This window comes from Nyctibius grandis, chromosome 5 (assembly GCF_013368605.1).
Source record: "Nyctibius grandis isolate bNycGra1 chromosome 5, bNycGra1.pri, whole genome shotgun sequence".
Lineage (NCBI taxonomy): Eukaryota > Metazoa > Chordata > Aves > Nyctibiiformes > Nyctibiidae > Nyctibius > Nyctibius grandis.
The window spans coordinates 86,607,705-87,184,420 of record NC_090662.1 but is presented as its reverse complement, the minus strand read 5'-3'; the positions used below and the strand labels follow the sequence as shown (position 1 = coordinate 87,184,420).

The window sequence follows — 576,716 nt, the reverse complement described above, 5'->3', positions numbered from 1 at the left end:
TCTGGGAAAAATCCACAACTGGGAGATATGAGCAAAAAACAAGTTGGAGAATTATTAGTGTGCAGATGGATCAGAAATCCTCCTCCAATGGGAAAGGAACACAGCAACCACAAATTTCACATTTTCAAATAAAATACAAAGATTGCTTCTTTAACCAAAGCTTCTCAATAATAACATAAGGCAAGCATATTCATTAAAATAACATAACCACCCTTCTCAGTGCCTGGGAAGAGAGAGAAATAGTTTTGTGCACAACTTACATTTTGTAATAAATACTGTATAAGAACATAAGCTAGATAACATATGTCATGATAAATAGAGTCTAGTCTACCAGGAGGCATTTAGTAATAAAAACTACAGCGACAGCCAAAACAAACAGGCCTCCACAGAGCTCAAGTTTCTGCTTCATGTTCTTTATTCGCCAGTGATGTCTAGAGCTCTGTACACAGCAATGAGACATATAGTAGCTGAGCGATAAGTCAGAAGATGGATACAAGCTACTCAGTTACACCAGTAGATATGGAGACACAGGAAAGAGCATGGCACTAGATGAGAGAGCAGAGAAGAGAATAGGAAAGTAAGGCTAATGAAGCACAGTGAACATGGAAGCATGACAATTGTGAAAAGGAGTCCTGGGAGAAGGAAGAATGAGTTGCTTGAGTGCTGGAGATGATTTATTAACTTTTTGTGGGAATGAAAACTATCTGTAGATCCAAGTCCACTGTCAGTGCTGAACATCTGGACAGGTTCTGGACTTGCATCCGAACACTATATTCCCCTTTCCTTCTCACCATTTCTTGCCCTTCTCTTTCTTATGTGTCTCTGCTTGCTCTGGTGGCAGATGTGTGCTCCTTGAGGATGTACTGTTTGAGGATTTCCCCATGCAAAATGTTTCTGGACTTTCTCAGGTCACTGGGGAGCTGATTCTTGGATCAGTACCTGTGATCAAAGTGGCACAGTGCCCGGCCCTATTAGCTGGCAGTAAAATGTAAATGCACCTTTCTTCATCTTATCTTTGTCAAAGCAGCAGTGTTCAGAACATCAGGAGGATGTCACAGGATTTTGGGTGCTATAAACATGTTTATATCATATCTTATTTTATTTGGTTTTATTTTGTTTCATTTTTTTAACCTTTGGAACCAGGTTTTATTTTCTTCCATTTATAAGCAAATAATAGATTCCAAGGCCAGTAAAAATGTAATCACTTCGTAAGGCCTAAAGCTGAGCCTTTCCTAGTAATGTTATGGCAGGTCATTGTTTTGTCATATGATTATAAACTTTTTTCATGTTAAAATATAAATAAATAAGTAGGAAAGTTGTACGTGCCCTTGGGGCGCTCACTCAGCTTTGAAAATACAAAGTACCAGTACATTTCTCATCACAGAAAGGAGAATAGGGATATGTTCAGAACAATAGTAGTAAGTTTCAGAAATGCTGTGATTTATTAAGCGTGGCAGCCTCAGATTTTTGAGGCATGTATAATATAATCTTTCTCCCCCTGCCTTTTCCCCAAACAGATAAAACCTTGGGTTGAATTAAGACACAATTCACATGATGCTGTATGTTAGAGGAGCAGGGAAACATTAATTCATAACAATTTGCTCTGCTCTTCTCTGAAACAGGTGAATAATTAATTATCTTACCAAAAATTTGGCGTCCACTTTAATAACATTTTTTTTAGATATGGTTCATCACTTCCCCAGACGTTAAAAGCCACGCACCTACCATGAAGAGCAAGATGAGAACTCTTCTTTCTCAGGCCATCTAATATTCAGGCATATGACAAAAATGTGAAATGTTTTATGCTTTTGTCTCTGTATTTCCTGTTTAAGACACAGTGTATCACAACTCAATTTATTTTCCATTAGGATGGTGTTAAGTAGCTGTTATCGATAACATAAATTAAGAGTACTGTAATATAATTCTTCCATAGAAGTGACATTTGAAGAAGTTTCTTCTTAGGTGTGAAGGCTTCCTGATCCATAGTTTCCGGGGGTTCATTTTTCACACAGGAAACTCCCCATCTCTATACACAGAGCTGAGCTTGTTATTGGAGCCCTGACTTACTGGTGTGTTAACATTTTTTGGCACTTGGAAGTAGAACATATATAACTGATTGGTGTTGAAGCTTCGTTTGGGGAAAAAAACAATTCGTATCTGATCTCTTGCTCAGCTTTTGCACTTGGGAGGTCTCTGACTTACTATAACAATCAGATAAAATTGGCTGCCAAAATCAAAATTCATAACAATCTACTTAGCAAACTTGCCAGATTTGCTGGAAGATCTAAGAGTTGATCTTCGGACATCTGCCTTTACTCTCTCTGTCAGTAGAAGAATATTGTTTTTCTAGTTAGGCTTGCTTCTTCCTGTACTCAGCAGGGCCATTTCCACTGGACTACTAGAGACTTTATGGCCTTATTTTGGTTGCTGTGGCTAAGAAAGATCATTCTGACTCTTGTTCACTGTGAAGCTGCCTTCACCAAAAATGATAGCCTGGACTTTTGCCTTACTTTTTCACATGAACACCTTAGTTGTCTCTAGCTCATGTCAAATCCTGCTTTGCCCCACTACAGCTGTTCCCTGGAAGCTTGCTGGCAAAGAAAAGGTTCTTGTACTTGTCACCTATTAAGAGATTAATCATCTTCATGTTGAAAACATTACCTTTTCACCAAAGGTTGTGATCTGCCACATCCACTCTGTTCTTTCTTGCTTGCATCAGCATTGGGCAGGGCTGGCGTGATACCAGCAGCCAGAAGGGTTGTTCTGGGACAATGGAAGTGGCAGATGTAGCCAGAAGCAGGCTATGACTCACGGCACAGAAGAGTCCTCATGCCGTGCTGGATGGGGTCCTGGCATGCTCCGCTCTGTGACTGGGAATGTCACGGCTGGCTTTGGCTAGATGTGCACAATAATTACCGTGTGGCTTAAGGAGGAAACATAAAATAGCTGGAGCTTCGGCCTTAATGAAAACAGGGCTATTCTGTTTCAGTGTAACTGCTTTCCCTCAAGCTAACTCGTGTATGGCTTTTTGTGGTTGTAACGCTCACCCTGTTTCACCCCAGAAAGCAAAATCTCCTTTTTACGATGCCACTTCATCATCTAATTGTTGTTTCTATGCATTATGTGAGACAGTGCTTCGACACAGCAGGTAGAATTGATCCCTATTGCAAGTCCATTAACTCAGATGGAGCTACCTCCAGAGATGAATGTGTATAGAACTTCAGCGTTACTTTAATCAGAGTATCTCATATTCATGAACCTGTGTGTAAACAGAGCTGTGTAATTAAGATCATTCATAATGCTGCAAGGTATTCAAGCTAAGATAAGGAAAGTAACTTGTGTTTTAGGGGCACAAATCGATCTCCTGTTGTGGTTAGGAAAGCTTGATCCATTGCATGCATTCAGAGGAAGATTTAATGGTTGTTCTGCAGCTCTCTGAGTGCATGTAACAAGAAGAATAACATTTTCTGATAAATGACATGTTCATTTTTCTCAGTGTTGATGGCTGTAACCAAGGCTAATGCTCAATAAAATGCATTAGAACTGCATTGAATCAAGACAGTGCTTGTCTACAGACCCCTCCTGAATACCAGGAAAAGACAAGATTTTGGGAGGTAAACTGCTGTGCCTTTCCTTTCTCTCAAACTCTTTAGATTTCCTCAGCATGTGAAAATACATGCACCTTTTTCTGAAGGGGAAAAAACCACAACAGGTATAAGGTGTATAAGTCTCATAGTTCCTTGCTGTTTGTCTGGCTCATTCAGAGCCTGACAAACTCTCCTCCACCTAAAAAATGACCTGCTGTGGGAAAGCAGAGTTTTGACTGTGTAAGTCTGCTAATGGTACTTAACGGAAGTGGTTTAAAAATGTTTCTGCAGTGTTTTCAACACATCATGCAATTAACAATCAGCTCTGTATTCCCTTCTGACTTAAGTTAAGAAGGAAGGAGACATTCAGCAAGGCTGTCCTTGCTTTCCATAAATCTCACAGCGATTTGCAATGAAATTGTTCAGGAGAGAGGCCTGGGAGCTGATCTGGGGAGGCCTGAGAAGCAGTTTGTTGATGCAGACTGTGCCCTCTACTTTTTGGGAGAATTTGGAACTTTCCTTAAGAAAATTCATCTGAGGGACAGGCTGTTAGATAGGAAAACACTACCTCCTCCATCTCTCCATGAAGTGCAGATCCAATCTGCAGAGGGAGCAACAAATTTTTCTCCCATTTCCTTGCACACTGATTCTGAGATCCAAGAGACAAACTCTACTTCTCCCATGGCAGCACCTCTTAATGCATTGCTATCAGTTCCTTCTCCCTTTAATGTGGAAATCTCTGGGGGACTTTTGTGTCTCTCAGCCTACACCAGGTCCCCTAATTCCTGACTCAGTCCCAAGCATTTTGTGAAAGTGGAACTGGTATTGCCTGATTAATCACCTGGGAAGCTCTGTAGGTGGATCTGAGTGGTTTGCTTGGGTTTTAGATATACACAAATGTCCCTGCACTCATTTTTGTATCTCTTTTAAAAATAATGGCTTCTTGAATTTGATTTTGGTGTACCATTCTTATTTCCGGTCTACTAGTTTTTTGACCTCGCAAGTATTCATTTGCAGTTTCAGTGAAGGCTCACTAGCAGTTTCTTTGATACTATACTTTAGGAAATGTAACCTGATTTTAGCCATATTAATTCCTATGCCTTGCATAAACACTGTTCCAAATGACATTGGGAGACATGAGAAGCAGATACAATTTGATATAGTAATGTTTCTATCTCTGCACAGTAAGACAGGCAGAAAATGGCTGCTCTAAAACTTTTGCATGGATGAGAGGATGGGTTTCAGTTTAAGTCTAAGACAAATTTGGATGTCTTAATATAAAGGTACCTGCATGTAAGCTAGAAGCTTGTGTTTCCTTTTTAGTCAATACAGGTCTAGAAAGTGCCATCAGGAGAGTCTTGAGAGCTAATCAGATGGCAAGTCACTAAAGCCTTGTTTTATACACAGACACCAGTGCCAATGTGTATTCCCAGCAGTACCATACATGGCCTCCAGCTACTTCTCCAGGAGACCCTGTGTCTCACATTGCCCCTGTGACGCATCTGCCAACCCCACCTGGAAATCTCGGATGGCAGTAGGCATCCATGCTCAGACAACTTAACTGAGCCCTAGATGTCTACTTTGGGATGAACTGAGATTAGGGAGCTACTTTGATGAGAGCTCTCAAAGCTCAGTTGAATGATTTTCCTGCCTCTGCACCAGGCTGTAGGTAGAGTTGAGTCTTATTCTGCAACAAAACCCCCCCCTTAAATGTCAGGAAAACTCCAAGGTGTTTCACAAGAGTAATCTTATTTTCTCTGATGCTTTTGTCAGGTTCTAAACAAGATAATACTTGATTTGCGAAATTTACCAGATGCTGTTAAACGGCTGTCACCCCTCACTGGTTATGAATTCACTGGTGGGTGAACTAAACCAATGTTTAGCTCACAGAGCAGTAAGTCAGGTTTGTAAAGGAGTTTGAGATTCTCTAGAGAAAGAGACTGTGGAATATCAGATTATAATGTTGAACACATTCAATCCTGAATGCACTGCCTGTTTCATTTAGACAATTTGCAGCAGCTGAGGAAGGGCAAATGAAGGTTGCAGAAATTTGTATTTTAATAAGAATAAACTTCTGAACTTTTTTCTTGACATGTAAATCCAATAGTGGTTTAACTTTCAAATCTGTTCTCATGCCTAGAGAAATACCTTTGCAATTTATTAGGGCTAGATGCTTCTCAAAGTATAAACTGACAAATGAGAATGGTTATATCTATGGCATTATGTGGTAATGAAGGTTTTGAGTGAAAGCTAAAAGATTTTGTCATAGAATTTTCCATGAATTGTAATGGAAAATGTATGGTTAAGCCACCCACACTGCAACCTTTATTCTCATTAGAAGTTCTACCACTACCTTCTTTCCCTGCATTGAGGTCTCTGTTGTTTTTTTCTTTCTCTTTTTTTTCCTTTTTGTGCTCCAGACAAATACCACAGTGATGAATATGGCAGAATAACTTATAACATAGTGGAATTTCTAGAGTTTTTTCACTGTTTTTTTTCCCCTCTGTACTTTACTCTCTCTTATCTGATGATATTTACAGATAGATAACCAATAGCTGAAACAATTCTTTTTTTTTCAGAGGAGTTCAAGCAAACCATTCTGGAGATTCTAGAAAGCTCGAATAATTTATTTCACAGGAACTCATATTTATATCCCTGGGCATCTCCCAGTTCTGGAAAGAGGGAGAAGCACCAAAGTACTGTGGCACAGTCACTTTTTTTATTACATTCCTGCTTTAACCTCAAATGGGAGAACTTGCCATCTAGACAAATGTCCTAACCACCTGGATCTATTCCAGTATGAGGTGCTCTAAGTTTCTGTGAGAAGCTTTGAAGTCTTGGGGCTTGTTCTGAAGAAATATTTTAAAGTTTTTAACTTCCTAAGCCATTTCAGGACAAAGAAATGTCTTTTCAAACTCTGAGCCTTTCCTAATATTAGATTTTATAAGTAGGTGGATCAGTACCTTCTTGTTTCTGAAAGCAGTAACTGTTAAAATGCATTTCTAAGTAGTTTTCCAAACAGTAAACTTATTACTGGCAAACTAGTTCAGCTGTAAGCAAATAATATTTAGCTAGTGTTTTATATAATTTTGGTGAATATCGGATAGCGAACTAAAATTTTATCTAAAGAGCTGTGCTTTGGAAGGAGATCAAATAGAGTTTCTCTTCTGATTACAATTTTGTTTTGCTTCAGTGTTTTTCTCAGGAGGATTGGGATTATTATTGCTGAATAGAAAAACATCTTTTCCCACTGATTTAAAAGCAAAATGTAAAAACAAATTGGTGTTCTAATAAAACTTAGTCCATAAATACAGACAAGGAAGAAGAAAGGAATACCCTCAAACCAACTAACCCATCTTTTTTTTTTTTTTTTTTTTTTTGGTGATGACATTCAGTGGTTGATTAATGTTGCATCAGGCCATATTTTGTTTAGCTACATAATATCTTCCTGCAAATTCTTTTCACGCCTTTCTCTATGGTGACAAGAGCTTGGATTTTCCTAGTGATGATTAGTGTCTTGGGTGTGGTGAATGACGCTCTATTGTCCATTCTCATCAGGCAACATTAGAAGCAAGTGCTTTCTATGGAATATTTCTTGTACTAGAGGATGTGTGTCACTACTCTAACTCTTTGGTTTCCCTACTTCATTGAGATTAATTTGAATCTGCAGAGTTGTCCCTTGAACATGAACACTCTTTGTGCAACTGGATATACCTCATTCCCTTCCAGTCTCTCTCCCCCTTTATACCCAGAATCTCACAGATTCAACCAGGTTGGAAGACCCATTTGTACAAGACATGCTTATCATTCACAAAAAAGCATTCTCCTTTATCCTATAGTCCAAGCACTGAATCAGGCTAGGTAGATTCTGCTAATGCTCCTGTCACTTCTTTTTTTTTTATATGACCTAAATAAGTGACCTGGCCTTTCAGTATCTCAGCTGCCTCATGTCTCAAATAAGGAGAAAATGTATTCCTGCCTTCACTCATTACTTCTATTTCTCAATCAGGCCAGCCAAGTCTATGAGTGAGGGAACTGCATATTTCTCAGATTGGAGTCTCAGTGACAGTGAACGGGAATAAGGCAGCAGCCTGAGTGAATATGAAAAGGAAAAACAAAGAAGTCACATTTCTGTGTTCAGCCTGCATGGTGAACTGCTGCTCCTTGACAACCTCTCTGGGCAACCTGTTCCAGTGTTTGATTGCCCTTACAGTAAAAATCTTTTTTCTTATGTTTAATTGTATTTTCCTGTGTGAGAAGAGTCTGACTCTTGTCTTCCTTACTATCATTTATTGGGCAAGATCCTCCCATATTGGTAAGATCCTCTTGAGCTGTCTTTTCTCTGGGCTGAACAGTTCCAGCTCTCTCAGCCTCTTCATATGACAGGTGCTCCAATTGGTTCATCAACTTCATGGCCCTTTGATGGACTCAATCCAGTAAGACCATGTCTCTCTTGAACTGAGGAGCCCAGAGCTGGACACAGGACTGCAGATGTGGCTTCACCAATGCTCAGTAGAGGGGAAAGATCACCTCTCTCCACCTTGCTGGCAACACTTTTCTCAATGTAACCTAGATGTTGTTGGCTTTCTTTGCTGCAAGGGCACATTGCTGGCTTATGTTGAACTTGATGCCCACCAGGACAACAAGGTTCTTCTCTGCCAGGTTGCTTTGTAGCTGGTTGGTCTCCAGCATGTCCTGGTGCATGGTGTTATTCCTCCCTGGGGCAGGACTTGGCATTTTCTTCTGTTGAACTTCATGAGGTTCCTCTGTTCAGTTCTCTGGTATGTTCGGGTCCCTCTGAATGGCAGCACAAGCAACTTATGCAACACCCCCTCCTCCCAGTTTTTTATCTCTGCAGATTTGCTGAGGGTGCACTCTGTCTATCATCCAGGTCATTAATGACAATGATCAACAGTGTCAGCCCCCAAGAAAACCCCTGGTGTACAACCCTAGTGACCAGCTTCCAGCTATATTTTGTGCCACTGATTACAACCTTTTCAGCCAAGTAAGTCAGCCATGTTTAAATCCACCTCACTGTCCACTTATTTAGCCGGTACTACTTCAGTTTGTATATGAGAGTGTGTTATGGGAGACTGTGTTAGAAGTGTTGCTAAGGTCAAGATAAACAACATCTACTACTCTCTACTCATCCACAAAACCATTCATCTCATTGTAGGCGGCTATCAGGTTAGTTAAGCATGATTTCCCCTTCATAAATCCATACTGACTACTCCAGATCACCCTTTTGTCCTCCACAGGTTTGGAAAGGGTTTTCATAATTATTTGCTCCATCACCTTCCCATGGACCTAAGTAAGGCTGACTGATCTGTAGTTCTCTAGATCCCCCTTCTTGAAGATAGGGTTTGTTTTGTTTTGTTTTTTTTTTCCTTTTTTTCTTATAGTCTTCAGGAACCTCCCCTGATTGCCATGACCTTGGAAGATAATTGAGAGTGGCCTTGTGATGATGTCAGCTATCTCCCTCAACACTCATATGTGCACCCTATCAGATCCCACGTATTTGTGTATGTCCAGTTTGTTTCAATGTTCTCTAACCTAATCTTCATCCACTGAGGGTAAGTCTTCCTTGCTTCAGATTTTCCTGTGCATCTCAGGGGCTCAGGATTTCTGAAGCTAGGTCTTTCCATCAAAGACTGAGGCAGAGAAGGCATTGAGGTCCTCAGCCTTTTCCATATTTCCTATCACCAGACCCCTGAACTGGCCTACAGCAGGCTTATATTTTCCCTAGTCTTCCTTTTGCTGCTGATATACCTGTAGAAACCCTTCTTTTTTCCCTTCTTGTCCCTCACCACAGTGAAATCCAGGTGGGGTTTGACTTTCTTTACCTTGTCCCTGTGCACATTGTCTTTTTATTCCTCCCGAGTCACCTATCTCTGCTTCTACCTCTTGTACATTTCCTTTTCATGTTTGAGACTAGTCAGGAACTCCTCATTCATCCATCCAGGCCTCCTGCCACCCCTGCTTGATTTCACAGAACCACAGAACCTCTTTGGTTGGAAAGGACCTTTAAGATCATTGAGTCCAACCATTAACCTAACACTACCAAGTCAACCATTAAACAATATCCCTAAGCACCACATCTACTTATCTTTTAAACCTTCAGGGATGGTGACTCCACCACTTCCCTGGGCAGCCTGTTTCACTGCTTGATAACCCTTTCTGTGAAGAAATTTTTCCTGATATCCAATCTAAACCTCCCCTGGCGCAACTTGAGGCCGTTTCCTCCCATCCTATTGCTTGTTACCTGGGAGAAGAGACTAGCATCCTCCTCACCACAACCTCCTTTCAGGTAGTTGTAGAGAGTGATAAGGTCTCCCCTGAGCCTCCTTTTCTCCAGGCTAAACAACCTTCCTTCAAGCTTGGTCTATCCGGGCAAGAGTTTGGACTCATTGTCCCTGAATGTCAACCAGCTTTCCCAGAGCTCTCTTCTCTCCAAGACTGTCTCCCATGGGATTCTTCCAAACAGATCCCTGAAAAAATAATGTGCTCTTCTGAAGTCTGAGTGTTGCACTCCTGTTTTTTGCCTGGTTTCCTTCTTACAGGATCCTGAACTCCACCATCCTGTGGTCATTGCATCAAGGCTGCCCCTGACCTTCACATCCCTGACCCGTTCTTTCTTGTTTGTAAGTATGAGGATCAGTAGATCATCTTCTCTTGTTGATTCCTTGATCATGCATGCCAGGAAGTTATCATCAATGCACTCTAGAAACATTCTGTCTTACTTGTGCCCTGCTGTGTTGTCCCTCCAGCAGATGTTGAGGTGGTTCAAGTCCCCCATAAGGACCAGGGCCTGTGAATGTGAGGCTTTTTCCAGTTGTCTGGAAAAGGTCTCTTCTTCTTCCTTATCAGGCAGTCTGTAGCAGACATCCATTGCAACTTTGTCCATGTTGGTCTGCCTTCTAATACTCACGTACACACTCTTAGTTGGTTCATCATTCATCCCAACGCACAGCTGCCTGCATTCCCACTGGTCTCTCACAGAAACGGAACTCCTCTCATCGTCATCCTAGTTTGTCCTTCTTAAAAAGTCTGTCTTCCTCAATTGCAGCACTATGGTCATGTGTGCTGTCCCACCACTGCTCTGTGGTCTCAATAAGTTTGCAGTTCTGCAACTGCACACAGAACTTCAATACTGTTTGTTCCCCACACTGTGTGTGTTATTGTACAGGCATTTCAGAGAGGCATCCACTCATGTTGATGTCACAGAAAAAAATGAGAACTTCCCCCATAATGTTGTCCTCTCGGCTTTTCTTTATTGGTGTGCATACACTTGGCATGAGCCTCCTTCTTGCCCTGTTGTGGTGCTTCAACTTAGGAACACTGAAAAAGAAATGTTAAATACTGATTGGCTTAAATGTGTATCGTAAATCAATTTCCAATTATAATACCACCACTGGATATTCAGGAATGGTGCCTGACTTTCAATTGCCTATTGTGGCAATCATCTTTAATTCTTCTAACATCTGCGCATTTACACTCCCAAACCTATAGGTAAGTTGATTAGAACTAGCTGTAGTAAGAACTGTTCTGCTGGCTCGCTGCCCATAAATAATATTCCATCATTTCCTGAGGGGAAAAAAGTCTTGTAGCCTCATTGCCATTTGTCCTCACTTCTATTTGCAGCTCCTTATTTCCCTTGAGAAGCATCCAAGAGTATTTGGAAGTTGTACTTTTCGATGTCCTCACTGATCTCCACCCCCTTCCCTCTCCATTTCTTGGAAGGATTATCTTATGAAGACAAATGTCCCACATTGTTTAATTCCAGTATTCACCACTATGTGTCCATTTTATTTCTACTCATCACACAGGATTCTTTAGCTTCTCCTTTTTCTGAACTTATTTGGAAATCAGCCCCCTGTAACAGTTAAAGATGTGTAAGCATATAAAAAATGGACACTTTATCATGTTATAGATCTTTTCTTATTTAACAGCAGATTCAGCTATCAGATCATCATTAAGTAATGTGCTGACATACACATCCCCGAGGGAGATGATTGTGAACTGCTGGAGGAAAAATGATCAAGATTAGTCTGCCAAATATATGGTAGGTATTAATCACCATCAAATAGAAGCTGAACCAGCATTTTTGCTCGGAAAAGCAGCAAACTACTATTCAAAGCTTGTCCCTTTGTCTGTAGAATTACTGTAGCATGCAGTGAACTGGTTTTTTTTGACTGAATCAACTTTGACAGCATATTGATCTAATAATTTCACAGTTGCTTTCTAGCATTTTGATGTTTTCTCTTCTCCTCAGAATTCCCCCTTAACACATAAACACACAGATTTTGATAAAATTGGACTGAATTCACATGTAACTTGTATTATTCAGGAGGATTGGACTAGGTGATCTTTCGAGGTCCCTTCCAATTCCCTAACATTCTGTGATTCTGTGATTATCTCTATCAAGACATTTCAAATAAAGTCTTTTCTCTCATTCATTGATATTTCCCATTACAGAAAATACCAAAACCTACTAGACATTTTCAATATGTGTATACATTCTTATGCTTGGAACAGAGCTTACTTAACATTGCATCTTTGCATTCTATATCCACTACTGTATATATAGAATAAATATTAAGATGCTTGTATGAAGTGCTTGAACTTAAATCAGGACTTGATATCTTGAGCCTAGTGAGATTTAGATCCCAAAACAATCAATGTTAGTAAACTGAGGCTCTACAAGCACGGCACTAAGACTCCTTGTAAGATAGTCTCTCCCCATCCGCTAAGAGACATAAATGAAGTATTCTGAAATTCAAGCAGATATGTAGAGAAAAAAAAATGCAATATAGAACTAAGACAGTTTTTATGTGATCATATTATCATATTCAAATTTTTCCCTGAGTAGAATGAACTAAACCTTGAATGCAGTAGATAACTTAATTTTCCACTTCTCATTATAACCATTTTGCCCTCACTAAAGATATTGGTGCACCTTTCTTTCAAACAAATGCATCAAGTGTTGCATATGGTGTCAAGGAGGGAGCTTTAGTCATGCTGATCATGGTCTAAGTAGCACAATGCAGATCACAGTGTAAATGGTGACATCAATAGAATACAAAAGCAAAAAAAATATTTTGTTGTTATCTAGTGTCCTTAAATTTGCAACATCTTCAAATAAATATTTCTGTAACTAATAGATTGTTTAAAACTGTGTTGTGGGCACTTCTCAAGACTGGGAACTCAGTATTGTTAACAACTTGGCTCTAAGACTTTGCCAGAAGTCACTAAATGGCACAATTAAATTTGTCGTGTTCCTTCAAGGTCCATTTCCTTTCAGGGAAAGATCAGCTGTCAAATAGAACAAGAGCTGGTCTAGAGAAACAGGCTAATGAATTAGCGACTAGTGGAGTTCTGTTAGCCAAGGAATCTTATCCATTAATATAATATTTTTCCTAGCACAGTTGAAGAACGCTGTTTCATTTGAACAGTTATCATTGTTAAACTTCAGAGCCCAGATGAATTTTTAGCTTCAGACTGGGGACTGAACAGTGTAGGGAGCAGAAAGCTAACAATTTTGGGAGTTTTGGCCAAGAAAGAGAGTCAGTTTCTCCAGTAAATGACTCTTTGAAGATAATATCTTCTTCTATGTAAAAACTGCTGAATTATTACCATCATGCTATTGAAATTCTTTTAGTTCCTGCATATCAGTTGGCATAAAGATCTGTTATTCTGCTGATAGAATTGCCATAAACAATACAACACAGAAGTATGTTAAATACATTCCTGTTTCCATTTAGATTTGCAAGTACTTACATCTGAAAAGAGGAGGTGAGAGGCTGGCTATTTAGAATGCTTTTTTCTTCCTCACATCAAATACAGTAGGTGAATCCAATGTTGAAACAGTTGAAAGTATTACTGTATTCTGGTCATGAACGCAAGGTAACTCTAAATACTGATTTTTTTTTTAAAAAAAAGTCTTGTGTAGGAGACCTCCTGAGAATGAATTAGGGACCACATTAAAATAAAAGGATTTGCATAGCAGTAGCTGGAAGCAGAAGTTGGTTTGTTCTCCTGCCAATGGATATATGCTGACTTGCACTGGGCTTATTTAGTACATGGGGACCAAATCATGTTTTTATTGAAACCAATGACAGAAATCCCATTGACGTGAACAGGATCTGGAATTAATGCTCTGTTTCTCTGTGACTTAAGTTGACTTATGTTTTCACATCATTTACAAGAGGGAACTTTTTCTTCTTGGTCAACATGGTAGGAACTTGTCAAAACATCATGGAGATCTATGAAGTAACTGCAGATTAATGTGACTAGAAATGAGAGGAGAGTTTCATCTGCTGTCTGTTGGAGAGGAAACTTGAAGTAATGAAACCAGAGTGCAAGGAGACCACTAGAACTGGAAGATGCGCTGCTATTTGGAAACAGCACAGTAAGGTTGTAACAGCCACTGCAGCTCCAGGATTGCTATAGCTAATACGTGGTTTGGAAAGGGGGGAATCTCTTATCCTTCATACTTTCTCTTAACTGCTTAACACAGCCCCCGCAAGAGAAAGAGCTGGGCACATAAAATAGCCTGGAGGCAATTGAAGTTAGAAAGTGTTTGGCTGTAATATTTCTTTCTAAAGTTCAAGCAGGAATTGTAACAAATAGGTACAACTAGTGTCTTTCTTCAGCAAATGAAGTGATACCTCAGCTGAGCTTTTCCTGTTCTCTGTTCACTGGAAAGTTATGTACGTTGTAACATGTTCCAAGATGACATTGATGCCAGGTCACATAGCTACCGGCTGAGAAGCGCTGATGTGCAGTCTGAGAATGGTTAATGTTTCTTTTTCATTGCATAGCCAAAATAAGACAGAGCTATACTGCAGACTCTTTCCCACTTATACTCTGGGGATTCTGAAATATTTCACTTTTTCTGGTGTCTATATGCAGCAAAACAAAACATCAGGCAGTAGTTTACATTCTTGCTGCCTGCTTTATTTAGCACCAACCCTGAAGTGACTCTGGGCATTTATAAAAAGAAAACTCTCACAACATTAAGCCCATGTGAAAGATGATGTTGGCTTTCCTCTGTGGAGATTAAAAACAGAGGGTGTGCTCTAGTGCTCTGCAGTGCCAAGCCTAACTTCATGGCTATGGTAAGCTAGGGAGCCTGTTTTCTGCCCCATCATTGACTGTGTGATGCTCTCTGCAAAAGTTTATAGTGGGTTAATAGCATAACTTTTCCTGACAATCTTTCTTTCTATGTGAAGTCACTGGTCCGAGGATGTGACTGATACTTAAAAATGAGCCCTGAATCTAGATCAAAGCAGGAGAAGGATATATATATTGTAAAATGGATCTGAATTGCCATTGCCCAGAACCTTCTATTGCATTAGTAAAACTGGTACTAGGTTAGAATAGAAACATTTTATATCCCGAAAAGTTAGGAACTTCTCAGTGTTATCATAGTAAGACATCATTTGATAGCAAGTATAGGATATAGCCTGTTTCCTTTCTATATTCCAGTGTCTTCATGTCAATAAAAGACAGTGAATTGCACATTAATGTTAGGAAAACACTCGGGTTCTTTTTAGATGTCTTGAGTGCAGTTTAACAGCTAAAAGCAAAGAGGAGAGACATTCTAGTGGAAGTTTTCTTTAGGTCACTATTCAGCAAAGGCCACAGTTCAGAACTTCCCCAAGGAGCATCAATACCCCTATGAACAATGTAAAAGAGCCTGGTGGCATGGAGGAAAATTACATGACGGTAAGGGCTCTGAAGAAAGCATGCTCTGACAGTCTGTTTTGCTTATAGATGTGGATGCTCAAAACAGGAATCTCTCTTTGAGAAGGGGACAGGGCAGAATACAAATAAATCAATATACCAGAAATCCTTGTGGGACAAAATATTTCAGTCTTTCAGGCAGCTGAAGTCCAGACATTCAGGGGAAGTAAGTTAAATAACTGGTGGTGCATTTGAATGAGAACATTCATCTTGTTTGTCAAAGTCCCACAGATATTCTTCAAAATGACAGAAGTGTCTGACCACATTTCCCCCTTCCCTACCCTGAATGAACTTGTGAACTAGTTAGGCGCTGTCTGGGTTCCGGACATTTCAATAGTTTTGGCTCTATTCTAACATTCAGCCTAGAGGAATTCCTGTTAATTTTGTTTATGCTCTTTATTAAGCTTTTGTTTTGTAACTTCAGGCCTTTGCTGTGTGTTGAATGCACTAATGGGAAAACCATTTTATCCGATGAAATCTACATTTCCATAATTTTGAGCAATGGCTGCTTTCTCTGAGAACATTCTATACAAAGATCCAGAGTCCAAATATTCCTGAACTTTGTGGTTTTTGGGTTGTTTGCAAGATACACGTGATCTAGACGTCAGTTCTGCAAGTGACTTTTCTCTCTGTATGATGGGGAGAAACAAAAGCTTAATGCTCTGCATCTGCATTTGTTATGGGGAGCTCTAAACCCCAGACAGTTTTAGGGATTGTGCCATTAAATGTATGTGTATGTTGCAGAACAAGTGACTGGAAGGAGCTCTTGCTACTTCCTTAGCAGTGGACAATCAAGTAGGCAAACATCTGGGGTGTGCTGGGTATTATTAAGTGGGAGCCTACAGTTAGCAGATCCAGAAACTTGTGTTTCAAGCATGTTTTCTTGGCAAGTGTTATAACATCAGGACAACCACATTGAGGAGTCTGCAGGAGATCAAGGTTTCTTTTGCATTGCATGGTGTGGAAATAGCCAGCTATCCTCATACCACAAGTGTTATGCAACCTGCACCGTCGAAAGGAACATTCTTTCAGCTGCTTTTCTGGATAAGCATCATAATGCAAATAACAAGACAAAATTACGCCAAATACATCAATCTCATAGCTCTTGGATTAGTCTGGTAGGTGCATATACTACCTAAAGTCATCCTATTTGATGTTTGTTTAATGTGGTGAGGCAATCCTGCTAAGCCTTGCCTTACTAAGTTTGTGGTTGTACTGACCAGTCCACTGAGACTACACATCAAATGCTTTTAATATAACTCAAGACATAACTACCATTTTGCCTGATGAAGCTTTTCAATATGCCCTGCATTTTTTTTATTTTTATTTTGGGCATGTCAGAAAGTTTTGCAAAAAATTTGCGTTTGAACAGTTAACTTGTCTCAGAGCCTATGACCAGGTTTTTTTTCTGTACTTTCAAGGTCTATAGATATAGAGAGAGTTAGAAGGTAGCTTTTTGCTTGACCATTGCTTCTTTTCTGCCTTAGTTTTTATCTCCCAGAATGTAAGGCATAAACCAACATAATCATCCTTGGACTATAAGGAAGAAGATCTTGAAGGCAGTCAAAAAAATCTATTTTGATGCTCTTTAAATTAAAAATATATATAATTTTACATGATCCCACTATTCTTCCTGGTAGATAATGCTGAAGTGTAAGTGTTAATGAGGACTGTGCTATGTTCAGGGGAAGCTTTTTACTCTGGGTCTCCTTGATTTAACTGGCTAAAATGGATATTACTGAAGAAGAGGAACACAGGAGAGTCTGCAAATCTTGAGCCCTTGTGAATGGTACACGTCTTTTGAATGGCATTTCAAAGGAGTTGAGCAGCAATTGTGTGAGGAAGTGAAAAGAGTCAGTCTGGTATTAGTCTGTTGCTTATGAGACTTGTGTATGCAGAAACAAATTAATTATTTTGCTTGATAGATGTTAGCCTCCTGGCTGTGTTGACTTATCTTAATTTCAGTGAGTGATGCCATGTGCAGCACCACTCAATGAGTATTCACCCGATCAATTTGTGCAACATCTGAGGGAGTAGAGTCACTCCCTTCACTGTCCCCCCATACCCTGTCCAAGACCACAGAAAAAGCAAATTGACATCTGTGTTGATTTTCCAGGTACAGTAACTGGTACTTGTCTGAAGCTTTGAGAACAAACTGTGAGAAACAAATCTACTGCAAACAACAGAATGAAACAGAAATATATTTCAGGTGATTAGAAACTGTGTTTTCTCCCCACTTCATCTCAGGTCATCAGGCAGATTATATGTCTGTTCTTCTCATAAAAGAACTTGACAGTTCACTTTGGAAACTGTCTTCTAGGAAAGGTGAGACTGCGTCACTGGCTTATGTGATGACGTAGCACTCTGATCAGATGAGAACTGACAGACTAGCTCAATATATTACAAACCAAATTTATAAAGTTGGCTTTGACTTTGCTAGGACAACAGGAGCCTTGTCCAAGCAGGTGTCACCAGGACTGGCACTAGCTGTGAGACTGGGCTTGTTCTTAGAATTTCACTGGGGAAAGATTTAGCACCAGGAAGTTTCCATTTGCTTGCCTGCTTGTGTAATGGATGTTATGCCTCTTTCTTTACTGTTTCAGGTTTTTCCTGGCTCACACAGCAGCATCTTGTAATGTCATAACATCCTTTATTTAGATTCATGCAAGGAAGAACTCAGGTTGGCTGTTTATGCTCAGAACCGGGTTACTTTCGTTCTGCATGGCTTTCCTTCACCATAGGGGTGAGAAGGGACTGACTCATTTCAAAATAAGGCAAATTAAACACTGGCAAAACTAAGAGTAATTCTGATTTTGCCATCAGACTACCCTAAATGATAACTTGATCTACTGATTATTGGAAAAATTATTTCAAGAAGAAAAAGACTTGGTTTTGCATTTAAAACTTGAACAGAACTATGTATCAGACTTCTATCATAAGAAACTTCTCTTAAAAATTCCCTTCCTTTATTGTTTTTCATGTGTCTCTGCATTTCCTGATTCTGACCTCAATTGAAATTAGCATGAATATGTCCACTCAGGAAGCTTGGATGTTACAGTAGGTACTGGATAAGCATCCTCACCTGGAGATGATATAGGTAAACTATCGTGAATCAAACCTCTTTCTAGCTTTAAGCCCATATAATATCTTGTATGAGCAGTGTTCACAGATGTGTGTTAATGCTAGAGAATCATGGTGAGACTGAGAAAAACTTCTGTAAGTGCTTCCTTTATTATATGAGCATCTCTGGTTGGATTGCTCAGAAAGAATATTTCTGTGATAAAATGATAGTGACCCAAGTACTGCAGAGGTAAATGACAGCATTGGTGAAAATACAGAATAGCCCTGCTAAATAATTTGAGTTCAACAGCTTTAACTGTAAACACCATTAGTGTGTAACGTGGTTGATGCTTCTGCTTGTAACTTAAGATGTTCACCTTCACTGACCCACAAGCATCTCACCAGTTCGGTGCTTGTTCTTTGAACTTTCTAGAAGGCCATCTGGCAATATGAAGCTGCCATTCTGGAACTTGATGGTAGGGACAAGCTCAGTTGTCTTCCTCAGCTCTAGCTTTCTCTGCAATTTGGTTTCTTTCTGGGTACAGTTGGGACAGCACTGGAATGGATCTGTCGTGAGCAAGCTGATCCCTTTAAGGCCTCCTCTCTGGCAGTAGAACAGTGCTCATGACATGGTGGTGGGAAGGGTCTGCCTTACTGCTGAAAGTTGTTGGGTTGTCAGGCAGACACAGAAGTCTGTAACCTATTCATTCTTTGCCATTTTTTGTAATTGCCAGAAAGAGTCCTAAACCATGTCAGTTAGGTCTCATCCTGCTCCCATTTAATCACAGACGAGTCTCCAGCTGACTTAACTGGGGCAGAATCCAGCCCATTGTGCTTGTGGCTTTGTTTTCAAGAACCTGACTGAGACCACTCATTCACTGCACCCAAGCCAGATGGTGGATCAAATTAACAGCTTTTTCAAAGAGAAAACTGGTCTGCACAGGCTTTTTGCTGACATTGTCTTGTACATGGTTTGTATTGTTGTTTCTTTTTAAATCTCTGTTAGTTTTTAAGATAAATCTACTTCCTTTTTTTCACTTTCTAAAAAGTATCTGTATTTTTAAAATTGTAAACCTCCCTCCCTGAAAGTTAAAACTCCCCGCAAAGAGTATGCTGTAACTCTTTGAGGAGGATTAACCAATTGCTTTGTTCCCAGAATTGCTTTGAAAGATCCAGGACCTTCCTTCTGGTACAACCCTGCAGAGGTACTGCTCCATACAGTGCTAATCATCAGATTGTGCCTTGCGGGCCTGAGCCAGCTCCCTTTGACAACAGTGGGAGCCTTTGCAGTGGCAGTGAGAGATCTAGCTCTAAAGGCATGTTTTACCCCCAGCCATTGAGCAAACCCTTTGGACTGAATTATGACCTCTCGACCCCTCTTGCTTACTCACTCAGCTTTGCAAAGTCAATATGAGTAGTACCATGGAAGTTTACTAACGCAAGTATTGTCAAGGTAAAGTGTTGGACAAGAAGCTACAGTGTGGTCTTCAATGTCTTTGAATACAGCTATGCTGCATAATGATATGGAGTGTGATTAAATCTAAGATACTGCTAAACACTTTGTCAAACCCATGTTATGGTTTGACAAAATATACTTTGTGACCTATTAAGAACATTTTTAGCTGATTGCAACTGTTCCTTTGAGTCTTAAAATCAACATAGTACTATTTGTTTGAAATATTTAAATACAGATTTCAAACAACTGCGGTTATTTTCATCCCGCCTAGTTAGAAAAGAATCACATACCACCAAATGAATTTCCAGTTTTGCTACTACTAACAGACCTGAATATGGTTATGTGTATGTCATTAAGTTTTGCACCCTATGGTGAACGCAGGGAGAACTAGGGATCATTGCATAGTTTGTATTCCACAGCAAGACACATTCCACTGAAAAGTCCAGCCATCAAGAAAAAGGTGAAGATAGGAACCAACAAAAAAAGGAGCTCTTCAGTTATTTAAATATTCATTATGTATTTAAGAGCTGTATTTTGCCTTGTATGTCAGCTGGGATGTCCCAGGGCCAAAATTTGTACCTGAAAATGTAGACTGGAATGCTACTGACAGGGGAAAACAAAAAAGCAGCAAGATCTTCAGCTTGTATAAACTTTCATAGTGCTGCTGACCACCAGAGCTGTAGTGCTTAAGGAATGTGTTTATTAAGATTAAAATACAATGATAAACCCAAGGGCCTTGATCCTTAAAACTAACATTTTTAAACTATCAGTTTAACTCTCTGATAAGTTGGATGTAATATCTACATATACAAATTACATCTATAATTTTATGCAATAGAGAGATCCCATATTATTTCTTTAATGAGATAGGAAACCACTGAGAATTAAAAACATAAATTACTATAAAATAGATTTAGAATCAGGACTATGCTCAAAAATTACCACTGCCACAGTAAATAGCCCCAGTTGAAGAGTATAGCAGATTTTCTTCTTTTTCATATGACTTAAAGCATAACTATGGCCAAAACCAACCAGCAGGAAAGATTCTGTTGTGCAGTCTTCTTTGCTTTGTATAGTTTCATGCTATGTTAATACCACAGCACCTTCCAGCATGCATAAACCAAATTATTAACATCTGTCTCAGGTGGCTGTTCTATATCAGCATGTCCCCAAGAAGAAACATGCATGATGCTAAAGTGGTGAGGTTTTTCTTTTTAAAATTCGTTCAAACAAATTCACATGGAGGAGAAACTTCAGAGGAATAATGTTTTGATCTCTGTTAATAAGTACTGCTATTATGTCTAATAATTATAGTCTATTTTTATCTTAGGATGTGTATAAAATGCTGACAGACAGAAATCATCTTGGTAACAAAGGAAATTTCATATTGAATTCCTTGACAGGTTATAAATATGGAACTATGTGATATTATTTTTAGAGTCATATTAAGAGTGTAGACACACTTTAAATCCAGACCAAATATGCATCCTAATATACAAATATTAGGTCAAATACCAGTAGGTAGTCAGACGTCCCCTGGTAAAATTTCATACAGTTCCAAAAGAAATGGCCTTTCATGCCAATAAATCAAGAAATGCCTGAGACATGATTTATTTCAAAGACTGACTTTCTATGAGAAATTTCAAGCTATGCAAGCTGAATCCAAGAAGAGGACCAAAGACCTTGGGCTGTGTAGAAGTAGAACATGAATTTATAATTTATGGTTCTAAATGCAGCTTATTTGAGATATTACCTGTGAAAGCATGGTGACATTTAAAGTGAATTTGTGTTTCATCTTGACATTTCTTGGATAGCTTATTTAGTACAAAAGTCACACAATTAATAACCAAATCCAAGATATCACGTATTTTTCTCTGGATTTGCAAACATCTATCCCTGTTCTAAATTGGGAACCTTGAGTACGGTAAATTAGTCCTAGAATATTAGGTGCATTATATATGGAAACCATGTTTTGTGTTTTATAACACCACCATTTTGGAAACTAGTACAGGAGTCTACAATTATCATAATATGTGTCCATAGAACTCAATGACTGTCTCTAATCAAGGCAATTAACCCCCTTCTGTTAGAGACTTGATCCTGGGTTGTAAAGTCTCCAGCATGTTGGTGCTTTGTTGTATAAAAGTTTTTATTTGTAAGAAATAAAAACATTTTAAAATTTTCCCCAGAAAGCAGCTCAGCTTTCTGAGTGGGTAAGTCAGTTGGTGATGGTCTTTCCTCTGCCAAATCAGTCAGTGGATGATGCACCTCTTTTTGTGCAAAACCATTGGAATGAACAAACAAGAGCTGATGGGCTAGAAAAGAGGTCTTTAGGTGGTCTCAAAAAACTAGAGAACACAGGAAAATATACAAATGCTCTTTCAGAAGCTGCACTGAGCAAATGCTGTTTCCTAAGTAATACAAAACTAATTGCTTGAAGGGAAGGCATGTAACTGAACTAAGGTCTTATATGGTGAAAATAACCAGGAATTACACCAAGAACAAAGACCACCTTCATAATAAATCTTTAAAATGCAGAACTGGAATTTCTACTTAATATTGGGTGCAGAAGTAGTTAGAAGCTGGGAACATAATTATCTTCCTCTCTATGAATGAGACTCAGAACACACCTCTCAGTACATATTATTTTTAGCTCTTGTGGTAGTTGTATCAGAGTCCTAGTATCCTGGAAAGCCGTTAGGTGCGAGAGAAGCAGAGAGCAAACTGAAGCAGATGGTGCTGACACTGCACTATCAGCACTAGGTGTGCTTTGAGGGAGGGATTGCTTTGGACTGAATTTCGTCCGGTCTCCTGTAATGAAAGTCCCCAGGATCCATGTGGTTTGAAGCTGTCCTCAGTGCCGATCTCCTCCAGGCCCAGTGTCCATGGTAGGAGTTGGAGCACGTTTGACGCACATCTGGAAAAAGGTATCCAGCTCAGTTTCCTCCTGAAGGAATTTAGTTCATGTGTAGTGAAATCACTCTGTGAATTGAATTAATACCCAGCAAGTGGGGATGACTGGGGAATTTAATTCAGAACTGCACCACTGCTCCGAACCAAAACATAAATGTAGATGTCATATCTTCTATCCTTTGTTGAACTTTGCATTGGTAACTTGGTAAAGAAGAAGGTTTGTCTTCATTATCCAGACAAAATTAGTAATAAAAACAAGGAGTTTTTTTGCAGACAATGTTGCAAGGATGATTTGAAAACCAGCATTTGATTTTGTTGAGTCAAATGCTAGATAGCTGAATTCTATCTAACTTTGAACAGAGGGAAGTCAGGTTTTCCCAGCTAAATCCTATGACTAAGAAGTGTTACAGTTTCGCCATTAACCTCAAAAGTGCATTCACACGTAAACACAGTCACAAGACCTGTCTGTGAAACCTTTATATGTCTTCAAATGTGTTTGCTTTTTCTTGAATGTAAATCATCATACATGCAAAGAATTATTTTAATTGGTATAACTGCTATAATTTCTTTTGTTTAACTTCATATATCTTACTTCATTTCACATTGCAATAAGTAGGGTTTTTTTCTCGTGACATGAGTTCAACTCAACCTTTTGGAAATAATGTACTACTACTACAATGAGTGTCAAAATTTACAGAAAGTTTTGCTGCTGCCCAGTAGTCTTGGAGGGGAAGAAAAATCTTTAGTGACTCACAGTCTGATTCTCACATATTTTTACACATAAAAATGGACAGGCATGTGTAAGTACTGAGACCTAACCTGAAAAAAAAATACATCAAACCAGATGTATCTTTTTCATTTATTATCTTTTCAAAGTTACTTTCCCAAACCTTAGCTATTCCTGTAAAATTCCCCTCCCCACCCCCCACCCAATATCTGGTTCAAAGAGATTGAAAGATTTTTTTACAAATTCATATCAATCATGGTGAACTGCTTTACTCAGAAAAATCTTCTGAATTATTTCGGTTTAAATTTTACAAAAATACCCTTTTAGTGTTCAAATGGTTTGAACACAGTTACAAAAACAAAATACACTACAGAGCACTTCAATACTTTCGAAAGTTAAACTGAAATAGTACATCAGTTTACACACTCTTTTGAAGGTCAAGCAAAGTAAAATGTACTGTTTGTGTATCTCTTAATATAAGCTCTCTTGCGTGCTTCCAAAAGATAATTTTTACAGAGTTCTTCATGTTGCCATGTGTGGCAACATGTATGTCGTATGCAGACAGTATGTATGTAGTATGCAGGTGGCTAACCAGAGCTTGCTATTGATTCTTATCAGAGTATGGAAAGGAAGTGAGATAGCTTCAAAAAGTGTTAAGGGCAAGGTCCATGAAGAACCAAACGGGGAAATTGTAGTGGGAAGTGGGATGGAAAAACATCTAAGCTCCTATCTGCCCCAAGGAGTCCAACAGTGGAGATTCAAGTGTTCTTGCAGCGAGTGTTTGGGTTTGGAAGGGAGATGGCAGGGAATGCTGACTTGCTCAATGGAAATCTTGACAAAATGTCTGGTCGACTCATTTCCCTGATAGTCAGGGAGATTGCTCCTGTCTAGTTTTCTCTATGCAGAGGCATTCTTTCCCTTGCCTTACTAGGGCCCTGAGAAATAGAAAAGAAGAAGATGTCATCTCAAGCTAATTCTATAAACACAGCTATCAGAAAAGACATTTTAAACTATTATAAAAAGACCCATTATGCAACTGGAGTCTTGGAACAAGAATGGATTATAGCTCAACCATTGTTAAAGGTTAATGTTCCTATCATTGCATTCCTTTTTCAAGTTCCCATAACCAGGCTGTAATGATAGATAAATATATGAGCTATTTCTTTGTGTTGGCAAAATCACAATTCAGAAAGACATAGTTTCCTAAGTTATTTTTAAACTAATATGCTGGTTTATAGCTAGATGAACAAAACCATCTTTTTTTTTTTTAAGAAAAAAAAGGAGAAAGACTTTTTTTATGTTATGCTGCTCTTGCAGAAAGCAAGCTTTTTTCCTACCAAAACCGAGTAACAGCTTTCTGGAGACAACTCATGAACTGAAAAGGAAATTAATTAAAACAATAACATAAATTTAATGCTGCCAAATGTTAACCAATCTGGTACTTTCCGTAATTATTTTTACTGTTGTAAAATAATTCAAATGTCTTTGTCATTGTTTTGTATTGTTATGTTCCTGTAAGTGTTGAATGCTGATTCCAGGGCAGAAATTCTATTTATTGTTAGCTGACTGAGTAACAGAGCCTGCACATCTCTCTTCCCAGCTCTTTCTATTTTCATACAAGGAGCAAAGTAATGCCTCCTATATTTTAGTGAGGTGGTGTGCTGCTCGCTTAGTGCATGGAGAGTGCTTTCTATCAGTGAGGTGCTCTGATTAAAAATTATAGCTTCTAGGTAACTCTGCAGATCAAGGTCTAAAAGTTTTCTTATGACATGGCAGTGGGCAAGTATCTTCTTATCCGAGGCTTTCTTTAAAAATCAGGAGAGAGAAGACTCAGTCTTCACAGTCTCACCAGATTTAGAGAAGCTTCTGAGTTTCTGTAAAATTCATCTTGCACCACACTGCTGGTCTGCTCAAACACCTGCAAGATCACAGGTGCTTCTGAGCTGGTAGGTCCTAGCAATGGAGCTTGTGCATTGTTCACTCCGTGTTTTCAAGGCAATTTTCTGGTGAGTCCTTAACACAGCATAGTCGTGCTGTGCTCAGTGCCTGTTCACAAAAGTTGCATGCCATATTAATGTTACTCATTATAGGTTTTTCTGGTTCAGGGACAAACCAAGAGGAAGAAGCAGGCCAGCTGCAGCTACCTCCTATTTCTGGAGTCCAGTCCACTGGAGCTATATGTTTCTGAACTCAAAGTAACCCCAAATCATTTTTTTTTTTTCCCCAGGGAAGGAAAGCATTGCATTAACCCTTTCCTGGCTTGTGATGGATTTAAAAGGAAGCAAATAATTGTTCCTTGAGATTGTTAAAGGAGGAGACCCATGAAAGGTAAGTCAAATGAGACTTTCTGATAGCACAGCTCCATGGCAGTGGTATATCCTAGTGAACAGAGCCACTCAAACATGGGCTTTAGATAGTGACTGAGTAGATGGCCCTTGTTCCCTGCAGAGATTCAATGTATTAGATTGCTCTTCAGAGTGTGTGTTAAACCGTCCCTAAGCAAGAGATGGATGGTAATCCCTGTTAAGGAAATTCTTACTGAAAGATTCTTGCAAAAACTTGAACTTGCTGTTTTTTCACACAAGAAGAAATAATGAAGGTCTTTCTGTAATTGCTTTACATATATGAGTGGTATAGATGCCAATCCTGTTTAGGTAACTTTTTATGGAAAATTTAGACTCTGTTTCAAAAAAAAACCACCCATGAAACAAACAAACAAACAAAACCTCAAAAAAAACCAACCAAAGGGAAAGGAGAACATATATTAACTTTTCAGCAAAGAACAAATACTGCCAGTGCATCTCCATGAACTGTGAACTGCCCTTTAATAATTTTCTGAAGATAACTCTGAAGTCCAAAAACCACTGAAAAATTATAGGCATTAGCTGTTTGGTTCCTGTTATAATGATACTGAACACAATGAACGAATAATGCACAATTTTCAACTTTTGTTATCATTAAACAAGCTTCCGGCATCTGTTCCTTGCACAGATCTCCCATTAACAGTGCTGTGTTTTGGTTGTGTATGCAGAGGAGCAGATAGTGCTGTTTACAAGCTCCATGTAGGTGCAAATGAAACTTGTCCCTTGCTAGCACTGAAGTAGCAACTCTAATATGTTTTTCAGGTTATACTTTTTCTCTATAGACTGCTTTTAAACTTCTGTGCAACCCTTCTGTTGTGTCTATCAGAAACATCGGAGAAAAGAATCTGTGGTATTTGAGGAGGATGTTATGAGAGAGTGAGGGGCAGCAGTAGTTTGGGCTAAATATGTTTTAACAGATATAGTGATGAACAACTTATTTCCATATCTTTTGCCCCTCTTTCAATGAAGTGTTAAAGATTTGAATTTCTCATTTTATTCCCAGCTGCAAGATGTACTCTATTAAAATCGGACAGATATTATCTGGTAGTATATCACTAAGGATGAGACAAACACGTGTCATATCTGTACAGCAGCAAAAACACAGGGAGGGGATACCTGGACTTTTGAAGTGCTTCAGTTACTAGTGCTTATGTGGAAAAACCATGTTAGTTCTGCTTTTCTCGTCAGACACCATGTACTCAGCTTTTTCCAAAACCTAGAAATACAACATCACACATTAATGTCTGATCTGCCTTCAATGTGGTGTTAAAATTAATATGGTTTCAGATACTAGTTTGGATACAATCTCTTTAAAACCTAAGCAACTATGCAAATTGCAAATTTTGAGCAATGAAGTAGACCTATAGAATTTGGCCTATGGTAAAATACAGATTATAATAATGCAGCTAATTGCATGAATGTTTACCCACAACATGCCAAGTACTTGTAAGAAAAGAAAAGATCAATAAAATTAAAAAATTCTAAGAGGAGTTTTGCTCAAGAGGTCTCTTCAGAGTGAAAAACTGTAAAGTAGCATGCCCTTTGTTTACAAAAAATACCTTTTTATTTAAATAGGATCATATATAGTATACACACTTGGGCTGACGACATATAACATGAAGATTTGGGAGGTTATATAGTACGTTACATATAATTACCCTGCACTCTCAAGGCTGTTCCCTGCAGTTTTACTAAAGATGTTTTGAAAGTCTGCACAACTACCAGATTTCAGAAGACTTCATATAAAATGACACCCATGCTTATGAGACACAGTGTATTCCTCCAATTTTTACAGAATATAATCCCAAATACTGAGGTTTTACAAAAATCAGCATGATTCTAATTTTTGCTCATTTCTATTTAGAATAAAAATTAACCTAACTCAGAAACATACTTTTTATTAGGAACAGAAGAATTATGATGCATTTTTGCTAAATTGAAAGTTAGTATATGATTTCCTGGTTTCACAGTTACAGACATTATTTTCTTAAATCCAGTTTTGGTTTAATTGGTTTTTAAGCTCATTTGTGACATTTTCATACAGAAAGTGGAACATTTTTTGATGTGATAGGTTTTTACCTGGACTGGTAAAGAAATTTAAAACTTCAACATGGGGATACAAATTTCAGCTTTTAAAAGATTCACAAAAATAGAAATAACAGTGTCATGAATTGTAAGAAAGGACAGTATTATTTTTTTTCACTGTGGGTATTCTAATTAGATTTTTGTAAACCCAAAAATTGTTTCTAAAAACATGTTTTGCAAACCATCCCAGTCCTTCTGAAAGTACAGTGCATTAAATCAAAACAGTTCAATTTATCTTAAAAAAGTAAGCACTCAAAATCTTGCAACAAAAGAAATGTTGACAGATATTTTTGAATTACTACATCAGATTAGTCTATCATGTTGAAAACATGCAATATGGTTTGTAAGTGGATATGAACAACTTCAGGTGGATTTTTTTAGTGCACTTGTAACATTTCCATGCAAAAAGGGAAACATGTTTTACGGGAAGTAATTTTGATTTCATATTATAAAAAAATAAAGCCTTGATCCTCCATTAGCACTTAGATATTATTAACTATTAAATATTTTAGATATACATATAGTACCTCTTGAGTTCAAAGGAGCTACCTCTGCCTTGGAATTAGTAGGAATATTAATTTTGAATTATCTCAATTATCTTAACTGTTTGGGGATTTAAGGAAAAAGGTAAGTCTAATATTTTCAGAAGAGGACAGTGTTTGTTGTCATGTTCTTTCATAGAAGAAATAATTTTCCATTAAATATGAAATAATGTGTTTACCTGTAAAGATTGAGTTCAGAGACATGAAAAAGTTAAACACAAAGAAAAACTGATAACCCACAGTTTCAATACACCTGAATCTCTAGGCACGACTTTATGGCAGCTCCTGAAACTCTTCTATCTTGTTCTTCTTTTTAAAACATGCTTTGCATACCACCCAATACAGATTAAACTCCACAATTTGCATTGTCAGAAACTACAGCATTTTGAATGAGTTTTTTTCTTGGCACAGATAGTAATGATGTCTTTTACACAGAAATTTCAATTCAGAGGCACTGGATAATTTCAGGTAAACATGCAGGATGAGCACCATGCTTTTATGGCAGAGCTTTCACTGCTTCAAGCTTCCCAACTAGCCCTAGGCATCACTGAAGCAAATGCCCCACATCACCCATCCCCTGCCCCTCTCCACAGCATGCTCTGTCCTCCTCTCTGGCTTCTGTGCACTGGAAAATTTTGACAGTTCAATTGTATTTGAGTTATTCTGACTTTTGATTGTCACCTATGGCTAGTGTGAAAACAAGGTTGCTGTGCACATGCAGCTCTATCTCATGGTGGAGTTTTGCAGATCTGCAAACTGCTCTGAATGTGTACTCACTCAGAGCCCTATCTTTGTACATTCAGCAGGCTCTCACAGATTTAATTGTCTTGCCAACAACTTTAGTTCAGCAGTAAATGTGTCTGGCTCTTCCTGGCCTAGGAAAGAGAAGACAAGATTAGAGTTGGTCCTCACTGGAAACGGCGACTGCAGCCCTACTGAAATGGTTAAGACTTTTCCGTGGCTCTTAACTGGGACTTTGAGCTGGATGCTGCACTGAAGTTGTAAAGAATGTTGCTCTGCAAGCTGAAATAGGAAGCTTGATTAGGCAACGTACACAAACCTAAACCAATCCTTCCCTTTCTCTCCACTCTCTCTTCTTTGAGCCCTTCTCTTCAAATAATCTCCTATGAAAAGATAAAAAGTATTACTTAAAAATGTGTGACAAGTTCTGAGGAAGATTGCTGGACTTAATTTCCATTCTGTTTTTCTTTACCTCCCTATGTAACCTTTAATGTCATAGCTCAGAAGCTTTTTTTGGCAAGAGGCGAGGGTTGTGTCAAGAACAGAGATAGCTAGCGGTATGGTTTAGTGTATCACAATACGTGTGCAAACACATACCTTGTGTAGCAGGCGAAGAATGGTGAGGGCTGCTGGGGAGAAAAAGCAGGATGAACTCGGCCGGTGCAACGTGCCTCTGTAGAATGCCATCATGCTCTTGGTGGTGCAGATCATGGCTACATCGTGAATATTTTTTCTTATGAATAACTTTGTTACACAGATAAAGTTACTTTTTTAGTAATAGAACACACAAAGATAACTGGTGATGAACAAGTCTGTTTCTTCTGTGTAAAACTGATTCAAGTAACAGGAAATGACTGCCTTGAAAGTGTAGTCAGTGCCACATTAGCAGTCTTTGGGTGTTCACATTTACAGTGCAATTCACTCAGCATCACCTTCATCCCAGTATGATGTCAATGGACATTAGCTCCCATCAAACATAGTAAATGACAATGATTCATGCTGAGGCATATGTAATTAATTACGGTTGCATTTTTGATGCTGATACTGCTGTTGGCTCTTTATGTAAGAGAAATGGGAAAGAAGGAAACGGAACAGCATTCTCCTTTCTGGTAGCTGCGTTATAGAGTATTTGTAGCTTTCAAAATAAATGACTGCTTTTTTTCGAATTTTTTTGAAGGGGGAAAAAATCCTCCTGAGATGCAATCTTAAGCAAAGTACAAGAAGTTCCCAAAGGATGCTGAACACGAACAAAAACATTTCTAGCATTCTTATAATAATGCTGTGTTTACTTTGTCAATTAATGATTCATTACCCAAAACAGCTTGTGCATTACAAATGGCTCTGCACTGTATTTATGGAGCTGAAAACTATAAAAGGCAAAGATGGCTTCACTTTTCTTGCAACCATTTGTTTGTCTGAATACGGGAAAAGAGAGTTGTAGCATATCATATGTTTATTTACTTAGTCTTATAGTGCCTTTGCTCTTCGAGGAGCTCTTATCCTATAGTTTACCACCACAAGAACTACGAGATCTGGGTTGTCTTTATTTACCTCTACAAAGTGCTAGTAGGAATGTAGGCAGAGCTTGCAGCATGGTGTACAGTCTGGAGTTAGTCACTTAAGTCTAGGAGTATCAGGCAGATGGTGAGATGTGGTTTCTAGTCCTGTTTCTTTAGATCTAGAGAGCCTTAGCACAGCCTCCACCACTGCTGTGGGTGAACAGGGCCTTCTGTTGGCCCCGAGCAGAGGCCTGGGCCACAAATAATGTCTATTGCCCTTTCAAGAAGACTTGTTGCCCCATTACCTGCATGGGCAGAGTGACCATGTGACCCTGTTATTGCAGTGTGCCTAGAAGCTAAAAGCACAAAGGCAATTGGTTTCCAAGAGCCATTAGAAGTCAGCCATGCAATTACTGCAAGACAGGAAAGAGATCAGACCAAATATTCAGTTGGTGTAAATCAGTCCAGCTTGTCACTGACTTTAATGGAATTGCTTGATTTGTATCAGTTGAGAATCTGACCTATCACACACAGAGATGGAAAATGTAGCGCAGTTGGCTTCAGTGGGAGTTATGCTCCCCTGTCCAAGACACAGTGTAATCACGTGTATAATATAACTGAGTTCCTACAGCTGTGGGAGATACATCTCAGATTTCCCCACTTTGGTGTTCTTAAAATTATAGCAGAGCTTTTCAATCACAGAACATTTTTATTTTATTTTATTACCGTTAGGCCATCTGAGCTTGGCTAAACATGTGGTAGTAACTTTATTAGACTTTTTCTAAAATTAATTACACCCCTTTCACCCTTGATGGCTTCCACCTCAATAAATTACGTCATAAATGGGCATAGGTGAAAGCTGGAATCTTCTAGCATTAGTTTAAAATAACAGGTTTAATGATTTTACTTTGCACATAATGGTTACAGAATTTGATCAAAAGCTCAATGCGGAGAAACTTTCTAGTCTTCAAAAGGCCACACTAAACAGACATTGCCATTGCTGGTGCCAAAAGGTTCAAGTTGTTTATTTGCAGCCTTATCTTCAGTGCTGTTTGTTTGGCATTCAGACACAAGTCCACAGTGGGATTTACTCAAAAAGCCTCAGACATCTAACTGTTCCAAGAGAGTCCAAGGTGCACAGACTCCATCTCTAACATCCAAAGGAAGAGTAGGTACTTCTGGATTAACTGAAAAGCATCCAGTACATTTCATACCAGCAGGTAGATAAGATCTAGGGCAGCAAGTATCTTATATCTGAAAAGGAGGGGAAGGACACTGCTCAGCATCACCAGACTATACTTCTCTCGACTTGGGAATCATATAATGGAGCTCACTTGTGAGATGTGAGAGAGAATAGCTTTGGATCCCCTTACAGAAGCTATCATTGCTAATAAAAATAAACCTGCCATTTCCTGACTGTGCAATAGTTGCACATTTGTTGAGTACTAATGTATCAATACAACGACATTAATCAACAGTATCAGATAGTGTCTGCAAATCATCAACTTTTTTCCCCCAGAATTCTTTTTTGTTCTTATTGTTATCAGTTTTTATGAGCATTATGTATCTTGTGAATGCTAGCTAACTAGGGTGATATAAATCTTGGAGCTGTGAGAACTCAAAAGATACTTGCAAGCAATTATGCAATAACTATATTAAAATAAAACAAATTGGGGACAAAGTCTAGACATTTGCCTTTCAGTTATGTGATTCTTATCTCTGTTATTCATTTTCTTCATGGAGGTTGTCAGTGAAGTCTTCCCACAGAAGAAATGATAAAAGGTCAGCAGCAGAGTTGGCCAAACAGCACAGTTTAAACTGGTATTGTATCATTTTTCCTTATTGAGTTCATTAAAAAAGTAAAGCCAAATTACGCATTACTTTCTTTGATAAGCCCTCTGTATATTTCACTAGTAGCTCTTCTGAAGTCCAAAGAGTCCAGCTCTGGATCCAATACCTTTTAGAAAACAGTAAAATGGTGCTAGTTTCCAGATGAACAAAGGTTAGACTCAGTTATGGAAACTGAATGAGGACTCTATTCTGCAGGCTGGGATTCAAGTGAAATTTCATGATATCACAGGCAAGTCCATGCTCTCCAGCTGGTGCCACACCATCCTTTGGTAGGGACTGCTCTCTTCAGGATTTCCAGAGACTTCCAGATGTTTCACCAAGGTGCAGTTTCAGGATGTAGAATTACTGTTATCTTCCCGGAAAGGACATATGAGGAGTTGGATGGAGGAAAGGCCATACAAAATTTAGATCTTCTTTTGAAGAGCTTCTCCTGTGAGTATGCCCTGTGTCTTTGCAGACTCTTGCTGGTAGCCTTTAATTTCTTCTGCAGAATTTGGCTCAGTGACTTGAATCTAGGGCTTGGCATGAATTAACATGCTATCTGAGTAAGCAAAGAGTATCTACAGGTACAGAAAAGACTGCTCAAGAAGTAATCTCATGTAAAGTTAAAAGTATGCTGTGGCCCGAGAGCATGTTCAATTTGGTTACATTAGTAGTCCTACAGAAGCCACTGGGTGTTGTCACATAAGTAAGGTTAGGAGAATTTGGAGTCCTAATCGGATTTTACAGCTCTAAAGTGATATATTGTGAAGTGCTTTGGATGCTGTAGAGGAGCTTCTATCCTCAGAGCGTATAGTGGAGGAAAGAGAAAAAATACTCAATCTTTGGAGAAATCAAAATCAATAGAAAGAAAGCAGTTTGATGGGGTTGGTACTGATCATAAGTCTGATGGGATCCAGTTGTCAATTTTATCCTGAATACTTCACGGTGTTTCCATGGTGTTTTGGTTTATGAAGAACACTTGTGGAAGCTTCATTTTGTGGCAGTGGAAACTAGACAACCTCAGAATACAGCTCATCTGTTGTTTCTTTAATGTCAGACAAATAGATAGAATGGTGGAGAAGTCCTGTGCTCATATCTTTCTTTCCAAAATCCTGTTGCCTTAGGCTACCAGATGTACTAAGAAAAAAGATGAAAGCCTAGTGACTACACAGAAGGGCTTATGGCAGGTTAGACAGCTAACTCAGCCGCTTCTGTGAACCTGGACTAGTGCCTTCATCTGTAGGTTATCTAGGTAAGTTTGTACCTCATTCATTGATTTCACGGTACTCCAGCCACATATTGTGATAACTGTTTTTTTCTTTTAATTTGAAAGCATATTTATAAAGTATATTATGTTTATATAATGGTTCATCCTTTTGAAAACTCTGGATAACCATTAATGTGCAGGCACTACTGATGATTTTTTTCTACCAAGTATTTATGTTTTCAGTACTTGAGCTAGTTTGTTTAAAGCTACAGCAGTTTTATCTACCTGAGTTGCAGACAATTCTCTTGATCTTTCCTTTTTTTGAGGGGGGAATTGGAAAACAATTCTTAAGAACAAATATTTTTATATATAATAAGAAAGAGGAAAATATAAGAGAATGGCAGGAGAATTTCTCACAACACTTAACAAAGTTAGCTCAGAGGGTATTAATCATTAGACTGTAGGTAAATTTACATGATGTTTTGAGGCAAAAGCTTAAGATATGGTAGAAATATTGCCTGTTAATAAGTAAAATGAGAAGCTGTGGTTCTTATGGGTTCTTATGAATTGGCAAGTTCAATAAAAACATATTTTCACTGTTTCCACAAACTTTGCTGTCTTGAGAACAGAAGATATTTCAATGTGCTCAAGCAAAACCACTACATGCTTTTACAATCAAGTTCACGATCCCCAGCTCAGTTTGCCCACTATTTTATCAATTCCCTCTCACCATGATTTCTTGTTGCAAACAAGTAGTCAAGACCCATGGATAAATCACCTGCTGTCACCTCAGACAAAGTTTTGAGGTTGTTTTCTAGCTTATTTCCACATTGAAGTCTCATAGTCATGTTTCTCTCTCCAGCCTCTAATATATTGCTTTTCTGAGCATTGTTTCTTGAACTGCTTGATACTGTTGACAGAAAACCACTTACTGAAGAGCTCTACCAACACCACTTGTAAGAATACCAGAGTAAAAAAGACAGAGGATACCATCTTTATTGGTTGAAATATTTAAATCAGTAAAAATACACTTTGTCTTCTAGAACCACTCGATTTCATCCTAAATTCCTTGTTTAGCATTGAGTGAAATAGCGATAGAAGTTATTTCTTCTTGGGTGATTCTTTTTGGAACTTAATTTAGGTGGGGTTCAGGGCTATTATCTTCTCTTGGAATGTTTCTCTCAAGGTTACATCTCCTCCCTCCAAATTGCTCAGCTAGTGTGTTTATAATCACAATTAGTTTCCCACAGGGCTTCCTTTTGACTGTCTTTTTGAAGAAAGTCGTTTATGGGATTACTCTGATAAAGTAATGGAAATGTACTTTATTGCAAGACAGACATGGTTCAGCCTCTCTCATAACCTAACTCAAAGTGTTGGAGCCAGTGACAATCTCTTCAGGGATTTTTATTCAGTGAAGTTTGCATGGGAGCTGTGTTCTGTCTAGTATTCACATAAGTGTGTGAATACAAGCAGAATAAGTGAGTGCCAGCCCAAACACTCTGAGCACCTTCTGACACAACCTCAGGAGAGGCAAATAATATTTTAAGTTTTGAACTATAGTAATTTAATAACCCACCACTGCTAAGATTGGCACTTGACAGCTTGCATTCACTCTGATACTGGCAGAAGAGGGACTTGGCATGTGAAACATTAAAAATCCTTCTCTTTGAAGTCTACAGTGTCAGTGCTATGCTTGGATACAAAATTTGTTTTATATTTCATACCTACCCTCCAGAATTTGGCCTGTTAGCATATGAGGTTTTGGGTTCAGGCTTATTGCTAGTGGATGCATTCTCTCCCTTTATGAACCCCATGGAGTACTGCAATTAAACAACGTGAGCTCTTCCAACGCTCTACCACCTTCCTCATCTCAGACCTGGACTAAGAAAATAGAGAAGTAGCATATTTCAAACCCACTAGAAAATAACTTTTGACATATGATAGTTAAAGCTTGAGACAGTCCCTATCTCATCCCACTGTGTATTTATAATCCCTCTTGAATTCCAGCACATTTTGTTTTGACATTTTTCTCAAGAGTTACCAAGACAAATATGAGTAGTTTCAATCTACTCCAAAAGTCGGATACAAAATAAAAGACACCAAAGATTTAAATGATATAAAAAGCTATGTAGTGAATACTTAACTGAGTCATGACAGGAGGGATCAGGGACTCAGTTTCAAAATGAAGTTTTCTTCTTCTTCAATATCTGTTATAATGCGTGAAGTCAAACCATGAAGCACAAAGTCCTGAATGCACAAGACAACCTTAATTTATTTAACAGTTAAGAGACATATAACAAATGATCTGGGTCTTTTTTGATAGGTCACCCTCCTGCAGGAACTCTGTTAGCAGAGCAAGTATGTTTGTGGCACAGTCCCTTTCCTCTCTCTCTCCATGGCAGCCTCTGCAGGAGATCCCATCACACCCATCTCTGTTCAGGCTTAAAACTGAAATCAGTCTCACCACGTTTAGAATCATAGAGTCGTTTTGGTTGGAAAGGACCTTTAAGATCATCGAGTCCAACTAATAACCTAACACTACCAAGTCCACCACTAAACCATGTCCCTAAGCACCACGTCTACTTGTCTTTTAAATACCTCCAGGGATAGTGACTCCACCACTTCCCTGGGCAGCCTGTTCCAATGCTTGACAACCCTTTTGGTGAAAAATTTTTCCTGATATGCAATCTAAACCTCCCCTGGAACAATTTGAGGCCATTTCCTCTCGTCCTATCACTTGTTACCTGGGAGAAGAGACTAACACCTGCCTCGCTACAACCTCCTTTCAGGTACTTGTATACAGCAATAAGGTCTCCCCTGAGCCTCCTTTCCTCCAGGCTAAACAACCCCAGTTCCCTCAGCCGCTCCTCATAAGACTTGTGCTCTAGACCCTTCACCAGCTTCATTGCCCTTCTTTGGACTCTCTCCACCTCAATGTCTTTCTTGTAGTGAGGGGCCCAAAACTGCACACAGTATTTCAGGTGCAGCCTCACCAGTGCAGAGAACAGAGGGACAATCACTTCCCTAGTCCTGCTGGCCACACTACTTCTGATACAAGCCAGGATGCTGTTGTTTAGACTGGGGAAGACCAGCAGCTACCCTGTTAGTGAAAAGTTGTCTGAAACAACTTGGTAATTTTGCAAGATGAACCAGTACTTTTTTCCCTCCTGCTCCCTCTACCCTGCCTCCGCCTTCTTTTGTTGCTCTATCTTTCAAAACCATTCCAGCAAAACATAGACTCACTTGCTACGTAGCCAACACAAGCAGCGCTATTTCCTGTTCATTACTTACTGTATTCCCTGCCTTTGGGAAGGGCTGGCACTTCAAATATGGCAGAGGGAAGCAGCTGCTGCCCTGAAGCAGCTGTTGGAAAACTCCTGCTTTTTGATGCTTTATCTCCTCTGATCAGTGAGCTCCTGGTATACCTTCTACATGGTCTGAGACCTGCGCATACTTTGCGGTATTGCACTTCGGTGAAGTCTGCACCATGTAGACTAAAAACGTTCAATTGTACAAACAATTCTGGGATTAAATCCCTGAGTTGTCTCATCCGCTTGGAGATCTTTTCTTGTGGGAAGATGGGGAGCTGAGCAATATAGTATTGCTTCTGTCAATACTATTTTTTTTTTCTGTTTCTACAGAAATGTGGGATAAAATGTCATTCTAAATTGCACAATCCTTTCCCTTTAGGACAGATTACAAAATGAAGGGCTCTTCCAAAGGACTTATTATTGTTGTTTCTTATTTCTGTTATAGTCATCTGAGGCCCCAGTCAAAATCATGGCCATGTTATTCCAGGCATTAGTTTAATACATAGAAGCAGTTCTTGCTCAGTTAAGTTATATTTAAGAGACAATAAAAATGGGCTAAAGGAAAGAAAATGTATTATCCACAACTTTATAAGCAACTTCAACTTTATCTTCACTGCAAGAAGTCAACACAAATAGTGTTCCTGAATCGACATTGCTAACTGAAATTAAAATTCTAGTGAATTGAAGGAACAAAAGTCATAGTTATCTCAAAGGATATAGCTGCAATGGTAGAGATGAGGTTGGTAAGTATAAAATGTGCTGCCTAGAATTCTACTTTGACCAAAAGTACTTGATGTAAAAACATCATCCTTCTAATCCTCCTTGTCATCCATTGTTGCTAACACATTTGCTAAGGGTTTCAGCATCGTTTATGAGGTCTTTTGTAGTGAGTAATAATGAATGCCTGTCTCTGGAATCTTAATTCAATTATTTACTAGCTAGATCACCCCTCTCTCTTAAAAAAAAAAGTCATTAGGGTGAGTTCTGAGCTCTTGCAACTTAATTTTCATTTCATAATGTTGTAGTTGGTACAGATACTGAACAGAAGTGAGACGCAAACTAAATGTAAATCATCATATAAAAAAGTTAGTTGTATCTTTGTTAAGGTCTTCCTTGTCCTGTGAAAAGGTACTGCATGGTTTTGGTCTATGTATTTATGAAAATGACCATACGGAGGGCATTTGTATGAAAAATGCCATTAAAAATATCAGTTAAGCTCTTATTCACTTTCTCTGTCTGATTGATCTTAACCACATCTCTGTGTACAGCATGTCTAGGCAATTGCTGCCTCCAAAGCTAAATATTGATTCTGACATTAGCTGGCTAGATAAGAGATGCTACCTTTCACAGAACATCCATGTTCAAAACTAACTTTCTCATATAACACAAAAAATTTAATTCATTATTCATATTTAAATTCTATTATAGGTCTTTATAATTTATTCTAATTCCATTCCATCCTGTTATGGTTCCAATGGGGTGCTCTTCTTTGCTATCGCTGACCCACTTCTAATAGTGCATTAAGCTATGTGATTAACATCTGTCACATGTTATTTGTTCTCTCATCTTCTCCCCAGGGATGTAAGTGTGTGCAGTGAAGTGTCCTGTTAATTTGTTATTTTAAATATGCATGTTGCTATGTATTTATTAACGAAGGCAAGATCATGGAAATGGGCCTTACATTTGGACCAGAAAATGAGCAGGTTTGTGATGCATGTTTTCCTCAACACTGATGTAAAATAATAATATTGTGAGTAAAATTAATGTAGAGATTTCATTTTATAGGAGTGATGTGATGTCACCTGTTCTTTTTAAAGGTTGTGTCAGTGTTTTGTTTTGCTACATTTATTCTTACAGAAATGCATGTGTACTTACCAGTGAATTATCCAGAGTTGAAAATGCTTTTTGGATTATGTATTTTCTTTTATCTGCGGTAGTAACACTGAAGATATCATAAGCACATATATGTATGGTATGATCTGACAGTATTTTAACCTTAGAAGGATTGGGACTGCCAGTAAAAAAAAACGGCCTTCATCAAGAAGTGACGGGTACAGTTCTACAGCAGTTTAAAATTTTATTTTTTCTCATCTGTGGTTTTTGAAGTGGTTCCTTGTGCAACTTGTCTTTGCTTTCCTTACTCATTTTTTTTGTCTAGTTTATTTCTGGTCAGCTTCACCTGCATAAAAGCTAGAAGCTGTGAGCCATTAGCTTTTAAAAATGTGAAAAGTTGATTTTGGAGTTATCAGGCTGTTTCAGACTGAAGTGTTGGAAACAGCTGAGAGGCTAATCAGTAACTTTCTGAGAAATACTAATTAATGAAAAATTTAGTAGTCTGGATTACTATAGAAAAAGAGCCTCATTCCTTGCTAGGTTTCTATATTCACTGGATGTTTGCTTTGTTATCCTAAGAGCGTTTTCTAAATGGAAAAAAGAAAGTTTGAAAAAGAATGCGTGATAACAGAAAATGAGAAGATTATAAATAGGAACTCTGCTGTCTTAAACTGAATGGCTAAACTTTAATTAACATCATTGGGGCCAAGATTTCATTCTGAAGGTTTCTGATAATGTTTTTTAAGCCACAGAGTGCAAGTGTGAAGAAATACTATCATGAATGATATACAAAAGTGGAGCATGCCAAGAACTACAATATGTTTCATGAAATTCAGAAAGCGTTCTCTGTGTCTTTGCACTGTCACCAGACTTCCCACAAGGAACTGATTTTCTCTGTCACACTCAACTCTTTGAAGCAATCACAATTGCGAAATTTGGCATATCAGATTTCAGTACTTCTGCTTATATCCTTTCTCCTTCACTCTTCGTTTCCTGGTCTAATGTAATTGTTCATATTGTTCTGTTTTTGCCCAAGATATCATGAAAACTACAAAAATATCCATTAGCTTTGATTAGGGTTATCTAGGTTTACAAAGCTTAGCAAGCTGATTTAACAGTTCCTCTTTCGTGTTACATTTTTCAACTAAAATGAGACGTCTGACCCACTGTTGATATAGCAAGGACAGCTAAGATTACAACAAGGAGAAGACCTGGATACAGGAGAGACTATTTGCCCCACAAAATCAATTTCATCATTTACCAGGCTAGGCTGAGAAGTTGTCATTCATTAAGCTGCTATAAGAAGCTACCTTTGAATGACCATATACTCAGGCAGAGAGATGTGAGATTAAACCATTCTGTCAGAAGTAAAGAAAGATAGAAGACGGCCTTAAAATTGGAGAAGAATTTGCAAAATTAAAAAGAAAAATCAGTTCCTGATGTTAAGCTGAAAGGCCGTCAACACTTCAAGAGCATACTTGAATTAATCTTTGTCTCCCATACCAGGCACTCAGGAGACCAGAATGAAAGGTCTGTTTTGTGCCACAGACTCTACTCAGTCTGCCTCTAGGATTCGGCTCCCTCTTCTGAATCCTCTCATGCTCTGCAGCAGTAGGAGATGATAGAAGAGTCTTTACTTGCAAGAATTTAATACCACAGACACCTGGGCTACCCAAAAAATCATAGGCCTCTGTGGTCTGGGTGCTGGACTTTCAACCTTGGTGTCAGGTACCTAATCATTGAGCCAACAGGAACTTTGTGACTGCACATAATACTGAGCATGACTTATTGAAGATGCTATTGCTTCCTGTTGAATATTATGATAGGGGTAATTTCTTATGTAGTTAATTATGTCTAATGTCAAATTAGAATTTGCTAGTGTTGATTATAATTGGTTGTGTTTTGCTGCACATGGAAATTCTTAATGCTGCGTTGTTTAAACCATATTTCTGGAGTAGCAATTAAGAAGGATTCTTCATAGTGAAGAACTGACATCTGTAATTGTGCAAAGCATTAATTGAAGCAGGTTAAGCAGTTAAGGAATTCTATTTACAGCCAGAACACATTTCTCACTCTTCTTCCCATCCTCCTTATTTGTTACCTTATGTACAAGAGAAAGAAATAGCACAGTTTATGTTCCCACAGTCTAAATCAGAAATGACGAATGTTTTGTGTAAATGTAGATTCAGGGGGCAGTGTTGAGATCTGGATTAGACATAGGTCAGAATTTGGGTTTCATGGCCAAATCAGAGCCAGAGCTCAGTTTCTGATTGATATGAGTCAAAGAACTTGGCAAACTTCTTGATGAGATTTCTCATCATAACGGAGTGCTATTCCTTATGTTCATCTTATTGGACTTTCCTCATCTTGAGCAATGTGGGTCAGATGCTCTTTTGTGAAAGTTTCATCACAGAATCACAGAATCACAGAATGTTAGGGATTGGAAGGGACCTCGAAAGATCATCTAGTCCAATCCCCCTGCCGGAGCAGGATTGCCTAGACCATATCACACAGGAACGCGTCCAGGCGGGTTTTGAATGTCTCCAGAGAAGGAGACTCCACAACCTCTCTGGGCAGCCTGTTCCAGTGTTCAGTCACCCTTACAGTAAAGAAGTTTTTCCTCAAATTTAAGTGGAACCTCCTGTGCTCCAGCTTGCACCCATTGCCCCTTGTCCTGTCAAGGGATGTCACTGAGAAGAGCCTGGCTCCATCCTCTTGACACTTGCCCTTTACATATTTATAAACATTAATGAGGTCACCCCTCAGTCTCCTCTTCTCTAAGCTAAAGAGACCCAGCTCCCTCAGCCTCTCCTCATAAGGGAGATGTTCCACTCCCTTCATCATCTTCGTGGCTCTGCGCTGGACTCTCTCTAGCAGTTCCCTGTCCTTCTTGAACTGAGGGGCCCAGAACTGGACACAATACTCCAGATGCGGCCTCACCAGGGCAGAGTAGAGGGGGAGGAGAACCTCTCTCGACCTGCTGACCACACCCCTTCTAATACAGCCCAGGATGCCATTGGCCTTCTTGGCCACAAGGGCACACTGCTGGCTCATGGTCATCCTGTTGTCCACTAGGACCCCCAGGTCCCTTTCCCCTACGCTGCTCTCCAACAGGTCTGCCCCCAACTTGTACTGGTACATGGGGTTGTTCTTGCCCAGATGCAGGACTCTACACTTGCCCTTGTTATATTTCATTAAATTTCTCCCCGCCCAACTCTCCAGCCTGTCCAGGTCTCTCTGAATGGCTGCGCAGCCTTCCGTTGTGTCAGCCACTCCTCCCAGTTTTGTGTCATCAGAGAACTTGCTGACAGCGCACTCTATTCCCTCATCCAAGTCATTAATGAATATATTGAATAGTACTGGTCCCAGTACCGACCCTTGAGGGACTCCGCTAGACACAGGCCTCCAACTGGACTCTGTCCCATTGACCACCACTCTCTGGCTTCTTTCCTTCAGCCAGTTCACAATCCACCTCACTACCCGATCATCCAGACCACACTTCCTCAGTTTAGCTGCGAGGATGCTGTGGGAGACCGTGTCAAACGCTTTACTGAAATCGAGATAGACCACATCCACAGCTTTACCATCATCTATCCACCGGGTAACATCCTCATAAAAGGCTATCAAGTTGGTTGAGCATGACTTCCCCTTGGTGAAGCCATGCTGAGTGCCCCTAATGATCCCCCTATCCTTGATGTGCCTAGAGACAGCACCAAGAACAAGTTGTTCCATCACCTTTCCGGGGATGGAGGTGAGGCTGACCGGTCTATAGTTACCCGGGTCCTCCTTCTTGCCCTTTTTGAAGACTGGAGTGACATTCGCTTTCCTCCAGTCCTCAGGCACCTCTCCCGTTGCCCACGACTTAGCAAAGATGCTGGAGAGTGGCCTAGCAATGACTTCCGCCAGCTCCCTCAGCACCCGCGGGTGCATCCCATCAGGGCCCATGGATTTATGGACGTCCAGATTGCTTAATTGGTCCCTGACCCAGCCCTCATCTACCAAGACAGATTTTTCCTCTATCCTGACTTCTTCTGGGGCCTCAGGGGTCCGGGGCTCCTCAGGACAGCCTCCAGCAGTATAGACAGAGGCAAAGAAGGCATTCAGTAACTCCGCCTTCTTTTTATCCTCTGTCTCCAGGGCCCCCACCTCATTCATCAGTGGGCCTACATTGCCTCTAGTGTTGGCTTTACCTGCAATGTATTTGAAGAAGCCCTTTCTGTTGTCCTTGACCTCTCTTGCAAGGTTTAATTCCAAGGAGGCCTTAGCTTTCCTAGTTGCCTCCATACAACCTCTGACAACAGACTTATATTCCTCCCAAGTGGCCAGCCCCTCCTTCCATGATCTGTACACCCTCTTTTTCCACTTCAGTTTGCCCAGCAGTTCCCTGTTTAACCATGCAGGTCTCCTGGTACCTGCATGGTACCTCATCACTCATCTTAGTCCCAGGAAAGTGACAGACTGTTCCGTAAAGATTTTGGCAAAAGCTGAACCTCACTGGAAGAGGGGCCTCTGCATTGTTTGCATAGGGGCCGGGGCCAAAACCATGAATGTGGTTTATGATTCAGGGACTGGAGTCTGAATAATCTGGAATTTGTATTTGGAGTTCTGGTTTTGGCCTATTGTACTACTTTCTTCTTTTGTTTTCTTATATATTGATGAAGTGTTTGAGCAGTGTAATTCACAGTGATTTAAGAAATATATGGCTCAGCCTGGGGCAAAGAACATGGGGTTTTGTTTTGTCCTTCAACTGCTACCTATCCCTCGGCCCCTGTTCGACGATTCTAGGAAGACAGGGTCCATGTTTCATGGGAGGGGAGATGATTATCACTAATGCAGAGAAGGATAAGAGATTGTAATGAAAGAGCTAATGTCATAGTCCATGGCAAACATGTGAAATAAAATTTTATCTGCTGTAAAGCTGGTAACTCTTTAGCAGTCAGGAATTAGTTCTTGTGAGTTGTACTTTAGTCTGCTGTTGTAATTTTGTGTCAGAGCAGGGTGCGTATCAATGAAAATCACTGTAATGTCTCTCATATCCCATTTATTTTGCTTATTTTAATTATGGTTCTGAATGATACCAAGGGTCTTCTCTTGGATTGCTCTTCATATCAGAGATAACATAATTTTCTAGATCTCAATGATTTCATTTAAAGGTAAAAATGACTCTTCTTACTGTGACAGCAAATTCCTGTGCATTTTGTTTCATAGTGCAATTAAAATTCTTTTTACTTGAAAGACTTTTTAAGGACTGAGATGCTAGTAAGACTTGAAGATTGTTCATTGTTAACTCGATTTTACTTCAGTAATAGATTAGCATTAGTTTTCAAACACTTATGTACCTTTTTAAGTTCTTAAGATTTTAAGTTAAACATTAAGCCCAGTAAGCATTATGGTCAATTGCCAGCAGTCCAGATAAGATGCGGCTTTACGTTCTTGCTGTTTCCAAAATGATGTGAAAACAGTCCTTCTTGCTCCTCTAAAATTCTAAAAAAAAAAGAAACAAAAACTTTTAGGTATTTCTATTTGTCTAGACACAAACCCAAGTATTTCTTTTTCTACACTAAAAACTTCTGCTGCTACTATTATGCTAACATTTAGAGACTAATCAAGGACAGAACCCCAGAGATTATTTCTGTCTCAACAATCTTACTGTTAGAGATGGCGGAAAGCAATCTGACAAGTCATTTCCTCACTGTAATCTCCCATTTTGACAAACCTTCATGAGGAAGGCTGATTTCTGGTTTTAGACCTTTGTCTACCAAGTGGCTTTGGCTTCTAGGCTGTGTGGCCCTAAGTGTGCCACCAACTCCTACGTCAGCTGGGTTTCTGGGCTTCATTGGTGAGTTGCCACAAACCCAGGATCATTGAGGTTTGACCCAAAGTAGCACTTTGCTCTTCTGGAAATATTTTTTTTTTCTACTTTGCAGAACAATTACTTATTTTTGTTGGTTTTCACTCCAGTGAGATAAGCATGAAACAGAAGTACTGCTGTTCGTGTGAGAAGCCCAGCTAACTGATAAGACAGGCTCATTTGCTGCTAGCTGCACACACTCAATACCAGGTTTCCAGGTCATGTGAAATGTGTGGATGAGCTCTAGAAACAGGAGGCCATTGCTTTGACTACAGCTGGTAAGGTTCCTGGGAAAAACCTTTTATAGAGGATCTGAATGACAGTTCATCTAGAACTCTATATGGCATTGGTGCAGACATGCCGAGGAATGTGACTTAAGTCAGGCAGTATTGTGGGAATCTTAATTATGACAACACTGACGTTATCTTGGAGCAAACAAGACAGGCAATCCCAGACAAAAAGAGCTGTATCGCCAAGATATTTGCCATTATACTGTCATTGTGGGCCTGCTGTGCTTAAGACCAAAATCATAATTTTGCTGAAGGCTCCTTTATTGCCTACACCATTTTTCATTTTCCAGACATTTCAATTTCACAAATGAAAATTAGGAAGCATCATTGCTTTTATTGCTGAGCTATGCTTTGTTGCTAAGCATTTTAATTTATGTATTTTGAGGCTAAGATCAAGACAAAGCATTTCAGTGTCATTTCTTTGCTAAATCAATCACTGATGTTTAAGATTGCAGACAAAAGGGCCTAATCACTGAGTTGGCCTGAATACGTGCTAAGATGACTTATGCTGAAGAAATATCAATGCTGCCTTTCAAAACAGGAAGCATGATCTTCAGCTGCCAACATACAGGAATATTGCAAGCTTATTAGCATCATGGTGTAGGACACACAAGCAAGATGACCATCATCATTCGTTATATAGATTTAAAGATGCTGACTTCTATATGTGAAAAAAAACAAAAAAACCCCACCACCCAATAACACAAGCCTGTCAGTCAGATTGCCAACCAAATGCCAACAGATAGGAGCAAAAGGACCATGACAAAAATTCTTGTCTGCAGGTATCAAATAAACAGCTACTTCCCTTGACAATGGTGAATCTTTAGAGTATTCAGAATATGCAGAGCAAGGGCTTGGAGGCTCTGAAGTGTTTGAACTGGTGGGTGTTTTTACATGGGTGCAAACAGAAGATGATGCTCTGGGATGACTGTTGTCAGTGGTGATGCATTCTGTCACCACCTTTCTATGGCATGAAGTTTATTACACAGTCTTGGACACTACAGTGGTTAGGCTATTGACATTGTAACCAGTTATGAAAGGAAAGTTTTGACAGTACGTTCTATGAAAAGTTGCCTTTCATTGTTTCAGTCATTGAGTGCAAAAGCCTGTGGATAGGAATTTGTTCATGCTCTTGGGAACCAAAGTCCAAGGTGTTCATTAGCAATCTTTCCGAGGTTTTCCATGTTACCAAATCCTTGAAACATTTTCTGGACAGCTGTGAGACTGTCTGGGACTGACAGCATTATTCTACCTGTATATGATCAGTGCAAAGGCCAGCAGTATCCCATCTTTATACCTGAAGAATGAAGACCTTGAGACTCTTGCTAAACAGGGATTTCTTTCACTGGTCACACACAGAGGACTCTCTACATTGACAGCAATATTTAATAAGGTTAATGGCAGTATGGGGATTTGTGGGGATCACAAGTGCTGTATGAGCAAAGCATTTGAACCATTCCTGTGTCCACTATTTACTGAAGGAAGAATCTTTCCAGTACTGCTGCACCTTGCCTAGTGTACTAGGGGGGGATAATTGACATCAGGGATGCCAGATGATTACCAATTTTTTAAGAGCTTCCCAAATCAGGTATCCCTAAATTAGAATTTGTACTGTACCAAGAGCTTCAGGAAGTGCTTGCCAGAATTATAAGCATCATAGCATTTTTCAAGTGTGCTGACTGCAGATGCAGCTGAGCCTAAACTTGCTAAGTGACTCAAAAAGCTCTAGGTGAATTTGAGAAATCAGGTGTTCTGAGTTAAGAAGGCAGAATATGCAACTAGATGAATCAATATTCTTTTCTTGTGCTGTGGCAACAAAATAAATGGCAATGGTGCATCTGAAGATAAATTCAACAAAGGCAAACATAAGTCCTTCATCTAGATGGAAAAACTCCATGAAACTGTACAGGTTGAAGGCCAAGTGGCTGGAATGCAACTTTGCAAAAAAAGGACCTATGGGTCCTCCTAGTGGACAGCAAACTGGACATGAATCAGCAGTGTGCTCTTACAAGAAAGAAGGTCAAACACATACTGAGTTGTATTGGCGAGGGTGGAAGCAGGCTGAGGGAAGTGAACCTTCCCCTCTGTTGCTCTAATCACTACTACAATAACTTTGTTTCATAAAAGTCAGCAATCATTAAAATGCCTTACTGCCTGTTAGCAAGGGAGATCCTTAGAGAGGGATTTGCCAACATATAGAGGCATTCAAAAATATCAAGCAGCTGCTGTCCAACTCCACACTCATACATTACAATGAACAGGGGATGTAGCTGATTACCGGCTATGCATCTTTTTGTGATTTTTGGAGCCATTCTCAGCCATTCATTAAGAGATGGAAATGAAGCACCTTTTTCTTTCTATTTAAGAACGCTGACACCAAGTGAACAAAATAGAAATTGATTAAAGGCTTGCCACTTCTATGGATTTACTTCAAAGACATGCCAACAGCTTCAGTCATATTGCTGTGCATGCAGTGACAGAGCTTCTTGTATGCAGTAATTGAGTGTTACACTAAGTGCTTATGATCACACAACTTTTTGTGAGCCAGAAAAATAGATTATAAATGACAATGTGTGGAGACAACTGCCATTGCATATGCCAGATTGTGCTCTTCCACCTGCAGCTGAATTCTCAGTGCTGGAATTCCTCCCACGCCTTTTCAATCCAACCATGTCATGAAAATGGCTGCCAATGATCTATCCAGAGCTTGGCATGAGTCCTTGGCTGGGTGGGGAGGAAGAGGTTGGCCAACAGAGTAACTGAATGGAGTTGAAATAATTTTTAACCCAGCAATCTGATCTGTCTGCTTATGAAGAAAACCTTTTATTTTGCTGTTCCTCCAGGAAAACAACAGATTATTTTGTTTTTAGCTACGTTATCTATAGCAAATTCAGATATAGTGCACCTAAAAACATTGACTCGAAGATGCATATGATGCTCTGGAACCAGTGCTATGATGGTCAGAGTTGAATGTGTCAGCCACCAATAACCACAGTGTTTCTTTGGGATATGGTCAAGAATCAAATTCACTGGCCTCTTCTTTTGAAAGAACTTCCTGAGTGTTACAGGTTTCTATACGAAATAGCTTGAACTGATTTTTATTGTCACCTTGAACATTCATTTCAATAGCCTCTGCTGTTTCTCAGCTATTTGCACATGACAATTACTGAATATGCTGTTTGACATCAGAACTGCCTTCAATTCTGGTAAATTCAAAAGCTTTCTCAAAAGCAACCTGATTTGAACTGTTCCTACTGCATCATTCTTTTTCCACAGGAAGAGTCTGATTAGCTGACTCAGTCAGTCAGAGATGTTTAAAAAGGATTATAATAGACTCACTCCTCATTAGTCAGCATAGTTATTCTTGTCCAACTACTGGAGTCAGCCCAGATGAGCTAAACTTGGGACAGGTCAAGCCAAACAAGTTCTCTCAACGCTGCTCTGTCTGAAAATTGTGATACAGGTAAAAATAATCTGTGAAGTCGTCTTTATCATTTTACTTCATTTGTATTTGCAGAGTAAACCAGCTCAGAATTGCAAGAATCTGTGAAGGTGGACCAAATTAAGTTCCTTTAACAGTTATTGATACAACCTTGTTCAAGCTCAATGGAGTCTTTACTTAGACGGAACGAACACTTCGCAAGTGTCAAGCAATACATAGAAAGATCACAGCAGAAGTGAGTGCGCGCTGACAGGCGACTATGTTTCTATGGGGGAAAGCTATTTGGTATATGTGCAAAGGATGATCATAGGACAAGAGGCCATTTGTGATGCTCTGTTGATATGCACAGGAGTGTTTTCTCTTGATGGAGAATAGTTAATGAACTAATGAATGTTGTTCTTTCTTCTGCTGCTGCAACAGCAATCTGAGATATAGGAGGGCCTCATTCAGGTTTTTTTTTAATATTATGTTGGTGATACTCCAAAGGTCATATTCACTTGCTGTTGACTGCCTCAGTTTTTGTCACGCTTCTCTAGCACAATAGGGAAAGAGAGAGAACATATAACAAGCAGAATAATGATGTGAAAACATTGCATTAATTCCATTATTGTTTAATTTGTTGTTTAATGCCTTCAGTAGGTTTTACAGAGGATGGGATCAACAGAAAGGTATTGAGAAAGATGACTGAAAGAAGAAATAGGAGGTTATGAGGGCAGTCAGAACCTGGGTGACAAGGAAGTTTGAAAAGCATGTAACATGAGACTAAGAAGACAGACTTATCTTTTGCTGTTGAGCTAACAATTGACAAAAAAAGAGCAGGAATTACACAGGCCTTCTAGGATCCAATTAGCTGTACAGACACATTGCTGCTTTGGTGGGACAGATACCAGCTCCTTTGCTGGTATATGTTTGTTTGCCGGACCTACTTGAGCCCATAAGTTCAGGCTCCAACTAGAAGTTGGGGAAGTGAAAAAGAGTGAACTGCAATACTTCTGGGGTCTGGGCTGGTAAGAAGATGATTTTGGTGGTTCTGAGAATCCCCTGTCAAATTTCACCATCCCTGTACTGACTTCTGAGGCTTTCTAAGTGTTAACCTCTGTTCCTAGCATGAACTAAACTCCTTCTTCCTCTGAACTTAGCTTGCTAAATTAGTTTTGACATAGAATATTTAAAGTACAAACAGTCTATAAAATGTTAATGAGAAATGATCTCTTTTCCCTGACATAAGATTAGCAAACCCAGGCAAAACTACCAAATGCTGTGCAGTTGTATCTAAGCTGAATAACACGAGCTTTTACAACAAACTTCAGTGCATAAATGAAATGAAATTTCTCTAAGCGTTTATTGATGTTCCCTGTTATGACACAGTGTATATGGTTCAATTCATTCAACAAAGTTTTATCTAAAAAGAAAATTAATCTATTATTTTTGACAGTTAATGGCAGAATTAATATTACCTCTGTAGAAGGAAAGTCCCCTCAATTTCGTTCTGGACAATTCAGCCCCAGAAATCGGTAATTTATTTTTACTGCATCAGTGCACCTTAATGAAAAACAGAGAATGTAACTACTTAAAATGATTTCTAATTTTATTATGCGCTTTTAAAAAAGGATATTTCATATTAGTGATTTCTTCTGATGGGAGAAAAAAAAAATCACTCTGTAGCCTTTCAGGAAACACATTATACAGATAACAAATCTCTTAATCATATTTTTCTTTTAACAAAACTTCATCTATGAAGTGTTTTGAGAATTAATACGTAATCTCTTCACCTGAGTAATGCCATAGTGGAAGTCTGTTTTATGTAGCCTCACCATAACATGCCTACGAGTCCTCAGAAAACATTAGAAGATCCCTATTGCCTTTGCAAACATGGGGTCAAGTTATTAAAGTTTTTGCTTCTAATTATAAATTAGTGGTTTTCTTCTTTAGAGACTATAGTATTTGGACCATATGAAAGCAAGAAAGGAATTATTAAGTCAGAAAGTTCATCTAGAGAGAACATCCTGAAACCTTTTTGTCTTTATAGGAGAACATGAAATTAGATTTACAAGCAGCTTTTTATCCTTTTTCATTTTATGCGTGTGATATGTTTCCTACAATGAAGGATATTTCTAGGTAAACTTTTTTTGCCCACAGTAAAACATGTATGCTACAACTGTCTTGCTAATAGTGTGTAATACAGTATTTTTTCTCTTTGTTTAATTTCCAGTAAATATTTGTATTAACTTGTAAACAAAATTATTAAAAAAATAGTAAAAAAAGAAAACACAAAAATAATCCTCCAAAATAGGTAAGTCCATGTGTACCTCAGGTGAGTTTTGCATAAGAAAGATTCAAAGAATGCATGCACATTTTTACCACTGACTCACAGGAGGTGATAAGAAGAGCAGGAGTTCCGAAACATCACTCTAAATGCCAAAGCTGCCATCCATCTGATGTATTACAACAGGCTGGCCATATGTCCTCACTGAAGCTCAGGAGTGCTTCACAGCATGCCCTGGGGTCTTGATGCAGTGATCATTCAGAGCTGGCTGGAGCATGCTGTATATCCATTCTGGTCCTCTCTTCTTCTCCCAAGAGTAAAGGTGTTGAGAAGGAGCTGGTATGCATCTGGCTTTTATCATAATATGGGGCAATATGTTCAATGGTTTTTTTGAAGCACTTTCAGAACCAACTATTTATATATAGCTGATGAAGAGATAAAGATGAGTTACAGATTGCCTTTGATAAGATAAAATGAATTATTCTCATGGTATATGATATTTTCCAGTACCATAATGCTGGAAAATAGCCCTAACCAATGAGCCCTGGGAGCTGCAGTTTCATTCAGTCAGCCCAATGCTGCCAGCTCAAAACCAATGCCTAAAGGAGGCTATGTAAGAAAACTATTTTGTCACACTGCCCAGTTTAGTGAATAGCACCAAAGGGAATGGGGAAGAATCTTGTGCTGACCTTACCCCACCACCGCTGCTACTCATAGTTCAGATACTCCTACTAGATATTATAAAATCATAAAAGCAGAGGGATCTCAATGACCTGATGAACTGAAAGAGATTGTCTCACCCATCTATCTTTCTCATCTCTCGTCAAGATTGCCTAATTTGTTCTTTAAGAACCTCCAAAGATGGGAACTCCTCAAATACTGTTATATGCTATTTCATGATTTGTCCCATTTTTTCTGGGGGGGGGGGGGGGGGGGGGGGGGGGGGGGTGGGGGGGTTTGCTGTCATTCAAACCTATCAACCAGAGCCATGAAAAAAGTAATCCTCTTCCTTTTTACAGCTTTTTTTTTTATAACTGAAGATTTTTGTTGTCTTCTTTCAGTTGTTTAGCTTTTTTTTTTCTGTTTTAAGTAGAGCAACCCCATTTTCTTCAGCCTTCTCTCACGTATTATGTTTTCTTCACTTGTGTTTATATTTGGTGTTCTCTCCAGAGCCTCTTTCACTTGGCTCACTTCTTTCTTGAAGTGTGATGCCCAGCACTGGACAAGTATTGCTGGACCTAAATAGCCTTGAAAGATAGATTGTCATCGTGCTTTTCCTCTGACTGCGCATCTTCTTACATTGCATGCCTTTTTCAAAGCAGTACGGCCCTGTTGACATGCAGCTTGAATGGCAAGGGCAGCCTTTATGCCTTCTCTGCAGAACTCAGAGCCAGTGTTTCCTCCCTCCTGTTCACTCTTTCAACACAAGATGAGAGTCATGTAGTTACCCTTGTGAAATATTGTTCTGTTTTCTCAGACCTTCAGTTCTTCAGTTTGTCATTCTGAATTCCCCCTCCTCCAGCATATTGGCAGAAATTCTCAAGATAACCTGTTCTGGAAATATTTTTTACTCCATCATTCTACATCTGCTTATGGTGGTAATGATGATGATGATGCCCCTTTTTTGTAGCTCGGTTCAAAATTTTGAAATTGGGAATGGATCCCTTTTTTGAAAGTCACTCCTTATTTTCTTTTTAATACTGCAACTGCAAATATGCCTGTACATCCTAGAAGTCAGATAGGTATTCAGCTGAGCCTTTTGGGAGCTGATATTGCAAAGCACTACATCTTGGCAAGAAGCCTCCTCTGGAAGCTGTTAGTGTATGACTTGTTCTGGGTTTTGGTGATGGAGAGAGAACTCATAATTAAGAGACACCATATTGTCATAGTTGTGTAAGATACTGTCTGAATTTGGTGACATCTACATAGACAGTGAAGCCTCCAGTGCTAATTCTGAGAGCTAAGCTCATGGGAGGCTCCGCTGACAACATGACTACCTCAGGCTCGGTGCCTAAAATTAGATGTTGTAGCAGGTTCAGCATACAAACTAAGTTGTGCCAGTTATGTGGTGTTGATACTGAATTGATAGAAAAGTTTTTTATTGAAAACCTGTGAACAAAAGGAGAGGTTTGGCTGTTGCTTTACACAGAAAAATGCTGTGACATGTAAAAAGATCTATGTAAGTTCCTAAATACATGTTTGTCTTAGAACTGTCATTACTCCATCTGATAGGAGTTTAATTTCTTATATTTATTACTTTTCTGGATAGTGGAAGATGATAAATGAGATTCTGAAATTGGGTAATAAGCTATGCTTTTCGTCAGGTACTATTTATGAAAATACGCTTTTCTGAACATAGTAAAAGTGTGAACATAAAATATCTGCTTATCTCATATTGAAATGTGCTGAATAAGGTCATCTGAGCAATCCCATCCCTATACATTATCTATGTTTTTAGAATTCTTTTTTTTCTTTTATGGAATTCATCCTAGTCGGTAGTGGATCCCAGCAGAGAAATCAGAATCTTAAATGGACAGACAAATAAAAGAACACTGATTGTATGGACATTTATGAAAATTATTATTAGAGAGAGCTTTTAGGTACAGAAATTACATCTTGATTCAAATATACTAAAATTTTATAGATGCTTCTCAAGGTATCCCTGAATTAACACTTGAATAGGCCAGTTCACTGCTGTAAAGTTGGAAGTCTTGTAGACACTTTTCCACTTTCTTTTTTAGTAGGCTTTGAATTCAAGGGATATCAAGTCCATCCCGATCCATATGAACAGTCTATGTCCATATGAACAATGAGTGGTTAAATATCTAAATCATTCTCTCTAAGTTGGAAAAATGACCTCTGAGTAATGCATAAGCCTTACAAGGCTTAGTTTGGGGTATTCCAAAGATCAGATTTTTCTTTTTTTTTTTCTTTTTTTTTTTTTTCTTTCTCCCCTTCCTCCCCAGAAATTTTGAAATTAATGTATACCCTTTATTTCCAGTCTGTTACATCCCATGAGACAGTCTTTGGCTTCTGTGCAACGAATCTAGGGTATTTCATGTGAACGAACTGAAAGTAGGAATGCAACATCAATGCACTAGGTTACAATAAATAGTTGAAACCTGGGATACTGTTTTTTTGATGTTTCTTAGGTCAGCAAAGGCACCATTCATTTTCTGTATTTATATTCCTGCTCTGATGTTTCCTGTGTTCAGAATTCCTAATCCCTTCCGTTCCTTTCCTTCTTTTCCTTGAGAAAAGAGGTCTGGCAGTTAGGTTAGCAAAAGCTTCAGACCGACTGTGTGAACATCTGGGAAACTTGACAGTAAAGTGTTGAGTCCAGCAGCCAAATAGTTGGCTAAGTCCTTTGCACTGCAGTTGCTGGGTTATCTCTGTCCTTGGAGACCAATATCAAGTGAGACTTTTTTTAAGAGAATTTGTAGAAGTGTCATCATGGAAGCATTTGCTCATCCTTTTTGACACTTTATCAAGTTTGGCGAAGGGTTGGAGGAGGTTCAGAACAGATGCTGTAACAGGAGACTTTCTGGTCCGTATTATGCCTGACTGTGATTCTGTCCCCAGGCCTGATGTAGCGGTGGCACCAAGCGCACAATATGTTTGTCGATCCTCAGCTGTTCTTGTTTCCCCAAGCAGCTGTGGGAGCAGTTCTTATGTTGGCATAATCTTTCACCAGAACTAAAACCAATTCAAATCTTCACCCTGAAGTCTGATATCTTTAGTTTGTGTTTGCTTCCTTCTATATCTTTACCAGATTTTTTAAATTATTTTCATCAGAATCATTGCTTACCATAAAAATTGCCATTGCTTTAGTTTATCTCAGAAATCAATCTAAGTTTACTGCCTTACAAAAAATTACAGATTCTGGGGGCTTAAGGCTTTCCTACTTTCCTGACTTGCTTGTCTTAGCACATCATATGACTAAAACCAGGCAAAAGAGAGAAAAAGCAGAAGGCAAGGAAGACACTTTGCTGCTTGTCTTCTACCACACAACACTGCCCCCAGCATGGCTAAGCGTTCAAATGAGATGAGTTTATAGATGAAGAACAGCTGGTAATAACTAAACCAGAGGGAGACAGGAAGACACTTGCAGAAGTTTGATCCCACAAAAGTTGTGCCCTGGGGTTTCTTTATTTATTTTCTGATTTTTGCAGGTCTTTTTATATTACCTTTCCATCAGGTAATGTAGTTGTTATCATGCAGCAAATCAGAGGTGATCACAACACTTGATTAAAAGTAACAAATCTAACCGTTATTATTTTGGACAATAAAGAAGTAAAAGTGAAAAGTCTACAGGGGAAACATGCAAGAGTGCTATAGAGACACCAGCAGGGAATAATGCGGTCAAACCGCAGAAATGGCAGTTCAGCAGTCTGTTTAAGTTTCACAAAGTTTACCACGCTGTACTGCAGTCTGGCTCGGGTTAGATATTTGTTAATGCTTGCACAGTGCTGTGGGGATGCATGCTTTATTTAGCACGGGTTGTATCCTTTGGTAGAATAATTTCTCTGCAATGTAATTGGTATCAAATCTGGTTTCCATAAAATCAAAGCTATGAAAGAGAATTTAAGTATTTGTGTCAGGGCCCTGGGGGGCCCGACTACCCCTGCACACCTCCTGGGGCTCCCCCCACCCTGTCCACATCTCAGGACCTCATTTCAGCACTCTCTGCCCTGGTGCCCCTGCTAGCCCAGGGATCCCCTGCAGCCCCCAGCACCTGGGGAGCTGCCAGCCCACACTGCACCCTGCCAATCTGTGCTGTTATGATTTCCCCAAAAGACAGATTATTTTTCCCCCATTAAATTAATCTCAGGGAAGTACTCACAGTTTCCCATCTCTCTGAAACTTCTGTCTTACTGCATGATACACTGAAATACAGTACCTGGAGACACCTGACACTTTCAAATATGGTAATGACTCCGTTCTTCATTCCTCAGAGCTAACGACCCAGAACCTTTAAATGTCCCCAGAATGCTCCTTTCAAGACTAACAACCCACAGTAAGTAAAAATACTTTTAAAAGCATGTTTTTATGATACAGTTAGATATAGTTACCAGCAAGGATTGAAAACATTACCAAACTTAACTCTTAAATGATATTTTTCACTGTTGGTCTTTTTAATGGTTTCCAGAAAATAAGAAAAAAGTAAAGGTACAGGGAACAAGACTTTAGCCTTTTAATTTTGATAATTATAGATAAGTTTAATAATGCTAAACTGTACACCTGTTCTGAGAGATATATCTGGAGTACTGCAAGTACTGCTAAGCAGAGTCAAAATATAAAGGAAAAGTTAAATAAAGGCATAAAGAAACTCAGAATGTTCACATTATGCTATTAGCATGAATGGCTAAATCACAGGATTTTTTAGAAGTAAAGAAAACAGATTTACGAACATATTTCATTCAAATAGTAGTGGTTTCATTTACATGAATATGAGTATTTACTGAGTGTAAATGGCAACATTCCACAAATTACATTTCATGCAATGAACGGAGCACTCGCTTGCACTAGGAACTCCTCTACACCTTATTTCATAAGTACTGGTAAAGCTCCAGTATGTCAGGTTTTTTTTACCCATCAGCATACAGATATGCTTATTGTCAGAAGTCTGTCAACCACTTATTAGTTTAGACTTTAAAAATACAAAATTGTCCATTAAAGCCTCCTAAAAACTGTCCTGATTTAAATTAACTCCTGTAAAACCTGCAGCGGGACTCATACTCTGCTGTTTCTCTGCCCTCTGCTAAGAAACAGGCCTTCTCTTTTTATAAACACCTAAGGTGAGCTTCCCAGCTTCTCCAGAGGGCTGACGGATCCAGGTGCATCAGAGAAGAGATGCAGCTTTTAGGCTTCTAGGGGATGCTAGGGAAAAAGCTGATTACCATGTCCCTCATTTCTGTGTGAGCAAAGCTCCAGCTCAGATGTGGTCACCCGTAGATGTGGCTGCACATAGGTTATCACAAGGGCTGAAACAAACCGACTGCTTGTGCATCTCTGCCAGAAGTCTATGAGTGCTCTTTGAATATTTTGTTAGATTATTTTATTTTGAGATTTTTTTAGTTTGCTTTTGCAAAAACTCCTTGAGTGTGTCTTATACGCTGTTATTAACAGTTTACTTGACTCATCTCTGCCAGCGGATAACTGAAACATCTTGCTAAAGTCTCTTCTCGTTACAGCTTCTTGTTTAAGTTCTATCTTAACAATTCCAATAGCTTTTTCTTTACTTTTTTCCAGACTTCACACTACAAAGTCCTCCAGCTGAGTTATGCCCCTTCGTCATGGAATTTACACCCCACGCCCTCCACTGACGCAAGCTTTGGAGAGCAGCTCTACGGAGGATAACCTAAGTGCTGCCTCCAGAGCTAAGTGTGCTGTCCTTGCTTGTTATTGTAACATTGATATACATATCTTCCTTTCCTCATTTGTTATATCCTAATGTCATTAGGACAAGCCTGCAGCAATTTTAAAAGCTGGCTGCACAACCTCTTTGACGTCATTACAGAAAGGTCTCGACTGCAGACCCTGCATATACTGTCTGTGATATAGTGTATAAAAATCTATGTCAGTGCTGGCTCTCAGGGAGCACTGGAAGTGATTCAACTGTCTGGAATGGGCAGATGGCTGCTATCGAAGTTTTATTATCACCATCATTATTATTACAGTGGTTTGTGACACATATTGAACTTTCAGACTGGTGTTAAAGCTTAAGTATTTGAGCAACACTTTCTGAAATTCAAATCCTTCAAATCCTTTCCAATCTGACTCCAAAAAGCAGGAGTAAGTTTAAAGCTAATTAGACAGATTACTTGGTTCCACTTCCAACTTTCAGAATAATTATCTCAAAATTCTTGTTCTCATGTAAACACAACTGTTAACTATTTTTAATTGCCTTGATTTATTGCAGAATTTAATTTCAGTACATGTTGAATGTTCAACAGGGTGGAAAGAAAATTTGCGTTAGTTAAGGGTGCATATGGATTGGATTGTCTACCGTGGCCTCTGTTTGGAAAAGCTTGTAGTTAACCTAGGCTACTAGATACGCCTGCTGGAGGCATCATCTATAACTAAGCATACTGAGGCATATAGGATTAATTGCTACAGGTTTCTTTTAAACAAATGACCTTGCAATGTGAGTAGATTTGCTGAAAATACTGTGAGTGACATCTTGTTTTTATCTTGTAGCTGCTACGTCCATTTTGTTGGGTATTTGGGCATTTCATCTCTCATTATTTTCTTGTGATACATCAGCAGATGGCTGAGGCTTTTTCTCGTTCATCCTGGTAGTGGCTCAGATTGGGTTATGTTGGCTGTCTGTCACTGCTTTGTACTTGACTTTGGTTTTGTCTCCCCTGCTGTCCTGTAGCTCACCTGTGTGAGGTACACATAAACCACCACTGATTTTGCATTTGCCTTTTGTGATTCCGTTTGTGGTTGTAGTTAGCCAGTGACCCAAATGCAATGGTGTTGGCTTCTGGATTCTTTGTTCTGGTCAAGTTTCCTGTTTAACTTGGTGTGCTTTTCACTCTGCCTGCAACTGGCCTGTCAGCAGAGGTCCCCTCGGCAGAGGTATGATTCACTGGCATATTAATTTCTATTTCCATGAGGGCCATAATTGCTAGGCAGACATCTTCTCCTGTTTGTTTTGCCTTCACCATCAACCTCTTTACCCCCACTTAGTGACGTCTCAGGCAAGGTATCCCTGTTATGCACCTGAAATTGCTCTTCTAGCCTAGGTTGGGTCTGATAGGCGCTTTCACAGAGACAAAGGGAAGTAAACCCACTTTTCATTCCTCCTCTTCCTAAGTCTGGGTGTATTCTGTCTTCTGTAACAGAGTTTTGTATCCAGGTAAGTAGAACAGTAATCACATGCATCATTTCACTACCCTTCCTCTATGCTACAGTTGTGCAAAAGTTCATTGCAAATAAAAGTCTGATTTTGAAGGGCGGGAGAAGGGGGAAGGAAGATAGTTGTATTACCTGACTGACTAGAGCTGCTGTACTCTGCATTCAGCACATTCACTTCTAAATGATACCAAACAAAATTTTCCCCTAAACTAGCTTTTCCTGAGCGTTGATTGCCGCTGGTGACAGAAGCTGCAGTCTGTAATGGATCTAGAGGTCAGCTTCTAGTGATGCAGTTTCGAGGAACAAGAACAGAGCTGAGCTCCAGAAAATCAATCACAGGGAAATAACTTTCAGTTTGTAACCATCAGAAGCAGTGGAGCATTACGGGGCATTACCCCACAGCTTGTGAGCTGGGTCAGTCCGTCTGCAGCTGTTTGGACTCTGTCATCTGTAACCAGAGACAGCTGAGCTGCTAGAAAGTTCATATGAGGAAGGACTAGTGATTGCCATGAGGTTTTCTTTTTCCTCTGTCAGAACCACCTGCAAAGTTACTTCTCTTCGTACCTGACTTTCAGCAAAATCGGCTGTGTAACTCTCAGCAGCGCCAGAGCTCACCTATGTCTGTTGTTCAGGGACATGAACAACTGTGTCTCAGCCTTGTTCCTCACCTTTGCTGCCTACAGAGCATGGCTCTGTAGTGAAGGTCACAGGCACCACAGATCTCAAACCGGGAAGGAGAGAGAAGCGTGTGTTGCTCGCTATTCTAGACGCGACCACTCTCAGAGTGTCATTGAACTTGTCTTATCTCGCTACATTTAAGTGGAATGGAATCTCCTGAGAGATTTAAAATAACCTAATCACCAAATGAAGGCAAGTTTAGTGAGCCTATGTCTGTGTTGTTTTCAGTTAATTTCCCTAGCAACCTTGAGCAGACTGTCCAGAGAGCTGTGTCTGCATTGCCTGAAGTTTTTATCAGACTCTACTCCCACTTGATAGCAGTCAAAAAATATGTTTTGCTGACATCTTTCTTATACATTCTCTTGTCTTCCCCCAATAATTAACATGACAGATAGCAGCACAGAGATATAGAATGGTCCATGTAGACTAATTTACACAGTGTTTAGGGTTCAATGGATAACTTACTAAGATATGTATCCTCTCTCCTATGTCCTCACCTAAAATATTCAGCCTGACTTACTCGGATCCCTACCATGAGAGCTTACTTCTGTGGTTGTGCAAGCATAAGCTGCTTGTCAGATGTGTATCTGACCTTGCTTTCAGACAAAAATGAGACTGTAAGGATATTTGCAATCAAAACCAGTTAATAATGAGATGAAACCACATAAGAAGAATTGACTTAAAAGGATAAATGAACTCACATTGAGTTGTGTAATGCTGCAATTGGCCTACTAACCACACCCAAGCTACTTCAGTGGCAGCCAGTTCAGGAAACTCCTTGTCTATTCATGGGACAACTGGCTTTTGACACACCTTCATCGGATGTGCACAGGAGTGGCCAATTTTCCACACCCTCTGAGCTGCATGCCCAAATTTTCTTATGATCAACACCACAGACATGTTTCTTGAGCTATGAGGAGGGTGATCTGGAGGAGACTTTCACAAGCAAGAGATGATGTTAACTCCTGAGAGGTCCCATCACTGTACCCTAGGACAGTGTCTGGTGTGCAGCTGAGTCCCACAGCAGGCTGGTAATGTCTGCCTTGGCAGCTCCTTCTGGACCACTTCCCCTCATAGCTGGGGATGTGGATTGTCAAAACTGTTCTTCTCTTGGTCATGGAAAAGCCAGGCTTAGACTGCTCATACAAAGTATCTGATTTGGCAGCAGTAGCTGGCCCTCCTAGAGAGGAGAGATATCCCAGTGAATGGAGAAGTGAATGAAGAGGAAATTCTTTTCCGCAGAGGTCATATCTGTCCCAGGCAGGTTAGCTCATAGCCTAGCCATATCCAGCAAGTGGTACCACTGTGTGGGGCTCCTGAATTCCAGCCCTCAGTCAGCAGCCTGTTTCTTGATCACTCATTCATCTCCACAGACCACTGTGGTGGGCTGGAACCAGGACAGACCATTCAGATTAATCTGGCTGTGAGCCTGGAGTCTACATAGTCTGAGTTAAGTGTGTTCTTGAAATAGGTTTGGCCCAGATCAAAGGGAAATAAAGCAGAGTTTGCATATTTTGCTATAGGATTAGAATCAGAGAAATCTGAACAAAAACAGACCAAGACTTTTTTTATATGTTTGGATTTTCATTTTTTCATGGAAATCCTAACAGAGTGCTTCTTTCCTATTCCTTTAAAAAACATTGGCACTTGACCTATTTTCTTCTCGGGTTTACCTACATACAGCATTTTCTGTACCTCAGGAGAGCATGTCAGCTGCAGACAAGAAGAAAAAAAAGCATTAGCTTCATAAAATAACAACATGATCTCTGAGTTTGGTTGGTAATCATGCTCTAAAAGCCACAAGAATCAGGACACAGGGTCAATTTCGAGAGACACTTAATATTCTCAGGCCTGTTCATATAAAGAAAATAATTCCTTTATGAACAATGAAAACATGTGTGCATGCACAAGGGTGTAGTAGTACAGAATCAGATGTGTGATGGGTGAGGTAGCATTTTAGGGAAGGGGGAGGGAGAGCAGGGGAAGGAAGGAAACAATGAGGTGCTCAGAAAGGCAGAAAACACTGTTTTTCCATAACAAAATAGTAGATGTTTAAGTTGGGGATCAGTATTTCATAGGTATCTGATTTCATGGATATATAACAAACAGTATTTTTGTAGTTGCTAGAAATATGTCCTAGTGTATGTTAAAAAACCCTGCAAAAGAAACAATAATGGAATTTTAACTTATTTGATTTGCTGCAGCTTTACTGTTGAAAGAACCCCAAAGATCAAGAGATGACCTGGCATTTGAAAAAGATAGATGAATGGGACATCCAGTGTGTGGACATTAGTTTTTATTTGAGATCATTTGGCTGCAGCACCCAAAAATAACATTTTCACCAGTTATTGCTCAGCTAGAATTTAAGAGTATGGAAAAAAAAAAGGCAAAAATGACTGTGAAATACAGTCTCTAGATATAGTTAGATTTTTGGCCATCTTGGTTTCCTGGTCCTCTGTATTCTACACACCACACTGCAGCCAGAACAAGCTACTGTAGATGTGAGAAGAAAATGCACATCATCCTGATCTAAAACACGTCTCAACCACTCCATCTTTCCTCAGAATTTAGCCAGTGGTAACATTAAAACTCTTATGAGTCCATTCAGCACAGGGCTGTGTTACATATATATGCTGGCCTATTCATTAAAATTCATGAGTAGTAGTGCCTTAAACTTGCCTACTAAAAAGATTTTTTTGTTTGGATAGTCCAGGCAGACTCATAAAAGCCACCAGTGCTTTATATTCTAGATCCAACTCTGCAACAATAAAGCTCCTTAAAATTACATATATATGGAACTAAACTAAATGCCACAATTTAAAGAAACCTGTCAAAACCCCACACTGTATTCTTAAACTGCCACTTTAATCATCCTCTGTAAGGTTAGTGTCTGTGCACTCGCTGAATTAAAGAAGGTCTTACATTTCACGGCTAGAATTCCAGTAAAAGTGGAGCATGATACACAAATATTTTCCTCTCCATTGAAGACCTTATGCATAACCTCAAAATTAATAATTTCTGGAAAGAGGTATTTTTTGAATAAAGATAGCACAAATAAGTGCTTAAACTAGGCTAGTAGGATATATAATAGACAGCCACTAATCCTTTTAGCTAATCCATCTGTTTTATTGTTCTCACCTGAAAAGAGGTCTTTTTTCTTCACTTCTCATGGAAGGTTTAATGTTGGATTTGCACATTCTACGGAAGATTAACCATGTGTTTGACATAACAAATATGTGTAATCCTGCTGATGTGATAACCACTGTGTATGAGGTTTCAGACCTTGTGGCAGAGAATCACCTGCAACAGCTTCAGAGTGAGTCTGCAGGCAGGTTTAGGTCTAGAAATACTCTGTTTTTAAAATGGTTTGTTTTTAGAAACAACGTACAGAGTACTTACTGGAACAAAATGAAGTAAATAATGAACCTAATCAATTAAGATGAGAATGGATTATAAGAGTTTCCCAGCTAAAATGACAATCGTAAAAAGTAGAAGAATCATTGAGTCCTGGATTATGAAAGAACGTATATATTTTTTGTCTCAATTTTGACTTAAATTCTCAATCAAGATTACCTTATAAATATATATATATATAAGCACACATGTACGTACTTTAGCTTATAAGAGCAGGCTATAAATTATACCTTTTGAAGGTGAATTCTGCAACTACCTAAAGACTTTGTAGAAAACCCTGTAAACTAGAAAATGCAGCAATGATGAGTAATCACTGTTATTTCCGTATGGTTTTAATTCTTATGTTTCAATTGAATTTATTTTTTAAAGTTCCCTACATTTTCACTCCTACATTTCCTACTTTTCTTTTTTTTTTTTCTTTTTTCTTGATAATCCATAGTTTGAACATCTCTTGAAAAGGTACACAAAGGTTAGTGAGAGATTTTGATCTCCGGGCATCGCTGCAAGGGGAGATTTGCAATGTTTTGCACAGCGCTAGCAGTCGATGCTTGGACAACTAGTGGAAACTTGCCAAGGAGCACCTTTACTCTTTCCACCCCCTATGAATCATGATGACAAGCGACTGGGTGTGTTTATGGGTCATCTGAATTTCTGGTGCTTCCTGTGTGACATAGGTAGTCTCTACCCTCCCTTTTTTATGAGGCCTACACTTTGTACATCCTCTGTTTTTTTAAGTTTTCTGCCTGGCATGCTGTAATGTTCCTGTATTCAGTGCTGCTTTAAACTAGCCAAATCCTGTAGCAGTGCAAGCAATACAGTGGTGATGGTGAAGAGCTTGGTGATGGCAGCTGCTTGGGTACTTACTCAGCATCCCAGGCAGGCCTGGGAGTTGCATTTGCGCTCTTCATCTCCTCAGCCACATGAAGAGCACTCTACCTGAGCTGCCCGTTTTCAAGGTGATAGCTTTGTAGAGGTGGTTGCAGTGCTTTCCAGCAGTAGGTGCCTATGGAATTTCTTACAGATACTCCTTCAGACAGGAAATCTGAATGTGACATGTAACAGCTCCTGAGTGTCCTCAATTTGCTTTTTGACTTATCAACATAATTTGTGATTTTCAGTTAATAAGACCTTGACTCCAGCAGTTCAACGCATGTCCCATTCAGCCTTATCCTGGTTGGGAGGATTATGGTAACCTCTGGCAGAGGAGCAAGTGGAGGCTGGGAGTGATGACTTCTGTAGCTGTCCCAATGCCAAGTGCAATGCAATGGATTGAAGCTAACTTGAGAACATCTGTGAGCTGCACTTGACAAAATGACAGCTCTGCAGGTATCTGCTTGGAAGCATAGCTAAAACTATGTTGTTCCACTGAGGGAGTCCTAAATGAGACGTATTAGATATATTGTCATATGATATTATTTAATTTAATAAGATAGGCTAAAGAAGAAAAGACCACTCATTTTTACAGCTACATGAAACAAAAGGTAAGACAGATTTAACAAGATTTCCCCTAGCTGTATGCTTTTTCTTCTGAATTGTTTAAAAAAATAAAAAGGAATGGACTTTGCGCAGAGATGTAACACAGAATCTCTTTTTCTCTTTCCCTTTCATTTCCCACTTCCTGATAAAGCTGATGGACTTTGCAGATAGCAGGGCATTCTACAGGCAAGGAGACTGCAGCACAAATGACTTCATGTAAACGTAAAATATTAGAAAAGCCTGGTCTTTCTGTAACTTCCTTTCATGCTGTAGCCAGAGAAGGTGGCAGAGAACAAGTGTCTCTCCAAGTTTTGTCACCTTGAGAAAATCTGGAGACTTTCCCTTCTTGCAGATCTGATGTTCATTTTTCCCCATTCCTACTCTCCATGTTCCCCTGTTTACTATGTCCTGCCTTATCGCTGCTCACTTAGGCTTTCAATGTGAATGAGTCTTTGACCGACCTTCCTCGTACCTTTTGCTGTGGCATATAGCTCTGTCAGGTCTGAAGTGGTTTTATGGATTTTATTTGTTTACATAGCTCCAATATGAAGATTACTCTGTGAAAGTTGTCAGAGTCCTGAGTAAATGCAGGATTCCAGCTCCTCCTTCAGGACTCTTTATATTTGATATATTTCGGAAGAAAAAGTGGCTTTTTTTTCTGGTAGGCTATCTGGGAGAATCTTACTTTTTCATAGTTAATATTAGAGTACCTGTCATTTTTGACCAGTCAGGTGGCTTACTGACACGACTATGGTTTCTGGTGTATGTAGTAAACTCAGTCTGAAACTCCTACCCTGTCTATCACATTGTTATTACAGGCATAAATTTAAACAATATATATCTGTTTCAAATAAGTTGCATAGTTATGCTCTTGTCTTGCTGTTCTGCAGCATCTGGGATCGATCAAATTATTATACAGCTGGTTAGATGTAAAATACATTTGTGTACTCAGTGCGTGTATTTTCCATTTCTGTGAATTGCTGTTTTATTGTCTCTTGGTTTCAAATAAGCAAAATTTTAATACTCTATATTTGAATTGCATGGACAGCTTAGTTTGGTAACTTATATCATCCTAATGAAATTTCTATTACGGTGAGAATTAGGTGACATTTTATAATGTGAATGTATCATTAATTTGAGTCATTATGAGAAGCAATAGATAGTGTAACTCCTCATAAGTATAAATAGATATGCAAAAAAAATTAACATTATTTTGTTTATCTGTTATTGGAAAGAAATTCTATTTATGCTTAGAAGTATAGCATCGCTAGTTATAATGTTATGGTTCAACTATGACTTGTTTTGATTTTTTTTTCAAATTGGAGGGAGGAATTAAACTCAGAAGCTGAACCGGATGGTGATCAGGCCAACAGGGTCATGTACTCCTTCACTGTGCCTGCCCTCCCTCAGACTGAAAGCAATACATCAATACTAGTAATGCCAGCTTCCATGACCTCAGTATTCAATGATGTTTTCCTTACAGTCTTAGCATTTTTTCAATTCCATGATTTTTTGAAGACCTTCTCATAATTTTGGAATAGCCGAGGTTAGCAACGTGGATTTTCACTGGGGTAGTGACTATAGAAAGTATGTGAAGTCCAAGTTGTTTTGAGAACATAGGAAAGGCTTTCTTGCTTTCTGCTCTTTAAAATGTTTTACGCACTGATAGTCTTTCTTGGAACAATTCAGATGTTTCAGTCAAGGGACAAAAAAAAGTCCTCTCTCACTGACAGCTGTACCAAAAATTCTACTTGTCCTTGTATTCATGAAAAAATTCTAGTTGTCTCACTGCTGGTGGAAGAGTTAAGGAGTCTTTCACTGATTTTGAACTTCATGAAACAAGGCCCTGCCTTGTTTGTGTCATGAACCATCAGGTTAATAACATTGTTTCATAGCGCTGAGGTAATGAAGCTTGTGTAGCTTCACGGTAAGAGATGCATTGGTCATCAAGAAGAGTACGTAGTTTAGGAAAATCAGAGATGAGCTTGGGAGGCAGAATCTCAACTCCTAAAGGCAGTTTTCTGTGGGATCACATGGCATTTGTGCAGTGATGTGTTTGTTGACAAATGTGACATAAAGAAATTTAGGAGGAAAAAGAAACTGCATTTTCTTAAAGCGTTTTAGATCACTTTGTGGTCTAACCACATGCTCAAAAACTTCCTGAGCTGGAAACAGTCTCCAGATGACCTACAGGCTTTAAAACTTACCAAACCAAAAAGTCTTCTACCACAAAAGCATTCCAATGTTTGTGCTCGGGTAGAAAATAGTTTCTCATCATATGTTTTAATACTGAAAAATGTTCTGTTTCCTTGTCACCTTTTCTTCTGCTGCATAAAATATAAACTTGTTATAGTTTAACGTAGCTTTTGGCTTAAGGGATAACTTTGTATACACAGCAATAAATTGGGGTATACAGTAAAACTTTTTGTTAACTTGCCAAATTATCTCCAATGTCAGCCAGGCACAACTGTTTTTCTTGGCATCAATTTCAATAGCATTCAAACTGCATAATGCACATTTCTAACATCTCTTCTGTAGAAACAGCAATTTCACTGGAAAACTTTAATCCACTGGGAATCCAGGGAATAATTGACCACCATGTCCAACAGTAATTTCAATTTAACAATCTAATTTATCCATGATTTCAGTGGGGCTTTGAGCTAGAGGATTTATCATTGAGGCTAACGTGGGTAGAGATTTTTTCCTGATCTTTGATCTGCACGCCTTCTTTTACAAGCTCTTACACTGTAAGGGCATCAACACTTCCATCATGAAAGACTCCATTGTTCAGTTCCTTGGGATTTTGGGTTTCTTTGAAAATGCTGAATTGTACATGTTATGTTTCTCCTCTATACTGTTAAGTGTGTCTGCACTGTAGTCAGATGTAAAAGCACCTCATTTAGACTTACCTGGCTTTAAACCAAATACCTTGGGACTGATAATCTAGAGCTCTGCAGAGCCTACATTACCTGCTGAAGAAACTTGGATCTACGCTCCCAGGGCTACATTGTTATCGATACCGGAAGCAGCTGGTTTAAACCCAGTTTGTGAGTGTTCCCATGAACTATTCATGCCTTTCATTACAGGGTAATATACTCTTAACAAGTTAAATGTTTATTGAAATCCAAGCTAACATTTGGAGACTGATTCTTCCTCTAGTCCTCTCCGTCCTATCTTGATGGTTCAAAGGGACCTTAAATGGGGTGCGTGTTACATTTGTACGGACCTATGCAATACCGAAGCAGGAGTAAATGATCAAAGTTTAAGGCTTCTTAGCTTAATATTGTAAAAGTATTCCCTGATTATAAGTATACTTGCGCTGTTTGTGCAACCATCTGTAAACTTAAATAGGCACAAGTCTTCAAGAATTGTGGTCACAGCCACTAATGAACTGTAACCCTTCCCTCCCTTCTTTCCCAGTAAGCAGTTGATCTTGTCTCTGCTCATCTGAGAAAATAAACATAGGGCATCCCTCAGTCCAGGTCCCTCCAATCACAAGTTACGTTGTATAATGAGTGTGCTTTTCACCAACTGACCAGGATTCAGTTTGAAAGTGTGTTCATCTCTCTTCCAGTCAATAACCTTAGTCATTCTAAAGGACATATCTTCATATGCATTAAAGGTCTTTAGCTAAGTCAGTTTTATCTGTGGCTTCACGTCTGCTCCTAAAAGAAAACTTTTTTTGCAAAACCTGGAAGTTAAACTCAAAAAGTTCAACAGTATGGCTTCAGCTTTTCTGTGAAGATGAATATCAAAGGTCTAAAATAAAAAACATGGTAAGTTTCAAGGTCAAAAAGGAGCTAACTGTTTTTCAATTTCCTTCAACCTGTGAACTGTTAAAATTTAGGTTGATGGTGGAGGTAGATACCTGCAGAATTTAGACCAACTGACAGCATATTTTTTAATTACTTGTGACTATTTTGTATTCCTTAGAAACAGTCTTCAGACTGCCAGAGTTGAATATCATTGTGTTAGGCCTCAGACTGAGAGGTCTGGTTCTTGGGGTCCATTTTGATCTCCGCAGGAGTTGGCCCCTGCTTCTTGTTAGTTATATGGCCCTGTCTTTACTTTGTTTAAGCTTACAGTTCTGTAGAACTGGGAAACTTAGCTACCCGCTTCTAAGAGATGCTGTTAAGCATCATTATTAGAGAAATACTGGCATCTTTCAGAGTAAAAGGCTAAATACATTAAAAATTAAGTAAAAGTTATTTACCTAATAAAGGAAGTAAAACTGAACTCAAGGTTTGAAAAAATTTAGTGGTGGGACAAACTGTATCTGACGCATGTAGTTCTAACACTTGCAATTCTGCAAGATGAAGTGGTGCTGTAAGTAAAGGATTCTTAGAGTGCCTTTTTACATACTTACCAGCAAAACATCGTAAGATGCTTCCTGAAGTACCATTTGTTTAATTTTTGAAGCAACACATGTATTCAAAATATTGCCCTGACTGTGGGAAATCTATTAATCACATTTCTATAATATATTTCCAATTTCCTTGAGCTTTATATCAGTTTTGACCAGCTGTACTGCTATGCCACTAAAAGTAGGACTATAATAAGGTCTCAGGAAAGAGCATGCCTTTGGTACATGCTTATGCCTGTGGTATGAGGTCCTGCTTTCTGCTTCCAGCCTCCCTGAGTTTCAGATCTATTGCACATAACACCTCTGCGGTTCTGCTGACATCATTGCCTGAACTTTGATGTGTTTTTTTATACACTTTGTTATAGCTGAACACAATAGAGGTTTGTGTTGGTTTAGAATTAAGTGTACAATTAACTGTACTCTCCAACAAGATAAATGGTACTGATTAACTATTTCTTTCTGTGTAAAGATAAACCACTATAACCAATTCCTGATTCTTTGTGCTGTGTAATACATCAGCCTGAATACTGTGTTACACAAAATAGAACAAGAAATCATGTCCGATTTCCCACTTTCCTGTTTTTTTTTAATGAAAAATGCGGTAAGTGAATTAGAGGCTACATTTTAAAACTTGATCTTTTTGGGGTATTTTTCACTATGCAGATTCTATACTATTTGTGAATGAGTGGGACAAGTGTATTGACAACAACCCAGTTTGCCAGACTGGTCTTAGTAAGAATTTCTGTGCTAATTATTCTAACTCAGTGCTACAAGTTCACGCTTTCTACCCAGAAATCTATAGAATATTATGATCTGGTGCTTTCATCTCATCATAGAAAATCTTCTGTGAAGACGTATATCTTTCTACATAGTCATTGCTTGGAATGGCAGTATTGCTTCAAAATCCCTCATGTAGTCCAACACTTTGGGACTGCTGATATTACCTAATGAATTACCTAATGCAAACAAATAAGATCTTTGAAAAACTACTAATTCCATTCCAAACATTTTATCCTGGGAAACTACTGAGCCCTTGTGTCATTTTTTTCTATCTTTGACAAAGCAGTGGTTCAAGTTTAGTGCTTACTTCCTTTGTGAACTGATGAGCAGTACATTTGGGTTTATATTGCCTTGTGTAAATCAAATCAACATAAAACTAATGTGAAATCCCTGAACACTGTTCCATTCTCTCATTGTGATGCATTTACTGCACCTTGAATTTTTATAGTATGTGAAAAGTGAAGCAGATATGCAACATACAGTGAGTTTCAATATCACTTGAAGCACAGGCTATGGAGTGACTGATACAGAGCTTGCACTCCTTGATCTAAAAGCCTCAATAATGTGCCATGCACTGCTTTTTTTCATATGCCTGTCTCTTCGTCATACCATTCATGTTCATACCAAGGAATTTCCAATGAAAAAAAAGCATCATTTATCTTCTCTCCAATTTTTCTGCAATGTGACTGAATGAGATTTTTCTCTAAGTAATACATGTTGCTTAAAAAAATGCATATTTCTCTCTTCATGTTGCCATTGATTTCAAAAGAGATAAGGCCTTTTATTGAATCCACCACAGACTTGGGATTTCTGATATATAACACACACCCTTGAGTTAACTAAGGGTCAAATACACTCCTGTGCAGTGTGTTAGCACAAATCTTATCACTATAAAGGTAAGTGCCTCATAAATTTTGAAAACAGGAATTTTCTCTTTATGGGGATAAATTTTGCCTAACTCAAATTATACCTTGTAGTGAATGTAGATGTTTGGAAAGATATTTGAACTTTGATTATACTTAAGAAGTTGAGAACAATGCAGATATAGATATTGTAATCTAGTCTTCATTAATCGGTGATCACAATGCAAATTTATTAATGAAGATCAAAAGATATAGGTGTGCCTTACTAGACCAGACACTAGGTGTTCCTGAGTGCCTAGTGCAGATTTGCCATTGTTTTCTGCATAGCCAGGGTGAGTCACTTAAGCTTCGTAGGTACAAAAAATGTACAATAGTATGCATAAGAATATTTTCTTTGTGCCTAGCATGGCAGCAGATGTTAATTAGTTAATGCATCTGCAGCTTTATAAGGTATAAGTAATACACAAAAGCAGCTCCTATGGAGCTTTTTCCTAAAGGCATAGAAAGCCATGTCTACTTTGGATAAATTTCATTTTCTCCATGTCAGCGTTTTTAATCTTAAAGGGCTGGAATTCAAGCTGTATTTATGGATTATGACTGGTCACAATCTGGAAGACTTGCATATCCCTGACTATGCAAACCTAATTCTGATCCTATGTTTCTAGAGAAACTGCATGTGGAAGCAAGACTTAAAATTTGTTTTCCGTTAGTATTTAAGCTTGAGATTAAAATTTGCACTAATGAAATTCAGATGCACAATTTTACTTAGAAGCCAACATGCGAGGATCACCAAGCTGGCTGGAAAAAATATATAAAAATATCAGGCAAGTATTTACAGGAAATAATTAGACATTACTCACCTGGGTCTAACAGATAATTTAGAAGCAAAAAGTCACCTGGGTTTTTATTGTCATTGATTGATTGTTTTTTTGAGGCTGGATTTATTTACATTCAAGCTAATCTGGGATTATAGAGCCAGAGAATCATTAAGGTTGGAAAGGACCTCTTCAGATCATCTTGCCAAACCCCCTACTCAAGCAGGGTCACCTAGAGCAGGTTGCCCAGGATCATGCTCAGTCAGGTTTTCAGTATCTCCAAGGATGAAGACTCCACAGCCACTCTAGACAACATATTCCAGTATCTGATCACTACAGTAAAAAAGCGTTTTCTTGTATTAAGATGGAATTTCATGTGTTTGAGTTTGTGCCCATTGCTTCTTGTCCTGTCACTGGGCACTACTGAGAAGCAGTCTGGCTTAATCTTCTTCATTCCATGTACTGATGCCTGGGATTATTCCTCCCCAGGTGCAGGACTTGGCACTTCCCTGTGTTGAACTCCATGAGATTCCTGTTGGCCTATTTCTCCAGCCTGTACAGGTGCCTCTGAACAGCAACACAACCATCTTGTGTATCACTCATTCCTCTACTTTTCATATCATCTGAAAACTCACTGTGGGTGTCGTTTGTCCCATTGTCCAGGTCATTAAAGAAGAGGTTAAATGGCAAGGACACAGTATCGACTGCTGAGGTACACCACTAGTGATTGGTTTCCATCTGGACTTTCTGTGGCTGATGACACTCTTCTGGGCATAGCTGTTCAGTCAGTTTTCAATCCACCTTGCTGCCACTTACCTAACCTGTACTTCATCAGTTTGTCTATGGGTATGTTATGGGAGAGAGTGTCAAAGGCCTTACTAAAGTCAAAGTAAACACCATCCATTGCTCTCCTGTCATCCACCAAGCTAGTCACCTCATTGTGCTAGTCTGACAGGTTGGTCATGCATGATTTCAGCTTTGTAAATCCATGCTGACTGCTCCTGATGACATTTATGTCCTTCATGTATCTGAAAATGGTTTCCAGGATTTTTTGCTCCATCACCTTCACAGGGATGGAAATGAAACTGACCAGCTTGTAGTTCCTTGGATCCTCCTTCTTGCCCTTGTTGAAGATAGAGATGATATTTGATTTCTTCCATTCATCAGGAACCTCTTCCAATCACCATAAACTTTCAAAGATAATCAAGCAACAACATCAGCCAGCTCCCTCAGCTCTCATGGTTGCATCCCATCAGGTCCCACAGACCTGCATATGCCCAGTTTGTTTAAGTGTTTCCTAACCTCATCCTCCTCAACTGAGGGTAAGTCTTTCTTGCTCCAGAAATAAGTCCATTAAAATCAAGATAAAGCAGCATACAGCCATTAGTATTAAGCCCTGTGATTTAATCTAATGGGGCATTCTGAATTGTTTTTTCCATCAGAGCAATCCTAGAAGGTGCTGAGAATCCAAAATTCCCCTGGCAATTTAGATGATCTGAATTCTCAATACCATTTTGTAGGGTCAGCCCCTCCAGAATTGCTCATGAATTTCATATATAAACTTGAGAAATTAATCTTGTAGATATGACATACATTGTGTTTGTTATTTTAGGCCACTTTATACTTGATCTGATCTTCAAGGTCAGTGTTCTTGTCTCTTTTTTTATGATAAACTAATCTGTATCCTCCTTTGACCAGGACATCACATCTTGAAAGTACGTGTGACAGAGCTGCAGTTTACATTACATCTGTTTCAACAGCTGGTTCTGATAGCCAATGGGAAAGGAGCATAGTGTTGTTCCCTGCCTGGATTTATGACTGTGCCTTCATCATTTCTGTAATTCTTTATTGCGGCAACGTCCTGGGAAAGTTTTTATCTGACTAGGGTAGGTGATAACACAGTGGTCACATGAATGTGAAAAAATGGTAATGTTAACGTACAATTAGCAGGGTTTGCAAGCTGTTGTTTTCCCTCCGCACTGTGTTTGTGCTCTTTACCAAGAACCTTCACACGGAAGGATATTCTCACACTGTTCTAAAATTTCCATGCTAGGCGTTTAACAGAAAGAATTAGTGACAGTTATCCAGGCAATTTGCATATGTTTCTATATATTTATATTGCAGTTTTTGTTTGTGATCTTTTTGTGTCTTGCTTTGTTAATCTTCTCTCACTTTTCAGTAGGTCCATTATGACTGTCTGGAATTTTCCCATTGTGTGGTCCCCATGGACCAAAAAATATAGGCTAAAGTCTTGTTCAGTAAACAGAATTTCTGATGGGAAATGCAAAATTTTAGAAATGACAAAAATGACAAAAAGTCTGAAAATTTTCACATTTCATTGGGATTCATTGTTTAAATATAGTATTGTATGTAATATAATAATATTTAAAACAGTGGTGACGCAAAAGGAATCAAAATGACAAAGTTCAAACTACGTGCTTTCTTTAGAAAAGCAAAAGAGGGATACCAAACCATAAGAAACTGTAAGGTTTCATTTGAATATTTTTTCCTCTTGAAAATATATTAGAATTGGCAACTATTTTTATTTTAGTACTTTTTCCCTGGGAAACTGATCCTTTTTTATTATCACTATTATTTTATCAGTAACAGCATTTGCACAGGTTTTTGCATGTTTTTTTTGTGCTCTGACTTGTGAGCAAGAACAAATAGGGAAAATTCTCTATATTTACAGGGAGTTTCATCCTAACTCTGCAGTCTGTTCTTCCCCACTTCTCTACAAATTCTAGATATGTTAACAGAAGGTCACTTCTATGGGAGACTCTGCTGGGAAGAGCTGGCAATCTAAACAAAAAAAGAGAAAGAGGAGACGAAATGCTAATGTCACCATTATACTAATGGAGTTACGATAAACACACTGAAGTCACCGATTAACCCTGTGACCCAGTCCCTGGCTTTAGCAAAATAATACCATCTTTTAAGAAGGAGCTTTGCCACAGGTGGCAGTGAGTGAGAGGCAGTAAAAACTGAACAACTTGCTGTTTATTTCTTTATGATGGGTTACATCTTATACCTGTATAATACTGAAATACACTTATGACCATTATATTGAATAAAGCTGTTGTCCTAGCCATAATCTCTTTACCATTTAGGATAATTTTATTTCATTATTAAGACACCTATATGATCTAGTACTGCCCCCCTCCCAAATATTCCTGGTCCTGGTCTGACAAAAGTGATTAACGGAATGCTGGCCCCTACTTCACATTGTAAATAAGTTTACTCCTCTACTTTGGAAAGCTACCATTGTAGTGAAGCAATGAGAACTTCCATCTATTATTCGTAAACTGCAGGAGGCTAAATAATCTACTGCATTATAAACAGCACTTACACACACAGATATTCACACACACTGCAAAAGAATTCATGTTTTGTTTGGAGTAAAATGAAGTCCCAGGGGTAATTTCTGTACTGTGTGGGAAATAATGTCTCCTGCAGGAAATTTATAGCCATGATTGTTTAAAAGAAATGAAAAATATAGTGTTAAATGTTTTTAACAAAAGCATTCAATTGTTTCATATTTTTCAGCTGACTGCTACCACTGCCAATTTATAGAAGTTATAAATCCTGGACAAAGTTTTAGGTCACTTCATAGGAACTAGTTTGACTAAGTCCAATATATTGTTTTGGTCACATTATAAAATGATTTATTGAATTTAATTCAATAAATTTAATTCGGATTGATTGCTGGCCTACACTCAATATAACAGAGTTTATACTAAAGTTCAGAAAAAGGCATTTGGGAACAGCATTAGAAGATACTAGAAATTTCAGTTTATAAATGACAATAAGAGTTGTCAAAAAAATAATAGATTATTTGTCTCGAGAAGGGTCTTTTCCACCCTTATTTAGATGCAGCTGAGTGCTGTAGGTGTGACAATGAAACAGGCAAAGGCCTGTCACTATAAATCCTGAGGCACCCATTCAGTTCTTGTCCTGGGCTGATACTGCCAGTCTCCTCATATGACCCTGCTGTGGCTGGGCGGAAGGCTTGAAGGTGATCAGACATGATAATAGTTATATGGTCCCTTGTCTGCTGTTTCCTATAGAAACTACTATCAGCATGCTTAGCCTAATGAGTTTTCTCATATGTTATGATGAATTTACAATGCAGCTAAGCATCACCTTCATCTGTAAAGAAGAAGGGAAACTCAGATGAAATTCAAGTTTCTACTCATTTTCTTTAAACAAAACTGAGCATGATGATTTTTTTTTTCTGAAAAGAACAGAGTGTAGTTTCCCAACCTGACTGCTCTCTGAAAAAATTAGAAATAATCCATTTTGACATGTCTTTTCCTCTGCTTATCCCAGAGTCCTTAGCACACTTTCTGGGCAGTGAATCAAAAACCACTCTCTTACCTTCGATGTCCTTCCCCTTTCCAGTTGTCCTTCCTTTCTGAGATCTCTGACAATGTTTCTTTGGAGTTTTGGGTGATTATCAGCAGGTGCACAATTTCCCTTTTGCTTTAGCTTCTCTGCCAGTAAAAGGAGCATAAAACCAGCTTGCTTGTTCCACAACAGCTATGAGCCAAATCTCATGCTTATAAAGCACATTACCTCAGTACATACTAATGTCAGATAAGGGCAGGTTAGTTATTGCTATTTCTTTGGATTAATTGATAATAGGAATAATTGAAAGTGAAGATAAAATTTAACCCTTTGGACTTATGTAGATTTGAGAGGCTGTAATATTTTCGTCCACTGACTGTGCTGAGGTGAATTTTATCCCTGAGGGAAAAATAAAAGTTCCAACAGTAACACTGAAGAGGAATACTGTAATATGCATAAAGAAAAACAAAAGTCCTACATGCCCTTTAGATCCTCTGTCCCTTTCTCTTCAAGTCCCTGGAAACATTCAAGGTCAGGTTGAACGGGACTCTGAGCAACCTGATCTAGTTGAAGATGTGCCTGGCTCACTGCAGGTGGATTTGGACTAGATGAACTTTAAAGGTCCCTTCCAACCCAAACGATTCTATGATTCTATGAATCCACAGTTCCTTTATATGAGAGTGCCATTACAGTATGAAAAGCTCAAGACACTTGTGGTCTTGCAGTCACCATTTAAGGGGTGCTGGGAGTCAGAGAAGCACTAAATTGCTTGTCTAGTGATGGGCCCCAAACCTATCATTCACTGCATGGGTTTTGGACCAGGCAAGGGGTTTATTTTAACTCTGTACTTGCAGAGATTCCTCACAGTATCTTTTTTACTGCATTTAGATCCCTTGCCAAGTAGCTCACTGAGGCCCAGAGCAGCTTATTTTTTGTTGAACTTACTTTGAGAAGAGCTGGGAAGTGTAGATGGATGATGCAGATACAACTAGGTATTTCCCTGCAAAATGTCTATCCAACAGCTATTCAACCTCTCTTGTTTAGTTAAACTAATAATTTAAAGATAACCATCAGGCATTTTTCAGCAAACCCTTCACTGAAACAATTGCATGTTTCATAGTTTCCAAAAACTTCCACAAAAGTCAGCAGATTTATGATTTAAAGAAAAACACCCTATCACATTCAACAGCTTGCAAAAATAAACTTCCTCCCAAATTTGACGTTCCCTGATCATGGTGTAAGCTTGTTTAAAGGGCAATTACTGCATAAGACTTTTGTAACTGTTTAGTTGAAAGTTGCTTGTTGTCTCAGTGAAGTGTTCACACTGAGTATCTACTTCTGTTTGCTCTTGTAATGTACTTGAATTATGTATGCTTGCTCACAGCACTAAATGCAGCTCATTGTGAATAGGTTGTGTAAAAGCTGACCTTTAGCAAAGAGGAAATAATCTTCAGCCCTTGAAGATTTAGAAACTTCTGTAGAAATTAATCATCACTTCTCTAAGCTCACCAAGCCTTTTGGGGTTGGACTATGCTTTTGGGACCTAGCCCTAACCTCACAGGGTCACAGTTCTTCCCACGCACCACTCTTGCTCTTGAGAAAAGTAACTGTGAGCAGTTCTGGAAAGCGGGCAGATTTTTTTCTGTCTAGGTGCCCAATCCAGTGTCCCAGTTGGGATTATCTCCATGATATTCTATTTTTTTTGCTTCATGACTGGAAGGGATGTGAGGAAAATTCAATACTAGACCCAACCAAGTATCTGGTTAAAGCTAGTGTGTAAAAGTAATAGGGTCTCTACCATCTTCTAGCTCTTCCTTATTAAAAAGAGACGTGCTCTCTTCTTTGCACAAAATAACCTTCATTTGCCTAAGGCATGTGTTTGTCAGTCATAGTCCCAATGTTTCCCTGCCCCTTAGAGAGCTAAGTCTACTTCGTCAAAAGATGGCAGCAATGTTTGAACTTGCTTATATGGATTTGGTTAAAAATAACAGTGTAAACAAAAATGCTTTCAGTTGCTCAGCAAATCGTATCCCATGGAATGCTGTATACTACTTGGTAATATAACCACAGTAAAATCAGGAAGCTAGGAGATCTCTCAGAAAATATAACTGGACTCTATTTCACTTATTCTCTGAGGTACCTTTAAAAGTTTAGTTATGTAATAAATGTGGTCAGGAATTATTCGTTGAAATGGTTTATATGTGTGTTGGAAAGTGGCACTTCATCAGAACCACAACTTTTTTTTTCTGAAATATTCCAGCTTGAATAAAACTTTCAACAACGCAGATTCTTTGAGTGCAAGGCAGAATTTGGTGGAACTAGAACTGGGGCTGGTAGCTGGGGATGCCTGCCCTAGAAGAGTTGCTAGCCAGAGGCTACAGTGTTTGCATAAAATGTGATAACTTGTGCTCATACTCCTGGCCTGATCAAGCATGAGTATCCTAACTACCAGTGTGTTAGCTAGTGTCTTACAGGCATTCATTTCTCTCTTGCTTTTCTCTCTTGCTTTCACTGATGTAAACAGAAACAAATGAATCATGGCCCATAATTACAATTTAACTGGAAATTAAAAGACAATGTGTATCAATGAGAAGATTAATGTAATGGAACAACTTTCCAATAGGAATAGCAAAAATACTAACCTGATAAGGCACAAATCTTAATTTAGTTAACATAGGACTTCATAAACTTCTGTTTGTGAAAGAAGGGGATTACATATGCATTTGCCTATAATTTCAGAAAGAGAATGAGATACACCAGCAGGCTCATTCCAATCTTGTATTTTTAAAAAGCCTCCTAAATTCTTGTCTTCATCTTGCTGCCATATGGGGACAGTTTTTAGGTTTAAGGTGAGGTGGAAAAATAAAACTGTTCCCTTCTTAAGTCTATTGTATAAAGAGTTGTAAACTCAGGCTTTATACAAGCATTGAATTAGTTGCTCAAATGGCAGCTGTCATAACATCAAATGTTTGTGCATTTTCATGCAGCTGCATTCATAGTTATACTTGCATTTCTCAAACTGCCAAAGCCCAAGTACAGGGAAGATGTGACAAAGAGCTGATGTGAGAGACAGAAATTATCAGTACAAGAATCCTAAAATGCTTAGAATGCTCTTCATTCACATAAAAATTCTTCAGCTTCTGTTTTCTGTCTGTTTATTTCTGATCTGAAAACCTACAAAATTTTAAAAAGGAATGCATCATATCTGTGAAAACCTTGAAAAGCACAATTACAAGGGCAGTAAGGCACATGATATTCTCTTTCCATTCCTTTGAAATGACAGACAAAACTAAGAACTTGTTATTTATGTATTGTGCAATTTTAGAACTTAATAAACTCGGTGTCATTAAAAACATAAAAATCATCTTTGAAAAAGTTATGGCACAGTGGGTCCCAGTGAACTTAATTGTTATCACCAGGCCAAAGCTGACTCTAAAATTAAATTTCAGGTCTATCAATTGTAGGCTTCTAAGAGAACATCAATTCCTTTGAATTTTAAGAGTAACAGAAAATGGCAGACAGTTTGTTCTGTATTCTCAAAAAGCAAAAATCTCCTGAGAAAAGAGGAGTGTGAGAACTAGATAGCCTATTCTGAGAATGATGTATTATATGGAGTATTTGTTTTCAAACTAATGCAGAAAAACATAAAGATTTATAATTAATTAATCTAAAATTGTTACAGGTACATCTTATCTGCTAAGTGGTTTGTCATTCATATTCTATAAAACTAAACAGTTTTAGCACCTAAAATGCTAGCAGAATGAAATGTTATCTGATAAGATGTACCAACAAACATTTATAGAAATGGGTACTGGATAAGGTGAAATGTGGTCTTTAACAAAATAAAGTAACTATTAATGAACTCTCATTTTTCCTTTCACCTTTGAACACAAGGTGATATTATTCTGACAGGATACAAAAGAGACCATTCCCTCTTACATGATTTATGGGAGGTCAGTTCCCTAGTGATGATGTCCTAGTTATATCATTTTTATATGATTTTTAGCTGACAGAAGAAAAATGTAAAATTTTACCAAGTCTTAATTTAACTTAGTTATGTCCATAAACATGGCTGTGTTATTCATTCCTCCCTCCTTCACACTGCTCTCAACCAGCCCAAATCCTGCACTAAAGCCCTGACCCAGTTGTTACTAAGCCTTGGAAGTTTGAATTTCATGGTAATATTTCTGAGTTTTTGAATTTCTCTTCTGCAGTTCCAAAATACAGAGGCTATGAACTGCTTTCACCGTTCTTAACTTAGGCGATCCAAAAGTTAGATCCTAGTCTAAGCTGGCTGTCCATGCTTCCAATTTTGTCAAGAGACCAGAGAGAAAAAAAAACAACTATCGGAGGGCAATTTGCCCATATTATTTTAGGGACATATTTTAGGGATGGGCTTAATTTCTCCGTCTCTCTCTATTAGTCACATAAGTAGCCTAGATTAGTTGTAGGTTTTCATGTGGGAGAAGTGTGCTCCTCCTAAAGCTGTGCTGCTTCTAGCTGAAATCCAAGAGCGACCTTCTGGTAGTGCAGAGCTAGCACAGCAACTGCAGTATTTATGTTTACCTGAAAAGTCCAGCTCTGGAAAACATGTGATAAGATTGAGTCGCTCTGAATATTATTCTTTTCTCATTATCACTGTTTTTTCTAACCACAGCCTAGGTTTTGGTTGTTCAGTCTGTCTTCTTGTGTCTTTTAGGAGAAACATAATCACCCTGTGCAGAATTACAACTCTTTCAGAGGGCTGTTTCTCTACTGTTCCTAACATCGAAATGGACATTGGCTTTGATGAAAGCAGAGTCTGATCATCATGGCTGTTGCTTCATGTGTCCCGTTACATGACCAGTTTGAATTCCTCACTGTGCAGTCCAAGATTTAAAGTAGCAATTCTGAGAATGCTCAAGGACAGGTGAAGGTACGGGTTCACTAATAATCTTGTTTACTTAGGACTCTTTAACCTTCCTCAGTTACTTCTTGGTTTTAATTGAATTAATGCCTACTTCAATAGCACTTGAAACAGATAGTTCATTTTGGATTTTTTGTACTTTTGCAGGGGTGGATGAGGGTAGGGGAAGAGGGAGGCATCCCTAAATAGAAAAGGTGGTTTATGCTGTGGTGTATTAGTCATGCAACCAAGAGTGGTAGCACTCAACACTGAGAAGAAAAAAGATACTACAACCATGCATTAGTATGTGGTAGCTTAATCCTGCTGCAGAACTTATGGTTAGGGACAAGGCAGAAAGATTTCTCCGGTTTGTTTTGGGTAGCTGTTTATTTTTACTTTTTGTTGAATGCTGCAGAATCCTTCATGTTGAGATGAGGAAAGGGGTGTGTTTGAGAGAAAGGGCCATCAAGAGAGGATCATCAAGGCACCACATATGGGGCTGGGAGACCTGTGCTCAATTTTCACCTCTGACAAGTTTTCTTGACTCAAAGTGAGCAGTTTACATTTCCTTGGATTGATCTGCACTTAGAAAATGAGCCTACGCCTGAACAGAGGTGTTGAAAGACTACATTAATTTTTGTGGGGTTGCTCAGACATGGCATGCTAAGCACCTGGATAAATGGCTGACAGACAAGGCTAGGCAACTTGTTAATTGCTTTCTTTCAGCTCAGGTTTTTGGGTTGCTTTGTGACCTGTTCTGTGGGAAGACACCAAGATACATGTTTTAACCATTAAGCATGTGACTGTAGAATATAGATTTTTCTATGACAGAGCCATGATATAACTGAATGACAAAGAGAAGCTTCATTTTTCTGCTCTATTACCTTTCTTTACGCAGCAGAATGAGTGTTTGTTACACGAAGATTTGAACAATATAGCGCAGAGGCAAAATAAGAAGGAAACTGAAGAATTCTGTCATTTTCTGGGGTGTGATCCCTCTCCCAAACAAAATTCATAGTTTGCTATAGTAACACATTAATTTCCTCATAAAATAGCTGAGCCAGCTTTTGATTACAAAGATTTGCATTGGGCTAGAACTGATCCTAGTATCATTTTCCTTTGAAGGAAATCTATTGTGAACATTTTCTTGACAGAACATCTACTGTATTTTTATATTTTTATCATATGCTAGCATCTAATTTGTTTAATTAAATACTTTGTAGGTGTTACTGTTCTCCAGAAAAAAAAGTCCCTGGACTTCAGAGCAATACATAATCACTCTTCTGACACAGTCATTGCACTTCTTAAAAAGTAAGCAGCAACAAAACTAAAGAAACCAAAAATACATGGAATGCCAGTTCTGGAGGTGAGTTCTCACAGATCTATGGTTACAACATGGGAAAACTGAAACTCCGTTTTCATGCTAAACATTAACAGCAGCAACATAGTTACTGTTACTCTAAAATGTTGATAATGTGAATCCAGAGGTAAGTGATATACATATTCCAACTGTTTGGGCTTTTGACCTTTTCAGTATTTGTTTGCAATTTCATTCTCCCACCTATAATCCGGAGATTTATGGCAGAGCAAACTTACTCATTCTAACAACCATGTTTTCATCTGGAAGCTGGACTGACTGTCAATAAACATCAAAAGGACTACTTGACACCTGTTAAAAGAGAGGGCTCATGCGTCACACAGAATTGCCAGAGTAAAACATTTTTATTGTGCTGCTTGATGGCAGTTATCACTTGGGAACCTTGCAGGTGTCCCCAGACATGCTGAAGTGTTCAAAACTCCTGGGTTTTTTTTGTGCCTGTGTCTTTTGTTGGCATGCATTTCAGTAAGGTCTTCATCTTTTATATTAATCAGAAGTAGTTTTTAGATTTAGGTCTACAACTCCTCCAAAGACAAAGAGTCTTTACAAAGCTGACTGAAGTTGGCTGATGTTGGTGAATATGCCTCACGTGCTATGGACCCAGTCCAAAGCCCATTAAAGCCAACTGCAATCTTTCCACTGATTTCTGTGTATTTTGTCTCACATCCTTGGGGCAAAATACTGACACTGTGAGTCACATGAATATATTTCGCCCCACATTTAATTAAAATGCATTGAATTCCTGAGACTACTCATGAGATCAAAATGGTAATCAATATGAATGTGAGGAATCTGCAATGAACGTTGTCACTACCACTGCATAGTCCACATTTTACATTTATCCGTTGACTTTTGTGTTATTTTATGATCAGGAAGTAACAGTTTTATTTTGGGATTATCCTGCCTACTTGTGTAGTGTGCATTTTTATCATATTTATTCACCAATGGAATTTGTAATATCTGGTTGAAGATGAAAAGGTATATCTCTTTAAATTTTAAGCAGTTTTAGTGTAGAAATCCTATGATATTGCAAAAATGTATAAAATTTAAAGCACTAGAATTACAAATGTAGCATTGAAGTAAGTTGTCTGAGCTTCAAAAATATTCAGTCCTTTGGACACTAGGATAATCATTCAAATATTTGTGTTTGAATGCACTGTTTAAAAATGATCTTTTTTTCATGAAGTTTAAGTATCTTGGCAAGAAGTAGTTTTGGACTTGACAGGCCATGGATTTTATGTTTCATTTATATGCAGAATTTCTAGGTGCCAGATCCTACTCTTATAGAAATGAAAGTTGATTCTCTTTGGTGCTAGCAATACAAGTACTCATCTACGTCTAAACCCCTTTTCCAAATTTTCATTGTCTAATTGTCATGTTTATAAACGAACAGTTTAATGAAACACCAGCTGTGAAAGAATTCAGTGGAGAATGCCACCAACACTCCTAACCTTATCCCAAGTGAGGTGTGCCTTATGTTTTCACAGACCACTTCAGAATGACCTCCTAGACAGACCCAATTATTCTGCTTCTCAAGTGCTACAAGTCATTGTCATCAAGCTGGCTCCTGTGGCCCTCTTATGCTGTATGCCTACTCTGCAGTCAAGGTGACTCCAGCATGCAACAGCGTTCTCAAGTTTGCTTGAGTCTAGGTGCTTCACACAAGACCAGTATGATTTGCACTCCAGTGTGAGTGACACGTGTCTCCGGGAGTACTTGAACAACTCTGCACTCTACTCATGCTCATGTTTGCTAGCACCCATGCTGCACTGACACTTTCTGACCGCTGTGTAGACCTGCCTGCCAGAGCACACCATCCAATGAGTGTGAGCACAGCATTCAGCATCCAATAATAATATTCTATGATGTTCAACAGCAATTCCATTTCTGATTATAAACAATTTACTGAAAAACTGAAAAGTACCTACTGTTCTCAGAATTTTTTTTCCACAAACTCATGCTTCTTTAATCTTCCTAGGATATTTCTCAGTTTGTTTTTCAGTAGTTTATTTGATTTATTGTTTTATTAATTTTCCAAGAACTTTTGTTAGTAGCATGATTTGCCTGTGTTTTTCCAACAGGAAATGAGATCAAGAATGGTTCATGATGCCAATTTTCAAAATTTTATTAACAGCAGAGAAATGCTTCTTGGAGAAAAGTTGAGTTTTACCACCTGTGTTCTTAGTTCTGAAGATAGTTTTCTGTAAGACTTGGGCAAATCTTTTCACGGCACTCCACCTCAGTTTTCTTCTGCGTAAAATGTGAATAATGATGCCTTATCCAGCCTAGAAAAACACAGTTGAAAGTACAAATAGAAAGCCTGATGATAGGAAAGAAAGCTCTTTTATCTGAGCCAAATCTTGGAGCCTTGTTGAGGTTTTTACAAAGTAGCTTTTGATGCCCTGTTCTCAAGAGTTTAAAAAAAGTTAAAAGAATGAAACCAAAATGAATTTGACAGAATCCTTCACTCACTTTTCACTTGGACAACATCCAAATTTTCAGCCAGAGTTTGCTTATGTGCATGCTGAGCAAAAACTATTAGGCCATTATTGCTGGAGTCCCTAGAGGAGTAAACCATTTTTTATTGTAGTCTCTGAGACTCTCTGACATCCACTGGATTGGATGGATTGGATTGAGTTGTATAGCAAGAGAAGAAAAAAAGGCAACCAAAACCCAAACTCAAATACCACATTACTCAATGGAAATTTGCTTACAAATGTTTTCAGTGTTTTCAGGGTTACCCATGTTACAGAACAGCAGTTGCTTCTTCCAGCTGGATAGTATAAAATGTCTCCTTGTACCAAGATAATGCTAGCAAAAATCATATTTCTTTACTAAAATATGTTGGTTCTACTGTGGTCCTTTTTTTTTGTTTTTGTTTTTACTCTTAGCTTACAGTTATCCTTTTTAGAATTAATACCAGTCTCCTGATACAGGTAAAAGAACAGAGTTACGTCCTATATCCTCAAGTTTGTGCCTTGAGTCGTTCACAAATTCAAGGAAAATGCAAGGGTGGTTATCATCCAATACAGCTATGGCATAATCTGAAGCTTCAAGAGGGGTAAGAGATGGACTTGGGCCTGCAAACTCCTCAACAGCAGTATACTGTCTTTATTAAGACAAACTAAAGCAGATATTAATTGGAACCATCTGTATCCTTGACAAAATAAAAAAAAAAAAAGGAAAAACTGTTTTAGGAGAGAGAATCAAATGAGAAGACTGGGACTAAAATATACATAATATGATGCTGACAAGCCTGAGCAAATGCACTGGAACCTGAAGTATAATCCAAAACAGCTTTAACTGAGGTTCTGAAATTGAAGACTATAAAGCACCTCTTGTAGTCTGACAAACTGATAGCTGTTTGAGGGTTTGGCACTAAGCCATCCAAGTACTGCGTTTAGAGCAGATGGTGAGCGTATTATGACTCTCAATCTGCTAGAAGTAATATTTAAGAAAATTGCAATAGACTAATCTTAAAAACAATCTTAAAGTGATACTTTTTCTCCCTGACACCACTAGCAACAAGAAAAATATGAATACAAGTGCTGGTCTTTCCTTCCACCACTGATCAGAGAGCTTTTCTTGTCTCTACTGGATTGACTCACAAAGTGTCTTTTTAGAACAGCTTATTTTGATTGCATTTTCTGCATATAAAACTTTCTTCTGTAAAATGTGTGTGTATTTGCATTCCTAGTTTATTATACTCCAGTTGCTGTTCTTAGTGGGCATGTAATGTTTACAGGGTGAAAAGAAGAGGGAACTTGTTTTAGTTCTATAGTCTTTGTGTCATTTGACACAGAACAAGGGAAGACTGATTTGGGTGTGAATGTTGTGCATGCCAGGCCTGAGATAACATGCTGCTACTATATCCACAGGGAGGAAGCAGTGAGAAAATCCTTGGAGCTCTGTATAAACAAAATCAGGATTTTGAAGGCAGTATATGGAAATTCACATTTGCTCTCCAGAAGTAATTTCTTTCTCCTGTAAGTTTTGGAAAAAAGCCATGCAGGTAGTAATATTTTTTTCCATGCCAATGGATCCCAAAACACCTTATAAAAGCATACATATGTAGAAAAACAAATATGCCTCTGTATGGATTGCATCATAAGCCACACAGATAACCAGTGCAGAGCAAACTTGCAGATGTAAGAATTTTTTTGTGTCTCCACCCTTTTTTATCCTTTTTAAAATAACCTACATTATCAATGTACCACAGACATAACCAGAATTGTTAAGGTTTGCCAATTATTTATGTTAAAACAACCTAAGTTACGCAGGTAACATCAGATTTGCCAGTCTGGGTTGTACATACTGGTGTAACTGGTGGAGTTAAAGCAGTGTAACAGAGAAATAGATTGAGCCCTTTTTTTACAGGGCTGTTTGTTTAGTGAGTTTCACTGTATATAAAATTGAATAAGACATCTGTGAATTATGAATTACAGAATTAAAAACTGTGGATCTACATAGCTAGTACTTTAAGGGCTACCTCTACCATTAAGTTAAAAAGAATCTCCTTGAAAAAACACATTTAAGTCTGACTAATGTTTCATAGGAAGCAGAGACTGTGCCATAGGTTTTTTTATATGGAACAGAACCTATTAAGCACCTCATGATGTGGAGGCAATTCCAAATTACGTGAATAGAATTTTCTTGACTTACTGGCAATGTTATTTTTCAATGCTACAACTAGTGGCCACCGGCATGCTTTAGAGCCAAAACAACCTTCAAGTAGTCCCACCCTAGTAATTTTCTAGCCTGGTTTTGGATGCAGTCACTTAGAATTCCACGTCTAGTAAAAAAAAAACAATAATGACTTGTCTGTTCCTTCTTCATAGTTCAACAGTATTGTCTTTCTGGAAAACGTACTCTTGTAACTCAATGCTCTATTAAAGGAAAATAGCCAACATAATCATCTTTTTAATCTGAATCATATCTCCTTTTAAGAATCCACTAAAAACCAGTACATGTTAATTCATTTTGGTCTCCATGACGCATGCAAGATAGGGCAGCGTTGACCAGCTGCAGTTAACCTACTGCTAAACTCAGCCAATAGATTGCTCCATATTCCAAGCAGATGTTTCTCTTTTAGGCTAATGGAACTCTTGTAGACCATATCCCTTCCCAAGAGAAAACACCAGCACAGTTAGAAGCTGGAAAGACTCATCTCAATAACAGAAGCAAGGTGCCAGCAGCATCAGCAGCCGTTTATTAATAAAAATACATGAAAGGAAGAGCAATTGGATTTTGTTTAAAAAAAAACCCACCACCAAACCAACAGCAAAAAACACCCTTTTTCTTCTCTGCATGGTCCTCTTAGATGTAGCATTTTTTTTTTCCTGTAGCGATTGCTTTCCGGGTGAGAGAAGAGGAAGTTAATCTCTTGCTGTTAGTTGTACTGTTGCTGTGTGCCAGTCACAAAATGGGAAAACTGCATTTATGTATATATTGATTGTTAAAGTTCACATGTCACAGATGATAATTGATGTGCTGTAGCCATATCCTCGTCTGAAATAAAGAGAACTTTATTATACTTCAAGAGCATAGACTGGATTTGATTTGAATCTTATACCAGAAGTAGCTCTACTAATGTCAGTCAATTCACACTTGTTTGTGTCACTGTAAGAAAAGAGTAATGCTCATTATATTTGCTTTAGAGGATGAATGACAATGAACAGACCTAGGCTTCTATATTAGACTTTTAATAAGAATTGTTTCCAGTTCCTGGAAACCTTCTCTTTTCTCTTGGGACTTGTACATCCATTAATGCCAGGGTTTTATGTCTTATGTAAATGTGACCTGAACCCTGGAGAGCCCAGTTTCATAGAAAGGACATAAAAGGGAAAATTGGGGAACAGTTTGTGTTGCTTCATTGTTGTTTTCCAGAAGCAGTGACAAAGGATTGAATCTCTTCTCTTGCTATGGCTCTTGGAGAAAATGTTATAAAATTCTGCAAAGTCTTTGGAACAAAAATCTCTCTCTCTCTCTTTTTCTTTTACAGCATCTAACACAGTGGGGTCCAAACCCTATCTGGCTCCTACAATGCATACACCTGTCCCTGGAGAGAAATGACTTGGGGGTGGGGGGAGATGCTAAGAATTTTCTCTAATGGCAAGAAGACAGAAGTGAGGAGAAATATGATGTTAGTTTCAGAATACTGCTTTTCAAAGTGTGTAGAGAAAGAAGAGAACCCAAGAAAACCTCACCACAAAATGTGAACTGCAGCTCCTTCCAGCAGCCTGGAGTGGAAGAGTTGGGCAACTTGCTGCTCATTTTCTCTTGCCATACATGTTGGGTGGTGGGGCAGGTAGTGCTTGTTAGCACTCAGATGTGTGGGTTCAGCTAAGCAATGAGGACTACTCTGTGACTACCACCATCATTTGTAAGCTACTTTGCCCTGGTGAAACCTCTGCTATTGATGTCAAGGGAAGAAGTGGGGAAATAATTAGTTTCCATTATAGTCCAACTGAAAGGAATGGCAAACACCACCATATCTCACTTTTCGTTGGCTGTGTAGAAGTGTCGGCTTTTAATAACATCTTCTTAAGATTATTTATATAGTCTATTTGCCATCATCCATATCGGTTCATGCCCTTTGTGTGTTTTAGATAACATTGTTGTGTTTCCTTTGACTTAACATTTAGTGTGCTGTGAACATGACAATAGTCAGAGCAGTTCTGGGCTGCCCCTGTCTGATCCCTTCCATAAGCTGTTTATTAAGCAACTATTCATTATTACAGATTGTAAATTCAGCTTTCACACTGGAGGTCTCTGTAGCTACACTTGCAAGTTCTCTTTGCCTGTGCTGCTTCTGGTTAAATCTATATATTCTATATATATATCTATATAGATATATAAAATCTATATTTAATTAAATCTATATTTAAATTCTGCGAAATCTTTCTAGAGCAAAAGGGAAGAACTCGGGCAAAGCTCAGCATCTTTTCCAGCTGGTTCTGGGAGACTGTGCAATGGCCAAATCTGAAATTCCCTAAAGCCCAGTCTTGTTCAGTTCTGGGATTTAGACGTGGCTTTCCCTAGAAAATTGGCCACCCACATGACTTATAATCAGATCCAAACTTCTTCTGCCTGCTATATGGCTCTCCAGCCAATTTTCATGCAGGATCCATGAAGATCCATTGAATATACTGTTCAGACCGGCCCTCGTGCATAAGTAATATTGCTGAAGAGCTAGGATGGTTATGGGACACAATCATCTGAATCAAAAAAAATGTGTATTCAAAAAATCTCAAGATACCATCTAATCCCAACAAAACACTTGGCAAAAATGAATATGAATATTGACTGGATTGCTAATGACTTACTAATGCTGATTGCTAATGATTAAAGATGTAAGGATAAGAAAGAAAGGAGGCTTTCAGGCCCTACACAGTCTAAGTACTTGCTGTACCTGGAGAAAGAGGCTCCTGATTAGATAGCATGTAAACCATCCCAGTTCTCCCTGCCTGCCTGAAAGTGAATATAAAAAGTGTATGCAGCAAAGACAGAAAACAGCTCTTCTCAGAGTACAGGCACCTATGAACTGTCGTGATGGCCTTTCTCCTCATTTCTGACTCCCCAATCATTTGGGAGTCCAGCCCCTGGTGCAGGATTAGTACAGTCCTTTAGGATTTGTGAGGATTAAGAAAGGTATTGTTTGGTTTCTTTTTTTTCCTTCTGAATCTCATCTGCATATGAATCTGACAGCCAAATCATAACTGTGAAATTGCAGGACTTTTCTTGTGCTGACAGCGAGGCACATGCATTTTGTTTGTTTTTAACTTCTAGTGTTTTAAAAAAATGTTCTGCAGCCTAGACTTTAATTTGTGTTACAAAACAACTTGCCTCTACCAGAAGAAAAACAATCTTTGATACAGAAATTCCTCCTGAGAAAGGCTTCCAAAAACAAAACAAAGGAGGAATAAATGATTCTTTCCAGAACCTGTGCTGAGAAAGACCCAGAGCCCATTCCCTCAGAGAGAATACCCGAGAAGCTACTACTTGTCCCTCTTTTAGGACCAGACAAGCCAGCTAGGGTGATACTGTGTAGTAAAAACCAAGAACAGAAGAAGCAGCATCATTTGAGGAATTCTAAGTCATTGCCTCCAGATAGTCACCTGGACTCAAAAAGCAGCCACTGCCACACACCACAGGCAGGATGTGTTGCACTGATTGCACTTTAATCATGCAATAAACCTGTCTATTGCCTCCTGGTGTGCTGGAAAAAGCAACTATGTGCAACACACCTTTGCACTGGCAATACTCATCCAGCTGAGAAAACAGCTGGGGCAGGTGGCATTGCACTAGGACTGAACCAGGGGAGCACAGGGGTAGCAGACTGGTGACACAGTGTTTGAGGAATGACATTGAGAATGAGTGCCATTTAGCAGCTCAAATCTGGAACGGAGAGCAATGTTGTTAGGAGTTGCAGATGGGCATTCATGTCCAAACGAGGGACTCTGCTAGCACCTGCCATCAAACCATGAAGGAAGTGCAGCAGAAAAGGAAGGCAGTATCAAGGGCTGTGGAAAGAATGATTAAATTTGGGCAAGCCCACCAGGCTCCCTAGCAAGAGTGTTTGGGCAACAGATGACAGATGAAAAGAGGGAAAGTTTTTATTTAATGTTTGTACAAACATACAGTTGATCCATAGATGTATTTTCCCAAATCAATGCTTTGATCCTTTCCCCTTAATAAAATTGTAGCTATAGATACAGACCTTCTGAGCTCTGTTTGTACATTCAAGGAAAGGTGTTTAGTATTTCCTGTAAGCTGGGTGGTGTTTTGAACCAACAGTGCTGGTAATTTAAAAAAGAAACATAAATATGTAAATCTGCCTCTTTTTCCTGCCAAGTGCCCTTGGCAGAAGGATTACATTTCACCAGTCTATTCCCATTGACACCTTTCCACAGCTCTCTTGCAGCCCTTTGCTGGTTGCATCTATGTTCTTCACTCAATAGGAACTACTTGATCCCATCCTGAAGGCTGTTTGCAGTTATTTCTTTGCCTGCATCTCTGCTCTCCCTGCCTTTTACCTCCTGTCCTCCATTCCTTAGGCTCCTGTATTGCTTCAGCTCATTCCTCATTGTCTGCTTTTCCTACACTGTTTTGCAGTTTCATGTTTTCTCCCACTTCTGGTGCAACAACCCTGACTACCTCTTCAAAGTCTGCATCAGAAGTCTGTCCTGTTCTGCATTGCCAGTGTCTTGATTGCTGGGATTCTCCTGTAAGTAAAATGATGATCCTGTTTGCCCAGAATAGATTTTAAGTGCTTGATAAAGGAGACAACTCTGTGGTTTTATGTATTGTAAAATACCAACTCCATTTTCAGCTCTTTCTTTGGTATTAATAAATGACACATAGCATAAAGGATTGCGGTAAAACATGGTGTGGTGCTGCATGCTCTTGATTTCATTGAACTGGTCTGAATGTGAATACTCTGAAAGAGAAAAGGAGTTAAGCTGAGATATGCTCTAGGGCTTTGAGATAATGGAAAGCTGGAAGGGTATTCATTTGTGGATTTCAGGACAGAGTTCACATTTACTCACTTATTAACCACTCCTGTTTCCTCCATCCATTCAGCAGATAAAGCTGCTATCTAAATCAATAGCTGCTAGGCTTAAGATATTTCCTTTCATAGTTCTGGAACAAAAACATTTTCATTTGTTCCAAATTGGAGTCATTCCCAGTTCTTAGTGGTAAAACAAACATATATACATACATATCTATATATATGCACACATACACAAAGATACACACTAAGAGCCGCTCGTGTAGTGGAGTAAGGCTAAATGTATAATGTGAAAAATGGAACTGGAATGATTAAACTATATTTATTAATTTTAACATCAACAAAAAGTATTAACCTCTCTAGAGGATGCTGTTTGTTCTTTGAACAATTTAAAAATGAACCTTTATCTCAACAAAGGAATGCTTGACTTTTGAGACATTTGGAAGACATACTTTAATGTATACTTATATCACTTCACATTTTTATTTTCACTCTACTTTAATTCAGTGTTAGAGTGGGATTTTAAGAGCAGTGGTCAGATCCAGTTTCAGTTGAGGGTTTCAGCAACTAGTGTTGCTGTTTTATCTTTAGCATAGTTGTCTTGGGGCTGAGTTAGATACCGCTTTCTTGCCTTTCGCCTAGAAATCTCCCAGGAAAATTTTCAAGGTGTTGCATGCCTCTCTAGCATCACACACAATTACTGTCTTATTTTTCCTTCTACTTTGCCTTCATGTCTTAATTCTGGAGGGGGATGCCCAACTCTACAGCCAGCATAATCCAGCACAGAAATCCAGACTTTGTCTTGTCAGAATATCTGCTTAAAAAAACCTTCCATCTCCGCATGCCAGAGTCCTTTCTCCAGAGGCTATGAGCGCCCACCTTGCTCTTCACTGATACCTGTCACCATTCTCTGGCTTCATAAAGTAAATACACTTTTCCAAGCTGCAATTAGTAGCATATACCTGACTCTCTGCCATGCCAATTAGACAAGTCACTAACCACTCCACGTCTACCTGTCCCATCTTCTGCTGCTTTTAAGTATTATTCCTGTGCATTTAGATATGCCTCACATTTATTTTTTCTCCTAGAAAATGGTATGCCTTTCAGAGTCACTTATGCCAATCTCCAGTTATCAAAACCTCATGTTAAATATGCAGTGCTTTTTACCCTATCTACTCCACTTGAAAGGCTATTCCAGGATTTCTTCTTTCCAACAGTTAGTACTGAATAATTTATAGCCTATATTTATTTGTAGCTGGTATACACACTCACATTTCAATTTGTCCTATAGCTTTCATAGCTCTTAATAGCAAAGTATTTACAGACATATCACTTAAAATAACATTTTGCTAGCCTAAACAATTCAGGATTTTGCTGTTTTCTTTTAAAACAGACTTTCTATTTCCTTACTCGTTCTGAAGGATTTTATCTATACCTGTTACAGTTTGAATTAATATTTACTGAACATGAATGACCGTACATGGGAATTATTACTATGCCTTAGTTTATTTATCTAGTAAATTCCAATTTCCCTTCATCCATCTTCAACTCATTTAATTTTCTCCCACACCTACTAATCCTAGTTTTTTCTATCTCAGAGTCTCTTTACTGAGCCATTCCTGGTCTGATGAGTTTCTAAATTTACATCCCCATATCCAGGTGGTGTTTTTCTCTTTAGTCTCAATCCCTGCCTTCAACCCTTTGTCTCCATTTTCATTCCTCTGTACTTATATCAGGTTTAACTCATCAATCAAATCAGGTTCTGAGGTGCAACAAAGTGGTTGCCAAAGATCCAGAGCTTTCAGGTGAGGTGAATAAAGCTCAGTCCACCAGCAGAAGTGCATTTGTGTGCCCGCACCTGGAAAATATCTAGTGGAGAGTGAGTCTTTAAGAAGCTGATTTGGTAAAAGGAAACAAATCTCTTGAGCTTGTGTAACTGTGAATTTTCAAATTGCTATAACCTGGTCATATTTGGTTAATTTTCAGAGCATGAATAAAAGGCCAATGTAAAGAGCTGTTCTCTTTTAGTGTTAGAGTTGTTGCTCCCAAGTATAAGAACACTCTCTCCTTCTTGGAAAAAGGTAAGTAAACTGGTCTTAAAAAGAATAATTAGTCTTATTTTATTCTGCTCTTGTTTTTAGCAATGATTGGACTATTTTAGCTGAAACCTTCCATCTTCCTTTCCATTTAACTAAAACAAAAAATCAGTCTGAGGCAGAAAATGAGCCTGGAAACTTTCAAAGAGAACAGTTAGTTTAGCAATGTTCTAAGTAATGTGAAACAGTGTTCAGTGAACTTTTATAATATAGGTAGTTCCTATTTTACTTAAAACAAGAATTTTAGTGTGGAATGTGTGTCTGTGTTTCATTAAATATGGTGAGCTGAAGTCCCTACTATTTTACTATGTAATGATTATTGTATATTTAAATGCAAGAAATGTACTGAAACTTACTGAAAATCATGAGAGTGTGATAGCTCTCAAGGTGTTTGAGTCTAACAAACAAATACTATAGGGCATACTGAATAGTAAAATTTGTTGCAGTTCATAAAACAGTGTATATTTTAAAAAATGATATACCATTAAAGCAAAAGCCTGGAGGAAAAAGAATTTTAGCTTCCATTCTTGGGTCTGCAATGGATTTCCTGTGAATGAGGACAATAATTTAGCCTTCTGTTTTCATTTGCCTCATCTTTACACACTTCTCTATACATAATCCTTTTTCCTTCTCTGTTTCTTAAAAAGGCTTCTAGAGCCAGGATTGTTCTTTAAATGGGCCTGTAGTAACTTTTATGTTTGCTGGTCCTACTTTTTCTCTTAACTATTGGCAGAATTTTAAACACTACTGACAGATAGTTTTTTTTAAACCTATTCCAATTCCATGTGACAGTATGCTTGGCTTGAATGTTGGTTTAAAGCTGCCCTTTGTAAATAAACATAATCCATTGTTTGGGGATCACAGAAGTTATATATAACTATACTGTTAGTGGTAAGCAAACTCTTAGATGAACAGTGTTTTGGAGACAAAGATGAAGAGTGAATAGGTAGCAGAGGTAAATTTTGGTTGAATGACTATGATTCTGGGCTCCTTCACTAGCCTGACTAGGGCAGTGTGTATTTTGTACTTGCACAGTGTTAGTGACTGGTATTAGTTTGTTCCTTGCTTCCAGACAATAGACAGATATTTTGTTAATTCTCTATAGCCTCTGTGAAACTTCAAATTGAGTTGATGTAATAACATTTATTAACACAAGTCTGTGGCATACATTCCTGGAATACTCAGCTGATTGCTGATCCCAGAAATACATGTGTGTTACTCATTGTGAGGTGTATGCTCCTGTTTGGTGCGTACCAGGAACTAATGAGCTGGATGAAAGGGCTTTGTTCAACTGTTTCACCAGTTTTTAGATAAGTTGTTCAATATGCATATATACAAATCATTCAGCCCAATAGGGTCAAAGAGATGCCGCAGGGAATTCAAGATCACGAGAAACTCCCTTCCATGGCCCTTCCATAAAGACCTGCATGTTGATCTAGCTCAACCAGAAAGTCACTAGTCCATGTGTATATGATTAAATGTCTTTGATAAGTTGTTCTTTTGTAGTAAACTGGAGTAAATTACCTCCAGTAGTCTGGAGTAGATTTAGAAAGCAGGGATAAGAGGGAAGATGGTGGATGGCATTTTTTTCCATTTTAACTTGTTAAACCTGACTACTTAGACCTTTTGTTGTCTGTGTGTGCTCTTTCCTTATTGATGTGACTTCCTTCAGGCAGCAAAGACTCCTACTAGGAAAACAAAATTCATGGCTTGTTGAAATAGAGCCATGTTGACTGAGCTGCCACAACATGATTTGATTTTTCAGTAGATGGCTGAATTTCCCATGGGCTCAGAGTCATGTTTAACAAAAACACCTTTCTCTACAACCATGTGCTTCAATAAAAACAAATAAGTGTCATGTTTATCCGAATGTTTCATCTGGGGTAATCCAAGCATTTAAGCTTCTTTTGCAAAAGATATCTCCTCCTCCTTTCTCTTTTCAAGAAAAACTCGGGAACTAATGCATGAGTGTTTTCAAGAACTATGAAAATGCTGGAAACAAAGGGGGCTTGCTAAGTTTACTGTAGTGCTTATAGTACTAGTCAGGAAGTGCAGATCTGTGGCTCTATTTCTACATTTATCTTGCTACACATGCTCTTTTAATTCTTCAAGCCTTTGTTTTTCCTCTCACTTCTTGTTGTTGATCGAAATGGAAGACATCACTGTGCCAACATGTAAATGCATGGTTCATCCACACTTTTGAGTAATGAGTACATTTCTTTTCCTTCATATCAAAAGGGGTATCATAGAAGTGGAGCGGGTTCAAAAAAGGCAGCAGGGATGACTGATTACACAGTATCTGCATGAAGAATGACTAATTTAGATCTCTCTACACTGAAAAAGACACAATTTCTAAGAGGGAGCCTACATGTTGACAGTGATATCAAGAGAGTTGATAAATATAGGTTGTTTAACATCCCTTCCAATTGAGTGGACCTAATAGGAGACCAGCTCAAAACAAAATGGGGTGGTTCCTCAGGAAATTGAGAGCAGACCTATGGAACTCCTTGAAAAAAGGTGCAGTTGTGAGACATTTGTATGTCAAGGGAAGCCTGCATAAGTATTTAGAAGACTTTAATAAATCACATCAGGTTCAGGGAATAACCTGAGATGAAACAGTCAGAAATAGGAAGATACTTACTGAAAGTGTCATGTAGCCTTTCCTTGTTCTTTCTTCAGCTGTTTATGGCTTCTCTTTGCTGCAGGACCTAAGTTTAAATGGACCTTTAGTCTGAACCAATATGGCTATTCTTATATTTGCTCTATTTTTTTTTCTAAGTGCAGTATTGACAATACTTCTCTTGCATCAGAAATGATAGTCTTTTTCATACTTGATAACAACAATGTTATCTTGATGATAAGCAACAGCACAGTTGTGTCAGCAGAGACCTTGGTTCTCTTACGGTGGAGAATAGCTTGGACAAAAAGCATTCTTGGAAGGCATTCTGGTCCCTCCCTTTAAAAAAAAAAAGGACAAAACTTAGCAATTAGAAGGGGCCTTCTGCTTTGTGTGCTAAGTGTATGTGGAAGCACGACATTTTCAGTATTGCCTCACTAACCTAAATGCTTGGTAGACAAAAGGTTAATTCTCTAAGCACAGGTCTGAACCTTCACTTAGCCTGGGGGGAGGTGGATCAAAATGTACTGCCTGGATGTAACTGGAAGTTACATAGAAGTTTCAAGAGGTTTTACAGATTAGTGGTTGATAATATAACCTGATAATTGGTCAGGAGGTGTTCCAAGCCACGTAAAAAGAAAGCTTGAGAAAACAGCCACAGTGAACTCCTAAAGGCTCTGATTAGGCTTTGAAAGCTTTGGGCTATTGTGAGTGTAATCTTGGCATTGTCATTTAACAGCTGTAAACTCAGATTGAAATATCCCAAGTATTTTTGTTTCTGCATCTTTAAGAGTAAATAGGGGTTGCTGTAATATGCCCATAATTGCGTATTGTTGATATGTACATGGTGGGTGGAAATCCCTGGGTGAGTGAAGTAGAGTAAGCAGGAGAAGACTGTTAGAAGAAGACTGACACAAAGGTGTCTCCTGTTCAAAGTAACCTCAAGAAAGCAATGCTACATGGAGATTTCTGGTCACACTTCAGCCATGTTGCTATTCTTCATGAGGAAGAAGAAAAGGTTAATTTGTGGTCAGTCATCTTGGTCTTCCTTTCTTCTCATGCTTTGCTTCACATATCTTCTTTAGGTATTTCTTCAGGGAAGCCATGAGGCTGTGTGCTTATGCATGTTGTTTTGATACATGTAGATGAAAGTTTCCACATGCTTTCCCCCTAATTGCTGACCTGTTGAAATACCTCTCCATTTTGAGGCAGGCATTGTGGAGACAAAGCAGTTCACAGCAAAGGTGCTTTTCTGTTATCTGTTTTCTTGGAATCTACTCCGTGTTCTGATGTGAGCTTGCTTTATGAGTTTGCTACAGTTGTATTAATTTAATCTAAAGTTGCTTGTAATATGAACTAAAGCAAAACTAGAAGCTGAAGCCCCATTAAGTGAGTTCTCACACAGGCAAAATATGGTCCCAGCCTAGAAGACCTCACAAGCCAAGTGTAGGACAAAAGCTGAAAGGTGGATGTGACAAGTATATGGCCAAGTGAGAATACCCTACAGTATGACACCTGCTCCAGTTCATGTCAAGTGCCTGGTAGGTAGCTTGATTTATGTGTGGCTGAAGATCTCCTCTGAATGAGGACAGCTCACACGACACACAGATGCCACAGGAGACTGTCCAGTAATGTAGGTGGGCGAGTTTGACAAGTGAGCAGTCATGGTATATCTACTAGTGAGACAAAGATAGGAGCTAACAACTTTACATAGTTTGTAATGATTGATAAGGTACAGATATGCCATGAAACATGTTAGAAACCAAGACTGGGATCTTGTGCCCGATACAATTAATTTTATTTGATTTTTCTGCTTCCAAATCTCTTTGAACATAAAATTTTGCTTAATTTTTGCTAAAAGTTCAAATCAAAATCATCCAAAGCTAAAGTGAACATTCTAAAAGAGATTCAAAGGTATAAATGTCAGTTATACATTACATATTTCAGCAGAAATCCCTTTCAGATGCCATAAACTGAAAGCTAATTTTTCATTTTGTCCTGTATCAGGAGGATAGGGACCATAGAGATCTATTATCTTATAGTCCTGTTCTATTAAATGATTTTTATTTTTTCCTTTTCTTTCGCTACAATGTTGAGTTTGAAGATTTGAATGGGCTCTAAGAGCTCTGGTCGTGTGTGTTGGGTGTGCCCTCTCCAGCAAAGCAGGAAAGGAGTGAAGAACACCGACGGCAACATGCTCCTGAAGCTCTGGACAGAGAGAGATACGGGAGATAGTGAGGCAAGCTTGGAGCTGGTACGCCAGAACTTCTAGATGGAACAAAGCTTAGCACAGCAAAAAGCAAGAGAAGCTTAGTAATTGGAAGAGGGATATCTTTAGATTATAAAACATCACTCAGGTGTGTTCTGAGTTTGTTTGCTTTTCTGTGACTTTTTTTTTAATAATAAAATCTTGAAGCATTTAGTACACTAATAGAAAACAGTTTTCTAATTAAAAAAAAAAAAATCAGTATATTCATTTGACCAATATAAATTATATTTTCTTTCTCAGGCTTCATGTACTGGTAAGAGTCTTTACTGTATCTGTTTTTAAAATGACAAGTAGGACTTTGTTCTTGGCGGATACCCATCAAATTGTAAACTACTTTCTGCCAGTTATGATGATAAGGAAGCTTACATTATTATTGGTGGCTGTGTCCTTTTCTGGTTGTTTCAAATAAATATTTAAATTTCAGCTGGACAGAACTAAACCTATAAAATTAGAATTTTGGTGTTTTCATACCCACAGTTTGGATATGCAGAGCATACAATGAACTTTCCATAGCTTAAACTAAAATATTGAATTTATTGTAATTGGATTACACTGTAAATAGGTTACCTGTTGCATATCCTACTATGTTAACAGAAATGAAAAATTGTGTAATTTATACAAATAAGTACAAGAAGGTTTTTAAAAATACTTCTGGCTACTAAAATACACAGGTCAAGGACATAAACAGTCTTTCTAAATTTGCATACATTTCCAATACTGCAACACTAACTTGGTGCTTCTACAAACATACGCTAACTAAACACCCCACCCCTCGAGATACAGAAGTGGGTCCAGCAGAAGAGTCAGAACTCAGTGTTGTGCTACTGCTACTCCTCAAGCAAACACATTCCTTCTTTTTCTCATTTTATTCATCTGAATGCTGGGTGCAAGAAAACTGCCTCTTACACGAATGTCTCTGAAGGTTTCTACTTATATATATGTAAAAGAAGGTACAATACATGAATGAGTGACTAATCAAGGGCTGTTGCGTGTTCCTTAAGCCATAACACTCTGAAGTTGGTAAATTGTCAATGTTGATGGACTCCAAAAAGACTTGTTTGAAAGCCAAATTTCATGCTTCATTCTGATTAGAAGAAAACGGGGCTTTCAAGTTTCTTAACCTTCTTGAAATTGCTGAATTAAAGATTATTGCTGCCCTTGTAAATTGGATCCACTTTATGGGGCTGTTTAGGCTAGTTATCTTTGTCATATTTTCTTTTTGCGATTAATGACATGAATAGGTAGTTTTAAATAGTGCTTAATTAAAACTAAGTTTTAAATTAAGCCATCCAGGATGAATAAATAATAATACACTACAGATACAGTAAAAATGAGTCAAATATGAAGTGATGACTCAGAGTGCAAAACACATTACATATTCTACAGAAATATCTATTTTTAAGCAGAATTTCCTGTGAAAGTACATGGATGTTATCAGCATTTTTAGGAGATTGTGTTTATGTCTTCCTATATTTTTAATATGTGCATTGTAAACATTAAGAATGATCATAGAATCACGGAATTGTTTTGGTGGGAAAGAACCTTTAAAAATCATCAAGTTGAACCGTTAACCTAGAACTGCCAAGTCGCCACTAAACCGTGTCCCTAAGCACCACATCTACACATCTTTTAAATACCTCCAGGGATGGTGACTCAATCACTTCCCTGGGCAGCCTGTTCCAATGTTTGATAACCTCTTTGGTGAAGAAATTTTTCCTGTCATCCAATCTAAACCTCCCCTGGCGCAACTTGAGGCCATTTCATCTTGTCCTATCATTATGCCTTTATTTGAAAATGACTTTCAGGATATTTAGAAGAAAAAACATCTTCAAAGCATCTTCAGCTACAGTTGCACATAGGAAAAGTGAAAACATTTAAAGCTTTGTAAAATGCATCTGCTTTGAGCATTTCAGAAATAAATTTCTTCTGCCCCTCAAAACAGGATTTCACTTCCTTTCCTCTTGTCATCTGTTTCCATTTTTGTGTGTCGCTGTTTCAGTACCTATGTATTAATGCCAGCTCTGTTTACTGTAGGACTGTGTGAAGCTGACTGGTGCACAGGGACAATGGTTGCTGAAGGGTGGCAATGACCCAGCCATTTACTGACAGCAGCAGGTGACATCAAGCCCTACCTGTAGCTTTTAAGCAGCTCTAATTGTCACTGTGCAGTAATAAGACAATTTGCTTCCAGGGTACCTAATTTCCAGTTTTATGCTAATACTGTAATTTGAAGTGCCCTGGTCTGAAACCTGCAAAGCAGTGACTATGCCCGTTACACCCTGCTCTTGCTTCTCTGCTGCAGATGAGAGCACCAAACCACTGGAATGAGCAGGATGTATTTTTTAGCTAGGGAAGAGTGAAATTCTTTGGATAGAATAGGAACTAGAACGGAGCTTTTAAATTACGTTTTTGTAATTACTTTCCAAACAAGGAATAAAGAAACTTCAGGCTACTGATAGTCAGATAAGATGCTGTACCACTTTCTTCTTGGAAGCTCAGCATTCATCACTGACTTGATATCTTGAATTTCACCAGTGAGGCACTTCCTAAAATTATTAGCTTGTAAATGCGCTTGTGTGAAAAGGTGTGATTAAATAAGGTCCCTGCACTAGGGCAGTCAAGACTGTTCTTGGATGAAGGGAAAAATCAGACTAACGGTGGACAAGCCCCTAGCAATTTCCTGTTATGTAGCTTAAAAACAGAGACATGTTTTTATTTCTTTTCTTAATACCAGGATAGTCACATGTTTTTGGAAGGTATGGTCTTCATAATGGTGAATTATGTTAAACATGAGTTCAGATCAGAATTTAATGGGTTCCACAGTCTAGCAGTAGTGGCTGCAAGCTTTTGATTTGCCATATTATGGAAAAAGGATGGAAATGCAAATCCAGGTATTCCTAAAATGCATCAGGATTTGGTTCTGTGTTTCAGAGTTGGAATTATTTCTGCTACTGTAATGTAAGTAGAAAATGGAATTAACAAAAAAAAAAAAGACAACTTCACCCACCACAGTAACAATTTATTATGTGCTCCAGGATTAGTATTGATATTAGTTCAAGGGGTCTTTTGAAGCATAGTTTTTTTATGTTGTTATTATGTCATCTATTAACTCAGTTAAGATGAATTGTAGTAGTATATTATGTCTTAAGGACTTTCAGTTCTTGCTTTCACTGCTTTATCTGTATGCATATTATTATAGGCATCTAGTTTAAGAGTTCAGCTTATGGTAAACACACATTTTTCAAGTCTTGTAAATTAATTGAAATGTTGAGTAATATCTTGGTTCTCCTATCTGAGTGGAGTGTATTCAAACCTAATGTAAATGAACAAATGTAATACTTGAACAACGGTAACACTTGATGTTGGGATTGATACAATCACTTCAGTAGTTTTTCCTGTATCTTCAAAAAGTTCTTGTAATGTTTTTCAGCAAAGACTGGTTTATCCAACATATGCCAAATATACTTTTCTTTTAATACTGAGTATCCGTTGGTTTGGTGGTGGTTTTTTTTTTTTTGAGCGGGCAATCTTCAGATGAAATATCCCATCATTTTGGGGGAATTTTTTTTGCTTCCTTTAATTGCCTATTCTAACGTTTCTTCAGGGCTCCGTGTTCATGATCAAGCTAAAGAACTGCTTGCTCTTCATCTTAATTCCTTTTAGAAATATTCTCCTTTTTCAAGATTGAACTGTAACTTCTTAAAATACTAAAGAGTTGGAAAGACTCTCAAAACAATGTGCATTTAGCAGTTACATTCACATCATCTTAAATTATATTGGTGAATTTTGAGAAATAATTTAATTTTACGTACTGTTTACTTCTCTGTATAACATTCTTTAATGGAAGATATAGCACTTAGCCTATTATTTGTGCTTTGTTACTAATTTCCAGACTTTATTTATTATATTCAGTTCTAGGGCAGCAGAAATAAGACGTTGACCCATTTCCAAAGCAGCAGTGAAACCTAAATAGGTTACTATTTCACTTTACACCCAGCTGCTCATCACAATTCCCTTTGCCTGGATCAGGTATGAGACCTCCCTAAATTTCATTTTCAGACATCTTTTGCTCAAAATAACCAAGCGTAACTTAAACAGTGGATCATTGCTAACCCAGCATAGGAATGCATTGCTTACACATATGGAATCCAGTGCCAGACTGTAGTTCTGAACTGGAATGTACTTGTTTCTATGTGATTATATTCTTCTCAGTGTTGATATTTCTCCTTCTTTTTGTCACGCCTGGAAGCGCAAAAGAGAAGTCTGCAGTCTGCGTGTAAATTACAGGCACTTATGGATCATTCAGCAAGAAAGATATTATAGGAATGCAAATTATTATAATTATTGCTGGTATAATAATATACTACAACATACCCCTTTTGAAGGGTGATGGTGTGATTCAGAGTACTGGGAAGAACAAATCAAAAGCCTTTTCTTCCTCATATTCAAACACTGTACTTTGAATTTTACTCGCAACGAGTTGCTTACTATAGAAGTGTACATACTACCACTTCTTAAGATTAGTACAGCATAAGATGCTGCTGCTCCCTGTTCTGTTATTCCACAATCTGGAAGCAAATTGCCAGGAAGGATTTTTATATCATTAAGTGTTGGGTTTTTTTCAGCAGAAATAACCAAATTAAAACCATAGTTTTTGGTTATTTACACTGTATATCACCAATTACAACTTTGGTAAATTCATGTTGCTTGTTAAAATATTTAATTATCAAATCTGTGAGTCAATATAACCAAAATAAATATTAAAAAAACCATATGTAATCTGAACTACCAAATAGGTAACTATTTTCACAATTTAAATAATTTCAATATAGCCAAATATATTTTTAAACAGTTCACTTGCAAATACTTTTGCACCAAGAAATGCTGATCACAGTAACCACAGATTTTGAGTCTACGGAACTTACATAAGACATAGAGATGATTTCACTTTAACTTGGATAATTATTTTTAAAAATAAGTGGTATAAAAGCTAAATGTTTGCAGAGGGGGAATAATATTGTTTGTGGCTCACCTGCTCTTTATCAGAATGATCGGGCTCCTGACAGTGCCTGACCATGGCAGCATTGTTTCTGTGATTTACCTGGCTGTCTACAATGTCTCTGCTTTCAGCAAAGAGTAGTCATCTGTCAAAGATAGCTGTAAGAAAGCAAGCTAATTTGTCTTCATTATTGAACTTCTCACATAAACAAAGTGGATTTGGAATATTTGGGAATGTTTTATGCACAGAGCTCATCTATCACTAGTCTATTGAACTTAATTAATGGTTGCTGCTCACTTTTTCAAATAATTTTATTTTTGGTATACTTTTTGCTCTGTAGAGTTAAGTATTTTCCCCTACCTCTCTGATGATCATAGAGACTAATTTGCATTTTGACATTATGTATGAATTACAATTTCTAAACTCTAACTGTTGAAAATAAATACCCATTGCTTTGCCCTGACAGAACAGAGATTCACTCTCAAAAATATTCCTTAGCATATGTTTTAATCTCAGGCATGTTAAACCTTGTTCTCAAAAACGTACAGAAGTTACTCAGCCTGTCTGTAGCACTGTGAATTCTTTGGAAGATATTGTCTTTTGCATTTGCTTCAACATCTGGAAAACATTATCTGTATCAATATTTTTTGCTTAACTTGCAATAATACCCCATCCACTTTGAGGTGAATGTCTGTTCTCAGTACTGTTATTTTTTTCAAACATGCATTAGTTAAGAGAATAGAAAGATTTCCCTTAGATTTTTCTTCATCTATGTCCAAGTACTTAATCATCTGGTTTTAGATGTGGCATTTGATTCCTGTGAAATAAGAATATCAGTAGTGTTGTGTCTGTATCATGTTGATTCCAGGAAAGTAGTTTGGGAGCCAGAAGGGAAATGTATGGAAATCCTTGTAGCAGCACCTTTCCCATCACAAACATCAAAATAGCAGCTTGTTTGGTTTTGGAGGGGATATTAATATAGTAGAAAAAATGGCAATAATTTGTTCTGATCAGCATACGCTGTGGGTGTTTTGTGGGTTTTGTTTTTTGTGGGTTTTTTGGGGGTTTTTTGTTTGTTTTTTTTTTTTTTTTCATCTCAGGCAAATGAGATGAAAAATAATGTGCGACAATGAGGGTTTGCTTGAAATGAGGCAGTTCATCAACAATTAGAGAAAGCATAGGACTTGCAAATAGCTTGCATTTTTCAAAATGTTTTTCCTCCTCTTGATGGTCCCGTGCTTCAGGAGAGGCTGCTTTGTTAAATGAAGGAATTTGCTGGATGTCTTGTATTTTTTGTCTAAATACTACTTTATAGGCAAGGAATTGAGGAAACTATTCCTTTCAGACTTAAATATGTTCAAATCTTCATGTTATGTTACCAATAATTAGTATCTTGACTGAAGTAAAGCCACTCTCATTCTTTGCCCCCCCTGCAGGACATCTGTCAGAACACTTGTTTTTTGACCTATTTACTCTTAAGCTTCCCTCATGCTAGACCAGCACCAGCAGTGTCTATTAAACAGTTATGACTATAGCCTCTTTGTTAATTTAAACACAATGAACTTTGTGACTCAGGTCTTTCCTTCACCTAACGCGCATGCTTCTGAAGATTTTTCTACCTTTTGAACATGATGCAGCACAGCTGTGATATGTAACACAGATTTTTGCAAGTTTCTAATATGACATTTAATTAGGACTAGACAAGATCTAAATGAAGCAATAAGGTTAGAGTATGTATTTCTCTACTGGATTTTCTTTTTCCTTGATTCTCTCACTCCTCCCGTCAACTTTAGGTTTCTGATGTAATTTTCCTGGAATTGAGAAGTGACCATGACTAGGTTCTTCAGCAGAACAAACCCCAGTACAGTCCACAGGGAGTCCTGCTTCCACTGAGTTCCAGTTACTGAAACTGGTTTGCAGCCTTTGGGCTCTGCATCTGAAACATCGCCCTTTGACTGGACTACTACTAAAGTTTAAGGACTTGGTACAGGGTTATTCATTCTCTTCTAGATTTTTCCTCAGCCTCAGGGCAGAGGATGGTGGACATGACAAGTGAATGCAGTCTAATGAAAGAATATCAAGAAAGCTTGCAATAACTGACAGCTTCATAGCCTCATAGATGCATCCTCCAGCCATCACACTTGCTGCAATACATAGTGTCCAATCCTAAAACAAATGTGGCTGTTTCTTAAGAGGGAAATGAAAACATGGTGCTACTTTAGTTCAGAAGCTGTTAAGTTTATCAATTTTCTTTACTGTCTGCTTGAGATTTGCGTATAGTAACAGAGCATCATTTTACAGTGTTTTACAGAAAATGGAATTAATTTTATCTAAGAAATTGCTTGGGGTATTAGGAAACTTGTCTGCACTTTCATTCTGAAGGATTGAACTTCTATTTCTCCAAAGTGTGTGAAATGTTGTGCACCTAAGTAGCTGGGAAAGCCAGTTTCTCTAACATCATACACCCTTAGACCTGACTGAAAACTAGTTTTAAATTCATGAATCATACATGAAACTTATTTGTTTTGGCAAAGCTATTTTTGATTGATGGCAAGCATGCCAGACAACATGACGATGCAAAACCAACCAAAAATAATCATGCCAAACATAGGGCATGTCATGCCAGTGAAATTCAGTAGCTCACTATACCCTGATTTTTTTTGAAAGCAGCTATATCAGCTGATCAAGAGAAAGTAAAAGTAGCAAGAAGCTCTGTAATATGACTTAAAATCCCTTGTAAAATGTGCATCTCTTGTAGGTGTGGTTTCATTATCCATAAACTTTTAATCCTCTTATAAATCATACTTAACTGTTGTCATTAGTTACATCTTGTACCAAATAACTTCATTGTTACATTTTAATGTAAGTTTGGACCTCTTAGGGACGAACCAAAGGTAATCTTTGCTTTTGGTGGGGGGGGTGGGGGAGAGTGGGTAAAGGGCTCTGAGTAGCCCCCATCTGCCCATAGACTCTGTGTTATTTTATTTATTTTAACTATTAGGAATAGTTACGGTACAGCTTGTGGAAGACAGCTGTGTGTGAACTGTGCAGGATTAAAGAAGCAAAAATGTTTTGTTGTATACAAATAATAAAAGGAAAGAGTTTTCCCTAGCTGCCTTTGGACCTCTTTAGGCCCCTGTTCTCAGATAAGCTCATGCATTATTCAAAGATGTTATATCTGCACTATGTCTGTGACTATTGGGTCATTTTTCTAATAAGAAAAGTCTTACACAGCAGGTAATAGTATATAATATAAATCTACAATAAAAGTCTTAGGATGCTGAAGAGTGGGATTTTGTTGTTGGGTTTTGGTTGTGTTTTTTTTTTTTAAAAAAAAAAAGAAACACATGGTAAACATACATAACACCAGCTTCCACAAGTAACAATAAAGTTGTTTGTTTTTTTTTTTAAAAAAGTACCAAATCTGGACCAAAGTAGTAATGAGTGTGTAGTATCAACTACTGTTTGATGTACAGAGTAATTAGTGCAGGACTAGTTCCATTTTTATTCTTCCATGTATATGCTGCTTTTATATGTCTAGGAATAAGTTTTTGAGTAAAAATTTATAGACTGTAAGCTAGAGAAGACAAGTAATATGATCAACTAGATTCTCTTCCTAGGCACAGAATATCACTCACCAATTTGCCTAGTGAAATTGAACCTCATAGCTCTTGCCCATAGTTAGTCAATTTCTTTCTTACATTTTAAGAGAAGATAGTTAACTCTGTTTCACTATGGCAGACTTGAGGCAGAGCTATGGAGTGCCTGAAGTTGCAATGAAAAAAGTCCTCATCACAAACTGAAGTTGACTGTTCTCTATGCCAGGATATCAGCTGCAGTGTGATGCTGTCCATGCTTCAGTTTTAAAGACCCCTATTCAAATATATTCATGACTACCTCAGAATCCTAGAAATCCTCCTTGCTTTTTCTTCCAGATAGTCTAAATCATTCATGACAGAAATGTTTAACCTGTTCTTAAAGAAGAGTCCTCAGTCTTTTTTGGTAAACTGGTCCCACGCTTCACTGTCCTTGCTCTTAGAAAGTTTTATCCTTGTGTCAATGCTTAACTGCCCTTCCCAGCAATTTAAGCTGATTACTTCTTGCCCTGTTACAAAAGAAAAAAAAAAAAAACAATCTTTTTTTTGCAGTTACTTTTTATGTGTTTCGAGACTGCAGTTCATCTCAAATGTCAGATTCAAATGCTTTGGTCACTCAGCCTTTCCTCAGGGGCCATTCTTTCATCCGTTCTCATGGTGGCAATGAGAGCCTCTTTCACTATTGTTTCTTAGTGCTTGTGTGTGCTACTGGCTCACAGGTGCATAAAAATATTGTCAGGAAAGATTGAAGGCTGAATGTATGTGACGTGTTGACGTCAATAACCCAGGGTGCAAAACAACCTTATAACCTGGAGAAAACAGAACAAGTCTATAAAAGCTTTGTGAGTACAATTGGTTGGTTTCTCAGTGCAGCATAATCCTTCCTCAAATACAGTAACCCCCCACCGGACCCACACAGCTTGCTCAGCCTCTAGCTAGTCATACATGTTCAGACTACTCTTTCCTCAAGTAAGCTGATGCAATAGCTGTGCTCAAAGCATGTCTTATTTCCTTGCCAGAAACCCTGTTGATTTGGTTTCCCTGCACTCCTTTGAGGCAGTGACAGGCTCATTCTCTCTGGCATGAAACATATGAGCACACAGTCCAGTTGCTGCTGCCTTCTGGAAGTTCTCTGGTGTCTTCTTGTCCACTGTGATCTTGTGTGACTGAGAACCTGTGATAATCTTGCACAATGCAACTAGCTTAGCCCTTGAAAACAAAAGCTGTGCAGGAAGAGTTTTCCAGACCACCTAGTTCTTAAAAGCAGCCTTTGTTTTTCCCTTGGAGTATACAGTTTCACATTCACTTTAAACCTGCATCCCTGGGGCCTATCAATAAAAGGGGTGGGATTCCCCCATCCCTAGCCACAGATCCTCCTTTGCATTGACAATATAATCTGTATGGTGAAAAAGATCATTGGACTAATCCAGCTGAAAATGAATTCAGCAACAAAACCAATAATGAATTTTCTGTGTAGTATCTTCTCTGTTTTGCTGTGGGATGCTACAAGCACTATTGGAGGAATAAGGAATAAATTGAGGCTGGCACAGGGCCAAGGCAGGGCAGCAGCCTGGACTTAAATTCACTGAAGTCACTGTGCATTGCCAGTCTTGGAGGAACCTGATCATTACTTGTCTCAGCCAGATCATTAAATCTCATCCTTACCTCCTCAGCAGAGGGCTGCAGTGTTAGACTACCTCTGTCACCACACCCCTGCATGAATGGTGTTCTCAATGTCATTCCCATGTGCTGTCATACTATTAGGCAGAGCACCACCTTCTTCTGCCTATCTCAGCACATCTGTGTCACTGAGTCTTTCGAATGTGTTTCTCCCCACTGTTTTGTATCCTTAAAACATGCTGCTTTTATGGGTTCATTTCTTCCCAGCTTGTCAATGTCTTTGGAGCTCATAACTGAGACAGGTCTTTAATGTGAAGGTTGGTAAGCTCAGGAACAATAAAAGCAGCAGCTTGAGAAGGGAACAACAGCTTGAGAGAAGGGGACGCATGAGCATCTTTACCTTTTTGGATACCAGCAAATTTCTGTATGCCAAACCAGTTCTTCTGAAGTGCCATGTTTCAGCATAAGCACAACAGACACTGCATCCCTGTGCCATCTTGGGTGCTCTCCACATTGCTTGAACTTTAGGTATAGATGTTCATGCTTTGTTGAATTTGGGTTCAACTGACTTACCTTTCATATGACATGTGACCAAAAAAGCAGCTGAGGCCACATCTCTATTTTCAGCATAGCACCCTAGTCACAAGATTTTCACAGAATCACAGAATGTTAGGGATTGGAAGGGACCTCGAAAGATCATCTAGTCCAATCCCCCTGCCGGAGCAGGATTGCCTAGACCATATCACACAGGAACGCGTCCAGGCGGGTTTTGAATGTCTCCAGAGAAGGAGACTCCACAACCTCTCTGGGCAGCCTGTTCCAGTGTTCAGTCACCCTTACAGTAAAGAAGTTTTTCCTCAAATTTAAGTGGAACCTCCTGTGCTCCAGCTTGCACCCATTGCCCCTTGTCCTGTCAAGGGATGTCACTGAGAAGAGCCTGGCTCCATCCTCTTGACACTTGCCCTTTACATATTTATAAACATTAATGAGGTCACCCCTCAGTCTCCTCTTCTCTAAGCTAAAGAGACCCAGCTCCCTCAGCCTCTCCTCATAAGGGAGATGTTCCACTCCCTTCATCATCTTCGTGGCTCTGCACTGGACTCTCTCTAGCAGTTCCCTGTCCTTCTTGAACTGAGGGGCCCAGAACTGCACATTATACTCCAGATGCGGCCTCACCAGGGCAGAGTAGAGGGGGAGGAGAACCTCTCTCGACCTGCTGACCACACCCCTTCTAATACACCCCAGGATGCCATTGGCCTTCTTGGCCACAAGGGCACACTGCTGGCTCATGGTCATCCTGTTGTCCACTAGGACCCCCAGGTCCCTTTCCCCTATGCTGGTCTCCAACAGGTCTGTCCCCAACTTGTACTGGTACATGGGGTTGTTCTTGCCCAGATGCAGGACTCTACACTTGCCCTTGTTATATTTCATTAAATTTCTCCCCGCCCAACTCTCCAGCCAATTTTAGTTCCTTTTTGCATCTTTTTAATGCAGCATTGTGTTCTGGATCCTATGGGATGATATTTTCAGAGCCAGGTAATTCAGTTAATGTTCATGTGCTCCCTATCTAACACAATGTACTGTACAAGAACATAAGATATTTTCATCCTTGTTTTCCAAATCGTTACATTTCAAGAATTGCCTTCTACTTGCACTGGTAACAAAACAAAACCATGCTCAAGTTTGCTGCTGCATAATTTTTCTTATCAAAGTCCTTTTCCCATAAAACTTCATGTTGAAATATTCAACAACCTTAGGAAATCATGTGACTTCCCCTCCAATTACTGCCTACCAGAAGCTGGCTCCCCTACTTAAAATGAGACCTTTAGACCATTTGGGGTTTATCTTGCAATAAGCCAACAGATGAGGTTCCTCCTTGACCCTGCAGCTGATAGTGAAACTGTCAGGAGAGAGTTATGCACTTCAAGAAGGTTTAAATCACACAGTTAGTCATAATTAATCCTGTGGAAGTTAGACAGGAATCAGTTAAAGGCACAAAACCAATCTAGCAGCCATTGCAGCTGCCCTTTTTGCAAATCCATCATTTGGAAAATGATAAACATCCAAGGAAAAACAAATGCCTTTTGCTTGAATGCACACAATTTCCACTACAGAGGTGGTTGCCTTGAAATCCCAGCTTTAAATAATTTAATTTGCTTTATTCAAAACATGAATTAAAGATGAGGATGGGTAGTGGGTTTTGTGTTGTTTTTTGTGGGGTTTTTGTTGGGATTTTTGGTTGTTTTTTCTTTGTTTTTTATTTTAATCATACTTGCAAAGTTCCCTGTTCTGCCTGACCCAACAGATTATTGGAAGAGAAGGCTTTCCAGACTTCTAAAATCAATTAGATATAGGATTGAGTGACCACAGACCTGGGCTCAGAGATGATGTGCAAAATTCAAGCCTGAGTTTTCAATTTGCAGCTGAAATTCTAAGAGTGAAACTTTCTGCTCTAAGAGAATTTTGAGTCCTGTATTAGAATTTATCTCAAAAGATTTTCCTCTGGCTGTTACTTAGGAACTTCGAGCAAGTTGCGCAAGTGCAGTATTGCTCTAGCCAAACAAAGCTACAGAAAGCAGGGCTTGGTACAAAAACTGTTTACTGCTTGATTGAAGTGGGGGGAGTAGTGGGGTGGGAATCCAGTTCCATACTGGGATAAAACCAAGCCCATTACCTTTACATATTTATATTATGTTAGTTTTTTTTTAAAAAAAAAAAGTGTGGAGGGGGGAGAAAAGGAAGAAGGAGAAGGAACAAGAGATCAAGAATAAAGATTTGAACATGAGTGTGCCTTGTCTAGGGTGAGTGCCAAGATCAACTATGCTACTGGCTTCTCTGGCACATTTTTTAAAAATCTTTTTAAAATAGTTTTATTTTATAGAGAGATATACATTGGAGAAGAAGGTTTATTCCTCATTGGATCCAATGTCCAAGGTAAATGAGTGTTCTGTGGCAACTGGACTGTAGGAGCATTTCACACTGAGGCCCAGTGGGTGTTAGCTGTTTACACAAAATAAAAGATCTGCAGTAGGAGAAACAGAGCAGCCCATGACTAAGCCTGCTAGTAAGCTCAGCCACCTAGTATGCTGGCATTAAAGTGACTTCTGTGGGTAAATTCACTTTTAACCAGGAAAAGGGTAACCTGAAACTTGCTCATGTTATGGAAGCGCCTTAAGCATTGGACTTTTCTGCTATTTTTCTTTTCTGTGCCTCTCATCCTGTCTCTGTGGTTTGTTTTTTTTTTTTTTAACTGGAAATTCTATTTTTCTTGATGCAACTTGCTTTGTGCCTGGTACTGTTCCACGAGAAGTTTTACTCTTCATATGTCAACAGTTTCTGACAAAAGAAATCATTTCACTAGGAACCCCCTGATCAAGCTGTAATTGGCACTCTGCATCCCAGAGCGCTCTGTACAAAAAGAAAGAATGCATATTGCTATGCTCTACTCCTTATGATCCTCAACTCTAATTAAAGATGCCTTTCCATCTGTGAAACAGTTGCAGCAAGAAATGTGAAGGCAACTCCAGTATAATTGCTTCTAGCCTAAATGTTCCTTAAATGCTTGCTCTTTTGTCTCCAGATAATATGGGAATAAAATCCTTGGTGCAAACGCTTTTTAGGCACGGCCTTTTCTGAAATGTCTGGATTACTGGTGTGTTATTCTGAAAGTCAGATTAGCTGATCACAGTGCTGTCTTCAGTCATAGGTTCTATTTACCATTTACCCTTTCCCTTACCTTTTTCCTTTACCCCTTTCAAAGCATCAAATGCAGGCTTGACACTGTGCAAGAGCTTTATGTGGAGCATCTCTTTGTCCTCCCCCTTTTTTTTGTATATATTTTCAGCTACTGCTTCCCAGAAACTCTCTGTGATAGCGACATGTGTAGTGGAGATCCACTGTCCAAGGAGAGTATGCTCAGCTACAACAGGTCTGAATTCACAGTGTACTCAACTGTTTCACAGAAAAGACCAGTAGAACAGAGAGGAATGGCAAAGGAAGTTAGTTAGATATTGCTAAAGTGCTGCAGTTGTTCTTTTTTGGTTTGAGTTTTTGTTTGTTTGTTTTGTTTTTTTTGTTTTGTTTTGTTTTAAACAACCAAAAAAAAAAAAAAAAACAAAAAACAAAAAGAAACCATGATTTAATAAGGACTCTACCTTATAGAAGAGATTGCAGAAAAGCCGAGCTTTTCTGTGACAGTCTCCAGCACCTGCTAATGTCCAGCAGATGGTGCTGAGGAAAGCAGTTGTTTCTTATTTATAAAAACAATAGTGGATGTTACTACTGCGTATGCTTCTCCCCATTGTCCAATGCAATATTCTTTGCATCTGCTGCATACATGCCAAGTGGCATGAAGGCACCTTCCTCAACCATCAGCCACTGGATATGGAAAAATTATAGCTCTGCTCCCCAACCAGGTATGTAACCTTCCCTGGGGAATGTTATACTAAATCAAGTGCGGAGCATACAGTCATAGATCTTTGTCTATTATAAAACTGCAAAGCCAGCTATAGGTATTTTGCAAAATGCATCCTATGTTCTGAGGGATAGGGGTTGGACTAGACTTGCACAGCTATATCCTAAAAGCCATGATTTTGCCTTGCACAGATTTAGCAGAAAGGTTTCTACCTTTGGCTTGTACTGACAATGATTTTATTAGCTGGCTGTACAATACATTGCAGGCAGAGCCGGGCAAGGAGATTAAAAAACTGGAAAGCACTTGTGACATCAAAGGGTAGATGAAATCACCAAGACAATTCAATCATATTTGCAGCAGAAGATAACGTTGCAAAATGATTAAATCCACAGGCCATTTTGACTGCCTTGTTTATGTCCTATGCTTTAAAATATGGAGGCAAAGAACACCAGAGGCCTCTGCTGCTCAAAATGTTAGCTTGAATAGTTGTCTAGGGCTATCAAGTCTCCTCTGGAAGTAACAGATATAAAAGCTTCAGTGTGAATAAAAGTTGAGACATGGAGTGTTTATAGACTTGTTCCACAGAGGCTGATCCAAAGTATTTGGTGGAAAGGGGATGGGTGATATCCCCTGTTTACTTATAAGAATTGCTGTTCTATTTGAACCTCAGCCATGGTTAGTCCTAATGGTTAACCAGCTTACTGGGTAACCCAGATATCTGGACAAAGCAACCACATAAGTCCCATTTTATACCCTGAGAAAAACCAATACAACATACAGCAGAACTGAAGATACAGAGGAAAGATCAGAGGCCATGTGAAACAAAAATGAGCAACATGTACTATGGCACTCATGGTAAAAGCAGTGATCATGAAGACAATGAGGTCTCTGGCTTCAGGAAGTAAGATGCTGTCATGGAGGACCCCAAGGAGACAGTGGAGAAGGTGACAGGAGGTGGCCACTGCAGATAGTGCAAGCACTTGTTCGTGAAAGATCAACCCATTTGGAGATCTTTCAGCAGGGCTTACCTGCCTGCTCTTTACCTGGATGAGAAAAGTAAAGGGTGCTGTCCTGGAGTCACAACTAAGGCTGTCATGTTGATTGGGATTAGGACTTTTAAACCTGTGTTCAGCTCCCTGCTTCATGCAAATTTTTTCTGTAACAACAAGCAAACCATCTAACCTCCCTGTTTGTCACTTAACTATCTGTAGTATATAGAGAAAAGCCTCTGCATTATCTCAGCATGGACTTAAAAAAATTAAAGAGTGGGAGGATCTGTTCCAGCAATAGTAGGGGATAGGAGAAGATATGCTGGACATAACAGAGAATGAATACTCCTGGAGAGGGAGAAAGAGATTGTCTTTTAGAAAGTGAATGCAATTAGAAAACTCTGCAAAGGAAATTATCTGGTGTTTAAAGACAAAACCAGAGATTTTCTGTAATTTATTTTTCCCCTTCTTTGATTCCTTTCGATTCTCTGGAAGTATTCCTTCTGATTCAGCTGTTTACTGGCTTGGTATTAATGCCTTACTGTAGGCTTACCAGCCTTTATTTCTTATTTGCTTTGATATGGCTCTAAGTGATAACAATACGTCCAGTGTTAATTTGACTTGGAAAGAAAAGTATTGGATGGTCCCATTCTGTAATTTGCAGAATAAAATAAAGTACCCATATCTTCACTGGATAATCAGAATGTTTATCAATCACCTTAATTTTGGGCTCAGCAACTGAAATATCAACACATAGTATGCAACAAAGCTCAGTGAGGAGATTGCAGAACTAGTGCTGCCTACTTTGTGCTGTACTGCACAGGAAAACTGGCTGGAGTCCTAACCGTGTGGTGGCCACAGTAGTGCAGTAAACATCTGCACTAGTGAGTTCTGCCTTGCCATTACTTCTGTGCCTGTGTGTTTGATCTGTTTTGGGTAATATTGGTGACTTTCTGTAGGAGTAAATGTATGCACACAAGGAAACAACATTGTAAAGGGGGACTAAGGCTGGGATCTGTTGTGCTACAGACCTGGATGTCAGGGGTGCAGAGGCACTGCACCCTAGATGTGATGTGTGCTGCAGGGCAGGATGCCTGGTGGGAGCCTGTGTGCTGCCATCAGTACTGCAATGACTGTGAGCCCTGACTTGCCTGGAGAGCTGTAACAGGCATTTCTCCCAGAATGCAGAATTATTGTTTTACCTCGCCAGAATCAACAGTTTAAGTGTAAAGTCTTCATCTCCATCTTTATGTTGAGACCCATTCTTTGAATGCTCTGCTCACATTTACTTAAAAGGCTGATGACACACAAAGGGAGTATTTTCTTATCCATTAAGGTGTCTTTTCTAAAAACACTGCATATTCAGTGGTGTTTAACCATGTATACAACCAGCTGCTTGTATGTTCAATTAAAAATTAGTTTAGTGTTTTGATAAATGGCAGAAGAGCCATGTATATATTTCAAACCAAAATGACAAAATAACTTGGCGTATTTTCCTAGCACGGTCACATGGTATTAAAAATGTTTTGTGGAAGAATTATTTTAAGCTATAAAATATTCTGTTTGTTTTTTCTGTCTACTGAGATAACAGCAGAATGTTTTGTCTACGCATATCCAGTCTTCATTAGCTGCTGGAAGATGTAAAACTGATTCAAACTTCTTGGAATTTCAGCTGAAAACAGGCATAATTTATAATTCTTTGGATGGGAAGTTTCTGAGAAAGGAACTTACTTTAATAGGGGGTTTTGTTGTTGTGGGTTTTTTTTTGTTTTTAGGGTTGTTAGTGTTTAGAATATACTTTGCATTAATTGCTGTTACTCATTCTGTTACTTTTCTTTTGTTTTGTTTCCATCTATATGCCTAGATGTCTTGTTCATAGTGGAACGGTTGGTGTTATTAATTAGCCTTATTGCTGGTGGTTACCTTTATTACAGCAAGACGTTGATGCCATTTAGGAATATGATTTTGCTTCACTAGATGCTGTATAAACAGAGTAAGAAAGTCAATGGCTGAAGACTTCACAATTTAAGTACGCCAGAGAGCAGAGCAATGGATTATAATAAACAATCAGAATAAACATTACATAGGGACAACGGGTTTTTTTGTTTGGTTTATTTAATTTGATTTGTTTTATTTCATTTGTTTAAATTTTAAGTAGGTGGTGCTCAGTAAAAATGGAAAGAGATCATTTGATTAGGAAAACAAACACTAGAGAAGACGTGGGAAGGGAAGCACTGAAGTGAACCCAGCAGGGAATAAGAGAAAGGGGAAATAAGGCAAGTAGATATACTAAAGGCTAAAGTGAAGTCCCAAAGAGAAATCTGGAAGAAAATATATGGATTGAAAACTACAGTAAAATTCTTGAAGACATCATGAATATATAGTATTATCAGTTGGTAATGTACTGCTCGGTCTCCAGTTTAGATATGCATTATGTTTAGAAAAGCCTGTTGATGTTTCTAACACCAACTTGCTTCACTGTGCCTGTGCAAATGCTGGTAAAGGCCTGGGGCCGTTCTTGTACTGCCCGAGTAGTGCTTTTCTGCCAGACCAGCGCTTTTAGGCACTTGGCAGCCTGCACAAGTTCAAAGACGACTGTGGGTTTTTCTATTAAATATGACGGATCAGACCAGCATAAACTGATCTTAACATCAGGAACACAAAAGGAGCTTAAATTCGCTTCCATAATCCTCTGCAACTGAGGGTTCTTGGTATCTGCTCTTTGCTCTGGTAAAGGAAAGCAAAGGAAGCTGTGCTCATCTGACTGTTAGAGAATAGATCTGTTTTCAATCGTGTCTAGTAGTTGAGCAGTTGCTTTCCATGCCTCTTTCACTAAAACTCTGGCCACGACAACGTGAAAACTGGATGTGTCTTTTGGTATTTGTAATGGTTCAATTAGTACGTAGCTGGTGCCTATATTAATATGCATATAAATAGTTGGAGAAGTTAGTTGTTTTCATACACTGTTTTTAGAGAGGAAATCTTAATCTGGAGTCTGATCTCTCACTTTGCTGCTTTTTAATGAAGTTGAGCCTGTGCCAGCTGCTAGCCATACTGATTACTTGGAGAACTTTCATGTTGCTATTCACATAATAGCTGATACATAATTTATGTTTTATGCTAGACAATCACCTTGAGGCATTTCTTCACTGATTCCACTGAAGACATAAGTTATCTTTTGCTGTAGTCACTGCATCATCTTTGTTATTTTTTAAACAAAAACTTAAAGAAAAAAGTTAAATACATTTCCTGTTATTAACCTGAAATCTTGAACCAGTACCTTAAAATGCAAGAACAAGCCATTAAAAACTGCCCACAAACATGAAACAACTGTTTTAATTTGTTGCCAAAATCAGTTTGTCAGATTAAGATAGCTGACTGGCCTTCCTGATGTTTGTGCTTCAAACTTTTTCTGGTCTGTGGGTTGCTGTGTGGGATGCTTTTATGTCACTGGTTTAAGAGATGATCTTTAGTTACAACAAAACAAATATTTTTTTTTTTTGTTATGAATAGAAAACAAGGGAATTACAGCTTCATTTTCACCATACTACCTTTAACATAAAAACTTCAATACAGTTGAAACTAACAGATTTCTACAGTAGCGTTACTGAATCCTCCATTATCTCTAAAAGGATGTTGAGTATTGGCCTGCTGTATAGAACAGAGGGTCCATTTCTACCCCAGAGATCCGGTATCTTCAGTAATTGTTTAGCTACTTTTATGATGTTGTGAAAATGAATTTGCATTTGCAGAGGGCTCAGAGACGATCCGATGAAAGGCTCTGAATAAGTACAAAGTATAATTATTAGCCAATGTTTAACAAGGATTTATGATTAGCATACTGCCTGTGTAAACAGTATTTAACCTAGAGTTAACATAGAGCGAGGACCAGGCGCCCCACTTCACTACGTGCTACATTTTACTCACACTGAAACTCCTCTTAAAAACTGTTGAGATCTTTGTCTTCATTTTTTTGCATTTCAGTCTAAAACCTCAAATGAGGCTACTTTGTTGATAAAACTTTGTTTACTTAAAAACAAGCAGGAAACAACCACTTGATTTCAACAGCTGCTTTTACAAGGATGTTTTGGCAAGTAGTCATCATTTATTCAACCATCAACACAGAATTAACATGTTAGGGTAAAATTCAAAAGTTTCTTTAGGTTCTCCAAAGAAAATGCATATTTAAGAGCAAATCTTTGTTCGACATACTCATATATACTGTAGTACACACTGGACGAATGTCCTTCTGGCTTAAACTAGCAGTTCTTGGGTTTCTGAGGAATTCTGCTGTTTTGCAGTGACTGAGTGTCTACTTCCTAATCGCTGTTGGTATTTGACCACCCCAGGAACAGGCTATATGGCATACATCACCTGACAGTGGTCAAGTTAGAAACACTTTGGTTGAGGAGTTCTTATCCAGAGAACCATACCAATATTTCTTGTGATTCTCAGTGCTCCAAGTATCATTGTGGATGCAATTCATGTGCTTCATATTTGAAAGGAGATATTTAAGGTAATAAAAATCAGCAGGTAAGAGGTACACTTTCAATGACATGAATATCATGATCACAATTGCACGTCCATCTCACACTGTGAGTTGTTGCTCATGGTATTTACTCAAGATCTGTGTAATAGTTTTGATGGGAAGAAGAACTCGACATGCCTTTCTGCTCCCTGTCAGAATTGACACACAGAAACTTCTGCTTAAATGCCTACAAGTTCATTAGAGCTTCTCTGTAAGATACTTAAGCTGCTTTTTACCTCATTACTTGAGAAGAAAAAAAAGTTCTCTTTTAATACATCTGGGCAGGGGTCAGAGAGAACAAAGAAAATGGGAGAAAAAAAAACAAACCAAACTAAAACACAAAAACCAAAGCCAAACAACTTAAAAAGGGTATTTTAAAGGCTTCATAGTGTCCAAGAGAATTTGCTAGGTTTTAATATTTCACAGTGCTTACCACCTTCAGCATGTCTTCTACTTTGCTTGAAACCTGTCTGATTTCCATTCAGAAGATGCAGGTTCTTCTAATGCCTTTTTTTTTCATTTATACATTCAATCAATTCCAATATGCTATAGCGAGGACAAGAGGAACATACTGACAAACCTTAAGGCCTTGTCGTAGCTTACCACAAAGTAAAAGGTATATTCCTGTGAAGGTCATCCCAAGGATGGTCAGAGCCAGCAGCATGTCCACTGCCTAACACTGTCCAGAGCAGCTATAAATAGAACCTCTTCTCTCCCTAGTGCCAGCTAGATGCTAGATTTGTGATCACGGCATTTATAATCCAGCTCAGTTCAAACAGATTTTGCGCCAAACAGTAGGCAAAAAAAAACAAGCAAGCTTCTTCAGATCTCAGCACAGGGGATGTAGAAAATTAGATGATGAATTCATTATAAGCACAAAGTCTTTGTGGCTGAAGTAAATATTACTCCTGGGTCAGGTCCCTTCCTATCTTCCTTGATAAATGAACTGGCATAAATGAGTATATTACAAAGGCTTTAGGTTTTGGCTTTAGTTTATTCAGACATAGACAGAGGGAAGTCTTGCTTTTTTCACTCAGCCAAAGACCTTAAAGAATCTCAGCTTTGAGTAAGGTCTGAGGAGCCAGTTCTAATACACTAATGATTAAAAAAAACCATATTCGGTGTTCTGCCTTCTACCAGTTTGCCTTACAATGTGCAATTCAGTGCTCTGTCATTCTCCAAGGGAGAAGCAAACATTAGCAGATAGCACTCAGAATCTGCAGCACTGGACATGGGCTGCTGATTTCCCAAGCACATCTGTGTTTATTTTGATGAACTGGAGGCACTAAAACTTTGTGAATCAATACTTTATTAGGGTGGGAGGTGGGTTTTTTTTGTTATTGGAATTATTTGTATTAATTCAGAAGACTTCTGGCTTTGTGCGTTGAAAAAAACTTTTCTGCGCATGTCTGCAGAGAGGTCAATTTTTAGTGGCCACTGTGAGTGTTTTTGCATGCAAGATGACAGTCCTTACTCTTGCAAGCTTACAGTCCAAAGGAGATAGAAGGAACAGCAGGAAATATGGCAAATGCAAGGGAAGCTCAAAGTAAGACCAGAGCAAAAGATTCAATAAACAGCACTTCTAAAGCAGCAAACATCTGTCTGTTAACAAACCTCTGTTGCAATAGCATCTTCAGAGGAGAAAATGAGAAGACTGTCTAGAGATCTATTAGCTGTGTTTAAATAGCCTTTAAAGCATTAAAACCATTGCATTTACAAGCTTAAAAACAACACCACCTTCTTCCCAGGCCTGCATATTCAGCTAGCGGTCTTGAGCAATGCTCATCCATGTGTTTATCATAGAATCATAGAATGTTAGGGGTTGGAAGGGACATCTGGAGATCATCAAGTCCAACCCCCGTGCCAGAGCAGGACCAATCTAGGGCAGGTTACACAGGAACGCATCCAGATGGGTCTTGAAAGTCTCCAGAGAAGGAGACTCCACAACCTCTCTGGGGAGCCTGTTCCAGTGCTCTGTAACCCTTACAGTAAAGAAGTTCTTCCTCATGTTGAGGTTGAACTTCCTGTGCTCTAGCTTGCATCCATTGCCCCTTGTCCTATTGCAGGGCACAAGTGAAAAGAGGTTGCCTCTTTCCTCTTGACACCCAGCCCTCATATATTTATACACATTAATCAGATCCCCTCTCAGTCTTCTCTTCTCCAGACTAAAAAGCCCCAGGTCTCTCGACCTTTCCTCACAAGGCAGGTGTTCCAGTCCCTTAATCATCCTCGTAGCCCTCCATTGGACTCTCTCCAGTAGATCTCTGTCCCTCTTGAACTGGGGAGCCCAGAACTGAACGTAATACTCCAGGTGAGGTCTCACCAGGGTAGAGTAGAGGGGGAAGAGGACCTCTCTCCATCTGCTGGACACACTCTTAATGAACCGCAGGATACAATTGGCCTTCTTGGCCACAAGGGCACATTGCTGTCCCATGGATAACTTGTTGTCCACCAGGACTCCAAGGTCCTTCTCCACGGAGCTGCTCTCGAGCAGATCACCTCCTAAACTGTACTGGTGCATTTTGTTACTCCTTCCCAGGTGCAGGACTCTGCACTTATTCTTGTCGAACCTCATTAGGTTCCTCTTTGCCCAGCTCTCCAGTCTGTCCAAATCATGCTGAATGGCTGCACAGCCGTCAGGTGTACCAGCCAAAACCTCCCAGCTTTGTATCATCAGCAAACTTGCTGAGAAGACACTCTGTCCCTTCATCAAGGTCATTGATGAAGATGTTGAACAGGACTGGACCCAGCACTGATCCTTGGGGGACTCCACTAGTTACAGGTCTCCGTCTGGACTTGGCACTATTGATTACCAATTTTTGGGCTCTATTGTGTAGCCAGTTATTAATCCATCTCACTGTCTGTTCTTCTACCTCACACTTCCTGAGCTTGCTCACGAGGTTGTTATTGGAAACTGTGTCAAACACCTTGCTAAGGTCAAGGTAGGCTACATCCACTGGTCTCCCTGCATCTACCCGTTCTGTCACGACATCATAGAATGCTATCAGGTTAGTCAAGAATGATTTCCCCTTGGTAAATCCATGCTGACTACTCCTGATAACCTTCTTCTCTTCCATGTGCTTAGAGATGACCTCCAGAATGAGCCGCTCCATCATTTTTCCAGGGATGGAGGTGAGGCTGACTGGTCTGTAGTTTGCTGGATCTTCCTTCTTGCCTTTTTTGAAGACTGGAGTGACATTGGCTTTCCTCCAGTCCTCAGGCACCTCTCCTGTTTGCCATGATCTTGTGAAAATGATGGAGAGTGGTAGAGCAACATCAGCCAGTTCTCTCAGCACTCTTGGGTGCATCTCATCAGGGCCCATGGACTTGTGTGCATTCAATTTCCGTAACTGATCACTAACCCAGTCTTCACTGACTAGTGGAGAGTCTTCCCTCCTCCAGGCTTCCCTCCTACATCCAGGGTCTGGAGATCACAAGGGCTGATTTTAGGATTAAAGACTGAAGCAAAGAAGGTATTCAGCAACCTGCCTTCTCTGCATCCTCGGTTATCAGGGCTGCTGCCTCATTCAGCAGAGGGCCCACACTTTCCCTGTTCTTCCTTTTGCTACTGATATATTTATCAGTTATGATGCCTTGCCCTTGCTGCCAGATTTGCTCCTGGTTACACCTGTGCTACTTCATGGCTTTCAAATAGGTATCACGCGATTGCACTTAAAAAAAAAAAAAAGCATCAACAGACAAAAAGAAGCAAAGCTTAGCTTGCTTTCATTAAGGTTTGACTTTGTAGGACTAGCAGAAGAAAATGTAATATATTCAAAACCATCCATGGGTGATTCAGAGAATACACAACAGAGATGTGCTAAATAAATTGATGTTGTCTTGTATAAAGCTAAGGTTAGCTTCTGCATTAGACGTAAGTACCATCAGTAGAGGCTTGTTAATGTCTCAATGAGAGAAACAGCCTGCATGCCCTGGAAGTAGCAGAGTTACAATTGTGAATGTGCTGTTTTGCCTTCAGGGTGGGGAGAGTAGAAGAAGGGAGCTATAGACAGTTATATTTTTACTAAAGTTTTATCATGTATCAAAACTTAACCTGAATTCTTTGAGGGCAGTACTTTAGATCCTTGAAGCAAATTTTCCTGCTTATCTAGATACTGATTTTTCTATCATAAACCACAAAGTTGCAGTCTTTTTGCTTCTGAAGTAGCTTCCAAACCCTTTTGACTTTGTCAAACCTTTCTGGATTTTTGCCTCTTGGCATGGCTATACCAGTTTCTCAGAGTTGTTGTCATCTGGGGGGGCTGCTATAATATCCTAAAATGTTTTGTTGGGGTTTTTTGGGGGGGTGAGGGTGCATAACTATTTTAGTTTCTTTCTGTGCAGTAAAATAGTCTTCTCTTTCTCGTGGGTTGGAGAGCTGTATCTGTTACACAGTTGGGAGTGTCTGCTGTCAGTGGGATGAAGTTGCACCTACAACCATGGTTGTTTAATGAAAAACAGGAGGTGATAATGGAGTGAGTTACCCAGCTCACAGTATGTGGAGTCTGGGTACGGCATGTTCCTGTAGTCTCCAGTAAAAGCTACTAATTCATGTCTCGAGGGACATACAACTTACTGCAGTGGATTAAACTGTTCTTATCACCTTCTTAGCTTTTCTTATGGTACCAGAGTTTTAGTACTAAGCATAGTCTTTTCTTGGTTAGAAATTAGAACTAATTGGGTCTTCCCAATCTTTTTCGTAAATTTCTCTGCACCTTTGATTTTTAGAGTAGCTGCTTATGCTCCTGTCCATGAGGAGTAGGATACTGGTGAGTGGTCTGTGTTTAAAGCTATGTAGAGTGTTTTAAGAGTTTTAAAGTAAAAGACAATATTGATAAAGGTCTTTGAATGAAACACTAATAGAAATTTAGCCAATTCCTGGCAAATTGAATGCTATTGCAGTGTGCTTCTAAGCTGCCAGGAGGTTTTGTTTAAGTGGGTGTTTTTTTTGGTTTGTGGTTTTTTGGGTTGTTTTTTTTGTTGTTTTGTTGGGGTTTTTTTTTGACTGGGGGTGCTTGGGGTATTTTGGGCGTGGCTTTTTGGTTGGTTTGGTGTGGGGTATTTTTGTTTGTTTGTGTGTTGGGTTTTTTGATGTGTCGTGTCTGGGTTTTTTGGTTTTGTTGTTGTTTTTTTGTTTTTTTTTTATCTAGAGGAGTGGAAATACAAGCAAGGCAGTGGATGAAGAGCTGTGCTTGTCCAACCCACCCCCCTTCAGTTAAGGAACCTTCTGTTCTCTATTTCAAGTCTCTTCTTGAGCTTAGGGGTGGGTTCCAGAACAAAAAATATGCCACTAATCGATTTATAAAAAGGCTTCTGAAAATTTCCTAGCATGAGTCTTTATGAGCAGCTTCTGGCTGACTCATTATCAGAAGTTAATTATACTGAGAGTCAGTAAAGGGCTCAATTGATCAACATTTGTGTCCATTTTTCTAAAAAGTCATTTGTTAGGTGGCAGAGATTGTTAGGCTTAGCTGAAGAAAAATTCCTGTGCAAGTAACTACAGGACCAGGTTCTTTAATAAGGTATGTTGGTATAAACTTTAAGAAAGTCTGCTGATGTCCAACAGTGACAATACGGCACGCTTCATATGGCCTTACACATAGTTTACAACAGCAGACGCCTTTGGGCAAACAATCTATGTTTCAAGCTTTATGCTTGTATATCTCTCTTCTAAATTGTTTGTCTAATAAAAGACGCTGGATTAACTAAGCTCCCGTTTGTTAATTAAGCAAAGGCTTGCTCTGCAGTCATGTAGTCTTAAGAAACACAACTACTAAACTATTGTCCAGATTATCAGAGCCTTCACAAAAGAAAATTGTGCCAATAGTACTGTCCTTAGTTTTGTTAATTGCTTTAAAAATGTTTACAGTGAGGGCAAAGATTTTTAAGCATGCTAAAGAAGTGGTTTATTAAAATAATCATTGTTCACATCCTTATCTGAAGGATATAATGTAATTTGCCTAAATATGAGCATGTGACAAATAAAATAGGAACATCTATCATTTATGTGCAATATGCCCAAACTAACTGTGAGAGTCATTGGTTTCCACTGTTTGATCTCTCAGCCTTAACTTTGTCAGATAGATTTTCTGTGTTGTTTAAAGATGGTCCTACAGCCAGATGTGGGATATAGAAACCACAATTATTTCTGCTTCATAAATGGGCAGTTTCAAACATGATCTATTCTATGGGTTTTGAAATACTTTATCTGCATTTTGTGCTTTGAGCCCACCTCTCGCTTGCCAAAGAAAACTTCGCATTGTGTATGAACCAGTATGGCAGACCCATAACCAGATAACCAGCAGTTTCACCTTCCTACACTATGTTGCCAATGGCTGCTCTGTCTGAGACACCACAGACCTACCTAGTGTCTATATTTTTAATTATGGAAATGGGCATTGATAATCTTCATTCAGCACTATCACCTGTTTCTAGGACAGGTAGATATCAAGGGGGGCCAAGGTAGCAGTAGCATTCACTGAGGAAAATGACGGCAGATGGGGGGGGGTGAGACAGACAGACAGATGCACTTGGCCTATCCTCATCAGAACTGCATGATTAGGAATTTTAAAGCAGATGTAAAACAAAAATGTGTGTATGAAGCCACTCCACCAGCAAAGCAAGTGGCAATGTAGTGAACGTGGAGATTCTAAGGTTTTCCATGAGACTTTCTGCCCATAAAGGTGTTGTTCTTCCATGGGAGGTAGAAATGGGGAAAGGGTGTGGACAAGGACTTGGTTTTGAAAGAGTGGGCTCTATATCTCTTCCACCAATTTAACACTAAGATACCAAGGTCCAGCGCAGTACCCAAAGCAGCTGTGAGAAAAGTCAAATGCTGGGCTGTCTGAAACAATTCCTGTGCCTGCGTACTCAGCATTGTATATCCCAGCTCTTTCAAATCCTCTTCCACAGTCTCTGGAGAAATTGTCTGCTTCATACCCTAAAGAGCCTCCTGGCATCCTGGCCCCCTTTATCCCATCTCCTTTTAGGCTTCCATCAGGCACCTTCCCTAGGCTTCCCCATTTGAAGCCATGTGCTGCCTTCTCCAGTGCCATAAATGGCCTACCTGCCTATGGTCTTTCTGCTTTCTAGCTCTGGACAGCCTTCATACAGCTGTCAATGTGAATGCACAGACACTAACAGGTGTATGGGATTTGAGAAGGGACTAGGGACCAGCTTTGCATTTTCTTAAGAAAAAAATCTCTTGTACAAGGGTCTGCCTGCCAAGGCTTGGGTTCTGCAGGGTGATCTGCTCACGTTTGGCGCAGGGCAGACATGACAGTCTGCCTGCAGCCCTCTGAGTAGCCAGGGCTTAAATGCTTCTTTCTAAAGAGTATGGTTACTTTATAGAAAATTAAGACAAGACTTTTGAAAACTTGGTTTGAATAAAAGCTAAAGGTTAGCTAGATATTTAAAGGGGTACAAGGATGGTTTACTTTATTCTACCTTTAAATGTTAAGGTTAGCTGGTAGAGCAAAGACTGCAGAAATTAATGGAGTGTATACATAAAATGGGAATGCTGTCAGAGCCAGTTTTCTCAAGCATTGTGAATACTACTGACATAAAATGAAAAGAATCTTTTTTTTATTGCTGTGCCCTTATGAGTGCCTGTGAACTTGTTGGAAAGTCAGAGATGAAGTACTGGGTTTTTTTGGAGAGCATGTACAAAGAATAGGTGTAGAGGATGTCATTTTCATGTTTATAAATCACTTTGATAGTCTTGACTCAGAGGAAAAGTTTGTTGAATATAGTGCTGTCTTTCATGTAGTCTGTAGTCTACAGCTTTTAAGGATTTTTTTTTTTCTCCACTGTATATTGTAGAATTGTGTTCTTTCCTAATACGGTATTTGAGAGATGTTTTAAAAATAAATCATACTGACATTTGGATTTAATTATAAATTTCAAAGATAGGCACACATAGTTTATACAATATTTTGGCATGATGTTCATATTACTAGTACACAATCAAAACAAAGTTTATGAAATTTACATTATTCAAGAAGCACAAATACTTAAGTTTTTGAGAATTTGTGTATTGATATGGAGAGAGAGGTGAAAAATAGTGGTCTGTTGAAGTGAACAGCAAACTCTTAGTACTCTACAGAAATAAATTTGTGGGGTCTGCACAAGTTACTTGAACTGGGGAATGAATGCAAATTAGCTTTCCTTCACCATTTATTAGCAGATTTTGTGAGAGGAGAATTAGAGAGAATAGTTACAACTGCTGAATTGTAAGATGGTATTGGTATACTGGCTCATCTTTGGCCAGTGGTATTTCAACATGTCATTTTTGCAGCTACAAAAGCTCAGAAGGATTTCTGTCTAAGGCTCTTTGAAGCTGGATCACTGCAGGATAACTGGAATGCTTGACATAGGCTTTGTCTCATGACTTTTACCATGGTTTGCTTAAGAGGTAACATAAGCTTGTCCAGAGATCAGAGCTCTGCCATAGCTGATATTCCAAAGGCTTGCCTGGAGCAGCAAATGTAGGAGACAAAGTACAGTAAATGTGTTTATCTAGCATGGTCTCCTATAGTAGTATCATTATAGGCAAATTGGCGAGATATGAACTGGGTAAGCGAATGACAAGCTGAGTGGAAAATTGGTTGGACTGTTGGGATCGAAGGGTTGTGACTGTCAGTGTTATAAAGGCCAGTGGATGTCCAGCCACCAGTGACATCACTCAGGACTGATATGGGCATCAAAATTTTATAAGATCTTTACAAATTACTTGGATGATGGGACAGAGTACACTTCCAGCAAGTTTGCGAAGTGATACTGAGTTATGGGGGGAGCAACTGATATACTGGAGGACAGGGCTGCTATCCACAGAGACCTAGGCTGGAGAAATGGGCTGATGGGGTCCACAAGAAGCCCAACAAAGGCAAGTGTAGAGTACTGCACCTGGGGTGGAATAACGGGCTGGGGGCCTGACTGGCTAGAAAGCAACTTTGCAGAAAAGGGCCTGGGAGTCCTAATGGACAATAAGTTGAACATGAGTCAGCAGTGTGCATTTGCAGCAAAGGCAGACAAAAGCATAGTGGGCTGTGTTAGCAAGAGCGTGGCCAAAAGGAAATGTTTCCTTCTCTTTATCTGGGACTGTGAAACCATGTCTTCAGTGTTGTGTTCCATTTGGGGCTCCCCAGTACAAGTCAGACATTGACATACTGGAGTGAATCCAGTGAACGGCCACCAGGATGCTTGCAGTCTGGAGGCACATAATGTATGATGAGCAGCTGAGAGCTGGATTTCTTCAGCTGTAACAAGAGTAGGCTAAAGGGAGGAGATTTTTCAGTGCCTACAGCTACCTAATGGGATAATAAAGAGAAGAGGGAGTGAGGCTCTTTTCAGAGGTGTATGGTGGAAGGGTGAGAGGTAATGGGCACAAAAAAGTGAGAACGTGGGAAGCTCCAGTTTGAAAGAAGAAAAAATTTTCACCCATGGGGGGTGGTTAGACACTGCGACAGGGACCTGGAGAGGTTGTGGACTCTTCGTCCTTGCAGATATTCAAAACTTGACTGAATAAGTCCTTGATGAACCTGCTGCAACTTTGAGCAGCAGGTTGGATAAGGTGGCACCCAGGCATCCCTTCCCACCTGCATGATTTTATGATTCTTAGCAAGTGGGGAGAGAAATACAAAAAGCAACACTAACTCTAAAATCATGAAATTTATATAGACCAATTAGCACATGACATTCTAACACATTTAACATCCATGTATTTCTATTTTTTCACTGAATAGTGTGCCTCCCAAAAGCTGAGTTAGTGCTATGGTGACCTAGCTCTTGTCTAGGGTGTCTCTCACAACCACTGTACAACAGAACATGTTCCTAATGCACAGAATTCTTAATTCATGAAGTATATTTCCCTCTATAAGTTGTCAGTTAAAACACTTCTGGTTTACTGTAGATGTTTCTCCAAACTTCTCAAGTTCCTTTGTACTTTCAACTTTATTCATCTCTTTGCAGGCCTGCCACCTCCTTTTTATAAAGTTGTAGGCTCTAGGCAGAGTATTTTATGCAAAATATTGTGCTAGATTCAATAACTTTTCTCTTTAAGACTATCAAAATGATTTATAAGGAGACCCATGTGTCATGTCTCCCAAAATATTCTGACAAATGGGAATTTTCCAATACTAGAGTCTCCAGGGTGACTCTAATGACTTCCTGAACGTAATCCAATGTATTGCAGGACTCTGAGGCATACTTTGTCTTCCTAATGTTACTACTTCCAATATTTATCATTGATTCAACTGTATTTTCAAAGTCACCTCCAAGAGCCCTGTGATTTACACAAAGATTACATTTTCCATTTATTTCAGAAGCTTCTGTCCTGTATAATAATGGATGACCTTAAAATACAGATGAATTAAAATATACAAGAAGAGAGAAGAAAGATGGGAATGGTGAAATAACACATTCCTTCAACGCCTTCTTGAAGGAAACGGATGAGACTGAGGAAGCAAGGGATTGCTTGAGGCATTGAATCAGGCAGCTGGAGGGGGTGAAGGTGGAACAGCTGGAAGTGCAGGTATAGAATTCCATTCCCCTGGAGAGAGGATTTCTCTGGCTAAACTAGGAAGAAGGACAGATGTGGGAAGGCAAAAACATGCAGAGAATGGAGAATACTAGCCTGATGATGGAAGCTTGGTGAAGCTGGAGAAGGCGAAGTAGATGTTAGGCTAAGTTGGAGCTGGAATTTAGCAAGAGTAGACCTAGTGAGGGGGAACAGTAGCAAAAATTATTATTGAAACCCAGAAGGCACAACAATAATAGTGCTGATGAAAGCAGCTTGAAGTTTTTTAAATACTTTGGTCAATAACAGGTTGTTGCTCTTGATTACTTGTTGGTGAAAATATGAAGTTATTCTAGTAAATTTAGTATCACAAAACCCTGACAAAAAGTCAGTCTGAAGACACACTTGGAACAGTATAAATAATGACAACTGTATCTTTGAGACTACCTTCTGCAGAGGTGCAACAGGCACTTTCACTGAAATATTAAACTGTCTTTACTGTAATATAGATCAACATAGTGGACTAAATTATTTTCCATTGCAAATTAAGTACATGAATAATTGCTATAAGGACCCTAGACTGACTTTTACTATTCTGAAGAACTAGAGTTGAAATATGCTGGTTAACTGATTCTTCATGATGTAACTGTTGATCAGGTCTGGCAATGGCTTAATCTGTTGTTATCTCATTGGTTTACTTTAGAAAACTTGACTTTTGACTCTTCATTGGATGAACATCTAGCCTTCAAACTGGTAACAAGAGCAATCACAGAATCACAGAATGTTAGGGATTGGAAGGGACCTCGAAAGATCACCTAGTCCAATCCCCCTGCCGAAGCAGGATTGCCTAGACCATATCACACAGGAACGCGTCCAGGTGGGTTTTGAATGTCTCCAGAGAAGGAGACTCCACAACCTCTCTGGGCAGCCTGTTCCAGTGTTCGGTCACCCTCACCGTAAAGAAGTTTTTCCTCATATTTATGTGGAACGTCCTGTGTTCCAACTTGCACCCATTGCCCCTTGTCCTGTCAAGGGATGTCACTGAGAAGAGCCTGGCTCCATCCTCATGACACTTGAGGAATTGTTCCCGGAATTGTTCCCTTTCATCCAGTAAAAATGAACAGCTAGTGACAGAGAAAAGTGGGTGGAGGGGGAATGAACAGACCTCAAGGGATAGTTCAGTGGAAGGTATAGTTCAATGGATAGGGGAGGCTGAAGAAGCATTGTTCCTTTCTTAATTTTTTTTAAAAAGGACAAAACTCCAAGAAATAAAAATGCATTCTTTAGACCAAGTTATTACGAGGATAGATCTGAGCCCAGATCATTTCAGTTGCTCTGGGCTGCATTGGTTTTCACTGAAAACAAAGCCTACCGAGATACTTCTCAAGCTTTCAATACCGAAGTACTCCCCATGTTTCCAGTGACTGAATAGATATTATGCAAACTTATCAAGGCAAATGCTTCAAAAGACAATTAAATTAGTTCTCTTACTTGCATAAGTTGTTTGGTTTTTTTATTCAAACCTTTAATGAGATGTTGATGAGATCTAATAAGATCATAGCTCAAATTTCTTTAGCAATTGAACATGAACTGGAGAGCTGTCTGAGTTTCCATTTTAATTACAGCACCAATTCTGTAATTCTGAAATTGTATTTGAGGTTGCTAGCCCTATCTTCAGTGACGGAAAGGAGTTTGATTATATCCAACAGCATTCAAAGGTCAGACTGCACCTGAGGTAATGTTTATATCTGTTCGGAAAATAAAAATATTTCAGTCAAGCTTAACCTTCCCCTGCCTTACATGCATGAAGCTAATACAGCACAGAGTTTTAAAAATTAATTTCCCTTAAGTTTCCCAGTATGCAGGATCCAAAAATGGTAGTTAGGATCTTTGGAAAAATACTATCGTATATTCTCTAAATCATTTAAAATGCTGAGATGCAGCAGGATCTCAGTTTCTACTGGGTTATAAAAGACTGTCTACTAAGACAGAGATTCTTAATGTGCTTAAGGTATTTTTCCACATTCTGAATTTTTCATGTGCACCATTTAATCACTCGGTATTGTGTAACTATTATTTTATACTCACATAGTTCCTGCCTTGTGCAGGATTTCAAGACTATTGCACAATTAAATTGCTTCAAAATTTCAGCAAAACAGCCATTGAAAAGTAACTCAGTAATGCCTATCTACATGCATGTGTGCCTTCTACCCAATATATTAAAGATATCTTTCAAAGATTGTGTGGTTTCCCATTGCTACAATTTACAATGGAAGCAGTATCCCTTTTTATTACCTTGATTCCTCTTTTACCAGTACACTTCATTGCTACACAAGAGGTACAAATCCTGGATTAAAAAAAAAAAAGTATATCCTGCATGTATGAGAGGTGTCATGAACTTTAAGCCAACTGAACTTCAGGGACATGTGGACTCTCACATCTGCCTGAACATCAGAGGAATTGTATTTGGGGGGAGGGGGAGTTGTTCGATTTATACTAGTATGAATAAAAAAGAAGTGGCTTGGGAGTTTTACCCAAATAAGAATTGAAAATTACCTACTATTTGAAATCAAAATTCTATGCACTTGATTGTCATGTAGAAACAATTATTGACATTAACAGAAGGAAGATAAGGAAGCAGGTGAGTGCAGCCAAATACCAGTGTACTTTGCACACTTCTGATAAAGGAAATAGCCCCTTGACCAAAAGCATGGTAGCTGCCTTTTTTTTTTTTTTCAGTAGGAGCGCTTCACCCATCAGCATCTCTGGCAAGCAGCAGCAAGACTAAAACAAATACATTTCAGTGGCAGTTTCCTGCCCTGGTTTTCTATTATCAAAATTTCAAGTCTCCAATTAAAGTACTTCTTAGAAATGAAATAAATGGAAACACTGACATAATGGGTCCAATATCGTGCTGAGCCTGGTTTTAATGAGGCTTTGTCTTCAGTAGTGGTACAAAAATAAGGGCAGAATCTGGCCCATATTTGGAGAGTCAAGTTCAGAAAATGCACACAGCTGTTAGATGCTGGTGTGTAAGAGAAGTGAGAGAATTAGGAGCATAGTAGTGATAAATCAGGATATACCCTTGTATCTGAGAAATCCGAAAGCAGATGCCTTAAAATGTGTTCAGTTTTGCCTTGTGTCAGGTTCATTACCCCACACAATGGAGAAAATAACCACAAGATATGGTGCGCTGCATTTATCCATTGAATTATTTTTAGCAAAGGTGACAGAAGGAAATGATAGAAGTCTTCTCTGCTCCTTTGCATATTCTCAGTGCCCTCCATACATCCGTCTGACATGCCCTGGTTTTAGTTCAGTACCTACAGATGTACACTGGGCTGTCCATTTAGAAAAAGAAAAATACACATTTTGGTTTTAATTCACTAGACTTTTATCATCTTCAGAGAAATTGCTGTTTGATAAAGCACCGTCTTTATTCAGTATATTATCATTTTAACTTTCTACCAACAAGTTAGTAATCCCAATATTTATTTTTTTTTGTATCTCAACAATGAAAAAATATTTGGAGCGTCTGTAACTTGTATCCCATCTACTTTTTGGCTGTTTCTGTTTGTATTGTGTAAGTATTTTGAATGCTTTTGCTTAGCCTTTTGGAAGATATTTGTAGTCTCTAGATGGTATTAAAAGTTTCGATACTGCAAAGGTTCAAGTGTGTCTGAATTTTATGTCAGCTTTTAGATACTTGACTCTGATTATGCAAAATTATGAAACAAAAAAGGGTTTTTCCACTGGCTTGTTAATTAGTGATATTTCTGCTGGCTGGAAGTGGATTATTTTATTTTCTTGCTGAAATATTTGCAAACTTTTCTGTGTTGAGGAGGTTTCGGGTGATAGAAAAGAGATAAAGCAAGAAAATTAGGCACTTCATTCCCTCTCAAACCCATTATTTTTATTAGTAAGCAGACTGTAACAACAAGAAAATCTAATGTAGGTAATAATGCAGCATATAATCACCTGTGGAAAAAATCCAATCTTTCCATTAAATAGTGAAACTAATCAAGAATTTAAGTCCTTTTCAGGGTTGTTTGGTTGTTTCTTTTAAACTTTCTGTAATGATCACACTCCTTTCAAAAACCAAGGAAGGAATAAAAGCATCCATCCATTGTTTATTTTGCAATCCTTTGAAAAATCAGTCGTAACCCACTTGTACCCTTCTTTAAACCAAAATTTTCGGAAGAACAACAGCTACTCTATGTGGTGTGATGGTTTTCATTAAATAATTCTTTCTCTTTACCTGGAAAGAAACGTCAATACCTACGTAGGCTTGCATAACATTTGTGCACATCAGTGCAGTGTTGTTAAAGGCAGGACAATAGTGAAAGGCGAATCAACAAAATTGAGAATCATTGCTAATACAAGTATAGAGGTAGAAGAGCGAGAGGAGACTAAGAGTATGCTTTGGGTGCCCTTCCAAGAAGGATGCCAAGTAGATATGCCTTGCTCTGGCCAGTTCTTTCAAAAAATTAAATAAAGAACTGCTAGGAGCTTGGTGGGAAAGTAAAGGAAAGTTTACTTTAACTTTGGGTAGAGAAAAAAGAAAGTCTTCTGGGTGCCAAAATGTTGTATATTCTCAAGTCATGCTTAGTTTGCAGGCATTTGCAAGGTTTTAGCTGCTTTCTATCTCACTGGTCCTTCAAAAGGGATACATTGCATTGCCAAGAGCCACTTTAAAATCCATTAAACATAAGTAAAAGTGTCAAGCCCATTTCCTCTGCTTCTGTCTCTTCCATAGTAAGCAAGAAAAAAACTCATTTGTTTTTAAGATACTCGCTTGCTTCCTTTGTTGCTAAGATGTTTTGCTGTAGCTGAGGAGCTCTGTTGCTGAACTGTTGTAGTTCTGCACATTTCACTTTCCAGAGTGGAAAAAAACTAGCACAGTGATCAGAACAAACTAGTCTGGATTGACTGCAGCAAGCTTGCACTCCAGGTTCCAGACCTGAGAGCTATGTTTAAAGTGCTATGCATTTGCTCCTTCTGGAAAGCCATAATAACTCAATTCTTCCTTTCATTTTTCTATTTTTCTTGTAGTTTCCTACACATCCTTCTTGATATACTTCCCATGTATAGGAATGTGAGCTCATTGAAGCTGCACTCTCTTCTCCTGCAGAGCACAGCCTTCTCTCCTCTCTCTGATGCTGCATGCACTCACTGAGCATCCCTGGCATTTTGCAGACTCACAAAAGAGCTATGGGGGTAACAGAGCTGAGACCAGCGGTCCTCTCCAGAGCTTCTCTAAGACAGACATTCAATCATGGCTTCTAAAACTGGTTATTATTGCAGATTCTTAAAATCACAGAATGTTGGGCCAACTAGCATGGCTGTTAATGATCCCAGCAACAGCAGATTTCAGTTTCTGCAGTTTTGTTTCTCTGTATCATGTAGTTGAGTTTATACCCTATAGGAAACAACTTCTTTTACTTATCATACCATTTTTTAAAAAATAGGAAAAGGTAAGGCAAACAGGTTTTCTTGCAGGAAGTTTGCAGATCTGCATTCTCAGGCTTCTTCCCTTGTCTTGCATGGGTTACCTGTTTGTTGCATCCAAAACACAGAACAGCTGCTTGAATTCCCACTGGTTTGTTTCGCTCAACATCTTAAGGGCAGAGGAAATGCACCTTATATGCAAAGTTCATTGTTAATCTAATTAAATTCTTAACAGCCCGATCAAATACTTAGTATTAGTCAAGTTACAATGATACTTATGGTTGCAATTATATGCAGTTAATGTACAATGAAACTCTGTAGCATATGTTCTTTGATGCTATGCTTACCCTTCCACTGCCCCTCTGGGTCCTAGGGTTAAAGACTTCAGTATGGCAAGGGCATGGGACTTGGCAAGTGGTCAGCATCCCAAGTCCTTTACCAGGAGAAGGAAGATGTATGTTGTTTCTTCCTCCTTTTTTCAGTTTCCATATGTGGTCATTTTTATGTTTGTCAATGTGCTCTATACCCTGCTTTTTTTCTTCATTGATCTGAAGTTCCATGTTGCATCCAAATCTACCATATCTGTTTTATATATATTGAGTACTTGTTCTTTTTTACCCCCTAAAATAATGTTTGCCTAGCTCTTGCTGGCAGAGTGGTTTATAGCCCTGCAATCATCCTGTACCCTTGCTCCTATCACCCTGTGCCTCTAACTCCTCTGCACTGCTCCTCCTCTGCTATCATGCTGTACCTGTGTTCCTCCAGGAAAAGTCTTTGTGCTGGGGTGATTGATACTTCATTATTCACAAATAACTCTTTCTTGCTACTATTAGTTACACAAATACATATAGTAATGAGAGTTATGTCACACAACTGTACAGTGCTAAGCAAATGAAACAAACTAGGTTAACAGTCACTGGATTATTAGATAATTTCTGTTACAAGCAAACAAGCGAATGCAAAGCTCTAGGTAAGTCAAGACAAGCCCAGGCAAAGCCTGAGAAGCCCCGAGGCCTGGGTTGTCTGCATGATGCAAAACCTGCTGCCTGTTACAAGCAAGGCCATCACCATATCTACTGGTCTTACAAGGCTTTGGGTGTTTAGCATCTCCACTGGCACAAATTTTTAAGTGTTTCTCTTTGAGGTACCCAAACCCACCTGAGCTGTCACCAAGGGCGGTGTCAGTGATGCCTGCTGCTGCACATGGTCCCTTGCAGAGGACTTGTGGCCTCTGCCTCCGTGGAGGGCAGCTGGTCTGTCACCAATGTCCCTGGGCCTCAGCTCTCCTTCCTCTTCTCTGTGCTTGCGACTTTTCCTCCTGTTTGTGGTTACGTTGCTTGCTGTAACTGATTCAGGGATCACTTTAGCCAAAGGATCAGAGGCTTTTTTCTCTGTATTTTCATCTAGGAGGACTAGTACTCTGAGGGGAGACTATTTCATTTTGGTATAATAGGGTATGGCCATACCATCTTAATATAGTGGGCTCTGTGTGTTTGGGTATGCTTGTAGGGAGAGGTGAAGGGGATGCCCAAGGCAAGCAGTATTGGTGAAGTAATGCATCATTCCTCCCTTCTGCATGGAGATGTGAAAATAAGGCATATTCTATTTTTTCTCTTTTTTTTCTTCTTTTCTTTTTGTCTGATGCTGTTATTTCCAAAGTCTTTGTGTTGCTTTACTAGCTATTAAGTGCTTCCTATTAGGATGGTGGACTTTAAAGGGGATTATTCTGGATTTGTAAGGGTTTGCAAAGGAAATATTTGGAACAGACTGTAGGTTCGGGGCAGCCAGAGGAAGAGGCTGCTGACAAAGCATACCAGAAACTGTAGCTACCAAAATTGTTACTACTTTTTGAAGTGAGGTACTTAAGGAAAAACCTTGTTTAAGAAGTTACCTATTTAAAACTAGTTCCTGCTTTCAGTGTTGCAGGTAATAGATGAACACTATTTTCATTGGGACACAGGGCTACTTTCTGTCTGGTGAAATGATTAATTATTATTTGTGCAAACAGCCAAAAAGACAGGCTGTATCAGTAGAGATGTGCATATGACCCTTTTTTCACTTAGCTCAACTGCTACACTCACTGTATACAAGCAAGATCTAATTCATAAATCAGGCAGTGGTGTTAAGGTGGTGTTATGCTGGGCTTGCCAGCCCAAGCACTTGTGCCTTGCAATTGTAAAAGTGAATTTTTACTATGTTGCTACCTGGTTTATTTTTAATGTATTAAAATTTGACTTTTCATTTAGATAATCTAGATAGATCAACGACTGCAACTGAAGAGTAGCAGCATATCACCTGGGTTATTCCAACTCACACAGTTTTCCAGTCTGCTGTGTTTATGCATCACTTTGGACGAAGATTGGGCTAAGAATGCCCTATCTATAGGAAATGATTCTTCTTATGAAATATATTTATGAGGAGCCTGAGAAATGTACTGTCTTGAGGCAAAAGGCAACTAGCAGGCAATTGTGTGAATGAATGAAGATACATTTACAGACAGATACCTGTCTGTAAATGCGCTATGACTCCACAGAAAAAGATGGATCTGCTAAAATATTTCAGTATAAAAAGTAATTTATAGGATTGAAATAATAATGTGTTTTATGTTTTGAAAATACAACATATAGGCAAAGGATCCAAAATTTGGGAAATGGTATGCATGCTTCAACTCAGTCCTGCTTAACTTTTATTAGTAGCACAAGGCTGTGAAATGTGACAGGTTATGAGGAAGTAAGCAGTGTTAGACCTTTTGAATGGTAACTTCAAACACAGCCTCTTTGCTCTTTGGTTATCTGTCTATTTAGGTGTGTTATAAATAGCAAAGATAGATTGTTAGATAGACTGTAGAAAGAGTGGAGGCAGGACAGGGAAGTAATAAGTTATATGAGATACCAATCGTATTTCCATCAACAGAAAATGACTCATGATTCATAAAAGCCATCTTTATACTAGAATACATTGTTTAGAATTTTGTTTAAAAATTAAACAGAACATCTAACTTTTCAGCAGCTGCAACTTCCTGGCCTGATTTCCAAGGGACATTCCATAAATAAAACATATTTCAGAGCTTGAATTCTCTTTAGAAAAGCCTATAGGCAGCTTCAGTGGGATGTTGTTCTTTACCACAGCCTTATTAATTTGCCAGCTGAACAATGCTTTTGCAAGGAAAGCAATGAGTAAGAAGTACGTTTTGAGTTGGCAAGTCAGAATAAGGTACCTTGTGAAAACAACCATGTAAATGAAAAAGATCTCTGCAAAATCCAAAGCAAAATTTATGCCAAGATTGTTGTTTTGAATAGCAGCATACAGCAGCATGGTGAGATTTCAGTCAGTTCACCACGTGTGAATAATTGTCTAAATAAAGGTATAAATTCCACAGTAAATCCTTCTGCAAGGCTTTCAAAGTCCTGCACATTAACAAGAAAATACACAGTGCACAATTCAATATGACCTATGGGGAAAAAGGAAGGCTAGAAGACAATCTCTCTGTCACTTTCTTGTCACACAGGCTACTTGCACATATGTAAAAGAAACAGTTTCTTTTCTGGTGCCTTTGCTGAGATGCCATACAACTGCATAATACAGAGACCATCACAGGCTCTGGAGGGCAGGCCTTAGCTAGACACTAAAAAAGAGGAAAGTCCTCTCTGAAAAGGCTTTCCCACCCTTTATTATTAAATTCTGGTGTCAGGGATGTAATTTCACAATATCAAAGGAGCAACTGAGCTACCTTGGAACCAACAGAGGCAGAAGGTGGGCATTTCACACAGTGCTTGTTGGCAGGCTATTTTAGCGCAGGTATACAAGATCACACCCCAGTGATATTTCTCTATCCGTGACATGTACGGATATACATTTGGTTTATTATTTGCTAGTTTTAGTTGCATATACTTAGCCAGAACAATGTATGAGATCTGATGTGTCTCCTAACTTTAGTAATCACAGAATCAATCAGGTTGGAAGAGACCTATCTGTACTATTTAATAAATGGGTCAGGTACAATTTCCTGGCCAAGTGGCACAACATATTGTGGCTTGTGTTTGTGCACTGAAACCCTCATCCTTCCTCATGCCCCCTGCCTCCAACTCCCCCAAATAAGGCGACTACATCCAGGCTGCTAACCATGACCAGTGACTCGCATGAGCTATTCCCTGAACCAAGGCCAAGCATTGACTGGGAGAGTAAGCCTTCGAACGAGCCATAACCGTGCCAGGGAACATGCCAAGAGTGAGGAGGTACAGATGATTGTGGCCCAGCGCTCAGTCTGTGTCCTGGCCTTGTTCTGTTTACTGGAATAGACAGAGCACGTAGCCAAAGGGGTCACGATGAGAGCACAGCACTGAATGTTTTTAGCACACTAGGGACATTTGCCCTGCTGGCCTTGGCAATGTTTTCTCATGCCCCCCTTCTGTGCATATACTCATTCCCTTCTTCTCCTTTCTTTCCTCTGCATGCACCCTACCTTTTCATGCATGTCTGAGAGAGTTGGTTCCAGTGAAAAGCCTGCAATTATAATTCATCCTGATTGTCTCCTCTAGTGACTAGAAACATTTCTTGAATTTTAATCTGTACAGCCATATGAAGGCCAGGCATATCTGGACCAGGAGCCCAGTGACAGACTTGGAATGAAGGACTGAGACTCTACCACCCTTTAAAAAAATAATGTTCCCAGGAACGTACAGGACTGCAGAAGGCTGCCTGCTGCCCTGCCAAGGAGCCTGCAATAGTGTGTGTACTCCTGTGAACTTCTGTAGAAATCACATAGTTTAATTTTTGACTTGGTTTGCTTCCAAGGGAATACAGAGCTCTAACCCAGGACACCCTGTTACACACAGCTAACATTCCCACTGATGGACAGTGTATGCCTCTGGGGTACAAACACAAGCTGTGGGCAAAAGTAAAGAGAACCTTGTTAGAGTGGAATAACTGTTATCACAAGTAATAATATTGGAACTATTTTCTCCTGTAAATGTGGCATCAGTGTCGGTCATAATGCCATCACAGAAAAGGCAGTGGTAGAAATTATTTATTTACTGTATGGGTGACTGAGGTGAATTCTCTCCATTTCATGTAGGTGAGTTCATAAAGTGAGTAAAATGCTCCTCCAGTGATCTATGAGTTCATGCCCTGCTGCCTTCCAGCAAGACAAGAGCTCCCTCGTGCCCAAAGCATTTCTCAAAATGCTGTATAGGATCTTAAATCACTGAAGTGTTTGAACACTTGCCCAACACTAAATTTGTCTGTCTGTGATGGTGAAAACCTGGTGGAGTGGTAAGAATTGCTTTCAGGGTGTCCTGGGCCAGACTTTAAAAGCTGAGTGCAGCTTGATTTGGGCCAGCAATCCTATGGGTACAGATTGGTTAAGACATGCAACCCACAAGCGTTATTTAGAGGAAATGTTAGTAAAGGGGTGGGTGTACTTGGAGATTATTTAGCTCTTTTTATAGTTTATAGAGCAATTAACCAAAGAGAAGTTGTCATTTTAACAGAATGCTGCTGATGAGTTGTCTTCACCAATCAAAATCTAGAACAGGGATCTGGAAAACTGGAAAAGAAACACAGAAACATGGATATAAAATTATGCAAGGGGAAGGAGGCATGCAACTTCATGAACTCCAGCACAGGAGAGCTGATCCTGCTCATGGTGACATCAAGGACAAAATGTCTACTGGCTTTAAACCAAGAACTGAATCAAAATTAAGAAAATAGGAAAATTTCCTTTTTATTTGTATCTTTCTTTTTTTATAAGTGTTTATTATTTTGCTCATTTAAAAGTCTATTGCCTCCATTCTAAGAAGGTTTTTTTCCAGGATCGGAGATGTCTTACATTCCTCAAGTGCAATTCATTTCCAATAAAATGTTCTATGTTCCATATCAACCATTAATATTTCCAGATTGTAAACCTGACAGTTTTAACAGATTTATTTTTGTTTTCTATTAGTGTGAAGCTAAGATTGTGAGGTTAACTTTTTTAGCATGCCGTGGAGACTGAGCCACTCTTTCTGTGTCCATAACTTTGCTCTGTGATGAAATTAAACTGCCAAAATAAACCAGGAAAAGCAACTCTTCCATGAAACGGCTGAGGTTTAAACAATTGTGGTTTTAACATTCAATGCGACAAAGGAAAAAAATACAAAATATAAAATCTATTAATATCCCTCAAAGCCAACATTTAATAAGAAACTATCCCATAACTAAATATTTACTGGAGAACAAGCGACTGCCTTAGAAAACAGAGGTAGAGGGGAACTATACAGCAAAAGCTAGGCTACTGTAAATTGTCATTAATTCCTTTACTATGAATTATACCAGGACCTAACATGACTAACCATGGACATGAGCAGCAACAGACTTGAGAAGCACTGTAGGCTGGAACACAAGGTGACTGCAGCTCACTAGTTCACTGAGTCATGGGCAGCAAACAAGGGATTGCAAACCCACTGTTTCCTGGTATTGGTAGAGGACAGATTGAAGTCTCTCATCAGCTTATTACTGCAACATCAAGCCACAGTATGAAAATGATTGAGACTGTTTCCTTAGTCCACTACAGAAATGGTCAAGAGCTTATTTATGGGAAGGCTGGGGCAGAAGGGCCACCTTGTGTGCTGACCAGGGACAAAAGAAATCCTTTTTACTTGCTGGATCAGAAGCTCTGGTTGTACCTATTGGCGCATTACCTAAGCCTCTCTTAAACATGCAAACAAATAAAACCCCTTGTTATTCAGTTCCTGGTTAGTTGATGGAAACAGTTTTAAGTGCTTACAATAAGCTATGTTTGGATTCTCAATGGATAAACAAGCCCTTTTTTTATGTAAAGCTTATGTCTATAAGACAAATATAGAATCTGATTTATTGTCCCAGTGTGGGCAAAAATGCAACTTACTATGAAAAAAATCACACTAAGGGCTTTTAAAAATTATTTATTTTTAAAATAAAAACAAACAAATAAACCTGTAAGTAGAAATACATTTATAGGTTCATTAACAGGAACAACAAAAAAGTAATATGGAACATAGGTTTTGATCCAGTGTATGAATGAACAAACTAGCCAGTTCTAAACGTCTTAATACTTGTGCTGATTGGCTGCCTGTATGTGTAATGTGCCATATTTTCTACCTAACACCCTGTCACTTAAATGCTTCTTGATAGGGGAAGAACTTTAAGTCATTTTGAAAACAGATTTTAGTGCATCTTGACTCATAGAGATATTCCTTCAAGTTTTCTACAATGCTCAAAATACAAAGGAGTGATTGTCTGGTGCTGGGAACATATAGCAGAGCTTTTTGAGAAAGTAAGAACTTGATGTTAACTTTAAGGTTAACTCAGTACACTTAATTCCACCTCCCCAGGCATATAAGGAGAGAGATGGAAAAGAAATGGTAATGTGAATAGACATTAATTAAGGAATTAAAATGACTTTGCAAGAAAATTCTATAGCCAGAGAAGTTGACCTTTGTTGATGGAAATAGTTTGGTAGAGAGGTTAAAAATAATAAGGTAGATCCAAATGTTCTCACATTTGTATCCCAAGATTGTAGCTTTGTTTCTAATGTTGGAGCCAGCAGGCACATACCACCCTCAACCACAGGGCTACAGCAGAAGGACCACCTTGGATGTGCACCAGTCATGTCTTAAATCTTTATTTGCCTAAATAAAGGAATGAGTCTTGCTTACTGACTATTGGCTAAGCCAGATAAGGCAAACAAGAGCATATTTATCTGGCTAAGAACAGATAGATTATTTTTTTCTTATGCTTTGAGATGACCCTATGTGAGCAAAACATGATTTCCTCTCTCCCCCCTGCCCCCCCACCCGAAAGCATATAGCATGGTTTTGTATTCATCTCAGCAGAGTGTGTTTAATGGGGTTCAGCACTGCCATAAGTTGACAGTACAGATTTCTGGTCCGTCGCCAGTTAATGTTTACTGCAGATGTATCTCAAGACTCTTATGAGCCTGCAAAAATGGAGCTGCTGAGGGACTCTATAAAGCAATGTATTTGTGATCCTGGTAGAATAAGTAAGCTGTAACTTTACGTGTATCAGATTACTTGACATGCTTCATAGGTCAGTTCATGGAATAATGTCAGCTAAAACCTCTCAACAGTGATTCTGCATCTCTTTCTCTTCCACCAACTGGGTGAAAAAAAAAAAAAGAGAAGAAAGTTCTGGCAACTGCAGTCTTTTATTTAGAGGAGGTTCTTGTTGACTTGCAGTGAACAGTTCATCATCCTTTCAGTTTCTGCTGTGTTTTTCTCATATTCATAGATTTCAAATATTCTAGTAGTTTTACTACTTTGGTAGCTAAGTTATGGATTATTCATCACATTTGTTATTTTTAATGTGGTTTCTTTGCCCTCAACTTAATGTGTATACTAAAATGGGTTTACTGCAATATGTGAGCATGCATGAGAACTATGATTATTTTTTTAGTACTGGCAGCAACGCTTTTGTTGAGACTTTTGGATCCTGACAACTGCACCTAAAATGCTAAGTAGCAAAATTTCAGTGTTCAGTTTGTATGGCACCTGGAGGTAACTCTGTACTAAGAGGCTGCTCTCACTACCTGCATTGGGTATCAGGTGAGAAGTTGAAGACACAAGATTCACTTCATTCTTAGGAGCTATTATTATCTTATCTTTTGTGTACTGATGTGTTTTGAATGAATATGAAAAATATTATATATGGAAATATTAAAATGTGAGCAGACAATTCTGTACTCTTATAAATGCGTTAAATATTAAATGCATAAGCAAAGGTGCTCAAAAAAATCTTAGTATTGTGTGCAACACTTGCTCAGAGCAGAGCCACAGAGAAACTACTTTATTTCATCTCTTTCTTTTATTCAAACTGGCAGCATTTTTAAAACAGCTCTTTCAAGTCAGCTCTGTACATAATTGTTCTCTTTTGGCTGGCTAGTTTTATTTGCTGAAATACCACTTCTTATCTTTCATCTCTTTGCTGGCTGTTGTCCACTTTTCAGCTACTCCTCTGCATCTTCTGACTTGTTGGACTTCTTTGGGAGATGATTTATAGACCTTTAAATTGTCTTTGTATGCTGCCTGCTTTTGTTAATTTTTTTTTCTTAGTAGTATGTCCCACTATTGTATTAGTAAGGAGCATTCAGATTTTTTTGTGAATAACTGTAAAGGTGGCTCTCAGTGTGTTGCAGCTATGTGGCAGTGATGAAGGAATAAGGTTATTTAGTCTGGAGCCATAGTTCTTAAGACATTAATTACTTAAGATTTTCTTCTGATATGACAGAAAAGTTTCCATGCTTGCATTTCTAACTGGATGCCTTACTGTTTTCATTGTCACCATTCTATTATTGTTCAATGACAATAAGAACAAGAAACATCTCATACTTTCTTTAGCAGGAAATAGTATAGAAAGATGTCTCCTCATGAGGAATGATGGAGGACAGTAAGAGATTGTTGTGATTTTTCTGCTTAAAAAAAAGCTATTTTTAATAAGAACCTGGAATTACTCGTGTGTAGTCCATCAAGGCTTTTATGATCTTCAAAACAGGGAATGCTTTTTGTTCCAGCTGAAGTCACATACCAGAGTGATGAGCATCAGAAACCCTAGAGAGGCAGGAAGACAGATGTCCTATAAGGTTAAATTCTTTTATTCTCTGTTGACTTTTTCTGTAGAACATACCATGATGTGGCGTTTGCTTTAGCTCTCACTTTTAGGAGTAAACTGAAGTAGTTATTTCAGGGCATATTCTTACTGTTCCTTGTTTTAATTTCCGGTTTTACAAGTGCTGTAAAGCTCAACAAGACAATTTCTGTTGTGAGACCTAAATACAGCTTTATCATAGTGTATTAAAAACATGATGACGGTTATTTGGTTAGCCACCAATTTCCTTTCTCATGCTCTCAGTCTCAGATTACTAAACTATCATCTGGCATTCTCAGACATGCTAACTAATTGCCCTGTAGTAGACAAATAAAGAGCACATTTTACAAGTAATGTGTGGAACGTACTAACTAATGTCAATTCATATGTTGCCTGGATACAGCTTTTTTATTTGTGTTTAGGATTATTTAATTAACTTTTTAATTCTAAAGTACAGAGAATTGAAGCATGCAGTCCAAAGTCTAGTCAATGGAAAAAACTCAATAGACTGTAATGGACTTTGGCTTGGACACCTACCGCTATGGTCATCAACTATGTTGTAGGTGTAACATAAAAGATGAAGATTTAAAAGAGGCTTAGACAAAATTGAAGGAGGCTGTGTGGAGGGGGAGGATGTTATTAGGCATACCAGATTAATGAAAATGCATTTGTAGAGAGCATTGTTCAACATGTGTCATAAAGAAGGGTAAAAGCATTGAACAGCTGCTCAAGTGAACATTGTTCGTCTTTCTAATAAGTTAAGCATGAAGGTCCTGTGGAAGAAGAACTATGTATAGTAAGCATAGTGATCCCTGTCTGCTTTATATTGGCCTTTCTCATATTTTGGGGGTGCAAGTTGCAGGAAATAGTAAATGTTTGATATCAGCATATAGTGCTCATCAATCTTCAATGAAGAGACAGAAGGAAGTACAGAAGGCATACAAGTAATGTTTAAAAGTGAGTCATGGCTCCCTCTCTATAAGCTTCTAGAAATGCATAGTGTAGAAATGTATCTGATGTCCAAGTTAGTTGAGGAAGATGGCTGGGGCTGAGGCCTCTGTATTTAGAGACGTTGATACGGGAAGAAAACTCTTCATTCATTTGCCCTCAAGCTATGGTCAATTTCCATCCAAGAGGTGAAGGTGAAATAGAACAATTTAGCAAAATTGTCGGATTTAAGGAATTCATAACACCAGCTGAAACATGAGTGTATCATCAAGCTGTATTAGGCTGCTAGGGCAAGATGAGATGGGGCTATTGGTCATTTTTTCTTTTTTCAGACTCTGTTAGAGGTACAAAAAGTGTATAAAACGTTAAATGTATGCTGTCTACTCTAGTATCTTCTCAAGTAGGTTTAGGGTAGGTAAAAACACCATAATAGTAGTGTATCTTTTACTGTGGTTGTGTCTGCCATACCTGGTTTGTGGCAAAATGAGGGGTTTTAGTGCAAAACATCTAGTTTTATCATTGTCATGAATAATAAGAAAGGACCCAAATAAAAAAATCATTGATAAAATAAACAGTGAACTGATGATCCAGTTCAAGAATAGGGTGAAAGGCCGTTTTAGTAGAGGTGAAAGAATCTAAAGGCGGGCTTTCCACACACAATGATGTGGAAATAGCTGTCCAAGCTATATAGTCATTTCTAAGGCACTGCTGCCACTTAGCTATACCTTGGTGTGTCTAGGAACCTAGGTTTTTGTTGTTCTTTTTCTCTGCACATACTCAATGTTACATGAGACCAAGTACCTTGCAGATCAGGTGTAGCTTAACTGAGATGTCAGATGATAATTTATGGCATTACCTGGGTAGATTTACTTATTTTGCCCAGGAAAAAAAAGGGGGGGAGGGGTAAAAGAAAGGATCCATGTACTGCCTACTGCCCTGACAACCTGGAGCCAAACACGATTCTGTGAGTTACAATGTGCAGAACTGTTGGATGGCAAAATTCCCACCATGTTACTCTAACTGTGGGGAAAGGGGAGAGATGGTAATGGGCACTGAATCCAGCCAAGAGCACTGAAAATTCGAAGGGTAATGAATGCCTGGTGCAGGTGACGGAGAAGATGCAGAGATGAGGCTGGGAAACCAACAGCTGTCTGCCTCTGTTCCCTGGGACCAAAGGCAGAGGCAACCCAGAGCAAAGTGAGATTTTCCTGCTCTTCTTTGGAAGTATGACTGATGGCTTGCTGCCTTCTGTGCTCATCCTTGTAGGTGCAGAGACTTTCTTCTTGCTCAGTCTACTTTGAACCTGCAGCATGAATTAAAGCAGTGGGAAATTTATGCATGGCATGGATAGATGAGCTGCCTTGTCTGAAACAGAGCCATCTGATGGGATATAAGGTCACTGTTTTTGTTTTCAAAAATGTTTTTTACAGAGGCAATGGTGCTATGACTATGATGACTATGAATACTTTCAAAGACCTGCTTAAACAAAAGCTGCGAACTTAAACCAGTCTGCTTTATTAGAAGCCAAAGGTTTGCATTTGCTGTACTGAATGGAATTTTCTACTGCTCTAATCAGACTGGAATGGAAAGTAAGATAAAATTTGCACATTTAAAAATTACAGGAAAAACCATCTTTTTCAGCAGTTAGATAGCTATAGATGCATAAACATATATACATAGGTTGAACGCCACCTCTTTCTACGCTATTCCAGAATTTTGGTCTCACACTGAATCCCTTCTGACTTGTTGCAAAAGGGAGGCTCGACTCCTCTTCAGTGATGATGTGGTGGTTTTGATTCACAGCCTCACACTGAGTTAAGGTGTTTCATACACCACGTCTTAATAAGAAAAAAAATCTTCAGGATGTTTGAGTGTTATTTACCAGACTTTGTTTATACCAGTACCAAATCCATCTAATCCATTGGATTTTTTGAGATTACGTGCAGTTGAAATGTTAAAGACTGAAGTCTTTCAAAAATATTTCCTTTACTTCAGTATGATCTGTCCCTAACCCAGTTTTTACAGACTTTTATGGTTCCTACCTTACAGCCTATTAGTCCTTCAGAAAAGCTGATTCAAGTTTTATAATCTCTCTCTTTTATTTTTTTCCCCCTCAGATGATTTTTCAGAAGCCAGGAATTTCTAAAATCTCTTTCTTGCCTCATTATTTCCTGGTGATTCTGAGCCGGTTCTTTGTTTTCTATTCCAAGAGCCTGGAATGCCACAATATTTCTCATTCAATTTTTGACGAAGAACTGTCTGGCTGTCATGTAAAAGTTTCAGTGTCCCGCTCAAAAAATTCATATTATTTTTATTTAATATTTTAACACACCAGTGTTTCACTTAAAACTATATATCTAGTGTTTTTGTAACAGTGGTATGGAGATTTCAGGGAAATAAGGTGTGCAAGGATATATTGCCTCCCCTTCAACTTTCTTCTCTTAGAAGAAAAATGAAAATCACTTCACACAGTGCTTCCTTGTGCAGTTATCCCACAGTAACTGGAAGAACATATTTTTAATAAAATATTTTAGAAGAGTGCCCACTCATTCCTGAAAGCCAGTTCCTGTCAGAAGTCCTCTTTTCCTGTTTGTTGCCCTTCTTTTGCCCTTCTGAGCTCATTGGAGTAATGAAAAACTTTTCTCCTTTTTTTTCTCTCCTTTTTTTTCTCTCCTTTTTTTCTCTCCTTTTTTTCTCTCCTTTTTTTCCTCTCCTTTTTTTCCTCTCCTTTTTTTCCTCTCCTTTTTTTCCTCTCCTTTTTTTCCTCTCCTTTCTCCTCTCCTTTCTCCTCTCCTTTTCCCTCTCCTTTTCCCTCTCCTTTTCCCTCTCCTTTCTCCTCTCCTTTCTCCTCTCCTTTCTCCTCTCCTTTCTCCTCTCCTTTCTCCCTCTCCTTTTCCCTCTCCTTTTCCCTCTCCTTTTCCCTCTCCTTTTCCCTCTCCTTTTCCCTCTCCTTTTCCCTCTCCTTTTCCCTCTCCTTTCCCCTCTCCTTTCCCCTCTCCTTTCCCCTCTCCTTTCCCCTCTCCTTTCCCCTCTCCTTTCCCCTCTCCTTTCCCCTCTCCTTTCCCCTCTCCTTTCCCCTCTCCTTTCCCCTCTCCTTTTCTCCTCTCCTTTTCTCCTCTCCTTTTTCCTCTCCTTTTTTCCTCTCCTTTTTTCGATTCTGTGTGAGCACTGTCTAGCATACTGTATCGACATCAAGACACAGGAAAAAGCAGCAGATACATATCTAGATGAGATCAGCAAAACTGGCCCTGTTCACCATCAAATAAAATGCAAAGTCCTGAGTCCAATGTGTTTTAGCATGCTAAATACTTTGTTGAAAAAAACCCTGCACTTTTTTGTCACGGATTGACATAATGGAAGAGGTGTTAACATATCTTCGATATGAAGGGAGTTCACAATATGAAAGTGCTCCACCAGGATAGCTTTCAAGCTGCTGTTCTTCTGGGCTTTGGCCTTGAAACTCCAAATAATAAGATATTGAAATGAATAATGCTGTAACTTGAAAAAAATTCTCTAAGGAACGCACTGTTTTTTTTAAAAAAAAAACCAAACAAAATACACAAAACATTCTGCCTTTCACACTCTCTCCTTCACAAAAAGCTCTCTAGACAAATCAAAAAGAAAATACTTTCCTCTGCCCATTTCAGGCTACAAACTAGACAACCTCTGCTTTTTATTTTGCTTAGCAGCTTGGACTCCCTTACTGCACAACTAACCTGAACAAATATTATGCCTTAGATCATTTCAAGAGAACAAATTCCAAAAGAAGCAAAGAAACAACAGACAACATTTTTTTTTTCTCATGGAAAAAAAGGTAATTAATTATCCTTCTAAGAAGGACAGATAATCATTTGCAGGCTTTTTTTTTTTGCATAGACAAAAGTACAATTTATATAGATTTTAAGTCAGGAAGTTAAAAAAGAAACCCATACACAGTAGTTTTGAACTAGCTTCAGCCCTACTGTGCTGTGTACACAGTGTAATAATATCCTTAGCAAAACAAGGAATCATTTATACAGCCTCATGCTGCATAGGAACCCTGTAAATACTGGAATTTTACATAATGTAGAAGTGTCACGCTTTATAGAGGGTATTACATACTTTTGCTACCAGGAATGTAGTTTTGTGGTTAGTAAAAATATTCATCTATAGACCTGTTGCTGGTGTTGAGCAATACTGAATTTTAGAATACTCGTTCAAGTTCAGACCCTTGCATATTTCCTGCTAGGCAAAATGTACAGACTGATGGCAGTACTTCCATGTGTGTGGACCCTTTCCAATTCCTCATGATGAACGCCCGATACAGACACAGCAAGCACCTGCTGATTTCATGCTTCCTTTGAAAGGGAAGGGAAGTAAAAGGCCCCATTACGTACCCATAAGAGCTCTCAAAATCTGATTAAACTTTGATTGTGGTGGAAAGCTTCCCTGGTAGCTCTGAGGCACAGCTCTTGCTGTCTCCCTGAAGTAGGACAGAAAGGTGTTTTCCCTGCATTCCTGCCGGGAGTGCAGTCACCTGCAAGTACCGCAGCTTTTGCACAGGGATCCAGCCTGGGACTAGATACACCTAACCGTTTCTTGCATGTGTTGATTGTTTGTAAGTTTTTGTGTCACTTACTACGTTTTGAGAGCTTCTCTGAGTAGCTCCAGTCTTGTTAAATGCAATGGGGGGAAAAGAAACTCTGTGAGGAAAAAAAGGTCTGCTAATTAAACTTGATGATCATGGTAAATGTCATGGCTGGCAAAGAATAAATCCATAGGCCCTGATGGGATGCACCCGTGGGTGCTGAGGGAGCTGACGGAAGTCATTGCTAGGCCACTCTCCATCATCTTTGCTAAGTCGTGGGCAACGGGAGAGGTGCCTGAGGACTGGAGGAAAGCGAATGTCACTCCAGTCTTCAAAAAGGGCAAGAAGGAGGACCCGGGTAACTATAGACCGGTCAGCCTCACCTCCATCCCTGGAAAGGTGATGGAACAACTTGTTCTTGGTGCTGTCTCTAGGCTCATCAAGGATAGGGGGATCATTAGGGGCACTCAGCCTGGCTTCACCAAGGGGAAGTCATGCTCAACCAACTTGATAGCCTTTTATGAGGATGTTACCCGGTGGATAGATGATGGTAAAGCTGTGGATGTGGTCTATCTCGATTTCAGTAAAGCGTTTGACACGGTCTCCCACAGCATCCTCGCAGCTAAACTGGGGAAGTGTGGTCTGGATGATCGGGTAGTGAGGTGGATTGTGAACTGGCTGAAGGAAAGAAGCCAGAGAGTAGTGGTCAGCGGGACAGAGTCCAGTTGGAGGTCTGTGTCTAGCGGAGTTCCGCAAGGGTCGGTTCTGGGACCAGTTCTATTCAATATATTCATTAATGACTTGGATGAGGGAATAGAGTGCACTGTCAGCAAGTTCTCTGATGACACAAAACTGGGAGGAGTGGCTGAGATGCCGGAAGGCTGCGCAGCCATTCAGAGAGACCTGGACAGGCTGGAGAGTTGGGCGGGGAGAAATTTAATGAAATATAACAAGGGCAAGTGTAGAGTCCTGCATCTGGGCAAGAACAACCCCATGTACCAGTACAAGTTGGGGACAGACCTGTTGGAGACCAGCGTAGGGGAAAGGGACCTGGGGGTCCTAGTGGACAACAGGATGACCATGAGCCAGCAGTGTGCCCTTGTGGCCAAGAAGGCCAATGGCATCCTGGGCTGTATTAGAAGGGGTGTGGTCAGCAGGTCGAGAGAGGTTCTCCTCCCCCTCTACTCTGCCCTGGTGAGGCCGCATCTGGAGTATTGTGTCCAGTTCTGGGCCCCTCAGTTCAAGAAGGACAGGGAACTGCTAGAGAGAGTCCAGCGCAGAGCCACGAAGATGATGAAGGGAGTGGAACATCTCCCTTCTGAGGAGAGGCTGAGGGAGCTGGGTCTCTTTAGCTTGGAGGAGAGGAGACTGAGGGGTGACCTCATTAATGTTTATAAATATGTAAAGGGCAAGTGTCAAGAGGATGGAGCCAGGCTCTTCTCAGTGACATCCCTTGATAGGACAAGGGGCAATGGGTGCAAGCTGGAGCACAGGAGGTTCCACTTAAATATGAGGAAAAACTTCTTTACGGTGAGGGTGACCGAACACTGGAACAGGCTGCCCAGAGAGGTTGTGGAGTCTCCTTCTCTGGAGACATTCAAAACCCACCTGGACGCGTTCCTGTGTGATATGGTCTAGGCAATCCTGCCCCGGCAGGGGGATTGGACTAGCTGATCTTTCGAGGTCCCTTCCAATCCCTAACATTCTGTGATTCTGTAACAAGTTCAGGACTTTGCTGGCTCTCTTGGATCTGCAGATGTCTTGCCATTTTTGGGCATGAACTATCTGTGGCTAGGAAATTCCTCAGGAAGGCTTTGCACTGTTCATCTGTCATGTTTTCTTTTCAAAATCTGACTAGAAACAAAAGATTTACAGCTCTGTTACAAGGCATGGTTGTCTCCAAGCGAATATACCCAAGTAGCTAGAAGGCTGAGGAGGAGGATTGGATCCACTTGTTTGGGGATTCAAGGTACAGGCACCGCAGGACCTCCCCTTTTGGAAAAGGTGCCAGACATAAGGTCTCCATAACAAGAGTGTACTTAGAGGCTTATTTACCTGGATACATGCAAGCAGTCATGCATCCTTTTACCCATAATTTGAGCTATCCAGGCATAAACTGACTCAGGGGCATTTAGTTAAGCTGGTGTGTTACTGTGTAGGCCAGAATACTCGTTAGCTGGTGCCCATGATTGCATTAACATTGCTGCCCTGCTTCGATACAGGGCTGGCTTGCCTCCAGCGGACGCAGACAGTCAGTGCAACAAATACATGAATGTCTCACACCAACAAGAATGATTGGCCCACAGGAGAGGGAAGTGGAGAGCCTGTTAAGTCCATGAACAGCAGGGAGGCACAGATAGCACCTCTGAAAATCCTGCTACTTATTCAGGTTTCTTACTACACATCTACATGCCTCATTTTGGGCTTCCTATCCCTGCTTATGTTGTCTCCACTTCTCACCTGGATATCTTCACTGTTTTCATTTTTTTTTCCCTGAGCAGATCTGTTTATCTCTTACTGGAATATTTTGCCTGATATTTAACTTAAAACAACTCTGCTATTGCAGTGGAAGAAAAGAGCATCGCTGTTCCCAAGGGAACGTTCTCTTCCCAAGATTGTAACAAGATGCTTCCGAGGAAAAACTCAAAATAAGCTGTGTCTTTTTAATTTCATACAGCCTTGTATTACACTTTCCTATCTAACATCCTGTCTCATACTACTCATCTGTCTTTGCCTTCCTGCCTGCAATGATCTGCCTCCCTTAAATTTTTGTCATTTGAAGTCTTCCCTATCCTGACACTAAGAGCGAGATCACATGAAGTGTGAACATGACAAACCAATTGTGGAGTCTCAATGTAACGTGTTGCAAAGTGAGCATGCTCTGTTGGGTAGCTTGGTTGTGTTTTTAAAAACATTTTAAAAATACAGTTTTAATATAAAACTGAAGAAAACCAACCGAATTCAAATGGATTTTTGTTGTGCTACTTTTTGGAGGCTTTTTGGCCCCATCTTCAGGAAGAAAATGTGTGGTGAACCCAGTTAGTTAGAAATGTAAGGCACTTTCACTCAGCGCATTAGGAACTGAATACAGAAACAATGATTTTTTTTTTTTTTTTTTTTTCATATTCCATGAGATATTTGGGACCCAGGGAGGCAGGGCTATCTGTTTTGTGCTTACGCCACACTACTGCCATAATAACCATAAATAAGGAGAGATTCTGGTTTTGGGTCTGGTCCTCTAGTGTGCTGGTGCCCCTTAGAAGTTCCAGAAGTGTCATCCTATTCCCACAGGGCCTGAAAGGGAGTTTATAGCCCTCACTTGCTGTACTACTTTGAGAATTGCTTAGTTTTCCCTTATTTTCATTTTTTTAACTGCTGAATAAGAACAATATTCTCTCAGTTAAAGTGCTTTGATAGCTTCCAAATGGATTTTCTGTAAGCACACTGTGGTTTTAATATAATACTGGACTTTGGATTTTACTCCAGGGAGAGTGCATTAATTATGTGAAGTAGACCAAAATTTAGCAATGCTAATGGAGCTCAATTTATAAAAAAAAAAACCTGAGAGGTATCTTGGGACTCTTTGAGTTTGAGTCTCTCCTATACTTTTGAGCTGACTCAGATGACACAATAAATCTGTTGTGACTTTCAAGTGCTGGGTTGAACATCATATGCTCTTGATAATTGTAAGGGTGGGTAAGTAGAGATAGACATTGTTATTTACTGAAAAAGAGTGGGATGACAAGTCTGTGTCTTCTCTGTGTTGGATGTGCCTATGCACATTTCTGTTCTTAGCCTTGTAAGCCACATGGAAAATTCATCCTCAAATATGGGACCAAGAGCCAAGTGGATCCTTCTAGCATTGCTGCAATTTTTAAAAGATGCTGATAGGGATGTTCACTTGGGGAAGTAAAGAGGTAGCACTAGTTTGCTGTCTGCCGTCTAGCAGAGGGTGGTTGTACCTGATATAGCTCAAGAAGACCTGGAGACCTGGCCAAGTCTCTCTAACAGTGGCCAGGGAATGTTAAGAAGGACCAAGAAAGATGACTAGAAATTTTGGGTACCCTATTCCTTGGCAGTGAGATAAGAAGGGGAATGTGGGCAAGCATTCACTCTACAGCACGAGCAAGCTTGAATGTCATGAGTTTCCCACTGGCACAGAGCAAGGAGAAAGTATTCACTGACTCCTGCAGTCTCAGGGCTGAGACACAGCAACCAGAGCGCTGTTCCTTAGTGAGGATCTTGCAAAGATCGTAGGCTAAAATCCCCAGTCTGAGTGCCCAGAAGCTCTGACAAAACTTAAATCCTACCTCTGTGACTCAGGTCTGTTTCTGAAACAATATCTACCTGCCTAAGTGAGCATTAAACTGTTCCCAGATTTTTCTGCTTTGCTGTTTTCCTGCATTGTGGACAAAAGAGCAAAGCTCCCAAAAGTAAGATCTTCATTAGCAATCTGAGATCCCAGAGTTGAAAGACATGGGAAGGAATTATCATGGTCCTGAGGAAGGAAACTGACCCGGTTCCAGAAGATAGTGATGCAGAGACAGAGCATTTGATTTCATCAAACAAGATGGGTAAATCTCTGGCAGAAGTGTTTCCAAACTTTGGAGGTCAATCCAGTTAATTTTTATTTTTAAACCTAAAAATTTTTGGTTAGAACCAACATCATAAAAATTCTATGGCCAGAGTACCTTAGGACTAGACGTTATGGGAAGTGTTCGCTTTCAAGCTAGTATTCTGAGGGGTATTTTTATAGTAAGCAGAGAAGGGACTTAGTACTAGAACTGTCTCATTTGATCCATTTTAGATACTTAAAGGATGAAATTAACCACACCTTAGAAACACCTTCCACTGAGAAGTCTAGATGAGTGTCTCAAATATAGGTATATATATTTGTACAGATGTACCCCACTGCAGATTGTGATTTATACAGATTTTCTGTAGTTTTTCCATAGTTTAGCCATTCAGACAGAACTTTCTCTCTCTACCCCTCTCTCTTTCAAGTGGAGAGTTATTTTCTGAATGTTGACTACGAAATAGAACATTGTCTATAAAATCACTGGGGAAAAAAAAGCAAATCAAAATCTATTTGAACAGCTCTCTAAAATCAAATGAAAATTGTGCCTTTGCAAACTGTGTTGCTTCAATTGATATTCTAAAAAGGGAATATTTCTTGCTTAGTTCAAGCAAATAGTTTTCAACAGAGATTCTTCTACAACGCCATTAGCAAGAAACAAGGCAGTAGAGAGTTTAGAAAACGCATAAAATGGATGTTAGACTGCTGTGTGCATTCCACATCTATATTATAGGTAAATGCAATATGGATATAATTGAAACACAATTTCTGTTTCTTTCTTTAATTTAAAATTATCTGAAAAATTCTGTCTACTTGCATAGCAGAGAACCACTTAAAACCACTCTAATTTGTTGAAGCAATAGAAATTTTAAGTGCAACCTCCCACACGTACTCATTCATATTCTTCATCGACACTAATTTATACTTCCACCAAGAAAACAGTACTTTTCCCCTTGCATACCTCAGATACCAAAGACGATAAGCTATTGAAAAATAGTGTGGGGTTGGGGTTTTTTTCCTAATGGTACTTCCTTTCTGCGTGCGTTTCCAGGATTACACCAGGACAAACTTTCTCCAAGGCAATAGTACTAACTCCGGTGTGTTTCCTAACTCTTAAGTGTTTGACTTTGCATCCTTAACATTATGTAATGTCAGTTCTGCATGTAATGTACATCCTGCTGACAGTCTGAGTGCTTGCTGAGTAGCTCCCACACACTGGTTCCTGGCCAGTGAGTGAATGAAACACTTTTTTTTTTTTTAATTCTCCAAACTCCTTTAAGCTCCCATTCCTTTCTCGTCTCCCAAGGCGACGTAGCTGGCTGACAAGTAAGAAGTCTCAGCCTCCCTGCAGCGTTCTCACCAGCCAAGGGTAGGTGCAAGCAACAATTTACATTTTTTCAAAAGCAGAGGTGATTTTTATGGTGTTTTGACAAAAATGTGAAAATGTGAAACAGTTCAGCTTTTGTTGCTTGTGGAGCCAGGTTAAAAGCCCAGTAGGCACTGCGTATTTCTCTAGTAAGTAGCTGGTTCAAACTGAGGACCATCCGTCACCACCCCAGTGCCAGCACTGCGGCTTCACCACACTCCCAGATGGGAGCAATCAGTACCATGGACTTCTATACCATGTTTAGTCTGTGCTTTTTCACCTCTGGTTTCTTTTATAGCTTTTAAGTGCTCTTTGTGTTTCTGACAGCTGGGACATTTGTACCTGCGTTGCCTGTTATTTGAGAAGGGGATTCAGTGTGAGAGATTGTCAGTCCTGACTGAAGGGGAGGCCTCTGTGTGGCATCCCTGCTGCAGCTGAGCTCTTGTGAGGGCTGTGTTCCCCTTGGGAAGAGGAGGAGGAGGAAAATGCTCTGACAGGCTGCAATGTTATCTGAGGGATGTGAGGAAGGGCATGACTTGATCCTTTTGAGTTGAGTTTGATTTTGGAAGGACAATTGTCCCAGAACCCTGGGGGTCTGACTGCCCCTGCCCATGCCTCAGGACTCTTCCCACCCTGCTCACAGCCCAGGACCCTATGTCAGCCCCGGGGCCTCCCCAGGGCCATCAGCCCCATCTCCAGCGACGCTGCAGCAGAGCTGGTCTCCAGCTCCCCACAGCCCTGCCCACCCACAGACCCATGTCCTAGCCCAGCCTCAAACCATCCCCATGGAGGTTCCTCATGCTCAGGGCTGGGGTTGCCCCAGTGCCCCCCAGCTGCCCTGCTCCTGGCTGGGGCAGTGGGACAGGCCCTGGCTGCCAAGCCCTGCCCTGCCAGCCTGGGGGGAGCCCCCATCTCTCCTGGCCCTCAGGGAGATGTTGGCCCCTGTTGGCCTCTGATCAGCTGGCCTAGGCCGCCTTTTTGATGCTGGCTTATTAGCCACCATGAATGCAGGTGGGTAGGAAAGTCTTCTTGACCTGAGTGCAGATTGGGGACATGCACTACAATTCATTCCCTCATTCACAAATCTGCTCATTTTACTATCAAAGGTCAGTCAGGCTGGTCAGGTATGATTTACCTTTGATAAATCCATGCTGTTCCCAGTCACTTTTCTCTCTTTCATCTGCTCAAAAGTGGTTTCCAAGAGGACTTATTCCATGATTTTTTCCAGGGACTGAAGTGAAGCTGACCAGCCTATAGTTCCCTGAATCACTCTTTTGAAGGACCCCAAAGAGGAGTCCCCAAAGGACTTTTCGTTGAAGATGGGTGCAAAGCTTGCTTTTCTCTAGTCACCAGGAATTTCCCTGATGTCCATGATCTTTCAAAGACAGCAGAGACAAGCCTCACTATGGCACTGGCCAGCTTTCTCAGCACCCTTAGATGCAGCCCCTCAGACTGTTATGGGTTGAGCTCTCACAATTAACTCTTGACACAGCCTGCACCCACTGCTGGTATTTCCATTCCTCCTCAAACCTTGCCTGTGGAGACCTGGAAGACCTCATTTGTAGAGGTTTGGACAGAGAAGGCAATGAGTACCTCTTATCTGTCCACTGTCACTGACTCACATACTCCTTTCAGTAATGGGCCCTTATTTCCTTTCTTCAGCCTTTGATTTTGGCAACTACATTCGCCTGAGGTTTCTCAAGAAAGCTCAGGATTTTTGAGCTAGTCTGTCCCTCCATTTTCAGCTGGTGAAGTCTCAATGTCTCTATTTTCAGAGTCTTTTTGAGTGCTTTATTTTGGAATCTCAACAATTCCTTTAACCTACTTTTACGTGTCTGTATGTAAAGGAATTGCTCTGCTATCTCACAGCAGCATTCTGCATTGATTTAAAGGGATTTTAGAGCCTTGGCCATAAATGTCATGGAAGTGTTTATACTGCGAACATTTTCTTATAACTCACCTATTCCAGAGCCACAATCCAAATTCTGCCTGTGGACAAACAGTTTGATGTGTTCCAGGAGGAAGTTGTTCCTAACTGTAAGTTTCAAAGTGTGCATTCAAACAATACAAAATATAAGATGTTTTCAAAACAAAAGGTGGTTTTAGAGTTGTTTTTAAAGATGGGATGTATAATCCTCATGTATGCACTTGCTGAAACCATGTATTCCTGTATATTCATACAGCACTTAGCCTAATAAGGTGTTATTCCACTTCATGTCTTTGCTCCTTCCATATACCAGAATTATCTCATTATTGTGTATGTGGGCACCTGTTCCAAATTATTTCTAATGACCTTAATTAAGCTTATTTAAAATTTTTAATTATTGCTTTTCAGCCTTTATTTAGAATCAGATTCCTGTGAATTTGTCAGAAATTGCAGGAGCTGTAAACAAAGTTCCATGCCCTAACAACTGCTGTAGCAGCTGTAAACAATATGCACTATACTCCCATAATGTTCTTCAAGTTGCAGTAAATTTGTTTCTCTGCCTGCCTCAGTGCTTTAACTGCTTAAAGTCAAAATTTTAAAGTAACCACCTCTCACTAAAACATTGCCAAAAATTAGTGTAATAACTACCTTCTTAATTGTCAAAGATTGCAGCCAAAACCAACAAACCTGTTCACTAAAGGAAAACATGTAGACATTGATATAAACTGTAAAAACATGTTATCAACTATTTTCTTAAGTAGTCTTACTTTTTTTTTTTACTTCCTTTAAAAATACCTTGCTGAAAATCATCTTGTCTTTCCTTTTCATGGCTAGTTATGTGTATGACAGTGGGCACATCTTCAAAAACCTATTAAGTCCATATATGCTGAGAGAAAAGAGGCATATTTTAGTATTAATCATTTATTTAATCAGTCTGGCCCTTGTTGGTTCCCTTCCTTTTGCACACAGCTCTCTCTTCGGACTTAAGAGAAAATATGGAATAGGAATGATGGAGGTCAGATTTTGATCATCCATTCAACTGAAAGGAGAGCCTGCTGTAAAATATTGCTTCTGTCTTGTCATATATCCCTTCTTTCCTGTACATCAGCTGCTTTGCAGACTGTGGAAACTCAACTTTCAACACTTTAAAGGCTAGAGACCTGCTGCGTCAGTAAAGGACAGAACACCAGCGGGGCTTTACGGTCCTTCCATCCCTCTTTATGTTCCTCTGGTTTCCTTTGCCCATCCCCACTGGTGAAGGAGGAACCGAGGCCTGGATCATAGGGCTCTTACTTCAGGCATGAGGAATGTCACTTTCAAAGTTCAGCCAAGTATGAGTTACCAAGATACAATGTTCTTTTAAATTGTAAACCTTCAGCCAACAGCACCTTATTCCATGTATCTGTAGTGCTCAACACAATGCAGACCTGCTCTTTACTGGAGAACAGAGGCAATACCACAGAACCTACTGATAGTACTCAAAACTTACCAAAATTATATAGCACATGTCTTTTGTTACAATGCTGTGAATGACTGTGTGAGGCTGAAGAGGAATGAACCAAACCTCTTGCGTAAGCAAAGGTTTCTGATAGAGTCAGCAGTAGTTTTATCTCCACTCTGATTAAAGAAACATTATCTTAGTAAATGTTTCTTGTTGATTGCACCAGTTTTATAATCTTGCTCAGCTAAGTATGAGAGTGCTTCAATGTTTCATTGACAAGCAAGAGTGCTAGGGAGTGAAATAGGGTGGCCAGTCAAAATTTTGTATATTGAAAGTACTTCATATATTAGTTTCATTTGATTACCACTAGTCAGCACTCAATAGTACGTTACATATATTTCAAATCCAAATGACTAATCGGTAAGTAAGTTATTCTAATGGACTGTGATTTCATTTCACTTAGACATGATTGCCAAACTCCAAGAGTATAACTTGCAAGCAAGAATATTTTTTTCCAGGATGGAGAATTACAGTAACTTTTCAAAATACTGCAGAAAAGTTACTACTGATAAATTTGCTTGGGGATGAGAAATACACTGTGGTTTTGTACATTTACTGTGGGACATGTTCAGCATCAACTTGAGGGCAGCAGTAATTCCTAGTGGAGTATCGAGTATGGTTATCTTTTGGTTAGCCTTCTGGTTTTGTAATTCCTTTAAAAATGAATGCCCGCATAGTTGCTTTCCAAGGAAGAGCAGTGTTTCACAGACAAATGTAAAAAGTTCATTTCACAGGAGCATTTTCTACATTTTACTTATATTTCTTTTTCTTATTTGAGTCAAGGAGGACATGCTAAACAGCCTTTTGTTCAATCTGATAGCATACAGTGATTTAACCCTCTGTATTCCAGGATTTGTATATCTTTCCTACCATCTGACACCTAGAGGGCACAGTGTGCCTTTAGTTTATTCATTACAAAGGTCTTTCCTTTTTTATGTAACATCTGTCCTTTTGTTTTTTTGATCTTAAAAGAATGTATTTTACATACCTGAGTTTTAAAACCAAGGTGTTTATATCCTTACATCACTGAGAATTCTTAAAAACAAATGTTTCCTGTGTGCATTACAGCTTAGAGATAAAAATGACTAGGTAACTACTACTGCCAGTAAAATATTCCACCTTTAACAAATGTTTTCTCTAATGGTGACAGCAATTACAATGTTACGGTTAAGTATGCACAAGGACTTGGAAGTCTCAAGCAAATTTCAGCTGTGTTATCACTCAAGATATTTAGATTTCAGATTTTTTTTGTTTAGGATGATATATCTGACCATGTATTTTTTCATGGTGATTGGACCAAGATCAAAGCATTTTATTGCCATCTCAAGATGCTGGTAAACAGCAATAGAAGCACGGTGTGGAACAGATGGATGTCCTCACTTGTTTAGCAGGTGAGTAATTTCTCTGCAAATGGAAGGCTTCCAGCTCAGCTTTGTGGCACTGCAGCAAAGTATAATGTACAGTGCAGAATATGGATATCTATCTGCCTAGCTTACTGGGAAAATAAGGAAAAGGAATAACCAGTTCATGCTCAAGAAAATGAAGTGATCACCTAGAGAGGGAAGGAAGCCAGAAAAAATACCTGAAGGTGTCAGAGTTGGTGAGAAACAATGTGATGGACTATTCCTAGTAAGATTTCTACTGAGAGATATTTGACTATGGTATGTTGAATTATTAGCTTTCTAAATTATTATTATTTTCAGATAATATTTCACAGAAAAATGCATCCTGTTTGGAGGGAAAAATGTCAGAATTCTTGTAAGTTTGCTCTTTTTATGAATAGTGCTTTTATTGTAAGTTTTTTCTGGCTTTATTTTCTTATTTCTATTTTCATAGAGTAACAACAAATCTGCCTGTGGGTTTTTTACACAGGACTTGTTACCAAAGTGATTAAACACAGGGCACTGCAGTTCAATTCCTGCCTGTTAAAGTTCAATCCTTAGCCACTTAGTTGTTCTGTTACATGCTTTGGACTACTGATGCCATAAAGCTACATGGCATCTATTAAAATTAAATTGTAACAGACTGATAGAATACGTCTGAAACACTAGGCAGAGTTAAGACCTAGAGTCCTTTAATGTGAATAATTACTACCTTAGGCAAGTCAAATGTATCTGCTCATACCACTGACCTCATCTTAGTTGAAGGCCTGCAGAGCTCATGGGTAGACTGAACTGGTCCATAGGACGCTCTTGGGAACGGCTGCACTTTTGTGAGACCTTCAGATTATGTTGTTTTCTATGTAATTAGTTATTAAAACAAACAAGCAAACCCAAACTCAACAAATCTAAGAATAACCGGGAATATGAAAGATCGGTGGGGTCCAAAATCCCAACAAACGAATTCAAGTTCAAAACTGAGCTGCTAAATCAGCACATATTACAATGGGGTGTGTCTATGTATTCAAAGATGTGTAATTATATACAAGAAGATATACTCATCAAGATTACAGTAGTAGTTATTGGACTACACTGGTACCCAGAATCTTAAAATAATTCATTACAAAAAAACTAAGTCAAGAAAAATATGATAGCACTTTTACAGCTTTAGCAGCAGCAAAGATATTGGGCAAGGTGTACAATGTATTGGACAGTGTTAACTACAGTAAACTGAATGCTTAGAGATGTTACGCAAGGTGGACCTTTTAGAAATATACAGTTTTCTCTTGTGCTGAAAGGTTTATTTTTTCAGGACTTGAGAATACAGTTTAGTTTTCTGGTTTTAAAGCCTGAAGATAATGGGATGGAAGTACTGCTTTCCCAAGTGCTCCAAAAGGAAGCAAATTTTTATGATTTCCCCCCCCACCCCATTTAGAAGGTTATAACATGGAAACTTAATTTGATGGGACTATACTGATCCTTCCTCCCGAAGTGTCAGCTCCTGGGACCCCATTGCAAGGTAGTACTCTCAGTGGCACTAATGCCAATACTGAGCAGATATCATGTCTGGGCAGTTGGAATGTTTGCTTTGGTTATACTTCCAAAACTTGGTCAAGAATAGCTGGCACATGTACATACACATGTGCCAAATCTGCAAGAGACTGCTTTTGTAGCAGGGTGATTTTGTGGCTTTTGTTGGCTGGTTCTTCTTACTCCTTTTTTTTTTTTTTTTTTTTTTTTTTTTTTTTTTCCCTGCATTTGAGCAGTTGTGAACTTAGCAAGAACCTAGTACCCAAAGATGTACCACTGAGAGTAGTTCGATGATGCCTGTGACAGGGTAAATAGCTTCTTTTTTAAAGATGCATCCAAGTATCCAAGCCCTCTAGGGAATGAAACAGCACACATTGCTGAGGACAAATACAGAGTCCTGTTTCCCAGCTTTCAGTCTTAAAGAGAACTTTGAATTGCACTCTGACCCCAAAGGAGTAGAAAAAGACTAATGGTATAACTCTTAGAAAGAGATTTTTGGGTAAGGGCTGGATTCAAATGAGTTGTCTGTAGCTGGACATTTTCCTTCTAAACTGAATTGAAAGGCACTATGGCCTAACTCCAAGGAAAGTGGAGAGGATGGGATTATTTATTGGGATGAGTTTCTCTATTCTTTTGTTTGTTTTCTGCAATAAAGCTTGATTATTCAATTGGAATCCATCTTGTGGAGTTATTAGGCATAACGGGAAGTAAAGAGAATGAAAACCAAGGCAGTAGGACAGAATAAGGGAAAGAACACAGTTTAAAGTTCAGAAGTAAAAGAAACAGTGATAAGACACAACTCAAGACACCACTGCAGAACTATACTAAGCACATTAAAGGACAGGCTTTTTGAAACACGAGGACAAGCTCTTGAAGTGGTGTGACTTTTTACAAAAGGCTGCTTGAAGTATCTGTTTGATGGAGTAGACAGATGTAGAGTATTACAATGAGTCTGGTACAGCCACCAGCCATATCAGTTGTGTATGCTTTGCCTCTTGGAGTTACTGTGTACAGGACAGAATACTATTATTGTTGCTAAGCAGCCTAAATAAATTGAAAGCGAGGTGGCAACAGTGCCATGAAATAGCATATACAATAATTCTGATATGCACTACCACTTTTATGAGCCTTGTGCATACTAAGCAATCCAAACCAAACATGGATATTTACATAGTAAAACCATTAAGAATAAGGAATGGCTGCTGATTTCATCTGAGTTTTCTGTTACAGATTCAGGACACCAGGGTCCTGATGTCAAAAGAAGAGCTAGTTAACTGATGAGCAGGACATTACTGGATAAGAAACCATATAATATGTGACCTAGAAAATATGATGTTTTTCCACCCAGCCTTGGAAAACAGAAAAGCAGAGTTCCTAAGGCAAAGGACACTAACTGGTGCTTCCAGAAGAAATGAGGAATATTAAAAGTGACTTTTTTATGCTTCAGCTCAGTTTGAGAAAGGATCTTGCTGTGCTTTTTTTTTTTTTGTTGGTTTGTGGGTTGCTTTGGTTTTGGTTTGTGGTGTGTGGTTTGGTTGGGGTTTTTTTTGAGAGCACACCCCAAGACTGTTGTTAGTAGAAATACAGGGCTCAGTTTCTAGAAGTAGAGACTCTGCTAAAATCTTAATAAACTGGACTATTGTGCTGTTGTCTGCTGCCATACTTTATTATTTGCACAGTCATGGCAAAATTTTGACAAATAGAAATCATATTACTGACAGATGGAATTGTTTCTGTTTAAGGACAGAAGCTTTTTACACAGCATTTATTTAATACTACACATTTTTTGAATGCCGGTTTATGAAAATTTAAAACGGCAAATTAGCACTTTCTTCATAAAAATGTGTTTCCCTCAATCGAATCTAGTTTTCAAGAACCTCACACACATAATATACCATGAAATTAAATCAATTACATAGCCAGCATTTTTAAGGTATTCAAATGCCATTTGGGGAAAATAAATATAGACGCATAAGTCTCCCCATCCCTTCTAATAATAAAGATACCACAGTAAAACTTATATAATGAAAATGCATATTTTGTTGTTCCTGTAGTAAGACAGAAGCAAGTTATGGAGGAAACTCAGTCATCCTAAAGATTGAGCAACCCCATATGAGCAGTGGGAGAATAAATAAAATAACAATGGACATTTATCATAGTTGTTTGTCTGGGCTTCATCTCCCAAGATACGCTTCATGCCATGAGTCTGGTTAATGTGCCTTGCAGCTTGGTCCCCTGCATCTAGATTGAATTCTGGTAGGTGTCACCTCTCAGTACCATAGCAGAAGGTAGCCAGATACAAATGCCAATTTTGAAAGTGCTATGCTGCATCAGAAAGGAAATGTAAGTGAAGAAAACATTTCAGGTCAACTGAAAAAAACAATGTTGTTCATTTTTGGTTTAAAAAAACCAGTTTCTTTCTGGTTTTCTTGAAAATTTATTTTTAAAAAATGTCTTTCACTGCAGAAAATTTCAGTTTTGGGGATACAGAAAGTTTTGTTACAGGGTCTACTCAGAAGAACATTTCTGTCTGGCTCTTAAAATTTTATTCAACTCAAAAAGTAATTCTGTCTCTGGTAAATGAGAGGTCCAGTAACATGTCTTAGGTGGCACAGCTAGTTGACACCATTCCTGTAGCGGAAGAAAGATGGCTTTTATGAATTTCAGCTGACATGAACTTCATACATGACAAACCCAAGATCAGACTGACAACCTGCTGGCAAATTTCAATGGAATGGGAAGGTAGTTAGGCGTTCTATTTTTCTTTCTTTTGTATGATAAGCGTGGCTTTATATTGGTTTTTAATATAAACTACAAGCCTTGTCTGGCTAAGCTTAATTTCAGTGAGAACAGCTACCTCTGTCTTTGAGAAAAAAACCACCACCACCAAAATATACTTGCTTTCTAGATCTAACTCATAGGACCCCAACAAGGGTTAATATTAAATGAGGCTTTAATATAACCTTAGTTATATTTGTGAAGCCCAAGTACGTATCTGCTATGGACAGTAACCCATCTTCTGGTGACTGTCTCATAGGTATCAGCAGAACACGTGGCTGAAGCCCAGTTGCAAGATGCATCATCAGAGTAATTTATGATATGTATGTAGTGTTTATCAGAATATAAATATATAAAAGATAAAACATGCATACAAAAGATAAAACACACAGACAGTTAAGTAAGCTGTGCTGCCTGAAAGCTAAACATCTTCAAAGAGATATATTGTAAGGCAAGTAACTACAAAACACAATAAATGATAATCAGATTTATAAAATAGTTTTAGGCATTGCCATCTCCCATCCCATTGCATTGACTTTCACATGTCTAAGGACCAGCTACTTTTTTATGCTGATGTAACTTCAGCAGTCAATCGGGAAAGATGAAGACACACAAGTCATATGGGAGGGAATTAAATCAATTACATGAGGGAAAAGAAAAGTGAAAAAACTGCATGTGTGATCATTTGATGTGTTTTCTGTGGAGAAGTGAGTTTGCTTTCTCTTTCACCCCTTCCCTTCCAATTCTTTAATGCTTTATTCTTCTTAGGAAGATGGCAGAAGGCATACTGATTTTTTTAAAAGATAATTTTGACCAATAAGCAGTGCTTAGTACAATATAGACAAAGGTGGCTTGGCTAAAGTATGAGCCTTTGGGCTTGATCCAAGCTCTGGTTTCACAGGTGCTTACCCTCTGATAACAGCAGAAAAGGAGAAACCTGATACACTGATCAGCAGCCATTTCTTCCTCCTACTTTTGGGAAACTCAACTTTTCTTCAAGGAACACAGGTACAGCTGTTGCTTATGAAATGGTTACAAGATGTTGACAATCAAGTCAGGTGCCATTTTATGCCAGGATCTCCTTACTGTTCAAGCTAGTGAGCAAGTTTCAGTTGAGTTACTTGCTCTTAGCCCAGGTAATCTGGATAGTAGTCCAGATGCCATACAGATGGTGAGTTTGATCTTTTAATATGTGCTTTTAAAACCCTGATGGTATTATTAGAGCTATTCTTTGTCTTACCTCTGACTTCAAGAGGACATTAATTTCTCTCTCAGGACTGCATAATCAATGTGAAGTGCTTTCATCTTTGTGCCTTGTAAGGGAGATTCTAAAGAATAGTTTGTGGGGTTTTTTTATTAAGACTTTTTCCTTATGTGTGCTCTAATCAGGCCCTTTATAGAGGTTTCCTTTTGTCTTCCTTCACTTTTATGCATTGGGATGGCTCCAAGGCCAGTGAGAATGTTACTGAAGAGTAAGTGGTTGAGATATCTACTGTCTATGGCTGAATTCATTGTTTGCTTTCTTTCTCGGATGGTTACATTCCAGTCTCTCAAGGAACATCTGCCTGCTCTTGATAGGCTGAGAAATAGAATAAAATTGAATTTTTGTCTCTCTGATCAGGAGTGTTTCCTTGCATGTGTTTGTAGCTTGGGAATACAACCATGTCTGCAGCTATCCTTGAGTGACAATGATCAAGGATTGGCCAGGAAAGCTTTCTTTTATTTGAATTTGGCTGCAGCTGGCATGTGGTCTTTACTTTTGGCTGCCAGCTCCCCACCCCCTAATCATGCCTCTCTCATCTGAGAATCTGACTGTTGTAGGCCTTTCTGCTTGGGACTATGTCTTAAATATATTTGGAAGCACATAGTTAGTTATTAGCTGAAGTCTTTCCTGATCATTATGTCATTAAATTTGCTAACTCTGAGATTTTCAGCAGAGTCTGAGATTGTTGGTCTTGCTCTCAAAGCTCCTATATAATTTGATAATTGACTGACCTTCTGCATACCAGTTATAGACAGAAATGCTAAAGTTGGAATTCCTTTGATTTGAGAGGGCATACAAGCATCCGTGGACTTTGGAAAATTTATTCTGGTCTCATGGGCTTGTTTTTCACTTAAGATATGTCAGCAATATTTGAGGGACATATTTCCTGCTGTCGATGTACAGGAACATCAAATGTGCCCAGACCACAGGATAAATGGTTGCATGTCTTCTCTTGAATTGTAAATGAAAATGTACAAATGAAATTATTCTTTGAAGTGTTTCTTGGAGTACAGCTTTAAGATTGGAACTATGCTTAACGTTCAGCTATGCAGCAGTCTCTTCTTCATTATGGAGCATAGTCAGTATAGCCAAAGCAAAGTATATGTATAGGTGTCAGTGGGTTCAGTAGTACAGGGTGCAGGATCCCATGAGTGGCCTTTGCTTTTCAAAGAACAGCTCCTTGTCACATTTGGCAGACAGTCTTTGCTTTGTAAGGAACAGACTGAAAAAGTGTGTGGAACAAAGTGTCTTTGAGGTACACAGCTCCAGTTTATTTTTTTCTTTTTGTTTGCCAGTTCAAAAACAGAATTCTAAATCATGCCATAATTTCCTTTTCTGTTATATAGAAAAAGAAATAAAGGTAATGAACTTTTTGCTGTTAATTAAAATAAGCAAACAAATATGGTCTGAGACTGAAACCCCAGAACTTCTGAGTTGAGAGATGTGTCAGATTTCAAGTTTGCAGTTGGTCTCCACCTACAAAATGGGATGGCAAAGAACCCTAATTGTAACTCTCACCCCCAGGCTTTGTAGGTGATTGGATCTGGCTCTGACTTACAGAGAACTGTAAATATAAAGCCTAGTAAATATGAAGACCTGCAATTGGATCCAGGAAACCAGTTGCATGTAAAATTCGGGGGGACTTGTCAGCTTTGATCATGAGATAGAGGCCAAAGTTTTTTCCATTTTCTTCAAGTCTTACGTAAATGCACTTTCAGAAACCTCACTGTCTGTGTTTTGGAACTGAGTAGGGTCCTATTCTACTTTTCAGCTGGAGAGGAATTATTTCAGGAGGACCTCTGTTCTGGTTTTTGGCTTAGCTCAAGAGGCCACAGACTCAACCCAATGGCATTTCTCTGTGTGTCTGTAAAACAGTAACTTCCAAACATCACATCTGATCGCTTTCAAAACTTTAGGGAAAGTTAACAGGTTTTGATAGCCAAGACCTTGTTGATTTCACAGAAAAGCAATAAGAGAAAATGAGAGACACATGGAGCTTCTGCTTTCTCTCAAGTACAGCCACAGTTTCAGTCTTCTTAAGACCTGGTTAATGGTTCCTGTACAGCAGAGTAGAAATTTCATCTCCTTCTCACAGTTATTTAACATATATATTATATTCTGATGGAGTGCCTCCTAGAAAAGTGTTGATGGTGGGAGATGGAGAAGAAAATGAGAGATGACAGAAAATGTAGAAGTAATTTGTGGAGTTAGAATATCCTGGTACAGAGAGACAACAGCTGAAATACCAGCAGGGACAGAAAGAGTGAACAGGAGTTATGTAGAGCCAAGGAAAGAGACTGCTGTTATTGCAGAAAAATGGGTTGCACAAAAGCAAATTTCTCTGGTTCTTGTGGATCAGAAAAAATTGGAGATTCAGCTGCCAAGAAAGAAGGAATACTAGGGCAAGTTCAAGGCCAGTAAGGACATAGTAAGAGGTTGAAAGTGAACTGGAGGGGGAGGGTCTGCAATATCAGGAGTTTCTGTAAGGTACACCTGGAGGATCCTGCTATGCCAGAGATGAGGAGGTGCTGTGCTGCATGGGGGAGGACTCACTGCTGTAGAATGGGACAGTGCAAGCAAACAGGGAGAAAATTTACGTATTAACTGGGACAGTAGAGGAGACCAAGATGTGGAAGACAGAGCACCTCTGGGAAGGCGGCTTTGTAACAAAGATTGATTTGGACAGATGGGGAGTGTGGAGGAGAGACTCGGGAGGAAGGCAAGAAACCTCTATGGCATGCTGCAAGCTCAGCTTACAGAAGCTACAGAGTTTGTGACCCTATTGTTAACTTCATTTCACAATGTTCCCTGCATGCTTTGTGTGGCTTCCAAGTAACGCATGACATCAGCAATCTTAACAAAAAACACCTGCTTGGTACATTTTACATTCAACTCTGTTAAACTTTTGTAGTCCAAAATATCCAGTGCTATTTGGAACAGAAGTATAATTAGTTTTCTCTAAATTTGCTGAGCTTTGTTAAATGAGTTCTTTCCTTAAGGAGAAAAATGTGAATTTATGTATTTTAGCTCTACATATTCGAAAATCGTCTTTCAGCTGTTCAGCTTTGTACACTGATAAATACATCTGTCAAAATTAACTCCTGATCCTCCTCTTGAACATAGTCTACTTCTAGCCATGTTCATGACCTGTGTTTCAAGAATGAATTAATGACCCCTGTACATTAGGGAAGTACAGGGTGTAAATGGCCATAGATCTAGCAGGAGGAATGTTCAACGCACCCCGGAAGACCTCTTTAAGCTTCAGGTTGCCTGGAGTCTTTCAAATCAGACAAAAGCTATGTTTATACACCCCTCAGCATAAGGAAGAAGCTGCTGTGGGCCAGGGGTAGTTAATAGCAACAGTTAAACTAGCTGCTTCAAGAAAATAAGTAGCATTAGAAATAATTAATTGGCTTTCCACTATTGTGCTCCAAAAAGTCTCAGGTTGTGATGTTACTATCAGTTCAATATTAGCTTAATATCTCACAATACATAACAAAAGGTAAGAAGGACCACTCTTTTTCCCTAGGCTACTTTGGAAAGTTTATTCCAACTTTTGTTTAACTGTGACAGAGGTTCACAAAGTTCTCAGTACTGAGACAGGGGCCTGTCTTTTTTGAGGAGTCTGAGTTTTCATTGTAGAGTCACAGCCAGAAGTCAGAGCTCCTTCCTGTGGCTCCCTTGCTCTCCTGTTGAATCTGTTATTAGTGACTGAAGAGTGCTTGCCTCAAGGTAGATTTTCCATTTTGAGTGAATGGAGCCATTTGCAGGAGGTTTTTGAACCTCTTTTGGTTTTATCAAAAAAGTCAGGCACAAGGCTAGATTCTGAAAACTTATTTTAGGACAAGGAAAGGGGTCGTGACCCTGAGGCTTTGCTGTTTAAATCAGCAGAACTTCTTTGGAGTCCAGTTAGGATAAATGAAAGGGCATGGGCTCTGCTGGTTGTGTTGCAAATTTCCCAGAGTGCTTTTTCTGAACAAGCCAGAAAAAGATTTTCCTGAAGAGACACGTGAACATGGGGCACATGAATAACTTTTCAACATAGAAGTTCTGTTTTTTTAAGAGGCAAAATAAAAGGACTAAAAAGTGGGTACCAGAGAGACTGGTGAAAAGAAGGCATGAGGTTGACCTCTGGATGTTCAGAAGGATGTGCAGCATCGTGGGGAAGATGGGTTGTCTTCTGAGACTGCTGGGACCTCCTTCAAACCTGCTGCCAGAGCTCAAAGCCTCAGGTAGTGAAGTCCCTGTGCCAATCTTAAAACATTGGGCTCAGTCTGGTAGTAAAAGTTGGATGAGATTCTGTTTCTCCTGGTCTCCTTTGAATTACCTGCAGTGAGGAGATAGAGAGAATGTCTCTCTCTTGGAGTGAGGATTTCTTGTTCAAGTCTTTTGGAAAGAAATTGAGTAAATTATCTTTTTTACACTTAATAGTCTGTAATCAATACTGCTCTCCTTTGCTGCATTCTTGCAAATGTTGATGTCTTTTCTACTCTTTTGAGGATGAACCAAGAGGGCATTACCACACCTAGTACAAAACAAAGATTGTAAATAAATCTCCACACATAAATGCCCCAGACCTCTCTAGACACATGCTTTTTAATCTATTTCTTCACCTTTCCCACTATGTTCACATTTAGATATGGGTAGCTGTAGTGTAAAACAGATATATATATTTTTGTCTGCTTAGGACATGAGAAAGGGCACAGTGCTCTCTGTTTCAGCAGCTGTTCTCAGAGGCCAGTGTGCTAACTGTATTTATTAGTGGGTTGTTTTGGTTAGGCTATTTTTTTCCCCAGTATAACTTGTTTCAATTCTGCTGTAATTGGTGGATATGCTTTCCCTTTCTTACACCAACAAAGAGATTGGCCCAAGAGAATTTCATGGATTATTCCCTTTTGACCTCTAAATTCCCCAGGTTAAGATTTTTTCCTACGTGATTCTTCCATTATCATCTAGCTCTGAATACATCCTCTTGGTACATGAAATAGCAGAAGTATATACCACATGTTTTCTGAGGACATGAGCCATAACCCTCAGAAATGAATTTGCTGCTTCTCTAACCCCGAAGCCGTTGAAGAAATCACATCTGCATGAATAATGAAAATATATTGCAGTCAAAGAAAACCTGCAGATTGTTTTTGACAGCAACTGTGGTTTCTGTTCTTTAATTTTCACTTACACATACCTGAAGTCACGATTAATCCAATTAAATGTCCAAAATTCCCCATGTAAATCTGACTTTCATAAACAGGAATTATCTTTAGGTTTCATAAAGTGTTCCAGCATTCAGATCTAAATTTAGTTTTGTGATGCAAATAAATATCACGTACGTATATCTTCACTTCTCAAATTTCCAGTAATTCTGGAGGAAGAATTTTCATCCACTTGAAAACAGCATCTTTCTCTACAAAAGTTTACTCATAGCAAGAGCAACTATGTTTCTTCTGAACAGTAGAAGAAATCTGTTGCTTGCCCCTAGATTAAAAAAAAAACTCAAGCTGAAAACTGAATTCATTCTCCCTTCCTCTTCAGATTGTGAACCTGACCTGAAAAAATATTTTTTTTTTCTTTCCTGTTTCCAAGTCATTCTGATGCTCTGTGTTATGATCAGGAGTAATGGGTCCTTCTTAAAAAATGAAAATGTGAAATGCTGGTCCTGTTGATTCCAGCTGTTCAGGCCTTAAGATAAAACAAATGTCATGCATATCACAATCCTGAAAGCTAGTAACACAATGAAAAAAACGTGATCACAAACTGTACAGAAATGCACAGATGGAAAGAATAGCTGATAAAGTTTTTGCTGACTTTTCTTCTGGTGCCTGTCATGTGACACCTACTAGCATCGAGTGGAGAGAGCAGGGAGCAGCATATTCCCCCTACAGCAGCTGGGGCCTGTGTAGTTACCTGACCTCCCTGGTTCTCTGCTATTAGGTCTCCAGAGGTATGTTGGGGGAAAAAAGCACTAATTGGTATATACTAGATGCTAGTGTATAGACACCTGTAAAATTATTACTTAAGCATGCCCGTTTTCAAGAATGAGACAGTAGCTCCTAAAATTTCTCATGAATCTTGTAGTGATGGTCTGTGTTCTCGATATGTCTGCCAAAGCAAGAGATCTTCCACTTGCTGTGTATTTTTAGTAAATACAGCTATTTGAGCTCTGCTAACCCTGTACTTTTTCATAACAGGTTTGTTGCATAAAGACTTTTTTAACAAAAAAAAAAAAAATGACAACAGTCCACATAAACATTTCTGAGACAATAGACTCTGAGGTTGTAAACACATGCTTGTGACCTTATTAAGATGAAGAGAATTTTGGTTTGAGAAGAGGAAAAGCTTGTGATCAAGCAAATACAGTTACAATAATAACAAAGGAAATCAGAAAATTACTGTCAACATAATTATTTTGGGAGCCTCACTTTTCTGTCCTGCCCAATGCTGCCTCTTTGTGACACCCTTTATTTCAGGACAGAATACATAGTTCATCCTAACTGAAATCTGGAAGTGTCATAATTTTAGTAAGTAAATTTTACTTACTATATTATTTAAAGGATCAAAACTTCACAAAATTAATTTTGCAATCCAGAATTGCTATGAAATGGAAGTCAGGGCAAGCACTTCCGAGTATTATCAAAATGGCTGTTCCTTGAAGGATCACAGATATGAAGATTATTTGTGCAACTTAGTTCCCAGCAGCCTAGAAAGATACACAAAATGTGTGATGAGGTTTTAGTGCTTCAGCATTGCTCCTGTTACTAATTAATCCTACGAGCAGCGCCAAAGATCACCGCAAAAGTCATTTAGTGGCTCCACCTCTCTAACATGGCATTTCAAATAGACAATGTGTAAATGTTTGATTTTTTTGTTTATTTTCTGGCCTTTTGTTATTATCAGCATTGTTTTACTTTCCATTATACTACCTGTGATGAAGATAGCACATGTAAATAAACCTGAGAAGAGATGGAGCTGGGGACAGGTTGTATATGTGAGCGTTCATTTAAGTTAATCGACCAGCTGGTCTTTCATCCCAGTTCCTTATTCTCCCCTGTCTTCTGCCCAGAGCAAGAGAAAGATTCATGCTTCCTGACTGCCCACAGGAAGAGGGTAGATTATGTCATTCTAGTGGCCAGATGGCCTGACCACAAAATCCACTATGTCAGCCTTAACTGTCTCAGAAGGGAAGCTCCCGGCCTCAGGACTGTCCCTTCATGGCCAGTGAGGAAGCACAGTGCTACAGGCATTTTCAGAAGCTGACCTGAAACTTTGCAGGCAACACTTGTTTTACAGAGAGCGCTCTTCATCTGACACCTCTAGTAAGTGGCGGCTTCTCCAATGTTCCTGATATATCAGTATAAAGAAACTAAATAACCCCCATGGTTTGCGTGGCTGATGCAGTGCACACAACATTGCGCTACCGCCTAACACAGACACATGGGTGCCCTGCCATCCTTAGGCTAAATTTTGGATGCAACTTTTGTTTCGGCCTATCATAGTACCAGAGTTAGATTTTGCTGTACGTGTTTTATCTTGCCCTAACTCTTGTAATTCTTTTGTGTATATAGGGCAAGAACACCACATTAAGAAACAGAATTAAATGCAGGAACTTCTTTTAATTGAATCAGAGACACTGATGGAGAAAGGCGGCAAATAGAAATAAAGCACAGAGATACGGTGGGAAACTGTTCTTACTATTCCTGTCCATGTCATTCTAGCTTGCTTTCCTTAGATACTGAATTACATCTTCAGCCAGTATACAGAAATTCTGTTTCACTGACATCAGCCTTGTCCTGTTACTGTTAACTTTCAGAGGCTTAAGGTTCAGCCCACTGTATTTGTCCAGCCCTCAATTTAACAAGGGCTTTTCTTCTTTTAAAATTCACTTGAGTGTTGGTATGAAGACACTTTGGAAAGAAGGGCTTCTGAGAGACCTTGTTTAGTCTACTGACAAATTAATTCTCTTTTTAAGGGAGTCTTGCAATTTTTAATTATGGTATTTCCACGAAGTTCTTGAAGTACTAGTTTTATGCATTTTCTTACTTTTCAAGAAGGAAGGAGTAGTTACAGCTCAACCACAGAACCTGACACATTTGTTTAAAAATATATATCATAAGATTTCTGTAATCCAAATCCACATTCAATCAGTGTAAAATGAGTTTTCTAGTTTGTTTGCATTGCTGGTGATGTGTGACAGAAGCACAGATTTGCTTAAGTTGTAAATGAAATCCATCTCTAAAAGTATAGGTGACAAGCCAGTGTTAGATTTAATTCCCATCGCATGAGTCACTTTATTTTCATGTCTCTTTACACTTGATTGGGCACACTGATATTTTAAATGCATTACAAATTTAATCAAAGGCATCAAATAAGATACACAATGTTGAAATTACATCCAAGAAAACATCTGGGTCTATGGAGTGAGAATTATTCTTGCATAAAAAATAGAGATTCTATATTTTACTGGATTAATGGAATAAACAAAGGCATATTGAAACTCCTCAGAAGTTTATATGGAAGGTCAACTCATGGCATTTCCAGATTGCAAACTAATGCATTGATCTTGAATAGACTTTGTTTGAATAGCTTCAAGGATGACTCTATTGGACTTTTTCCTGTGCAGTCTGTTGAGAGTGGCCAGACGAGATCAAGAGGACTAATCCCATGTGCAAACTCATTGAGATTTGTAAGTGTTATCAGGTTTGAGGGGTTAAAGGTTCAGCCTTGCAAATTTCACTCACACAGATATGTCTATCACCCTTTGAAGAACTATAGCTTAGAAAGGAACAAGCTCTTGAAGTGAGGTTGATAACATGGCTATTGCTGTCAAGATAGAATCCCCTGAAGGTACCTGAAGCTATGTTCTTTAGCTTCCTGTATAGTATATAATCCTCTTCATGTTTATAAAATGTACTCTCTTCTCTTGAAACCAATCTCCAAAGCATTATTTAATTTTCTCTCCAGATTTGCTCCATATGGAAAACATGCCAGACTATGATAACGGCAAGAAAAATCAGAAGAGATATAAGTTGAAAATTCTGTTCAGCTGACCAGATAGTTCAGAAATGGCCTTCTCCACAGTCCACTCTGTATTATGGATTGATTTTTTTCAACCATTTAGACTTAAGTAGAGACTGAAGACATTAAAATCAATCAGAGCAGCATAACAAATATATATAATTTTCTTTCTTACTATGCGTGGAATCTACACAGTTACATTTACGTATTAGAATACCATTAGAACAAAAGTTGTAAGTTGGAAGCATCACAAATCTCATCTTTGACCTTGTTTAATGAAATCTCAGGTGTGCAGTGCATGTTAAAAGAAACAGATTGACAAGTTTATATAAAACAAAAGGTGGTAAAATTAATTGCAGCTGACCTCACAAAAATTTCTATTCATTGCTTATGAAACAGGTTATCACACTGAAAGCGAGGTATATTAAACTTAAATATTTCTGAGCAACTTCTTGAACTTTACTAAAAAACACATACTCTATCTGTCAATATGTCTGACCAGGGCTGTCTTAAATTCTTGCACTAGAGGCCTTTTCTTGATTTGTCTTTTTCATTATTTTGGAAATAATTTACACTATCTCAGCTTAGGTGTCAATATTTAAGTGTAAATAAGGAAACAAATAGTAAGTATTGAACTGGTATAAATCAGTAGTAAGATGTTTCCCGTCCCATATTCCCTTACTCTACAAACTTTATTGTTGCAATTTGCATCATGGGCGGTCTCAGTGAATGCCTGTGCTGTCCCTTAGTCATAGACGACTCCAGGGATACTTTAGGATAGAACAAACAGAAATGCCCAGGTCTTAAGATGACGTACATGAAACGGTTGCTACTCAGGAGCTGATAATCTGGAGCTCCTGTTTCCCCTTTCTTTTATTATTAGAATTGGGTTCGTGGAAGTTGAAAGAATGAAAAATTTTGTTAAATGGAAAGTTATTCCTGCAGAAGAATCAGGCAAGCAATGACGTACTTCTCTACAATGTGCTATTGAAAACAGATTACAGGAACTGAAACCAATTATGAAATCCCGGATGAAGAAATAAGGACAGTTATTCTATAAATTCATGATTTCTTTACCATCTTTCATGTAGCAGTCTCTGAGTTGCCTTGCTCTAGCCTAAGCTGGAAGATACATTTTGAAACAGGTCAGTCCTTCATTTAATTTGATGTAACAATATTCAAACTTATTGAGTTCAGCCCTGACTGTACAGAAGGTATAATTTTAAAAGTTGCTCATTACTTTAGCTTGATTTGTTTTGCACAGAAGAGCAAACCGAGAAAAATCCAAGGATCAGTTTTCCATCAGGTCTGGAGTATTGTCTTTTTTTGTCTTTTTTTGTCTTTTTTTTTTTTTTTTTTTTTTTAAACTCAGACATGAATGAGAGGCTTCTCTGAGTATTTCAACAAAGTGCCCAAAAGCTGGAAAGTATTTGAAAACCAGAGATTTGAAAAACTTATAAACAAGTTCCACCTCCTGCTGCTCTCATCTGCCACAAAGACTGAGGGCCAACATTTTGCCTTTTTTCTTCTTAGGTTAAGAAAAAAAGTTGACAACTACATTCTTCATATATAAGTCTGGAAGGAAATTGGCCTGAATGAATTAAATTGAACAGATGTGTCACCTTCTACTATGCAGGTAAAATAAATAGCTGTGTTTTGTGAAAGCGGTATCAAATTACCAACTACACAATGCCAAAATACCCTTATAGAAATTAGCGGGTTCATAGCACCCATGGTAAGCTCAGTAGCTGTAAATCTCACTCTTTCTATGGTTGTGTGCTGACTTCATGACCCTTCGATACTGAACAGTTTATGAGCTCTGTCTTTGTTTGGGTTATGAATATCTTCCAAATCTTGAGATATTTATTTAGTTTAATTTAGTCTCTAATAATCAGATTGATATGAAACAATGTAAAAAAAAAAAAGCTGTTGTTTTCACTGTAGGAAGAAAGTGAGTATAATCAGATTTATTTGTTCGGGTTTCTGTTTATTTTCCTGTTCTGTAGAGGATTTTTTGGTGGAGGAATTTTGCTTTTAAAACAGGAGAAGTCAGAAGCCATCCCTGTATCTACTTTAGAGAGAGATGAACAATGATAAATGGATTCATTGAAGTCTGGTTAAGGACCTGGTTAAAATTTTGGCTTTCTCTAAGAGTAGGGAATGTGTTCTATTACTCACTTTCTTGGATTAGATCTAACAAATCTGTCAAAGCAGAAAATACAAGTTATTTCCTTCTTGCATTTGTAATACAGGCTTTTCTAAAGCTCATACTGAATTTGTGCCTCAGAAGACTTTCTTGCTAGAGTTGCAGTATTTAGGGTGATAGGAAAAACCTAAAGTCCTGGCTGTTTCTGGAAATGTAAGCATCTCATTGCATATTTTTTTTTCGTTTAGTTTAGGTGTGGCAGTCTTAGGGCACAGGGAAAATTCCATCTTGGTTAATTATCTTGGTCTTCCAATTGTCTGCAGTTAGACACAGTCATTTCCTTTTCTTCCAGCCCTGTTTCTCACTGTGGTGTTTATATGAGATGTTAAACAGCTGCTTTCTTAAGAACCAGAGGTGGATATATTTACAACACAGGTAGAGTAATTCCTATGAATGCTCTGTACTCTAGAAGGGTTGTTTTTTGTTTTTTTTTTTTCAACCCAGAAAACCTTAAAATAGTCCATAAGGATTTGTGACAAAATTCAACATCCTTTTGGGAAAGATGTAAACACATTTCAGTCAGTCATGTTGAAAAAATGACCTTCAAAAGAAGGGGAAAGGCTCATTTAATAAACAGAAATTACTTTGACACCTTTTGTTCTGAAAACTATGGAAGTTAAGAGTGTTGCTGCTCTACGCTGTGCCTTACCGAAATGGGAGGAGCTGACTATGGACCTTGTTAAAGTATCAGTGTAGAGTCAGGCATTTTGGAGTGATCTATAATAGATGTAAGTAGGTTGTATACAATTGGGAATATGCATTCTGTGCAAGTCTGTACTCATTGTTACAGCGTGACCTAGCTTTGACTCTGCATAGTCAATTAAAAGAAGAGCTAAGTCAAGTGAAAAAGGCTGTATCTGTGCATGGAGAAACTATCCATTCCTTCATTGTAGATTTTAAAATACTGACAGTAAGTGAGGTTTTAAAAAAAATTTATTAAGCCTGCAAAATGAAGAATCTATGAAGTAATTCCCTGCCTGCACACCTTTGTCTACACAGTTTTAATTCAGTCTTTTTGCCATATATAAGGCCATTTTTATTTATGATTCTATATGATTTTTCTGATAGGACCCCTGCTTCATTTGGTGCACAAGATAGATAGTGCTCATCTAGTAATCTTGTATTAATTTCATTGTTTGGCCCAAGGCCTTTTGTACCCTATTAATAAAACCCTGTCTGAAGAGAGAATTAATTATTTCTCCTTTTGCTTTTTTGGCAGTGCCCATCACTGAATGCCTGAGCACTGCATAGGCTTTCTTCTAGCTTCACACCAAACCCATGAGGTAAGAGGCTGACATGGTTCCCATTTTATACGCAGAAAAAATGAAGCCCGAGGCAGACTTGAGTTGAAATTGCAAACTAGTTTTTAACACAGGAAGCCTGTATTTTTTTCAGATTCCTGGCTGTTGTATCAGCATTTTATCATTTCAGTGACTAGCTCCTCACGTGAGTTGTAGCTAGGATTTCTGCAGAATCGTGTGTTTGACATCCATAAATCTAAAGCACAGTATTAATGGATGACCACTGCTAAAATTTATATTTTTAATGATTACTCAGCCTTTGACAGACACAGGCTTAAACACAGGTTTTGATCAGCTTTCACCTGCTACAAGAAAAAGGCTTTTACTTTTCTTCCTGCAGAACTCTGTTTTAATACCGGACCCAGCCAAGAAACAATGTTCCAAATAAATGAATATTTTCTTGAGCTTCAGGAATTTTTTTCATTCAAATCCAAGCTGACACATCTTCCCTCCACTTTTTCCCCTAGCACCCAACAACTGCATTTTTTGCCCATCCAAAACTCAGTAATATTTCATTTCAGAAAGCAGAGGCTGTTTCCACAGCACAAACAGTTCAGTGTTTCAGAAGCAAATTATATTCTGCTCTTTCCCTGGTGCTCAGACTGAGGGATTATTGAAACACCAGAAATTCTTTCTCCTCAGTGGTCTACTCAATCACATAGAAAGCATAGTCTTCCTGGCCAGCCCTGGTGTCTTTTCTCCACTTTGTCCTAGCTGTCTCTGATCCTTGCCCAATCCTTTCTTTTCCTGCTCTGAAATCTCTTTTCTGTGTTGCATTCAGTGAAATGGCTGCTTGCTCACAGAGCTGGAAGGTGGGGGAATGGAGAGCATGGGGGACAACCTTCACACTTGCCATTCAGGTCCCCATCCTCCAGCAGTGGGAAGTGCTGGTCATGTGCTCAGTACCGACATCTTTGGGAGAATTTTCACTGCAAAATTCAAGACAATTCTTCTGAGTATGTGCAAACTGTTTTTTCAAGTGCTTTTAACATGTTTGAATTAGAGCTCAGTTCAAGGGGATGAAACAGTGTGCCTTCCTGACATAAGACCACTTCCTTCCAGATGTTAATCTCAGTGTTTCAAAATTTTATGAGTGCTTCAAAACACTAAAATTACCTGAAAAATTGTTACCTGATTTGTTTTTTTTTTTAAACAGATGGGGAGTGGAGGGAGTCAAGTAACAACAGATATTTCTCTGTGCTTAGAGATGACCAAACCATTTTGGCTGAAAATGTCCAAACAAACTCAGCCTGAGGCATGTCCTGAGCATGGGGAACTTAGTCTCAGTGGCTTCAGTTCTTTATGACTTTACTGGACTTCAAACAAGATTGTATAAATCAGAAGTATTATGCAATCTTAATAATAAGCTATGTTACCAGTCTGCTCACAACAAACCAGTCAGCATAACTGAAATTCCTAGGTATACTGTGGTTATTAAAAATGAATTTTCTGTGACTTGCTGCTGGCCTTCCAGCACGTCACAAACGTATATAAAAAAAAAATTACACTTTCGCTCTTTAAACTTAATCTGATTTTCTGCAACTTTCCCCAAACCATAGTGCATCATGTATTTTCTTACTCCACCCCTATAAATGATCCCTTTCCTTTAAATTATGGTCTCTGTAAACTTGATGTTAGAGAAGATGAAACTATCAGAGAATAATTTTTCACCCAAATGAGACAACTTTGTTCTGGTTGTATAAGTCATCTGGGAAAAATGGCCCTAGTGACTACTGAGAATAATTCAGGAATATAATCTATAGATTTTACTATCTACAGGTATCAGTATCTAGTACTTTTTTTTTTTCCCTGAGGTGCAGATGTAATTCCCAAATAAAGCAGCTGTTGAGATGAAGTTTGTATTCTGAAGCAAGTTTATGAATTAGCCAAAACAGGCCTCAGGCCCAGATATTAAAAGCAAACTCAACTGAAATAATGTCTGCGCCAGTAGTAACAGGGCCTGGTTTTATCTTGATGTTATTAACATGTAACTCAAAATGGTACTGAGTTGATCTTGTGGTACCCAATGACTGTTTACTTACCTTGATATCAGTGGTGTATTTATCCTACAGATAAATGACGGCAGAGTTAATCTGGATTAAAACAGCAGTGAAACAAGCTTATTGGAATTTAAGTAAGTAAACAGCTGAATTCAAGTTCAGATTCTCCTACAGGCTTGAGTTTCTACCGAGAGCTAAGTTTAAAAGACAAATTTCACTGCTGTTTAAAATTGAGGTAGCCAACCTAGGTTAAGCACCCACAAAGACAGACGTTCCTCCAGCAAAGACAGGATATGAAGCATATTCCCGTACAGTATGATGGAAGTCTTGGAAAACTATTCATTTTGAGAATTGATGAAAGAAGTTGCCATGACTCACAGTCTCCTCAGAAGCTATCAGAAAAATATGGTTTCAGCCCTGAACACTGTAGGCTGTCGCTTTGTCTCAGCTGCTGTGTTTCGTTTTCTTGTTTTCTACTGTTCCCAGGGGCTATCACAGCCTTTCTTTTTTCTCTGTCTTCTGTTTAGTAGATATATTCTGGGACTTTCCTTGAACATACCTGCTGTAATAAAAGTGTTCAAAGCAACTTTGGGAAACTTTGATGTGGCCATTTTTCAGTTAATTATGTTAACAGATGCTGAGCTTTATAAATTCATTATCAGGAACCTATCTTATTTTCCTAAAGTGTCAAATCCAGTGAGGCATCTCTGAAAATCAAGACATATGAAATGAGTTTCAGGCTCTGTCACTGATCTGCTGTGAGACTGAGCCAGGCGTCTTCTGTCTCAGTTCTCTCGCTTTCAAAATGTGGAAAACACTATTTTACCCAGATGTGTTAAAGTACCTGGAAATCTAGATGCAAAGTATCATACTCATGATAAAATGTCCCTTACTGTGTAGCAAAGAAGTACATGTTGCAATGATTTATGGTTTATAAACAATTCTGAAATCTCTGCAAGGTCCTGTTTGTAGTACTGGGAATCTATTATTACTACATGCTTTTTCTTTTTGATGCAGGCCATATTTTGCTATGAGTTTTGCTGACATCTCCCATGTGCTGGAAGACAGTTAGAGCATGTCTCTCTTTTATAGTTAGGTCCTGAAATCCACTGCATATGAATCAAAATAAAGAAATGAAGCTACTGTTGCAAAAAAAAAACACAACCCAAAAAATAAACAAAAACAAACCAGCCTTTATATCATAGATTGATGAGATTCTCAACCAACGTAGAATAACATTTTGTAAAATTACTTCCTTCTAGGTGATGACAGATTTCAGGGATTAAAAGTAAATACAAGGTGTATAATTCCATTTCCAGTCTTGCAATTCGTCCCATAATAATAGACTGATTACTCTTTTCATTTTAAGCTTCTTGGCCTATTTCTGAGTGGTGCTGAATATCCACTGCTTCCGAGGAAATCAGTTGTGCATGCTCATTACCTCTCTGAACTAAACGTCTAGAGCACAAAGCTTTGTGATGTAGTCATGGATTAAGTATAAATTACAACAGCAAGTATAATGAGTTGGTCTATGCATTTTGTTTTATTCTAATTAAGGTAATTTGAACAATTTTTATGACTGTTCATTTAATGCAGACTTCTCTGTTAAAGTAGCTGTACCACCAATCATTGTCTATACAATAGAGCAGAACAGCAATGACTAAATTTTATTCTATTCCTGGGTGTTTTCAGAATTGACACAAGCAGATGAAGTCTATTGCATTAGGCCTGAATTGAGTTCTTTCTCATTTGTGGTTCTTCTGGGTCAATCTCTTCAGAAGGGAAGAAACTTTTTATGTTAAGATGTTTCCTCACATCCTACCCTGTGTGGAGTATTGTGAGACATTAGCTGTAAATTGATGATAAAAGGAGATTTTATGGTAACGGGTAGCAAGCTATTGTCATGCAAGACAGTTTGGTTTACCAAGAGTTAGTACTATTTCATATCCAAAGGCTTGACTTGATCCCTTCCAGAATTGGGTCTGAGTTGCAAAGTTTTTAACTTCAGAGTTGAACTTCACTTAGAGTATAGCATACCTGGATACCACATATGTTATGTAATACCCTCTTTGTTTTGTTTAAATCTGGTCTAAGTTTTGGACTTTTTTAGAAGCAGATAAAATCAAGCAAGTTCTGCATAGATTTATTTTTCATAGCTTGGGCAAATGCCCTGCTGCACGTATTATGGCTGCTGAGCTATATTGCATTGGAAGCTTTAGAAAACCACTGGAAAAGTCAACTGAACTCATCACTGTTTCTTTGTAGGTAACACTGATGTACATGGTAATTCAAACAGTTTACTGTCTACATTAGAAAATAAAATATTTCTCTGCACATAATTAGATATCATCTTTCCTGTATGAGTAACTTGAGAGTTAATTTAAAATAATGGAAAATCAATTCTGTGAGGGGAAATAAGATCATCTATCCTTTCAAAAAAACAACTGGAGGAAAGGTATTTCTGTTCTAAAGTGTCATATGTTCTTTGATGACAGAACTATCAAAAACATTTTTAAGGTCTTGGGTTTGTTATTTTTTCTAGTTATCTGTTAAGAACCTTGATATTTTTCCTAGAATTTAATTAATTTCTGCACAGAGAGCAAGGCAGGACTGCTAGAAATTCAGGTGAGCAAGGCACAAGTGAAGGACCTCTAGAACTGCTTCACTCTTTAAGCAGAAAAAATTTACAGCCAGCCACAAACTGGAGCTGTTGAGAGACAGCGAAATGTATATGAAAATGATGACCTCGAGTGCCTTCTGCCATTTAGGGTTAACCATTTGGACAATCTGGTGTGCCCGCAATTGAACTAGAAGCCTGGCCAAATTTCAAATCTATGTCCCAGTTTACAGTTTCATTTAAGTCTATAAACAAAGAGCCAAACCTGTGGCTCACCTGTAACTTCTAACAGAGACCACTGTGGCTCTTTTGTGGATCTTTTTTGGAACTTTGCACTGTTCCACGGCTGTGTTCCTTTGTTGGTTGTGGGGAGCTCTATGGAGGTGCTTTGAAAAATTGAGTTCAGTTGGAAAGAGTGCTAAAGGCCATGAATTCTCACTCTTTTTCCCAAGACTGGCCAAATTCTTTTCCAGGATGCAGAAAACTGTATAATTTCTTGTAGCAAGAAGTGGTAGTACTCTCTAGATTATGAATATCTTTACTTCCTTTATAGAGTAAGTTTAGCAGAGCTGCAGTAAGAGCTCCCCAATGGTACATATTAAGGAAGGAGCCTCCCTCTAGCTGAGTCTGTGGGAGCTGCACTAGCCTCTGGTCTGCTGCAGACAGTTATTTGCACATCTGACATGCCATTAAAATGCCATTGAACATATTTTATATATATTGGAGCTTTTTATTGCTATCATAACTTCACATAGAATGAATGAATGTAGTTGTGATCCTAGCTGGAGTTGAACTCATTTAGTTGAAGTAGTGTATCCCGCAGCTTTCATTGTTTTCAGCTTTGGAAATTCAGAGCATCCATTTGGTGCCCAAAACCTGAGGATACCTCTTGCAGTGATACTTGCTTAGACTGGTGGATGCACTGTGTTAGCTGTGTGCTGTTCTTCCATGCATCTGCACTTGTGGACATCACTGGATTCACAGTATGCTATCCATGATGCTGCAATCCGGGCTCATGCATCAGCAGGTTGATGCATGTGTAGAGACGCTTCACTACTCTTACTATAACACTTTCATGGGACTGATAATTGTTGTTAATGGTGAATTACATGAAGGGAACAGTACAAGTTCAGTCTCCACTGCATCTGCTGTACAATGATGGCCTAGATTAAAATGTGTAATAGCACATGGCCGACACTAGCTATCTTGTGTTTTGTCAGTGTATGTATTTGCAAAATAGCAGGAAAATCTCCTGCTGTGGACTAATATGCTGAATCAATGGTGGCTATTGAACTTTCACTGAATATTAACTTCTACTGTGCTTTGCAAACATACTTAGCAAAAGATGATCATGCCAGCCAGAGCTATTGATTGTAATGTAGATCTGTTACTGCCTACCATTGCTAGTCTTCCTGTAGAGAATGCCAAGCTAATGCTCTGATATGCTTTTCAGTGTCATGGTGATGAGGACCTGTGTACTGTTCTTTGTCTGATGGCAAGTGGTTTCATTTGCTTTTCAGGACAAGGCCATCTTTTCCTGCTGGTGGTAACTGTTAGCAACTTACTATAGAATCTGTTTGCTGTTGTGCTTTTTTTTGTTTGAACTATTCTACAGTGCTGATTAGATTAAGGGTCAAATGTAGCAGTTTCTTGCCATAAACTCTAGAGTGAGCCTTTCTCATATCAATTGGATTATTTGTATGTAACTCGTGGATGAACTGGATCCTGTACTCTTGCTCAAGAGAGAAGTCAAAAGGTCGAAGTCCACCTAAAGATTCATGTTATCAGAAATGCAAATAAAGGAGATGGGAGTCACAAGGCTGAATGAAGGATGATAGGTCAGCATCTTGGGCACTCCTAGATAATGGTATGTGGAAATCCTGGAGGACACTTTCAGACACTGGATCTAAGGATATCATAAATCAGTTAACTCAGTAGATAGCGAGTTAAACTAGCAGCTCTTCACCGTGTGTGGGATCACAGCAATGTGAAGTTTTATTGAGCTATTTCTTGTGCTCCAGGCTGGAGGGGGCAGATGAAACATCCTGTATTTGTACCCAAGAAACTTGCTATGCAAATCCTGCACCCTTTTCCTGTGAAGTAGTTCCATTGACTGCAGTCCACTAATTTACATTTGAGCTTCACTGAGCATTCAATGTAATTGTTTCATGGCATTTTATGTCGAAGAGTATTAACTCTGCAATATTGTCGGTGCAATTAATTAATAAACTAGACTTAATCTTCATAATTTATTAATAGTAGACATCACATATTTCCTGATTATTTGACTTCTCAAAGTAGCTGTGGCTTGAAATGAGTAGATCTGCATTTTATTCAATTTGCAGAGATGTATTTGGAAAGAATACTTTTTAAATGACAGGGCACGTCAGTTATCTGCTTTACAATCCTCCACTTTAGTGTGATCATGACTATGAGGAGCAGTGAAGTAACCTTTGAAAGCTGGTTCACTTGGACAGTTTGTAGGAAATGGCTTAGTGTCAATAAGCATTATACATCTGATAAGAGCCTGTGACATGAAATATATGCAAAAGTGAAATGAACTGGTGTTCCTACTGATCATGACGTACAAAGTCAGTGCAAACTACCAAAATATTGGATTGCAAAACAAAACGCTCTTGGCAGTAAAAGTCCAAACTCAGTACAGCTTGATCATTATAGAGAAGAATAGAGCTGTGCAATAAAATTAACACTGAGTTTGAAGTCAGTTTCTAAGAAAGGGTTACGAAATCTGAAAGAAGTATAAAAGCACTTTGTTGTTTTTTTTTTTAATGTTCTGAAATTCTCATTCCTGTGCCTTTTTATTTGTGCACTTCACCTCAGTGACAGTAGCAGCTGAGGAAGGAAGTCCAGCTGAAGCCCAAAGGATTAATGAAAGGGAGGGAGGGGCAATTCCCATTTCTTTTTGAGTGTGTTCTCAACACTAGTGGTGAATGTGAAAGCGATAAAGACTGAGAAGCTAAGAAGCTGGACTTGAGAGAAAGAGCTACTTCCCATAAGAACAGTAAACAGAGGCAGGTAGTCAGTGAAACTGCTGGAAGCAAAGACTAGAATAGAAGTAAGTTAAAAAATCACCCACTTTTTTTTTTGTGAAGATACAGGATGATAAAAGCAGGACAGTGTACTTACAATTGGAAAAAGAAAAGAAATAAAAGCAAGCCAGAGTCTGTATCCTGTCCATAAATTTCATCTGTTCTTTCAGCCATTTTCTTAAGTGCTTTTAGCTCCAGTAAAACAATGGTCCAAAGGACTGAAGATTTTTCCATATTGGTGGAAACTTCAGTACAGTTAAAAGAACTTCAGTATGAAGTTCTTACTGAATGACTCGTCATATTTGATCATTTCATTAGACCCCGAAAGAAAGGAAAAACTGTGAGTCTGCTTGTCTTCTCCTTTCTAATCCCCTAAAACAGGTGGAGATTTTGCTACTTATCTAGCTCTACAAAAGATGGTGGCCATATCACGCTTCAATGGGCAACCTGAAACTGTGATTTATGCTCTCAGTTATATAAGTAAAAGGAACCTGCAGTACTGCTATTCCTCTAGCTCCTAGATGCTTCCTGCTTTCCTACTGGCTGCTATAAATGGGGCTGGGGTGGAAAACTTGACTAGTAGTGATTGTCCACATAGCTGAAGAGACTGCAACTACAAAACAAGAGAGTGGCAGGCCTAGCTACGCCTGGGACACACAGCAGAGGAGCTCCCTTGGCTTAGGAGCATGGGAGGGGTTTGTTCATCCCAGAGGCACTCCTCTACTGAGAAAGCACTGCAGTCAACATCCTGAATGGTGGTGTTCACCTTTTGTTAGCAAATATACATTAATTTCAATGGCAGTGTGTCCCAATGCCCCCAGTGTGTTGGTCCACATAAATGACAACTGATAGGATTACCCTACAACCCTGTATGGCACAAGCCTGATGTAGTGGCTTAAATAGGTCCAACCTAGCTAATGGCCCAGGGTGGAATTTGTTCCTTTTTACCCTAGAGTGTTACATGTCAAAAGGACATAAAAAAGGAAATAAAGCACAGGAAAACCAAATAAACTTAATTCCCAACTCTCTTTAGCCATAGTTGCAGCGATCCTTGCACAGTAACTTTAACTGGTTTCCTTGTGCCTGCAGGTGTGTTACCTCTCCCATTTACTCTTTAAGAATGACAAGTTGAGTTGACTTTGCTGAGAGATGGACTCCCAGTTCCAGGAAGGAGGCTTGATGTTCTCCCAGACCAAAGGTTAAGGCTCTAATCCATCCCCTGGAGCTAAAACAAGACAATGATAAAACTTTCCCACTCCTTACAGAACATAATTGTTGTCAGAATATTTTGAAATGCGTAAAGGTTACAGTTAAAAGTTTCCATTCACACATCTTCCCTATTGGCTTGGCTGCTGCCATTGTTCTGATTTTAAGAGTACAAAGATTATGTAGAAACATCTTATTTGTCATGACACTAAAGAACTACTGCTATTCACAGCTTGGGTAAACACCATCCTCCTCCTCATCCTTGCCATGGTTATAGCAGTTACTGCATTTGGACTCACTGCCAATCCTTCATCAAGATCTATCCAGGGCCGCTATAAGTGCCCCATCTACCCAACAAAGGGCAAACATTGTATGATAAATGTTCATCTGGGGTTCCCTTTGTTTGTTACTTGGACTGAAAAACAGATTTATAAGGCCAGTTTAAAGAAATTATAGAAGAAATTACTTTCTTCTTACATGGCATCTAAACATTGTTCCAAGCATCGCTAGACTACAGTTTTATGTGAGAACTTTTCTTTCTTGTTCCTCTCTTCAGGTTTTGCTGTCTTTTATAGTATGGGATGAAGGATACTGAAGAAGTTCTTGGTTAGCTTAGCTGAATCAAAATCAAGTGTGGTTTGGCCACGTTCCTTTTAGGACCCCATTATCATAATGTTTCTGGCCATTTTATGTAGCTAAATTACTCTGTGGTTTGAGCGGTGAGGAAAGAGTCCTGATGTGTTTGTACTGTCAAACTTTTCAACACGATACTGTATATTTCTCATAAGAGCACACTTGGAAACAAAAATCCCTTATTGCCACGTGGCTAGACTTCAGGCAACTCTTCACAAGAGCAGGCACCTTAACAGAGCTGGAGCTGAAGTTTTTGTCTTCTTGTAGAATTGAATGCAGCCTCACAGCATGATTCTATTGAAAGAATAGACTATACAGCTATTGGTTGTTTATACAAGAAGATAGAACTATGTAGTACAAGTCAACCTAGAGTGAGCAAGGCTGAGCTAAAATACGCCCATAACTTGCAGCACAAAAGCCTCTTCTCTCAATGCCTTCTTCAAGCAAAAGCCATAAAGTTCAATCCTGTAATGTTTACTGATGATTTAGTTCATGGATTATCCAGCCTGATTATTATTGAAATCAATGTGCTTGAAAAGTTCTTATGGCCTACTTCATCCACTGGTAACATAAGCAGATTTGTAATTAGCTGGACTGAACTTTTAAGGCTGTTTTCTATCCTATAGAATAAAACCTGTGAGCTAACCCCATTAGTCAGGCAGTTAAGTCTTTAGTGTATGGGAATTCAAATACATCGAGCGCAAGCTCCAGGGCCTGGGGCAGAAGTGAAATCCACAGTGAAGCTGCAGAAGAGTATCAAAGCTCCTGCATTCTCAGGCCTAAGCCCTGCCCAATAAGAAAATAGTAGTAGGAGATGGTGATCTACCAAGTAGCCTAATTAGTAGATCAGCAGTCTCCAAATTCCAGGACTTTGTGTATCAAAACCAAAATCGTACATTTGGCAAAGAACATGCTCATAACAAGCCAAAACTTTTGTTGCACTCCTTCCATGCACCCATCCTGGCCTTTTTCTGGATTTATTGGTTAATAAAGATGGAGCTTAATTTTAAACAGAAAAATGAGGGACAAAGTTTTAGAAAAATGTGTTGAGTTCTATTCTGTAGTTCTGACAAAGAAAAATCAGACCTTAATTTATCTTGGATTTTAGTGGGGTGTTTTGCTACTGGAACTGACTGACTCAGAGTCAGCCTTGCATCTTAGTGTAAAATTCCCTTTTAGGTATACTTCACCACTGTTTTTCAAGGAAGTGTTTTAAATACTGTGAAGTTTAGTTAAAATAATGGAAAATTTTAATATCTGTCAGTATGCAAAGGATATTTGTAGCTGTATTGGTCCAAGAACAAGAATTGTCAATTTAAGACGGCACAGATAACATGATATCTTTTATTGAACTAAGAATAATTAACCTAATCTTTATATAATAATACATCCAGAAGAGGAACTTGTGGGCCCTCAAGCTTGAATGTTCTAAAATATGCTTGTTCCACTAAGAAGTATCACATTATCTACCTTGTCTACTTAAACACATGTTCAAAATGATGGATTAGTGGCTATTTTGGGTGCATTTTTTCTGTGCTGTTATCTTGAGTCTCATTTAACTTGCGCAACTGTTTTCAAAGTTATAAACATGTACACTTTATAGGCCAAACTGAATCATGATCTCTTTTCTGTCTTTGCTTTAGTCACACTTTCAAAAGAAGTATAGTTTACACAGTTAAAGTGTTGCATGAATGTACTCTTCATTTATTTTTATTATATTTCACTTGATTTTTGTCAGCAAGATAAAATACTTTCAAGAAATGAGCACAGCTTTTAATGAATTTTATGCAGGAAAACCAGGTAAAAAGTAGCTAAGAGCCTCTCTAAAGTGATTATTATTGGAGGTGTGATATCTGTGGAGATATATGACAGTCATTTTGGTATAGAGGAAAAATTGTGTTAACAATAACTGCAATTATCAATCACTGCATGATAGATAACATTTGCAGATGCCAGCCCTTTAATTACAATCTTTTTAGTGCTTGCATCACTAGTTAGCTGAATCTGTAGAGGTATATAATAATAGATCTAGCCCACATAGCTTACTGTGATTGCACATGGTCTACAAGCCTGGTCCACATCAAATAGAAATTTAGGGCATGACAAAATTAGAGAGGCAGGAGTAAAACAGGAGTAACTATGACAGAAAGGAATCCTTTGTTCGTACTCTGATGTGTTTACACAGCAGTATTCCCAGGGACCAGGTCTTGGAGGGCAGTTAGATAGCACCATTAAAGGGAGTTAGATGCTTAAATGCAGTTACGGACCTTGTCCTTCATCCACAAGTAGTCTCACTGAAGTAAGAGGATAGTATTGCCTACTGAATAGAAATGTAATAAAAATAGCAGGTTCTCTCCCTGAAGACCTAGCTGACAAATGCGTGACATGCAGGTAAACACTTAATATTACCATTTGATAGGAATGAAAAGTAAAATAGAGGACTTGTTCACCTTAGCCAGTTTGAGTTCAGAGAGAGCTTGCACAAAGGATGCAAATCGGTCCCCATTGCACTAACAGGGAAATCCTAAGCAGAAATACCATTGCAATTTTTCTTAAGGTGTCACTGGGGGAGTAGTTTGAAACTGCTGCCAGGCCTCCCTTGGAGCACTTCTAGAATAGGGGCTGTCTAAGAGATGTGCTGCACCAGAGCATCCCCCCTGCCAAGCCTGACCACTTTGTGGGCTGTGGCATCTGGCTCTAGGCCTTCTGGAAGAATGAAGCTTGCAATGAGCTTTCGTCACTTCATGATCACAAAAGACACAATCCTGCTAAGTGAATGATAGAAGTCTGCAAGTTTCACTGAGGCCTTTATAAGGTGATTTGCTTTTTCGTCTGAGGATTTCAGAATGTTTTATAAATCTGAAGTCTCTTCTGAAAAACAGTGATAGGTTTTAAAAGCTCATTTCCTGATGAAGAAGAAGAAAAAATTACAAAGTCTGAGTATATACTGTGTTAACTAGGCTACCAACAGGTAGTTAGGGAAAGTCAGAAAATATGCAGATAGATTCCACTCCTCCCCTGCCTTTTTTCCAAATTTCAGTGAAAATGGTAGCTCACTCTCTGGAAACAACTCTGCTCCAAGAGCCTTGTATGTCTGGAGAGATTCAGCACTGTACACTCCTTTGCTTTTTGATAATGAAGTATTTCTTCTTATTTAAAAGTGTTTGAATAGCAAGAGATGTGTACCTCTATAACAGTACTTTCTGGTAAATTCTGCAGTCAATTAATCTTTGACACCCTCAGGAGGTCCTTCAAGTTTGTAATACGCAATGATCACAAGTACAGGAAACCAGCAGCAAAGATAAAACTAGGGGAAAAAAATCAGGAAGAATCCTAATGTTGCCACATATATCATAGGTCTGTTAAGCACCACAAGAGAGCTTGATTTAGAATTTAGCCAAACCCAAAATGAAGCTGAGATCAGGTATAGCATGAGTAAGTGGGATGTCCGCAATCGGCTGCAGTTCCTGTTCAGCTGTCAAAATGCTCCTAGTAGAGAAGCAGGAGCTTAACTGCTGAGCCAAGAAGCCAAGTTTGGGAGGTGTAAAGAAAAACAACAGCTGCCACAAAAGCACTAGTTTTGCAGTTATCATCTATACTGCTCACTTCTGGGCTTTAGATGAGGAATCTTTGGGGCACCCCTACATCTGTGGGAAGGGAGCAGACACTGCAGCTGGATTCCTGTTTGACGGCCTGAATGTGCACGTCTTCTGTGAGACTAGGGAAGGGAGTCTGTCTGTAAAAGCAGCTACTTCCACCTACATTTATTCTGGCTCCTTTCAGTTACCCATTCCTAGATAAATTCTTTCAAACACAGTGCCAAAACTGCAAGGTGCTGGTCAATTTTTGCAAGCTGCCTGAATGACTCACCTCATTTCTCAGATTACTGACAAAACAGGAAAAATAAAAAGCCTAGTGGGATTGAAAGCATTTGGCAAGCCTGTACTGTCACTTTTGTGAATCAGAATGGCTCATTTATGGTGTCTGTCTTCTTGTGTAGCAATTTTTTGATAGTGGCTGTCAAGATAAATGTATGGGGCTCTGTTAAATAAATGGCAGGGGCTCTGTTAAGTGCAAGGGGGTGTAGCAGCAGATAGGCCTACTGTGTCAGGGAGACAGAGTTGCTGCAGATGCTTTCCTGGTGATAATACTGTGGTGATTGTCAGGTATACAGACAGCATAGGAGATGAAGTATTTTGAACCATTTTGAAGTTTCTGGCTAAGGCTGTGGGTGTCCCCTGACATGATGGGATTTGGGAGAGAATCACAGAGAATGTGAGTATGGAGTATCAGAGGCTGGTGGATCCACTGGGAAGCCCCAATGTACCAGGGTACAAGAGCGTCTATTAATGCACCCAGAGACTCTGGAGCACCTACTGCACCCACTGTACCACCCCCTGACTTCAGAGCAACAACCACTGGGGATTCCCAGTCAATGTAGAGAAGCCACATTGTTTCTGTGGGATGTGAGTAGTGCTGTGAAGGGGCTTGTGAAGCCTCTCCTCTGACTGGTCATTGGAAGAGCTGGGAGGTGCCTGTTTATGCCAAGCATCCTTAAATGCAGGGGTTTTTTTTGGAGAAGAATCTTTTTTAGGGTGAAAGGCAGTTCAATGGCTACCTGTCGTGGATCTGGTCCCTGCGTGTGTTTGCTGTGGGTGGCTCCCATCACTCATTTTGAAGGCACAATTATTTCTGGCTGAGGTGGACCCGTGAAATATGAGGTTGAACTCATAATGAAGGTGGCTTGGGTAGAATTAGAGGGATTCAGGCTGGTAAACAAAGTCCTGTCTGTAGACATAAATGAAAATCTGGCCTTGAGCTCCCCTGTTGCTGACTGCAGTAGCCCTTTTCTGTGAATATGTGCAGTAGAGGGCACTAGTATGTTAATTCATATCTGGTCACAGACTTTTTGTCTTTAATACAGTTCACCAATAACATAGTGAGGGCTAAAGGCTAATTAATATTAATCGTGTATTATTAGAATATATCTTAGTCTTTATCAGAGAAATAGGTTGATTACTCATAAGTGAATAACTGATCGTCATCTATGTGTGCAACCTTCTTCTGAACTTTGGGCTGAATTTCGACATAAAGCCCTGCTGAGAAATGGGGATTTCAATGAGTTGGTATGAACTCTTCAGCTACCTGCCACACTGAAATGGTTGATGAGCTCTCAGCAACTGGTATAGGTACAATTTAATTAAGACAGCTAAGGAAAAGATTCTACTAGGAAGAATGTTCCTGTATGTAACTTTACCATGGTCTTAGAGAGCAAAACAAAGGGCAAAAGGCTACTCTACTCCTCCAGTAAGTGTGCAAAAATTAGTAGTTATCAAGGATAGAGGATGCAGCTCATGGATGAGAATTCGTAGCTTGCTTGATATACTTTTAATGAAGCATCCCAACAGAAGTCTCCAAAGCACTAAATACTTTAGTCAGGTTGCTTAGAAATCATGTCAGAAAGTTGGCTGCCTAAAGGAACTGGGAATATGATGCAAAGCCATGAAGAGTGTGATACAGGTCAGCGGTTCACATCCAGCTCAATTCTTTGGTAGCTGGACTTTTCATTTTCTCATGATGGCTCTTTGTGAAATAGGTTTGCTAGCCTGTTTTGTTGTAAATAAACCCAGGTATCAACAATTCTGTAATAAGCAGCATTTCCTACACAGAAGCCAATGAGCAAATAAGCTAATTAAAGTTCCTGCTCATAACAAGCCTCTGCAAGGACAGCATTCAAATGAATTCAGACACTTATCTCTTAAACAGATCCTTCTTGCCCACAATTGTAATGCAGTGCTGATCTAGGATGGGAAAACTCTGTCCCTGGCTATTGTTCTTTTCTAAGAAATGGACAATAAACGAGCTTTAAAAACAACAGATATCAAGCTGGTACCTTTCTCGAGCATTGGAAGTAACTTAGTAGAACTGGGGGAAAAAAAATTAAGGTCGGCACTTGGTAAATTTATATGCAAAGAAATTAGAAAAGGTACATCCTCCTAGCTGGATTTTTCCAAGATTTCATTGTTTTTTTGTTTCTTTGTTTACTGAACATTTCAATATCTTCATTTGTCTTCATAAATCTGTTATATCTATTGAAGACAATCAGAGTTGCAGCAGTGTGGTTTTGGCAGAGGTTAGTGTCAGAATTGGGCAAATGTTCATTTTGCTTCTCTGCGTCGTTATAATATCCTTTCTTCCCCTGTTTGTAGGAACTTTTTGTCATGTGAACAGATACTAGCTTAAATTCTGGGAGGAGAGGTTATTGCTTCAGTGAATGATGATTAAGCCCTTAGCTTCAGTGTCCACAGTTCTACACTCCAAAGACACATATTTGAGTTTCCTATGTCAGCGTGTGTGTCCTCACATATATGTTCTCCTTTTCTCCATAATAGTCATCAAAGAGAGCTCTCATAACTTTACCACAAGTTCTAGCTAATTCAACATAAAGTCTTTGTCCTCTGTCTGCATAGATGATGTCACTAAATGCAGTAGTTCAGACACTATCTACAGCTGAACAGTAAGAGGAGTATTAGCATATGTCTCAGGCAGGAGTGGGAGAAGGACCCTAGTGAGGTTCATTTCCTGGTGTGAGGGAGCGGGAAGGAGGAATGTGCATGTGTGTAAGAGGAGGGAATGATGAAAGGTCTGTCTTGCCCAGCTAAAAGGTCATTTGGGGCCACTCTTTGTGGGTATTTTGAAAGAAAAACATAGGGTCAACAGATTTTAAAATCAACTTTGAGGATGAGTTAAAGAAGGGTGTTTTTGGAAACAAAGCTAAACTTTAGGAATCAAGAATTAAAATAATAGAGGTGGAGTACCAGGGAGAAGTTACAGAAATGTCCAGCCCTCGTCATATGATCAGGTTGACTTTGACAACACCTTGTTATCATGACAACTACTAGTAATCTGAGTCATTTATATAATTAGTCCATGATATGTGCATACTTTGAAATAGAAAATCATTCCTGACATTTAACTCTGTTTGTGGTTAACTGTGATTAGTTAATAATTTTTTTCCTATTTATGGCCTGATTAACTTCTTTTTACTGTATTAGTCACAAAAGTCTCCTCTTAAAATAGATGTACAAAACCCCAATGGATATCATAGTAAACATTGCACTGTGTTATTCTAGCTCTTAAAAAAAAAAACAAACCACAAACCCATGAAACAGAGGCAATAAAGAAAGGGAACAGCATAGTTATTTTGATCTGTGCTTTTTGTTTCTATGACTGACAAGTATGACTACCAGAAAATCCTTTAACCTTTCTTGCTGCAGTAACAAGTCATACTTACATATATCTGTACCTGTCCTGAGCTTAATTCGGCTTAATAAATTTCTGTAAAGTGCTTTGATCAGTTTATTTAAATACAAGGCATGACTGAAGCAAAGTCTGCTCTAAATGTTATATTTTCTAGCACTGAGATGAATGTTGATAGAACAAAAAAAAAAGAGAAACACAGAAGGAACACTACACAATAGCCAGGAAAAATGTTCTGCACATTCCCTGTATGCTTTATCTTCCTTATTTTCCCCCAAGGAAAGAAAAGTAAGGTGTAATGTCAAAAGTAGGATATTTGACCAATTTATTATAGAAAAAGAAAGCAAAATGCCTTACTGAAAAGTAGGACAATTCTACCAAAAGTAGGACAGCTTACTGCACATTAAGTACCTTTGGATTATGCGTATTGTATCATGCTTACTTTACAGACACAATTAGTTCCAGTGACTTCAAAGTGGGACTGGCCATATGAGCTAACTGAGGAAGATTTATCCCACATGATAAAGCTGTAGTACCATATCAAGCAGGGTCAGAATACACATCCATCAAGAAAAGAATCTGGATAACAGCTATAACTGGTTGAGCTCATGTAAAAACCAAAAATGACATTGGCACTTAGTCTAGAGATCAAATCAGATGAGAAAAACAGAGTAGGTCTAGATCAATGGTGCTGGAGCAGGTTACACAGTTTAAAATTCTAGACCTGAACAGCTAAATTTAATCTCAGAATAACTGTGCAAAACATGTGACGTTTGTGTGCCTTTAAGGTAAGGATGAAATCATTTCAGTGTTGGCAAAGGGTGCAAAAGGCAGCATGATGGAGAAATTTTTTTCTTAAATGCATTTTTTTCTTAATGCATTAATGAATAAATGATTTTTTAGTGTTTCAGTGGCATTTTGAGGACAGTATTTGCAGGAGCCTTTCTCCAGAAACAATAGATCTGTAAGTATATCACATGCAGACTGATTATTTATATTGCATAAATTAGGGTGTCTGAGTTGTTGGGCTTTGCCCTCTCAGAGGCTCTGTGCGCATGGTCCAGGTAAACCACTCTTGGCTAGACCTACAAAAGAGCCCAGCTCTGAAGAAGAAGCTAGAGCTTTAAGTTATGGCTGCTTATAGAGACTGCTAAGGAAAGGATACCTCTTGAGTCCTGTTCCTCTTGGGAGCTTAATGCCACCCCAGTCTGCTGAGAGGTGCCCTGTCAACCTGGGATTTACAGGCTGAAACTCTCACTGGAGTGGGTTCCTAAATTGCTGTCAGGGAGCAGTGTGAGTGGGGCTGCCCCGTAAGGAGGGGAAAAGCTGGGAACCAAAGGCCTCCCCTACACAGGCCATGCCCTCATTGACAGGTGCAGTCCCACAGGGCTGAACATGGCAGGGGAGGACTGGGGCTGGTAATGTGGTCCATGGACAGCCCCAGGGATAGTAAGTGATGGTCCAGGTCCGTCAAGGGAGTCAAAGCAGGAGCAGCAGGAGATGGGGCCAAAACAGGGATGGAGACAAGACTACATGCTGCCTGGACATATACAGGTGCTGTTGAGACTTCCTAATATAGATGAACTCCTGGGTATACACAGTAGCCCAAGTTTAGCTACTTAAGAGAACTAGTGAAAACTCTTGTATCTACAGACCTTTAGGCTCTTAAAGCAGTGCTTCCTATCATGTGGTCTATGGCCTACATGATGTAGGCTGCAACTCAACCAAGAGATTTAGGATGTGACTTTCATTTCTACATGATATTATTTTTAATGCTGATTAAAAGGGTAAATAGAGTGGTTTAAGTGCAAGGATTTGAAGGTTGGTAATAGTTACTTGACATGAAATGTTTGACCTGCTACCTTGAAGGTTACAGAAGGCAGTATGAAAACATCAGCCCTGCAGCTGGTGCCCAAAGTATTCCTAAGTCCTATTTAGTTGCCAGACCTTCTTTGGATATAAGCCCTATGCTCTGGGGTTCAGATCCACATTTATAAAATACTATAGTCAACAAAGCAATGCTACAGGTGATGCATATATAGTGTTTTACACAATATCAGGACCTGAGGGCACTAATAGACCTTAATGAGTGGCACAGTTGATATGCTTGAGGGAAAGGATGCCATCCAGAGTGACCTTAATAGGCTTGAGAAGTGAGACAATGTGAACCTTACGAAGTTCAACAAGACCAGGTGCAAAGTCCTGCACCTGAGTCAGAGTAATCACCAGTATCAGTACAGACTGGGTCATGGATGGATTGAGAGCAGTCCTGCAGAGAAAGACTTGGGGATACTGGTAGAGGAAAAATTAGATATGTGCTTGCAGCCCAAAAAGCCAATACTACCTGGGCTGCTCCGTTCCTGTGAGACCCCAACTGGAGTACTGCAACCAGAGCTGGGGTCCCCAGTGCAAGAAAGACATGGACCTGCTAGAGCGGGTCCAGAGGAGGTCCGTGAAAATGATCAGAGGGCTGAAACGCCTCTCCTGTGAAGAAAGGATGAGAGAGTTGAGGTTGTTCAGCCTGGAGAAGAAAAGGCTCCAGGGAGACCTTATTGTGGCTTTTCAATACTTAAAGGGGGCTTATAAGAAAGATGTAGACTTTTTGCCAGGGCCTGTAGTGATAGGACAAGAGGGAATGGTTTTAAACTAAAAAAAATAGTAGATTTAGATTAAATTTAAGTAAGAAATTCTTTACAATGAGGGTGCTGAGACACTGGAACAGGTTGTCCAGAGAAGCAGGAGATGCCCCATCCCTGGAAGTGTTCAAGGTCAGGTTGGATGGGGCTTTGAGCATCCTAATCTAGGGAAAGATGTTGCTGCTTATGGCAGGGGGGATGGACTTTAAAATTACTTTCCAACTCAAACTATTCTATGATTCTATGATAATGGCCCTGACCAGCCTCACCTGGGACCAACACCCTGCCCATGGTCCCAGAAGCCCTATTTCATCTGGAGCTGTGCCATGTTGCAGGAGTGCCTGGGCCTGACCCTGCCTCTCACTACTCTGATTTTACTGGTCAGCCTGCCTTGATAGACCCTGAGCAGCTCCCTGATGTGTAGGCCTTTACATAAGGGATCACCTGATCTATGTTGTACCAAAAATTGTTCAATACTTTGGTTTTATCTCCAGGAATTATTGTTCTCTGTCATTCTCCATAGAAGGGAAAGTTTAAAGCCTACTGACCTGCCTCTTCAGTAGAATCACAGAATCACAGAATGTTAGGGATTGGAAGGGACCTCGAAAGATCATCTAGTCCAATCCCCCTGCCAGGGCAGCATTGCCTAGACCATATCACACAGGAATGCGTCCAGGCGGGTTTTGAATGTCTCCAGAGAAGGAGACTCCACAACCTCTCTGGGCAGCCTGTTCCAGTGTTCGGTCACCCTCACCGTAAAGAAGTTTTTCCTCATATTTAAGTGGAACCTCCTGTGTTCCAACTTGCACCCATTGCCCCTTGTCCTGTCAACGGATGTCACTGAGAAGAGCCTGGCTCCATCCTCATGACACTTGCCCTTTACATATTTATAAACATTAATGAGGTCACCCCTCAGTCTCCTCTTCTCTAAGCTAAAGAGACCCAGCTCCCTCAGCCTCTCCTCATAAGGGAGATGTTCCACTCCCTTCATCATCTTCGTGGCTCTGCGCTGGACTCTCTCTAGCAGTTCCCTGTCCTTCTTGAACTGAGGGGCCCAGAACTGGACACAATATTCCAGATGCGGCCTCACCAGGGCAGAGTAGAGGGGGAGGAGAATCTCTCTTGACCTGCTAACCACACCCCTTCTAATACACCCCAGGATGCCATTGGCCTTCTTGGCCACAAGGGCACACTGCTGGCTCATGGTCATCCTGCTGTCCACTAGGACCCCCAGGTCCCTTTCCCCTACGCTGCTCTCCAACAGGTCTGCCCCCAACTTGTACTGGTACATGGGGTTGTTCTTGCCCAGATGCAGGACTCTACACTTGCCCTTGTTATATTTCATTAAATTTCTCCCCGCCCAACTCTCCAGCCTGTCCAGGTCTCTCTGAATGGCTGCGCAGCCTTCCGGCGAGTCAGCCACTCCTCCCAGTTTTGTGTCATCAGCGAACTTGCTGACAGCGCACTCTAATCCCTCATCCAAGTCATTGATGAATATATTGAATAGAACTGGTCCCAGTACCGACCCTTGCGGGACTCCGCTAGACACAGACCTCCAACTGGACTCTGTCCCATTGACCACCACTCTCTGGTTTCTTTCCTTCAGCCAGTTCACAATCCACCTCACTACGCGATCATCCAGACCACACTTCCTCAGTTTAGCTGCGAGGATGCTGTGGGAGACCGTGTCAAACGCTTTACTGAAATCGAGATAGACCACATCCACAGCTTTACCATCATCTATCCACCGGGTAACATCCTCATAAAAGGCTATCAAGTTGGTTGAGCATGACTTCCCCTTGGTGAAGCCATGCTGAGTGCCCCTAATGATCCCCCTATCCTTGATGTGCCTAGAGACAGCACCAAGGACAAGTTGTTCCATCACCTTTCCGGGGATGGAGGTGAGGCTGACCGGTCTATAGTTACCCCTTCAAACACACCCTTCTTACCCGTGTTTTCAGTAAACGCTTAATAAGACTCTCTTAACACAGAAAACCTTGTGGGTATTATGCATAACTACAACTTAATCCTTAACATTATCAGTCTTGTATGTGCCAAGCAACGGTATCAACCCTGGCTCCTGTCCCTCTCCTCCAGGGAGACCTCCTGGGGCTTGAAGCAGAGCTAGAAATCCAGCATGATATGAAGACTGCTTTTCTGCCACAACGTCTCAACCCTTTTATCCCATTTCATTTAAAAACTAGCTTACACAGACATATCTGTGATTTTTTAGGAGGTACACTGAAATATGAACTGACTGTGCAAAAAGTATGTGGGAGACTGAAGGTGGGGGCATATTAGCATGCAGAAACCTAATGTGACTCCAGTGTGCTACTCCCTTCAAAATAAAAAGACATATTTGCAAGCAGGGCCTGCTTGGCCTGTCTGTCTGAATCAGTGATCTTCCAGTTTTGTTTGTGTACAGTCAAAATGATGCTTCTATTGGTAGGAAGAAAGAGTCACTGCTGCTTTACAAGTTTAACTATAGATATAATTTTAAAGGGGAAATTTTCCTCCATCTGCATCATAAACAAATGTCAGCATCCAAGGCACAGAAACCATGTGTTTCCTTGATTTAAATTTCAAAGACTTAATAAAATGAGTTAAGAAAGGCAGGGGCAGTGAAGAGAAGTCTCAGAGCACTGAGGTGGGAGTCAGTAAGATCTGAAAAATAATTTACATTTAAGAAGTAGTATAGCCAGAAATTAGGTTTCCCTTAAAGTTTCTAAGAGATTGAAAGAAAAATGTGGGTTCTCTCTCTCTCTCTCAAAAAAAAAAAAAAAAAAGCTGTGTCTGACCCACAAAGTGTCTAGTTGGAATTTAAGTAAAACAGGCAGAACTTCAAACATCAGAACTACCATGGTTCTAAGCTAACAAGAGGATTTGCTGTGGGGAGAGGCAATGTCAGTTGAATGATTTAAATTGTAATCTTTAGTATCACCTTATGTCTTCAAGGAATGAAGGCTGATCCCAGGTTCTCCATTGACAGGGAAACATGAGTAAGATGGCTCACCAACTGAAAATACCAATCTACAGATATCTCCAAAGACATTGAAATATGAAGTGACACTTCTTCACAACCTCCTGTGCATTGAGTGAAACTCTCTTTGTCTAACAGGTAGGAAAATGGAGTAGACTATGTATTAAGTGCTGAGACTATAGAGAGAAACTAAATCAGATTCATGATGTCCAGGTAGTGTGCTCAAGCTACACCCATCTGCACACACACACAAAGAAAACAAACAAAAACCCTGAACAATGATTAGGTTTAAATCTTATAATGTGTTCAGCTATGCTATCTATTAACGACTGAGAATCTAAATGTTTGAAAGTCTCCATAACATTTGCATGGATATAGTGAACACATGGGTTACCTTTTTCAATGTGAAATTTGGTATTTTAAAGGGGTAGTGAATGGAAAGCCAGGTAATTTCTAAGTCTAATTGTCCTTTATAGTTCTTTGTTGACTCAATTTTAAATGGCTCTTTTTTATTAGTTTAACAGTTGATTAAACTTAATGAATGTGCTCATTAATAAAATACTGCTGAGCCCTAAAACCATCCATTTCATATACTATTTTACTATGTACCACTGTAATAATATAGATGTTTTAAATACCTGTTAAAAGAACAGGAACTGAACTGAGCCAGACTGCCTACATGCAGCAGTCCTATACTGAATGGAGAAATGGTTGATGACAGGCAAATCAGATGCAAAGAGAACTGCAGTTTGCATTAAAGCCAACTAATGGGCAAAGTACATTTAGAAGCTCAACTGGAGGGATGACCAAGTGCCCTTAACGTAACAAAAAGTGCTGAGGGGATGGATCTACTGCCAAAAGCATTAGTCTGTGTGTAGGTCACACCAGAGCTTTATGGACTGCCCTGCTGTAAAAAAAAAAGCCCAATTATCGCCTGCTAACACTGTGTTGAAAGTAGAAAACCAGGAGAAAAAGTTGGTTGCATTTTGCCAAGTGTATCATAACTCTCAAATTCTCCCTTTAATATAAAGAATCTCTCAAAGCTGTAAATTTTTAATAGTGTCTCAGGCCAGAGAGAGTATTCTCTGTGTGGTTTTATTTCCTAAGGTTTACAATGGAATTTGTGAGAGCACTCAACTGGCTTAGACGAAATCTGAGGAGCAGCATTTTATTTCCTTTGGTTTGTTTTTTTTGGCTCTTTACATTTTTGTCTGAGTTCTTCATCTTGCAATCTTAATATTGCATTATTGTTCAATACAGCTAGAATGCTAAAGGCAGAGGTAGAGGGATGCTACTTTGAAAACAGGCACAATGCTTTGTAATATGAATTGAATGGCCTTCTAGAACTCCTAGTTGAACAAATCAAAAATTTTACTTTGAGTAGAGGATTGAGGGAGCTTAGGGGAAGTGATTTTTTTTTTGTTATGTAAACTGTTTTCTAAAAAGACAAAGCTAGAAATTATCACAGGCTTCTAAGAATAAGTGGGAGAGTTGGAGTCTCTCCAGCAGAGGGAAACATTTGTCAGCTATCAAAAGGACTAATCTTCTTCAAATGTTTGAGGAAATATGATCAAGATCGATTCTTTATTCTCTTCCCACCAGCCCTGTTTGTTTCGCTGATGGGAAGGCTTCAAGGGGGTTATCCCACACAATGGAGAAGACCTATTGGTCCAAATACTGTAATGTCCCAACAAAGTCAAAGTTAGCATAAAAGTAACGCAACTTTCTTCTTGCCCAAATGCTGTGGCTTCCAAGACACTGAAGCAGCTTCATTTAAAGATGAAGATTCCAACAACTCAGATAACATGCTTGTGATCTCTGAAGTGCTGTGATAACACTGAAAATACTTTCCCCAGAATTAAATTACAATAGATAAAATAGCTGGAGTTTCTTATGTAGATGTGATTTTTACTTACAATTTTTTAAAAAACTATGTTTTGCTTCTGCAACTTTTCATTTGAATATAACTAAAATTGAAAAATGCATGCATTATATAATATCTACATTCATCCTTCTGCAAGTGAAAGATTATTCATTATGCTATTTTATTTATTCAAATTAACTAATTCTAACCCTTATCCTGTTACTTTCGAGTTGATTTCTATTCACGGTACCTCATTTTTGCAATAACTAACTTCCATTTCTTGTGATTTTTCAAACATGAATGCATTTATTATGTCTTGATTAGTTACTAGATGATCCAGTTACAACTATTTAGTAAGGCAAAATAAAAGACTCCATTTCTGAATCTCTGCAACTACATCAGTGTTATGTAGTTTCACAGATGCATTGAAATCATCTCTGATTTGAGTATAAATATAAATAAAAGTTTACTTAAAAATAAGGAGAGTTCTTTCTTGCCAGCCAAAATCTTCCATTCCACAAATTATGTACGATATAAAATACCATACATACAACATTTTTTTTACTGAGCATGATACAACTTATTATTAATATTCCCTTCTGAGTGATTCTTGCCTAACTACTTTGCATATAAGAACAGTAGATTTACTGTGGTGAGCAGAAAATCAGTTTTAAGGGGGTTAATGGTGTGAAGAAATTAAAGAACTGTGGACTAGAGCTCTAGTGAAGTTTTGGACTACAGTTATTGAAATATCCACAGAAATAGATAAATTTCTGCAAGCTGAAGAGAAGTGTCAGGTATATCTAAATAAACAAATATTTAGGCTCAGACAGCTCAGACTAAATCAAACATCTCATGAGGACTTTGTGACTTCTAAAGAATTTCTTTTCTTTTAATCTTTCCACATTAATTTGTCCCTTCTGACCTTTATATGATGAGGGTTTTCAGGGGAAAAGAAATATTTTGGCATGTAATTGGTGAATGAAGAACTTTTAGCTGTCATTTCAGCAATTCCATTATCTGTTTAGACATTTTTAATTAGATAATTAGGCCATGTTTTCTGTATACACTAACTCTAATGACTATGATTGAAACCATCATCTGCACCCTAGCTGAGAAGTCTCTGTAACCTCTGGAAATCTTTTTTTCAGCAAGTGTTTACCACCACTACTATTCTCTGCCTTTGTGGAGAGATTATGCAATGTACATACTGCATTTACTACACCTTTGCTTGCCCTTTCATAACACACAGTTCCTTTCTAAGCAGCTGCCAGTGTTTTTTCCGCTGTTTTATGTATGTCCATCCACCTTGTAATTCTCTTCTTCCTTGATTTAGGTCTCAAAGGGATTCCTTTCTGCAGATCATAGGAGAGGTTTGCATATATCTAAGAATAAAAACCACTGCCAAACATTCAAATTGTGAACAGGTGCCAAGATGTCTTGCTCTTTCCCAGCATAAGGGAGAGGTTCCCAGTACAGCAAAGAAAGATCATTACGCAGAAAAAAAAGTGGGATCTGTTGACAGAAACTACAGTTTGAGTGCCACCAAATATACCTTATTCCCTTTCCCTCCCAGTCTCTTTCACATGACTGCTGTTCAGGATTTCACTTTCAAATAAATATTTGGCAGTTGTATCAAAAAAGACAAACAAATATGCATAGAAAATTTTGCCTAAGTAAGTGAACATTCCTATTCAAAATTCTGTGGCTAGATGAATGGATAAGTGACAACAGTGATGAATAAATAGTGCCTGGGCCTGCCAAAATCCAGCATTAGAAAGTATAAACAAAGCAGTACTGAAAACAGATGGATTCATTTTAAGTTTTATCCCTTTTCAGTCATGAGATGCTAATGAGGCAACTTCACTTTGTACCGTGACCCTGACATATTGTGTGCTAACACCAGCAAGGAGCTGGACTGACGAAGGATCTGAGTGCCAGCACGCAGCTGCCTTTCCACAGGACTAAGTAATTATTACCAAAACTACAAAAAGCACGAATCTTCCTGCTGAATAATGACAAGAGTGAATTGCAATAGGCATCAGAGCTATGTAATTCCAGTAATTAGGTATTTGTGAGTATTTGCACTGGATTCATTGTGAAAAGCTAAAACATGGGGATTTGATTGCTGGGGGATGGAGAGGGGGAGGGTTGCTGAGATGAACTGGAATCTGGTGAGATTTTACAGGCATGGGAACTGCTGTATCAAATCAGACCCATTGCCTGTTTACTTCGACAATGGCCAAAACTCGGTGGGTATCAGAGGCAGGTGCAGTCTGTTTGACAATTGGCAGCGACATGATATGGCAACCTGTTCCTGAGGAAATCATTCTTTTAACTGCTCCTATTAGAATCCAAGTAACAAAGGCTGTTATGAAAAATATAGGTTATAGGAGTTTCAATTTCCAACCGGTTAAACCAAGTTTTAAATATAATGAAATTATGCTTGAAATAAAACTCCAGATTTGAAAATTACGTATATTTGGGAAGCTATGGTCCAAATATCCAAAATGTAATAATGTGTCTGGACAAAAAGCCAAGAAAAAACATATCTACTTGTCTGGACATGTGGATTTGTATACTGTTTCTGGAAGCAAATTATATGAGAAATAGCATCTTGCAATGACAATCGCTTATTCTTAAGAGGAACTTTCTAGCAGTCGGTCTCAACTTCCCTGTGATCTGATCCCTCCCAGAGACTGCTGCTTCCTGCTGCTCTTCTTCTGCCTCTTCTCTCCGCCCTGTGCTGCACGTCCATCTCCTTCTCCTCTGTGCCGCACTTCTGTCTTCTTCTCCCCTGTGCCTTTGACACTGTTTCCTTTTGGAAGGAGAGTTGTTCACCTGTTTTGCTCCACAGCTTTCTCCTTACACCACTGATGGCTCCAACAAAATTATTTGTATGAAAAAAAGATGTATTATATAGAAGTGATGTATCCAGCCTGTGCTACTAACAGATGAAATGCCTTCTGACAGAGCTACATAAAGTCACTTCTCACACGTATTTTCCTTCCAGGCATTGCGAAAACTACTCCTGGCCTTCGATCCTATTCTGGGAGGCTCACGTGTGACCTGTGTATAATTATGGCCTTTGCAGCCAGCACTAGTGGGATCTGTGTTGGGACACCTCTGAGATGGAATGTGTCTCACCTCTTGAAATAAGTATTTTATAGCTACATGAAAGGTAAAGGAAGTATATAACTGTAGAGAGTAAGATTATTTTAGAAGCAAAGAGAAACCAAGCCTGTGAGTTCTCAGGCAGAAGGGAAATCAAAATGTAAAATAAAAACCATGACACTCCCCATTGATATAACTCACCTTCAATACACTCTTATCTTACAAGTGTAGTTGTAAAGGCAGACATTCACATACATATATATTTGAAGTACATATTCCCTACAGTATTTTTGTAGTACTGTTACTGTTATTGCTAAATGAAAAATTGACCCTAAATCTTTGACTGCACTAGAGCGAGAGGTCTAATGGCCTCTTTCTGTGCTTAGATATATGTGCTGAAAGGAGTTTAAGAGCATAATAATGTTGCTGCATTCTGCTGTAATTTCTTACGGTATCCATCATATAGTTGAATGGACCGAATTCCTGAAAGAGTTCTGGTATTCTAGATCATTTCCTAATCAAATACAGTCATGTTACTTATGTAATTTTCCTTATCCTACAGGGGGGGAAATGTTCATTATTGTTCATTTCATGGAGATTTTGAAATGAAAAACACATTATAGTCCCATTTCCCATCCTTCCCTATCCTTGATTCGCTTTTGTTAGTCACTTGGAGAATGCCATCATGCTTGCACTTTCTTACCAAGAAAATTGTGTTATCAAATACATCCAATTTCTTGACAGTGGGGGCTTCATGAGATTGCAAAAGAGCTGTATACCATATTCATCACCATATCTGGTAAGTTTTCTTGATTGTTGTTGCAATTTTGTTGAATTAGGTGGCCTGATGGGTTTTCATCAGCAAAAATATGACAATAGTCACACAAGGTGAGCAATTACTAAGTCTCCTGGGGACTGTCCAACCACAGGGAATATTCCTAATTTAAAGAAGCTATAACTGCCAGCATATAATTTTTTTCTTAAACATTTCTAGCTTTGGCTATCAAATACAATAATAAATTGTATTCCCTGTTGTTCTTGTTCAGAGACTGTGCCTAATCCTGGAATTACTGTCATCTGTATATCATTTCAATGGTAAATTACAGCTGGGATATGCTAACCCCAAAGTGTGAGTAAGAACTGTTTCTAAATTATCAGAAGTTTATTTATAGTAATTAGCTTAGTCTTCATTCTCTTTTGATAGTTTGTGTAAAATTTATGCTATTTTCTCAGCACTAGAGCTCTTCTGTTCAGAAAACATTCTGGTGAAAATTAGATTTCAACTAAACCTTGTTTTATGTTAATTGCCTTCCCTCATTGACAACTTCCTCTCCTTCCTCCTCTCCCCCCCAGTATTAGCAGAGGAATGATGGAAATCTGGAATACTAACTTTTCATTAACATTTCCATGGGGAAGATGTAATTTCCTGACCAGCTCCAAAATAATTTCAAAACTCTTGTAAATACTATTCTGATCAAAGCTAATAAATAATATAAATATTTTAATGGGTAAAATTTATTATCTCATTTTAGATATCTTCTGCCCAGTTCTCTAAAAATGAATTCTGTGATTGCCTAACAAGAGACTAAGCACAAGAAATACAAGAGTGTAACTCGGAGCAAAATTTGTGCTACTTATCTCTATTGCCAGTAAACAAGATCAGAGTAACTGTTTATACATCTGTTAAAAGCTACTCTCCTTGAAAACAATAATGAATAATGACTGTCATTTGGAGGATGGTGGGAAACCTGTAAAGAGGTTACAAATTGACTTTATTTCTCAAAATGGAAGGCTTTCAGGGCTTATGCCCATGACATGGCTGTCCAAGGAAAAGTAAAACTAGAGCTTTATTTAGACAAGGGCTAACATTTTAAATAGCAATCTAATATTTACACACAGCAGTGAATGTGGCCTTTGACTGCCATATTTTGTATTGTTCTGTTGGTTTGTTTAATAGTAATTATATGATGGCTTTGTTTACCATTGGAGACACATGTTTTTGTAATTCTATGCTGCTAACTGGAAGCAGGATGAAAAAACTGAGCCACAGGGCAGATGAACGAGACTTTCACTGACTTCATTAAGAATATCACGTGCTTAATTGAGACACCCTAATGAAATTCTGGAAAACTTTTCCAAATTGCCTTCCTCCTTGGAGATGCCTAGATGTTGGAAGTCTGGAAAGCTTCTGAAGCTTCTCAACAAATGATATTTTGTAAATGTGAACTAGTATCTAAGGAATAACAGTTAGAAGAAATAAAAACTAGAAGCTATTTTTAGAAGATGATCCTTATTGTATCTTTATACGTTATGGATATATTGAACTCGTACATCAACAAAATAAATCTCTCTGAAATCTGTAGGATATATTTCGACAACATGCTGGGACATTATACAGACAATAGCTAGCTCTACCTCCAGTGGTTTAAGATTATATTATACATGGTCAAAAAAATTGTTTCTTCTTATGCCACTTATTCTATTCAGTATATAATTCTCCTTTAATGACCTTTAACTGTTTATTAGTGGTTTTCAATGAATTATATTGCAAGAGACAGCTTCAAATAGTCTTCGACTCCTACCTGAAAAATCTGTACCCTCTCTAGAGAGTGAAGTATCCTTCTTATTTCTATAAATATATTTGGTTCACAGTTCCTCTTTCCCTTTGTTCAGTTCTTTTGTTGAGGTTTTTTTTCCTATACTTCCTAATATTCTTTTGTAAGGTCCCAATTATATGTAACACTTCAGAATGTGTGTCAGTTTAAGGGCACTAGTAATGCTGTCTCTGCCCAGAAAAATCAGTTTTGCATGTGCTTAATTCTCATATTAACTAAGTATTTTCTTGTTCAGTACATGCCTGTCTAGAAGAGAGAAGAGTTAAGTAAATTCAATAGGCCTGAGCACTTTGGTGGAGTCTTGATTTTAGCATAGATCTCTATCTACATTATAATTGTGTGTATTTTATCTTTCTAAAACATACCAGATATTTCTACCTCTTTCCTAGCTATGGTAATTATTCTGTGCTTACTTGTTTTTAATTTCAACATTGGCTCGCTCTCTGGGAATAATCATAAACACCATAATTTTACAGGATTTTTATAATTAAGAGAGTCCCTCCCTTCTATATTGTAAGCTTAAACATTAATGGTAAACTATTTCAAAATCAACTTCTGGTTGTTTCTAGGAAGATCTCTTAGTGCCATATGGAGTTCTTATGAATGGTGGACATGGGAAAAGAATTTAATTAAAATATTCTTTCTAAATCTGAGAGATGAACCTCAGAAATGGTCTTTGAGAACTTCCCAGAAATTAAATTTTCATAGTCAGGATTCAACTTGGATTTCCCCTTGAAGGAACCATTAAAGGAACTAGTGGATTTAAAATGCATATAAAGTGACACACAGTTTGATAACTTAGCAGGATAATTCTGTTCTAATCTAGAAGAAAACAACAGTCCGACTTCTTCATCTTCTTGAAGCAGCAATAAAATTCTAAATCTATTCGCATACTCCAAATAACTCATAACCGTTAATGAAGGTTATGCTAATCAATGAGTCAAACAAATAGCACCAGCGTGAAAGCAAGCCATAATAATGTGTCCTTAATAATGTGAAAGATATGGTATAGCCAAACCTGATCACACGAGTCATAAATTCATTAGCTCATTCATCCTAAAAAAGCTGGGTTCTAAATCAGAAGTGTGGATAATGCAAACCATCGGTGTGGTTTATTTTGTTTTGTGAAAAGTAAAAATATCCTTACCGCTCTGTTTTCGCTGAGGGCCCAGTTTACGCTTACTGAAATTGTAACTGGAATGAGTTTCCATATATAATATACAAAGGCATATATATCCATGCATATATGTGTATATATATACATATACACACACACATACATCTATGTATATATAGGTATGTAAATATTTTTAGCTTGATCCAGTCAAGTATGCAGGTCAGTAAGACTGCCTATATGCGGAAGTTCCAAACTTGTATTTGCAAGACAGGGAACTAAATATTGAAAGATAATGTTAAAAATTGAATGGCCTATATGATTTTTGTTTTATGCTAGATTGGATTTTGGCCAGTATCTGGAAAAGCATCTGTTTTATATAAAATATTAAGAGGCAAAATGGCAACAGTGGCCATGTGTCTGAAAAGCTTGTTTTATTTCAAGTAGCCAGGAGCGGTATTTTCCCTCCATCTTCTCTCCATCATTTCAATTTCAAAACTGGCTCTAAAAATAATTAGTGTCAATGTCTGAAGTGTTACAATGTGAAGATACAGTTTTTTATCGCTGTTGTGTGTAAGCTCATTTTTATTATTACCATTAACATGAATCTGTATGTGTATATTTTAGTCACTTATCAAATATGAAAAATAAATAATGCTACAATATTGTATTTAAGTGGCAATATATCTCTATTATTCATTGCACAGTGAATGATAACAGCAGGTTTTAAAAGTAGACAGATCATATAAGATTTGGTGCTGCAGTCCATATCAGCTTTATGAAGGCAAAATGCAGCATTTTTTTTTTAAAGTCATTATTCTCCTAATGGATGTACTTGTCCTGAACAAGGCAATTCTTCCTCGGTGTCAAACATTTTCAGAATCATAACTCTTGTCTTAATTTGGGGAAAAAAATGTAGACACTGAATGAAAATTCCTTCACTTTCTTTATTAAAGTAAGCTTTATAAGCAGCCTGAGGAAATAATCTCTTGGAGATATATGCTCTAAATATTGTGCTTAGAAACTTTTTCTTCATGAAAAGTGCAGGAAAAACTTATGGTTTTGTTCAGCTATAATTATATTATCTAAAGTTTTGTCTGATAGAAAGTAATTGACTTAGTATCTTCAGTTGATTTTTCTTAACTTTGAATATTCCTTTGCAGTCATAGCCTAAGAGTAGAAATTTGTATGGAACAAGTAACTGTGCCTGTGACCACGTATGTAGGATGCAGCAATGTCTTGTTTTTCTTTTCTGTTATTACAGTGTAGAATCATAAGGAAACTCAGAAATATTTCATGATGTACTGTGATGTCAGAACTATTTTTATATCCTGAATGGATTTTAATGTCTTTGGAAGAAAATTGCTCTCTCGCTTGCTCTCTCATGTGTACATGCATTCTGTATGTTCTCAGAATAAGATAGGAAAACATATTCAGGTCCTTCTGAATATTTAACGAAGATGTGTTACTGACTACTCAAAAAAGCAAAAGAGGCTACTTAGGACTATTATAGCGTCTTTTTCCATCCTGATCAGAATTTCAACTTACAACTGGACTTGTTCTCTAAACTCTTTAGATAGGCTTTCTTGTTTTGAAGTGGGCTGAGCACGACTTCATTACTGTTGGCATTAAACACATGGCTGGTTCTTTTTTTTTTTTTTTAATCTTGAAAGTTAACTTTCACTCTGACAGTAAATTCCAGTTTGGTCGTTTAGTGAGGGTAAGTTCTTCCACCAGCCAAGACAGAGCTTGTTTTGGTTTGGTTTGGTTTTGGTTGTTTGGGGTTTGTATTATTTTATTTTTATTTTATTTTTTTTTCTTTGGTACTGATACTTCAGTATTTTCTGAAAGTGGTGCTGCTTTGGAGCCTGGAACTCTATTTTTTTCATTTTCACAGAGTTTTCTTGTTTGCTTTTGCATTTGAAAGAAAATAAAGACCTGGGATACCATCATAGCAGTAACTGGACTTCAGGGATATCTATATTTCAGTCCCTAAATGATGATAACTAAGAAGCACTGGCTGGGAATCTATATGGGTGTGTCCTCATCAATATACTCCATCGTGTGAATACTAAGATTTGCTTTTTTTTTTTTTTTTTTGTTTCCCCCCTTAAGCTTAAGTTGATAAAGCGCTGTAAATCCCACTTCATGTTTTAAGGCACTAGGCCAGCCAAGTAATTTTGATAAGATGAAGCAGGCCTGTAATAAAGAGAGAGAAGTAAATAGGAAAAAAAACAACCTTGAGAAGTTCTGCGCTTTCTCTCCTGATGCTGGCATCATCCGTGGAGGTACTAGTTAGAGCACCATAAAGCATTCTTTGAAGTAGAACTCATTCTGTCTTTTTTAATTAAAAACCTTTGACTCCATATTTATTTTTTTTCTTTACAACAATAATCATCTGTTCTATTACCTTTATCTTTCCAAAGTTCATGTTCTGAAGAACAGAGTGAAGGTATTAGCATATATTCTGTGGAAAAGGAAAGCCTATGTAACTGGACTGAAAATCCATCTTTGAAAGAAGTTAAATTCTCTGGATGTTTAAAATTACAAATAGGTGCTCATCATAAAGGAAGGCAGTAGTATCTTTCTTATGAAAGGTAATGAGACTTAGATGGCAGAAGGCATCTTAGACATTTGTAGAACTTCTTGTCTGAATCCCCTTTCAGAAAGGGTAGTAGTGAGATGGATTGTCCCTGCCCCTAGAGCCCCTCTTGAGGCAAGCATGACTTTTAGGCTTGATTTCAGAAACTACTGCAAGAGCAGCCTGCTATAACTCCCGTGGGCTCTGCTTCATTACAGTGTTATTGTCTATCAGCCAAAATAACATGGGCCACATCAGCTTCAAGTAGGGAGGGAGAAGGAAATGGCAATTTGCAATGCAAATTGTTGCCTAGCTTTTTGTTAGTTTTTGTTAACTGTGCCAAGCTCAGCATTGTAGGCTTCCTCCACAGTAAAGGGGCAGGGAGAAAGGTTCCCCTAAAGGGCCATTCAGAGCAGGAGTCTGATCTAGTCGCTAAATTGTCTCCTAGAAGAAGCTCTGTCTCCCGCTCTCTAACCTTGTTGGAGGATTTGCAGGAGATGAATCTCACCAGGATAAAGTTATCTTTTGTGCGTATCTCATGACTTGTCATCAATGAGATGCAATCTTGCTGTTTGTGACATACGATGCTTCAAAGCTGCGTAAGGCTCTGCACGTCACCCTTGGTTCACAACCTGCTGTCTGACCGAATTTGTGTGACAGTAGACGTGTACATTAACGTGCTGCGTCTGTATTTTTTGAATGTTCCAAATCTGAGTTTAACAATATTTGCTCGGGCACTGAGAAAGTCTGGGAATTTGATCTTAGCATGTACTTGGAGCCAAAAATATAGAGCAGCAAATGGGCATGTGAAAGACCTGGCCGAAATTCATCCCTGTTATCCCAAATGTCACTCTGAACATTCTCAGAGACTTTTAGACTCCTGATAGACTCAGTCGTGCCAGTGTATCTGAATGTAATGTGCTGGACCTGTCAGAAGCAAGTCTCAGTCAGCATATTAGTTCACTAACTGTACAAATGTGATTCTTTAAAAGACTTTTGTTTTTGTATTATAGATTTTTGTGATTTAAACTTTGAATTAACACGTACTGCAATATATGCTTTAACAGCCTGTGTCCCATTACAGATACCTGCAAGAATGCTTAGGAATGCAAATGAATTACTGTTACTGGACAGATATTTTAACTACCGTCATTCAGTAAAACACATTCACTAAGTGGGAAACAGTGTTTTAATTTCTCAATGCTCTAACAGTCTCCTCAGTTGTTCTGTAAGATAATAAAACAATGATAACCAGAGTATGGATGTATGTTTATGCTTTCTTTGCTCAAGTACCACACTGCATTTAAGCTGGCCTTCAATCCACAGTAATCTCTTCAAAGTTTTCCTTTGCCTTTATTTTGAGCATAATGTACAATGATATAGGGCAGTAGATGCCAATTTCAGCTTGCTATACCATACCCACTGTGACTAGTTAATAGCTTCCTGATCCATCACTGCTGCATGTTTCTTACTTTGCAGGTAACTATTCTGTCACTTTTGAGACTGAAATATCTATTTTTTCTTTATCAGTTGTGTTTAGATCAGTGTCAGCTGTGCACAAAACTTGTTTGGATTAAGATTTCATTATGAATTTAAAATGGCCTAGGTTCATTTAAGAGATTGTCTTAAAACACCGCTGATAGACTTGGCCAATTTTTGATTATGCTTCAGACCCAGCTGCTGAGTACAGGATGAAATCAAAAGCACCTCACAATTCACGGTTTTGTTTAGCTTTAGGCTTAAATCCAGTGCATGGACAGGAAGGGCTGAACCCTGCTCCAAGATTCACTCATCTCTTTTGGACCTGTAGAATACTGGAGTGCAGTTATTTTTAGCAATATCACTGAAAATGTTACTTTCCTCCTACATGAGGTCCTGTTTTAAACAATAAGTTCTTCTGTAATTATTATGGTATTGTTATATTGCTAAAATACTCTCTTCAAATATGAATGACATTGCAGTAAGTCTTCTAGGAGGAATACAGAATCGTGCTACCATCATAAAAACATCACAGTCCAAAGCAACTAAATGCAGAGAAAAGGAAAAAGGGGAACTAAAATGCCTAGGTCTGGTTCCAGTGTAAAGCCAGATATTCTTTATGGAATTAGCCTTTGTTGAGCAACTTTGCACTTGTTTCACTTTACCTAAGAGCAACCTAAATTTGTTTGATCCAATGTATAGTTGTGTAAAGCAGATCTCATTTAAAAATAAATTCTGTTTAATTTATTCTTTGACTCAAAATGCAACCTGATTTTTTTTCTTCTTAAGTAATAGCTAAAACATGATTTTTTCCATGATATATATCATTTTCACTTTCTGAAAAGATACACTGTGTGAAAAATTCCACAAGCTCTAGTATCATTCGTGTTCTTGTGTCTTGCATCAGCACAGTTATGTTCAAAAAGTATGGAAGTTTAAGATGTGCTTTGTTTTCTTTCCAGAATCTGTTTCTTTTTCACAAAGAATTTTTATTTGTAAAACCTGAGAGGAAAAAGCAAGGTGTGCCTTTTACGTTTTTAGATGTACAGGTTCTTGACAAGTTTCATTGCTATATTTCAGTTAATACAAAGAATCATGATTAGCTAGATGAAAGTAAGACGCAAAGATGAATGCTTAAGCTCAAAGTAGGTTAGGAAACACATTGTGAGTGAACCCTTGACACTTTTAAAATAAAATAAAACTTTATGATCTACGTTTCAGATCTCTGGAATAGATCCATAGCCAGTGCCCACCTTGGGTACTTGGTCTAGATGCTGAAGCGAGAGAGATAAGAAATTGCTTGAAATATCTTCATGTACTTGCATTATGGTTACAGAAAGGAGAGGAAATTCATGGAGTAGTGGGTCCTCTAGTCTCAGCCTTCTGACATTTGCTGCATTCCCCTTGTGTGGATCTTCTATACATTTGCCTAGCATTAAGTCTTGTTCAAAATATACAACTCCAGATTTTCTTCTGTCGTACACTGTTTTGAAAACACACATAAGTTGTTGAAGAGACTGCATTTCACCCAGATTTAATTTGAAGTAGCAGTCTTTAAATGCTGCTGTGAATGGGATTTATACAGCAGTGATTACTTAAACTTACAGCCCCCCTCAGACTGAAGGTTCTCAACATATTTTACAAACTCAAACTATAAATGGACAAAATAAAAATTGAAAAATAAAGTTTCAAAGAACACCATGCCAAAACAGATATTGGGTAGACAGCATTTAACTGCTGTGGCATGGAAATTTATACTTCAGAACCAATCAAAAAGACTTACAAGAGTTTTAAAAACAGCAAATGGTCAGACATTGAATACAGCTTTATCAGAAAATGACTTATATCAAAATAATATCTAACACAACGACAGAAAAGCCCACCTATTCTCCACTGGTAATATGAACAATATTAATATTATTTAGTAAAGACAGAAATTAACTAAATCATTGGAATACTTCACAAGGAATAAACCATGCATCATCCATGTGATGGCCACCAAACACTGGTGAGCAAATCAATGTCTTATTTAGCGATTTTATTTTGCACTGTATTTATGAATGAGGAATGGTTCTTTTTTTAAACTCTAATTCTCCTGTTTCAGCCTCCTGCTAGTGTACCTTCCCTTTGAGGGAACCACACATTCTAAATTTTTCCCTTTTGTCTCTCTGCAACTTGAATTACCTAATATGTTGACGGATTCCTGCATTCTCTGGTTCACCTCTGCATGTTCAGAACTCCAAAAGCCTTTCAAATTCCTCCCTTCTAAATTATCAAGATGAGTAGAGCTTTCCTTAAGTTGTAGGATGAATGGGGATGGGTTGACTCCAAAACTCACTTGGGCATGAAGATTCGTTTAGCCAGCAATGGACTAAAATGTGAGTGGAGCCCCTGCTCATGTTGTTCTAAACCCAAGAAAAATACTACAGAAATTGAAAACAAGTACTAAGGGGAAAAAACCAACATTACTCACTCTCTTAAGGTGAGATATTGCTAATTAGAGGAGGTGCAACTAAACTTTTAGAAATGTTGTAGAAGAGTCAAAGTTGATTAAAATTTTTTGTGAAACTTGGCAGATCTGGCTCAGGTTCTGAGTTGTAGCAGTCCAGGCTCTGGTTCAATTGATTCTTTGTACTTTCCGCACAGCATTGGGTACATTCAGCAGCTTCCAAATTTAATAGGAATTTTTAAATAATGTAACAGACTAAATCCCAAATTTGGGCCTGTCATTTTGCATTCAGTTTAATCTGCAGTCTGCAGAATCCATCATGCAGTGCATCGGATGTAAGCATCTCTCCTTCTGGCTGGGTAAGCACGGGAGCGTTGCTGCTGCCTGCCTGCCTGCTGCTTTTGCTTCTGCCTCACCAGGCTGCTACATAGGGACAGTAATCACAGTTACAACCCAGCTCCCATGTTCAGTCACCATACAAGAACTTCAGCTGCACAACTATTCTGCTCTGCAAATAGGCACCAGGTAGGAGGTAAAACATGTTACAACTTCTAATTAATTGTTCACAATGTTCGTTGTTCAGAAATAGGAAACTAGCCAAATCCTGGACTCTTGAGAACCAGCTACCAGTGATGCAAAACTGTCTACCTGTAAGACTCTATGCATGTGCAACTGAAAGGAAGAAGATCTAAGTAAGTAATGCCAGTTATCTCTCTCTTATTGAGAACTTCTACAGAGATGATGAACTTCTAATAAAGCAGGCTTAAGGAAGGATACCTAAGTAATTTTTAAGTAAGGGTAGAATATCCCCTAATTTTTTTTTAAATGGTTATTAACACAGTGCTAATTAATGAAACACAATCCTGAGGGAAAGGACTTTAGTCCATGGTGCATCTTGGTTGTTTCCTTATTTCACAGAAGCTTTCTCTTAATCAGCCATTCAGGCTTTTCCCACCCTTAATCCTGAAGCAAAGAAGTGGCTTATGTGGTCTTTTCTACCTCCCTGAAACTTCTGATTTTGCTCTTTTTTACTTAAGAAAACAACAAAAAAAAAGACCTCTCCAAAAAAACTAGCTCACAACTACTAACAACAGTACTGACAGATACCCCTTTGTTCATTTGGTTAAATTAAGCCTGTAAACAATGGTGTTTAAGGTAAAAGGTATTTTAAGGGATTGCCTCTCTCATTGACATCTTTATGTGCCTTCAGCTGCCTTTCTGGGCACCGCAGCCTTGCTGAATGATCTGCAGTTCAGCTCTTGACCACAGCAGCTGCCCTCAGTAAATGGCTTAAGTTCTGCAAAGTGGCTCATCAACCTCCTCCTTGAGCAGAGGAAGAATCTGTTAGAGACACAAGTGACATCAGCTTGTAAGGCCATCCTCTAAGCCTTCCTTCAAATGTGTGGAGTGGGGGATATGTCTGAGAAGTGAAGGGATATATGGATAGGGATATGGTGTTGTGGAGACTCTGGACACAGCTCCAGCATCAGGTATCCCACAGTCACGATCGAAGAGGTTGCCCAAACTGGGATAGAAGGGTCTTGCTCCACCCAAAGGCTGGATAGTTACATATCACAGAACTTGCACTATAATCGCTTAGTGATTTTTCATCAGTTGAGAATAGAAAATAAAGAAGTCCACATCTTTCACAGTAGAGTGAAAAAGCATGAACTCTGTCAGAACACATTCCAATCAGACATTAACTTCATAACAGTCTCATTTCTGTGCCTGTCACTGCTTCGTTATCTAGGCATTTTCATTCATTCTGAGCATTTGTTATTTTAATCTTAAAATGCATCTCTGTGCAATTCAGTTGAGATATTCCTGTTTTCAATAATATATTTGCCATAATGCTTTCCTTCCTCCTTCAGACCTCTCTGAAATCAAGCACTGCAGTTCACTGACATGTTGACAGTTTTGCATGAATTAATGAAAAAGGAGTTGAAAGTGGCTGACAAAGATTTATTCATTATTATTAAACAGACTGTGTATCCAAGTTGCTCTTCTGAAAAGAAAATTAAGAGAAGAAGGAACAGGGAAAAAAAAGTGTTTGAAACGTATGATTTAGAATATATTCTGTTCCTCAATCTACAATATATAATTTTAAGAATCAAGGCTGCTGTGTTGACGTGGAAACTCTTGCTCTAAATTGTACGCAAGACTGCCTTACTGGTATTGCTCAATACGCTGAGAGGAAGTGAATGTGGATGTTTCCAACACTGGGAAAAACAGTCCAAAGTTGGTCATTTAATAGATAGGGACTAACTTTTATTTAGTTCCTTTTGCTTAAAAAGAAAAATATGAATAATCTTGGCAACAAAACACACATATAAGACGTAAACATACCTGCTGAATATTTTCTTACATACTTCTTCAGATAAAAGCTAAAATGCATAAGCCTAAGTGATCCAAGCACAGAAGCGACACCTAATCTTTTTGAAGCAATGCACTGTGGAAGGTGTTAAGTTAGTATATCATACAAGGCTTGCACTCCCTCCATTTGCATGCGCTCCTATTTCACAACCATATTTCCTTTAACACTTCAGCCTTCCCCGTACATTCTGTATTTGGCTTTGCACCCGCCTGGTCTGTGGTAATAACCCCAGGCAAAGAGCACAACGGCGGCCAGCTGCCAGCAGCAGAGGCCTGGCACTGACTAGGCAAGGGTTTGCGTGGCACACGCCAGCTCAAACACGGACACTTCCTTTCTCTGTTTTCCTGCCTTTACAGGCCAGCCAACCAACGATGAAATTTCTCCATTCCTGGAACATCTGGCTTAGACTCTCAATGCTCATAATTATCTTCCCATTCCCAGCTCTCTGCAGGTGCAGGAAAGTGCAGGGCAGGTTCTCCGAGAACACAGCGCTACAGTGGATAAGTTCATCTATAAATCTTCAGTAAATGCATGCCATATGATTTAACATTTATGCATACATACATTTATATTTTTGTAATTTATGCTGAGAAAGGGTCTCACTGATAAAATGCCAGCTGGAATAATATTACATTATAAGGTTATGAAACCTAGGGCAAAATCTCCAACTCTTGGTAAATGTAAGGCTTTGTATTGCAACCAAAATCTGCATGTCAGCATCTCACACCGCCGTATCACTTATGCCTTTACCGTCTGTCCCTGTATCACTCATTCACTTTTTATCCCTTCTCTCAACACAGGTTTTTGCTTCTCAGGCACTTATTTACCTGCATCCACCACCCCTCCCTCACCAGTCAACCACTTGCTGCCCTCATCTCACACAGTAACCCCAGGAAAACCTTCCCACGCGTTCCCTGGCAGTCAGATGCTGTTGTAGTCCACGGTGGTTCTTACAGAGGCTCTGACCTGTGAATGTCGTTGGAGCCGTGACCTGTTCCTTGTTCAGCTCAGCACAGCCTGCCTAAGCAGATGGTGAGTAATGGCATGCAACGCCTACTTATCTTTCTGTGCCTCTCTCCATATGGTTCCTGTATTAAACCTGGAAACAAATTGAAGGAGTTAGTGTGACTAGGAAATGAATTCCATTAAGCTCCACAAAGTTGCTGTTAAAAAATCTTGTGTTCTTGTGCTGATATGAATGGCTGTGTGAGTCAGTTCAGATTTGAGATGGGAATATGCAGTTCCCTTGGTTTTATTGGGGTTAAAACCACCTGTACCACGCCTAAATCTTACTCTGTGGTGTGTGAGCCTGCAAGCCACTTGAGCACATGTGTGAATTTCTCAGTTTACCATTAAAATAATCTCATGACAGGTGTGAGATCTTGCAGCATTAATATCTGTACATGTACATTACATAATATCTGTAAATGTTCTGATACTACACAGCAGTACACAGTCTTAGAAATGGATAATGTCACTTGCTCCTTTTGGTGTTGGTAGGGGACATAGTATTTAAACATATGAAACAACCTGATATTAAAATGGATGTGTTTAGATCATCTTAGATTTAGTTATATCCTCTTTGTGCTTAAAAGGAACTGATTAAAAATGTCAAGGTTTCGGGCTTTAGGATAACGTTCTCAAAAGGAGCCTGTAAAGGCTCATGTGTCTAACTGTCATTACAAGATGGAGCTTTCAGTGAGGCTGCATCTTGCATAAAACCTTAAAAACTGGAATTATTTTATGGATATTTTTGATATATTAATTTTTCAGTCACTTGGGACCAAATCCCCAAGAGGGAGTTACAACATGAGGGATGCACAAAGCCCGAGAGACAGTGAGCGAGAAAGTATGATTCTGCAGCAGCCCAATAAAGCAGGAATACACCTGGGAGTAGTGAAAAGGAGGAAAGAAAGTTTTGGCTTCTCATCCCTCTTTTGGGGTTGGTTCGCGGATTTTACATTAGAAGTCACAGAACAAAAAGCACAATCAGCTGGGTTTAATTTCCTTTCCTGACCCCAGACCTCTCTCACACCTTCGCGTATCCTGCCTTAATCACTAGTCTGTAGTAAAAGCTATGGAGGAGGCCATTCAACCCCCTCCCACTGTGATATGAAATGGGGCCAACTTACAAGAAATAATTAAGGATTCTTTGTTTTGAAAGACATCACGATCATGATAAGACACTGATATATATGCTATATACTACTGAAAAAAATTGTTGCCTTAATCGTTGATGTGTGGCTAGAAGTTCTTTTCTAAATCAGAAGAAAATAATAGAGACCTCTCCCTCTTGAGAAGAGAGACTCGCACAGCCCTTGAACCATGTACAGCTCTTGAGCAGGTCAAGGACAGTTTCTAGGAGCATCTTGGTTGTGTGATTAGCTCTGGTGCCATGAGTCGGTGCAGTGGGTTGTTGAGTAATCTGAGTTTCTGTGTGGGATGGAGTCTGGCAGCCCAGGCTATTGAATGTGATGTTATTACATTGATTTAGGACACAACTGCATGGCTAATGCGGTCTGACCCAGTAAAGGGCTGGTGGAATTCCTGAAGAGCCACAATTAACTCTTGCTGAGAGATCCTGCTTCCCTCTGCTTCCCAGCACACAGGGCATGGATATATATTGTGGCTTCCAGCCATATGAAGGTTTGGGTGTGCAACTCACATAGGCAAAGAAGCTGGCAACCATAAAAAGTAGGGATACTCACTCACGAGGGGGTAGAGATACCTGTCCCTGCTCCAATAGTTGCTTTATGTATTTTAAATACATTTTAATCTTATATTCAACATTTACATTATGAATCTTATATAAACCAGCCTCTGGAACAGGGGCTGGGATCCAGGTGTCTCTGCTCCTCCATGAACGTTCCTGTGACAAGGCTGCAGAATCATACTCGTTGCATCTCTCTCTTTTTACCACAGGTATTTTTTATTTATTTATGCAAAGTGAAACAGATTCATCAACAAAGTTTACAACATTAGCAAAATATTCCATAGCAGGAATTTAAGGAACTACGTTGAAGAATGAGAAGAATTTGCTACCCAGTACTCTACATTTTGTGACTAGTGATTTTGGGAAGCCGCTACATGTGCCTACCACATGCCTTTGGGATACAGTTCCTCAGGCAATACAGGTAGAGGAACTGTGCTTGTGGATCCTGCCAGGCATGAATTAGACATGGAGAATTCAGCTCTGCTGACACTGAAAGACTCCTAGACATGCCCAGAAGTGAAACATTAGGCACCTGGTTAAACACTGGAAGCAGAAGACTGTAGGGGTAGCTGAAGAATTTTTGGATGCAGACATCTTAAGATGAACAATGTCTTTGAAAATCCTACTTATTTGCATCTTTAGACACCTATCTAACTGCAACAATTTGATCCCTGATCAATTTAAGATCTTGCGCTTCTTGCATATTATTTTAAGACTTTGCTCTTACAATTTTTTTCCATTCTAAAAGCAGCTTCCTGACGTGACTCAAAGGGAGACTGCCATTAGTAAGTCATTAATGAGCCTGTAACTTTGTGTGCATTACATGTCAAGTGAGAATTATTTCAACGAATTTAGCTACTTTTTTGGCTAATCAGTAGGACAAGTATTCATTCTCAGCATCCCTTTACTCTGAGAGATTTTGTCATTTTGCTTGGAATACACTAGTTAAAACTTACTTTCAACCTGCATTTCTGTTTCTCAGCTATTTAAGCAGAAACACATTTTGTTTCTCTTACTAGGAAAAGATGCTTTGAAAATATCTGTCCCATTTCCTAGGGTGCCTTGTTAAGAGGGTGTGTACACACTTATAAATCACAAGACCAGAAAAAAAACCAAACAGCATAGAACCCAGTGTACATACAGAACTATTTAAAAATAATAGTTGTTTGCTAACATTTTTGGTAGTGTGAGCTCTGGGACACAAGACAAAATGGAACTGGCACCAAAGACAGTACTACATGTTAGTAAATATCACAGGGTTTTCCAGGGTCATCTCCCAGGACTGTCACAAAACAGGTTATGTTAAAGAAGCAAGCTCAGCATCACCACCAAAATTCCTGTTTGATGAACTTGTGACTTCTTGCACCTTATGCAGAGTATTTTTAAGCATCAGAAAAAAAATAGGTTAAGAGAACATCCAAGAGAATACTTGGTCTTTACAGGCCACATAGCTGGATAATACAGTGAAACGAAAGCCTGTGGGAAGTAGGGCCCCATTCTATAAACATTTCTGTATCCACTTAAGTTTGTTGAATGAACAGTTTGTTAAGAAAATCATTCATATCTAGGAGTACCTGCATGTTAATTAAAAAAAGGAACAGTGGAAGAGTTAACCTTAACCTAGCTATCAGGAAACTAAACCCCATTTGAAGCAGAAAATAAACAGAGGGTCCTGTTCAGATTTGAACCAAAGAGCCAAAGTATTTATAATTATTATTTCTAAAAGGATTTGAATATTTCCCTTCAAAACTAGTACTTACAAAATGATACTTCAGGAAGCTTCAAAACTATAACATACATAATTTCTTCAGTTATTTTTTCCTGAACGTACATGTATGAAAGAAATTTATCTAATGTTAGCAAAAATTAGCAAAACAAATTTCTGGGACAATCATTCTGATACTATTAATTCCAATTACCATCTAAAAAAAAAGAGTGCTTGTGATCACGTCACTATATAATATTTCTTTCAAAAATAACAAGACACTGCTAAAAATACTTGTATTCTACCTACCAAACCAGGCAATACTTGCAGCAGCGTCTTAGAGAGCCAGCCCGTGTGGACGAGGTTCGGTGCACGTCAGTGGGAAAGGCCCTCTTTCTGCCAAACCCTGAAGAGGGAGACAGGGGCTGCACTCAGGGCTCTCACAGGGAAGGTGGGTTTTTTTGAAGGATTTCTGTCTGCCTCAGTATACCTCATTTTCCCATAGGTCTACTTGCACTATGACTTGTTTGCATATCATAGGTAAACCTGCCTTGTTCCAGGAGAGTACGTTGTTGAAGTATTGTTTATATGCATAGGCAACAGCACAGGTGATTAATTTTCTGTAGACTAGTATTATGTTCAATATTGCAGTAAAAACCTATGCAAAACATGAACTCTCAGTTGTGATAAAATGGTATCACTCTTTGAAAATCAGTTTCCCTTCATGGGCATCATAAAATACATTGTATTTTTAATAGCTGTTAAAATTATGTGTAAATGATGAACGACCTGTGACTTCCCCGCAGTTAAATCTAGGTGGAGGTTTGCATTTAAAATAGGGAAGAAATCTCTGAATACATTACCCCAACCTTGTAAGCAGGTTGCGTTACCGTCACTGGGAATTCACCCGAACACAATATTCCATACATATGTATCGACAAAAGATACATAGACAAAAAAATAATATACAAAAGCTAGAAAAGATACCCTACAAAAGGCTCCAGTCACACCCTTTCCTTCCCAAAACCGGAATTTTACTCTTTCATCATAGCGTGACCATTCTAGTAAGCTAAAAGTAATCCATTCATTTCTGAATAATATCTGTTTTGAAATATGAAGTCTGTACTTTCTTAAGTGCCTCTAAGGAAAGTATAATAGACTTTCAGAGACTGAAAAGCTCACTTCTATACTTCAGCAAAATCTGAATCACAGCCCATTCTTTACAATGCATGAATATCGTAATTGTTTTCCTGATACAGTTATCTTAATTCTTTCTACGCACACTACAATGAAAGGCAGTGGAAATTTTCATGAGTGAATAAATTTGATGAAGGTATTTGTCATCAAATGGATGCCCTCCACAATATAGGACTTCATTTTTGTTCATTACATACCTCAGTCATCCCATTATGAAGAAAACCTTGAAAACATGAATTAAATGAAGCAGATGCAGTGTGGGTGTTGTGAGTATGGCTGCACTCGACCCCAAAATAACATTATTTACTATTTCCCTGCTGAAAAATGGTATAAAAATTAATCTAATTCATATGGTATATATGTTTCAATGCCACATTCACTATCAAAATCATTGAATCAGTGAGACAACTCACACGATAAAATCTTTTGCTAGCTAATAATCTGCATGCTTACTGAGTTACATGACGAATTTATCATTTTCAAAACTTTAAATTGAATTTCATGTGATATTCTTTGTGAAATGCCGCTGAAGTCAGAAAAATGTTCCTGTTCATAAGTGAACATATTGTGAAGTGCTCCAATAGAGAGACATCTGTACATTTGTCATGCAACCCACTGGTCATCACCCAAACTTCTGAGGATTTGGATGACTTAAACAGAGGTAGTGTGAATTATTCCTTAATGTTTGTAAAATAATTTGAGATCCTAACAGAGAAAAGTGTCAATAAAGTCCAGAACATTACCATCATGTATAGGTTTTAATCACAGTGTATTTCACAAATTAGGCAAACAACTTTCTTCGGTAAACTAATATTCACCCAATAGAATGATAAAAATTCATATAGAATTATCCACACACGTTGTGCAAGGTCATAAGAAGGCAAGAAAAGTTTAATTACAAGGAAGAAAGAAATTATCAAAATGTATGAATAGTCACCTCCAGTGTAGACCAAGAGTGATACAGGTGAAACTGGATGAACAAGACATAGAGACCATCTCTATTCCCCCCATGGCACTCTCCAGTATGATATGGTGTGGAATTTACTTGCTTTTCGCTGTTGCTGCTTTACCCCTAGATGAGCCTCTTCTCATTTCAGCTTGATCACAGCATTTCTGAATGATTTGGGACTTTCCTTTTGTTGTATTACTTTTGGGAGGACATTCAGTGTAACCTGTACATGTTTATTGTGGTTTCCCAGATCAGCTGTGGCCCGCTTACTGTGACTGCAATCCAGCAGTGGTATGAGAAAAGACCGTAGGGAAGTGTGGACAAACCAAACAAATGGTGGTTGTCTGATCAGTATAGCTGGGCTAAGCAGTTCCATTATGTTTCCTCCTTTTCTTAATGGTCAGGGAAGCCATTTTCCCCCATTTAGATGGAGAATCACGTGTCCTGTATGGATGCTTCATGAAAAGTCCCTTGAGTGGATTAGATAAGAGTACAACCTGCTGGACATAGTAATGAATAAAAGGCATTTCATCTTCTCCACTAATTTACCATTTAACTTCGGAGAGAAGATGGGTTGCTTTACCAAGAAATGACAGCAGAGCCCATTATTACTAAGGAAGAAGTGATTCTGAGACAGACAATTATGCCTTGCGGAACTGTCAGTTGTCCAGAACCTCCCTACATCTCCTGCTCCTTGTTGTCCATCTCCTGCTCTTCATTGTCCAGAGGAAACTGCTTTTTTTTCAGGTAAATCTACTCTGACTTTCTTATCTAACTGGATGTTCACCTTTATTTTTTTCCAGACCTTTCTGTGATGGTAACCATGAAACTTCCTGGGTTTGTCTCCTTTGAAGTCTCTAAGAAATCTCTACTATTACCATGGAAGATTGCTCTCCAAATGGAAAATAGAAGGGTATGGCCAGGTTTTCACTACAGCATGATCTTCTGCAAGTGGCAGTTTCTTTGGTGAATGGCTGATACTGCTCCAGCACATTTATACAATTTATACTTCCCTCTGCATGGGAAGTCTCCTAAATGGTCAATTATTTCCCATGTTCTGTGAAACTCACTTTGTCTGGCTCATCACCTACCACATTCTGCCACCTGGTATTGATTTTTATGGAGATGCCAAAATTACATCACTGCTGCCTTTTTTGTTAAAGATTTTCACAACTTAGATGCTTAAAACACCCTTAGATAATCAGTAGATGAGTAAGAGACAATTACATTGCTTAAACCAGAAACATGAAGAACTAATTTTGATTAACTCCCACACAGTATTCAGCACAGCAAAGTTCAACTTCCCATATACTGTTCAATATACAACCTCAGTGCTCAGAAGAATAAACCGGTAAGAGTCTAGGCTGTGCTTCTAGGAAATCTAAAGATTATCACGTTTGTGCTAGTTTTTGAAGTTGTTTTTGCGAGCCTTGAATTTCATCATGTTATCTAAAAGCTCCCTGATGTGGAAATCAAGATACCAAGAAAAAACAATCAAAATTTTACTTTCTTCTGTAAACTTTCATGTAGAATGTAGCAGATGGCTTGAGGATGTCTAGTCCATTTCATGTGAGACATGTGAGCCAGAGATGCTGTCTCTGGCTTAGAGTTGCCAGGTTCAGGCAAGCTCAGCCACTGATGGCTCAAAGCCCTGATCCTCGGTGAAGCCTAACACTCATAAACCCCACTTTGCCAGCTGGGCTCACAGGAACCTCAGAGATCCAGAGAGAGCTCAGAAATGTGTTTCAATCATTTAATGAGTTCAAAAGTGTCTTGAAAAAAAACCCTTGCTATTAGGCTCAAACCACTATTATAACAGCTATTACAAAGAGTACAAGTTCCTTTACACTAACCTAGAATCTGTCCAACCAGAAAAGGCTGCTGCTTTTAATCTAAAATGAATAATTCATGCTTTAGCTTAAGGAATTAAAAAAATATAGACATCATTTGCTTTGATCTATGTAAGTAATATACATTTAAAGGGGGTGTGCAGCAAAAAATAAAGGTAGGGAGTGTTTATTCCTCTACTTCTGTTATTTTTATGACTATTTAAAGTGTCAACGTTTCTGATATCAGTAAATCTAATTGTAAAGTAACAAAGTGGAGATAAATTAAGATCTAAATGAATGCTACTTGGTACAAAGGATTAGGTCAAAGGTCTGAGCTACCTGAACTGCAACTGTTGCATGTGTTGTCATCCAGTATTGCAGTATCAGTTTATTTGCACTCTTTTGGTGCATCTAGACTTAAAAAATATCCAAGAGATACATCTTATTTACAAAAAGCTGAAAAGGAGTTAGGAGTCATAGGATTATGGCTATCTAGGCCCTGATTCTGCCTCTGGGATGATGATGCTTGGGGTAGATGGAACCCAGCTATGTTTTTCTAGGTGTGTTTGGCAACCTGCTGATTGCTGTCTCACCAGAATAAACTGTAAACCTTTCCAGCTGTTCTTAATCTGGACCCTTAACCTTTAAAAAAACCAGAGGCTTTCCATTCCTCAGAGCCAAACTTTGCTAACAATATCTAGGCTGTTTTCAAACCAAGCTTCAAACATAAAAATGACTAATAAATCCATATTCCATAATAGGCTGGAAAACTATTATTTAAAAACATACTCAGTTTTTATGACCCATTTCTAGTAAAAATCTAAACCATGCTTCACTAATGCTACCATTTCAGATACTCCGATCCTGGATGATAGGCATGATATCCAGATAGACACACCAATAAATACGTAAAGGCTATAAATCTGTCTCAAATTAGTGATTTGTGTATGTGTGAGGTGGAAGAGGGCTGGGAAATTCTGTTTTCTAATCTGTTAGTTTCCTGACTCTTAATGTTCTGCAACTTCACAGCTGGTGATTGTATTTTTCTGTGGCTTGTATTATTATGTGCTAAATACATTACTCCATGCCCTTCGGTGGGACCCGGGGCTTTAAGAATAAGGCCCTCAGTTTACATGGCTTTTTAGTCTGCACCTGATTCCACTCATGCAAATAGCGATTTTCGGTAGCCCGGGGGTCCGGGCCGGTGAGCAGCCCCCAGCACGCTGCGGAGGAGCCCGTCGGCGTGAGTGTGAGGTAGGCTTAGAAGAAGGGAGCGGTGGGTTTTGGATGGAGCCACAGCCTAGAGGTTCATAACGCTTTAGAGGACTGTAGCCCGCTGGCTTTGGGATTCTAGTTCGGGCTTCCCATTAAAACAACAAAAATAGTAATAACCATTCATAAACATCCATCTTTCTGACTTTTTTACGGCCTCGTAATTGCCCCCCTCCCTGACAGGCGGATTTATGCCTTGGCCGCCAGCGCCCGGTGGCACCGCCGGCTCCTGCGGGGCGGCAGCGGGGGGGAAGGGGGGAACCCCGGCCCCAGGCGGAGCCGCGGCGGCCCCCGCCGGTGCGGAGAGCAGAGCCTCCTCCGCGCCGGGGGCGGGCAGGGCCGGCGCAGCCCTTCCCCAGGCATCGGTCCGGCCGTTTTGAAAGTGGCAGCTCCCCCTTCCCCGGCAGTCTCCTGCTTCGTTATCGCCTCCAGCCACCCCCCTCCGCTGCTCTTTTTCGGTGCAGTGTTCTGTTCAGGTTTGCTTCTGGGCTTTGGCAGACTTCTCTCCCGGCTGGGGGAAGCTCACATCACTTGGCTTTTCCGTCCAAAACTCAAGGACTATCCCAGCAGCGTGCAGGAGGGAAACGCTTTTCTTCTTCCCTTCTTCCCAAGCAGCCTCCCGCGGATCTCTCTCTCGCCCTCCCAGCAGGACTTCGCAACTTCTGCCCCCGGCTCCGCTGGCCTTTTAGTTGCGTTTTTTTCTGGGCTTTTTTTTGTTGTTGTTGGTCAGTTCTCCTTCCCCGCGGTCCGCGATGACCGGGAGGCTCCTTCCCCGCGACCACGGGGCACGGCCGGGACCCTGAAGGCCGGGACAACCGCGGGCCGGGCGCGGACCCTCCCCGCCGCCCGCCCTCACTGCCGCCGCAGGGAGCGCCTGTGAGGGAAATGATGGCCTAGAAATTAAGCAGCACTTCTGAGGTGGTACATCTGCCTCCCCCTCCTCGCCCCCTTTTCTTACACTGTCTAGGGTTTCCCCGCGTCTCTCCCTCTTTTGCACTTTTTTTTTTTCAATTTTTAATTTACCACCCCCCCTCCGAGCCCGAGGTGGTCGCGGAGGAAGCGAGGCGCTCCCAAGCCCTTCATGAGCGGCGCTGGGCTCTCGGGGAGGAGGCGAGCGGGGGGCGAGCTCCGCGCCCCGCAGGAAATGCCGGCGCTGCGGCGGGGAGCGCCCCCGGCCCGCCGCCCCCGCGGCTGCCCCCCGGCCGCCCGCCGCTGACCGCCGCCGTGGGGGTCGCTCCCGGCCCCTGCCCGGCTGGGAATAAGCCCCGGGGCGACGGCCCGCAGTGCCGGGGGTGCGCAGGGAGGCCCGTCGAGGCCATGGCCGGCGGCGAGGCGCGGAGCCCGGGCTGCAGCGGGCACTGCCTGCCGGCGGGGCGGCAGCCCGGCACCCCGCGGGGCGGCGGCGGGGCGGCGGCGGAGGAGGGGGGGCCGGCCTCTCGGGCCGCGCTGCCGCCGCCGCGGGAGACCTGGCGCCGCCGGAAACTTTCCTCGGCGCTGTGCGCCGGCTCCCTCTCCGTGCTGCTGGCCCTGCTGGTGAGGCTGGTGCGGGGGGAGCGCGGCCGGGAGCTGGCGGCGGAGGGCGGCGCGGGGCCGTGGGGCTGGGGCTGGCTGCCCCCCGGCGCCGTGCCCCTGGGCTTGGCCGGCGCCTTCTTCGGTGCGGGCCGCTACCTGCTGCGGGGCGGCGTGCGGCCGCGGACGGCGGCGCTGCTGCTGGCCGCCTGCTGCGGGGGGGAAGCGGTGGCGCAGACGGCGCTGGCGGCGGGGGAGGATCACTTACTCTCCCTCGCCGCCACGGGGGTGGTGCTGAGCTGCCTGGCCGCCGTGTCATGGCTGGTGCTGAAGCTGAGGCAGGGCGTCCTCATGCTCGCCGTGACTAGCGCGGCCAGGACCACGTCCCTCGTCGCCTTGGAGAGGGTCCCGGCGTCCTGGCGGCCCTACCTGGCCTACCTGCTGGGGCTGCTGGGCATCCTCCTGGCCGGCTACGCCGACCGGCTCTGGACCCCGCGGCGGGCCGCCCCGCTGACGGAGCCTCCCGCCGCCCCCCCGGCCACGGACGAAGCCCCGGTGCTCAGACGGCGGCGGCGGTCCAGCTCCATGATCTCCCCCGAGATGTCGGGCGGCGTTGGCAGCAGCAAGACCCACCGGCGGACCTCGCTGCCCTGCATCCCCCGGGAGCAGGTAGGGCAGGGGCTGGTGTGGGGGACGGGCACCAAACTTGGCGGGTGGGGGTCCTGCCGGCGGCGGAGGCGCGGGGAGCTGTGCCCTCCCGGCTGCGCTGCGCCGGAGGGGCCGAGCACGGTGCGGGCTTTCCCCGGCGCCCCGCGGCGCGGAGAGCCCCGGCCGGCCGCCCCGGGACGGGGCCGGGGGGAAGCGGGGGCTGTCCGGACTTGCCCCGGCTGGGGGCGATGGGGAGAGAGCTCGGGGTTTGCTTTTCTCTTCCAGCTACCACCGGCGCTTGCTTTTCTTAAGCCTGGCAGAAAGTTGAGGCGGGTGGTACTCCCTTGGCGCTCGGAGCTGGTGGGAACCTGCCCTCAGCGCAGCCCTCAGGTTTCCCAGCATCACTTATGAGCCTCGCTTTTCCAAACCTGTAGTTTCCCGGAAAGGTAGCTTAGCCCTATTAAACTTGCTTTAACCTTTAAAGGTGCGTGTGTGTGAGCCAAGTAGCTTGTCCTCGGTGGGAGAAGTCCCTTATCAGGGCGATAGCGTGTCCTCTGAGGCTGGCCCGCACAGCGCGGTGCTCATCTTTGCACTTTGCCTCCCCAATGGCTGTTCCTGTGCGTGTGTAATCAATAGCTCCCGCTCTGCTGTGGTTGTGGGAACCGGTACCGAGGCACACGCGATTTATCTCAACTTTGTTTCCTTTAAGAGGTCGTCATTTGAATGGATGAGTGAAAACTTACTCTGTACTAGCGATGCGTTAAGTGCACACATCAAAAAAAAAATGTAAAAAGAAACAAGCAAACGCCATTATCTTCACTGCACAGCTGTATAGAGTCCTGCCACGGACATAAGGTCGGCTTGGTTCTGCGCTCAAAGTGTTTTCTCTTTTTTTTTTTTTTTTTGGAGATTTAAGGCTGCCCCGCAAGAGAATTGTTTGATGGGTCGAGTGTAACTGAGCGTATTGAAAGCGCAACCCTCGCAGCGGTGGAAAGGAAAACCTGGGGGAAAATAAGTGGCAAATGGTGTTAAGCTTTCTTTTTCAATTAGTATTGAAAATGACTCTGTGCACTGTGGTCAACTGAAGCGTATTGCCGTATGCCAAGGGTTTTCCTTCAGGTTGCTTGCTGGATAAGCAGCTCAGCATTTTCCAAGTGATGGCATCTAACCATATGGTGTGGGTGGCTAGTTTGTTTCTGGAAATGGTGTGATTACATCCCTTTGTGGTTGGTTATGACATTTTCTAGAAGAGGGCCTGACAACCTTATATACTTGAGGCTTATTTTACAACAAATGTACTTATTTATTTAACATTTTTGTTTAAATAAATATTTACCACAGTGTCCTGGCAAATACAGTGTGAAAAAGTAGAAAGCTGACCCGGTTCTGACTTTAATAGGAACTGAGAGAGAGAAGGGTGTAAGAACAATTGGTAAATACGATATCTAAGGCAAGAAATTAAAACTGTTTATACTTACCTGATAATGCTAGGCGTTTCTGGTGGTTTCTTATGGTCGTCATTTTTAAGGTTTTAAACATATTTCCACTTACTCTCGCACTTCAAGTAAAAGCAGCTTTTTGGTTAACATCTCTAAATGTAATCATTTGGAGTAGGGCTCACTAGTTTGTGATCACATCCTTCCCTTTTCTTATGGAGGGAATTGAAACCATGATATATATCAGGGTGTTAAACTGGTGATCGGTAACAAGGTATATTTCTCTCCCCCGCAGTGGTGTGTTACTTAGGGACAGTGGTCAGCTTTGCCCTGAGCAGTTCCCGCTTCCAAGCTGTGGAGCTGGACTGGAGTGAACTGGTGACTGTTCTGTTCACCCGCTGCAGGATTTTGGCAAATTTCTCTTTCTTTTGTTCTCACTCACTATTAATCAATAGCAAGATCTGGTATTGCTTGCGTCACTGCGTGATTAGAAATGGATGACTACTTTCGAGTTTGGGGAGACTTTTTGTCTGATTTTTTTTTTTTTTTGACACAGTGTGGCTGTGTGTATGTGAACTTCCCTCCCTAAAAGCTGTCCTCTTAAATAAATGTTAGCAAGACAGAAAAACTGAAAAGCTGAAACAAAGCTCTGTCAGGACCTTGAAGAAATGCTGTGAGAAGTGGGACTCCCTTATAGCAAACAAAGTTTGTGTTCATAGCAAAAATCAGCTCCCCGTAGACTTAAAGAAACCATAGGTAAATGTTTCTCTTTTGGACAGTTTTTAAATATAACACGTTAAAAATAGAGATGAGGGCTTTATAAACAAAACCAGGCCTTCCCTCACCCCCTGTTTTTAGAAAACATGCCCTGAATGTTTCCGGTCCGAAAGATAGCTTGTTAATACGTCTGGGAGCTGCCAATAATTTTCATCAGGAAATGGATCTACTTTATTGCTTTGAAATACATACTTTCATTTTGTGAATAACATTAGGTGAAGTTTTAGAGATGTTTCCCATTGCCTCTCTTGTAATCTTTCCTATTGCTGGGCATTTAATTAAGCTTTTATTTTTCCAGAGTGAGATTCTGTCCCTATCTGACTATTTGTATTAATATGAGATTCTGTGAAAATCAGGATTTCTGAATTTATTTTTTTTTTCAGTCACACACATCCCAATTATAATCTGATTTTTTTCCTACTGGAATACAAAATTGAATCTGTGTGGCCTTATGATATAAAGGACAGTACCAGGAATTGCAAACTAACCTCACGGATAGAGGTACTAACATATTTAAAATTAAAAGTATACTTCTGTTTAAGCTGCAAGTAGGAGTAGCTGGAAATGCATATGGCATGAATTATGAAACGTCTGTAGAAACGTCTCATCTTAGTTGCTTATCAGTTCCAAAAAGAATTCAAGAAGAAAAACTGTTTCATTAAAAAAAAGCCACCATCCAAAATCAAACCACACCAAGATATAACCTTCTTTTGTTGCTGAAAGTGCTCTTTACTAGTTTTTCATTTTATTCTATTTTTTGTGGTTGATTTTTGTATATGTTCTCTCTCTTTCTCGACTTCAGTGAATTCTTTGGATTAAAAGCTTCCAGTCTGGTGTGCATGTAGATCTCATTGAGAAATGTGTGCTTTATAATAGCCTGATCCTGCTCCCAGCTGAGTGTTGTCTCCCTGTGATTTCATCAGTGCTGGCTGAGGATGCTCAGCTCCTTGAGGGCTTGCTCACCCAGATTTGAAAGAGGCTGCAGAGAGAAATTGTGAATGGATGGGTAAGACAGTGAATGAATGAACGAACAAATGCCTTTTTTTTTTTTTTTGTGGTGAATGCACAAGCACATCCAGGATGATGGCTTTTGGAGTTTCTTCTTCATGTTTGCAAAAAACATTTTAGTTTTTCCTAAAAGTGTGGAGAGGAGGTTGGGGAGGGCAGAAATGAGTTCTATGTCTTATTGTTTCCCATTAAAATATTATATGGCCCGTGTGTTCTGGAGCTTGTGCCTCTGATCTGTGTGTGTTAATCTTGACATACAGCAGTCCAAAGGGATGATTTCGCCTTGGTAGGTAAAATACTCCACAGGAGATAGTAGCTGGACAATTTAAACCGTGCCGAAGACTCCTGATTTTGCTTTTAAGCTTTGCTTGTTGCTTGTTTTATTTGGGTGGAATGGGAAGCTTTCAGCTAACTTGGATTTATTACAAGTGTCTGTTAAATGAGCTAGAGCAGCTGCTGCAAGTAGTTCAATTTGCTTAGCCTTTTTAGATTTTTTTTCCTTAGAAGACTGTCACGGGTAAAGCACACATCAGGGTTTGACGTACTTTCTAGTCCCCAAACCCGCGGGTGACACAAGGCACTAGCGAGGTGCTGAGTCTTGCCCTGCTGAAAAGCCCTGATCTCAGCGTTGGTGGTGGGTAGCACCAGGACAGAGGAGTTTCTCCTCCAGCTCTGATGTCTCCAGCTGCGAGGCCAGCAGTTCTGTGTCCCGACTTCCATCCGTGTCCCGACTTCCATCCGTGTCCCGACTTCCATCCGTGTCCCGACTTCCATCCGTGTCCCGACTTCCATCCGTGTCCCCTGCCTCCTGGGGCAGAGAGGGTTTCTACGCATTTTCATTCCTTATTTCTCTTTGCTCTTTTCCTGCTTATGGGCGGTTGGAGAAGTAGAAAGCTGTTTGCCTTGCTGAGGGACACCTGAGAGTGTCACTTATTTTTAATTATTTTGAGACTTGGTAGCTGTTTTGTGCTGCCACATCTTTCCCTGCTTGTTTCCCCTTTTAAAAAGTTACTTTTTCAGATAGTAGCTTTGATGCCAGACTCCTCTGCCTTCCTCCAGCAGCAGTGAAGGGGTTTTTGCTCCGTTTGACCATTTTTCATGGGATTCTGAGTGGTGACTCTGCCTGTTCCCAGTCTGTAGCCTGGGAAAGTTGTGAGCCGGGACCGTCGTTATCGCTGCCTGTCTGTGGAGTTGAGAAGACAATACTGTAACAGTTCACATAGTCAAAGATATCTCTTCAATGATAAGATCTAAGAAACGTAGGAGAAAAATAAATGTATTTGTTGTTTTTTTCCAAGGGAAAATTAGGGCTTTATCTGTTCTTCTCATTGTTTGACGGTGAGAGCTTTGTAAGTGCCAGGAACACATTGCTTCCTTCCCTTTCCTGGCTGTCTATAATTCTGTCCTAAAAACAGGACAGATGTACCCTTATCTTATAACCAGTTTTTAATATTACGTATCCTACACTCTGGCCTGACAGATCTGAGTGCAACATACAGAGATTTAAAATTTTGAAGAAGAGAAGGCAGATTAAATCTCGATACTGAACTTTATGTATGTCAAAGTTATGGTCTCCTATTAGGCATGCAGTGTTATGGACTGTATACATACTTCTGTTAATAAGCATTATTGAGCTGTAATTACTCTGATAAGATTTGCTGGCATTACCGTTTAGGTCACTAGAAACCAAGGAATACTGAGGAGTTATGTCATCTGGTGACTTGCTGAAACACAACCGTGTAAAATATTTAAGTAAGGCTCCAGGAAAAATCACCCAGGGATTCCAGACGTAATACTTTATTTTCTTTTGCATGGCTTCATTTACGCAAACCCGCTCTACTGAGATTTTTTTTTCTGTTGTGTGTTTTTTTTTTTTTTTCCTTCAGCCTCACAAAAATGTAAAAACTGCTGCTGAAACTCTCAAGATAGGTTAGAATCTATTTTTGTCAATCGGTTAAATCAAGAAATGTGTATTATGGTATATTGGCAAAAAAAGTAAAATACAGTAGTGACTTTCTGCTCTTTCTGCCTGAAGTGTGAAAATGCAAAGCTGAGGAACTGAAAGAAATCCTGTGTACGCTGGGTTGTCATGTTAATTAAATAAACAGCCAGAACAGTGACCCTGTGTATGAAATGTGTTTTGAGAAGCTTGTTGGGGGTTGGAGGGGAAAAACAGTGACACATGTTTTGGATGTTAACTGCGACACTTGTATGAATTTGTCCTGATCTGCTGTTACTGTGCTTGCCTTCCAGCCCTTTTTTGCAAGAGACTGAGACATAGCTGTGTTTTGCAAATTGAAGGAATATTGCTTGGGCTTTTTTCTTTAAAAAGTAATATAAAAAAAAAAAATCCCACCCTGGAACTGGAAAGGTTGCTGGATTCTGGTGCCTGAAAGCCACAGGGCTTGAAAGGGGGTGAGGTGACTGCATCCTTTGTGGTTTGAGAATAAAAAGAACGCTGCTGCAATTGAAGTTTTGAGCCCAATCCTGAGATTTACTTAGATAATCTAATGGGAGATATACAGCTTGGCGCATAGGGAAATAAATGTAAAGATTCAGATAACAAAGTGGAAGTCGGGTTTTACTCCGTGTGCATTTTTTCTTCTCTGCTTGTTTTGAGAAAGTTCCTCGATGAATTACCAAACCCTTTCTTCAAAGTCTCTTCTGTGTTAGTCAGAGTGTCACTCAGAAATAAACGCCTCTCCTTTGGACTATGTAGTTTTTCAGGTTTTTAGTGTGTTTTGGGGTTTGTTTTTTTTTTCCCAGCTTGGCTTGCCCTAAGCCCTGCTGCAAGTACAGTGGTAGCATCGGGAGCTCTCTGCATGGGGGTAATGATTTGAGACATAGCAAAAAAAAAAAAAAAAAAGTAAATGTGATGGCTCTCCAAGTTTTAACTTGTGAGGAATATCAATGTTTTCCTTTCGGAGCTGACTTTGGGGATTAAATGCGATGGTGGGAGGTGGGACTGCTGTGCCCCTTTATCGAGCTTTTCCTTTTTTTTTTTTTAACGAAGAGTTTGAGCTGCTTTTCTTCTCCCTCGGAGTGGCTGTGTGTAATTGTTGCAAGCCTATAATTAATTATTATCATGATGATGATGACGATGGTGCCGGCCCGGGCGGGAAGCGGGGGGGGGGGGGGGGGGGGCGCCGGCGGGGCCGGGGCGGACCCCTAGGGGGCGCGAGAGCCCCTGCCGCGCGCCGGCGCTGCCTCCCGCGCCCGGCGGCCCGGCCCGCGGGGACCGGCCCGGGCAAAGCCTGTCCGTGGTCCTTAACGGAGCCCTTGGCTGACGGACATCGCCCTGTCTGCCCGCTGCGGCGGCGGGTGGCGTTTCTCGCTTCTCCCGCTGGTGGAACAAGCGGTCCTTCGTTAGTGTTTTCCTTCGTCCCGGCCGGATGGTTTCCTAACGCCGCCTTAAGGGCTGCTGAGCGAAAGGTGTAACGCGGAGCGCAGGGAAGGTGTTGGTCGTGAGAGTCTGGCTGGGGAAATCACGTTTTTAATCTTGGAAGCTGTCAGGAAAAAGACTTCGTGTCAGCTGGTGGTGCTGGTCACCGAAAAAGTCTGTATGTGTGTGAAGTGTTATAGTGACATTAGGTTAGCGAAGTCCTGGTACGGAGTGCTGTGTTGAGTGTTTGTCAGCCAGAATGAATGGTTGGGGTCTACAGACAGCCCGAACCTCTGGTCGTCATCTAAGAAGAAACAGGAAAGATATGTAAAAATAGATCTGACTGAGAAGTACTGAGTAGGTATTTTCCTAAAAATGGAAGAACAGAAGGGAATTTGGAAAAAAAGACAAAAACACACTCCCTTCCCAACCAACCCCAAAACAAAACCCCTCCAAAACCCAACCCTTTAGTTTTAAACTGCTACGATGAAGTCTGGATGTGTGAGATAGGAATACACACTGATTGTGGAACGTGTATGTCACAAGGTATGAGTGAAGCTATTTCTAAAATCCTTAGACATTTGTATTTATTATTTGTTGAAGTTTAGAGTTTTCTTATGCCAAGCAGGTTGAGGATTAGAAAAAACAGCTTTATTTTTTATTTTTTAAATCTGATACTAGTTAGGAAGACATTTCCCAGTGGGTTACTGTGTTGTGATATGCTTTAGTGACGTTACTGTTCTATCTGAAGCATCCACTGACCAGGACCTATCGCTGCATGACTGTGCTCGTAATTTTACTACAATTAACTACTGAAAACAATTAGGGAGAAGATATTTACGAGCATCAATACAGTTAAAGGCTCTCCGTCTCCCCTTGCACAAGGCTGGAAAAATACAAACCCTCCACGTATCAGAAATAGCTCATAGCATAGCTAAGACCTCCTTGTCTAACACCCCTAACCCGCCAGTGAAATATGCAGGGTTAAAGTGCCTTATTTGTATTTTGTAGGTTGCTTAAGTTGGCTTTGTTTTGTAGTGAGAATTTATGCTTTGGTTTGAATTTTAAAATAAAGTAAAATTATATTCTGCATCATTAAATTTTTTTAATGGGATTTTTTGTCTAACTCTGTAGGAGTGATGCTTTTCAGATATACTCAGGATGCTTTTCTAATAGGTGCTGAACTCCTGAGACAGACCCTGGTGATGGTTTAAAGAGCAACTATTCCTCTTAGAAATATCTCAGCTTTGTTAAAAGATGTGTGAAATACAAATATGGTGATGTCTGCTGGAAAGCTGTATCACTTGATGTGTTTTGAGGATTGAGTCACTGATGGTTGGTGGATTTATGTTTTTTTTTTGTTGTTGTTTTAAAGCAGCTTCTTGTTTCTTTGAATAAGCTTGCAGACTAGTTTTCTTTGTGTAAATTATGATAATGTAGGGGAACAATTACTACTGAACCTCAAAACTGAACATTACTTATTCTGAGCAGCATCCTTCTGACTGATGTTTGAATAAGTTTGTCTGTAAGCATGTTTGTGAAATGAATTCCAGAGGGGGAAGGAATTGAGTGTTTGAATGCCGAAGGTTAACTGTTTTCTGAATTATTGCACTCCCAGCAGGTTGATGATACCTTGCTAGCATCTCTGTATGCTGGAGTTGCAGTCACGGCACCAGCAATAACCTAAGTCATTCCTCACCCTGGAGTACAGATACTTCTGCTAGTCTCTTGTGCTTACTTTTACTATACAGTTTTAAATAAACCAATGTCTGTTTGTGTTTGAAGTCGTGGAAGATAGGCAGAACATTAACATGCTCAAGCTTTTTGTAGCGTGCAGAGTAAAGCTTGTGAAACCTTGTCTATGTTCATGTATTAAATCTCAGTTGAAATGACAGCTGTAGAAAGGTGCAGACCTCTGTGCAAAAGTGTAGATTAAAAAGGGCTGCACAACCTTGTCTTATGTGCTGTCCACCCTTGCCTCCATTAATGCAGTTTTAAGTGCTTTTATTAAGAGATTCTTTCTTTTTGTTATTGGGGCCTGTTAGAGCTTACCAGCTAATGGATCTAACTTGGGTTTCCTTGCAGAGTGGACTATGCTGCTTCATTTCCACCCCATACCCACACCCCCCAATGCAGACAGGGCTATTTCAATATTGGTAATACTGAAATACTTCCCCTGATGCTCGCTTGGTGAGTGACAAAAAAAATGTTGGATGCTGGTAGAGTTCTCAGGTGCATTTCTCTTCAGTTTTACTGGTGATGCTAACCACAGGTTACTCTTGACAAAAGCTAATCACTGTATTTTGTGTTAATAAGGAACTTAAGTGTGTTTGGGTGAATTTATAATTGCAAGATATTTTGCAAGATAAGATATTTTACATGTGGCTGGAATTTTAGTTTGAGTCTGTCAGTGGGATGGTTACAGGAATACTTGTGCTGGGCTGTTCTACATTTTACTGTTGTGAGACAATGAACACCTCTAACTTCTCCTGGAGGTCGTTCAGTGATATTTCAAAATTTATATTGTACAAGTCAAGGTGTGTTAAAAAATGCTGGTTTTCTTATGTTCTTTTTGTAGTGATTACTGATAATCTCCTTCCTGCTTCCACTGCCTTTAATGGGAATTGAGGGTGCTCGGCCCTCCCAGGGTAACAGACTGACCCTTTCAGTTCAGTCATTAGCGCCAGAGGAGTCTGTGTTCCCGGACACAAATCTGCAGAGCGCTTTCTTTTTTTTTTTTTTTAACAGCTAACCATTCCCTTTCTTATTTGAAAGTAATTCAAAGCTAATGTTGGTTGGGCTGCTCAAAGTGTGACCTGAGACCTTGTAGCATGTTTTTGTAGATGTGTGTGTACACGCATATGCATATATCTTTATACATACATATCTGTGTGTGTGTGTACATATATACACACTCAAGATAGTATTGTGTAGCCTAGAGGGATGGAATACTTTGTTTGACTCTGACAGCACAGTCTGCAGCCTGAGTTGCATCTGACACTGTTCTTTGTGGATATTTAAGAATATTTTCTGATGTCTTCACAGGCAGACTATTTCTTAATATGCCAGCCTCTGTAACCATTGCTTGACTTTCGATTTGTTATAGCTTTAACCTTTCTTTTTCTTTCTTGACTTGCAAATATGTGCCAGGTTTTGCAAAAATTTTCTTCTTTTATTTGTAAAAACTTGGCTAGTGATCTTGATCAATAAATAAAATACTTGTGCCTTACAAACACTTGTGTTCCAATAGTCAAACTGAAATGTGGTGCTACAACTCTGTTCTAGAGGTGCAAAGCCATATAGATGCTTTACGTGGTACCTCTGGTGCCTAGGCTGACTTGCCGCTAGCTTTAGCTGTGATGTGGAGCTTGGCGCTGGCTGGGCAGAAGGAGCTGATAAGGTCCCTGTTCAGCCTGAGCCGGTGTCGTTCTTGAAGGTACAAATGGGGGTTTGTTCAGGATGGAGCTCTGGCTGGTTAGAAGTGTGGTAAGACCAGTTGAAATAAATAGGCAACTTGAATTTTTACAGATCGGGATGATGGTAAAACTTTGTTATGTGTAATTGATACGTTACTGCTGCTATGTACCTATTCTCAGGGAAGCTGTGGACTAGTTAGTATTTGTTATTTATTAAGACAGTTCTGAAAATATATTTGTTGTGAACATACCCTGAAGTTTGCTGCATTTCTGTTTATTCTGAATTCTGTACAAGGTGAAATGTTGCAACATAATTCATATGCCATTACTGAGGGGTTTTTTTTTTTAAGACCAACTTAATTCATATGCAAGTGCCATTCTTAAATGCACTCCTAATTGTCTACTGATTACACAAAACTGCAAATGAATAAGCATTTTCTATTAAAGGATTTAATGTTGTACTTCCCGTGTGCTCGTGAGGAACGCCAGAGATTCAGAAGTTAAAAGTGGGGTAAGGGTGGAAGGGGAGCCCTACCCTTCCCAGTAAAAGACTTCTGCTCAGATTTGCAGAGCATTTGTCTTTCCTCTGACTTGTAGAGAAGGCAACCCATTTAGCACTGCTCAGAAGCAAACAGGTATACAAATAGGTGTGTACAATTTGATTATTTTAGGCAGCACTGGCTTTGTACGTGCCTCATTACAAAGACTGTACTGAGAAATCTGTTCAGAGGCAAATAGAATTATTGTCTGTGCCATATTGGTACTGAAAACTGACTTCTGGGTTGCAGAATACAAAATGCTGATTCTTACTAAGCTTGCCATGTTTGTGTGAAGCGGTGTAGTAGAGGAGTGTGGGATAAATAGTGTGACAATTAGATGGACTGGGGTGCCAGCACTAAAGCACATATTCCAGCTTAAATTCCACTTGGAATCGAAGGATCGAAGCCTGTTGTCTCCTCTTGGCAAGGCACCTTTGGAGTCAGAGCCAGCTAATGGGAAATACGAGGCACTGGGGCTTAACTGAAATTTGGGACACCTAAACCTGGCTTTCTGGATACGTGTGATGTGGTGAGAGAGAGACAGCAAACCTAAATGTTTCTTGGAGAGTTCTTGAACATTTTTAAGTGAAGTAATAAAGGTAGATTGTATGTCTCCTTCCTCTTAAATCTATCCAGTCTTTATTTCAGCTTTCTCTTCTGCTATGTGTAGTGTATATATCTAGTCCTAAAATGGGTGATGTTCTTACTCAGGGTTGATGGATGGTGTATACTTGTGGATAGCAGTGACTGAGGCATAAATTCAATGTTTTTCATTCCAGTATTTTAGCTACCATCATCCTTGGATCTAGACTTTTCGTTTTCTTTTATATTATACATAGACAAGAGAGAAGGTCCTTAAGATTAACCTTAAGATTTCCTGACTTGGGCTGTGATCAGCCACGCGAGCAGACTTTTTGGAAACACAGAATTTTAAAATCTGTGTTCATGCCTGGACAAGCTGTCATGTTTAGATGTTTAAATTCTATTATTCTTTTGGAAACTGTAACTGATCTGTGATCAAACATGATAAAATTCTTGGCCGTGAATTAGTACAGTTCCTTAATGGAAGGGAACTTGCAGCTGCAAATATATGTGCTTATTTCATGTTTTGATTTGCTTTATATATTGTCTCTTCTGAAATGAAAGTGGAAACATGATGCTAAGGAAAATGTTGATTTTTAAACTGAAGTCAGTGTATTGCAAAATTTACTGATACGCACTTAAAAAACCCAGCCCAAAACATCCTCAGCTAGTGGGAGTGGTGACAAAACAGCTTCCTTTACAGTCATTCAATGTACTCATGAGAACTTGACCTAGGGGCCTCTGGGTCTTTTCTTTGGTTAAGGTTTTTAGGACTGAGATAAAAGTAATGATCAGATTGTCTTAATCATTCATAATAGCAGGTTAAGGAGATGAGAACTTTAGGCAGAAACTTGATAGCCCAGAAAGTTTCTATCTGTCTTTCCTGTGATCTTAATGGATTGCTATCTAAAACAGTGAATCAGTGTTTGTAAGCATAATTATGTCGTACGCTATCTTTTGAATGTTTGAATTTGCAATCTCAGATGTTTTTAATGAAATGTTATATATCTAACTTCTTAGATGTAACTAGGGTTTGGTTTTTTTTTTCCCTTGAATGTTTATTTAATAAAAAGCAAACCTAAGAGAGATGTCATGATATTGATGCCCACGTGCTTTGAGTTAACAGCTTCCTTAGTGCCACTCTTCTGAATGATCAAATATTCCTTTTTGATCTAGGAATGTTTATATAAATGAGCTGATTATTCCCACGTCATTCCCTATCTTGTTTCCTCTCATGAAAGACAGGCCAAAGAAGTTAAGGGTGGGCTTTGGACACTCGATTCGGCTTCCACGTGTAAGAAAGGTGGGTTAGATTTGTTCCAGACTGTCTGTGACTAATGCCCAAGAAACACTACAGTTTTTGTCTGGTGATAACATTTTTTACTTAGCTCATGTCACTTCTTTCCCTTCAACCAGATTCAAGAGCATCTGGTGATTTTTTGTTTGGTTTTGGTTTTGTTTGTTTGTTTTGGGGGGTGGGTGTTTGTTTGCTGAGCCAGGGAGATCCATCCATGAGTTTGAATCTACAGAGATGCTATCTCAGATTTTAAGGGCTGATAGAGTTACCTGGCTCTAAATGCAAAAGCTTGAATGCAGAAATTAATTGGTGCCTTGGAGGAAATTTCCAGGCATCAGTGACAGATATGCTCTGGTCACAATAGGTGATATGAACGTGAAGGGCTTGTAAAATAAATAGAAGAAGAATCAAAGAAAGGCAGTTTCAGATAAGCACAGGTAAACTTTCCAGTTAGTGTGTGAAGTCTGTCCTAAGAATGTATATTAACTGGAGAAAGATGCTCGCTGGTTTTTCATTTGTTAACACCAAATCAAGAAATGCATTTAGTCGATTACCACTGTTCTTTCCTCTCTGCCTCTCTTTTTAGAGTATCTTAATTCTAATTATATTAGAATATAAATAATATATTCTATTTTATATTTTATAATATAAAATCCTTTGCTTTCCATAGACTGTAGTGGCCTTTCACGTCTTGGGACTGTTTGTTCTGAGCGATGGCTGGAGCGATAGAGCAGCTCGTGTGACATCATGAACATTTGTGTTGGCAGTCCTTCCTCATGGAGGGCTCTGAAGTCTGACAGTGGTGAAGATGACTAAATAGAGACAGATTTATGTGGAAATCTTATTAATACCCATAAAAGAGAGAATGAAGGCATAAGAAATTTGGCTTCAAATAAACAACCAAAAAATGCTCTGTTCTTAGAAGCATTTGGCACAGCTCCATCATGCCTTTTGTGGGAACTGGCTCTTTGTCTGGCCTAATCTTGACTTTTTTTTTTTTTTTTTAAAAAAAGATTACTAAGGACTTCAATTTTTTCCCAAACTTTCTCACAGTAGAATAAAATTAATTTTCACTTTGGTAATGCACAAATCAGTTAATTATTTCAAAGACGATGTAAAACAGATGTCTTGCCTTGTTTCTCAGCAAAGATTTAACGGTAGCCTTGCTGTGAGATCTTTCACTGCCACCAAATGTTGCTGGATGTTAGATGGTGCTCATAATCAAAGCAGTTTACAAAGAAGGGGAAATATTTTTCAGCTACAGCGTGTGACGGCTGGAAAGAAATTGTATCAGAGATGTGAAATAATAATTCAGTTTTCTGGTACTTGGATCTAAAATTTACCCAGACTTTTAAAGAGCAGGGTCTGAACTTCATAGCAGAGGTCTGGCTGTTCATAATGGGTTTTATGGTGCATGGTTCTGGTGGGAAGTCCCTTTTTGATTCAGCTTTCTGGAAGCAGAAAGTTAGCAAATAATTGAGCATTGTGTGTTTGTTCTGTCCTGTGTGTATATTCATTTTACCAAGCCTGTAGCTCTGAGAGTCTCACAGGATTCCCTGCCATTGCTGTCAAGGCTCCCAGGAGCAGTGCCCTGCTTGGCTGTGCAGCTGCAGTAGGGTTTTCTGCTTAGAAAATTCATCTTGATTTTTGCTATAATACATAGTATGTACAGGCAAAATTCTTCTATAAATTAAATACCTGCATGTGTTCTTTACACGTGGGCAGATCTTTTTGTCCTGGAAATGATTTCTAACATTCTGAACACTGTTTCTTCCCTGTTCCTGTTGAATGTGTAATTGAAACAAGTTCTGTTTTCCTTTAAACTGTTACTGTAATGACCTAGGCATGTAGTTAGTTGAGACATTGTGTTTTAGATCTTCAACTGATCCATGTACCAGTGAGTGTCTGGTACTTTTTCATGTGTGTATTATTTTTCCCAGCAAGTACAATATGCCAAGCTCACTCCTGATGTGAACACATACTGATTTGAAATAGGAAGCAATGAATTAGCTTTTAGGGCTGGCTTATGAGCAAGGTCTTATTCTTTATTTGTTTACTTCTGCTTCTTGAATGTGTAGTTTTTAGGCCCGCTGTTAGCACTGCCACTGAAATTGTAACCATTTCAGAAGAACAAAGCAACAACAAAATGAAGAAGAAAAAGGAAAGAATCCCTGTCTGGGTGAGAAGATCATTTGTATCTTCTAATGTTTGCCAAGGGGTACAAATCTGCCCCATAAACTGTTGCTTACGGACCTGTAGAGACAGCTCCCATGCGCTGGTCTTTGGTCCCTTTCCCTCACCTGGTAGCAGTGGGAAGCATCCTGCATTGAGCAGCTGTAGGCAGGATTGATAATCCTGCAAATGGCTCGTTGGCCAGGAAGTGGAGTTGTTATCTCGGATTTGAAGTCCCAGGGCAGTGCTTTTGTGATGGTAGCACTTATCGTGCTCCTCAGGTTGCTGAGATGGCATAGTTCTTTTTATTAACTTTTGGTAAGATTTCAGAACTGCCGTCTCCACCCATCCTCTACTTCTGTTCTTGTACTTCTGTGTCATTTTGGAGAACAGTAATGCTGCAAGAAAACACGTTTCCTCAGGCCAGTAGGTTTTATTAAGTGGCTTTGTCAGAATGCTTCCAGAGCTGCCAGTATTGAAATCTTTTATTCCTTTGGTGTTGGAATATCAAATGGCAAATTGGTGTCCCTTCTGCTAATCTTGCTTAGCATTTGTATTGTTCTCCTTACTTTTAGAAAACCCTTTGGACTTCTGGCCTGACGTTATGAGGTGTATCATGTATTCAACTTGTGCTGAACTGGGTGGGCAATAAGGGCATTTGGCATCTCACCAGAATGAATACACTGACAGATTAATCCTGTGTTGGCCTTCATATTAAATGTTATTGCGGAAAAGCTGTAGAAGCTAGCGTTTTTTCTTGCTGGGCCAGAGACATGGTGAGAAGGTGAGTACTGAAATTGTTAGCTCTGTTTTAATGGTGAGCTCCTCTGAGCTGCTGTCTTCTGAGTTAAAGGATGGCTGTACATCTCTCTAGGTTTCCAGGAAGCTGAGAGTGAGGGAGAGCCTGAGAGCTCTTCCTGTTGGGTGGACTATATCTTATTGGCCGAACTTGAGGCAACTGAAATACTAAATCGAGTGAGATGAATTAGTGACGTGTTCTTCTTCTGTCCCATCTTACTTCCTTGCTTCAGCTGTGTGATTTAGCTGAGACCAGCTAGCTTCAGCTGGTGCAAAATGAGTGTGCAGAGGTATTTGGATAAAATTCAGTTTGAAGGGAAGCGTGGTTCTCAGTCTTCCCCTGTTTGCCGTGGAGGCCAAATGAATCGCATCCGGTCTCTGCTGGATGAAGCCTGGAAGTCCAGAGTCCCCTCTGAATTCTTCTTGTACTTTACAGCTCCTCCCTGCTTTGTATATACAAACAACATTCTTTGAAAGGACTAGAGAGCGGAAATGGCTATGAACAAAAACCATATCTTTTCTGATATGTCAGAAGATACCAGAAAAGAATACCGTGCTCTGTGTCTGCTGGTAGCTGATTTCTTTTCATCCCATTTATTTTGTAGAAAAAGAAGGCTTGGTTAGACATTAGGGAAAACTTTTCTAACAATAATGGTAGTAAAGCAGTGCAACAAGTTATCTAGGGAAATTTCATGTGTGTACATGAGAGGTTCTTTTAGAATAGCCTTTTAGATGTTTTTCCAAGTGTGCCTAGATGCCTACTTTTTCTTAGGCAAGTGTAGTTGTTGCTGCCAGTGTTTGCCCCCAGCCCGTACCTCCACTGCCTACATCTGCTTGTGGACTGTCTCCCCAGCTGCTGGCCAGCATCCTTGTGCAGTGCCAGTTCCTATAGCTGTTGGGATGCAGAGCCTAACCAGTAGGGCCCATTTATGTTCCACTCTGTGCCCATTGTGCAATGTTAATGTTACTCTGGAGCCAGGAGCTTGCAGTCTAGGTGCCTGCCCTTAGACAGGATTACTGAAGCACAGATCAGATTTCTTGCATCTCTTCTGCCGTTGCCCTTCTGTGATTCAGAAGCTGCTATGATGTTTGGTTTGCGTTATCAAGTTGTGATTGGTGACTTTTCTTCTTTTTTCTTTTTCTTCCCCTCAAATGATAGTGTTCAAGTCCCAGGCAGGCTCCTAATTGCTCTTCATTTTGACCAAGCTGAAAGTTGATTTATCAAGTCCACTTGTTAGCTTAATGCTTTTATGGCTGCCAAAAGAGTGCTGATGGTTTAGGTGAGATGAAGTGGCCTGGAGTTGTTAGGCTTTGTGTGTAGGGTGGTTTCTTAGCAGCCAGATAAGAGACAGCAGTTTGAAGGACAGAGCACGGGAGGGCCACACCTCCCGACCCTTGCTCATGTGAGTTGGCAGCACTGGACTTGGGAGAGAGCTCCCGCAGGAGGAAGGGCCTGGGGATGGGTACATGTAGGGTACAGCACGTTCTGCGCATTACGCCCTGCCGCCCAGCCCAGTAGTTCTTGTCTGCTTCGTTTTTAATATGCTCATTGTCAGTTCATGTTGTTTTTTCTTTTTTTTTTTTTTTTTTTTCCTTTTTCCCTTTTGAAGTCATTTCAGTCTGAACTAACTGGATGCTTCTTAAAGGCTGTTAAAATCTCAGCATGCCAGCTGTAAAATTGCCTAATCAACTCCAGGAGATAATCTTTCCTGGGGGAGACCTTTGAATGCATTGACTGTCGTAGGAATAGGTCAGATGCCTCCAGGTAACTTTCTGGGAAGGGAGTCTTGTTTTCAAAACTGTGTCTACCTGCTTTGTTAGGAGCTAAGTAATTGGTTAGTGGGACCTGTAATAAAAGTCCTCTTTTACATTTGTGCTAAATCCTCTTAAAGAAAGCAAATAACTCTCTTGTTAATGCTGCTCAGCATAGAAATAAAGCAACTGTTGTGACTGTCAGAGGCTTTAAGAAAAACTTCAAATCTGAAAGAGTTTCTAGACTTGATCAGTTGATGAAACTTAGTGGGCTATGACAGTGCAGTCTGGTCTCCAGTTTCTCCTTGGTGTCTGGAAAATGTGTTGACTTTGGGCCTGAGAACTAGTTCAGAGTTGTATTTTAAGTGGGTAGGTGACACCTGGAGGAGATAAGCTGTGACAAGAACTAAGATTTTCATAGTTCTCCTGTAAATAAAAAAAAAAGTGAGTTTTGATGTATTGAAATTGAAGAATAAATCCCTTCCTTGCTATGCTGGACTCCAAAATTTAGCAGTGGAAATACTGGAGAATGTAATTTGGAAGTGATGCTGACCATGTTGATGGCTTAAAATACCTGGTTAAAACTACTTCCAGAGACTTCTATATCTTTGAAATTGCAAAATTGAATAGCTCGTAATTATACTAAAGCTTCTTCAAATGTCTCATCTTCCTGCCCCTGAACTGGAGAAGCAGAAGGAAAAAACCACAACCAAACAGCCAGTATTGCTCAGGCTTATGCTTCTCTCGTTCTGTCACTTCCACTTGTGAGCCTGAGGTGGGTGCAGGGCTGTTAATTGAATGACCTTCCCGACACCTCTGACTCTCCCTGGTGCATGGGGCTTTCTGCAGTCTGGGATCCTGGGCTCGTAAGAGGGGGAGCAGGGTTGTGGCAAATGACACAGTTCAGGATCGGGATGATGTTACGTAGGGAATTTGATTGCAAAATGGAAGTGTTTATATATAGAATAAGTATATATGTGTATTTTTAATTGATGTGTGAGTACATGCAGGCCTATTAATAGATGAAAATAAGGAGAGGGGAGAGAGGAAATAAAGCACCACAGCTGTGATTTATCAAGATTGACATGGAAACAAATATTATTCTAGTAATCAGAGGAAATTCTTTGTAAAGTATGTACAAGAAAGGTATTTTAACCCACCTCAACGATTTCCTGCCCAACTATATCCAAAGAAAATCAGACAGACTTCTCCCCTGCCCCCCACCAAGGGTCACTTTTAAATTACTGTTTCTTCCCTCCTCCATTTCTGTTGACGTTGGGTTTTTTGTTTGCTTTAGATGTTTTTCTTTTCTCTTGTCAAACTCTTCTTAACTGATTTTTGAGCTGGCGTATAAAACTGCATCTAAAAAGTGCAGCTGGGCTGTCGGGAAAGGATTTGGTTTGGCATTTCACTGGAAGACGTACTGAAGCTGAAGGATATTGATATTGCGTCCTCCGAGGGCCGTAAGGCTGGGCGAACTTGGTGCGCTTGCCTGGTGTGCTCCATTTAGAGGTGGAGGAGGTGGTGTTCCTCAGCCTGTTTTGGTCAGTCACTGCTGAGTTGACTCTGCCTCAGCTGTTTGGGTAGAGCACTGGCTTTTGTACAACTAGCTGGTCAAAGGAGGTGAAAAGAATAACTTTACCCTCTCTACATCATAACTGTTTCCAGCTTCTAATCATCTGAACTCCTAACAATGGTATGGGAGAAAAATGGTCAAGCATCATACATACCCAGAGAAACGGAGATAAGTGGTTTAAGCAAAGTCACCTGGAAAACGCCTGGGGGACCAAGGGGTTGAGTCTGGGTCTTAAAACATTACAGGTTCATCTTGTCGAACTTTAGCTGCTTGAGGGTGACACTTTGCTTAGGACCTTGTGAGTCCCTAAACCTTTCTTGCATTCAATTATTTTTATCTTTGTTGTTAGAAAGGATTTTTCTAACTCTGTTTTAATAACATTTCTGCTTCAGTTGTCTGTGAAAAATGGGAATTAAGGAAATGTAGCCAAAGCCCTTTATTAAGTGTAAAAGGGAAAAAAGGAGAATTGGGGGGGGGAAAAAAAAAAAAGGAAAATACTACTGAAGTGGATGCTCTACTTTCTGCTGCCCAGAGAAGTTTCCCATTTCTTGTTAGCAAAAAGACTTTGAATGCCTTGTGCTAATAAGCCTTCCCTCTTAATGTGTATCGCAAACCACAAACACACCATTTATCTGCAGGGAATGATATTAATAGTTAGGAGAGTGACTAGAAATAAAAACAAATCTGGTTAACATCATCCACGACCTGATTTGATTAAAAATAATGTCCCCCTTGAAAAACTATTCAAGTGCTGTTTCTGAATGAAACTGTAGGTAATAACAGTGGCTGATAATACAAGACAGAAAAGCATTTGCAAGAAGCATAACCTTGAGCTCCTTTCTAGCCTGTACTGAGCACGTAGATTGGAAAAGAATGATAGATGAGGACTAAACAAAAGACTTTAGGCCAGGGCTTTTTATGTTTTTCTCCTGTGATCTTCTTAACATTTAATGATGAGATTTGATACTTTCAGGTGTTGGTTTGTCTTCTAAATGTATTGCAAAAGGCTAAATTGTGGAGAGAGGAGAAAGAATGAGAGACAACTGTTTCTGTAGTGTTGAAATGCAGCTTTGTCTCCAGCATTTAAGGAGTCAGAAGTTTTTGCAGGAGTCTCTGATTAAGGGGCGTTTTCTGCTGCATCACAGGTGATCTGGTCTCTTGGAGAGCCCAAGACATTTCTTTGGGTTGTTCCACGATAATTAAAACCACACTGCAAGGGGGCATGGGGTTATTGGGCCCCTAACCCTTATTCTCTGGATACAGCAGCCCTTGCATATGCCAGCACACTGCTTTGTGTGGCTGTTGAGCCAGGTGTATTGCAGTGCGGGCAGAGTCCTCGTGAAAGCACTGTGAAAGCAGTCTTTTTGGAGCATGTTGGTTACCGAGGCTGGATGGAAGGATGACAAGGAGGGAAAAGAGCTCAGTCACTTGCCTGTGTAGGAGTGGGAGTCAACACGAAGGTAAAGCAAACTGCTGTTGATGTGGGAACAGGTCAGGAAATTTCAGGCAGAGATGGAATAGCTTTGGAGAACTGCATCAGTCGGGTGCGTTTATTCAGTGTCCTGCACGGTATTGGGACTAAACTTCAGTTTGGGACTTAGGTTTGACTTTGACATCAGTTCTTGCCTGTTGCTTAATTGCTTTTGGCGGATTATGTATCTGTGACTTACATTATAGATTGAATTAATGTGTCATTTTTCCTATCTTTTGCTTTATCAATTTAGATCTTAAGTCAACCCTGGTATAAGAGACTTTTTGGAGGAGGATGTCGGGGGAGTGGGCATGTGATAATAGTCAACGTGTGGGTCTTTGGTCTCACATGGAGTTTGTAATTACTGGAAATTATGTAAGAAAATACATCTTGAGAGCGCCATTGCTTTACAGGCTTTCAGTAAGCTAAAAAAGAGTGGAAGTAACTTAGTCCAGGTATGGTTCAGTCTTAACAGATCAGCAGGTTTCCAGGGCCTCATTCATTATCGTTGCATACTGCAGCAATACGTTAACCAGTGGACCAGCTCACAGGACAGAGTATAGGGATCTTTAACGTGGTGCTGCCTTGCATGGTGCACGGCCTTAGGGAGACCTGGAAACGCCACCTTGTGCCAGCCTTACTTGAGACCCTTAAATTCATTCCTGATTACGTACCAGATGCTGGAGTGAAGCGGTCAACCCAAAAAGTACTGATGCTTCTAAAAGGGATAGGGAAACTTCAGACAAATGAGGTTTCCAACATGATGTAACTCCTGCTTGTTCCTCTTTCTGGACTCTAACTGGGCAAACTGCAGTTAAGGCACAGAAGAATATTTTATTGACTGAGGAACTAGGTTGTCCTAGAATTAAGTGTCTTTTGATATTCAGCTATTTATACAGATAGATACAAAATACTATTACCTCCCTTGGTAGACTACCATCCATACTAGAAAGATGTGTGGTGAAAACACTTCTTCAAGAAACTGGCTATAAGACTAGGAAGGATTTCAGGATGCATTTTTTACATGAAGATTGAAAGAAGTCTTTTTTCCTTCTGCAATGCCACGCATTGTTGCATAGAACAGCCAGAATCCTGGCTCTTTGCTCCTCTTGCACTCAAATATTTGTAACATGTAGGAAATGCAAATTCTGCTGGGCAGGATCACTGGGGTGAAACCAGCCTGCGTCAGCACCTCGAGCATATCGGCAGTTGTGGCTGGCACGCGTACCCAGTGCATCCTCGGCAGGAGGGAGCCTACCCTGCCTCATGTACCACCTGCAGGTAGCATCTTTCCTGAGGATACTGTGGGTGTGGTGCCCCTCTGCTTTATCCTACTTAGCTCACATTCTGGCTAAGACTTTCTCTGCTTGTTGTTAAACAACAGCAAAGCCACTACTTCTGGTCTTTATTACCATAGGTAAGCCCATTAAAGTAGCTTGGAGGCCTGGCAGTAACCTTGCAGTTGACATTTAAATCTGTCCCTTTTTTTTTTTCTCCAAACCCATTTTTTCTTTTTTTTCTTTTTACGAGCATAGAGGTCTGAATTATGTTGTTTGACTAGTGAACGCTTATCTTCTCTCCTGCCTCCAAAAATGCTGCTGAATGCTTTGGTGGAGATGTGGAGCAATTCTTAAGGGTCACCTAAGAGCTACTTGATGTTGGTGGCTTTCTTGGGGCTGCAGGAGCAGTTGAAAACCAGTTGCAACTATTAGCTGTACTTGCTGAGCATCAAGCTGTTGATTTCATGGCTGATGCACAAGTATCTGTTCCATGATGTTTCATTTTCTGCTTTAGTTTTAAAACCCTAAAATGCCCTGTCACTTGTCTCACCTTATCAGGTCAGGCACATAACTTCTTTCTTTTATGGTAGTGGATTGTCCTGCTGACACTCTTGCATTTTTCTACATGAAGTGCTTGTGTGGTTGCTTGAGGCGGTGGTGCTGCAGTTGTCCTCGGTGCTGTTATAGTGCAGCATATATTGCCGTTTCCCAAACTGTGTGCCTGAGCTGGTGGTATTGGGATTGCTCCCAAAGGCGTTAGCAGCCTGGCATGTGGATGCTCTGGTCCACTGGTGTGGGTTGAAGCAGGGCTCTGCACATAAGCAGTTAACCGTGGCTCAGTGTTCAGAGGTGACACCTAGTTCAGGCACCTCAGTTAACTTTGAAGCACATGGTATATTTCATGAAATTAATGGACTTGTACTCAAAACATTGCATACAAAGAAGTATTTTATGTTCCAGATGTTTTAAATTGCCTCTGTATTTATGAAAGTGATACTTAATCAAACTAACTCTGAATAGCTTTTAGGCCAAAACTGAAATTTATTTGGAATGTTTCTGTTGGGGAAAATGATAGTAAAACAACTCTGAATAGCTTTTAGGCCAAAACTGAAATTTATTTGGAATGTTTCTGTTGGGGAAAATGATAGTAAAACTTTATTCTGCTTGATACAAAGGATTTATTTCAAGAGCACTTTGTAAGCACATTACTTGATTTTTACAGAGTTGTAATGTGGGAAAAGGGAGAGATGGTATCTAGGAGTAGCCATGGTGGGGGAAAGTAGCTTGTCTGCATGGAGAATAACTGTTTTCACTGACATGGAGAATTGTGCTGTTAGCTCAGGTGGGAGACATGTACCGAACAAGCATTTAAAGGGCCTGATTTGGAAACTGTGTGGCGATCCTGAGGTTCTTGGTGACTTTCCTTCAAAACAAAAAGGAGTTTGTGTAGTCAAGCTACAAAAAAATAGTCCTGTCTTACTGAAGATAAAGAAATTCTTTGTATGTTTTGCTCTTGAGCAATAAAAATAGGGTGATAAGTTTACATGGGGAATGGGAATATGGTTAGGTGCTCTAGGTCTCCCTTTTAAATATGTGACAAATAGACACCAGCTATCTCTACAGAGTCTGGACTTGACTGACATCCTTCACAGTGAGAAGCAATTGAGGGAGGCGAGATCAGCTCATCTGCCTGGTAAGAGATGCAATTAGTCTTTGGCTGCCTTGCCCAGGAATGGGGAGGAATAAGTAGTAATGTAAGTAGGTTAACAAAAGGGTTTAACTCCATAAGGAAGGCTATTCTATGAGCCTTATAATTCTGTAAGCTGTTAGTGACTGTATTATCAGCTGTGGTGAAGCAGAGGGTGCCATAGAGACTGGCAAAGTCCTGTCCGCACTTCACCTGCTGAGTCCGAGCGACAGAGGAATCAGTCAGGTTGCAGGACAGTGGTAAGGTGGCATACATCTGTGAGTGCAAGGAGTCTGCTGGCCATTTCAGGAGCTGAAATGTGAGAAGGTGCTGTAGAAGGGTCAGGACAGAAGTCTGTGAAGCTGATGGGCTTCTTTTTTTTTTCTATAAGGGTTTTTTTCTTTTTTTTAGTTAATGATAGGCACTGTTGCCTTAGGTGGCTTAGCAGGTCTGACTTCATTTGTTGTTGAAGAGCAGTAATGAGCCGTACATCTTCCCCTTATGTTAAATGCCAGGGTTTGGTTTATTTTTTCTAAGCTTTCAGCCACCAAAAGACCAATGCATGAAATTTTACGGGAAGTCAGTTTTTACAGGCAGAGCTGGGTACCAGAGGCAGAGGTTAAGTTTTTCAGTTCTTCACTGTAGCACGTTTGGTGCAGCCTTCTGCTTTTTGTTCTGTGCAGTGGCATGAAATCAAAGTGCAAGAAACCAGTGAAATGACCATGATGACTGGTACCATAGTAGGTCTGAAATCAAGCACAGCTACACTGTCTCTTAGGGCTTATTCAGCCTTTTAATGTTTCAGACTTATTTTTGCTAGTCTTTCAGTTTATACTAGATACCATGTTTCCTTCCCAAATAACCACAACAGAAGCATTTAGGACCTTCACCAGTTTTATATAGACTAAAATTTTCATGAATACTTAGAGCCTAATCGACTCCACGCACCCCCTCCCCCCCTCCCCTCCCCACTGGGTATAGCAGTTTGGACAGTACTTATTTAATTCTGTTTCTTTGAGATGCAAAAATCAAGCAGCAGCTTTTTTTTTTTTTTGTTTCTTCTGGGAGATAGCAAGAGATTGCTACCTACTTTCTTAACTTCCATCAGAGATTCAGTACCGCTGGTCTTTTCATCTTGTATTTAAAATTTAAAAATAAGAGATTAATTTACTAATTTGAAAAGACTCTTGTGTGATTTCAGTGTATGCACTTTCTGAAAGTCTGTCTTGACTATCGAGTAACACCGTAGATATGTCAAACTCTGTAGTCACAAAATGGACCAATTGATACAACAAAATGGAAACAGGTCTAAGGAATTAATCTAATTACTGACACATTTACTGATGATGAGAGAGCAACTGTATTTTAAAAATCGAAGAGGAAAAAAAAGAAGACATTTTATCAAGACTAGACATTGCAAGACAGTCAAGCAGAGTCCAGAAAGTAGGCATTTGAACAGGAGTAGACAGTTGCGACTGCCAGAAAATGAATCAGCAACATGATCTGCATCACTCTCCGATTCTCTAGTTGTTTCTAGGCTCTCAGATGCACTGAACTCAGATACCCAGTTATATAATTGTTTAATCTCTTTATCACAGATGGAATAAGAATGCTGGTACGTATATTGCTTCCTTGAACAATGCTAATTCTTAACTTCGCTTCTTGTTTTTATAATTTGGGTGTTTTGTTTGGGGAGTGCGTGTGTGCCTGGGGGCTGTTTCTTTAAAACTAGTGTTTTTTAAAGGACTGCCACATATGTGGATTCTGTTAATAGGGAGTGTTACTGTGTAGGACAGTGATTTGTTGTGCAATTAGGATGTTGTTTACTAGCAAGGAAAAAGAAATGGCCTTGATCCAGTGGACAATTTGACCGAAATTTTGTAGGAGTAAAAAATTTCTCTCTCTGCCTCAAAACTTGTTTTTGTAATGGCTGTATGTGTGAATTAAATCCTCCACATTTCAAAGGTGGTTACTGTGCCATTGTTGTTTGACAGCCCCAAGGAAAATGGTAAAAGCCATAAATAATGGTTTGTGTGCCCACCCCAAATGCCAAAACAGCAACATATGGGCAGTCGCTGCCCAGCTGGTCATTGATCCTGCAGCTTTGCATTTCCCTGTACTTTGTTTCTTACAGGAAGGAATACCTATGGATAGGACACGCGTTGTTTCTCGAACCGTTTTGTGATAAGGAACAGTCATACACGTTGCCCTCTGCATGAAGGCAGTAAATCTGTTCATTCTGCCTTTGAGCACATGGCTGTCAATGTTTTGCTTGGTCTTGCTGCTGTGGCAGTAAATGCTGGTTTTACCACTGCCTAAATTAGGGCAAAAACCAGGGACCCAGTTGTTCACACTTAACTTGTTTCTGGGGAGGGCTTTGCTGCTGCTTCCTGCAGGGCACCTCTGCCTTATGGCTGTGTATGGCACTGTTTGTGTTTATTCTGTGTTTTCTCTTGTGCAGACCAATACATAGGGGCAGGTCCAAAAGTGGTAGGCCCAGTCTGTCCAAAGATGAGTAGGTTACAGCAGAGTCTCGCCAAGGCAGGGAGTTGTGGAGGGTTAGCTTGGTAGAGCGCTCCAGGTAAATGGGACTCTGTAGCCTCACTCCCAGCCTGCACCAGTTTATCCCGGTGTGCAGTACTGCCTTTTTTATTCATCACAGTGGCTTTTCCACCTCTTTGCCCATCTCGGTTGCCACCGCTGCCCAGTGGGGACAACAGAGCCCTGTGTGACTCTGCTTGCACCTGGGCAGCCCAGTCTCCTCCCAGCACTCAGACTGCCGCATATCCGGGCTGGGGGTGTGTGGATTAGGCTGGCACATTGCTCACTGGCTGCTTTTCAACTGTGGTCCAGAAGATTATCATGTAAATAGTGTAGCTTGGTACCAGTTTCTCATTTGTGGGTTTGCAGCACAAAAGAAAAGATGACTTGGCTGTTCGGGTCACGAGCTTCAGGATGGTCTGGCAGGGGTTGTGTTGGAGCCTTGGGTGCCTGAGACAGCGTCCCAAGAATTTTTTTGAAACACTTTTTTTTCCTTTTTTTTTTTTCTCCCCGATTGGAAAAACTTTTTAAATGGAAATATGTTAAATCACATTTTTTTCTAAACATGAAAATAGTGACGTTTCCTTGCTTTGCCAGTGTTTGCCCCTTCCTCCCTGCTCGCCTTCACCTTTTTCCATGGAGACACATGCAGAGGTTTCTGTGAAACAGAGGGAACTGAAAAACAGATGAAAAAAACTTGTGAAAGCAAGCACTTTCTGTGAACTTGGACTAGCAGTAACTCTCTTTTTCTGTCCTCCAGAAGGCGGCTTGTTGTTGTGTTGTTTCATGCCTGGGATGGCTGAGGGTGGAGGTCTGTAGAGCTGCTGTGAAAGGGCTGTGCGTGATAAGAGTGGGAGGCACAGTGTCATAATTAACGCTGTCAGAAAGTGTTTTTTTAATGTGACTAGTGTTGTATTTCCAGCATATTGTATTCATTTTCCTTTTATTGTGGTCTGACAGTACACCCTGAGCTCAAACCAATTTTTTAATCCTGAAAATGCTCTCAAGTCGAATCTGGCTGTGGGAGTTTAGGCCTCTAGGAGTTTAGGGTTGCTTCACAGCTGGAAAAAGTTACTTTTTCCATTAAAGCAGGCATTAACTGGCTTTAAGGGACTTAAGATCTTTTCATCTTAAGAAACCTCCTCAGTAATAAGAAGAGCTTAAATTGTGATGGTCTGCTAATCAAAATGAAGATGTCCTGTTTTATGATGTTTCCATAGCATTGAGTGTAATGAAATACTATCGATGTTAACAGAAATGGGATGTGTATCCTTAATGATTCTCAGTGAAAAAAGTTCTGAATTAAATGCATATGTGAAAGTTTTTTAATCCTTTGGTAAGTTTTATGTATTGATTACGTGTTTTAAGTTTGATTGCAACAGCAAATGGCTTTGAAGGATCATGAGCTCAGGACTGTTTCTGCCTTTCCTGTCTACAGATTTCTGGAAGTACACTGGCATCAAAATAATCCTGTTGCCTTCAGGTTCATTTTTCCTTACGAGATTTGTTGTGTGTAACTCCCTTATGTGACATCTTGAACATCTATCCAAAAGTAGTATCTGACTGCAAGCTGATTTTGGTCTTGCAAAAGCCGTACTCAGGATGGTTAGATTTAACGCATGAAGCACAAGTATATTTGCTGCCTGGCTTACTGGATTCTGATTGCCCATTTCTTCAGCAGTTTATCTTCTCCTAAACAACATTTGCTAGAACACCTGTTTGCTGGGGTTTCCATTTTTTTTTTTTTTCCTTCTTCTTTGTGGAGAGAGGTTTTTGTAGTACTCATTTTTTAAGTATAGAGGATCTAGGCAACATGAAATCTAGAAACGTGTGAGACTTCTGGTTTTAGATGTATGCCCACACGTGATGTACTCTGTATACATACATATTTTGGCTTTACATGTAATAATATTCTGCTGCATAGATGTGCATCTGGACAGAAGGCTCTTTCATACTTGGGTACTTTGATATTTGTGTGCCCTCTTTTCCTTTTTATTTGAGTTTGATTGCAAGTTACAACATTAATTCTTTGTACAGTGACAGTTGGTTAAGGGCTTTGAGAAGCAGAGGGTGGATCCTTTGCACAAGATACGTTATGATGAGAGGATGGATTTGTCCAGTGGGAAACATGAAATGGCAACCCTAGAACAACTACTTAGGCATCTCCAAGTTCTAACACTAGCTTGTTAACCCTATGGAATTTTTTTGACTGCTTTGGTTAGGCATTTGAAAGCATTGACTGAGAATCAAATGTATTCATTTTTGTTACCTCCTCATGGGCAGTTTGTAGGTCCTTACGTTAAAGTATTTGGTAGCATGAATTTTGAAGCAGGTTGGTGGTTTGTCTGTTTTAACAAGTAGCAGATTTCATTCTGTAACTGGAAGGTTGCTAGTATGTAAATATGCTTGGATGGGAGGAGGATTTTTGGGTTCATTTTGGTTTTGAAGCTTAGAAGTGTATACTTGCAATTAAGAATATGACTTTTTTTAATACTTTATTTGAATTACTACTTTGGTCTCTCATGAAGAAACTCTATTCAGATCAGGAGTCAAACATCCCTCTGAATTGTTCATGGTGTTACAGTGATATTTAGAGGCCCCGAGCAGATCAAGGTCACCTTGTACCTGACAGTGTATATAAGTGTATTTAAGAGATGGTATCCTAATCTGTGTGGTTTTTTTTTTTTTTTTTTTTTTTTTTTGTTGCGGTGGTTTTGTTTATATATAGTGTAAATAAACAGTGATATAATGGGGCAAAGTCAGACTTCCTAACATGATTATTGCCTCCAGTCTCTAACCTAGAGATATGCATACCTGCAATACAGGCAGCTGGCAATGCTGGGTCTCTCATATTGTGAAGGGGAGTCTACCACCTCTTGTGTGGCTGCTCCTCTCCCTGCGGTGTTGTCTGTCTGGGGGTGACTCAAGCCAGCAGTGCTGACTGGGGGTAACACCAGCGCCTGCTGATGGCAGTGTCTGTCCTTGGTGTCCTTTCTGGTGTGCTTCCTTTCCCACTCCCCTCGCTGAGAAAAACAGTGGGAGCCTTCCTGCTCGATAGGAGTTGTAGATTGTTAAACCAATTCAGCTTTAACTTCATAGGTGTGTTCAATTGCCTCATTCTCTGAGGTCAGGTGAGTTGTTTTTCATATTATTTGTCTTAGAAACCCTCTCTGGTGGTGGTACTGATTACCTCTGTCCCTTCCTGTCTGCTCATGCAGAGGCAGCTGGAGGAGACTTTGGTGTAGCTCCCTGGTGCTGTGCTCACCTGCTGCTGGAGCTGAGGGTGTTCACACCATCCAGCCCATGGGGGTTTGCTTTGCGCTGCCCTGCCGAAGGATGTCCTCCTGTATCAGTGCAATGGTTAACCTACTGCAAGCATTTATTTGTTGCAGTATTTCATTTTTATCTTAGTAGCCACTTATCAATTCAGACTTGAGATTTTGGGTTTTCTTGTGAATGTTTTGACCTCTATCTGAGTGTGATTTCTGAACTCTTTTCAGTTAAAGGAAAAAGAATTTTGAAAAATAGTGAGTCAATTTTATTATGCTGTGTTCCTGAATATTGTTGTTATGCAATGGTAGTTGGACACCTTAATTCTTTTATTGTCCTATTCAAAGGACCTTGAATGTTGTAGAATGGGAACTGAGCACCACCTAAAAATCTAGGATCTTTTCAGTATGTATAAATTGGGATGGATAAAGGGATTTGAAATCACAGGCCACCACATTTTCTTTTTTTCTGCTTTTCCTGGTGATATTTTGATTCATGTGATACAGGTTTTCAGTAAAAAGCCCTAAGTTTTTATTTCTAGTCCCAACTTCATAATGTGAGGTTCTCATTCTCTACAGTTCTTACACCTGCAAGATCTTTCTTGGGACAGATAAAAATGTTGGTGAAGGTAGAAATTTTGTTTCTTGTTCCTGAGAGCTAAGTTGATAGCAGCTGCTGGACTTGCATGGTTCAAACCATGCAAGTGTAGCAGCTGGAAGGACAGAGGTATTGTAAATGTGAATGGTGTTTATGTCCCTGTCAAGCATACATTTGCAGTTGGCTATGTTTAGTTGTGTAGTTCAGTAGGGCTTGTGCTCACTCGCACTTTTTTCAGGTTGCTTTTATTGTATCCTTTGGTGATGAAGGTTTGGGTTTCTGGAGATTAGTGTTGCTGTTGGCACAATGATGTTCCCTTTCCAGCTTGAAACTGTTTCTTCTTTTCTTCTGGAGGAGGGGGGCAGGAGGGCCTTGTACGTGCTACCAAGCCTGTCCTGAGGCTATAGGAACTAAGGTCACTCCTGGAACTTGTGTGTCGCAATCAGCTTTTCAGCTGGCAAAGAAACTTAAATTTATTGCTGTTGTGCTTCTGAAACAAAGATTGAAAGCACAGAGATATTTGCAAGTGAACTTGGAAGAATAGTTGGTTGGTTTCAGGAACTGGCCCAGAAGTCTATAAGCAGAAGGAGGAAGAAAATATGCGCTAGCACTGGAGGAGGTTTTCAAAGATCCCAGTTGTGTATCCTCATATCACCAGTGGCTGTGACATCTGTGAGCTCTCATACTGAGCCCCCAAGCAGCTTTTTCCAAGGAAAGAGTGGCAAAAGTCCTTTGTGACCAACCTGCTCTGCTTGGTTGCTTTGTGGGTGTTTCTCTCTTGCCCCCCTGCCTGGTGCTGCTACAGGTTGTCCCACATGAAGAAAAGCTCTTGGTCAGAGTCAGGTCTGCTGCAGTGGTGTTGTTCCCTTCATGTCAATGGTGTTGCAGGTCCTTACCTCCATTCTGAATTTCAGCTGTTGCTTAGCTCGCTTCAGATGCACTAAATCCTGTTGTTCATATATATCTATGAGCTTAGTGCTGTGAAAGGTCCTCTGCCCTCTGGCTGTTGAACATACTTTGATGCTTTTGACAAATGGGAAGAATAAGAGAATAGCAACAGAATAGCTTTTTGCTCCTTAGAGATCTGCCATCATTTTTGTCTTTCCTCTATAGAAGAAAGGTATGTTGCAAGCTACTAGAGAAGAGAGAGAATGTGCTATTGATTGCCTAGATTGCTTGCGTCAGTTTAATGCTGCTGCTACTACTACTACTATTTAGAAAATTGCCCCTCCTGTCTTTGTGTTAACCCTCCTTCTTGCAGCTGACGCACATTTCTGTTCAGCAAATGTCCTGGCTGTGCACTTCTAGTGCCTTTGCCAACTTACTGTTTTCAGAACAGTTTCCCACACACGTACAGTAGCTGACTGAATGTGAATAGCTGTGTTAGGAATAAATAGGGTTCATAAAATTCAAAGTTGTAAATAAACGTCTTTCTGTTTTTACACCTCTTCCTTTACTGTCTGACCTGTGAATTCTGACTTCTGTTGTACTTCAGAAACAAGAGGCCATCGAAGTATTGAAACCATAGTGGTAGATAAAGTATAACAGTGAAGAAAATGCAGGTTTCCAGCTATGCTCCTGCTGATATGGACTGCTTCATATGTTCGTGCATGTTTTGGCCAATCAAGAGGTCTGCGTATAACTCTGAATCCTGATGTTGGTGACTCCATTTGTAATCCTCTGGTTTAGTTTCCACCTGTGAAATGTAACTGTGGCTTGGTATTTTTTTACTTTTTTTTTTAAGAGTCAGTCTAATGTGGGTCAAGACTGTAAGTAATTACCATTTTACTGTCCAGAAGAAAGAACCATTCGTGACAAAAAAAAAAGTTTACAAATGCAGGGATTTTTTTTTTCCCCTTAGAAACTTGCAAATGCGTTAGATAAAAAATTCAAGTAGAAGTAGATCTGCTTAATACATGAGTGAGGCCAGAGTTAGCCATGGTAATGTTAATGCCAACTGATCAAAGGAAGGAGTTTGATGATATTTAGTAGGTGGGAGTGTAGATAAATTTACTCATAAAAATACTGTAGTTTATTATTTTGGATGTTACTAAGCATTAAGTTTTAGCGAATGTATGTGTGGCTAACATTTGATTTGGGGAAGATTTGCTAAGTGAACCAGAAAGAAGTAGATCATATTTGTAATTGCACATGTCTTTAAACAAGGCTGCAAGTGAATGACAGAAAATAGGATGGATGTTATTGTAAGGAGAATTGGTAACTATCTTTTTAAATACATAATTTCCATAAAAGCTGGTATAATGGTAGAATAGGAAAAGGATGCATCCTGTCAGCTTTAAGAGCTTGCATGTTGAATAATAAGCGAGTCTGACTGAAAAATGAATGCTATGCTAGATTGAATGATGAAGCCCTTTTCAGCTTCCCAAAATGGAGACGGATTTTAAAATACTGAGCTTTTACGTGTGTGTGCATTGTTCCTGAAATTGCTCTATTCTCCGTCTGTACTTGAGAAGGCCAGTGTATGAAATGGAAGACACCTCATTGCTTGCCCCAGCATTCCCATGCTCTACTCCCCACACATCTGGGTGTTGAGCCAGGCTCTGGGTGGGCACCAGCTCCAGTGCTGCATGCCAGCAGCTCTCTGAGCCAGCTGCTCACATGCTCGGCTGGGCTGTTCAGGCTTTGTTCTGAGGGGGCTCGTTTCGTCCTGTCAGAGCATCTTTGGTATGCTCTGGAGATCTTACTGTCTGCTAAATGAAGAAATAGTAATGCCAGAGAAGAAAGCCTTAAGCATTAGTATCTTAAAGCATGGGAGATGTTTTGTTTTGTTTTGTTTTTTCTTAGCCATTGTATGCTTGCTGCATGTAAGTGTGGATTGCAACAGTTGATGGGATCCTTCTGGAAGCCTACCTCGCTTGTTCTCCCTATTTAGGCCTTCCATTTTCCATCCTTTATTTCCTCTGAGGGCTGTCTTGGCTGGCCAGACTTGCTCCAGGACCTGCCGTTGAAGTGAAGTTTAAATGAGCTTGCTGCAGGAAGGAAGGAAGGATGGACGAGTGCTCCTCCAGGAACACTCCAGACTTGCTATTGGGCTTCACACCTAGCTCTCCATGCAGCACTGCACACTGGCTGACTTCCAAATCAGCTGTGCTGTTCTTTGCCTTGGACTAGGAGCTTCAGATATAAAGGAAAAGCTACGTGACTGAAGAGAAAATAAAAAGCACTCAGATTTCCCACACTTCTGTATCTGGTTTCCTTGCCAGTGGCTGTCGCGTGAGATGTTGATACCGCTACACCCAGTCCTGCGCAGTTGTGCTGGTGCTGGCTGTACTCCAGCTCATTGAAGGAAATATTATTCTTTTTATCCCTTCCCTGAGGGCAAAAGTCCTTCCGTGGTCCATTTAATTACTGCAGGTTATTGTGATTGAAATTTCCACTATAACAACGGGTGCCAGGAATTGCAGTGTGGTTTCTGCTGGAGCCTGACCCCATGCTTACTGATTTTGCTGGCATATTTGGGTTGATCAGGAAACCATTTCCCCCTCTCCACTCTTACCAGCATAATTCTGTCAACAGAAGCCCAGGTGTTATTCCAAGCACGAAAGTCCTCTTGGTGCTGTTGCTAATCTTCCTGCAGAGTCTTCTGCCAAAGTAAGCTGCGTCTTGGCTAGGCAGTGGCGTTTACCGGTATGGCAAAAGTAAGCCATCAAATCCTTTCCAAGAGCTTGAAGCAGGCACCCAGCCCTTTCCCGGTGTGCGGTTGAGATGACTGCAGAGTGAGCTCCATCCTGGATTGAGTTTGTTAGCTGGAGCCATAACTTAAACAGCCCTTCACGATTGCAGCTGGGCAAAGTGTCACAAAGGGGCTGTAAAATCCCCATAGCTGATCTAGGGAAGATTGTGGAAGCTGTGTCACAGCTTTCAAAAGTTCAGTTTGCGTTTCCCTCTACCTGAGCAGGTCAGGAGTAGGAGAACAGTCTGCTGAGGGGGTTGTATGCAAGAGAGGTTTTGTCCCGGAGAGGTGTGCCGACTCCACAGGGTTGGCAGGATATGTTAGCCTCTGTGGAGCTTGTATTGTCATGGGCTTGCTGTTATCGGTTCCTGAGCTAGCTAGTCACGTCTAGACGGTGGTGTAACAATATACCGTAAATCATGCTCGGGATCATTCCAGCGTTGCACAGGAAACCTGGTGCTCTGCGCAAAGCAAATGTCCATAGGCTTAATCAGAACAAGGCTGCGTTCCCATGTGATGTGATGGGTAACGGGCTCAGCGCATACAGCATCTCAGCAGGTTATTGCTTGGAAGGAAGTTGAATATTTTTATATCAAGTAAAGAACTTATTTCTGAATGTTGGGACTTTGCATTTTACAGATGTGGATTTATAAGGCAGAGGGATGAGTTGGGGACTTGTGCATTTTCATCCTCTGCTGCGATATTGGCATCGCTCCATTTTCCGGTGCAGTGTTACAGCGTGTGCCTAATGTCCAGAGAGAGATCAGGTCTGCAGCAGGTAGCCTGTGCCTGCACTGGCATTGCCATTCTTTGATCTTACTCTAACATACAATGTGGGTCACAGGGCTCCTTTCCCTTCAGTGCTGCATCTCTCCTTAAGCTAATGTCCAAGCCCAAGCTGGTCAGTGTTGCCAAGAGTCTTGAAAATATTTCTAAGAACAGAAATCAGTTTTCTAACATCTGTGCGTATCTTATAGCCTCTTTAACATCAAATAAGAAACAGCGTGAAGTTCTATGAACTGTGATTTATCTTCTTTTTTTTAAAAAGCAGTTTAGTTTTGTTTGTTTATTTTAATTTAAAAACTTGTTTGATTTCAAACCTCATTATAGCAGACCCTAGAAATACTTTGTGGGTTGGAAGAGGAGAAAACTTTTGCTCAACTGGTTTTCTAGTTAATAAAGGAATCTGTGATTCAGATAATATTCAAAATAATTTCATAATTAGCACAAAGCTCCAGTGCTTTTCCTTTCTGTTTGAGTTGAAAATGCAACCATGTAATCTACCTCTACAGGAAAAATAGCGTGAAACTGCAGGTTTTCTACTATGATTCATCCTTCTTTCACATGTGCCTAAAAGGTTTTGAAATCTGATAAGGGTTCAGGCCTTCTTTGGTAGCAGTAAACAATTGCAAATAATACAGCCATGTGTATGTGTGTTGACTTTTTGTTTACTCTTCTAAGCTCTCTTTGATCTTATCATGGCATCTGGCAAGAGAAGCGATCAGCACGTACTGGAGTGCTGTGCTTTTTGGTGCACCCTGGCATGCCTGCTTTGGCGGGAGCCATCTCTCTTCCAGCACAGCTCTTTCTTACCACTTGATGATTTGTTTATTTTATCTGGTTTTCTGCTGGTCTCTTTATAAAAATCTGAAACTTTGAGGAGAGTGAGTTTCTTCCAAAGCACATAAGGGTTTTGATGAGGTGTAGGACCCCATCATCCCTTTGATGGAAATCCCAGGTGGAATTTTCAAATTTCCTGCAATGTTGTTCTCAGGAAACTCTTCTGATCTCCAACCAAAATCTCCTCTCCCTACACACCCTCCTTCCTTTTCTTACTTCTGTATAACTATGCAGTCCCTTCTGCTGCTCCAACACTGCCATAGGATCACCTGATTCCCCCTTCCTTTTTGGGTTCCCTGTGCCACACATGCGTTCCTGGGGAAGTAACCTTACAGCAAAGATAACGTCTCACCTTTAGTCTGTTGTGTGGCAAGTGCCGATTAACACATCAAGCTCTAGTGGCTTGACCATGCTCCAGTATTTGTACATACACTTGCACAGGTGCAATTCTGTGTGTGTATTGCAAATTTTTTTTCAGTCTTCCTGGAAATAAATTATAATTGACTTTCCAAGTAAAAATGTCTAAATTTTTATAATTTTTCCCCTCATCTCTATGCCAAGTATATCTTGGCTCTACCCAGAGACCTGATTAAAAATGTTAAAACACACTTACCAGTGTGCAATGGCTACATTTATAGCATCTGACTTGAATGTTTGTTTCGTAGTCTGGGTTGTAACAATCTGATTCTCAGACTGCCATTGACGTCAATTTAATAGGAAAATTCAAATAGAACCTGTATTAGATTTTCACTATTAAGTTAACAATAAAAACTTTCTACAGATGCCTTGCGTAGACAAGGCTGTTAACAGAAATATTACATTAATGAAAATCAGGCCTCCAGAAACAGACTAGCTTATTTTTTTTAATAAATAATTTTGTTTTCCATGTTCTAGTTCACAAAAGTATTTCCTTTTTAATAGTGCTAGTGGTTTAGATGTTAAGTATTGGGAGGAGGCAGCTCTTGGCCATTTACGGTCATTTTGCAAGTCTCTTAGCTTTTCCAGAGCTGGAGAGCTCTTCCAAAAGTCTTCATTTGACTGATTTCATTGCTCTCAACCTCAAATTTCCCCCTTGGTTTCTGCGGCACACCGTGTTTATCAGCTCTTTCTTAACCTACTCAGTCATGGTGCTCACAAGGTACTGATATAACCAGAAAAACTCTGGAGGTACCAGTTCAGGTCAAGACAACATCTGTCAGGGTTTGCACTACTTGTAGTGGTCAGTAGTCGCTGCCTTGAGGACTGTGCAGTGACCTGCAAGCAGATGGTGGAGAGAGGAAATAATGATGTTGTCCTTTTAGAGGTGGGTAAATTCTGGCGCAGGTCAGGTAGGTGACATGCCTGTACTTAAATCAGGAAAACCAGGCATGGACTTACGAAGGGAACCGCAGAGTATTTTGCCTCCCCTGTTAGCATTAGTTAGCCCTTCAATGAGACATGACATGATAAAACCTTATTTTGCAGCCTTTAGTAAAACAAACTGTTTTTCCTCATCATAGAAAATCAGCCTGGAAGGGACTTCTGAAAGCTTGTTTGGTCCTTTCTCATCCCAGTGGTAGGACTGACTCTACCCAGCATGTTCCTAACTGATGATTGTCTCAGTTATGCTGGGGAAACTCCAGCAACAGGTACCATTTGGGGAACCTGTTCTAGCACTTCAGCACTCTTCCTCCACCAAGGCTCTCTTGCATGGTCAGCCACTATCTCCCAGCCTTCAAGCTTCCAGTGGGCACACAGGGTTGTTTGCTCCATCTTTTTAATGTATATGAAGGCTGTTGTCATATGTTGTGGTTTAACCCCAGCCAGCAACTAAGCCCCACACAGCAGCTTGCTCTCTCCCCCTGCGGCAGAATTGGGAAACTAAAAGTGAGAAAACTCATGAGTTGAGATAAAGACAGTTTAACAGGTAGAGCAAAAGCTGCGCACACAAGCAAAGCAAAACAAGTAATTCATTCACTGCTTCCCATTGTCAGGCAGGTGTTCGGCCATCTCCAGGAGAGCAGGGCTCCATCAGACATAACAGTTACTTGGGAAGACAAATGCCATCACTCCTTACGTCCCCCCCTTGCTTCTTCTTCCCCCAGCCTTATATGCTGAACATGACATCATATGGGATAGAATATCCCTTTGGTCAGTTGGGGTCAGCTGTCCCAGCTGTGTCCCCTCCCAGCTTCTTGTGCGCCCCCAGCCTGCTCACTGTGGGGTGGTGTGAGAAGCCAAAAAGGCCTTGACTCTGTGTCAGCACTGCTCAGCAGTGATGAAAACATCTCTGTATTATCAACACTGTTTTCAGCACAAAGCCAAAACATAGCCCCACACCAGCTACCACGAAGAAGATAACTCTATCCCAGCCAAACGAGCACACCATGTCTCTCCTTGGTCTCGTCTTTCCTTAACAGGTTCTTCCGGCTTTCACAGTTTTCTAGACTTATGCAATTGGTTCTTAGAGTTTGTAAAGTCTTGGGAAAGTTTCTTGCAGGATAGTACTACGTAAGTGTAGGCCATTTCATTGCTTTTCGGCACAGCGTTAGATACTGGTGTTCCTGATGAACATGATGGATCCCCAGAGCTCGCTTCCCTACAGCCTTGAATAGAGTTAAAGAAGCCTCTGCACACATGCTTCTCTCCATGGTGAGGAAAGCAAGAGAGGTGTCCTTAAGGGGCCAGTCGTGGTCCTCAGCAGGGATACTAGGGGTCCCCATGCCAGCATCAAGCATGCAGGTATGTCTGTGCTATTGTCCTGGGGGATAAAACAGGCTGGCATCCCCAGAGTGGATGTAGGCCCACTTAAGTGCCTAATGTAGGCCCACTTAAGTGCCTAAGATGTCCATGTTACAAACTAACAGAGTAGTGCCACATTACCACCAGCTATGTTGTCATGGTAGGCTTTGAATCTTCTCCATCCCATAACCAAAATGTGGGCCCAACCTAGCCTGCCTGCGGATCTGAGGCTCTGTACGCACCAGCGTATTTCTTTTTTAGTTTCATTTTGTCTTTGCCAGCTGAAATAACAGGGCTTTTAAGACACAGCCATGTTGCATTAGTGTGGTTTAGGGATTTGTATTACATGAGCAGTGTTAGGCCAGTATGCTGCACAAATGGGCACAAAAGGTGGCATTAAGGGCTTTGTCATGAACTTCCAGAATGTGATAAGGGCAAATGAAGGGTGCTTTCTATCTGTCCTCCCTCCACCCCCTCTTGAGAGCCTGGGATTTCATGAGGTGTGTTTTGGATGAATGTAGACTTGCATAAGCACAGTTATTTTGCTTGTCTGCTGCTGATATGACAATGTTCCATTGGAATGTTTGACAGCCTGAAGTAACTGTCAGTTATTTCGCATGTGCAATGTTTATCTCCATGGTACGCGTGTGACAGCTCAGAAGTGACTCCGACATTCAGTGTGAATCTGGCCCTTCCTCCCATCAGCTGTCCTGGTAGCCTGCAACGTGTTAAAAACAATCCCTGGTTTTTACATCTGAACAGAGGCTCTCTGTTCAAAGTCACGTTAGGTAACTTTGTGTTTCCTTACCCTTTTACATCCCCTGGCAGGACAGTATGCAAAAGTGCAACAGTAAGAGGGGACTAAGGTTTTGTATATTAGTAAAAATTGAAAGTAACGTTCTTAATTTTGACCACATAAGTTTACTGGAGATCTTGTGAAAGCTCATGCTTATTTGTTTGAAAAGTTGAAAGGACCAACAGCATCTGTTAATGTGACTTGGGGGTAAATACAGCATGGGTCTTTTGACACAGCCCTGCTGGAGTAGTTTAGTACTGTCATCTTGTTCGTTTTTATTCTGTTTGCAGCTTCCCATATAACCACGAAGATCAGTGTCCTAACCTAAAACACTATGGGCCTTGAAATTGTTTTAAACCTTTGTTAAGAATGTATAATTATCTGTGCTGAATCTTCTGACGATTTCTTTTGCTTATGTAGTTAACAAAGTCAAACTCTTAAATTGTGCTCTCTTTGATTAGGGATGAGCTTTTATCTCAGGCAGGTAATGCATGTGTTGCACAGGCACTTCAAATATTAACTGGCTACAAAATTACTGGGGAATCACTGAATGTTTATTAGGAAAGTGATTAATAGTGTTTTTGTTGTAAAAGGCACTAATATCAAAAGGCAGATAGTCAGTTTGATGGCAAGTGGAAAAAATTGCTGTTTGTTCATTATACTACACTTAAAAAAAAAAAGAAAAAAAATCCCTTTCTACTATTTACCATTTACAGTAAAATGTAGACTGATCTGTTTTCAAGTCAGATTGGCTTTCTGATTTTCATGGTTAAGCACGGTGCTTTGCATTATAAAGTCAGAGACAAGCTGTAATATGTTTAGGTTCTCTGCTCCCTTTTGCAAAGTTAATTCTTTGAATTTTTGGCAAATTGTTCATTTGTCAGTGTCACCTTAATCTACAAAACAGCGGGCAACTCCTTCGTCTACTTTTTCTCCTCTTTGTTTAAAGAAATAGAAGAAAAAGTAAAGAGCAGCTTGCTGAGATCTCTTCTGAGTTTATCCATATTGTTGTCCATATTACAAACATTGTTTTCAGTGTCTGTAAGGTGGTATTAAGTTTTTACCATCAAAGCAACTTGTTAAGGTTGTAGGCAATGTAATAGTGAGTTTTTTTTTCTTCTATACGGACATATAGGTAGAGTGTAAAATGCAGTGTCTTTTATTAGTAAGCCAGATGTCTATTTCAAATGTGTCTGTGGATTTAACTTGCTGTGCTTGGCATAGCAGGACTCTTCTAGGTCTGAATTATTCCAACCTTAACCAAAAAAAAAAAAAATTCTGAAGAAATGTTGCAGCTATTTAGACTGAAAATTCACTTCTACTAGCAGCTGAGATTTATTTTTCTGTTTAACTGGCTGGATCTTTTGTTTGTGAGAATTATCATCCTGCTGTGGCGTGGTATGTGTCCAGTAGTGAATGTGAACCTGCATTGTAACGTCAGGGTTACGCGATTTATTGTTGGGCTGGGCGACTCTTGAGCTTTGTGAAGCTCAGGCAGCTCACAGAGGTTCAGGGATGGGTGACCTTGGATTCCCCTCTCCTCCTGCAGAAGTGAAACGTGGGGCAGAGCCAGGTTGTCGGGGGCTGTCATGTCCCAGTGCTGCTCTGGGTGGCTCCGGGGGTCTGGCACGGCATGGCGTGCGTGTGGCCTCGCGGCTCCATCCGGGCCCAGCAACAGGCCTACGTGGGCAGCTCCCGTCAAGCCCAACTTACGCCATAGGTGTTTAATCAGCAAATTATTTTAATAATTGTATTTCTCTTTTGCGGTGTGGGGAATGACGCAGTTGCATGTTTTTAATGTTGTCTGCAGTGAGCATATTGAGAGCATTGTGTTTTTCTTCTTTTCCTAATCCAGCCGGCTGACGACAGTGCTGTTTTAGTTCAGTGCAAGAATCCGAATTGAGGGCGATATAGTTTGACAGCTAAGGTTCCCCAGCCGCCGATCACTGGCGATACACGAGCCACCTCAAAGCGGCCGGTGAAGGCTGTGCCTCTGAGCAGCAGCGGCCTGCTGGGCTGCGGTGGCTTGTGCCTCGGCAGCAGTGGATTCCCCTTGGCTCTCGGCAGCTACTGCAGAGCCTCAGACAGCGCCAGTACCCGCTTTGTCTGCTCAGGGTACGGGAGCGAGGTCACGCGCGTTGTCAAAAGCAGCTAGGCGTGAGCTGATCCTACCTGAAAACTTTTGAGGAACAAAATCCATAGTACTCAAAAATTTGAGGCAACCAGAGCCTCTGTTACTGTGGGTAATCACAGTAAAACACCACCTACCATCACGGAGATTGTTCTGCTTTATTCCCTGTTTTTCAGGATAGTAACATGCTTGCAGTAGTTCCTAGGTGGTCTCTGTGTGTGTGTGTGTGTGTGGTGATGTCAGCATCCTGGGGAATTAGCTTTGCTGAAGTTTACATCTGCTGACTCATCTGTTTAAAGAAGTTGATTCTTAATTTTCAGTGGGTAATAATTTTTCTCCCCTCATACAACAGTTGGGGAGAAAGAGATGGTTATGGGGTTTAGCAGGGACTACCACAGTACAGGGTTTCCTTGCAGTCATTTAACATACTGCATATTTTAATGGCTGCAATATACAGAAAGCCTCAGTTTCATGGTTCTTCTTGGACCTGGTCCAGCTTTTGCTGTGAAAGTACAATTCAGCAGAAGCCCTTTTAGAATATTTTTTTTATTTTTAGTATCCAAGAGTTCTGCATGTGGTATCCTGCATCCTCATGAGAAGAGTCGTAGCAGTGGTGCCTTGGCACTAATGAATGCCTTGATATTGCTGTTTGTTTTTTTTCCTACTGTTTTTTTTTTCATTGGGTAAAAGAAAGTAAAAGAACCCTCTGCTTTCCTGCTCTTAAAATCTAGTTTTGCTCTTCTTCTTTCCCTCCTCCCAACACCCCTTTGGGAACAAGAAGGAATGGTGTCTCTGGCAAAGAAACAGGTAGGGTTTGGTTGGTAAGTGGAACTGATTTAATTAAATCTCCTTTTCAGCCTCATAATGGATTCATTCAGGAAGGCAAAGGAGTAGGAATGAGGCTTCTGATTCTTTTTTTTCCCCCTCTTCTCTTTCCTCTTTCCCTCCCTGCAGTCAATGGGAGTAAAATGGCTTTCTAAAGAGAATGCCTTTTCTCCTGACAGTTTTAAAAAAAGGCTATGTTAAAATCTATTTTATGTCTAATTTTGATTAACTTGTCTTTGCGCTCCTGAAAATATTAGAGCAACTTTATTGCATGCATAGCGTTTGCTCTAGACGCATGCCAGCATAACAGTGAAGACTACAGATCTGTCTACCACCACCTGAAACCTCACAAGCATTGAGCAATGCAAACTTAACACCACAGAAGTGTGTTTCCCATCCTAATTAGCTTATGGTCTTGTAGTATGAGTTTTACTCTGCCATGCACTTTGGTTTTGTTATCTTGGCAATTGCTGACGATACTAGCGTTACTCAGAAAACTTGGATTTGAAATTCTGTTGAAATGTTTTTTCTTTTTGGAGCCAGAGTCTTTTGCAAGACTCATCAGTTTTGATAATGTTTTTTGGGGTGAATGTGTTTGGAAGAGAGAGTTCTGAAGAAATTCAGAGAGAAAGTGTGTGCACGTGAGCGTGCAGATGCGTGATAGGCAGTTAAGAGACTGGCTTGAGATGTGGAAGGCTTGGTTCAGCTTCCTGGTCTGCATGGTACAGAGTAATGTAGGATGGAAAACTACTCTCTGACCTTTGAATTGGGTGGAGTAAAAACTCGATCAGTGGTTTCTTGCCACCAGGAGATTGCTCTGACTAATGGTTTGCTTTCTTGAACTGGAAAGCAGTGTTTTTTTGTTTTCAGAATGAAATTGTTACACCAGGATCAGCTGTAAACATTAGGCAGAAAACCTGGTCTTGCAACAGATGATGACTCGTGTGAATAAATCTGAAGGAACTAAACACAGGAGTAAGATAGTTGTTTATGGTACTTATGTAGTGCCAAAGCAATATATGTACACACTGAGACATGGGTAAATCTAAGCTGGTTTCCTTACCAGAAGCAATACGACTTTGAGCAACTGAACCCTGGCTCACTCTTCAGCTATGGTTTAGGTATTTGAACTAGCTCTGTACTACACTCCATCAAGTTGAGAAGACGTAGTTTTGGGTCTTAAAAGATTGTACCTTTAGCTATGTGTTTGTATATGCCCATATTCAGAGGTGGGAAATGGATGCCAATATCTCGTGCTGTCACGCTTGCTGGAAAAGATTCCTTCCCACTTAGTTTGCTGCTGTTCTGGTTGTTTATTGTTGCCCTGAGAAAACAGATTGCTGCACTGCCTGTGGATTGCTCCGAGTTCAATGGAAAATCGTGCTCTCTGACTTAATGTAGTTTAAACTGAACAACCCTATGGCCATGTTATGGCTCTGCTCCATCAGTATGCTGTACCTCATCCATTTTCTACATATTTGCTTTGTTGGACATCTTTTAATGCCAGCATAATTGTTATTTAACTTCCTGTCTTCACATCTCTGTGCAGGAATGGATAGGTCAACAGATTACACATACAGAAAGTCAATGCACGTGCTGAACATGGATGAGAAGTCCAGAGCAAAGCGGAACAGCTTGTTCTCTATTTTAGAATTGAGCAAGGGCAATGATTTACTCAGTGTGACTGCAGTTTATGATAGTCTGTTCTCTAATCCACATAACTGCTTCAAAGAGGTAAAATTTGTTGTGCATAGGTAGGTGTCTGACATGGTAAGTTGAATGTTGACATTGTAAGAACCCTGACTCCAGGACGGTCATCTCGGTGCAAACTCTCTGACAGTGTCAGGTTGGTTGTTTGCTTAGAATTGTTGTAGATTGCTGATTTTTTTTTTTTTTTTAATATTTTTTAACACAACACTAATATGTCAATGCATATTCCCTATGCGTATGTATCCCTATATTGTGCAATGCAGTGCGTTTGTTTCCTTGGGGAAATGGCCCTAACTATGTAACTAGAGACTTTATAAATGCTGTAGAACAGCTGTGTTCAACACGAAAAGGACCTTGTTTACTTCCACATTATTTATTCATGAATTCTTTTTTTTTTTTCCCCAACCCCCCCAGGTAATGGTGGCATACTTTTTTTTTTCTTTTTTCTTTTTTCTTTTTTTTCCCCTGAAACTCCTTTGGTGGACAATTCAGCCTTCTCTACGCAGCACCACATTCAGGGGTTTCATGACTCACTTCTAGTTGGAATACCAGCTGGGGGGTAGTATGAGGGGCTTGGATGCAATAAAATGAATCACCAGTGCAAGCTCTATGTAAGAGCTGTTTGGTAAATGTTCTGATACAAGCGAATGTCAAATGAAACAAGTCCTTCCTTCCTTTGGTGTGACAAGTCACTGAGCGGAAGATGAAAGCAATTGCTCGTTAATTCCTTAGGTTAAAAAATTAAAAAAAAAATTGAGGGTGCTTCAAGAGTAGGTGCTTTTTTTCTACACTGGTTCTTGCATTATGCTGTGGTATTACAATCTATGTAGGAAAGACTGGGCTTAATCACTGGTTTTAGCATTCAGGATAAGATCTATATTGACAATAAATTTTTGGGGGAGTCATTATGTGCTCTTGCAGGTGAAATGGAGATCTTTTTTAATAAGTTCTCATAAGAGGGTTTGTACTGTTAGAAGCCAGGGCTTCATCCCATTCTGTATAGCTTTTCCAGTCCTGGTCAGTAGCATTTGATGCTGCAGAGATGGGAGAGGAATCATAGCAGCACATTTGAAAATGGCTGGATCTTTTTTTGAAGCAGCTCTGTGAACTGAGTAGATCCACTTCAGCCAGTCAGACTTCCTGGGAGCGCAGCATAATGGTGAGATGGCAGTGCACCCCTCTGCTCCCTTCAGTTAACCTATTTAGCTAGCACAGTGGTCTCAGTGAATTTTGGTAAATGTTTCCCTTACCATTATATAGCTGTAATATGCGTTACTCAGCGAGCATCATTAGAAGGTATTTTTTAATTAACTGCATGTAATCTGTGTTTCAGTAATGGGAGTTTAACTGAAAAATTAATTTGAGCAAGCTATGCTTATGCATAGCTTAATATAATAATAGATACACGGACACATGCGTTCTCTTGCCTGTGCTGTGTTCTCTCTCTTTCTCTCGCTCATCTTTATTACCGATGATCCTGTGTTGCTTATTGGGCTTCAGTTCTGTAACTTGAGACTCCTGAAGTTGGAAACTGTTTAGAAAAATACATTGCTTTCTTTTTCTCAATGAAAACATAAACGTCTTAGAGCTGGACAAAGTATATCTCAACTTCTTTCATAAAAACTAGGAAGAAAAAGGGTTCTGACAATTAATTTTACTCTTCTGGTGGAGGGGATACAGCTGGCTATCTTGCTAGCATGCTGCAGTGCTTGTATTGTCATCTAGTGCTACCATGTAAAACGCATTGCATCATTAAGCTACTATTCTAGTTCTAAAGGGCATTTTCAAAACCAAATAAACCCCATGAACCAGGTTATGAGACTTAAAACATAGTCAGAAAATAATTTGAAATCACCATTGAAAAGTAATGAAGCTTTTTTTAAGGCAATGTGTTGTTTTTTTTTTCTTGAAATTAATGGTATTAGTATTGCAGAAGGCATTCTAGTGAATTCCCACCAAGATCACAGATGTCGAGATGTCCACAGAGAGTGAAGTAGCTTAATTCTGTGCCTGCCCAGGCATTCATTTATCATTGGTGTTGATTAGGTGATAGATACAAACCTGAAGATGAATTGTGGCCTGGTTCTATTGCTCTGAGGCTATGTAAATGTTTTGTTGCCTTTTTTATATTTTATCTAAAAAGCCTTGGGATAGCAGATCCATGTCTTTCCCCCTCATCTCCTGCACTGTGGTCTAAACTAACCTGTGAAATAGTTTTACATCTCCTTATATGCATGGAAGAGAAGTTACTTTGGTCTCATCAAATGGATGATCACCTTCATTAAGGCTACAGAAAGAATGGGCCCTAGAGTCTATCACTTTCATCAAGAGTAGTTCGAAAATTGCTGTTGGAGAGAAAACATGGCAGAATAAAAACCACCAAGGAATTAGCAGTTAATAAACTAGCTTAAAATTATCATGAGCCTTTTTTTTTTTAAATGGAAAGTATTTTATTCTCCCCTTCTGGTTTCTGAGCCTTTACAGAACTTGCAAATCATGTTTTCAAGTTTTAAAAAATTTTTCATTTATTTTCTTTTTTTTTTTCTTTACAAGCATGAGAACTTGAGATATCTTTTAAAATAAACAAAACAAAAATCTGCAACTGAGACCCATGGATTCTCACGGAGTCTTACGATTCCAGCAGTTCCATCTTTAGGAAAAATATGAAGCTTGTAATAATAGTCACCCCACCCAAATGGGTTAACGTCTGGACTTTCATGGGATTACACATTTCAATTAAATGCAAGATACTGTAATGGGAGGAGGGTCATGAGCTGAGTTCCCATTACACATGCTTATTCAGATGGACAAAAATTCAATTAAGGGAGCGCAAAGGAAGTGGGCAACATTAGGATGTGTGAAATTTGAAGAAATTCTTTGGTTGTTATTATTCCCTTCCTTTCTTCTTAGTGTCTTTGCTTTTACATCAGCTTTGCACCTCTGATTCATCATGTTGCATTTGCCGTTCCTTGCTTTTAGGAATAGAAAAGTGCGTAGCTTCTCTAGCCTCTAAACCTAAAGGATCTTTTCTTTCTACAGCTGTTCTATCTTCTGCAAATCAAGCTTGTTCTTACAATCTTCAGGAAATGGGGGAATGGGGTGGGACATGATGCCAGGTACGCCGAAGGGTCTGCAGAGCTAACGTGGTTGGGATGCAGAAGGAAACTGGAGAACAAACTGTTTCTTGCTGCAGTGGTGTTAGTTCCCTTGTTTGTCTTCTGAGGCAGGTATTTTGTTTCATTTGTTTCTGTTTGTTTTTTTGGTCTATGTCAGGAGCAGCTGGAGAACTGGTTCCAAAATATCTTCTGATGAGCATGCTTCTGCAGCTGAATTTCCATTCAGTTCATAATGCACACCTCTTTTCCCACCCTCCCGGCGCCCAGGACCACCATGAGCCATTGCCATGAGGTGGCTCAGCTCTCTTGAACACATTTTGGAATAGATGCAAGCACCTTAGGCGTAACACGCTTTTCAGAAAGAAATAGTCTTTAGGCCCATGTTATTTTGGGCAACAATTTGGTTAATTGTAACGAAGCAGAACAAACCTGTTCCCAAGCACAGTATAGCATTTCTCCGTCTTTTGCTGGGGTGAATGATTGCTATGCAGTCAAACTCTCACTTCTTCAGTCCTTAATGAGTGACAGGTGTAATGACCTTCTGTTGTAGAGGCAGAGATCAACGTCTAACAGGAACTCATGAAGGCTGACTTAAGCCGTTTTTCCTTGATGGAAACTGATCTATGGCAACGAACTGAATTATTGGAGTTGTGTGATGGAGGTGGTACACTTAATATCCCCTGCTGTGTAGCTTGTTTGAACAGGTGCCAGTAACTTCATAGTCTGTTCTTTTCCTTTCACCCAGGAATTCAGTAAAGGATTTCTTTTGTACATTTGGTGTGAGTTGCCTTCTTTTCTACGATGTGGGAATTCTTCCTAAAAATTGGAAGGAGCAGTATGCTTGCAGTGAATGCTCAGAACATCAAAAAAATCAAGTCCAGACAAGAAATGCTTTGTGTTTCCTATGTAGATGCTGTCACTGTGGGGAAAAAAATGATTCTTTGCAAAAGTCCCTCTGTCCAGTTCCCTCCTGGTAGTTTGGGAGTTTCTGTTTCTTTGCCTGTCTTTCAGTTTCTCTTTGCCCACTGCCTTTTTGCTGGTGTGTGACAGACACCTCCCAAGTCTTTCCACCCCCCTGAGAAGGACCAGCTGCTTAGTCAGTGGAAGATAATCTTGTGCATAAAGCTGCTTTTCCTTGTGGGAAAGGAATTTTCTATTGTTTTTGGTGGTTTTTGTTGTTGGGTTGTGTTTTTGTTTTTTTATTTTATTTTATTTTTTATTTTTCCCCAAAAGTGTTGTCTTAGCATGGAAAAAGGAAAAGATTTAGTATTTTGTAGTTCAGGATTGCTCTGTGTTAAACCTTGCAAAAGGGATATCTCTGCCCACTCGTGGCTTTTATACTTTTAACTAAACGAACAAAAAAGAAATCTCAGTGTTGTCACCTGGAAATACTACCTGACTAAACTTGCTGTTGATTTCCTACAAATTTCAACATGTATCAGAGCTTTAGGTTAATCAAAGGGCAGGCTGATTAGCACATCTTGTTAACCCTCTTTGATGCTTTGGATTTGGGACATCAAATACTTAACGCCAGCAAATAGCCTATCCTGGTGCTCAGAAATCTTAACCAACTGTCGACCCAGTTAGCCCAATAGCGGATGGCTGAAATGGCAATTGCAGCCAGGATGTGTGGTAGAGGGCTGCATGGTGCAGGTAGTTTATTAGCACCTGTACTCCTGAGAATCCTGTCGTGGGGTCCTTAATGAACACGTTGAAAATAACTGAAAGCTGGTCAGCTATTTATGTAGGAGAAAGAGTGAGTGAGCAGCAAGGGGGCTGACTTGGAGAGGTGAATACTGTGTTTAAGCGTAACGTGCTTTTACTTAGTCTTAGTTGTGAAAGACAACAGCCAGCCTGTGATTAAAATCTGGCAGGGCAGCCCTACGACTCCTTCCCCCACCTCCTTTGAGGCTGGCCTGTTGCTCTGCCTGTCTTGCTGGCCCTTTCACTTCCCCTGTTTCGAAGTCCTGCCAGGAATAGCACATTTTATACGATGCCAAATGTATAAATTCCTCAGACCACTCGGTCTGGGAGGAATGTACTAATGGTGTGGCTGACTGAGTCTTAATCGGGGATGTTTTTAATTTTCAGACCATGTTAATTTATTTTAATCTGAAAATTACAAGATTCGTTTCAGTTCTCCAATTTATTGCTTCTTTTAGTACTTCTTATTTGCTTTTTTTTTTTTGAGCAATTAACTCTTTCCAGTCTGCAGTCACACCTCCTTTTTCTATCTTAGATAACTGATAAAGGAGCTGTGTAATGCAGTAGACTCTGAATCCCCTCGAGATGGCAAGATCAATGTGTATATTGTGGTTGGTTGTTGTCACACACGATTTTTGTTCCAGCAGATGTTTACTAAACATCCCACTGGGGCTCATCTCCAGATTGTTAGCACCTATTCAGAAGTGCTCCATTCTGTGGGATCTGATTTTAGGTTTTTTACTGTTTTATGGCCCTTGTCGCTGGAAAAAGAAGGTAGACTCCAAGCTGAGGGAGTGACGGAGCACCCTGTGGTATTTTTGTTTCTGATTGACATAAGGTCTAGTTTTGGAAATTTCCTTCTGGTCTGTTCAAAGATTTTTATTTTACACTAATGCCTTAGACATCACCTATTGTCACTGCAGTATCTACTTCTAGCGTGAAGCAACTGACTTTACTGACTGAAACTGATGTGTTCAGTCCTAGCTGCTTGCACAGTCTCAAATTGAACAGGAGATTATAGTTGTCTGTGTTCCTCCCCTGAGCTCCCAGTAAAGAATTTCCATTTCTGGAAAAGCTTTTGACCATATTGAAGTTCTACATCCTCCTCTTACCTAGTTTTTACCTGTGTTAACTCATTTCACACAAGCATATTTGCTTTTTAATTATGGTTTCTTCCCAGTAGCTGTCTTTTCTTCCTGCCTGGTATAACAGGAAAGTATGACTGTGACAAAACTTATACTATGATGCCATTAGCAGGTCTATGATGCAACTACACCAGTCAAGAACAAAGAGTTGATCAGACAGCACATTTATGTGTTGCAAACCTGAACCCCCAAGGGCAGGCTGAATAGCCCTGCTGCTCCAGCAGCAGCAGTGGCACGGCTGGGAACTGGGACTTGCTATCTGAACATCAGGGCTGGCTGTAGCAATACGTGCAGCAACCAACCCAGAAATATGGGCACCGGTAAATTTATCATCTGCTTCAAGGAGTGGTGCCAGCACAGCCAGTCAACGCCTGGAATTAGGAGAGGCTTCTAGAGTAGCTGTAAGTCAAGGAGCTTCGCAGAAGGGGGATGAATAAATCTTCAGTTCCTGCATGTCAGTTGGATTTTTGTGCTGCCTTAATTTTATCACACATGTAGTTGATGGCGTCTTTTTTTTTTTCTTTCTTTTTCAATAGGCCCTTTTCCACTTCTTGATATAGTCTCAACTCTGTTTAAATTCTTTCTTAGAAACGAGAAGAACTTTTGCTGATTTTAGCCTTCATAGACTGCTGACTACTTGTTGATGTAGGGACTGCCTGCTGGGTGCCAGTACGGGCTTCATATTGGCTGGTGGAGAGAGACAAGCTCTGCTTTGTTCTGTGCTTTTTCAAACCTTACCACCAATATGGTGGACAGATGGCAGGAACACGAGCCCTGTGTAAATGAAACCACGGTGCTCGCTGTGAGAAGAGTTGAGGGATGGAGAGCCGATGGCTTGAGGAGGAATGGCTTGCTGAAGGGCAGCAAAAGCCTGGCATCCTGAAGTGTATTGCAGAGGACTGGGGGTGGGGCGGGGCAGGGGGCATGTGGGGGTGTGTGTGTAAAATTTTTAACGTTTTCTGAAACCGTCACAGATCTGTTGAATGTAATGAAGAGCAGGGCCACCACCATGCCTCCAGTTATGCTGGGGAAGGACAAAACGTATATTATTTTCCTCTCTAATTACATATCCTGTTCTTGTAATGATGCTCTTGATGAGGCCACTGTAATAGGTGAGCAAAACAATGTTGCCTTTGCTTTTGTCACATGGAAATTACCTCTTTACAATACATGGAAGATTTAGTACAGCACGTTGTGACCTTGCGCGTTAGCTAATTATGTAAATGCCTCTGTGGCGCCTGTTTAAATGCATTTCTGTGCTGTTTGAGTTCTGTGGATGGACTAATTCATTCTAGTCTTCATCAGATGACAATTCAAAGGGAGAACCACACCACTGGCAGTAGGGCAGGACAGCCAGTACGTTTGGAAAAACTCTTCATCTGTATGCTCACCTCAGTTACGGTTGTCCCTCTGCCAAGTTGTACTATTTGGGTGGTGGGGGAGGCTTTTGTGTCATTTTTCTCACTGGAGAAGTCTAAGATAGCCTGTCCATGTATATTGGTTTTGTATATAAATACATAAACATTGGAGCAGTGGTGGTAAGAAGGAGTATGCAAGTTACAGCCTTTTTTTTTTTCAGAGACTTCACGCCAACTGCTTGCCTCTGGAGGCTGGGAGCATATGTGTCTCAAGAATTGGCTCAAGTAAAGCTAAGACTAAATTCCTTGAGTGCATGCTGTAGTACTCTCAAAAATCAGCATCACTCAACTGACGATACAGCGTTAAAGCAATGCCAATCTTAAAACTTTGCATGCTAGAAAAAAGCTGGTAAGATTTTGTGTGTCAGAGCTGCCTGATGACCCTCCTTGGGACAGGCCATTGCCCTTCTAAACTGCGAAGTGGGAGTGGAGGGATTTTTATCCCAGGACCTTAAGCTGTTGGTGCTCGAGTCACAGCATGGTGCCCTAGGGCAAATTCCTTGTCATCCAGAAGCAGGATAATTTGGTTGAAGCTGTACTGACACGTGCTGTACAAACAATTGTTTTAACTGTGTAATTTTTTCTGGCTCTTCATTTCTGTTTAGGCAGCTAGACACAAAAGCTGAAACTGGAATAAGGCCACAGGGTTAACAAAGCCTAAGTCAATTACTTTCTTTGTTGTACCACCATCTTTGTTATTTGTTTTCTCCTTAACTAAGTTAGATCAAGGTGAAATCAAAGAGGAAAAGATACTGTTGTAATTTATTATCTTCTTGAAGGCAGACATGAAATAGTCCTATCCCACTCTCCCCATGCTCACAAAAAAAGGAAAAAGAAAACAGAAAGAAAAGGGTTGGGTCAAGTTAGCAGGATTGTTTTACCTCGTCCATTGTGTGTGCTCCTCTGTATGGAACTTCATGCTGTATTACAGCAATTTACACTGTGACAGAAAGTGTTCAGAAGCCCTGTTTTGAGTAAATGTTTAACTTTTGATAAATGCTGTATTGTTCTAGCCAAACAGCAGTACAAACATGTCACCATTTGGTGCCTTTCCAGCATGCACGCCTTGTTCTTCTGTGATGCTTTTGCTGAACTTGAATGAAATCAAGGTACATTAGGTACTCATCTGAAAGATAGACATGGAATTCAGCCAGCACTCTTCATAGTCAGGTTCATCCTTGGTGTAAGATTTTCACTGCCCATGGAGGAATGAACTTGTCCTGTTACATATCTCTTCTTGCTAGTTGTGTTTGAGAACAGGCCCATTTTTCTGCACATGGTCCCATTAGTCCAGGGCCACCTCTCTTGTCCATAAATCTGTGATGAGTAGAGATACCATCATACTGTTTTCTCTTCTGTCCTGATAAGACCAGAAGGTGGAGTGTCTAGGTGGTACTACTCACTGAAATAGTGCTTTGGTACTCAAAGGCTGAGATGGGCTGCGTAGTATTGCGAGTGTCCCTGAAGGTGTGGGGAAGAGCTCTGATCAAGCAGATCAGCAGAACTGAGTTTCATTATAGAGGGTAGACAGAGAAAGTAATGATGCTCCAGAGACCATAAAATAGAGCTACTGTTTCAGAAAAGGGGGAATGGTGATAGCTGGTGATTGCCTCTAAAAATACTTTAAATATCATCCGAGTCAAAAACAAAAGGCAGGCTGTACGCATATTTACCAAAAGGAGAAAATTAACCACCAGGCATCTTGCCTTTCGGAACATTTCACTGTAGGTGGGAAACATGTTATCCTCCATGTCTGTCAAAATTTCCCATGACAAACTCGATTAGAATAAGTTAGCAACTGTGAGCTCAAAAGTACATCCTAGACCTGGCAGCAAATGTGTGAGAATAGCTCTCACACAGAGGTTTCTGCCACCATCTTTCCCTTTCTGCTGTTGGGCTGGTGCTTCCTGTTTTCTGGAAGGAGATTCAGGAGCAAAGCATGTTCATGGGCAGAAGTCATAGTAACCCCTTAGAGTGAACAGCTTGATCGTGAGGCACGAAAATGAGCACTTATAAAAATGGACAGATCTATGCTTCAAGCCAGAGCTATTTGGTATGTTTAAACAATGACCCTGAATGTGGAAAAAACTCTGTTTCTGACTGACCGTTGTGCACTGCTGGCAGAATTGAGCCCTCCCCAAAAGAGGGTTGGACTGGCTGAACACAAGACAGTAAAGATGAGAACCTGCAGCGTATTCACCCAGTACAAACAAATGATGTAGAGAAATTAATTATGGAAATTCCAGCAAAAACATATCTTAGTGACTTATTTGTATATTACTGGATGTTTATTCTTTGAACCAATGAAACAATGCTTCAAGGGTGATTTTTTTTTTTTTTTTTAAAGGTAGTAAGTGTGGGTTTTGTAAAATGCAAATTTCAGCAGCATCAAAACATTTTTAAACGAGACTGCAAATTTGTCTAGATGAGATTTACCTTTTGCTCAGGAAGTTGAAGCAAGCAAAATCTTTCATAGCTTGCATTTTCATGGGAATTTGGTGGTGAATAATCCATGTTAGGAATCCAAACCTTACCCTTCTGGAGCACCGTAAATACAACTAGAACAGGGTACTCTTTTAAGTTAGGACGTTTTTATTTTAGGCTTTTTTCCTCATGAAAACAGGGCTATGTAAGCATCTGTAACACGCATACGATTACAGTATAATGAAAAATTTCTCATGCTCCTTGCTGTTCTTGAGTCAGCTGGTAGAGGCTGAATGGGGGAGTGGGTTTATCCAGCTGTTGCATCACCAGCACGTGGCTAGTGCAGGTGTAACTTACGCTTGAGTACACAGTCTGAACACATTTTGCACCTGAATTTGTGTAGTGGTTTGCTGAGGGCTTGAGGTATTGCAAGCTTTCCTCCTAATGTAATACATCAGTATGTTGTTTATGATTCTAGATGATGGTCCTTTCTTTCTTACTGTGTTAGGTGCTTTTTATACTTCATTTTTTTCTTCTGTATGGAAAAGTATTTTAAAACATGCTTTTAGGTTTGATGAAATGAGCATCCGGTATTGCTTAAAGAAAAAGCCTCCCTTATCCTCACTCCTTTTTCTCAAATATTGATATATTAATGCATTACCAATTTCAGAATTGATTTTTTTTCTTTTCTTTAGAAGCAAAAGATCATCATTATTAGATGATGATACTTCTCAATATAAAATTGTCTTTATAACACGCTACATAGTAAACAAACTGCATCTTAAAATACTCCGTGGGACTGATAACTTGGACAGTATGTAAACAGATCAGTGTCTTCGTGAAAACCTCAAGAACAGCCATTCAGAACTAGTGGGGCTATATATCTGAAAAAAAAAAAGTTTTGGTAGGAAAAAAGTATTATATGCTGAAACTTAAGGTGATAAACTTGTGTATTTTCCAGTCCAAATCAGTATTGTTTTGGCCATAGTCATTGTTTTCCTGGCCGGCGCTGGATCACAGGGACAGCTTTCACTGTTTGGGAATTCCCAACAACACAGGCTCCTCAGTCCCATACCTGTGTAATGGAAACCAGTCTTGCTTTTGTTGTAGGAATGCACGTATGGATGTGTAAAGAAGGGTATGTATGTGTGAAAGAGTTATGGCTCAATTCTGGGGAAAGATGTCCCCAGGAACTTGGGATTTATTACCAAACCTTGCTGTGAATGCTAGGTGTGACTCTTTGATCTTGTATTTATTAACATGACTGTGCTGCTTACACCTAATCAACAACCAAGGCACTGGACCCTTCCCCCTGCAGTAACCCGCTTTAGCAAACAGAATAAATTGCCTGTGCCCAGTCATCCTCTCTGAGGAGAGGGCTGGAGAGCAGGAACAAGCAATGATGGTTTTGCTGCCTTAACACACTTGTAGGAAGGACTCTGGTGATGAACCTGGCAAAGGAGTCCGTGTTTCTTAAACTTGCCTTTACATTAACTAAAACTATTAATATTTTTAGTTTTTACCATATTTCATTGTCTCTTAAAGTTGTATACAGTTCTAGTGTGTGGTCCAGTAAGCATGTTTTTGGGCAAGCAGGACTGGGCCTTTAATAATTTTTCTAGCTGGAAGAACAACAGTGAAACGGAGCTGCAGCTTCGCATACGTGGTTTCTGCAATTAAGGGCTGCAGCTGTTCTACTTTTTTTGTCTCTGTGACGCAAATCAAAGCGCAGCAATGGTATTGCCTAAGGGAAGAGAGAAAGCTACTTGCTTGCCTCCCTGTGCTGATAACTAAGCAGTGATGACAAGAAACTGGGGCAAAGGAAAGTTCAAAAGCAGAATCTGAATATTATAAATGACTAAAGAAACACAGGTGCCTCTTCTTCAGTGCAAAAGGGAAGTAAAACTGTGTGAATGTCAGAAGAAATAATCAGCTACCCAAAGGAAAATATGTAGGGCTGTAAATTTTCTGTTGCTCAAAGGAATTCTGACATGTACAGTAGTTGGAGTCTGTATGCTATCAAATATGTTACAGTCAGCCCCATTTTAAACATGATTAATTTTTACCTAGTGACTTCAACCTTAAGAACCTTGATTCTCTCACTTTTTCATTTGAATCCCTTTTTTCACATGTGTTCTGATATCAGCCTGAATGATGCAATCCTGTTTGGTGTCTTTGTGCTCTTCTTTTATGCATAGCTCTCAAAATGTCCTCCAGAGGAGGAAATAGTAAGGAAACACAGGCACGCACCAAGAGCACGAGTGGCGTTACTTGTCTGAGGTCACGCAGCAAGCAGAGAGGAGAGTTCATTTTTCATCATGCCAGTATCCATCCCTCTTTTGCATTGCAGTGATTCTCTTGTCCTTGTTTTTGCATCCTTCTCTCTAAGTTTTCCCCACCATTTTCTCCCAGCTAAAGAAAATGGATTATGTGCTTTCCATAACTGACTGTGTTAAGTGCCTAGGATGGAGCGGGAAGCAAACTCTGTTTTGATGCATAGTCCAAGATTTACCTTGCCCACCAAAGTTTTAATCTTTTGGAGCACCTCATGTGGTTTAATTCCATGCTCTGAAGCAAGTCAAGTATAGGTGAGATTTTAGCAGCAGTGTTGAATGTTTTAATGGGTCTCTCTAGCAGTAATTTTGAAGAGGCTTTCGTTATCTTACAACTTGGCCAGTTTGGGGGAGTTGTGAGAGGGACAGCAAATGACATGTCTCTGACACCCTGGCCCCCTCCAAACTCTCAAATTCATGATCTGAAACAAGACTTAAGAGAAAGCAGGTTCTGTTTTTCACACAGATAAAATAATGTGTTTCTCTATCATCCTACACAGTGAGCATTCAGCCACCCATATACATAATCTCAGGCCAGATAATGAAGAATGAAATGTTGCAGACGCAACTTAAAATGAGCTGTATCATGGAAAATGTTGGGTCACTTTAAAGCTAATGCTGCTAGCCCTGCCTGAACTACAGTTGCATGTGAGTCAAGTACAGAATTGAATCAAGGCTTTTTCTTCCAGTGGTACTTGCATCAGCGAAACCCACAGGCTATAATAGAAAACAAATTCACATTTATTGCAAGACTGGGATTTAAGTTTGGTTTGGTTTTTTTTTTTTTTTTTTTTTTTAGCTCTAGCTTTATTTTTTCAGCCAAGGCAAAAATAGATTTTAGGTTTGAACAATTACCGTCAATCTAACTAGTTTACAGCGCTTGACTTAAAATAAGGAAATAGTTTAGAAATATGTTTATATGTTTGCTACTAACAATTTTATTGGTAATAAAGAGGCTTGTTGACTCCTTTGCTGGGAACTGGATTTATGTCTTGGTTTTCATGGCTGGAGGCTAGGGGAGTATAAGTGCTTTATAATGGTACTTTTTGGGCAAGATCCACAAAAGTACTCAGAAGCTTTGCAGTCATCTGAATGTTATTGGGTAGCCCACAAATGACCTACCCACACTTGTAGTTATTCTTTAGTCCTAAAGCATCACAAGCTTTTACCTATGGGATCCCTTCTCTGTAAATGTGATTTCCTCAGGCTGATGCAAAAAGGCTTTCTGAATTATGCACTTTCTCATTTTGATAGGTGGTGGCTCAGCTTAACGTGTTGCGATATGAGTGTATTTTCACAAGTCTTGTGTTTTAATGTAATTTCATAATCATGTGTAGTTTAGGGTGATAAGGAAACATTCCTTTCTACTTGATCCAGTTGTAACCATAATGGCAAGTGAAGTTAGGAATGGAGTTCAAACATTTTTTGGACTCTCTTACTTTACGAGAAGGTGAAGCTTCAAAATCTGCTGTGTACTGAGTATTTATTGATGATATTTTCTAATATTTGTTTCCCATCAGTTCTCCTGTCTTCAAATTAATAAAGTAATGAACACTCATTAATCTTATTATAGCAAATCAGTATCAAGCCTAATAGTTCCTGCTGTAAAATGTGTAATATGAACTTCAAAAGCAATATTAAAATTTATTAGTCATTCCTTAAAGCTGATTGATATGCTAGGGAGTTTCATAGAAAAAAATACCTAGATGGGATGCATGCACTGCTAGCCTGATTTCAATAAATTTTAAAACTTTTTCCTGCTGTTTATAGTTATGATAATTGAGTGTTAAAGACTTTCTACTGAGTCTGATGCTGACTCTCCTCCTTTATTACTTCCTGCTTCTAATCACCCTTGAACTGGCTTCATCTCCACCACAGACATATTATTTAGCACTAAAAGACCTTGCCACTATTTGTAGGATTTTCCAAGGCTTTGGTAGTGATTCGTCAGTGGGCAAACTGACTGTTTGCGGTTGTATCTTTTGCAGTCGGCGTTGTTAAATGCGACTGAATGTGGAATTCTAAAGGACACATGTGCTTTCCATTTCGTTGGGAGGACTGGGTTGTCGCTGTGTCAGTCACAACCCCACTTTTCTCTGGTAGTGCTGTCCGTGTGCAGCTTTCAACTTCACCTCTGTGATACTTCAGAGCTGCACAAATAATTATCAGGATCTGCACCTTGTCTTGTGGGAGATCTATGTATTTATTATTATTATTATTATTTTGAAAACTATTTCCAGTGTGTCTGGAGTGCCACTGAAGTGCAGAGCCGTGGTTTCTAGCTGCACAGGCACCATATGCATCAGCACCTGGCTGGGCTGCTGGAGCTGGGCTGTGGCATGTTTGTCCTCTGCAAAGCTGGTCTATGGAAAATTAGCAGAACTTGCTACAACTATTCAGTCCAGCTCAGTAAAATGGATGGATTAAATTAATTCAAGACCTTGAGAAATGTTTAAGGGAAAAAGTCAAGTCTACTAAAGCTCAGGAAACGTAAGCGGTGTCATAAATTGGCTAGCCAAAGGCATTTGTAGTCTTTCCACTTTGTATTCACCTTTATGTAAAGCGCTCTCCATTTTGTTAATAAGAAAAGAATAAATACTTTTTTACCCAGTCTTGCAACAATATTCAGGATAGATATCCTTGTTCTGCAAACCTGCACAGTTACATTTTGAGTTTGTGATTTACCCATTTTTTTGAAGATAAGACCTTGTCTTCTAAATAACTTTGAAATGCTGCTCGAAATCCTTTTCCAATGCATGAGTAAAGCCTTGAACAAATCAAGATTTGTCCACCAGTTGTGAAAATGTTTGATCTACATAGACTATAATACTGTAATCTGGTCACCCGGGTGACTTATTGGAGAAGGTGAGGTCTTAGATTTCTGGAAGAAATATTCTTATGCTTGCAGTTCAGACTTGCTCTAAACAAATGTAAAAAGACATTTTAATTTTATTTGCTGAGACATTATGAGTTTTAAATGTATAACGAAATCTGTGTTGATTTTATGGCATTTTTTGAATAAATTCTGGTGGCCTACTAAAGGGAAAAGTTTCTTACTTTCCCCCCCTCTCCCCCTTGCTTCCTCCTCCTCGGACAGGTTCCCCACTCTGTCTGAATGATGTCTATAAATAGTAACTACAGTGAAATTATTTGTGTAACTTCCAAAGAAGAGGAAGAGTCCTCTTCTGGCTTTCAACATCACTGAATAATGAATACAAATTTATTCATTAGACTGTCAAATGTTGGGATGATTGTCATCAATGTTATCTTTTGAAAGTAGAGTCGTGGTCACGTACAACTTTATGACATGGCAATTAGACAACAGTGTCGAACACTGCTAAACAACATAAGCTGCTTGTAAGATGCCATCCTCTGGTAGAGGTGACAACAGTTGAAAAGAAAATACTATAGAAGATGTCATTGCAGCCTCCCAGTTACCTGGCAGGTATTTTCTTATAGTCTTATTTCAGCTTTGCTGTTTGCCTGTGAGGAGATCTGGCTTAAGGTGTCCCAGTTCTCTTGTGTTTGTGCCTGTGTGATCTCACATTTGGAAAGTAGCACTGATACCCAGATTTGATTTTTATGGAGTGCTGTGAGAATCACTTTCAGATTTGTATATTTGGTGCCAAAGAAGAGGGTGTGGGAGAGGGAAGAAGACTGCCTGTCAGATCCACTTCCTCAAAAAGAAATCTAGGAAAGAAAAGAGTGGTTGAGTCCTGTTCTTAGCGATTCAAAAATGCTAGCATTTCTGTTCAGTCCAGTTGTAGGCTGGGGCACTAACTGGAGGAGGGTTAGCAGTGAAATACTGGAAATAACCAAATTGATCTGCAAAGTTATTTTATTTAGGTATTGGATACTTTTTTGTTCAGGTTTATATGCAATAACTGAGCACAGTGTACATCTTACATACTATAAGTAGTATTACCTCTGTTGTGTTGGTATGTTTTCATCACCGAGGGTGTGGTCGTGCATGCCATTGCTGATTGTAATGGGGATTTGGGACAGTCTTTGCACCTTGCAGCAAAGGCAATTGCTCTTAGTCCTGGCTGTGATAACCTCTGTTTGGAAATCCAAGCAGTTGCATTAGCCAGCACAAATGGTTACTTGTGTGCTTGTTGTCTTGGGCGTTTGCATAGTATTTTTCTAAATTCAGGCCTTTAAATACTCATCATCTCTTCAGATTCAGTCTAATAGAAGCAGGGAGGATTTGAATGCTAAAATACCCCGTTTTCTGAATCTAAATCTGTTTATGTATGTTTTCAAAATAACTTTGCTTTTCTTTTTCTCTGTTTTTATGTGAACTGCAGTTAAACTTGTTTTTTCCATTACTTTCTATGTTTGGTATTTAACTTTCTGATTTTTTTTGTTTGTTTGTTTGCTTTTTCCTCTTGGATAAACTCACGGGCAAGAACTTAGGGTTCCACTCCATTCTTTTGACCTAATGTAAAATGTTAAAATACTGTTAACAGGAGTAACCAGCATTATTTTTTTTCACATACTTGCTGTTTGATCACTTAAAAACTTATGATATTTGACCCTTCATCCTCACTAACAAAATGGCTTCATGGACTAGCTATGGAATTGTTCATGAATTCTTAACCTGCCTGTGTGAGACTGGTTTTTGAGGTGACTGGAAAGGAAAGATAAAAACAGGCAGGAATCATAACTACTCTAGTTTTTTATTATTAATGTATAACATCTTGCATAAACACTGAGCATGGTAGGGAAGGTGTTTCAACTGAAATGGCTTTTCTTCCCTCCTAGTGACAGCCCTTTATTGCCTAAGGGGATTTGAAAAATATTGCTCTTCTGTATTCTTATTAATGTAATTCTCTCTTGTCTTTACAAACTAGTATTAAAAATACCCAAATGTATTCAAGAAGTGACTCTTGGGAACCATTCTTCAATTGCTTTGCACAGGCTTGGTGACTTTAGAAGACCCAGGCCAACGGATCTAGCGATACAGGCGCACCTTATCCTTGGTGTAGCAATCAATCACCTGCATGAGGGGCCTTAGTTAGCCCTCCATGTTTAATTTCTGTTGACTTCAATGAAAGATACTTACGAGAGCAGATGCAGAGGGGAGGGCCTTTGGATAGGGCTCCACTTCTCTACAGAGAGAAAGAATATTTGTGTGTTTTAGTGAGCATAACATCTTCTAATCTTTTCCTCCTCCATTATTTGATTTCTCTTCTCCACTGTCTGTTGTTGTTAGTAACAAAAGGAGATTGCTTTGGTTTAAGGGCAATGTTAAATGCATGTTTTAAGTAATTTTGCAGCCATTTTCCCATGTCAACAAGACTACTTGTATGTAGCTGAAAGGAAATTGTTCTTTTAAAGGTGTAGATTAAGATAAACAAGAAATTCAAGACCAGTATTTTATGCACCATGCTAGGATATTACAGCAAGATTTTCACGTTTCTTATATGCAGCAGCCAAAACATTCATCTCTGACCTGGGTGTCTCTATTAAGCTCAAAACAAGAGAGGAAGTCAAAAGGGACAATGGTGTAGAAAGTATGATCCAGTGTATTTTTTTCCCCCTAAATGTGTTGATTTTAAAATTATTCCTACAGCTACATAGCTTATTTGCAGTTCCTTGTTATTATCAAATGAGCTCTGCATAGGAGCAGACAACGGTAATCAGACAGTTGATTATTTACTAGTTCCTCTGCTTGCATTTGAATCTATTTTCATTTGCAGTATTACAAGAAATTTGAGAGGACTTGCAAATCATGAAAGCAAAATGAGAGGTGAGAGTTTCGTTTGGCTTTCATTTCTCATTGCCTCCAATAAAGTTCTTTTAATGTTTGCTCCCAGATGTATGTTTGTGGGTGGGGAGAGAGAGGTGGGCACGCAGAATTTCTTCTGGTGATTTCCACCTAAGAAGAAAACTCGTTGTGCAACAAAGGGCTCAGCATGGAAAAAGCTTTGGAGTGCACTGACAGTTTTATTGACTGTCCCTTTCGTAGTGACATGCTGGCCCCCTTTGAATTGATAGTTAACAGAAGTGAGTGAATACACATGGCTTTTGTAATACAGTGATAAATTGGTGGACAGTTGGACCATGATGGCTTCAGGAGTTACGTGTTTGCCATCAGTGACCCGAGGCCATTTATGTTCTGTGTCAGTGGGGTGCATCTGAATACCATATGTCACAAAGACTAATGTCCTCGCTCTTCCTTCTAATGGGCACAGCAGACACCACGCGCTTGGAAATTTCCGTGCCTGCCTCTGAGATAAACAGTAACAGGGCCAGCTAATTGTGTGTGTTGTTAAACACCAGGGCTGCTTCCTTGAAAGGTGGACCCTGGCAATTAATGAGGGCCATTAAAGAGGTGAACAGCAAAAAAAATAAAATAAAATCCATTTTTTTTCTTGACATGGGGCTTGGTACTAGCAAATTAGACAGGCTGTTGTCCAGACCGATTGCTGCTTCACTGTTAGGAGAGGGATATAAGTTAGGGATGGGAGTGGAAGTGTCATAATTTTTAAGAGTACTAGATGATATTTTAGGCACTTGTTTGCAGAGGCCAGACCAAGAAAACACTTCAGAGAATGAAATTTCCCTCTTAACCGGGACTGAGAAACTGAGGTGTTAAAAATATGTGATAGTGTCAAAATCCACTCTTGGCAAGAGGTCAGGCTTCATTCTGTATACTTTAAAGATGAGGCATGCTAGTGCAATACGTGTATGAGTAAGCAAAATGTTCCAGAGCAAGGCTTTCATGCGAGCACTATGTTGCACATGCAGGGTGGAGTTGATTACAGGGATACACTCCAGATTTAGTGAATTTTGGAATAAATTAATCTATGAGTTGACAATAAAGTCCTCTGCTTCCAGTCTTGCTTAGTGTAATAGATGGACCTTTGGGTCCAGATGCTGGATGTTCTGGGAATGTCTGTGGCCAACGGTTGAATGACCAGGACTGTAAATCATGAGAAAATGGCAGCAATGCAAAGCATAAAACTTATTGATTACAGATACATTTCATCTATCTTTTTGAGAGTCATGAAAAGGCTATCTATACAGCAACTGCTATGAGTGTGGCTCTGCCTAGCACCAAAATGACTGTGTGGCATAGACGAAACTTTCATCCGTTGACACTCATCCTTCTATTCAAATGTATTGTTAAAAAAGGGGAAAGGGGAAGGAGGGAGTAGGTTTCTGGAGCAGAGAATGACTGGTATTTGTTCTTTAACCAGAGAAGCTAAAAGCTGGGAGGGCAGGGCATTGTCCATGCAAATGGAAAGAACAGAAACGAGCTGGAAAAAGAGGTGTTTGTTTCCAAACCAGGTCAAATGTACAGAAGCTTATATTACATAGTCATATAGATTTGCTTGTCTGTGCTAAGCAGTTTAGGATTTTTAAGGCATATTTGGCGTGCAGGACAGGGGTTCCCATGTTCAGTACCTGCACTTGCTGAATGCTTGAGCGAATAATCGCAAAGAATTAGCAGGAAAAGCCAAAAATGTACATATATTAGAGAAGCTAGAATTAAAAATTTAATGAATCTGGAAGATTTGAACACTGTTATAAACGTACATTTGTTATAAAACTTTCCATTTTTGAAACAATGTTTTTCCTTCCTGTTTACAGATGTAAACTCTCTGTTTAGTGAACTTAATTTTCAAAGCATCCTAGCAATGTAATATGATGTGGTACAATCTGAGTCCACTTCTTTTGCTGCCTCATAGAAAGCTGACTTGCAAATCTTGTCTTTGTTTTGTTCTTAAAGAGAAATATTTTATTATATAGCAGCTGATTCACTACCATGCATTTATACTTTGTATTGTTTCTGTTGCTTGCTTATTCTTCAAACCATCTTCTAGCTTTAAAGAAGCTTTTTCAGACCTCAAGTGATGTAGATCTTCATCCTCCCATTACAGCTGATTAAAACAAAGGGAGAGGTTAAATAACCTGGTCAGGGTTGTGCAGTGAATCAGTGCTGCAATTGGGAATGGGAGAGAGGAGCATTTCCCATAAATTTGTTTTAACCATTAGGCTGCTGCTGATGAGCTGTGGCATGAGGCGCTACAATCCAAAGTGCGACCCTGGTGTTTTTTGGTTTTGTTTTTCCCCTCCCCCTATAACGATGGGTGCATTCCTAGTCTGTGGATTTTTAGTCCCCAGATCAGTTTTGGGAGCTAAAGACAAGCTATGCTGCTGGGCTGGACAGCAGAGATGGATGATGAAAGGGAAGAAGGTGGCAGAAGGCTAACCATCTCCTGGATGTGGGTCCAATGTGAGGACTTCAGACCACGAGGCAGAAAGCTTTCCTATTTTAACACTAGGTGATAGTTAATGTTTTCCCTTGTATGAGTGAACTTGTATTTGAGCTAGTAATCTTGTAGGGGGTAGTGGTATGTGTTAGAAAGCTTTGTTGGTGGTTGCAGTCCAGCAAAGGTAGAGTGGAGAATTTATGGTCGATGGGCAGGATATGGTCCACAGCTTAGAGCCTGTGGCCACGTTTCAGTCCTTTTGCCTGCTGCTGTTCGATTTTGCTCTGGGGTGTGTACGTGAATGTGTGGCTTGCCAAGCACACTTGAAGGGCCCAGGCAGCCCTCAGCCTGTGACCTTCCCAGGGGAGATGTGAAGAGCAGAAGGGGGTGTGATGTGCCAAAGCTGATTGCAGATCTGGAGAGTAAACCCCTCATCCTCCCTGGCTGCTGAGAAACCCAAGTTTTTACAGTGTATAATGAAATTTGTGTGTTTGCGCAGAAGCCCTGAAGTGGGAGGCTGATACCGAAGGTGGCATAAAGCACACTCCTTGTCTCTTCTAGGTTGTGTCAGCTTACTCCCAAACCTTCTGGCTTAAACCGGGAAAAAAATTGGTGTAAAGATCCCTGAATTCTAGTCTTCCGGTTAATATCAACATTTCATACTTGATGATGCTTCAGGTTGAAAATATTATTGTCTGAAATAATACAATGCCTGATTTTAATTAAATTTTTTTTGAGGGCGAGTCGGTTTTGTTTCCTTGATTCAGTCTAATCCTGCTTCCTGTGATAAATGGCTTTTCATGTAATGAGTGCATTGATTACTCCATGGCACACATCTGCTAAAGAATACCTTTGAAAGTCAGGCTAATTTGTTGAGTAAGGGGCAGATTTCTGATGCGATCTCCTTTCAGTACAGAAGATGACTTAAGCAAGACTTTAATCCTCTCTATTTTTTTTTCCAAATCTTGGGTTTTGGGTTTTTTTCCATCTATGCCTTCAGCCCCCTACTCTAATTTTTCCTGCTATCTAGGTACACTTTGATTTCTGCCTCTTAACAAACAGTTATCAAACATGTTTGTTAGCAACTTTGGTGTAGTACAGTTGGCACATAACATTGACACAATTAAAAATCAAAAAGCTGCACTATATGCAACTACAGGATTATATAGCCTACTCTGGCTTCAAAACATGAAACACCTATACTGGATTCTAAATTCCACATAGAAATGGCAATTTTGGAAATAGCTGTCAGAGAAATGTTTAGCTAAATTTTTTGAATTATTGCTAGAAAGGCTGGTGTGGACAGGAGTGTCCTGTCTCTCTGGGTGTTATGCCTGCATCTCTGTGTCAGATGTGTGCATAAGGGCAGACAGACTCAGTATGACACAGACTCAGTATGACATTATTGTATTCTCTAATAAATGTCAAATGGTAAGCCCCCCTCCTTTTTTTTTTTTTTAAAATAAACAAGACACAAAATGTTTTAATAGCTCTTACGCTGAATCTGTGCTACAAACTCTCAGAATTTAGGGATGGAACTTTTATTTTCTCCTTTATTAACGCTTACGAGCCCCTGTATATGTATAGCTGTTACAGCTAAAACTGCTTTTATTTAACATAGTCTGTTTCACTGCACAAACTGGTCATAAACTGCCTGAACAAAACCACCTTTTGGTGCCTGGGAGCTGCGCTAGAAGGCTTTGCTGGTACAGTTGAAGCATCAGATCCCACCTGGTCTTCCTTAGCACTTTGCAAGCCTAATTTTCAGAGAGGATAGGTATGGGGAGTTCCACTTCGTGAAAGCATGAACTGAAACTTGGAGAGAGGAGATAAGTTATTTACGTTTCAGTATAAGTAAATGGTGGTGTTCAAAACGGAAGCTGGGTCTTCTGTTTATGGGTACAGAGAAATAGGGTTGCCAATGAAGTGAACTGAACACTGGGCAAAGCTTCCTATCTTTACTTTTGCAAATCTACAGTAGCCACTGGAACGTTCTTTTGGCCTGATACTGCCTGTGCTCTACCTGTGATGCAGCGTGGATTTCAGACACAACTGCGTCCTGGAGGAGAGGCCTCTGAGGATACATCTTTGCTCTTGCCAGTGCGCTAGAGATAGTGCTGAGATGGGGTGTCTCGCAGTGGAAAAAAACTGTATTTATGAAATATGGATACAGTTAGGTTAAATTGATCTTTCTTGCTTATTAGGAGAGCTGCAGATGGAGAAAACCTTGAGATTTTCCGTAAACTTGGCTTTTTCTTTTTGACATCTAGCAATCTGTTTTTTAAAGAAGAGTAATTAGAATATATAGTTGATCAGGTACTTGTATTTTCTCATTTCTGGTCACTTAATGAAGAACAAGTTGAAATCTCTGTAGTGTTCTCTGTATTTTCTTATGGGTTTATTTTGAAGGTTTTTTCCATTGTACTTCTATTTTTTTCCTTTTTCCCATAATAAAGTTTGAATTTGGAAGTGTATGTGAATTTGAAGTAGCAGAGTTAATGATCGTCTCATCTGGCTTTCTAAAATAATGCAAGGTACTGAGTCACTTCTTGCCACTAATAAGTTGCGTCATTTTGCCAGGATCAGAATGTTCCAGTCTCAAAGCAAATAGTTTTAACAGTGAAAAACCCGTTGTTACCATATATATGTGTGCATGTGCGTATATATGTACACACTCTGTCTCTCTCTAATATGTCATCTTACCCAAAGATTGATCCTACTATGTGGGGGGCAGTAAATTAATAATCACTATTTCTTTCTGCTTCACTTCAGCCTTCAGTTTCAGCAAAGGAGGAGATAAAAAATAAAGTCAGATCGTAGTGTTGTTAAAGGTGATGTTTATAAGCATGAATGAGGAAAAATGGGAGGAGATTCTATGCAAAAAAAAAAAAAAAGGTAGAGGGAATACGAAACTTGTCAGATTAACTCTATATTGTGGTTTTATTTCCAACATGTTGGATGTACTGTCTTTTACATCCAGTCTGGAAATTATTTCTGTCATATTTGCGAGTTCTGTGACACTCTAAGGTAAATTCTGCAAAAGGCCGCATGTGTTCCTCCTGGTTGTGTGCAGATGTTTGCTGTGCTGAGCATTTGATATGTTGATTTTGCAGACTTTATCAAACGGGAATGAAAAGCACCATTTTTACGTTGATTATTTTATGTCTGTTTATCTTCTCATGCTTTGCCATCAAACCTGGTCTGTTTTGCCATCAGGATTTCATCAGGCTAAGTCAATGCTGATGTTTTAATGGCCCCACTGGTAGGAATTTCCCCTCAGATGGGAAAAGCAGGCTGCAGGGGGAAGCCAGCAGAGTGGTAAGTGTGCAGACAGTACAGATGTGCAGGGACCCAGAGCCAGAGAGGCTCAGGTGCTGGGAGAGGCCAGGAGGGGCTGGGCAGCTGGGGCTAAGGCAGGGGCAACCTTTGGCAGTTACCCAGAGGTGGCTCTGTTTTATTCCCAATAATTGTGCTAAACCCCTGGGGGAGGAGTGTAAATGCCAGCACACTGAATCCCATCTGAGATAATCAATTTGTAGGGCTTCGGGAGCCTGGATCTCGTTGCACTGAAGCAGTCAGACACCAGGACTTCTGTGGCTTCGTTCCCCATGTCTTTGGCAATGCTGACGTGAGCCTTGTTCTGTTTCTACTTTTTGCCCCTGACTGAACAGAAAAGATAAATGGTCTGTATATAGGAGGGAAATGCCAAACTGTGGTGCTGAGATAATTGCTAAAAACAAATTAAGGGTTTTTTTTTATTTGCTGTTTCAAATTATCTTAACAACTGATGGGCTATGGTTATTAATGAATTAGCAGGAAAGTCTCCAGTAGCTAGTCTCATTATGATAGTCTTCAGAAGGGTTGAATGTTGACAAAATAATGGAGCAACAGGTTGCAGAGGATGTCAGTGGTGGCTTTGGGGAGCAGGAGCTGAGCAAGAGGTCAGAGGTTGACATTTGTGAGGTTGCTGAAAGCCCTGTACTGTTGAGAGAGTTTTTGTCTTCATGCTGATAAGTTCTGGAGCTGCCACTGATTGTACTTTCCACTTATGGAGGCTCTTTTACAAAAAAAAAATAAAAAGGCGTCTGATTTGTATAGCAGGATCATAGTAGGGTGGCTAGTGACCTGCTCCTTTAAAAAGATAGTCTAAATGCTGGATTTCAAAGGAAGATAAGGTGGTAATCAGTACAAACATTTAGTATTGAAGGGGAAGAGAATCTAGATATATTTTCTCCCCTGTAATAATTCATAAGACAAAAATAGTGAGCAACAGGTTTAAAAACCTCTCAATTTAGATAGAGACTTACTATGTGATAAAGTTCCAAGGCCACAGAGTGGGTGACAGCAGGTATGGAGCAATGCTTTTATTTCAACATCCTTGCTGTCTTACTTTAGCTCGTATGGTGTTTGCCTGACACTCACACAAGCTGTCTGCACAAAGCTTATAAGGAACAGCCCCCCCCCGTTTTTTCCAGGCCAGCGTAGACTACCTGCACCTATAATCCGTGCATGGAAAAGTAATTTAATGGTACATTTCTTCACTGTGATGTCTTGAACAGCTGAGCTGCCTGGATGAGCAACAAATTGCCATGCTTTGTGGATCAAGGTAAGAAGTCCAAAGGGAGTGTGGCCTCTGAGGTGCAGGGCTTGCACAGCTGTTTTGGGTCATTGGAGGTCATACGTGCCTGACATCTTTCAGCAGAGCATCATCGTGCCATCCACAGGAGCCAGAAGACGTTTGATCTGCCCCAGCGTAACTAGTCTTGTGCGTTGATGCTCTATGTGAGGGTCTTATAAAAGCCTTCAGTGGTAACAAAGGATTTCGAGGAGAATAATTCAGTCTCTCATAGGTAAAGCTGTTGAAGCCCCAAAGACTTGACAGATAGATTCAGGTTAGATATGCAACGTATATTTTGCATGGTTGTTTGATCAGGCACGTTTTCCAGCTGCCTGAGCTGGAAAAATTGGACAGAAAAATCTCAGGACAAACACAAAAAGTTTTGAGAGGAAAGAAATAGAGCTCCACTTTTCCAACCAAATATGTTATGGATTATTGTGATAGTCACCTGAATGAGCCATGTCTTCCCCAAGTTATAAAAACACAGAAACAAACCTTTATGTTAGGATGTATATACCTGTTAATATTAAACAGTCTGTATATACTTGTTTTATTTGCCTTTTCAGGGAGTTTTGTTTTTTGTTTCTTCTGGTACATTTCTCAAGCTTTTCCTAGCCTATTGTCACTGGAAACTTTCCTTTAAAATGAAAGCAGATTATTTCCCCCTCGTTACCCTGCAGTAGGCATTGGGACTTCTAGGGGAAAATAGGAAATATGAAGACATGTGTGGTAGGACTGTGACAACTGACCATACTTTGTGTGGTTCCAGGCAGAAATACAGAAGCCAAACCATGCTTTGCATAATCTAATAAAATGGGAAGGTGTAATATTTATTCTTAACTGTTTAAATGATCTGAAAATAAAATCATAGAATAGTTTGGGTTGGAAGGTACCTTTAAAGGTCATCTAGTCCAACCCCCTTGCAGTGATCAGGGACATCTTCAGCTAGATCGGGTTGCTCAGAGCCCTGTCCAAGCTGACCTTGAATGTTTCCAGGGATGGGGCATCTACCACCTCTCTGGGCAACCTCTTGCAGTGTTTCACCACCCTCATTGTAAAAACTGTCTTCCTTATATCTAGTCTAAATCTACCATCTTTTAAACCGTTACCCCTTGTCCTATTGCGACAGGCCCTTGTAAAAAGTTTGTCTCCATCTGTCTTATAGTGCCCCTTTAGGTACTGTAATGCTGCAATAAGGTCTCCCCAGAGAAACAGATAAAAGTTCTGAATAATTTGTGTGCATTGTAGTATCTTGGTAGTGAATTTTGGTGGTGGCTGTCTTTGTATGGCAAAACACATTAATTTTACGATAAAGGATCATGAAGTATTTATTTTTAGCTGAGTTTCTTACAGTCACACAAATCCTGTTTTCTTGTTGCTTGTATAAATGTTTTTTACCATGTTCTCTAAGAGCTTTTGAGACCATTGGCTATCTGCAGCCAAATTTCTCGAAGGATATAGAGGTGAAAGGAACTTAATTCCTACAAGTTATGTGAAAAAGATGAGTGGGTGAAGGGGAGAGAAAGGGACTTGATTCAGTTCCCTGCCTTTCACAGCTGAAGGGAAAAACCTAAGATGACCTCAGCTTGAATTTCACATAAGAACATCTGCGTGGGGCAGGGATGTACGTGCACCCTGGTCATGGAATAAAGCTTGGGCTTTACCATGAGCGCAGAACAGGTACAAGAGATTGCAGACAGGTTTCCCTAGGGAAGCACAGTCTTTTAGCGTTGGGGGAAACTACTTGCCCAGGCTGAAATGGTGTGATGAGAGGTAGAAAACCAGGTCCTGATTCTGAAGCAGAACAACATTTGGAAACAGTGAAGTTGTGCAGAATCCCATGTGGCTGCTGCTGAGTTAGCAGGAAGTACTTGCAATGTTATCGTTATAGTGGATACACACACTTGACCCAAAATACTTGTTTTTCAGAGAGTATCCTTTCAGTGTGTTTGTGGCAAAGTGCAGCAAGTTATTTATTGTACAGCTGGTTTAAATTGAAACTTTTGAAGATAATGGGAAATTCTCCATCTCCTCCCATCCCCCTCCTTAAGCTTACATGCAGGAGCACATTTTCCATGACTCCATTATTGTTTGAACATCAGGATATTGCATAGCCCTCTCTTGGGGAAAACAGATTATGCAGAAGCAGAAAATGACCTCTGTCCACCCACAAGGGCTATAAAATGCAGCTTCACATATAGTGTCAATAATTAAGAACATTAGCAAGGGGAAAAAAAAAAGTGTGGCCATTTAAATGTTTTAATTAGTGGGGGTGGCAGTATCCAGATCCAGGTTCTGACGCTAGTTTCTGCAATGACTATCTGGACAACCACGGATATATCTCCTAACCTCTCTGTTCTCTCTCCTGCTTTGAAATGGAACTTTCCTTTCACCTCATGCTAAAGTGCAATGGGCAGAGGAGGAGAAGATAGGGAAGTGCAATTCAGGGTGGTTTTTTTTTGTTGTTGTTTGGGTTTTTTTTTTTATTCCTTTGCCAGTAGAATTTTAGGTGAAGAAGTCATTAAAGAAAAATGTAAATAAACACACTAAGCTGTTAGACATCTTGTGCAAATTACAGAGTTTACTTTGAAGAAGTAGCTTTGGTGGCAGTATCATACGACAGGCTTCATCCTAGACAAGAAAAAATGAATGCTTGGTAAATTACATAACTTCTGCTGAGGATGAGTATGCCTGGGTCACCCCGCATTCCGGTCAAAATAATTTGGAGTTCTGTGTGTTGCACAAATTGAGGAAATGCAGTCCTGTGCTCTGTGATCTCTGGTTCGGGTCGGTGGCCCAGTTAATTTGAATGTCGACACAAATACCTTAGGGTTTTTCAGAATCAGGGATTAAATTTGCGAAATATTTTACAGACTGCTTGTGCTTAATTTTCCCTTCTCTGCCTGAAAAGCCACCCTCTCTGGGTTGAATGAAACAATTCTTGAGGAGCCTGTAGCAGCGCTGGAGATGTGCAGAACAGGACGAGTGGGCTGTGGCCTCTGAACGCAGTATGGACAGGCCATTGGAGAAGGTGAAAAAACAAACATGCACTTTCCACGTAGACATGCACGTGCCTTGAATCCGTAAGAGAGAAAATGGTACCTCTGCTGCTTGCTCATAAATGCAGAATTAGCCTCTCGCATGTCTTGCATGTTTTCAGATCAGTAGCGCATGAAGGTGGAGCTGCTGCTGTATCCTGTTGGAAGCAGAAGGGTAGTGGTGGAGGAGAGATGAAGTTTAGTTTGGTCTCTAGCAGGAAACCAAATCCCATGGGCAATGAGAGGTCTTTTAGTTTTCTCTTTTATCCCCTGTCTTTGTCACTCTTCTGGAGAGCAGTGAGAAGTCTATTGGCCCATGGAGCAAAAGAGGAGCGCATTGCGTCTTTTATAACCCTCAAAACAGGAAAGAGACATGGGAGTGACAGATAAACATGGAGATGATTACGCTCCAAAGGCTCATTTCTTTTCAAGTGCAAATGAAGGGGATCTGTTACTCAACAAGCCCTGGCACCTGCACAGCACTGAAAAGGCATATTTACACCATCGTGCAAATCGGCACAGATAGTGAAGTATCAGCAGGCACTTCATTTATTTTGTGTCTAGGTTCGGGAGGGAAAATAAACCTTTCAAAAGTCGATGTCTGTTTGCAATGTTATCATATCTTATTGAAGAATGTTAATTGACAAACTGAGGGAAGGTTGTCTCTTCCTCTTTTTGAAAGGTATCTCTCCTTAAGAGAAGGATAGTCTGACTACATGGTGCAGACTCTGATAGAATCTGGTACTATAAATCATTTACTTGAGATAAAATTTTGATAAGCATTATGGAGAAATCACCTCGCTGTTTTATTGTTTCAGTTAATGTGAGCTGTCACTCTGTGTTTATTGCCCCTGCAGTTAAAATTTATGGAAGTTCCTCAAAGGGATGCCCTTGAATCTGGGACTTAATGACTGCTCCCTCTACTGGTATTACAGATTCTAACTGGAGCAGCTTAGATTAACTTCACTTTTATTGCATGAATAATCACATGCAACCTGCATGTGTCAGGCCTCAAATCTACTGCTACAAAACTGCAGTGTTAAAAGCCAAAAACTCTAAGCCAATGTCACATCTTAAAGCTCGGGAGAGGAATTTGAAAATCATGTGATAGTAAATGTTCTGAGGTTATTTGTGTCATTTAAGTAAATATGCCTGCTTAAAAAAAAAAATCTTAAGGGTTTGTGTGTTTCAAGCTCTCTTCACACATGTCCCTCACAGGGCTAGGGTCTAGTGTTTTTGGTTTGTTTTTTTCCTCCTCCAAGTGAAAGGGAAGATCTTGATGTAGTTCTGAGATTTCCAATGATGAGTATTCTTGAGAGAGAACCTCAGCTGTTGTAAGACTTGTTGTAGACTTGCAAGCACTGAAAGTTGGACAAAATAAGAAATTTTCCGCTTGATCTCGGTGCATTTTGGGACTAAGGAGCTGCAGATCTGGAGCAGATCTTCCTGAGACCTGTCTGCATCCATACAAAATGGAAGGTGGCTCGTCTCAAATGGCAGCAGATCAGGAAATTGAGGGGTTTAAAACAAATTGCATCCTGCTTCATTCAAACAGAACAAGGTTCATAAATGTGAGGGAAGCCTAAAAAATCTGAAGTAAATTAAAGGTTATGAAACAACCACAAAAGAAGTGTGAACACGGGCATCTCTGTCTTTAGGCACTGGTTGAATTTTTGAAGGTGTAGAGCCTATGGCAGTCTCTGTGAAATACATAATACATTTCTGTCATACCAAAGTGCACGTATGCTGTGCTTCTGGAGATCACAGTGTGTTCAGCTGGCAGAGTTCCCTTCCCAATCTGCTCTAATGAGGTTTGTTTGGAATACTGTCGTTCTGGTCTAGCTTGCTTTTATTCTGGATTTTGTTAATATTGCCAGTACAGAAGAATTATAACAGTGTATTTCACTTCTCCTTATATTTCTGCTGAGGTCTTAAAGTCTTGTGTTAAGGCAAGGCTCAAAAAATTCACCAATTTAACTTCCCATGTTTCCTTTTTTTTTTTTTTTTTTTACTGCTTTGATGGGGCACACCAAGTCTTTATCTCTGCCAAGCACTTGGTGTACACCTTGTACACTAGTGAGAATGATTAACTTGTAAACATTGTAAAAAAGGTTATCTTCAACACAGATAGGTGAGCAGTCAGAAGGATGGAAACACTGTAAAAGAATGTTTTAAGTAGGTCATTGATAATCCTTTTTATGGGCATGATTGAGTAAAATACTGAATACTTTGGCCTTGAACCAGAAGAGCTCTTAACTATGAGTGTCGAGCCCAAAAGTAAAAAGTGAAGACCTGCAGTGATTTAAGTGAGGTTTGTTTCCTTGCTGACATTTGAGCACCTGCTTGCATGGCTTTGTGGAATGTGGCCCCTCTTGGGTAGAGCCCGTGGAGGTGCAGGATGTGAAATTGCAAGCCCCTCCTCAGCTCTTAGCTCTGTTTTCCCTTCTGAAATTTGGCTGTCCTCTGTTTTGCACATCCTAAATGAACTTCTTGCTTTGTCCCTGTGTCCTAACTTGAATGAATCAGTCCTGGAAGTGGTGAAACCGTTTGGTGTTCACAGATGGGGGACTCATTCCTGGTCATGCTTCAGTGGAGTTCCACAAAAGGTGAAGTTGTGCCAGATGTTTTTAAGATGTCGTTCTGGTAGGTCAGGGGATCTTCCTGTATGCTCAGTCTGTACCGGTTACTTGTTCTCAGATGCTTTCTTAATAGTATTCCTGTCATTGATGACCTCATACCTACCTATATTTTCTTTCTCAGTTTAAAAGGATGAGAGGTTGAACATTTAGATTTTGCCACTTGTTCTTCCTTGAAAAATAAATTATTTTGCCATAATGTGTGCTAGTTGGCTCATTGAAAAGAAATAACTTAGATTTCCATGGTGGACTTGTCTCTTGGTTTGTTATAATAGTATATGATTTGTATCACTGTGCATATAAATAAATAAAAATTAAGTATGGAGTTCTTCTTCTGGGAATAAGTGGACTCAGAAGTATCCAGAGGATTGGAAATTTAATGGGAGACAAAGAAACAAATACAGTAGGCTACAGTGAAAAACCTCCTTCCTGTTTTCATAATTTTATTATTTGTTCAGTAATGGAAACATGATGTGGGTAAGTTTCCCAGAAAATCTCCAATTTCCTCACAGACCTTCTGTGAGGTAACTCATAGACTTGTCAAAATCTGACCTATTTTCATGCTGCTGTTTACGTGTAGTCCTAAGTTTCTTCTCAGTAAAAGAAGTTACTTGGCTTTAAAACCTGATAAATTGAAAAAAAGGAAAAAAGTTGGACTTGCTAACTTCATAGCTTGAATAAAATAAACCTATCATGAACAGCGTGCTGTCTGGTTTATTTTTGTATGTATATAAACCAGATACAAGAAACAATTATAACTTAGTTACCTCTTTTTCAATGAAGTACTTCAGCCAACCAAAGAATTTGATGACTTAAAAGAAAAATTACTTAATTTGGTGTAGTTCTTTGTGCCTTAGTGACAGTAATTAGTAATATGGGGGGAAAGTACAAGATGTCCTAACTCTAAAGCTACAGTTTTCTAAGAGAAGACAGACGCACTCAGTGAAGAAGAAGAGACTAAATCACTTAGTGAACAATTTGCAATTTATCTAAGTTTTCGCCTCAGTAACCGTTTGATATTTTTCCGTAGCCACAAGTTGGCACTCTCAGGTCTGACTGTACCAAACATTTTTCAACACGCTGAACACAACACATGGCTGGGTGCAGAGCTGGCAGCCTCTAGCTGGGATTCTGCCGGCATGCGAGGCAAACAACAGTTTCCACTGAAAAATGTGGGCAAACTAAAGGTGAGAAAAATAGATTAAGAACAGATTTTGTTGCTGTTGGAAGCTGAAATTGGGTGTTTAAGCCTTTGGTCAGGCTTGTGTTTCTTCATTTGATTTTATGGAGTTGATGTTCATTATATTAATGGATTTAAGATTAGAGTCAGCTGCCGTAGAATCAGTCTGATATTTATAATAACTACATATTAGGAGGCTGGACAAGATGTCCTCCTGAGGTCCCTTCCAAGCTGAGTTATTCTGTGATCCTATGAGCTATTAACTGCTTGTATTTGAAGCTACAGAACCTTTGCAAGCATTAAGAAGGTCTTTTGATGGTTGCTAAAAAAGGTAACTAGGACTATTTATTGGCATTTTCATTATAGTGGAACACTTGAAAGTTGTATGCCTTCTCTGTTAGTACCTCTGTACTGCAAATGTTACTACTTTGTGACTGGTTAGTTATGTTTCAGTAGGCCACTGGTGGATCTCTTCTCTCCAGAGCTTAGACCTACTCACTAGTTAGTGCCAACTTTAGCATGCCAGATAACGTGCTCCTCTTGCTTAGAAGAATAATACAGGGAGAATGCGTTGCCGGCATCTATGTAAGAAAACTTGCTTGTGAAAACCACTGCAGCTTCTCGTTTTATTGCAAATTGGAAATTCTTGAGAAAAGGTGGTTAGATGGTGTATCTTCTAGAGCATGCTGTGAGTCAGTGGAGAATACAAAGAAGGAAATGTAGAAAGAAAGCAGACAAGGTTCTAGTTGTTTTGATGACAACTGAAATGGCAATCAATGGTTTTGTTTTTTCCATGACTAAAATACGTACTCTTAGGGCTGTCATATAAACATGTGATATGACGGAGTCTGTAAGCTACATCTGTTAGATCCAGAGGCTCAAAAAGGCAGAACTGGTAATTGATTTTGCATGTGTGTTTATTTTTTTTGGAAGGCAGGGCTGAAATAGCTCCCTTAGCTCTTTGTACGCAGGTTAAATGTGTTTGAGTGGGTCCCTGAGCTCTTTTGTACTTGCCAGTGATTTTGCAGAACATTATGAAAATGGGAGAGGCAGTTGTGTAAATTAAGTCTTAAATGAAAGGCAGGGATAAGAGAGAGATTCTTGTTGTCATGACAGTTACTTCTCACAAATGGACTCCACTGATGTCAAGTAATAAATTCTGGGAGCTTTTCCTCCACTCAGTGTTGATGCTGTTTGATGAGTAGACAACATGAGGGGAACATCACAGGAAAAGCACCTAGCAGATTACAGTAGGATTTGTGGACACTAAAGCCACCCTGTGTCATGATTTCCTGGGAGTGATGGGTTCTCCTGTCCTTCCTCCTTGCACTTTATCTAGCCTGAATTGAAATAAAATCAGGGATGTGAAATCTGCATTGTTCTCTGTAAACTCTGAAAGCCGTTCCATAAACTGCTCAGGTGGTGTTTTGCTCTAACACCTCTCAGCCATGCTGGTGTCTCTGACTCATGTCCCTGTTTCAGTATGCAGCCCCAGGAGAGGAAAGAAAATATATGTTCCTTGAAGAAAAGCTGAAAAAAAAAAGCTGTATTTCAAAGTATCTATCTAGTGAGATTACTAGAAACAGTTGAACACAATATTTAAGTGGGCTTGCTAGCATACTTGTAAACCACAGATTTGCAGAATTGTTGGTTCATGTTGCACAACTGGACATCTGGCAAACTAGATGCCCAGGAGAACAAATTGGCCAAGACTATGAGATTTGATAAGATTTGATAGTTTATTTTTTGTACTACGAGGATGCTTGTCTTCATGAATTTTTTTAATATAAATAAAATTTCTTACAGTACATGAAGTATATAATCTTTATACTGGACTCATTTTTCCTATGGTGATAGATATAAATAGAATAATGACGTCTTACTCTCTGGGCTCTGTGCATCATTCATACAGTACATCTCCTTTCTAGGTCACAAAGCTTCCCCTCCACCCCCCTTTTTTTGTTAAACACTGACAGTGCTCAAGAACACAGAATTTTTTGCAGCTGAAAGCAGCGTCTCATTTCAGGATGGCAGCGGGGTACAAAATAATGAAAATATAAACATGATTCAGAGTTGTAAGATATCCTAATTTCAGTAAAAATATGCTTACTCTTAGGAGTGACTCATGGATAGATGATGGTGAGTTTGAGGGGGCTATTTAATTGTATTTTTCCTGTGGTTGTTCTTGGGAAGTTTTACTGAAGGGTGTGGTATGTATTACACAATAGCAATGAGTATATGGTAGAGTTGTCTTCAAAGTGAATTTTCATGAGGAAATAATGATATTAACTTTCATTTCATACAATCGGAACAGAACTATGCTCATGTGATTACAGTGCAGTTGATGGGATTTTGGTAGCTGAGAACTGGGTTTGCTGATGGGTATCTACCAGTTGTATCCTAGTGGGTCTCCCCATTGACCAAAGAAACAGGTCTGTGGTTTCCTGGCCCTTCCTGTGCATTGGCTGCTCCATATTCAGCAGAAATAATCAAGTTTCTAGTAGTCACTTGGCATTTCTCCAAGTGAGAGATTAAATCACTCCAAAACCTCTTTTTGTGAGTACTTCGTAATAAAGTTGTTTCAGTATGAGTGTTTTCTCCTGTATTTCATGTTGACGTCTGATTCTTCGTAGAGCAGGGGGTTGGACTGGATGACCTCCAGAGGTCTCTTCCGATCAAAATTATTCTGTGATGCTTTTGTGTAGGCAAACTAGTGATGCCCAAATAGGGTGGGAGCACTATGTGTACCTTAAGCACTTATGTACAAAGCACAGTGATGCAGAAGTCTATGCTCTGAGACTAAAAGCTGAAAATCTTATTCAGTCATGTGGTCCACATCTTTAAGGAAGGTAAACAGGAGTTGGTTTTAACCAGTGGGTTAGAGCCAGCTGGGGGCCAGGCTGTTCTGCATCTGCTGAAAGGAGATTGAGGTAGTGGTGGGATTTCAAAGGCATCAGTTTTACATGACAAGTGTTCTTTTGGGTAGTGTGGTGCCACTTTCGTACATGATCTAGGCACTACTTCTCAGCACAAAATATTTCCTGTGCCACAATATACTTGAAAAGTGATTTATAACTCAATAAGTACTTGTAGCCTTGTAATTTTTTTTTTAAATTGACTCTCACTTTCCCAAAGAAGCCATTTTTAGCTGTCAGCATTTTTAGTAGTAATTTTTTTTTTATCCCCCCAACTCCATGCTAGCTGCAGGGGCAAGTAATTTAATTGTGGTTTCTAAAGAGATATACTTGGAAAAAAAATTTGGCCAGAAATAACACATCATAAGGCAGTTGCCATTTTGTTATGTGTTTATTAGATAGCATCATCTTCCCCTTCCTGCCCCTCATTTGTCAGCTGAAAACTTCTTCAGGTCTCCTTTTAGAGGTGTGCCATTTTGGGCAACCAGTGGAGAAAAGAAAGCAAAGTTGTGTGTGTCTCATTTCCTTTTTTAGCAGGAAATCGATGTGAATATACATTAGGCTAAGTAAATGAGCAGCTGTTCTAAAGCAAGGTCTTGACACACAAACATTGTAATGACGTAGGAAAACTAATATATGTACACACAGAGAAATGTCCATGTGTGTTTTTTTTTTTTCCCCCCAGGGTCTAGAGCAAAAAAAAAATGCTGTTCGTTACCATGGTCACTGTTTATAATGATAGCATTTGCCAAAAATTACCACGCTGCACTTCCTTTAGCTTGATGTTGCAAAGCCCTCTCTACCTTCTAACTTTTGTTAAGGTTTTGGTCCAAAAGAGATCAGATATGAAGGATTTGCTTTGTATTTTTTTTAACAACCACAAAAATCAATAACAGAACTCCTCTATTTTCGTAACGTAGGATCATGATCTGAGCACATGCTTTATTCTTAAGAGGAAACCATTATAGTAGTTTGCTGCCAAATACTTACTCTAAGGCAATCGGCAAAGTACTCTTACGATTTCTGCTAACCCAAAGGAAACCACAAGCCAGTCTGTCTTGGGTAGTTCCTGTGATTTTTCTCATACCAACAGCTGATGCCTTCATCTCTTCCTGTGATGCTACAGCTACTTCACTTGGGCAGCTTCGTGCCTGTAAACCAAGCATTCATGTTGGCTTATGTGAGAAGCCAGTTTCTGCAGATACTTTTTGCTCTATTGGAAAGTTATCTGATCCTTGGCTTTCTGTCTTCCTTGGTAAATCTACAGGTCAAATTTGTTCCTTTTTTAGCTGTATTTGCATAGACTTGAAGACTGGTGACGTTCCCAGAGATGCTGAAGCTGCAGCTTCTATTATTTTTTTTTAATCTTATCTCTGCTGTTTTTAATACTATTTCTTTTAGCAACACTTAAGCTGTTTAATATAAAGCTTCTTAGGCTTTGTATTACAGTGGTATGATATTGTCTTGTTTAATACAGACATCCAAGTATATGACCAATGTAGATGGCTGGACCTTATTGCTTAATATGAGATGTTTTCCAGGTGGCTTTGATGGACTGGGCATTTTGCACATTAAGAGATTATTTGAACTGCGTTTTGGAGAGTTTGCATGCGCAGGCAATTCTAGCTGTTGTAAAAGATGAGCCATGCATTTTGTTGATGGAGCTGCTCTGTGCCAGCCAGAGGTGGAACACCTGGGAGATTCAGCCACTCCTGTGAAACTAAAAAAAGCAGCTCCTGACTTGTAGAAATGATTGCTGATGTTTTGCTCTTCCTCTTGAGTGCCAACACCAAGGGTAGCAGTGTTCAATTTGGGGACTTAGTTTAATTCTCAGTCTTTCCATGGACCTCTCTCCATCTAGAAAAACCTTTGTTGTCAGGGTTACACAAGTGGCTTGGCTTTCACTGAGTGACAGTCCTGATTCTGGGGTTGTACTTTTTTCTTGCAAAGTACACTAGAAGGATGGATTATTTAACTGTTTTTATTCACCCATGCTGTGTTTGAAGGCAGGCAAAAATCCTATCATCTTCCTCCTTTGGAAGAGCTTTGGCTGTCCATTTTCTTTTCTCTCCCAGAAGAGGGATTTTTTCTGCTTACAAACTGGATTTCACAATCACAGAACCCATTTTCCAGATGTTCGAATGTACTCTTTCCTAAAGCTTCGAGTGCATTAACAAAAAAGCAGTGCAGTTTGGAGTGCGTGTTATAAAGAGATTCACCTTAACTCATCTATAAATTATTATGTCTGCATGGCTTGCTTGTATTACAAGTTTTTCTTGTAAAAAGGAATTTATTTGTTACTTAATCAAGTTCTGATTTTTCCAGCCAACAGAGAAGCTGCATGACTTCCTTTTATTTTGAGGGTGAAAATAATTTCGAAAGCTGCATGGATTATTAAATAAAATGCTGCAGTGAAAGGAAGTGGAATTGACTTTGCAGTTGATATTGCATTTATACAGAAACGTGAGGAAAATAGAGACAAATATATTTCTTTCCCAAATGAAGACGAATTGCTGCCTCATTCGCTTACTAGTTTGTAGTGGTGTTTGGTGGTTTTTTGTTTTGGGCTTCCCGCCGCCCCCCAATCACAGTACAACTCTCTTGGACAAAATACCTAGAAGCTGAGTTTCTGAAACCATGATTTTCAAAGTGCTTAACTGGCTGTTGTTTCACAGTTACTTTTAAGTTAATGTTGTTAAGTTCAGGTGGCTGTTGATGGAGGAATACTGCTTTCTCACCATTTTTCTCCATTTTATACCAGCACTGCTATTAAATCAGTTGCACAGTAAGCCGTCAGGAACTGATCCTGCTGAAAATGCAGATTTTTTTAAAAATGTATTTTTTGTCCCTTGATTGGTTAATCTTTGTCACAATCCTGAAATTGAATTGGATTTATATACTCATAAGACAGCAGATACATTCATTTGGGTACAGTTTATCATTACAGTATGTCAGCAGGCTCTGCCTGTTGATACACAGGCAACATCAAAAGTCTTTAGTGGTAGATCACTGACTTTCCCCTGTGGCCCTTATATTTAAGGCTTGCTTATGGCTTGATTTTTATGTAATTCTTTGAAGTTGAGATGAATCTGACATTGTTTCAAGGAAGTATTTTTCATCTACATCATCTTAACAGTTCAGTTTTCATTGTGGCTCTACAAAGAGTTGTATGTTGGCAGAGTGGAAAGGAGAGCTGATAGATTGCAGTAAGAGGACTGGACTGCAGGTTAGGAGTGCCCTAAATGGGTGTTTCTCATGGAAGAAAATACATGCTACGCTGTTGGTGCACATGGTGCTAATGGGGAACTAGTGGCTATGTTCATCTTCTTTTCTTCACCCTCCCCAGTCTGCCTCCCACTGGCTTTCAGGGAGGCTAATGGGTACTATTGGTTGCTCAGCATTCATGAGAACTGGCTTACTTATACTCTAATGATAATTAAATTTAATATGCTGCAGGTCAAATTTTGGATGTTGTGAGGTGCACTCTGTTTCTTTAACCAAAGAGGGTGGGCATTTAAAAAACCTGTATAAATAGTGAGTTTAGCGCCTGTAGCTTTCATGTTTGGACCGCAGGGGGTCCCATTTTTATTTCTGCCCATTATTTTTATTTTTTTTTTCCTTTGGCTGAAGTGCCTTGTTTATGACTGAAATGGAAAAAACAACAAATGTAAAATCCTATATCCTGCTGGTACTGCTTTCCTGTTGAAGTAGCATCGCATAAAGGCTTATGTTTACATTTTCATGCCTACTGCTTCCTCACCATCGTACGTGATTCCTTTAATCTTTCGTGAACCTGGAATTTCAGTCTGTTAAGGGTAAAAATGCTGCTCTGCCAAGTGTTTGAAATCAAAGTAGCAACATGAGGACAGCACCATGAACAGTGTGGAAAAGCCTGGTTAGAATCACTGGTCTAACTCGTTGCTGAATCAAGCCTAATACTCTTTTTTTCCATTTGACTGTTGTATACACCCCTTGTAATCATGGTGTTTTATAGGGAATTTGAAAAGACTTAGTCTTGGAAACTCCCAAAGAAATCTAGACAGTTGAGAGAGATCCTAAGAAAATGCATGAGAAAGTGTGAATTAAGCAATGTGAGATGAGATGTTTTTTTGTCTCCCTATTTAATGTCCTAAAGAGAGCACTTGAGCGTTGATGTATTCAAGACCAATTTGCCATGTCATGACTCAGTTACTGCACTGGAACTTGGCTCAGTGGTTGCAGGACGCTGTTCTGTTTGTTTCTATTTTAGCAAGACCCAGCGAGTTGTCTAGATGTCACTACTATATTTATAAGTGGGTGGCGAATGGAAGATGAACTTTTGTTGGTCCAGTTCACTAATAGTATGGAGTATTTATAATTGGATGCAAAAGGTGGGAACCCGTATTCCTGCTGCAACCAGTGTGACCCTTCCCAGGGAGCATCCGCTTCGGCCCCGCTCCTGGGGAGAGCCGTGCACTCCCAGGCAGCAGTCTGGTGAGAGAGAGACCTCTGCCAAGCCAAAAGAATAAGTGGAAGCAGCTGTGAAGCCCTGTCCTCTCAGCCACTTCTGCCAGTCACTCAGCTCTTATGGGGCTCCCACCACAGTGTCTGCATACAGAAAACCGTACGGGACAAGAAAAACAAGCTCGTTTCTTTTTCTCCAGGAAAACAAACCCATTTTTGTTTCTCCAGGCATCTCTTCCTATGAACCAGCTATCTTACTGAAGAAAATTATTTTTATTTCCCCCTGAAAATATAAAGAGAGACTTCATAACTAAACAAAGGGTAGGGCTTGAATGGCTGTCCCTCAGCTTGTGTTGCGTGCTCTTCCCTTTTCAGTGGGACAGAAGATTTTGCCTGCCTTTCCCGGTAGGATCCACAGACGATGATGCTTTCTTCTAAAATCTTCCCAGCCTCTGGGATATTGAAATGTAACCCAGATGCAGTTGAATCCTGAAGAAAAAGGCAGATACAAAACAAGATGTAGACTTAAGTCTCCCCTTACCAGCTCCCAAGTAAAGCAGCTTTGTTTTCTGCATTTAGGAAAAGCCGCAACTGCCATGTGCCACTTCACTTTAACTCTGGTTGCTTTGACTAACTCAATGCCAATGAAACGACATATTTTTGTTGTAGATGAAGGAAGAAAAAGGCTTTATGTTACTCTTTATCCATATTACCTAGATTCTTTTCCATACCTTGCTCCAAGGGATAACATGGATTACATCAAAGTACGGAAGAGGTCCATTCATTAAGTGTCCATAGCATTTCAGTATTTCATACCTTCTCAAGACATTACAGTTTCAAATGTGTAGTATTTAACTGCTTGTGGTTGTAAGAGAAATTTGATCATAGAATATAGTATTAAGGAAAAACAATAAAAATGTATCAATAAATCTTTACAGAATTAATTGATGTCAGTTATTGAATATTTTGCACAAAACAATGAAACTTGATAGTTTGTCTTCAGCAACTAGGGCCAAATATGGAGGAACTTCCTGCTTCTTAATTTCAGTGTTTCTATTCTTTGAAACTAGGTAAACACGTGCAGATTCATTACTGAATTTTCTTAGTCATGAGCAGATTTACTTTCTATTCTGCTCTGGAAGATACAGCTTAAAGAAAAAAAAATCCTCTTTTTATGGTAGCTAAATAGCAAATATTCTTCTGAGCGTGAACATAGTCTCCTGTTCATAGCTACTATTTGCATGATGGCTTGAGTGTTACTGGTAAAGAGGTCCAGGAGACTCAACTAGTATGGTTAGAAACTACTATAGGTATTTACATTAGGCTGTTGGGAGACTGTCAACTGCATTAACAGCTGCTAAATAGACCCTGTCAGTTTATGGGTTTCTAACATTATGCTAATTCTGTTATCTTTCTTTATATACAGAAATAGAAGTAGGATTTTATTTGGTCAGTAGAAACAAGCTTGAAAGTTTGAGGTGAGTTCTGGTTTGCCTGGAAGAACCTTGATAACAGGGAATTACCATAATCTGACTCGGTGCCTGTGTTTGTATTTTATTCAGGATATTTGGTGTAGTAGCAGCAATAAAACCAACAAAAGCACACAGTAAAACAGAACTGAGCTTGTTTTGGCTTGGGGTTGACTAGACATTTACTGCAGCTGAATTTTTTATCTGACTCTTCCAGCTTTAAGTTTACCAGTGAACAAGGGTCTGTAATTGTTTTAAGCTGTGACTTGATGGATGTGTTTGTTTAAAAGAAATACTCAAAATTCTGCTACGTAGTGTAGAATGTTGTTCTTTGTGATTGTTACAACAAAAAAAGGCCAAGAAATGCAGGTTTCTGCTAGAACATGTTCTATTTTTTTAGGTAGGCTGTGAGTTACTAGATTTCAATAGTCTATGCCTACTTTGTGTTTTCTTCTATTTTTTCCTGTCCTGAGGAATGGAAAACAATCCCAATGCATCAGAAATGTATGAAAAAAATAGTTTATTCTCTTAAACATCATTGTGCGGAAGTCAAATCAGGAAAACATTTGGGTATGTGAGTGGGTCTGGTTTTTGGGAGGATCCAGACCTGTAGCCATTAAGTGGCACACTCGTGCCATGTGTTCTACAGCCAGTGTTCTATGAGAAAATAGTATCACATTACACTCTTTATGTTCTTTTGGGCATGTGGGGGCATTTTTAAGAACTCTGTATTAAAACAGATTCCAAAAAAAGCATGTTTTATGGAAGTAGACATCAACACACCGTTGTTTTATCTTTTGACTTACCAGCCTGGTTAAAATACAACTTCGTAACGGTCAAAAGTGCTGTACTTTATTTTATGTCTTTACTATAAACAATGGGACTTCTTCGAAGCAAGCTTGTGAGTAATATTTCACCTTAGGGAAAACCTGTACATAGGAATTTCCCATTGTATAACTAGAAGATACTGTGGAGAGGTTAATTCAACTAGATTTTTGAAATATATTTTAAAGTTGTTTCTGCTTTCTTGTATTTTGGCAGTCATTTTTGTCTTAGGGCAGGTATTTAAAAGAAATCAATTTTCATGCCAGTAAGCAGTGAATGAGTTAGCTCTTGCAAGCTTTACAACAGTTTTCTTTATTAAAGTGAGTAGGATGGCTCTTTCAATGCTGATTCTTGAGTACTCTGTTAATATGTATGTATATTACAATATAGACGGAATATTGACACCACATCTGTAAAATACAGATATATGTAACTGTCAGTGTATTGTACTTCTGGTAGTTAAAGCTCCTTAAGAAACATAAGCAATTGAATGGCATAGATAAAGACAAAGCTAAATGTTGAATTGCAAGAAGGTTAAACATGTTTAGATTATCTATTTAAAATGTGCTTTCTTGTATAGTGACAGTTAAGTGTTTGGTAACATTTAGCACCGTGCTACATGTCTCTTACACTGCTTTTTGACATTGTCATCCTGGTTACCCTGTTATTGACTTTTTAATTAGTTAGTGTAAATGTGCTTTTGTTATATGTGGTTGTTCAGAACAATACATAAACCGTGGTGACTTCCCAGGGAATGACTTGCTGAACCAGGCCTTATCAGCATAGGTGGTGCTTGGTGATACCTCTCACCATTTTGTGCTCTTTCCCAGTGGGATCACAGCAGGGCTGCAGAGACCTTTTCATTGCCCTAATACCGCTATTTGTACACTCTTGCTCCTAGAATAAAACAGTTGAAGAAATGTATCATCTTACGATGTTAAATGTTGCTCTTTTTTTTGGCAGTTTGCCTTTTCAGGCCACAGGCCCTGATGAAAAGTGCAAGCATGGGCTGGTGAATGCTTTCCTAGCTTGAATGAAGAGATCCCAACAGATCCCCAACAACATGTGTAGGCAAGGCAGTTTTCAAGTTAAGCTAAGAGGCAAGCTGACCAGCTACAGGTTTCTTTGTACATGATTCAAAAGGTGAGTCTTAGTGCTCAGCAGCACCAGTTTACCCATTGGTTTTCCTGATCTAGCAGAGTTAAGATTCATGGTCTGAAAGCTCTCTAGTGTTGGGCTCCACTTGACTGCATCTGTAGGGCCAGAAGAGATGCATCATCTTACTGCTTCGAAGAGTTAAATTAATTTCTAAACTTAACTTTTAGTGTGCATCCAACTTCTTAACTATTTTCTATTCTGCAGCCATGAGATGCAGAGGGGAGAGCAACTTCTCGGTGCTGCTCCTTTATGTTCTTCCTGCCCGGGCTTTCGCTTGCGGTATTTCTTTGGCATCAGAGTTTTTGTTCTGACCTTAAAGCCAGAAGCATGCTGCTGCTGTGCAGGGCTGGCAGTGAGGAGCTGAGGCTATTTGTGTGGGGCTGAGAAGCTCTGGGCAGGCAATTCTGTGCTTCCACAGCTCAGCGGCTGTGAAACGGGCTTCTCTCTGACAATCACATCAAAACTTTTCCTTTTTTGTCTTTGCTAAATAAAAACCTTTATCTCCCCCTGGTTTCAGGCAGCCTTTGGCACGCTGGACTGCTTATTATTTGTGGTTTTATGCTGGTTCTGACTGAGGCGCTCTTTATTGCTGTGTGGTTCTAGCAATCAAATTTCAATTTGTTGTGTTGGCAGATGTTTAAGGCACAACAGAAATTTTCTGTATCTGTGAATAGAAATACATTGTTTTCCTTTATTTCTTAAACCTTTAGGATGATTTTCCATATCTCCAAACTTGAATGGTTCAAATATGCACTCAGTGTGTATGTGTTCATTTTATCTTTTTCGTTGCCATAAATAATATTTCTGTGTGTCTAGCACCACTTAGCAATCTCAAACATGGTTTTGTTTTGATGTAAGCTCCCTTTGTTCTTAAAAGAGAAGTTATAAAACTCACTTTCAAACCCTGAGGTAGAGGATGATTATCAAAGAAAATGTGAAATTGTAAAGAGGTCAATGAGATAAAGGCTATATGTGTATTAGGAAAGTATTGCGTCATATAATACTTATCCTTTTCCTGTGAGGTCCACACTCTAAATCAGAAAAGATGGTATCTTCCAAAATGTCTTTGATCTTAAGTAAAAAAATTGCATCTTCACTGCATGTCTTTTGATATAGAAGGGGATTAACGTTTTCTAGCTTAATGACTGAGTCCCCTTGAGGTCCCCAGTTTGCAAAGACTATTACGCTCGCATGCAGCACGTTGCTCCACTAAGTCAGGAGGAGTTATTTGTCAGTAAGGAGAGGTGTGCATGTGCAGTGGTTGCTACAGGAGCAGCACTTGGGAAAGAAATTGCTGTATGCATCTCTGGAAGTTCACCAGAACAGCGTTCAGGACAGGGAACCACAAAAGCATTTTCTGTCTGCAGAATGCTATAATGCTGTGTACTTTTGTCCAGTTAGATAATCCCACCTTTATCAGGAATGGCTGAAGTAAGCAGTAGCATTTTTAAAACATTTGTAGGATGTGGATCTTATTTGAGGATCAATAAGGGTTGATATTTTTGTAGCTATTTGCAGATTTTGCAAACCGTATTTTGCAGGATTGGAGGGAAATTGTGAAATTGCTTAGAAAGAATACGCTCAAAGTAAACAGCACAACATACTTTGGTTATACACATTAATAGAAATATTTAACCGATTGAAAAGACCTCAACATTGTGTAATAGCAATGATATGTTACATTCCAAGATCCCAAGGCGTGTTACAGTCATTAATTAACTGGGAACAATAACTTCCTTTGATGACAAGTAGTGTTTCCTCCTGAGGCGGCACAGAGGATTAGATGCCTATCTAAAAGCAAAAACATACTGTTCTTAAAAGATACTTTTAAAGTGCCTTTTTTCCCCCTTTTTTATTCACTTTCATTTAAGGATGTATATCATATCACCTCTCTTTGCTTAATTGCATCCTACTTTTCCCTCTGCTTTGGTGATAGTAGAGGAGTAAAGAGCTTTGCTCAGAGTGAAGAAAAATATTCTATTGGTGTGAATGAAAATTCAGTAAAGTGTTGTTTTAATGAAAAATTGAAAGCAGACGCTGTTGTAAAGAGTGGATTTTCATGGAAAACCCAATTTTTCTCCTATAAGAATAGTTACAAAGATTTTTTTTTTAATATATATTCACTAGCATATAGTGGCTTTTAGCCTAAAAGAAAGATGTCAACTAAAATGGAAGAAGGTGGTGTAACAAAAAAAAGCCCCAACTGATGAAGGTTTTGTTGGGAAGATGTCTCCGTTTAGCCTGCACCCAGGGCTAAATAAGCAGTTGTTCTCTCACCCAGTGTCCCTTCCCCAAACAAGGAAGGGAATTGGGAAAAGGAGGGAGACTCGTGGGTTAAATTTAAACAGATTTAATAAAATAAACCAATATCAATGGTAATACAAAACACACAAAATTATACTTAGCCCACAGAATTGTGACAAGTCACTCCAGGGATACAAGTCATTGAGAGGAAGGAGAAAAAGGTGAAAGAGAAGAGAACAGAGCAAAAAGAGCCCCACCCCTCCCCAGCAGCTTTCCCATTTATAGTGAACCTGACATTAATGATATAGAACACACCTGTGGGCCAGCCTGGGTCAGCTGCCCTGGATTTAACTGGTCACCATGATCACCTTGATCACCATGGCTGGCCACACACTGAAACAAAATCTAACAGAAACTTGATTCTATAAATTTTATCCCCATGAAACTAGGACAGGAGGAAAGAGACAGATGATGTCCTTTCTCCCACCAACCATTATGCTGTCTTTTGTCCCATGTGGCATCAGATTTATGCCCTGCAACTTCAAGTTTAGCTAAACAGATAAAATGTTTTATATTGGATGTTGGTGTTCAGTTCTCAGGATAATGTGGGCTGGTCTCAAATACAGGAAGGAGTCAATACTGCAGCAAGAAGGAAACCCATTGTAGTTCCTGATTCCCTCCTCTCAGCAGAGGACAGATGGTTCTTATGATTTACTTGTTTTTAATAGCCCTTCATGGGATGCTGAAGGAATGTTCCAGCTGAGGAAAGCCAGTGTAGTAACACCATGAATCAGTGTGTCAGACTGATTCCCAGGAAAAAAAAACTGCAATCAGAGAGTTACTCTGGTTTTGACTGGATAAAACAACGGCTGCTGCTGGGGCTGATAAAGTTTGGAGGCCTCTTTAATAAGGCCTGTTTGAAAATCTGTTTTCTCAAATTATGTCCAAATAGTCCCTGTGAGCTCTCAGTCCCACCCTCTTGTCCGGTGCTGAGCCCTGCACAGTTATGCAATGCGGCTTGTGAAAGCTGCCTGCACGCCGTTCCTAGCAGACATCAACCTCGATGTCAGAGGGCCAGGGCAGTGTTGCTTTTCACATCATAGCTGTTTTTCAACAAATCCCTCTGAAAATTGCCTGTTCTGTGGGGGGATTGGTATGATGGGGGTTTTGCTGTTGTTGCTGGCTTGCTTTTTTTTTTTTTCCCTTATTTTTCTTCCCTCTAATCAGGACCAATCAGTAAGCTCTCCTTTTTGATTCAGGACCTCATGAGAATTTGTAATTGTAATATGTTGGTCTTAATAAGGGATGCCTTTGCTAAACAGGCTGATGCCAACTGACTTGTTCATCAGAGGAAAAATGAGTGAAATACTAGATACATTGGGTGATCCGTTTCACATCACATTGATGCTAACACATGCTAACAGTGGAATTAAATGTGGAAAGCCTAGTTACTAGCTACTGACGTACATAGTTAGCTTAGTGAAAACAAAGACCGAGACACTCCGACTCCATAAAAACGAATAAACTTCAGTGCTCTCTCCTCCTGGCAATCAGGAATTAATTTAGTGGACTGGAACTTTGGGAGGAAGTCCAAAGTCAGGTCCAAAGCTAAGGTGGTAATCTTAAAAGCTCTCACAGAAGTTATATTGCATTTTCAGCTCTTTTCAGAGCTGTTTGTAGTGAGCAGACAGTTTATTTAGGTCCTGTACACTTCGCTTCTCTAGAGAGTTGAGTTGGTTAGTGACCCCTTCCTCACAGAAAGCATGGTGTTTCCTCTCCTTTGTGGCAGTTCCCATATTTGACAAACCAAATTCCAGAAGAGATGGAGTAGAGGTCCAGTCTGAACTCTGATTTCTATTCATGTCTGTTGTCTCTCAACCTCTGTCCATGCTTCACTGTGAAGAACTTTGCTTCATTCTCTTGATACCCTCCTTGTAGGCACAGGTGGGCTGCTGTTAGGACCCTTGAAGCCATCTCATCCCCAGGCTGAATGAGCTCAGCTCCCTCAGCCTCTCCTCAAGGGGCAGGTGCTCCAGCCCCTGACCATCTTGGTGGTCCTCTGCTGAACTTGCGACAGTTTATCAATCTCTTTCTTCTATTTGGGGGGGGGCAACAAAACTGGACACGGTCTTCCAGATACGGTCTAACAAGTTCTGAGCAGAGGGGATGACCCCTCACTTCCCACGAGCTACTGGCCATGTCCCTGTTGGTACGGCCCGGGAGGCCGCTGGCCACCTCTGCTGCCAGAGCACCACTGGCTTGTGCCCTGCTCGCTGCTCCCCAGGCCCCTTTGGGCAGAGCTGCCCCCCAGGCAGGCAGGCCCCAGCCTGTGTGGCTGCCGGGGCTCGTCCTTCCCGGGGCAGCGCTCTGCCTTTGGCTCTGCTGAGCGGCACTGGGCTCTGGGTGGCCCCTTCCCTTAGCCTGTCTGGGTCCCTCTGGATGGCAGCCCCTACCCTCAGGTGTATTGAACCATCTTCCCTGCTCCTCCTCTCTCCAAATTGGTGTCTTCTGCAAGCCTGATAGTGCCCTCCATAACTTCCTCCAGGTGCTGGGTAAAGACATATCAGTCCTATCAGTTCTCCCTAGTTACGAGAGAGTTAGCCCTGTCTTTAGGGAATCTGAAAGACACTGAACCCTGGGCTTTCATGAGCACAATAGAGAAAGAGGCAGAGTGGGTTGGAAATAAGCCTTTCAGGTTAGTAAGTTGTGCTTTTTCTTTTATTCTCTAATACACTAGTTACTTCCCTACACATGCATACTAAGATTTACAATGAATATGTATGTCCTAAAAACCAGGACAGAATGGGAAGGATTGTGTACTGAGACTCATTTTCTTTTGGGTTCTGCCCTGGATTTGCTATAGGCATGTGGAAAAGCATGCGATGTAATGATTAGTACAGTGAAACTGAGATCATAGAGCAAGTCTCTAGAAATAAATGAGTTTGAAATTAATATTATCAAATCATAAAACTATCAACACTTGCAAGTCATTGATTCTTATTCCTGACTGTTACTGTTTTCACCCTTTGGGTTAAATGTTGCAGGTATTAAAACTGAGTTGATGATGGGGTAGCCAGGTATATTGCATTTCTGACTCCTTGGAAAAAAAAACTGTTGAGGATGGGAGGTCTGAATAGGATCAGGGACCATAGCTGTGTGCTCCTGCAGTGCACTTATTTCAATACTCTGTAGATTTAGAACTGATTTAACAAATAATAAAGGGAATTGCCAGCCAGTGGAATTTGAATCGATGATGGCCTTTAGATACTGTGAGCAAAACCTGTAGCAGCAGGAGATACTTATGCTTAGGATTGTTCTGGGGGGGGTGTTTGGAAAAGAAAATTTATAGAAGCAATCAGAAATAGGTGTGTGTTGGAGGTGTCGGGGGAAGTACTGTTATCTGCTCTTTGGGGCTCCAAAATGAAGTGTTTCAGTTTCAGCTCTGACCCCAGGAGTTCACATTATAAAATCTTTACATATAATTTAGCATATGAATTGGGAGCTTCTGGCTCATGAAGGTTTGATTTGGGTGGGACTGGATCATTCTGTCCCCTGGAGAGACCATGCTTCCTCCATATCAAGGCTGAGGTAACTGGGGAATGTTATGGCAGGTTTGAAGCTTGCAGTGCAATTTAACATTTATATTTGTTTTCATGCAATACATTACCTTTACAAAAACAGCAAAGCCTTTAATTCCTTTTTTCTTCATGTGTCTGTCTCATACAAGCAGTAGTTCTTCTATTTCCATGGAGAAAAATATGAAAAAAGCCTCCTAGGCACAGAATGGAGAGGGAGAAGGAGGAGAGAGAGACATGAATACTACTCCAGAAACTAACGACCTGTTCTTTTCCTTGGAGGTTTTTAAGGAGAACATGCATGTGTCTTGACTTCTTGCTTCTGGAGAACACAACTGGGACTGGGGAAATCTGGTTTGTTTTCAGCTCTGGCAAGACCTTGGTGTGATGGTGGGCAAGATGTTCATGATGAGATTCACAGGGGTGCTGAAGTGCTTCCGGATAGCTCTATAGACCTTACTGGCCTCTTCACAAAGGGCTTGCTCTTAGCATGCCTTGGATGTTTCTGTTGTCTGAAGGTTTTGTTATATTTTTGTCTGAAGGGCCTGTTACCCTTAAAGTAATTTCTTCTTGCTGTGCTCCAGGTGACTTCCCAGGAGCTTTCTAGCTCCCTTTCCATTTAGTGATCTCTGTATCTTCAGCATTGAAATATTGAGCACCATCATAATTTTTGTGGCTTTCTCTTTAGTCCCCGTGGTTAAATCTGTTCACCATCATAAATGCCTGCTTTGCATGTGAAAGACTAGAACCTGCTGAACTCCCTGAAGTCATTTTATGACTGAATGCTTTGGCTCATAGCTTGTTCTTTTGGGTGGTTAGACAGAAGGAGCTGTGTCATTACTTACTACTGTTTTCTCATGTAGCCCTTCTTGACTTTCTTTATGCCTCTTTTAAGCTGCCTATTTTAACCCTTAATCTTCGAAATCCTCATTTTCCGCCTCTTCTCTTTTCCTTACACAATAAAAGCTCTGCCTCCTTTCTCTTTTTGTACCAAGGGATGTTTCTACCCTTTTCCTAGTGCTCTTGCTGGCTATCTGAAGCTTTTCCCACACAAGGTTATCTCCATGCTTACTTACATGCATATCTTACATGGTTGCTGATTTGTCCTTTCCACTGCTGGGGTCATGTTGAGGTATGTAACCTTTTAGCCTCTTTTCACAATAGCAACCTGTCTTGTAATGAAGGTGACTGAGAGAAGAAGGGTTAGAATTGCAGAGAAATGAGACAAGTTATCTAGTCAAAAGGCAAAAGCCATCATGAAGATGATGTATGTAAAGTTTCTACATGTGAAGATATATAATACTCTTTTTCTCCCATTTAATTTGACCAACAACTTTTTAGTTAAACATTATTGAAAAAATAATGCTAATTTTAGACTTCTAAATACTTATTACGAATGGGAGTGATACAGTCTTTTTGGTTTCGAACTTTAAAAGATGATTGCTTAGGTCTCTTGCTTGAAAAGAAGTTTTATGTGTAACTTTGGGGGATTTTAATAATTATATTCATGCTTGCTTTTCTCCTGAGTTCTTGAGAATGGGGAATATGTGAACACATGAATTTAGGAGCTTAAATAAAGGGTAGGTGAATTTAAATGAAGGGCCAGTACAAAATGAAAGTCAACACCTAAGGGAGTGAGCATTTAGCAGCTCTTGCTGATGTTAACCTGAGTTCACAGACGCAGGGAAAACTGTTTGGCATCAATGTGTGTTTTCTTTGTTGCTGGGGTCCTGTGCCCCTCTTCCGAATCCTCTACCTAAGCCTAGACTTAAATCCAAAGAGTTTGGGTCCTTATTCATGGCTCCTGAATCTTAAACATAAACATGAAGTATCTTCATGACTCACCAGTGTCCATTTATAATTGGTTGGGCTTATTTTTATCCTCCTGTTAGGATGTATACAGCCGACTGGTTCTACAGCATTTTGATGCTTTCTAAGTAATCACAGTGAAATTTGTCTAGAACTGTGGGTTTTAAATTGGTCTATATATAGTGAGCATTTTCCTATAAATTTTTGATTGTCTAGTTGAAGTATTTAAAATCTGTTTTGAAGTAAAGGCCTCAGATATTTATATGGTTGGTGATAAGGCAGAGACAGCTGTAAGACATAAATTTTCTGGTTATGGGTTGTCTGCATTGGTTTTAACTGAAATTATTATGCTGATGCGGGAGAGCAGACATATATCTAAGAAGCAGAGTATTCCATAACAGTTTGTGATGTAATGGAGCAGTTTTGCAAAACTGTCTTTCCTGCTCTGAAGGGGAAAGAACTGTGCTGTCAAATAATGGAAGAAATACACTATTCTTTATCTTATCCTGGTTTCTCACAGAGGTCAATTTCTGAAGTATATTCTTAGATTCTTTTAGGATGGAAAATTCTTTTATTCCTCTACGTGATGAGGAAAAGATCACTTGGAAGGCTACTTTAAAAAAAATATTTCTATACCTAGGCTTGTTCTGTCGTTGCCTTATTCTGTCATTTAAGGGCATTGCTCCAGTCTCACGTGACTATGATCTTACTGCAACGTCTTTGCACCTTCAGCTCTTTGCTGATGTTTCAGAATGCCTGTTAATTTGTTTTTCCATAACATGGAGAAATAGTTGCTGTAAGATGCTCCCACCCACATTTATCTTCTGTAATGCATTGCTTGTGGACTCTGTTTGACTTGAGACTCAAGGTGTCATTAGAGGTTGCGACCAATGATGTGTTACTCCACTTGTGTTTTCTGAAGATTAACCTCTTCTTTTAAAAAAATCAATAGGAATAATATTTTCAAAGACAGCACATTCATGTAGAAGATGAAAAGTGTTTAGGAATACTCAAGTAATCAAGGGCTGCTGCATTTACTTGTGGATTACCTTTAGTAGAGTTTAAGTGTCTTGCACATAAGGCAGACGTATAGTTGAGGATTAAGTCCGAGAGGCCCAAATCATGTTCTTGTTCCTCCCATCTGAGAAACAGATATACCTCCGCTCTCTGCCATGTGAAGAGGCAACTGTCCGGCAAGTGCATGGGCATGCCTGTCAGTCTTACTTGTTCTTAAGCCTATGTTATCCTCCTATCCAAACTGCTTTGGCTTTAGTTAAGCACAAAAGGACAGTAAGGAAGAAGATCTGAACTTCGGCATGTTCTCCTTTCTTCCTCGCCTCCTGTATAGGCAGACTGGTAGAGCTATTTGATGGCCCATCTGAGCCTTGCATTTTGCACCCATACGTAATTCTAGTGTTGGATGTATAGCAGTGACAGATGCTGAGCAAACAAATCGGCGTGACTCCTTCCTACAAAAGCCTGATGATGTATGTTCAAAGGCATTGTGAAATTTGTGGTTGTGCAGATCTGTGTCAGGGAAGCCACTGCAGCTCAGTCTGGTCTCCAGCTTCTTGCACTAATGGACAGAAGCAACGTAAGTAGACATTGATTCCTGTGATGTTAACCCTTCCCTTTGATCAGTTGTTGGTAATTCTGGCTAAATCTTTGAAATGCGTGCTACTGAATGCTCTCCTTCCCTAGCAGCAGATTTATTTTTAAATAATAGTGTTACTAGTGATTTATCTATGCAACTAAATGCTGAAAACATTTAATTTTAGAGTAAGTAGCAAAGTAGCTTGAAGAGCCTTCATGCAACGTATTTTCTAGAATGTTTTTCCCCATGTACTCTATAACTTAAAGAGGGGAAAAAAGACTAAAAGGCTCAGCTTGGCCTCAGGAACAAAAGTGCATCTTACACTGCTGTGAGTTACTCCTAAATTGCTATATACATGTTCATTTGATCTCTGTCTGCTTGACTTAATTAAAACACTGGAATGTTTGTTCAGTAGATAAGAACATTTCTGGGAGTTATTTAAATTAGCAAGTACTCTGCTTACTGTCATTGAATGTCTCTCCCCCAGCCCTCCTCCCCTGCTCCTCACAGTATGTAGCAATAAGTGATATATGACTATAAAATAATAACAGTTAAGTCACAGATGGTTGAAGATAAAACCTTTAAATGAATGCTGAATCTCTTCGCTGTTCATGTCGAAGGTTTTGGTGTGGGGGTGTTTCTTTTGTCTTTTTTTAAACACTTTCTAATTAAAAATACTGTTGGTTTTCCTTTTTTGTTCCATTTTACATACAGTTTTCATTCTGTTCACATTTTTGACAGTAGCCATGACTGTTATGTCCTGCTGCCTGCTTTTCCTCTTTCCCTTGTGGCAGTATTTGCAGCAAGAGCTGGTGGTGATCATGTAGAGGTGCCTTAACAAATACCAGCCACACAGTAGCAGTGTCATGGGCTGTTTTAGTCATCCCGTTTGCCAGGAGCCATTCTGCTTCTGTGAGGTGCTGCATGTTTTGGGGCTAACATTCACGTCTCTAATACGAAGACTGAGAGAGATTTTCAATCTTCTTTGTTTGAGAACACAACCTCCTTGCATGCCACTCCTTTCTACAATTTTCTAATGATTTAAATACTGTTTAAACCTGACATGCATATTCAGTCCTGTTCATATTCTCATTCCCCATTGAACTGGTGTTTTTGCCTTGCCTTCTGAATTGCTCTTGCCTTTTTAACAGCATCAAGACTTTAGCTTTAGGAAGATTATGACTTCTCTCTCTTTTGTCAGAAGCTTCGGATCTTGACATTTTTTTTGAGAGGAAAGTCACATGAACTGGAAAGACACAAGTAGTTCCCCACTGCCCAGCTAGCAAGAACAGGTTATTTGCTTTATTGAGTTAGCTTCAGTTCTCCAGGCTATCGTGAGAACATTTGCTTAAGCTTATGGCTTCAGGATGTTTATAGGCTCTTTCAAGATCAAGGTCTTGGTGGTGCATTCATGCTGCAGGGCGGATGAGAGTCTGGTGACCTGTCTGTTGTATTACTGAGAGAATTCGTTTCACTTCATTTTAGCTGTGGTGAAGTTGTAGATTGTCTAAAAAACATATTTCAATATAGTAATAGCATTTGGAATAGGCTGAATAATGTTAAAATGTTTAATCAAGTATTTTGATTGTTGTACATTACCATTCACTTTCCAGAGTATATTTTCATTTGATTTTTTTCCATCTCCTTTGTTTGAAATATTCAGCAAGTGTTTGTATTTTTCCATTTCTCAGATTTTACTGTTGAATTTATTTTGGTCTTTTAGATACGAATGGCTTGATGTTTTACCTGTCCTTGTAAGTTGCTCAACCTCTGTGACGCAAAACATTGTTTAATGTATCCTGATCACCACATTGAATATCAAGTGTAAAGGGAAAAGACTGCTATATCACTTTATTTCATTTTGTTAGTTACTATTTTTTAATTGAATTTGAAATAAAAAACATGGATTGGAAAGGCTTCCTACATTCTGTAAGTGATCTTTAATGTCAAGAGGTTAATAGGCTTATGGAAATGCCTTTTGCTTACAAAATATGCAGGGCCCAGTGACCAAATATTTAAGGTTTCTACCATTCTTTTCATACCTAGTGGCTTGGAATAAACTGGAGTCTACAATTTAATTCGTTGTTGTGAGTTTTGTGAATTCAAAGCTAATTTCTAAAAATTCACTGTTCTTACTAAGGTTAGTTGTCTAACGTGTTTCATAATCTAGATGTTTTCTGGAAGGCATGTTTTTATTAATCTATATTGCTGTCTAGTGAAAAGCATCTGAACAGCAGGGAAATGCAGATTTGTTCTGAGTAGGCAGAACTGGGAGGATGTTTGTCAACATTTTCTCTTACTTTTCTCTTTACTGTGTTCAAGATCGGTATGTGTACATGATCTGGTACCTCAGCTGGGTTCTTCAGGTCTTTGCTGAGTTGGCTGTATGCCCCTCACTCTTGCAGCTTGTTCCCCACTGTCAGATCACCATTATTTGGTGCATCATTTCGCGTTCTCCAGTAATATTGACTCCCTTAGGAAGGACTTAAGAAGAACTAGTTTTTTTTTTCCACTTAGTGTTTTGATGAACAGAGGTGACAGGTTTGAGGTGGCTCATTAGGTGTCTATGTAAGAGAATTATCTCCCCAAAATTTCACCTTTGCTTTGTAGTGTATATGGAAGACTTAAGTGTAAGTAGTGGTTGTCATGTGCTTCCTATGGATAATTGCGATGGAATCTCTTCATTTAACAAATGCATGGGGCTACAAGATGCTGTAGGAAAAATGAACAATAGTGTATTACTTGAGGAATGATATGTGATATTTACACAAACGTGGTTCTGAGGAGTATAATTCAGACTGTCACTTTCTGATTTGCTTGATTTTGCAACTTTAGCATTCTCCTTATATATTTGATTAAAAAAGTAACTGCCACTGTTTTAATTACTCCACCCTCCCCCTCCAACAAAAAAGAAAAAAAAAATTATTCTGAAAGTTGCATGCACTCATGCTTTCATCTTTGTGTTTTTCCTGTTCAGTCATTTCTACATACAGCTGTGTATGCTGGATAATATCACATTGTTTCCAGTGGCTTTACTTTCTCTGAAGATTTTATTTTTTTCTTGGTTTGAATTGTGCTTCAAAACTGCAAGGCTGTGTAATACCATTCATGAAGTTGAATAATTGGAGGTGGGGAGGACAGGGGAGGAGAATGGGGAGGACAGGGGAGGAGAAGAGCTGTACAGGTGTAGATACACAGGAAGATTGCTCCAGATAGCAAGAACTGCAGAGAAGTTGGCTTGTGTAGCGGAAGTGCTGAGGTTATGTGGAGAGCAGAGAAGGCAGCCAGCTTGAGATGAGTGCAAGTTTGTAGCAGGGGAATAGAAAGAGAGCAGATCTACGAAGTATGTTGGATGAAGTCCATAGGGAGCTTTACGAACCAAGAAAGATATTACTTATGCTGGGTCAGGTTTCTTTCCACGCAGATGTTGTGTTAGCTCTTGCATTGTCATTATCTTGGGCCTCTTCAGTGTGACTAATATTGCACAAATTTCAGATCTTCTTTTCGTCTCCGTGCATGCTCAAATGCAAGGAATAAACCATGAAAACCTTTCTCTGTTGCTTGTCCTTCCACTACCCTGAAGTAAAACTTTGAAATAACGTCCCCTACTGGATTTTGAAAGATTAAATAGGGAGCGAGTATACTTTCATTTACAAGTCAAAACTAACTTACGCGCTTTGCAGTTCCAAGTACAGAGCTATAAAAAATCAAGGTGGTGTTTATGCTCCATTGTGTGATAAGAGTAAAGAAAGTGATTTCTGAGCTTCCTTGCTCTTTGTCTGTGATAGCCGCTTTAACTCTGCTGTGAGTTAAAGGGACTGTGGCTGGGAAGAGGCTGTGAACATGACTATTTAAACTATGATAATACCTCATAAATGCCAGCTCTGTGAAGAAACCCCTATGTTTCTGTTTCCTTTGAAAACCTTAGTCTGGTTCATTTTGGTTCACGTTCCATTCCTGTGTTTCTTTGTCGTTCTTTTCTCTCCTAGCAACAGCTAATTTGGGAAGTGGCTTTTTATGCTGTATGGTATTTAGACAATGTGTATCCAATGCCATGATCAAACCTGGCTTAACGTAACTAGCCAGAGTTACAAGCATATGGTAATGTCCATAAGGAATTAAACTGAAGCCTTGAGGACTGGGCAAAGAGTCTTTCCAGAAGAGCAAGGATCTGTCAACAGAATTGTAGCCCATATGTAATTCCTACAAATCTCTGAGTGGGAAATGCCAGTGCTTATTAGACCATGCATTAAATATCATTGAACAGATGTTCAGAGAGCCTTTCATTCATAGTGCTGTTAGCAATGAATGAGGTATTATGCTCCCATTCTACATTTTTAAGTGAAGTGTAAAGATATGTTTGAAAAGGAGAAATAGTGTAAAGTGCACCCTGCTGCCATTCATGTTCTGAGACAGTTTTTTGTTCTGCAGTATCTAAAATGAATTACACTGGAAATAAGTATTTAACAATACAGTCTCAAGTTGTACAGAATGTGAAACTACACAGTGAGTATTGTTTGTTTGTTTTCAATAAAATGTATATACATCTCTTATATGGGAGAGAGAATTTTTCAGAAACAACAGTTCTTAAGATCTAGCCTTACCATTTCCTTAGGGCTGTATTATCTTTGTTCTCAGGGTTCCTTCAATGTATGTGTGTTTTAATCATGTTGCTTTTAAAGAGTTTAGAAGGTTGCAGGGAAAATAAGGTGTGATATTTTCCTAAATCCTATTCGGAAGACTTCTGTTAGTCTCCTCCACTTTCTTTTCCTCTCAGTTCTCTCCTTGTTTTACACTAATGGGAATTACTTTCTGGAGTTTCCTGTCTCTCTATACTGATTATAGAAGAGTCTTCACTGTCTGACTTAATCTATTCCTGATGCTTAGCTCAACTTGTACGAAAGGATCCCACTTGAGATTCCTGTTAAAGGTCACACAGGAGGACTGTGATTTTCCTGTAGGTCCTTGCAGACACAGTGCACTGACAAAAGCCCAGGTGCATGCATCTCAGACTTCAGCCTATTTGTACCTTTGTTGACCTTATGATGTACAGATAAATTTATCATGTTATGTGTGAACTTCTTGGTCTCACTCAAGTACGGTGGTCTGAGTTTAATAAGAAAAAATAATGTTTAGTTTTAAAAAAAAAAAAAAAAGAGAGGAAAAAAAAGCAAGAGAGTCCTGGAAAGGAGTACAAAACAGCATTTTTGAGAACTACTTCCAAACTCCCAGCGCTTTGGAAAAGACCTTCCCAGAGGCTAAAGAGTACCATATCAGCCTGTCAGGGAGTTCTTCCACCATCCTCTTAGATGTCTGGTACCAGCTGGGTGAGGGACACTGAACTGAAACACTAATGAACCGTTCAGTGTCTTGCCTATGCCAGAAGTGTGGCTTCCAGAGGCTCCCAACATGGAGGAACTTAGCATTTAAAGATATTCCCTTTTTTGTTTTATCAGTTGCCAAAGAACAGTGTAAAATGTCTGCATTTTGGACCTCAATAGAGTGGAAAAAAAAAACATTAGGAGAAAATAATAATTTTGAGGCACTTTCATTCATCAGCCACCATCTTATATTCCTGTCTATGTTCTATATTGTGCATCCTCTTGGACTTTAAAGGTGTTGTGTAAACGGAGAGTGTTAAATCAACAGCAGGTAGCCTAGAAGGCACTTCAGAGGGTTTGCATTTTGTTCGTTTTTTTGTTTAATTTGGTTGACTTGTGTGCTGTGTTTTTGTGTAAGTCACAAAGACTTTTGATATCCCTTTGTAAATTATTATGGTTGTGCTTATTCTTGTTTTATCTTTGAAAGAAAAGTATGAGAAAAACATAAAGTTGCTAAGTTGGCTGTGCATTGGGTGGAGTTGGACCAGATGACCTGTGAAGGTCCCTTCCAACCCAAGTTATTCTATGATTATGAAATATTTTAATTAAAGATTCATGTTTTCTTCTGTGCTTCCCTCTCTGTAGTTTCCCCATGCACAGCTTTTGCGTGAAGCCATTTTGGAACGCAAGATGAGCTGTCTTTTCATGTTCCCCTGGTTTTTGTACATTGGCATCATCACCTGTGTGTGCATAGTTCTGGGAGTGAAGTCTTTAAGATTCCCGTGTCATTTTAGTAGTGTTTGCTAACTTGTTCAAAGAAAAGTATGGTCAGTGGAGTAGCATGTCCCTTTTGTCACCCTGTCACACAAATGCATTTCTTTGTTCTCTAAAATGGATCTGTAGCTCGACGCAGCAAATTCTCAGAGCTTCCTAAATTCTGCTTCTGTACTTCTAAGTTCAGTATTTCATATTATATTCTGTGACACAGAAATGCTCGTTACCACCAATTGGCACATCCATTATGAAAGTGCCCCCTTAAGGGGGGGCAGGGATTCAAGAACAGGAAGAGGACTAGCATGATTCAAATAGTTTCAGCCAAAGAATTAAGGATGACAATAGGAGGGATTCTAGAAATATCAAACTAAGCTAGTTAAATAATTCATCAGACCTTATTTCAGAACAGAATTTGTCATTTGTGCTTAGATGTTAAACTATTTTTCAATTTTAAAGATTAATTTAAAAAAATCTAACCAAAAATGACATAAAGACCTTTATTTTGAGGTGAACCTACTCTTGGGTTAATTTGAAATGTTGCTCACTCTTGGCCTAAGGTGATTTCTGCTCCCCTTGCTTCACTTCTGTATTTCAACTGAGACACCAAGCCAGAGAATTTCGTTACTCATTTAGCTCTGCTTTCAAGCTCTTAACATGTTTATGTTAACCATATAATTGGACATTTCATAATGCTAAGCAGATTAATTGATCACTAAAATTATTATCCTGTTTCATCAACAAATTACATCAAACTTCGAGCTCTACAATAATGTAGTGTTTCCTGAGACCACATTTCATTTGAGATTGAAAGAACAATAGAAGCTGGGAGAAAATACACTGAATTGAGAAGGAAAGGAGGAATCATGAGGGCAGGATAGCAGGCTGACAAAGAAACATCTGGATCATCTTGCTTTCAGTATCCAGTCATCTTAAAATCTTAGGTCTGGAAAGGACATATGGCGTGAACTGTTCCAGCTCTTCCCTATCATGGTCAAGCATGTTATGCATTCCTCTTCATAAACCAAACAAGTTTCTAATTCCTGACTTACTGAAAAAGCATGGAACTCTGCAAACATTGCAATACTTTTAGTGTTTGCTTGAAACTTTCCTTGAAACTTGATTTCTTTTAGTTTCAGTAAGAATTTTTATCTGGCATGGTTAGTCCTTATCTTTTCATCTGTGTATGGTTAATTCTTTGGTGGGAGGTACTCATCAGGCTATGTGTTAAATTCCACTAATTTGTTTTATGCCAACAGAAATTACTATGGCTTTGTCTGTTTGTTATTATTTCAGAGTAATTGCTTTTTTTTTTAAGGTCTGATTTATGTTCATTCCATTGCAAATTTGATAGAAAGAATGGCTCAGGGCAAAGGGAAAACATGTCAAATAGCAGGAGTAATGGAGTACGCAGTCTCAGATTGTGACACTGGTGGTCTCAAACGTGACTAACAGCTTTTTGCTTTTATTTTGGTAAAACCATTAAAAAGTCAAGTCTTGTTCTAAAACGACACCAAAACATGGCAGCTGACCGGGTTGTCCTTGAAATGCATGAATGGGCTGGTGCGGGTTTCGGCTGTTTGCCTCTCCAGACGGCAAGAGTGCCCTCCCTGCTGGCTCTCCAGCCAAGCCTCTGGCAGCCGCTTGCAGCAGGAGTGACCCTGTGCCAGACTCCGCCGAGTCCCCGGAGTGCCGAAGCCTTGAAGACTGAATTTAAACAACCACCCAAGTAAATGTAACAAAGTGAGCTTGAAAATCTTCTCTAAGAGTTTTCAAGTGGCTCATGTGGTGGTCCAAATGTACTGTTGATGCAGTTTTATTGGAGCTGGGAATTTTAAGCGTGTGGGGTTTGCTACCACTGCTTGTAAAGCATGCATGTTGGATAAAGTGGGCTGATGATAAAGGTCCACCACCTTTTCACTCTGCCAGGGGTGACTGAATCCAGTTCTACCTATGTGTAGCTGTGGTGTAGGAACATTTATTTTTAAATGTGGAATGTCCTTAAGAGATAATTTTATCCTAGAGTTCATAGACTAAGATGACAAAAAATTTCGTATATAATGTGCCAGTGACAGTAATTGTTTGTGTCTGTTGTCTGACTCAAAGAGTTAGATGAGGTTGAATACAATATACGTTTTACTGTTTACTCCTTAACTGCTTTGTTCTGCCTGTTTGTAGATGCCTTCTAGATCCCTCTTCAAGGCAAAGACTGTTTCTTAGTACTTGTCTTCATAAAAAGAATTTCATGTTTGTTCAAGAACTCCAGCTCATTCCTCACAATCCCATAGAAGTACACATTTTTTGTAGTACGTGTAAAATGACTGTTGAACTGACATGCTGATTTTTGTCCTAGGACAAACTACATTCCCTTTTGAAGAATAAAGTTCTTGATTAGATAAGCAGTTGTTTCTCAGTATATGTGCTATCCATCTATCCAGTCTCCTTTCTCAGCATTTCAGTTGTAAGTTCTCGGGTTTTTATTTGGCAAATGGAGTTAATTTAATTTGCAAAGGTAGCAAATGCATTTAGAGTGGATCTGTATGTTTGAAAGAGATCCCAAAGCGGTTGAAGAAGTATCTGTGGTGATCTAAGGATGTAAAAGGACTTGTGTCTCCTAGAGAGAGCCCAGTTTGTAGGCTTATTTGTTTCTTTATTCAGCACCTGCACTGCATCAGATCATCCAATTAAAAAAATGTGTCTCATCCCCTGTTTCTGTATCTGGAGCACTGTGGAAATGGTACATTTCTGAAAGCTGATAATGATGTGTGTTGGAAAAGCAGTTTCGAAACCTCTTGTGATACCTTGTGGTATGAAGAATACTTTAAAAAGTTAACTAGTTCTTACATTTGCATGTCTGACTTACTGCCTTGTGTTTTCAAAAAGGAGGAAAAGAAAAATGAGGAGACCCATTTCTGAGGCCTGTGGGCTGAACTTGGAGAATATTTGAACTGAGCCAAATAATGTGAGCCTTAAGCTTTTAGCCAACACCTTCTTCCGTCAGTTCAGAACAGGAAAATATGGAACCATTATTCCGTGTGCTGTCTGTGCAGTTCTGATATAGCTGTTTTAGTGGAAAGCAAGTTGTTCACCCTTGAGTCCAGAAAAGGCTCTGTATAGCGTCAAATTTGCATGCATCTTCTGGCATATTTATTAGTGAATCTTCTGAAGCTACCTACTGCTGCTCCGGTGTGTAAACACAGTAGTCCATTTTACCAAGTAATGATGTGTGCCTGCATACTAGAGAACAGAATTGAGCTCAGACTTGGCATTGAGCCCTGATTTTAGTCACTTGTGCCCCCCCTTCCCTTATCATGTCTCTTCCAGGACTTCACCCAGTGGTGCTTTTGGGAACCCCTGTTCTGGGACTACTTGATCACCTGGTCTGGCAGGCTTATACACCTTTTTTTTTTTATGATTCTGAGTCAACACTGAGGCAGTTTTTGCTCTAGCCTTGTTCCTGAGAGGTATTTGGGGGAGGATTGTTTAAAAAAAAAAAAAAAAAGAAAAGGATTGTTTTTACTGATATTCACTATAACTCTTAATAATTTCTAGGCTCTAAGTTGGGGCCAAATGTGAGCACATGTTGTATTTATTTTTTGGCTAGCAGGGCAAAGTGTGTGTTTGGAAAAGGCTTCAGATCACACAGAGGCTACTTGGACCACTGGCTTCAGCAGATGTAACTGCTTAGCAGATACTCACCCCTGCTCAGTGTTCCTCCTTAAAAGGTTTTGCATACTAATGGCCAGCATTTTGATAGTGGTATTTTAAATCTCTTGTGTAAAGTTGAGAAATAATACAACAGATATCATAATCTGCGTCTCTTTCCTCCACCCTTCTGCAATAATGTTGATTGTAAAACCAAAAACTATTCATTGATAAAATCTTTCCCGAGCAGGGGTCAGTTGTCCATTTCCTGAGCCATACATAGCCCTGTTGAGAATACTATTTTTCTCAGGAACAATCCTTCCTTTTTGTAATCTCTGTTCTATTTTCCATATGCTGTCCCTGGATTATTTCCAGGGAAGAAAAGAAACCACGAAAAAAACTCAGACCAAACCAAACCCACCAAATTTCACCCCAGCTTTGGTACTGTTGCAGCATCTGTTCTCAGGCTCATATGTAAGTACCTTTATATGGGGCAATTGCCATACAGTTTCCATACACCGACATGTCAAAGCTCCATTTTCTTCCTCTTGTAAACTGTCTTAGACTTGCAGTAGCTTTAGGGTCAGCTTGCTTGATTAAGGACAGCAGAATTTGGTCTTGGCTTGTAGTTGTGCATCTGTGACTTTTAATCTGGAAATATATTTTAGACATTTTAGAGTGTCGTCTTGCAAACAAATTCTTTTTTTACCTCCATCACTTACAAGGTTTATTTGAACTAAATTCTGTTACAACAAACAAATATAAACAGTAGTTCTGCATAATGTTTTGCTATCCTGAGATAAAAAGTACTTTACAAACCTCAAATTCTCAAGTTTTCGTTTGTTAGAATTACCATACTCAAAAGCCAGGAAACAGTGGAGCATGGTTTTAAATCTTTATCTAATTATATGCAAAGCTGGCATTCATGCTGCTCCACCATCAGCAGGATAGTCAGCCTGGAGTCTGAGAAAGAGAAGTGCTGGAGAAATAAGTCATGTTTAGGGGAATGGGAGGACTCTGAGAAACAGGATATGACACAGAGGCCATGGGAAAAAGTAAAATCTCCTCCTTTTGCCACAAACCCAGATGCTCACGCTAAAGCCAGGTTTTCAGACTGTAGCACCGTAGGCCTTGGTGGGGTTGGCTCCATGTAGGCGTAAGAACAGCTATAAAGAGCAGCTGGCATTTGAGGGGCTTTATACGGTGTGCTCACATGTATGGTCAACACTTAGTATATGATGAATTTGAATGCAAGTAATTATTATTAATGTTTGGCAAAAGCAGCTGCTCGTATAAGCTGAGACAGTCACAAAAATGAGTAATTTTATGCTGAGAGAAGATTTGGGCCTGAAACAAAGCACTGGGGATCTAAGGAGGAGCCCTTAGTGCTGCTAATAAATATCCACTTAGGCAGATTTGTCATTCATGTTTCTGAAAGTTTTGTGGCTGGATGAAAAGAATGTGCTTTTATTTCTTGAGCAGCTGTGCTTTTAAATGGGTGCAGCTGTACCACCGTGTCCATTGACACCAATTGCTTCGTGATTTAATGTATTGGTTGTAGTGGGTAAGTGTAGTCAATCAAGTAGAGAGGTTTTATTTTTTTTACTGGGAAGTGAGGAAAATCTTGTGAAATAGGTGAAGTTTGTTAAACTGGAGCAGGCACAACTGCAGCATATCTGTGATGTTACTGCGAAAGCTTTTGAGGGATATGGAAGTCGATTATCGTTTGCTGTTAGCTGAAGCACGGCTTTGCCGGAGATGTGTCTGTCTGTTCCAGTGAGGGCATGACCTGCCATATGCAACGTGGAAGTCATTTGAAAGATTTCCTATGGCAAGAACAACACTGCAGTTATGTAATGACATTTTTTTTGTTAGAAGTATGTGAAAACAGGAGCTGTGAACTTGCAGGCAATTCAGAGCTGAAATTTTTCCTTATTCTCACTCCAGAAGGTTTTTTTTTTGAAAGTTTAACGGAATGCTGTTTGGAATTTTGATGGGAGTGAGTGTGTGTGTGTCTGTCTTGAAGGAGACTTTTTTTTTTTTTCCCCCCAACCATCCCATTCTAACAGTGGATTTCCTGAATCCACAGCATTAAGACAGTGAAAATTTTAATCTTGGCTCTGCTGACGATTTGTTGAGTAGGCTTGGAAAAGGCCTTCTGTCTTTCCGTTGTAGGGATAAATTATTAAATGTCTACAAAAAAGTTTTAAAGGTGTATGCTGAGGTATTTCAGCATTTATAGGTAATGCTGGGGCTTTAAATCCTCATCTTAAGGACTTTTTGCAAAAGTAAAAATCAGGAAGACATTGCTGCTATTCAACTTCTGTCCAAACTGAGGTGAAATATCAGGAGGTGGAGTTTGTTGAGGGAGGTTGCTTTTTTATACAAATAACTACAATTTCTAGAAGATAAGTAACTCTACTGATTATGCTGGTCAATTACTTTGTGTACTATTTCTAAATCTGTAATTTTCTGTATAAATAATACAGATAATGTCATTCCAAATAAAGCCATACCATTGCACTATATTTCTTGAATGAAGGTACCCAATTATTTTCCCTTTCCTCATGCAAAAACCAAACAAGTGCCTGTCTTTTAATCTGTTAGGCAGTTTTAGTTGCCCTGGAGAGAATGGTAAAGGTCTTAAATTTCGATCAGTTTTTTTAAATCCAGGTGGCTAAGTAGAGGATGGAAATACACATTATGTTTGGAGTTTGGAGACAGTGAAGAAGAAGGAGCATTGAGAGCGCACTACTTATCAGACCGCAGAGAATCCACAGGCGAGGTATTTATATGGCCCCCATGGTGCAAACTTCAGTAAACACTTGGATTGCTCTCGACAGCAAAGGCAACAGGCTCTTGTGAGCCAAACACAAGGGGAACCCGTCTTCCTCGTTCCATGAGACCCTGCCAGGTTTGACCTGTGATTGCATTTCATGATACATCAGGCTTTCTAGCTCCAGCACTTCTTTAAAACATGTTTAAGCTCATAATTTTCTAATGTAAGCAACTTGCTACAGTGTTCAAGTGCTTTGAGATGCTGCTTTATTCATTTGAGCTCAGGAGATGCTACAGCTGCTCAGTGGTTTTGTGATGCGTTTTTTTTTTTATTTGTTGGTTTTGGTTTGGAGGTTTTTTTTGTTGTTTTTTTCTTTTTATCACGCTTGTGTCCACCTAAAGCTTAAATTAGATTAGATTTAGATTTTTGACTCTGCTTTAAAGAGTTGTATTAAATGAAAGTGTGAACCAAATGCTAGATTTCTTTACCTTGTCTGTTCTCACAGGGATTTTGATTGGTAGATGTGTTTTCAAAAGAGAAAATTTAACTACACCCAATTGGTTGTATGGGCTATCGCTTACTCGTGGGCCCTGGAACTGACAAACATTTCAGTTTATTGTCGTCCTGAGAGAGGCTTTTGAGATGTCACTGCAGAGCAACTGCCAGCAGCGTAACCTTGCAAGTGCTTTGGTAGCTGACAAACCATCTTGTGTCTAGTCACATTTACTGTCGCAGCCACAGATTTGTAGTACTGAAAAAACCTGATCAGACACTTGGGATATGTTGTCTCTTTCCAACTGGGGTTTTTTTGGTTTGTATTTTGTTGTTTGTTTGTTGTTTTTATGGTGGTTTTTTTTTTTTTAATATTTGAAGTTGCTTTTTGTACTCCCTTAGACCTCACTTTTGGGAAGTTGTGGGGGTTTCTTTGTTTGTTTTTGTTTAAATTTTCTCACTTTAATTTGTTTGGGATAACATGTATGAAATTTCTTGTGCTGTACTAGGACTTGACAAGCTGCTAAATGATTGATTAATATAGATATGTTGATTGAAAATTTGGTGTGAACCACTGAAGCCAACTGGAGTTACTTTTACTTGTTACAGGGCTTTGTCTGCACTACTGTGGTTCAATGGGTAGAAAACACACTCTTTTCCTCTCAGCAGTTAATGCTTATCTTATCTAAAATTCCCAGGAATTACTTGTGTGGTGATTTAAATTCTACTAAGGGTTACAAAAGCTGGAAATTTTGAGGTCTGCTTGCTTTTTGATTGCATTTATAATAAGATGGAAACTTTCCCTTACACAAATATCCCTTCTCCCTTTTGCCTGAAGAGAACCCCCACCAAGGACAGGTGAATGTCTTTGGAAATTCAAAATAGTGACACTTTTTTAATAATTTCAAAAGACATTTGATGTTTTTGTGACCAACAGTGTATTCATGACCATGCCTTACAAGTGACACTGTTTTAGGATACCTCATATTTTATAGGGTACAACACCTGGAAGGCAGAGGCTCTAAGTTAATTTGATATGCCTGTCAAGAGAGTGTACTGTTTTAATGTGCTCATGAACATCCCAGTATGACTTGGGTTGTTTCACTGGTTCCTTTTTTGAACATTATATAAACCAGCATGATACCTACCTCTGAATACAGTATATTGAGTGTATACTGAGAATGTCAGCAATACACAGTGGTGTTGGTAAATATGAGTGAATACAAAATATACTTCCATAAGCTACGGCAGTGCTGAGATCGATAGGTAAGCCTATAGACTGCGAACACAGATATTTCAGTAGTGTGAAGGGAAACTGTGTGTGCTGCTGTTGGAGGCTCATTGTAGAAAATACAAAGCTGTACCATATTTATTATTTTTCAGTTGTCTGGATATTAGGGACCATTTAAAATCAATATGTATCTAATTATTTAGGCAGAGAGGGAGTTCGGTAGACCTGAAACTTTTCCTGAAACCAGTGGAGTGGTATGTAACATGATTAAAACTGTCCATTTTCAGAGCACTGCTTTGGTTTTATCACTGCAGTATTAATAGGTTATTCCAGGTTAAATCTAATTATGTGATACTTCTCAGGCGTCTAGTTCATCTTGTTTTCACTCTGGTCATGACTAACAGGGTCTTGGGTCCCACCATATGCAAGAGCTTCTGGCTCCCAAACCAGTATTTAGATAATTTCTCTTTCTGCTGTCCTATCAAATGATTGAGACAGATGTCCTCCTTCAGCTGCTTTCCCTATTCCCTTACGCCTTTTTTTTTCTTTCTCTTATTACGAAGCAGCTATGCTCTTTACTACTTTTATGTTTAGTCCTGTATTCTTCTGAATATTTATCCTCTGCTGCAATCTCACCCAAAACTTTGTATAATTGTTTCAGGTCCCTATAGGTGCTCTCTAGAGGTGACTCTATCTGAAGCCCATGTTCTGTGTGAGGCATTTTTTAAAATGTTTTTTGTTCTTGCTTCGTGTTGAGCAGCTGAGCCTGATACCTTGTCTGTCCTTTACAACAAATTTTTTGGATCCACTGACATCACTAGTGTATTATAGCAGCCCCCACTCAGCCGGACAGCAGCTTTTGCACAGTAATGTAATGTTTGTGTGTTAAACAGGTAAGTGTATGTAAATGCAGAAAAAATTGAGTTCACCGTATTATTCTCTCTCTCCCTGTATGCACACCCGTGTCTGGCATTCAGATGTTGGATTAGTTTCTGCTCTTTCTTGTGGGAATGGATGCCACTTGGTTGCTTCTGTTCCTGGCCCTGTTTCAATGCAGTCTGTTTTGCAGTCTGTGGGAGGGCATGTGTTTTGTTGTCGCACACGGAAACAAGGAAGGCTCCGAGGTTTTGGGGTAGGGTGCCTTAAAACATGCTTGCTGTCCACTCTCCAGCTGGGATAAAGTAGTAAATGTCAAGTGCATTAAATAGTCAAAAATTAAAATTGCTAAGAAAACAACTTGTAATTAAATTCTGTAAACCAATAATGATTCCAAGCATCACAAATGTTTTAATTCACCAGTCTGACTATAAATAATTTCAGCCGCAGCTTGAAGTCTGTGGAAACCACCTGAATTGTGGCCTAGGGAATATTTGTGACTTGGGGAGAATGTTTTCAGGCTGTTTCTTTTGGAAATATAGAATATTCCCTAATTTTTAATTGTGAAACCCATATTATTGTAAACAACATTTGCTGCTATCATTAATGGTATTTTAGACAGAAAGGTGTATTGGAAAGTTTTCACTTTAGAGTGGTGACAAGAGTGGGAGCCTGGAGGAAACACTGCTGTGCCAGTTGTATGTGGGTTTAAAAACGAAACAATCCTGTCCCCCTCCCTGTCCCCCACCTCTTCAATAGGTTATATCACCACGTATCTGTTTATTTCTAATGGCTCTTTTAAATGACAGCTTCATAAACTGAAGTATCCAAAACAAAGGCCATGAAGTTTACTTTGGCCATCTCAAGTAAATTTTCCTAATCTAAACATCAGCAATGCCTTTCATAAATCAGTCCAATGACGTCATCTTTTCAATTAGTGAAGTTGGTATTTGTGCTCTGGCCTCAAAAGCTATTTGACCAGTTAATGTTTTCAGGTTTTGTAGTAGTCCAGACTTCTCACCAGCGCAGTTCTCAGTAATGTGCTTGAAGTGGGAACACATTTATCAGTAATTGCCACTTTTTAAGTGCAGATAGCAGACAGTGGTTAATTACTGACCTTCTTTATTGTCTACTAGGAGTAACAAGCATAGTCTGTAGACTTTGAAATTGTTCATAATACATCTTGCTCTTTATGTTGCCAGGGGAATACAGGCGCCTGCAATTGAATAAGTATTAGCTGGGCTTCTGTGAGGAGGGAAAGAAGAAAAAAATACTGGGTGGGTTGTGTTTCCAGGAAAGGTAAAATGAGGTAGTGGAAGAGCTGGGAGTGAATCATCTGTCAGCCTGAGCATGCTGGTTTGTTTTGTTTCCCTCTATGTACTTGAACTTAAGGTAAAGGGCTACTTCAGAGAGATTCACCTTCAGTCTTCCTTTCCTTTCCTGTGTGCGGGTTAGAGGGATCAAACCTGTGCTGACAGGGAGGTTGCCTGTAATGTTGGGGTGGGGAATGGTTCAGTTACAGCATATCTTTTTCTGTAGATGAAAATGCCTCCACTGCATGCCGCAGAAGTGAGAGAGAGGTTTATTCTGATAAGGTTTTTAGCAAAATCCACCAGCTGCCAAGAAACAGTCAAGCAGAGTAACAGTATTCTTTCTCTTAATCGCACCTTCCTCTCCCTATGTGGAAATAACAATAAGGGCTGACATGATCTGAAAAAAGCCAGGAAATTTAGAGCCAAGGCTTAACTCCTATCCTTAGCTTACCCTAGCAACACATGTAGGCATTGCAACACAGATGCTATGTAAGGTCACCTACTAGCAGATCTGAAGTGTCAACTATGATGGAATTCCCTTAAAGAGAAACCAAAAATTATCTTAAGCACACAAACTATTCCATATGTGTATATGATGTATGGTTTTGTTTATGTTAATGAAGAGACTTGCACCAGTAAGTGGTTACGTGCTTGGCTTGAAATGTGCAAATGCTTGAAACCTCGCTCTGTGAATCACTTTCTTTCACTGTCCTTTGAAACAACCTGAGCTTGGATTCCCACGATACTATTTCTGTTCTTCAGCTTTCTACACACAGCGGTCTTTCACCAGACCTCCTGCTACTTGTCATTGCTGTGGCTCAGCTTGTTGATAGCAGGAATGGGAGCTTTGTGAGCTGGACAGTCCTTTTTCCATTTTTTTTTCCCCCAACTTATTTCTGAGACAAGTGAGAAGCCATGATATTAACAGTGTCATTGGCCTGCAGCAGAGGTTGAAGATGCAGCATCAGAAGACACTGAAGCCTGAGTGTAATTTTAAGGTAGGTAATGCTGTAAGATACCTGGAACAAGTTCAGGAAATGCAATAAAATACCATCACCTTTACTCATGAGATACTTGTAGGTCTCAGCCTGTGTCATGGTTTAAAGCTGGGCTGGCTATTAAACCTATGGCAGATGCTCTCTGTTAACCCTCCCCCCCCCCTCAAAGGGAAAGGGAAAAGGGAGAGAGGCTTCCGGGTTGGAAAGTTAAAACGGTTTTAATAAAATATAATAATGAAAAAAAAGTATAATAACAATAATAGAAATAAATATATACAAATATATATACAAAACCAAGACTGAGCTCCCCTGAAGTCAGCCACGTCACCACCGGCACTGCAGGGCAGGCTCCGGGAAGGCCCAGCCTGGGCCTAGCGACGGTCAAGAGCTGGATTCAGGGATGCACGGATCGGGATCGGGGGCAGCAGGAAAACAGACGGAGTCCTCCTTGGACACCGGCCATAGCAGAAAGAGAGCGAGACCCTCGTGATCCCCCCGCTTTATACTGAGAATGACGTGTATGGGATGGAATACCCTCGTTGGTCAATTTTGGGTCACCTGCCCTGTCCGCTCCTCCCTGCAGCTGCGACCCCCCTTCGGCTCTTCACTCGTAAGCAGTGAGGAATTCATCAGTGACCTTGGTTTCTCTCAAGAACAAGTACAGCAAGAGCCTTTCTGCACAAGATCCCTACCGGTGCCTCAGCGATAACTACAAACTTCGAGCATTATCAGTCCTGGATGCAGACACTGTCTGCAAAACATGCAGTTAGTTTCAGAAAGTGCAGTTACTTAGAGGAGACTTAGCTGAAAGTAAAAATCACTGAAAGGAAAATTGGCCCGGTTTAGGCCAAACCAGGACAGCCTGTTTCAATGGTATGCTTTTTGCTTCCTGCTTGCCCATTAACACGTGGCCCTTGCTGTGAAGGCTTAGCTGTGAATTGGCCACAGACTTGCTTAAGAATATAGAAACTTTCCCTTAATGTTCTGTAGGAAATCTTCTGAGTCCTTGGGCTTGTGCTTATCATTGCTGAACTGACCGTCTTCCCTTTTGGTTTGCATTCAAGCAAGTGAGCAGGGAATTGGGAATGGGGGTGTGGGGGTTGGGCATCACATCCATTACTGAAACTCATGAGTAGAATGTGGAAGCTCCTTCTTCAGTGTAAATGAAATCAATTGAGTCTATTAGTCTTGTTGAGACACTTGTGCAGTGTCTCTCTGCACTAAGCTTTTTGCTTTACCTTGTTGATAGGGTTGTGCTTTAAGTCACAATTTAGACCTGACCAAATGGGCTTAATGGTTATTTTTCTATGGGTTGAGGGTTTTTTCTTTATGATTTTTGCAGTCGATTGGGTGAGTTCCTTCTTTGGGGGTGTGAGAGGGGTGGATTTGTGAGCGGGTTAGACAGTCAGTTTGAAGGGACACAGGATCAGTTTAAGGGGCCTGTGTTTTGGTTACTTTTTCAAGAACATTCCTTGTAGGGATATTGTAGAAGGCAAAATGAAACTTTAAAAACAGTTCCTCAGACCTCAATATTAATAGCCATCCACACAATGATGAAATAAAATTTATTTTCCTGAAGTATCTCAAAAGCTTGATATGGTATCTTAATTCATCTGTTTTCATTAGATGTTGCATGGGACAACTTCCAGTTTGGTAAAACAAAGGATTATATTGCTTAGCAGTGGTTCACTCCAGGGAGTTTTTCTATCTGCTTAATTGTATGATGATCTCAGTCAAGGGATACTGTTGTGGAAATATTAATTTCGTGGTTTTGATCCTTGAAGAGAATTTCCATCCCTTGTATAACTTGTTCAAGATTACTGAGCTGCAGAGATGTTACCGTCATCTTGAGAGAAGGCCAGGGGTGGAGTGCTTGCTGATAACCTAATGGTAGCAAATCATTGTCCAAAGCTTGGTGAGTATTCAAGCACCAGTAAAGAAACAGAAGGCTGAATGATTTCTGGAGCGTGTTAAATTCAACAAGCAGAGCCTGCGTATTTTTCTGAGAGGCTGAAAGACCAGATTCATGTATTATCTGGTAACTGTAGTAGATGGCAGGTTTATCAGTTGCACTGTTACGAATTCTGTCTGACCATGCCCTTATCTCTTTAGCGCTACCGCTTGCAGGGCAAGTACCTTTTTTCATCCTTTATGTGGTAATTTCTCCTATGTGTGAAGAGAAATCTTTCTCCTTTCGCTTGGGTCACTTGAGCATGCTGAGGTCAGCACGAGGGAGGAGCAGAGTGAGTGTTGAGCTTTGCTTCATGCAGATAGAAAGAGGCAGCAAAGGGGAAGCTGTGTCTCTAGAGACCAGTATTAAAAACATTCCAAGGGGTATTTTTACAAGTTAAATCAAATAATTAAAAAGGACACAAAAAGTAACTTAAGCTTGGGAAACTGATTAGATGGAATTTGTTTGGGGTTTGTTACCTGAGTCTGGGATGAAAGTGGATAAACTGGCCCACATACAGGTGAGGCAAAGTAGCCTGGAAAAACTGCATTCCAGCAAAACAGAACAAAGATGGCTTTTCAGCATGGAAAAGCAAAACTAGTGACAAATTCATGAGCTGCATGATTTTCCTTTGGCTCTTTTGTTGAGCGGAAATGACTGACATGGCCAGCACGGATTTCCCGGCCCTACTGAGAACACTGTGGTGGTAGATGAATCTGTCTGTCCCATGTTCTGCTGGGATTACTTGAGTTACAAACCCTAACTTGAGTTATAAACCCTAAAGGGAATAACCTCTGCCACCTTTAGGTGTTCTGTGTATGAGGTGAAACCATGCAGAAAGAGAGTTTCCTGGAGAGTGAAGGAGTTGACTTAGAGAATTACAGGAAGTCATGATATGTAGTGTGTATGTCTTGATAATTCAGCAACAACCACGGGCTGAGAAAGGTGGATGAAGTGAAATGAAATAGTGTATGGCTAACTCCTGGCTAAAAGTTGACAGCGTAGCCTGTATCTTCATGGAACGAATTTTCTTTTTCATCAGTCTGATTTATACGCTCAATTAAGTATGGATTTTTTTTTTCAAGAAAGTAATCTGAGCTAATCTAATCATACAGTTTTTGATAAAGCTATGATTTCGCAGTGGTGCTCTGGGGTGAATTTTTTTAAAAATTCATTTTATCTAAATAAGCTAGGGACTTCTAAAAAAGTCTTTTCAAGAGGCTGAAGGACACCTAAATCTTATTTTCCATTGTATGCATAGTAAGTGGCCTTGAGGTAGATGTAATAGGTTGAACAGTTTCTAGGGACTGTTAATTTTGATGAATGAGAATAATTGCTTATACTGGAATGCAACTTTTTAACAGTTACAAAAGAAACTGCATTTCTGAGACTTCCATGGTACCATGAGCATATTTGCCATGTGTCAGGTGCTGCGTTCTTCCTTTTCCACAGCAGTAGCAGGAGAACTACAGGTGGCAGTACCATGTGTCTGCATGTGTAAGAGTAGCCAGTAGGTCCAATGGAGCTTAGGGTGTCTAGTTGTAGCCTTGTAGGGAGTCTGTGACCAGTGATAAATACGGCAACTAGACTGGCTTCCAGGAGCAAAGTGTCTTTATTTAAATTTAACATCTGGAAAAGAAGTCTGAAAGCAGAAGGTCTTATTTAGATATATATCCTACTTGAAGCTTATTCTCCTTACGAAAACTTATGCAATAACATTACCCAGCAGAAACAAGAGTTCATGTGTCAGGAATCCGTTTAAGTTGCAGTTTCCCTGACTTGTGCTGTCCAAAGCCATTTTGAGTGTACCTGGAAGTTTTTTAGGCACTTTCTAGGACTACACTGCTGCATCAGTGCCTTGCAACAGGGCAGCAGAGAACAGGATTGTCTTATCTAGAGCCTTTGTTCCATCTTCTTCTTTTTCATTTTATTTTTTTCAATTGCCCGATGTAGTTCATGCAGTAAACATCCCAGTACCCAGTGTTGGTTGAAGGGGATGGCCAGTTCTCCATCGCTGAGCATGATTTGGGGTGCTGTAGCCTGAGGAATGGGAGGCTGGGGAAATGGGGCTGGTAGTAAAAGCCTGACCTGGACGTGCCTATTGGGTGGTGAGGGTCAGGTGGACACAGCACAGGAGGTGTGGGCGAAACAGTGCCTGCAGCCTGCTCCTGCCCACCCACCAGCTGAGCTCCAGCACCTTGATGGCTCCAGAGGGGCTGGTGCCCTGTGCTGGGTGCAGGAGCAGCTCCAGGTGGACTCAGCTCAAATCTATTGTGTTTACTAACTCAGGCTTCACCTTCCAGAGGACTGTACTGCCTGTTGCTCAAATGGGGACCCTGAAAAGTAGCTCTAGGTCTACCTGGCAAATAGTTATGTTGATTTATTCAGGGGACAGTTTTGTGAAGAGCCATCTGTAGTATCCCTCCATCTGAGGCACTACTGACCTGCAGCCTAGACAAGCCGCTGAAACTCAACTGTATTCCTCATACATTAGTGAATGGATGGTACGGTCTCTTTTGATGCCAATTCGATTTGCTTTAGGCATGAGTTACCTTGATCAAACCTTGCAAGACAATTATGTTCCATAAAGTTAAGTATTTTTCAAATTCTTTTCTGTCTTATTTTTCAAGTGTTACATAGACCAAAAAAACCTCTCTAAGATTGCTTGACCAGGTGTTTGTTTTGCCTTGTAAAACCGTATCCACTAAATTCATGTAGCTCTTCACAAAAGAAACTTTAAATAATCTTACCCCCATGAATGTGCACATGAAAGGATTCCAATATGGGGGGAGTTTTAAGTGGTTCATTCCTGAACTGCCAACGTTTTATAACAAAAACCTGTGGGGAACTAGTAGTGAGTTTGCTTTCTTTTTTTTACTTTGTTCACATCGGCAGCTATGTTGTTTAACATATATGTTACTTAATTCTGTTAGAACATACAGCATTCAAGTTTCAAATTGATAGTTGGGGGTTTAAGGGGGTAGGACTGTTCTACAAATGGAAATATGTTCTATTTACAGATTATATATTGGGCAAACATTAGCAAGGTTCGTATTAGAAAATGTCTAAGTTCTCAATAGTCCAGGAAAAAAGCTTCAGCTCGTCATATTGTGAAACCAAATGTAGTAGTCTGTTACTTCAGAGTATGTTCTGTTTTGAAGGGGAAGTATTGAGTGTGAGAATACCTATTAATGTCAAAGTGCTATATATCAATTATCTAACATGTTAGCAGTCTTATTCATTGATAAAGTAGCTATGTTAGTGCTCTTTATAATACCTAATTTATTGTACCATTCAGTTAATTTTTCCATTCTTGGATTAAGTTGTTTAACCTTATTAATTTGCCTTTGCCTTTTGCTGACAACTGGGGAATCCTGTTCTGCTTTTTACTGGAGTTAGAATCATCAGTGCCACAGACAGGGCAGCCGGGGAGCTCCCAGAGCTTAGGGAACACTCTTTGCTCAGCTCTTTAAAAAAATGGCTTGTTGTGCCTTTCAAACCCAAGAGTTCTCAAATGTGTTTCCCATGGCACATGCAATTGTCTTTGAAATATTGAGAAAGGGGAAACTAGGTCTGAAGAGGTGCAAGAGAGAAATGTGAAAAAGAAGATGTAAAAGAAATAGAAATGTTTCTGTGATAAAACTTAGGAAATGTGACATGCTGTGCGTTTCTGTTGAGAAAATAAGTTTTCCATTGAATTTAGAGGTGAAATACTGCAATATTGCCTTGACCATGCTTTTGTCACATAGCCACATAAGTGAAAGGAGGCTCTTAGGAACTCAACATTGATCTGAAACTCACTTTTTGCATCTTGCAAACACTGACTGCAGGAGTACAAAGTCTTGTTACATCTTCAGGTTGAATTCTGGAGCGATTTAATATTTCCATTAAATTTGTTAAGATCACAATGTGTGGTAGTGTGATTGCTAACTGAAATAAGACAGAGTTTCTGCTGAACCAGGAAATTTGCAGCTGATGTATTTGCTCTCAACAATTCTGTAGATAATGCCCTCCCATTTTCACTTCTTAAAGTAATATTAAGTAAGATAATATGCCTCTCCTTTCCTTCCACTGATTTCATTGTTCTGGGAAACAGGCTTTAACACTGCAAGACCAGGGAGGGGGCATATATTGGTCACCAAAGAACAGGCACTGTTGGCACCTTTATTTCTTTTAAGCAATGGTACTAATGAATTTCAAGTGCAATCAATCCAGCTTGTTGGATATTTATTATGTTAGCTGGCCATCAGCTTTTGGGGACAAAACCTAAGGATTCTTTATCTCGTCCCTCCCATGATGATAAAGGTCTACACTTTTAAAAGATGTTGATGCAGAATTATCATTTTCTTGTCTGAGACTTTTAAGAGCTTCATTTCATTTCATTTCATTTCATTTCATTTCATTTCATTTCATTTCATTTCATTTCATTTTCCTTTTTTTTGTGAGTGACATTTTTCCATTCAGGAAAGTTGGATTTGTGTCTGGATAGCTAATGATTTATTTGGGCCAGAAGTTATATGGAACTTTTAGCATTATTAAATTCAATGATGGGGATCTCTGAAATTGCTGTGATACAGGACTTGTGTGCATAGTTGGTCTTCCATCTTGCTCTGTAGGAGGCTTTTAAATTTATAATCTAATTTCTCAAGCATTCATAACAATCTATTTACACATAATTTAGAGGTCTGTCAGATCTCTAAAATTACCCTATTAAATTATTACAGCTAACTTTTAATGCAGGTCGTAATTAGTTACTTCTTCCAGTGGGGAATTAAAATCAAGCTGTTAGCCTGTACATCTTCATCGAAGAACAAAAGGCTGTGGGTAATTATTCTGATGGTGTGGGACTGTTGACTGACTCATGATGCAGAAAGGGAACTATTTGAAATATAATCTCTTAGGAGCAGAGCTGTGTATTGCATCCATGTTGTGGACTTAACAGCAAATGATGATGCCTTCCTGGTCTGGAATTACTGGCTAATTGTTTTTCAGGTCATAGACACTGCACTGATACCTGTGCAGTAATTTAAAATTGCACACCATTTTACCTACTGTTTCTTGAAATCTATGGTGTACTACAATGTAATATAAACTAGATACTATGGGAAGAATAGCCATTAATGATATATAGAGAACAATGAGAACAATGGATATTTCAGAAGCTTCAATCTTTTCCCAACTTAAATTTGCTTTATCAAAAGCAGAATGTTACAGTGAAATCTCAAAGGCATTATATCAGCCCATTCCAAACTGCTGCAGTTAACAAATTATACATTTGGCTTGTAATCCTGTTGATATGGACAGTGTTCATCATTGCTATAGAGAACAGAGCAAGAGCGTCAATGTTATTATGAGTGTTAGTCTGCATGTCTGACTGCTCTCCTGGCATGTTCTTCTCTTCTTTCATTGTCTTCCTTCTTTGTAGCCTCTTGATTTCATTTCTTCACTGAACACTGTCTTTAGCACTTACTTATCAATTCGTTTCTAACTTTGAAATAATTGTTATGATAACTGTGTAAGTGACACACACTGATCTTGATAAAGCATCATTTTTCTCATTAAGATAAGGAAAGGGAATCAGTTTAACTAAAATTTCCAGATGAGCTCTGACCTGTTGGACAAAAATTAAGTGCATATTTGCATATTCCAATATTAAATAAAAAGAGAAAACAGAGGGGCAAAAAAAAAGGTGTGAGGGAGAAAAACTGGAAGAGATGCCTTGCACATAAGCGTATTAATATAACAAGAGGGCGTACCAAAAAGAAACCATGGATGAGTATGAGCAATATTGCCTGGGACAGGCACCTGACCTAGTAAGTAATTTTAACAGAAGGTTAATATTGAAGTGGTTATTTGGCTCAAGAAAAGCAAGCAGAGAGTAGGGCTACATTCTTGTATAATCGTTATGTACTTATTCTGAGACCCTGTGTGTAGCAGGAGGGTCTTTACACAAAGCCTTTATGCGACAGCTGAAGAAGAAAAGAATGTAGAATATATTATGATGAATGCCAGTTCTTTTTTACCTAGGTGCATGAGGGGACAAGTGGTTAAAGTGGCTTTTATTTCAGGAGATGGAGAACACAACTAGAAGAGCAACTTCTTAAATTTGACTCCAACCAATAGGAAGAAATGAATTTAATATATCCAGGTGGGAAAACAGCATGAGTGAAAAGGAATGATAGCGAAGTAAAAATGTTGGATTTTGTGTGTGTATGGGCATAGGTGTATATATACACGTATACAGCACACGGAAAAGGAGTTAAGGAGCTGAGGATAAATAGGGAACTGTACTACAAGTACCTGTGTAGAAAACTAGAAAAGCTAAGCCAAAAAGTAAGAGGAAACTGTCAAGATACACCCAAAATAACAGAAGTCGTCATATGTAAGTGTTGAGAGGAAGAATAAAGAGTCAATCAGCTTCTTCATGGAATGGGAGTGTTTGATAGACACCAATATTTTTTAAATTTACTCTTGAGTGTCTAGCAGCTGTCTTTATGGAAGAAGTCAGTTGTGTGGAAGATGGCTGACACAATTAATGTGATGAGAGCACAAGTGGCAGCATTGTATGAGGAAGGTTAGAGAACATTCAGATGTTTTGGGATAATCTTGACTTGATAGATTTCATGCTAGGATATGTAAAGAGTTGGTGGCTAACATCTTGGAGCTATTTGTAGCCATATTTGAGAGCACATGTGAGACAGACCTGTAGTTCAGTGTAAAAATCTATTTTTGAAGAGGGAAAGTAGGTGAGGTAGGAAATTTTAGATGTTCAGTTCTCAAAAAAACCCACTGAAGCAAAGTAGTCAAATTACGTGTAAGCACTTAGAAGAACAAAAGGAAGAAAATAACAGCTGATTTTGATGTTTAGTATTTTCACTAGCAAGCTGAATGATGGTCTTCAGGGAATGTTGATTAAATTTGAAGACCCCATGGAGCTAAGAGAGACTGTCACTACCTTGCAGAACAGGTTCAAATTTCAAAATTTATCTGAGCAAGTTGCGGTTGCAGTGTGGGAAATGGACTGCAGCTGTTTGATAAGTGCAGATTACTGTAGCTAGACAACCCTAAGGAGGACAGGGAACAACTTACTTGGAGCAACTATTTAGAAAAAGATCTGGGTTTGTTGTGGATCACAGCCCGCACTTGGAAAAATAATGTTATGTGGTTGTGAAAAAGATTAGTGCCATAATGAATACCTAAACTGAACTATTGTGTCAGCAAGATGAATCACATAACCTTTCTAGTTTGCTCTGAAATTCTTTGGCTTCAGATAAGGCTATTTCTAATTTTGGGCCCCACGCTCCAGGAAAGATATGAACCCAAGTCGGGAGGAGAGTACTTAAAATGACTGGAGATAAAGAAAACATGACCTCTGAAGAAGGATTGACAGAATTTGAGCTGAGTCAAAAAAAGCTGGAGGAGTAACATGAGTCTTTAAAAGGCTCTCACAAAGAGGAAATAATCATCTATTACGTAAATTAGTAGAGAATAGGATTACTTGCGCTGGCACTGGAACCAGTGCTGTCAAACAAGGGTAACTGGGTGTCTGTCAGGATTGTCCCCACCATAAGTGATCCTGACTCAAGGCAGGGGTAACACCTTAGGTAACTTAGAGATTCCTTCCAGGCTTCATTTGACCCAGCAGTGAGCATACTCTGACCCCCAGCATAATAGCATAACTTTTGGCAATCATGACCACTGAATCTGATTCCAGATGATAGTTTGTAGCTTCCTTGTTCTCTTTTCGTTTCATAAATGGATCTTAAGTTTTTCTAGAGAAATAGACAGGGCAGGGAAGGGTGGTTGAGAGAAGAATGATGACAGCCTTGTGCCTGAAATGAACCTGCTGCTTTCCACTTCTACATTGACCAGCAATTTGTTAACTTATTTTGGTCTCTTGCAATAATTATGCATATAGCTGTTTTGATGACTAAACTCTATAATTCTTTATATTGGGATTTCACTCTCCAGATCAAAGCTAATTTGGAAAGAATACATTCGTACGTACACATGCAACTCATCAAATTCACAAGTGTACTTTATTTTATCTCTCTTTTTGATTGCATCAATGCAAATGATTTGTAGTTTTACCCTTTTGAAGTTTGCTTGAGGGTGAAGTCGGCCATAACTGTTCCGTTAAGAAGTGCAGAGATGAATGTTCTCATTTTAATTAGAACTTGATGTAGGAAGTATTTTTTTTGTAGTGGAGCTAAAAATTGGGAAGAGGAATGCAAGCTGTTCAAAAAAACACCCCCAGCCAACCAGGAGAAGTTTTAGAAGCAGCTGTTCAAGAAACAAAGGGAGAAAAGTAATGCAGGAATACTGGGAGATGAAAATATAACTAGGATTTCCGATTGAAACTTCTGAAACACTAGACCCTCCCAAGCTTCCATCAGATCTCTGCTTCTCTCTCTCTCTCTCTCTCTCTTTCTTTTCCTGCACCTTATTTGCCGCTTTAGTTTTATCACTGACCATTAGCTATATGTGCATTTTCATTTAGCTAAAATTCTAAAACTGTGAATTCAAAGGTGAGTAATTTCACTGAGTTGAGGAGCCATAAGTATGTGTTTAAAAAGATAGTTCAGTACCTTACAAAAATGTAAAGGTGTGCTTTGATTTTAAATCCTTGTAGAAAACAATTATTAAAATATGGCTACAATATGTATTGATTTTTAGGCTTTAATTTTGAAATGCCACTCTTATTATTAGGGCAGGAGACATCATTACTGTCTTACTGTACTCATAATTTGGAATTATGTTGGGTTTTTTGCTGTTCTTAGAGAGCATTAGATGTCAGATTTTTAATGGCATAAATATGTGTTATCTCTTTAGTGTCTTTTTGTTCCTTGTTATTGAGAAAAGTGCCACAAGACACTGAGGCATAAGATTGTCATTTGTTGCTTTACTTCACAGCTCAGTAGAGCAAGCAGATGTTTCTGCACTTCTGCAGTTTTTAGGGCTCGTTCGTTGAAATGGTCAGCACTGTATTCATTACCACATTTGCTTTACCAACAGAGAGGAGAAAGAAAATTGCTTTTTGCTTTGAAATCCAGCATATAATAAACTGGCCAGAGCAAAGGATGACTGGGGCTCTGCTACCAGTTATGTACCACAACGTTCGGTTTCTTAACAGCTCTGTCAGCTGCTAAATTAGTATTTTTCTCATGTGGGTATCACAATGCATAGGTTAATTGAAAGTGCCTGAGGCACCCCTGTATACCCACAGTATCACCAGCTATTTCATGTCTTTTGTAACGTAAAGTGGAACAGTAACATTCTTTAAAATTTTGAGCATGAAAGTTAGCAGGCCTCTTGTAAGTGTCACTTAGGAAGTCTACACATCATGAAAGCGCTGGATGGATAGTGGCACAGACCTGCTTGCAACAAGACCAGGGAAGTTGGAGCAAGTTTGCACAGCTGCGTTTTCATCACTTTGCCATATGCCTGTTTGGCAGAGGACGTTTTTGGGAAGTGTCACGGGTTGGGTTCCTGTCCGCTTCATCCTCAGTACCTCTGCTCGGGTCAGGGCTCCCGATTAGAGCCAGCCTGAGTGCAGTGATGGCTTTTACTGATTTGGAGACCTTTCTGTTCCGAGCTGAGCAGGGCTGGCAGGGAGCGCTGGCTTTGAATGGGCTGGTGTGTCTAGACGGCGAAGCGCCGTGCAGGAGTACAGCTGTGGTCTTGGAAGCAGCATAGCTGTGCCCCAAGCAGCCACTAATTAGCCTGGACACTGTACCACACTGACGTGGCGAGGCAGCTTCCCGTACCTGAGCTGGCTCCCGTACCCTTGCACAGTGTTGTAATTCTGTGGTGTAGACTTACCTAACTTGTTTTGCAGAAGCTGCCGAACAGTTATCAGACAGGTAATGATTTTGGCTGCTATTGACCTGGGGTAGATTTGACCTGATACGTGTGAGCTGACAAGTTCCATATCCTGTTTCCAGAGGTTTTGCATTCTTTGATGTATAGTGTAATAGTTATTATGAATTGACTTGTTTACTACTACAGCATCTGAGCCTTTTACTAAAAGTGATAAACCTTTTGAGACTTGTAGGATTTAATGTTCTATGACGCTGTCTTTCAGGGTAGCTCTTTCTTCTGCATTTGTAATAACTGGCAGATCTCCTTATTAAATTCAATAAGAGAAAAAGCATATTTCCATTGAAATGAATACCTCAGGAATGAATTCTGTTTTAGTGGGAAATGTTCCAATCTGTCTGTGCTTTTATTTTGCTCACCGTGTGAGTCCTTCCATATATTTTACTGTATTTGTTTTTGCACTTATTTGCAGTGCCATATAACAGAGCCATATATAGGTATGAGTGCTTTTCTGTTCCTAAGCTTCTGCTAGTCTGTATGCGCTTGTGCATGAACGTGCGTACACATACACAGTTTGAGATCGTCTAGCTGTGTGCAGTAAGATCAGTAAAATCCTGATGAACTGTTCTATTAAAGCACTTCTTTATTTTCTTTATGATATAATACAATTTGTTCATCCAACAAATCTTTGATACTCCAGTTTGTTGGCACCACAGGCCAGTATTAAAATGTCACCCAGTCAGATCTAAAAATTACTCATTTTCTAGCTTTTCTTTTTCCCTTATAGGCTAGACTTCTAGAAAAGTTGGTTTCTCTTGGCCTTATTTAATTTAAAAGAGTTGGTGTACTTGTGGACATGTCAGTACTGGAAATCAAGGATGCTGAGTCCTTATTGCTGCCTGTCAGATACATCTGTCTGTGACTGCATATTAAATATCTGCAACATCTCCATCAGTTATGGGACAACCCTTGCCTGGACACTTACAAGCTATATGCCATTCTAAACAATAGATTGAATAATTTAATAGCTGTAGAGTAACTACATGATTACTTCAGTGTTAAGTATATCAACATGATGTTCTCAGATGCTGTCGGAAAGGGAGAGTAGCAGTGATCCATATAATGTGCTAAACAGATCTGAGCCTTCTCCAGAGGAGTGACTGGCTCCCTGCTTCCCACCCCCTTCATCTCCCACCCTAAAATAAAGAAGTTCTTGAAGAGCTCTGTCTCTGCTAGTAGTCTCACCACTATCGGTTTCCTTTCTGGTAGTCCTCAGCATCTGTCTTAAGCTGGTTGGTGAGTTAACCCGGGAAAATGGAGTCTAACTTCATTTGTATGTACAGAAGTAGACATGTATCTACCTAGCAAGCTCTGCTTATCATTTGTAGCGAGCAAATAGTAGGGAGCTGGCCCAATGCTGGGATGACATCTGCTAAGGGAAAAAGAGTAACTGGTTGGTGTTACAGATGAATGTGGCACAGGTTGTGTTGTAGACAGGGAAAGACTCTTGAAAAGCTTTTTATAGACAAGACATATCCCCGTTTTGTTGCAAGCATATGTCTGTAATTGTTCAGTTCTAACTCTGGTTCTGGATACCTTGTTGTGATTGTAAAGATGGGATTTGTCTGGCAAAATGAACTGCATTTGAGCTGTCCACCAAGGTGTATTTTACGGTCAGTGGAGAGAAAAGGCATTTCTATCAAGAAAGTCTTATGACCTGCTCTGTGACGTGCTTCATCTCAGTGTTAGAGATGACATGGAAATGAGTGTGATGCTCTCCATTTGACCTATGAAGGCAACATCTCAGGAAGCAGCTTGCATCTGGAGGTCTACACTGTACATGTCTACAGGTAGGAAAGATTAACTCCTCCTTGAGTTACTGATCAAAAAGCATGTCTAAATAACATGTCATCTCCTAATGACTGGAAGTTCCTCTGGTCCCATCTGGTCACATCATAATCTGGCTTCAGTTAGCCACTCCCTGACCTCTCAGCTGCACTGTAATGCTGCAGTTAGTCTTGGAAACAAAATTAGGTTTTGGAAAGTTTAAATGGTTCAAATGATTACAGTCCATCTTGTCAGCAACATGCAGTGCCGTAAAGGTGTTAGACCTTTTTTTACCCACTTTACACTGGCTTTCAATGGAGCGCTGAATCAGAGTTGCTCTTAAAGTCCAAGATGATAATTGATTTGGGTTTGGAGTACCTAAAATGCCTCAAAATCTGAGCAGGGGGTTACTGCTTGCCTGTTGAATCTTTCTGCAAGAAAGATAATGTGAGTCTGTGCTGAGAGCAAATTCCTTTTGGTATTTAGACTGATAGTAGAATAAATTTCTAGATGACTGTATCAGTGATGATCTATCTGCTTTACCTGAAGTGGGAAGTATGCTACATCGCTCATGTTGTTTCCAGGATGTTGGGACACATGTGATATATTTAAAAAAAGAAAGTCTGTACCAAAACAGTATGTGTACCATTGTGGTGTTAAGCATTGTATTTAAAAACTACAGTGGCATCATGAAAATTGCCGTTGCTTACTTTAAGTAGATCATCAGTTCTTTCTTTTAAGATTGCCAGGTATTTTGCTATATAAGATGACGAATGTTGACATGTTTGCAGGTGCCCACCTTCCTCTGCCTTCTACAGAAGGAATCCAACCGGCCGTCAGACTATACCTGACTAAAAGTTAAATGAGTTGACCTTCCCCATGTGGATTCCACCATTTTGAGGAATTGCTTTACACGACAGTCATGCAGCTCAGTGGTATCCACCATGCACTTCTCTTTACTAGCCATTCCAGAAGACCAAACACTAATCAGGTACCAAAGGTGTTCAGGAGTTTTTTGAGATTAGGACATGCGTGCTGTCTGCTTACTGTTCGGTGGTATCAGTGTAAAAAGTTAACACCACTCAGCTGTTGCTCATTTCTCCCTCAAATGAAACACAAAGTGTCAGAGAGCTCCCATTTCGTTTTAGAATGAAGAAAACCAAATTAATTTAAGCCACTTTTTCACCTGGGTTTGACATTACACTAAAAGAAATGGCATTTGTCTTTGCCTTGAGGCATGAGCAAAGTGGCTTGTATCTGCCTGCAAAATATCATTTTAACTTCTTGTAGTCTTCTATTTGATGACCAACCAATGATTTTATTGGCTGTTAAATGGTCTATATCTCACTGAGGCTTGCAAAGTAGTCCATACCAATAAAGCCTCAGATAGTCACCTGGCTTGGACTTTGCAAGGGAGAGATCCAGGCAGATAGGGCTTTTTCCTCTTGGTAGGTATGATTTGAAACATGTATTGCTCGTAGTTGATCTCAGGTAATGTGGGAGTAAAAAACTGGATGAAATGGTCATCAGTGGAAAATGCCAAGAATAATAACTTGACATACACAAAGAAAACTTTACCTGTACTTTATCAATATGGAAATGGTGGGCTGTTTTCATCCTACAAGTCTCTCTGTGTGTAACACTGTATGGAAAAAGACAACAGCAATAGGCTGTAGCTGAAGCCTTTGCCAAGAAAAAAAAGAACAGCACTTCTCTTCTTATATGGTGACCTTTTTCCCTGTGTGGGACTGAGATATTTTCTGTATAATTATCAGAAGGCGAAAAAGAAAGTCTTTCTCTTTAACCTCATTACATTTTTTTTCACCCTTTACCGCCTTTCTAAGGGAGCACTTAGTTAAATATTCTTGGCAGAACCTCAAAAGATTTTTGGCATGCTGGAGGGAAGGACTTAAACAATTAAGATAGTGTTATACTGTACCTGCTGTAAGAGAGGCATTCTTTGGGGGGATGCTGAAGCCTTGGATGCACGTTCTCTGCATAGCACAAACAGATACTTGCTTGGGTGCTACTGAAGCGGTATGGCTCTATTCTCAGAAGAAACACATGGGAGCATAAATGTATTACAGTTTGCTCTTCAAGTTGAGCGTGCTCTGGAAGCTAGGAAGGTAGATGGAGCTATGATGCCAGCAGATTGAACACTTGCCTTCTTCCTTTACTATAATTGCATTTGCTTTTCAAATTAAAATATTTCCTCCTGATTCATGGTATGACAAGTCCAAAACTGTAATTGAGTGCAGAGTTGAGAGCTGTATGCCGGAAACCAGGTGTTTTGTTTGATGAACAGTTGCTGTGGTTTTCTTGTTTTGTTGCAGGGAGTAGGAGGGAAAGAGGTTTATTTTGAGATACTGCTTGTCTTTTGCTTTGTAATACTAAGAAACTCTTCAGTTGAGAAGGATAGGTTTTCATAGGACTATGGCCTTAGTCCAACACCCGTTAAACAGCTGCCAGCCTTACGGCTACCTGTTCTTCCACACAGTCTTTTTTGTTGTATGGGTGACATTGTTAAGTCAGATATTGATACTTTTTTGTTGTCTTTTCAAGAAAATTAATTCTTCGACAGTTGTCACAAATATGGTATCAGTCAGTCCTGGTGCACTCAGTTAAAGCACTCTGGTGTTAGCAGTAGGCAGAATACTGTGAATCATGGTACGTTAATGAGGATAAAAGTAGCAGCTTGCCCTTTTCAGCAGTCCATTAGCACTCTTGACTGATTAGCTCAAAAGGCAACCATAGTTCCAGGGAAATGAGTCAACAAAAAGTCAGGCCAGACCCTGAATCAGCACTGCACTGCCCGGCCATGGGGGCTCATCACAAGCCTGCTGCCCTTGCAAGAGTGTAGCTGGCCAGCTGATGTAAGTGATTCTTCCCTCCAGGGATCCTAAAGCACGCTGTGACGTGCAGCGTGTGTTTTACTCATGTGCCAAGCAGGAGTAAGTCGAGTGGAGGGGCCACCAAGGCTGGGAGGAGAGGCTGAGGAGCTGGCTGTGATCTCTTTGCTCTCTTCAGACTACCTAAAAGGGGATTATAGGGAAGGTAGAGACAGTTTTCTCTTGAAGATGCATATTGTAAGGTCCAGAGGCAATCAGTAGAGCAAGAGAAAGTCAGATTAAATAGAGGAATTTTTCTAGTTAAACACCAGAACGGTGCCCAGAGAGGCTGTGGTACATCTACCCTGGGGATGGAAAGATCACCTGAACCAACACCCTGGGTTAATCTAACATTGATGCCTTGAGCAGGCACTTGGACTAGATGACCTCGAAAGGTCCTTTTCAACCTAAATTATTCATGATTGAAAAAAATTATGTTTAAGTGTGTTCTCAATCAGAGCTTAGTAACCTCATAATTAATCCAAACTGAGATTTACCCATAATGTTTTAATTGTACTGGTTTCTTAAAGAACTCTGGACATTCTAGGGTTGATGGCTTCTTCTCTAGATTTGGAGATCAAGATTTTTCTTTGCATTCATGGAAGATAAAAACTAAATTTGCAGGAAGTGAGGCTGTAGAAGTGTGAATGGTGCAGATTTGGACTTTGGCTTCAGGCTGTGACCAAATGCTGTGATGTTTATTCCTTTGGGAGTGCACATCCTCAGTGCTGATCTGTCGCAGTGATGTACCAGCTTCTCTCTAGCCTTTGTCATCATGCGTGGTAACCCCAAATTTGTGGCTAGCCTTGTGGGCCTTTGTGGCTGCGTGGTTTTTTGCAGTGGTGGTGATGTACTCTGTGAAAGGCCAACATGGCAAGGGAATAGCTCTGTGTCTCTCCAGGATATTTGTTATTGCAATAACACAGATGATAAAATGTATTAGACAAATGTATCCAGTTTCTCAGGCTCTGTGAAACTAGGAAGAATAATTCTTTTTTTTTTCTAGTTCCTTGTATCTCACGTGCTGTTATGTACTCCCCGGCTTTTTTCTTATGGATCCCTGATGTTGTTCCTTCTGACAAAAATTACAAGCTACATTTAATAATTAAAAAAAAAAGTGTATTACTTTTGAGGTTCTTTTTTGTTACTTGTTTCCCTGGCAAGTAGTATTTAAGAGCACTGCTCGAGTAATTGAGAAATTTGCAGACATATTTGCTTGCTTGCAAGAAAGACAATGTTGCCATGTATTTGTCCTCTTTCAGGAGGCTGGTAGTCTTGCAGCTCCCAAGTTTCCCCTCCACTTTTCTATCAGGGACTTCATTCTTTTACCCCTCATGTTTCTTGAAGTGAATATTGAGTTTTTGTTTTTCCTGTCATTAGGCTGGCCTACCTCAAGGAAAAGTTCAGACCCTTCCAGGGAGAGGATCAAAGAGGTCAATTATAAATGAAAGGTAGGGGAAGGAGGGATATTTTCCTGTCTTGCTTCATCATTTTTGCTGATGGAGTCTGCAGAAGCAGAACAGTCTGGTGCTTGTAATATTTGGGGATGGTTCTGTGTTTTCTGAGCTCATTATGGAAGGGAGCCAGCAAGAGAGCTGGAGAAGTGAACAGGCTGCCCACATGTTTAGAACGGTCTGGGAAGCTACTTTAGGTTCCTATTTCCCAATCCCTGCCCACTAAAAGGAGGGAAGGGAGGAGGTTTCTCCTGTTCTTTTTTGGGGGGGGGAGGGGGGGTGGTGTGGAGAGAAAGGAATGAAAAATGTAAAATGAGAGAGGGGTGGGAAGAATCTGCCTTTTTCCTGCTCCTCAGGGGACTGGTGTTAGATAGAGCATTTGAGGAAGAAAATGCCATGTTTAGATTTTCAAATACTTGAATTTCAACTGTGCCGTTGTCCTCAGGAACTTGTAAGGAAGTCCAAAAGAAACAGTCTTACTCTCCAAAGAGGTTTAGCTTGCATCATGTAGGCTCCTTTACTTGTAGAGTCATATTTAGTGATGTAATGAAAAAAAAAGTGGAAGTGGTGTCTTTCACATCTCACTGTCAACCAACTTCAGGCCTGGACAAAAGAAATGAAGGACTTTTCATAGCCTGTATTTGTCACTGTGTACATGAAAGTAAAAAACATTCAGCTTTATCTTGGTTTGGTTTGTTAACTCTTGATAAATTCTCTTTTGCCCCCCCAAACCAGAGAGGGAAGAAAAATGTTGACTTTGGAAAGTGTGACCTCTCCTCACAGGAGAGGTACTGATGTGTGGTTGGCTGCTTTGGATTCTTTTCTGGTTTTTGGTTTGTTGGGTTTTTTTTCTCCTCCCCCAGCACAAGGCAATTCATTGGGAAAACCTTAAAACAGTCTTTAGAAGATTACTGCAGTGACAGCCCTGCAGTACTCGCCTACCTATTGCAGCCTCTCCTGTCAGTCTGAGGCAGAAAAATAAAATGCTGTGTATCTTCAGCATGGAGGGATTTTCCTGCCTTTAAGAATTTCCATGTTTCTCCAGCAAATTCATAATTATCAGGAGTCAAGTCCTTTTTTATCTTTTATACATTCTTGTCATTGACCCATGTAAGGAAATAATTCTGGGTGGCCTCTCCTGAGCAAGTTCACAGGTTTTTCACATTGTAGAATTTACTGCAACTTCTTTGAAATGTGCAAGCTGACCATGGCAACCCAGATGTGACTTCTGTGGCATCACCTTGCCCATGGCAGTAGTCAAAAGATACTGCTTAATTTATTTTTACTGCTTCAAGCTGTCCAAAGCAGAGTGGAAAGAAAGCTGGAGCTTTAAATACCATTGTAGCAAAAGGTGAAATATTCATTCACTGTTCCCATCCTCTACTTCTTGCTAGAATTTGGCCCAGGTGGGGACAGAGGAGGGACAGGCAGGACAGATTTCTGCCCAGTTTCTCTGCTGCCTTTCATCACCTTTCAAGAAGAGGCACCAGGGCGTCTGCCCTGGCTTCAGCCATGAGAGGAGAGTTGGAGGCAGCAGTGAGGATTGAGCGGTTGGCTTGGCCACCCATTCTTCGTCTCCTTGGCTCAAAAGCAGACCTTCTCCCCTCTCCTCATGGTCATTTTTCCTCTGTCCCCCATGAAGAGCCACAGATCAGATGAGGCGAGTGGCCTTCTTCCTCATGGTTGTCAGCTGATCAGGGGGTGCGTCAAAGAGCCACCAAAGGACCTCCTTAGATCAGGAAAAGATGCTGCCTGTTCCCCAGGTGCCTCGCCTGGAGCTCTCTGACCTTTGCCCAGCTCTAGCGTTTTTCCTTGTTTCCTTATTCCTTCAGGAGAAAGAGGTGGCGACATAACTGGAATTCGAACGTGGGTCCCCCTTAAGCATAGAAAAGGAGAAAGCAATCATGTTTTGGACTTTATAAGTCTTCCTTAGTCAGATGTTTCTGATTACAAGATGATCATATGAATGGTTGTTACTGCAGTAACCATGTTTGATATGTCCCCTTCTGGTCCAAAAAGCAATTATTACTCTCATTGTGACACTTGTCTTTCTCATATGCGTTTTCTGATTTTTAACTCTGACCTTTTTATTTATTGATACTACCTGAAGTTTTGTTCACCCCTGAGTTTTTGAGACCTGCCAACTTTGTAGACCTGAACGCAATGGCTCTAGCACCCTCTGCATCAGAGGAACTGTGACCGTGCAGTAAAGTTGTCGTGCCTGTGATGTTAAGAGGGAGCTGTGTGCTGAGCAGCTTAGGAGGGATGCTGGCATGTGACCAGAGGCACTGGTAGGCTAGAGCCAGCACTCGTGGGGTACTTGAGTCCCTTTTGCTGAGAAAGTGATTCAGTATGGAGCACTGATGTTTCTGTATTCACAGTCTTGAGTGAGCCAGCAAAATTATATGGACTTTAATTTAACTATTTTGTTTTAGAGGGAGGACAGCAAGGTTTGTTTGCTTTTGGGTGGGTTTTTTTTTTTAAGCTTAATTGTTTTATAGAATTTAAATTTTAAGGTATAGGTAATTCTTGGCAGTAGAGCATATGTAGCCAAAGATCTGTGTGTTTCTGAAGAAGCCCAGGGTTTTTTGAAACATGCTTATACTAAGCATACATTTTATGCTAAATGCATGCATGGGTATATACAGTTAGTCTTTGAAACCTGGTACAAAGTAAAAGCTGATTTAAACTCAAGTCCAGGAGCTTTTTATGGTAAGGTGGGGGAAAAAGAAGAATAAAAAGTCTTATATGGGATATAAAAATGTTAATATTTTAATAAAGTGGATTTCTTCATGTTGACCAGGTCACTAGGGCTACTGTAAGCAGTAGGGCTGTTGTAGGAAGGTTTTATGTTTCAATATAAAGATCCTCTTTGTAATTAGTTATTTTAATATTTTGCAGCTTTCCTTCTTGGAACTTGGAGTATGTAAATGTTCAGCCTTACAGATTTGTTTGCTAGAGGGAAAAAAAATTAATTCTGTGAATGAGGGGGGAAAAGTCACTGTCTGAGGGCTTAAAAAGCAAATTGACTTTGAGACCTGTCTTGTTTTTACAGTCCTTACGAACTCAGCTAATTGCTGCTGTACCAATTGGTCTTCAAATACTCATTCCCTCTGTCTTTCCCCTGACCTGAGCACAAACATCTACATCCTCCATTAAATTAGACATCTGATAAAGCAGCAGCCTAAAATGCAAGTTCCCATTCATCCTTAGCCAGGCTTCATTGTAACAGTGTTTCTCACTTATTTTTCTTTCCTCCAAAATGAAGTTAATTACATAGAAGCCTGAATAACTAAATAACAGTATATGTCAAAAACCCCATCTGGAAGAACACGATTGAAAGCTCAAGTTTACAAATTATTGGGTTGAAGAACAAGGTCCCAGGAAAACAGATTGTTAGCAAAGCAATATTGATCTTAAATGAAGAATACATTTAGAAGCTAGGAGAGGTGTTGAACCTTTTTTTTCCCTTCTTAAAGACAGCATGTGGTTACCTAAGCTTATGATTGAAGGGTTGATTTCTTCTTTCAGGTAGAGACTAATGTTTCTACTGAATCGGGTAAATGGAAGCTGTCTTGTGTAACTGAAAAAAATAAATAAATCTGAGCCTAAAATGATTTTTGATTATACTTTAACAAGACAATTTCTGAGCCTGTTCACACTGGATGATTTCACTTGCTGCATCTTTTAAATATTCATGAAACTTGAAGCAGAAATAAAGACAGATCTCACTTTTCTGACTGTATAGCTCATAAAACTCCACTGAAAAACATTGTGAAAGCATTTATTGAGCTTTCAGAAATAAGGAGAAGGCTAAAATTATGGTAGCCTACATGAGCTTAACTAGGCTATGTCCCATTATCCCCTTCACATTCACCTCGTGTCCTAAGCTTTTAAAATCATATACCTCCCCTATGCATCTCTGCGTATTTCCTTTCCTATAGGTTCCTTGATCCAGTCATTTCACAGAACAAACCTGTGCTGGGTGTAAATCTGTGCTCTCTACTGAGGGAAGCAGTATTTTCTTAGATCACATTTTTTGAGGGTGCCAGAATGTATTTAGAGAATGAGTCAGGAGATTGCAGAAGGAAAAATTTCAGGATTGAGATAGGTGAATGATGCCCTAGAGTGCTGACTTTTTGTGCAGTACTAGGCAATTTGTTTAAAATCCAGATTCTTATGAATTCCTGATTTTATGTCCACTTGACTCCTTATCTTATTTACTGAATGCTTCCAGAGATCAATGGGAACTGTTTTGAATATGGAAAGTATTATATAATATGAAAAATTCTCAGAAGTAAGCTTCAGTTTTCTCATACTGTGCCTTTCAAATTAGTAGATGTATTTGACCTGGCACTCTTTGTCTTAGCTCTCTCTTCCTTAAGGAAGTCTTATTCAAATAAGTATTTCTGAAGCTTTTGGATACTGTGGTGATGAATGTTAAAAGCTTCCAGAAAAAAAGAACAGATAGGAGAATTTCCGTAGCTTGGAGTTCAGAAATTTTGGTGCTATATATACTGAAGAAAATGCAGCTGCTCATTTAAAAGCATTTGTAGGCAGCACCCATTCTGTGTGCCAAATGAGATAGGACCCTGCAGTGAAATACTTTGTGGCCACTTCATTAAGCTCTATGCTGTGCAATAGAAGAAAGAGTGAAGTAAAATTGGACTTTTGAGTTAAAGGTCTCCCTGTGGATTTTTGTTCATTTGCAGCCTTTTTTCTTTTTTCATTCCTAAGTTTTTCATTATTCAGGTGAACTAGTAATTCAGAAGGACTGGATTTCTGACTCCCTTCTGGTCATAAGAGAGTCATATGTCCTAGCACAAGTCTGAAATGTGTATGTGCTCTGTTGGGTGGATGCTTTGGCATGTTTTTCCCAGGTCTCACTGCTCTTGACACATCTTACAAGTCTTTTCCCTGGCTTAGATTTCTAATCTTTGTTAATGGTCCCCAGCCTGTTCTCACCATTAGGGAGTTCACCGGTGGCATGTTTTGTTGAAGGTCCCAGTCTACATGTCCTTACTCCATCCTGTTGTCTCCCTCTGTACCACTCTGGCTCCCTGTCTTTTTCACTCCACTGGTTCCCACCCTGACCTGGCTAATCCCAGCTCCTTGCTGAGTCCCACCATGGATCTCTAACTCCCCTGTACCCCTGTTCATTGATACTGCGGATTTCTTCCCAGGATCATTCCGTCTCCCCTCCAATTCCCCATGACTTTCTCACTTTGCAGCCACTTGCAGTGGATGTAGCGTGATTCTGGAGCTGAGACACTCTAGCTTTTTTTCCTGGCAGTGACGCTCAGCTCTCACAGCAGAAGACAAAGGGAATTTTTACCCCTCTGTTTCCTCCTTTTACCAAGGAGATAAGGCTGTTCAGTCTCCTTCTCAAAAGTATTTAAAAGTCTGTGAAGAAGCAGTTCAGCAGTCTGCAAGCACAAAGCACCACCGTTAATGAATGAAGTGAGATAAAACTGGAGTTCATGGTGGTAGGCTGAGGCAAACACTCAGGCAATTTTCCGCCAAGGTGCAGGGAGTCTTCCAAGACATTTTAGTGCTGAGCATCACTGCAGAAATTTGGCAGTTCTTTTCTTTGAAGTGTTGGCCTCTGAAAATAAACATCATCAGCTTTGAGGAAGTCAGTTCAGCCTCAGTTTGGTGTCTCCCAACATTTGTTTTCTTCACTGGAAGATGCAGTACTGTGCGTTCCCAGCCCCGCAGAACCTGTGCGTGCTGCCATCTGCCTCTGCCGCCATCTGCTCCCCTGAGCTTGCTGCAGCCAGAGACTGTACATGCCCTTTCCAATGGCTGAGGCGTAGCAACAGGAAGATGATCTATCCTGATACCAGGGTAGCATTTTGCTGGAGGAGTGGTGAGGAAGGTGGAGGTTTGCTGGGTTTTAGCATACTTCTATGGCTGCTTGGCCCTTGCAGCGAGCGTTCGAGGGTAGTCTTCTTGCAATTTGGCTGCCTTGCACGATGCATGGAAAAGGCCTTACAGCAGAGGCATCAGGTGCTGCATACGCAAGGTGATTTTTGTTTTTTCTTACTGGCATATCCTTTATTTTTAAATTTAACAGCTCTTCCTTTTGCCAGTGTATCAGGAAGATTCTTTGACACCCAACTATGTAACCTTGCTTGATTACATAGCAGCGATTCTTCAAGAGATTTGCGGATTTTTTGTTTGCTTTTTGTTTTTCCTCGTCTGAGCAGGGCTTCAGAGCTGCATGAGGTCATACCCGTGTTTTCTCCAGGTCTTTATTTTTATCTTGATAAATTATATATAAATAAACTTTGGAGATATATGTAAGTAGGCAATAGCATGCACCTACAATTTCTTAGGGTTATCGTTAGCTCTGTGTGTGTGTGTACACATATGTGCGTGTATATATATGTACAAAAAACCATGATCTTCATTTTTATAATGCAAACTCCTTGACGAATCTCTTCAAAAACAGTGCTGGGCAGTTTTTGCTGCAGGAGTTAAACATTTGAAGAGTTAGAGTCCCATGCATGGTTCTCATGGGCCTATTTTTAGTTTCTCTTACGGGAAGAATGGCAAAAAATAGACTAGGACCGTGACTGTGGATTTAGTGCACATAATGTTTATAGGTTAGTTGACAGGAGCGTGTGCATGTGTATGTGCCACAGGACTTTAGTACTACACTTCCTGTACATTCATTAACAGGACTCCCGGCAGAGCTACTATAGTTTCAGTGCTCATAATACTAATTTTAACATGCTGCTATAAAATGCGTCATAGCTGTGAAGTACTATTTTCAGCCTTGATTAGGGATTACTGACCCGAAAGATCTGTATTTCTCCAGTGAGAGGCTTTCTCGAATTCATAAAGGTCTCTCTGGATTTGCCCAGAGTGCTTTGCTCCTCCACTTCTCTCCCCTCTGACAGAAGCTGCAGATGGGGGGATGCACAGGGTTTTGTTGCACTTAGGCAGATGGTGCGTTTATAGCCTGCAAGTACCAGTGCTGCATCTTTTAGATGCACATAATTTTGAACAAAGAAAATTATTTAAGAGAGTCATTCAGAATCTTTCACTTCTTTGGTTGTTGTTTTCACCTTCTGCTGTCCTTGCTGATTTTCTAAGTTTTGTTCAGTGTGATGGGCTCAGTCTGCAAGGCTAGTATTTTGGAAGTGTAAATTGCAGTTGTTATATGGCTATGTGACTCCAAGACTTGGAGCTCTTCAAGCACACTATATTCTGATGCTCATTTTCAAATCATGGCCGTATAGGGATCAGGTGAGAGACAGGGACATAGAAACGTGCTGTGTTTTGTCTGAAAAAAAAAACAAAACCGAAAACATTTAAACGTTGAAAATTTTAGCAAGCTAACTGTTGTAGCTATTAAACTTTCCATGGAAACACCTGCCTAGTATTTTCCAAGTCACTTTCCATTGCAGCTGTTTCCTTACTAAATAAAATGTCCTGCTTTGTTAGTGACTTACTAGCATTTGAAAAAGAAGAGGTGAGCATCTGACAAAGGCTCACCTTCCTGTGGACTTCACACTTTGTACAGAGTTTGAAACCTTTGAAAGAATGGGGTAATACTGAAGTAAAAGCTTCCTATGCCCCAAGTCAGACAGAAAGGAAAGCAGAAGCCCCGACTTAATGAAGTGGAGCAAGAATTGAAAATGTTTCAAGAGTGCCCCCTTCCCTTTCAGTTTTACACCTACAGAATACCTGGACTTAAAACCAAAAATCCTTGAAATGTTCACTTGACTGGAAACGAACAATTAAAAGATCCAGCTTTTGTTGTTCATCAGTTATTGGGCGATTACATGGCAGCTTTGCTGCCCACAGTGCATGAATTTGATGGCATGGCTCTGAATCGGGTGTGTAGGACCGGATTGTTCATTGCTCAGTTCATTGGCCATTAAATGAGCGAATTATTCCAACAGCAAAAAGAGCAAATTTCTACCTTGCCCTCATTTTTCCACCCATCTCTGTCATGTGCTGTTTATGGGAAAGGGAGACAGAAGGAAAGGCAAGTATTTCCCTGCCTCCAGGATTGCAGGTAGATGGAAGAGATGCACTGGTCACTCCAGTCACAGCTCCAGATTTGGTCCTTTGCCTTTTTAGATTTCACTGTAGGGGAGTGTTTCTCTCTTCTCCGTGGTTCCAGCACCATAATAACACGCAGATTTGAAAAGCCATTTTCCCTACAATTAGTGGATACCGATTCAAAATCAAAACAAAAACACTACGGAGAGCCAGATTAGGGTGATAAATTGTGAGGGTGGGGCAGCAGTTTTTCTTTTAAAAAAATGACTTCATCAGGCAGCTAGCTCCATTTCTGCTCAGATAAATGCCTACGCCCGCTGCATTGCATGCGTGGCATGTCTTTCATTTGCATTTTATAAATGCACAAAATATTCGAAATTGGTTGCAAAAACTGATGGTTGGCCCGTTGGAACTGCAGCTATCACAAATAATGAGGCGCAGAACAAGAGCAGGGGGAATAAAATCTTTCAGTGGTCTTCACCTAAATATGCGTATTTAATTTCCTCTTTACTTCTAAGTGTAAAAACAGCAGGAAGGCCCAGAGCCCCTCGGAGCAGAAGAGCAAGTTAGAAAGCCTGGCTTTCAGCATGCCGGTGAGGAGACGAAATAGCAGAGCTCCGAGCGTGATGTGCCGTTTCCTCTCGCCCCCCTCCTCTCCCCTCCGCCAACCTACGTTTCTTGGCTCCTGTCAGCTCCGAGGCTGCTGAGGTTGTGACGCAAATGACTCTCAGCGAGTGACCCCTGTGGCAAACCTGTAAAACATTATACGGCATGAATAAGAAGTCTCTTATTAGGTCTGCAGCTGGCGAGATGCAGACATATGGCAGCAAGGATGTTTTGGAAGAAAGGCACAGCTTGACAAAGAACCCAGTCTCCCGATAAAGGTTTATGCTGGCACTTCCCCGTGTTTATAATACCATATGCCAGGGCATGGCCTCTTTTTTCATCATATTGTTGTTTAACTTTTTTTAACCTGATCAGCCCTTAGGTTGAGGAGTCTGAGAAGCAGAAACTTGATATTGATATTATTTTTTCCTTAGATTTCTCTGAGTGGAGTTATCCTGTTGTAATTGCCTAGACTCAAATCTGTTTCATGTATAAATTTAAGTAAGTTTGTCAGGACCAATTGTTTCTATTACGAGAAGGAAGTTTTATTTTTGAGAACATTCTCAGAATGGACTCAGTATTGCCTCTTTTTTTTGTTTTGTTTTGTTTTTTTTATTTTGGTCATGTAGATATTCAAGCTTGTTTGCTTGCTTGCTTTTCACTATGTTAGTTTATTATTACAGGATAGTATAAGCATGGTTGTTTTCAAGGAGGGTTGCTATTTGAGTGTGTTTTTAAAACCTCTTTCCCTTGCAGCCTAACAATCTCAATAATAAGCTTTTCCTAGATCTAGGCATCCAGTCTCTGGTTTAAAAGCTGCACAATCATGCTGTTCCTGTATCAGTTACTGTGATAACTGGTACTTTAAATTATCATCCTTGACCTCTATTAGTCTTTCAGGCTGATTGATTAGTTAAATTCATATTTACAGTGGTAGCCAGAGAGATTTTTGGTCGAGTGTTAACTGCTGGTTGGGGGTTTTGTTATTTACAGGACAGTAGCCCTTAGGATTTCCAGTTGGGGATCTGGCCCCGTTGTTCTAGAAGGTGCACAAAACCAGGACAGAAAGATGCTTTCTTCTGCCCCAGAGAACTTGCAGTCACACTGAGTTTTGGCTTGAGGAAAATTCTACCTTGAACTGTTTCAATACCACCTGGCCCTTATATGATACGCAGAGTATAAGAGCATGGCCCTCACATTGGGAAACTCATATTCTAAAATGCAATGAGATGTTTTTCTGGCTTTTTGCAACTACATTCAGTGACAAATTGACTCTTTGGCTGCTGAAGGCTGAGCTGTTGGTACTGTACTGACTGCGTTCTCTTAGGGCTATAAAAATTCTCCAGCAGTACATAGTCACCTTGGTGCAACTTTTTAGCAGTCATGAGTTTGTTGGGCCAGGCACAGTGTGAGGTGAAATTGAAAATAAATAGTTAGAGCTTAGGAGAGATGCTAATAAAATTAAAAAACAGCAAGAGCTAAAAAGAAGTCCGGGCTCCTCTTTTCACTTTTTTCCCTGACTCCTCAAGATACGAATTAACCTCCTGTCTCATACCTCCTCGATATCTCAGGTTCCCATAGTTAAATCTATGGCTGTCTGAAATACACACACAAAAAATCTGTGTTCAGAAAAATCCTTGGCAGTAAAATATATATATTTTTTTTTTATTGTCGTATTTTAGTTTCCTTAGCTTTATCTGCCCTGTGGTAGAAAGAGCCAGCATAGTGATAAAGGACTTAATAGTTTTCAAGTTGCATTAAAACTACTTTGTTCCTCTGTGCTTGCTCATTACATTGCTGAGTTATTGTGGATATTATTTCAAATCCTGGTGCATCACGAGTGACACGCAGGGTGATTTCTGTCTTCCTTCTCTTGAAGCGTGTAGGATGCCCTACGCAAGCAATGGAGCATCCAGAGAGAAAGGCAGAACAGCTGGGTGTGCAAAGTGTGGGCGATGCCTTACGCAGCCCGTGAACCAAGCAGGCAACTGGGTACAACTGGGTCACTGTGTGATTGTTTCTTGGAATTTTTCTTAACAGAGTCATTTTTATCTCATTAAGTTAAGGAGCCGTTACTCTCTTCAAGCTAGTGTCTATCCTGTCAGTGGGACAGGGCTTTTCTTCTAGTCTCGACCAGGATCTGGCAAAAGTAATGAATTAACTCCACCCTGGTACAGTTAGTCCCGTGGGTCTGTTCTTCTCTAATGTGAAGTTACTGCTTACTGTTGTTCCCACAGGGACTTGAGGACAATTAGAGGAGATTGGTGAAGAAGATTGGAGCAGCCAAATTGGCCAATTAATCACTGTCTCTTGCTTGCTTGCTTAATTTAGGGATGGATTTTGCATCCCTTGGTAGCAGTGTGGGCTTTTAAAAAACAAACAAACAAAAAAACCCCAGTGAACACTTTTCTGTTCACTGGGAGTTAGGTATATCAACTGGACAAAAGGGTGAGGTGAATGTCCTGTCCCTCCTTGTATTTTCTTGACTTCTTTGGAGCAAAAGCAAAAGACTCACCGTGGCCTGGCATGCCCAGTGTTATCCCTGTTGGATGATGGAGATTTGGTTGAGCCTGAGGTTTTCCATAAGTATTATTTAGAAATCATCTCTTTCAGCAGAGATGCCCTCCATTGTGGTTAAATGCAGATTGGTATCTGTAAGATACATGTTAATTAATAGTGCGAGAGTCAGAAGACTCTCCACGCTCTCATTAAGAACTGGAGGGGAAATGTGTTTTCTCCCTGGTGAGTCTACCTCCCAGCCCAAAGGCTTCATCCCCCTGCCCCACGTTTATCAGAGAGGGCGTCCATGCTTTTATGTTGAACAAGTCTTTACAACGCGGCACTTGTCTGCATGTTTGTACTAGAGCTGTTGTTGCGTCCAGCCAGGCAAAGCTCATACAGCTGCACAGGGTGGGCTGGCATGGAGCAGAGTAGCCAGGGTATCAAAAGCATGTGAGGTACACAGGATGTGTTTGGCTCAAAGTCGGTATATAAGCAGCATTAGAAAGGCTTTCTGCTGATATCTGTAAAAGTGAAATTCCTCTCTGGTATGAAATCCTGGACCTATGACTCCCCCACACGCAGCAAAACAAAAACAGCCATCTGCTTGCCATGTTCTTAGCACATTTCTGGTTTGGGTTTGTTGTTTGGTTGGGATTTTTTCCTCCTTTCTTCCAAGAAAGTTGACATCCTGCTTCCAACCTCCTCCTACTAGGAAATTAACTTAGATGGTAATGAAAATTAAAGGCTCCTCCAGGAATACACGCAGCTATATTCTGCTCTGTCCTAGCTGTGAAGACGAAAGGGAAGGATTCTATTTTAGACCTGGATCTCCAAGCAGAGGTGAGTCTGTGCACGGGAGGATGCGCAGCTGATGCCGTCCTGGCAGAAGATGGCTGGCAGGGTGGGAATCACAAATAGGAGAACACACAGCCGTAATTACGAAGTAATTTTGCACCACATCGTTGCTATGTGACAGGGAGTGCCAGCTAGCGAGCTGAAGTGTTTGTGCTACAGTTTAGAGTGGTTTAGGTTTGTACCCCTGGTCTAGCCTGCTTTTAAGTGCACATTACTTGGTGGTTGTATGAGCTCCAAGGATATTCCCACTTCTCCCTCTCCTCCCATTAAGTAACAAGATTGCAGCAAATTGTTGGCCTAGATATAGCTTGCTGTGCTCCCCGGGATGTAGATTAGGCTCTGACCTCATTCTGTCTTTGCTCTCTGATGTCTACATCCTGTGAAATCTGCTGGGCCCTTCGTCCTTATGGCTTTGCTGTTTATAAGTGTTTCTTTACCATTCTGCACCCAGGGAGCCGTTTTGCTGGGCACGATCAGTGGCATAAGCATGGCTCTCGAGCAGCTCACAAGGAGCTTGAGCTGCTCCTGTGTACCAGGTCCCCAGGACATCTGGGCTACTCTGGGGTGAATCAGACCTGAAAGCAGGGGGAAGAAGGAAACCAGGCTTCAGCGTTGTGAGTTTTCCTAAGAGCCTGAGCTCTGAGCCTTGTGGGGCCTCCCGCAATGGGACATGAGGCTGTCTGGTGAGCTGCTGTCAGCTCCTGCTTGTGAACGTCTCCTGGCCTCCTCTCCCCTGCGTTCTCCCATGTGTGCATCCTGTGCCTCTTGACCTGAGAAAGATTGACTGGCCTGTAAGGTCAGAAAATTTGGCCACTCCTTCTAAATCAAGAGCCACCCAACGACTGAATTTGCAAGGAGGACTGTGGAAGCATTTCAGGAAAGATTTCCAAATGAAGCTTTCCTCCCCGCGCCCCCCCCCCCCCCCCCCCTCCTCCCCCCGCCAAGCAGAAGCAGCCAGAATATTTTGAGAAACTCTGTGAATGAAGTTACTTACCACAACAGCAGAAAAGCTGATTTGGGTCAGTAAACCCTTTAGGGCTTGAAGCAATAGTGGGAATTTTCTCCCTGGGTTTTGGTTTCTTCTTTTTCTTTTCAAATTTTATTTTCAGCACCGTAGTAAAACGAAACTGAAATGCTGTTGTCCCTTGATATTGAAGCAGGAGGTTCTGGTGTCTTATAAATATCCTCTTTCTCCCTTCCAGTACTTGCACCCAAAACAAATTCAGTTTGTGAAGCATTTCAGTTTTGAAGAAACCTGGTTTTAATTCTTGCAGTCAGGTCAACTGGTTGTGTTATTTGCTTATATGTAGGTGCTCTTTGCATTCTGGGGACAAGGGATTACTCTGTACCTCTACAAGATGCTTCTTATCAGTCTGAAAGCACTTGTTAATAAATAATCAGAAGTTTATTTCATTGAATAAAATAAATTTTTGAAAGTAAACCAAAAACCTCGTGTATTAGTATGTGAGGACATTAGAGCTATGGTATCCACGTAGTGCATTTTTAACTCTCGTGCTCTTCAAATGAAGACTTAGCATATATTTGTGCAGCAAGACAGTAGGGGTTTTTATGCTAATCTATACTGTTGTAATAGCAGATATTTAGGCAGTGGATAAGCTACTGGGTAAATTTTCACATGCTTTCTGACCTTTCTGATGCTGGCATTGCCTAGTCTTCTCAAGTAGCAACTGAGATAATTTGGCCCTTGAGATAAAGACGGAGAGATAAAGTTATTTTTAGCAATCTCTTGCTTTAGTTCTGGCATTTTGTTCTGTCCTGCCCATCCTTCTCAGAGAGTGGAAAGATGCAGCTTGTTTATTATGTTTTACCATATCTAGTATGCTGGCTTTTGATACCAGACGGAGCTGAGGTTTGCCCTTCAGCAGCTTTCCCACTGATGCAGGGGCAGCCCTCTGCATTCTGGAGATCATGGATCAGCCACGAATCCTCAGTTTTCAGTCCTTGTATTTCATCTTATCCCCCTTTGCAGTCCTGGTAGTTAGAAGCCTCCTTTCTCTCTTAGAGGAAATTTTTTTTTTCTACTTTTTTCTTTTTTTTCTTTTCCTGCAATTCAGATTCCAGGAAATGAAATTTCCAAGAAAATTTGAAATGCTGTGAGAAATATTGTCGCTTCAGATATTATCTGTACAACTGCAGAAAATCAGCATGCGTGTCTTCTGTAAGTTACAATAAGAGTATTTAGTACTGTCATCTTAAGAGGTTCCAAATGTTTTCAGCTTGCCGTTAGTTCTGTGTGTGGGCACTACCTGTATTTCCATTCCCTTATTTCTTGATCCTCTGTATTTAATATTACAGAAGATGTTGGTATTATGCATACGGAGGCTGAACCCTGCTTTTTAGTCATAAGTCTAACAAAGAGTGGCATTACAAGCTTTTAGTGGAGTGTTGCCTGGGAGCCCCTGTTGTCCTCTGTGACTGTCTCCTCCCCAGTGTCACACTCCTGACTGCCACTGAGAAGGACATTTTCTCTCCACCGCGAGTACTTCCTTTTATGTGGCTCCTTGGTAAGAACTGAATTTCCTCTCATCAGACCGGCTGCACATAGGCAACTCCTCAGTCCACCTTGAACTTTCTGACTTTCTCGTTAATCAGCATGGCTGTTTTAACATGAACTGTCTTTCCCTGAAAACAAATGAAAACGCAACGCTGGTTCCAGGACCACACTGCATGTGTTGGAGGAGCAAGGCAGATGTCTGGATAGAAAAGTATTAGGTTAGGAAAAATATTTAGGATATATACATTTTTATTTATGTTCTATATTTAGGTATGAGAAGGGAAGTTATTTTTTTCCTCTTCTGCAATTCTCTCAAGCTCATAAAGCATCTGTTTCTCAGCCTCTTGCCTGAACCGAGGTTGTTGGTGGCCCTGGTTCCCCTTCAAGGAGGCTTTGTCCTGTTAAAGGGACCTATTGAGAGGGCCAAAGGCATTCATGTGCAGGCACCCGATGTTCAACATGCAACTGTTTATCTCCTGGCAACATATTTGTGGAATATGGGTCTTGCTACTAATAAACTACTTGCTACTACTTGCTAGTAATGACAGTAAACTGTCATTATCTATGATTTCTCTTTCTGAAAAAAAGGAATTGCATGGAAAAATGGAAAGTGGAAGAGAGAAAATACTCTCCAACTCATGGAGCTCTTGTGGTAAACATTTTCATGCCAGAGGTGCCTCACACACCTCAGTCACTTGATCTTGATGAATAAATCAGAAAGCTTCATGAGAACACTTTTTTCCTTCTGGCATTTCGGCTCTTCATCTTCTCCTCTCGCTGTTCATCTCTGCATCGAGGTGTGGAGCTGAAGTGGACTCAAGGTCTTTAAATCTTGGGGAAGGCTCAGTTCAGGTCTGGGGCACAGCTGTTGATTTAGCACTTTGTTCAAGTCATCTTCTCTAGCAAAAGGCCTTCTAACTGAGGAAGGAGGATTGCAGGATGTCTGGGTGTTCGGCCACAGGGGGGAAAAACTTTCACTGTTTTTCATCCTTTGAGGTTTCCTATCTTTCCTGTGCTTTCTTAAAAAGGAAGTTTGTTGGTATTTGAAGCCTGTCCTCTGTCTGATATTTAGAGGGCTGAACAGTTTGTTTTCAGAAAGAACGATAAGATCTCCTGGCAGCTGAAAACGAGAATAATTCTGTTCCCTGGTGTATGCCCTCGACTCCCCCAAAAATAACTTGGACATAAATAGTTGATCAAAATGAATCCTATGGTCTGATCCCATGAACCAAAGATACTTAGTTTCTATTCCCACTTTTGCAGTACTGTGCTGGGTAAATGCCTCAGTTCTCCATCTGTGAGATGGAGATAAATTTTTTTTCTGACAAAGGTGCTGTCTGAGTTAACAAGTTTATATGGTGGTCTGGAAATAAGTGCTTTAGAAGTGGTTGCTACTAAGATTTCTCTGATTTGCAGCTGATATATAATAGCAGGGAGGGACTCAAAGCTGTCTCTCAGAGACTCAGACTAACTATGTTTAACCGTGTCTCCCAGAAGACCAGGCTGGTTCTCAGGTGTAAGAGAAAAAAACACAGGACAACATCCAGGTCACTGTGGATTGATGAAAATGTTGTTGTTAGCATTAGGGGATCAGGATTGTATCTGTAATCAATACAGATCTGGAGATCTCTTTTTCATAGTCATAGAACCAGATCCGCACAGCTGTTTAGCACTTAGCAGTGCTTTTTTGGTTTTGCTTCTTTTTTTTGTTTTGTTTTGGTAGCTAGAAATATAAATACCTTTTCATCTGGACGTCCTGGTTAGGGTAAAGTGATGCATACTGGTGTCTACTAAGACAACACTTCTGCTGAGTCAAAATAGCCTTTTTATACAAGTTGAACATAAGATGAAAGAAAAATATTTGGGACACAGGAAAAAGGAACTTGAATTACTTTTTCAGCAGAAAAGGAAGGGGCTGAAGACATCGTAATGACATTAATAGAAGGGAAAGCTCTTATTTCTGAGGAAGTGCTGAAGAGCTTGTCATGAGAAGAGGAAATATTGTGGGTTTTGATCAAGTTTGTTTTAGAAGTATATTTCAGCAACATGGAAAATTAGATTATGGAAGGAAAAAAATTCTGGGGAAAAAAGGATCAATGGTGGAGGGGGAAGTAGTTTCTCATATAAAAGAAAACAAATTTCAGAATTTTCTCTTTTGAATAGATGGACCATTTTACATGCAATGTGTTTTTTTTTAACCATAGAAACGCACTTAATTTTATTGAAGCCTGTTTCTGAAAGGCAGAGTAGTCAAAATGACGTATTTTCAATGGAAGATTCTTCTGCCAAAGAATATTTCAGCAGCTTTCATGTGACTCAGTTTAACTGAACCAAAACTGGGGTCCTAAAACAGAGGGGACAGCAGTCGCACGTCTCTCAAGCCCACTCCTTCGAGGTCAGCCCTTCCAGAACGGGCTCCTCTTCCCTCTGCCCTGCTCTGCCTTTCTCCTTCTCACTCTAAAATGCCACCTGTTATATCCATTTGCACCGTGACACCCCTGAATAGCGTATATTCTGTTCGTCCTTCACACCATGATAGAGACTGCACCTTTTATGGGCTCTGGTTTTGCTGTTAGCAGTACTGTGACGCTATGGAAATATGGCTTGAGTGACCACGTGGAATTAAATGTTGGCAGACATTGTTGCAGGGGAATGTATTTTATGATATCCCTCTAACAACATGAATGGTTTTGTTACTTAAAAAATAAAATATCAGAAGCAAAGCTTTTAAAGAGTCATACTGTTTTGAAAGACAGGATTTCAAATCATGGAAAAACCTGCAGCCAGTGTGAAAAATCTGGTTTTACTTTGACTTCTAGAAATCTCCACTGAAATTACTCCTATTAGAGGGGATGAAGCTGACTGCTGATTCCCCCCTGTACAGCACAAGCCTGGTATTCATCTTCCTGGCTTTTGCCTGTTTATATCCAGCATCTCTGCAATCCAGATGGGGAAAAGCACATGTGACAGCGTGTGTGTGTGATTTGGAGCAGTAGATGGGTGTGAATGACAAACTGTTGCCTGTGTAGGCACCTACCTAGAGATTGCTCAGAGTTCTGCCTCTGTGTGTTGTTGTTCTGTTCCTATGCACTGTTATCAAAGAGAGCACTGTCAGGGCTCCTGCATCTAAAGCTTTACCTAACTTGACAGGGATCCTGTGCAAGCATACAGATTTCAGTACCTTTCAGTACTGGTGTCTGTTCATGATGTCCCTTCTGTCTAAGGAAGCACTGACTGTATTAAAAAATATATAGGGAGAAAAGCAAGGTGGGATTGGCTTTGTATTCGAACATCCTAGTAAAGAGAGATCGTGCTTCAGTGTCTTCTTGTTCCCCAAGAGGACCTATCACCCCACATTTCTTACCCTATTTAAGTTGCCTTTCCCTTTTCTGCTCTTGCTCTGAATGTATTCTGCATAAAGAGAAAAGTGATGGAAAGTGAAGTGCACTGAGAGAGGAGAGGTCAGTGTTTTTGTTGCAGTCCTACACCTGTAGCTTCAGTATTCTCATTGTAAGGGCACACCATTATCAGCTGGTACAGAATTTCACACATTGTCCGACAGCATGACTGCAGTGAAAATGATGCCATTTCCAGTGTCAGGGAAATTTATGACCCAAATGTATTTTTGCATGCATTTCAGCTGGACTGTCACTTAAAATTGTATGACAGGGAAGTCTAAAATGTGTGTGTAACTTCCTTGAACTAGTCCCTTTCGAGTCAGCAGGGTCACCCATGCTGCACTCATGCACGCACCATGTACTTGGCTAGTTTAGGAATGCAGTTAGAGCAAGGTTTGGTGTCTGACTCATGGCAGTGATTTAAAATCCACAAATTCTGTAATTTCTCTGTGTTAGTCCTGCCAGCTCTGCTGTAAGGCCTGATTGGGGTAGCAAAGGGGAAGCCTCGCTCTGCCAGTGCTCTGAGCTCTGCTTGTTTCGTAGAGCCAGCGAAGCACTGAAGTTTGGTGCCTGTGGTCCCATAAATTTTAGGTAGGTAATCAAATCCTACTGCTATCTGGCTGAAACACATATTCTGTGGCCAGGAATTTGCATGTAAATGTCAGTGTGAAATTATCGTGGTGATTTTTCTGTGACAGTTGTCTTTTTCTTTCTTTTAAACCTTGTGGTTACAAGGATGAGTAGAAAAGATCCCTAGTTTGCTGCTGGATAGACATCTGAGCCCCGTGTGAGTGCCCTGCCGAGAACAGTTGGAGGAGATGCGGGAACTGGGCTGCTTGGGGAAGGTGGGGGTGAGATGTGTCGTGCTGGAAGAAGATCACTGAACTGATTTAATTAGTTCTGTTTCAGAGGATTCATTTTTGCTCGGGTCACTGCTACGTTCATCTATTTGCTCCACCCCCCCACCCCCACCCGCCCCCCCAGCAACAGGCAAATGCAGGGTGATAATTAATTTGGCAGGTTGATTGAGATTGGGTGGCAGAGAGGGGAGCTTTCCTGGATGAGTGATGAAGCGTTGCTGGTTGAGCTTAAAGTGAATAGTCTGAAATAGAAAGTAGTTAGTATAAAATCCCCCCAAGGGTGTGTTTAAACTAAATGTACTTTGAGTTTTGACATTGAGGTTTTTTAGTAAGCTACCAGGCTCTACAGTGTAATTTTAGAACATTTGCTACCTGGGATCTAGCTGTTGAAATGTCAGTCCTTTCTGCATTGTGAAACCTCAAAATTAGGAAAATGGGGTGTTAATGAAAGAAGTAGCTTGTTTGTGTGGGTGTCAAGCTGGAATGAGCTTTGGCAGAGTGATGCTCTTTTCTTTCCCAGGCCAATGCTGGAGGCTGAGGCTTCACCTGACCAGACGCAGTGCTGCTCTCGTGGTGGGAGAAGGCACTGTGGGTCAGCCTGCGCTGTGCGCTAGCTTGAGGGAGGCCAAATTCTCAGTATCTTAAGATTTTCGGTACTATATCTCAGATATCCCTCAGTGTGCTAACATTAAAGTTAATGCGTTTCAGGAAAATGAGCTGCTGAAACCGTAAGAAATTATGTTTCTGGCTTTCTGCCTTGCTGTATTTTAGCCTCACGAGGGGCTGATTCCTGTAATCACTGTGTTTTGTGTTTCACACCAGGTGGACATTAAGTTGCCGTATTAAAAAAAGCAAACTTCATTTTTTCCTTTTCAGTAAGTGCATATGGTAGCAGAAGGGATCTGATTTGTTCGAACTACTGGATTCTGTTGCTTACAGAATTTCCAGTTTTGGGGCACAATGGCACTGCAACCTTTATTTGACTTCTCTGACCACGTGGTTGGGGTTTGGAGGTTCACTCTCTCACCCTCTACCTCCTTCCTTTATGGAAGTGGCTCTTTGCTTTGGTGAGAGGTTTTGAGTCGGCAGCTATGACGGAACACCATCCTGCACTCACGAGGGAAGTACAACAGGGACACAGGCAAGTCACGCTTGTCCCTACCCGCGCCACTGTGGCTCAGTTCCCTTGCAGAGGAACCACTCCTGCAGGTTAAATGTCTGGTGAAACCTCCATGCTTGCTCAGTCCTAAGGGTTTTTTTTCTGCTGAGGCTCCAGTAAGGATGTCAATTTGACAAGACATTTTTTTTGTCTGTGTGAGGTAGACACCTATCCGCTGGTAATTCAGTGGGGAAATTCCTATTTTTACACAGACAGCAGAGAGTGGTCAGCTGTTAGATTAACGCACTTAGTAAACTAATTGGACTAAGTTGCCTTCCATATGACCTTTCATGTTTTGTGTTAGTATTGTGCGTGATTCAACTAAAATCAGAGCTTGACTGAAAAATCCCTTAAAAGTTTTCCTGCTCTTTCAGTGGGGTTTTTAATTGCTATGTGAAAAGACATCCCCTGTACCTTCAAGGAACTAATTTGTTTGGAAGCAGAGACCCTCCTGTGCACTGATAACCAGCCAAAAAGAGCATGTGTCATCTTCGAGGCTTGTGTTGAGTAAGAACAGAAAGTGCAAATACTGTATATGAAACTAGAATCTCTGAAAAGCTGCAAAGTGAGAGAGAAGCTATGTACTAGAGAGAGAACAATATTGGTAACACACATGGCAGAGCAGATTTTTTTGTAGAAGTCTTTAGACTCCTTTAAAAAATAAACAATAGGCTTTTGATACCTAACCATGCTTTCAGACTGTGCTGACTTTGTCTGCTGCAGTAGTTAGCTAGTTTATCAAGCTTGTGCCAGGCTTGGTATTGTGACTGGGGTTCTTAATGCATAGTTAATGATTCCCAATGGAAAAAAGGTAAATAAGCTTTCTGACTTTTTCTAGGAACTTAATTACACTAGAATGGACTTAACTGTGTAGCTTTGAAATCCAGGAACTTAATGTGTCTGCTTTGAATAGCAAGCAAGGTTTAAATAGTAATTTTCTTCTTTCTAACAGTCTATTTTTGTTCTTTTGTCAGCTTGCTGTTACTTTTAGGAGCCTTGATATTGCTGTGTTGCCCTGCCATCCCCATACCAAGGAATCTTCTTCTGTAGGTTACTGTCTGTAAATTATGGCCATGGCTAAGGTGGGAGGATATCAGAGTATCTGTGCCCACATTTTTTATCTCACCAGTATGGATTTTTTTTTTCTAGGGCTTTGGTTTTCATGAGTATGCTTAGAATGGGAAAGTGAGTACATGGAAAAATTGGTGAACACTTTTGCTTGTTGAATACTAGTCCACCAGATCAACATGCCTATTATTAATCCACCAGATCAGTTTAAGGGGATAAGAAATCTATTTATGATCAGTTTAATTGTTTTATTCATTTATTCTGGAAATCTTTCAAATATCCTGATTCCGATAAGACTATTAACTTAGGAAGCCTTTGCTAAAAGAAATCTGTTCCACATCTGCAAGTATCTTTGTGTGGCGTCCGTCCTTGGGGATCACTGAAGAATAAGAGTTGCTTTTCTTTAAAAACAAAAACAACCAAACAAAAAGAAACCCCAAAATTCGGTCATTTTCTGTATTTTACTACAGCTCTGCCTCCAGAACCTGTTTAAAATCCTGTTTGATGAGTGAAAGGTTAATAGGGACCTGAGAAATTCGATGGTAGGACTGAAAATAATAGAAACGTGTAGGGATTTGTTTTACTGCTGTCATCTGTTTAAGTAGTTGTGACAAAAATTTATATAAATCCAGATACAGGGTGTGGAGGTGGATGTTCCCCTGCCTTTTCTTTTTCCCACCTACATTTTTTTTATTTCACAGTTCCTTCACACTGTCTAAAGTTATTTAGTGCTCATTTCAAGAAGTGGCGTGGAGCAAGGGGCATGACAGTTGTCCACAAACCCACCGCTGCCAGTTTGCCATGTCATGCATCTTCATGCCTCCTGCCCCCGTGCAAGGGAGCCAGGATCCCTGAAGAAGTGAGATGCAGTTTATTGTCTGGAAATATTCTAAAAGGTCATATGCTGCCATGAGAAAAGTCCGCAAAAATGTAGTCTCTCTCTTGCTGTCTCGCCCAGCGCCAGATATGATCTCATTCCTTTTATTCCTTTGGAGCTGAGTCCCTGGTTAAGTGCTCGGGACAGTTTCTTTGCCGTGCCTCCGGGACAGTCACTGCGGGTGCCTTTCGGGTTGTCCTCCTGTGCCACAGCGGCCATTCGCCTCCCCTCAGCCTTACCTCACCAAGTGCTCTATTTTCTCCGTTCCCTTCTGCCACAGCGGCTCAGTGTCTCCAGAGTATCCACCTGATAGAGATGTTTTTCCCTGTTTCGTGTAGCCTCTGGCAGTGCTGTGGTTCCTTGCTTGACCTGCCAGCCAGGCTATGAAGAGGGCTGTAGGGGTCAAGGAGGCAGCTCCCTCCAGGGCTTCCAGCTTCACCAGGGGACCAGCTTCAGAGGAGTTAACTCCATCCCCGTATGGGGCTTATCCTGCAGGGAAACCATTCATTGCAGCTCCTCTCCAGACCCATCGTTCTATCTCGCTGCCTCCAGTTCAAAGCAATGCCAAGTTTCAAAGCATTTCTGCCTGTGCCTCGGTTTAAAAATCTTATCTCTGCTTCCAGCTGTTGTTCAGCAGCCCACAAACCTTTGAAAGAACTTATTTGATTAGGAAGCAGCTGAAAGGCTCTTATACCCCCCCCCCCCCAATTTATACATTTAGTTAGTTTATTGGGGGGGGGGGGGTTGTTTTGTTTTTTAACCAGTCTCAGAACAGTGACTGACCTCGCTGATTCGCAGGGCTCCAACGCATTGGGAGCATTTGGGTGGAGAGTTTCCTCCCCGCTAATTGCGCAGCCAGAGGCTGCGGTGGGGTGAGCGTGCAGCTCGCAGATCTGGCTGAACAGCGCAGCTCTGACATCTTGTGCTTTAAGCTGACCCTGGGAGTTGGCGAGTGGTTGTGGAAAAGGAATTGGTTTTCCAAATATTGGAGCATTTTGCTGTCTGTGTGTCATAGCCTACACGTGCCTGTGTATGATCGCTCTCACCACACAGCAAGAAAGATCTATCTGACATTTTGCATGCCCGCGGGGCCAGCTGCAGCTGTGCCATTTGATGGGGAAGGTGGTCAGTGCAGCCCCATTACGTTATTAGGACCTGGCAGTGCTGAATCTCAACACCTACAGCCCGCTTAACTTCTCCTGCTGGTGGTGTCCACACCAAAACTGCACTCCCTAAGTCAGTCAAGTCAGTAAATCACCTTGTTTATCTCCATTACCATGAAAGTGTAGGAAACAGCGTATCGAATAGAAGGAGTCCTACTCAAAATAGCATGTGCAAAAACCACTGTTAGTTTCTGTATGACCTGACGCCTGCATATTTGTAAAAATAAATGTTTCTTCTAATATGTAATCAAGGAAAGAATTTGTGCTTTTTTGTTACTGAAAAAGAAATTTATCGGGAACATTTTGTGCCTACATGCTGGTAACAAACAGTTTCTTTTTACCAGTGGAAATATGATCCTGACTGAAGCATAGCTAATACCCATTCAGTCAGAGAATATGTGTCATACTGTGCCCCATTCAGCGCAAGCTGTAAGGAGGCAGTGTCAAAGAACCCAACAGTGAGACACTGTTCCACATCCTCAACATGCCCATTCAACAGAATCTCTTCTGAAGAGGGAAGATTTTATCCTCATGTTTAAATACAGACTCTGCTATTTGGTGAAGGTTGAATCCAGGTGCCAGCCAGTGGAATGATGGGGTGCTCCTATCTAGCTCTACTGGACAGTGATTCACAAATATAAGCAACTCATTAAAACTGCTGGCTACCATCCAGCCAAAACTCAGAATCTCATTGATAATTAGTTTTTGCTGCTACTAAATGCTCCAAATCCTTGCAGGAGCAGCAAAAAGGCATTTATACAGGTTCTCGACTGTTTGGAGGAGCTCCTATTCATTTTTCGCAGCCAGTTCAACAGAGAATATTGGATGCCGAAGTGTTTGGCTCCCAATCACAGATGGGGCAGAGGAACATTTCTCTAGCATTCATGTGCTTTGCTTTGCGCTCACCTTTTGTTTATTCACTACAGGAGAGCTGGACTCTCTTATGCTCACTGTAATGGAAACGTGGTGTCCAGCCACAGTCTGAAATCTTTAAAGTCCAAGGGAATAAGCCAGTGAGTTGGGGAAAGGTCCTGACACATGCATTTGGACAGTGATCCTGCTTCAGTCTATTTGAATCCCATTTACTAGCTTTGGTGAGTTATGGCTGATTTAGCTCACCTTTGTCATCACCATCTAATTATTTTTATAGCTATAAAAGTGTTGTGTATGTGTGAATGTGCATCTAAATAAAATTCCAGAGTAGTAGACTATAATCTGAATAGAATTAGAATAGGCTTTGGATTCATTTGAAGTATTTTATTAAACCCTAAGTATAACTGCTTCATTGGTCCTCTTAAGTACTTACCATGAAAAGATCTGCTCATTCCCTCTAATAAAGCTGTGCTGAGTGTTGTATTTGCTTAAATAAAAAAACCCTGTTTTTTCAAAATACTGTTACATTCTGCTACTGAGGACTCCCTCCCCTTCCTAAGAATATACATGAGGCTGCTCATATTCGAAATGTTGGGGTTTTTACTCGCTTATGCTCAATTGTGGAGGTCCTTATAATAAGGTTATGCCTTTTCTATTTCTGTGAGTTGGGGTTTCCCCCCCTCCAATCATGGCATAGTTAGCAGTATTCACAGAATCACAGAATGTTAGGGATTGGAAGGGACCTCAAAAGATCATCTAGTCCAATCCCCCTGCCGGAGCAGGATTACCTAGACCATATCACACAGGAATGCGTCCAGGCGGGTTTTGAATGTCTCCAGAGAAGGAGACTCCACAACCTCTCTGGGCAGCCTGTTCCAGTGTTCAGTCACCCTCACCGTAAAGAAGTTTTTCCTCATATTTAAGTGGAACCTCCTGTGTTCCAACTTGCACCCATTGCCCCTTGTCCTGTCAAGGGATGTCACTGAGAAGAGCCTGGCTCCATCCTCATGACACTTGCCCTTTACATATTTATAAACATTAATGAGGTCACCCCTCAGTCTCCTCTTCTCCAAGCTAAAGAGACCCAGCTCCCTCAGCCTCTCCTCATAAGGGAGATGTTCCACTCCCTTAATCATCTTCGTGGCTCTGCGCTGGACTCTCTCTAGCAGTTCCCTGTCCTTCTTGAACTGAGGGGCCCAGAACTGGACACAATATTCCAGATGCGGCCTCACCAGGGCAGAGTAGAGGGGGAGGAGAACCTCTCTCGACCTGCTAACCACACCCCTTCTAATACACCCCAGGATGCCATTGGCCTTCTTGGCCACAAGGGCACACTGCTGGCTCATGGTCATCCTGTTGTCCACTAGGACCCCCAGGTCCCTTTCCCCTACGCTGCTCTCCAACAGGTCTGTCTCCAACTTGTACTGGTACATGGGGTTGTTCTTGCCCAGATGCAGGACTCTACACTTGCCCTTGTTATATTTCATTAAATTTCTCCCCGCCCAACTCTCGAGCCTGTCCAGGTATCTCTGAATGGCTGCGCAGCCTTCCGTTGTGTCAGCCACTCCTCCCAGTTTTGTGTCATCAGTGAACTTGCTGACAGTGCACTCTATTCCCTCATCCAAGTCATTAATGAATATATTGAATAGAACTGGTCCCAGTACCGGCCCTTGAGGGACTCTGCTAGACACAGACCTCCAACTGGACTCTGTCCCACTGACCACCACTCTCTGGCTTCTTTCCTTCAGCCAGTTCACAATCCACCTCACTACCCGATCATCCAGACCACACTTCCTCAGTTTAGCTGCGAGGGTGCTGTGGGAGACCGTGTCAAACGCCTTACTGAAATCGAGATAGACCACATCCACAGCTTTACCATCATCTATCCACCGGGTTACGTCCTCATAAAAGGCTATCAAGTTGGTTAAGCATGACTTTCCCGTGGTGAAGCCATGCTGAGTGCCCCTAATGATCCCCCTATCCTTGATGTGCCTAGAGACAGCACCAAGAACAAGTTGTTCCATCACCTTTCCGGGGATGGAGGTGAGGCTGACTGGTCTATAGTTACCCGGGTCCTCCTTCCTGCCCTTTTTGAAGACTGGAGTGACATTCGCTTTCCTCCAGTCCTCAGGCTGGTTCAAGGGTGCCAAAATCAAAACCTAGGCTAGAAAAGATGATTTCAAGGAAAAACAAGACCTAGAAACATCTAGAAAGGTTTGAATTGTCATTCTTCACTTTATGTCTTTTTTTTTTTTATGTAGATCTTTTACAGTATGCATGGATCACATTTTCTTGCAATTCTCTAATGCTAAGGAGGCTTAGAGTTATGGTTTATGAATGTAATTGAAAGTTGAGTTTATTATGTAATCATATGCTGGGGCTTTAATTAAATCACCAAATAGAGAAGAGCTGCATTTAGAGAGATGAGAACTGAAGATGCTAACTTTCAAATGTCTTTGTTCTGCTTTGGCATTGGTATCTCCCATATCTAGTGCAGACGGTCCCTTACACCATTCCTTACTCCTTTGCAGATATCATTGCATCAGTGAACGTCTGGTTTACATTTAAAATTTGGATTTACAACCACAAGGCCTAGAGACTACATAGTGTTTATAGAAGCCTGAGTTTTAGAGTACAGGCTACCACCATACATTTTCAGAGCGAGCTAGCCCCTTTCACTTCTTTTCTCCCTGCGACTGTGATTTTGGTATTAGGGTCTTCTCCATTCCTGCCTCCTCTTCCATTCACAGTCCTCACACTCAGCTGGGCTGGGGGAGGCTGTTTTCCCTGGAGACCTGTTAGTCAATTAGAGTGAGCCAGTTGGCTTTGGTGAAGCCCATGTTTTTGTGCATTCTTGAACATGTAAGAGTTGTTCATGTTGCTGAAAGCTGCCTTCATCTGTAAGTGTTAAAACTGTCAGAGATGGGTTTTCAGGACAGTTTTAGATTAAATGTAAAGAAGATACTTCCCTTCTGAGAGAGACTGCACGCATATAAGCCATGTGGGAGTTTGATTTTGGTTTTATCCCTTGTTTTCTGCTGCTGGTATGCTCAGCCTCAGCAGCCTGGTGTGTAAGAATGATAAAGAAGAGTAATTGGATGGTGTGAGGCTGTTTACCATCACTCTGGACCAAATTGATTCATGGTAATTTTTAGAAGAAGTAGTGGGGTCTGGAACAAACCCTTCTGTTAGTGATAAACATAAATCCCTCTACTTCCAAACACATTTTTGCATCTGTATCTCTGTTTTCATGCATACACCAATTAAACAATATATATTTTTTCCTTTTTTTTTCCTGATTTCAGGAGGTTGACTCAGGCTCATGGATTTATGCACACTCTCTCTGTTTCTCAGTGTTTGTGGTTGGTTTGTGTTTCTTTTTTTAAATACTGTTTTCTTCATCTTTTGATTTCTATAAAGCTTGTGGAAATTGTGATTTCCAAGTAGCCCAATAGGTCAGGCATACTTGCTTTCCTCCTTTTCTGCATGTCATACTCCAGCACTTACTGTTTGTCCATTCAAAGAAAAACTTTCCCAGCTTCAGAAATAATCTAGCACAGCGTGGCTTGCTGAGGTAAAGAGGATCATACCTAGGCAATTGTCCCCCTGTAGGATGTAAGCCTGGAAGAGATTTTGTTACAGCTTCTCTACCTGTTTATTTGTTTTGTTTTCTGTCTTCTGTCTTAAAGCTGGAGACCCTTGTGTAAGTGTGATATACTTCTTATTTCATTTTTTCCTCCTTCACTCCTTTGTTACTATGGACCATTGCAGATATGCCAAGAACATTCCAGCATGAGATGAAAACTGTGTTGTAGATTGTGAGGAAGAAATACATTCTAAAGCCAAGTAAGATTCGGTGGGTTATAAAAATGGGAGGAGAAGGTTGGCTTCATAGAGTCATGCATTTTACTACCATGCTTAAAAACTGCCTAGTATTGGCAAGGACTTGTGGCATCCTGGAACTTTTCCTTTTTTTACTCATGCTCACCACTCTACCAGGTGATAACCACATGGTTAACTCAGTAGAGCATCCTGGCATAGTACATGGCATACAAGGAGAGAACAATGGTGTTGAGATTCTTTTACACTAGGGGCAATGGATCCATCAGCAAAAATACAAACACGTCTGATTCCACAAAGGCACGTTTGTAGAGAAATTAAATGAAATGTGGGTTGTGTAATTTGCTATGAGGAGTTACCAGTTTGCTAATAAAACGGTGCTAGAATAAGCAAGGGGTCACTCCATTGGTTCCAATGCGTTCATGACTGGTTGCTTCATTGGTAACTTTGGCCTCTCTTCAGTAAGTGATTTTGATAGTTAGATGCTGAGAAAAGGGGCAAGGACAAGTTGTTATAGCCTTTGGATTCATTTCTCACTGTAACGTTAGCTCCTGCTGCAACATCCGTTCTGTGGAGCACCCCAGGAGCACATCTGGTAGAGGAGCAGGGCCAGAGATGAGAGACCTGGGCTAAAAGGCACCTGCAAGCCACGGAGGAGGAGGAGCAGCAGAGCAGAGCAAGGGCTGGCTCTGGAGCTGAGGAAGCACAGGAGAGCACTCTAGGGACTGAAAAACTCTGTGTGGAGATGTGAAGCACCAGGCGGTAACTTGGGAACAGGGAACAGAGTGGGCAAACCATGCCTGAAGAAGAATGACTGTTTAAGAGGACTTGATTTTGGCTTGAGGATTGGCGGTGGTCACAAGTAACCACCTCTGGCACATGTCAGTCTGGTTTCCTGGGACTGGCTGGACTAGGAGCAGCCCTACATTCGGTGTGCCTCCTCTAATGGGAATGATAACTCCAAGCTTGACTCTTAACTGTGTTGCTTATTTTTGGTGGTAATAGTAAAGCAACCCTTCACTTTTCAGTAAACTATGGATTCAGTGAGGGTAGGAGCATGAAAAACCTGACAGTGGGACCTCATGCTACACTTGGTTTGAGGGTGTGGTATGTGAACGTCTATAGAGCCTGGAGAACCACAGTAACCATAGCCAGGCGTGTATCATTAATCCTTTTTTTTCTTAACTGTGAAATAACAAGCATATTTTTTGTGCTAATTTCACTGGTAGGAAGTTGAAGGTAAAGATAATCCCTTAACATGCTGGGAATCACAGGTGGCCAGGCTCATGCTAAATTAATTTTTCTTTAGCCAAGTAAATTAAGAAAGTGGGCACCACTTCCCCACAAAGCATAGGGGCTGAGGAGTTAAAACTGAAGAGGTTTTCTTGGTCCACAGTGGCAGGAGCCAGTGAGAGGAAGCACAGGGGTGAGGGTTTTGGCAGAGGTTCTGTGAAGCACATAACCTTTGGTAGATGCATCTCTTGGTAGTTTTTGCATGCCAGTTATTTACTGAGAGGCCAGCTTTCATAAACATCAAAGCTCAGTTTCATACAGTAATAAGCAAACATAACAGTATGGAGAAACAAACAAGGAAACCTGGCACAGCCAGTGTTTCCACCAACAGTATATGGAAAAAAGAAATAATTACAGTAAAACGAGGGGGTCAGTCGTGAGGCTGTATCACATAAAAAATTGGTGTGACATTTCTGATCTTTGATGCCTATCTGTGTGTGCGGTTTGTCTCCAGTTATGGGGGTAGGTAATTGTAAGGAATAATTTAAAAAAATGAAGGGGCCCTTGGAGAAGGAAAGGATAAGTAGGAACAGTTGATGGAGAAAAGAAAGATTTCATATGAGATGTATGTGTCTTTCCTCATTTTTCAAAGTAGTTTTAATCTTTTGTCCTAGGATGAGCATTTCAAAAGCATGTTCTGCAATAAGCATAGGTTGTAAATCTCATTGCCTACCTCTGACCTGGGAGAAGGCATTTCCTTTGGGAAAGAATGTTGGGGAAAAAAGAAAAGAGCAAGAAAATGTTCGTGACTGTAAGTCATTACATGTCACATTAACCCTCGTATCTTTCATTCACGTATTTTTATATTTGCATTAAGCTATGCTCGTATGAGTCAGAAGAAGCACGACCCAGAAGAGATCCCTGAGTAGCTGTTCCCAGGCTGGAACACACGCCTGCTGAGCACTCAGAGGCAGGATTAGCAGCGGCAACCGCCTCATGTGCTGCACAGCTTGGGCTCCACCGGAGCTGTGCCTGGGCACTCCCTGGTGCTTTCCAGGATTTTTAGGCAGGTGTGAGGATAGCTTTATTGTCAGCAGTTCAGATTTGCCCATAATCTTCAGATTCGTAAAGCAGTAGTAAAGCCTACTGGGTGTTCTCTCCTTCTTTTTTTGCCCCCCACCATGACATATATGTAAAGAGTTGCTGTACGCAAATTAGAATCATAGAATGGTTTCGGTTGGAAGGGATCTTAAAGATCATCTAGTTCTAACCCCCCCCCTGCCACGGGCAGGTACAACTTCCACTAGACCAGGTTGCTCAAAGCCTCATCCAATCTGGCCTTAAACACTGCCAGGGAGGGGACATCCACAGCTTCTCTGGGCAACCTGTTCCCATGTCTCAACACCCTCACACGAAATAATTTCTTCCTAATATCTAATCTAAATCTACCCCCTTTCAGTTTAAAACCGTTCCCTCTCGTCCTGTCACTGCTTGCCCTTGTAAAAAGTCCCTCTCCTGCTTTCCTGTAGGCCCCCTTCAGGTACTGGAAGGCTGCTAGAAGGTCTCCCCAGAGCCTTCTCTTCTCCAGGCTGAAGAGCCCCAACTCTCTCAGCCTGTCTTCATAGGAGAGGTGCTCCAGCCCTCTGATCATCTTTGTGGCCCTCCTCTGGACTCACTCTAACAGGTCCACGTCGTTCTTATGTTGGGGGCCCCAGAGCTGGATGCAGTACTCCAGGTGGGGTCTCATGAGAGCCGAGTAGAGGGGCAGAATCACCTCCCTCGACCTGCTGGCCACACTTCTTTTGGTGCAGCCCAGAATACAATTGGCCTTCTGAGCTGCAAGCGCACATTGTATGTTAATTGCAGAAAGACAGTGCCTGTGTTAGCATATACTTATGAAGTATGGTGGAAAAAGCTGGAGAAAGACAAATTATTTTTTCTGGAGTCCATCTGCACAGTCCAGTGTCTGACCTCTCTTCTCACAACGCAATCTCCTGAAGAGTTGTGCAGAGGACCGGAGAGCTGAATTTGGGCTATAATTAATGCTTGTCTTCTCTTTAACTGGAGGAGCTGTATACCATCACGAATCTTAATTTCAACAAGACCCCATCATCTCTAAACCATCTCTTTGCTTTCCCCTGCAATGTAATGACCCCAACCTGTTTTGCTTTAGAGGATGTACCTATCCTTTTTTATTACACGGAGAATAATTTAGTGGTGAGACAGAATTAAAGCTGTCACTAGCTTTCGTGCCTGGTATAAAATGTTCATTGCTATGTAATCAAATGTCCCCTGGTTTTGGTAATCTCCTTGTTGATATATCAGCTATCCTTTTGCCAGATCCATTTTAAACATTTGGCTAGAGCTGCATCTATTACAGTGGGAATTTTATTGGCATGAGCAGTGTTGTGATGCTAGATGTGTTTTGGCTCTGAATGTAAAGGTACAAAGTTACAGTAACAACTCCCAATTCTTCTCACTCATTATGAAGCTAAAAGCTGTGTGAAATAAATTGTAAAAGCAAACCTGTTTTTTCAAAGAAAATGTATGATGGATATAAAAGTGTGAATGTTTCAGTTAAAGCTAATGAGTGCAATTTCTCACTTAACCTCTACTTTTCTTTGTTTTTCAGCTCATGGGGCATTCTGAATGGGATCACAAACGAGGACCCAGAGGCTCACAGGTCAGTTGCTCCATATTTTGTCTTTGGTTTTGGCTTTTTGTGAGTTTGAGGTATTCAAGCAAGTTTTCCATCTGAGATTGGCAGTGTTGTTCATTTTGTTAATATTTGCAGGGTTGAATTGATGGACAAAAGCATAAAATATTGACAGCTTTCATTAATGTATTTTTTGAGCTGTAATCCAAACAGTTGATCCAAACAGAGCTGAGTCATGCAACAAAAAGTTTTTCGGTAGCAGAAAGATGGATTAGATGTATTGAGAAAGCATTTCTTGCTCAGCTGTCTCCATCAGGATATCAAAAGAATGCAATTTCAAATAATGTATGTATGTTTCGTGGTGTTTTTCTTTAAAACCTGACAAACTGGTAAAACTTGGATGACCCTCTCACCTTCTTCAATAATAAAGGGATTAGTGGTGTTAGAACTGTGTGGGAGGTGCAGGAAAGCCATGTGTAGCTACTGGTTTGCTCTTGATGCATCGTTGAAAGGCAGTTATGCTAGTAGTGTTAATGGCATCATGCTGATATATTTTTAAATTATCTGTAGAATTACAATTGCTGCAAAGCAGACATTGCTACCAATATTGATGTTCAGGAATTTTCCTGCTTGGGTAAAGCAGTCTTTACCACCTGGTGTTGAAATTATATAAATACATTATTAGGATTCTGGTATTTTGGAATTACTTTTCCTTCAGGTGAAGTATTTTTGTATGAATATGAACATCTATGTCTAAATCTATAATAAACAGGCTCTGCTGCTGTGGAGCTACATGTTTGCAATCTTAATCTCAGTAGGGTAGTTCCTAGCCTAACCTTCATAATGCCCCTTGAAAAAATCATTGGAGTACCTGCCTTTTTAATGAGAAAGTATCATATGTTAATCAGGAAGCTGCTACTTATTTTAATAAATGAGACTTGCTCTTTTTACTGCAGAGTCATTTTAGTAAGTTTTGCTTTTTTTCCCTTATTGTTGCAGAATTCTACAATTTTTTCTGAAGTTTTCTAAGCTTCTGTCTTGCATCTCATTTCAAAACCATCTTGAAATTTGCAGGAAATTCAGTATTTCATTAAACAGTTTAAGATGAGTTGCAGAGCTGATTTTTTCAGGTGACAGTCTGTCATTTCACAAAGAAAAAAAAAACAGAAAGCAAGATAGTTTTCAGTGGAAACTGAGGAATTTCATAAAATAGGGAAATCCTATCCAGTAAGGCAAGACCTGTTCAGTACATAATCTCTCCTGCCTCATCTGATGTGCTCGTTGATCGTGTTGTGTTCTCGTCCAAAGAGTGGAAGGTAAATTGGACTCCTCTAAACTACTGTTGAGAGGGAGGCAGTCACTTGAAGGACTCTTTAGGTGACTTAGTCTTCTTAAATTTTTCTAGCATTATTGCAGATCTTCATCTAATTTTTATATGCATATGAAAATACGGGTAGTCTTTTGTATGCTCTGAACCATGCCCTACAGTCCTTATGCTTTGCCTATGGCAGCATAATATTTAGAGACTGCTGGCAGGAATGCGTACAAAGTCTGCGCTGGTGTTGCATCAGAGACGAAGGCCTAAGTCCTGTCTAAGTCCTTATGCCTGATCCTGTTGGCTATGTGCCTCCATGCTTGAAGGACTTTTTGTTGTTGGCTAGACGTTTTTTAAGGTTTACAGCTAGCCAATAAGAAAGGTTAGAGAAAGGGATTTACGTGGAAGGTAAGTGATATCAATCTGGTTCAAACAGATTTTAAATTAAAAGGTAATGGATCAAGTTAACTATCAAAATGTATCTTGCTGCAGGAAATTGGACTTGGGCTGTTTAATAGATCCCTCTTGTGTTTTCTGAAAAAGTGAACTCACAAGATTAAATAGTTGCCAAATAATTTTTTAATTATTTGTTCTCGTGAGGCTATGGTTTCTTCCAAGGAGGGTTCAGAGAAATGAATATATTGCCTGGTTTTGCTCTTTCACCCCTTCCTGAGAATAAGGCCTAATTTCAAAGGAAGAGATCTCGTGGGCATTAACTCAGTTGCTGCAAATGCCCATCTATATGGAGTGCAAGTAAAATCATTTGTTGGGTACTGCTGGGGAAGGTTGTACTTGGCAAAATGAGATAACTGGTTACTAAACATACAGATTAAGTTCTCTGGGTTTCAGTAGAGGCTGAGGAGGAAATAACTGTGAGAAGATAACTCTACATAAATCTAAAAATCTTCTCTATCTTTGTGAGAATGGTTTTGTTCCTTCCTTGTGTGATGTTTTAGATACTCTGCCACCATTTTGTATTTTTTTTAAAAAAGGGGGTGAGTGGAATTCTCTGCAGGTCAGCCTGCAGTTGTTTGAACATTTCCTGAAGGATACTGTTGAATTATTAAAAACATTATTCTAGGTGACTCTGTATCAGATTTTCATGTAGAAGACTCCTGCTGATTATTTTTTTTCATAGGCAGAATGTCTTTTAATTTTATTTTTTTTTAACAAAATAAGCAAAAATACTTCACCCCCAAGAGTGTGTTCCTTCAAAACAGGATACAATCTGCATATGTAGGGTTTCCTTGACAGAGTAGTGAAGTGTTTCCTTCTAAGTCCATCTAAAAAGTGCATAGTTTTGATCAATTTAATCCTGCAAGCATTCTTTTATTTCATTTGTGCTGTGTATAGGTGTTCTGCAAAGCTTCTAGAAAGTTAATTGTTATAAATCTTGGAAGAACCTTGTAGAACTAACAAGCAATATATACCACAGAAATGTTAAAGGATCTTGAATAGGGTGGGAAAAGAAAATGACCCAAGCTTTCTGATTACTGTGTGGTATTCTAGTACCCAGTCGCAAGAAGCAAGGAAGAAAAGTTTCGTGGGGGGGAAGAAAATAAGCTTCAGTTATTCCACTGTAGCGTCAGACTCTGTCTTTTACATGGCTCTGAAAACTGTCTTTGTTAGGAATAGTGTTAAACCTAATTTAACTAGTTCCTTGAAAGGTTAGGAGAAATTTAGGAGGTTCCAATTTTTGCATGTAATATAAAAGACCTATTTTATCCTTTTGTGATACAGTTGCATTGTTACCAATTTGTGTCCTTAATAAATATACCCTTTGTTAAATGAGATCTTGCTTAAAAATTAAGATGAGTAATCTGTTAGGTATACTTCTTCAAATCTAATGCATCAGGTGTTTAAAGATGGACTGGCAATTGCCTGCAGGATCTGCCACAGGGTTGCTTATGGTGTTTCCCTAGGTCTGTGGGGCTTTCCTTCAGCAGAGAAATGGGACTTGAAAGGAGAGGTCTCTCCTGGCCAGTGGTAGCCTGTGCTGCTTGGGCAAGCAGCGAGAGAGAAGGAATGGGTTTAGGCTTATGTTATTGGGAGCCAATTTGTCAGTCTTCCATGATCTTTTAATTCTTACAGAGTAAAGTGAAGAAAGTGGGAAGCTGGATCTGAGGAACCCACCTGCGTGTGTGAATGTTAACAATGTCACTTGTGAGAAAAGGAAGTGGAACCACTGGTTTATCATAATATAAGACTAAAATCCACATATAAACTCATAAAATTATTCTGCCAAGACTCATTAAACAAAACTCTAATTCTGTTAAGATTTTTTTAATAACTAGTAGGTTTTCTATGGTATGTGTTGAAACATGAGAGGAAACTACTACAGTGCATGTCATATTTCTTAATGACCCACTTGGAAAATATGTTCCTTTTCTGCATGTGGGAGTTAAATGCAAAGTGATGTAGTTACAGGTAGTGATGGATGTCAAATGCGATACACTGAGGCTTATGGGAATTTCTGTTTGCAGGAGTTTGTCTACTGATGAGCATCTGCAATTCAATAGAATGTAAATGGGACAAGTAAAAAGCTGTCTTTACAATGTTTAATTTGCTCCTGAGTTCCACACCAACACCGCACTCACTTTGTTGTAGATAACACGTATATGTATATTTATGTGTGTATGTTGTAGGATTCCTTTTCTTTTAGAATAATTATACTATTAAGGTTGCTGTAATTAGAGTGAATTATAGGTTGCCTTACAAAGAGCAATGAGTTCCTGGCTACCTACTTCTTTTTTTTTTTTTTTTCCTTCTTTTTTTAATCTCTGAAGATAATACTTCCTGCTGTAAATGCTTCATGCAAGGAACTTACTCTCTGGATTTGAAATCATGCAGAACATGCAAAGTTAATTTCATTATGTTCCATGCTTCATTTTTAAAATTATTACAGGGTAGGATTTAGGTATGAAACTTCAAAATTGAGTTCCAAGTTAGAGAAATTCCTAAATGTTTAGGAATGCTTAACTCACCTAAAGAAATAAATCTCTCTCAAATATATACATGCAGTCTGTTAAACCACATCATCTCACTTGTGAGGAGAAAATATTCATACCCATTTCTAGTATCAGTACATGCTACCAGAAAATGTGACTAGCAGAATTCATCCTTGGCATGTTATCCCTCTGCAGAAAAAATACACAAACTGTATTTTAATTATTCTACTAAAACATAACACTTGATAATTCTAAGATATTTCATGTGGGACCCATGGCACGCTTTGTGCACACGTTTTTATGAGGGACCTTGAATGTGTGGGCGTTATTTGTTGCTCTGTCATCAAGCCTTGTTTGGCTTGCTGAAGATGTAGGTGTAGCCCCAGGAATCAGTGCAATCCAGCAATCGTTCCTCCAACATTATGAAAGGATGATAATCGGGAGAGAAACACAGAGATCCAGTGGTTTTAGTTCTCTTTAAATATAAAAGCTCTCAATTATATATCGGAGGTGCTGCATTTTACCCCTCCAGTTCCTAAGCAACAGCTATTTTCAGATTGAGTGCGTCTGGTGTTGTCTACCTACTTCATGCTTTTGAGAGGTAATTTGTCAGTGAAAGCTAGGCTTTTCACTGTCTCGCACGATTTCCTTTGTCGTGGCACTCTAAGGAGACAGATGCTTTAGAGAAACGGGAGAAGCTTGGGTGTAACCGGTCTGAACCTTGCAGCTCGCAAAAACTTGTGTACATCGGGGAGCTCTGCCTTCTACAGCAATGAAGCACAGGAGTCAGAAATAAGGTTCTTGACACTGGTTTGGGAGAAGCCTTTTTCTCAAGCGTGGAAAAACCTCTAGAGCAGATTCAAAATCATGAGCCGGAAATCTCTGTACTTGCTGAAGCGTAGATGGGAGTCGATTCCCGCTACTGGCCAGGTACTGTGCTCTGGTGAATCTGTTGTGTGTCTGTCTTCCCTCATGATGCCTCTGTAAAGAGATTTATGGTGATTTAATAGTGTTGGTTGGGGTCCTCTGCATACAGTGAGAACCAGCTGATCCTTACTTGTCATTTCCATGATGAATACTGCAAAACGTTGGTAAAGCCGATTTTGCAAGAGCATGTGCTTGTGAATGTGGAGGTGCCATGACAGCCCACTAATGCAGACTTATTTAGCTGACAGAATCTTCCTGTCTCAAAAATGGGACTTTTCTAAAGGTTTTAGGAATACTTTAAACTGAGTGGCTAAGGAAAATTGTTGTCTGCTGCTGATGGGTTCCTCAGTGCATGTCTTTGTTGCATGTGATATCTTACATGTATGTGTATATGTATGAAATCACAGATTACAAGTAGATGTAATGTATTGGCAGAACCTCAGCTTTTTCAGCATCATCTTGGTTGATGCATCATTTCAAGTATGTTAACAAGGACAAGAGTAAAGCAGATGTAAACAGTGTAGGCCAGATGTAATGTAAAAATTGTGGGATGCTGTTTGGAGCAAGCATCGTCACCATAAGTACGACTAAGATGGGATGAATGGGCGTATGATTAGTACATTTCCTACTTCTTGCTCCAGATACTCCAGAACTCTGTGAAATTTTTTTCAATATCTTACTTGGGATGTAAAGACACTATAAGAAATAATGCTAGAAGTAATATTGAAAGGATAGTGGAGGTAGTAGCTTATTACATGTTCCCACACCATTTTCTGTTTATAAAGTGGTTGACTATGAAGGGATGCCATTATCAATGGGAAAGAAGCAATTTGGGAGAAAAATCTTCAACAGAAAGAAGGATGGACTGCAGAAATACTTCCCAGTTTTTAAGAAGGATCCTCTTGTACACTTTTCATTGAGAGGGGAAGGGAAGGGCAGATTGCATGCTATATTTTATAGAGTTGTAGATTTTAAACCTGAATTAGGCCACTGTGAACGTCTAGAGATCTCAGACATATTACCAGTCAAAAAATATGCTGTCACATCAGGCCTATGTTTCCTGGTTAAATAAGAATATGTCTCTTAAATGTATCCAGTCTTAATTTAAAGGCTTCAAGTGAATAATAATCCACCATATTCTCTCATAAAGTTTTTCTGTTTTTTAAATGTTGTCTTTTTTTAACATAATGCCTTCTCATTTGATTTTTTCTAATGTAAAACTCCCACCATATCAATTTGCTACACCTTTGAATGCCAAATTTAAAAAGCCCTCTTTCAGAAATATTTTTTTTTCCTGAACAGATACCTACTTCAGTTTGCTATCATTTAAACTAGCTGAAATACTAAATTTCAAAAGAATCAAATTCTCTGGTATTCTCAATAAAAAATTCACAATAAAAACAATAAGGCATTGTTGACGAATACAATTTCATTGTATTGAAATTGAATTAAATTGATCCAGTTCAATCAGACATTCTTAAATCTCCTGGTAAAAGAGGGGTAAATAAATGCTCTATTATGAAGTGAGTCGTTTGTCATCTTGTTTCTGTTAAGATGTAGAGACACTAATGTCATTTCAAAGGAAAGCTGTCTTTCAGCCTCACTTTTCCAGTGTTTCCTTTTCCTTTTAATCACTCTAACCCTGATGTTGCATTGCATCATACTGTGCTATGGTATGATGTATCTGGGAAAAATAAGTATTCCTTACCTAGGTGTGAGGTGTGCTTGACTGCACTAAGTTGTGTATCCTTTCCATCATCAGCCCCTCATGCCTCTGGGGGGTTTTAAAAGACAAAAGAGAATTTCCCTGACCCATCTACTACTTTAGGAGAAGCAAGACTCAGTAAGTTATGCACGTAGATGGAGTTGACCTGAGTGTAGTGTGAATCTGTAAGGATTGTTTGAAGGTAAACTGAGGGAGGGAAGATGATGTTCAGCTTCAAACCCCTAGATATTTTCTGGCTGTTTGTACTGCTTCTTACACTGGGTGGCACAGGGGGATTGGGACTGCTCTGCTTGTTCTCCCCCTTGCTCAATAGTGCCTCATAGGAAAATACAGTTACTGTGCAAGATGACAACCACAAAGAGGCAACTTCTTGAGCATTTTAGGTTGATCCTTGTCACATAGCTATTGTATAAAAATAATAGCTCTGCCTTTTGGTGCAAATTTATTATTTAGTCCTTACATGGTAAGCTAGTGCATCCCTTTCCAGGCTAACCTGCAGGAAATTATATTATATTTTGATAGGTAAGTAGTAACATTGTAGATTATTTCTCTGTTTGGAGGAGATGAGAGATATTTATCTTAACAAGTGACAAAACCTCTCCAAACTGATTTACTGTATTACCACTTTTTTTTTAAGACTAAAGGAAGGAAATAAAATAGGATTCTGAAAGTGGGATTTTTGGCTTGATCTTGTTTCTAGTTTAATATGGCAGACCTGACTTTTAAGGACATGGGAGCTCTTAAGTCCGCAGTGAAGTCTGATACTCTATTTGAACACACTTTGTATCTTTTAAAAAGACATTAAGGGATTTTTGTTCCTCATCTTACATACTTCACATCAAATCGAATGAAACCCAGAACCATGAGCAGGCTGAGAAGTAGGAGTAGAGAAAAAAAAATAGTTACGGTGGCTATGGACAATATTGTTGGAGTGGGGATTTTTTGGCGGGGGGAGGGGTGTATAACTTTTTTTTTGATCTTTTGAGCATCATTTACACTCACAGACACTACAGCACAGAAGTCTCCATGGTTTCTGGGGTCTGGTACGACAAGGGAATTTTTTTGGTTGGTTATTGGCTTTTTGTGTGTGTGAAAGAGTGAGGAAAGTCGGTTTGAGTGTGTATTCTGAATTAGATCTTCTTGGTTTCAGGTGATGAGAAACATCTTACCTAGCTGTACGTTTTTATATGTGGGAGAGCCTGATCTTGTGGGTGTTTTGCATGGGTAAATTTAAGCAAAATGGTGATGAATTATATATTATATGTTAGCTTCTATTCAACGAACTGTAGTATGTCTTAGTGCTTGAATCTTGAATGCCTTTATATCTCTCAATAATTTCAGAAGGAAATACCTTTATAGATCTAATAGAAAGAATTTATGAATGCTTTTATTTCTTGTCCATCCAGCAGTCTGGATTGCCTAAAAGTCTTTCCTGAAGTTTCAATACAGTTTTGGGGGGAAATTCTCTGTTGGTTTTGTTTGGTGTATATGCCTGAGGATCTTGTTTCTTGGACTGATCCTAATTTTTTTTTCCCTGATAGCTACAACTGAGAATTATTTCACTGAATGGATATGCATTTAAAATGCTTTGGTAATCAAACGAGCCAAAGGTGATAAGGTGTTAAATATTTGCTGTTAGGATGTTGAGTATTTCCCTTTGCCTGAAATTCCCTGTAAATTTCATAAGTTGTATTTGATACCAGTCCTAAGACAGGAAAAATGTTCACACATTAGTCTGTGATGTAAACTTTTAATTGTTTCATTGATGAGTGTGATTTTAAAAACAGGAACTAGATTTATACAACAATATAAAAGCCAAATAACACAATAAGTGATATACAGATTTATATAGCTGTAGGTTGTTCAAAGGAATGTACTGTGCAGGCAAACGTATCAGTAATATTTCTTTAGCTAGAAGTGTATACTTCTAGCAGTATAAACTATGGTAATGTTTTCTGCACCATTAAGTCACCAGTTTAGATTTTGATGGATTTGTGTAAATCCCATGCAGTGATGCCTCTCGTACCTGCCAGTGATTTACAGCACAGCTATGCCTAAGGCAGTTTGCCTGTATGGTGAAATATCCTGTTCCTTACCACTGATCTGGTAGATAGGAGATACTCTCATAGCCTACAACCTATGCAGGGTACTAAACAGCAAATAAACTGCTCCCAATATGGCTTGAGTCATAACTCTGTGAAATAATAAATTCAGGGATTTTCTGAGAGCGAACTTCATATAACATGACATCGTGCAGCCACCGTATTTTCAGTGTGTTCGTGTATGAAGTAAGTCTGATGGATTAAAGCTGCTGTAAAGAAATTGAAGAGGTTCACTTTGTCAGGCTTGGGAACTGTGTTTTCACTTTTTTTTCCCCTTTTTTTTTAATTAATGTCTCACTCAGCCACAGACCTTTTTGCTAGTTGCGTCTTGCCTTTCTGCTCTGAATGGTCCTTAGTCATAACCCCTACACATCCATGAAAATGGATACATCATATCTGATATCTTAATGAGAAGACTGGAGCTCCTGTGCTTTATTTTTCTCTCAGATGTCCATTAAATTCAGACTTGACTTTGCTACTGTCCAGCTGCCCCTGCATCCAGCAGCCTGACAGCAGTATGGCACTGCTGATTGTCTTTGGCCAGAGCCAGCTTCGCTGGGAACTTCATGCTGAGGAAGCACGAGCCTCTGCAAGGCAGCAGTTCTTGTGTCTTGACAGCAGGCATGAATGCCTCAGTATGGATGTTTGTATAGGGGAGAGCCACGGTAGAGGCTGACTTACAAGCAGGACGGTGTCAGGGACCTGGATAAAAACCTTCAGTGCAGCAAGGATTCTTGGTATGTGCCTCCTTTCTGTGCAAAGGTCACGAAGCCCTTCATAGAGAAGAGGATGAAGTAATGGTTGTGGGTGAGGCCTCAGAGCAGTCCATGTGGGACTGTGTAGGTCTCCCTGGCTCACAGATTGCCTAAGGATTAGGCAAATGTGCAATAGAGCCAGGGACAGCTGGAACCAAGAAGCTCCTTTTCGTTTCAAGTGCTCGTGCCCGATAGGTTGTGCCTGGTTATTCCTTTTGCACAACCTGTTTCCTGGCAGCCTACGGTGTGTGGTGGGAGCCATGCTCGCCATGGCACCACCACAGCACATGGTCTTTTTAGGAGATTTTAGTGGCAGCAGAATAATAGACACACACAACCGTGGAGAGGCAATGCAAGCCAAGGTAGAGGCAAAGCACTACCTTGTATCATTGCATTTACTTAAAAGTATGTGCCAGCAGTCAGAAGGGCTGCAGGAGCAGCAGTGCAAGTCACCACAGGAGCTCAGCAGAAGCCCCCATTTCCCCTTGTATCTTCCAGCTTATTCAAATCCATGCACCCAGGTGTTACAGCCTTTTCATTCATAGCTTATCTGTCCCCCCATCTTCGCATTAGAAAGGCCCATGGGGAATACACACCTGAAACAGAGTTCCTGCTGGAATGCATTACAACAGTGATACTTGTATCTAACCCCAATCCCTCTTACTGTACCTGAAAATAGTTTAAAAAAACAGTGTTTCCTGTTAAGTATGTTTTTGTGGTTTTCCACAGTTATTCATTGTTAATAAAACCTTACATTATCCTTTCATTCAGCAGACAAGTTTTCAAAGCTTTAGTGGCAGAGCAGAGATTTGTGGAGTTTGGGATGTTATGAGAAAGAGGCCTCACAGGAGGCTTGTGGGTTGGTTGGAACATGGAGCTGAGGGGGGAGAGTTGCTTTTGCACAGCAGGAAAGGTGCAGAAAGCTGAGACTGGGGTTCAGAAATGATCTGTAAAATACTTCTTTGCTTTCTAATGCAGCAAATGAATGATGTAATGCAGAAAGCTATCTCAAAGAAATAATCTGCCTCAGATTTGACCTTGCTTCTCTTAGAAGTGAGGAGTGGAGCCACAGGCACTAGCTGTTACTGTGGGACCATTTCTATTTGTCTCCCAGGCTTTCTACTGTGCTGCTCTAATGAATGTGTGGGAGGGGAACAGGGTGGTAATGAGCTTGGCACCTGAGAGAGACCGCTCTTACTTGCTGATGTACCACAACTGCTGCTCAGGAGATGACCAGAGAGGTTCTGCGGGTAGTCAGGATTGTCAGGATGTGCATTTAGGCCAGGGAGCAAATGTTTCCAAATTACATCAGAGACCAGTTCATTTCAGAAGGATCAGCACCAGAAATATAATTGTCGCCTTGCATGGCTTTGATCAGGCAAGAGATGGGGCAGGGAATCTCAGCTCTGTGCATCCTTCCATGCTGGCAAATGGCAATAAAATGTCCACAGTGATTCCCAAGAGCCTGAAGTGTGATGGAGAAATTACAATCAGTGTTAATGTAGAGCTGTAAGAGGCTAGAGGCTGGCAGGACAAAAGACGGGATATGTCATACTGGCAGTTGACACAGATGATGCAGGCAAACCTCCTGCAACCTCCTATATGCATCACTTGTAGGATGGAGAAAAACCTTTGAAATTGTGTCAGCCACTTTGCGAATCACCTTCTCTTGTCAACTTTTCTATCCCCAAATGATTGGCAGTGGGAAAGGAGCGGATTGGAAGCTTGATAATGACAGCCCTCTTTTTGAGACTCAGTCACTCTGTCATGTCAATACTCTTCGTAGCTAAGCAGGAGCTCAACACAGATTTCCAGAAATATTGCCTTTCTTCTTGAAAACCTTTCTCTACAGTTAAGCCTCCCAGGCATGTAATGCAAGTCTTGCTGCTAGTCAGGCAGTACTTTATTCAGTGAGCAAGTTCCAGTTCAGAAAGGTTGCACTTTGTAGGGTCATAGCTAGCTGCAGTTCAGTGCAGTTTGGAAAAGGAATCAGCATTGAAATGCAAACAGCAGTCTGAACTCGTTTCCTGGTGAAATGATTCCTTGAAGCAGCATCTTGAGAAAATAAGCAGTTAGGCACAGTGAGATTTGACTTAGTATTTTGAAAAACAGATAGTGGAAGCAGCTGATACGCTGTCTCTTTTTGTACAAACATTGCTTTGGACTGGAGAGTGCATATCCACTTCTGTAGTGCAGATGTAGACTGATTATGGCAATTGAATTGAGAGGACAAGATTGTGAACTGTCATCATTTAGAGCCGAGGAAGCGGATCTTTTTCTGTCTGGGGTGATGAGACTCCTGAAATACCTCTTTATCTCCCTGCATTTCTCTCATCACTACAGTGTATCTTTCTGATACAGCAGTTTTCATTGTTTTTTTCGTTTGTTCGTTTGTTTTCAGACCCCTGGTTTTTATACAATGTAAGTTTCCTGGCTGCAGCTTGTATTTCTCAATTGCTTCTTTATAAATTCCTTTGAAGTAGTTCAGAGGCTTATGGTCTTTGTGTTAAAAAACATCTATTAAGAGATTTTGTTCATGTGCCCTTTTCCTTTTTTTGGTTTTCCAGTTGTAAACTGTTAAAGAAAATGCTTAGGGCATCAGTTATGCTTGCTTGTTGGGTTTAGGGGGAGTTGAAATGTATTGGTGCCTGTAAAAGTTGCCGATTACCTTTTAAGTACCCATCGAGAAACTTGTAGACTTTCAGAGAGTTTAATCTGCTGAAATTGAAGTCCTCTGCTTTAGCACAAGCTAAAGCTATCTGCAGGTTTTCAGATCGAAATGCTTCAAATTGCCAAAATTTGGGCACCCACATGCCAATCTCTGAAACAAAAACTACACTGAGAATGTTCTGAGTCCAGAGTGGTGCACCTCAAAGACGTTAGTAGTTAATGATGAGTAAAACAGTGTCCCTTAGTCTTCTGGAAATGGCTATGCTGGATAAAATTTTCCGAATACAGGCTAACAGTTGCAAGGGGAAACGTCAGCGCAGATGTTTAAAGTTTCACAAAAGTATAAGTAACTGAAAACAGGCTCTTATGAAGGGAAGTGATGGCCAACATAATAATAATGAGTGATACAGCTAGCTTCCTTGTAATGAAAAAAGCCCCTACATTAAAATTATGTAGCACTGTGGCTTTTGTGATGATGAAAGACTAAATTTTGGCTCCTTGCAACTATTAAAAGCTGAGAGTTGTGCCACAAGGTGTTCTTTTCATTTCCAATAACATCTTAAATTTCACTTACTGCATATGTGTGTTTCAGGTATTTGTTGCCTTCCCAAGCAAATTGTTGAACACAATCATTATAAATTTTTGGCTTCCTGTTTTCAGAGATGAACCCAATTATGGAATGAACTTAATTTTTTACTGAGCAGTGATTATGCCTAGTCTTCAGCCAGGATGCTTCCACTGGTATGTTAATAGTAGCATCGCTAGAGGATGTGGGCTGCTCTAACCTTCCTTACGGAGTTTCCACAACGCTGTTAGTGTCGGAAGACAAAATTAACTGACTGTTTTCATTCTATAATGGAAACTTTGGTTTAAAAGCACCTTTATTAATACTTTTTAAATATTTTTTTCCCCTGTGCTTTGTATCTATACTGGGGAAGGCATGTATGCTGTAATTGCTGCTCTCTGGGATAGTTCTAAAGAATAAATAAGTGAAACTATTTCCTATTGTTCCTTCCTTACAAGAACACATGCTGAACTCTCTGGTAGCTCTTTTTATGAGTTTCCCAGTGGAAAAGCTCACAGCTGATCAACTCTGTTCTCAACAGCAGATGTTCTTTTTCTGCTTGATTTTAGTAGTGAGCCATAATTTTGTTCTGTGTCTGATGGACCAGTGTTCAAAATTTCAAAATGAATTATTGGAGCAGCCTCCTGAGATTTTTTGAATAAGCCAAAGCTGGAGTAAATCTTAAAGTCAAGTCATAAAAAAGAAAATTTCATGTTGGGTTGGATTTTACAGATCAAAGGTTCATTGTGTAATGGATCTGCATTGCTCAATTTTCAATTCCTGAATAACCTTGAGTGTTACAAAAGCAGTATGAATTCTTGCGGTCCATAAAGGAAGTCTGGAGATTTAGACCTGAATCTAGAGTTCATAATTATTGAGTTATTGGGCTTTATGCAGGACTGAAAAAGCTACTTGTTATGGTGAATAGACAAGCCCCTAGAGGAGAGGTAGAGGCATCAGTTATCGAACTGCAAAAAAAAAAAAAAAAAACCACCACAAAATTTAGCATGAAAAAGGTGTCTTTATTAATGACCTGGATGATGGACAGAGTGCACCCTCAGCAAATTTGCAGATGATATAGAACGGAGAGGAGTGGCTGCTACAGCGGATAGTTGTGCTGCCATTCAGAGGGACCTTGACACATTTCTCCAGACACATTTTCTGGAGAAATGGGGCAAGAGAAGTCTTATGAAGTTCAACAGAGGGAAATACAAAGTCCTCCCACACCTGGGGAGAAATAACTGCAGGCACCAGTAGAGACTAGGGACTGACTAGCTGGGCAGCAGCTTGGCAGAGAAGGACCTTAGGTGTCCTGGTGGACACCAAGGTGAACATGAGCCAGCAATGTGTCCTTAAAGCAAAGATGGCCAACAGCATCCTAGGCTGCATTCAGCAAAGCATTGCTGACAGGTTGAGAGAGGTGATCCTCCTCCTCAGCTCATCACTGGTGAGACACATCTGGAGTGCTGGGTACATGTCTGTGCTCCCCAATACAAGAGAGACACAGAACTACTGGAATGTGTCCAACAAAGGACCACAAAGGTGATTAAGGGATGGGAACGTCTGTTGTATGAGGAGAGGCTGAGAGATCTGGGACTGTTCAGCCTGGAAAAGGGAAGGCTCAAGGGGATCTTGTCAATGTGTACAAATACCTGATGGGAGGGAGTAAAGGAGATGATAGACCGAGACTCTTCTCAGTGGTGCCCAGAGACTGGACAAGAGGCAACAGGTATAGACTGAAATACATGAATTCCCATTTAAAAATAAGAAAGAACTTGTTTACTGTGAGGGTGATCGAGCAGTGGAATAGGTTACCCAGAGAGGTTGTGGAGCCTTCATCCTCGGAGATACTCAAACCCCAGCTGAATACAGTTCTGGGCAACCTGCTTTAGCTGACAGTACTTAGATCAGGGGAGTTGGATTGGACGATCTCCAGAGGTCCCTTCCTACCCTCAACCCTTCTGTGGTTCTGTGTCCTGTGTTGTTGTGAATGATAAGCTTCCATGGGGCACTGTTATTTCCCCTAAACTACAGGAAGGTTTTTTTTTTCACTAAATTTAGCAGCTCAAAGCTGCGATGAGGTGCATTAGTGCTACTGGATACTTGTCTCTACTAATATTCGCTTATTTGCTGGTAAGTAGAATTGCCAAGAAGATCCTGCTGAGAGTGTGGTACTGCAGCGTACCATTCTGCGGCACTTGCAGATCATAATGCATTGGCTGGTGTCCTTCCTGTTTCTGAATGATGATGGTAAAAAGGATGAAAAAAGTCCAGAGAGAAGCAGAATGGAGTCTTTCTCTTTCCAGCTCACAGAGAGAGTGAGGGATACAATGTTAGTGATCCTGTCCTGCTTGTTGAGGTGCGGAAGCAGAAGGTGAGCTTGTAGACTAGTAAAGTCGCATCCTCTCTCTATCTCAGCCCCATCCAGTAGCTGGAAGACACGTGGCAGTAGCAGATGTTTGCCTTTTCATTTTCCCTACACCTCCCCCCATGCGCACACAAAAATTGGGAGGAGGGAAAAAAAGCCATAGATGGAGAAGGGGAGCCAGAAAAAAATCTTTCCAAACAGAGCTGGGGCGTTATTAAAAACCAGCTACCAAGGTAGTGATTTAAAACTTGTAATCCCTTTTCAGACTACATGGATAGTATTTTGGTAGAAACCCAGATAACCTTTCTTTCTGTTTCCAGTAACTTTGCTTCTGAAGCACAAGAGCTCACTTCTCTAAAAATGAGCTCTAAAAATGAGAAAATGTCACTTGTTAATACTGTCTATTATTCTTCTGTATCTGACAGACAAACAATTTGAAATTTTCTGTCATGTATGGTTTTGAAAGTTCATATGCTGTTCTCATATATGTGCCCTCAGCTTCAGAGTAAACCCCACACATACAGCGTTTTCAGTTTTTATACCCAGGACAAGAGAACCTGAATTTTCAAAGTTAGGTGACAGATATGATAGAAATGTGGAATGGCAATAAGATTTTTGTGTGTCATATTATCACAGACCAATTTTTATAGGTGTCTAAAAATAATAACTCTCTGCATATAGAGATTGTGTTTTAGGACTCCTGGAGGGTTTTATGTGCTTGCTTCTTTTAAATTAACAGTTGGAGTTGAGTGAACAATCTGCGAATAATTATTTCGTATTAAGTTCTTCATTAAGATGCAGAAAAGGAAGGGGGGTAGCTGATGAGAAGCTGCAGTAGTACTTTCTATTCCTTACAACTCTGTGGGGTGTGGAAGTGATGAATAGCTGAAGTCCATGATTAGGATCTTAAAGGATCAACATTGCCTTTGAGATAGTGCTATCTCAGAATGCGATTGTTGCTGGGATTTTGATGTGGTTGCATTCTCATCACAGAAACAGCCCCTGGATGAAATCACACTGTAGATTTTGACTCATTTCTGTCCAGATAGGAGTTGTTATAAAGTATGATTATATGTGTGGATTCTGTGTGTAGGTGCCACCTCCTGTCTTACAGAGAATAGGTTTCTTTTTTGAGCTATTACTAATATTAGCATTGATGATGGGTGCAGCTTGAGGTTGGTGGAGGAGCCACACAAGGCACAGTATCTCCATCATCAAAGGACACAGTGCAGTTGGACAGTGGTACATCAGCATCTCAGTTGTGATAACCCCCCCAGCGTGCTTAGGCTATAGCAGAAAAGGGCATACTCTGCAGTGTACGTTTTTTTACTGAAAAGCAAGTAGAGCACGGAAGAGGAGGAAAAGTAGAAACTGAAATCCAAGTGCCTTAAGAGGGGTGTGAAACTCAGTAAGGCACACTGTCTTGTCCTGTACTAGACACATTTTCTGGAGTAAATCTCATAATCTCTTGACGTGGGATATCTCATTGGCTTTGGGACTGCGTAGACAAAAAGCACCTTTCTTTCAAGATTGTGATGCTCCTTCTCCACCACCCTCCACACTCCCCCCCACCCCAACACTGAGTCTTAGAGTTGGGAAGAAGGAACTGGAAAAGTTATGCAACTGGGCAGTGAATTCCTGAGATGCTGGAGGTCCTAGGGATGTGCTATTTTTGTTGCTGCAGGCATTTTAAAAAATGTACTTCCAACATTTTGTTTTGGAATTATTGCTGGAGTTCTGAAGTCCAGGAATTTTTAGCAAGTCCTCACCATGGGAGCAGAGAGAAACAAATCCAAGATATTTTAATATGGCACACATAGTTCTGTTGTTGCCAAAGGGAAGTGCTCTACTTAAATAGCAAGACAACGTTAGCAACAGCTGACTTGAGAGAAATGATCTGGTGATCCCAGTCCAGTTTCTAATGGTCAGCTGTCTTTCACTGAAAACTCTACCTCAGTCTTTCAATCCTTGGGAGGCGTGTATGGTGTAATGGATAGGTAACCTGCACTCGTTTCTTCAAGTCAGGCTTTTTGGAGTCCTTAAATCCTTCCTTTGTCAACATCTCTTTTGTGTGTTCTAGAGGGAACCACTTCAGGTGGCAATCATATAAAGGCGCAGCACAATTTCTGGGTCAGACTTTTCTTCTGGTGATATTTGGAAGTGCATGTCCTATTTCTCTTAAGAAATTGGTGTCTGTTGATCTCAATTGCCTTTGCTAGGGAGATAAGTAGTACTGTTTTAACTGGTATGGTTCTTCCTGTTGTGGCACTTAATCTCATTTGGAGTACTTTTCTCTGTTTTCCTCTCACTTACCTGATCATCCCTCCCAGTATGAAGCTAACTAGTTAGAACCTGTCCCACTCATATCCTCTGCCCTGTTGAAGTAACACTGATGACATCAAAGGACCTTTGTGGCCATTACCATGAAATTGGACTTTAACTTATCCTAGTCTGTAAGTTTTTCACACTGCCATAAAATCTTTTGTGCATATTGTTCCTGGGCCTCTTTTAAATGCAATTTTTTAGTTCAGTAATACAAATGTTATTTTTCCAGATATTACTTCAGGGACCCCAGCCTTACTACTTCTCCTATTCAACTGTAATGCCTGCCCAGTCCTTTATGAAAATTGCTGCGTACTACTGCCATCCCAGACACATGGTTTCAGCTGACCACAGTGCGTGTCAGGACTTACTAACTTTTCTTCACCTCCACATTTGACGATGTTCTTCTGTAAGCTTAATTTACTGTATTAGGGCCTGTATCCCTTTTTTTTTTTTCCTTCAGAAAAATTTGAGTGCCTCTTAACTTTACTTTTTGACTCATCAGAAGCCTAGTATAGAGACCTCAGACCTATGCGTCCTCTTAATTCCCTTCTAGATTCCTCTCAGGCCTCCTTTGTATCATCTTTGCCTCTGTGTAGGCCCTTAAATCCAAGCAAAGTTGCCTTAACCTTGCCAACCTTTTTTTCCTTTTGCAACATTTCTAATATGGAACTTTTCCCATCCACAAAATGTGTTCTGGGTTCTCAGTATTTAAACCTTAATCCCTGCAACATCCATTCATTTGATCTTTAAAAAATGCCCTTTTCAGTTAAGGACAAAATCTTCAAATTGTTCTCATTATTCGTGTCCATCTGTTACTACTTCTAACAATTTGATATGCTCTCATCTGATCCTATCTATACCTTTCAGTTTTTATCCTACATCTAAACTTAACTCTTTCACTGTTCCATTTGACAGTATCATAACCTAGTGACTCTCTCTAAACCAGGAAAACAAAAGATGTCTCTCTCAAACTTCTTCATAACTTCATTTTGTTTCTGCTGATCTTTAGTATTTATTGGGGTTTTTTTTGTGTTTTTTTTTTTCTATTTGGAACATTTTCTTCAGTTTTGTAGCTATTAGGTTTTGTAAGCCAAATCCTATGGCCTTTATTATACTACAACACCTGTTATCTTACCTGAGAATATTGATAATTTACAGACCAAAAATTGTCTCTCATAGTACTATAATCTATTTTTTTTTCACTCAGGTGAAAATGACCATCTCTGCAACAGTACTTTCACAGAAACATTACAGCAGATGATGTGACCATGTTTTTTTATTGTTTTCTCTATTTTTTTGGCTTGCCACCCAGAGAACAGAGTGAATTTGGCATTGCTATTTCAGTTTATAAAAATACATTCTTTGTCTATTTCATGTAATTTGACTGTATTTTATTTGCTTTCTTTCCATTGAAAAGTCACTAATCAGTGAATGTTTAGTTTATTTTATTATGTCGTGATTTGTTAATGAGGATGAATGACTTAAAAGTACTGGGTGGGGGGATGCAATTATAACTAGGAATAGGTGGTGAAAACTCTGAAAATCCGAGGTAGGATTGCCACTGTGCCTAGGGGGATGGAATAGGCTGCCCTGTGTATAATGTGCTCTGGATGCCTTAGTGGGATGTAACATGATTTCTAAATTCCTGGCAGCTGGAAATACTACTCAGTGAGACTTGCCATCTAGGTGATGCCTTAATTTGTTATGTCTGTGTGAGGATATTATATTAACATCAAGTGAGATTTTTGCATAAGTGCAAGAAAATTACTCACTGCCTTCTACTTTTTGCCAGTGTCTAGAATATGGTCGGTACCAATGTATCCAGATTTCTTTTGTGCACTGAGTATGCTGTGGGTGTGGGAAGGGTAGTGGGGGGATAGAGGCCCAGTTTGTGGGTTTCTGCTGCCGCCGGGATGCCGGAGAACTTGCTGTGTGCTCAGTTTTCGAAGTGAAACTTGGCAGAAAACTGCCCTGTCCTGTGTCAGTGAATTCATCTCTTCAGCTGTTATTGCTGCACGCAGGTTTGCCTTCTGGGCTCAGTAGTTGTCAGAAGACTTCTCAATTATTTAATGTGGATGAACATGTTGTGAGACCTTGACGTCACCATTTGCCTCATGTTCTCCACTGCATGACTCTGTGGTTTAAGTTTTGAGGCTACATGCAAAACTCTTGCTGGTTTGTTCTTGTACTAGTTTTCCTACTGCAAGAGACAAGATTTTTTCCATGCTCCATATTTGATGCGCTGTAGAAGGAAGAAATAGGAGGGAATTGGCAGTATTTATATTTTAGTTAATGAGCAAGGACAGTTCTTCAATGCTGCCTCCTGCTAGCAAGAGAGCACTATGTAATCCTTTCATAAACCTAATCCAAGCTCTATCTTACTGTTACTTCACTTTTTCTTTTTTTTTTTTTTTGGTCTCTCCTCAAATTCTCCTCTAGTGGTAAGGAACAGTCTTCTGTTTTCCTGCTTATATTTATGTCCGTCCCATTTGTTACAGTCAAACATTATCCTGTAGCATAAACAAGCCCCCTCTCTCGGGTATTTTAAAGAGCAATCATACTCCCTCTCAGCCATCAGTCTGCTACATTAGATAGGGTTTGCTTTTTCTAGTCCACCCATACATTATTTTCTTCCTTAACTAAAGGCTCTTTCCTGCATTTCTTACAGTTAGGTAGAATTCAATGTTCTGCATAAATCGGATATAAATTAGAGTTTGCCTAGGTATCTGATTAAAGGAAAGAACATAGATCAAGTATAAAATTTATTTTTAAGCCTCTTATAAAGCACAAGCCATTTAGAATCATAGAATTGTTTAGGTGGGAAAAGACCTTTAAGATCATCGAGTCCAATCGTTAACCTAACACTGCCAAGTCCACCACTAAACCATGTCCCTAAGCACCACATCTACATGTCTTTTAAACACCTTCAGGGATGGTGACTCCACCACTTCCCTGGGCAGCCTGTTCCAATGCTTGACAACCCTTTTGGTGAAGAAATTTTTCCTAATATCTGGTCTAAACCTCCCCTGGCACAACTTGAGGCCATTTCCTCTCATCCTATTGCTTGTTACTTGGGAGAAGAGACCGACACCCACCTCGCTACAACCTCAAGCTCTAGACACTCAAAACACTCCCTAACGTACAGGACTACTCCACCGCCTCTCCTTCCTTGACTGTCGCTTCTGAAGAGTTTATAGCATCCATTGCAGCACTCCAGTTGTGCAAGTCATCCCACCTTGTTTCTGTGGTGGCAACTATATCATAGCTTTCCTGCTGCACAGTGGCTTCCAGCTCCTCCTGTTTGTTGCCCATGCTGCATGCATTGGTGTAGATGTGCTTCAGTTTGGCTATCGATCCCACCACCTTTTGGGGGGAAGAAGCTCCGATTCCTATGTGACCATTCTCAGGCGCTTCTGTGGTTTCTAACCCATCAATAACCCTTGCGTCTCTGCTGCCACATGGATCTCCATCCCCTGCCTCCACTGAGACAGCAGACCGAAGGACCTCACTAGCATATCGTCCCACAAACACTGGTGTGCTTCCCCCAGGCTTATCTCTAGTGAGCCTGGTTTTGCCCTTTTCCCCTTCAAATCTAGTTTAAAGCTGTTTCAATGAGCCCTGCTAAATCCTGTGCAAAGATCCTTTCCCCCTTTGAAACAGGTGTACCTCGTCTGTTGCCAGCAGGCCTGGTGTCATATAGACCGACCCATGATCAAAAACCCCCAAATTCTGACAGTGACACCAGTTTTGGAGCCAGGTATTGATCTCCTGGCTCTTCCTGTTTCTTCCCTGATCATTCCCTGCAACTGGAGGGATAAAGGAGAACACTACTTGTGCTCCTGATCCCTTAACCAGTCGACCCATGGCCCTGAAGTCTCCCCTGATTGCCCTCTGACTTCTTGTAGCAACTTCGTCGCAGCCTACCTGAAAAATCAATAATGGATAATAATCTGAGGGCCATACCAGGGTAGGAAGCTTTCTCTTCACATCTTTAACCAGGCCCCCAGGGAGGCAGCAGACTTCCCTGTGAAGTGGGCCCAGTCTGCATATCGGGCTTCTGTTCCCTTCAGAAGGGAGTCTCCCATGACAATGGCCCATCTTTTTTTCTTTGTGGATGTAGTTTTGATGCAAGGCTTAGGCCCACTTAACCTCGGTGACACCTCCAAGCTAGATGAACCATCATCCTCCTTACTGTTCTGATCCACTTGCAGAGCCTTATACCTATTATGCAAGGGCACCTTGGGAAGGTGAGGTAGTCACGGAGGAGACGCCCGCTGCACCGGGCAGGAACTTGTCGCCATTGCCCCCTATGCCTTAAGCCACTGTGTTCATCCAGGCGGAGAGAGGATAAGGAATCCTCTGTATCATGCGTCCTGTCTGTCTGTTGGGCCTGTCTCAGGGATGGTAGGGTGCGATTCCAGTACTCTTGCACTCCCTGATACTCCTCAACCTACTCAGCTCCTCCTGGAGGTCTGTCACTAAGCGGAGGAGTTCCTCTGCCTGGGTGCACCTCCCACAGGTGTGCTCACTGCTGCTGTCCAGGACTGGTGTAAGAGCAGGGCAGACCCTGCAGCCAGACACCTGGGTGGCAGCGTGTTCCCACCAGAGCTCTGTTTGGGAAGCTACGTCAGTTATGGTGGGTGCAGAGCTTAGAGAGGCCATGGCTTTCTGCCAGGTGGATACCATTGCTCCCTGCTCGACCTGGCAGAGCTTCAGCTCCCTTCCTGCACGACCTGCTGCACCACGCCCTTGCTGACGTGCCATGCCCTGTTTGCCTGCCCCGTTCATGGCACTCCTGGTTGCTAGTGCTCCTTAGGGCATTCTTTTATAGGTGTATGTGTGGGTGATTGGCTGCCATTGCTTCTGGCCCTGCCCAGGTCTTGTCAGCCACTGTGGCACAAGCTGCAGGCTCCTGGTGGCTCTCTCAGCTCCCCCTGAGGTTCCCCCATTTTGGGAAGCCACCCTATGCACCGTGCTAGGGCGCTCCACTGCAGATTGTACCAACACTGGAGCTGCTCACCTCAGCGACTCATTTAGCTCAACTTCAGAGCATAAAGTTTTGCCCCTATGTGGTATTGCAAGAGACATCTAATCTGTGTCTTGTTCAATGGCATAAAACTTCCCTGTGCCTAGTGAAACGGCCTTTTCTGCTTTATCTAAGTATTATGTTTTCTTGTTGCAGCTGCCTCGTGTCCATGCCTTGTATTTGCTCTTGAATTGAATAGTGGACATGATCTTGACCATCTGAAATGGAGGGTCTTTGAATTTGGGCTGATGGAAAGCTCTTATTGCTAGTCCCCAGGATTATAGCCTTTAGCTGCATTACTGAATTTTGTCCATTTCTATTACTCCATCCCTCATCCATTTTTTTGTTATGATGTCCCAGCTCTCTGTTGTGCGAGCAGTGTCTTTGAACACTGTCATTAGCACATGTTATTTGCTGACTGTACTTCTTGTGAAGTGTCACTGCTAGAAATATTAATTATGGTCTTTCCGAAGACTGACCTGGCCTTTGAGAAACTCAAAAAATGATTTCTCCACACTGACACATCCTCATAGGTGCTTCCTCAGAATTTTTGTCACTAATTTCCTTAGCAGCAGCAGCCAGACTAACAGTTTCCCATCTGATGTAGGTAACAGAAACACCGCAACTGTGAAAAAACTGTGTGTGTGATGGCAGTGGGGAAGAGGATGAGGGGACTCTGACGCTGAGTCTGTCTCTGCTGTCTGGAAGACTGTAGTGATAGAAGTGCGTATCATTCAGCTCTACACAGGTGAAGTTCTTTAGGGACTAATAATAGAAATGAACAGTCCAGACTGGCAGGTTAACTTGCCGTATGTGACGTGTATGATGAGCAAAGAGCAAGGCAGAGGTTGAGCAAAATGTATTTAGTGAATAATTTGTATCATGTATGAATGGTGAAGAATTATAGCATTCTTGGAAATTTTTAGAACAAGAATTCTTAAATTATGCTATACGGATGCTGTAAGTATATATAGTATATATATAATTATGTTACATAGGTATATAGATTATAGTTAGCAAATAGAAAAGGGTTATAAAGTTGGCCAAACCGCAAAAGACAGAAGTATTGTGCTTGCCGTGTTTGTGTTCTGTAATTTAATTCCAGAGAAAAAGGGAGCAGGAAGAATTCCAGTCCTAGAGAGCAAGAACTGAGTTTTCATGACCTTTACCCCCAACCCCCAAGTTGTATTTCATTCAATTATGTGAAAAAGTAGTTGAAGAAAAAGGCAGGAGGAATATTCCACCTTGCACATGGGAACAGAAAAACAGAAGCCTTCTCCAGGGCAAATAGCCGCAGGAGATGGAGTAAATTGCCAGTCATCTGTCTCTCTCCCCTATATTACCTGATGTGTTGGAACAATTAAAGAGGAAGCTACTGCTTAAATGCAATCATGAATTGCATTTTATTGGTTTATTTTTCTTATTACAACTTCGGTGTCAATCTTGTAATCAGGAGCTTACCCCGATGCTTTGCTGAGATGTGCTTTCTTTTCTCTATCTAGTGTTTAAAGGGAAGGCAGGTAACACTTTCAATTCTCAGCTGGTGAATGGCACAAATGATGACTGCAGTCAAATAATTGCAGTGCCTTGTAACCCAAAACAAGTTAGGAACCTGTGTTAGGAAGTGTTTCCCACCAAGCTGTGTGTGCTGTTTTGGGAGCTGGTGATGTCAGATGCAAGTCCTCCTTTTGGCAGATGTTCTCCAAGGCATTTCTGGCAGATGCTCAGCAAGAGAGTGACAGTACTTTCTGCTTGTGATGTTGGATGGCCTCATATCATAACAGCCCATAACATACACTTTATGTATCTAAGAAAGGGTATTAGAATCCATCCCTTTCTCAGATGCGTGGGTTATCAGATATTGTGGGACAAATCTAGCAGTTTAGTGCAGCTTTTTTTTCTGCTCTGCTATCAAACTGAAGTTTCTTCAGATTTGCAGTTTTTGTGAATAATGTTTAAGTAATATATTTTCCATAGGTATATGGATAGACTGTATATGTAGGCATGTGGGAGGGATGTGGGTGTCTGCTGCATTTAAAAAAACATCTTATGTAATGCAAAAAATATCTTGAAACATGAGGAAATGTGTCATGTCTTAGTTACAAAAACCTTATTTCTGTTGTTTATGATTTGGATCTGATATATCAGACAAATGTGCTCTGGAGAACCAGTTACAGCTTTGGTGTGTGTTGTGCTGGGCTGTTTGGTTCCAGGACTGGCCGTGGAGAAAGCAGAAGCAGCATCTCTGCAGAGCCTGTATTTTCAGCTCTGGAAATTACTTCCTGACCACGAAACATGTCTGCACTGCAGGATTTTAAAACAAATTCGTATTTGTTGTTTGCTCCCTGATAATCTGTCCTGTGGAGAAGTGCAGGTAAGTCTGCAGCTCCAGGTCTTCTGGCTCTTCAGCTAGTCGCATGACTCCTTTCTTAGTTTGAGGAGTTTTCTGAGGAGTAATGATTTTTAGAATTTTTTTTAAGTGATTCATTTTCTGTTGATTGAATCATTTCATTATCTTTTAGAAGGCAAAGCAGAAAGTACTAATCTTAGGAAAGAACAACTGTTCCCTTTTGGAGCACCAGGGAAGTACTGATGGAGGGGAGAGCAGCTAGGCAGTGCTCCGAGTGTAAATGTAATCATTTAGGTTTAGACGACTTGCAGTTACAGCTTAACCTAAATGGGTTGCTCTACAGGCAGAAAATCTGATTAAACCTAATTAGTCAGTAATTTATGTTTCACATCCTATATATACCCCAATTCCCTAATCCCTATCACTGCTGTAACTCCACTAAGAATCAGCTGGACAACCAAGGGTAGGGGTGGGGTGGGCTGGCCAGGGCAGGTAACTACTGGCCTCATATTGAAGCCTTTCCGTCTCCACTTTGGAGGTCATACTGGGCATTACCTCTCATGAAAACTGATGGTCATGTAAAGGAGTCTTGCCAGAATTGAAATACATTTGGCTTTTATTTTGCTGTCAGACTTGATTGAGAGCGGCCAAGAGGTTTCAGCTATTTCAGCAGTCTTCTGAGGGATGAACAGGAAGAGAGGTACCACATTTATTAGCTTTATTTCGGTAAAATACTGCTAATGTATAAAAAGAGAAGGTGATATGCCAGACATTTTGTATCTATTAGACTGTTATAAATAACTGGTATTTCCAGCCCAGAATACTTTGTTTGAGACTAGAGCATTTCTTAGCCTGTTCGGGTAATTTTTTTGGTTGCTGTGTGTATTGGAGTTTCTTGACGTACGTAGGAGCATACAATACTTCCAAGAGTGCTCATTAATTGTGGATTAGCACGTATCTGTAATTATTGTCCTGATTACTTCCCTGATTGAGTGTAAAATGAATAATATACTTGGTAGCATTTGTGTAAAATACACCAATTAAAGAACAGGATCATAGGTCTTTCGGAAGAAGTTTTGCACTTCCCAGCAGGAAGACAACTGAAAGAATACATTTCTTTTCTTTGATACAGACACATCATTAGTTGCTGCCACAACAGATACAAATTTCCTTTGACATTCCCACTGAAATTAGATCACTTTCCCTCCCTCTATTTTCTGATAAAATTAATACAATTACATTAACATTAAAAAGAACAAAAGGAGCATGTGACCACAGCAAAGAGGCAAAACAGATTTCAAAGCAGATACCATCTTTTGTGCTGCGTAAATGCTGGAGGACTCCATGTGAACCCAGAATTGGATATAGTATAAGTCTTCGTATCTAATTTATTTTATTAGAAATAGGAGTGAAATATTTTTTAAATGTTACCAAAGAGTTTGTGATCTGACAGAGGTTCTGAGTGCTTAGACATCCACTGTCATTGTGCATTGTGTTGGTTTTTGGGGGAGGATGCAGAGGGCATTGGAAAGGTTTTCTGCATAGAATAGATGCAGTACAGAAGAATCTGTTCCTCTGCCTCAATTTTGATCTCTCCCACCTCTGATTTGCTTACCCTACCTACAAATGACAGTGCCTGGTCACTATTTGAGCTTTGGGGTGTGGGTTTGTGGGGCTTTGGGTTGGGTCTTTTTGTTACTGACTTCCAAACAGTGTAAAACTCCATGGTGAATGTAACTAAAGAATATAGGGGAGAAGGTGCAAAACAAATGTCTTTGAATCAAGCTGGCACACTAGTAATTGTAAGATTAAAAGGTTCTTCTAGTGTGACATCTTTGTTTCTTTCCTAACTTATCAAACTCACCCTGTTTTGGGAAGACTATTGATTTTGGCAGTACACTGATGTGTAGATACAAGCAAATCAGCTTTGGTATTGGGAACAGTTCAGCCTATACTGAATCAGGAAAATATCCTCAATAACATATCCAATTTCTCAGCTCACCTGGCTTGTCTGCTTCTAGTAATGGAGAGATCTTTACTGGTTAGCTTTGAAATCCCCATACCACGTTACATCACTCCATAAGCATCACAGTTAAACCGCTCAGCATCTATGTTTTATGGCAAGTGTCAGTGGCCTTGACTATCTGTAACTGCTCAACTATTTACTTGCCTTTTGTGGTTTGTTTTTTTCCCCCTTTGTCTCTGAGACAGTTGGAAAAAGATTACTAAAATACAACTATTTTCATGTGAGGAGGACACCAGGTGCAGTGGATATAGTTCAGAGAAGATAGAGCAAATTTCGTCTCAAAAACAAACAAAAAAACCCACCCCAACACAGCTAAAACCAAAAAAAGCAGCACAGTTTGGCAGAGTAGATGCAGAGGCCTCAAGTTACAGGGAGACGAGGCTGTTTCTGTCATGCCACATCAAGAATAAAGTGCTTGTGTGAGCTCCTGAGGAGCTGAGGTATCAGGGAGATGAGGAGAGGTGGTGGCAAGTCCTCTCATGTGAGTAAACCTGCTCCAGCACCTTGAGCCCAGGGTTGGCTCACGGTGGAAACTCCATCCTCCTGCTGATTGACATAAACACTTTCTCTCTTGCTTGAGATCAAAGTGTCTTGTCTTTGCACTGTAATGAAATAGTTCGATACTGTACGATGTGGAAACTCCATGTCTCTAAACACCCTGTGCAGAAAACTGCACCGGGCAGATTGCTATTCTGCTCTCCTGCGGTCAGCTACTTTCTCAGCCCTAGGTAAACGTGCAGCTCATGTCAGAGGAGTGATGGCTCCTTGAAAAGCACTGCTGACCCAACTGGCCTGCTTTCTCCTCCTACTTTCTCTTGTGTGGGCACAAAACAGTCCTCTGAATGAGTGAACCAGATTTAATCCTGCCTGTAAACTATTATCAACACTGCCTCCGTAGCCAGCTGCAGAGTGTTTATCACCGATGAAGCTGTGGGAGCAGAAAGCAAGCTGCCTTTGATTTACCAGTCTCAGATGACGTAGCAAAGATGTCAAGAAAATCATTTAAGGACCTCTTAACTGACCAGAGTTATTGAGTTTGTAGCAAACTAGGAATGGTATGATGTCGTTTTGGCACTGCTCCTTTTCCCCGTAGTAGGTGTGTTGTAACTGTTCTTGTAAAGTGTCTGTGTTTTGCATGTCATTGTGCTAATTAAGTTTTAGGTAAATGAAGACACAAAAGACTTAGTCAGTGCTTCCGTACTTTTCTCAAAAAGCTCAGTTCCAGCTGCATGCACAAGTATTTTTCTTGTATATAAATCTTCTTTACCATAACAGAATTTGTGAAGCACAAAATAATTTTCCTTATGTTGTTTGTTTGGATTATTTTTTATGCATTATTTCAGAGGGGGAGAAATGCCGAAGAGTTTGTGTGCGTGCATGTGTATGAGTCAGTGACTGAATGTATGTTTTATTCATCTCCTCATTTTCAGACTAGAGATACTGCAGCCCCCAGCAGGCATGACTCAGATGACTCTGTGCCACTGTCGAAGTACTCTGGTGTTTCATACTGAACCCTTTGCCCCATCTAACTGCGCTCCTCTTCGAAGTTACTGTCTAGCTTGTTTTTTAAAATGTTTACACTGTTTGTGGAGCTTCCCCCATCCCCAAAAGCAAAAATTTTTAAAAAATAATAGCTGAAGTAGAAAGGAACCAAGACCAAGAAGGAGATAATGCTGAGACAGGAAACACTTTTTTTGCGGAGTAGCCTGGATAGAAGTGGAAGAGCAAAAAAAAAGATGGTATCTCCCCATCTCATCTTCCTGCCAGTTCAGAATTCATCTGTGTGGGTTATCCCGTGCAGCTCTCCAGTGAGACAGCAGTGGAAGGAGTGGTGTAGCTGTCAGATGTCTTCCACCCCCTTCTTATTCTCTTAGTTTGAGTTTAAATATTTTGAAGGTTAATACACTTAAATTCACACACTGATTTTAACAAGAAACCCGAGTTTGTGGGCTTCAATGTAAATCATTAGAATGCCAAATAACTGAGGTTAGATTTTTGAATGATTGTTTATGCCAACAATTTATAAGAGTGGAGGAAATAAACCTTTTCTGAACAGCTTTCCTAACAGAAAGTGTGACCTAAGGCAACAGAAATGTGCAAATACATAACTTAGTGCCAAAACTGCCTTACATGAATTAGATTTATTATACACCAGACAGAAAGAAATTCAAACATTCGCTTCAGCCCTCATTCTGTGTTGAGATTTGAGTATGGCGGGGGTGCAATCTGTGCAAGATAAACTGCTTGGGAAATTAAACTTTGGAAGAACGCCCCCACCCATGACATTTTCTGCAGTCAGGCTCATGTGATCTCCTGTTATTAGAGTGCGGGTGAACTTCCCGAACCCTGACATTGCAACTCTGCTCAGTGTCACAGCTACAGTATGTCAAGCTCGTAACAAAATAAACCTCCCACCGGAAACAGCTTCTCTTTGAAGTTCCCAAACTTGCTCTAGTCTTGGTTTTAAAAGAGCAATATCATATATCAAACACACTGAAAAGTTATTTCAAGCTACTTTTCTATGATAAAGCACCATGGTTTGGCCACTGCTGTAAGTGCAGATGTATTCATTGCATTCCAGGCTTTGCCAGTGCTTTATTTTATTTATGGCTTACTCCCTTCTTTCTTTATTTTTAATAAGTGTTGGTAAAATTTGTCACGTTGCTCCACACTAAAGACTTCAACACAGTGGTAAGTTAAATTTAAAGCTCTTCACGATGATATATGTGCTAGATTGGCTAGCACAGCGGAGAACGCAGGGGTTAGCTAAAAGGCAAGTTCACAAATGTGAATTAGCTACCCTTTGTCAGAAATAATTTTGTCTTGATAAAATTAGAAAGTTAAAGCAGTAATGGCAAAGCTCAGCTACAAGTACAGAGTGTTTCAACATAAGCTGACACTGGACGTGGTGACAGAGCTCTTACTTGCAGTGGTCCCAGTTTGGTGAAGTACTTGACTGTAAGCACAGTTGTAGTTTGAACACGGCACATGGCTTCTTGGTGGTTTCCCATTTACCTTGAAATCCTTTCTCTCGCTGTGGTGATAGTGAAAATGTGGCTAAAGCAAGGTTTTAGTTACTTACCTTATTGAGCTACACTGCTAGCAGTTAAAAGCACATTCTCTTGAAAAAAATTATAATTCTACACACTCATGCTTAGGTTCTGAAGGCAGCTATAAAGGTGTTAAAGGATGTTCGCATGAGAACCAACTTTGGTAATACCAGTATGAATTAACTCACTAATGAAGTAAATACCTACTTTAAAAAACTTGCTGGATTGGAACCTGTGTTACTCATTTTTTCCTCTGTGGCATCTTTTTGGAGAGGGTAAGGTCATACTCCCTTGGTGATCCACCACTTTGCATGGCTATTATGTCAGTCATAATAAATTACCTGTAATTTCTTACCGTTGTTCATCCTAGTACAAAGATTTTATCCAAAACCTTTGTCATTTTTATTCTTCCCAGGATATTAACATTTTTGCACTTCTAGTCTAGTGGAAAGATTTAGCTAGCTTGTTTGCTAACGGCCTATAAAAATGCGAGCATAGCACCTGCATTGTAAACCTTTGGTTGAGTTTCTGACTGTGGTTTATAGCAGTGTCGTAAAAGTCTGTGAAACTGTCCTCAGATGAGGATGTGCAGCCTTCAGAGGAAGCCAGCGAGGGCTTCACGGGACCCTTTCACGCACTTAATAAGCATGGTGCTCTCTGCTTCACGAGTGTGATAAAATGGGACCTTGCAAGTGTTTTAGCCGTCAGTGCATGAGGCCAGAATTTCCATATTTTACCTTCCCTCGCTGGGTCTGCAGTGGCTGCCCAGATTGTGTCAAGGCCACATTCTTTCCACTGCCAGAGGTGTTTATGGTGCTATCAGCTGTGAATTGGGAAACACAGAGCTCTCAGCAAGGGGTTGGCACGCAAACAGGGAGAGAGGAATCATCTCAAATGGCATGACCGCGTGGATGTCCTTGGGTGTATATTAATTTTTTGATGAACAACTAGTTATTGAATTCAGGAGTCTGAAGATGTTTTTAAAAGCTGTTCAGTTTACCTTAACTTCGGTTAAGGTAATGATTCTGAGTTTGTAAGAATCAGGCTAACACAGGTTAAACAAGGCCTGACTCCTCACCATCTCACACGCATAGAGGCTACGTAAGAAATGGAAGCAATTAACATAAAATTGTGTCTGTGTTTGTATGCTGTTACCAGCAGATCAACTGAATTACTACCCGTGAGGCCTCCTAGCTTAGAGAAGTCCTTCAGGGCAGCTGGTCACCTGTCAACCTGCTGTGCTGGATTTATTCCAGTAACAGCCACATTGAAACTTCCCAGCCCAGGCTGGTCATCCGTGGGCTTTAGCTTGCTCAGCTCTAGTCTCCAAACTGAAACATGGAAGGATCTCCAAGAGAGAGCAACCTCTCTGTGAGGGCAGCAAAGGGGCAAGTGGCATCCTTGAGGCCTGAGTATTTACTTACTCTGGGGAGGCCACTAGTTTTGCGTGTTGCAGTAATTGGAACAGTAGATGAATTGGCCCAAGTAAAGTTTCAGGTGTGCCTGGCAGGGGAAGGTAAAACATAGATTAGAGAGAAAGAGAGATTACTTTCTTGGAAAGCAGAACAGTGCAACTGGAAAAAGGGAAATAGCAGTAGGAAATGCTACCCGTACAAGAACAAACAAATATTTGTAGAGGAGAATCTGCAAGTGGCACTGGTTTCCTCCCACACTACTTACTGTTGTCAAAGTGACGGGCTCCCTTTGAATAAGTTACGTTTAACGTATGTGTATTACAGTGAATGTCAGTGTCTGAATAATCGTCACAAACTTTGAAAACAAGATTCGTTTCAGAATCCCGAATTTTGGCTATCCTTTTGGACTTTGTGTTAATAAGAAGCTGAAAGTTCATTAGAGTGGAGCTTCTGAGGGTCTTCCTGGAAAGTGTCACAACGGCCATTTTTTGTCTTAGCTGAGGAGCTCCAGGATCTGCAACAGCTTCAGAAGGTGAAACCCATGCACTTCTCATGTGCACACGGCGAGGTGGCTTTCTTTTGAGTGAAAGATAGGAATGGATAGAGAGGCATCTTGCTGCTTTTGAAGGTAACACAATCCTCTGGATGACCATTTAGGTAGAGGGTTTGTATTTCTCATGAGTTCGTTCAAGTATTAGCTTGGAACCAGTGAAAGAAGGCATGAAAATTTCCTATTTACTGCTGAGCGTATGCTCTACTGGACATTGCTCTAAGCAGAATCACTGAGTGGGATTTAGTTGTGAAGTCTAAAATTTGTTTATCTTTAAAACAGGCGTGACGTGATGCAGACCTGAGAGATAGGAGGAGAATTCGGAAAATCTCTGTCTTGTCTATCAACTTTGTAGCTTTAAGTTTATTCTCCTACAGCTTCAAGTGTAGGCTTAATACTCATAAAATTATGGAGGGATGGTTTTGGTTTTTACGTATTTTATGAAATCAATAAACAAATACTAAGCAGAAGTGGTTATACCTGAAATAGCAGCAGGGAAAAAGCTGTATCTCTCCTCCATCCTCTGATTCATTCCTGTATCAGGATTTACGACTAACTCAATTAAACACACACTTTCCTCATAATTGCCCAAGTGCTAGCAGAAAGTAGTCAGTTGTGGGGGGTTTTGTTCGTTTCTGGGTTGGCTGCCTGAGAACATAAGGATTTGGAGAGAAACTGTGGAATTACTCATAAATTTTCTTAATTGAATTGAGCATAAGCTTTCAAGCTTAAGATGTGAGCAAGGAAAACTTTCCAGTTTCCAGACAGCGCTGTCTCATTGCAGTTATTTACACAGTGCTGCTTTGACTTGCTGTTAAAAAATTACACTGAGGCAGAGATTAGGAATTCAAAGAGCACTTTTGTAAGCAGAAATGTCTCGGTTTCATTCAGCAAGAGGAGATGTGGTGAAGGAGGGAGAAAGCGGGGGAGCGAGCAGGGGAAAGAAAAAAGGACTGTTACTTCAGGCAGGTTTGCATACATCAGTCAGTGAGACCTTGATCCTTAGAGCCTTAGGAATATACTTTATGTTACACCACTTCAGTGAGACAACTTAGAGCATGTAACGTATGTGGCCCTAGATCGCAGGTCAGCCTCCTCCCTCCATCTCTTCTTCTTCATCGTCACCCATCTCACGTTGTTCTGGGTCCTAATCTTTTGAGATATAGTATTAAGGGGATTTCACTAGTTTCTTTCGCAAAGGTACTATAAAATTTCTCATCCGTTATTAAAAGTAACTCAGAAGCTCCTCGCTTCAGGGTTTAAATGTGACGCATGGAGGACACATCCATCCTTTTAATGTTTGTTTTACGGTGGTCTAGTGTTGCCCTTTTCTGCATTTTGATGTGAATTGTTAACAGAGATCAGAAATAACTGAAGAAGTCTTTGCTAACAGCAAAATGTACTTTAATACAAAAAGATGCCTGCTTATTCTGCATGCACACGTGTTGATAGTACTATTTTAGCTCATCATGGAAAAGGTAACTTACACTATGGACTTAAAAGGTTGGCTTTTTACGTTGAATATTTGGGATTTTTCTGTGCCCAGTGGCATGTAATACTTAGGAGCAATATTGTGCCTTCTATTAAATACAATATAAAATTAGTAGCTGCAGCTTATAATATTATCCCTGCATGATCTGAACATCATTTTCACAGCATCTTAGGTAATTTATCTCTTATCATGAAGCATTTGTGTGAGACTTTACTTAAGATAGTACAGAATTTCTTTCATTGTGTTCCAGATCAATGTGCGAGAAATCTAGTCAAAGTAGCCAAATGAGTGGTGCATCTTTCATACCCTGCAAAGTTACTGGTGTGTTGCTGGAAGTTTTCTGTCTTTCCCTGTAGTCTCCGCTGAGAGATTTGTTCCTCGTGTGCAAACTTTCAGCAACCTGACAGAGTGACAAGGCAAAGTAACGGATAGGATATAGTGCATATTGCTTGATGCTTGGTAGCAGTCTTTGAAACAGGGGTGCAAGGGAACCCATCGCTGCTCAGCAGTATAAAATAGAGACGAGAGATTACAGCTGCCTTCTGTGTGTGCTTTGGGACTTGTCAATGGAGAGAGAGTACCACGAGGTGACAGACGGGTCAGAGATTAGATGTACAGTGTTCTTCGTTTGCCCTGTATGCTCGCAATAGTTCCCTTCCCTAAGAGAACTGAAAACTTCTTCTGAAAGAGACTTAAGCAGTTACTTTGAAAACCTTCAGCAGCTTAAGGAGGGCAAGAGAGACCCCTTTTTTCAAGGAGATCTGTGTAGGCAAGAGCGGGAGATGCAGAATTACGGGTCCCTGGGCTGACAGCGCTGCTGCAGGTTGTTAGTAACACCAGCCTGGAGTGCACCCACACTATGGAAGGTTTCATTCCTCCCCCTCCCGCCCAAGGCATTTGCTTTTTTGGGGGAGGTGGTGGTTGTTTTTCTGTGCCTGCTGACGTCAACAAAATTGCCAGATGGCGTTTCAATGCTTTGCAAAGAGACAGGAGCCTTTTATTACCGGGGTCACGTGGATCCCATTCATTTGCATTCCCAGAAGTGGTCTAAAGCTTTTGCTCACTGTATAGGCAAAGAGTGCTCTGCACCTTCCAGAGACCCAGAGGGCCTTCTGTGGGATATTGTTACCTTAAGTGAATACTATGAGAGGCATGCATAGATGAAGGTTTTGCTTCACATTCATTTGGCTACTAAATATTGAAAGCCTCCAGACGGTTGTGCTTTGCAAGAGGTTTTGTGGATTTCTTTTTAAAATGCCAAAGGAATGCTTTTGTGAACTTAGGCTTAGCTCTGAGAAGGTTACTTATAGTCTCTCGGATCCAGGTAACTCAGTAGCTTGCAGAACAAACATGCAAGTCCAACACTACAATAAATATTAGCAGAGAAGAGGAGCTGTCTAGGTTTAGATTTTTAAGCTTTCAGGCTTTAACACTAGAGCTGGACTGTGATGTGATCGATGCATGGAAATGGAATGTAGTCTCTTTATACCCCTGAACAGATCATAGAATCATAGAGCCATCCCTACAGCAGCCGGACAGGCGACATGGCAATGCTTAAAGGCCAGAACAATCTCTTACTGTCGTGGTAACTCCAATAGTAGCCCTTGTCTGGCAGCTAACCCACAAGAGAAGGAACTTGTGATTAGATTTTCAGTGGTCTTAAACCTTGGAGAAGTGATCCTGGATGAACCTGCAAAGCCCACAGGGGAACACATGGATGCTGGAGAAGGAAAAGCCAGACTTAATTTTGGGGAACACAAGGCAGTGGAAGCCGCCTGCTTCTTGCAGATTATGAAGCTGGTCCTTGGACTAGTTTCTCAGGTCAAAGGGAGGAGAAATGCATTTCTGTCTGAGAACGAAAGGCGGGAACACTTTTTATTTTTCCATGAAGCAAACGCAAGGTGCCTTGGCTGGAGCACATGGGCTCTGTGGTGCTGTAGAAAGGAGGCTAAGTAGTCTGGTTTTGACTCCTACATCACAATTTAAAACTAAAACTCCCCTAAACCTATATGAGATTACCATAGGCTCCAGAATGAGCAATAATCTTGGCTCACAAACCAGCTTTTATTACATTACTATTTTATTTTCTACCAATTTCAGCTTTCAAATGTGCCCCTGGGGTGCCTCTTTGCTCAGAGTATACTGCAGTGGCAAAGATGTGCATAAGTTACCAAGGGCCATCTGTCTGAAAAAAAAAATATGGGGCAACATAACCCTATGATCTTTCCAAGTGTGAATATTTTATGGCTTAACAAAGTGCTATTGAAAGGCATGAAACAAGCAGCATCACATACTCCCCTTTCCTGCTTGATAAGCCATGTGTTAATATTGCTTACCCTTGTCTTACCAATTTTCCAGCTGTATGACATGCACTAAGTTCTGGTGATTTATCATGGTATTCTGTGTAAGTTAAGCATTGCTGCAATTCACGGGGTGTTAAGTGGTTACAGAAGAACACACAAATAAATATAATGAATTATGGGACTCTTTAAATTTGGTACCATTATATTCATGACTAGGAAGTGAAGAAATTATTTTAAGCTGGCTCAGAGCAGACTGGTTGATGTTGTGGAGTATGAAGAGTAATAACCAACTTGACCCTGCTTTCATAACTCCATTCTTCAGCTGGGGGAAGAAAGAGTGCAGTTTCTTTAGGGCCGGTGTCTTAGGGAAACTTATTGCTCAGGCTGTGCTCCGATACCTAATTTAATTTCACAGGGGAGTAGCGACTGGCGTTCACATCGTGATTCACAGATCATGGAACAGGAAGCAGCCTGTCAACTTCTAGGGCGCTGAAAGGGGGGAGAGTTGCTTAGAGAAAAACAAAAATCTGGTTTGTGAGGGAATTCGGCTCATGAGCACAGCAAGCAGACTTCAATTCTGCTGTGACTCTTGCTGAAGTTAGAGGAGTCACTCTGCAGGTTAATTTGCCCCTCGGTTTATCAATTTGTAGAGTCTTGAGTGCAGACGAGTCCTTTGGTGGATTAAACAAAAAAACCCCTAACACTTTCCTATCTAGGATGAGAGGTTTTTGAGACTTCAGTTTGAATGTGCCCCTTCTGTATTTCTGTCCCAAATTAGCTGTATTCTGGATTTGCTTCCACAGCCTCTGTAGCTGCACCTAGTTGCAAATGTGTTGCTGAGTACCTGGCATCCTTTTGCAAATCGCATCAATGAACTCAAAGAAAGCATGCTTACACCAACATGCACATGTAAACAGTGTCTTTCGTGTGTGTGTGTTTGTGTGATGATGTTTCTTCGTTATTAATATTTTTTACAATATTCTTTCATTTTCTCTCTTCCATTATTAATTGTATGTGGATACTCTTAGCAGCTTTATTAAAAAAAAAGTACAATAATCTTCAACCAAATTTAGGGTATACTTTCATACTAAACACTGCACAATTGTAGATGGAGTTTAGCATCTTCAGCAACTCTGGTAGCAGACAAATAAAAAATGAGGAGAAAGGGGGCATGTATATGTTATCCTTATATGACTGACTTCTCTGAAGGAAATTCTGCTTTCTTAATACAGTTATCAAGCACTGCATGTGTTGCTGTGGAGTTTTGTGTTCCTACAGAAATGTCTGTAATCCTTCTGATACGGAATATTTTAGTATGAGGGTCAGTTCAAAATGTTATGAGATTCCCTCCACCTCCCCCAGATACAGTAATTTCTTTGTTGTTTGTACAAGATTTTCAAGATCATTGGAAAGAACGCGAACAGCAAGAGTCTGCTGGGCTAATATATAAAAAACATGGTTGAAGATCTTTTTCCTCCCAAATTGATGGTAGCGTTTCATGTGCACAGCAGTTACGGTCTCGATTTGAAGGAAGAACAGTGCCATCTGGTGATCCCTGGGAAAGGCTTTTCCGCACCTAAAGCTGCAGGATTGTAATGCGCTGTATTGAAAGTTCCGCTCAGTTGTACCGTTGCTGTTAAATTATACCCTTTCCTGAAGCACTGACTCACTTTAAGCGGTTACCTAGCATTAGGTATCCTAGGTAGTGTGCTCATTTATGGAAGTATTTGTGCTCTAGCCTTGAATATGTATTCAAACCAGCTGTTCTGTAATTTTCTCGCTGGCATCCCCGCTGTGAAGCTCTCATCCCCTTTTCCTGTTGTGATTTTCACTTCTGCAGCTGGATGTCCACATCGTTGTGCTGCGTACCCCCCTCCCCTGCCCTCTCCCCTTTTCCTGTGCCGTTGAACCCATGAGACATAGCGGACCATCCGGAAGGCAGTAACCCTTAGAAAGATGAATGACATTTTGAGCTTCATTGCTCCATCCCGCTGGGAACTCCCGGTCTGCGTCAGTTGGTTTATAAGTGAGGCAGTGGCTCCATTCCAGCAGAAGACCTGCGCTCTGATCTCCTTTCTCGTTACGTTCTCATCAGTAATGAAGGGCTGGAGTCCAGATCATCACTGATGCTGCCGCTGCCCGAGGGGAAGCAGAGTTCAGCCTGCTGCTCTGGAGCCGTGTGGGGTTTTGCATGGCTGTCAGCTTGGTGGAGGGAGAAAAGGTTGTGCTATGTTAAAGATGGATTCAGAAATTGTTTATACAGAGCTAAACGAACATCATTTTACAAGCAAAAATAGTTCCTCTGTGTGGTTAGAAGTCTGCCAATGGACAGGTTTTATTTAAAATAATTTATTCGGTGTACTTGGTGAAACATCCTTTAACTTAACATTTAGGCTGATCACATAAGCAAGCCCTTAAAGCAGAGTAGAACCCCCTAAATTATATGTAGAGTCAGAACACGATTTTATCTTTTTTGACTGCTTACTGAGTACACCCAAATCCACACAAATCAGACTTCAGAGTTAAATATGAAGTCCTATTTGTAACTTGTCTGTTTTTAGCTGGCACGGGCTCATATGGTTCTCTTTATATACAAAAGATTAGCTAGTCTTTAGAGACAGCTTTTGATTTGCTTTTTCTTCTCTGTTTAAAAAAAGGCCGACTAACTGCTAATTCCTTTCTTTCCAATTAATACCCCTCCCCTCTTTTAAACTGAGCTATTAACACGTTTAAGTGCGAGATATTTTAGTTATGGCTTAAAGGCATGTTTTTATCATGTTGGAGAAATCCAGTCCTAACTGAAGGCATCTTTCCTAAAAAGCAGAACGAAGTGGGACCTCATCCCTCTGCCTTCCTATGCCACCTTGATTTTATTGACAGGAAATCAAACACATTTCTTTGATCTGTCAGTGAAGATAAAAAGGGAAAGTGGATAGTGTGTTGTGCATGTTTGATTTGGTTGGGTATTTCATTTTGCTGTAATATCATATAGAACGTTTCAGCGTTACTCTCTACAGCACTTGTAGCTTGCATTAAAAGAGGAAATAGATACAAATAAATTTGTATTCAGATTAAGGGCAGTCTTCACATTACTGGCAAAATGCCAGTGTGTTGCATGAAGTGAGCATTACTGATACACATTTTCTGCTCTGTGTTAGCATTTTGTTAGGAATGACAGTAATTAAAAGAACAAATAATTTAACTGAAGTAATTGTTCTTTTTAGAGAAGGTTGCTTCCTAATGTTATTGCCAAAAATCTCACCAAATGCATTAGGAGCAGAAGAGGGGTGTACAGAGAATTGATCAGTAAATTTTTTTTGTTTGTTTTTGGTTGGGTGGGTTTTTTTACTGTAATATGATGGATGGGTTATGTAGAGCCACTTGTAACACTCAGATTGAAGCAGTCAGGGAGATAATACAGAAACGGGAAAACTGAATCCATATGCTTCATCAGCTGATTTGTCAGAGCACCGTATGGCAAAGAATTTTGCTTGTGGTCTGTTTCACTTTGTTAACAAATATGTTTACATAAAATATTGCAATGAGAGATATGCATGACTCTTCAACAAGGTCAGGGGTATGAAGTGAAGCGTTTTCTTGTGATTAAAGTGATCTTTTACCTTTGGTGTTGTGAGTTTAACCTCCCAAAGTTAAACTGACTATGGGGGGAGACCTTTACCTTCAATACCCTGCATCAGGTCACCAGTGTTAGCAAACTTGAATATTGAAGTCATCTCCAGGGTCTAATCCATTATGGATCGCTCCCATATAAGTTAACAACAAGCCTCTGACTGCGAGAGACACACTAAGCCTCTGCAGAAGTCTGATGCAGAAAAAAAATGCAAATGTGGGCACCAGGCTGTTCTGCAGGACAAGAAGTCATAACCTTTTTTTCAAAACTGAGTAACTTTGTTTCAGCATTTTCATAGTGAAGATTTAAGTTTTGCAAAGTTGACATTACTTCTTGTTCCTATCTTTTAATAAAAATGCTTTAAAATTGCTGAAGCAAAGCCAAAACAAGCCCTTTCTGTTGCCAGAAATTCCAAACCCAATAATTTTTCTGTCAGGATAGAAAATATTTTTGGTGTTTGTATAAAGTTGTCAATACAGTGAGAATCCTTGAGCTGCCTAGTTTGAACCGCTGTTTCTTGTTTGTGAGGACACCTCTGTTCTCTGTGTAAGAGAGCTCTATGGCAATTCCGTGTGATTAGAAGTGAAGTGTCATCAGCAAATAGCTCGATAGTATGTCCACTGATTATTAGGATTCCTCCAGAGTTAAAATACCAAGGCTTTGTACTTATGTATCTTTTAAAGTGGTTGATTTTCAGTGTTAAAAGAGAGATTTGTATGTTGATACTGCTTTTCTATACCTCCTTTTAAAAATTCAGAGCAGCCCATCAGCCAGGAAATGTGAACTTTGTATGGTTTTACTGCACTGTTTCCAGCTGTTTTGAAACTCGCCCTCACTGTGTCCTCCTTGATTTCAACTTGTCTCTATGTCTTCTTCTTCTTCTCCAAACTCTGGTCCTGCCTTTCCCCATTCTCCATACGTTCCCATACTCCTCCATGCTTCCATACATCTACATACTTGTCTGTGCTTTTCTTGCCTTCAAGGACAGCTCGAACCCTGTGCTGATGCTGATAATGCCTCGTGGTGGCTGGGTTGTGCACTGGACCTCCCTTCTGATGCTGGCGGGCTTCACCCCTTGGGAGCTGGTGCCAGGGTTGTACATGGTGTGCCAGCTGGCCGGGCAGCCTAGGGCATTCTGTGCGCTGTTGATCCTCTTGGCAGAGTTTGCTCAGTCTGCAATCAATCATTTTGTTGTTGAAGAAATTAAATGTTTAGTTATTTATATACCTGCATGTGCGTGCATCCAGGCAGAGGTACCTTATTACTCGTCTGAAAAGGAGTAACTGTCAGTGCTGCAGGCCACTTACCCATCATACAGTGCCGCTTATTTTGCGTTGATCCTGTGGTCATGTAGGACTTCATCGTTATTTTACAGCAGCACCATCACAGCACGTGTTTCTTAATTGTCATCAGAGGTGGTAGCACTTCGGGCCTTTAGCTTTAAAAGGCCAGAGTATCAGTACTGATGCTGTCCCTACTGTGTCAGATGGTTTGTGTGCTAAGAAAGAAGTGATTATTTAAGTGGGCTGCATTCATGTGTTCTCTTTTAAATGTGATTTCAGTGTTTCTCATGTGGCAGTTCGGTAACAGTCCTAGTGACAGAGTTGCAGTGGATTGCCTTGTCCCTCCAAATTCACCCTACCTGCTCCCCTCAGTAGTAGTAAGGGCTTCTGTTGCACTCACTGGTACATCATCACTCATTTCTTACTGGAGTAGATTCAGATGATCCCCTGAAGTTCAGCTTCACAAGGGGATTTAACATTTAAAAAAAACCCATGTGTAACCCACAGCTGTTTTTTTTTCTTTTCTTAATACCTACATCCAAGCAGAAAATATAAGTCACTGTAGAAATAGAAATCACTGTTTAGTTGTGTTGCCAACATAAGCACCAATGCTTCACGATCTGTGTCTGTTTTTTGATCTCTATGGTTCTGTTGCCTTTTGTAAATGAGAAGCCGATGCTGTTAAATATGAATTTGAATTCAAGCTTTCCAAAAACACAGAAGTGTTTGGCCCTCGTCAAGAAGTGCAGGCTCTGAGCCAGATGGTCAAAGTTCAGTATGGTGGCATATTTGTGATGCAGAAGTACAGATTGGATCGATCTCTAATTAGAATTGAAAAGCAGCCAGCGTATCATAATTAGGGGTATTGTATGCATCTTCTTTTTTTCTTTTTTCTAAAATGCAAGTCAAAAACTGCTCACAACCTAAAAGCCACAAGTTGAAAGTAGGACTTTTCTTAGATTAAAACTGTGCACAGGACAAATCAGTCACCAGCTTCATGAAAGAAATTAGTGATTGCTGACATTGATTAGAAAATCCTAGAGCCTTTAGCGTCTGGCTTGTAGATTATAGGCCAGAACAGTAGTGGCTGAAAATGGCCATTTTATGCAGGCATTGACTTGTTGTTGTGATCAGCTGTATACCTTATATCTCAGCAGGCAAATGTGTTTTCTCATTTGTGACAGCAGAGGTAAAATAAGCCTATAGTATAAATTAACCTAGTGTGTCTTTAAGTTGATCCTTGCAGGTCAAGAATCAAGTAGGCTGGAAGCAGTCCTGAGGACTGTCAGCTTATATCTGTGCTAAGTGAAAAAAAAACATTTTAATATCATAGAAGACATGTATAGTGTTTTATTTTTCTTGTATATGAGTTACCATTTCTCTCTTGTTCTGATCATCATTGAAGTGTCTGCTTACAAGTAATCTAGGACAGGTGGAGGATTTTCACATGTAGTGCATGCTTAGTGTGCCTTTTGCAGGTACTGGCTTTAGACGTTGAAGTAGCTTGTACTTTAGAGAAATTGCAGCTCTGCAGCACTGATGATGGAGAATTTGGGGGATGCATGTCCCTAAGGCTACTGTTGCTTTTCTTGAATGAGTCATAATATAAGAATCCAAAGACAAGTCTTAAAGAAAAATTATTAATTCTTTTCACAGAGGAGTTCGTTAGTGACATAAAGTCATGAGAAAGAAGAGGAGGCATCTGTAACACTAGATGGTTATTAACTGGTATAAGCACTTTAAATCACGATAACTAAAATAATGCAAACTATAAGGTCTGATGGAGAAGAAAAAAGTGTTAAAATTTGACCAATTTGATTGCAGTGAGGCAATCACTTTTGACTCCCATGAGCACAGGATTTATCCTTTTCAAAAGGTGCAGAATATCTTTGCCTGCCTTTGGCTTCAGTGAAAGCATGTTCTAAAAAATGGGCCACTAAATAGCATTAGTGTTCTTCGTCACCTAGAGAGTTTCATGAGATCTTCCTGCTCCTGTTGCTACGGCATATGCAAAACATGGCCCAAGATATACATCTGGCTCCTGCTGTCATTTCCAAGTCCCTGTCGTAATTTCAATAAGAACAGACTGAACTTTAAAGATGCTGTATCTGCAGCTGCACTGATGCTTATTTCCCAGTTTCTAATTTTCTTTTTATTCTGGTTTTCAACATTCAGTGAACAGTTCTTAAAACCTCACCGAGTTTGCTTTTTTTCAGTTTATTTCCCTGATGACAACTTTTTACTATTTAAAAATACATTTGACACTCTCTCTAGCAATTCTTTATCTCCCTTCCCCCTAGTCTTTTGTCTTAATTTAGAGGCTGCATTTATTTGCATTATGTTTTTAATGATATTTAGTAATACTGTGCTGCTTAATACTGTTAAACGGTCCTTAGTAAAGGACTGAGGTGGATGTGAATCTTTAGATGGGACAATTTTCGTATGTATTTCAGCAACTTGCTGCTAATTGTGATGTCACTTCTCAAGGTGCATCCCAAAAGAACCTGAAATATTTTGGAGGGGAGAAAATATGGCAGTATAGGGCTCCTTTGGCTTTGTTCTAGGGTAATTGAGACTGTCAAGTTGAAAATGTGGGAGGATTAGTTACTACACAGGAGGCAGAATGGTGATTATTGCTTTCAATGGATCTTTTTTTAACTCATGCTGTGTATTTGGCTGCTCTGTTTCAGTTCGCCATAGAATTAAAATAGCTTCCTGTGCTAAGCAGGCAGTTAGGATATTGAAGCTGTAAACTCAAATGGGTAAGATCACCAGGTATGAATAGATGGCATATCCTCCACTGTGTGCGCACCCAGCGTCCCACTCCTGCTGGGTCCCCGCTGGTGTTACTGCATCTCAAGTTGAGACTGAAGACAGTTGTCACTGTTTCTTCACATGAACACAAACTATCAGCTTCAAGCTACCAATTTGTGACCATCTGATGTACAAATTGAAGAACAATAATGTAAGACAATTGAGGACAGTCTCTGAAGTACAGAATTGTTTTCCTCAGTCTGTGTTATTCAAAGCAGATTTGAGCCCCATTTAGAATTTAATTTTTCCCATCTGCTGTGTTTTAAAGAAAAGTAGTAATTTTTAAAGTTTTGAGTTCAGTTGGAGCAGTGTCTACTTTTTAAATAATAAACCCTGACTGTTTGTGACTGACTCTGTGATCTGCTCTATGTCGTCAAGTAGTTCTTCAGGCTGGGATAGTCATGATAGTTTAAGGTTTTTAGGCAGCCAAATAGCGCGGAAAGTCCCTTGGAATTGGGTGACTGAGTCCCCAAGGCTCTGCCGAGAACATCAAACATCAGCGTCAGAGTTTCCATGAGGTTTCCAAGCTGTGACCAGCAGCTCTTATCCAGGAAGTTCACCCCGTGCTCTTGCCTCCTTCCAGGAGCTGCTTTCCCTGTATCCTCCTCACAGGATGCCTCATGCGGAAGGTCACCAGAACTCTCTGAGTGTCTTCATTTGAACTGGGATTTTCGCAGGAGCCCAAGTCAGAGCACGTGTACAGCTGGTTCCAGCTTGACCTTCGCTGTTCCGATGTGCCACAGAGTGATGGTGGTGCTACCCACAGCACGTGCTCTGGGGGACAACCGTCTGCCCCTTTCCGCTACGCTTTTTGGGGTCTTCCAGCAGCAGCCAAGATACTTGTGTTCTTCTGTGGCAGGAGGAAATGTGGAAAATTAGGTACTAATTTATATCAGTACCAGTGGAGTTAACTAACTTGAGGTTCTATCTGTCAGATATAAATGGTGAGGAATTTTGTTGCGTTGGGTTATGTTCAGTACTTGCATCCACATGGGTGCAGACTTTCCAGTCTGTAGGTCTTGAATCTTACCAAATCTAATCATCCCACTCCTTGAGATGATTTCTGCATCTATCTTTTTGTTGTCGTTGCTCTGTTGCCAACAACCACAAAGAGATTTTATTTTGGTGCGTGTTACAAATCTGGGAAAGCTTGCTAGGTGACCTGAAAGCAAGAACTGATAGTTTCCCTTGAAAGTTACGGATGGCACCAACACTGCTTGGGACTAAAATGTGTTCTCTGTTTCTACTGTCTCTCTTTTCTTTTTTTAATTCATAACACTTGTCTGTGAAAACCTTGAAGCCATGCTTTCCTGAGGGCATGTCATGTTTGTTTATTGAGTATGATATGCAAAAGAATCTCCTATATATTTTTTTTTAAATGTAGATGTCTTTGCTAAAACTGTGAGACTTCTCTCTGAGCAACTGTGGCCCATACAGGGAGATGCTCACTCAAGCCTGGGCATCGAAAAAAGGAGCAATCATCATGGTGTTATCAGTGCTAACAGTGCTAGTGATTACCCTGTCCTTGTCACTCAAAAAGAGGGAAGAATAATTAACGTGTAAGTCTGAGCTGCAGACTGACAGTGCAGTTTGGATTAAATGTGATCCTTTGCCCCTTGGGACGTTGAGCACAGTGCACAAGGCGGCATGGGCAGCGTGTGGAGGTGTGCACACTTAGGGCAAACAGCATCCTCAGGCAGTTTGGTGGCTGGTTTCTGACAACCCACAGAGGTCATGCAAGGCTAGCTTTGGTTTTGTTTTTCTCAAGGGCTATATGACTAAATTCGGACATATCAGGACAGGGAAAGCAAAAGGCCTTACTGCACCTTCAGTGCCTGCTACAGATTAAATGGTATCAGTTTACTAAGAATTTTTAGCATGGATAAAACACTCCAACAGTGTTCTTGTAAATGTCTGAACAATTTTTCTCAAAAACTGAAATAATTCAACCCAGACAAATACCTGGCAGTATACATTTCAGTCTGAGCTCTTTAGCTGACAAAGCTATCATGGACTGAAACGTCCTGTAATGGAAGAAGTTTAGTCAGCTGTAGCTGTGAGCTTTGTGAATGGTGTCACCTAAGGTAGGGGTGCAGGATGTGGCGATGGCAACTACAGCCCCAGACAAAGTGGGTACGGATACATTCCACAGGTCTCATAAGAAAGAAAAAATAAGTATTTCCTTCTCAAACCAGTGCCTCTTTCTTAAAGGCTCCAAGTTCAATATTTGCAGTTTGTATTACTCTGAATAGATTAAATGTTAGAGCCCTTTAAGAATGATGTTGTTTTCATCCTGACTTTCTAAAGGAAGTAGGTTTACGTGATCATGCTGTCTGACAGTTTCAAGCAAGTGTGGCAGATGGGAGGAGGCATCAGAGATTATTATCTTCCTATAAATTTTATGACAACCTATGATGGGATATCAGAGGAAGGTCCAAATTAGTGGCCTTCCTTGGTGCAAGATTACGGGGAGAGCCCTGTATAAGCCTGCTCATCAGCATGCCCGGAGCCCCAAGCACAGCTCCATCCTGCTGACTCTGTGGCCACAGGGCTGTTGCTGAGGAAAAGGGACATGGCAATACAGTGAGTGCTGAGGGGACAAAAAATACAGGTCTTTGGTGAGACCCATTTCATTAGATCCTCTGCAGAACTACTTTCAAAAATTTCCTCTGGCTGCGCTGTGATCCTTGGACTCTGGCATCGTGCTGGCGAGTGCTCAGGCTACAGACACACTGCGTGTGGCAGTTGTGACATTTTCTGCTCTGCAGATCAGAGTTAAGTGTAATTACCAGGAAGGTCTGCTTTGTTATGGTGGTGCCATCCCAAATGCCATATAACCAGGGTCAAAACCAGAATCGTTATGGCTCACACAAGAACTAGAGTCTTCCCTCATTATGGGCTCATCTTTTGTGCTTCAGTGTCTGGTTTATGGTTATGTGGCTCTGGGTGCTTTAAAGAATCAGCAGCAAAATCAGTGATTACATTGATGATTAGAGAAGGTTTTCTTTGATCATTGTGATGAGACAACAGGAAAGTGCTATATTCAGTCCTACCAAAGAATATGCCTTACAGAATTTGCGACTGGTCCACCTCCAGAGAGCAGTGGAAATGCTGTGCTTCATTAAAGTGGAGAAAAGATTCTCATAAATGTCCTGTTTGCTCGCCAGAGAAGAGAAAACCTGAAGTCTTGTGTTAGTACAAAATAAGAGTAAAATAAAAATAAGAAGTCTGGATAAGACTCCAGTTCTGCAGCTTTAAATACAGAAAAGTGAAATGTCAAAGAATTGTACGCACACTTTTCTCCTTAGTCATTCAGTGAAAGGTGGAGCAGTTAAGTCTGTGGCGCCTTTAAAATGATTCATTATTTCCATAGGAGCCAATTCATGTTTATCCTTCAAATCGCTCTGCGGGCATTAAAATAATGGAGAATTATATTTGCTTTTAATTTTGTTTCCAGACAGCTTGGCCTGAGCATTCATGATGTGACTTGGAAACTATATCAAATTGTGATTTATTGTTGCTCGTAATTGTGTGAAGATTGAAGAGATGCTGGATGATGCTTTTTTCCTTTTTTTTTCTTCTTGCCTCCCCCATTCTTTCACTTACAGACTGTTCTTGAGTGTAACGTGGTGAAAGGCCAGCATCTCTGCATTTAGTGCTTTTCCTTGTACAAGCCACAGCAAATGAAGACTTTTTTTTTTTCCTTAGCATGAGGCTGTGTGAAATGAATTGTGGTTTGTGTTTGATAACTGGTTTTTTTTTTTCTTCTATTTTTTTATTATGCTTAAGTTTTGACTGGGTTTATGTTGTCATGTTAATCATCCTTTCTTGTAGAGTGAAGAGAGAGCAGTATTTTTTAGTTAAGCTGGATAAGTTCAGTTCTATGAGAATCATATGCAAAACACCAATGAGGGGGGGAGGACTCTTATTTGCAGTAAGGCATCTGTTAAGTATAAGGATGTCAAATCTGCCTCATAGGTGAACTGTTTCTTAACCAGGAGCAACTCGTAAATTAAATTTAACTGTCAGATCTTATGGATAAAGGAATTTGTTATTCCTATTTTCCTAAATTTGTTCTACCTATACAGTTTTATCTGCTTTTTCCCCTAGTGAGTAAAAAGCTATTCTTAGATTTTTATGCATAATACAATTTAATAGAAGAAAACAAATGGGATTTTGTGAAATGTAGTATAAAATCCTACAATAGGTTATACAAATTTTGAAAGTTTTTTTTCTAGCTATGTTACAGAATCCAAAACAAACTATTCAAACCTAAAAATTCTAAGTGATCTTTAAAATTTACCAGAATATTGCTTTCGTAGTGCATTTAAGAGTGTTCCTTGAAGTTAAGTTTCCTGCCCTGACAAAAATTGTCTGTATGACTGTGGGACATGCTACTTGTGATTTGGTCCTGCAGTTGGAGCAGTATGTGCACTTCTTGGTACATGGAAGTTTTCTTGCAAGCCCTCACCCATGCAAACGTAGATGATTGCACAGTTGATGCTGTAAACTGTGCATGTCTGTCCCCAGTCTCTAATGCATCCTACTGTGATCTAGCCATCCTATTTTTCATATGAATTCTTTAGGGGAAAACCCTTTCTTTTATTTCTGTACATAAAAAGAAGCCCCAAAACATACAGCAAGTGCATTTGGGCCCAGTTAGGAATTCCAGGTGGTACTGCAGCCTAAAACACCCACATGTATGCCAGTTTAAAAAAAGAAGGGGGGATGGGGGTGGTGGTCAAGCAAAAAAACAGTTGTTTTTCAGCATTGTGAGGAATTTCTTTTGCTCCTTACCTTAGCTATCAATGAGCATGTTTAGTTGATCTGGTTTTGCTTTTGTTTCCAGCCTGTTTGCTTTCTCATTCTCATGCCCTAGAGCATTTCAGTTTTAGTCACTGCATGACATCGCTTAAATCAGAGTTGGAATGAAGTTACAAAGTGAACAGTAAGCCAATCTTCTCCAAAATTCATGGGAGGAAACTGCATTCACAATCATTAGTGTAGATTGGTAAATGAATAGTGACCAGTGTGAAATTAAATTCACCTTAGCTTAGCTCTTTGGTTGTTTTGTTTTGTTTTATCAAGTTAGTTGTTTGTTAGTGTTGATTGCAAACATGTTATTCATGCCTCTATTCCCACGTATCCGGCCTTTGGGTTTCGATGAGTAAAGTGGTCTGGAAAGAACCCAGATCAGTTCATGCAGAGGCTATGCACATTAGTAGAAAACTACTTACGAAGTCTGAGCATGGATTTTGTACGCACTTTTACCCTAAAAAAAAAAAGACTGCCTGTATATATATGTGCATGTTTGTGTATATGCGTATATAAAATTAACATCAATCTAAAATTTTTAACAGTTCACTGTCCTGCATAATTTTTTGTATTGTTTCACATCATCATATGTATTTTATCAAAAAATTCAGGTTTCCTTGTTCTCTAGGGAAACACATTTTAATTTACTTTGAGTAATGGTTTGCAAAGCATACACAGTTCTCTACTGTTTTGTAGTACAGAATCTAAAAAATAAAATAATTTAAAATGTTTTCATGCATTCAATTTGTAACTGTTTTTAGACAATAATAATTTAAGTACCTGTAATTTTATCTAATCACATTAGTCTGATAGTACTCTAAATTCATCCTGAGATAGATGAAATGTTCAAGCTGCTCGAAAAAGAAACTGTTTTCCTGTATACAAGTTCTGTGCAATTAAATTACAACATATAAACCATACTGTTAATGTACTGAAATGGGTGGATTAGAGCAGTGTTTGCCCTCTTCTGCTTCTTTCTTTGAGAGGAATTTAAGCTTGATCTGTTCTCCTTTTACATGTGCTCTCATTCTAAGTATTATGAGTAGTTCAAACAATACTGTAGCTATGATATATATAAGTGCCATTTAAAGCAGCTCACTACAGTACAGTGATGTCTGAAATACTATGTGAAGTGTTTTCACTTTGAAGTATTGCGCAATGCAGTATGTCACGTTGCATGAATTGGTAACTGTTGATGTTTTATGGTGATGCTATGGCTATGCTGGCAGGATATACGGTTCATTTCAGCCGTGGTGAGGGACACTCGGCGTGGCACCTCCTTACAGGCATGGAGCTGACCTCTGGGCATGCTCCATGCGGGCAGGGTGGATGGCTGCATGGGTTTCATGGGAGGTGTCAGTTGAAAGTGTCAGATCTGCAGGTAGTGCCCTTTTGATCAAAAATGCAAAAGGCCCCGCCACCTTGCTGTATGAAGAGCACATTGCGCAGAGGATGAGGTGGTATCGTATGTGCTACTGCCAAGCTCTGAAGCCATTCCCAGGTACAAGACACACTTCCAAAGAGAGAATTGCTTTGTTTCCACTGATCTGTTCTTGTGGGGCATGGGCTGCAGCAGTGTTACGGTGTGTTACATGGTACCTAACTCGATTTGAGTGCAGGCTGTCCTTTGTGGTGAGGCGCAGGCACAGCTCAGGAGGGAGGATGCAGACTCGGTGTGTGGTGTCCCTCTTCATGGGCCATATGGCCTCAGCACCAGCTCCTCGCATAACTTGTCACAGCCTGGCATTTGAGTGGGACAAATCTGCTGGGTCCCAGAGTCGAGGCAGGGGTCACCAAAACGTAACAAGGCCTTTCCACATGTCAGAGGCCATGTGGCAGAAATTCACCGTTGAGAAGGGCTCTCCCTTTCCCCACTTGGTACTAATCATGAAGAACAATGCTGGCTGCTTCGCAAAATATTAGTACTGCTGAACAAAATCTGGGCCTCTGCTTATGGTCCGCTGAGTCAGACTTGTTTACTTCATTGAAGTATTAATCTCTGTCTGTGACTGGCAGTCAACAACTCCAGGCTCCAGGCTTAATTTCAAACTGTAGATTATGCAGTTTGTTGAAAATATGAGGCTTCTATTGCACTTTGAATGATGTATTCTCCCTCACTCCCCTTTGGTCTGTTTTTCAGGGCTGGGGTTAAGATAGATAATTAATTCCTCCCATCCCAAGCCTTGTCTTTCAGTTCAAGAATTTTCTTTAGCATCTGCCAGAATCTTCTGCATGTAGACCTGAGAGGTTAAGCAATGAAAGAGCCATTAAATTAACTTCAGCCATTAATTTTTTTCAGTAGGATGAAATAACACTTCAGTATATCAAACAGTTTCTGGTTTATTTTGTTTCGTATCATGACAAAGAAAAGAAATGTGAGAAGAAGAGGCTGGTTTTCTGGTTGCATGAGAGGATGGTGAGTGAGGAGTCCTGTCTTCTGATCCTGCAGCTTATGTCTGTGTTGGCAAGAGGTAGGACAGGAGGAGCAGATCCTATGTTAGCAAGAAGTAGGACACGAGGAGTGGATCCTGTGTTAGCAAAAAGTAGGACACAAGGAGTGGATCAGTGGAGTGAAAGAGCTTTTGCCAAGGGCCTGATGTGCCAAGGGCCTGATGACCACACTATGCAATTGGGAGTATAGTGGGGAGAGGTTTAGCTATACTTAGCTAATATATCACTTTCCTCAGAAATACTTCGCTATTGCCTGTAAAGCCTTTTGTGAGAATGAAGCCGTGTCAAGCTCTGTTACGCTGTTCTTTAATGTGTTGTGAGATCCATAAATGCTATCGCTGGTGAGTCACTCCTGGCCTGGGCTCCGATCGCTCTCCTGCTGAGCAGTCTGCCCAATTCTCCATGCTGTGTACTTGCCACGGCGAGAAACCCGTATGCTCTTTTCACAGGCGTAACTTCCCCATTTGGAAAACTGTGTATCTTAGATTTTTCTAAGAAGTACATGAAAACAAATTAGTACAAAATCTTCTGGAATGGTCTCTCTGGCAAACTGCACGTACACCTGCTGAAAAGTCCCAAAGAGTAGCAGAAAGACTGAGCTTATGTGTCAGAAACACAGCAAAGGAAAAATGGTCGGTCTTGGATTGTCTTGAATTAGTGATTCCACGCAGAATTTATGGTGATTTATAGTGCATCAGGTAGTGAGGCTGAAATGTCACTGCTGCATTGAAAGTTCATATGCCTCCTGCCTTTCTAGTTACTCTGCTTCTGTATGCATCCAGTCTCACTGTTCTTCTACTAGATTTTAAAGATCCTCAGTCTTTTGCAATTGTATCATATAGCTGTCAATTCACAGACTTGACAACTTTCCTGCTTTTGGCAGTAGATTGTATCTTTTAGTGCCAATATGTTGCCCTAGTGGGTTTCAGGACAGATGGTAGTTGGAGCTGCTGAACATTGGGAAGTTCTGTAAAAACTCAAAGATGCATTTATGGATCAGCCCTCTTGTGCATGCACTGGAAGCCCAGTGCTACAGCTGTGTTAGATTACCTGTGTGCATGATGGATGGACTACACATATGAAGACGGTTTGCCTGGGCCACAGCTGGTTTGCAGTGCATCATTTACAGACCAATTATATACATGTCCTGGATAAGGTGTGTAAGATTTGCCAGTGATATGAGCTGCTTCTTGGTATTATTTCTGCTTACGCATCACTTCAGTTAATAGTTCTTCCCTAAGTTATGTATGTAAAGTAGGTATATATTTCAAACCCAGGAGAAAGTAAGGGTCGTCTGAATTGATCGTACAAGTCTGTAGAGTAACTATTCTCATCACTTCTGTCTGAATAGAATAAGGATTGGAAAATCCACTTTATACTCCATTTCAATTTTGGTATAGCTGCCCAATAAGCAATTGCTTGAAGAAGAATGTTGTTGCCACCCTACCAGAATGCTGTATTTTAATAACGCGGAGATATTTTAAAAATCTCAGTATATGCCTGGGATTCATTTCATTCATCTAAGCAAAAGCATTGAACATTAGTTGTTCTAGATGCCTCTGTAGTTAGTAGAAAGGCATCTCTCTTGAGAGACTCCTCCCATCCTAAACTATGTCTCCAAAATTATTAGTGAAAATAGCCCCTGGCCATTTTCCCCTGTAGGGAGCATGAACAGTTCATTCAAATGGGTTAAGTCAGCTGCAGATGGTGAAAGCTGTGAAATCAGATATGAAATTCCAAACTCTTTGCGGACTGTGAGCATTATGCCTGATGATCAATCTATTCAGCATAATTCTCCTTATTTAAAGAACTATTTCATGTTATTATTTTTCTACTCTGTGGGTAACTGCTTTAACAAAAGTTGTGGAGAGAGTTCACCACAGCTTTAGATACTGCTCAGCAGGTTGTTCACTTCTGTTGTCTTACATGTATTATATTTGTCTTCTTTAGTCTTCTGGTACCAGTATCACAGTGGATATCGCTGTCATGGGAGAAGCACATGGGCTCATTACAGACCTTCTGGCAGATCCTTCACTGCCCCCCAACGTGTGTACTTCGCTGAGAACAGTGAGCAACCTGCTTAATACGCAGTTAACCTTCCAGGCCATCCACAAGCCAAGGGTGAACCCTTTGGTGTCCTTCAGTGAGAACTACACCTGCTCCGACTCAGAGGAATGTCCGGAGAAAGGAGAGAAGCTAGCTATACCCAAGGTGAGTACTGGACCCTTTCTACTCTCTTGTAACTTGGCTCTCCCTAAAGGGACAGCACTGGGCTTTTTGCTTGTTTGCTTCAGATTAACTTTTTATACACTAATCATACTCTGCTATAAAAGGACATCTAAGTAGACTGTTGGTTTCATAGTAAGACAATTCCTGTGTATCCTTCAACTCATGGCCAGGTTAACTTTGGTTGAGGCATCTTTAGAAGATGATGTTCAACACAGGATAGCTCACATAGATGGTGTGCATATTTCCTTGTGGGTGTTGGTTCGAGTTTAAGAGATTAGAAACGATAAGGAGCAGAGCAAGCAAAAGCCTTTCAGCATTCAGACTCACAAGTCTGACCCATTATTTCTCACACAGAAATTCCCCTCCCACTCAAAAAATTTGAGCCACTGCATCTGGGGTGACTATCCTAGTCAATGAGGAGTGGGGAATTAAGTAGAAATATGAGGGACCTTTTTGCCCATTTTGAAAATTGGCATTTGAAATTCTGTATGAATTTCAGTCTTCTTTCCCTTAGCTAGAGGTGTGAAACCTATAGAAGTCAACGAAAAAGTCGCTATTGATGACCTCCAGGTGCTTTGGATCAAGTTTAAGATATTGTATAACAAACAAAAAAGATCATCCCAATACTTAGTATGACAAATATTGTGAGCTCATGAGAAGTAGTCTTGAGAAGAAAAAGACAGCTGAACCAAAAAAGTATATATATTACTGCCTTGACAGATGGCTTTATGAATGCTCAGGAATCCGACAGGAAATAACCAGTGTTAACCACCCACATTTAGTAAGTGAACAACTAGAAAGAATGCATCAGCTTTGAAGTAGTTTGAATTGTAGGTTTGTTGCTAATTGGCTGTCCAGCAAGGCTTACTTTTCACTTTGGAAACTAAATCAAAATACTTTTGTACTGCAGTCTCCCTTGTAAAGTTAAATATAGGCAGAGTACGTTGCACAGGCGAATGCTTTTAGATTTTAACAGTGCGAATGACACAGCCAGCATTCATTCCAGCATTTCCCAGCATCTGAATTGCAGCACTTGTGATTCTTTTTTTTTAATATATTTTAGTGTGATGATAATTATTACCCTATTTGCCTATGTAGCAGCTGTATATATGAAATGGATGTTCACAGGTTTTTAAGCGCATTTTCGAGTTTATTTTAGTGTACACGTGTATAATGGCTGTACTCTAGGCTCTGAGGGGAAAAGTTAAGTGGAAGAATACTGCCATCACATGAGCAAACACAGTGAACAGATACCAGTTTGCTGTTGCATAATACCTAGTGAGGAGAAGAGAAATGAAGGATGAAGAAATGAGTTAATGCTACAGAGAACTAATTTGACTGAAGAATTCACTGACCTAAACGTATCACCGTTCATAAACTTAACAGTTTGCAGTCCTTTATTTGCTCATCTGACACTGAGCATTTTGGGTAAGGAGGTAGTATGTTAACATATTTATCTGTAAGTTTGAGCTTTAGAACCACGAGTATCTTCCATCTCATTTCTCTTAACCCTCTGGCAAAGTCAAAGCTCTCCATCATAGAGACATATTTACTTTAGTTCTTAACTATAAAGACTTCAGGAGAACTACCAGAGAATCATCTTACAAAATTACAACATCTGCAAGAGCAAATCTGGATTCACAAAGACTCTCTGTCATCATCCTTTATTATCTCTGTCTTCAAAAATTCGGAAAAACAATGTGAGTCCTGTTAGTGGAGAAAAGGAAGAGTCAGGTGAATGAAAAATACAGGATGGTCAAGAAAAATCTGGTGTAAACAATGATGCTTTCTCTAAGCTTTTCAGGAGACATCATATCCCAGAGCATGAAAGTTTTATTTCAGTGGGTGATCTTTGGATTGGGTAGAAATAGCAGGAAAAAAGGTTGGAGCTCCCCTCCCTTATTTTTCTTACAGCCTTTCTTGCCTTGAATCTCTGATTCTGAGCATTCATGAGAGTTTAATTCACAGAATAGTTCAGGTTGAAAGTACATCTGGAGATTGTCTAGTCCAGTCCAGAGATCATCTAGTCTAGTCCCTCAGCTCAAGCAAGTTGAGCATAGAGCAGGTTTCTCTAGGCTTAACCTAGAGCAGGTTGCTGAGGAAGGTGTTCAGTTGGGTTTTGAGTATCTCCATGCCTCTCTGGGCAACGTCTTTCAGTGTTCAATCATCCTCACAGTAAAAAATGTTTTCTTACATTTAAAGGGAATTTCTTATATTTCAATTTGGGCCCCATTGCCTCCTGTCCTGTCACTGTACACCACTGGAAAGAACCTCACTCCATCTTCTTTATACCCTCCCTTCAGGTATTTATATACATTGGTAAGATCTCCCCTGAGCCTTTTGTTCTTCAGGGTGAGGAATCCCAGCTCTCTTAGCCTTTCATTTTATGACAGATGCTCCAGTCCCTCAGTCACCTTTGTGGCCCTGATGACTTGTTTAAGTGCCTTTGGCCACATCATATAAGACCAACATTTTTAAAGAGTACAACCCACATTGCCTGACTCCAGTGAGAGCTCCAAGTGTTGAACGTCTGTGGCTATGGGGCTGTGGATGTATACCTTTTTTTTAAACTTGAAATAGGAAGGATGGTCCAGACCCTCCAAGCATTTAAAGCACCAGCTGTGTTGATTTGAATAGAAGGTAGGCACCATAATACCTGGGAGAATCCAGATTTGAGGTACCTCACTAAGTGTTGTCAGGGAGAATTAATCAAATGGAAATGTTTTTCTTCTGCATATTTGAAGTCTTTGTAAGCCTATGTAAACTCTAAGCAACTGTTTTCTCTCTAGCGCTTACGGAGAAGTTTGCCTCCAGGACTGCTGAGACGAGTGTCCTCAACTTGGACCACAACAACATCAGCCACAGGATTACCTACACTGGAGCCAGCTCCAGTGAGAAGGGATCGCAGTGCCAGCATCAAACCTCATGAGTCTTCTTCATCCAGGTTGCAAATTACCTCCTCTCTCTTTTATGTTTCTCTTTGGGCAAATTTCTTTGGTTCTGTGTGATGATGTCCCTCATTGAAAAATGCTGACTCCAAAGTGTGTTAGAACTACTTCTTCATGTTACTGTAAATTGGCTTGCCAAAGAAGTGGCATTCCCAATTTTAGTCAGACTAAAACTATTCCTATGATTGGGAAGCAAGCTATAAAAAAAAGAATCTATTTATGCTAGCAAAGTGCAGAATTGCACAATAAAATTGGAAACAAGGCAAGATATCTGGTTAAAGTCTTCTTGATAATGCAGTGATTTCCTCCATGGGTATTGGCCAGCCAAGAAAAAATTCTGACAAGTAATCCAGCTGCTGAACATAATTTCTAAGAACTTAGCTAGTGACGTGGTCCTGTCATTAAACCAGTTTATAAAGCACTTCTCCATCCTCTAGATACTAACTTCCAGAACTCAAACACTGATTTTAAGTGGACCTTCTTAAAACACACAGTTTTGTGGTTTTCTGTCCACAGAAACGGAGTATCATCAGACCATACAGCACTGTGCATGCCCTGCATCCCATGTGCACGATTAATTACAGAATATAAGAAGTGCTTAGGGCTCCCTGAATGAACTCATGCAAATGCAATACCAACAATAGATGGTAAATAAAAACCATTGAGTTAGATAAGTCAAAAAATGATGTAGTGGAGAGAAGAAAGTAGATTTGTTACTATTGGGGAAAAAAAAAGGTATAATTAGGAGTAAAATTACAAAGGAAGATTTGCTAGTAGAGGTTGAAAGCAAAGCTGAAAAAGAAATGGGCAGTGTAAAGTTTTCTTGCAGGATGGTTGCTGTACTTTCCCTAATTCTAAGCACTGCAATGGAACTCGTCTTTCACATTGACCACAGAGTTTAGCTTCTGGGATTCAGAATCCCAACTGTCTCATCTAGTTAAAAGGCTTTTCTTTGCCACGAGAAGCAAATACACACAGCTGTTTCGTTGGGGTGCAGACTGAGTGACTTATTCATTTAAGATGCCCTATATTTTCAAGGGTTCTGTAAGCAGATGCTGGTACTTTAAGGTTATGTTCATATAGTGCATCGTAGAAACAGAGCACTAGATCTGCAAAGAGGTTTGCATAGGCTGAGGTACCTACTTACTCTATTTTGTGCCCAGCCAAAATTCAGTTCCAGTTTCCTAAAGCACGTCCCTGGAAGTCTTTCAGAGTTACCCGGAAGCACACTAGTTCTCACTATTCTGAAGAGAGATATTTTTATCTTATGGCTACAGTGCCTCATGACTGACTGTATCAGTTAGGTATTCCCTGCTCACTCTTACCTATTATCTTTTTCTCAGGGCCTGATCCATGAGCCAGTATCATAAAACACATAGTCCTCCTGCGAAACAGAGAGAGAAAGTTGTGTCTGCTTAGCTGCTTCCAGCCAGCAGCTGACTGGTTTAGGGCATTTGCAGAGGACTACCCTAATAAAGTTGCTTCTCTGCCTGAGGGTATTCTGACCTAGGTACCTCACATTTTAGGGCTTCCATGCTACCAGATAGCCTGAGGTGAGCTGCATTTAACCCTCTGCAAGGGCTGCGGCAGATAATCCAGTAGCAGCCAGTGGAGGAAGGAGTTGAATGGATGTTAGTCTTGTGGGAAGGGCACTCATCTGTGGAAGAGAGGCTTGGGTCCCAGGCGCTATTAGCTGTGGTACATTGCATAGCTATTTCAACAGGATTTCCTCTTTTCTGTCTCCATGAATATTTTTCTCTTCTAGTCAGAAAGGAGCAGAGCCTTCAAAGGAAGGGTGGAGGGCAATGAGTCATGCAGCCTGGTAGTTATGGTGCCACCCTGTGAGAATAAAGTTCAGGTCCCCTCCCCACCTCAGCAAGGGCTGTCATCTTGGAGCTGGTGGATGAGGAGAGAGTGTGGAGACATGCTTTGCTGTGGGGAAAGGAAGAGCAGAGCAAAAGCACCAAATTCAAGAAGAGAATTCAGAGTCGTGATGTCAGAAGTCTCACGTGTTTTTCTGCAATTCAAAATTTGATGCCAGTAGTGGAGAAAAAGGTAGGACCTGGGAAGGCCCGACGTCACCAGTGTTTGCTATTAGATAGCTTGGGTGAATGGAGCCCCAGAGAGCTGCTCTGGTCGGCCTTTCTTCCAGATACGTGAACCTTTCCCATAGAGGAGGCTGTCATGTAGGGTGCCTAGGTGCTCAAGGCAGCCTGCAGAGCACACTGAATGTCTGGTGCAAGAAAAATACGTGGTTAGCCAAAGTTCCCTTTGCAAGGAGTCCCATGTATCTCAGTAAAAGTAAATATAAAGAAAACTATAACCAAATGGAAATGTTCTTCAGTCACCGGCCTGTGGTTCCCAGGGTGCATTTGATTTATACTGTTGATCCCAAATTCTCATGTAGTGTGTAAGCATCCTAAGATGGGAATCAGAGGGAGAAGGAGAGTAATTAAATATTATTGTTGGTCCTTTTCTACGGTTGTTATATAACTCCGCATGATGAGCCAACTAAACAGGCTATCAATTCTTGCTATGTTTAATGCCGCCAATTGTGTAATTATAGCTCTGTCAAGCCTCCCAGCCTACTGTTTGCAGTTCTTCTTTTACAGTAGGAGAAGCAATGCGTATTCCAGAAAGGGGAAAAATGAATCCTATAAGTCTAGCTTTAAAAATTTTGGCAGACCAATACAGATTGGCTTTCAAACAAAAGAATTTTGAGTTGAAGGGGATAAAAAATCTTGATTATCTGCCACTTCCCCTGTACCAAATTAAAACATGCCACAGGTCACAGAGGAAGAAACATTTCATGGCTTGAAGGGTAGGAGAGGGGAAATGACACTGGAATTGCCCTGTGGCAGATTCTGCAGTTACAAAATTTGCAGCTTGTTCCTCACAGTCTGGGACATCACCTCTAGGTTTCTATAGTCACATATTTGGAAAAATCCCCCTTAAATCTCTGTTTAAGATTAGTAATCCTGTATTCTTTCAACTCCCTGTCACTAAAATGGTAAGCCATGGTTCTCTTATAACTTCAAATGATTTGGGAAAAATAGTAAGAGCTTCCACATTCCTTTCCTCAGTCACTTCTGTATCCAGTGGTTCTCCCTTAAGAAGTCAAAGAATGTGGTTTAGGGGTTTTTGTTTTGGTTTGGTTTTGTTTTTCTTTACAGTGGGACAGTGTGTTATATTCTTCCTGTCAATTAAAAAACAAAACCACAAAACAAACAAAGAAAAAAAAATTAAAAAAATCTGGATTCTTTCTTCATCTTACTTCATCACAGATTATAGGAATTTGGGCCATTGAAGACAACCAGCAAATATTTTTGTAGGTAGTGCTTACTCTTCCAAAACAATAAAATGTTTGTAGAGTTAAGACGATGTTACATGCTTTTTTCGTTCAGAACACTTTTTTTTTTTTCCAAAGTTTCTTTTCAAGTTCAGCTGGGACTAGGCTGCTTTAAAAGGCTGTCTTCTGCCTTGCATGTCATCTCATCACTTGGATGTGAGGCTGTGAGGAGCAATGTGGAGCCTGAGAGACTGAGCAGATCTGTCCAGAGAAATGATAGGCCTCGTGATAAAAGCCAGTGCTACATCCCTGCCCGCAGCTGACACTTGATGAGTGTCATTCGGCAAAACAATGATAAATACAATTCTCTTGCTTTACAGAAGTATTTGGCCTCTTCTGGTACACTGTTATAGCCTGAAGGCTGAAAGCACACGCCCATCCTGTTGTATGGGACCAGCATTTGTTCCCCCCCACCACAGACACACGCACCCTATTTTCCTTCAGTGAGTTTCTCTTAGATCAGTGACCAATGTCTTCAGGGTCTGTCAAGAGGATTTTTTGAGATGCAGCATGTGTTTCAGTTGGCTAGAGCATGAAGTGCTGCACCCAGAGAAGAGGCACACCACTAGCAACAGCAATGCAGGGCTCTTACGAGCCCCTTCCAGCCTCCTGAGGAGCTCCTCCAGTGCCCGAAGGGTTACTGGGTATCTGCCTTGGCAGTTGCAGGAGAGCACTCAAGGAGAATGATTTTTCATTTACACTGAGAACTTCTGGCACTTCTGGGTCTTATAAGGAGACATTAAAAGAGAATATAAATTTAACTTACTTCAAGTCAACTTTTAAGCCTCTTTGAACTGTCAGAACAATATAATGAGGACATCTTTGTGTAAATAAAGTGAATAGGCCTCAGCACTGAAGGAAGTCCAGCTTTGGAGTGTCTGCATTGTAAATATTTTTGCGGAATACAATACTGAGTGCCTCACAAATAGCAGTTCAGCCAGCAGATAGATGCCGTTTTCCTCATCAGATTTTGTGCTATCTCAGTACAGCATACTTCTTGCTGTGGCTCCTAACTTCTTAAGATCTGGCGTTGAGGCTTTTTCCTGTATCGAACGATGCTTGTTTGCTCTCTGTTTTCATAGCACTGACTCCTGGAACAGCTCAATTCTGATGACAATCACGAAGAGCAGGTCCTTCTCCACCTCCTATGCCATGTCTTCTACCAACCACCTGAATGCCAAAAGGCAGAGCCGGCAAGGTGAGTGGTCATCCGTGGCTCTGTCAGGCTCGCTTAGCTGCTTCCCCATGACTCGCACATGCATCTGCTTTTGATCTCTGTCCAATCTGTGTCTTTTCTTATTTTTCCATCAATAATAAATATAGTTATTTCCTTTATTTTTTTTAAAAAAAAGTGGCTTAAATACTATAGCTCATAATGATGCCATTGTAAATGTTTTGACTTTTATGATTTATAGAGGTTAGTCATGAAGTGATGTGGCAAGTCAATACTGAATCGTATTGTGATTTGTATCCATGTAATTCCCTTGACTACAACAGGGCTGAGAACAGAGTGTTTTCTATAACATTTGTTAGATTAACTGTCTGTGTATATTGCCTGACTGACATTTCCTGAAGCACAACCTACATAATGCCATTCAGAGCTGTAGGCAGCAACTGACCCATCTTATGCAAACATATCCAAGGCGAAGCCGTTATAACTCAGAGGTTTGTCTCTGCATATTCGTTATTGAGAAAGTCCAGGTAGTTCTTAACGACCTTTTAGAGATGAGAAATGTGGGACTTTTTACTCAGCTTTTTAGGCCTTTAAAAAAATTAATCCTGTTTTAACTAAGGGAAGGAAATTGAGAAGGTGACTTCTTAATTGATAATGAAATGTGCAACATGACAGCCATGAAGCAGTCTTAATCCACAGTAACGTGGTTCTCTTCCCTGTACAAATGCAGGATAAAGTAACATTTGCCCATGCTTTAACTTGCAATTCAAAATGATCACAAGGCCTTCCTTTTTTAAATCAGCCTGGGTTTTTTTTTCCAAACATGGAATAATGTTGAGATAATGTTACCCAGAGATACTGGCCACCCAGACATCAGATGGAAATTGATAGATGCCTGAGGCCTGACATCAGAAAAGTCAGAGAATCTCAACTTAGAGATGGGTTTGAAGATACGGCTGCACAATTATTCTGCATATCTAGAACTGTCACAGTGCATCTCCTTTTCAAACTGAAGAGTTTATTTAATCTCCTCTTGTACAGAAGCTGCTTTGATATACCACAGTGAAGATTAAATAACACAATATTATCTTAAAAGGTAATAGGCCCATAGGCAAATGAATAAAATTGAACCTGGAAAATAATGGAGATATAGTACCAAGAATCCAGGAATTTGTTTTAGAACAAAACAAATCCAACTTAGAGTTGTGATTTTCAGAGATTAACCCATTAACTGGAAAGGAGGGGGGGGGGGTGTAATATATTGTACTTGGAAAGCAAGACTTATCAGCTCCATCTGTCAGTTTTACATTTAGTCTTTTCTGCTTCCAGAAAGTGTTAACAGTCATCTCTGTTGCCCAGATACATGAGCTCCCCCATGATGAAGGGAGAGCTCCATTCCATCACAAGCAATTCCTAGGGGCACTGATTGACAGGAGTAAAAATTTTGCCTAAGCATTTTATGCAGAAGATTGATATTTTGATGTTTTAGACTGTTTACAATCATGTATTTTTAATTATGATTTGGTTTTGTGTTCCAACTAAAGAATTGCTTCAATTTGCACTAGTTAATACAAATTAGATTTTTATATATTAGCTCCGTTGGCAATATATAGTAATTCTTGGTTGAAGCTGATCTAGCTAAATCTGTAAATCTGTTAATTTACAAGATGTGTCTTTAATTATGCATGAACACATTCGCATTTTAAAATACTGCTAGCTATACCTATTTTGGCAAAATTCTGAGGTAAACTCAAGTGTTTTCATATGTAATTTTGCATCACTTGAAGTTATGCGTTTAGTTCTTCAATGCTGCACATGTGTAAAAGTTCTGGAGGACCTAAGCAGATGGATGTACTTAAAAAAATTCTCCCTGTATTGTTATTCTTCTCTTATCTCGATTGCGCAAAATTCCTTGCCGTAGCAAGACACGTTTTCTGTCACTTTTGCCAATACATGGCTAAATGTTGGATTATTGAAAACAGGTTTGCATTTTTCTGGTAAATTTATTTATTTTTGTTACCTACCCTGGAAAATTACTCTTTCAAAAAAACAGAACCAAACCTATTTCAAGAGACAGGAGCCCAGACTAGCAGTAGAAAGACAGCTATGATGAGAAAGATTATTGTGAAAATTGCTGTTTAAATTCCTAGGACTTGCTTTAAATTGTTGAAAGATGACCATAGATATTGTGTTCTCTAACAGTCATGAAGATTACCTGGTAACATTTAGCTCAAAGATAGATAATAATTCAACTCAATTCCCTGAGCAACTAAGAGACTGTGAAATGTTTTTAAAGACTTTTTTTTTTGTAATGGAAAGCAGATATCTTAAAGGATTAGTAAATGTGAAACAGAGGCTTTCTGTATTTTAAAGCAATTTCCATATGTCATAGCCATCTGATAACTTATTAATTGCTCTGTAGGATGTAGGTTTCTGATCTCAAGACTAGCGTAATATCCTAGTTGCAGTCATTGAATTAAGACAATAATACGTACCACATGTTTGCTGAAGAAATACCCTAATCAAAACTTAGGAGATGTTGTGTATCGCAAAATTACAGTGTAGTAACTGTCAGAGATTATTTTTCACTCTTGGATTGTCAACAGTAAATCATATTTTAACCTCATATCACAGTAAGTTATTATCAGGAAAAAACAGTGGAACTGTACACATATATCCAGCAAGGTTAGTATTTCATAAACTTAGACCAACGTATTGCCTTATTCTAAGATGAGTTTTGTGTCTGGAATGCATTTAGATAGTGGGCACAATTCAAACATAAAAACAGTTAAAGTTCCTAAGCTTTTTGTATCATTTGGCTTTGAAGATGAACATGGTAAATGAACTGGGGCTGAGTTCCTACAAACTTTAGAACACAAGGTAAGTCAATTAAATGCATTTCCTTTTAAGATAGATTATGTTTGCTCCTCTCCACTTTATTGTGAATGGGACCTTTTTGTCTGAGACTAGAAAATGTAAAGCGGATTCAAAAAGAAGGTGGCAGTTTGTCTCAAACACTGGGCTGGCTGATGCATTTCATCTTGGCGGTGGTGCTTAGATAGAATAAACGACAGAACTACATCTTGCTAGTGTTTGCACATGTGGGTATTGACAGTTTCTGATACGCTAGCTCAGGAGTACAATACCATGTCGTACAGGTAATGGTTGCAAGTTTCCAAAAGTGAGCAACAGATATTGAAAAATAAACTCAAGCTGCACAAGATCAAGGCCAAAATCTGTGAGGAATGCAGAAATGGCACCATAACTGCAATGTTTTATATTCATATAGTGCATGACTACTAAAAATTGCTTTTTTGGTTTATTTCTAGTCTTCACACATGTAGAAATTCAAATTTGCTGGGAATGTGTGTAAGCCTTTCTTGTCCCTGCTTTGCAGATGGAGACAGTGAAGCAAAAAGAAACTGCAGATGCGTCTGAGAGCTGCCCATTTAGAGTTTGGTGTCTCTATCACTAGAACATGTTGATACCAATAGTCATGCCACTAATGCATGCCTTTCATTTCATGCCTGCCAGTTAGTGCATCCTGCTCAACAGGGAGAATATGCTTCATATTTTGAGCCAGATCTTCAGCAGGTAGAAGTGGCTGGTACTAATGGACCATCCCTCTGTGACAGCCATGGACTTGGCTCAGAGTGGAGGAGGGTTTTCTCTTATTTTTCCATTTGGAAGCTGTGCTGGTACCTGCGCATCTCAAGAGGAGTATTTCTGCACAGTGAACTCATAGAACCATCTGCCACTTCTGTTAATTGACAAGATTCTTCTTTTCTCTTGCCAGGTATCCCACCAAATATTTCACCTCTCACCTCCCCGTGCCACTCACCGATTCAGGGGACGCCTGCCACAAGTCCTACCGGAAAAACATCTTCCGTGTCATTTCCAGACTCTACAGATATTGACACCAAGCAAGGCTTAAAGCCACACAAAGTCTTAACTACTACTCAGAGTGCACCCAGCTTGTCAGACCCTATTATCAGCCCCTCTGTCATCTGCAGCAGGTAAGATAGAAATTTGACGTGCGTTGGAATCATTTCAGGTTGTTCTCACAAACAAGCTCTTTTGACCCACATACAAGTTTTTGTGATTTGCTGTGGTATGGCGTATTGATATTTCACCATATCTAAGCAGTTCTTAGTATATGAGTAGTTGTGTAGACTGATGCTACAAAGTGCTTTTAAAGTACAAGATGGGTAGCTACATTTGGTGTTCCCCAGGGCTCACTACTGGGGCCAGTTCTGTTTAATGTCTTTATCAATGATCTGTACGAGGGGATCGAGTGCACCCTCAGTAAGTTTGCAGATGACACTAAGTTGGGCGGGAGTGTTGATCTGCTGGAGGGTAGGAAGACTCTGCAGAGGGATCTCGACAGGCTGGATCAATGGGCCAAGGCCAACTGTATGAGGTTCAACAAGGCCTAGTGTTGGATCCAGAACTTGGGTCACAACAACCACATGCAACGCTGCAGGCTTGGGGAAGAGTGGCTGGAAAGCTGCCTGGCAGAAAAGGACCTTGGGCGTGTTGATCGATGGCCGGCTGAATATGAGCCAGCAGTGTGCCCAGGTGGCCAAGAAGGCCAACAACATCCTGCCTTGTATCAGAAATAGTGTTGCCAGCAGGGCAAGGGAAGTGATCGTCCCTCTGTACTCGGCACTTGTGAGGCCGCACCTTGAATACTGTGTCCAGTTTTGGGCCCCTCACTACAAGAAAGACATTGAGGTGCTGGAGCGAGTCCAAAGAAGGGCAATGAAGCTGTTGAAATCATAAGGAGAGACCTTATCGCTCTCTACAACTACCCGAAAGGAGGTTGTAGTGAGGTGGGTGTCAGTCTCTTCTCCCAGGTAGCAAGTGGTAAGATGAGAGGAAACGGCCTCAAGTTGTGCCAGGGAAGGTTTAGACTGGTTATTAGGAAAAATTTCTTCACCGGACGGGTTGTCAAGCATTGGAACAGGCTGTCCAGGGAAGTGGTGGAGTCACCATCCCTGGAGGTATTTAAAAGACGAGTAGATGTGGTGCTTAGGGTCATGGTTTAGTGGTGGACTTGGACTCGATGATCTTAAAGGTCCTTTCCAACCAAAACAATTCTATGATTCTATGATTCTGTTCTATGATTTATAGCTTTTACTCATGTCAGATGCACACTCTGATTCATAAATAAATTATTCATCAATAACTTGCAGATCCCAAAGTTGGATTTTGTGTTAACAACTTGTGTTTCTCACGCCATGCCCTTAACATGAACAGTCACTTTCAGGTCACAGGCCAAGTTTTTCACAGCAGGCACCTGATGTTTGATAGAAAAATCTGACTGCTACGCTTTAAAAGCTGCTGGCCTGTAGCCTTCTGGTAAAGGTGTGCCAACAATGCCTGAAGATGATGTAATTTGGAGCACTGTCTCGGGAGGAGTGGATCCTGTCCTCCCCAGGCAGGGTCAGATTATATAGCATTGGGATTTTTTTCAGAAATCAGCTGCAGACAAGTTCTTTCTACTGCTAAGAGTTACAGTAACACAGTTTAATTTCACACTTTAAAGTAGCCCATTATTAGATTATGCAGACCTGCTCTGCATAATGAGCATTTTGGAAAGAAAGTTGTTCTGCGTATCTTCTCAAAAAGGATTCAGTTGCTAAATTAGATTACTGGAGTTTACAATGTTTCCAGTTCAGGATAGTGGGAAACACTGGTATTTAGAAACCTGTTTCCAGTGCAGTTTCAAGGTTACCTTACTCATTATATGTTACTTTTGGTCATAGTAGTGAGTGATTTGTGATTGTTGACTAGCCAGGGGACAGCACGTCATCCGAGGCTGGGTTAAACGTTTTCAAGTTTGACTGTCTTTGGAAATAGTTTTTTGTTTCTGGCTTCTGTCACGTGACTTTGGATGTGTCTCAGTATGGTGTGCAGGGCTGGGAAGTGGGCGTGAGAAAGCCAAAATTGAGATTGCAAGTTTGCTCAAGGGAGTCATCCTCACTGGGGTTCAGACTAGGATCCTGATAGGCTTTTAAGACATATTTAGGTGACTAAATAGAAACTAAGCGCTTTTAGAAGTTTTCCAAAGGTATTGCAAAACTGGGACTTGCACTGATTCATTTGAAATCAGAACTATATTACACATAGGAAATATACCATAAACGTGCTACTCTCTTATTAAACTGTGTCTTTATTACTTTTATTACTTCCAACAAAGTATTATTACTTTGACTAGTAACAATTATTGCTGGAAGCCTTCTATAAAGAGAACAGTTAACAGTTGCATAAAACGTCAAAAAAAAATCAATGTACGGTTGTTGTAGATAGTAATGAAAAATACTTTATTGGTACGTGTAGACTTTGATTTCAGTGTCATCCTTGGTAAAACGCTCATCAGCTTTTACGTGACTACTGTCTTATGTGATCTACATAGGTTGCATGGCATCTTTAGGTTCTTAATTTCCTTGTTTTCAAATGCTTAGACTGTGTAAGGATTACAAATAGTTACATTGCTGGCATAGACTTTGTTGTTGATTATTTGAAACAAACACATTATTTAAAATATTATGGTGTAGTGACTGCTAATAGAATTGGCATCCACTATTACTAATAGTTGCTGTTCCTTTCCATTGAAAAATCATAAGCACTGCCACATTTCTAGCTTTTAGTACATAAAAAAGTCATATCCACAGATACAACAGCATGTAAATAATGCACCACTTAGTAATGTAAGCACAATTAAAAAAAAAAAACACCAAACACCCCCCCCAAAAAAAACCCCAAACAAACAAACAAAAAATGAACCAAAGAAATTAAATGGCTAAGACAATCTGAGAGAGTGAAATTAACAAACATTGGAAAGAAATCTTTTAATGTTTGAGCTTTCACATTGTAGATTTCTAGTCTTTATGATATGGAGTCCCCTACATTTACTGCCAAAAAATCCGCCTTGCTAGGAAATAATACCAAGTCAGCAAACCTCTGCCACCACCAAAGCAATCCCTTCCCCAACAACAACAACAACGGAGGAAATGAACTCTTGATGGGTTCAGTGCTTTAAATCAGATCCACCCAGGCAGTGGCATCAAGACAGCAGTTTTGCTGTACTTTGGAATGTGGTAGGACAGCAGAGTTTGAAAACTGCATTAAACAAGAACATATACTAAGCAATGCTGTTAGAATAACTTGTAAGTAATCATTTTTAATTCTGCTTAGTGGGTGAGGCTGGAATCCTATGCAAAAAATGTTAATCCTGTGATTAAGAAGTATATTATAATGCCTGTGCATGAAGGGGATTGAGTTAAAGTTGCATGGGCATGTCTACTTCTGACATAGAGCAGATTTCAAGTGTTCTACTAGGTAGTTTAGGAATTTTTTTTTAATATAGTGTTTTATGTGAACCATATTAAATCAGTGTGAGTTTACATATGGTTTGGAAATAAAGGTACACTCATAATGATGCAAAAGCCTTGTAGCATTATAACCAATCAAAGGCTCTCTTTCTCTTTTACATTTTGGCTTGTTAGCGTTGACCTTATGGAAACCACAAGGAATGTGGGAGAGAGAAATTAATACATTGTTTTCATCTTGTTTATAAACCTGAGTGATACAAGATTTATTTGCTTGGCTTTGCACAAGTATCATTGTATACAGATTTGTATTTTTATTTAAAATTCTTTCAGGAATTCATTATGTTTGCAGGGCATACCAAGCTCCAGAATATGTTTTGAATGACCCAGTCAAAAGCCATCTGGCGTAGGATTTCAGGCATTTTTGTATGGTGAACTTACATTGGTGCAAAGTTTCTAGTACAAAGTTTGACCAATCAAAATAATTTTGTAATAGTTGCTTTGCAAAGGTGGTTATATATGAGACATGCCACAAAATGCTGACTTGAACCAGAGAAAGAAATGTTAAAATGTCAGTTTTGCAGGGACAAATTTGATACAATACTGCTAAATGAGGCTTTGGATTTGTTAAGTTCTCTCATGTTTTCATGATATATCATTGTTCCTTCAGGTCCTAGAATCAATCATATTGGGACATTGTAATATGAAATGTTCCAGCTGGTATTGAATTCAGTTAGGGCTTAAAGGGAATCATACACAAGGAATAAAGCATTTTAATGGAAGGGAAGAGCCAGTCATTTGGAAAGACCATGCTATTGTGATCCCTCCCACAATGTCTTCCTGTTCTAGGAATGATGAAGCAAACTCTGTCTTCTAGTTTCATTGCCAAATGTCTGGATGTCAGATCACTCACTCCATGTTCTGATCAAAACACCCCCTTGGTTCTCATGTACTTGGTATGTTATCACTTGGTATGTTAGTAATGGCAAAATAACTTTTTCCTCCTTAAGAGGAACATATTCGAGTTTTAAGCAAGAAAAGGAGAGTAAAACCACATCATGACTGTGTTCAAATTGAATTATATAAGATTGTATGGCACTCTGGCACATTGTCATCATTTTAATTCATGTTTATAGGGTAGCTGTAGTACAAAACCAGGGAATTTTTTTTTTTACTGATAAACTTAGAGAATAAAAAATTCATTTAAAAAAAATCACATGGTATAGGTTTACTGTTGGCAACACAAATTTAATGGTGGTGGCCAGTTAATCCAAGGTCTTTTTGTCTTTTTGTATTTTTACATTCCTGACTTCCAATAAAACCAGCTCGCTCTTGTAATTTTGTCTGGAGAATGCACCCTGTACCATAATTTATACTTTCTGACATAATCTTACAGTGTCAGCAGGAAATTATTTTACATAAGGCTGTCTAACGTGCATGGTTCTTTATATGGTGTATGTTTCTTGGTGTATTTCAGCTGTGGCAGACCCTATAACCAAATAGAAGGTGGTGATGGGACACTAGATAGAAATGATGGTACCACACACACCCTGAACAGAACAGGTAATTCTTTGTCCATCAAAAACTCCTCATCCCTTAAAATTCAGTAATCATTCACTGAAAGGGCAGATATGCCTGTCTGTCATAAAAGGAGAACATACATAGGTGAGACCATACAAATTGACTTTGAGGCTTCTTTCCTTCTTGTATGTACAACATGTGCAAAATGCTAAGGAAGAATAGAGTTAAAATATAAAGGAAATACTATTTCCCTCGTCTAACCTACTGAGCTCAAATAATGGTCATCAAATTTTTTTCTCACTCTTCAGTCCCTGATCCCATTTTTTACACTCTGCAGGGTATATGCTTTAATACCTTTGGACAGATTGTCCAACTTTGGACCCAGCCAAGCAGTGCATATGTATTATGAGTCAGAGATCCTGTTGCTATTATTCAGAAGGTCACAGGATGACTTTCATGCAATCCTTGCTGTTCACACAAGAAGCTTTGTGATTTGTGTTGTAGATGATCCTGCGCAAGCCACTTCTGACTATGAGACCAACAACAGTGATAGCAGCGATATTGTACAAAATGATGATGAGACAGATTGCTCCAAAGAGGAGATGCGGAAGGGATCCATCTGTAGGACGTACATGCCCGAGACCATCATTCTGCATCCCTTGATACCACCTGAGGTAGCTTGTTTAAGTTCCACACGCACAATAGAGTGTACAGTGACCCTGGGGGGGTTGGGGGGGGGGGACATGACACACAACAAAAAAAACAAACCCCTCCAAAAAAAATACCCCTAGGGCTGTCTGAACATGGTGACTGTGGTTTTAAGCAACAATTGCAGCAGGCTCATACCTTGCAGTAGGAGGATTGACTTTCAAGAATTGAAAGGAACCACTGAAATGTGAGAGAGCTGCTAAGCACCAGCCACCAGTGAAACACTAACCGTCTGTTTTGATGAATAAATATAAGCTTATGGATCTGGCATTAGGCATTTCTGAAATGTCTGGCTTCTGTGTTAGCGTTGCCTTTAAAGGGAACGGATTGGAAGGAAGAGGAATTATCTTCTCAGACTACCAGCATGATATATAGTCTTCCTGTTCAGTCACTTCAGCATCTCAATGGCCTTGCAATCTTGGCTAATATATACAGTGGTCCTTATTTTAAAATAAATTAACACTTGTCTGAGGGTGCTGCATGATATTATTGTTGGTGTACGTCTTAAACATAAGAACATTGCAGTATGGTGGACAAGTGCTGATCTTCTCATGACTACTGTATTCAGCTGTAAGCTTGATTGAGATGTAGAGGGAAAGCTTTGTTTAGTTAAATTTTCCACAGCCTGTTGTACAACTAAATTAATAAATTTAAGTTGGCATGAGCTCTTGAAAATTTTATTGTAATCTGTTGAATTGGGAGTTGGACGTGCTGAGAGAAGGCATTTTTCTTAAGATATTTTGGCATTTACTCATCTACAGTTTCTTAGTAATAATGAAATTCAAGGAAGCATACAGGGAGAAATGTGAAAGGAGAGGCACGATCCATCTTGTATTTGCAGACCTTGAAAAACAGGTAGGTTTCAGTTTAAGAAGTACAAGTCTTCACTTGGACCGAGCTCCATTAGCCATGCTAGATTGTAATGAATGGGTCCTGATATGGAAGTAGAAACTGAGTGCTTTTCCCTTTGTACTGCAGCAAATTTTACAATGAAGAAGACAGACTCTCTTGGAAATGAATGAATGATTCCCATGAATGAACGAATGAATGTGCCTCATGGAATAAGTTCAGAGGCTGATGTTTCATATACATAATTTCCTATTCAGTCAAGTGAAACAAATTATAAAGGAGAGTGACTAGCTGCAGGGCTGGTAGAAATGGGGACATCTACACTGAGCTGAGTAAAGTACCATTGACTTACAGATGATGCTAATGTGACCGTAGTTTTTAAGAGCATAAATTTTTGCATAAGATGCTTCACAGAACTAAAATTCCTCTTTTTTCTGATTTCTGGCATAGGACAAGCCTATACTTGCTCCTGAGCCTCTGGTTATGGACAGCTTGGATCCCCTGATGGAGCAGCTAAATAGTTGGAACTTTCCAATCTTTGATTTGGTGGAAAAAATCGGAAAGAAATGTGGTCGGATTCTCAGTCAGGTGAGAAGGATATGTTGTCTGCAATGACTGGCTAGATTATTGGCAGATTTAGACAAAGTAGTGTTAAGACCCATTGTCCTTAAGAGCTGGTCATCCAATGAATTGTGATCCCTGCCACCTAATTCAAAAGCTGACAATATGAACTCCATCTCATTACATTCCTTACTTTTAAATGTCTATATTTTTAAATCTAAAAATGTGAAAGAAAAAAACACACACCTATTTTGCCTGTTGCTCTCTGCCAATGCGTTTACATAAACCTTTCTGAATGTTCTCTTCTATCTGCAAGAGGTGCTGCTACCCCTTACTGAGTTCTTTGTGAAAGGATTTCTCATGGGGTTCAGCATGGGAGGGCTAAACAGTAAATATATTCAGTTTATGCAGGAAAGACAGAACTTTGGTCCTTGTTTATACTGGAGATTTCAGTCAGGCTGTGCAAGAAAGCAAGGTTTCAGGAAGTGGGGGAAGAAATAGTCCTTGCTATATTCCCTCACCTTTAAAGAGTCAGCACTTTGATAGTAAATTCATACCATTATTACATAGGGAAGACTAATTTACTGTGAATCAGGATGTGAGAGCTCACTAGTCTGTCTTTCAGCTATTGTTTTTTCATTCCCTCCTGTAAGTCAAATGCAGGTATTGACACAGCACAACTCTACCCAGCACGATTAATGTCACTTCCGTAATCACTTTCTTGGCTAAACTTTCTTCGCTGTTATGCCCCTTTTCCTGGCACATTGAAAAATTAGCCATTTTTTCTTATGGAAGTATTGAGGTTTATTAAACAGGAAAAGCAAGTAATTATTATTATTTAAGGATGGAAGGGAAAAAACCCCAAGAGAATCTGACTGATCTAGTATCGTTTACAAGGCATTATGTAGTGAGGATTGCTGGAAAGAAGAGATTATGTTAATTGGTATAATGTGGGGCAATTAACACCCCCCACAAACACAAAGGTTAGTGTGTCAGGCAGATCTTAGTGCAACAAGCTCCAGAGAATGCTGTATCAAAACTTGGTCCCTTGGGGGTTAACTATTATTCAGCTAGATTCAATTATCCAGTGGTCAACCAGGAAAACCACGGCATGAATTCAAATTTATTCTGCGGTCTGCCTTTTATTGTTCTGTAGCTTGGCAAGTAACATCTATATTTAACCAGCCTGCCAGCTCTCTAGGTAATTTTAGAGAAATAGGCAAACTATGGCTGGTTGTGGATATTGGTATACATTTGATGATGGTCATTGAGACACTTCTGCACTAGACAGTGAGCATGTGATTAAAATGCTCTTCTACATCATATTGGTCATGTTCTTTTCTAGTAGCATAGAATGATAATAGAATGATAAATGAAACATAAGGAAAAACAGAACTTTTTTTTTAATGGCATAACCAACAGTTTGCATGAGCCAAAATTTGTTCTGGTTTTGCGTGGGTACCTCTGTAGGTTTTAAGCCCTTTACCAAGTTTCATTGAGTTCTGTACCTCTCAGGACAATTCCCCTGTGCCTCCCTCAATTTGCACTAAAGCTCCACACTCTGTTTCCCAACATCCACTTTCTGCACAGGTTCTGAGCATGTTATCTGTTTTGCAGTGCCACAAAATGAGACCTGTGAAATAAAATAGAGAAGCTTTAATAGATAATATTTGTGATCAAAATTCAACATTTTCTGTAACAGCTGTTTGTAGTAACTCCCACTCCCTAAGAGCAGAATGTAGCAAGTTCAGCCTTGTTCATAAAAGAGAGATATATCCTTTAGCTTTTTCCCCCATCTATTCAGATGTTCCTAACAAAATTATTTTCAGAAAAAAGAGAACTAAAATAAATAAATCTTTTTTTTCCAGCCACAAGTACTGTCTTTTTCTTGTATAATTTTTAAATCCTGAGATATTATAAACAAAGGAAAACAAAAGCTGTAATGATTTATTCTCTGTATTTTGCCATTAAATGGACTCATCCATTACAAATAAGTAAATTAACAAGCTGAATTAACTATGTTTGCCTTGCTAGGTTAAATTTATGAGATGGAACAAAGCACAGTTGACACGTGCCTCTAGGGAAGCATTCAGTTTAGAAAGCAAATGCTGGCTTGGCATCTTTAAAGCTGCTTGAAATGTCTGTTGCTTCTTTTTGGAATGTTAAATTGATTTAGACATATAAAAAGACCCCAAACCAGTCAGCGGCCATAAAAGCATCTGTGCAAAGCACAGTGGCAAGCACTCTAAATGCAGCACTAAAAAATATGCATGATAGGGGTTAGAGAGGAATTTACATACCAGTCTCATTTCAGAAAGGAACAGCAGAGCTCTCCAGCTGACTTGATGCTTCACAACAGGCCATAAAGTTAGATAACGTCTTCGGTCACACTTAACACTCTTCTTACAGCTCCTATAAAACTAAACCTGTGGAAGAGAAATTCTATTGCCTTGGCAAGCAAATAAAATGAGAAAGAACAAGCTAAAGTCAAGGTCTCTCTCTAGCTTTTATTACTGGGCCTGTAGAGACAAGAAATGCTGGTGGTGCTCCTATGCTGCCAGTACACGAGCAGCGTCATGTCAGGGTGGCATCATTGCAGTGCATGTGAGTTGGTCCCTGGGTGGCGTCAAGAGGAATGTTTGGTCATCTCATCATCATACGTGGCTTCTGCAGAGAGAAACTCCAGCCGTTACATGAAGGAGCGAGGGAAAGTTGGGAGTTGGGGGATATTCCTGGGATCGTCACAGCAGCCCTTGTGAGGAGTTGTGTTTGTCAGAGCTGGAAACCGGGTGCCAACAACTTAAAAGAAACACACATTTGCAGAAAGCAAATACAAGAGACAAAAAAGGAGTGCAAGAGGGTTGCCTGCAAACAACGAGTAGGGAACCACTAACCTAAACTTTGCACTTGTCCTCCAATGAGAGCCATTTATGTGTGCCTGCAACACCCAGGAGAGGAGCTACGTGTGAATAACGATCCCCATTTCCAAAACAGCTTCCATTAGGAATCATTCGGGAGAAGTGCTTATCCTTCTTCAGGCAGCATCACCACAAGTATCTGAGTTATAAATGATTCATTCAAGCATTAGCAATCATTGCAGAAGCAAGCAGAAAATGGAGGCTGGAGGGAAGAGGTCGTGTGGAGCACCCACTGCCGAGCGCCTGGCAGTTGTTGGAGTTTCCCTGGGCTTGTCCCTGGCAGCGGGGACCGCACCGCGGCTGCGAGGGCGCCGTGCTCAGCCCATGGAATTGTAAGTCCCAGGGAGTTCATGACGCAGCATGTGGTTTGGGAAGGAAGGATTTTACAGGACAGAAGCATTTAAAAATGGTTAATCCAGAGTGATTACTGCACAGTTTTTCTTTTTCTTTTTTTTTTTTAAATGAAAGAATTTAGTTAGTTGACTTTCTGGAAGACATCAATGCCCTTTTTTCCTCTTTCTGACCTGCCCTTACCCCTTCCTCCTCCCCATTTGCTAAGAAAGAGAGAAAGAAAGAAAACATTACAAAAATGTCCAAATTACTTGCTTGGCTGTTTATGCTTTCTAATGACCACAGAGAATAATGCCACTTTTCTCCAAGTCATGGGGAAGAGCTATCGTTCATATCCATCACAGTCAGCTTTGCTTCTTTTCAACTGCTGCGGAATTTCCTGACCCACAAAAACACAAGGGGAGGAAAAACATGCTTTTATGACATGCTTTATTTAAGATACCTGTCCAATATTGGTAGTGTAGACCAGTAAGGTTTGGTCCTGCAGAATAATGTTTCTTTATGCTTCCTCTTTTTGTACAGAGCTATTTTGCTGGAAATACAAAGCTTACTGTTCAGTGATCTAAGACTAGAGTGTAAAGTGATCTAAGACTAGAGTGTAAAATACCTCGTATCTCTGTAGGTGAAAGTTGGGGTCCCACTGTTTTACTTCAGCCATGATTCCAGATAGATAAAAAGAATTCTTTGCAGTTTCTAATTTAAATTATGCATAAAGTCAGTCTCTTCACTCTACCTCAGTACAGGAGGATCCCATGGGGTTTTCAGAGAGTAAAGTTTTGCCTTCTACAGGCCCTACCTTTTATTCTAAGCTCATGTCTTCCAGAGTACTATAATTCAGTAGTTCCTTAGCTCCTTTGCTATAAAGAACTTCTCGCTTTATGGCCAACAGCCATAAAGAGAAATTACCACAAATGGCCACAAAGAGAAATTACCACCAGTAGTGATTTTTCTGACTGCATTGCTAGTGGCACTTATACAGTTATGGTAGGAACAGAAGTAAGAGCTAGGGCCACCAGCAGAACCCCAGCTGTCAGATATGCGTCATTAGAGGGGCATCCCGGATGGCGTCAGACACCACACTCAACCTGTCTCTGCCTCATCGCTGCCTGTTGCAATGCTTTGCTAGAGTTAGTTCACATGCAGTTTTTTCCTGGTGGGGAATGACCAGCAGGGGAGGTGGGGGGTGAAGATCATTAATTCTGCAAATTCACATCCTTTTTTATTATTCTTACTGTAAAAATCCACAGTGGCAGGTCATTTGAAGTTTATGTTCATTAAACTTTAGGTGCAGCTTGCAGGTCCCAATTTATATACACAATATGCAGAAAGAAACAGGTGTGGATAGGTGTTTGATTTACATTCAGGTGTAAAACAAGAAACTTAATTTGTAACAGTTTCTTATCGGTATAGCAGTCATCATTCCAAATGTGCTTCAAAGTGCTTAGCTCTAGGCAGATCATTACCAGACAGATGGCATCAAAAAGACACAATTCAGCTAACAGCAGTAAATAAATAAAGCTGAAAGGCTTAGGGTCCAGTTTGTGAAAGAAGTGAAAAGGTCAGGCAGTAATTTTACTATGTCCCATTGTTCTGTATGTCAAGTTCAAACTTGTCTTCAAAAGTGTCCGTTTTGTAGCAGCTACTTGTCTACTTTTCTGAGCACTCGTCTCTCCTGAACACCCTGTCACTCATCCATCACATTCTCACTTCTAATATATCCTCTCCTGGATGTCTACAGTCATCTTTCTGTGCAGGAACACTCAGAGCAGCTCTGCTTCCTAAGCCGCTTGCTGCCTCTGAAATCCTGTTGGAGAAGTCAGTGTGGCCATTTCACTTCCAAAATGAGGGAGAGGGAAAGGAGATAATGCATAGGATCCGAATGGTTCTGTCCTTTTGTCATTCCTTCCCTTGTTGCCCCTTTTTCTGGGAATTGATTTGACTGGTAGATGCTCCTTGGAGAAGTTTGTGGGGGAATTTTTCCCAAGACACTAAAGACCTCTGGATATCTTCCTTTATGTGTGCATGTTTCTGAGGTGCTTGCAAAATTTGAGGCATCCATATACCTGAAGAGAAGAACATCTGGAAGGGTGTAATGAAGGAATGAGGAGGACTTTGCTACTAATAGCTTGTCTGTTTGGCTGTGTAGCCACATCCCTAAGGAAATGCAAATAGCTGCAGCTATAGCTGGATCAGATGTACTTGAGAAAATACTACCAGGAAAGCAGGTTTTCATGGGGTAATTCGATAGAATTATTTTTATATCTCATTTTTAGAGTTTTTCTGGTCTGTTTAGCAGCATGGTTGTTTTGGTTTTTCAGGTATCGTACAAGCTTTTTGAAGACATGGGACTGTTTGAAACCTTTAAAATACCAGTGAGGGAATTTATGAACTACTTTCATGCCTTGGAATGTGGATACCGAGAGATACCTTGTAAGTAAAAGTTCCCAGCAGATAACAATGCTTCATTAAAGTTTTTGGTATTTTCCACACACTTTGTTATTGAAGCCTTTCTTCGCTCATTATAACAGCTACTTTTTTCCTTCTGCTACATCATGACCAAAAGGATGGTTCTCGAGTCAGAGGCTGGTGCTGAACCACAGCCTTTCACCTTTTCTTTCATTGCATTTAATGTTTCATGTTGTTTCATAATAATTCATGGCAAATTCTGTGCAAGCCTGAAACCATATGAAGCTACTTTAAGTACAAAGAACTGTTTCCTGATAATGCAAGTGTACCCCAGTGCCCCAACTGGAGTTTATTGAAACGATTCCACCCCATACGCGATTTGGATTTTTACACATTAGCAGTGCTATGCTACCAAAGGAGATGAGCTTTGTAAAGCAGAAAAAATATGCCAAGTAGATGAGTGCATCCTGTTCTGCAACTACAGCTCAGCTGATATTTTTCAGTGTGAATCATTTATTCACTGAAGAACCTGCTTTCAGTCATCCCCAAAGTATTTACTAGTTCAAATCAAATTTACCAAACCACTTTAACTGCAAAAGACTTTTTTTTCAGGGAGAGGGAGTTATTGCCCACTGCAGCTGGCAGATAACCCCAGTGTTGAGCAATATAGGACACCCTGTTTTCTCCCACCTCCCAGAAAAATGTCTGAAACATAGGTTTAATAAGTCATATAATCTCTCTCTCAAAATATTAAATACCAATTGGAACAGCTACAGTGGGAGGGATTGAAGGAAAGCTACCTTACAATGCCTCCCAGCAAGATGGTTTGGACTCTCTTCTGGGAAAGTGAGAGACCAAATTTCAAATCTTTCCTTGTGCTTGAACCTGGTGAGGGATTTGAAGCAGCAGATTATAGCCTGAGGGAGTTACAGGTGGATGTCCCGCAGTCTGTCTGTCCTACTGGAGCCATTCCTCTTTGTTTAAAATGTTTAACTATTCATAGAGTCTCAGGAATTTTTGTGAATCTAGCCCTTCATTTCCTTTTTTTTTTTTCTTAAGTGTGTTTTGTTTTAGTAAAGCAGAATATTTTGTCTAATACAAAATTAATTTACCTTACAGTTTTTCATTTCTGTGAAGGGGTAAAAACCAAAACACTTTGTTTGGACTTAACCACCTATTTCTTCTGGTTGCTGAACTGAAAAATGGGTTATACACACAAAACTAATGGTGACTGTCCCAGTTGGATTAAATCAGTATCAGTTTCACAAGAGGCTAATCCAGCCTTTACTCCTGAGAAAAGCGTTTAGACCCCTGTGCAGGGCCATCCTCTAGGTTTTGCATGAGGAGGGTAGTGTCTCAGGGGAGATGTTCTTAGTACTTCAAGGAAGGCAAGGGAGAGGAGACTCCTTCCTTATTTTACTTTCTTCTTTCCAAAAATAACCATTCCTATGCTGCTTACTGTTTTGCTGTTAAAAATGTCAGCTAGTGGTCACTAACAAGTATTTAAAGGGAAGGTCACAGGGAAGACAAAGGAGAGCAAGAGAGGAAAGCGAGGGGTAAATAAAAGGGCCAAGTGGCATGACATCATGCTCACGTTTAGTGAGTAAGCAAAGTGATTGCAAATTGTGAATATAATAAACCTTTCTGTGTTACACCTGTCTGCCTTTGGCAGGCAGGATACTGCTGATTTTAGGCGTAGACAAAGTAGGCAGTTGCTTCGAGCACGGAGTGTAGGGTCAGCAAGATAGAGAGCCCTCGTCTGCCAGAGCCAGGGAAATGCAGGCTGGCGGCTGCTGCCCCACTGATGGTAGGGGTTAGAAATGTGGGCTCGGCAGTGCGGCTCTGGAGGGGACAGGTGGCTGTTCCTAGCAGGAGCAGACATTATGCATCCCCCTAGTAGTGGCAAGAGGGCAAATACGGCTCTCTGGGGTGCCTTGTCTATCCCAGGTCTTCTTCCTCTTCTCCTATAGAAGGAGCAGCCTTAGGGTGGAGTTCAACTTCAGTACTGAGAAACCCTCCATTAGCTGCACACTGCCCCTCTTTAGGATGCAGCAGGTATAAAACCAGGTAGCTTACACATCTTGCTGCCAGTCCCTTCTGCTTCCACAGAGTACAGAGGTTTTTTCCACCCCTAATGAATCTGGTCAACTTTATTAATTCTTAGATAGGGCTTCTGGACTTGTGTGTTGGTAATTTTTCCTAATGAAGGATACATATCATCTCCAGTATTATCCTCATTCTTGAGTATTATCTTCTTAATATAACCTAGTTGTTCACCTGTTCCCATCAAGCCTGTTCTAGCAGTTGGTTTGCCAATGAGACATGTGACTGATTAGCACTTCCAAAGTGTCTCCAACTAAGATGACTGATTACCTAAAGATATAGCCAGTTACAGTGAGTTTTACAGATGGGTGAGACCCAGCAGTGGAGTCACACATTTTTCTGCTTTGTCCTCTGAAATGCATTGTTTCAGAACTGCAGCAGCAGTAATGTAGCCACAGGTTATCATTCAGATTTCTTTGTGTTTAGCTAGTCGCTGTAGAAGATACTTGTTCTCTGCCCAAAATTAGCCTGAATCACAAGCTGAAATGCTTGTCCTTCAGTAGTTTAACCCCAGATGTAAGCTTTGGTCTGGTGCAGCAAAGCATTATCCCTCTTTCAGCATCGTGGTTGCTTTTTGCTAGTGTGTGTTTAGATGATGCTTTGTGCTGAACTAGTGTGTTATTCTTTTTCAGCCAGTTGTGTCGTTTGTGGGATAGTTTATCTGGCCTTGACGGATTTGGTGGTATGAGCCTTGAGGTGATTTTTATCTCTCATTTCTGCAAAGAGAGCTTGTAGCAAAACAGATTACAGGATCCAGGGCCTGAACTCTTATCTCTGGCCAGAAAAAGGCAGAAAGAACCTGATTTAACTGTGCAGTGTACACGTATCCTGAGTTTGATATTTTTGCAGTGCAGCTGCTAGCACAGCACCTAAATTTGCTCAAGTAGAGTCAGGTAAGTGTTACCTGCCTTGTATTTAGAAGCTAGGTGAAATCTGGCCACTGAAGTGGATGAGATTTTCCCACTGATGTCATTTGAATCAGAGGTTAACAGTGCATATTTACCCCATGGCAGTTAACTAGCAAAAGGCAACCACTGGAGTAAAGGATTGGAGCTGGTAGCACAGGTCAGGCTGCTTGTTTGACGCTTCCTTTGCAAAGTTTCCTACATTGCAGATCCCACTGCTTCTCTGCTGTTTTCTCTTTCTTGACTGGTGTGAGACATACCATTGAATGTGCTTCAACTTTAGTAAAAGAAAAACTGAGCATTTACAGAATACAGCTGTTTTTCATGCTTGTGGTAATGTTTGATTTGTCTCTGCTTGCATGACTGCCACGCGGTACCCACTAGATGGTGCTGATTTCCCTCCGTCGGAAATATCCTTCATGTTTCATAGCAAGATCATTTGCTTTGCATCACAGATCACAACCGAATCCATGCAACTGATGTTCTACATGCCGTTTGGTACCTTACTACTCAGCCCATCCCAGGACTCCCAACTGTGATTAATGATCACGGGTCAGCAAGCGATTCAGGTATATTTAGATGTGCAAGTATATATGTTGTATTTTTAAAGTTTTTGTCACGAAATTTGCTGTAAGAAAGCCAACAATCCAAGATTGCATGCAGTACTTGTTATTGCAGAGATTTTTAAGTTCAGTAGCACGTTGGATGTTGAAAGTGTTAAAGTATATTTGTGTAACTTTGAAGAGAATGGAATTGGTCCTCCAAAACCTGGTGCTTTACATTAAATGATGTGTGAATGCAAGCCTTTGTGGTCACCCATAACAACAGATGTTTGTTACCGTTTGATTTTTACAATAGCTTTGTTTCTAGGAAAACTGTATTACTACATTAGTAGTGCTTTTCAGCACTGCTTCAGAAGCAGTGTAGACTTTTAAATCCTCAAACCCTGCATTGTTTTGCTATTACAAAATCGCTGGGGCATGCAGGTAGTGCCATGCACTTTCCACTGCTTGGCTGTTGTGAAGTGTTCCTTTGCCTTTCCTCACTGTCTCCAAAGAAAGAGACTCGTTACCATTTTGCAACTAGTTTGCAAGACCACTCGTCTGCTGTTTTATGATTGCTCCTTACAGGAAGCTGTTCTTACTGCATCTTTATATTAACTTCTCCAGGTTCAGCTTAAGCACTAGAGGACCTGTCTGTATTTTGTGGGAGTTCTGAGGGAGTTACTGGAAAAGCAGGAGTTTGTTCCGCAGAAACCACTTCCAGTTCTGCTTTTTTTTTGGTGGTGTTTGTGTGGGACGTATATATATCATTTGTAAAAGCCTTCAGGATGTTTTGATGAGGCAGGAAACGTTTTTATTCCCAGAAAATTTTGTTAGCAAGGGCTGTTGGAGGCTTTGTAGGTGAGGTGAAATGGGTGGAATGAAAGGGGTTGAGTTTTGGGGCTTTGTGGTGTTTGTTATTTGAAAGACATTGTTCAGCTGCATGCAACATCCATTCAAGCAGATTAGATTAGCAAAGCATCTCACTCGGTATCTGCCTCTGACAGGCATGTTCAAGCTGCTTCAAAAAGAAGCTGTTAAGAGGATTATCAGCAAAGATCCAAAGTCTAGACCTTTGGATTGGAAAACGTGCACCGTAATTAAATTAATAAATGCTAGTCCATTGCTTTAAGGACTGTTAGTGTCTCATAGACTAATCTATATGGTGAAGCAATTAGAGGAAGGAGAGGGAAGATCGAGTTACCTGCAAAGCTCCAGCATGGCCATGAATCCAGGGCTTATTGCTAGTAACTTACATAGTTTGAGAACAGGCTCTTCTGGATGGCTGGAAGATCCCCAGGTGGGATCAGAATTTGTTCCTTTCCAGTTATGTGCCTTATTGCACTAGATCATGTGCACAGTATCAGAAAGCATTGAAGTCAGGATGTGTTTACTCTTGTGTTACGTATTGTAAATTTACTCCTTCTTTTCCTTCTTTGTTGCTTATATCTGTTGCAATAAGTCACTGAAAAAGTGATAAGGATTTTTTTTTTAATTATCTATTTCTGCTCAGATTCTGACAGTGGAATCACTCACGGCCATATGGGTTATGTGTTTTCGAAGACATACACACCTACAGATGACAGCTACGGATGCCTCGCTGGCAACATCCCTGCCCTTGAGTTGATGGCTCTTTATGTAGCTGCAGCCATGCACGATTATGATCATCCAGGAAGGACCAATGCCTTTTTGGTAGCAACAAGTGCTCCTCAGGTAAATAAATCTCAAGCAGCATTGCTGGTAAGATTGAAAGGTCTTTGGTAATAGCATCTCCTTGCTAGTGGTGCCTGTGGTTTCCATTAAGCACAAGTCTACCAAATATTTTGGAACAGTTTATCAAAGTGACAGAAATAATACTTCGGTTAGGGATTACTGGTAAGAGTCTTCTTATACACCCTTACCACCCTCAGTTAGAGCTGTTAAGAAAGGTACTGATAAAATGTCTTGTTGAAGGAGAAGCTAATGCTCTGCTGAATGATAGAGAATCTGTAACTGTGAAATAAGGGAAGAATTATTCTACCCAATAAGGCACAGAAAGATGAAAATAAAATAAAAAAACACCCGTATAGTCGACAGTGCACCATGCAAGTTAGTTTGTACATGATTGTAACATATTTTCTGTTGTTCCTATAGAATATGAGCAGCTGCAGTCTTTTATGAATGTATTTTTACACTATGTGTCTATCAGGGTGGCAGGCTGTGTGGAAAATAATCTCAGTTTTATAAATGAAGAACTGAGATTTACCGAAGGTTACAGAGAAGTTGCTGCCAATGCTGGGAGTTGAATTCAGCAATTCTGAGTCACTGTTTATTAGCTTATTTATGAGATCATCTTTCCTTGCTTTACATAGCTGACCTGCCTGGCTTCAGCATAGTGTGTTGAAAAATATTTCTATGGACAAGAAAAGAAAAAAAAGGTAGCTTAATGGTGAGAAGTTTGGTAACGATGCAGAAATTCTAGATTTCCTCCCCAACTTGGATCCAGATTGCCACTCTCACCAGGAGCAAGTCACCTGAACTTGCTCTGTATCAGTTTCTGTCTATAAACTGATAGTAATACTTCTCATCCTTGCAACATCTTTCTGTGATTGAGAACTTTGATACTCTGGCCAGGTAAATAGACTGATAGAAGACATATGCTATCCTTAAATCTATTTTTTAAAAATGAGTGCTGTAGCTTTGTGGTTGTAAAAATCAACAGGGGAAGTTAGATGATTAGCCTTAATGTGTTGTCCCTAGTTTGAAAATAAATTAATGGGAAAATTATTCTTCGTATTTTTTGGGGTTTTGGTTTTGATTTGTTGTTTATTTGGTTTTTAAATCTGATATCACCTGAAATTTGCAGAACTCTTATTTGGCATCTAGTTTTTTTCATCATTTTCACAACAAGCAGTATTAGCTTCCAGTAGTGATAAAGTGCTGCTGTATTAGAAATCTGCCCTCAGGAGTTGGGCCTGGTAGCAGAATATATCTACCTTATGAGGAGAGGCTGAGGGAGCTGGGTCTCTTTAGCTTGGAGAAGAGGAGACTGAGGGGTGACCTCATTAATGTTTATAAATATGTAAAGGGCAAGTGTCATGAGGATGGAGCCAGGCTCTTCTCAGTGACATCCATTGACAGGACAAGGGGCAACGGGTGCAAGCTGGAACACAGGAGGTTCCACATAAATATGAGGAAAAACTTCTTTATGGTGAGGGTGACCGAACACTGGAACAGGCTGCCCAGAGAGGTTGTGGAGTCTCCTTCTCTGGAGACATTCAAAACCCGCCTGGACGCGTTCCTGTGTGATATGGTGTAGGCAATCCTGCTCCGGCAGGGGGATTGGACTAGATGATCTTTCGAGATCCCTTCCAATCCCTAACATTCTGTGATTCTGTGAAAATGCTTACTGTGCAGTTAGGCAAGATGGGCTGTAAAGCTGAGTTTCTTCAGCAACCTGTTCTCTGGGTAAATAATAGATTTTATACTTTATGGTAAGATTGAATTTTTTTATCTCTACATGACAGCAAAATGTAGTTGAAGTGAAAAGCCACTGTAATGTATATGAATGTATTTATGTAAAAAGTTACAAAACTTGTATCTATTTTACATAGAACCATATTTCCAAAAGCTTTTCTTTCCATAAACCAAATTGTCAAAAGACTGAATGCTGCTGAAGTGGAGAGATTTCCTGGAGGTGGTCCATTTTCTAGATCTTTCTTTAGTTTCTGAATGGAATTGCCATCACTGTGAGAGTTATGCATCTTGTTTTGGTAAAGTTTTAACCAATTCTGGATTTTAGCATTGAGAAATCTGTCAGGCTGAATCTGTGTTGTCAGGTTGCAAACTGGCATTTCACTTTTTTCTGTGTTTGGAATCAGGCCAATATGGACAGAATTGACGGTACAAACACCAAAGACAATAATCTCTGTTAAGTGAGGTTAGTTCTGAGAAACAGGGAAGCACACACCTATATTATATTAGTCATTAATTTGTGGCGTGAAACAGAATAATCTATTGTCATATGATGTAGCAGTCAGGAACTGAAGACCCTTGAGCATGAAAGACCCAGATTTTTCAAATCAATCTTCCAATAAATCTTCATCATCGCAACAATTCAGGTGTCTGCTATTAGTCATGCCAAAATCACATCTTCACACCTCAAGAAGTTCTTTAAAAAAAAAGAAACCAAACAAATCAACCAAACCTGAAACTCCCTCATGCATCATCCCCATGTCATTCTCATTTCTGCATTGCAGTGTTTCTTTTGCTAAGAGGTTTCTCAGCTTTCAGCTGCCCGCATTGCTTTCACAGGCAGTGCTGTACAACGACCGATCTGTCCTGGAGAACCACCACGCCGCTGCTGCCTGGAACCTTTTCATGTCGAGGCCAGAGTACAACTTCCTGGTCAACCTCGACCACGTGGAGTTCAAGCATTTCCGCTTCCTTGTCATTGAGGCAATTTTGGCTACTGACCTGAAGAAACACTTTGATTTCGTTGCCAAATTCAACGCCAAGGTAAGAAGGTTGGTTCGGGTTTCTGGTGGATGGTTAGAAAAGATTGTGGGGCTTGGTAGCATGAGAAAGGCTAGAAAGGCTGCTGTGTTACTCTTTCTTCTGAATGTCCTTTTGGCTGCTGTGAAGCATTCTGTTGAATAGTAATCTGGCACTTCTGTTATTTTTTACCTATTTAAATTTAGTGGCACAGCTTCTTTTCTTACATGTGTTTAGCTTTTTTTTCAGAAAGTGGTTTAAGGCTAAGGATATTATGGACTATTTGAATGTAAATCCCACTTACATTCTACTTTTCAACATTGGTTTTTTGTTCACTGGCACTTTAGACCTATTAGCAAAGCACTCGGGGAAAAAAATCAAAGGTGTTACCAAGTTTCCATAATGGCGAAACACTTAATGTGAATTTTTATTGGTTTAATCATACTGTTATATTATCAAAGCACAGAAATCATAACAATTTTGAAATTCTAATTTCAAATGCAGCGAAAGCATGATCTTTCTTTCCTACTTTGTTTCAAATGGGTAAACCCCAGAGAAAGGTCAGTTAAAACCTTTACTGCACACTCCATTCAGTGAGTATAAAATCGCAACCCTGAGAAACCATTCTTAAAAATTATTGTACAGTTTCAACATAACCTATTGGAAATCACCACCTATCAAGTTACTTTAATAAACTCCATTTTCATCAAAGCTGTTGGCATTTTACCTAGGTGCTACGTGCCTTTGGAGCTGGTACTGCCTTCTTGTTCCTTGTGAGAAACACACCAAGCACAGTGTGTTTCTCATCCAGCACTAGGACCTCCTAGCTGTTTTGATGACAGATAAAATGTTTTCTTGTGGTATTGCTTAGGGATGGACCTGTATCCTGAAATTTTGAAGCCTACAGATGTATGACTGCTTTTGTTTTCCATTTTCCTGTAACATCTCTCTCTTTCTTAGGCTTTAAGAAGCTGTAAAGACAGTCCTTAAATTATGGTCCAGGGTAGACAGAGAACTGATCTGTAGATCCATAAAAGTCTGAACTCCTCCTACACCCCTGCTACTCATGTCACAAAACCTCCCATAGTATCAGGGGGTTTTCTTTAGGTCTTAATTTTAAACTCTGGGATCACTTTCACTGGCCTGGTTTCCTCAAGTCTTGAACAGTATTGACAGGTTCTCATCTGTCAGGGCTACAATGACAATAAAGCATGGAGAATTAAGGCTGTCTGAATACATCCTTTGAATTTGACAGTTTGGACCAAAACCTTCACTTCTGTGAACATAAGTAAGGAATGAAAAAAGACAGGCTAAACCAGTGATTACTATGGCTTTGTCACAGAGATTAACTGTCTTAACTGTGGAGGAGTACAAGCTTGATCAAAGTACTAGGCGTGAATTGTGGATATTGAAAACTAAATCTGTCTTAAATCTGTAAGGCTGGACAATGGTAGGTATAACCACTCTTGTAACCAAGCAAGGTGATACCTGAGACACTGCAGATAAATAGAGAACAGTCTGATGTATCACGGTCTGCCAGCTTGCTATAGATTTGTAACAACATCTATTAACCTTCTTCTCTCTCCATATTACTTGCATAGACAAATGGTCATGCATGGAATAAAAAGTGGAGGAGAAGGTGAACATATTAACCAGTGCTTGTGGCTGAGCCTGGCTTTCCCAGAGTAATCACTGCCTTAGAAAGAGATTATTTATGTTTGGTTGGCAAAAAGTCTTCTGTACCAAAGTGGTCTCAGAGAGCAGACCTGACATGTTTGTATATGGGCAGAGGTGCTGTAACTGATAAAATTAGCTCTAAATTTTCATGTTATTGATTGGGTTTCTGTACTGTAGTTTAGTATATCGAGGCTACAGTCAGAGAGACCCTTCTGTACAGAAGTCAGTGTAAACACATGTAATGTAAGCATGCTTTCACCAGAAAACTTGCAGTTTGGAAAGTACCAACAAGAAATTATGAAGGAAGCTCACTGTCCAACACTTTGATGATATCAATGCATTGGAGCACCTACTGTTTTCTGACATTAGTTACGTTGGATCACGTGCACCAGAAGCAAAGCCCTCACCATGTGAGCCCACTGCTGTATGGGGCAGGGGACCTGCTGACAGAGGATGTGGAAGTTTCATCTAGTCATAAGCACAACAACTTTCTATCCATTTTCAGCTATTGAAAGCTTGACAATTAAAACTGTGTTTCAGGGAGGGATTTGTATTTCAAAAATTAAGTGGACAGCCCCTCCCACACTAGGAGATATTCTAGGAGAAAAGGCTAAGATGGGAAAATGCGGCTAACGGCAGTGAAGGTTGGTATCGCTGACCGTTTGGAGATGTAAAAGGCCAAAGTCCTCGATGCTTTCTCAGCCTCGGTCTTTGTGGCTAAGACCTGGCTTCAGGAATCCCAGGCCCCTGAGGTGTGAAAGAAAGTCTGCAGTGGTAAAGACATATCCTCAGTGAATGGCATCAAGTTAGGGAGCACTTAAACAAACGAGACATACACAAGTCCATGGGACCTGATGGGATGCAGCCATGTGTATAAATGCCTGATGGGGAGAGTAAAGCAGATGGAGCCAGACTCTTCTCAGTGGTATCTGGTGACAGGACAAGAAATGGGCACAGGCTGAAATACAGGAATCCCCATTTAAAAATAAGAAAAGATGTGTTTGCTGTGACAGGGATTGTACATTAGAAGAGATTGCCCAGAGAGGTTGTGGAGTTTCCCGGCATGATCCTCATCAGCCTGCTCTAGCTGGCCCTGCCTTGAGCAGGGGTGTGGATTAGATGATCTTCAAAGGTGCCTTCCAACCTCAACATTTCTGTGGTTCTTTCAGGTGACGCTTTTATTTTAGAGCAGTTGATAGTATATATCACTTTTTATTACAGGAGGTATGGGAAAAATAAAGAAAAGGAAAAAGATAGGAAATACTGTCAGACATTCTTAGATCAAGTAGGGAAATAAGCTTGTTACAGGCGTCTTCTCACTGCAATGAAATCAGCATGGCATTTGATGGTAATTTATCTTTGTACATCAATTAGGTAGTAGCTTCTCGGAAAATGTCATGGAAAGATTGCTTTTATTTGTTTTCCTAGCAAATGCTTTTGAACAGGCATATCATTTGCTAAATATTAATTTCTCATAATTTATCTCAATATTCATTGTTTTTCACTTTTTTTTTTTTTTTTACATATTGCTCTACACCTGATTGTAAATTCCAACCTTGGGTTAGTTCACCTGCTTACACTTGTGACTTTGTTAAATAGCTAAATATACTGTAAAATATCCCAGGGCAGAACTTCCTGTGCATCCTTTTACCCAGAATTACTGTCATGGTTTTCCTTTTTCTGTCTACTAGGTGAATGATGATGTTGGAATTGACTGGACTAATGAGAACGACCGCTTGCTGGTTTGCCAAATGTGCATCAAACTGGCTGACATAAATGGGCCTGCAAAATGCAAAGATTTGCATCTGCAGTGGACAGAAGGCATTGTCAATGAGTTTTATGAACAGGTAAATAAATGCATGTCCAAAGTAGTATGTGCTGGTTGCATGTCTTGTGTTAAACAGTTCTGCAGCGTGCTAGTGCTGGTGATGAGTGAAAATCACAGAGAACAGGAGTGAAGGGGATGGCTAGAGCTACACTAGTCCATTCTTCTGCTGGGTCAGTGAAAGTCCATTTGTCATGGAAGCTTCTGATGTGTCCTCAAAGACCTCTGATGATGAGGTTTTTACAGGCTTAACTGTTCCAGTCTGGCACTATCCTTACAGCAGACATGGCGAACAAGTGTTCCTTTCCTCTTTTTTTTTCTGTTGGCAGTCGTCATGTCTCCCTTTCAATCTTCTTTAGTGCAAACTATTTTTTCGTCCTTCCTTCTATGTCTTTTCAAGACATCAACTGGTTCTCATTGCTTTCCTCTTCAGTCAGTCCAGGTGGCTCACGCTTTTATTGACATGTGGTCTCCAAAACTAGGCACAGCATCCTTGCTGAGATGATCTAAACAGAGCAGATGAATTATTTTAGGCCACATCTCTGTTCACACACACAGAACCTTTATGTACTGAGCATGACTGTAACATTGACTTTCAGTTTATCACAGACTAACCATATCTGCTCCCTACATGTTGATCCTAACTCATACTTTATTTTTTAAGACAACGCTTTCAGCTTTCAGAAGGTTTGTCAGTACAACTGCACTAATTATGCAAGGCTCAGCTGATGGTAGCACAAGGAAGGAGGACAGCCACAGATTGATTTACAAAGGCCTGGGAGTACAGCCAGGCACTGATCCTCTCCTGCTAGGTGTAAGGGAGCCCTTAATTGAACCTTGTCTCATTATAACCTATTTAGCCCTGCCGAGTGCAAGGGACAGGGCTGTTCCCACACTATTCCTCTGTTTCCTGAGTGGGAACATATTTTGAATGTGCTGCTTAGACTAAACTCCACATCGTGTCTTTTCAAGAGGAAGCAAGCAGGCTAAATCAGTGAACCAGATACCACACAGACTTCTCGGGGAAGCTGTGCAGTAACTTGAAGTCACAGACTAATCCCTTTTAAACTCTTTTCATCTTCCCTTACATTTACTGTACTTACAGTTCGAAAAAAATAGGAAAAGGGATAAATTTCAGACATTGACCTGAAGCTCATTCATTTATTTCAGATGTCCTCAGAAAAATAAAGAACCATGTCCTTTACATATATTACATATATAGTTGGTTCCATTTTTCTTTTATTTTTTCATGAAGTAAGAACATTTGAGATTTATCCTCTCTGCAAAATTTGATTCGGGGTAACACATATGTTATCTTTGTTAATGGCATTCCTTTTGGCATGGGGATTGTGGGCAAATGTATTTGAACTCTTGGCTTGCAAATTCCAAGAGGTCAGGTAGTTATTAGGATATTAGGGTTTTTTGGTTTTGTTTTTGTTTCAATAGAAGGTGTGTGTTAACTGTATTGAGAAATCAATACATCCCAGTGGGTTTCCTGTTTTGTTTTTTTTGCATGGCGTGAGTTGCCAGGATACTGGTGGGATTGAAAACAGAGAATGTTTTCTTCTTAGGACTTACTTCTGGCATTAAGGAGGATAAGCTAGATTCTCAATTAATTTAACCTAGGTTAAAATCTAATTTCCTTTAATGTAATGTGCTATGAGAGGTGTATCAAACCATCTTCACCATGCTTTTGATCATCACATTTTTTCTGAGAAGGGAAAAGTCTTCATTTTCTCATTTCTAAAAAGGAGAATTTTAACGGAAGTTTGAATTTCCCTAGAATTGTTATCAAAAAGCATACATACGTACATTCAACCTATGCTGTGAAAATAATGAAGTATCTTTCTTGAATTTCATTTAATAAACACCAATTCCTTTGAAGAATTCAACTCCCGTATAAATAAAAACTCCTTATTAAAAACTTGTTGCATAGAAACACTCAAAATTCTGTGTCATGTTGTTACAGTATGTTTCCTTTTCTTCCTCTGCATGCTCAGCATACTTATTTGAAGACATTAGACATATTAATCAAAAAATCACTGCAAGATGTTTCACATAATAGTGTTTTAAAGGAACATGAAAAAAGAACTTGTAAACTTTTCAATAGTCAGCTTTCTTCCCACTACTGACAGCTCACAACTAGGAAATCTAAGATGTGTTACTGTATAAAGAGCAAGCTGCCACCTCTTCTTAATTTTCTTGCTGTTTCAAGAATGGATGGCATATTTCAGTGTTTTGTTAACACTAATACTTTGCACTTAATGATTGAACATAACATTTCAGGGTAGGTTATTATGTAAATAAAAAAAACAAAACACAAGGAAATGAGACATTTGTCGTACATGCTTTAAAGTTTAACTCTCATTCTTTGGCCTTCCCAGATATCAACAGGGTGTTGACCCAGATACATTGTCGATGACTTTTGGAAAATTTAGATTACAAGGAGATAAATTCGGGCAATCTGTAACGTAATGGAAATTGAAAATGTCCCTTCAAATTCTTATCTATATTCTCAAATATAAATCTCTCTATGGTATTAAAACATTAATTTGCATATCAGGCTTGATTACAGAATCATAGAATGGTTGCCAATCTGATTAGAGGAATTAGATTTTTTTCTGGGGGAGGTGGCATCCACTCTTGACATGTCTGTTCAGCTGAAAACTCACTAGTATCACCAGAAGCTTTGCTGTGATAGGGATAAGTGAGTATATCAGACTTGGTTCTGCAAGAAAGTTTTACCTTCTTTTGCATCATGAGAGGAGGGAGAAAAAAGTCTTCCTATGCCTCCCCTCTACCCTCTCTCCCAAGAAAAGCTAGCAAAAAGCTTTATGGGAAAGATTTCCTGCTTCTAAGTAACCCCTGGTTTCATAGGGATCATTCTAATAGTCCCAGGAAACAAATACTTATGACTCAATGCCAAGAGGACCGCTGCATGTTGTGTATAGTAAGGACAAAATTAATAAGAAAACTGGTTCAATGAGATAGCCCTTGCTTGTAGAAGTTCAGTCTTGTTCCCTGCAAACAGGTGGCTGACTACAAGGTTGTTGGGAGCTAACAATCACAAAATCAGAAGGGATTTTTTGAAAATAATGAAAGAAAGAAAATAATTTTCAAATTTTCACACTCATGGTGTAACATACAGGACAAGGGCAGAGGGCATCATTTTGCACAGTACAGTCATCAACTAACATAATTCTTAAATTCACACTATCAGTAGTGGGTCTTAAAAGAGCTGTAACTTTGATGAACCATTTGTCATGATGGCACTGCAGTAATATCATGCTGGTGTGCTATGGAAGTGGCATTAGAGTTGAACTATTTTTCTTTCATCATTTTTAATTGGTTTGCTGTGCATTACTCCTTTTCGTGACATGGTTTTGTTTCATTTACTTCAGAGAAATTACCGCTGTTTTTCATCTCCAGGGTGATGAAGAGGCTAGCCTGGGCTTGCCAATCAGTCCTTTCATGGATCGCTCTGCTCCTCAGCTGGCACACCTCCAGGAATCTTTCATCACTCACATTGTGGGACCACTATGTAACTCCTATGACTCAGCGGGGCTGATGCCAGGAAAATGGATAGAGGATAGTGATGAATCAGGAGACACTGATGAGCATGAAGAGGAAGAAACAGCAGAAATGGAAACTTGTGAAAATGCTGAATCCAGTAAGTTGTTCACACTTGCATTTTTCAACAGAGCAAGTTCCATATTGTGACCAAAAACTAAGCAGACGTACTGTAAAAGTGTAGAGACCGTGAGCTGGTCATGTTCAACATGGGCCTCTTCAGAGTTACAGTGATTCAGTGCTGTCCCTGGTGAAGCTGGCATGTAGCCAGTTACGTAACAGAGACACTCCATGGTTTCAGGACTGATATGCATTGCTGTTCATATCTACTACTCATTTCTAGCTTCAGTTGAGGTTTCTAGTGGTGGATCACCCATCTGTGCATGAGGATTTTGTAGACTATTTCAGCACTGACGTTACTAGACTGCAACTATTTCAGTTGAAGAAAGGATGGTTGGGAGACAATTTTTTTGAGGAGAGCACTCATCATTTCCATGAGTTAGCATGATGTACAGGAATAATAGAATGAGGCTCTGAGATGCTGATGCAGTAAAAGAGTTGTTAGCAATGGAAGTATTTTAATGCAAAGCTCTTCAAGGTAATGTGTGGAGAAGGGTGGGGAGAGAATTGGCGCTGAGCATTGCTGTGTTGCGTGCTAGGAGCTGCATCACTTGGCCCTTCTGGCTAATCAGTAACTAAAGCTGATAGTCTCCTGTCTCTCCTCCAGAAAGGCAACAGTGCCAACATTTGTCATACTGAGAGGAAGACTTTGTACCTTGAAAGGAGACCTCAGGAACTCATTGGAAGTGATTTTTAAGAGAAAAGGCTGCAACTGTAGACCTCTTTCTTTTACCAGTTTAATCCTGCATGTGTTAGCTTTTCCTCTCTTTCGTGTTCTTCCTCCCTCTGAATTTCCTACTACTGTTCTTTTATTTCCTTCCTCTGGGTCATCTTTCTCTCCCTCCCAAGTATCTAATCCTTCTAGAAAGCACCAGCCTCAAGTGTGCTAGTGGAATACTGATACGTAGCTTTTTCTCTTAACAGCCTCGCTTTTTCTGTTCTTTCTCACACCCTTTCATGCCCTACTGAGTATCATCCCTATTTTCGGTTGGGGAAGCTGAGAAATGGAAAGATTTGATGATTGCAATAAGTCACATAAGGACATGAAACTAAAATCTATGTCTCCTGATGTGCAGAACTGACTTTTAATCTCTAGTAAGACTCGGAGTTACATGGTTTGTATTTAAGAAATCATTACTGTTGTTCACACACACACACTTGCATGTATTTTAAGTTTAGCAGGCTCACATGCACAAAACCTGTTGTTGAGAACAGCAAACATTAAGTAATATAGCGCACACAGGTTTATTTTAACACCTTATGATCTATCAGCTCTGTAATAGCAGGCAGAGCCACATGTTTCCGTGGCAGATTGGCATTTATAGAATTGCCTACTAAGGGGAAAGCATATGCGATTGGTAACCAACATAGACCCCGAAGCCTGAAACTGATATTGCTGTATTAAAAAGAAAGATGAAGGTTGTTCTCATTTATCCATTGGAGTGTCTAACCTTGCTTTGAAATCCTTAGTTTCCTTTCACCTCATTTCTGTATTCACTTACCTTCTGTATCACTGCTAGTCAGGTCCAACAGTGCTCCTTTCAGGTTAAAAGCACAGACCATTATTAACCCTTGTCACATTGAAAACAGAGCATTTTTTAGTTGTCTTCTATTTTCTTTTTCACATTCTACTCCATGACAGTACTTTACTATTCAACCTGGTGCTTTTAGGCTCTTTATCTTTTTCAAAACCTTAAAAATGAACGTATCAGAAGTTTTGAAATATTCAAACAAATTCCTCCTACTTTCTTCTTACCAAATGTGGGGTGCTCATCTTCTCGATCATAGCAACGTGTTAGAAACTATTTTCTTTCAGTTCCCTAAATTCTCTGTGACTGTGTGGTTCTGAGTCAGAAATCTACAGCATCTTTTGTGTCGATATAGGGGTCTTACAGGTTGTTAGAAATGTATACCTATGATCAACACAATTTTGGATGTTCTAAACTTTCTCAATGAAACAAAATAAAAGGTTGACATGTCAGATGCATAGATACTAAGAGTTGTGTAGATGTTCGTGAAGATCTTTTTCTTGATGGAAGTGCCTTTTAGGCAGGTGGAAATATGATTGTGGCAGAAAACACTTCACCTAGGTCCTGATAATTTACTAAAGCAGTTGAGATAAATTTAAGAGTTATAAAACCTTAAGGTAGCTTAAAATCATTTTTGTTCTTATGTAGGGGCATGTAATTGCCACAAAGTTCTGATGCCAGTATAAGAATTAAACAGGCTCAGTCTTTAGTGATTCAGACAAATTTTAACACCACAGCAAGTGCTCGCTGGTGTCTGCAGAGAGCAGCTAGATGCAGGGTCACCCAGGAAACCCAGGAGAGAATGTCCTGCTGTGGCATTGGCAGGGTAGGGACTTCTTATTAGTGCTAAACCTGAAGGTTTCCTACAGGGAACCAAGGGCTTTCTAATGAAGGATTGAGTTGGATTTGGTTTGTGCTCAGTGAAAAGCTCTTTGTTTCCAGTTCAAAAGCTTCAAGGGCTAAACGTTTTGGATCCTGACACAGACATACTTCAGGCAACCTGCAAGTACTAATCCACGCAAATTTATTTGGTACAAAACATTCCTCTATGTCACCTTCTTTAAAAAGGAATCAGCAGTTGTCTTTGGAGGGGTTATTATTTCAGTTCTATGACTGCCATTGCCACTGTTAATGACCAGGGAAAATTTTCAAGCTTTGTACTGTTAAGGAGTTAACAATCTGTGCTGGGCAGACTATATTGACACAGAAGAAAACACTCTTCAGACAGCAAAACACTTGTAGTGCAGCTGTGTCAGGAGCCATGAGAACCACCAGTGGCAAAAACATTTTGTAGGTTAACAGCAGGGGACTGGTGGTTAAAAACCAAAGACAAGCAAGCTCCCTGATAGTATTTGGCTACATGACTGCTTCTTCAGTGGTCAGACTCTGTTGCCAAAGCAGTGTTGTGCAAAGGCTTTAAGGTCATCTCCACTGTGATAGTGGAGTGGTAAATCTGACTGAAAAGGGAACATAGGAATCCCTTCTTTGATTACTAGTGCTTGCTCATTCATTATCCTTCTACAGCTCAGATCAGAGGTGAAATGTGAGAAAACAAAATCCGGATTCTTTTTCCAGGGCAGTCAGCAGGGATCCATTGGGGGCGGCGGTGGGGAGAGCACAGCATTTAGTATGTGTGTTATAGAGTAGGTTGATTAGAGTCTTTAAGTATTCAATATAAAAAAATGAGTGGAAACAGCTCAGGAACATGTTTTATGCATAATCATTGAAGCACTAGGTGTCTGTGTGAGCTACACAGACAGGGACAGCATGAAACCTATGACAGGATGTAGCTGGGACTCAAACTGTGCAGGAAACCAGTTTGCTTTCCCAGAAGCCTGAAGAGGCATAGCTTTCTGAATTTTAAGACTATGTAAGTTTGTGGGTTTAAAAATCTGTTGGTGCAGTTCCTATACGTCATAGCACACCATGCCTGCTTCCTATACCTTCAGTCCCTTTTCCTTCTTCTCTCACAGAAAACAGTACATTAATGTTACATGGTATTTTACAGGAGAGAAGTTCAAGAGGAGGAAAATCTACTGTCAGATCACTCAGCACCTGCTTCAGAACCATAAAATGTGGAAGAAAGTAATTGAGGATGAGGAGAGGTTAGCCGGGACAGAGAAGCAAGGAGCAGAGCAGTCCACACTGCACCAATCTTCAGAACAAATCCAGGCCATCAGGGAAGAGGAGGAGGAGAAAGGGAAGCCCAAGAGAGATGAAGAGGAGAACACAACTGTAGAACCGAACCAATGACAATATTTACCGCAGTATTTTAAGACAGTTTGACTCATGCACAGACTCTTTCTTAAGCCAGCACAGCATTTAGACACAACACTGTAGAAGTACGGGATAATGCGCCTACAGCTGTTTAATTTCTCTTTTCTTTTTATGATGAGGTACATTGTTTAAACTCCTATGCCCAAGGAAGCTTTCACACTGCGACACCGGCTTTTACAGACTTTCTTTAAAGAGATTTGGGGGTGGGTGGAATTACATATATATATAGCCAAGGTTATTGGCTGTGCACTTCAGCAAAATACATTTAATGATATATTATGGTCACTGTGATATTTACAGAAGAAAGTTATCTAAGGAAATGCTGCTTCTAAAGCACATTTGCAGTTAACAGTAAGGTACAGTTAAGTAGCTTTTGCTCTTAATGCTGAGGGATAAAAGTTCCAAAGCTTTATATAAATGCTGATATATCCTGCCAACATATGTGTGTGCGTGAGGGGGTGTTTGCAAGCATGAGTGGATGTAATGTAATATCGCATAGTTTGAGTTCTTGCTACACTAGCTGTAGCACATGTCCAATATATGACAACAAACAGAAGGCCTGAATTTTAGCGAATTTGTGCCCACAAGGGAACCGGAGACCATTTTGAGGAGCTTTGTGTTCCCCGTAGCCTTCCAAGTCCCAGTTTGCACTCCAGCTGCAGGCAGCAGCCTTTCAGCAGGAGCCACGGTGGCCTGGGCTGCTGGCCTGGCCCCATCTATCTGTGCGGGCTCCTCTGCCTCCTCCTCTTCCTCCTCGGCGCTTCCCAGACTGCTGGCGAAAGGGATGTGCTAGGAAATTTATTTTCCAAAGGGGGTTACGAGGGACTGTGTGGCACGCTGGTCTGTTCCCCTTGAGAGGACCTGGGCCTCTGTATAATTCTGAGTGCATGAGTGGCTGCGTGGGGCGGTGTGTGTGTTTGGGCAGGAGAGAACAGAGAGCAAATGTGTGTACATACTCGGAAACTAGAGGCACGCTCTCATCGTCCTACCCTAACCTTGTGCCTCTGTGCATCAGTGGCCAAATGTATCATTTAAGATGGAAGCTAAACTACGTCTCTTGAGAGCAAAAGAAGGGGAGTGTCGGGGCCGTGCCCTTCCTCAGGATAAAAGGCAAGTGATGCATTAGGAGCAGCGTGAGGGACAGGTGCCAGTCCTGCATCGACCGGACACTCGTATGTCTCAGCAACCACTCACATGAGCTTCAGAGAACTTGGTGTTTCAGTGTGAGGTGCTGGATGGGAGCAGTTTGTTGCTGGCATTCTGCTTAGAAGCAGCGTGTTTGATCCCACCAATATAGGGTTTTTTTTTTAAGAGAAAGGAAAAGATCGGGCCTGTCAGAAGAGCAGATCTTTTTTTTTGTTCTGTTTATTTGTTTTCTCTGTTGTTTATGCTGTGAGCCAAATGTCTATTTAAAGTTTGGATATTCACTTTCAATATTTTATTTCACGATATTATATTTGTCAATGATTAGCTATCTAGATGTAAATATGGAAGAATTTTTATGGGTTCCTGTAGATAATGATATCTTTAAGAAAAAAAAAAGAAAAAGAAAAAAGGGAAAAGATTTTTTTGTAAAGCTAATTTTTTAAAAAATAAATACAAAAACATTTTTATACAGTATAGCCATTTCCAAACCCAACAAATAAAGTCTTGAGTAATTTGTATAGACCCTTCTGGGAAGCCAGTGGTCTACAGGATCAAGGTTTTAAAATATTAATGCTCTTTGGGACTGGCAGCACCAACCAGTACCACAGAATTTAGAGTTTAGTTCCCACAAAAAGAATTATATATATGAAGTTCAGTATCTCTCAAAAATCATTTGACTACGTATGCTTTTTATATTTTGATCCTGCAGCCCCTTGCCAAGAAGAGGATTGCTTGTGTGAGGAGGAATGCTTATGAAAGGAAGAGTTTGTAAGGGAAGTCCTTTCTATATTAAATTTCTGACATTGCATTCATCTCTTTTTGCTATTGTTACACATTCACCGTATTTCATGATCCTATTGATACCTCCCCAAAGATTTTGGAAAGCATTCTCTATCAAAGCCATTCAGCATGTGTGTTAACACTTCAGAGTTTCTTTTTGCTTTGCATTTCCGTTAGGTGAGCTTTTGCTGGAAAACAGGATTTTGGTTTCCTACATGTTGCATTTGCCTGACATCATCCCATCCTACTCTTACCAGTAGAGAAGCACTTGCCTTTCGACAGAGTCACTCTAGAGCATGGCTCTTAATGCTCTGATCAGCAGAAATATTTAGTAAGTGTTTTTCAATGAAATCAGAAAAGCAAAGATCCAAATACACTATTATTTTAAAGGGAAAGGATACAGCAGAATTAATTGAAAAGAAAAAAAGATTTCTCCAAGATCTCAGCAAGTCTCTACCAGTTCCAGCTTGCACTGTTTTCACACCTCTTCTGTCACTTTGATTATTCATTTTATTTGGGGTTTTCTTGTATATGTGATATGCATACCTTATAGTATGAGAAAAATTTATTATGCCTCATTTTGTCCTTTAAAAATTAAACTTACAGAGATGATTTAAAATGTCACATCTCCAAGCACTTTTTTCTCCATTTTCAGTGCATGATCACTGGGATTGGATTCTCTATATTGATTGAAGAAAAAAAGAAGTTATCACAGAAAGTGTTAGTGGGTGCCCAGTTGTTAGAATTACAAAGAGGCATTCAAGAATGAGGCGAAATGCTGCAAATGGAGTTCCACATACTCCTCTAAGCAGGCATACACAGGGTTGAACTAAGAAAAATTATCCTAAAAATGTGCTGAAATAGAATTATTATATTTTTCCTAGTCATCATTTTTGGTTGCCATTAGGTAAAATCAGTGTCAGCTTCTAATTTGTTAAGATTTCTTTCTATGTTGCCAATGCAGCTGTCACAAAATGTTACTGCATTGCTACACAAGCCTGTTTGTGGGTACAGTTTGATTAACTCAGGTCTTCTACAGTGAAGGAATTGCTGACAGGCTTAAAATCAGAATGATCATTGATTTTATGCAAACTGGAAGGAATACCAGTGAAGAAGCTGAAGTAGCTGGGAGTGGTTAACTTGGTAAGAGGTGACTTTTTTTGTGTTCCAAATAGTTACGTATAGAATCCACTTTCTGTAGGTGTCCACTCCTTATGAATCTGATTTTCAGTCTTTGCAGTGCATTTCTGACAGGCAGTAATGAGGAAATTTCCCAGACTGTCTTAAATATAACACAAAAGAAAATACCAGAGAGATTTTATATCAAACATGTGAATAGCATTTTTTTTTTGCTTTGGGGGTTTTTAGTAGATACTGAAGCAGGTAATTTTTTAGAGGGTTTTATAATAATTTCTAGTCCAAAGGAGACAAAACTTTTGACCTGCAGTTGCAGCAACATTTTGGAGGCTACACCTTGATGATTTTCTACTTTGTGCAGTCCTTTGGTGTTGCAAACCCCAAGTAAACCACAGCCTGTGCAATACTTTTGGGGAAAAAAAAATAAAGAAAAGAAAAATAATTGTATTCTGTGAGCAAAGTGCTCAGATTTCAGGTGGGATGTTTACAATGTTGATATGGGTTTCTGGTGTTACATACAGTATGCACAGAGATTTGTTAGATACTAGAGAAAGCAAGCCCCATTTAAACAGTGTTTTGCAGTAATACAAAAAATTATGTTTTCAGTTCTTTAAAAACAGGAAGAGAAAGACTGGACTATTTTTTCTGATTGGGTATTTTATTTTCTCCTCTGTAATGTCGCTTGGTGACTGATCCTGTTCCCTTCTAGTCTAGAAGTTTGCTGTTCCCTTGAATAGGGGGCTTTTTGCAGTGCTTGCAGCTCCCAGTGCAGTGAGAAAAGCACGCTGCCCATCATGTAGCAATCACATAGAAGCCCTTTTGTCCCCATATTCCCAGTTTGCTTGATAGTCACATGCTGTTTACCGTGGAATATAGCTTCTCTCATTATGCTTGTGTTGCAGAAGGAACACATGGAAGTAGAGAGTGTGAAAGCCCCAAACTATTTATTTAATTACTGTTTCTTTTAGGAGGAGTCTGAGACTCTGGTTTCCAAGAACGCAAAAATGCTTGTGTCTAGAAGTAATAATGTCCACTGTGTTCAAAGGGCCATAGTTTACTATTTGTGCTCTAATTCTTGAGGGAAAATGGCATTTCTTGATTTGTTTTGAGCTCATGTACAGAGCATGTTGACACTAATCTCTGGAAATCATCTGCCTCCTCCAGTAGAAAGATGGTGTTTGATGCGATATTGCAAGCCATGCATCAGAAGTGAGTTCCAAAAATCTACTAGGAAAAAGGGATTCTACTGTGCTCTTGACAGCATTTTGAACTCCCTTCCTCTGTGAGTGAAGTCCTTTACAGAAAGCTGGGGAAATGGCTGTGTGTCACCAGTGGCCTCACCAGTGACCTTGTGCAGGGTGCTGGCTCTTATAGCAAATGATGATCACGTTATGGCAGTAAATGGTTCCCAGGGCAGATGTAATTTGAGAATGCATTTGTTAACAATGCAAGGGTAGTTGTTCATCAGTTTTTACCCTGATGTCATGTGTGAACGTCTCTCTGCATCATCATCAAGTGAAAATCCAATATTGCAATTGCTCAGGACCTTTTGAGTGGATGCATTTGGAACTTTTACCCTTAGTGTACTACTGTTAGAAGTTCTTAAGATCCTGATGGTCTGAATTTGGAAGGAAGTTAAGTCTGTAAAGGTTCAGATAGATGCTTCTAAAAGTACCATTTGGCATCTAAGCAAATTCTCTACCCAACTCCCTTTTTATGCTTTCCAAGCTGTACATTAAGTTCATTTGTTTTCTTTAGAAAGTTCTAAATTTCTGTCTGCTTTTTAGATACAAAAATTTTTCAAAATTCTGGCCCCATCTTTCTTTCTTCCTTCAGAAATGCCCCAGAAAGTAGAACACGGTGTGGTGAAGCCAAGGATCTTGCCAAACTGGGCATCAGTCAGTGGTACAGCCCATGAGAACTGCCCAGCCTGTGGCCCAGTCTGGGTGCGTTCGCACCCAATGCCATGCCCATGCTGCTGAGCTGTGAGCTGAGTAGGTGTGGGGGAGCTGTGAGTTTGGGTACTTGGCAGCCTGAGCCCCACCAGCTTTTAGTGGGACTTGGGATCGTAGAGAATTTTTTTGGTTTTCATAATGAACCTTAGGCACTTTTGAAAATTTTGCCATAAGTATAATGCAGCAAAAGGTTCGTGGTTGGTCCCAGGTGTTAATGAAGTACTTCTGCAAAGTCTCATTGATTATCTGGCACATGCTGCTTGGTCTGTGTGGTGTGATCCTGTGCTGGTGATGGTGAGGGCTTTGCTGTTGATGAAGGTGGTTGCAGGTTTGAGTTCATGCTCTCACTGACTTTCCATAGGCGTAGCCAGATGTGCCAGTCAGTGTGAGCCTGGGCAGCCCAGCAAAACCAGCTGTGCCCGGGGCTGAGATCCAGAGAAGGCACAAGGCGCTTGACCAGCAAATATCCCAGGGAGATGCACCAGCTGATTCAAGTGTGGGAGAGGCAACGCAGATGTGCTGTGGTTCATTCTAAAGCTGAGCCATCTGATAGACATAGTGTTCAGTAGGTTGGGAGGGCAGCAATGACAGTCTGTGGCTTTTCTTTCTCTGACAGTAGAGGCTTTTGACTGTTGGAAAACCTGTAATTCATAACAACATATAATATTTGCTGTTACTTTTGCAAATACTGTTATGGTTGAGTTGTTCCAGCATTATGTGTTTCAGGAAGAAAGGTTTCAATTTAAGGATGAGTATGAGAATTTCTTGAGCATCCCAAGGCCTCATGGGCAGAAGATTAGATCAAGGCACATGCCCAGAGTGGAGAACATGCCTCTCCCAAGTCTGCTGCAGGCATTGCAGCTGGGAGGCAGGCACAGAGGGTTGCTCGCTCTTTCCAGTCTCGGGCCTGGACATTGGATTGAGAACTTGGGTATTCCTCAGCTGGCTGCACAGCGCTGGAGTAATTAGTCCTCAAGTGGATGGACTTGTAGACATACAGGGAGAAAGTCAAACTGGCAATTCATAGGAAAGAGAGAAGGAAATTGTAGTCCAGTATGAAACAGACTTTATGCAACACAATTTTCCTTTTCTTTCAAAATCAAATGTATTCCCACTGGAATGAAGTAACCATGGAGTTTCTGGGGTTTTAATTACTGTTTAATGTTGCAGCTTTAGTCAAAATGGTGGCAGCATTAAAGAGAAGATAATTGTTCCCATTAACAGGGTGGGGGAATCTTCTTTTTTTTCATATTTTTAGGTGAATCAACAAATAAGAGTATCCAGGCCTCCTGAAGAAAATGCATCTTAAGTGTTTTTGAACAGATGGGGGAATAGTTGAAATTAGATGACAGCTGTCTTAAGCAGTCATTGGAAGAGCTAGCAAAAAATGTTGATTATTGGAGGCAAACTTTGAATTAGAGCAAAACAGCACCAGTATTTTTGAGAGCAACTTAGTATGATAAATCTTTATTTGAATTTCATCACTTTCATTTAGCAAAACAACATTCCTCTGGAGGTAAATCAAAGCAGGGTTTTAGCCCCTGCTGTGGTAGTTATTGAATCCCAGTGTTGGAGGGAGCAGTGCAAGAGTTATCCTCCATTTACCTCCTAATTATGTTTTATTCAGAGGCCATTAGTGGGACTTTCCTGGCAGGCAGGTGTTCTTTTGGTGAAAAATACAGCATGCCACCTCAGTAGGATGCAGACGTCGCCCACGTGAGCACCCGCCTGAATTCTTAGGACGATATAAGCTCCTCAGGAGCTAGTGGGCAGAAGAGTGCGGATGTATTTCTGGAGAGTCCATTTCCACAGTGACAAAAGAGGGCAAAAGCTTGAGCTAGTTAACCATACTTCTTTGATAAAACTGAAACAACGATAAGCATTGTGCAGGTTGAAAGCTTGCCAACATCACTTGAGGTGTATGCAGAAATGTCCCCGAGTGCTCGCACATGTAACTATTCCTTCTGGAAGGTGATGAGTTCAGGTAAAACCAACTGGCCTTGGCCATGGTCTGTCAAGCTGAAGGATAGAGTAAACCAAGAAGAATTTTTGACTGAAGTAGTTTAATTCTCCCTCATTAAAGGAAACTTTGCTTGGTGCTAGAGGAGGAAAAAAAATGGTAATATTTATTTCAGTTGAGCTTTTCAGGTGGCTAGTCCGTGCCAGTTGTTTCTTTCTTCCAAAGCCGTGCTTGTGGTATGTCCGAGGTGTAGAAATGGGACAACAGATAAGGCTTGTTCTGCTGTGGATGGCATATGGGATCTGTGTGCACCACAGAGCACCACTAAAATCTGCAGATGTGGCAAGTGGTGGATCCCAGCAGTGAATTAGATGGGGAAACCCAAATATTTCTGTTTTCTGTCTGTGAGGAAGCATAAGAGTAGGTATAAAGGACTTTGCCACAGCTGCGGACCGTGTATCCTTTTATGATTGAATTCTCTTGTCCTCATTCAAAAACCATAGAAATCAGATCAAATAAGCAAAACACAGCACATGCTGTGGCCCTGGCGAGGCAGGCGTGTGTTAGGTTGCTTTTCCTTGGGCTTGCAGAGGGAGCTCCGCTTGCACCGTTGGCCTGCAAATGGTGTGGGGTCCCAGCGGCTTGGCACAGGGGGAGGAACTGGTGGGAGGTAAAGAACAAATGCCAGACTTCAGAGGGCTGTTGTCAAAGTAGCTGGAGAAATACCTTAGAGTAATGTAATCCAGCTCTATACCCACCTTGCCGTGGTTTGCTCACAGTGATAGCCCCGAGGCAGTGGGCTTAGATACTCTGGTTTTCAACGCCGTCTTCCTTTACCACAGCGAACACTTACAAACAATTAATGTGAATTAGCAATTGCTCTTTGCTTTTAAATATTTATTTAAAGGAGACTGAGTTTTTTGGGGTTTGTTGTTGGTTTGGTTTTCTCCCCTGACGCTAGTCATTTTGCACCTATGCTTTCATAGAAAGGAAAAAAAAAAAAAGGTCTGTAATCTGATCAGAGAGAAAACAGTGAGGGGTTTGCCATGTGTGTACATACTACTTCAGGTAGAAAGCCCGTCGTCTGTTAAAGCTGTCTTTCCTTCTCAAAATTCCTGCCTGATTCTGACACACAATGAAAATCTGTATTTGAATGCAAAATTTTCATTTTTAGGTGTTTGTAAACCTTAATACAGTACTGCAGATGGTATCCTAAAAGATCAAAGACAGCACTAATAACTGGTATGTGGTGTTGATGCTATTTTTAATACTTCAGCCATGTCAGCATACATTTGGTCATTACTTTTCTCAAGTTAAGTCTTCTTTTCTCGAGTAATCGATATAAGATGTTTGCATGATGGAAAGTAATTTAAGTTCACTTTTTAAAAAGACGTGATTCATACTGTAGGTTATGTTTGTTTAACAGATTAACATTTCCACTGACGGATGGCAGTTTTTTTCTTTTTAGTGCTTTTGCTAGAAGAACATCTAGGACATTTTCCAACAGAAACACATTTTGTAATCTTTACCTCCAGTTGGGGAAGTAGTACCTTTCAAAAATAATTGTTTTCCAATACAGTTTGGCCATCTGGGTTAAGAATATGCAAGTATTTGTATCATGTACAAGATATGATTTAAAAAAAATTTCCCATTTTGGTGAAAGTAATCAAGAAATTAATCCAGCAAGGTCAAAACCCTTTCTGAGTGAAAATTTTGGGTGTCCATATAATTGAAGCACTTGATCCCCCACCAGATTTTGGGGCCAAATCATACAAATTTTATATTTTCAAATCCACAAAAGGCCAACCAAAGGTTTTTTTACTTCAGAAAACACTGAGGAATTTGGTCATCTTACGTCCTATCCTATGAGGTCTGGCCTGCGACCTCGGGGCACTGCGCCTCAGGCACAATTATTTTGTGATGCTCATTCAGACTCAGCTCTAGTACCGAGTTTCCGCAATTCACCCATGTGCTTCAAAATTAATCCTTCCTTGATTTTTTCACTTCAAAAGGTGAGAGAAAGGGGGGGAAACGTAATCTTATACGGCTCTATTTGAAAAGGGGTTTGTGTACCTTTATAATTCTTTTGAAGCAATATTTTAAAAAATAACTGCCAGCCAAAGTGGCAATGCAGAGAAGTGCCATGTTGTTCAGGATTTGTACACGCCAGTTTTTAACACAGTGTTCTTTTCACTAAGTACTACATACATTAATTTATATTTATATATTGTCAATATTGTTGTAACCAAGCTTCTCCTTTTTAAACACTTCAGGAACAAGGCCTTGTATTTTTAGGTGATTTTCATAAACAGAATAATTCTTTTCCTTTCACTAGTATCTTGCACTCGATACATGTAGCAATACTTAATATATTCTCTTCACAAGTATTTGTTAAGTGATTTAGTTAATGGCTGATAAATGTTTTGTACAAAATAGATTCTGTACAGGAAAAAAATCTTTTAGATAAACATTATTTATTTTTACTGTTTTGTAAGTTAGACACTATAATGAAGCTCCTTTTTGCCAGAATTACTGGAAGTGCCTCTTGGTAAAATGTATTATACAGTAAATATGTATTCAAAATTATTAGAAAAACTTGTCACAAAATGAACAATGTGGATGTTGCTATGTGAAGACAAATGTACAACATAAATATAATTCTGTGGTATCCTGTTTGCTCTGTTTCTTTTTCCTTTATTGAACAAATTTCCTTTCAGTGCCCAGCTTTCAGTTTAAGCACCAGATTGCAAATGACCTGTAGCTTCTTGAACCTCTGATTCAAATCCAGTAAAGCGGGTATATATTGAATTGCCATTTTATCTGCTGGCCCTGCTTGGTATGTGTTAGTGACCCATGCTCACATTTATTGGTATCCTATTAGCTGCAACTTTTACTAGCAGAATTCTGCACTTTATTTCAGATCACTAATAAATCCCATGTTAAATGCTGTGTGATTCAACCAGTCTGTGGAAGGCCTCATTATAAACATCCTTCTTTAATCACAGAATCACAGAGTCAACCAGGTTGGAAGAGACCTCAGGGATCATCGAGTCCAACCGTTGCCCTTAGACCACCCTGTCAACCAGACCATGGCACTAAGTGCCATGTCCAGTCTTTTCTTAAACACATCCAGAGATGGTGACTCCACCACCTCCCTGGGCAGCCCATTCCAATGTCTAATAACCCCTTCTGTAAAGAAATTCTTCCTGATGTCCAACCTGAGCCTCCCCTGGCGAAGCTTGCGGCTGTGCCCTCTTGTCCTATCGCTAGTTGCCTGGGAGAAGAGGCCGACTCCCACTTCACTACAACCTCCCTTCAGGTAGTTGTAGACTGCAATAAGGTAGTGCTGCATGGGGTTGTTGTGGCCGAAGTGTAAGACCCGGCACTTGTTCTTGTTGAACCTCATGCCGTTGGTCTCGGCCCATCTATCTAACCTGTCCAAATCCCTCTGTGGGGCCTTCCTACCCTCCAGCAGATCGACACTCCCACCCAGCTTGGTGTCATCTGCAAATTTACTGAGGGTGCACTCAATCCCTACGTCTAGATCATCTATAAAGATATTGAACAGCACCGGCCCCAGAACTGAGTCCTGGGGAACACCGCTAGTGACCGGCCGCCAGCTGGACTTTGCCCCATTCACCACCACTCTCTGGGCTCGGCCATCCAGCCAGTTTTTAACCCATTTAAGAGTCCACCCATCCAAGCCCCGGGCAGCCAGTTTGTCCAGGAGGATGCTGTGGGAGACAGTGTCGAATGCCTTACTGAAGTCTAGATAGACTACATCCACAGCCCTGCCCTCATCTACTAAGCGGGTCACTTTGTCATAGAAGGAGACCAGGTTGGTCGAGCAGGACCTGCCTTTCATGAATCCATGTTGGCTGGCCCCGATGCCCCGATTGTCCTGCATGTGCCGTGTAATGGCACTCAGGATGATCTGTTCCATCACCTTGCCTGGCACCAAGGTCAGGCTGACAGGCCTATAGTTCCCTGGATCGTCCTTCCGACCCTTCTTGTAGATGGGTGTTATGTTTGCTAATTTCCAGTCAGCTGGAACTTCTCCAGTTAACCAGGACTGCTGGTAGATAATCGATAGATAATGATGAATGATATTTCAATATCCGTCATCTTTGTACTTTTCAATCCAATTAATATGGGCCATACTGATTGAATATGGTCTCTATTACATGGCGCTATTCAGCCATAGTAATGCAGAGTGACTAATGCTTCCAGAGAAAATGAAATGTGTTACCTTAACAGTGTTTTCCTTATTAAACACAGAAGTAATCTGTTAAAGTGGGACATCAGTAAGTGAAATCAGTTTTTTGCAATTATATTGGTAAGTATACTGTCATTCTTCAGTGAAAGATTTTGCTAGTCCATTATGTGGGCTAGGATTGACATCTAGCTACTTTCTTTGCTCACTGTTTATAACTCTAAAAAGGTATCGTACAGCTGTCTAAAATTTTCCCCTTTTTGAGTTTTATTACCTACTTTCATGAAAGATTTGGAGACATTCAGCCAACTCATTTGAATGGCCGCATACAAATTATCTGGATCAACTGTGTATTCAAAGCCTCTTTTCCTATAGCTTAAAAATTAACAGCTTTCAAAATATGGAAAAGCATCAGCCACATATCTAGCGGTCAGTTTTGAAGTCCTGCCAGTTTATTTGTCCTCCGGCTTAAATTCTGTATGGCAAAAATGTGAGGAAATTTGCACCAGGGAGTGATTAGGAAGATATTGGTTGGGATCATTGCCAGTACGAAAGTAAAATATGGTTATACCTATTCTAATGGAACTGCTCATAAGCCTGCAGCTGGTCTGTCCCAAACACTTAATAACTCCCTAGTGTGGAATTATTTGATCCAGAGATTCACAGATGCCCACAGAAAAGCATACAACTGGAATAACGAAGAAAAGATCTTTTCCTTCAGTACTCCTCATCACAAAGATTAGGGGCTACCAAGGTAAAGAATGCACTTGTCTTTGAAAATCACCGAACTCGCTCTGGAGCTCTTCAAATAGCAAGAGGTTACCGTGGGAAGAGATGAGCAATAAAACACGGATCAGAAGCATTCAATCTCCTAATGAGACCACACATGAGCATGCCTTTCCTGGGGTTCTGGTAAAACATAGAGGAGGCCATGATGTACAGTCAGTAGCAGCTCAATTAAATGTTGCATTTTCCAGGTGTTCAAATTACTCTCAATTGCCCAGGCAAATCCACTTCCCTAAAACCACTTAAAATGTTTCACTAAAAATAGAAATCTCAGAGAACTCCTGGCACTCTGTTTAGCAACACTTTCTTTAACGTTTTGTTTCTCTTCAATTTTCTCACCGAAATCCTGGGGAAATCCGCATTATCCCTCATGCTACCACAGACTCCCTGGATATCATCGGCTGTTCACATCATAGGGGTAGAACAGCAAACAACTTTTGACAGTCAGGTGCATAACTTCCAGGTGCTACCCTGACTGATGGAGGCTGTAGCTCTGAGATAGCCCTCTCACACAATCTGTGGGAGAGTTTTAACCCCTCCACACTGGGATCCCAAAAACCTGGCATGCTGAGAACTGTCAAAGCCAGCTACTTTGTTGAACAGCTTCACAGCCAAGTGGTGATACTAACGTTGCCTTAATTTGTGAGCCATGGGAGAAAACGTGCAAGTTTAAAGTTTTACCTAAGGTTTTGATGACTTCTGCCACACCCAATCGAGACTGCTAGTTATGATCACTAAATAACCTGGGATAGATGCAGGGGTAATGGTTTGGAAGTCTGATACAGGTGAAAGGTTGCTGCAACATCTGCTTGTCTGCAGCCAGGAAATACAAAGCAGAAGGTTCCTGTTTGATCTGCAGGATGGCTTCATTTACAGTGACTTTCGTTGTTGTTGCTGGTAAATTACTTCCCTTCACAATCCTTTGCACATGTCAATTGTTTATTATTGTGCTTGCCAAAGGCATCATATTCTACAAATTCAACACCTTTTGTGTAATAAACTCTACTGTTAAATTCTTCACACCTTCTCTTTCCACATTTCTAGCCAAAATCTTTGGGTTTAAACCTAATTCAAAGAACTTATCTGCATTACAGAAAGTGCTATGGGATTTTATTAAGATTAATGGTATTAATCCCTAGAGGCTGGACAAATTCCAGTTTCTTTTATTACATTCTTGTAAATTAAAATTCTCCCTAAAGATCCAGTGGATACAAATGCTTCCTGCCTTGAAGAGACGTGTCGTGTCACTGGATCTCTCCTTCACCCTTCTTGTTATACCCTCTCAGAGCTGGGTTTCACAGGGCCCACTGGGATCTTTGCAAAGTGTGCTGCTGTATAAGTATATATCTTCTCTTCTCTTGAAAATTCTAGTCAAAATCTGCGTCCATAATTTTGGGTTTGTTTTTTTTTTTTTTACTCATCACTCAGGAAGGAAAACCTCTTCGCTCTTTTACCTGATCGGTTACTTTCTGCACGTGCTTTCAAGGTGATCTACAGCCATTATGCATGCTCCTGTATGTTACCTCAGGCACCCAGCATGGGGAACATGTTAGAAAAGGTGGTATTGTTCTATGGTCAGGTGCAGTAAACACTAAATTTACTGAAGCTGCTATCTTTGAAAGTTATTCTTCCTGAAGTCTCATGAAAGGAGATGAAAATCTGAATGTCATGAATAATTTGATGAGCACCTCAGGGTCATGAGACTTCTCAGAAGGACCTGTGGATACCCTAATAACAAGTTAGCCATGCCTGAAAAATAATTAGATGAGTTTTCTCTTGCTTTTGCTGTTCTTTGATAAGACAACTGTTCTTTGAGGCTAGACCTGGAAGTCCTTAGTTGGGAGAAGAAGTACCATCTTCAAGCCTGAAATTTTCACTGCAATACCTGAGTGCTTCCAACAGCCAAAGCATATTGTTTGTCTCTGGTTCTTTGGTGTGGAATGGATATGTGAGGTTTGTTCTGACAGTGGATTTCCTGTTCATTTCTGTTCTTAACAAGCATGTTCTTAGGACTGGCAACAAAAAGAAGAGCAAAATTAATCTTAAGAAATACTGTATCCATGGCAATAGAGGAGTACAGCTAAAGCGATTAAAATTATATAGGCGGTGAAACTGGATTGCTTTATTAGTTAACTGTAAACGGCTTTGCTGTATCTGCTTGTTATTGACTCCAAAATACATATTTACCTTGGAATCACAGCAAGCAGAAATACATTTTTTTTTTTGTAAATTTTAAAAGTTAAATTGTACTAAAATTTAAAGACTCGAAGACCTTTCTTTGAAAGAAACAAGTCCTTCCAAGCTGTCATGCTTTCTAAGTTGCCTTTGTCCTGGCAGCTGCATTTCCAGACTCAACAGTGGCATGATGCCTTGAGCTTCCTACCCTCTGGACAAGGACTCAAGAGATCTGAATCTGTTGGAGTTTTTCCTGAGCTGTGCACAGACTTCCTGCATGACCTTCAGCAAACATAAATGGTTTCAATGCCTCTCCTTGAAATGCGAATATTACTTGCTATTTAGCCAGCTCTCTCAGTCTTGTCTGCTCCTGTGATGAGCCCTCCAGGGGTTTAGGAGACCATTTCAGTAGGAGAACTCTGGGCCACAAGCAGTTGCTGCCATGACCAGCTCTCCTTTTCTGTGAGTCATTGCAGGTACAGCAGAGCAGCTTAGGGTTGGAGTACTTAACGTGCTAGCGTAAATGAAATAATAACGGAGCATTTGTCCAAGTGTCAATGTGCATAGTTGAGGACTCATTCTATTGACAGTTTCTATGTAGCTTTGCTTTGCAATGCAGTATTAAGGCTTGGGAGTGTGTTCTCTGTCAGGCCATAGGAATTATGTAAATTCAAGTTTTAAGATGATATGGTATATTAAAATCCCATTTATAAGTTTTTGTTTTCTTTTTTTAAAAGGTCAGTATTTTCCTTCAGATAAAACCAGAAGTTTCTTTGCAGCTGTTATGTGTATACTCAAGTTTCAGTATAAAGTTTATCTTTACAAGCAAGCCCTTATGATTTAAATAAGTCTGTTGGAATATGTTTTTTAAAAATGTCTTTTACAAAGGAAAAAGTTTCATGCTTCTGAACACTGTGGGGCTTTTTTGAGACTTTACAAGGTTAGCATTTGCTCATGAAATGTGCTTGAAGAAGCAGCAGCTGGTTCCCTGGAGCTACACCTCAGAGATCTGTTGTTGTTGGATGGTTTAAAGACTGACCCACAAACTTGCTGTGTTGTTAATGTATTGATACATCCATGAATCAAGATTACTTTGGTCACAACTATTCACTATGGCTAGACTAGGCTTTGTAAATGTAATTAATTTAACCCTGTGCTTTAGAAATGAAGGTGGTCTGGCTTCTAATTTCCTGTAACTAATACAAAGTAGGAATGCAAAGAAAATAGAAACAGACCTCGAGGAACAAGCTTTAGTCTGGTTCTTTGTTCTGTAGCTACTTTAAAGGCTTTGTTTTGATTATAGAATAAGTATATATAAGTAAGCCATTTCTTTTAGGACTATGGGAAAACAAAACCTTTCTTGTCTGATTGATTATCTAGCAAGCTTCCAATGTGTTTTGTGTTATTTTGCTTTGGAAGCACTCTGCCATGGGAGGCACTGAAAAGTGACACACAAGAGGTGTCATGTCCTATATCAGAATTGGTAGTGATTCGTTTCCCCTGTCTCAGTTCTTGTTAGCAAATTGTAGTACGTGATGTACTGCATCGCCTCTCCATGCCATATCCATGGCCTGGGAGACTAATAAATTCCTACCTGGATGAAAATTTCTTCTCTGACAGACAAACTCACTGAGTTTTAGTGAGGATCTTGTATTCATTTACTCTGAGCATCTGGAAAAGTATTGTAGAGGACATAAATACGACCGTTTCTGAGGAACTGCTATAATTAGCTCTTAAGGAATGGTGGTGCTCTTCTGGAAGGTGTAAGAAAACTTTCCATAATGGAAAATACCTCCCTCGGGGTGGTTTTGATAAAGTTCCAGTTAAGATATTATCTACACCTATAAAGAAGTCAGAGAAGGCTCTATAAAGAAATTCCAGTAAAAGCCCAACTGTGACAGAAAGCTGATGCTGAGGTTTTACAATGAACCAAAAATCCAGGAAAGATGAGATGATTGCACTAAATCTTGTGGGCCCTGTTCTTCAAAGCATTGCTTCATCTTAAACTGCATAAAACCATTCTTTAGGTATTTTTCTGTAAGGGTAGAGGCTCATGCCCCGGTGTTCATTGATATGATTTGTAGCATAATAGGGTCTTGGAGGATTATGTGAAAGGGATTTATATAAAGAATTTATTAGTCTGAACATGAGCCTCACCTATTTTAAGGGAGAGTGTGGTGAAGGGTACCAGTGGCAGAATAACTGGATTCTGTGTCAGAAATCATTGGAGGAGACAAGGTCAGCAACGAAGATTAAAGGTCAGGCAAAACTAGTACAGATCCCATATTGTGTAAACTCATTTTTCCTAATAATTGAAGGAAAGAGGCTGGAAGCTGTTCTCTGAAAGAGGCTGAAAGAACTCATAATCACTAATTCTCCTAATCACTAATTCCTGTGGGCTATTAGGCACCCTGATATCTCTTAGAAAAGAGGAAAAGAGATTTCCAAGTTTCCAAACCTGCCAAATAAGGATTATAAGACACATTAAAGTACAAAATGTGAATTACGTGCAGTGTAATAAAATTCCAGCCGTATTAAGAACCCAAAATGGAGATATAATGAAGGAACAGATAATAATTTGTATTAAATCTAGGAAAGCAGAAGCCTGCTCCAAGGCTCCGTGTTTGGCACGGCACCGTTTTGAGTGTCAGTGAGGTTTTAGCTGCCATGGGAACATACCCTGCTACAGAGGCTGGGAAAGAGCAAGAAGGGGAAAAGAAGAATAATTTATAGTTTTAATACCTTCTCTGTTTGTATAATTAAAGTTCACAGGTTAACAGAAGGCACAGGATTTATAACCTCTCTCAGCTCAAGCAACTACTACACTGGGAACTAGTCATATTCCTCACCTTTACACAAACGTGCAAATAAATGCTGTTTCAGTAGCCATGACCCTCTGACAGGATAAACACAGTGTGGGAACAAAGTGTGCAAAATTTTCCTTTCATTGCAGCAAAGGACTTGACTGTCTCTCCTGCGCAATTCTGTCCTCTCCTTTAATGTTGACAGGGACTTTGCCCTGAGGCTTTTGGGGAGCAGGGCTTACTGGGCATACTGGGAATGACGGTGTCTGGATGGGAAAGCTTTGTGAATCACCTGTTCACCCTACATCCTGTCTTCTCCCACGCACCACCCCACCCCCCCTTTATTTTTTTTCGACCATTCCCCCTTGAAGTCTTTAGTTTCTTGGGAAAGAGCAATTAAGAAGATCAGGTTGTTGGTTTTTTTTCCCTCTCCACAAAGCTTTGTCACGTGCCCCATCAAACTTACAGCAAGTTACAAAGAAAAATACCCCAGGGAGGGTTTAGATGCTTTTCAGGATTTCCAGCTAGGGTACCTGGCATCTTTGCTTTGCCTGTGTGCCCAGTGTCCTGGAGCTGATAGGAAGGGAGAAAGGAAGAAAAAAAGTGACGAGGTGGGGGAGGAGGATGGGGGGGGAGACGAATACCAAATACTCACGCAAAACAAGAGACAAAACAAGTTCCCCCACCCCTATGCTTTTTCTTTTCTCTGCCTCCAGTATAAGATGCACCATCTCTAGACAGGGTAATTTCTAAGAGGTGGTTTCCCCCTCCAATTTTTCCCGCTTCTAAGCTGGGACCAGTGCCCGTGCATGCATGTATGGCTATGCATAAGCAATAGAGGGAGCTTACCTACGAAAACTGGTAGGCACCATCTCTGGGGATTTCTGCTGCCAGGTAAGACTTTGCTTTTCTTCTTCTCTTTGTTGAGTCACCTTTCAGAGAGGATGTCCTTTAGCTGAGTTCACAGTCTCTGTACCGGTCTCCTGCATCTACCTGTTCTAGCAAGTGCAGCTCCTATGCCTGCGGGCTGACCCACAATAAAGGCATGTCTAAGGAGGCTTACTGCAAAGCGGAGGAGTTTCCAGTGGAGGGAAGGACTTTTTCGTTGCCTGGAGTTTGAATAATTGGAGGGGCTCTTTGGAAACTGCCTGGTGGTGTCTTAGCCCGCTGCATGCATGCTCAGGGACAGGCTCATCCTTGGACCTGACCATCAGGCACAGCCCCACATGTCAGCCCTTGGCAGGGTGAGCACTGCTGCCACCCGAGCTGTGTCACAGGTGAGTGATGGGGCGTGCTTTTGGTGGGATAGAAAGCAGAGCCACCAGAGAGGACTCCCGCACCCCAGCCAGCTGGAGCCAGGAACGTAAGGAGGGGTGGGAGCCCCAGCTGTGCCCCAGTGACAGGCAGGGAGAAGGTGTGAGCATGCCAGCAGCTGTCCTTTGGGCAGAATGTCACCTGCCTGGACTCACTCAGTTGTAGGTGTGACGACTTCAGGGCACCCGCTTCAGTGTCCTTCCTTCCTGCTAGAATGACTGGTAATCAAATTCTGCCCACTATTTATTTCAGTACTCCCACAAAAGGCAATTTTACAGTGGAACTTGCTTGGTTTGGTTTGATTCTTCCAGAGTGTGGTGGTTAAAACACCATGTTCTTCCCTCCTTTAGCTTCACAGCGACCAAAATATCTCTGGTTTTGATGCCTCCCGCTGTAGTCCTGTCCAAAAGAACCTCTGTTCTGTGCATCTATTTTGGGGATGATACATTAACAGAATTAGTCTCTGTTTTCATTTATATACCTGCTCTTCCTTGACTATCATGGAGTAGAGTAGTTTGTTAGGACAGAAAAGTGCTTTCTTCAGTGCTTTCTTCAATGGCTTGCTTTCTTAATCTCAGGTAAAAGTTACAAAAGGGATTTAGAAGAACTAATCCATGGAAACTCCATTGATTAAATGTCTTCAGAGATCCTTGAAGATTTCAGAGTGCTCTGCAAGCTTCAGAAGATGCTACCTGTAATTAGGAAATACTGCTTAGATGGTATTTGGTTGAAGAAAGAGAAAAATGCATTGTCTATGTATACACATTTAACTGTTTATTCTTTGGTACACTTGGTTTTGTTCTCCCCATAGGGTTATTTGCTTATATAAGAGCTGAATATCTTTACTGCCAGAAAACCTGCATTTTGGAAGGTTGTGTGCAGGTTTAATAATAACAACTGACAAGATCAATGACTATGATTTTATCATTGCAAGTACTATGTAGTAAAGATACCTGCTTAAAACAACAAGCAAATCTAAATCTTGTGCCAAGTTAATTGTTGGTCACATCTTATTTTTAAACAGTTAGTGAATAGAGAGAATGCACTTTACACATATAATGATATCTTTTCAGTTAGGAGTTTGTCTTCCAATAGATCTAGCTTTAAAATATTTGTGTGTGTGCATATGCATCCAACCGTAGACACTTCTGCAGTCATACATGTGTTAGATCACGTAAAGAATGCATGATTATATACATCTCAGCTATGTGCACACACAGACAGATGCACACATATACACAGGGAGAGATGCATGGAGGCTGCTAGATACAGAAGGGTAGAATTTAGCACTGTAACCATGAGAGGGTTGAATTCAGCCCAGAGTGTTTCAGTGGTGATGAGGTGACTGCATTTATGTTGTTTTTTTAAAGTACAAGATAGAGAACAAAACCAACCTTTCTTCAACAAGCGGAGTGCCGCAGACTGATTCTTTGTTGTTGTTAGCCAAACTGGTCCAGTAACCTGACCTCAGTGAAATGCGCCACTACTCAGGATTATGTTTCACTGGCATTCTTGCCACATCTGGGAAGGAAGAGCTGATGTGGCTATCTGGCCTCATGTTTCATTGCACTGGATAAATATGCTATCCAAGTTATGTCAAAAACCCAAGGCTATCACTGTACCCAAGTCAGTAACAGACCATCCTTACCCACCTTTATCTGCTTTGATAAAACCAGAACTCTCTCTGACCTTCCAGTGCAGTTGGCAGTGTATTACACATACTCCCAGTATAATACCATTGGCACCAAAAAGTATTTTAGTGGTATAGGGCAAGTTTGTGATTATAGAGTGAAACACTTGTATTTATGCTGGCTGCATAAAAGAGGAAAGATTAAAGCTAATATTGTGGTGGGCTGTAGTACCACTGGGCACACCGCTCTGGTCTCTGTCTTGTGTTAAGAGTTTCCCTCAGAGGCATTGCCAGGGCAACCGAAGTGATGCACTGAGATAGATGGTTGCAGGTTGCTCAAGGCCAGCAAACTACTGACTTCCTTAAAGCTGTGCCATAGGAACAACTGAGGATACATTACAGCCTGTAAAACTTATATGGCTGTCAGTCCTTCTTAGCACACTTCCATTTGACATCCAGAGTCAGATAATAAATGGTAATTTTTTATACCGCTGAGTAAAAGTTTCGTTTAAGTACTGCTGTCCATTTGAGCATTTTACCAGCTTGGTGTGGCAAGAACTTGTATGCTGCTGTCAAGCATCGGTGTGTCATATCCCACCCCCACACCTCCACAGCATTTTTTTTTTTTTTGGTCAACCCTGTATATGGGGTGCAGTGGAGGAGACTGTGCAGGCCCCCTGCTCCTCTCCCGGACCTTCTCTGGTTGGGTGTTGCTTTGCTCAGTGATAAGGACAATTCACTCAGCCGTGTTTCAGATGTTTTCCTTTTTCATTTTTTTTTTTCATTCTGGGATTGCTGTAATAGCAATATGCAGAGCATTTCAAACCTTAAGCTAAAGGCTATTTGATGTGCTTACGTGGCAGCACACCTTATGTGAGGTGTGCTTACATGCCCATGCTCACAAGTTTGAATAAATTTATCCTCACATGTGTACTGTGAGGTACATGCTGTCATTCCCCGTTGTACCAGTTTAGAAGTGGGGCATAGAGACACAATGTGACTTTTTCCCAAGATCGCAAGTCAGAAGCAGAGCAGGAATAGGTTATGAGTTTTCTGCAGCAAGCACAAACCATTCTTATTTTGTTATTGTTGTTTTAAAAAAATCTGTGTACTTATTAGTGCCGACATTGAAATATATTAGAGTCCCTGTCAGGAGGCAAATATTTCTCTTATATGTAGTCAGTAGCTCTTATTTTATTGGATGTGATGGAGAGAGATCAGTGAAAACTTTGGTACCACAGCCACAGTCTTTTTGTCTTGGCCATATACAAACAGAGCCTACACAAGTATTGCATGAGCAAACCTTAGCATCTAGATATACTTTTGTTATTTTCACTTACATTTCTGGAAACACAAGTACCTACTGCACAGACCCTTGGGAAGCCATGAAAACACATGTATGTACATGCATATATACATACACATAAACCTATATATGTATTCTTTACTTATGTAAGATCTGTCTCTCTAGATAAATATAAAAGAATAGGAACTTCTATTCATATTTTCAGCCAGCAGTTCTATAAAACAATGCTGCTTAAAAGTGAACACAAGCTGATTTCATAAATATTTTCAGATCTGATTTAGAGATTGAAATTAAGAACAAAGTTCTGCAGTATGTAAGTAGAGATTTAAGAATTACTGATATATTTTGTTCTCAAAAAGTGCAGTATTTAGGTTTTCTTTACTTACTTCTTTCTATTTACCTGCAAAGAAGCAAATTCACATTTTTCCTGTAACAACTGACCACTGAGCCCTAAGGCTCTATCTAAAATGGTAAAGGGAACTAAACCTCTTTGTTCTTGTGTAACTCATTAGCTAACATCAGATGATTAGAGCTAATGTTTCAATCTAAAACAATTCAAGTCCCTCATTAACGGGGCTAGATTTCCTTTGATCTAATTACTTAATGTCCCAGATATATGGGAAATTCAGAGATCAGCTCTGAGAAATCGCTGCAGACATGGTCACATCTAGAAACATGAACTTACATATAGGCTCCAGACATGTTGTTTAAAATGTTAACAAGCTTCATTTCGCCCACCAGTAATGCTCGGTCAAATATTCAGTGAAATCACATTGATGATAGCTAGAGAGTGAAGATGACGACTGTTTGCTGAGTATGATTTAATCTTCATTATTATAGGCAAGTGGATTGCAAATTTCCATAATTAAACATCCAGTGCACTGGTCAGATTCTGTTGTAAAGTTAATTGGTGTTGTAGGGAAAACAGTACAGCGGGGTGTTGCTGTCACATGACGAGCTTTTGAGGCTGAGCTAATAGGATGCCCTTTTAAAATGTTCATGTTTTCTGGTTTAGAGGCAGAGGATATCATCATGGACATTTCATCAAAAGACAACGCTCAGTTTTTCTCAAACAGCACAATCCTGCCTGTTGACCGATCTTCATTCAAATCTGAATCTTCCGCATCCAAGGAAAAACAGTCGTGTTGTGGAGGTATAAAGGTAGAGTAAGAGTTTTTGAATATTCTAGTCGGGACTTAGAAAACCTCTTTTTTTTTTTGGTGAACTATCCCTTTTTCAGTTCTAATTATGTCTTGCTGACATCCAAGGAAAAACAGTCGTGTTGTGGAGGTATAAAGGTAGAGTAAGAGTTTTTGAATATTCTAGTCGGGACTTAGAAAACCTCTTTTTTTTTTTTGGTGAACTATCCCTTTTTCAGTTCTAATTATGTCTTGCTGAGTCAGTATGAAATTATTAAAGATATTTCCAGGTCACAAAAAAAGTCTACTTCAAGTCTGTATTTGCCTAATGTTTGGCAATGTTAAAACATAAAATGTTGTTTGAGGCTTCTGTGTTATGAGATCTTCAAGGATCATCCTGAAAGGTCGCTGTACCGTCCTTATTGTACCACCCTATATTCCTGAAGTTAAGAACAGAGTATCGGCAGACAGGCACCCCAGGCAGCTGTTAGTAGAGATCGCTTTTATAAGATCATTGCCATGGTAGTCTTCTGGGCTCTGAAAAATAATGTTTGTGTTATGGTCAGTGTGTTTTGAGTGCTATATTATTAAAGTATTATTGTAATATTCCTGATCTGAGAGAACTCTGCGTGAGGTGACTTTGAAACAAAACTGCAGAAGTATCACTGCTGTATCTGCATTTTTCTCACCCATGAGAAGTACCTCCTCGAGGCAATGGATGCTCCCTGCTTTAAGCCTCGCAACGTAGCTGTACCTACCTGATGGTAGGACCGCTGTACCTTGGAGGAACATTCCTCCCTGTGTGGGGCCCTGGGGTACAGGAGGCAGCGTGATGCTTTGCCGACTATCTCTACCTCCTTTCCAAAGCCAGGCTGTAAAATACTGACACTCTCTTGGGTGTGGTCTCAATAAATCACCATACAACAGTGAGATAAGATGTTTTGAGTTATATGGAAAATGAGACTTTGGCCTTGTTCAGTTCTTTTCATCTTGCACAGTCTTTCACACACACACACCCTACTTTCAGATATTAATCCAGCTCCCAATACAGTCAATGACTTCAGCAATAGTTGACCTGAAGTCTGTCAATTATGCAAAGCAGTTAAGATATTGTCCAGTTAATTGATTCTGATGACTGCTATAAAAATATTTTGATTCCTGAATATTCTTCTTGATTTTGTCTGATCCTGTAAAGGCCCAGAAATGGTGTCCTGTTTTGAAACTGAAGGTGCATTGTATTAATTAAATTTGTAGCATAATAGCAATTCTATCATTGTTCTTCCATTTCCTGCAACAATAATCCAATTCCTTCATTGAACAAACTTTCAGTCACAGATTAGCCAGTCAGGAATCATTTTATTAGCTCCAAAAATAGAAAAGCAATAATATTTCAGCTCAGTTTCTCTCTGTTCAAAAAATTTGTGGCTTCTGGGAACCAAAACCAAATCAAAATATGATTAACCTTTAGAATACCAAAGCAATATGCAGATTCAACAGGTTGTTTTTACCAATTATCAGCTTTCACGTGTGTTAAAATTGCCTTTATTAACCAAAAATATGTAGTGAAATATCTACTCACAGTCACTGACAAACCACAGAAGAATGTGAAATTACGTGCACCTTTCTGTCCCAGCTCTAAACCAGGAACATTTTTCCACCACTGTACATGGTCTCCACCTCCCTCCTGGGACAGTTGCAAACCCCGTGGAAATACTTGTGCCAAAGAGAAACAGAGACATCTGAATTTCTAGATTGACCTATATGATTTTTCTGTGAAAAACCATATTTGCTTTCACATTGTTATTTAAAATCCAAGGGCATCAACACACAGAAATCATAAAACACTACGTCAATCTTTTTACTAGAGAGCTTTTAAAGAACCCTCACTCGGGGAAATAAGAACCAAATACTGTTTATTTACCCACACGTGTTTCTGAAGAAGGAATAACCAGCACTGGATAAAGTAAAGTGTGTTGAACGTGACACAGAGATACACTTGAACCTTAACACAAGAATTTGTGTTCAACAGTGATGCCAGTGTTATTACCAATGTGCCTTGTCAAATGAGATGTTGTAGGAGGTGAGTACATAGCTTTAGAGCACCTGCTTACTGGAAGCGTGACTGCTCAGAGAGCAGGCCTAGGGACGAGGACAAAGGTCTAGACCTCTCTTCATACAAGACATTACTGTGTCTTTTAATTTCCGGTTTATGGTTTGGGGTTTTTTTTCAACACCTTTTACAAAGAGAATCCCTATATATTCAGTCAACACAACCTGTATCTAACGTTAGAAAGTAATGTTGTGGTTTCCATGACCAATTGCACAGTGTGCGAGTATCCCTGGAGCTTGTAAACTCAGTGAGGCTGCATTCAGCGAAGGCAAATTTACACAATAGCTCTGCAGGAGTGAAATGGTAGGTGCTAAGGACCCTGCACTCCCACTGTATGCATTTCAGGGTGGGGAGTTACTTCAGACCAGCTCTAGTCTTGTCCCAGAGACTGAAGAGCCATTAGCTGTTGAAGTGACTGTAGTGCCCTTCTGGAGCACATCTGCTGGTTTAATTTTGTGTAAAACAGATTCAGTCTGCACATTTGCAGTATGTACCAAAGCGCACTCCTGATTCAGACTAACACACTAAAACAGATATAGTGATAACTAAGAGAAAATAACTGCCTCTGCAAAACAAAAGGATGAGAGAAGGTTGTTCCACAGCAAAATGCAGTATGTACTCAAAAGAAAATGTATGTGTTAGAGCTTGCAAGAGAAAGGGTGGGGAAAGGATGAGCCTAGAAGAGAGTTGCCTGGCAGGTCACTCTTTGACTCATGGAGCCAAGTAGCAGGAGTCAGAGACTTCTCCTTCCTGACCACCTGGGGCTTCAGTGGGAACAGCTTACCAGAACAGGGCTCTAAAATCCAGCTGATTTCAAAAGCCTATGTTAAAAAATGCCCAAACAACAACTCACCTCCCCACCAAGCCACACTTAACATTTACCCTTATTGTTATTGTGTAAGATACCCCCTCCTTAGAGAGATCAGGAGGGTGATATATGTCTCTATCTTTCAAAGCATCAGTAGCTTTGGCATCTACCTGAAATAAAAGGTGGCTGATAGCAAGTTCATTTTATATCATTATTGCTCATAAGAAATGGACCAATCAGCAGTCTAGCATTTCATAAAAAGTAGGAGAAATATTGATGTGGTTATTTGGGAAAATAAGAGGTGGGAATGTAAGAACTGTTTAAAAATAATTCATAAAGTAAAGCCTTCTGTACTGCCTGATTTTAATCACTGTCAATTTCTTTCACAGATATTTCTTGGTGCATTGTCTTTTGTTTATTTTGCTAAAGCACTGTCAGGAAGTTATCTAAAAAGTACTATCACACAAATAGAAAGAAGATTTGATATCCCTTCCTCTTTGGTTGGCGTTATTGATGGCAGTTTTGAAATTGGTATGTGCTGTAGAAACCCATTTTTGTTTTCAGAAAAAAACAGTGATGCAATTTGTTGTGAAAAATGATGGTATGAATCTCCTTGAACCATTAAAACTGAGCAAGATTCACCTAGTAAGAATCAGCATGACTCTCAGTATGATTACGTTGGATAGGATAGGGTTGCTAATACAAACAATTCAACATAGTCCTAGATATTTTGTAATTTGATAAGCTTAGTGTCTGGCTAATAAATACTAATAGAAATTTTGACTGTTGAATGAGAATTTACCTGCACAGATTTCTGCTTTCTCTCTCCTTTTGTCAGCAATCCACCTCCCTCACAAGTGCTTGCCCTTCATGATTTATTAAGCAGCGAGAGTACAAACCTCTAACTGTAATCTACGTCCATTGCCCAGTCCATCCCCTTCCTTCTTGCATTAAGGTTTCCAGCATGACATTGTCACTTCCAATTTCAGATTACTGAATTTATCTCGTGGAGATCTTCAGTGGACTGTGGTATTCACAGGAATGAAATCTTAAGTGTGTAAAGTTCTGTTTGATTCCTTCGTTTCCTGCTTTCCTGGGTATTGTTCTCTTCAGCTGGCACAGTCCTTCTCTTTTCCAGCTGCTTATCCAAAAGTTTATGGTTTTCTTATCACGGAAGGCATTGGGCTTCTGTAAGAATGCCTGGAAAGAGGGAGAAACACCAACTCCACACGATCAGCCCTCTCCCCCGAAATCGCTGCATATACCACGTACTAGGAATCATTATTTTAGGGGACCTCTTATCGACAAGCTGTAAAACTCAGTTTTCCTTTTGTACTCTCAAAGGGAACCTCCTAATCATAATTCTTGTAAGCTACTTTGGAGCGAAGCTTCACAGGCCAAGAATAATTGGAGCAGGCTGCTTAATTATGTCAGCTGGAACATTCCTAATTGCGATGCCCCAGTTCTTCATGGGACGGTAAGTGCAAAGTGATCAGTATTTTCCAACTGGGCTATGCACACTGAATGTTAGCTCACTGAAATATTTAGGCATTGATTGTGAAGATGCCCGTAGAAATAGGCATATGAGGATGTGGTTACTCAATCTAATATTTTTTTAATTAGACTTATTACTGCAGAGAAAATAATTTAACATATATGCTATTCTCAGTTGTAATCAACTTACCATTTTATTAGTCTGAGATCTTGATCAGCCACATTTTGACACAGTTTAAAAACTGTTGAAGCTTCAGTGATGAAGTGATGACTAAACTCAGGAAGACAATCTGGGTATCAAACACAAGACAGAGGATACACCCACTGTCTGATAATCTCTTGGTACAGATTCATGTATCACAGCAGAGCAAAGTGCCTGTTAAACTGAAATGTATCACTGCAACACAGAGAGAACCAAAGGGACAATTTTCATCTACTACCACAGCATAAACCTAGTTCCATTTATCCCCTGTAGACTATCGTTGGCAACACTGGATGCCAATGAAATCTGCATTTTAGTGCTATGGGCCTATCTTCCATTGGTAGTAACAGCTCTATTTGCTTTTTCTTATAAGTTTGGACAGTAAAAAACAACTTTGGTTTATAAACAGATATCGGTATGAAAGATTCCCTTCCAACATCAACTCGACTGTTAGCATCTCTCTGTGTCTCCAGGATAAAACCCAAACCCCACTCTCAATCTTGGAAAAATCTCAAACGAAAATAAATGCAGGTGAGCACAATCTCAAATATTGTGATAAGCACATGAAAATATACCAAAAGGCTCCCAAACTCTCATGCAATAGTTTATTAGAATGCAAAAAATAGTAAATGGGAATCAGACAAATCTTTCCCACAGAAAAGCCAGATCTACTGCCAAGATGTTTTTTCAGGCTGCAGCCTTTCCTCCAGCAACTTTCTCCAGCTTCATGGCTTGAAAAAACACCGTACAATCTCCCATGAGGACCTTGGAAAGGCATGATCTTCCCTCTGCTGGCGAATGTGCCTTTGGATCCTCACCCCGCTGGAAATAGCCGCTTGGGTCGCCCAGCCTGCAGACCCTCCTTCGTGTTTCTCTCCCTGCCTGCTGACCCCATTTTGCACACCAAAAAGCTGTCTCCCCTCTGGGCAAGTTGAGCTTCTTGTGGGCAAGGAGCCTTCTTCCCTGATGCCTGGCCATGAATAAGCTGTGGATGAACAAATCAATGTCACAAAATGTGTATGTGTTTGCATCCTTGTATCTATGGATTAGATGTGGCTCGTAGTGGTCACTATTGTCAATGTTTCCCAAATCTTTCCATTCGGAGATCCCAATTTTGGTTGGAAGGAAGTAAAAAAGGTTTCTAAAATGGGATGCGGCACCAAATTTATAAAACTGGCCAACTTCCAATATCTTTGGCTGAAGCAGTTCATGTTAAAAGTGTGTCCATCTCAAACTGATTGGGTTAAAATTGCCATCCCCACCCCCCCTCAAAACATTTTTCACAGTTTTCACACTGGTTTTCCTTCATTAAAAGTATTTTAGAAGTCCTGTGCATTCAGTGTCAAAATGTCGTGAAAAACACATTGTCATCATCTCTCTTGTGATGTATCCAGGATGTGAAAAAGAAGCAGGCTCTACCATGTGGATCTATGTTTTACTGGGAAATCTTTTGCGTGGAATAGGTGAAACTCCTATCCAACCTCTGGGAATTACATACATTGATGATTATGCCACTGAAGAGAATGCTGCCTTATACATCGGTAAAATAATTAATTTATTTTTCCTAATGCACTTTTCCTCAGAGGAAACTGAGTCATTCTGGATAATGGAATGAGTGTTATTGAATTAACTTGCTTTGATTGTTTTGTTTGCATCATTTCCGATGCTAAAGTTTATTTAACAGTCATGTACACTCAAGGGACCAAGTTCCCTTTTAATTATACCAGCACAGTTCCATTATCTTAATTTGAGGAAAGAATTTGACCTTAGGTTCCTGCTGTTACCCTAATCTTCCTAATTCTTCTGAATGTGAACTGCTGAGCCTCTGTGCACATTCAGTTCTCTGGAAAGCGAGAAAAAAACATGTACTCTTTTAAGCACTTAAAATAAAATTTCAGCAGGCACTCAAAACATTCCCACCAGATTTAAGTAAAATTATAAACAATAGTTCTGAGGCTCTGAAAAGCTGGCATCACTGTTTTCTTGTTGTGTTCATTGTCTGAACACCTCTGCACATTCACCTGAGATATTACCAAAAATATCCTTACCCACCAGCATCTTGTCTTGACAAGTTTTCAGCCTGGCAAAAGGCAAAAACTCAGGTTCTCTCTGTAAAAGATTCAGTCTTCCCAGATTTCCAGATCCAGTTTGAAATTTCAAAATATACAGGAAGTTTGGCTGAGGGTGTATTGAAACATGTTAATATTGGGTACCAAACCAAAGTGATTTTTCAGCTTATTTGGGGCCCACCACAACTTGAAGTGATAGGTTAACTTAAATCATTGACATTTGCTTTTCAGTTACTTTAATCTAGTCAGCTAAAGAGTTTCTGGCAATCATAGATTGGTGCTATTATTGAGTTTAGGCCATTAAGTTCCCTGACTTTTTTTCCTTTGTGCTGAATTTCATTCTTTAATTGGACGAGAACAAAAAAAGTCAAAGTGTCAGTGTAGGGGGGGAAATTTTATTGTTGGATTTTTTTTCTTCTTGAAAGTGTTCTAACTTGTGTAACTAACATGCCAGACAGCAAAAGTTGGCTCAGTATCTCAAGACTGCATCACTTGTTACCCATTACATGTCATACTTTCTTGATAGGTGCAGCAAGAGCCAGTGCTCTTTTTAACTCAGAAGAGTAACAGCCTCCTGTTTTCTATTGCAGGCTGCGTACAAACAGTTGCAATTATAGGGCCAATATTTGGCTTTCTTCTGGGATCCCTGTGTGCTAAACTTTATGTTGACTTTGGCTTTGTAGATCCGGGTAAGTCAGAAAACTCAGGTTTAAAAAAAATCAGTCAGGCTCCAATATGCCTATTTTAGGCCAAGAACTATCTAATAATCTTCTAGGCATAAGGGGCTAGCAGGTTAGAGAGGGCACTTTATGAAATAAAAAGAATGACAGTAATGCAGTGCCCCATGCGGAAAAGGCTAGCAAGAAGGATGGGTATGGAGGAAGCATGAAGCCTGACTCTTCCTCAATCCCCGCAGATCTGCAGCTGGTGCCTCCGAGAAGATGCCCTGTTGAGGAGTCTCTGGGGGGACAGCAGGTACCAGGAGGAGGCAGGACTGAGGCTCAGGATCCTGCCAAGAGCTCTGTGTGTGTGTGTGCACTTTGCAGTAGGCTGTCATTGCCTGGAAAAGAGGTCTTGCAATGGGTACCAGAGCTCCTGATTCCCTTCCTCCCAAGAAAACACCTTCCACTCCATTTTTCACTGGCACTTTTGTGCAGAACAGCCCATCTAGGAGCAAGAGCTTGGCCACCTGGACTACTCCATATCTTGGTCCTTGCAGCCTCTCCGGGGACGTGTGAGCAGCACAGTTGGGGACCCCGTGGTGCCAGGGGAAGGCTGCTGCTGTGTCACAGGAATCAGCAAGTCCTTATTGCCACCCTAAAATTGCTCATGTAACACTGATAGGGACACACGACACAGATAAACCTTGTGAGGGGTAGGGTGGACTCCTCTGGAGAAAGTCCCTGCAAAATCACCTTCCTTGTTATCAGCAAACATTCCTGAATAGCATTTATTTGTTTCTCCTTTTTTTTGACTTTCTCCAGACAGTATAATGATAACTCACAAGGACGTGCAATGGGTGGGAGCCTGGTGGCTGGGTTACTTAATAGCAGGTGGGATTAGCGTTCTGGCCAGTGTCCCCTTCTGGTTCCTGCCAAAGCACCTCCCAAAACCAGAGAGCAGAAAGGACTCCAGTACCTCTTCTGAGCAGTCAAAGTTCATCACTGAGGATAACAAGGAGCAGCACAAATCTTATCAACAAGTGAAGATTGCTGAGATGGCAAAAGGCAAGTCACTAGAGTTTCTTTCCTGACTGTTGAGTCTCTCTCTCACTAGCTTTTATACTTTACACTTTCTGAGGCCATGTTTTAGTGGCCTCAGAATTACTTTTTTCCCTCAGGTATCACTCTCCACCTAACTAGTATACACAAAAAGAGTCTTGTCATTTTTTCCCTGGACCTGTTCATGCACGCAGATTTTCTCCAACTGAGATTCATAAAATTAAGCTAGTGGCCCTACAAATATGAAACTCTGCAAAAATTTTTCAATCACAGATCTTGACTGTTGCAGAAGTGGGGGCCAAAATATGACAATCTCAGTTTCTGCTCAACCTTTTTCTTTAAGGTCATTCATTAGAAAAACACATACAATATCTGATCAGAATAAGGATGGGCTATCTATATCTAAAATAAGATGGCTCTTCTGGAATATTGATGCTTAGTATTTTGCTCCACCGTTCCCGTATCCAGAAATGGGGGAGCTCTTAGGAACATCATGGGACTTCATGGATTTGTTCTGAAATGTCCTGCAGTTCTTCTTTGGAAGGTGCAAACATGTTGCAAAGCATTATTCACAGCAGTTATTCTTTCTCTGACCTGGTTGTCATTTCTGCCATTTTGTCTTGCAGACTTCTTGCCATCACTGAAGAGCCTCTTTGGGAATCCAGTTTACATTCTGTACTTGTGCGCAAGTATCATTCAGTTAAATTCTTTAATTGGCATGGTGACATATAAGCCAAAGTATATTGAACAACAATATGGGCAAACATCTTCAAAAACTAATTTTGTTATAGGTAATGCTATATTTGCTTCTTGATGCCTTAAAAATGGACATTTTTAGAGTGGCATATATATAAATATAGGAAAAATTGGATTTTTCTACGATATGTTTATTTCTTCTTCTTCCTTGTCTGGCTTTAACTAGTAGCTCATAGAAGGTAAGTAAGTTATTTCATTTTTACTTTAGCACTAGTTAGCTCTCAGTTGATCTGTGTAAGTGTTACTGCAAAAGATTTCACGATTTGATACCTTATTTCCCATTCTACTGGAAATTTGGAAAATAATGTATATACATCACAAGAGAATAATGGAAAAGAGAATTAATTTTAAAATACTTTACATAAATTTGTTGTCAGACAGATCTGTTCCCTTGCTGGCTTCCCATTTATTTCAAAAAAATGAAGATCAACTCAGTGAGTGCTAAAGGACTGACCATAAAGTAGCTGTGGTATTGCCAGTGATTTCTTACTTTCTGAAGAGGTTGGTGTTAGATAAAAAGAAGTCAAACTCATATCAGTGATCACATTAAAAACTTAACATCATCTCAGTGTGATGCTGGTGAAGGAAAAATAGGTATTTCTGCCCTAATGTTACCTAAGAACCTGTCTCTGTTGTGAAGTTAGTCTCCCAACCCTCCCGTACAGCACAACAGAGAGACAGACACTGCTTCTGCCTTTGGGTACCAAGGTGGTCATTTTTGGAGATGTCTTCAGGATGGTGAACTTCTCCGCCCAGTTGCTGAACCTGCAGGTTTGGACTCGGTTCCTGAGGTCCAGGGATTCAATAGCATTAGACAGCAAAGAGGTTTAAATCCATCCAATACAGAGGGAACTGCCGTGTTTCAGAGCAGCATTAGTTGCACAGCAACAGAGGTATATATATGCAGAAAAGCTGTATTGATCCATTGTGCTATGTTAATTCCTTAAAGATAGAAGCTGGAATTTCCTGGCACGAAACTGCTCAAAGCAAGGAGAAATCTTCCAGCAGAGTTGATGGCCAGAGAAAGTCCAGAAAACAATCCCTACATTCAGTACAGTACTTCTCATTGTATTTAAAGATTTTCTGGAGCTAAGCTTTCAGGTATGTGCAAACTGAGTGAGGATTAAGATCCACCTGATTTCACAAAACATAGGGACTATATCCAACAGACAATGTGTGATGGCTTGGCTAGGGAAGGATCCTGGCTGAGTGGCCATACCTGCAATAAGGGTTTTTTTCCTTCCTCCTTTTCCTTTCTCTCCCAGTCCATCCTTGCTAAGAAAGCTGAGGACTGACTAGAACTAACAGTGTCTATTTCCCTTTCCCTAATTCTTTTCCTATTTCTTCTTTTTTTTTTTAAAAAAAAAACAATTTCTATCACAATTTCTCTGACAGATACCAGAATTGTCAGAGCAATTTGAAAATTTGGAGCACTATTAAAAAATGAGCTGGAGGTCATAAGAGAGTATTTTTCAGTAGTCAACCAAAGGAATGTGCAAGAAAATAAAATGGCTCCTGCTATGTTTGTATGATTTTCCTTAAATATACACACTTTGCTCCCCTCCCTTCCCCTTCCATGATGCCAGTGTCAAGCAATAGAGTTATCTGTAAGGCTGTGAGACAAAGGCATGAACAAAAGGGGTGCATAGGAATGGGCAGGCAGAGCGTGGGTACTCTCTGGTGCATCACATAGCTCCCAGTTCCAATCCCAGCCCCCTCTTACAAGCAAAAGAGAACAGGAAAACCAGTTATATAGTGAGTCTTAATCTACATATGCTACATTTTGGATGCTCCTTCTAAATCTCCTGAAGTACAATTTTCATGTATTTGCAGAGTGAAAATTGCCACCCCAGTGAAGCTTCCTGAACCTCGTCAGTAACTGAACTGGGCTCATGTGTTCAGCCAAGATACTGACTCCTGGGTTTACTAGATAGAATAAGGCTTTTTCTAACATCAAACATACCTACTAGCATCTCTTCTAAGCACTGATTTTTTCCATGTGTACAGGTGAATCAAACACTGACTCGAGCCAGAAATTTAAGGGATCTCAGTGCACTTCCTAGCAGGCAGATTAGACTCTAATGTCGTAAACTGGTGTTTTATACCAAGTCATTTAAAATCATGTTATAATACCTCCAGTCCCTGGAACAAACTTCTGGAACTTCATCTGCTCGATGAGTGCACGTATGCCTTGGTCCTTGCTTGTGTTTTGTACCTCACTGGGCTCAGCACTGTTAGGTGTCAGCATTAATTAAAAGCTGCAAACTGCATACACAGCCCTGCAAAAGGGGGGAATATAACGTGCTGGAACTGGCTGGTAAAGCTGGGAAAATAGTTTTCAGTAACAATGAAATCCAGCAAGGGGCACCTTGCTTGACTGTGCAGTATCATTTACAATGTCTCTATTTACATTTTTTTGCATGTACTGAATGGGATTTTTTTTTTGGTCTTGTTGTCCATGTCTATCAATATGGGCACTGCTTTGAGCAAAGCTGTTCAAGTAAGGATCAATGGTCACCCCATTTTAGATGTTTCCTTCAACACGTTTCCACTTGATTGCCTGAAGCCTGATACAAGAGAGCCCATGGGATATACCTATCTTTCTGCTGTTGCAACACTCACCTAAGGGAGCATTTCAACAACCAAAAACCAGAGAAATTCCCTAAATCTCCTGGTCACGGAGGTGATGACATACCACTGGCTTTCTCCCTCTTGGAGACTTCTCTAGGGGATTATTGTTTTCATGGCTAAATCAAAACAGAAAAAGCAGGTCTTGCTCCAGATTTCATAACACTGTAGGTAAAACTGAATTTGCCCTCTGGGAATGAACAGTTCAGGCTCCTCCTGTCAGTGCAAAAGGGAAGGAGAGGAGCTGCCCTGGAAAGCTGGAGCAGGGCAGCCCCAGAGAGTGGCCCCTACTGTTGCTATATGGGTGAAGAATACAGGAAGGTCTATAGCAAAGCCCCAGATTGTGCAGTGGGACCGTGGCTGTCTCAGCTGCCCTAAGCAGCACAGTACCCCAGGTAACTTCTCTGTGCCCAGAGCAGCTCTTGTGAGAAATAACACTAAAAGTATTTGAACTAACACTACGATGATCCTTCCATGGACAGACTAACAGTGGAGAAAACCACCTAACTTAAGAAATTGGAAGATTATTATCTAAACCTTATATATAATCCCCCTATCAAAGAACTAGCAAAGAAACATTTCCCTGGGAGAAAGTTTTTAAAAGCAATCCCAGCACCTTCGTAGCAGCAATCCAAGTCTGGACAAATAAAATGCCCAACTGAAGATCTTTTATATTTTGTTGCTTCATCTTATTGCTGCTGCTGTTTTTGTGGCTAAGGAGGATAGTCCATTGAGCTGGGGTTTTCATTAATACAGATTTTTCTGTTTGATTTCAGGTCTTATCAACATTCCTGCTGTGGCCTTTGGCATATTCTCTGGGGGACTGATAATGAAAAAATTGAGAATCAATGTTTTAGGGGCTGCGAAACTCTCCCTGGGATCATCTTTCTTTGGTTACCTTTTGCTCCTCTCATTATTTGCAATGGGCTGTGAGAACTCTGATGTGGCCGGACTGACCGTGTCATACCACGGGTATGCTGGGAAGGGCACGCTTCAGCATAAAGTGCTTCCTCATTTTATTCCACAAAGCATATGTTGTTGAAAAGAGAATGACTGACCTAAATACGCTTCCCAGAAATTTGATTCAAGGCGGTGAAAACTACTCCATCTATTCCAGCGGGCATTGTGTCAGAACCCTTTCGTGATTGTTGCCTTCAGCCCAGAGGGGTTTATGCCACAAGTGCAGATTATTTTTCTGATTACTTTTTAATTATTATTGCCATGGGACCCATCCTTTGAGCACAGAGATTTATGGAAATATGAGGAGCTCAGTAGGGGGGGTGAGATTCAATTAATTGTTCCTTGCCTCTGTGTGCTACTGAACAACCCATGGCATTTAATAGCCTCTGAACCCAAAACTTATGGATTCATGGAATAATCAGGAGTTAGCCATGATATTAACCGTGAGGTACACCTGAGACCAGTACTTTTTGGTCACTTTTGTCCATGCTATTACTCTGTAAACCTCACTTTTTGGGGTGAGTTTCCAGCACCGACTCCACAGCAGCCCCAGGAGCTGCTCCGCCGGTGACTTCAGCTGCAGCTTGCTGAAGTCGGCAGATAGCTGTTGTGAAAGGTATCAGACCCTCAGTTTGGATTAATCCCATTCTGATCATTTCTTCACTAACTTCTACAGTGACCTTTTCCCATGAGTAACTCACTCCCCTCTTTGCCATTGGAATAATCAAACGTTTTTGTCCAGTTTTGTTAAAATTGCATCAAGCCTCAGGTAACTAAAATCTTAAAAAAACTGAGAAAATGCATGAATAGAATTTGTTAGCTGTCTCCCTTAATAAAGTAGCCACTATCTCACAGTAGGTGGTGTGATATTGTGAAAACCTTTTGATAAGAGAGAAATAAGAATTTACACTGCTGCATGGATGTGAAGAGATAACACCTTAATGGACTACAGACAGAAGGTCTGGCCAGGTGCACCTGGCAGAGAGCATAACCCACGATTTGATAATGATTTCTTCCACATCTGCTAGAAAACATCATTGCAATTTCTCTTTTTCCCCAGAACGAAACGGATGACTGATGACGAGCAAGCCCAGTTTTCAGAGTGCAACTTGGGCTGCGCATGTTCCAAGAACGACTGGGACCCCATCTGCGGGGAAAATGGAGTTACCTACATTTCTGCTTGTCTTGCTGGTTGCCAGGCATCCAACAGCAGTGGGAAAAACACTGTAAGACAATCTTTCATTTCCATATGTGATGTGGTAGTTTTGCTAATACAACCAGTTCTGTCAGAGTGAGTGGATTAAAATTGAGTAAGACATGTCCTCTCCAGCCCTAAACTACGCAGTTTTGGGTTTTTTTTCAGTCTGCCACCCACATTTAAAACTTTCTCAATTGCTCTTTCGAGCAGAAATCCCAAGCAGAGAATGTAGGAGGGTTTTTTTTCAATCTGTTGGCTACCAAAACTGTTTAAAAAAACCACTAAATACTTCATCAACAGTAGACATTTTATAAATTTCTCCTTCAATGAACAAGCTTTTTCCTTTTGAAAAACATTTTCCAGTTTGGTTTTAAACTTTGAACTACTCAAAAAAGCATGATGTGCAGTTCCTGAATATCCACTTCTCTTCTGTTTAGGTTATCATACAATTTTGCCTTCTGTCTTCCAGGTATTTTTTAACTGCAGCTGCGTGGGAACCTTGGAATCTCCTTCAAAAAGCTCCTCAGCTGTGGTGGGGCCATGTCAAAAAGAAAATGAGTGCCCAAAAATGTTTCTGTATTTTCTAGTTATATCAGTTATCACTTCATATACTTTGTCAGTAGGTGGCACACCCGGATACATACTGCTTCTAAGGTAAATAATTGCCGCTAGCATTGCCAAATATTTTCAAGGTGTTTTGATATGTGTAACTGGGTCTCTATCCCCCCTAGTATTTGAAATGTTTTCAGCTATGCAAGGTGGCTTTTAAAATATTTTTTTTATTATTGAAAGGCATCCTCATAATTTGACGATGAGTTTTCTACCATTGAAGCAACAATGTACCTATGGTTATCTTTATCAGCAATACCTTTCTGGTTTTAAACATGATATAGGAGGCCTGGTTATCATTTATACCAAATTCAACTTCCCTTAATGTCTTTTACATTACCAGAATGGTGTTAAATCACCTCCATGCAAATGGAAATTAGCTCTGCATGTGCCAATGTGTACATGTGTATGCTTACAGGTAGACAATTATTCTCACTTGCTGTGGTTACTGATGCATAGCTACACACAGGTCTAACCCAAACCCTCCATATACACTCAGCTCTTCTCTAGTCCATTTTAGTATTCCATATAATTGTTCTGTCCCAAATTTCTCTCTTCAAAACAAAGACAGATTTAGCAAGATATGTTTTTATTTTTCCTGTCGTAATAATCACAGCTTTATTAAATGCTTGTCCCAAGGGATTGTTCCAATACGTATTTAACTGCTGGAACTATTTGTCCATCACTGAGAGTAAGCTTTTAAGCTAATTTTAGAAAGTGCAAAAGGAATATAATACTTCCAGCAATTAATCTGGATTTTTGTCAGTTTCTTGCAATTTTTGGATTCAAGTGCTGCTCCACTTTGTTTGGAAAGCTTTCTTTCTCAGTTCCTCTTTCCAAATTATTTCCATATGGGTACATTCTACTTCTCAAACAAAACAACAGTAAATACAGTTTAACTAATCTTTATTATTGTTGTGTTTTCTTACCCCAAAATTCTCTTTGTTTTTGAATGAAATTTTCTGGAACAGGACCTGTCTCATTGGCAGTGTCTTTATATCACATGGAAAAAGCCAGTGCTAGAACTGTCTGAATATAGGCTATATGGAAAAACCTAAATAAAGAAATATAACTTCAGCTATGGTTCCAGCACAGTCCTTGAACCGGAAGTAATATTCACACAGAGACTTTCAGAAATGATTGAGGAGAGGATCCTTCTCCACTGCCCTCCACAAACACTGCCAGTGAGCTATATGCCTTAAACCATATAAGCTGCATAGCTTTCCTCACCCACCTTGTAGGCTTACTATCGAGTACTGCAAAAACACACAGCGTGTCTCTCTCTCTCCCCCCGCCCCACTCTCCCCAAGGAGTCACTCCAAGAAGAACAATCATGTTATAATCCATCTTAGGCAATTTTTACTGAAGCTTCTGCACCACTGAAACTGTCCGTGCACCAAGAGGAGGATGATTCATGAGCTGAGATTTTGTAGAAAGCCTTCAGGATTTCCGCCAGATTGCCCTCTGTGGTTGCTTCTGACACAGAGAATTTTTGTTGTATAAATACGGGCATAGGGCTATGCAAGGATGCAGTTGCCTTCCCCTTTCCCTCCACATGTCCCCTTTCTATCCTAAAACATATGATAGAAAATGTACAGATATGGTACCACAGAGGGCCTCGAAACTGTCATTGCCGTGCTCAACCTCCTGCTTCCCATCTTGTCTCCACCGCAGAAGTGTCTGGGAGGAGACATTCATAGCTGAACACCTATGAGCTTAAATCACACAGAGCTGCCTGCACTTCTCAGCTGTCAGAACTTGTTCTCAGAGGACTTAATGCTTAATGGATTTATTTAGAAAATTTCAGAGAGGTTTTCAATAACGATACTAAAACATTTTGTTATATGAAATCAGCAAAACAGTTTTATTGGTTCTGCTCCAGAGCTTTTCTTTTCTGTTGAAAATCAGTTTACTTTGAGAGCTATTTAATTGAAACTGAGAAGTTATATGTTTTTCTGCTGGATTGAAGGCACACAAATCTGATGTGCAGCTAAATAAAACATGTTTCAGTAAGTTTAGACCTTTTTTTTTCCTCTGCAAATGATCTGTGGGCACAATTCCACTTTAAGCTCATGCTTGCTTTTCTGAAATCCATCACTGACTGGCTTTCCCTGAAAATCTGTCTAAACTGAAAGTGTGCTTCTGATCCCGGAAAGAAAATAAATGCTCTTTGAAAATAAATAGTCCCAAGGTCAAGTTGCAGACTTCATTAAGTATTTTTTCCAATTATCTTTTTAAAAAGATATTCAGTATTCAGTTAGCTCTGATAAGATTCCAGCACTTAAGCAAGCTGATGTTTTCAGATGAGCAGATATCGTTGCACCTGCCATGGAGCACAAATACAGCTAAATCCTTAAAAGCCTATAAGATTTAGTGACATTTACTTCAAGGATTTACAGGGCTGAAATCATTGAAATATGCTCACAGCTAGTGACCGAGTCATTTGCTGAAATGTCTTTTTAGTGGTATTAAGACTAATTACAATTGCCAAGGAACTTGGGAAACCCTGAAGTTTTGGAGAAAAAAACCTGCAATTCAGATAGCTGTTGTTCAAGCACGAGCTATTAACAGCAGGTGATTAGGCAGTGAAAAGGAAGTCTCAGATTTCTCTGAGAGGTTCAGCTCTCACTCAAGATCTCAAAGACCTCGTGTTTCCATACAAAGACAATACAAATGCTCAAACAATTTTTTTTTCCATCTGAAAGAGAAGATCTTTTTTGCAGGGTAAAAAATCTTATGGAACACACGATAAATATCCAGTTATTGGTTTTGTTTTCCACTTTTTGCTCGCTATGACCTCACATTTGGTTAAAAGGACTTCTAGGCTGAGGCTTGCTTGTGTAGCATGTGTCTGATAGGAGGGCAAAACACTGTCCTTCCAGCTCAAAATCTTATTACATTCATGCCTGCATAGATGGCAGTGCCTGTATAAGCCACAATATAACAGACTGAATGATGATAATCCATGATCAGGGCATTAGAGAATAAATAACTCAGATTACAAAATGAGATGCGCATGATTTTTTGACCATGGTACTTTGGTGTTGTTTTCCATGTATGTCCTTCACGTCCTTCTCCATTTTCACTAAATTAAGGGAACATGACCCAAATATCATTTACAATATGGGTTCTTAATGCTGTTCTGGCAGCTACATTGGGAAACAATAAAACATCACTGGTGGGGAACAAAAGACTTAGTTCTGCGATGTCTTTTTATTTTTTTATGAGGTATTCCTGATTACATGAATTTCTGCAGAAGCTGAGTCCATCCTAGTTCAGAGCACATAGGCTGGACCTCCGAAGTGTTACATTTATCCATAGTGACAACTGAATTTCAGCCCTTTTTTTTTTTCTTTTTATTGAATAGAATGACTGTCACAACAAGGAGTTTTATCAGTTACCATAGTGATACACATGTGTTATTCACCCCACATACCCAGCATGTCCCAGTTTAATCATGTGACTGGAACTACTGACATGCTAAAAATAAAGCATGTACTCAGGTTCTTGCTGGATTTGGTGTTGTAATAGGCAGTCTGGTACATGCTGGGTGAAACAGCACATTTGAGCAGCTGGTGAGGTTAGCAGCATATTTGTCTTACTAATTTGAGTGGTTCCATAAGCACACTGCTGCTAGCGTGGATGTGAAAGGTGGCTGTTCTCCTGCCCTCCACCTCCACCCTCCTAGAAGAGGCAGAATGATGATCCAAGGCTGAAGCAGGGCTGATCTGGAGCCAGAGGGATTTAAAAGATGAGTAGATGTGGTGCTTAGGGATATAGTTTAGTAGTGGACTCAGCAGTGCTAGGTTAACGGTTGGACTCGATGATCTTAAAGGTCCTTTCCAACCAAAATGATTCTATGATTCTATTCTATGTTTATGCTGGACTTCTGCTCCAAGCTCAGGAAAGTCCAAATACAAATGATCTGTTCTGTCAGAGAATGGCTGGGAGGATTTACCTTTACAGGAGGTGAGATCCTGATCCTAGATACAGTGCCATGAAAACTGAGTGCCTAAATACTTGTACTAGCCTGGGTCATGATCCACAATTTCAGAGAGTGTTTAACTGAATAAGACTATCCAATGAAGCATGATTTCACAACCAATTTGTGGTCCTAATGCTTGTCCTGCGTTGTTAGTAACTCCTAAGTGCTGGTATTATCTGAAAATGTATCATCTTCAAATGTGATATTGACTATAGATGTTCAGAATTCCTAGATACTGTTCTGATTATATCACATTGTTTACATATTTCTGTAATTCTGTTAAAGTCAGTGTCAGGAAGAAGGAAAATCACATTTCTTTCCTTCCTCTTGCTTTCTATTTGTGTTCAAATTGTCCTTAGTCAATTCTTTATTTCTGTTTAACACTTTTTTTTAATTATTTTTAGATGCATTAAACCACACTTGAAATCATTTGCACTTGGTATCTATACTCTGGCAATAAGAGTACTAGGTAAGTCTGGTTGCACTCTTGGGTGTATTTTAATATACTCCTCGCTGATTGTTTTTCCTAGAATTAAACTTTAATTGTTGGAAAGAATGGTGTCTAACTGACAAGTTAATATTACCTGATTTTTTTTAAAAGAATGGGAGAAGTGTTGGAAAAAGGAAGCAGCTTTATATTTCATAAAAGACATAACTGTGTCAGGTATAATAAAAATATACACTGCTAATGTCCATAGAGGTGACAAGTGATCCTTTGGACTATGAAGGTAACATCAAAATTACTTCTTGTCTCTCCTTATTCAACAACAAGCATAATAGAACAGCTATGGCTTGGAATTTTTGATAATTTTGCAGGCATATTTTCATTAGTTTCTAAGGGAACTAATCTAAGCACAGGTGTGCCTGAGGGCAGGGTTCGTTGCAGCCTTGTGATAGAGCCAGCTATAAGTTTTCTCTAAAATCAAGGGTACCATGAGATGCCAATGGACTGGAAACTCTAAAATCCTCTAGGTCTTCATAGAAAAGGTAATAATTAGCAATAAGCAAGTCACATTTAAATAGAGCAGGCTTAGATGAGCTAGATGGGGCAGTTGAAATTACATCAAAACAAGCTGTTGGCTGCTTTCTCACACCTTTGCAGGCCAAGATTTTCCCTCCAGGCTTAATTTCTTCTCCAGAAGCCATGGGTGGCTCCCCAGGTTTCACAGAGTCCACGATGTCCCCATTAGCACCTGAAGAAAGGCTTTTACTTTCCATCACCCACAAGCACTGCCGTAGATTTGCCCCAGCCACAGTAGGATCTCAGGATACTTGTAGGATACTTGTAGCCCCACTGCAGGCTCCCAGCCCCACTGTCTCTCTTCGTTCTCACTCCCCTCCCAACCAACACACTGGACACCCCCTACCTCCATGCTGAACAGGCTCAATCACTCTTAAGAAAGGAGAAGTATCATCTCATTTTTTTTTTCCCAGAGAGGTCCTGCAGGGCAAGGAAATCAAGTCATCACCAGCACTCCTTCCGCTGACTTCCACAGGCTTTTTGATGTTTAGCTGCGTTTCCTCCCCACCCCATTTCCCCACAGGGAGGAAAGGGCGGTGTGTGCCTGGGCAGCGCAACACACGACTTCTTGAACCAACAAACAGTGTAGAAGTGTCATTGTTGTTTGAATGGATTATTTAATGTTCTACACAAACATATGTCTAGATCAGAACTGATCACCCTGGAAAGTAACCTTCTTGCTTCTATTTATTTGTTAAATACATCCAGCGGGAATTCCAGCCCCAGTGTATTTTGGAGTGGCCATAGATACCACTTGCCTGAAATGGGGAAGCAAAAGATGTGGGGGAAGAGGAGCATGCAGACTCTACGACTCCAGTGCACTCAGGTAACAGCTCTTTTCCATTCGTTCTTTAACTTGTGTCCCTTAAGTACATCTACACCTGGCATTGGTAGAAGAATTTCTGTCAGAAAATTTGAGTGAAAGATTTGATGCCAAATGAAAGAGTCTGACTAGCAATACTAACAATAATGCTCAGGTTTTAGAGTTCTCTTTTGGTTTAGTCTCTTTTTTTTGGGGGAAGGGGGTGTGTTATCTTATTTCAATATCAGCTGGAAATATTTAAGTAACTTGATTTTTGCCCCAAAAATCATTAAACTCTCGATTTTATACTAAAGGTTCCCCCATTTTTTAACAACTCCACTGTGACAGTGTGTGTGTGTAAGTAAATAAGTAAGTAAGTAAAAGGGCTGATAAACCCCATCATTGCTCTATGTTGGAGCTGGACCACAAGACTGAAGGGAAGTATGCCACAAAGCATGCTTGACTTATCTAGAGGCTTAAGCACAGTGTTGTCTTTATCAGTTTTTTTCTAGAGCAGAGTAATTATGTGAACTGCATTCATGAAAGACATTACCAGAAATGGAGAACGGAATAACAATGGTAAAAGGGGAATGAGAGAACAGGTTGCCCTTCCCCCACCCCTGGGAAAAAAACATGAGGGGAGGGTACATCTTGTTTTGAAAATTTGAAGAAAAGAACAAAAGCTCAGTTGGGACTCATTACTAATAAAGCATAATGGTGTTATTGTTGCTGCTGTTGTTGTTACTGTTATTGTACCTGTAACGCAAAAATACCATCAAATGGTCTTGGTATCTCTGGTGTTGTTTATGAGGCAACCAAAGAAATAAATTAGTTGCTTAGAAATATTAGTGTTATTCTCACTAAGCACGTTGGGGTGAAGAAGGTCAGTTAATACCTGAGATGCTTTCTTGGCCACAGACCACACAACACCTGACCTGGGTGAGCTGGAAAACTCTCATCTCCAGGGTCATCACCTTGCTTGAAGAACTTTCTTACTCAGCCTTACCACATGAAAATATGAATGGGTCCTTTATACCTTCTAGTCATATGTTGCCTTTGAAATAGGCTCTGATCAATCATTTCTCTCTCAGGTATGTGTACCTGGGGCTGACTTTGGTGTTGGGCATGGTGTCCATTTTCTTCAGTGTTGCTGTCCTTTGGGTTCTCCGGAAAAGGTCTTCTTCACAAGATGAGACCCTCTCAGCCAACGGGGAGAGAGGCGCCTGTGGGACAAAGAGCAGGAAAGATAATTTTGTCAATAGTGACCATTTAATTCAGACAACTTACTGGCCAGAAAAGGAGACTAGACTTTAGGAAAACTGAGATCTCCACTGTGACTTTACCCAGTGAGCTGTGTTCCAGGCAAAAATTCATCATCAATGAAGCACTATCTTAGTATAAACCCTGAAAACGTTCACCTTCATGTAATGTTCACTGTAAACACCAAAAGAAAAGACAACCGTTTTAGCACATGTACAGCTCTGAAAACACTGCTCACCATTTGTCCTGCCGAGTCAGTGCCACTCAAGTGAGGGGATTTGTTATGGCGGGGAGGTGCAGCTTGCTCCCTTGCTGAGAGGCCGGTTTTATGGCTGCCCTTCAGCCCCATCCCTCCTCGTCAAGCTGCAACAGCCACTGCTGCCCCTCGGCTTCATTCTGTGTGTGAGGTGTAGTGGGGAGGCTGCAATGCAGCTCTCTCCGCCATGGTACCGGACCAAGAGGAGCTGGTGCACAAAACCCGACTTGGCAACCTGGAAGGTGCAGGGATATTCTGCACATAGCTCGCCCTTGCAAGCAGTGTGGCGCGAGGCAGAAGAAAGGTGGTTTGCTGGAAGGACAAATCAGCTACAGGCTCTGGGCATCTCGGGAATTCAACCCATAACACTTAGGACATGAAATGTTGTGATTAGGGATTCTTTTTCAAGTAGCTCTGTTATAGCACAACAATAACAGCAATAAAAGTTGTCATTGCAGTAAGAGACCATAAGAGTATCGTCCAAAGGAAAATGGAATAAAAATAGAGCTTTTTTAGGTCTCCAGCAGTTTCTTGGTACTTGCTAGTACTCAGTGTACTGAATAATTCCGTGCATTTTATGCAATGTAATAACATCATGACACACGATACATAGGATTTATTTTTTAAAAAGCTATGACAAAACAGCTTGGGAACAATAAAATAATTCAAAGACCAGGTGATTTGGGGCTTTTCCTTTTAATTTATTGTATTTGCTAGCTGAAACTAAGACATGTATCGTAGTATCCCTTTATATATCATTTTTGCAGTTTGACAATATTTGGTATTAAATAAATTTGGGTTGAGGGGTACAATGAAGAGCTGTTTAACATGGAACAAAATCTCAAGAATGCTTTCACTGAAAAAGATAGTGACAGCACCACTACAAATGATGTCCTTTAAAGCAAGCAGAATTTTAGAGCACATGCTGAAATGTAGGCTTCACCCTTCATCATAATATTGGCAAAACAATCTGATATCACATCACTTGCATCTCAGCAGTGACTGTAGGTACCCTGCTTTCCAACTGAGCTTGCAGGTCAGAGGCAGATGTGGAGCCTCTCCTGTGGGATGTGTGAGAAGGGGCAGATGTATAAGAATGGGATTTACTGAGCTTTATCAATGATAAATATTTACAGTGTGCCATTAGGGAACTACCTAATCCAGTTAATAGGAATACCGAGAAGAAGGATGTTGCTTAAGCACCAAATATCTGCAGAAGGTAAGGATTTAGAGCCATCACTGGAGAAAATGCAGTTGTCAGAGGAAGGACCAATGCCACCCACCATGTGCCACATGGGTGTGTGTTTAGACAGTGGCCTAGAATATGGGAGACCCAGTCCCCTGTCCCAGCTCTTTGTCCTCCCAGGTGAGCATTGGAGGCAACAGGCAATGGGGTGCTGGAGAGCTGTGGCTGTTCACTTTGCCTTGTATAACTGGATATTGAATTAAACAAACAAAATTAAAATAATTAGAAGGTTTGTGAATATGAAACTAACTGAAGCATTATGGCTACAGTGAATCACAAAGATTGTCATTCCAGTCTCAGGTCTCATTCATACTACATCATCATAAAAACAGAAAAAAAATGCCAAACCACATCAGCATCCAGGAGTAAGAGAGATGCTTGGAGCCTTCCGTAGCCTCCTTGGGAGGGCACTTTTCATAGCAATGATCTGTCAGAGCTAATGAGAGAAAGGGACAACCCAACTTAAGCATGCACTGGAATAAAAAAGGAGGGACATTTGCTTTTCACTCATTGCTTGATGTTATATGTGTGTCAAATAAATGGGGATGATTCCTAATTTGCAAATCGGTCCCAGCAGGGTTTATGGCAGGGACACCACTGCTCAGCAATGCTGAAGATGTCATGGAGGCAGTTCTGCACGTGCCTGGAAGCAGGATGGCCAGGAAAATTCACTGGCTTACAGGACAAAGAAAGAAATTAAGAGAAATAAACATAACCTACTCTAATTCAAGAACAAGCCCATGAATGAGTACAAGTTGGGGACAGACCTGTTGGAGAGCAGCATAGGGGAAAGGGACCTGGGGGTCCTAGTGGACAGCAGCATGACCATGAGCCAGCAGTGTGCCCTTGTGGCCAAGAAGGCCAATGGCATCCTGGGGTGTATTAGAAGGGGTGTGCTCAGCAGGTCAAGAGAGGTTCTCCTCCCCCTCTACTCTGCCCTGGTGAGACCGCATCTGGAATATTGTGTCCAGTTCTGGGCCTCTCAGTTCAAGAAGGACAGGGAACTGCTAGAGAGAGTCCAGCGCAGAGCCACAAAGGTGATTAAGGGGGTGGAACATCTCCCTTATGAGGAGAGGCTGAGGGAGCTGGGTCTCTTTAGCTTGGAGAAGAGGAGACTGAGGGGTGACCTCATTAATGTTTATAAATATGTAAAGGGCAAGTGTCATGAGGATGGAGCCAGGCTCTTCTCAGTGACATCCATTGACAGGACAAGGGGCAATGGGTGCAAGCTGGAACACAGGAGGTTCCACATAAATATGAGAAAAAAAACTTCTTTATGGTGAGGGTGACCGAACACTGGAACAGGCTGCCCAGAGAGGTTGTGGAGTCTCCTTCTCTGGAGACATTCAAAACCCGCCTGGACGCGTTCCTGTGTGATATGGTGTAGGCAATCCTGCTCCGGCAGGGGGATTGGACTAGATGATCTTTCGAGATCCCTTCCAATCCCTAACATTCTGTGATTCTGTGATTCTGTAATTCTGTAATTCAGAAATGAACAGGAAAAAAAATCAACTTCTTGGGTTATCACCTAAGCTTACATATGTAAGTCTGTACTTAGTGAATAATTCTTTTAAAGCATGGGCTTTCCTTCCATACCCCATTTTCTTTACACAAGAAAATAAGAGGAATACTATAAAAGAATTTGTTTCTGTATGTCTTATTTTCATTATGGTTTAAAAATGAACATTCTTTTCCTCTCACCTTTCAGCAATGATGATACTGTAAGTAAGCGAGCAGATATACTCCATTCCCACTCTGAAATATTTTCAAGTCTGCTACTTTATTTTAATACTTCAAGCAGTAACGTGGATGAATGTGTGAGTGTTTCACTAGAGATATATATTCTGGATTTGCTGTAATAGATGAACAAATGGTCTCAGCACTAAGAGATATGGACCTGTCAGGTTCTTCCTAACAGAATTCTTAATCTTAAACTAAATCTGCAACTGGTAATGTCTCACAAAAGTCAACAAATTTGGATTTTTTCTTTTCTTTTTGGAATTAGAGCTATTAAACCACAATTGAGAGACTGCCAAAAAGCAAATGCCTTTGATTTTCAAAGGTGAGACTATTAAAAGAATTGGCTGAGGAGATTTCCCAAATGTTGATATCAGCCTTTAAGGCCAGAGTAGGACTCACAACCTTTTTAAGAATTACCCACAGGTAGTATGCCATGTAAAAATGATATTCATACATTTTCCTCTTATAGCAAGGACCCTAACTGGCACATACGAGAGAAGGCAAGGGTACCAGGCCGTGTCACATGCTGGGATGTGCAACCAGGCCTGGGGCATGTGAATCAGGACACATTTTCTCTTTTACCTCCCAGTAAAAAAAAAATGCAAATCTCAACTGATATAATATGTCTTACTTAGAGGCACATAATTTCTAATCATGTCAGGAGGGAAACATCAAGAAATCCCAACAAATGAAAGAGGCAAAAAGATGAGGTCAGTAGACTGTGGGAACAATGCATTTGATCTATAGCTCATGCCCTCACAGCATTTGAGAGGAATGAAATATCAGTATAGGATGAAGTATCTTCAGGTCACAGACAGAACAGCTACCCCATCCTTGTGCCACTATTAAATTGCTACATATGATCCTGTAATCTGAGGGCATTGCCAAAAGACAGAGAGCAAATGGTGTGAATGTATCAAAAAGAATACATAGGCTGAATAATGATAGGTTGCTTCCTTGATGTGCTCAAAATAACAAGTAAGATTAATGTATGAAACAACTATTGTAATATTTTTAAATAGCAGCATGATTATTATCATCTGAGAGAAAACATTGACATTACCATTTTAGCTGGTTTGACTGTTGATGACACAACACAGTTTAACAGTTTGAAACATGCAATGTAATTCTGCATAACACTGAAAGAAAAAAAAATATACTCCTCTCTAGAAACTATGATGAAGTGCATAGTACATAGACTCACAAGTGGCTAAGTCACAGGGGTATTTTAAAAGTATTTGTAAATAGAAAACCATTATTGATAATTATGAGAAATATGAAGAGAGTGAGCACACTCACTTGTTTAACAGAAGAGCACAGGAGGATATTGAAAACGAGCAAGTACAGCATAAATGAACAGAGGTAATGTTTCATCTCACCAATAGCAGAATTATGGGGATAGAAATTTACACAAATTTAAATAGTGACTCGGTGAAGAGGAAAAAATGTATTGAAGGCTTTTTAAAGTATAAAGACCACCTCAGAAAGTCCCAGGCCAAAAAAAAAAATATCCCTGGAGAGTCAAAGAGCATATGAGAAAGCATGGTTATGTATAAGACTACAAGAATGACCAATAACAAGAGAGATTAGGGTTGGTTAGTGTGGAAAAAAGATAACAAAAAGGAGAACTCGTAAGTGGCATGGGGAGCGTTGCTAGTGATCAGCTGCTCACCATCTCCTCCATTGCAAGTACTAGGGAGCACCCCTAGGGAGCACCCAATGAGATTGTAGAGGGGATGTTCAAAGCAAAGGGATTGGATTTTCACACAACAGATGTGAGACTTGAGAAACCCTCACAAAAAAATGTTGTATACATAGGTTCAAAGGGAGACAGGGTAGTTACAGAAAAGAAAATGCCATGTGGATAATTAGGTACCTGACTTTGCCTCCTGGTTCTGCTAAGGCTTCTCTTGTATTTTGAAGCTAATCAGCTATTGGGAGAGTACTAGACTCTCGCTTTCCCTAAGCATTCTCCCTTGGCCACTGCCTGTCAGGGCTTTGAGGGCACTAATGACCCTGATCTGACTCCCCTGGGATCCACCTCTACCTCTGCCCATGGGCCCCAGAGACCCATTTCAGGGTTGCACATGCAGTCCTGATCTGAGCCATTTTGGAGGTTTGCATGTGCTGAGCCCTCTCCCTTGCTCTCCGGGATTGTCCTAGGGTCTGACTTCTTAACTTGCCTTTGGCTGATGGTCACTGGCCTGAGGCTGGGACCAGTGGCTGTTGCTGCCTCAGCTCTGCTGACGTTGATTAGGTATTGGGTGTACAGCCTGTGCTGTGTTGGAGCGGCTGAAGTCACTAGGTCTGTTCAGCTTAGAAGAGAAGACTGAGGGGAGACCTCACTGTGGTCTACAACTTCCTCACAAGGGGAAGTAGAGGAGTAAGTGCTGACCTCTTCACCCTGGTGACCAGTGACAGAACTCGAGGGAATGGCAGGAAGATATGCCAGGGGAGGTTTAGGTTGGATATTAGGAAAAGGTTCTTCACACAGAGGGTGGTGGAGCACTGGAACTGGCTCCCCAGGGAAGCAGTCATGGCACCAAGCCTGACAGCATTCAAGAAGCATTTGGACAATGCCCTCAGACACATAGTGTGAATTCTGGGGCTGTCCTATGCTGGGACAGAGTTGGATTCGATGATCCTTGTGGGTCACTTCCAACTCAAGACATTCTATGATTCTACTTAGTTTGTTAACTAAGAGTTAAATTTTAAAATACAATGATTTTCTTTATTTAGGGATTAGTGTACCGAGAACAAAAAGGGCTCTAATCAAAGCAGCCTGCTGCAGTTGGCCTCTGCCTGGCCAACTGCTCCCTACCACTGCTGGCTCACCCCTTGCAAATTGGTGCCTTGACAGCCACTTCTTCTGGTGGGAGTCTGCTGCCACCCTCTGCCTGGAGGAGTCTGCAACCAGCTCCTACGGTAAAGGTGATTCTTAGTGTGGCTTTTGTAAGGATTATTTTTATTCTCAGGAGTAATCAGCAATTAGTGATATTGCGGTGTTCTTATTAAGGGGATTTTTACTACCATAATTCAATTTTTTCCCATGAGTATAAGGTACAGTCATATGGGAGGGCTTGGATGATAAAAAGGATGAGATATGTCTTTTTTTCAGGTGTGAGACCATAGTCTTTGATTTGACTTCAGTAGTTTCCCACTTCCCATTCTGGTACTTTCAGTCAACAGTTCTTGTTTCAAGAAGTCAACTTTGAATGTGAATGCTTCCACAGACAGCTTGGACAACAGCAGTCTGAATATAGAAAAATTCTTCTCAGCCATACAGAAAGCAAAGTATAAAAGAGATTCTAATTCCTGAAAAGTTATAAATTAATGGTATATATAGGACTAGAAAAAAAAAATGGGGAGAAATTGCTGTGTATTCATGTGTTAGAATGAAGAAACCAAAGGAATACTGTTTCCCCTTTTATATATGAAAAAGAAAGTGGCAGTTTTTTTCTACAGGTTCTACTTCTTCCAAATTACAGAGTATGTTTAGCTCCATGCCTTTGCATATTTTTAGGATCGAAAGACAAAAAAGTCCTTGGGTAGGTCTGCTAATACATCTGAAGACAACCTGAAAATGAAACCTTGGGAATGCAAGGCTCCACTGAAAAACGTAAATCAAGAGGGAATACTTATCTTAACATAGAACATAATTGTGGAGTTTGTGACACTCCTTTGAAGGACAGGGACACAGGTGCTTGTGTGCATGTGCTCTTGGTGGAACATCAGTAACCACATAGATTAGCAAGTATGGTATGCTATCCTGCAATAAAGAGCAATAGGCAAGGGTCAAGACGCCTATCTTGTGACTAGAAAATTCCAATCATGGTATAAGAAACCTGCTGGAAGTGGATGGTTAATGCTTTATGCCACAACAAAACATGAAGAATTCCCCAACTCTGAGAAGAAAAGGCCCACATCTGTTGTAGGACCATGAATTTCAACATCTTGCATGTAGTTAATGCTAAGTACATAATCATCTGACTGTGAGGATATGCTTGACTCTTTTAGAGAAATTACAGGGGGTGGCTGTGTTTTTTGTTTGGTGGTTTTTTTTAATTCAGACCTAAATCTGATGGATGCGATCATAATGTAACACCATGGTTTTTCTCTGCAGCAGTGAATGAAGGCCCTCCTTGACCATGTTATTGATCACTTAGTCATGGAAGACTAAAAATAGTTCTGCACAAAAAGTTACAAATAAAAGGAATCAATAAAATACTGAGAGGTTTATGGAAGATCATGGAAAAAGTTATCTTTGAAACCATTATTAGGAACACAATATACTGGTTATTGGGAACAGCCAGCACAGATTTACCAAGGGTAAATCAAGGCCTGACCAAGCTGGTTGCCTTCTACGATGGGATGACTGGTCTGGTGGACAAGGGCAGAGCAGTACATGTTGTTTACCGGGACTTTAGCAAGACCTTTGGCACAGTCCTGGTAGCCAAACAGGTGAGATATAGTCTACCCGCTATAGCGGGGGTAGAAAACTAGATCTGAAATTGTGATCGGCAGTTCAAAGCCCAGCAGCTGGTGGCCAGTTGCTAGTGATGTTCCTCAGCAGTCAATACTGGGGCTGATAATGGTCAACAACTTCATTAATGGTTTGGAGAATAGGACTGGAAGTGCTCTCAGCAAGTTCATGTATGACACCAAACTGAGGAAAGGAGCAGTTCATGTGCTGGAGGGCAGAATGGCAGATGAGGTTTGGTGAGGATGGAGAAATTGGCTAACAGAAACTCATAAAGTTCAGTGAAGGAAAACACAAAGCCCTGCACCTGGGATAGAATGAATCCATCCACAGAATATGTCAAGGGAGTCAGCTAGACAGAAAACAGCCTTGCACAAAAAGACCTTTGGGTCCTGGTGGACAGTGAGTTAAACGTGAGATGGTAGTGCACCTTTGAGCCTACAAGGCTAACTGCATATTAGGCTACAGTTATTAAAGACCAGAAGATCTGGAAAAGTGGTTCTTTCCTTCTGTTCAGTACTTGTCAGGCTGCATTTGGAATGTTGTGTCTGGTTTGAGGCTCTCTAGAATAAGACAGACATTGATAAACGGAATCAAGTTGAGCAAATCATGGATCTTATTGCTTTATTCAACTATCTAATGGGTTCTTATAAAGAAGACAGCACCAGACTCTCCCCTGTGCACAGGTGATGCACAGCAAAAAGATGAGAGGCAATGGACAGAAGTTGCAGCAAAGGAGATTCCAATTATACATACATATACATCTACATATACAAGTTATTTACTGTGAGAGTGGTCAGACACTGGACCAGGTGCCGAGGGAGGCTGTGGAACCTTCTTCCTTGGAGATTTCAGTCCAAAACTCAACTTGATGAGACCTGAGCAACACCAACAGACTTCGAAGTTAGTCCTGCTTTTAGTGAGAGGATTGGACCAGATGAGCTTCAGAGTTTCCTTCCAGTCTAAATTATGCTATGATTCTAAGACTTTCTCTAAGCTTTTATCTAAGATTCCTTTCTTTTGGAAGGCATCCCAAACTTTGATGAAGCCAACAGTTAAGAATGGTCTATTTTAGGTTTCTCAGCTAGGCACTAGTTGGTCTCTTTAGTTTTCATTACTGTTATTCAATTTCTAAATATATTATCATGACATTCCAGCTTCACTTTTTGAAATGACAGTAAAGGTACAAAGTTGGAAGGAATGGTTAAACAGAGGATAGTCTGAAAATCATAGAGGGAAAAAAGAAGAATGAACATGAGAGTGGCAAAATAGGAGTGGAATACAATGTTAACTAGAAATTTGCACAGTTGATGGCCAATAACAAGAATTTCTGCTCCAGGGTAGGTGTTCCTTAGATTAAAATTTTTTGAGAAGACTCTGAGTGTACCTGTTAATTGTAGATACCTAGGAACCACACTTAAAAAGATACTTTTCTGAAAATGCTATATGTAATCATAGAACTTATCAGACAAGGCTAGAGGTAAGGAATAGTTAATATTTCAAGATGTGGCACTGGTGAGATTACACCTGGAATATTGTATATGTTTTTAGCCATGTGCATTGATGAAATGTGGATCCAGACAGAAAGCACTGTAGCCAAGGGCTCCAAGGATTTACTGCAGAACCAAAACAGCCTGTTTTTCAAGAAATTACTAAGCATGATTAACTTGCTTACCTAGTCAAACAAGTTGAAAAACTGTGCTCTCTTCATTTATGATCAAGGTTGAGTCCTAAGTATCAGATTGAGAGGAAGAGCTTTTAAAGCTAAAGGACCCTGTCATTTCATAACCCGAATATAATTTGATCATGGCTGGAAATTAAAAGAAGGTTACTATGCAACAGAAGACCAATCTTTTGCAGTAGCCTTAAAAGTGAATGGAGTGGGAGGGAATGCAGTTCTTATTGTTCTCAAGGCAGGGCTTGGCCTTTTCACAAAAAGTGCTTTTGAGTTTGCAGACTGGATTTGTGATCTGGATCCCTCCTGCATTCTTATTTTGTAATTTTACTAATACTTGCAGTTGAATTGTCCTCACATATAGCTTTGAAGTGACTGCCATTTTCTTGATGATGATGTCTCTTGTTCTAGGAAGCTAAAGGGAACCATCTGGCTGAGAGTCAGAAAAGCCCTGAGCAGTGCAAAGTGTCTCCGATAACAGTATTGAAGGCAAAATTTAACTAAGATTATACACAGGTCAGCGTTATTAAGTGGGCTGTAATTGTTCATAGCAAGTAAAAGAATGGGCGTGGTGACAGTGGTGGCAGGGAAGGGCGCAGACAGTAGGCATAGTTCACATGCTTTAAGAATGACTTTTAACCACAATGACTCTCAGGAATCAGGGATAATGCACAACAAGGGCACAATCAAATAAAATATTCCTTAGGAAACCAGTTCAGGTCGAACTAGAAGCTGTAAGTAGGTAAAGGGCTGCTCCAAAGTACACATAGTCCCAATACACTTTCACATTGGGTTTGCCTGTGCTACTAATAGCACTGAACTATAAATCTGAACCGTCTTCTAAGCACAAGTGTTTCTTGAACACACAGATCGTTCAATATACCCAAGGCATTATATTTTCTCTTCATGCAAGTCTTTGGCTGGCTCCAGCAAGTCTTAGCTGAATGGACTTTAGCCATAGACCACGAAAATAAAACTTCATAGCAAAATATGTTTTAGCTATCAGTAACCACGAACACTTCTAAAGTTGGAGCATGTCATTTTTAAATGCCAGGAAGGTATGAACTATTATAATCTTGACAAGCTCAGGAAAAAAGGTGTTTCACGAGAGTGTACAAAAGGAACACACTTGCACATTTTCTACCTAATTAATTTTTGACCATTGTGGATAAACATGTATTTTGGGACCTTTAACAGAGGGCAGACTGGGAGGGGATAAGATTAAAACTGCCTAAACCATAGTTTGTGTTAGGAGTTAATGATTCTTCTACTAAGTACCAGCACAGCTTTGCCTAAGGAGGGAATACTCTGACTTTTGAGCATTTGTGTGGTAGTATAACTGCTGTTGTTGCGGATACAGAACCTAGGTAGGAACCTCTTTAATATTCTTTTTGTTCATCTTAGCCTTAAAATGTTGCCATTTAGTGCTTACAGCTAATGAACATTACTTGTGTAGTACTAGTTGCATTTCCTGTGACCAGTAACACCAGTAACATTCCTGTTGTAAATGTCAGTGCTTTAATGATGGCATCATACATTTATATGTGTGTCTCTGAACAGTAAGCATCATATATCTTGAACAATGCAAGAAGCATTGAGGCCTGTACAGTACTGCGATATTCATTTTTTGTATCAGGTCAACTTAAAAGGTCTTATTATGATTCCTTAATGTATTTAAAAGTCAATAAGACAATTGGATTAGCACTGCAGTTAGTGTAAATCAATACAGTTCCATAAACTACGGGATGAAATGTGGCTCTTGATTTGTGATTTGTTAGTCTACTGGATGGCGGTATAGCCCGGAGAGTGCAACTGTGGTGAGAAACAGCCCCAGCACTTACAGTGTCTTTGATGGATTCTGAAAATTCCTTAAATATAATTGTATTTTTCTTTCATAAGAATCTACAAAACCTGTAGCAAAGTCTTAACCTTTGTAAACTAATTCCCTGTTATTCATGCTAAGGTATTTAAATTGGTGCTCTTATTCATTATAATTTGCATATTTTAGGGGGTAGAAAAGCAAGTTTGAATTTTTTTAGCGTTCACTAAGGAACAGATCTACCTAATAGGCAGAGAGTTAGCCACGGCCCCTATATGGTCATATTCCCTGAAGTACTGAAGAAGTCTGTGGCTGTCCTTTGCAAGGCTGGCTGCTGTACTCGGAACGATCTCGCAAGGTGCTGCATGCTTCCCATGACGCTGTGAAATCTCTCAGCTCCTACCAGCACAAATGATCCACACTGATTATTAGTTAAGACTCTTGATCTTCCCCTGCCCAAAATGTTTCTCAGAAGAGACTGTACCGAGTACAAGATCAAATGAGTTTGTCAAATGTTCCCTGGATATGATGAAAAAGTGAACTGGAAGAGTGTTAACTTTCATTCTCACAGTATGGCTTACGGTTTTTTGGTGGGTTTTTTTTTTTTCCTTATGCTTGCTTTTGGGGAGAGGATTTTCTTCCCTCAGGAAGGGTGATTTTTGTTTAGGTTGATTGACTACCTAAATAATGCCAGTATGTTATTTGACTGATCTCGTCTTTCTGTAAATGCAACTACCTCAGGTCATTACTAGAGCAGAATGGCTTGTTCAGGCAAAGCGTAATAGTTTTAGAGAAGTCATTTTAGTGAAAAGACACATTTGGTGCAGAAAGCTTCATACTTTTCCTTTGCTTGTAACCAGCTCCTTGGTTTATGAAACATGGGGGAAAAAAGCCAGTGAAATAAATCTAAAGTGGCAACTTTATCAATACTTTAGATTGTCAGGCTCAAGAGCTAAGGTATGTTGATATCACTTGTGACTTGACCTTTTATCTTTTTTTCTAATTTTCTTGTGGCATGGCATTTCCCCAGCCCTGATCTCTTCTCTCTCCAGCAGATTTCCGTGTAAATCAGGGTCAACTGAGGATGGGAGGAGATGCTGCCAGCAGCTCCAACTATTGATCCTTGCACATAGCTTGCCCTAACATTTCTCCAGCACAGTTGCATCACCTTTTCACTTCCTTCCCCCTATCCTAGCCTTCCCCAGCAAAAATAGCACCATCTCCAGTAGCATCTTTGCAAAGCAATGATAAGACGTGTCATTCACCACTGACAGGAGCTGGTCACCCCTGTTCTTGCCTGAGAGTCCTTCCCCTGGATCGCTGGAGGAGCTGGGCACTGACAGCGCTGAGCCAACTAACTTCCACCTTCTAGCTGGCTTCACACTTTTCTGTGTGCATCAAGCAGCTTTTGCCCCACAAAGATGTATTTTACTTTATTTTTCTTCTCTTTTTTTTTTTATCCTTTATCTTGCCTGGTACCATAACCTCTGCTTCTGGATGCCTTTTTCACTATTTGCGTCTAACTGCTTAACCTGCTCTTTGATACTTACTGGTCACACTTTTCAATCTTACTGTCCTCCTTTCTTGTGCTTTCACAGTCTTTCTCTGAAACATCTACTGGGATAATCTCCTAATATCTTCAGTTACATGTATGGATAACTGACTGCCTTTCTCTTGTCTCTACTTTGCCTCTTATTTCTATCTTCATGTTTCTCTGCCTTCACTCTTTCGCTCCTTATATTGAGACTCTAAGTCATATTGTACCTTCAAACTCTCAAAAAAGCCACTTCTTTAGTCCTGTGACCTGCAATGACATGATACCCCAGTATCTTATTGCAGTGGTTCATGTATCATGACAACAGGGAGAACCTAATATCTTCAGATTACACAGGGACAGAGAAATTTCAGAGGACCAGATGCTCAAAAGTATTTGTGTACTAACTTCTCCTGAGCACTAAGAATCTCATTTCATAAAAATTTCTGTTGGTAGTTGTGCAGGCTTAAGGAAATCCTTTCCTCTACTTCTTGTTCCTATCTGTCTGAGAAGCCAAGGGGAAGGAAAAGCTGTTTTTCTGTCCAGATATACGTTCTGACCCAGACTTATAGCACAGCCACAGAAGCAGTGGTACTCACATGAGTCAAGAGTTTGGGAAGCAGATATGAGCAGTGGGAAAGGAAAGGAGTTGTTCATGCCAGCAGTAGTACCTAAGGACATGCTCATGAACTTAAGCCCAAGAAACTCCTAAGTTGTTAAAAATCTCTGTTTATGTATTTGTCTTAAACATCCTTAGGTATTAACCCTCTTCCATCTGAGTGAAGGAAAATGTTCTTCACCATCGTACGTTAGAGCAATGCCTACCCTTTAAATGCTCGGACGAGTGTTACTCTGCCATACAGCCCGTAGCAGAGTAAATTGCAACTGCAGATGGACTTTTTCCAGCATCGGAAAAGTTCATCCAACTTTTTTCAGCTCCATTCAAGCATGGAAAACCTCCCTTTGTGTGATTCCCCCTGCCCCCTCCTTGCCGCCTTCTACTTTTTCTCAAATGAGGAGACTACTGTGAAAAGTGAAATAAATCAGTTCCTGTGAGCTATGATTTCTGAGTTCTGACTTGGGGACATAAGTTTCAATACTCCTACCTCCTCTGTGTGTCAAGATCTGCAGATCTGAAGAGGGTTTGTTTCAAGTGACCCATTTTTGCCAAGGGGCTCTGCAGTGGCATCTGGATCTTCCTTCAGAAATCTGTTCTGTTTGTAGTTGGAGTTGCACAAACGGGCAAGTGTTTTCATTCTTTAAATAAACTTTGCAAATAGATACATAGACTTCCCTTACAGCTTTTCACTGAAGTATTCTTTTAATTGCTTACCCATCTCTCAAATAGTTTTAAAAAAAATTAGAAAAGAAAAAGGTGAAGTATTGCACTATTCATTGCAATAAAACCAAATTCAACTTAATCATGAAACAAGGCTTTCAACAATAAAAAAGTAGGTCATATCAAAGGAGGGTAAAGATTTGTCATCTATGGCTATAGAGCATGCTTTTCCCAGGGGAACTAGAGCAGTTGTGCTGAACTACTGAGTTGCAGATGATTTCATGCATCAGGGGATATAGCCTGCACTCTGCAAACAAAAGGGGATTAGCGATACTCCGTATACTATTACAAGAAGAAAAAACATATAATGTCCGTATAGGAGATCAGTTAGTTAAAATAATAAATTCTTTTGTCATTTTTTCCAACAGGCCAGTGTGACGGAATAAGTCAGATGGCGTGGTGTTATTACAGAGATCTTATAAAATGGTGACTGAGTCCTAAGTCATGTGGCCTGCAAATTCAGAGCTTCCTTAGGACTCCCTGTGCTTCAGCACTGATGCTTTGTTGACCCTTGTAGTTTATTTTTGGACAGAAACTTTGTCTCTTATTCTTCTATGTAAATTGTCTTTTTAGCATTAAATTCATTCTAGATCGAAAAAAAAGAGAGGGAGGGCAGTGGGGAGAGTGAAGAACCATTTCACTTGAAGAGAAAGATGTTGAAACAGGATACTTCAGAATTTAAATAAATATACACTTTCAAACACCCAAGTCATTGAGCCAAATCCTTTCCAATGAAAAGATTCAGTTTCAACATCTCAGCATTTTCCTGTAACTACTTTTTCGTCAGAAAGGTCCTTAAGCAACTCTATTTCAGCATATGTACTTTTGTATTTATTATTGTTTTCTCTTGGGTTCAGATCACTCAGTAAAGAAATCAACCATGACAGTGGAAATCGAATCCAGCAATGTCGATGACTCAAATCAGGAAGCAGAACCTGCCCAGATTTTGGATGATGAAGCAAACAAAAATCTACCAGTCAAAAAGAAAACTTCCTGTTGCACTGGCTTGAAGGTTTGGTGCCTTATCAATATCACCACAAAACAAATTACTGTTGTTATATATTAAGAAATGTTGTTCAAGGTATGACATGCCAGATTACTTCATTCCTGTTCCCACTACCTTTTCTGGAACTGGATACACACTGGAGGTACAGGGGATGGTTGGATCTTATCTTTGTCCTAAAGAAAATTAAAATTCCTGATCTGCCATATTTACTTTCAAGTTACTCATAGGTCGATCCCCTTTTTGGTTATTAAGAGAGAGCTAGCAACCTCCAGTGGAAGATTTGAAGTAGCCTAAAACAGGTGGCTATGATACACTGCTGTCTGGAGTCCCATTCTTATAGAGCCAAAATAGTGTGAGATGAATCATATTCCAGGACTTTTATCTAATCCAGGCCTGTAGGTCAAGCAATCCACTGATTCCCACAAGCACACAAGCTTTCAAGAGAGCACAAGAAGAATTAACTGAACAAAGCAAGTAAACTAATGAGAATTTTATTTTCATGTTAAAGCCTTAGTATTTATTCCTTCTGACTGAGCTGCAAATACTACAAGGGCAAGATTTGTTTTGACACTGATGTGTTTGGGTTTATGTTTTGACCGCTTCTTCATCCAGTTTAATTTCAGGTTAAATTCCATAGACTCAGTGGAGTTGCAATCAGGGGCACATTTCTCTCTATAAAAAGGCCTGTAAAATGAAAGATTAATGGAAAAAAAATAGGTAATTGCAAGCTTCTCAAACATCCAAAATAGTTTCACTCAAGTATCAGGCAAAGGTGGTTGTATTTCTTATCTGACTCATATTTGCTATCCATATACACCTGCAAAAATAGAATCTGATCCCTCTGGGAGACTCACAGGACTAACTTTACCATCATATATGCAGTTAGTGCTGGAGGACTGTGGATCTATGTCTAACTTTATGGCAAATAGAGTTTAATAGACACAATACCTTGGAGGTAATAACAGACAAACTTTTATTCCTCCTCATCTTCCCATCAAATGTTTTGTGGTTTACCTGGGGATTACATTTTCAAATCCAAAATACCCAAATCACTGTTGTTTGTGTTTTTATGTGTATCAGCAGTTTGTGATTTCAGCCAAAACCCCTGAGAGCACTGCTGGCATAAGGCAAGTAGGGTGGTTCTCACAGACTTTTTGCCAGTCGAGCTCAGGAAATATAAAACGTGTCAGGACAAAGCCTGCATTTGTGAGATTTTTTTCTCTTCCTTTCTGACAGAAAGAGAGTAAATATAACTATTTGCAAGCTTTTACTTCCAGGATTGGTTTCATTTCTTACAGTAGATAGTATTGCAAAGTCTAAGTCTATATTTACTTTTGTTTACTTACCTGATGTTGTGTTGTATTGGAACTTTTACCCAGTGAGCAATAAGTCTATTTGTTTTTTAGACTATGTTGAAATAGTTGGATAATATTTAAACAAACTTAGTTTAACTTTTTATCAAATACATCTTTATTTGCAAAAGCCACAATGTTTGTTGGTGGAAGTAACTATAAAATTATAGAGAATATTAAGCTTTCCCCTATGAGGTATATGTTATACAGGCAACATAGCCATAATCCACACATTTCAAAGTATATCATCTGAGACAGAGATGAACTCAATCAGTCTGTACCACCTTCCGTGTACTGGGACATCATAAAAACTTGCATAAAGCCTTTATTTTGATGCCATCGCTATCTATATATTTGAGTTAGAACCAGTTATGAACTGGTCTAAAATAAGCGGCATGTGGCCCAAGCAGAAGATAATTGGGGCTAAGATTAATTTTAGGTTGGACTAGTGTCAGTAAATCTGTCCTGATTAGGTATTTTACCTCTGGCAAATTTTACATTTCTGAAACATTTAGAAATCTTACCATTTTGCTGCCCAACACTGGGCCCCAGCTTTTTGATAAATTTAACCACATGATGTTAGTAAGGTAAGTACTTGAGAAGTGAGTTGTTTGCCAAATTTAAGTTCCACAGTTCATAGGATTTCTGCTTTGGAAAAACTCTGGCCAGAAACACAGGGAAGATCAGGCTTTCTGGTCATTAAGATGGCTGTTGCAAACCTGAACCCCAAAGCAAGTAGCTGCTCTCAGTGCAGCATCTAGCACTGGCCCTCTGCAGCAGGGAAAACCAGAGCAAGGAGCAAACAGTGCTGAGACACCACCCTGGCGCTCCGTAGCATTAGGGTATGTGACAATTCACACACAACTTTTTCACTGCAATTTGGGTAGTAAACATATACCATGATGATGATTGCCCCATACAGTTTTAAACATATTTGATCCCTCTGTGACTGGTTTCCCTGCCTCTACCTCCCATTTTCTGTCTTAATCTTTCCTCAGGCATTTCTCGCTGCTTTATCGTTCAGCTATTTGAGTAAAGCATTGTCTGGTACGATTATGAAAAGTTCCATCACTCAGATTGAACGAAGGTTTGACCTCACCTCCTCTACTGTTGGTTTCATTGATGGGAGCTTTGAGATGGGTAATTAATATTCTGTAACATGCAGAAAACTGTTCAGAGAAATATGAGGCACAGTATCTGGCATTAATTTTGGTTCATTACCTTCCAGGTAACTTGCTGGTGATTGCATTTGTAAGCTACTTTGGAGCTAAACTTCATAGGCCCAAAGTAATAGCTGTTGGATGCTTTACTATGGCTTTGGGAAGTCTTTTAACGGCAATGCCTCATTTCTTCATGGGATAGTAAGTACTAATCAAGATTAATTTAGGTAACTTAACATTGGAATAGGATACTGCTTTCTGATTTTTGTATGAAATTTGGTGTATATTAAGTCTTAGATTTCCAAAGGCCTATAGAGCCTCACCCCCATGTGCAATGAATCATGCTTGACACACACATCACTGTTCATTGTATCTGATTGAAAAAAATATGGCTCCTCTGAAGTAAAAGTTCAACCCCTTGAAAACACAGGAAAATCAAAATGCTTTAGATTTCAGACTTGTTCAGAAAAGAGGCAAAGAAGGAAATGATTTTACAAAATCATCAGAATTTATTTTAACCTGAGAATGTGGTATCATTGGTTGCTAATAGAGATGTCAGGATCACGTAGGCAGGAAAGCCAAACCATTATGAAGCACAGTAAAATTATGAAGGATACAGATTCTACCTATATGATTTCCAGAATAAGTTGAAACTTGTGCTGTTTTGAACAGAATCTCAAAGCTCTGAGCTGCTAACTTCATATTGAGTGACATCTCTACCTGAAATATGACTTTATTTATAGTAACAGATAGCTCTCGTGTAAAATCAGGGATTCAGATATTACTCGTTGAAGAAAGCAACCTACAAATGTGATCATTAGAAGAAATCCCTCTCCTTGAAAGAGGAAAACAGAACCTTGTTGTGTAAGATGGCATATTTTGCTCTCCTGTGGCAAACAGCTACTCCTCACATAAAGCAGCCTCTCAGCTTCACACAGAGCTTGAGGAGGGATCAGTGCTGGTAGAACTGCTACCAGTGTTTTTCCTGTTCCAGATGCACGCGGCTGGTTAAACTCATCTTCTGTGGCTGGTTAAGTTAATTTTTATTCATCTTCTCCAGGCTCAGAGATTTACTGCATGTTGCTTATATGAGATAACGTTTCTAGCCATAGTTTTGATACAGTGATAGCATATAGAATAAGACATATTTCTGTTGCTCTCTTAAATGTATCAGAATAATTTTAGGTATACTACTGTAAAATGAAAACTAAAGAATACTTTTGTTAACATGACAATGGATCTTGTACTAGCATCAGATTTGTTTTTTCCACTGCTTAAACCAAACTATGTATCTTGCTCATCTACTCTGGCAAACTCATGCAGTTTCTCACATACCTGTGCCTGAATTTTTATGAGGAAACTGTTCTGCACTATCTCTTCTGATGAACGCTCTTTCTTTCAGCCTGAACTGTAAGCCTGCCTTGTCTAACAGAGCCAGCGCAGTTCCTAGAAGCGGAATGTGTGCTTTACCATGTTGTTCTGTTTAAGCTAATTGTACTTTGCACCTCAGCAGGGCTCATATCTGGGAAAAGAATCATGCTAAAGCAGCCAAACAGCTTCCAGCATATGAGCTGCTCAGCTGCCACCCTGCGGCATTGCTCTGCTCCCTGTAAATACAGCTAAAGATTGTCTATTAGCCACTAACTTTATTCACCTGCTGCTATACAACAGCTCTTTCTAAAGCCAATGCCAGTTATCAGGCAAACAGGTACCTCCTGAGGATGACTTCTCCCTTCCTCACTCCTCTCCTCACCCCAATGCCAAAACACATATCTATGATGGAAAGGGGGATTCACACTCAAGACATTCTTCTTTTTCTCCTTAACAGTGAGGTCAGCATAGGGAGCTCGCTTGGACCTGACCCTAAATTTTGATACTGACAGTTCAATCCTACCTGAATTACTTTCAAAAGATCTTTTGAATATTACAGCTTAACGTGTTATGTCTTCTAGACAGATGATCCTAGCTTTTATTTGTTCTTCCTTTTAGAGTTTTGTTTTTCCAAAATGTGCTTAAATAATCTTTTTTGCTCCTTTAGTAGCACTTTGGATTGATATTTAAACAAAGATACCTTTCTCTTCAGGGAAACAGCACTCAAGTTATTCCTGCTCTACTATGCTAGTATTTCCCTAGTGAACACTGCTTCTAAACCTATTAATGTGTGTTTTCAGTTATAAGTATGAGACAGCATCACATACAGCTTCTTCAGCCAACTTAACTTCAAGTATAAATCCCTGTTCCCTACATCAAGATGTGAACAAAACCTTGTTGGAAGTCTCCCGATCAGGTAAGGAACTGTAAGTGTAAGTACAAATATAGCAGCTAGTTTTATCCTTGGTTGCAAGTGAAGTAAATCACTGCCCCGTGCAAGATGCTCAGTTATATTTCTAACTTCAGATTCTACCTGTCTGGGAATATTACCAACACTCAAATGCACTTTGTACATTTTATTTGAAGAAGAAACATCCAGCAAACACAAATTACTAGGATCTAGATCCCCAGTTTCCTATGTTCACAATTCCAAATTAGAGCAAAATCACCCTAACACTGACGGGGTGCTGAGACTGTGTGTGAAGAAATTTCTGAAAGGATTCAACTACCCAGGACCTGGAGTTGGGGAGGTGGAAGAGACAGTGTGAAAGGACACGAAACTGCACAGAGTTAACTGGAAAGAAATGGAGATTTCTATGATTTTGCTTACTATATGGAATACAGCTGTTTTACTTGTTGCTTTGCATGTGACATAGGTAGAGAGTCAACCTGTGCCCCAGAAACCACCTCAAACTTCTCAAGTTAAAGATGTAAATTATGTGCCAGATAATATATTTATGACAATATCAATCTGCCATTTTTTTTACATGGGCATTTTTTCTGAAGGGTGATACTCATCTGTATTTCTAGAAATCTAATACAATGGAGATGGAAGAAAGTGCTATTAGAAGGTATAATGAGGTTAACAGCCTTTCATTAATCTTCCATAAGGATAATGCTGTTAATATCTTAAATACTAAACTATAATCATTTCACATGCTGAATTTCCTGTGATTTGCCACTGTTTCCCATTCAACTGTTCTATTACAAAGAGGTAAACTCTCATTATCTGCAGGCTGTGAGAAGGAACCATCATCATATATGTGGATATATATCTTATTGGGAAACTTGTTACGTGGAATTGGTGAGACACCAATAACACCATTGGGCATCTCTTATCTTGATGATTTTGCTAAAGAAGAGGATGTTCCTGTGTATGTAGGTAATCTCAACATGAAGTAAAATGAGAGATTCGTAGTATAAGAGCTTGATCATCCTCTGCAGAAGAGGAAGTTCAGCCATTAAAATGGACTAGCATCTGCTTCATTATATTTTCAGCATGTTTGCACACAATAGCCATGTTGGGCCCAATGTTTGGTTTCCTGTTGGGATCTTTATGTGCAAAACTGTACGTGGATATTGGATTTGTGGATTTAGGTAAGAAAAACAAAGGAAAAATGAAAGTAAGTTAATACTTGTTCATAACAGGTTCCTCTACACAGTTGCAGAAGCTTTTATTATATTAATTATATGACTATAATTTATATTTAATTTATATTGATTTCATTAACTTTATTATATACTTTATTAGAATTTTATTAAATTACTGGAAGCTTTTAGGATAAAGGCAGAATTAGACAGGGAACATATTTTAGAATTGTGTTTTATCATTAAAGGATTAAAATACGTGTTTCACTTTAAAAGTTAGTACCAAGAACTCTCACAGACCCAAGATGTGTTACTAAACTAGGATCATAGTGAAAGGATTCTGCTAGCATAACAGTTTTACAGTTCTGGTGGATTACTGGCCCTTTCAGCTGAGCTTCTTACATTATTTAGAATTCATGTAATGCTTGTAGTACATTATACACTTTTTACCAGCCCTTGCTTATTCAGATGAAAAGAAAACACATGTATATATTCACATCTGCAAAATGCCAGAAGAGGCAGAGCAATCCTGGTAAGTGGTGGCTGTGGTCCTTCATCCTGTTCCCTTTCACTGGAAGAGGCAGGAGCCATCTCTGAGGTGGTTTCCTGGCCAGCCCACCTCCCCACCCGCTGGACCCACCTGATGGGGAGTCAGGCAGGGCAGACTGGTGACTGTTTCAGGAAAAGGCCCACTGTAGCAGCAGCAGTGAGTGATCCTGTTTTACTAGCAGGACAGAGAAGTTTTCAGATCTTCGGGATCCTGTAGTTAGATAGATGAACTATTTTGTCTTTGCCCTTTGTTAAGCCAATGTTTGATTTTACTTAAGCATAAGGACAGTGAGCCAATTCTGGTCACACAGTGAAAAGTCTTATAGTGTTGTTCCACCACCAAATATGCCAGCGTGTCAAATCATAAAAATGCAACCAACTAGTCTTATCTTCCTTGCAATAAAAGTTTAAAGTCATGGCTTTTTTTTTTAAAAACTCTTGCTGATGCCACAGAGAATGCCCGTATGCTTAATAGCTACCTACACAATTCAGGTTAGGAGAGGACGGTCACAGTAGAAATGTGTATCAGCCCTAAAAGGACCCCATGCTTAGGGCTTGTCTGCCACCCGTTTTGGTTTCCTATGTGTTGGATAAGGACCTCTGTGTTGCCGTGTGTGCCACAAAATGGCAGTCAGCATAAGATGTAGAAAGGCGGATGAAACATAACACCATAACACATGTAAAATGTAGCTATTTTAGCAGCTAAAGGGTGAGAAGATTCAACTTCTTCATTTAGTAACTTGTATCTGTTTCCCTCAATTCTAGGAAGCATCACTATCACCCCACAGGATTCCCGCTGGGTGGGTGCGTGGTGGCTTGGTTTTTTAATAGGTGGAGTAGCCAGTTTCCTAGCTGCTATTCCATTCTGCTTCCTGCCAAAGAGTCTGAAAAAGCCAGAGGAAGCCAATAATGACAAAGCTTCACATGCTCTCTTGGAAAACATGGGCGCCACGAGGAAGAAACTTACTCCTGCAAAACCTAAGCTGAGGAAGTGGTCAGTAATACTGAAAGGCAAGTGTTTCACATGTTGTATAAATATGAAAAGCAATAGGCACAATGTACAGCAGGAATGTAATAGTTCTGCAAAATATTTTGCCTCCCCTACACTTCATTCTAAACCAGTTAACTATCCCCAAGAAAGGAGAGGCCTGCTAAAGATTATTAGAAGTCAGAGAGCTAGTTCAAGACAGTGAGGTTCTGCACGCATCACCCACCTGCAATACATCATTGCCTGAGTGGCACCTACCTCTAAAATTGTGTGCTGGAAGAAATTTGAACAGTGGAAAAATTGTTTCTGTATCAGGACCTAAAGAAAATATTAGAAGGCTCCTTTTGCAATATGGAAAGACAAATTATTCATCTCATCATCATAGAGCTCATGGAGACTGTAAAGCACATTACTGCCTGGGGAAAATACAGCAGGCTTGAGTATCAGCTCTGGTTGTGCAGTCCTTAGGCTAAGAAAAGGGTGGAAAGGTGATGGGAAGAGATGACTTTGCATCATTAGCCAAATTCCCCTGTCTTTGTTCAGATCCCAGTGGAAGACATTGGGCATCTCCACAAAGGCAGCTCTCAGCCTTGAATTTGTGATAATATTTGTGTAAGCTGAAAGAAGTCTGCTGTGTGGAGCCCTTTAGTCTTCATGTGCAGATCTCACTAGAGCACCCAGGCCTTAACGCATACTTCTATCTTCTTTTAGGATTCTCTTCCTGTATGTCAAACTCTGGTGTTTTTCAAGAACCTGATTTTGCTTTCAGATGCTTGTATGCAATTGAAGATCAATACAACAGCTGAGAGAAGGATTTTGCCCTCAGTTTTGTAATTTACTCACCAGTGATTATGCCATGCATCTTTCAAAGCCAATTCATATATCCCTTTCTTTCAGATTTCTATACCTCCCTGAAAAAAGTATTGAGTAATCGAATGTACTTTACATTTTTGTGTTGCTCACTGTTACAGTTCAGTAGCTTTATTGGTTTCTTGACTTACAAACCAAAGTACATGGAACAGCAGTATGGACAATCTACAGCTAAATCTAACTTTCTAATAGGTGAGTTACACTGTGCGATGACTGCTCATGCTATAAGCAGTGCATGGGGATAAGTTCTGGCATGCGTTTTCTGGGACTGAATTACTTGCAGAACAGGCTGGTGTAAACGACGGTCTCTCCTGAACTTTATTATTATTATTATATAAAGGCAGCATACAAACTACAGTTTTGGTGCCTGTGGGACCAGAATAAATTATTATATTATATTAGTTATATTATAGCAAGGGCACGCCAAATATGCAGTGAATGTGGTGTGGGAGTTTTAATTGCTGCAATATCTGACAAGCGGCTTGTAATGGAAGGAGTTTTGAGGGTCAGGCATTTCAAAAATAGCATATGCAACCCAGGGATTAGGCTGAGCACAAAGCCACCTAGACTCATCATAATAGAACATAAAGCTGCCAGGCACATCAACCTGAGGATAGACTTTGTCTCTTAAGCCCATTATGACTTTTTTTTTAACATTCCCCTTCTATAATCTCTTTCAGCATTGACATCCTTACCTCCTGTAAGTATTGGGATTTTCCTAGGAGGGCTCATAATGAAAAAGTACAAAATGAGCATCATTGGAGCAACCAAGTTTGCATTTGGCATGTCATTTTTTGCCTACATCATCACTCTCTTGCACTTTTTTGTTGGCTGTGAGAACCATGTGGTAGCAGGAATTACAGTGTCCTATGAAGGGTGAGTATAAAATGAAGAGGAGCATGTTTTTCTCCATGGTAGCAACAGTTCAAAAATTGTACTATGACATCAAGGCTAAAAGAGGAATATGCTTTTGCAATGCTTAAGAGAAAGTGAACACTACCATGTGTCATTGTGATAGTTTTGTTGGTCAGCAGAGTGTGACCTGCCAAAGTACCACACTGGTTAAAGATTAGAAATACATCAGCAAAATTGCATCATTACCAATGTAGGTTGGTTGTCTGTGTGTGCGGTGGTATTGCTGTTTCACACAGTGCTACCTCTACACCAGAAGCAATTTTCTAACAATGTGTATTCAGTAAAAGGGTGAAGCATATGTAACAGAGAGCATAGGCAGCATATCCTGCACAGAGGTGGAAAGACTGCAACATGCTGGACTCTCAGACTGCTGTAAACCAAAACGAAGCTTTTACTCCTACTGAAGATGCTCCCTCCCCCCAGGAGATAACCAGGGTTTAAAATTTACAGGCTGTTATTTTTTCTTGGAGTGAGTGAAGATACCAGTACAGGGGATCTGGCTGTCCAAGGGGCCCAGTAACACACTAGTGTATGGGTTGTCACCTCCTCATGTCCACCCTACTCCGAGTAACTCATGGCTAGTGTGAACCTGTCTACATCTCACTGAAGACTTACACACAGTTCAATAATTTGTCACTACAGTTCATTTATCAAGCCATACTGGTTCACAGATGAAAATATGGAACAGGGTAGGCAGGATGCCAAGGATTCTAATATTTGTTGCAACCTGGGGAATAATTGTTGCTTGTCCTGCACTCTGCAATGTTTTCACTAAGAATGCAAATGGTGGACCAGGCAATATGCTTAGTAAGTACTGAGATGAAAGAGATGGCAAGTACATAAGCTTAATTAACCCAGAAAGGGGAAGATTAGGGAAGGCATCCCTTTTTGTTACAGATCTTGATATCTGAAGGATGTCTGAAAGTAAAAGCGAATACTGCACTCCCTGTATCCTCTAGGAAGAGTTAGAAGAGGCTTTAAGAAAGGAGTATTTTTTACTGTGGAGACCAGGAAATCTAGTTTCTATCATTGGTGCATTTTTACCAACAGCTAAAGATGTACTTGATAAGACTGTGTTAACTGTTGCTAGCTCTATGCTCAATTAGGGGGTGTTCTAGCTGACCTCTCAAAGCCTTTCTTTTCTGTCTACACCTGCCAGCTAAAATCAGTAGCAACATTTTTATTTGTTTTAAAAATACTTTATAATCTAGTAATCATTTTAGTATCAGTGCAAGTAGGATGGAATCTCAACCAAACAGATCAATACTGTATGAACTCATATGTCCTGGGCATATGAGGTGGGTTTCAGGACAGCAACACTGTCACACAGAAGGGACTACACTTACCTCAGCACTGAATTAAAAATTTTTTACACTCTTACACCTGTCTGAACTTAACTTCCAAGCAAACCCTTTCCATACCATGAAAACACCGTATTTTCTGAGTGCAACTCTAACTGCAAATGTGCCTCCAACGTGTGGGATCCTGTATGTGGAGACAACGGACTCACATACGTTTCAGCGTGTCTAGCTGGGTGCACGACTTCGGTGGGACATGGAAAGAATACAGTAAGACCCTGCTTCAGTTTCTGAAGTTTTCTACTATCTTATTTTCCATGTAACATCAGCAATTTAGTGGTATAATGCATTTACGGAAAACCAAAGTTATGGGGACTAGTCAGTAAAGTATGATCCCTGGCTACAAACAGCACAGAAGATATAGAGATTTCTCTGAGTTCCTGTACATTATACAAAAAGACCTAGCTCCTTGTTGTAGATCTTAGTTTTCATATTTTGTAGATTGAACACAAGAGGGGGAAACAATAAAATCAAAGTGGTTACATGTTGTCTGAAGGTTGTCCATACTTACCTTTCATAAACCTCATTTTGACTGCCCTGAGGTTTTAACCAAAAGTTGAAGTATGCTAAAACAGTGTGGTATCTTCCCTGATACTGATCATTAATGTGTAAGTGTGAAGAACGATTTGAGGGGAGGCAGCTTGTTTTCTCTGTGTGAAACTCTGGGATATAAGCAGGATACTGCTTATTTTTCTGGCTGATTGATTGATTTCTGCTCAGCACAGAGTGCTGGAGATAATGTAGCAGCTCCAGTCCATGGATATAAGTCTTCATCGGATGGTGTCATTCCCATGTTTTCTGACACCAGATGATCACTCCAGAAGATATATAGTCTGAAGCTCTCTCTTGCACTCAGACAGTTTTCTCTCCAGCAGGTTTTTCTTTTGGGCTGTTTTCTTTCTGCTGTCTACAGTAATCTTCCCCAAAAGACATTCTTTGCTTAAAATCTTAAGTTGGGAGGCAGGGGAGAAGGGCTCAACAGCTTCCGTGACAGTGGGACTACTACCTCCCACTTGTGTGGGAGGTACTACCTTGTGTGGGACTACTACCTCTGTCCCTGTAGAGGTTAAAGTTTGTGGCTCACAGTTCCCCTTACCTCAGCATATCCTCAAGCCCCTAAAGCCCTTGTTAAAAGCTATTGCTCCTAAGCTATCAGTACACCTACTGCTGATCTCAAGGGCTCTGCATGAACTGTGTTTTGACAGGTAGCTGTTGCTTACAGCTGTGAGATGCCTCTGGTGGATCAGCGTTAGCAGAGAGGGACCTGTGATCTGGGTGCTTTTCACAGAGACAAGTCAGCTGACAGGTGGTGTCACCTAGCAGCAAAAGGCACAGCTCCTTGCGCCTTGCTTTTCCCCTTCGACTGCCCTCCAGGGACACAAAGGCTGAGGCTAGCCTCAGAGGACCTGCAGGTACTCCAAACATCTTCCAAAAAGGGTTGCTATGTCCACTGGCAACAACATGCTGGCACGGAACATCCCTTCCAACTCTGAGCACTGTTTGTAGGAAAGAAAAGAAGAAGCTACTGCCCATTGCCTCAAGAAAGGCAAATAAGATAGGAACGGGATGCTTAGGAAGGCATCAGGCTCTGCCTGTGTCTGAAGAAAAGATTACCCATTGCATGAGCAGTGTCCTGCCAATCTGCTTTGTGTCTTCCAGGTCTTCCATAACTGCAGCTGTCTTGAAGCCAGCAGTTCATGGACAGGAAATAACTCTGCCACTTTGGGGCAATGTCCAAAAAGTGAAGATTGTTCAATGAAGTTTATTTATTATACAGTAATACAAGTCGTAAGTGGCTTTTGTTATGCATTGGGAGGCACCCCAGCATACATGATTATGTTTAGGTAAGTAAAACTAACTGTGTACCAAAGGTTGAGACTTTCCAATGAGAGGATCAAAATTATGTTTAGGTTTCTCTCTTTCCCTTAGGAAAAAATACTCTCTTGCAGTATAACATGCTTTCTTTAATGAGTTTTGTCATTTACCATTTGTTTGTAGCTGTTAGCATCAAAACTTACCTTGCTGCTGTCTGTAAGTTTGTTCTAGTGTGTTGCTTCCAACTACTGCAAAATGGTTTCTCTTATGCCTGTCATATCACAGAGAATCACAGAACAGAATCACAGAACGGTTTGGGTTGGAAGGGACCTTAAAGATCATCTAGTTCCAACCCCCCTACGGCTACAGGGCAAAGCAGCTATTTCTGCTATTAGCAAATTACAGCTGATCCACAATAAGTTACTCATCAACTGATCTACAGTATGTTGCTTCCCTGAGAAGTGTCTGTTCCAAGCGCCCTTCTCAGTATTCCTGATTTTTTACCTACAAAGGCACTGGAATATAAGGGAAAATATTTTTAGGGCAGTGTCCTTCATACACACCCTTTAACAAAAGACAAAGCAAAAGGAACAAAAACAAACAAACAGGAAAAAATAAAAACAAAACCTAACCAAAATCCCACAAACAAACAAAAGCCCACCCAAGCGAAAATGTCCAAAACCTAAAAACCCAAAAAGACCCAACCTATGCCCAGGTTTTCCAGAATACATCCTCTTTCTCTGCTTGGATATTCTGGCTGTATGAATTTTGAAAATGCTATGCATTTGTCAGGATTTCTGGATGTGGGTCTGCCCCAACAGATTGTGCTTATCAGATGTCCAGAAATTCAGGACATCTGAGGGTCAGTCTAAGGCTTCTATGCTCATGTCTGTCGAGGTACATAGGTGCAGGCGTACCAGGATGTGATTTGGAACCACGTATACAAATTAGCACATACTTTTCAGTAACCTGAAGAGAAAGCTCACTCAGTAGAAAATATCATTAGTGGCAAATTTAATGGTAGTCCTAAGGGCATTACGTCATCCTAAATGAACATGGAAAACAGAATGCTAACTCCCTTCCTTTCCTCATCTCTGTGAGACATCTTTCTGAGCATTGACCATGTTAATATCTGTGAGGAGATGGCAGAGGCTGGATATATAATAGATTCAAGATCAGTGCCCATTTCTGATGCTTGAAGTGTGGTTCCCCATGAAACAGATGGGCATATTGCCAGATGGCTTTGTGTGGTTCAAGATGTGGTGTTGTACAAAGGAATGGCATTTGAGAATAGAAAGAGCTGCACTAATGCAGCTACTTGCAACATTTTTGTCTTAGGGCAATATAATATTTTCCATCAAGTGAGTAAGGTATATCCCATCAACTGAGGAAAATGTATGCCAGCAAGTTAAGGCAGCTGGAGAGCCCATTTCAATATGAGTAGGATAGACGGTGATTATGACCTTAAAATTTCACTTCTTTGATTATGTTTAGTCAATGGACTTCCCAGAAGCTACGTGATGGAAAACAATAGATTAAGTCACCGTTTTCATAGCACTTAATGTATTTTCAGCAGACGTAGGAAGCACTCTCCTTCCAAAACTTGGCTTTCTGTCATTGAGTACTAAATTCAGGGTAACTAATGACAGTTTAATGGGCATGTCTAAGCACTAGATAGGAAAATACTTCACACTTATCCCTCTTTCTTTCAGATGCGTTCAGCCAGAGTTGAAATCTCTTGCAGTTGGTCTATACACACTCATTATGAGAGTACTAGGTAAGAGAATCATTCTGACTGAGGTGCTTGCTCGTATGGCTTTAAATGACACCAATGCAACTGCCATTTGTAAACCAGATATATCCTTGAAATAGCTGTTAGATCCCAGACTGTTCCTGAAGATCCTGTTTTTTTTTCCTGAAGGTCTAATATTCAGTCAAGAGTTTATTGGGAAGCCAGCTAACACAATTCTGAATATCTTTGACCTGCTGATTAAATGTTGTTGCGGTTTGGGAGCATGGTGTTTCAAAATGGGAAGAGTTTCCAAGCAAAATTAGAGTATTATCTTGAATTTCTAAACAACACTATAAGGTTTCAAACTTATGATTCAACCAATGGATCACTGACACACAAAGCTGCAAGTAAGATCGAAAAGAAGTGCTCTAGTAGGACTTCATTCAACACTGATACAACTCTGCTCATAGCAGAGTGTTTTCTCCATGTTGAAATTTCACTTTCCTGGTAGATGACAGCTTAGATTTCAATTCCCTTTAAGCATACTGCAATGCCTTTTTTTTTTCCTGTTTTATTTGAGAGTTGCTAATGAGATGGTTGCTAAGATGCCTAGGCAGGCAAGAAAACACCTCTCTGTTTCCTTTTGTTCTCTTTGTCAATGGAATAGGAATATGTGCATTTCAGAAATGTAGTGAAATGTGTGTGAAGAGACAAGCCACATGGGTTTGCTATGAAGCCTAAAAAATCAACAGCCACTTTAAAATGTCCACAATCAGGGCTGTAGTCTCTACTCAGGATTATGATGGGACATTTTGAGATAGGAAAGTGCATCCACACTTTCTCCTCTTCTACTTTTCTCATGACACAATGGAGGAGCAGAATTTCTCCCCCAGCTCTCAGGAAAAGCAATGAGATTCTTGGAGTGTTTTCAGCCATGGGAAATAAAAAAAAAAAAAAGCAGCATTATGAAAAAAGAATTGCCCCGTTTCTATAGGCTTCTGCTTCAGCACATCGAGCCAGCATGCTCCTTCCATTTCAAGAAGGTGTAGAGCCACTGTCAATAATTCAAAAAAGCTGGCATTTGTCTTCAGTGACTCGGAGATCAAATGTGATATGCTCCCATCTTCCTTCTCTACGGAATCTCTAAAATGAGCATTTGTCCCATCATACCCTGACTACAACACTGATGATCATAATACACAGGCGTTTATAGATTAGTTACTGATTTCAGACTCTCACAAGAGCCCTGGGGGAGAACAGGTTGAGAGTATATCTGTTTTTACAAAATAAATGATTTCCTATATAAGAATGTAGGATGCTCCTGTAGGAAAAAAAGCTAATGTGAAACATGGTCCTGAAACCTGGACTCCTCTGAAGTTAATACTCACCATTGCTTAAGGATTTTGTCCCATGTCTGCCACGTTTTGCAGTAAAGCATAAGATCATATCTGGCTGAGTCACACTAAGGATTTTAGTTGCTTTACCCTCATTCAGGCAGAAGGGACTATCAGCCAGGGTGGATAATTTAGGCTATGCATAGAAGAGGGAACTATACATCCCTGCAGTGCTCCAAGTGCACAGCCAGTCCAGCTCTCCCTTGCAGGAGCTTAGCATGCACTAGAAGCCAGTGCTGGCTCTCAGAGCTGTGCTTGAGAAACTAATGTTCATGACTACAAGCCTGGCCAAACCCATCAGACCACATTTCCTGGGGACTGATGATCCCCATGACACAGAGAGGATGTCACAGCTTACAGTTACTCTGATAAAGGAAAGGAAAAACTCCCCACACTCCAATCCACCTGTTGCCACTATTGCAGCATGTAACTTGGCACTCTAGAAAGTATAAAGCTGATGTCTAAAAAGATGTCTTTTCCCGTAATAACTTGTGACATTTTTGCTTGTTTTCTTGCAGCTGGGATTCCAGCACCGGTTTATTTCGGTGCACTGATCGACAAGACATGCTTGAAATGGGGAAGCACAAGCTGTGGGCAGCGAGGGGCTTGCAGGCTATACGACTCCGATGCATACAGGTAAGGCAAATTAGGGCACGAAAAGCCTCATGCATTTCCTCTTTACAGACAGACATGCTTTTTTCCTGTTATACTGTAGTGTGTGAGGCCACTGATCAAAAATTATGGTCAGATACTAACTCTGGACTCAGATTCAGGTCAGTCCAGAATTCCTGAAATTGAGAAATCTTAAGATCAAATCTTAAATTCTAGTTTTTTAGTCAGTTTTTATATGGTGCAAAAATCATTTAATATCAATGACAGAGATTTCTGGAATGAATTACACCTTTTTGATATCATTTGAGTCAATTTAAAAGACCTGGGATTGTATGATTTACCATCATAGGAGAGTTACCCAAATTTGCCTTATTTGCAGGTAGTTTGTTCATGCTGGCAAGAATGTTAACTTTTTGCATTGGTCACATTTCAGAGAAAAATAAATGAAAGAAAATCATACTGAGCAGCTGAAGGTATTGGTTAAACACAAACACTATCGATCTCCAGGAAGAATATCCCAGAGATTTTTCTCAGTCTCACCCACACCTTGGCCACTTCTGCTGTGTTTTTTATTTTTACATACAATAGCCCACTTTGGCGATTTCAATATATTTCTAGCCCTAAAAAGTTTAAGGCCTTAAAGTGATCCAAAAATCTTCAGAAACAAAAGGAAGATGATGGAAGTTTTGCTTTGCAACTATATTCATAAGCAAAAGAATATTATCAAATCTTCAACAGAAGTTTTTGCAAGTAAAAATGTCCGGTTTGTGTTACCATTCACAAAGAATGTTTTAATGTTTTCCCGTAAACTTTTTTGGTATATATGTGATCATTAAAAGCCGTTAAAGTAATTTTCTTCAGTGTCTTTGAAAACTTTAATTCCCAGCACTATCTTCTATGCTCTATCCCACAGGTATGTCTACCTTGGTTTATCAGCAGTGTTAAGAGGTCCTACCTACTTTATTGCAATCATTTTTTATATATTGATAAAGAAACACTTTCAAAATAAGAACTCCAGGCCTACAGAGAATGAAGGAAGAGAAGATGCTCCTATGAGTAAAGAAGATAATTGCAAGATCAAAGAACGTTTGCCAGGTTTTTCTGATGCAGAGAATGAATCATGTATTTAGAAAGCCATTTAGACGAGTGTGACATGAATCAGGACAGCTTCTTTTAGAAACAACTTTCACAATGTTATTAACAACTAAATAATAAATAATAACACTGTGCAGAAAGTAAAACTAATAACAAACCTGTGATCAATAGCAAGAAAAACTAATATATAAGTATGGAAGTGCCTTACATGTACTGGGTTACCAATAACAGACAGAACAAGTTACATGAACTGAACCAAATTCTCAACAGATAAAGGAAAGCCTCCCTTGGCATTTCTGATAGAGCCAGTCTGCAATTTTTAAAGGGGTCAAAGATGACTGTTGGCAGAACAGCCACGTGCCAAAGGCCCACAAAATGTGATGCTGATCCTGTACGCAGATCCATGCAGTAGACTGCCAATGGGAATGACAAGCTCAAGGCTAACAGCAGCTTTCTAATTTCATCAAATTCAATCAGAATTTACAGTAACACCAAAGCCTTCAAGCGAAACACTTCCACCTTATCTAAACGCATCATTGCAACAATTTTCCATTGCAAAATTGACAAAAGCAGTATTTTTCCAAGAATCATTTTATCTTAGTTCAGCTGAAAATTTCATGCCTACTTGAAACTACAAATAGATTGCCATAAAGGAAATAATTGTTTTTAAAAATCTCAGAGTGTAGCATTTTATTAGAAACTAATTTTTGTAGTTAAGTGACTATGAAACATAGGAAATGTTCTGAATTTTGTAGTGATGTTTCATAAGTAAAATCCATCCAACACATACTGCTGGCTTTATTGCTAATCCATGCACTGTCCAGCAGAGGACACTCAAACAATAACATTACCCTTACGACGACTGCAAATACTCTAATATAATTTGTCGTCTTCGGTCTTTATTTTTCTGGAAGAAGTTCATTATCAGGCAGGCAAAACACTCATCTGTATTTTCACGTGCCTTAAAACTTTCTCAGCTCAAGTCTTTAGCTCATATATTCAAAGTTGCTTTTGTGTATTTGTTGGTTTGTGTTCATCATATTTGCATCACTTGGAGCTTGACAACTGTTGTTACTTTAAATAAAAAGATGTGTACTTGCATACCGTTTCACAACAGTTATTGAATTCTCTAGTTGGTACTTTAAAATAGATGTTCAATGCTCGGTGGGATAGGTTAATAGACATAGATAGACAAAAAAAAAAGTACATTGAGCAAAATGCTGAGTTGTTCTAAAATAAGTGTTGTCTGTCATGACAGTCACTTAATAGTGATTACAGCAGCTGAAGGGAAAAGAAGGGGACTTTTTTTCCAAATGAAGTCATACTTACTGAAGGCAGAGATTTTCCGTCCACCAAAACTGATATAGTCTTGTCTTACAATTGCATTTGCAAATGCTTTGACATATCCTGATACAGCCATAGGAATGACCTGTGGGACTAAAGGAATGAACCACCTTATCTGTCTACTGACCTTGGGAGTGAGTTTTGGCAGGGAAAGTAATTGCAACTGTCTAGCTCTGTTTGTCTTTCAGCTGCTTTGTCCAGAAGATATTTTATTAACACCTCTTCATACATATATAATTTCCTATGGTGTCTTTAAGGCCAGGAGTTTGGGTGATATATTTTTAATCCAAAATCTGTAACCCTTGAAAACATATTTTATGTGACAAAATATACCAGTTTTAACTGAAAACAAGAGCTAATTCCATATGACAGATTATGAGAATTAGGCACAAGGAATTAACCATGCCAGAAAAAGGTGTTACAGCCTGCAGCAGATTGAGGAAGCTATTACTCCAGACTCAGGAGGTCAAGGAGGTGTCAATATACTGGCCTCTTTGGATACAGAGAGGAAGGCTGACACAAGCAGGTCATAACCTGCTTATTGGGGAGTTTTTCCCCTTTCTTGTGGAAAAAAATCTTTCCAGCCAGGGTGAGGGTGCAAAGCCCATCTGTCTTTGGGTGCCACAGCAGCTCATCACTTGCAAGGGAAAAAGAGAGGGGGTGGAGGGAGAGAAAGCAACACCTTGATTTGTTGCCAGCCTTGAAAAAAATGTGATCTTCCCTCCGTCATTAAAAAGCTGCAACTGTAGGTCATGGATCTATGGTGGAAGCAGAGAAAAAAAGGACAAATTATTTTATCTCACAGTGCAATTCTGCAATTAATGTTTGTGATACTGTTGTGTCACAAGAGCCCTTGCTGCATAAGAAGCCCTGTGCACACACATGCACAAAATGGCAATCTCTGCTGCAAGATGCATGCATTTGAGGTAGGGCAAGATATATATTGCCAAGCACGAAATCAGCGAGAAATAATGATTACTGCTGCTAAGCATGTTCAGGAGAGATTTGAAGAAAACTAGAGAGAATTTTGAGCATCTTCACAGTTCTGGGAAAGCTTAGATACTTTTTCCATTGTTGTTTTTGAGGGGAGAACAGTTACTTGGTGGAAAGATGTGCATGACTGTGTTTCAGCAGTAATCTGTCACTGCAGGCACAATTTTTACACATTAAGTAAAATTAAATGCCTACATTTACTCTTTTAGCCACTGTTGCAAATATACCCATAGCTCCCTTTACTTAACTCTTTGGAAAGGCAGGCTGATTTTATTCAGGTGCCTCCCTTTATGTACTGAAGTTTTGAACATTAGGAGCAATGCCTCTAAACCCAGAGAGGCAGAGTTTACAATTCACAAAACTGGAAGTTGTTGCAGCAATTTTTTGTTTTTTTTTTGCGGGGGGGGCTGGGGGTGGGGGGGTGTACCTTGGTTTTGTTTCTATGGGTTTTTTTAATATTTTTTCCTGGGTAAGTGGGGTTTCTTGGCAGACAGTGTGGGAAAAAAGCTTTTATCTTCCACATATAAAATGCCTCAGCCTGGCCCCTCTCCCTATTGCTAATACAGCCCAAGCCAGGCTGGGTGAGATTCCTGCAGAGATGGCCTCACCAGCAGTACAGGTACCTATCAAACAATACCTCCCTGTGTTTCTGGAATGAGAGCTTACCAGCAATGTAAGTTTCTTTTAAATGTTAAGCTCTAAGCTTCATAAAAGAGCATGAAAATGGAGGAAAATTATAAACAATGCTCTTTCAGAGTAGGATGGATGCAAACAAAGAAAAAGAAAAGCTGAAAGCATTTGCATGATGAGCTCTGAGAGAGCAGGAGAGAATCAAAAATTTGATGAAAAGTTTAAGAAATTATCTTCCCCCCCTAAAAGAAACAGCAAAGAGCAAAGCTGACATGCTATGAACTGCAAAATAAATTTACTTTTTTTCAGTGCTGTGCACCATGGGTGAGAGAAAAACAGTACAAAAAGAAGTAAAGCTTTTTCCTATCGTACTACTTTCTGGGCCTAAAGCAGGCCAGGGAATTATTTTTGTCTTTTCTTTTAGTGCACAGAAAAATAGCTGTAATGAATCTTTCCCACTTATTAAAAAGTACCCAATGTCCAAAATCAATACAGAAATACTTTTGGAGCTAAGAATGCTTTGCTTATGGTGCTTTCAGGTGAGTGTCTCCATTCCAAGACAAAGCTGAAACACATAAAAGAAGTGGTTTTCCAAGGCTGTGTGTGATGCCATGAGCTTTATGTCTGAATCAATGCAAAGCATGAGAAAGGCTCATTAAGCTTTTATGTGGTATATACTACCCCATGGATGTTATCGTAGTTTTATTCTGGAGCAGGATCTACAGGCGATAAAATACATCACAGACATATAACACAAAACAAAGACAAAAACTTAATATGTCAATTTTATTTTGGTGACAGATTATCTACTGGTGCAAATCTATCCACTGTGAATAACTTCACTTACCTGTCCAAGTTGGCAAGTGGGCTCATTAGTACTCGTTTGAAACAGTGTTAAAGATTATCTCTCTTTTTTAATTTCAGAATTCATAAAATTGATTTCTTAGCAAAATGGCCAGCTGTCATGAATTTGATCCAATGTAGCCTAACATCAGATGGTGACTTTAATTTTAAACATATTAATTTTCTTTTCTAGTAATATCCTTGGAATTAAAAAAAATACCATTAATTTAACATCCCAATGTGAAATATTCTGGACTAATGTGAAAAAAACAAGGGACACTCTACATGGTTGTGCAAGTCCACCCTGAGTGCCCTGTTGTATTAACATCACAGACCTGACCAGGGATGGGCCACTGATGTGTTCTACTCACTTCAAGGGTAAATGTCTCATACGCAGTCAGATCTCTCAAGTCTTTCAAAAAGTAAATGTCAAATTGTTTACTACATTCATCCAGAATCTTAGCAGTTACTCATTACTTTTAAAAGATACTCGCTACTGGTCAGTAATACTGGTAGTTAGTTTTCTTACTGCACCTTCTCGTGCGCGCTTTCTGGAATTCCTTACTTGCACACACATTAAGTACCTGCAAGTATTTACTTGCAAAAGCTCCTTAGTTTCCAATTATTCATACTATTTTTTTTTTCTTCTTGAAAATAAATTTTGAAGGAGAGTTCAATATCTGACTCATTTCTGAATCATCATTAATTTCAGCCCACTAGTCTTTTTTTAATCTTCATTTTAGTACATGGGATTTAAAGTTGTTTGTTGTTTTCATTGACTTTAGGAATGCATTGAGTTGGTTGAAAACAAGCATTATAAAGGGTAAGAAATGCTTTTGCCATCCAGGCCTCATAACTGCCCTTATTCCAGCCCTGTTGAACAAATCCTCCAGGGCTATAAGAAATTCAACAGCTAGTTCTTAAGGTCATCATAACATTAGCAGGTCTAGAAGACCCGCCATTGAGTGAATTATCATTATCTCTGTATTCATGATACTACTCAACAAGGGATGCACTTTGGTAGCTTGCAGTCAATTTGAACTTGCAATAGATGCCAAGGCTGGCATTCATTGGCATTCATCAGAAAGCAACAGCAGACAATGCATTGAACAAGTAGACTCCTGTTGTTCCTAAAAAGCTTCAAGAGGACTGAAGGTTTCAACAAATGTAAAAATGCAAAACAAAACTGCCTTAGTGGCAGGTACTTATGGATGGATGGATGGGCAAACATTCAAAATGAGAATAAAAATTTCTCAAATTAATGTACTACCTAGATTACTTTATCTCCTAAAACAGTTATCATAATACAGTGCAGAGTACATATGGGAAGTCTTCGCAAGACAACAGCTCTTAAGTGTTATTTTGAAAGTTGAATTAAGAGGGAAAAGAAAAAAGACTTGAGAATACAAGGAACACGATTGAATACAGTAACCAGACTAAATTGGTCCAACTTCTGGCATTAACCAAGAAAATCTGCAAATAATCCATCCCAGTTGATCCAAAAAGGCGACCTCTGGGTACAGACTGCAGGCAGGGCTAGGTTTATTTGTGTTGACACAGGTGTGAATCCCTGCACTGTGCAATTTCAAGTTGAAGAAGGAGAAAATCCTGTTAAGGAGTTACTCTCCTACTTGAAATCACCTCTTTCCAAGTTGCTGCAACTTACCTCTACAGTGAGAGCTCAATGACTAGCATTAGTTATTTTTATTCCTTTCTGGCTCTTTAGTTGGTGTCTCAGATGGTGTCTTCTGGGGTCTACAGAAACAAACGGAAATTGCAGTATTTCCACTACAGTTTCCATTAGTATCTTCAGATCCTAGATCAGTCTCCGTCGACGCTATGTAGTCAGAGGAGAATGGAGAAAAACTGACCTGGAAATAACTATTATATTACATATAAACATTCGAATGGTCTGACACGAGAAGGAGTGTTCTTTATCTTCCAAAACTTCACTAGAGGATCTGTTACCCTCACACATGAACTCAAGGTAGCCATTTTTTGACACATTGAAGCTAAACAGACTACCTTAGCATTTGGGATATCTGCATTCACTTTCTTTTTCTGTTACAGTCTTATTTCTTTGGTCAAGAAATGTAAGCTTGGGACTCATAGATAGAATAGCATTTTCCCAAGCACTTATAAGCTAAATTTATAAGCCAAACTTCTAAGTAAATATTTTGTCTTTCAGATGACTTTATAATGGCACCTGAATGGATGCAAGCTCCAAAAAGCTTAATTCATGTTCAATAATGAAACAAGACCATGTAATTGCTTTGAAAACTTCTATTTGTATGACTTGGATCACAGTAAACATACAAGAAAGGAAGTGCTTCAGGAGATATTTCCTATTCTGGAAACATATAGCCCCAAAAACTAGAATGTTATGTTCTTCATTAATAGTTATTGAGGTGCTCCCTCATTCTGGATGAGCTTTCCATGTCTGGAAAAGATATTGTAGCTTCTAAGTGTTTGGAAACATGATTTTATCTGACATCCCCATCCTTTCATTTCTTGATGCAAGAGTAATTTTTGCCTGGCGATAACAGCTCTGCCACTGGAAGTTTAGCTTTAATTCATTTGGCTTTGAATGGCAGTAGTTATGAACGCACCTTTGCCTTCCAGCTTTCAACACAGGGTTTTGACTTTCAGTCCAAACACTTTCCCATAAACTGTAGCAGGCTTGTACAGCCCATGCAAAAGTGTCTTCCTAACCACTGTAACAGGCGGCAGCTGGATTCAGTAGGTTAAGTTCACTCAGGTGTGATCATACCTTCAACTGCAGTGTAAATCTTCTCTTTTTCCATATATTGCTGGTTTATAACTTTATGATCTAGCCATTTTACTGATCAAAATAAAATCATGTATTTGCAGGCTAAAGCCAGTCAGGGATTGGTAAATATTCATTATCTTCAGAGGGGTTGAACCTGTTTGTATGCTGGCTCTGAAATGACACTTAAAAAATTCCTAAAAATTATAAGTTCAAATGTTTTGAGAGGTCCTGATTATTTTTTTTAAGAAATGCATTATTCAGCGAGCCCAATACTAGATTTTTGGAGAATGATGAGCACTAATGTTTTTAAACTCTAAATTGTTACCTAAATTACTTAAAATAGGGCACCCAAAAAAGGAACTCTCCCTCTAAACTCATTATCATCTTTTGAATATGCAGATCAATACTTTTAAGCATTGATAGGAAACTTCTTCCAAGTTTTCTAATGCCATATTTAATCAATTCTTCTCTTCACTTGCAATTTTATTCATGTGCTGACGTGTTCCTCTTTGCAAACCAGGTATCTCAATGAGCCATTCTCCAGCTGATATAGTATTATAATAGGCCACGGTAATCTTGTATGATTCATACCTTCTGCTGGCTATGAAGAGTAAAATTCGGTATAGAAATCTCTCTATCTGTTATGTTTAGGAGATTATTTTCTCACCCGTGCGCCTGCCACTTTAAAAAAAGTTCGAAGCAATCAATACATAAAACCCAGCAGGACCTCTTAGATATTTCAGGTCACATCATCATTATTATTACTATAAACTGTTATTAATACTGGAGTAATATTTCAGGTTTCCTTGGTCTTGTCAGGTTAAGTCAGGACTTGAGCACAAACTCTATGATTGTATACATTGATAACATATATTGGCCCTTGCTGTAGTCTAAGCAGAGACCAAGGGTGTCTGGCCGTCTGGGGAAGGAAACTGCTGCAGAGATGGGGCCAGCTCACCCTGAAGCCACGCTCTGAAAGGCCGTGCAGATACAATCAACTCAAGCTGTGACTCAGCTGCAGCAAGGAGGTTGCTGTGCAGGCAGGAGCAGAGCATGCGACACAGGGAAGAGGACCAGCACGTTCGGGCAGAGCTGTGCTCTCCCACTGTTCATTATGAAACAGCACTCCATGTAGGGCCACCTCACAGCGGGACGTCAGGCTCCAGCGTCCCTGTGTAAGTGAGCCAGATTAGCAACCCACTTCCCTTATCAGGGAGACACATCCTGAGGGACGCAGTGAGTAGGGCCACCAGCAGCTGCAGGGGACAAGACATGGTCCTCTTCCACAGGGCTGCCTATGGAACCTCTGTATGGAAGCTCAACAGCCATGGCTGAAGGTATATTGAGCCACCTATAAGCAGGATATTCTTGGAGGATGCCTTCTGGCCTCATCTGAAACTGCATTAATACCTGTCTCGTGAAAATGCCATCTGAGCTATGGGAGTGGCAGAACTCAGTGGTAGTATAATAAATCCAAGTCTGAGACCTAGTATAATACTAATTTTAGAGACATGAGCTAATACATATCATCAGTGTTCCATCGATGAGATGATAATAAAATACATATACGTTCAAATGAGATTAAGTCATTTACTATTTTTGCAGATAACAGGAAGAGCACTTGTTCATTTATGCAGCAGTACGTCCTACAGAGAAACACGAAACTCTTCTGATGATTTCTTACCTTGTGATTTTAGAGAAGAAAATGATATGTTTTATATAAATGTCTTATAGTGTAACACAGCTGAGGAGATGAATTATTTAGGTTTGACAGTCACTGACTCAAAATGTCTCTGGTTTAAGATGCAGATCTGTTGTTATAATTCTAGAAATATTTCTCAGATTTTTTTCCCTGCATCATGTAAGTCTTATTCTGACCAAATCTCGAGGATTCTATGAGAATTCTTTGTCTCCACCTGTATTTCTCTTATAACAATTTCTGTATAGCCTCCTTTTTAAGTTTATTCCACTGACCTAACAAAATCTGCCAGCCTGTAGCTTCCTGGTAATCTTGATCAATCAAGATTTATTACTTAGTGTTTCACTAAGTGTGGTAATCACATTACAGCATCTTTAGAAGACCTAATTAAAAAAAAAACAAACAAACAACCCTGCTTCATTCTCATTGGAAATCAATCCCAGGATTTCTGCTTCCAGTCCCACACCACAACCACTAGGCTATTTGCCAGGGACACTCAAAAAGTAGTCTGTGTCCAACAAGTGGGCCAGGCATGAGCTCTACAAGCACAGGGCATGGGTGGGTGGTTGTGTAGGAAGCTCTTGCTTAACCATCAGCTTCAGCCTCTTGGGCTTTCCAGTTTTTCTGGGTGGCTCCTTTGTTCCAACTACATTGGTAGAAGACAACCCCCTGCCTCACGTGGCTCATCCCACAGAGGAGGGACAAATCCCAGGAACAGAAGTGAGACCATAAACACAGTGACACCATGGTTGGTCTCAGAGGAGACCAAATTTACCACACATGCAATGCACAGCCTGTCCAAACCCACATGATAGCTCCACTGTGCTGCACTTGGTTGTGCCATGGATGCCATGCCCAGGTTTTGTTTGATGCTTAAAAGAGTCCTGACTGCACAAGGGAGAAACTGTGTCCCGACTTTCTTAACCTGAGACTGTAACACAGGGTTTTCAGACCTAAGCTAAGGGCTGCCATCTCCTGCAGGGTGTTGCTGGTGCATTAGGCAGGGCCCGGGCTCAAGGGTCCACCCTGTCCATAATGGAGATTTGGCCAAAGAGATGGACAAACACCTTAGGACACATACAGCATGCATGTATGTTTCCCATGGCCACTCTTCCCTCTTTGAATCCACAGCTATATACAAATCATCTACCTTCTCTAAAAAGCAGTCTCTGCCTTTACAGACCACTCTCATATTAGTGCAGAGGGGTCTCATGAAGGAGTCTGCTCGGCCGCAAAATTCAGGTGCACCTGTAGCAAGATTTTTGGGTTTTAATTCTTGACCAACTTGAACTTGATTTAGTTATGTTTTAGTATCTCAGAATAAAAATATGGATTAATTAGAAAGTAAGATATGTAAGTAACACTGGAGAAAATAACATAAGGTTCAGGTCTATATTAACAATTTCAGCTAGAAAGAACTTGACCATATTCCAAACTAGACATAGGCAAAAATGACAATATATTCCACAGTGAAAAATTGGTAGACCAAATCTAATGTTACCTTTCTGCTATATTGCTAAAATATTTGAAATGCATTAAATTTAATTTGACAGTCTCAAGTATTTTCTGTTTATTCTGCAACAGCTAATACTCTATTCACAATTTATTTTCATGCCAGCATAGACAGGACTTATTATTGATAATGGAGATACAAAACTTGTAGGAAGGCTTGGTCTTTGTAGGGTACATGATCCTAATGCATACAGAAAACTGTGGGTTTAGGCCTGCTGTTTTTTTTTTTTTCTCTTTGATAAGTAATATCATAAAATATCATAAAAACAGGTAGTCATAGGTCATTATGTCTGCTTGATTATGTACCTAAATGTAGGGAAATGCCAAATAACTGCACTGTCTTCTGGGATAAGGCTCTATGTTCCACAGTTATTTTGACAGAGGGACTTAGATAAGGCAAGTAAAGGGCTTTTTGATAGCCTCAAACAAGACCTGGGTAAACACAAGCATCATGCCCTTAAACCTCCCACAGTCTGATAAAAATTCACTAGTTTGGCTATTTCTTCATTGGTTTCAGTGGAATTGCCATGATCTATGGCCCACAGAGTTGTCTGTAATGATCCTTAAACTACCTGATTTGTCATCTTTATTCAAAAGCATGCCTGACTTGGTGTAGTTGCAAATTTAAGTGCCTCCAACATAGCTTTTCTGATCAACAATTTCTCTTACCACCTTAGAATACAACAGGTTTCTCTTCCTTCATGGAAAATCTTCCCAGTGATGCAGCTTAGAGATGTCAGAGATAGCTCTGAGCATGCTGACACAGCTACATGTTGCCCTATCATACAGTTCAAAGATACCAGTTTTGATCCTAGAATCAGTAATGTGGCTTTATAATCAAACCAGGCCTCTCAACAGGGTCCCAAGGGCCTCTCTGCCTCTCTTTTTGGTGCAAACTTGCCTTTGAAGCTGGAGGAATTAAAAGGGAGAATATCCTTATTTCTTCTCTATTGTGAGATAAGGTGATGAAAAACTTTTGGAAAATGTCCATCAGTTGACCAACTATTTTTTTTTCTATGTTCTGTGTCTTTTGCATGCTGAAGAATAAATTATTCCCTTGAAGAAACTTCTACCTGCTGTTCACGTGAGTGTGCTTAGTCTTGCATGCAAGAAACAGTGCATGTTGAAAATATATAAAAGTGATATAACCTTGGAGTTGGGAGTACACTGAGCCACGGCTTATTTAATACCACCTGTGGCTGCACCTCAAATACTATGTTCAGTTTTGGGGCCCTCACTACAAGAAAGACGTTGAGGTGCTGGAGTGTGTCCAAAGAAGGGCAACGAAGCTGGTGAAGGGCCTAGAGAACAAGTCTTATGAGGAACAGCTGAGGGAACTGGGGTTGTTTAGTCTGGAGAAAAGGAGGCTCAGGGGAGACCTTATCACTCTCTACAACTACCTGAAATGAGGTTGTAGCGAGGCAGGTTGTTGGTCTCTTTTCCCAAGTAACAAGCTATAGGACAAGAGGAAACCACCTCAAGTTGTACCAGGGGAGGTTTAGATTGGATGTTAGGAAAAATTTCTTCACCGAAAGGGTTGTCAAACGTTGGAACAGACTGCCCAGGGAAGTGATTGAGTCACCATCCCTGGAGGTGTTTAAAAGACATGTAGATGTGGCACTTAGGGACATGGTTTAGTGGTGGACTTGGCAGTGTTAGGTTAATGGTTGGACTCGATGATCTTAAAGGTCTTTTCCCACCTAAATGATTCTATGATTCTATAATTATCAATTTGGGACTCTTAGGAAGAATGATGTTAAGTCTTATTGACTTGAAAAAGCTTGCTTTACCAAGTTGCATCTAGGGTAAATATCTGGAGATGAATCATCAGATCTGACTAGAATCTCATTTCTAGTCTGACATCAATTCTCAATGCACCTTTGATAAAACACCACCTCCTGGGAAAAATCAAGCATAGCTGCAAAAGATGCTCTCATTTAAAAACCAGTAATATAAAAAGCAATGTACAGAAATAAATATCCAAACAACAGAAGCAAAAGAGAAATTGTGTTAGTATGAGTAACCTGACTGAGTCTATATGCCTAGTGCAGAGCAGAAGTGCTTCTAGAACTGCAAATATATTTGTTCAATGTTAAAACACTGTTTGCAGAAGGAGAAAGACACACCATGATTTTCTCCATGTAAAATTCCTGGGATTTCTGGAACTTGGATTTTTCTTTAATTATTTCCAGACCTAGACACAATATTAAAAGTATTTGTACTAGAGAAGCTTTCATTCCTATTCCCTTATAACACACACTGCTTCCTCATATCTGCTTATAATCAGAGCTGTGATTGTAAAAGATGACTTCTAAATGTGGCAGTCATTGTCTTTAAGCAATAAAATGCAAACAACTCCATCCCCAAGGCCAGG

General features: G+C 40.0%; 3 protein-coding genes across 4 annotated transcripts; all 3 read left to right on the top strand.

Annotated features, from left to right (window-relative positions):
* Positions 1–229,143: 229,143 nt before the first annotated feature.
* On the top strand, positions 229,144–497,783 carry PDE3A (phosphodiesterase 3A). Its single transcript, XM_068400878.1, has 16 exons — positions 229,144–230,004; positions 391,890–391,940; positions 444,771–445,031; positions 447,839–447,993; positions 452,429–452,544; positions 456,317–456,536; positions 461,332–461,417; positions 461,880–462,049; positions 463,383–463,520; positions 469,081–469,192; positions 472,632–472,745; positions 474,232–474,431; positions 477,012–477,215; positions 480,560–480,715; positions 484,123–484,363; positions 487,921–497,783. Exons 1-16 carry the CDS (start codon positions 229,144–229,146, stop codon positions 488,163–488,165), a joined length of 3,330 nt encoding a protein of 1,109 aa, XP_068256979.1. The 3' UTR covers positions 488,166–497,783.
* An 8,171-nt stretch (positions 497,784–505,954) lies between these two features.
* Positions 505,955–532,211, top strand: LOC137664352 (solute carrier organic anion transporter family member 1C1-like). Of its 2 annotated transcripts, XM_068402290.1 has the most exons (15): positions 505,955–506,039; positions 510,411–510,556; positions 513,842–513,983; positions 514,797–514,929; positions 515,558–515,679; positions 516,543–516,689; positions 517,808–517,906; positions 518,702–518,944; positions 519,565–519,729; positions 523,099–523,294; positions 524,343–524,508; positions 524,950–525,134; positions 529,479–529,543; positions 530,804–530,921; positions 531,989–532,211. In XM_068402290.1, exons 1-15 carry the CDS (start codon positions 505,955–505,957, stop codon positions 532,209–532,211), a joined length of 2,235 nt encoding a protein of 744 aa, XP_068258391.1. The 2 variants fall into 2 exon arrangements, with proteins under 2 accessions (XP_068258391.1, XP_068258392.1); XM_068402291.1 differs by lacking the exons at positions 505,955–506,039; positions 516,543–516,689 and having other exon boundaries at positions 510,428–510,556.
* Positions 532,212–547,126: 14,915 nt separating this feature from the next.
* Positions 547,127–564,586, top strand: LOC137664353 (solute carrier organic anion transporter family member 1C1-like). Its single transcript, XM_068402292.1, has 14 exons — positions 547,127–547,258; positions 549,603–549,744; positions 549,833–549,965; positions 551,936–552,051; positions 552,871–553,017; positions 553,134–553,232; positions 554,538–554,783; positions 555,658–555,822; positions 556,311–556,506; positions 557,951–558,113; positions 559,563–559,747; positions 561,431–561,495; positions 563,363–563,480; positions 564,370–564,586. The coding sequence occupies exons 1-14, from the start codon at positions 547,127–547,129 to the stop codon at positions 564,584–564,586; spliced, it is 2,124 nt and encodes a 707-aa protein (XP_068258393.1).
* Positions 564,587–576,716: the final 12,130 nt, after the last annotated feature.

Excerpts from the sequence above, each read along its gene's own strand:
- PDE3A (XM_068400878.1), top strand. The coding sequence starts at position 229,144 with ATGGCCGGCGGCGAGGCGCGGAGCCCGGGCTGCAGCGGGCACTGCCTG. Across the intron at positions 463,521-469,080 it reads GTGGTCGGATTCTCAGTCAG|GTATCGTACAAGCTTTTTGA; the intron begins GTGAGAAGGATA and ends TTGGTTTTTCAG. Across the intron at positions 469,193-472,631 it reads TGGATACCGAGAGATACCTT|ATCACAACCGAATCCATGCA; the intron begins GTAAGTAAAAGT and ends TTTGCATCACAG.
- LOC137664352 (XM_068402290.1), top strand. The coding sequence starts at position 505,955 with ATGCATGTATGGCTATGCATAAGCAATAGAGGGAGCTTACCTACGAAA. Across the intron at positions 513,984-514,796 it reads TGATGGCAGTTTTGAAATTG|GGAACCTCCTAATCATAATT; the intron begins GTATGTGCTGTA and ends GTACTCTCAAAG. Across the intron at positions 523,295-524,342 it reads CTGACCGTGTCATACCACGG|AACGAAACGGATGACTGATG; the intron begins GTATGCTGGGAA and ends CTTTTTCCCCAG.
- LOC137664353 (XM_068402292.1), top strand. The coding sequence starts at position 547,127 with ATGACAGTGGAAATCGAATCCAGCAATGTCGATGACTCAAATCAGGAA. Across the intron at positions 553,233-554,537 it reads TATTGGATTTGTGGATTTAG|GAAGCATCACTATCACCCCA; the intron begins GTAAGAAAAACA and ends CCTCAATTCTAG. Across the intron at positions 559,748-561,430 it reads GCATACATGATTATGTTTAG|ATGCGTTCAGCCAGAGTTGA; the intron begins GTAAGTAAAACT and ends TCTTTCTTTCAG.